The 539,149-nt window shown below is 46.1% G+C and overlaps 1 protein-coding gene across 1 annotated transcript; it reads left to right on the top strand.

Annotated features, from left to right (window-relative positions):
* Positions 1–108,482: 108,482 nt before the first annotated feature.
* Positions 108,483–486,182, top strand: sntg2 (syntrophin, gamma 2; the record flags this gene model as incomplete). The annotated part of the gene is made up of 16 exons (XM_085996911.1): positions 108,483–108,662; positions 159,839–159,895; positions 159,992–160,049; positions 198,961–199,004; positions 199,120–199,161; positions 203,776–203,863; positions 218,452–218,543; positions 265,594–265,721; positions 337,949–338,078; positions 339,103–339,141; positions 347,133–347,249; positions 381,757–381,828; positions 383,848–384,057; positions 473,705–473,797; positions 474,873–474,983; positions 485,142–486,182. Coding segments are annotated over 16 exons (1,593 nt in total), but the record flags the coding sequence as incomplete, so codon positions are not given.
* Positions 486,183–539,149: the final 52,967 nt, after the last annotated feature.

Genomic DNA, 539,149 nt, shown 5'->3' with positions numbered 1-539,149 from the left:
CCTGAGGGGTGGCCCCCCCCTCCCTCCTGAGGTCGGCGCCCTCCCTCCCGAGGTCGCCTCGGTGACCCTGGCGGGGTTGGCCCCGAATCTCGAAGCCCGCACGCTCTGCTGAAAAATGGGGGATAACCCTCTTAACTGCCTGTTAACTACCTGTGGCTGTAATGCCCTTCCCGCCTCCAGGAGACGGGACCCGGCGTGGGTCGGATACCCGCCTCCCGGGAAGATGGCACGGAGGCGGGTTGGGGGCGAGATGGGTACCCGATTCTGCCATTTTTTTGGCAGTCCCGCCTCCAAACCCGCCTCCCCAGGGCTGGCAAAATCGCCCCCCTTGTCATTATTGGTCCTGGGCAAATTTTGAATCTAGGTTGCATTGTGTGAAGGAGTAGCTACAGCCTAAGCAAACAGTTAATGCCCAAGAGAAGAGCTGTTAATGGGCATCTCTGTCATTGCCAATCTCGAGAGAGAGAGAGAGAGAGAGACAGCACTAAATTCACCTGATCTCACAAGTAAAATTTCAAAATTTAAAGAAAATCTATATGAGATCACCAGAGATGGGGTAAACATGGCCATAGAGGATATAAATATGATCTTTCATGAGGCAGCTGTAAAAGCCGACCTCGTGAAACAGAAGAGGAAGAGTCACAAAAGACAAAATAAAAATAAGAAATGGTTTGACCACGAATGCAAAAATGCCAGAAAAGACCTGAGAAAAATATCAAACCAAAAGCATCGCCAACCAAACAATCCGGACCTACGTACTAGATACAATGAAACCCTCAAAAGATATAAACACACCATTAGGAACAAAACACAAAACTATACCCACAAAATACTAGAAGAAATTGAAAACTCCACCAATCCAAAACAATTCTGGGAAATGTGGAATAACCTGAGTACAACACAATTGCAAGCATTACCAATCCAAGATGGCGACATCTGGAGAACACATTTTGAAAACCTCTACAAAGACATCCCAATAAACGAAACAAACCCAAGTCAACATCAGGTCACACAAAAACTCCACACATTAGAAGCAACAATCAAAGACAACCAAAACCCTCTAGACTCCCCAATCACATGGAAAGAACTGGCCACAAAAAACAAAATCTCTCCACCTAAAGAAAGCCTGTGGCCCAGACAACATCAAAAATGAAATGCTCAAGTTCAGCAATATGGAGATGCAGGGTGCGGTACTCAAATTATTCAACATCATATTACGTTCAGGCTGTTTTCCCGATATCTGGTGCCAAGGACTAATCTCCCCCATATATAAAAGCGGAAACAAATCAGACCCAAATAACTACCGCGGCATCTGTGTCAACAGTTGTCTAGGGAAGTTATTCTGCAGTATTCTAAATAGTAGATTACTTGATTTTCTTAACAAACATAATATCCTCAGAAAAAACCAAATAGGCTTTCTTCCAAAACACCGCACCGCCGACCATATCTATACCCTTCACACCCTCATTGAAAAACATATACACCAAACAAAAAATGGGAAAATATTCGCCTGTTTCATCGACTTCAAGAAAGCCTTTGACTCTATATGGCACGAAGGGCTCTATTATAAACTTCTTCAGTGTGGAATAGGGGGCAAAGTCTATGACCTTATTAAATCAATGTATCTGAAAAACAAATGCGGGGTCAAAATTGGAGACAAACGCACCGATTTCCTCACCCAGAGAAGAGGCGTCCGGCAGGGCTGCAATTTGAGCCCGACCCTGTTCAACATATACATAAATGAATTAGCAGACATGCTGGAGCAAAGCGAGTCACCAGGTCTCCGTCTCCTGGATGGAGAAGTGAAATCCCTGTTCTATGCGGACGACCTAGTTCTGCTGTCTCCCACAGAACAGGGATTACAGCAACAACTAGACCTACTCGACAAATACTGCCAAAATTGGGCTCTAACAGTAAATCTAAAGAAAACCAACATCATGATTTTTCAAAAAAGGCCCAGATGTCAGGAAAACAAATACCAGTTTACCCTCAGTGATATCACTATAGGACACACTATGAGCTACACCTACCTTGGTCTAACTATTACAGCATCAGGGAGCTTCAGCATAGCAGTGAATGCACTAAAAGAAAAAGCCCGAAGAGCCCTATATGCAATAAAAAGAAAATTCTACAACATCCAAATCCCAATCAAAATCTGGCTCAAAATATTTGACAGCATAATCCTGCCCATTGCACTGTACGGTAGTGAAGTATGGGGCCCGCTAAATCACCAAAGCTACACTAAATGGGAAAAACATACAATAGAAGCCCTACATGCAGAATTCTGCCGAAGCATCCTTCGCACCCAAAGAAAAACGCCAACAAATGCATGCAGAGCCGAACTAGGCAGATACCCACTGATAATAAACATCCAAAAACGAGCACTAAACTTCCTAAATCACCTCAAATCTAGCTCCCCAGACACCCTTCATTTCAAAGCCTTTCAGACCCAAGAGCTAAACCCAGAAAAGAGTCCCCTGAGTCAGCTGCTACGGAAACTAAGTACTCAGCCGGACCCTGACCAGCCCCAGACCAACACAGCCGTCCAAACACCAATCCGAGTGAACCAAATCATTAAAAAATGCAAAGAAACCTACCTGGAACATTGGAACCAAATAACCGAAAGCCAAAGCAGATTAGAATGTTACCGGGCCCTAAAAAGAGAATATAAACTGGCAGACTACCTCACGACCATCAGAGACACAAAACAGAGACAGACCCTCACCAGGTACAGACTAAGCGACCACCAACTGGAAATTGAAAAAGGCAGATACAAGAAATCCTGGCAGCCTAGAGAGAATAGAATATGCGATCAATGTCTGGCTGGCGAGGTTGAAACAGAAATGCATTTCCTCCTAAAATGCGAAAAATTCAACACATCAAGAAACATATTATTCAACAAGCTAAGCCAAACAACCCCAGATTTCAAGGAATTGGATGATCTGTCAAAATTGAGATTAGTCCTAGGAGAAGGAGACAGACCATACCTTGGGGCCAAATATGTAACAACATGTCACAACCTGAGGACTGTTTAAAATTAAGACTGTTTAAAATTAATATTGAACGTACCAAATGAAGTACAAAGACTGTTTAAAATTAATATTGTTTAAAAGTAATATTGTATGTACCCAACAAATGTCAAATCGATTGACACCTACAGAATGTTGGAAAACTGTACCTTTTTGCTATGTAAGCTTTGGCAATATGGTTCTCTGTAAACTTTCATGCCAATAAAGCATTTTAATTGGAATTGGAATTGGAATTGGAGAGAGTGAGAGAGAGAGAGAGAGATTAGCGGGAGCCTTCAGTTAAGTTTGTGATTTCCACTGCGTGGAAATTATGGCTCAGGCTATTGGTGCAGTATCAGGAAATTAACAACAAGCTTGAGCTAAGGAAGAAAGTGGCACATCAGTGGATGACTTTGACACGCCAGGAGGGAAGTGGAATCACGTTTCAAGTTGCAGTGGATTCAGGAGGGAAGTAATGACCCAAATAATAATGATGCCACCTTGATAGAAAGTTACTGGATTGGAAAATATTGCAACAGGTACGGAAGGGAACTGTATCCTCGAAAGTTAGGAGGGAAGTGGGGGCCTAGTTGTTGCCAGTGAAATTTTAGGAGGAAGCAGCAATCTAGCAATAGCTTGACTGGATGAAGCGATGGCATAGGCAGAGAACGCTGAACGAATTGCACCTCACCACCCAAACAGACAACTGCTGAATTGTAGGAAGGAGTGGCATTATCACTCATGTAGTAGTAACAATAAAATACTTTAATCTAACTTGACACACTGCAGAGAACAGAATGGAAGTTGTCACAAGCAGGAGGGAATGTTTCTGTCACACATGTCTAATCACGGACAAATATATTCTAGCAAACACAGCCGCCTTCTCCTTCAACCTAGATAGAATTCATTATTCTAAATATATATCACAAAACCAGGCCTGGTTTTAAACTGATTTATTAACAAACAGAACGGCACATTTTATTTTCATTTTCAGGAGAAAATGCTGCACAGAAACTGCCTCTAGGAATTTTTAGTACATTCCTTTTTAGTACATTCTTTTCTCTGTCACATGACTGTCTTAAAGGGGCAATGGCTAGTCTTATAATTTATAATAATAGTGGAAATCACAAACTTAACTGAAGGCTCCCGCTAATCTCTCTCTCTCTCTCTCTCTCTCTCTCTCTCTCGAGATTGGCAATGACAAGATGCCCATTAACAGCTCTTCTCTTGGGCATTAACTGTTTGCTTAGGCTGTAGCTACTCCTTCACACAATGCAACCTAGATTCAAAATTTTCCCAGGACCAATAATGACAAGGGGGGCGATTTTGCCAGCCCTGGGGAGGTGGGTTTGGAGGCGGGACTGCCGGGAAAATGGCAGAATCTGGGGGCGGGTACCCATCCCGCCCCCAACCCGCCTCCGTGCCATCTTCCCGGGAGGCGGGTACCCGACCCACGCCGGGTCCCGTCTCCTGGAGGCGGGAAGGGCATTACAGCCACAGGTAGTTAACAGGCAGTTAAGAGGATTATCCCCATTTTTCCAGCAGAGGTGCGGGCTTCCCGACGTCGGGAAACCCCGCCAGGGTCACCGAGGCGAGCAGTGTGTCTGCGGGGGTGGGAGGGGTGCAAAAGTGCACTGAGGAGGTGAGTGATGGGTGCAAGTGTGGAGAGGTGAGTATGTGAGGTGAGTGGAAAGTGATAGAAAATGTTTACTTACCTTTGCTTCTTCCTGCAGGCTTCAACCGTTGGGGAACCGGAGACTCCGCCATCTCCGTGTCAGAGATGACAGAATGGCGGCTGCATTCTCCGATGCAACAGCCATCTGATTTCTGCGCAGCAGATAGGTTCGATGAGGTCTTGAATATAAGGACTCATCAAACAACAGAGAATGTCAGTGTTTGACAGCTTCACAGAGCTGTCAAACGATGACAATGCATCTGTCAAAAATTTTTGACAAATAAATCGTCATACGCTGACGTTCTCTGTAACCGGCTTCCCCTTAATTGGCCTGCTAAGCCCACTGGGCAGGCTTAACAAGGTCAATCAAGGGAAAATAGCGTGAGTTGGCCATAAGTCGATGGAGGCGGGTCTAAAACCCGACAAGCAGCAGTCCCGCCTCCACCGTGCCCCCATTGGCAAAATCACCCCCAAGGTGCCAACCTTGGTTCAGTAGTAGCACTCTTGCCTCTGAGTCAGAAGGTTGTGGGTTCAGTTCCCACTCCAGAGACTTGAACACATAATCCAGGCTGACACATCTGCATGGTACTGAGGGAGTGCTGCACTGTCGGAGGTGCAGTCTTTAGGATGAGACTTTAAACCAAAGTCCTGTCTACCCCCTCTGGTGGATGTAAAAGATCCCATAGCACTATTTCGAAGAGTAGCAGTGTAGTTCTCACTGTTGTCCTGGCCAATGGTTATCCCACAACCAACACCACCAAAAAAATACAGATTATCTGGTCATTATCTCATTGCAGTTTATGGGATCTTGCTGTCTGCTGTGTTGCCTGCATTACCACAGTGACTACACTTCTAAAGTACTTGATTGGTTATAAAGCACTTTGCGACCCCCTGAGGTCATGAAAGATGCTATATAAATGCAAGTATGGACCAAATGGACAGATGGGTCTCACTCATGATCTTTTTGCAATACCTATGTATCAGAAATGTTATATTTTCAGTATTAGCACTGCATAAGTAGACTGTACACAATGCAGTGCTTTGTAGATGCTGTACTGAACTGTGGAGATACTCAAAATCCTTGCCAACATAAGAAAAGGGGGAGAGAAGACCATTGGGCCATCGCTATTCACCCCTTCCTCTATGATCTCTTCTATTGTCCTGTCAGCCTGCAGTAGTTTTGACTCCTGGGTAGAAACTAGATGGTCAATTTCAGAAAACAATCTGGCAAAATTGAGGAAATCATGTTTTTTCCATTTCACATTGCTAGGTGAACTTATCTTACACTTCGTTAATAATTAAGAGGGTGAATTACACTAAACTGATCTAAGGCTGGTAGCTACAGAGTGTTCTATTGCAGACTGTACCTGGCTCCAAATTGCACTTTGCCAAAAGAGAGCTCTGTGCATCCATGTGAAGAGGTCTTCTCCCCCACCGATAAATGTTTAAGTTTTGAGAATGTGAGTAAAACCATCCACTTTCTCCAAACGTTAGATTCCGCAGTAAGTTTATGTAGTGTGCAGGGGATCCAAAAATGCTTGAGCACTTTTTAAACCTGATTTCACACCAGACTGGAGTTATACTCCAGATGGCGTCAAGCCCAAATCATGTGAGTCTACCTCCATAAGGGCAGGGGAGCAAAGAGCTCACACAACTTGACTTCTTGGGGTTCCAGAATCAGATAAGGACCTGACTCTGGAGTAATGCAGCCACCTTTGCACTGTTGTGCAACTGAAAACGTATAACATGGATACAAACGTGGCAGAATAACAGCCCCCTAAAAAGGTACTTGTTCAGCAACCTATTGATTTGCCAATAAAAGACAAAACCATTACAAATGAAATAGAGGCTTTGTTAGAATAGAGTCACTATGACACGATTGAATTAGTTTTCCTTTTGATTAGCACTGGCCAATTAATACTTTTTCTGAAGTTATTGGCCATCTCTTTCTAATAGCTTGCTACATAATGAAGATCATTGATTACTAGGCAACAACGTGTGTTTAATAATGAAATTCACAGGTTGTTTGGCTCCTGGTTGTTCAAGTTAAGGAAGCTTTCTTTGATTTACTTGGTACCGACCATGAAAGTTCTCACTAAAACGTTCAAAGGTCAGGTATAGAAATGCTCGTGATCCACATCAGTGATTGTGGAGTAGAATCAGCTCGTTTTACGTTTGATTACTGTGTTATATTGACTTATATGATACACGATTATATACTTTCTGCACATTAATATATTGTATTTTAGATTCACAATGCTCAGCACTTTATTTAATGTCTCAGAGAACTACCTGAAGTTTGATGTACTAGGAAATTTTGTGGCTTTATAAAAGAGGAAAAAATGAGTAAAAGAAATAAAGAATTTGGTCTAGAAATTCAGTGGGCTGTGCCACCCGTTAGCGACCAAAGAGGGCCTTAGTGGGTTTAACGCCAATGGCCACGTCTCCCGCTAAATTTAGCGGGACGCTAATGGTGGCGCTAGCCTTTAGCGCTGCGCCGCTACCGATGACATCATTGGTGTGCGCAGCGCCCCGCTACCGCCCCGATCGTGAAATTTGGTAGCGCCCCCTGCTTTAACGCCGGTCGCAATTTGCAACCGGTTCAGGGGGGCCTACCTGCGGCGGTAGAGGTGCTGAGGTGCGTGGCGGCCATTTTTTTGCTGGCCGCCTGCCAGCACCTCTTCGCGCCGCCGTCCCCGGCCTCCTGAGCCCGCCCCCCCGCGTTGTGCTGGCTGTGTCCCAAGGGCCTGGCACTTCTCCTCGGTGCCGAGCTCTTCTGCCGGCACTCACGATCGCCGATCGTGCTGCAGCAGGCCCCTCCCCTTTAAGAAGGGGAGGAAGGCCTGCAGTACTGCAGTGCGCTGTGCCACAGCGTGTGGCGCTGCGGCACGTTGCGCTGCGATTTTCAGTTGCAGCGCCCCAAGAGGGATGCGGGGCGCCTCGAGTAGCGCCGCGCTTCCGTCTGGGGCGCTGAAACTGAATTTCCAGCGGGCGGTCGCGACTCCGTGCCTTTTACAACCTCAAGACATCCCAAAACACTTTACAACCAATGAAGTACTGTTGTAATGTAGGAAACACTGCAGCCAATTTGCATACAACAAGGTCCCACAAACAGCAATGTGATAATGACCAGGTAATCTCTTTTAGTGATGTTTGTTGAGGGATAAATATTGTTCAGGACACCGGGGAGAACTCCCCTGCTCTCCTTCCAATAGTGGCATGGGATCTTTTACTTCCGAGCACAGGCGGGGCTTCAGTTCAACATCTCATTTGAAAGATGTTAACCAGACCAGTCGTGCATGTAGGGATAATTCCTCAATCCTGAACTCCCAGCAGGGCCAGTGAGTCAGAGATAGATCCACAGCATCATAGCACCAATTCGCCAACCCACATTTCCTCTGAGCGAGGTTCCTAACTGGGAGCACGGAATTTCAGAATTACCCCTATAATTGAGGACCTATCTTTTCATCAGATGGCCGTGAGTTCAATCACAAAACGCTCAGTGACCAGAGGCTACTTCTTCTGGAGAAATGTCATTGGTATCAGGGCAATCAGCAGATGAAGAAAATGATTGAGTGATGATGATCAGCAGTGAGGGAAGGACAAGAAAGAAGGTTAAAGGCAGGGTAATACTGGAGGTGTGATGAGGTTTCTTCTCCTTTCTCTGGTTGACAACATAATTCATGAGCACCAAGTCGAGAGCGAGGTGTACTGGTCCGCTTCACAACTGAGACAAAACCCACAGAAAAACTTTTAACGGTAGCATTGCATTAAGTGTATTTCATTTTGACTTGGATTGGCAAAAGTCGAGTGGCTTCCACAATGGGAGGAGCAAGTGTGTATGTCACAGCTGTTATCAGACTGAAGTACTATGTGATAAAGGCATTTTTTTTTTTACTTTCTCTCATATGTGTGAAAACTAAAATGATCAAACATCGGTTCTTTTTCTCGTAAAGCATAATCGACATTGCTCCAATGTACAGTGAAAAAACTAGCGCTTATAAATACTTTGTGCAGTTGCATTTTGATCGAAGCAGAGCGATCTTCTGTGGTCTTACTCTCAATAGGGGGTGAAATTCATGGTGGGCAGTAGTGTAAAACGGGGGAGAGCAAATCGGTAGCCGGTCTTACACCCTGCCTCATTTCCTTTTCCTTTGGGCAAGTGTTGTCTTCAGATGAAGTATAGTTAGAGGGCAGGGGATAATTGGACCAGGTCACACAGATGTAATTCAGTCCCCATTTTATAATCATATATTCTGTCCTAATTTTTGTACAATACTTTAATTTTATATTATTACTATTTGATCTTCCATGGTGATGAAAGCAGTAAGTTAGAAAATATGATTCCTCTCTCTCTTGCCTGTCTCTGCTGTCTTTGTGTTGCTGCCTCTCTCTCTCTCTCTCTCTCATTCTCTCTCTCTCATTCTCTCCTCTCTCATTCTCTCTCTCTCTCATTCTCTCCTCCTCTGCCTATCTCTTTCTGTTTCTCTTCTCAGCTTCTTCCCTCAATTCGTTTTTTCTCCTCCCTCTTCTCGTCTGATTCTTTCTCTGTCTTTTGTTCTTTTTTTTCCCTTTCAGGTAGCAGGCAGCGAGTGGTATGCTGTAGTCTGGTGGGGCAAGGAGCCACCAATGGCCGCAGGCTGCATTTTGGGTGGGGTTCCTGACTGTAAAAGCTTTTATAGATATGTGAAGAGAAAAAGATTGGTGAAGTCAAGCCTAGGCCCCTTGAAGTCAGAATCAGGGGAATTTATAATGGGGAACAAAGAAATGGCAGACCAACTAAATACATATTTTGGTTCTGTCTTCACAAAGGAGGACACAGATAACCTCCCAGAGATGCCGGGGAACATAGGGTTTGATGAAAGGGTGGAACTGAAAGAAATCAGTATTTGTAGGGAAATGGTGTTAGGAAAATTGATGGGACTGAAGGCCGATAAATCCCCAGGGCCTGATAATCTACATCCCAGGGTACTTAAGGAAGTGGCCCTAGAAATAGTAGATGCATTGCTGGTCATCTTCCAGAACTCGATAGACTCTGGAACAGTACCCATGGATTGGAGGGTAGCTAATGTTACCCCACTACTCAAAAAAGGTGGTAGAGAAAAAGCGGGGAATTATAGACCGGTAAGCCTGACATCGGTAGTGGGGAAAATGCTAGAGTCCATTATAAAAGATGTAATAGCAGAGCACTTGGAAAGCAGTGACAGGATTGGACAAAGTCAACATGGATTTACAAAAGGTAAATCATGCTTGACTAATCTACTGCAATTTTTTGAGGATGTAACTGGTAAAATAGATGAGGGAGAACCAGTGGATGTGGTATATTTGGACTTTCAGAAGGCTTTCGATAAGGTCCAACATAAGAGATTAGCATGCAAAATTAAGGCACATGAGATTGGGGGCAAGGTATTGCCTTGGATAGAGAACTGGTTGGCGGACAGAAAGCAAAGAGTTGGAATAAACGGGTCGTTTTCCGAGTGGCAGGCAGTGACTAGTGGGGTACCGCAAAGATCGGTCCTAGGACCCCAGCTGTTCACAATATATATTAATGATCTGGACGAGGGAATTGGATGTAATATCTCCAAATTTGCAGATGACACAAAGCTGGGTGGGAGGGTATGCTGTGAGGAGGATGTTGTGAAACTCCAGTACGATTTGGACAGGTTGGGTGATTGGGCAGAAACATGGCAAATGCACTATAATGTGGATAAATGTGAGATTATCCACTTTGGTGGCAAAAACAGGAAGGCAGATTATTATTTGAATGGCAATAGATTGGGAGAAGGGGAAGTGCAAAGAGACCTGGGTGTTCTTGTGCATCAGTCGCTGAAGGTAAGCATGCAGGTGCAGCAGGCGGTTAAGAAGGCAAATGGTATGTTGGCCTTTGTAGCAAGAGGGTTCGAGTACAGGAACAAGGATGTCTTGCTACATTTGTACAGGGCCTTGGTGAGACCGCACCTTGAGTATTGTGTGCAGTTTTGGTCGCCTTACCTGAGGAAGGACGTTCTTGCCATGGAAGGAGTGCAGCGAAGATTCACCAGGCTGATACCTGGGATGGCAGGAATGACGTATGAGGAGAGATTGTGTCGATTGGGCTTATACTCACTGAGGTTTAGAAGATTGAGAGGGAATCTCATCGAAACCTATAAAATTCTGCCAGGCCTGGACAGACTAGATGCAGGAAGAATGTTTCTGATGGCCGGGTAGTCCAGAACCAGGGGTCATAGTTTAAGGATAAGGGGTAAGCCATTTAGGACTGAAATGAGGAGGAATTTCTTCACCCAGAGAGTGGTGAACCTGTGGAATTCTCTGCCACAGAGGGCGGTGGAGGCCAGTTCATTAAATATATTCAAGAAAGAGTTGGATATATTTCTTAAGGCTAAAGGGATCAAGGGATATGGAGAGAAGGCAGGGACAGGGTACTGAATTTGGATGATCAGCCATGATCTCATTGAATGGCAGAGCAGGCTCGAATGGCCGAATGGCCTACTCCTGCTCCTATATTCTATGTTTCTAAATGCGGCCTAAAGCGGCCATCCCCTCCCCCAATCATTCATGCTTCCCCAACTCTCTCATTTCCATCATGTTGCCTGCTCCCCTCACCTTTCAACTGCTCTTTCCCCTTTTTACCACCATCTCACTGCCATTACTATCTCTACCTCATCCCCTTTGAACTCAACCTTTGTATCCTTCCTCCACCTGCGCCAGTTACTCACCTCACCCTTACCCCTCCGTGCACGCCCCCCCCCCCCCCCCACTGCCACACACTTCCCCCAAGGATCGGTTTATCAAATTAAATGAAATTCTGATTGCTGATCATAAGCAGTCTAATGGGTGCCTGGCTTCACACTTGTCGCATTCAAAATATAATTTTAAAGTTTAAAAAGTTCCTGGGACTACCTTTATGTTTTTGGACAGTAGAAACAACTGACAGTCCATTGAATATCTTACACTGTGGGTAGGCTGGATATCGGTTCAGTGTGTGCATGGACAGCTTCAGTCTGGGACAAAAATAGACTAATCCAGCTATGTAGGACAACTAGCAAAGTACTGGTGCAATCTAGAAATTCAGAGATGGCTAAAATCTCTGCGTCTTTGCCCAAATTGAATATTGTACAGTAAGCCTCACTTCAATGGTATTACTAGGATATATATCCAATATTCAGTGATGTTCGTGGAATTTGCCTGGACCTGAAGTAAATACACAATACATTTTAGTTACTAGTACATCAATCCTATGACAAATACAGATGGTAATATCTTTCTGTTCTGGTGGACAAGACCCAGGAGAGGTATCTGAACTACTTTCAATTCCAAGCCCCAAAAAACATGGCATTTAAAGGCTCTGGAGATGTAAATATACGTGTCCTTCTTATGTGGTGGCAAAGATATCTGTGTCCAACATCACATACCCACACATTACGATGATTAAACTCTAAACTTTATTTATTTTTTAATCATCTTTAATTCCAAGAATTTATTTTTTGCTGCTTCTCAGTTGGAGGTGTAATGTACACTGTTATCATAAGAACATAAGAAATAGGAGCAGGAGTAGGCCAATTGGCCCCTCGAGCCCGCTCCACCATTCAATAAGATCATGGCTGATCTGATCCTAACCTCAAATCTACTATCACTCTACATCCCTCCCGAACCCATGTGATCTCCCGGGAGAGGCGAAAAACCAGATAAAAAACCCAATGGCCAATTTGGGAGAAAAAAAATCTGGGAAATTCCTCTCCAACCCATCTAGGCGATCGAAACTCGTCCAGGAGATCGCTGTCCCTATATTTTCTACAGTACTTACCTTCTGTAAAAGGTGATCTCCACCCTAGCCAGGAACAGGAATAGAACCATCTCCTGAAATCTAACACATAATTAGAACACAAGAAGTAGGAGCAGAACCAGGCTACACGGCCCCTGGGCCTACTCCGTTACCCACAGGGCCATGACTGTTCCGAACATAGACTCATGTCCAATTTCCTGCCCGCTCCCCGTAACCCCTAATTCCCTTTACTTCTAAGAAACTGTCTATTTCTGTTTTAAATCATTCACTTCTTCCTGTTTTCTTCCCCTTACGTTTTTAAAGAAAATGTTATTAGGCAGTTGCTACATTAAGATTCAATGTAGGCTCTTAAAAGCGTCATTTTGAAATGCTGTTATAGCAAAAATGGATTTTGTACAGTGAAATGGCACATTAGAAGACAACTGCTGTCTGACTAAGGGAGTTACTGTGGATTGAATGCACAGCTCATGGATTCAAACCAGTGTTGTTGGACGAGATACAATTAGATTTTCCATATTGCTGTGCAACACACAGATTATTGAGAGTTGGAAAAATACATTCAATGGCTAGATTTTCCTCTTGACATAATTTATGAGTTTACCCAATTTCTCACCACAGTACTGCCAGAAAACCAGTGGAGAAGGCGACAGAAAATACTATCTCTAGAATCTTTCTTTTTAAGTATAGGCTAGAAATTACAGTTGGCGATATTAGCAAATGAACACTTAATGTACTTGCATGACATTCCTTTATTCACTATTTTAGTACAAGTATAAATAAACTAGTTAATGCTTGTGTAAAATTAGCAGTCAGATTTCAAATGAATATGATGAGAAAGAGAGAGAGAAAGAGAGAGAGAAAGAAAGAAAGACTCACCTTTCACAACCTCAGGACACCCTAAAGCGCTTTACAGCCAATGAAGTACATTTGAAGTATAGTCATTGTTGTAATGTGGGAAACATTTGTCTGCTAATATAACTCTTACAAATATCATATCTAGCCTCAATATTCTCTTGGGTTCAGAAGTGTTGGTCATTCTCATAAGTGGTTTGAGTGTCTTACATTTAGGAGTGACCCCTTACATTTAGGATGTAACTAGTGGAGTAGACAAAGGGGAATTGGTAGATGTGGTGTATCTGGATTTTCAGAAGGCCTTTGATAAGGTCCCACACAAGAGGTTGGTGAACAAAATTAGGGCACATGGAATTGGCGGTAATATACTAGCATGGATTGAGAATTGGTTAACAGACAGAAAACAAAGAGTAGGGATAAACGGGTCTTTTTCAGGATGGCAGGCTGTGACTAGTGGGGTACCGCAAGGATCGGTGCTTGGGCCCCAGCTATTCACAATCTATGTCAATGATTTGGACGAGGGGACTAAATGTAACATTTCCAAATTTGCTGATGATATAAAGCTAGGTGGCAGTGTCAGTTGCGAAGAGGATGTGAAGAGGCTTCAAGGGGATCTTGACAGACTCAGTGAGTGGGCAAGAACATGGCAGATGGAATATAATGTGGATAAATGTGAAGTTATCCACTTTGGTAGAAAAAACAGAAAGGCAGAGTATTTCCTAAATGGTGAAAGATTGGGGAATGCAGATGCTCAAAGGGACCTGGGTGTCCTTGTACATGAGTCACTGAAAGTGAATGTGCAGGTGCAGCAAGCAATTAGGAAGGCAAGTGGTATGCTGGCCTTCATTATAAGAGGATTTGAGTACAGGAGTAAAGATCTCTTACTCCAATTATATAGGGCCTTGGTGAGACCACACCTGGCATACTGTGTACAATTTTGGTCTCCTTACCTGAGGAAGGATATACTTGCCATAGAGGGAGTGCAACAAAGGTTCACGAGATTGATTCCTGGGATGGCGGGACCGTCGTATGAGAAGAGATTGAGTAAACTAGGCCTGTATTCTCTTGAATTCAGAAGAATGAGAGGGGATCTCATTGAAGCATACAAAATTATTACAGGGCTTGATAGGATGGATGCTGGGAGAATGTTTCCCTTAGCTGGGGAGTCTAGAACCAGGGGCCACAGCATCAAGATAAAGGGTAGGCCATTCAGGACTGAGATGAGAAGAAATTTCTTCACACAGAGGGTGGTGAATCTTTGGAATTCTCTACCCCAGAGGGCTGTGGAGGCTCAGTCATTGGGTATATTCAAAACAGAAGTCGATAGATTTCTGACTAGTAAAGGCATCATGGGATATGGCGATAGGGCCGGTGAATGGAGTTGAGGCAGAAGATCAGCCATGATCTCATTGAATGGCGGAGCAGGCTCGAAGGGCCGAACGGCCTACTCCTGCTCCTATTTCTTATGTTCTTACTACTCGATATCTAGTTAGGCAATAGTGCAAGACAGGAGTTTAACACTAGGATCCTCATATATCTCAACTGGATATTGTGCCTTTCACATGAGTCCTCAAGTGCACTTCTCCAATCTTTTGGCTGGAGGACTGAGAAACACTTTAGTGAGTTGAGGCCTGATATAGGTCATTAAGCTACTTTATTTTGCAGACAGTAACTGAAGATATTGAGTAACAGTGAAGGAAATCCCACTGTATTCATTCAATGTGGGTATTTTTGACTTTGTGCGATTGTGTGAAACGGGTGATAATGAATCGCCAGACTGTTTTACATCTCTCCCCATTTTTATTTCCATTGAAATCAATAAAAATAAAAATCAGGAGAGATGTAAAATTGGCTGCTGATTCGCTAGCACCCAGTTTACACTATTGCACAAAAGTCAAAATTACCCCTCATCTTACTTCCCAAAAAGTAAGAAAGTACTAAACCACACACCTTGTCCCTTTTTTAGGATGATTTATTTGTTTTCGTTGCAACGTTACTTTCTAATAAATTTTCAGTAAAAACTGACCTCCTGCATCTTAGCTTCCAGCTGTGAGCCCAGGATTGCACCTTGAAGTTCCCAGCAACTATGACTTCAGCTCCTTTCTAGCTCAGGGATTTTCCAGTGGGCTTGTAAAACAAACCCACAAGCTCCTCTGTGAATCTGAACATAAATATCAAGCTCAAGGAACAGCACCTTATCTTCCATTTAGGCACTTTACAGCCTTCTGGACTCAATATCGAGTTCAACAATTTCAGATCATAACCTCGGCCCCTATCATATTTTTATATATTTTTTATCCACACTTTTGGTTTGTGCCTTTTCTTTTTTTTTCTCTCCCACATGGCAGCTGTCCTTCACTCTGCCAGCGCATTTCACACTTCATCTAGAGCCATCTTTTGTTTCTTAATCTGTCCTATTACCACCTCGTCTCGCCTTGAATATCTCTTAATGTCTCTTTACTTCTCACGGACCTTCCCTTTTGTTCTTTCATCCCCTCCCCCATTTCCCAGCCCCCAACTTGCTTTTTCATCTGTTTCATTTCCTGCTTTTTTCTCAGTCCTGACGAAGGGTTTCGACCTGAAACGTTAACTCTGTTTCTCTCTCCACGGATGTTGCCTGGCCTGCTGAGTTTTTCCAGCATTATATGTTGTTATTTCAGATTTCCAGCATCCGCAGTATTTTGCTATCGTATAAATATCAGGCTGGTTTCCAAAGAAACATATGAATCAGTTCCAACGTACCTTCCGAAACATATTTTTTGACAAGGGTGGCAGAACTCCTGTCACTACACGTGATAAAGTCCCCGCCGTGTGTAAAACCCGACTCCTTAGAGCTAAACAAAATGGATCCGCCTTGACCAGTAATGTTATTGGTCATATATAATCTAGTTACAAATCGACGGTAATAACCCCGTAGCATTGATCAGCCTTTAGGTCGCTATTATTGACGTAAGAAAACTACTAAGCACTTGGTTTGAGTATAAAACAAGGCTTTAATCAACTGTTTCACAACCATGAGATTCTAGTTACATCACTAGTTCCTGGTTACAAAAACATCCTGAGCAAGCTGGGCCCACGCCCGAGTATTTATACTTTCCTTGGACGGCGCCACCAGCTGGCCGCCCAGTGTTATCTCATGAGTCATTTCTACATGAATGGTAAGATTCATGACAATTATCATGATGCTAAGTGCAAAATTTGGGCAACATTTGAATCCATCGATAGTAGCCAGTTGGAGTAGCGAGAAAGTCATATTGGTTTGTGAAAGTGGAATGCTGATGGCTATAGATAGGTGATATTGTACAGTACCGCGTACTAATCGAGTGTGCTTCTTGGTAAAATGTAGTGATTCTCTGGCCCCTCTTTACTTGAAACAATAGCTGCAATTTTTAAATTATCTTTGACGGTTGACAAAATCCAAAATTGGTGCTCAATAATCTAACATTTTAAATGTTATAATCAGTGTTATGGTAGAACTAAGACAAAAGCAAAATACTGCAGATGCTGGAAATCTGAAATAAAAACAGAATATGCTGGAAACACTCAGCAGGTCAGGCAGCATCTGTGGAGAGAGAAACAAAGTTAACGTTTCAGGTCGATGACCTTTTGTCATAACTGAAAAGGTAATCGATCTGAAACATTGGCCGATTTTCTCCAGGTAGGTGGGTTGGGGGCGGGCGGGCGCTCCGAGGTGGGCGGGTTTCCTACCGGCTTTGCCGATTTTACCGGCGGGCCCTAATTTGAATTCCAGGTCTCAGATTCCCACCTGCAGCCAGCCAACTTGAAAGGCTGGCTGACTATGGGTGGGTGGGCCTTAGTCGGCATTGCCGGTCCACTGTTTGGGATCGCCGGAGGGGGTTCCAGGATCGGGGGGTCTGGGGTTAGGGATTGTCGGTCCGGGGGGTCAGCATTGCTGGAGGAGGGGGGTCAGCGATCAGTGGGTGCGGGCGCGTTGGCCAGCGATTGGGAGGGGTAGGGGCGGAGGATCGTGGCCGGCCTCATCATCATCGGTGGGGGGGGTCTCTGATTGCAGGGGATTGGTTAGGCACGGTCCCTGGATCCAGGAGGTAGGGATAAAGCCACTTACCTCCTGAATGCAGCAGTTCCCACCATGGTTTATATGTTGTGAAACCCATCCCCAGGTAGTGAAATTTAAAATGGACGGGGAAAGCAGAGGCTTCCAGTCTCACTACAATATTTAACTTGAGGTTCCGCTCCCTGGGAGCAGATTGACTGCTTGCCCACTGCCCCGCCCCACCCCGCCTCCGGTAAAACCGGAAGTGGGCGGGTTGGAGTCAGGATCAGGTTGGGAATCCCACTTTTAACAATTTAACTGCCCCCCCCCCCCAACCACCACCACACGCTCCAAATGCACCCTTTTTTTTAGGGGAAATTTCCGGCCATTAACTCTGTTTCTTTCTCCACAGATGCTGCCCGACCTGCTGAGTATTTCCAGCATTTTCTGTTTTTATTTTATCGTAGGACAACAAGGAGACAGGTTATCCATATTTAACTGAATGTAGCTGGCTGGGACATGACGAACAGATAAAATGTGTGGACAGCGCTTTCAAAAGACAAGGAGGAGAGTTGTGGTCAAGTCTCTGAAGCCTTTCCAGCAGAGATTCAGCTTTAGCTCACCTAGAGTTCAGGGAAAGTTTTGGACTAACAACAGAAAACACTGGAAAAACTCAGCAGGCCAGGGCAGCATCCGTGGAGAGAGAAACCGAGTCAACGGGCAGGATTTTCATTGGGCCGTGGAGGTGGGATTGGAGGCGTGTGGGGGATTAAAATCCCGAAATCGGGGGGCACAAACCCATCCCGCCCCCAACCCGATTCCATGCCAGTTTCAAAGGAGGCGGGTACCCGACCCACACTAGGACCCGCCTCCCCGAGGCGGGAAGGGGATTAGTGCCAATTAACTGCCTGTTAACAGGTAGTTAACAGGCAGTTTTTAGCCTAACCCTATTTTTATTGCTGAAGTGTGAGATTCCTGACGGCTCCAAACCACGCCAAGTTAGAGGAGGCGGACCATTGGGATGAAGGGCTTGGAGGGGTCGAGATGTCCGGTGTTCAGGTGAGTGATGGGTGCACGAGTGCAAAGGTAATTGTGTTTGGTGTGTGTAAAGTGTTTAAAGAAGTTTTACATACCTTTACTTACCTTTACAGCCTTCTTTCCTTCAGGTCTCGGGAGTCCCTCATCTCACTGGCACAGAAAGCAGAATGGCTGCGAGCTGTCAAAAATTGCAGCATTCAGCTTTCTGTTCCGGGGAGATCTCTAAGTCATCTTGAGAGGAAGGAATTAACCTGGAGTACAGATTGTCAGTGTTTGACAGCTTCAAAGAGCTGTCAAACGCTGATATTTCATCTGTCAAAAGGTCTTGACAGATGAAATATCACTGTGATGTCACCTGTTGCCGGGTGGCCCTTAATTGGACTGCTGAGTCCGCTGGGCGGGCTCAACAAGGTCAATCAAGACAAAATCGCGTGGGTTGGCTAGAACTCGATGGAGGCAGGACTACAACCCCGAAAGTTGTAGTCCCGCCTCCTACCCGACGACTCAATGAAAATCCAGACCAACGTGTCAGGTCGATGACCTTTTGTCAGAACTGGGAAAAAAGCAGGAAATGGAAAGCAGGTTTGGGGACTGGGAAGAGGGGGAGGGGATGAAAGAACAAAAGGGAAGGTCAGTGATAGGATAGAAAGCAGGAGAGATTAAGAGACATTGAGAGACATTACGAGATATTCAAGGCGAGAGGAGGTGGTAAAAGGAACAAAGGATGGCTCCCTGATCAAACATGAGAAGGGAAACTGAAAGCAATGAAGATGAACAAGGTTGAAGAGACAAATGGAAATCCCGTCGAAGAGAAGAGCAGAACTTCTTCAAGGTGGGCATTCCTGGAAGAGAGGTGGCAGTGAACCAAACACTAATATGATAGCAAAATACTGCGGATGCTGGAAACCCGAAATAACAACAGAAAACGCTGGAAAAACTCAGCAGGCCAGGCAACATCCGTGGAGAGAGAAACAGAGTTAACGTTTCAGGTCGATGACCTTTCTGGACCAAATGGATTCACTTTTTGCTGAAACACCATTTCATTGCAGTGGCACTTCTGTACTGAGGCACCCAGCTCCTCCGGTGAATAATTAACAGTACTTAATCGCACTTCAATGAGGTGTGAAAGGATTTAATGTGTTATAGGCAGTGTTATTGTAATTGAATTCAATGGTAATGGCAAATGATTAGCGACATTTGCCTGATATAGGCAGCTGCCCAAGATATGCGTAGCTGATGTAAATGGTGGGGGGAATGTAGCAACAGAGCATTTGTGAGTGTCAGCTTGGCTCAGTTAGTAGTTTTCTTGCCTTTGAGTCAGAAAGTAACGTTCATAGACATGGACCATGTACAGCAGGCACCTCAAAGCACTGGAGAGGTACCACCAAATCCATTGGCAGGATAGGCGCACCAACGTCAGTGTTCTTGCTCAGGCCAACATCCCCAGCATCAAAGCTTTGACCACGCTCGATCAGCTCCAATGGACGGGTCACATTGTCTGCATGCCCGATACGAGACTCCCAAAACAAGCGCTCTACTCAGCAAGAGAGCCCCAGGTGGGCAGAGGAAACGCTTCAAGGACACCCTCAAAGCCTCCTTGAAAAAGTGCAACATCCCCACCGACACCTGGGAATCCCTGGTCCAAGACCGCACAAAGCGGAGGATAAGCATCAGGGACGGTGCCGAACACCTCAAATTGCTTCGCCAGGAGCAAGCGGAAGCCAAGCGCAGGCAGCGCAAGGAGCGCACGTCAACCGAAGCACCCCACCCACCCGTCCCTTCAACCACCATCTGCCCCACCTGTGACGGAGACTGTAGGTCCCGCATTGGACTCATCAGTCACCTGCGAACTCATGTTTAATGTGGAAGCAAGTCATCCTCGGTTCCGAGGGATTGCCTAAGAAGAAGAATGTTTAACCAATATCACTGTAAACTAGATTAACTAGCCATCTGATGAAGTTATGACGAAGGGTCATCAACCTGAAACGTTAACTCTTGTTTCTCTCTCTCCACAGATGCTGCCTGGCCTGCTGAGTGTTTCCAGCATTTTCTGTTTTTATTTCAGATTTCCAGCATCCGCAGTATTTTGCTTTTGTGTTAACTGGTCATCTGTTTCATTACTGTTTGTGGGACCTTGCTGTATGCAAATTGGATGCTTTGATTGCTGACATTATAATAGTTACTGTACTTCAAGATAGCTTATTTTATGTGGAACTCTTTAACGTGCTAGATAAATGCATATCTTTCAACTCATTCATCTAGAAGGACACGATCAGAGGAAAATCGGGCAGGGAGGATTGTATGTTCATAATGGAGAGCAACCAATTTTTTTCTCCAATAATTTAAATGGATATAAAATTGGGCAAGGTTGTGATATGAGCATCTGATCCTCCTTGCCTGCTTCTCTTCTTTGCGCTCTACCCAGCTGATGCTTCTTATCAAAGTATCGAAGAGGAAAATCTGTCTGACCAAATGTTGTTCTTTTCATCTTTGTACGACGTGGTCCGCTCCAATCATTGTATAAACTGGAAAATCTCCTGCAGCATTGCTCCTGGTGAGTCAGAGGTAGCACTGTTGCAGGGGAGGGGACTTGTTGGGGTCTAGTTTTGGGGAAGGGAGCAAATATCAAATGAAAAAGTTAGGAAAGAAGTTCATAAGGGATCTCACCAAAGACAATGAAGTGTTTTCTTGATTAGTTCCTGCAAAATAAATAAATTAGTCCTGCGATTCCTCCATCCTGGTGCAAATAAATTGCGTAATCTGTGACCAGTGTCAGCTGTGGCTCAGTTGGTAGCACCCTCGCCTCTTGAGTCAGAGGGTTGAGGGTTCAAGTCCCACTCCAGGGACTTGAGCACATAAAGCTAGGCTGACACTCCAGTGCAGTGCTGAGGGAGTGCTGGACTGTCGGAGGTGCCGTCTTTTGGATGAGATGTTTAATCAAGGCCCTGTCTGCTCTCTGTGAGTTCTGACGAAAGGTCTTCAACCTGAAACGTTGACTTTGTTTCTCTCTCCACGGATGCTGCCTGGCCTGCTGAGTTTTTCCAGCGTTTTCTGTTGTTATTTCAGATTTCTAGCATCCGCAGTATTTTACTATTGTAACAAAAACAGATTATCTGGTCAATATTACACTGCTGCTTGTGGGAGCTTGCTGTGCGCAAATTGGCTGCTGCGTTTCCCACATTACAACAACAACTCCACATCAGAAAAAAGCACTTCATTGGCTGTAAAGTGCCTTGAGACGTCCGTTGGTCGTGAGAGGCGCTCTATAAACGCAAGTCTTGCTTTCTTTAATCTGGGTGTCTGGGCGAGGAATTTGGGGCAGGAAATGGTTTCATCGGGTCTTTCATAAATTTCAAAATTCTGCTGGAAGTCAGGATGCCTGCTCCTTATGTCCACCTCCTTCCATACAGACTGCACTGGAAGAGGTGGGACTGATGGGATTCCTCCACTGTAATGTTGACTTGCTCAGATCTGATTCTGGTGCGCATGGGACCGGTAATATTTACAAAGGTTTGTTCCCCATCATAAAACCAGCAAGGACGAACTACAGGGTTTAAAAAAAAAAAGATCTTTAGTTGGCTCACTTAAACTAACAGCAAGTTTCCATAGCAATATCCCTCCGCCCTCTCTGCTGAAGTGGGCATCCAGCTTCTGCTAAACATGCAATGGGTGAACAACCAAAATATGCGAAAAAAACCCTGACCCTGGGATTTGGGATATGGTCATGGGGTGGATGGAAGTTCCTTACCCACTGAAGGCAAATAAATAATGTGTTCCAGGACATGCTACATTTGCAAAAAGATACCTCTGCATGGAATATGGGCGAGCAGCATTTGATAGGATGTGGGTATTACAGCAAATAAAACTACAGGACAAGATAATATTAAACTAATTTTGCACCTTTCCTTCTTTACCAAGTATCGTTGCAACAATGCTTAATGCGACTGAAAGTAAAGAAGTGCTTAAATTCAGGACTTTCATTCTTCCAACTTGAATAATGGTGCAATCTATCCAGAGGTTGCCACTGCTCTGAGCAGTAGTTTTGAATTCCGATTATACATATGAACAAAAAGAATTGCAGCTGCGGGAACTATTTAGAATATATTACAAAATATCAAGACTCACTCCAAGCCATTCCTGCCCATCTTTTCCCGATCGCTGGCTTGTTCAGCTGCATCTGTGTTTGGCTTTCTCAATGTATTTGCCAGCAGCAGAGTAGGAGGTCAACTAGCATATAACATGCTGATTTTTTGCATTCAGGATTACTTCAGAAAAAGTTGAAGAGTCCATGCTCAACCTGTTTCAAGCAAAACAAAATCCGGTTGCTTTTAATGGTTTCCCTTTAGGGGTTTTCATTCGAGGTCATTGTCTATTGGAACAAGGAGAGTTTTTAAACAGTGCTCTCGAGATGCCAGCCTTGCTGTCAATCATAAAAGGTTTGAGCAGTTATAAACATTGGTTACCCTGTTGAGTGTCTGCAGCTGACAGTGGTACATCAGGGTATGTGCAGAAATGTACAGCCCTCTGATAGAAAACATTGTTACAGGCAAAATGTGATTGTCTAGTTAAGTTTAATAATTGCCTGTTTTAAAAAAAAAAAGTTTAAAGCCTATTATTTTTCAAACCTTTTTCCTAGTAGTGAGTGCTCAGCTTACTGGGGGAAACAAAATGGTGGCCAATAGGATTTTCAACAATCCTTTGGATTGAGTTAAATTTCTTCCTTTATTTTATTGACAGACGTTGCTAATTCTTGATTCATTCATTTCGTATATCCTCAGTACATCTTCATTGGAAGTTTACATACCCGAGGTCTTCATGTTTGATTATTATATTTCCTACCTCTTCTGTAGTAACTTGTGGCTGATTTATGAATATGAAGTTTGAATCAATCTGATGCAAACGTGATATATTTTTCATATCATGTGTGAGGCCTGAGGTGTGACACAGGAAGTGTGATGAACAGAATGCACACTGGGCGCAACCTTTTTCTAAATATTTTTACATTACATACAAGCTGATTCCCCCATGGTGGCGAGTGCTGTTTTATAATGACAGGAGCATTTTACGTGGAAAATTGAATGTTTTATCGTACTTATGGTAAATGATTTGTTGTGCTTCAATATCCCACAATGAATCTCATGACTTTCACTCTGCAGTACAGCTTTCACTGTCGGTTTCTCTACTTGCAGACACTTTGGGGGGAAAATTCGTCCCCTTAGCACCTCCCGTTAGTGCCAGTAGATGACGCTAATGGGACACTAGAGCAGTATTGCTGGGGTGAGGCGAATCCAGCGCCGTACGCCAAATCCGCCCCCTCCCCATAGCGCCGCCGGTAAGAGGTATCACCGGAAACATCAACGCCAGGTAGATTGTGACATCAATGAGTGTGGAACGCTCACTGACCGCCCGATTTGCAAAATTGATTCTCGCCATTTATTTCACCGCCTGGAGTAAACACCGACAGGGAGAGCTGGTGTGCAATACCAGGAAGCTGGCTCCAGGAATGTTATTTAAGAGGATTATCAGTAATCACTCGCAGCTGTCAGGTTAGTGCAGTTACAGTAGGTTTTTGTTAGTGTCACCCACTGCAACAGTTTCATTCAGTAATTTCAAGGTTCTTTTGTATCAGGAGTCTTGTGGCAACTAAAAAGTCACCATGTAGGAATGGAGGTTCCTATCAAAAAGACTGAGTTTGACTCAGGCGCCTATGAACTTTAATGAAACAAAACAAGTTTAAACTGGAAACTACTAGAACACATCAATTACAGGTCTACCCTCCTTGAGGGCTCCACGAGAACTGATCCTCTGGTCAGAAGACTGACGTCATCACATTCTTCCCGCCATTGGGGCATCACGTGACTAATGGCATGACGTCATCACGTTGAAACCACGCTGTAAAGGTAACTAGACATTGTACAGTCAAACAGTGTAATTAAAGGTACAGGCACAGACAGTAACTACATTGCTGTTAAAGGAATTATGTACAACCGCTCTGAGTCCTTTGGTGGCTCCGCCACAACCACACTTATTCTTCAAAGAATCAAACTGCTAAACTTGGTAATGGGGGCTGTACCTACATGCCACCTCACCCTCCAGGATCTACAGCGGAGGGAGCAGAGGCAGCGAGAAAGACTGGAACATGTGCCCAGATGGAGGAGGTGGGCCATCAGGGCTCTCACCAGGAGGCCTTATCCTTCGAGGATATTCCGAGAGCACTTCTCCTACCTTAAATTAAGTGAGGAGCAGTGCATTAGAAGTGGTCACAGAACTCTTCCACCTCCTGCAACGAGACCTCCAGCCTTGCACCTGGGCGACCACAGCTCTCCCAGTGGCAGCCAAGGTCACTGTGGCCCTCCATTTATTTGCCAGCGGATCCTTCCAGTCTGCAACAGGAGACATAGCTACCATCTCACAATTCGCCATCCATCGCTGCATCCAGGAGGTCACTGAGCCTCTCTACAACAGAAGAACGGATTACATTGGCTTCAGGATCACAGAGAGAAGCAGGACGAGCATGCACGTGGCTTTGCCAGGATAGCGGGCTTCCCCCTGGTGCAGGGCGCCATCGACTGCATCCATGTGGCTTTGCGGGCACCGCATAACAATCCTGAGATCTTCCGTAACCGCAAGGGCTACCACTCACTTAATATGCAGTTGGTGTATGACTGCAGATAGTAAATCCTCAATGTGAATACCCATTATCCTGGCAGCAGCCATGATGCCTTCATCCTGCGCCAGACTGGTGTGCCAGCACTCTTCCAGCCACCACACCAAGCTCAAGGGTGGCTGATCGGAGACCAGGGCTATCCGCTCTCTGCCTGGCTCATGACTCCCCTATGCATCCCCAACACTCGTGCCCAGCGCTCATATAATGAGAGCCATGCTGCCACCAGGAACATCATCAAGCAGACCATCGGCTTATTGAAGCAATGGTTCCGCTGCCTTGACTGCTCGGGAGGAGCCCTCCAGTAATCGGCGGAGCGTGTGTCCCATTTCGTGGTGGTCTGCTGCACGCTCCACAACTTGGCCATCTTGTGGGTGCAGCTCTTGCCAGCAGGGATTGTGGGACCACCTCAGGAGGAGGAGGAGGCAGAGGAGGATGAGAATGAGGAGGAAGAGGACGAGGAGGAGGAACAGGAGGGAGGGAGGAGGCAGTGAGACAATCAGCCTTCTGGACGGGCTGTCTGTGACTGGCTCATCAGACTGCAATTCGAATGAATGATACCCCAGATCCCTGTAGCTCACCACATCCCCATCATACAATCCCTGTTTCATGACGTATCACAGCGTCTTCATGGGCGCAAAGATGAAATGAGAGAGACCACAAAATATTCCAAAGACCATTAATAAATTTATCTATAAAAATTTCACACATATCACATGAATTCTAATAACTAATGACCCTTGTGCCTGCCATAGTTGAATAGCTGTCATTGTGTGTAAGGTGTGAGATGTGGGTGTGAGTGTTGCTAGGTAGAGATTGTTGGTGGATGAGTGCTGTGGATGTGGTGCTTTGGGCAGTGTGTGAAGATTGTGGCTCAGATAGTGGTATGTAGCATTTGTTGAAGCATTCACTCACCCTGACCACCCGAGTGAGGTTGTTAAATTGCTTCCTGCACTGTGTGGGTGTCCTGGGGACCACAGTGCTGCCCGAGACATGCTGCACTATCTCCTTCCACTTGGTGCGGAAGACTTGTGGTGAGGGCCTCCTGCCACTTGTTGGGTAGAGCACCGCCCTCCGTCTCTCCACAGTGAAATCCAACGCCTCCAATGCTTCATCGGAGAATCTGTGGGCTCTCTCCCTGGGGCGTGGATCTGCCATGAGCACACCTGGTTCAGTCCTCCGGCTCCTTCTCCTTGTTCTGCTTCTGCTTGCTGAGATAGCTGCACAGCCAGCAATGCTGAGAATGAGGTGCTACAGCATCAATGAACCTCCCCTTTAAGTAGTGAAAAAAGCCTGTGGCAATGATGAGTTGCGATTAGACTGTACTCGATATTGGTCCACCCTTTAAGTCTAATGCCAATGAGCTTGGGTTTTAAGACTTAATTTAGGACTCCAATCATTTTATTGAGCACTGAGCACAAATTTTTGTAATTAACAAATAAAATTCAATATAGATAAATGCGAGGTAATACGTTTTGGTGGGAAGACGCGGCGGCCAGGTACTTCTTGAAAACTACATGTCTAAATGGGGTAGAGGAACAGAGGGATCTGGGGGTACAGATACACAAATCACAAAAAGTAGCGTCACAGGTGAAAAAGACCATTAAAAAAAGAAAACAAAGCACTGGGTTCCTTTTTAGAGGGATAGAATTGAAAAGTAGAAAAGTAATGTTGAACTTGTATAGGATGTTGGTTAGATCACACTTGGAGTACTGTGAAATGTTATGGTGTCCATATAATAAAAAGGTTATAGAGGCACTGGAGAAGGCGTAAAAAGGATTTAGTAGAATGATACCAGAACTGAAAGGTTGCATCAGGAAAGATGGAACATTCTGTGGCTCTTTACTCTAGAAAAGAGAAGACTGAGGGGTGACCTGAGAGAGGTCTTCAAGTTTATGCAAGGCTTGATAGGGTAGACATAGAGATGATGTATCCACTTGCGGTCAAGACCAAAACTAAGGGCCATAAATATAAGGGAGTCACTAAAAATTCCAATTGGGAATTCAGGAGAAACTTCTTTACCCAGAGAGTGGTAAGAATGTGGAACTCGCTACCACAGGGAGTGGTTGTGGCAAATAACATAGATGCTTTCAAGGGGAAGCACCTGAGGGAGAAAGGAATAGAAGGACGTGAGATGGGGTTGGATGTAGAGGGGTAGGTGGAGGCTCATATGGACCATAAACACCGGCATGGACCTGTTAGGCTGAATGGCCTCTTTCTGTGCTTTAAATACTTTGTACGAGCAGTTGTTACAAAGTATTACAATCAGTATGATAGCAAAATACTGCAGATGCTGGAAATCCGAAATAACAGAAAATGCTGGAAAAACTCAGCAGGCCAGGCAACATCCGTGGAGAGAAATTAGTGATGTTTCGGGTCTAACCCTTTTTGAAACTGGAAAGGAAATAAAATAGATCGAAGGCAGGGCTGCGATAGAACAAAAGAAGTAAAAGAGACATTAAGAGGTATTCAAAACCAGACGAGATGGTAATAGGACAGTGGAGACAAAAGACGGCAAGATAAGGTGTGAAGTGTACTGGCAGGATAAGAGACTGCTGCCATGTGGGAGAGAGGAAAAAAAAGGAAAGGGGGGGGAAGGGAAGACCCAAAACAAAGGGGTGGAAAAAAAATGTAAGTAAAAATGTAATAGGGGCCGAGGTTATGATCTGAAATTGTTGAACTCAATATTGAGTCCGGAAGGCTGCAAAGTGCCTAATCGGAAGATGAGGTGCTGTTCCTCGAGTTTACGTTGAGCTTCCATGGAACAATGCAAGAGGCCAAGGACGGTGAGGTCCAAGTGGGAATGGAGCAGTGAATTAAAATGACAGGTGACCGGAAGCTCGGGGTCATCCTTACGGACTGAACGGAGGTGTTCCGCAAAGCGGTCACCCAATCTGCGTTTGGCCTCCTCAATGTAGAGGAGACCGCATCATGAGCAGCGAATACAGTATACTAGATTGCAAGAAGTACAAGTAAATCGCTGTTTCACCTGGAAGGGGTGTTTGGGGCCCTGGACAGTGGGAAGGGGGGAGGTATAGGGGCAGGTGTTACATCTCCTGCGCTTGCACGGGAAGGTGCCAGGTGAAGGGGAAGGGCTGTTGGGGGTGATAGAGGAGTGGACTAGGGTATCTCAGAGGGAGCAGTCCCTACAGAATGCTGAAAGGGGAGGGGAGGGGAAGATGCGTTTGGTGGTGGGATCACTTTGGAGGTAGCGGAAATGGCGGAGGTTGATCCATTGGATGTGGAGGCTGGTGGGGTGAAAGGTGAGGACAATGGGAACCCTATCGTGGTTGGGAGAGGGAGGGGCAGGGGTGAGGGCAGAAGTGCGGGAGATAGAATGGACACGGTCGAGGGCCATGTCAACCACGGTAGAGGGGAATCCTCGGTTGCGGAAAAAGGAAGACATGTCGGAAGCACTGGTGTGGAAGGTGGCATCGTCGGAGCAGATACGGCGGAGACGGAGAAACTGGGAGAATGGAATAGAGTCCTTACAGGAGGCGGGGTGGGAGGAAGTGTAGTCCAGGTAGCTGTGGGAGTCAGTGGGCTTGTAGTGAATATTGGTCGATAACCTATCCCCAGAGATGGAGACGGAGAAGTTGAGGAAGGGAAGTGAAGATTCAGAGATGGACCATGTGAAGGTGAGGGAAGGTTGAAAATTGGAGGCAAAGTGAATGAAATTGTCTAGTTCGGGGCAAGAGCAGGAAACGGCACCGATGCAGTCATCAATGTATCGGAAAAAGCGGTGAGGGAGGGGACCTGAATAGAACTGGAACAAAGAGTGTTCCACATATCCCACGAAAAGGCAGGCATAGCTAGGACCCATGCAGGTACCCACAGCAACACCTTTGATTTGGAGGAAATGAGTGGAGTTAAAGGAGAAGTTGTTCAATGTGAGAACAAGTTCAGCCAGGCGGAGGAGGGTGGTGGTGGATGGGGACTGGTCGGGCTTCTGTTCAAGGAAGAAGTGGAGCGCCCTCAGGCCATCCTGGTGGGGGATGGAGGTGTAGAGGGATTGTACGTCCATGGTGAAAAGGAAGCGGTTGGGGCCAGGAAACTGGAAACTGTTAAAGTGGCTGAGGGCGTCCGAAGAGTCGCGGATGTAGGTGGGAAGAGACTGGACAAGGGGAGAAAAGATAGAGTCAAGATAGGAAGAGATAAGTTTCGTGGGGCAAGAACAGGCTGAAACGATGGGTCTACCAGAGCAGGCCTGTTTGTGGATCTTGGGAAGGAGGTAGAAGCGGGCTGTGCGGGGTTGGGGAACTGTGACGTTGGTGGCAGCGGGGGGAAGATCTCCAGAGGAGATGAGGTCAGTGACAGTCTTGGAAACGGTGGTTTGATGTTCGGTAGTGGGGTCATGGTCCAGGTGGAGGTAGGAGGAGGTGTCGGAGAGTTGACGTTCAGCTTCCGCTAGGTAGAGGTACACTTCACACCTAATCTTGCTGTCTTTTGTCTCCACTGTCCTATTACCATCTCATCTGGTTTTGAATACCTCTTAATGTCTCTTTTACTTCTTTTACTTCTTTTGTTCTATCGCAGCCCTGCCTTCGATCTATTTTATTTCCTTTCCAGTTTGAAAAAGGGTTAGACCCAAAACGTCACTCTAATTTCTCTCCACGGATGTTGCCTGGCCTGCTGAGTTTTTCCAGCATTTTCTGTTGTTATTACAATCAGTATCTAAGACAACAGTTGGTCACGACCCTTAACATACCTTTGAGGAAATTGAAAAAAATTTTAAAGCTGGATTTTAGTAGTTACTTTTGGGGCAAGCATTAAATAACCTGGAGCTGAAAGTTGGGCGCCATTAGTACATCCGAAACATGTTCTGCCTCAATTTGTGTGCACAAACTCGCATGTGGTTGATTAATTCTCAAAAGCCTCTGTCCCACCCTCCGTCTATTCTGATTAGCTCTGGCAGGGTCTGCTGACAGACTCTACTGCTGCCTTTCAACTTATCTGATTGTTCATCGTGTCAAGCTCCAATACCAGTGGAAAAAAAAAATGAATCTTTGACAAGCTGACATATGGATTGAAACAGTGACTGTCAGTTTGTGGATCTGACAGCGAGCATCTGGATGTCTCTCGCTTCTCTCGCATGCTCTCTCACACACATTCCTGGTCTGGACCCCTGAAGACAAAGCAATTGTTTTGTAATATTGCAATATAAAAATATTGAATTGGCCCCCTTACTTGCGGGCAGATAGGACAAGTGCCAGGGTTGAGGTGGGGGTCTGGGCAACCACCACCCCACAATGGAGAGCAGGTGGGTATGTTTCCATGGGCATAGGGCAGACAAGTGTCAGAGATGCGCCCAAAGAGGTGCTTGCAGTTGCCTGCCCTCTGCAAATAGGTGCCGCCAGCACTGACCTTGCAAACTTAGGCAGGGTCAGTGCTGGAGGGCAACATTGGTCTCAAACCCGACATCACCACCAGGATTACAACCTGTGCAAATTTGGGGTCTTTGGCCACGATTTCCCCTACCTCGGCGGGTTCGGTGCGGCCGGGGTCACTGGCAGGTCCTCACCTCGCCACTAGCTCCAGCCCGCTCTGTGAGATGATTTTACGATGATTGGGCTTGTTAAGCCCACCCAGTGCATTTCCCGACAATTGAAGTAAGCGGGTCTGAAGACGTCATTCGCTGACGCATCATCAGTCGGTTTCCTCAAAGGGACCATGCGCAGATTTAGTTTGACATTTGTGCTGTCAATGTTCTACAACATTGAGCTGCTGCAAACACTGACAAGCACTGCACAGAGGTGCACGGCTGCACCCAGGCTCTCCCATTACTCCCTCCATTATGGAGGAAGTCACAGCATGCAGGGAGCTGCTCTTCTCTTCCAATGGGCGGAAGAGACCTCCCCAGGAGACCAACGCAGCCTGGTTGCACATTGCACAGGAGGGCACAAGCAGGGATGTCATCAGGAGGACCAGGCTGCAGTGGCGCAAACCTTTCAATGATCTCAGTAGATCACGAAACGTTACTGCAAAACCACACTCAACCTCGTCCTGCTGTGCCACTCATCACATCCCCATCACGCTGCCTTCCCTACCCTACTCCTGCACATCCTTACTCACACCAACTTACCTTGCACCTCCACCCATCCCTCTCTATCTACATTATCAAATCTCCATCTCACCAGCCATCCCTCACACTGACCCTCATCCTAGTGCAATCATACCAACTAACAGCACACAAGGGTAGGCACTTGGGTGTTTTATGCAATGTTTATGTGGTGTCAAACATTTAAATCTTTATTTTCAACCCTTTCCATTCTTGGACAGATTTGAGTGCAGCTTTCTTTCTTTCTAAAAGAACTATTCGTACTTACCATTAGACTTACCTTTCAGTCTTCCAGACTCTAGGTGGCACTGTTATCCCTTCAGTCTTCCAGTACCCAGTTGGAGTCTCACTCCCTGTTCAGTTCTTCAGCCTTTAATTGGTCTTCGGTCCTTCCTGCTGCCACCTGTCTTCCCATCCAGATTCCTGTTTCCTGCCCTATTTTTGACTTTTTAACCTTCACTTCTGATCTTCCCTGGCATTACTGCTAATTCCCTCTTCTTGCCAGCTGGGCGCCACCATCCCTTTAAGTTCCCCTCTTGTGCCTCTCTCTGCACTGAGCTGGTAACACTGGACTAGAAATTGAATTGAGCCCACTTTGGGTGTGATCCTGAATCAGCAGTGGATGCCATAAAACCCATATTGTGCTACCACCTGATGCGCCATCAATTACTCAAAAGACTGAGGTTAAGCGAGTAACAACCAGGCTTTTATTAACTAAAGAATGAAGGTCTTGTCTCGAGTGGTCGACCCGTCCAAAATACTAAGGGACTGGGAGGTAGTCACTTATATACCTGGAATAGTGGGAGGAGTCAGCCGAGGCATGTCCAGACCTGTACCTATTGGAATACACATATACAGACAGGTATAACAGTGGTTTACCACATTCACCCCTTGTTTAAAAATGAGTCCGACGGGGTGAAGTGTATTTAAAAGTTCGTGTATTGGAGTCTCTCCGGAGGTCTTGTCTGCCGCTGTGATCGACGTGGCGACGGCAGGGGTGGTGCGGCTTCCGGCGTCGCGTCCCGTGTAGGCTGGGGCCCTGGAGTGTAGTCCTCGTGGGTGACGGTCCACGGTGAGCCGGCTGCTGGGGTAGGATATCGGGTCGTGGGGGGGGGGTGGTAATGGGTAGTGGGTTACAGCGGTCCCCGAGGGTGCGAGGTCTCGTATGGAGACTGTGTCCTCCCGCCCGTCCGGGTACGCAATGTAAGCGTACTGGGGGTTGGCGTGGAGGAGGTCGACCCTCTCGACCAGGGGGTCCGTTTTATTGGTCCTCACGTGTCTTCTCAGTAGTACCGGCCCTGGGGACGTCAGCCATGGTGGTAACGCTGCCCCCGATGTGGACTTCCTTGGGAAGACAAACATTTTCTCGTGAGGGGTGGCATTGGTGGCAGTGCAGAGCAGTGACCGAATCCAGTGGAGCGCATCGGGGAGCACCTCCTGCCAGCGGGAGGTCGGAAGGCTCCTAGACTTTAAGGCTAGTAGGGCGGCCTTCCAAACTGTTGCATTCTCTCTTTCCACCTGTCCGTTCCCCCGGGGGTTGTAACTGGTGGTCCTGCTTGTGGCTATACCCCTAGCGAGCAGGTACTGGCGGAGTTCGTCGCTCATAAACGATGAGCCCCGGTCGCTATGGATATAGCTGGGGAAACCGAACAGGGTGAAGAGGCTGTTCAGACATTTAATGACCGTGGCACTGGTCATGTCCGGGCAGGGGATAGCGAACGGGAAACGGGAGTACTCGTCAATTATGTTGAGGAAGTACACATTGCGGTCGGAGGAGGGGAGACGCCCTTTAAAATCGACGCTCAGGCGTTCGAAAGGGCGAGTGGCTTTTATCAGGTGGGCTCTGTCTGGTCTATAAAAGTGCGGTTTGCACTCAGCGCAGACTTGGCAGTTCTTGGTCATGGTCCTGACCTCCTCGATGGAGTAAGGCAGGTTGCAGGCCTTGATGAAGTGGAAGAACCTGGTGACCCCCGGGTGGCAGAGGTCATTGTGGAGGGCCCTCAGCCTATCGATCTGCGTGCTGGCGCAGGTGCCACGCAATCGGGCATCTGGGGGTTCATTGAGCTTTCCAGGCCGGTACAAGATCTCGTAATTGTAGGTGGAAAGTTCGATTCTCCACCTCAAGATCTTGTCATTTTTGATTTTGCCCCTCTGCTTGTTGTTGAACATAAAAGCAACTGAACGCTGGTCAGTGAGCAGGGTAAATCGTTTTCCGGCCAGGTAGTGCCTCCAATGACGCACAGCCTCTACAATAACCTGGGCCTCCTTCTCGACCGCGGAGTGTCTGGTCTCCGGGCCCTGGAGGGTTCATGAGAAGAATGCCACAGGTCTCCCCGCCTGATTAAGGGTGGCGGCCAGAGCGAAGTCGGACGCATCGCTTTCCACCTGGAAGGGGATGGATTCGTCCACTGCGTGCATGGTGGCTTTGGCAATGTCCTCCTTGATACGGTGGAAGGCCGAGCGGGCCTCTGCCATCAGGGGAAAAGAGATGGATTTGATCAGCGGATGGGCTTTGTTTGCATAGTAGGGGACCCACTGGGCGTAGCAGGAAAAAAACCCTAGGCACCTCTTCAGGGCTTTTAGGCAGTGGGACAGTGGGAGTTCCATAAGGGGACGCATCCGGTCCGGGCCGGGACCGATGACCCCATGTTCCACAACACAGCCAAGGATGGCAAGGCGGTCTGTGCGGAATATGCACTTCTCCTTGTTATATGTCAGGTTCAGGAGTTGGGCGGTGCGGAGGAATTTCTCGAGGTTTGCGTCATGGTCCTGCAAGTAATGGCCGCAGATGGTCACATTGTCTAGGTAAGGGAAAGTGGCCTGCAGCGCGTTTTGATCGACCATCCGGCCCATCTCCCTTTGGAAGACGGAGACCCCGTTGGTAACGCCAAAGGGAACCCTAAGGAAGTGATAGAGGCGGCCGTTTGCCTCAAAAGCAGTATACTGGCGGTCTTCGGGGCGGATGGGGAGCTGGTGGTACGCTGATTTCAGGTCAATGGTCGAAAAGACGCGGTACTGCGCGATCTGGTTGACCATGTCAGCTATGCGGGGGAGTGGGTAGGCGTCCAGCAGGGTGTAGCGGTTTATTGTTTGGCTGTAGTCGATGACCAGGCGTTGTTTCTCGCCGGTCTTAACGACCACAACCTGGGCTCGCCAGGGGCTGGAGCTGCCCTCAATAATCCCCTCCTTCAGGAGCCGCTCCACTTCGGTTTTGATGAAAACCCTGTCCCCGGCACTGTATCGCCTGCTCTTTGTGGCGATGGGCTTACAGTCGGGGGTGAGGTTAGCAAACAGTGGGGGGGGTGGGACTCTGAGTGTGGAGAGGTTGCATCTGGTGTGCGGCGGGCAATTTGGAGGCTGCTGGCTGCGGACTGTGAGTGGGGGGAGGGGGCCACCGTACGCCATCGTTACGCTTTTGAGGTGGCACTGGAAATCCAACCCCAGTAGAACGGCAGCGCAAAGTTGGGGCAGGACCAGGAGTTTAAAATTATTGAACACAGTCCCGTCTACTACTAGTGTCACCACGCAGTAGCCGCCAATGTCCGCTGACTGGGACTCGGCGGCCATAGAAATCCGCTGGTGCGCAGGCAGGACTGGGAGAGAGTAAAGCCGCACCGTGTCGGGGTGGATGAAGCTCTCTGTGCTCCCGGAGTCAAAAAGGCAGTTTATTGCATGGCCGTTTACCTTAACGTCCATTTTGGACCGAGCTAGTTGGTGCGGTCTCGTTTGTTCCAGCGTAACAGAGGCCAGCGTAGGGGTCGGTGTGTCGCTGCGGGTATCAGATGGGGGGGGTTGGCGGCCTGCTGCGTCCCGGCTGGTGTCCAAGATGGCGGCGTCCATGATTCCCATGTGGCTGGAGTCGTCCAAGATGGCTGCTGCTGCGGTGGTTCGCACATGGCTGGGGAGGCCCAAGATGGCGGCCCGCACGGCCCACACGCGGCGCTGTTGGGGGCCCAAGATGGCGGCTCGCACGGCCCACACGCGGCGCTGCTGGTGTTCGGGGTGGCTTTGGCCTTGCAGACGCTAGCGTAGTGTCCCTTTTTCCCGCAGCCCGAGCAGGTCGCATTCTTCGCCGGGCAGCGCGCTCTGGGGTGTTTGACCTGGCCACAGAAGTAGCATTTCTGTCCTTGGGATACTGCTGTCTGGCTTTGGGACACTGCTGCGGTGGTTGGGCCGTTGTTGGGCTGTGGCTGGGGTGGCACGGTGCTATGGGGCTGTCCTACCGTGTCCCAGGTTGTCGTTCCCCGCGGTGTCCACTGTGCAGAGGAGCAGGCATCCATGCCCCGGTAGGCTGCGTCCAGCGTTAGTGCGATTTCGGAGGCTTTGTCGAGGGTGAGGTCACTCTGCTCCAGCAGTCGCTGTCGGGTGTAGTTGGACCTGTGGCCCGCTACGAAGGCATCCCGGATCAGTTCCTCCATGTACTTAGTGGGCGTTACCGCCTTACACCCACAGGCCCGGCCAAGCACGGACAGTGCTTGGAGGTATTCCTCAGTCGATTCCCCAGGTTGTTGCTTGCGACTCCCCAGGAGGTGCCTGGCGTAAACTTCGTTCACAGGGCGCGTGTACTGGGTCTTGAGGAGCTGGAGGGCGGCTGTGTACGAGGTCGCGTCCCGGATGACTGAGTACACTCGGTGGTTCACCTTGGAGATCAGGACAGACAGTTTGTCCGCATCCGTTGCGACCGCAGTGGAGGCAGTCAGGAATGCCTCGAAGCACATGAGCCAGTGAGCAAACTTGGTGGAAGCATCCGCTTCCCGACTGTCCAGGTCCAGGCATGCTGGTGTGAGGATCTTCTCCATTATAAAAAAATTTAGTTAATAAAATTGATGCGCCATCAATTACTCAAAAGACTGAGGTTAAGCGAGTAACAACCAGGCTTTTATTAACTAAAGAATGAAGGTCTTGTCTCGAGTGGTCGACCCGTCCAGAATACTAAGGGACTGGGAGGTAGTCACTTATATACCTGGAATAGTGGGAGGAGTCAGCCGAGGCATGTCCAGACCTGTACCTAGTGGAATACACATACACATACAGACAGGTATAACAGTGGTTTACCACACCACCCAAGACAAATTTCTACCCAAAAGTTTCCACAATTGCATTTTCTTAAACATGCTGTGGTTATTGTGCATAAATGAAGGTTTGATGGCTTCAGACTTTAATTTTGATAACACCACTAAGATAAACAGTGATTTGAAGGAGCTAGATGATGTATGTTCTGTTTTTTCCTCAGAGCCCCGAATGATTACACCATTTTTTACAATCCGACATACGTGAATGAGAGTCTCAGGAAATTTTGGTGTAATTTGCTGTTGGAAATCAGCATAGGAACCGACGTAAATGTTAATGTAATTTTGGCGTGAGTTACAATGAGGAAATTAGATTGGTACGCGTGCGTAAAAACAACCTACTGTCTTACATTATACTGTGGTACACAAACAATTAATTTTTTTTATTCGCTTATGGGATGTGGGCGTCGCTGGCAAGGCCAGCATTTATTGCCCATCCTTAATTACCCTTGAGAAGGTGGTGGTGAGCCGCCTTCTTGAACTGCTGCAGTCCGTGTGGTGAAGATACTCCCACAGTGCTGTTAGGTAGGGAGTTCCAGGATTCTGACCCAGCCACGATAAAGGAACGGCCGATATACTTTTAAGTTAGGATGGTGTGTAACTTGGAGGGGAACTTGGAGGTGGTGAAGTTGCCATATGCCTGCTGCCCTTGTCCTTCTAGGTGGAAGAGGTCGCGGGTTTGGGAGGTGCTGCCGAAGAAGCCTTGGTGAGTTGCTTCAGTGCATCTTGTAGATGGTAAACAATGCAGCCACGGTACGCTGGTGGTGGAGGGAGTGAATGTTTAAGGTGGTGGATGGAGTGCCAATCAAGTGGGCTGCTTTGTCCTGGATGGTGTCGAGCTTCTTGCTCCACTATTTAATCTGCACCTGCCATCCCCAACTTGTAGGTCCTAAAATTACATAGACATGGATTCAAATATTGAATGAAGGTGTAACTTGTACACTAGATTTATGGTAGTTTGTACCTACTTTCTCTGAGTTCATTGCTTAATTAGCAGGACACCAATAAATAGCTTTAAGCCAACCTGTTTTGGTTTTCTTTCCATTTACATCTGCTAACTAATTTCTGTTTGAGTCAGCCACTCATATATGATGTAAATGTAATGAATGTATTACAAGAATGATGCTGCCTGTAAACAGTCAAAATTTCTCGACATCTCATGGACTTATTATTTATTTCTCGATGAAATAAGAAATAAATTAGATGCAGCATACACTGGACTTTTGTCCCTAAACCCCTGCCTTATTGTGCCATTCCATTAATCTTGCAAAGGTATTATTTTTTAATTATTTGGTCATAATTTCATTGCACAAGCTTTGCATTGTGGGAACAATGTCTGTGAATAGTACCACTGTCAGAGTCCAGCATTAATAGCATGAAACCAATAGAACAAACAAAGGCATTAATTATAAAGAGAGACTAAGTGGTGCAGTGAGTTAAACTCTGGCCTTTCAGTCCTGGGAACCTAGGTTCAAATTCATCTAACAGTGATAAGATAAAAGTCCCCTCTGTCTGCTGACTGTTAAATGGGTTTGACTCTTAGTCCAGTCCCAGTGGGCATGGGCCCATAGCACCAAACTGACACTAATTAGTCCTAAACCGCACACTCACTCAGGGGAGAATTTTTACTTCTGGACTCGCCAGGAGTGGTTGGGAGTGGGGCGGGGTGGGGGTGGTGGTGTGCGGTGGAACGGTAGCGCGCGAGAAACCCAGAAGTCCAGGTCTCCCCACGTGCTGTGACATCACTGATGGGTTCCCCGCCCGGAAGTCAGCCTGATTGTCTGGCTGGCTTCCAGTCAGGCGGGGAATGCTGGCGAAGAGCCCGCAACCTCGAGGAGGAGGGGCGGGGTCCGAAACTGGGGCGCTCTGATCCCCCATTCCGGCGGGTGCAGGGGGGATGGTCCGATCCCAAACCCACCTGTTTTTTGTGGTTAAAATTCCTCCCTCGTTGTGGGAAATGCTAAGATGTTACACTGGTACAGTAGGGACCGCTCTTTTGAGTAGAGGGAGATATATAGTGCATCTAACCATGGCTTAATGAGCTTGATGGCTGAAATTGAAACGATTCCATTCAACATACAAAGTATTTTACAATATATTCAGTCAGGGAAAGTGACCACTTAAGTTATGAGCTGTCTGTCTTCATTGATGATACAACGCTAGGTGGGAATGTAAGTTGTGAGGAGGATGCAAAGAGGCTTCAAGGGGATATACACAGGCTAAGTGAGTGGGCAAGAACATGGCAAATGGAATATAATGTGGAGAAATGTGAAGTTATCCACTTTGGTACGAAAAATAGAGTATTTTTTAAATGGTGAGAGATTGGGAAATGTTGGTGTTCAGAGGGACCTGGGTGTCCTTGTACACGAATCACTGAAAGTTAACATGCAGGTACAGCAAGCAATTAAGAGAGCAAATGGTATATTGGCCTTTATTACAAGAGGATTTGAGTATAAGAGTAAAGACGTCTTACTGCAATTATATTAGGCCCTGGTGAGACCACACCTGGAGTATTGTGTACAGTTTTGGTCTCCTTACCTAAGGAAGGATATACTTGCCATAGAGGGAGTGCAACGAAGGTTCACCAGACTGATTCCTGGGATGAGGGGATTGCCCTATGAGGAGAGATTGAGTAGACTAGGTCTGTATTCTCTAGAGTTTAGAAGAATGAGAGGTGATCTCATTGAAACATACAAAATTCTTACAGGGCTTGACAGGGTAGATGCAGGGAGGGTGTTTCCCCTGGCTGGGGAATCTAGAACCAGGGGTCACAGTCTTAGAATAAGGGGTCAGCCATTTAGGACCGAGATGAGGAGAAATTTCTTCATTCAGAGGGTGGTGAATCTTTGGAATTCTCTACCCCAGAGGGCTGTGGAGGCTCAGTCATTGAGTGTATTCAAGACAGAGATCAATAGATTTTTGGACATTGAGGGAATCAAGGGATATGGGGATAGCGCAGGAAAGTGGCGATGAGGTAGAAGATCAGCCACGATCTTATTGAATGGCGGAACAGGCTTGAGGGGCCAAATGGCCCACTCCTGCTCCTATTTCTTATGTTCTTATTGTTTGGTAATATGAAGTAGAAAATTTGCAAAAACATGGTTGCAAAGGGACTGGGTTAAAAGATAAGGGCCTATAAATTCGGTGACGCCCCGCCAGCACGTTTGCGCCGGAAATTTAGCGCCCGCCGCCGAGTCAGTTGTGCCCGCCCCAAATTCACTTTCAGCGCCCCAAAGCGGAAGCGGGCGCTGGTACAGGGTGTGCCCGCCCCGCTTGGGGCGCTGAAAGTGAATTTCAGCGCTGCCGGTCCCGCTGCGCCACCCGATGCGGTGCGGCAGGCTGCTGTACTGCAGGCCTCCCCCTTCTCTTAAAGGGGAGGTGCCTGCAACGGCCAGAGCCCCGTTGAAAGTGCCGGCAAAAGAGCCCGGCACAACGGCGAAGTGCCGGGCTCCACGGAAACCAGCCGGCAATGCCGCGGGGGGGTGGTGGAGGAGGCCGGGGAAGGAGGTGCGGGCAGGCGGCCGCCGAAAAAGCGGCCGGTCGCACCTCCGCTTTAAATAGCGCCTCTAAGGCTGCAGCACGGCCAGGTTTTCAAAACGTTGTTAGCGGCCGCCAGGGAAGAGGCGGCCGCTACTGAAGATGGGGATCGGCGTGGTTTCGGGCGGTACCGGGGCGCTGCGCACACCGATGACGTCATCGGTGCCGGCGCAGCGCTACCGGCTTACGCCGATTTAAAGGCCCACCTAATTTCAGCGGCGACGCAACTTCCGGCGCAACCCACTCTTGCGCCCCTAAATGGGCGCAAACCCAAGGGAATTTCTAGGCCAAGTTGTGTAGATTTGATTTTAGCAATGACAGTTTTGGAATGCAGCCTCTGTGCAGTGAGTGTACCCCTGGACATTGAATGTACCCTGTTGGCTTTGAGTGTACCCCTGGGCAGTAGGCCCAGAAAATAGACCTTGTCTCTTTTTAAAGAGCAGAGAGTAGAAGTGTCACCATGTGCAGCAGAGGATGTCCTTCTGAGCAAGATGTGACAAGGTAGCCTCAACAGTGCTTTCACATTGTTACTGTTGACAGCCCCTTCCACATCATTCCTGACTGGACAGCATTGTCACTAGGTAACACAAAAAATATTCTATTCCATAGCACTGTTATTCATCAATGAGCATGTGGCAATTTATGGCTCCCCACATACAGGGCTATAGCTATAAATGTCTCTGTCTTAATATTGTATCCTTGAGAAAGTATTACCTCAAATAGCTTGTTGAATGGCAACATGTAGTGACAAGTAATTCCCATCTGATTTAATTACTGATAAATTAGCTGTCTTGTGTAGATTCCTGAGGGATCATACTGACAGTGTAGTCGGGACAGAGATAGCTGCAAGGATAAGTTAGCTTACTTCAGAGTCATTAGGGTAGGATATCTTGCTGCATGATTACAGCAAATACTTCTTAAGTGGTTAAGATAGAAATGATTTACAGGAGGCAATATTTTTCATATCAGTGTCAGCCGTGGCTCAGTGGGTAGCACACTCGCCTCTGAGTCACAAGGTTGTGGGTTCAAGCCCCACTCCAGGGACTTGAGCACATAAAGCTAGGCTGACACTCCAGTGTAGTGCTGTACTGTCGGCAGTGCCGTCTTTCGGATGAGACGTTAAACCGAGGCCCCGTCTGCTCTCTCAGGTGGACGTAAAAGATCCCATGGCGCTATTTAGAAGAAGAGCGGGGGAGTTATCCCTGGTGTCCTGGCCAATATTTATCCCTCAAACAACATAACAGAAAAAAACATTATCTGGTCATTATCACATTGCTGTTTATGGGACCTTGCACATTGGCTGCTACGTTTCCCACATTACAACAGTGACTCCACGTCAAAAGTACTTAATTGGCTGTAAAGCGCTTTGAGACGTCTGATGGTCATGAAAGGCGCTATATAAATGCAAGTATTTATTTCTTTATTAAAAAGTCAAAGAGGCAATGCAATGTTAGTATTTAAAATATCGAGTTTGCACCCTACCAGTGTCACCTGGGATGTTGATGTACTAATGCACTGTATCATAGAATGGTAGGACACTATTCACACCTATAGAGGGTTCATTCCAGACAGAGAGTTCACATCTTTAGCTGGGACATTTAGGTCAGAGGTGAGGCACTTCCTTGGAGGTAATAAGAGCTGAAGGGTGAACAACCCAGGCTGATCTGTATAACTCTATGACTCTATAGGCTACGGACCAAGTGCTGGAAAATGGGATTAGAATAGACAGGGCTTGATGGCCCGTGCAGACACGATGGGCTGAAGGGCCTCTTTCTGTGCTGTATAACTTTATCTTGCGTGTGTCGTAGCAGCTGATGCGAGTGTGGTGTTTTCAGAGGCTTAGGAAGAGTTTGCCTGCCCATGGAGAAAAAATAACTTAAAATGATCATTTAGAAAAAACCTGCCCTGATTTACTTCATTAAGAATTACAATATCTGTAACGAAACTAAACCAGTGGGTACCAAGATTGATCTTCAAATTGTATCGAGGTGGCTTATCTCAGCCAGGCCAACGGGAGCGTGCTACAATTGGACTGGGAAGAGAAATAAAATAGTCAGGATTCCTATCCCTGAGACCCCAGTTGAGAAAGGCATGTGTGTATAAACGTTAAAAAAAATATAAACATTGGCTGATGATAGGATTGGACTCGGTTATGTTGCCTACCACAGCTGAATAGCCTGTAAGTACATGATGATTGGCCACTTGGCTGAGGTACTGCAGGGCACCTGGCCCCAGGAAGAATTGCTACCTTGAGGATAGGAGTTGAGAAAATGGGGGAAAAACATTATTATTTGAGATGTGCACCAATTATGTTGGTGCAATCAGAATGGGGGTGATTTTAACTTTGGGCAGTGTTGTAAATCGGGCGATATATAATTGGCCACCCATTATCTACACCACCTGATTTTCCGATGCTTTGACCTCAATGGAAAGGAAAATCAGACAGGGTTTTATGCCAAAGTTGAAAGTTAAAAGTACCCCAATGTCTCCAACATCTCTAATATTACAACTCTGCTTGTCATTTATTTCAGGAAGAGATGCCAATTTTGCAATTTTCATTCTCTCATTTGTTGTATAACCTCCCAGAAATCTATTTGAACAATTCCAACAGCCTCTGAAAGCTTTTATTTGCAACTTTTGATCAATTCTACTTCCAGTTTACATGAATTGTAAATTTGGTGCACTATTCATTGCTAATACTTCAAAGCCTTATTAATGCTTCTGAATGCGATTAATCCTCTATTATAATAGGTCTCTTTGGTGTATATTTTTCTCTGTTTGCTAATGTTAGCATAAAAATTGGAGCAAGTATAGAGTATGCTTTTCAATGACCATTACAAGTGGATCAGCAGAACAGGTTGGAGTGAATTTTGACAGTTTGGCCTAGAAATTCAGTTGGTTGCGCCAGCCGTTAGCGCCTTAGGAGGAGTAGATGTCAGGCACTAGGCGGGTAGCGCCCGGGCGCAGCGCGAACTGCGCCTCGCCCCAACTTCACTAGAGATTTAGCGGCGGCGCAAAGTCTTTGCGCGCGCTCAGCTGCGCGCGCAGATCATGACATCATTTCCTCGTGCAACACCCTTTGTGCGCCCCCAGCCGGAACTTCAGTGGCAACGCCCCATTGTGCGCCTGGCGCCCCTAGCGACTGTTAGAGTGGAACGGTGCTCAGCCGATGCGGGGGGCGCAAATTAAAGGGCACTCCTCCTGCACTATAAAAGGCTGCCATTTCGCAGCACTCCCTCTTGAGAAACGGATCTTTGGAGAGAGACCACGGTAGATAGCTTTCTGCTTTGGCCCAACACTCGGACAGGTACTTCTGGCTTCAGGCCACAGCTTTCCACTAGTCTTTGCCTTCATTGACATCTCATTGTTTGCCAGCATATTATGGGGGCTGCAATGGGTGTCAACGCTGGCTTTCTCAATTACATCCAAAGGGCTCACAGACGCCGTGAGAGAGTGGCAGCCCTGGCTAGACGGAGAGGGGGCAACAGGCGTCGGCAAAGGAGGCCTTACCCACCCAGGGTATACCGCCAGCAGTTCTCCTATCTCAACATGTCTGAGGAGCAGTGTGTTCGGAGGCTGCGATTCAGAAGGGACGTGGTCACAGAGATTTGCCAGCTGCTTGGCGGTGATCTGCAGCCACAGCTGAGGAGCAGGACGTCTCTGTCGGTGGCAGTGAAGGTGACGGTGACTCTCAACTTCTATGCCACCGGCTCCTTCCAATCCGCTACTGGGGACATTGCCAACATCTCCCAGTTCGCCGTGCATTGCTGCATCCGCCAGATGACCAATGCCCTTTTCAAAAGGAGACGTCAGTTCATCTCCTTCTCCATGGCCCTTGCCAAGCAGCAACAGCGTGCAATGGGCTTTGCAGCATTCGCGGGCTTCCCCATGGTGCAGGGCACCATTGACTGCACGCATGTGGCTTTGCGGGCACCTCTGGAGAATGCCGAGGATTACCGCAACCGGAAGGGCTACCATTCGCTGAACGTCCAGCTGGTGTGTGACCACAGGCAGCTCATCCTAGCTGTCAATGCCCGCTTTCCAGGCAGCAGCCACGATGCCTTCATCCTGCGACAGACTTCTGTGGCAGACATGTTCCAGGCACAGCCTCACCCACGAGGATGGCTTATCGGGGACAAAGGCTATCCTTTGTGTACCTGGCTGATGACCCCGCTCCGTGCGCCCAGCACCCCTGCTGAAGAGGGATACAATGAGAGCCATCAAGCAACCAGGAACATCATCGAACAAACAATCGGCATCCTGAAGCAACGGTTCCGCTGTCTGGATCGTTCCGGTGGAGCCCTACAGTATTCGCCGGAGCGAGTCTCCCATTTCGTGGTCGTTTGCTGCATGCTGCACAACCTGGCTATCCGCAGGACTCAGCCACTGCCACCACAGATTGGAGGACCACCTGAGGAGGAGGAGGAGGAGGAGGAGGACCAGCACAGGAGGGAGGCAGAAAGTGCAAGGGCCGCCCGTCGCCGACTTATTGAACGTCGGTTCTAGGCCCCCTCTCAGGGACTGGCTTGTGCCAATGTCAGCAGATGAATGTAGCCGCTCCACAAGCCCTCAGCCGAGCAGGGCAACCAGGACTTAGCCAAAAAACCATGCACACCGCAATTTAACAACAATAATTTATTGAAAACCTCTGCCCTTCCCACATTACATGCTCATGTGGAGAAGGCCCCTCCAAAAACACAAAACTACCAGTCTCGGCCTTACAAAAAGAAAGAAAGACACCAGTCTCGGCCTTACAAAAAGAAAGAAAGACACCAGTCTCGGCCTTGCACAAAAACAACTGCACCAGTGTCGGCCTTACAACAAGCACCAGGTATTTGTGCATACCTCTACTTTTTGCCCTGCGAGGGCAATGCCTTGCGCATCCTTGCCTGGCCCCTGCCCGCCCTGCTGCTCCTCCTCAATGGGAGCCCAGTGGCTGCAGCAAGGCTGGGGGAAGGCTGCTGAGGGGCAGATGGTGAGACGGCAGATGCCCTTGGGTGTCGGCCTGCACCAGCTCTGGCCTTGGAGTGTCCGGCTGCTGACTGCTCCAACTCTGGCTGGGCGGCAGCAGTCTGTCCAGCAGCTCGTGGCAGCTGCAATGGCGGAGTGGCAGTGTCGGCTGCAGGAATGGTGGCAACCTGGCAGATCGCAGGTGCTCGCTGGTCGCCTGAGACACTGGCGCTCGCACGGGCCAGCACTGCAGCATGCGCAGCAAACAGCTGAAGAACAGACTGCTGGGCTGCTGTTGCGCGGCGAGTGCCCTGGCGATGCCTGGTTGATCCAGCGAGGGTGGCTGCAGTTAGTGCCCGTGTGGCCCTGGTCTGTGTCCGCATGACACCAGCCAGTGAATGGACGGCATGACTGAGCACTTGGCTAGAAGCCGACTGTGCTGCCGCGAAGTCCTGCTGACTCCTGGCCTGTGCTGCACTGAATAGTTCCAGACTCCTGGCCTGTGCTGCACTGAATTGTTGCAGACTTCTGGCCTGTGCTGCTCCGAATTGCTGCACATTCCTTGACAGACACTCGATGGAGTCAGGCATCCTTGCCACTGCAGCCATGAGCTCAGTGTGCCTGCGCTCAGCCTGGACGGCCATTTCCTCTAGGAGGCGCACCTCCTCTGTGCTGACCGTCGCAGGACTGGAGGCCGCACTCACCCTCTGGGGAGAAGTCCGCCGAGCTTCCCCACCCCTCCCGCGTTGCTGCAGGCCGCTGGGCCCCGGAGCTTCACTCTCCTCCGACCCTTCCCCCCGGCTCCCCTCCAGGGAAGACGTGTCCCCTACATTGCCATGGGCTGGCGCGGCTGAGGGTGGCACCGATGGGCCGGCTTCCTCTTCCTCCTCCTCGTCTTCCGAAGGGCTGACAGTGGCAGCTTGAGGGCCCGCCTCCTCACCTGGCGATTCACCATCTGAAAGCAGGAAGGCACAAGAGTAGCTTTAGAGTGAGGACAGGGCGGCAGCGAGGGAGGCATGAGTGGTGCCATTCACCGCATTGGTCGGACAGTGACAAAGGATGCTGATCTGATGCGCAAGTGGAACGAGAGAGGTCCAAAAGGTGATGCCCTTACCATTGGTGCCCAGAACAGGGTCGGCATCTCCACTGGCGACGGGGCCAATCAGCCGGCCTACCATAATGCGCTCCACACGCTGGTCGAGGTCGGAGAGCTCTTTGAGGTCAGGACGGCCTCCCCCGGTCTCAGTTCGGTTGCGCCGGTTGTGCGCAACCTTGGCCTGCAAGAGAAAGGATGACCTCTAAGTACAGTGTGTAGCCCTGATCTTGTCTGCAATGCCTCCCATGGTCGAATAGCTTGGACAGTGTGTAAAGTGCTGAATGTGCAATTGATTTTCATGCCAGTCCCATAGCTGCTGGATGAGGGCTGGCCATTAGGGCTTTCAGGTCCCTTTGCCCATAATGTGAGGTGCACATGCAAGGATGAGGAGGACACTGGAAAGGGTACTCACCCTGACAACCCGAGTGAGGTCGTTGAACTTCTTTCGGCATTGCACAGGAGTCCTGGCAACCACGCTGTTGGAAGACACCCTGTTGGACACCTCCCTCCAGGCTTTCCGGTAGGCGCTGGGCAGCGGCCTCTTGCCACCTTCTGGGAACAAAACATGGCGCCTGCGCTCCACTCCGCCAACCAGCAGCCTCAGGTCACCGTCGCTGAAGCGCTGCGCGCTCTCCCTGGCCTTCTCCATAGTCCTGGGCGTTGTACAGGTGAAGCTGAAGTGGTCAGGCCTAGGTTGAGGGCTGCAGTGTGCAGGGCGTGGCAGGCAAACAAATCCACCCTCCCCCTTTAAGAGATGACCGGTGCCAGAGTGTCTGCCGTCAATCAAGAACTCGCCGCACCTGCGCTGCGCCCGGCCTCGGGGGTATCGCTCAGCACCGCCAGCTTTGCGCCTAAAGATAGTCGTGCATCGCCTGTTTTAGCGCAGCAGCAACCTCTTGGGGCGATGCGACTGAATATCGGCGAAGGGGGCGCGACTTTGCGCCGGGCGCAAACTTTAGTGGCCGCCCGACTTTACCGCCCCAAAAGTGGCTATACTGAATTTCTCGGCCTTTATACCTAATCATGCCCAGGGTTAGATGTATGAAGCAGTGTCCTGTTTGTTCTCGTTGCCTGAAAAGTGGCAATGGGAATTAATTAAGTGTCTTTGAAGTGATCAGTGTTCTTCACGACACCCTAATGGAATGTACCTGGAGGTCATCTTTCTGAAACAGACCACAGTATTTGCAAGAACAACAGAAAATGCTGGAAACACTCAGCAGGTCAGGCAGCATCCGTGGAGAGAGAAATGGTGTTAACGGGCTGGATTTTGCCAATGGGGAGCTTTTGGAGGCGGGACTCCCACTTGTCGGGTTTCAGTCCCGCCTCCATCGACTTCTGGCCAACCCACGCTATTTTCCATTGATTGACCTTGTTATGCCCGCCCAGCGGGCTTAGCAGGCCAATTAAGGGAAAGCCGGTTACAGAGAACGTCAACGTATGACGTTTCATGACAGATGAATTGTCATCGTTTGACGGCTCTGTGAAGCTATCAAACACTGACATTCTCTGTAGTTTGATGAGTTCTTGAATTCAAGACTCACAAACCTCTTTTGCAGAAATTAGATGGTTGCTGCATTGGAGAATGCAGCGGCCAGTTGTCATCTCTGCCGCGGAGGTGCGAGACTCTCCACTTCCCCACCGACTGAAGCCTGCAGGAAGAAACAAAGGTAAGTAAACTTTTACTAACACTTTCCACTTGCCTCACATACTCACCTCTCCACATTTGCACCCATCACTTACCTTCACAGTGCACTTTTGCCCCCCGCAGACCCACTGCTCACCTCTGTGACCCTGGCGGGGTTCGCAGCCTTCGGGAAGCCCACACTTATGTGGGTAAAATGGGGTTAATCCTCTTATCTGCCTGTTAACTACCTGTTAACAGGCAGTTATGTGGCTGTAATCCCCTTCCTGCCTCCAAAGAGACGGGACCCGGCGCAGGACGGTTACCCGCCTCTTGGCAAGGTGGCATGTAGGCGGGTTGGACACCCGCCCCCAGATTCTGCCATTTTCCCAGCAGTCCCGCCTCCATACCCACCTCCCCAGGGCTGGAAAGATCACGCCCAACGTTTCAGGTCTGTGACCCTTCGTCTGACCTGCTGAGTGTTTCCAGCATTTTCTGTTGTTATTTCAGATTTCCAGCATCCGCAGTATTTTGCTACAGTATTTGCGACTTGGCTTTTAGACGTCACCCACTTATATGAGAAAGCAAAAATAACAGGACAGCGGTGTAAAGCCCTGCAGAAACTAAATCAAATTGGCTAGCATTTCAGTAGAGTGCAGTCTAGCATTCAATTGTAGGAGAAAGACTGCATTGTGAAACTTGACTTAAATGACCTCTGTAGAGAGACCAGCTGTCGGTCAATCCAAGCCAAAATAATGAATGATAGGAACCTGTGCAGGGAGTCCATCTTGTCCATGAAAGGAGACTGTCAGTCCCAGTGGTGGTTATTGGAGGTTACATGGATTAAAGAGAGAAGTTAACTGTCACGTTGTTTTCTTTGATATTAATGTGCCTTGTTGTGATTAATCAAACAGTCGAAGTAGACAAGAGACACACCCTTCATCAGAACTGGAAAATGTTACAGATGCAACAGGTTTTAAGCAAGTACAGAGCCAGGGAAAGACTTGACACTTTAATTAACTATGTTTCTCTCTCCACAGACACAGCCTTACCTGCTGAGTATTTGCAGCATTTTCTGTTTATATAAGACATTTATTAATATAGGTTAACATCTCCTGTGAACGGGATTGTCATACAAATGGCTAAGCATTTGTCCGCCATTAATGTGAACAGTAATTTCTTACATAATCAGCAGACTGAAGATTAAAGACACTTGTGTTTCCAAAAGTGAATTCCCTGAAAAATACTATCCAGAGAAATATATCTATATAAATTGCGGTAATTCGGGTCCTATTAAATTATCAATGAGTCTTGAAGTTTTAGGTCATTTGGCCCACCATCATACAGCACGAAGTTAAAGTTAACCCTACATCAGAGTTCAAATTCTAATGACACCAGAAAAGCTCCGCTTAAGAGGAACATTGAATAAATATTCACTCCTTGGTACATACTATAAATGACAATCATTACCTGTAATTGAATCCCAGATGTAATCAAATCTCAGGGTGTCTGATCGGACTTGTAACAGTGCTAGAGATTTGCTCCTGTCAGCTGTTGGTGCGGGAAATATTTGTGGGTTGGTATACAAACTTTTCACTTCAAATGTCAGCTTGATTAAGCTTTTCGGAACTCCTACCCTCTGAGTCGGAAGGTCATAGGTTTAAGCCCCAGTTCTCAGGAGCGATGACTGACACAGTATTGATATAAAAGAGAAAGGTAAGAAAAGTTGAAAAAGCGAAGATTTGAAGGATAGAGGGAAGGCAAGTTAACTTGTTATTTCTCTAGCTTTGTGAGTCAGTCAGAAATCCGTGCAGAATCATTTCATCATTGACAGGTTGCACTGTTTCATTCATCAAGGTTTTCTCACTTAACATCAAACCTTGCTCTTAAAAAAACTTTCCACCAATCATAAAATCATAGAATCCTAGAATGGTTACAACATAGAAGGAGGCCATTCGGCCCGTCGAGCCCGTGCCGGCTCTCTGCAAGAGCACTTCAGCTAGTCCCACTCCCCCGCCCTTTCCCTGTAGCCCTGCAAATTTCTTTCCTTCAGGTACTTATCCAATTCCCTTTTGAAAGCCGTGATTGAGTCTGCCTCCACCACCCTTTCAGGCAGTGCATTCCAGATCATAACCACTCGCTGCATAAAAAAGTTTTTCCTCATGTCGCCTTTGGTTCTTTTGCCAGTCACCTTAAATCTGTGTCCACTGGTTCTCGGCCCTTCCGCCAATGGGAACAGTTTCTCTCTATCTACTCTGTCCAGACCCCTCATGATTTTGAACACCTCTATCAAATCTCCTCTCAACCTTCTCTGCTCCAAGGAGAACAACCCCAGCTTCTCCAATCTGTCCACGTAACTGAAGTCCCTCATCCCTGGAATCACTCTTGTAAATCTTTTCTGCACCTCTCTAAAGCCTTCACATCCTTCCTAAAGTGCGATGCCCAGAATTGGACACAATGGCCGCGATCTCACCAACCGGGGCGGCCGGGGTCGGTGTCGCGGTCCCAGCCCACTGCCTACTGCAGCCCACACTCTCCAAGTGATTTTACGTCGATTGGGCTTGTTAAGCCTGCCCTACGAGGTTCCTGGACAATTAATAGGAAGCAGGTCTGATGATGTCATTTGATGATGCATTATCAGACGGTTTCCTTAAAGGGACCATGTCCAAATTGATTTTGACAGTTCTGCCGTTAGTGTTCTACAGCATTGAGGTGCTGCAAACACTGACAATCACTGCACAGAGGTGCACGCCTGCACCCAAGCTCTCCCATGACTCCCTCCATATGTTTATAGAGGGAGTCACAGCACACAGGGAGGTTCTCTTCCCTTCCCATGGGCGGAAGAGACCTCCCCAGGAGATCAACGCAGCCTGGTTGCACATTGCACAGGAGGACACAAGCAGTGATGTCGTCAGGAGGACCAGGCTGCAGTGGCGTAAACCTTTCAATTATCTCAGTAGATCACGAAACGTCACTGCAAAGCCACACTCAACCTCACCCTGCTGTGCCACTCATCACATCCCCATCACTCTGCCTTCCCTACCCTACTCCTGCATATCTTTACTCACACCAACTTACCTTGCACCTCCACCTATCCCTCTCTCTGTCTACATTATCAGTTCCCCATCTCACTAGCCACCCCTCACACTCACCCTCATCCTAGTGCAATCATACCAACTAACAACACACAAGGGTAGGCACTTGAGTGGTTTAGCCAATGTTCATGTGAAGTTTCTGGTAATGTGCTGTCAAATATTGAAACCTTTATTTTCAGCACAGATTTGTGTGCACCTTTGGAAGTGGTTTAGTGAGCTGTAGTGAATGGTGAGACATAATGGTACCCCACCCCCACCCTGCAATGGTGATGAGTGTGAAAGGAATGGCTTGGACATTGTAGGGATACTTTATGGTGTTGGTGTGGGGTGGTGCCAACCTAGCGCATCATGTGGCAGCCAGGGTGTACAGCATCAAGTGAAGCAAATCTGGCCATGGTGAGGCTATCCCAGGCAGCAATGTGGCCGAGTGCTGATGCCCTGTGTCCTGTGCAGCATCAGGTGATTGCGGAGAAGGCTGGTGGTGGTGTTGTTGCTGCTGGTGTGCCCGGTGATGCTGGTGTGCCTGGTGATGCTGGTGTTGGGGCTGATCGTGGTGGTATTCTGAGGACTAAGGTGAGATTGTTTCAAGGGCACCGATGCTGATGGAATAGATGGCAGGTGAGGTTGAGATGACAGCAGCGACATGTCAGTGGTGAGAGAGATTGTTCCAATGAGATGACACTGGATAGAGAGTTGGCTCCAAACACTTGCAAGCTGCAGAAAGCTCAATCTGTCTTCCAAATGCAGTAACCAACAGTTTCTGAGCTTTGAAAGTAAACAACTGTAACATGGGATCTTTCATACAACTTTAGCAGCTGTCATGTCATGAGATGCTGAATCCACTCATGACATGCAGTGGGTAACCCGCGGGGGGGCACATAAAATTGAAATGTAGGCTTAAAATAACAGTTAATTGGATGTTAACAACCCATTTAATGATGTGAATTGCCTCCCCCGCCACTTGGTGTCGGGTCTGTTCAGCACCGACAGACCCAACACCTGGGAGACTCGCGTGGAGGCGGGTTGACAGCAGGTTCCCTACCCGCTGTCAATCTGTGCTATTTTGACAGCTGACCCGCCTCCGAACCCGCCCTAGAGTGCCGGCAAAATTCAGCCCAATACTCCAGTTGAGGAGTATTGATCAAAATCAAATTGATCTTTTGTGGACCAGATACCTTTCCTCAGAAATTAATGGAACTTCTAAACTCATATAATTCATAGAGGAATATTATAAGTAAATGATGCAATGTTATCACATAAATGCTTAAACGCATTTTTTAAAGATTGGTTCAACACCTCCAATTGGGTTGTTAACCTTCTCCATTCTGACTTTTTCTGCTTTTAAAAGTGAGCTGAACTCTTGCAAATGCTGATTTCATTTCAGTGTCCTGATAGTGTTGAGTAGGTAAACAGCACAAAAAAAGCATTGCAAGTCTATATAATAGTAACTAAATGGATAAAATGTGATTTTTCCATGTTTGCACTGCATATACTACAGGGGAATCACTGAATGATGACAAGATAATATTGTTTGAATGCAGTCTTGAAAAGTGAAAACGTATCATAGACAAATGATTTCCCCTCCCTCAATGCTTCCATTTCACTTCCTTGTATAAATGTTCGATGGCATTGTGTTGCACACCAGATGATGCCAGTTAGTGACCTTTCACCTGACTGAAGTTACGATGTTTCTGGTTGTTCAAAGACAGCAAAAGCTCAATTACCATGGTAATAACTAGACTGCTGGGACTCCATTGTTGGTTACATGCCAACTGTGTACCTTTGCTGTGAAACCCAGAATTGAGATGGAGAATTTTTATGTCTTGTTGCCTTTCAAAACTTGATCTTTAACCTGTTATCAGCAATAACCTGAGCTAACGTTGAGTTCTGAAGTCCAACATTCAGAGAGCTCTCCCTTTACACAACTTGTGTGCAGTCTGCTTTAGCTGTAAGGAAGTTCGGTCAAGCTGCTACCTGTCTGGGTTTTTGACCTGCCAGTTATTGAATGACTTCTCTCGAAATTTCTAACATATAAAGTGGACAGCAAAACGCTCTTGCTTTTTAACAGAAGTTGCCGCATTTTGCGACCCTCTACGGGTGCGTACAAGGAGTGTACGCGCCCGTAGGGGCCGCACAAGTGCCGGGTTTAGGCGTGCGAAGTGCATGCGCTGAAACCCGGCACTTGCGATCTGTCAAGAATTCTCTTGACAGCTCATCCGCATGCCCAAAAAAGTGCCTCCGCGGGGGGAGAGTTGCGCTATTTGCACAACTTCCGCCTGCTGAATGCCTGTCAAATTCTTACGCCTGGTTTTAAAAAATAGAAAAATGAAATGATAACTCATTTATAAATTTAAAATACTCTTTAAAAAGGTAAGTTTATTTTTAGCCCCGTAAAAACATTAATTTTTTTCCCCAAAAAATTACATTTATGTTTAAAATATTGAATTAAATGACATTTTAATTCATTTTAAATATGTAATTAAAAAAAATATACATTTAATGTGTTGGTGTATTTTTTAGGTGATTCCCATTCATACTTAAGACCGTTCCTTACGTACGGACCTGTGAAAAGTATGAATGGGGATTCCCTTCTTCCATAGGTTGGGCGGCCCACGTGATCCCAGGAGCGCCTACGAACTGCCTGCGCCCCTGGGATACATGGGGCTCTGCCCGCGCGGACCCGGACAGGTCACGGGAGCGCAAGCCGCCATTCCGCCCGGGCCACCGGGTACTTTCGTAGACATTTTGCAGGTCGGAGGCATCCGCCTGCAGGAAGCCTCCGATCACAAATGTTGGCCCATTATTTTCCACTTCTGTGTCTTACATGTGGAGGTGTTAATTATTAATATTATCAATGAATGTTCAGCATTCGCAATGCAATCCTCAGCACTCACGCACTGTCTCCACACTCAGTCCCACCCCAATCATGCCTTGTCTAGTTCTTGACTAAGGAAAAAATGGCAGTCCTACCCTCAGCCCCTGATGCAGAATCCCGATGTTGTGATCTCAGCATATTGAGCCTATACAGATTTGATTACTGTGTTAGGTAAAACTGCATGATCTTGAGAAGCCGTTTACCCTCAATGGCTTCTAAGACCCCCCTCTGCAGCATAGCATTGAGCAGGTACTTTCTCTACTCCCTTTCAAATTGGCATTAATTGACCCATAGTGATGCCTCCGAGAAGAATGTAGTAACAATAGAACCCTCCTGCCGGTACTCTACCTCGAGTAAATGGGTTTCCAATTTCAAGTGTATGTCACTGGCAACCAGTGGACCTGGTAAATGAAAAAGTAGAATTAATCAGAAATGTACTGCACTTGTCACTGTTAGGTTACAACACCTCACAATAAATCTGTCAACTCTTTTACATTTCACACACTGAATCAGAGAGCTGTTGTTCAAACTTGTGTTTCTAGTACATATAGCCATTTTACTTTAAAACGACTTTATCCAAATTCTGTAAACTGTGGGCAGTGACATTTTCCATTTGGAAAATGTCTTAACATACAACCTTGTGTAAATCTGAGTGGAGTTTATAAGGGAAATGTTTCACAATAAAGAATAAAACTGATACGTATTAAAATTTGACGCTACCTCAAGGCAACTCCTGTAGTACATTGTAGATTGTTTTCCATTAATGACATTAGTCTGCTACAAGAGTGATATACAGTTGCTTCCTGATCTACATGAGCATAATCAGTAGAAAAGAGGCAATCATGTCTTGTCTAATTACTGTAAGTGCAGTCTGACACCGTGTAACTAAATACGATTGATCACTGCCATCTTTTCTCCTGACATTGGTACATAATTGTAAAGCTTCACCTATGAACAGAATTGAAAGCATCTGAATCATTCTTATTTTCTGAAACGCATGTAGTAAAAACATTAAAAATATAATTCAAATATTCCCAGCAGGAACGCACATTATTTTAAATTAAGTTTCTGAGATCTTTATCAAGAAACAAATGCTGAATAATTTTACACATAAAACATGGCACCACAGAATGAACTGAAGTTTCCTATGCTTTCCCTAATAGATTTGCAATGTCCTGAATGTAAAATAAAAAGTGCAGCGCTCCAGAAATAACTCTCATATAGGACTAAGAAAACAATGCAGACATAGATTACATCCAAATTTAAAGAGAGCCAATAAGAAACCAAGAAAGACACATTTCTAGATATATTTTCTATCATAAACCTCATGAATATTCTGTTTGTATAGTTCAGAACAAATGTTACAGCGTTTTTGATCAAGGTGAAATAAATTGTTAAAAATTCAGCACTGCAGAACAAACAATATATTGTACACATATGCAGCACATGCTTTCACCGGGACTTTGCTGTCAGCTGTAGCATGCTCCATTGCACACATAGCTTCAATGTTTAATTTCTAGTTGCCCAGCACAATTTCTGCATCTCCCGACCACCAGGGTCAAACTTCTGAGTCCTTGGGCTGGATTTTGCCAATGGGGAGCTTTTGGAGGCGGGACTCCCACTTGTCGGGTTTCAGTCCCGCCTCCATCGACTTCTGGCCAACCCACGTTATTTTCCCTTGATTGACCTTGTTAAGCCCCGCCCAGCTTAGCAGGCCAATCAAGGGGAAGCCGGATACAGAGACCGTCAACGTATGATGTTTCATCTGTCAAAAATTTTTGACAGATGCATTGTCATCGTTTGACAGCTCTGTAAAGCTGTCAAACACTGACATTCTCTGTAGTTTGATGAGTTCTTGAATTCAAGTCTCATCAAACCTCTTTTGCAGAAATTAGATGGTTGCTGCATTGGAGAATGCAACGGCCATCTGTCATCTCTGCCGCGGAGGTGCGAGACTCTCCGCATCCCCACCGACTGAAGCCTGCTGGAAGAAACAAAGGTAAGTAAACTTTTTCTAACACTTTCCACTCACCTCACATACTTACCTCTCCACACTTGCACCCATCACTCACCTCCACAGTGCATTTTTAACCCCTCCGACCCCCGCAGACCCACTCTTCGCCTCAGTGACCCTGGCGGGTTTTGGAGCCTTCGGGAAGCCCGCACTTGTGTGGGCAAAATGGGGACAATCCTCTTACCTGCCTGTTAACCACCTGTTAACCGGCAGTTAAGTGGCTGCAATCCCTTCCAGCCTCAAAGGAGACGGGACCCGGCGCAGGATGGCTACCCGCCTCCTGACAAGATGGCATGGAGGCGGGTTGGGCACCAGGCCCCAAATTCTGCCATTTTCCCGGCAGTCCCGCCTCCAAACCCGCCTCCCCAGTGCTGGCAAAATCCAGTCCCTTGTTACAGTTGCCTCTAGCTGCAACCTGCCAGAGTGTCACCTAATGTACATAATATAAGGTAGCACAAAGTGGGTTATGCATTTCATTTGTACTTGATGCACAAACTAATAACTAAGCTGCAGTGTAGCTTAGTTTCAAGTTCAGAATTTTGCACTTATTATAAGTGTAGAAAAATCTGTCTCTTTCCGTACAAAACCATGTGAGCCATGAAATTACGATGCGGGGTACACGAGTGGACAAATACCTGATATGTTCATCTCAAATTTCTCTCTCTGCTAATTTAGCAGAGATACTAGCCCATTTAAAAATAAAACCCAGTGCAAATAGCAAATTCAAACCCAACACATTTGTCCACCTGTTAAGAGTTTGTCCGCCGGGGTACCCTATTGTAGTGATCAATAACATGTCATTCTATAGTGGACACTAGGTGGAGCCGTAGAGCTGTATATAGCTGTATGTATAAGACTACACTACCCAGCTGTATAGATATTAAGACTACATTACCCATGAGGCACTACGCTACCCACAAGGCAACAGTCAAGATGGCAGCCTGCACACAGGAGCACACATGCTGCATCTCTACAGATGCTGTACCTAGAGAACATGTACTGAATAAATGACTAGCTAGAAGCTAGCTGTGTTCATAATAAGAATGTCTAGTTATTAATGAATATAACACCCTATGGTGTCACTTCTGGGCAGTAAGCTTCCATTCCTTCATCTCTGCTATCACCAGCCCCGCACCACGCACCCCCTCCCCAACGCAGCTGAGTCGCTCTCAGTTCTTTCTTTCACATTACTAACTGCTGAAAGATTACATGTTTCATTTTTAATCATACATATAATTTAGTAAATGCAATAATTTTTCAGAGTACGTTTCTTTGAGTTTTATAAATGACGACAGACATTCAAACTGAGAGAACACCTGTTCAGTGATTGAAATGTATCATATCCAGTGCATCTTATTCAACTTTGTTTTTGTAGCCTGTGATATTCATAAAAGGTTTGCTTTTCCTCAGACAAGCTCTGAGTACCCAGTGCATCAATTCAAACAAGAATGGCTAATCCTGCCTCGAAACAATATTAAAGGCCCAGCAACAGAAAAGTGCCCAATTACGAGCCAATTACAAGCATCTCTTGAAGACAAGTCAGTAAGCCAGCAACAAGTCCGTTCAAAAAAAAGATCATCCTAAGCTACGTGACCTACTGTAATTCCACAGTTTCCTTGGAGAATGGATGTTGTTGCAAGCGATACAATTTACTTCCCTTCATTATACTCATTTCCCATACCTAGAACAGGCACTGCCGACCCCAGCGAGAGAACTCAGAGTGAACCATTCCCCTCTCGCATCGAGTTTGCAGGGTCGACTCAAACTGGTACCTTCAAAGACCGATCTGCGCTTGTTTGTCCTGAATAGCTGCTAATCACCAGGAGCAGGGGAGCTGAGTTAACACTTGTAAATTGGGTGAGGCTCCTAGAGTATAAGAGTAAATAGGCCTGCACAGAGCGGTCTGCACAGAGTAGGATTAAAATTGAGTGTACTTAAACAGAGTGTTTTATTTGGGAATTTGGAAAGAGTGGGAATTTCTGGTAAGTATTGGGTAAGTAGTAGATGTAAAAAGTGAAATTTAGTTTAACATTTTGATTTTAACCTAGAACATTAAAAACTGTAGTTAACAGAAGCTGCCTACCAGTGGCAGTTAACTGTGAGTCAGCTGTAAGTGTTTGTCTTGAATAGGCGCTAATCACCAGGAGCAGGGGAACTGAGTCAACACTTGTAAATTGGGTGAGGCTCCTAGAGTATAAGAGTAAGCAGGTCGGCAGTGCACAGAGTGGGATTAAAACGGAGTGTACTTAAACAGTGTGTTTTATTTGGGAATTTGGAAAGAGTGGGAATTCGGAGAAGAGGGGAAGCAGTTGTTGCTTTTTGCCTACACTACTTGTAATGCTTGAAGGTAGATAATTAATTTCAGTACCCATAACTTAATCTAGATCAAGTTAATAGTCAAGAAACTACACTGTAAACTAAGTTACCTAATTACAAATTTAATTACATTTAATTAAATGAAACAAGGTCAGATAGGGATGGCAGTGCAGGTGGTGTGCCGCAACTGCAGCATGTGGGAGTTTGTGGAGAACGTTGTGATCCTGGACAACCACATTTGCAGTAAGTGCCTGAATCTTGAGGAACTTCAGCTCAGAGTTTTTGAGCTGGATTCTGAGGTGCAGACATTGCGGGGCATCAGGTAGGGGGAGAGTTACCTGGACACTTTGATCCAGGAGGCAGTCATGCCCGTTAGGTTAGGTAGTGGCACAGGTCTGGTTAGTGGTCAGGGACAGGAGGGTGTGACTGCAACTCAGGCAGGTAAGGCGACCCCAGGTGCAGTGCCGGACGAGCCTCAGCCTTTGCCCTTGTCCAACAGGTATGAGGTTCTTGCTGCCTGTGTGGATGAGGGAAAAGCCTGCAGGATGGTTGAGCAAGCTGACCATGGAGCAGGAGGGTATTCAAGTGGGGAAAGTGAAAGGGAATGTAGTTGTGGTAGGGGCAGTATATTCAGGGGGATAGATACTGTTCTCTGCAGCTGCGACCGAGAGTTCCGAAGGTTGTGTTGCCTGCCCGGTGCCAGGGTTAAAGACATCTCCTCATGGCTGGAGGAAAACTTGGAGTGGGAGTGGGAGGATCCCATTGTCGTGGTCCATGTAGGAACCAATGACTAAGTAGAACCAAGAATGAGGTTCTGCTGAGGGAGTTTGAGGAGCTAGGATCCAAATTAAAAAGCAGAACCTTAAAGGTCTACCTGAGCCACGTGCAAATTGGCATCAGGACAAACAGATTAGAGGTTTAAATACGTGGCTCAAAGAGTGGCGTGGGAGGAAGGGGTTTCAGTTCATGGGGCACTGGCACCAGTAATGGGGAAGGAGGAAGCTGTTCCATTGGGATGGGCTCCACTTAAATCGGGCTGGGACCAGTGTCCTGGCAAACCACATAACTAGGGCAATAGACAGCGCTTTAAAATAATGAAGGGGAGGGGGGGGGTGGGAGGATTCAGGAAAGAGTAAATTTAAAAGCAGCAAGAGAAATGTCAAGGCTCTACAGCAGAGTAGAGTTTTGGGTAAAAATAAGCAGAGTGGGTCAGGAAGGGACAGAGAGAGTAACAAAGGTAATAAGGCATCAGTGACTAAGGTGACATCAGGGACAAATAGAATTAAGTCAAAGCTAAAGGCACTATATCTGAATGTGTGAAGCATTCACAACAAAATAGATGAATTAATAGTGCAAATAGAAATTAATAGGTTTGATCTAATAGCCATTACGGAAACGTGGTTGCAATGTGACTAAGGTTGGAACTAAATATTCCAGGATAATTAACTTTTAGAAGAGATAGGCAAAATGGAAAAGGAGGCGGGATAGCCTGATACTAAAGGATGGGATAAAGACAGTAGAGAGAAAGGATCTTAGTCCAAAAATCACAAAGTAAAGTTCGTTTGGGTGGAGCTAAGAAACAGCAAGGGGCAGAAAACATTGTTGGGAGGTGTTTATAGGCCCCCAAACAGTAGTTGTAATGTAGGGCAGAGTATGAATCTGGATATTGAGGTGCACATAACCAGGGTAATACAGTAATTATGGGGTCTTTAATCTACATATAGACTGGGGAAACCAAATTTGCAGTAATAGTGTGGAGGAATTCATGGAATGTATGCAAGAGAGTTTTCTAGATCAGTATGATGAGGAACCAACTAGGGAACAAACTGTTTTAGATCTAGTATTGTGCGACAAGAAAGGGTTAATTAGTAACATTGTAGTAAAGGGGCCTTTAGGGAAGAGTGACCATAATATGATAGAATTTTATATTGAACTTGAAAGTGATTCAGTTAAATCCAAAACTAGGATCTTAAATCTAACCAAACCAAATTACGTAGGTATGAGGGGCGAGTTGGCTAAGGCAGATTGGGAAACTACATTAAAAGGTATGACAGTAGAGAAGCAATGGCTAGCATTTAAAGAATTAAGACATAATTTACAACAAATATACGTTCCTTTAAGGCACAAAGTTCCCACAGGAAAAGTAATCCAACCGTGGCTAACGAGACGTTAAAGATAGTATTAGATCAAAGAAAGAGTCTTATCATGTTTCCAAAAAGAGTAGTAAACCTGAGGATTGGGAGGATTTTGGTATTCAGCAATGGAAGACCAAGAAATTGATAAAGAAAGGTAAAATAGAATATGAGAGTAAATTAGTGAGAGACATAAAAACAGACTGTAACAACTTCTTTGGTATGTAAAAAGGAAAAGAATAGCAAAAGTAAATGTGGGTCCCTTGCAGGCTGAGACAGGAGAAATTATAATGGGGAATAAGGAAATGGCAGAGAAATTAAACAAATACTTTGAGCCGCGATTTTTCCAGTCGATGTGGCTTAGGGGTGGGACAATGGCCTTCTGGGTTCCAGTCCCGCCCCCAACGACGTCCGATGCACAGACGCAATTTTGCATCAATTAGCCTTGTTAAGCCTGCCCTGCGGGCTTGCCGGCCAATTAAGAGGAAGCCGGTGTTGGATGACGTCCGTTGATGACGCGTCATCTGCCGGTTTTCTTAAAGGGGCCACGCACAATTTTCTTTGACAGTTGATTTTTCAGTGTTTGACAGCATTGAGGTGCTGCAAACACAGACAATCACTGTACAAAGGTGAGCCCTTGCACCCAGACTCTCCAGTGATTCCCTCCTTAGGCTAGAACAGGTGGCAGCTATAGGTGAGGTTACAGAAGCGATCTGTCACTGGTGAGAGAGGTTCTCCCAATGAGGTGGGACTACACAAACAAGTCAAAACTTTTTGAAAAGTCTAAATACATTAAAAATGATTTTCCCAACATTTTCTTACCTCTGAAACTCACCAGTGTACCATTCGATCCTTCACACCACTTCTGCAGCTGTCATCAGTGGACAAACATCACAGTAGACCCACAGCATGCCACGCTTACCTGGCGTGGTGCCCAGGCATCAGGAAGCCCACAGTACACCTGTCAAAATTGCAAAAAGCCTCTTATCTGCACGTTAATAACCTGTTAACAAGCAGTTAAGTGCCTATAATCCTCTTCCCACCGCTAGGTGTCGGGTCCATGCTCAAATCGGGGACCCGACACCTGGGAAGATTGTTTGGCGCGGGTTTCCTGCCTGCAGTCAATCTTTGTGATTTTGACGGATGTCCCACCTCCAAAGCCGCCCCCTGAGTGATGGCAAAATTCCGACCTTTGTGTCTGTCTTCATGGAAGAAGATGCAATAAACCTCCCAGAAATAGTGGAGAACCAAGGGTCTAGTGAGAATGAGGAAATGAAAGAAATTGGAATTAGTTAAAAAATAGTAATGGAGAAATTAATGGGACTGAAAGCCGATAATCCCCTGGACCTGATGGCCTACATCCTGGGTTTTAAAAGAGGTGGCTATAGAGATAGTGGATGCATTCATTGTCATTTTCCAAAATTCCATAGATTCTAGAACAGCCTCCATGGATTGGAAGGTAGCACATGTAACCCCACTATTTAAGAAAGGAGGGAGAGTGAAAATGGGGAACTACAGGCCAGTTAGCCTGACATCAATAGTAGGGAAAATGCCAGAATCTTTTATTAAGGACATGGCAACAGGGCACTTAGAAAATAATAATAATAGGATTGGGCAGAATCAACATGGATTTATGAAAGGGAAATCGTGTTTGGTGAATCTGTTAGAGTTTTTTGAAGTTGTAACTAGCAGAATAGATAAGGGGGAACCAGTGACTGTGGTGTATTTGGATTTTCAGCAGGAATTCGATAAGGTGCCACACAAGAGGTTATTAAACAAAATTAGGGCTCATGGGACTGGGGGTAATATACTAGCATGGATTGAAGATTGGTTAACAGACAGAAAACAGCGAGTAGGAATAAACGGGTCATTTTCAGGTTGGCAGGCTGTAACTAGTGGGGTACCGCAAGGATCAGTGCTTGGGCCTCAGCTATTCACAATCTATATCAATGATTTTGATGAGGGGACCAAATGTAATATATCCAAGTTTGCTGATGATACAAAGTTGGGTGGGAATGTAAGTTGTGAGGAGGATGCAAAGAGGCTTCAAGGTGATATAGACAAGCTAAGTGAGTGGACAAGAAAATGGCAAATGGAATATAATGTGGAGAAATGTGAAGTTATCCACTTTGGTAGGAAAAATAGAAAAGCAGAATATTTTTTAAATGGTGTGAGTTTGGGAAATGTTGTTGTTCAGAGGGACCTGGGTGTCCTTGTACACGAATCACTGAAAGTTAACATGCAGGTACAGCAAGCAATTAGGAAAGCAAATGGTATGTTGGCCTTTATTACAAGAAGATTTGAGTATAAGAGTAAAGACGTCTTACTGCAATTATATAGGGCCCTGGTGAGACCACACCTGGAGTATTGTGTACAGTTTTGGTCTCCTTACCTAAGGAAGGATATACTTGCCATAGAGGGAGTGCAACAAAGGTTCACCAGACTGGTTCCTGGGATGGGGGGATTGTCCTATGAGGAGAGATTGAGTAGACCAGGTCTTTATTCTCTAGAGTTTAGAAGAATGAGAGGTGATCTCATTGACATACAAAATTCTTACAGGGCTTGACAGGGTAGATGCTGGGAGGATGTTTCCCCTGGCTGGGGAGTCTAGAACCAGGGGTCACAGTCTCAGAATAAGGGGTCGGCCATTTAGGACTGAGATGAGGAGAAATTTCTTCACTCAGAAGGTGGTGACTCTTTGCAATTCTCTACCACAGAGGGCTGTGGAGGCTCAGTCGTTGAGTATATTCAAGACAGAGATCGATAGATTTTTGGATATTAAGGGAATCAAGGGTTATGGGGATAGTGCAGGAAAGTGGAGTTGAGGTAGACGATCAGCCATGATCAGCTTGAGGGGCCAAATGGCCTACTCCTGCTCCTATTTCTTATGTTCTTATGATGACCAGATGTCATGACGTTTGTATAATGTGTGCACAGCAACAATTTAATTAATCTTTGAACCGTTTAAGATATATTTAACATTATTATTCCAAGAAGAACCACCAATTGGGGAATGATGTTAAATTGTATCGAACGTTTTTCCTCCTAGCCATGCTCAAGCCGGGTCTGGAGATCAACTCGATCTCTCAGTGACCTTGTTTATGCACCATCCTTGGAAATACCTTGAAAGAGGAACCACTTCATAACGATGTTACAGACTTTGCGTGAATGTATCTTAAGAAGTCTCTATAGGATTCCAAGATGCTATCTGAGATCAGCAGGGGACAGCTATCCAGTCGGTTCACAGCTGTAACTAACTGTGAACGACCGCAGGCCTTGAATGCTCTCTAATTTCCCTTCCCTTTCCATCCCAGTTTGTGTTGACAAGGAAGGACATGCAATGACAAGCTTGTCAAGTAATCTCCCATTCTTACACGACCGGTTTTGGAGATTTGCCAATCCCTAATGATGTGGTAAAGATTATTCGATGGGCCGGTTTCTCAGGAAAACAAGAAGCTCCTGTGCCCCAAATAAGATAAAACTACTGGAATCTCTTGAATGCCATAAATGCAGCTGTTTAAATATAACTTTACCATAACATAATTTTCTTCTCATTAATCTTTAATAAAAAGATAAGAAAACTGAATGCTGCAAGGCACAAACTGTATATCTAGTCAACGACAGAGATCCGCTTTGCAGTGTTAAGTATAGGCCAACCTATAGGAATCACCAACTGAGTTGTTCAGCTCCCAGCCTGCCTAGAATTGCTTTGGACAGTCACTGGAGACTATTGTGCTGATGTAAAGTGGAGATGCAGCTGCCGCAATTGAGTTTCAGTGATGTTCAGGATGAGCCACTGAACATCAGCCTTGTCAACAATATAAAACCTGGGGCTCAAAACTGCGGTTCTTTCATTACAGCAACACAGTGGTGGGGCTAATAGGCATCATTCCAAGGTCTCGACGGGGTAACAATGCAGAGCAGCACACCTTCAGATAAAACACTGCCTGGAAGCTGCAAAGTTTGGCAGAACAGCATTAATTCCGCTTTTTGAGTCTAGATAACTAAGTCCTCCCTCTTCTTCACAAGCTGTACTTAATCAAAAACATCTCGTTTCTAGGTTGTTATTAGATTCTATGGGGGTGATTTTGCCAGCCCTGGGGAGGTGGGACTGCCGGGAAAATGACAGAATCTGGGGGCGGGTACCCATCCCGCCCCCAACCCGCCTCCGTGCCATCTTCCCGGGAGGCGGGTAGCCGACCCGCGCCGGGTCCCGTCTCCTGGAGGCGGGAAGGGGATTACAGCCACTTAACTGCCGGTTAACAGGCAGTTAACAGACATTTAAGAGGATTATCCCCATTTTTCCACCAGAGGTGCGGGCTTCCCGACGTCAGGAAACCCCGCCAGGGTCACCAAGGCAAGCAGTGGGTCTGCGGGGGTCAGAGGGGTGCTAAAGTGCGCTGTGGAGGTGAGTGATGAGTGCAAGTGTGGAGAGGTAAATGTGTGAGGTGAGTGAAAAGTGATAGAAAATGTTTACTTACCTTGGTTTCTTCCTGCAGGCTTCAGTCGTTGGGGAACCGGAGACTCCAGCATCTCACCGGCAGAGATGACAGAATGGTTGCTGCATTCTCCGGTGCAACAGCCATCTGATTTCTGCTCAGGAGATAGGTTTGATGAGACTTGAATACAAGGACTCATCAAACAACAGAGAATGTCAGTGTTTGACAGCTTCACAGAGCTGTCAAACGATGACAATTCATCTGTCAGAAATTTTTGATAGATGAAACGTCATACGCTGATGTTAAACCCGTGAATTTTGATGTATGGTGTCCTTCAATAAATCGACAGAGACTGCAGAGGAACAATCAACAGGTGTTTACTGGATGAAGGTTACTCTAAAACTAAAGTACAGATCCCTACTCAGGGTTTATATACAGGTGTGGTCACTGCCGGTACTACAGTATACAGGAGCTGTAAAAAGTAGTTCTCCCCTTAAAGGTACATACACTACAATTCCTCCCCTTTTAGATTAACAGTACCATAACATTCATTTAACAATTAACACTTTTAACATGCAACATTAACTGCAAATAGTCCATTTATAAATTCAGTCTTTGAGGCGGCTTCCTGATCCTTTCTGGATAGCGCCTTTCCTGAGTGTCCTGCTCTTGGTGCGGAGACGATTCTGGCCCCCTGTCGTCGGTTGGTTCATCAGCTTCCGATGCTACCGTTTCTGGGGTAGATGCTACCTGTATGTCGGGTTCAGCACCAGGTACGCGAGACCTGCGGTTGACTTGTTCCTGTGACTCTAGGATCTGGTCGACAAGGTGTCTCACAATGTTTTCCCCAACATCCACTGTGTACATTAGTGACCCCTGCCGTGTGCATATCGTTCCTGGTTGCCATTTCTCTGTTCGGTAGTCGCGGGCCAAGACTGGTTGCCCTACATTGAAGCTCCTTGTCGGCTTCTCATTGATGTGCTGGAATTGCTTATTCTCAACATCTCCTCGTACATTTGGTCTGAGCAAATCCAGACGAGATCTCAACCTTCGGTTAAAGAACATCATGGCTGGGGTCTGGTTGGTAACTGCATGTGTCGCATTTCTGTAGGCTAACAGGAAATTGTCCACCTTACGCTGCAGTGAAATGTCGTCATCGCACATGGCCCTTACTGCTTTTTTAAAGGTTTGTACGAACCTCTCAGCCAATCCATTTGTGGCTGGATGATACGGGGCGGATGTGTAATGCCTTACCCCATTCCTTTTCATAAATCTTCGAAACTCTTCGGACACAAACTGTGGTCCGTTATCAGAGCAAATCTGCTCTGGCAAGCCGTTCCTGGCAAATATGGTCCGTAGGACTGCAATAGTTTTCTCCGTGGTGGTGGAGGACATTTTGATCACCTCAGGCCATTTCGAGTGCGCATCCATGGCTATTAAAAGCATTGAGTCCATGAATGGACCAGCAAAATCAATATGCACCCGTTGCCATGGAGATGAGGGCCACTCCCATGGGTGTAGAGGGGCATATGGTGGTGCATTTTGGATCTTCTGGCATCCTGAGGAGCTCTTTGTCAGGTCCTCGATTTGCTGATCGATCCCCGGCCACCACACACAAGCCCTAGCAAGGCTTTTCATTTTCACCCCTCCCAGATGGCCTTTGTGAAGCTCATTGAGCACTCTCTCCCTTAACTTGGGTGGAATTACCACTCAGGATCCACACATCAAGGTCCCCTGGCATACTGACAGCTGTTCTCTTCTGGATGAGAATGCTGGCAACAGTGAGTCGCCATGTGCTGGCCATCCCTTCACCGTCAAATCATATACCCGAGACAGTGTCGGGTCATTTCGGGTCTCCTTCTCTATACCAGCGTTAGTTACTGGCAAGCATTCAATTATAGTCGAATGAAATATTTCGACAGGATCCACTGCTGGTGCTTCCTCCGCAGTAGGCAGTGGCAGGCGTGATAGCCCATCAGCGTTTCCATGCTGTTTCGTGCCCTTATACTCGATATCATATTGGTGCGCCCCGAGAAAAAGGGACCATCTTTGTAGCCGTTGCGCAGTCATCACTGGAACGCCCTTCTTTGGATTAAAGATGGAGACAAGTGGTTGGTGGTCAGTCAGCAAGGTGAACTTCTGCCCGTGCAGATAGTGGTTGAACTTTTTCACTCCCCACACTAGGCTGAGGGCCTCCCTGTCAATCTGGGCGTAGTCACGTTTGGCTGAGGTTAGTGACCGAGACGCAAAGGCTACTGGCCTCTCCGAGCCATCTGGGAATTTGTGCAACAGCACCGCTCCAATGCCATAGGGTGATGCATCACACGCCAGCCGAATTGGTAGTGCTGGGTTGAAATGAGCCAACACCTCTTTTGATGTGATCAATTCTTTGCACTTCTGGAAAGCTCGTTTACATTCGTCATTCCACTTCCATGGTACCCCTGTTTGCAGTAGGGTGTTCAGTGGGTGTAGTACTGTAGACAAATTCGGCAAGAACTTATGGTAGTCGTTCACCAACCCGAGGAACGACCTCAGTTGTGACACATTTTCCGGTGCTGGAGCCTTGACTACTGCCTCAATCTTTTCAGGGGACTTATGTAACCCCTCTTCATCAACAATGTGGCCACAATACAAGATCTGCTTCTGGAAAAACTCGCATTTGTGGCGATTAGCTCGGAGCCCATAATCCTTCAATCTAGTGAGCACCTGCTCCAGGTTGGCGAGGTGATCACTGTCATTTTCGTCCGTGACCAGGATGTCGTCCAAATAACACTGGGTCCCTGGGATACCTTGCAGGACTTGTTCCATTGCCCTCTGCCAAATAGCCGGAGCTGATGCTTCCCTGAATACCAGCCGGTTGTGTTGGTAGAGACCTTTATGGGTGTTGATTGTGAGGTATTTTTTTGATGCTTCTTCTACCTCCATTTGCAGATACGCCTGGGCCAGATCAATCTTAGTGAAGCGTTTCCCTCCAGATAGCGAGGCGAAAATATCTTCAATCCGCGGAAGCGGATATTGTACAGTGTGAAGGACTGGGTTCACTGTCACCTTAAAGTCCCCACAGATGCGAACCTTCTTTGGTTCCCCAGGCATATTACTCAATGACCTCTTCATTACAGGAACGATGGGTGTAGCCCACTCACTCCAGTCCACTTTGGATAGTACTCCTGAACGTTCCAAACCTTCCAGCTCTGCTTTGACGGCTGGGCGGATCGCATAAGGTACCAGTCTGGCCTTAAAAAACTTTGGGCTTGCATTTTCCTCTATTTTGATCATTGCTGTTATGCCTTTTAGTGTTCCGAGTCCCTCCTGGAACACTTCTTCTGCGTCAGTTAGCATTTTTGACAGTCGTCCAGGTGTGACGTCATCATCCTTTTTGGCATCTACAGTCAGTGCTTGTATGGAATGCCAATCTAGCTGTATCTTTCGGATCCATTCACGCCCTAGTAGTGGTGGTCCTCCATCTGGCAATACATATAGGTCCATTTTTGGTGTTTCCTTGCCGTTGTGTATCACGTTCACCCTTATTTTTCCTTTGGGGTAGACTATTTGCCCCGTGTATGTCTTCAAGACAATCTCTGTATCTCTCAAGGGTATATGTGAGAATAGCCACTTGTATTCCCTTCGGTTTATGACTGTTAGGGCTGATCCTGTGTCCAATTCCATTTTCACTTGGACTCCGTCTATCTTGAGCATGACCCAGATAGTTTGGTGATCCTCCATTTTGATTACATGATGTAGTTTCAGACAACCCAGCTCCTTGCTTCCGGAGTCTGTATCACTTTTCTGTTCGTCTGAACTACTGTCCGTCACCTTATGTACCTTTTTGTACTTCTCCTGTGGAGATTTCTTGCTGCTGGTTTTCTTTCCCGACCTGCGGACACTTGCTATGTGTCCTACTTTTCCACACTGTCTGCACACTTGGTCCTTGAACCAACAATCCTTATGGTCGTGTGTTGTTCTGCTGCAGCGATAACACTTCACTGCTCCATATGACATTTCATTTGTGCCATATTCTTGCGGTCTCCGTTGTATCTCTGCAGCGCCCCGTGCGGCTGCTTCGTGTGATACTGCCATGCTGAAAGCCTTGTCCGGCGTAAGATCCTTTTCTGATAGAAGCCGTTTCTGGGTTCCTTCACTTCGAAGCCCACTCACAAACTTGTCCCTTAAAGTATCTGCTAGTCCCGTTCCAAACTGGCAGTGTTTCGATAGTTTGCGCAGTTCCGTTAAATACTCAGCATTACTTTCGTCTTTATGCTGGTTCCTTTTGTGAAACTTAAATCTTTCTGCTATCAGCAGCGGTGTGGGGTTTAAGTGGTCCTGTAGGATTGCCACTATGCTTTCAAAATCCTTTTCCACTGGCTTCTCTGGGGTAACTAGGTTTCGCAGTAAGCCGTACATTTTTGCACCCATGGAATTCAACAATACCAGTGCTTTCCTGGCATCTGGCACTTCATTCGCCTTGCAGTACACTTCTACGTGTTCTATATATGTTGCCCAATCTTCGACTTCATTGTTGAACGCTGTGACACTGCCACTCTTCGGCATCCCTGGTTGTGGTTAGACTGGCTAAAAATGGCGTCTCCCGTGCTCTCCCTTCTTCTCCGCTGGCTCGAAATGGCGTCTCCCGCGCTTCCTTTCTTCCCCTGCGGACGCTGCTCAGCCCTTGAAACCCCGGCCGCGCTCTGCGCGTTTTCCCCTCTCTCGTTGACGCCGCTCGGTCTTCAACCCCGGCTGCGCCCTGTGCGCTTTACCCTCTCTCTTACCCCGTCGACACTGCTCGGCCTTTTTCTGTGCCATCGGTCGGCTCCAGCCGCCGCTGTCCGGGAAGGGTCTGCGCCGTACCTGCTGCCAGCCCGCTGCGCTGGATCGTCGCGACTGGGGAACCAAGCCCAGCTCTCCACAGCCTCCTCTGCGATGTTGAAGTCCTCTCCAGATGGTCGACGCCCGCACTGGTGGAATCGACCTTCTTCTACAGAGTTGCAGGTAGGTTCGAATCGACTCATCGCCACTGTTAAATCTGTGAATTTTGATGTATGGTGTCCTTCAATAAATCGACAGAGACTGCAGAGGAACAATCAACAGGTGTTTACTGGATGAAGGTTACTCTGAAACTAAAGTACAGATCCCTACTCAGGGTTTATATACAGGTGTGGTCACTGCCGGTACTACAGTATACAGGAGCTGTAAAAAGTAGTTCTCCCCTTAAAGGTACATACACTACAGCTGACGTTCTCTGTAACCGGCTTCACCTTAATTGGCTGGCTAAGCCCGCTGGGCGGACTTAAGGCCAATCAAGGGAAAATAGCGTGGGTTGGCCACAAGTCGATTGAGGCGGGACTAAAGCCCGACAAGCAGCAGCCCCGCCTCCAACGCGCCCCCATTGGCAAAATCACCCACTATGGTCCATGCACATAGAAACATAGAAGATAGGAGCAGGAGTAGGCCATTCGGCCCCTCGAGCCTGCTCTGCCATTCAATGAGATCATGGCTGATCATCCAAATTCAGTACCCTGTCCCTGCCTTCTCCCCATATCCCTTGATCCCTTTAGCCTTAAGAAATATATCCAACTCTTTCTTGAATATATTTAATGAACTGGCCTCCACCGCCCTCTGTGGCAGAGAATTCCACAGGTTCACCACTCTCTGGGTGAAGAAATTCCTCCTCATCTCTGTCCTAAATGGCTTACCCCTTATCCTTAGACTACGAACCCTGTTTCTGGACTCCCTGGCCATCGGGAACATCCTTCCTGCATCTAGTCTGTCCAGGCCTGACAGAATTTTATCGGTATCGATGAGATCCCCTCTCAATCTTCTAAACTCCAGTGAGTATAAGCCCAATCAACACAATCTTTCCTCATACGTCATTCCTGCCATCCCAGGTATCAGTCTGGTGAACCTTCGCTGCACTCCCTCCATGGCAAGAACATCCTTCCTCAGATAAGGCGGCCAAAACTGCACACAATACTCAAGGTGTGGTCTCACCAAGGCCCTGTACAACTGCAGCAAGACATCCTTGTTCCTGTACTCGAACCCTCTCGCTACGAAGACCAACATACCATTTGCCTTCTTAACCGCCTGCTGCACCTGCACTTTGAATCATGGCAAACACCAATTAGATATGAGAATTTGGGGTGTGGAGTGGGTGTGGAATTCTCTTTAGGGCAGTGTTCAAGCAGGGTAAGAGTTCCATCCATCTCCCTGCATCTGTTCCAATCCCGATCGTTTTTCCGGGTCAAGGTTCTTGATGTCTGGAAGCCCCTGGTGGGATTCCTAATGTCAAGTGGGAGCCCATCAGATCGAATGCAGAAAATCCCAACAGTGCTGCGGCACAAACACTGCTCCAGCATCAGAAGAGCAGGGAGTACCCTTACAAGGGCAAATGTGCCCAAAGATCCAACCAGTGAAGGTCTTGACTAAGACCAGGGCCTTCAGCAGGTAAGTGCTGCGGTAGAATAGAGGGAGAGAGAAGCCTGCTACAAGGCCATCCCACTCCAAGGGTGCACCTCATAACTGGCAGGGAAATCCACTGGGGCCACACCCCCATCACAATTTACATGCGTCAAGTAGGGCAAGAGCTACCAGCGTTGGTCCCCGGGGGAAGGGCAATGCCAGCAACATTTTCTCTCATTCTCTACCATGATCCCACATCCACATAGCAGTAGAAATGGCGAAAAACTGGTTGATTCTTGAAGCACCTCTGTTAAATGCAAATAAGTCATTGGGGTTCTGTTCAACAAACACCAATGCAGCATGTGTTTCAGGATGCCATTAAACCTTTCCACCAGCCTGCTCGTCTGGGATGGTACAGAGGGAATTGGAACTGTCTAACCTCATACTGCTGCCACATGTGTGACACTCACTGGGTTATAACGTTGGCACCCAGGTCAGACAGAATGTGAATGAAATTGGAGATGAGAAGGAATTTCTTCACTCGGAGGGTTGTGAATCTTTGGGATTCTCTACCCCAGAGGGCTGTGGATGCTGAATCGTTGAGTATATTCAAGGCTGAGATAGATAGATGTTTGGACTCTAGGAGAATCAAGGGATATGGAGATCGGTCGGGAAAGTGGAGTCGAGGTAGAAGATCAGCCATGATCTTGTTGAAATGTGGAGTAGGCTCGAGGGGCTGTATGGCCAACTCCTGCTAATTTTTATGTTCTTAAGTGGAAGCACGAAATGGGCGATAGCGTTTTGCGCTTTTGCCAAGGACCAAATTTCACCCCTAATGTCTTCTGTGAATCTGGCCTGAGTGGACATTTCTAACAACGTGTCAGTCTACCATGTTACATGGTCACTACGTAACATTTCCCTGAGCTATTTCTGATGGGCATTGGGCCCATTACATTGACCCCATCCTTTTTAAAGGCTCATTATTCATGGATAAGCTCTGTAGCTTGGCATGGTGTGATCGCTCGGTTTACACATTGGTTATGTGTCACATAAAATTAGACTCGATCTCTAGAAATACCCAGTCAGTAGAAGCATTGTAGCCATTGCTGCTTCATGTGCTTTATCTCCTGGTGCCCTGCAAGCAGCGTGTTGTAAGTTAGTTTTAATAAACACGAGGTAACAATATCTGCTAGAACATAGAAGCAAAGAAGCTTAGAAAATTGCAGCACAGAAGTCCATCGTATCTATGCCAGCTCTTTACTAGGGTCCTCCAAAGCAGATCCCACTGTCCCTCTCTGTGCTCATAGCTTTGTATCTTCATCTGCTTCAAATAGCTATCCAATTTTCCTAGAAAAGATGCAAAGGTGCAACCCTGTAGCAAAACATTACATGCTCCTTGTGCACCAGCCGCTGAAGGCAAGCATGCAGGTGCAGCAGGCGGTTAAGAAGGCAAATGGTATGTTGGCCTTCACAGCAAGAGGATTCGAGTACAGGAACAAGGATGTCTTGCTGCAGTTGTACAGGGCCTTGGTGAGACCACACCTTGAGTATTGTGTGCAGTTTTGGTCGCCTTATCTGAGGAAGGATGTTCTTGCCATGGAGGGAGTGCAGCGAAGATTCACCAGACTGATACCTGGGATGGCAGGAATGACGTATGAGGAGAGATTGGGTCAATTGGGCTTATACTCACTGGAGTTTAGAAGAATGAGAGGGGATCTCATTGAAACTTATAAAATTCTAACAGGACTAGACAGACTAGATGCTGGAAGGATGTTCCCGATGGCGGGGGAGTCCAGAACCAGGGGTCACAGTCCACGGATAAGGGGTAAGCCATTTAGGACAGAGATGAGGAGGAATTTCTTCACCCAGAGAGTGGTGAACCTGTGGAATTCTCTGCCACAGAAGGCAGTAGAGGCCAATTCATTAAATATATTCAAGAAGGGGTTAGATATATTTCTTAAGGCTAAAGGGATCAAGGGATATGGGGAGAAGGCAGGGACAGGGTACTGAATTTGGATGATCAGCTATGATCTCATTGAATGGCGGAGCAGGCTCGAGGGGCCGAATGGCCTACTCCTGCTCCTATCTTCTATGTTTCTATGTGTCTATGCTCCAAAATCCCTCCGTATAAAGAAATTTCTCACAACCTCTCTCCGTGATACTTTTAATCTGATGACACTCATGTCACTGACTCCCCGACCAGAGGAAATAATCTTTCCCTATTCACTCTATTAAAACCTTCATCATTTTAAAAACTTCCAGTTCCTGCCCCTATTTTTTTTTACCTTACATTGTCGGGATCAACAGCCATTCCTTGTAGCAATAGCATTCTATTTGCATGGATGGCGGGAGCTGCAACAACTTCTAGTGTGGGGTCAGTATGCTGAGTCTTTATTGCCATTACCATGTTAAATCTGATTTGAGGAGAAAAACACCAGTGCAGACTTGAATTTTGGCCCCAGTTTGCACCCTCCACCCACTCAACAGCACAACCATAGCCCTTGGTATCTGCAAGCAAAGCTATAGGAGATGCGCTTGTATTTAAATTGTTTTAAAAACGTAACTATTTATCAAGGAAGATTTTTTTTTTAAATGAACCCTAACAATGAGTTAAGAGCAGTCTACATGGCAAAGTAAAGAAATAATTTGCAATTACAGGAAACTCTTTTTTATCCGGCACCGACGGGACAGGCGTGGTGCCGGTTGATCAAAAAGTCCGGATTACAGGGAGGTATACTTACTAAGGGATGAGAGCCCCATACAAGGCAACGGTTCCAGGAACCCCGGTTACACGGCCACAGATCCAGGCGTCCCTGTTGCACGGCCACAGGTGCAGGAACCCCGGTTACACGGCCACTAATATACAGTAAAACTTACCTGAACCTACTCCTGAATTTTGCCGTTAAGAGAGATTTCCGGTTATTTAGGTGCCAGTAAAAAGAGAGTTTCCTGTATATAGTGCGTTCATGAGCTCAGCATGTTCCCAAGTACTTCACAGCCAATAAATTAAGTTTTGAAGTGTAGGCACTGTTGTATTGTAGAGAAACATGCCAGCCAATTTACATACAATTTACAAACAGGAACGAGATAAATTGACCAGCTATTCCATTTTTTTAATGATGTTCAGTGTGGGATAAGTGTTGGTCAGAACACTGGGAGAACTCCCCAGCTCTTCGGTGAATAGCGCCATGGGATATTTTACATCCACCAGAGTGGGCAGACAAGGTTTAATGTTTCATCTGAAATATATTTATATATCACTGAATATATTTAAGAAGGAAATAGATAGATTCCTAGACGCAAAAGGTATCGAGGGGTATGGGGAGAGAGCGGGAATATGGCATTGAGATAGAGGATCAGCCATGATCATATTGAATGGTGGAGCAGGCTCGAAGGGCCGAATGGCTGACTCCTGCTCCTATTTTTTCTATGTTTCAATGTTTCTATGAAAGACGGCACCTTTGACAGTGTAGCACTCCCTCGGTACGGCACTGAAGTGTCAGCCTGGATTATGTGCTCAAGTGACTGGGGTAGAGCTCGAATCCACAACCTTCTGACTCGGAGGCAGAAGTGTCACAGAGCCACGACTGACAGCTAAGGTAAAACGTGGACATTCAGGCCTCGATATTAACCCCTCATGATGGGCTGGAGAGGGTCAGGGAGGGGCTAAAAGTGAAAAAAACAGAACGTGACCCCAACCCGCTGCGTAAGCTCCCGTTGCCGCTTCATAGCGTCTGAGTGTCCCGCTCTGTGAAGAGGTGGGACACTTCATTAGCATATTTAAATTGGGCTCCCACATCGCAAGTGGGATCTCAATTTAAATTTTACAGATTTTGCGCGGGTTTTCCAGAGTTTGGGAAACCTGGCAGTGAAAGGGAGGTGGGAGCAGCCGGCTCCGCAAGGTTAGTGCCTTTTCCTGCACTTCTTGTGGGCCAGAAGGAGCAGGAGTTCTCCCCCCCAGCGTATCAAGTAGGCCTGCGGCACCCCCCACCCCCCCGGCGATCGCGGCCTCTCACTCCCTCCTGCCGCGATTGCCCACCACCCTCCCCGCCCCCCCCCCCCACAGCACCGATGGCCTCTTTCTCCCCAAGCCTTGATTGCCGAACATCCCCCCTTCTGATTGCCGGGGACTGTCCCTGATGGTCTCCTGACGCTGGTTTTCCGGCCCGACGGCCTGCCAGGCTATCAATTTGGTCGGAAGCCGGGTGGGGAAACGAAAGGAAAAACTGCTCATGAGATCCTGCCGTTACGTTTGGCAGGATCTCCCCGTCCCTGGCCTTGCCGGGTTTCTCAGCTGTTTTGGGCCTCCCCCGCACCCTCCCCGCCTCCCCGTAAATATCGGGGCCTCTGTCTTTGGATCTAGTCACCACTTGATTTACATCTGCGCTTCAAAATCAGTCCCTCCCTGCTGGTAAAATATCCGCTTGCTCTGGTCAGCAGAGCTGTCCCTCAATCACTGAGTCTCAGGCCCCGATATCCAGGACAGAACACTCTGACGCCACAAGACATACTGCCGTAAATACGGTGGATTGGGGACACGTTCCCCATTCCTTCCTTTTTAACCCTCACCCTCGCCCACTCCCCCTGACCCTCTTCTCACCCGTCGTGGAGTGATCGAGGTCTCAGTTTCAATACATGAAAAACTATCACAATACATGGCACCTCTGGTCAGCTTGACAGGACTGAAATCAGGGTGAGGGCCGACTGATCCAACTGACACGGCTTGGGAGGAACTCCGTGCTATCTGCACATTATGGACCACGCCTTTGGCTAGCTTTCTGCAGTACTGAGCCAGTTTCTCAACTTCAGACGTAAAATAACAGGAAACCAAAGTGAGTCAAAAGAATGGTGGCCTCGGCCTGAGTTTCTGCATGTGGCTCATAAACACCGTGGGAACTCCCACCACACCGGGCCCCACATATATCTCCAAAGAAGGCAGGCATGGAGGAGCTTTTTTAAGGATGGAAATCGCTTTAAAGTACAGTGCAGGCATGGAGGCTTAGCTATGAAAAGTACATATTACACTTTTTAATATATTCCACCTTCGTCTCTCCCAGGTTTAATAAGATCTATCCAATATTAGAGACAGCTGGAGTTATCCAATCTTCCGATCTTGATTAGATTTTGATATCGTTGCTATCAGTTAAAGATGTCGTGGGAATAAATAACAGTTATAGAGATTTAAGGAAAGCTTGAGTGGATTAGAATTATGGGCAATTTGCTATTAATGGAGAGACCGGCCCTTCCTTATTCCAGCCAGGCTGTACTTTTAAAATCTCATATAAATTCTTATTAAAATGCCCAGCTTTAATGAAAAAAGTTTATTACTGATGATAGTGTAATTCAATAATAACCATGGTGAATTGCATTAGGTAGAATGATAGTATCACGGAGCCAGACAACCCGTGCCCTAACAGTGAGTGAAGCCGCTTAATCCATGGTCTTCATGGTGAGGTTCCCTACGATGGCAATTGAGGAAGTACATATGACTATTTATTTGGACAAATGGGAATGTTCAAACATTGTATTATACCAACTACATCAGAATCTTTTAACTTACAGGATAAAAATAAAACAGTCAGGAGAATAATCCAGACACAGGACAGGACAAAGTGAAAATAATGGGAGAGTATCAGAAAGAATAGCATTGAGTTTTACAGAGACAGAGGGAAAGAGACTGAGAGATCGATGGGGATAAAGTAGATAGAAAAAGGGTTGTGAGGTCATGGGGGGGAGTCTGTGCTGGGAATAGAATAGAGGGCAGTACTGAGAGGGGATCTGCTCACTCACTAAAAGCACACAATCCAGGCCTGTGGAAAGAGGTGGCCTTAGCAGTGTGCACCACCTCCAACAATCCCCGAATCGGATCTCAGTACTGAAGGAAGTGCATTGACCTCTCCAGAACAGCCAGCGTAAGAGGAGGTAGTCAGACCCTGCAGCAGTGTATTGTAAAATACCCGATGGTAGGCGGGGGAATGGGACTGACTGGATTGCTCTACAGAGAGCTGGCAGGGACTCGATGGGCCGAATGGCCGCCTTCTGTGCTATTATGACTCTATTACTTTGCCTTCACTGCGTCAAACACCATCTGCAACTTACCACCTACATGCAAGAGGTACCACAATATCCTTCACGCCCCTTTCATTTTCCTGTGTTCCATTACTCACAGCTGAACATGTAGGGAAGCAGTGGAAGACTCGCATGATACATATTTCATTGCCAGCACCTGTTCACATCCCAATCAAGATGTGCCTTCTGAAACCTGGGTTGAATTCAATATGTTGGGTGGTATGCAGAGCACCTTCACTTTTTCTACATCCTTCTTGAAGAGGATACAGCCCACAATCAAAGAGAAGGAAGTACCACCTCAATTTCTCCAAGGTTCCTGCTGCAAATCATCAGCCAGCCAATTCGTAACCACTTGCGGCGGTAGCAAGGTGGGAGGTGAGGTTTGAAGGTGCACACAATAGCAAGAACCAAGATGAGGCACGGTGGTCTCAAGCCACAAGATTGTCAGAGTTGGTTTCAGTTACATGTTTTTATCACTGAAGGGATATGTGAAGAATGGTTAGCAGGGGAATGCCGGTTTGAAGGAATAACAGAATGATCAGGTTTAGAATAGTTATGGAAAAGGACAAGGTACAATTAAACAGAAAAATACTTAACTGGAGGAGGTTTAACAAAAGCGAGTTGAAAAGGGATCTGGCCCAGGTGAATTAGAATCAGAAATTGGTGGGGAAAAACAGTAATTGAACAATGGGAGGCCTTCAAAGAGGAGATGGTTCGGGTACAGAATAAACACGATCCCATAAGGGAGAAAGGAAGGACATCCAAAGCTAGAGCGCACTGGATAACTGAAGATATAGAGGTTAAAATTAGACAGAAAAAGAAGGCTTATGACAAATGTAAGGTTCATAATACACTAGAGAAACAAGCTGAATATAGAAAGTACAGAGGAGATCTAAAAAAGGGAAGAGGGGCAAAGAGAGATTATATGAGAATAGATTAGCAGCTAACATAAAAGGGAATCCAAAAATCTTTTATAAAAGCATAAATAGTTAAAAGGTAGTCAAAGAAAGAGTGGGGCGGATTAAGGATCAAAAAGGAGATTTTCTTGTGGAGGCAGAGGCCATGGCTGAGGTACTAAATGAATACTTTGGGCTCGAATTTCCAAGCCCCGAGGAGGTGGGTTTGGCGGCGGGAGTGGTGGGAAAATTGCAGAATTGGGGGGCATGAACCCATCCCGCCCCCAACCCGCCTCCGTGCCAATGCCCCAGGAGGCGGGGTATCCAACCTGTGCTGGGAGCTACCTCCCCGAGGCGGGAAGGGGATTAGTGCCAATTAACTGCCTGTTAACAGGTAGTTATCAGGCAGTTTTTTGCCTAATCCCTATTTTTAGCCCTGAAGTGTGGGCTTCCCGACGGCTCCGAACCACGCCAAGTTAGCGAGGTGGACCGTCGGTCTGAAGGGGTTGGTGGCGTCGAGATGTCCATTGTGCAGGTGAGTAATGGGTGCATGTGTGCAGAGGTAAGTGTGTGACGTAAGTGTAAAGTGTTTTAATAAATTTTACTTACCTTTACTTTCTCCTGCAGGCTTCCTTCCTTCAGTTCTCGGGAGTCCCTCAGTTCACCGGCACAGAAAGCAGAATGGCCACTGAACTGTCAAAAGTTGCAGCATTCTGCTTTCTGGTCTGGAGAGATCTCTAACTGAGCCTGAGTAGAAGGACTCAAGTTAGAAGACAGATTGTCAGTGTTTGACAGCTTCACAGATCTGTCAAACGCTGATTTTTCATCTGTCAAAAGCTCTTGACAGATGAAATGTCAATCGCTGACATCACCAGTAACCAGGTGTCCCTTAATTGGCCTGCTGAGCCCGCTGGGCGGGCTTAACAAGGTCAATCAAGGGAAAATAGCGTGGGTTGGCCACAAGTCGATGGAGGCGGGACTACAACCCAAAAAGTGGGAGTCCTGCCTCCATCACGTCCCCATTGACAAAATCCAGCCCTTTGTATCTGTCTTCACTAGAGAAGAGGATGCGGCCAGTGTAGCAGTAAAGACGGAGACAGTAGGAGTGGATACGATATTCTGGAGACGCTGGGGTTGTTCTCCTTAGAGCATAGAAGGTTAAGAGAAGATTTGATAGAGGTGTTCAAAATCATGAACGGGTTTGATAGAGTAAATAAGGAGAAACCGTCTCCAGTGGCAGAAGGGTCGGTAACCAGAGGGCACAGATTTAAGGTGATTTTGTTATTCCTTCATGAGGCGACATGAGGAAACACTTATTTACTCAGCGAGTTGTGACCTGGAATACATTTCCCGAAAGGGTGAAGGAAACAGATTCAATAGTAACATTCAAAAGAGATAAATACTTGAGGGGAAAAATTAACAGGGCTATGGGGAAAAAGCAGGGCAGTGTGACTAATTGGATAGCTCTACCAAAGAGCCAGCACAGGCGCGATGGGCAGAAAGGCCTCCTTCTGTGCTGTATCATTCGATGATCTCCAAACGGGAGCCTTGTTAGAGTTGTAGAGGAGAGCTACATGTCAGCAAGTGAATGAGTTGGGATTGTTGCCAAAGGGATCGTGATGGCAGGACTCATTTGCCAGGGTTTAGTCAACTGAAGGTCTCCCTTACAAGCTGAGCCTGTAGCTGTCTGGCAGCTGGCACAACTCAGTTATTGCTTTGTAAAGGAGGTGCAGCCTTCTGAAGCATTGCCGAGGGGTCATGGCGCAGTAGCCCTGCCTGGATCTGCCACAGGGAGGCATGGGTCCCAACAGGCTGGGGTCAGAGTCTAACTATGGTGCCTGTTCAACCTGGCATCTCTCCTGCGGTCTTCTGGAGCCTCCTCCTCAAAGTGGAGGAAAGGAGAATAGACTAAGAAAGACACTACTGGTACTTACAGTCTGCAACCTTAAAGCTTAAAACCAATTTTATAAGAACGTATAAATACTTTACAAATGTACTTTTAAAATACATCAAGAAACATTTAAAAATACTTAAAATCTTAACAATTTTCTTTTTAAAACTTAAATATACTTTAAATTTTTTTTTAAATTCTTAAGTATTCTTTAAAATAGCTCTCAAAATTACATATTGTAAGTTTTACTGTAAAAGTACACCTGCAGGTCGCTCCAGACTCCAGAGCCATTGTGGTCTGCAGCAACGCATTTTTGGTTGCCAAAGGCCGACAGAAAACTCTGCCCATCCACCATCATTTGCATGCAGCAGGGTAAGGATGCAATGGGCATCAATAGCTGCCCGCAGCGGGCTCAATGAAAATAGCTCTATGTTTGTATTTTGGGGCAGAGCTCGTTGGGCATCACTGGCTGATTTTCCTTTGTTGGTTGCTATGGCAGCCGTCTAACATGGAGGAAAACCTAGCCCTTAGAGGCTTATCAACTTAGGGCGAAGAACTGTAATCAAAAGATAGGGACAAAGGGAAGAATTTTTAAACAGTTTGCAGAGCGGGAAAGGTTGGTTGTATAATCGTGCTTCTATTCAATGTAATCAATTGACATAAATCAAAAAATTAATAAATGCAGAAGATCAGAATTGTGCAGCTGTGGTGGAGCCACCAAAGGACTCAGAGCGGTTGTACATAATTCCTTTAACAGCAATGTAGTTACTGTCTGTGCCTGTACCTTTAATTACACTGTGTGACTGTACAATGTCTAGTTACCTTTACAGCACGTGATGACGTCATGCCGTTAGTCACGCGATGCCCCAACGGCGGGAAGAACGTGATGACGTCATGACGTCACTCTCCTGATCAGGGGATCAGTCCTCGTGGAGCCCTCAAGGAGAATAGACCTGTTATTGATGTGTCCTAGCAGTTTCCAGTTTAAACTCGTTTGTTTTCATTAAAGTTCATTCATTTAATTATCTGAGCCGAACTCAGTCTTTTTGATAGGAACCTCCGTTCCTACACAGCGATATATTAGTAAAAGGGAAAGTTGAGTTAATCGGCTCTGTAACTTTGTGCGAGATTGACAGAAATCCCAGAAAAATGAAGTAAACAGCCATTTTTAGCCATTTACACTGCATCTCTGCGATTCCGCTGGCTTCCCATCAAAGAACCCCTGCAAAAGTTTCCAGACGAATAAATGGCCCAGATTTTTGCGGTGGCGAAGGAATGGTGCTCGCCTCTCATTCACCTTGCTGACAGCTACCCGCAAAGTTTTTGCAGGCTTTAGAGTGGAGACTTGCTCTGATCCGGCATCTGATCCAGCGCAGCGACCTCTGCCAGGCCTCTGCGGTGTCTGGGAGCAGGACCGTTACAGCGAGCCCCATGGAGGAGTGGGGCATCTCTGACAGCAGCTTCTGGATTTCCGCCTTTAACTGCGCATGTGTGGACGCCGGAAATTGGCATCCGATTTACTCCGTTATACTGGTGAGCGCTGTTAGCCTCACCGTTACCCTCCACGCGATATCCAGCCCATTGTTATTGTGGTGTATGTAACCTGTTCCACCTTAAGAGAACTACCTTAATAGATGTACTACTTTCTCTTGGCTGCTGTATACTGTAATACCAGTGGTGACCACACCAGTATATAAGTGTTGTGTAGGGATTTGCTGGGCAGTTCAGCCCTGACCTCCAAATAGTAAAGACCTGTTAAAAGTTATTCTTGTTGTCTGTGTCCAGTGATTGATCATAAGCATAACTGGGACACACAGACTCAACAGTGGCGACGAGTCCGATCTTACCCTGCGGCAGTTTTACATCCAAGGCAGCTTTGTCCTCAGAACGGGCGTCGAGAAGAGGCATCCGCCCTCATCATCCTGCTGAGCACCATCGCACGGGAGGCATCGAGAACCCGGGTTAAAAATAAAAATTCTGACCACGAAGCCCTCCATCAGCGACAGACAGTGATCATCCCTTCTACCACGGTGGTGTGTAAGCCGATCAGCGACACGAGCAGAAAGTCGGCCGCGTTGGCTGTGGAGTAGGGGAGGGAAAACGGAGGAATAAGGGCGGAGAACTCGACCACGGCCGGTAAAAAGGGCTGGGCTGCAATCGAGGCCGAGAAGCGCAGCGACTGGGGTAGCTTAAGGCACGAGAGCCGTGGAGAACTCAAACGCAGCCAGTGTAAAGGACCGGGCTGCAAGCGGGGCTGCGAGGCAAAGCAGCGTCGGGGAATTGAGAACCGCTGGGGAGGCGAGAACGGCAGCAACACGGCAATCGCCATTGCAGCCAGCGGGGGAAGAAGGCAAACGCGGGAATCCGCCATTGTAGTCGGCGGGGGAAGAAGACGAGCACGGGAAAGACTGCCAAGCGCGGGAAGCCGCCATTTTAGTAGGCGGGGGAAGAAGACAAGCGCGGGAAGCCGCCATTTTGAGAAAAAGAAAATTTTTTTTTAAAAACTTGCACGGATGCCTAAACATGGGAACATTAATACCTTTGATAGCGATATCGAAGATTGGACCACGTATGTAGAATGCATGGAAGTTTATTGTAAAGCAAATAAGGTACCAGATGATGAGAAAGCACTAACCGTATTAAGCTCAATGGGTGCGAAGACATACGGGCTATTGAAGCACCTTCTATCACCAGATAAACCGGCGGATCAGACTTTCGCGAATATTGTTACTGTCCTGAAAAATCATTTAAACCCCACGCCGCTGATGATAGCGGAACGATTTAAATTTTACAGAAGAACGCAGCTGAAAGACAAAAGCAACGCTGAATTTTTAATTGAACTGCGTAAGCTATCAAAGTACTGTCAGTTTGGAACAGGACTAGCAGATGCGCTGAGAGATAAATTTGTGTGTGGATTGTTAAAAGAAGGAACACAAAAGCGACTGCTTGAGGAGAATGATCTTACGCTTGATAAAGCTGTCACTATTGCAGCATCGCACGAAGCCGCAGCGAGAGGCACGGCGGAAATGCAGCTACGGTCACCGGAACTCAGCACCAATCAAATGGTCTTGGGTACAGTAAAATGTTATCGTTGTGGAAAGACAACGCACGATCAGAACCAGTGCTGGTTCAAAAATCAGGAATGCAGAAAATGTGGCAGGCTTGGTCACATAGCTAAAGTATGCCGGTCAGGAAAGAAGACCAGCAACAAAAAGTCACCGCAGGAAAAGTACAGAAAGGTACACAATGTGACAGAGAACAGTTCGAACGAACAGAAGTCAGATTCAGACTCCAGCAGTAATGAACTGGGTAGTCTAAGAGTACACAATGTTGGTAAGGAAGCAGACCTCCAAACAATTTGGGTCACACTTCAGATAGCAGGAGTCCAAGTGAAGATGGAATTGGACACTGGATCAGCATTGACGGTCATGAATAAGCAAGATTACAAAAGGTTATTCCCACATATTCCCCTACGGGATACGGAGATTGTATTGAAAACATACACGGGGCAAAGAGTATACCCCATCGGGAAGATAGAGGTAAAGGTGGTCCACAAGGGCAAAGAAAGCCGAGGAATGGACTTATATGTGCTACCTGAGGGAGGTCCACCACTACTGGGATGGGAGTGGATTAGGAAAATAAATATGGACTGGCATTCCTTAAAAGCACTAACGGTAGATTCCGGTAAAAAAGATGTCAAACCTAAACGATTGTCCAGAATATTGGACGATGCTAAAGAGGTGTTCCAACAGGGGACTGGGAACACTGAGAGGAATTACGGCAAACATCAAGGTTGAAGAACATGCAAACCCGAAATTTTTCAAAGCCAGACCGGTACCTTATGCGATACGACCTGCTGTGGAAGCTGAGCTGGAAGGGCTAGAACGTTCAGGAGTACTGTCTAAGGTAGACTGGAGTGAGTGGGCTACGCCCATTGTTCCCGTCATGAAGCGTTCATCGAGCAACAAGCCGGGGGAACCGGGGAAGGTTCGCATCTGTGGAGATTTCAAGATCACTGTTAATCCGGTGCTTCACACGGTGCAGTATCCGCTTCCGCGGATTGAGGATATCTTCGCTTCGTTGTCTGGCGGGAAACACTTCACCAAGATAGACCTGGCGCAGGCGTACTTACAGATGGAAGTTGAGGAAGAGTCACGCCAGTATCTCACAATCAACACGCATAGAGGCTTGTACCGGTATAATAGACTGGTTTTTGGAGTGGCACCGGCTCCAGCAATTTGGCAGAGGGCCATGGAGCAGGTATTACAGGGAATTCCAGGCACACAATGTTACCTGGACGATATTCTGATTACAGGAGATGATGACGAGGAACACCTTGCAAATTTGGAACTGGTGCTCACCAGATTGAAAGAATATGGACTTCGAGTTAATCGCCAGAAATGTGAATTCTTTCAGAAGCGGATCTCGTACTGTGGTCATGTCATTGACCAGGAGGGGCTTCATAAGTCTCCTGACAAGATCGAAGCTGTTGTGAAGGCTCCCGCTCCGGATAATGTATCCCAGTTGAGGTCATTCCTAGGGTTGATTAACTATTACCATAAGTTTCTGCCAATTTTATCCACGGTGCTGCACCCGCTGGACGCTCTTTTGCAGAAGGGAGTACCATGGAAGTGGAGTGAGGACTGTAAGAGGGCCTTTCGCAAAAGCAAGGCATTGATCACCTCAGAGGAAGTGTTGGCTCACTTCAACCCAACGCTGCCTATTCGTTTGGCTTGTGATGCTTCTCCATATGGTATTGGGGCAGTACTCTCACACAAGTTGCCAAATGGCCTGGAGAGGCCAGTCGCGTTCGCATCCAGATCATTGACCTCCGCGGAGCGCAACTATGCTCAGATAGATAGGGAGGCTCTCAGCCTTGTGTGGGGAGTAAAGAAGTTTAATCATTACCTGCAGGGCCAAAAGTTTACTCTTCTGACAGACCACCAGCCGTTGGTATCCATTTTTAACCCTAAGAAGGGTGTGTCGGTGATGACAGCACAGAGACTCCAGAGATGGTCCCTTTTCCTAGGGGCACATCAATGTCAGATTGAATTCAAAGGTACAAAGCAGCATGGTAATGCTGATGGGCTGTCGCGCCTGCCACTACCTACAGAGGAGGAGGCACCGACGGTTGACCCTGTTGAGTTATTTCACTCGACCATCATCGAATGTTTACCAGTCACCAATGCAAGCATTGAAAGAGAAACCAGGAATGACCCGACACTGTCCCGGGTCTACGAAGTGACAGTGAAGGGATGGCCAGCACATGGTGATCCACTGTTACCGGCATTCTCAGCAAGACGAGAACAGCTGTTCGTCTGTCAAGGAACATTGATGTATGGAACAAGGGTGATTATTCCTCCTAAGTTAAGAGAGAGAGTTCTAAAGGAACTGCATGAAGGCCATCTGGGGGGAGTCAAGATGAAAAGCCTTGCTAGGGCCTATGTGTGGTGGCCGGGTATCGACCAACAGATAGAGGATCTGACGAAAAGCTGCTCAGGGTGCCAAAAAGTGCAAAATGCACCTCCGATTGCACCGCTGCATCCATGGGAATGGCCTTCAACCCCATGGCAACGTGTACATATTGACTTTGCTGGTCCATTCATGGACTCCATGTTTTTAATTGCGGTGGACGCACATTCTAAATGGCCAGAAGTGATTAAGATGACTACCACTACCTCGGAAAAGACGATCGCGGTGCTAAGAATGATATTTGCAGGGAATGGATTGCCAGAACAAATATGTTCAGACAACGGACCGCAGTTCGTGTCAGAAGAATTCCAGAAATTCATGAAGAAGAATGGGGTGAAACATTATACCTCTGCCCCATATCATCCGGCTACAAACGGGTTGGCCGAGAGATTTGTACAAACGTTCAAAAAAGCAATAAAGGCCATGAGCGAAGATCAGATTCCACTACAACACAAGGTGGACAAATTCCTACTGGCATATCGAAACGCCACTCATGCAGTGACAAACCAAAGTCCTGCCATGATGTTCTATAACAGGAGGTTGCGGTCCAGGTTGGACTTGTTAAAACCAAATGTGCGGAGGGAAGTTGAAAACAAACAGTTCCAGCATATAAATAACAAGACCACTCGGAGTTTCGAAATAGGACAACCAGTGTTAGCCCGGGACTATAAAAACGAGAAATGGCAATCTGGAACAATTCGGGCCAGACAAGGACCCCTGATGTACACGGTAGATATTGGTGAAAATGTAATACGGCGTCATGCTGACCAACTGGTAGAATCGAGAACAAGGGTCGAACCCATGGTTACGGCAGAGACAACCGTGGAAGAAGTTAGTGAACCTGAAGCATCTACCTCAGAAGTGAATGTACCTGATGATGATGTCCAATCCATAAGAGACCAACTAGATGAGTCACCCCAGCAACGAGAATCAGAGACCCCTGAAAGGCGTTATCCAACTCGAATCAGGAGGCCTCCTCAGAGACTGAGGCCTAGAAATTCAGTTGCGTGCGCCAGCCGTTAGTGCCTTAAGAGGAGTAGACTTCGAGCGCTAGGCACTTAGCGGCCGGGCGCAGCGCGATCTGCGCCTACGCCCAACTTCAGTAGACACTTAGCGCCGGCGCAAAGTGTTTGCGCGCGCTCAGTTGCGCGCGCAGCTTATGACGTCATTTCGTCGTGCAACGCCCTTTGTGCGCCCCAAACCGGAACTTCAGTTGCGCCCGCCCAATGTGGGCATGGCGGTGCTACGAACTGTGAAGTGGAACGCAGCAGAGGCCCTGCGGGCCTCGGGGAGCACTAATTAAAGGGCACTTACACTGAACTATAAAGGCCAGCCATTTTGCTGCAATGACTTTTGTGCAACGGATTTCTGGACAGAGACCAAGGAAGAGACCTTACTGATTTGGCCCAACATAGGAGAGGTATTTTTGGCTTCTGGCCAGAGCTTGGCAATTTGCCTCATTGTGATTTCATTGTTTGCCAGTATATTATGGGGGCTGCATGGGGTGCCAACCCTCAGTTCCAGCATTATGTGCGAAGGGCTCGCAGACGCTGTGTGAGAGGGGCAGCCATGCCTAGACGCAGAGGGGGCATCAGGCGTCGGCAACGTAGGCCTTACCCACTCAGGGAATACCGCCAGCAGGTGTCCTATCTCACCATGACTGCCGCGCAGTGTGTTAAGAGGCTGCGCTTCAGAAGGGAGGTGGTTGCAGAGATCTGCCAGCTGCTTCACAGAGATCTGCGTCCACAGCTGATGTGCAGGACGTCTCTGTCGGTGGAAGTGAAGGTCACAGTGGCTCTGAACTTTTATGCAAGCGGCTCCTTCCAAGCCGCTGCTGGGGACATAGCTAACATATCCCAGTTCGCCGTGCATCGCTGCATCCGGCAGGTCACCGATGCCCTTTTCACAAGGAGACACCAATTCATCTCCTTCCCCAGGACCCTGGAGAGGCAGGAGCAGCGTGCAGTCGGATTTGCGAGGATCGCGGACTTCCCCATGGTGCAGGGCGCCATTGACTGCACGCATGTGGCTTTGCGGGCACCTATCGACAATGCTGAGGATTACCGCAACCGGAAGGGCTACCATTCCCTCAATGTACAGCTGGTGTGTGACAACAGGCAGCGCATCCTAGCTGTCAATGCCCGCTTTCCAGGCAGCAGCCACGATGCATTTATCCTGCGCCAGACTACTGTGGCTGACATGTTCCAGGCACAGCCTCCCCCAAGAGGATGGCTTATCGGGGACAAAGGCTATCCTTTGTGTACATGGCTCATGACCCCGCTCCGCGCGCCCAGGACCCCTGCTGAGGAGGCATACAACGAAAGCCATCAAGCCACAAGGAACATCATAGAGCAAATGATTGGCGTCCTCAAGCAACGGTTCCGCTGCCTGGATCGCTCCGGCGGATCTCTGCAGTATTCGCCGGATAGAGTCTCCCAGTTCGTCGTCGTTTGCTGCATGCTGCACAACCTGGCTATCCGCAGGACTCAGGCACTGCCACCTCACGTTGGACCACCACCTCAGGAGGAGGAGCAGGAGGACCATGAGGAGGAGGAGGAGGAGGAGGAGTACCAGCCCAGGAGGGAGCCACAAGGTCCAAGGGCCGTCCGTCGGCGGCTTATTGAACGACACTTCTAGGCCCCCTGTCAGGGAATGGCTTGTAGTAATGAAGGGACATGAATGCAGCCGCTCCGCAAGCTCTCAGCCGGTTAACGCAACAACCACTTCAAACATCAAACATGGACAAGCTGAATAAAGAAAAAGCTTTATTGAACAAACTCGGGGCCCTTCCCACATGAAACCCAAAAACAGACAACACCCCCAAAAAACAGTCAAACACATGACTCACTCCCACAACCTGGGGAGGAATAACAAAACTTTTCCATCCAAATGGCCTTCATCCTCGGCCTTACCAAAACAACCACCCCCATAGACAACACAACCACCCCCATATAAAAAAACATTTGGCAACACCCTCTACTTTGTGTGCCGAGAGGGCGAGTCCTTGTCCAGCCTTTTCCGGCCCCGGCCGACCTGCTGCTCCGCCTCAACCTGGGCCCTGTGGGTGCTGCAAGGCTGGGGGAAGGCTCCTGAGGGGCACATGGCGTGACGGCAGATGCCCTTGGGGGTCGGCCTAGACGAGCTCTGGCCCTCGAGGGGCCGGCTGCTGACTGCTGCAGCTGTGGCTGGGCAGCATCAGTCTCTCCAGCAGCTCGTGGCAGCTTCAATGGGGGAGTGGCAGTGGTGGCTGCAACAATGGGGGCAAGCTGGCTGATGCCAGGCGCTCGCTGCTCGCCTGAGACACTGGCACTCGGCCGGGCTGGCACTGCAGCAAGTGCAGCAATCTGCTGAAGGCCAGACCGCTGTGCTGCTGCAGCGCGGCGGGTGCCCTGGCGATGCCTGGCTGACACAGCGAGTGTGGCAGCAGTGAGTGCCCGTACTGCCCTGGTCTGTGCCCGCATCAGACCAGCCAGTGACTGCATGGCACCACTGATCAACTGGCCACTCGCTGCCTGTGCTGCGCTGAAGTCGTCCCGACTCGCGTCCTGTGCTGCCCTGAATTCAGCCCGACTCGCGTCCTGTGCTGCCCCGAATTGCTCGAAACCCCTGGCCTGTGCTGCCCCGAGTTGCTCGAAACCCCTGGCCTGTGAGGCCCCGAAATCGGACACACTATGAGCCAGGGACTCGATGGCCTCAGGCAACCGTCCCACAACCCCCATGAACTCGGTGTGCCGGCGATCCGAGTCCGCGGACATTTGATCGAGGAGGCACACCTCCTGGGCGAGGACCGTCTCCGGACTGGAGGCCGGACTCTCCCTCTGGGGAGAAGGCCGCCGAGCTGCCCGACCCTTCCCGCGTGGCTGGACGCCACTGGGCCCAGCAACTACACTCCCCTGCAACACTTCCCCCCTCTGGGGAGAAGGCCGCCGAGCTGCCCGACCCTTCCCGCGTGGCTGGACGCCACTGGGCACAGCAACTACACTCCCCTCCGACACTTCCCCCTGGCTCTCCTCCAGGGAAGACGTGTCCCCTCCATTGCCATCCCCTGGCGTGGATGAGGGTTTCCCCGATCGGCCGCCTTCCTCTTGCTCCTCCTCGTCCTCCTCTTCCGAGGGACTGTCACTGGCAGCTTCAGGGACCTCCTCCTCACCAGCTGAAAGCAGGAAGGCACAAGAGTAGCTTTAGAGTGAGGACAGAGCGTCAGCGAGGGAGGCATGAGTGGTGGCATTCAGCGCATTGGTCGGACAGTGGCAAAGGATGTAGATCTGAAGCGCAAGGGGAACGAGAGAGGTCCAAAAGGTGATGTCCTTACCATTGGGGCCCAGCACAGGGTCGGCATGTCCACATGCAACGGGGCCAATCAGCCGGCCACCCATGAGTCGACCCACGCGCTCCTCCAGGTCACTGAGCTGCTGGAACTGGGGACGGCCTCCCCCGGTGTCAGTCCGGCTCCTCAGATTCTGGGCCAGCTTGGCCTGCAAGAGAAAGGACGGCCTCTAAGTACAGTGTGGTGCCCTGTTGTTGTGTGCACTGCCTCCCATGGTCGAATAGCTTGGCCAGTGTGTAAAGTGCAGAAAGTGCAATTGATGTTCATGCCAGTGCCATAGCTGCTGGGTGAGGGCTGGCCATTAGGGCTTTGAGGTCCCTTTGCCCATAATGTGAGGTGCACATGCAAGGATGAGGAGGACACTGGAAAGGGTACTCACCCTGACAATCCGAGTGAGGTCGTTAAACTTTTTCCGGCATTGGACACCAGTCCTGGGGACATCGCAGGTGGCTGTGACCCTCTGGGCGACATCCCTCCAGGCTTTCCTGTACACCCTGGTGGCAGGCTTCTTGCCACTGTCCGGGAACAAGATATGGCGTCTCCTCTCCAAAGCCCTAACCAGCACCTTTAAATCATGGGCAGAGAAGCGCTGCGCTTGCTCACGGGCCCTCTGCATCCTTCCTGGTGCTATTTCTCTCCAGCAGCAGTGTTTAGGCCTAGCTGGAGGGCTGCAGTATCCAGGGCGTGGCAGCAGACGAACTCGACCCTTCCCCCTTTAAGAGCTGGCCGGCGCCAGGGTGTCTGCTGTCAATCAAGAAATGACCGCACCTGTGCTGCGCCCGGCCTCGGCGGTATCACTCTGCACTGCCGGCTTAGCGCCTAAAGATAGCCGTGCATCGCCAGTTTTAGCGCTCGAGCAAACTCCTTGGCCAAAGCTACTGAATATCGGCGAAGTGGCCTCCACTTTGCGCCGGGCGCAAACTTTAGCGGCCGCCCGACTTTACCGCCCCAAAAGTGGCTATACTGAATTTCTAGGCCTGAATCTTTGAACTGTTTTGCATGAAGTTGTATATATATATATATATGTTATTATGTTATGTTAAATGGGGATATAACTGTTAAGCTAAAAAGGGAGGATTGTGGTGTATGTAACCTGTTCCACCTTAAGAGAACTACCTTAAGAGATGTACTACTTTCTCTTGGCTGCTGTATACTGTAATACCGGTGGTGACCACACCGGTATATAAGTGTTGTGTAGGGATTTGCTGGGCAGTCCAGCCCTGACCTCCGAATAGTAAAGACCTGTTAAAAGTTATTCTTGTTGTTTGTGTCCAGTGATTGATCATAAGCATAACTGGGACACACAGACTCAACAGTTATAATTGCCATAACCTTCTCAGTACAGAGCTAGCCTGTTCAAAACAAATTACCAAACCTACTTATCTGTTGTAATATAACGGGGTACGGATGATCAAAATTTTTAAAAGTTACCTTGAGCCTCCTGTTTCATCATTTAGTGATTGTTTTATCCTTTACAATAATTTGTTATTTGTATTTAACTCATTTTATTGTTAATACATCTACTTCAATAATTTAGTGATGCTACAAGAAAGCTGTACCATTACCATTGCATTTAGCTATGTTATGAAGAAAGAAAGAGAAAGACTAGCATTCATATAGCACCATTCACGACCTCAGGGTATCCCAAAGCGTTTTACAGTCAATGAAGTACTTTTGAAGTGCAGTCACTGTTATAATACCGTAAACACAGCAGTCAATTTGCACAAAGCAAGGTCTCACAAGCAGCAATCGGATAATGACCAGAACATTTTTTTTGGTGAAATAAAAACAGAAAATGCTGGAAATACTCAGCAGGTCAGGCAGCATCTGTGGAGAGAGAAACAGAGTTATGTTTCAGGTCGATGACATTTCGTCAGAACTCATCACCTACCTGAAACGTTAACCCTGTTTCTCTCTCCACAGATGGTGCCTGACCTGCTGAGTATTTCCAGCATTTTCTGTTTTTATTTCAGATTTCCAGCATCCACAGTATTTTGCTTTAGTATTAGTGATTTTTTTGGTGATGTTGGTTGAGGGATAAATATTGGCCCAGGACACTGGGGCGAATGCCCACGCGCTTCTTCGAAATAGTGCCATGGGATTTTTTGCAGACAGGCGGGGCCTCGATTTAACGTCTCATCAAAAAGCTGGCACCTCTGACAGTGCAGCACTCCCTCAGCACTGCACTGGAGTGTCAACCTAGGTTATGTGCTCAAGTCTCTGGAGTGGGACTTGAATCCACAGCCTTCTGACTCCGAGGTGAGATGCTACCACTGAGCCACAGCTGACACTGTACTGTCTACTATGTAGCCCATTCTGATATCTGGTTCAAAAAGCATAAGTCATGTAATTTATTTTCACATGTTGCATACCTATACGTAACACCATTTGAGTTGTCAGCTTTTGACGATGGGACAATATTTCTAAAGTTGTTGATCATCTTTGGTTAATGTTCTAGGTTGGTGTGTATGGAGTAGTCAGTTGTGGTTCAATCTTCCTCTAAGTTTCCTCCTCTCACGGATGAAGCACTTGGACTCTGCTAAGCACCTCCCTAATTGCACAGCCAACATCAGGAACCTGTCACGTAGAGAACTATATGGTGAAGGAACTGCATCTTACAACTCTGTGTCTGTCATACTCTGTCCGAACATGCTGCACTGTCTATTTCGTTTTAGTATGAGTTTGACTTTGCCACTAGGAGCTACAGCAGAATTTGTTTTTCTATTGTAGTAAGAGAAATTAAGTATTTGTTAGACTAATCTCCAGAACGGTCATGACAAGCTGACTGCCTTTAATTTAAGGAGGAGTAAGGGAATGAGTTAGGACTGTGGCACTCTTTCACCTCTGGAAACAGCTGTGAGTTATATAATGCACGACTGCATTAGATATCAAAGTCAACTGCATTGTTGTGGAATTGTACACAAAACCCAAAAACTATAATTAAAAGCTTAATACCTTACACAGATGAGATAAATGTGGAAAGCATAAATAGTTAAATCTTTGAAATTATAGAAATATAATTACAGAGAATCTTTTCTTCAAAATTAACATTACTATTAGAGCTATTTCCTTAGAACTGATTTTCCTGTTGAAGATTTGTGAAGTCCAATCGTGGTTTGACATTATTTGATAAAGAATAAAAAAAACTGGGAATTTAGCCAGAATTAGTACAACTGAGAACATAGCTATAAATAGTGTTTACCCACAAAAATATGAATTACATAAATAATGTAAACAGGAATCAATATTTCAAGTGTTTGACATCCTGGTTTTTTTTTGTTTAATGAGGGAAAGGAGTCTGAAGATCCATTCATCATTTTTCTTGTGATCATGTCATATACTTAGATTATCCTGTTGTGGGTTTTTTAATTAATAAGGATGGATTTGCCAAACACTTTTTTTAGGAAGATGGTCTCCTTAATAGATGATGAAATGACAAATATTGCCTGCCATGTGACAAATAAGAACGCTCCAACAAATTGTTATGAAGTAATAAAAAAATGACTGAAAGAATTAAAAGGGACTAACGGTTATAATGCTTGGTGGTACAGGTGAGAAATCCTCCTTTTAAATGACCCATCTATATATAGAGCTGAGTATCAAGTGGGGGTGTATAACAGGCGGCCAATTCAATACCACCCGTTTTGCGCAATGCCCCAAGATGAATTTCTGCCCTACTGTCCTTATCTTAATATAATTTTAAATCCCTTTCCTCCCACATATGTTTAAATCTTTTAAAACATTTGGAGGGGAATTTTCCTTAAGGGACGGTTGCTACCGGATGTGGGCTGGGGTGGGACTTCCGCTTATCAGTCTGACCCCTCCATGGAATCGAGCTGTATTCCCGGGTCAGGCTCAGTAAAGGATGCCGGAAGAACTCCTGGTGGAATCTCCACTTTTCAGTGGAAGTCCGCCAATCCCAAGGAGTAAAAAGTTATGCTGTTGCAGTGGAGTATATGCTGCAGCATCTGAATCATAGGATCACAGAAAGTTACAGCATGGAAGGAGGCCATTTCGGCCCATCATGTCCGCGCTGGCCAACAAAGAGCTATCCGGCCTAATCCCACTTCCCAGCTCTTGGTCCGTAGCCCTGCAGGTTACAGCATCCCAAGTGCACATCCGAGTACTTTTTCAATGTGGTTAGGGTTTCTGCCTCTACCACCCTTTCAGGCAGTGAGTTCCAGACCCCCACAACCCTCTGGGTGAAGAAATTTCCCCTCAAATCCCCTCTAAACCTTCCACCAATTACTTTAAATCTGTGCCCCCTGGTTTTTGACCCCTCTGCTAAGGGAAATAGGTCCTTTCTATCCACTTTATCTAGGCCCCACATAATTTTATACACCTCAATAAGGTCTCCCCTCAGCCTCCTCTGTTTCAAGGAAAACAAACCCAGCCTATCCAGTCTTTCCTCGTAGCTAAGATTCTCTACTCCCGGCAACATCCTTGTAAATCTCCTCTGTACCCTCTCTAGTGCAATCACATCTTTCCTGTAATGTGGAGACCAGAACTACACGCAGTACTCTAGCTGAGGCCTAACTAGTGTTTCATACAGTTGAAGCATAACCCCCCTGCTCTTGTATTCTATGCCATGGCTAATAAAGGCAAGTATTCCGTATGCCTTCTTAACCACCTTATCTACCTGACCTGCTACCTTCAGGGATCTGTGGACATGCACTCCAAGGTCCCTTTGTTCCTCTACACTACTCAGTGTGCTACCATTTAATGTGTATTCCCTTTCCTTGTTAGCCCTCCCCAAATACATTACCTCACACTTCTCCGGATTGAATTCCATTTGCCACTGTTCTGCCCACCTGACCAATTTATTGATATCTTCCTGCAGTCTACAGCTTCCTTCTTCAGTATCAACCCCACAGCCGATTTTAGTATCATCTGCAAACTTCTTAATCATACCCCCTATATTCAAGTCTAGACCATTGATATATACCACAAAAAGCAAGGGACCTAGTACTGAGCCCTGCGGAACCCCACTGGAAACAGCCTTCCTGTCACAAAGACACCCATCAACCATTACCCTCTGCTTCCTGCCTCCGAGCCAGGGGCAGGGCCAATGTTAAAGGGAGCAGAAGCCCCCTAAGTGCACTGGGGTTAAATTTTGAATGGGCTCTGGCTAAACCCAGCAGCCAAAGAGCAGGCAGTTGGAGAGGCTAGAAGAGGGAGAGGTGGCCAGGTCCCCCACCTTCCAGTCAGGCCACTTGCCCCTCGCTGCCACAGTCCCTGTTGCCTCCTTTATCCTGGTCTTCCCCTCCAGCGGTGGTACAAAGGCGGGAATGGAGAGGAACCAACTTGAATCCCCTGCCTCTCCCCCTTGCCATCATTTACATACAGGAAACTCTCTTTTAACCGGCACCTAAATAACCGGAAATCTCTGTAAACCGGCAAAATTCAGGAGTAGGTTCAGGTAAGTTTTACTTCATATTAGTGGCAGTTCCTGGATCTGTGGCTGTGTAACTGGGGTTCGTGCACTTGTTGCTAAGCAACAGGGACACTTGGTCTGTGGCCGGAGTTCCTGCACATGTTGCTAAACAACAGGGAAGCCTGGATTTGTTGCTGTGTACGGAGCTCTTGTACATTTTAAACTATACCTCTCTGTAATCCGGACTTTTTGATAAACCGTCACCACACCGGTCCCGCCGGTGCCGGATAATAAAGAGTTTCCTGTACATCAGGGTGGGTCATGGGTAGGTGGTCAATTTTAGGAGCTGGAGTCCTCCTTCCCCACTTCCCTTGATTGTCCAACTCCATGCTTCCTGCCACTCCAGGTACAGTTATCCTTATAGGGGCCATACCCTTACTCTGGGACCAAAGCCCTCATTCACCCTGCTCCAGCATTGAAAAGAAATGCAGGGAAGTGATGTTCAATTGCATTGGTCCGATCGCAGCCCTGCCTTCGATCTAATTTCTTTTCTTTCCAGTTTTGAAGAAGGGTTCGACCCGAAACGTCAACTCAAATTTCTCTCCATGGATGTTGCCTGACCTGCTGAGTTTTTCCAGCATTTTCTGTTGTTATATTGGTTAGAGCATTGTGCGCTTTTCTGGGCACTTCATTATAGGAAAGATATTTGAGCCGTGCAAAGGGTACAGAGAAAATTAACTAAGGTAATTGGCAAAAGAACTAGAGATGAGGAGAATTTTTTTACGCAGCGAGTTGTTATGATCTGGAATGCACTGCCTGAAAGAGTGGTGGAAGCAGATTCAGTAATAACTTCCAAAGTGGAATTCAATAAATACTTGAAGGGGAAACTTTGCAGGGCTATGGGGAAAGGGCAGGGGAGTGGGACTAATTGGATCGCTCTTTCAAAGTGCCAGCACAGGCATGATCAGCTGAATGGCCTCCTTCTGTGCTGTATCATTCTATAAGATTAACAAAAATGTTACCGGGAATCAGAGGTTATAGCTTTGAAGGAAAGATTGAAAAGTGGGGTTTTTCCATTGGAACAGAAGAGGTTTGAGAAATTTGAAAACCTCTGATGCAGTTTGATAAATTACTCAATAATCTGGTTTAGTTACTATGGTTGAGGAGTACGTGTTGGCCAGGACACCAGGTGAACTCCCCTGCTCTTCTCCAAATAGTACTACAGGACCTTTTATTTCCACCTGGGAGGGCAGACCGGTCCTTGATGAAGCTGTCACCTGAAAGGCAGCACTTCTGACTGTGCAGCACCTCCTCAATACGTCACTGAAATGTCAACATACATTATGGGGGAAAAGTTCAGTTGTTTGCGCCTCCCGTTAGCGCCTTAAGAGGGTGCTAATGGGGCGCAAAGCAACTAGTGCCCGGGCGCGGCGATGTTTGCGCCGCTTGCGATCTCCTGCACCAGCAGATTGTGACGTCAGTCGAGTGCGCAACGCCCCATTAGTGCCCCTGACCGGATATTGAGTGGCGCCCCCTGCCTTACCACCTGCCGCTAGCAACGACAGGTTGAGGGGAGCGTTATGCTGTCAGAAAGGGACTAGGGGAGCGCTATTTAAAGGCGACCGCTTCTTGCCTTTTTTTGTCGGTGACATTTTTGCACCACACATTCTGAAAGAGAGAGAGAAAGACTTCTGAAGAGATTCAACGCTGTGTGAAGGAGTTTTGAGTACTGAGCAGCACTTTGCAGGTTGATTTTGATTTGATCTTCCTTGCATCGATTTAGAAGAGACTATGGGGGCTGCACTCTGAGCTCTTTCCCTGGGCCTCTCCATTGTTCTCGCCAGCAGATTTGATGAACAGGTCTCTCCAGGCCAAGATTCAAGGCTGCAATGAGCAGGGTGTGGATGGAGAGCAAGATCGACCCTCCCCTTTAAGAACTGGCCGGCATCAATGTGTCTGTGTTCCATTGCTGGCTGACATCACATGGGCTTCGCCAGCGCTCTGAGGTAGCGCCTCGCTCCTCGGTGTTAGCACCTTAAGAGAGGTGTGTAGCGCCTGATTTAGCACTCCAATCACTTCCAGGAGCGATAGAAGTCAAGTTTGCAGTCGGAGGCGATAATTAGCGCCAGGCACTAAACTTTGCGCACGGCCGATAATGGCACCCCAAACGGGGTGATACCGAATTTCTCCCCCTATATCTCAAGTCTCATGCATGGGGCTTGAATCCACAATCTTTTGACTGAAAGGCAATAGCACCAGCACTGAGATAAGGCTGGCACCCAAGGGAAATAAGGGGGAAAGTTAGACTAATTATTTTTCAGATTGTCATCAGGACATAAAATGCTTGAGTACGAATGACTAGTGAGGCAGAGACTATAACATCATTGAAGAGGGAACTTGGGTGAGTATTTGAAGAGTAGTCAAGGTTAATGTATTGATGTCATATACTTGGATTTTCAAAAGGCCTTTGGTAAGGTACCACATGGAAGGCTCATGACAATGATAAGGGCATGTGGAGTCAGGGGACAAATAGCTGAATGGATAGCAAATCGGTTAAAAAATAGAAAGCAGAGAGTAGGGGTAAAGGGTAGTTATTCAGATTGGAGGCAGGTAGAAAGCAGTGTTCCACCAGGATTATTGTTGGGACCATTAATGATTTGGACTTGGGAACAAGTAACTCAATATCAAAATTTGCAGATGATACCATACTGAGGGTATGGCTAACACTGAGGTAGAATGCAACATAATGCAAGAAGACGTTAGAAAACTTGCAGACTGGGCAGTTAAGTGGCAAATAAACTTCAACATAGATAAATGTGAGGTGATGCACATTGGTAGGAAAAATAGAAACATCACCTACACCTTAGAAAATAAAAAAAACTGAATGAGGTAGAAGAGCAAAAGGATCTAGGGATGCAGGTGAACAAATCATTAAAAGTAGCAGGTTGGCAAAGCAATTAAAAATGCTAACAAAGCAGTGGGATTTATTTCGAGGGGTATAGAATTCAAAAGTAGTGAAGTTAAGTTAAACTTGTACAGGACCCTTGTCGAGCTGCACTTTGAGTGCTGTGCACAGTTCTGGTCTCCATACTTGATGTGCCAAATAACAGCCTGAATCCGTGAGGTTAAAGCTTAAAACTAAAGGCTTTTATTAAGTAAGAATATGGCATCAAGTTAACACAGGGCAACCATCATTCATCACCAACCCAGCCCTTATGAGTAAGACCCAGTTCTTATAAGTAAGACTCACACCAATCCGGAGGATCCAGAGGGGCGGGGCTAGGGAGGAGCATTAGTGGTTACACCGGTAGAACATTCCAGACATTAACAAGTACAACAACAACAATACAAATGCCAGAACACAGAGTTATTTCATCACATTCACCCCCTGCTATAGATTCAGTCTGTCAGGAGGTCTGATAATCCTCTGGGAACGACGTAACTCTTGCTAAGGCTCCTCCCGGAGTACTAACTCCAGTTCATTCGAATTCCCAGAATCATCAGTATTTTCCACACTGAGGCTTTGTGTCTCTGAAGGTCCAATACCACGATTGAAAACTCTACTCTCAGAGTCGAACTCTTTTCGAGCTCCAGCAGGTGCAAGATCTTTAATAGAGACCGTATCCTCTCACCCAGCCGGATATATACGCATACTGGGGATTAGCATGGAGGAGTTGTACTTCCTCCACCAGTGGATCAGTCTTGTGGCCTCTCACATGTCTACGCAACAACACAGGGCCCGTGGTCGTCAACCATGTGGGTAACAATACTCCATTAGTAGCTTTTCTTGGAAAACTAAACATCCATTCATGAGAGGTGGCATTCGTCGCTGTACACAAAAGAGACCTTATGGAATGCAGCACGTCTGGCAGGACATCCTGTCAGTGAGAGGTCGGCAGGCCGCGCGACTTCAGAGACAGTACGATAGCCTTCCACACTGTTGCATTTTCTTTCTCGACCTGCCCATTACCACGAGGGTTATAGCTGGTAGTTCTACTCGTTGCAATACCTTTCGATAGCAAAAACTGTCGCAATTCTTCGCTCATAAAGGAAGAACCCCTATCACTGTATATAGTTAGGCATGCCAAACAAGGAAAACAGTTGGCAGAGGCATTTAATTACAACAGCACTAGTCACATCCGGACAGGGGATAACAAAAGGGAACCGAGTGTACTTGTCTATAATATTAAGAAAATAGACATTACGGTCACTCGATGGAAGGGGACCTTTAAAATCGAGACTCAAACGCTCAAATGGTCGAGTTGCTTTAATAAGATGAGCTGGCTTGGACGGCTTATAGAAGTGAGGTTTGCATTCAGCACAAACACAACAGGTTCTGGTCATTGTCCGGACCTCCTCAATAGAGTAGGGTAGATTGTGGGACTTAATGAAGTGGTTCATTCTGGTAACCCCAGGGTGGCAGAGTGCGTCATGGAGACTTTGAAGCTTATCTATACCTAGACTAGCACATACTCCTCGTGACAAAGCATCCGATAGCTCATTAAATACTCCAGGCCTGTACTGAATATCATAGTCATATGTTGACAGTTCTATTCGCCATCTTAAAATCTTATCATTTTTGATCTTGCCTCTCTGCTTAGTATTGAACATAAAGGCCACAGATCGCTGGTCAGTAATGAGCGTAAAACGTTGGCCAGCGAGATAATGTCTCCAATACCTGACTGCTTCGATAATCGCCTCCTTTTCCACTGAAGAATGTCGAACTTCTGGTCCTTGCAATGTACGAGAGAAGAAAGCTACTGGTCTACCAGCTTGGCTAAGAGTTGCTGCCAACGCAAAATCAGATGCATCACTTTCCACTTGAAAAGGGATCTTCTCATCCACGGCACATTCCACTGCCTTCTCCATGTCCCGTTTGATATTGAGGAAAGCCTCCTGAGCTTCTGCCGATAGCGGAAAAGACGTCGACTTAATAAGAGGTCGGACTTTATCTGAGTAGTTAGCCACCCACTGGGCATAGTACGAGAAGAATCCCAGACACCTTCTTAAAGTTTTTACAGTGTGAGGTAAAGGTAATTCCTTAAGTGGGCGTAATCTTTCAGGATCTGGCCCGATTACCCCATTCTCCACAACGCAACCAAGAATACACAAACGTGTAGTATTGAAGGTACACTTGTTTTCGATGTAGGTCAGGTTTAACCTCTTTGCAGTCTTTAGGAACTTCGCGAGATTTTGATCATGTTTCCGTTGGTCGCACCCACAGATAGTAACATTGTCCAGGTACGGGAATGTTGCTTCCAATGCGTATTCATCCACCATACGATCCATCTCCCTTTGGAAGACGGATACCCCATTCGTCACTCCAAAGGGCACCCTAAGGAATTGGTACAGGCACCCATTAGCTTCGAAGGCCATATAAGGTCGGTCTTCTATTTTAATGGGGAGTTGATGGTAGGCAGATGGTGGAGAACACGCGGTACTGAGCTATCTGGTTCACCATCTCAGAAATATGAGGCAAAGGATAGGCGTCTAATTGGGTATACAAGTTTATAGTCTGGCTATAATCGACCACAAGTCTTTTCTTTTCATTAGTTTTAACCACCACCACCTGGGTACGCCATGGGCTATTACTGTGTTCGATGATTCCCTCCCGTTGAAGCCTTTCCACTTCCTCTTTTATAAATTTTTTATCTTCTGAACTATACCGTCGACTCTTAGTCGCTATAGGTCTACAATTAGGAGCAAGGTTCACGAACAAAGAAAGCGGACTTATTTTTAAAGTAGAAAGGCCGCAGACTGTGAGCGGAGGCTGGGATCCACCATACTTAAGGGTGACGCTCTCATGCTGACACTGGAAGTCCAAGCCTAAAATTAAGTTCACACACAACTGAGGTAATATGAGGAGTTTAAAATCCTTATACTCCGTATCCTTAACGGTCAATGTGACTTTACAATATCCAGTTACCTCCGAAGTAAGGGACTTGGATGCCATCACGATTTCACTTTGAGTAGGATACACCTTCAATAAACAGGAGTTAACAAATGTAAGAAGTCACACAACACCAGGTTATAGTCCAACAGTTTTATTTGAAATCACAAGCTTTTGGAGCGCTGCTCCTTCATCAAGTGAAGTGGAAAGATGCATAAAGACACAACTTATATAGTCAGAGAATAATACCAGATGATTACAGGTAATCTTTCTAACTGCCATTTATCACACCTCGGCAGAGAGATCACAGCAATCAAAGGTGTGAATGGTGTCCAAACAGGTCAGTCAGGAAAACATTACATCAAAGAACAATGAGGTGGGGTCACAAGGGGTAAAATGTTGCAGATGCTGGGGTCTGTATGAAAAACAAAAAACAGACAAAAATACATTTTCTTTGCTGGAAATCACAGCAGGTGCGGCATAGGTGGCATAGTGGCATAGGTGGCATAGGTGGCACGGTGGCATAGTGGTTAGCACTGTTGCCTCACAGCGCCAGGGACCCGGGTTCGAATCCGGCCTCGGGTGACTGTCTGTGTGGAGTTTGCACATTCTCCCCGTGTTTGCGTGGGTTTCCTCCGGGTGCTCCGGTTTCCTCCCACAGTCCAAAGATGTGCGGGTTAGGTTGATTGGCCATGATAAATTGACCCTTAGTGTTAGGGGGATTAAATATGTGGGGTTACGGGGATAGGGTGGGATATGTGTTGGTATAGGGGTTACGGGGATCGGGTGGGATATATGTCAGTGCAGGCTCGATGGGCCAAAATGGCCTCTATCTGCACTGTGGGGTTTCTGTGATTCTGTGAAAGAAAATGTCTTTTTGTCTGTTTTTTGTTTTTCATACAGACCCCAGCATCTGCAACATTTTACCCCTTGTGACCCCACCTCATTATTTGATGTAATGTTTTCCTGACTGACCTGTTTGGACACCATTCACACCTTTGATTGCTGTGATTATCTCTCTGCCGAGGTGTGATAAATGGCAGTTAGAAAGATTACCTGTAATCACCTGGCAATATTCTCTGATTATATAAGCTGTGTCTTTATGCATCTCTCCACTTCACCTGACGAAGGAGCAGTGCTCCGAAAGCTTGTGATTTCAAATAAAACTGTTGGGCTATAACCTGGTGTTGTGTGACTTCTTACATTTGTCCACCCCAGTCCAACACCGGCATCTCCACACCAGGAGTTAACAAGGTTGGGGTGTATAAAACTTTCAGTACTGCCACAGTCTATCAAACACCCAGTAGGATGACCATTAATCTTGATGTCCATCATAGATTTCGACAAGGAACACGGTATAGTCTGGTCAACCGTAACCGAGGCTAGAGTAAAATGATAGGCGGCAGCAGAAAATACATCGGGTACAGGATTACCCTTACACACTTTACTAAAATGTCCCCGTTTCTTACGTTTAAAACAAGTAGCCTCTCTGGCTGGGCATCGTTGCCTGGGGTGCTTAGATTGGCCACAAAAATAACACTTAGACCCATGGGGTACAGCTGCAACAATAGGATTGAGTGGAGGCTCCATTGGTGTTATGGATGCCTCCATACTCGGAACACACGAGGCTGAGAAAGACGCGTGGGCTGATGCATACACTTCTAAATTCTTCTGGGCTACATCTAACAATCGGGCAGTAGCGACGACCGTTTTTAAAACTAACGAGTCATTCTCAAGAAGTCTCTGTCTAATATAATTAGATCGGAGGCCAGATATGAAAGAATCGTGGATGGCCTCTTCCTGATACTATATGGCAGAGACAGCCTTGTAGTTGCAATCCTTAGCCAAAGCCTTAAGGTCCTGCAGGAAATCGTCCAGAGATTCCTCGGGTAATTGCCTGCGAGTAGACAAAAGATACCTGGCATATACTTTGTTAACCGACTTAAGGTACTGGGCCTTAAGGGCTGCGAGGGCCTCTTCATATGTAGTAATATCTTCAATTATCGAGTAAGTTTGATGACTTACCAAGTTGATTAGAAGACCCAACTTGTTAACCGTCGAATCGACCGATGCGATGAAGTGTTCAAAACATCGAAGCTAATGCGTAAATTTCTTCGACGCGTCTGCCGAATGGGGATCGATATGCAGACGCTCTGGTTTCAAAAATCGATCCATCTTCCAAAAGTTGTTACTTAATAAAATTGATGTGCCAAATAATGGCCTGAATCCGTGAGGTTAAAGCTTAAAACTAAAGGCTTTTATTAAGTAAGAACATGGCATCAAGTTAACACAGGTAAGACTCACACCAATCCGGAGGATCCAGAGGGGCGGGGCTAGGGAGGAGCATTAGTGGTTACACTGGTAGAACATTCCAGACATTAACAAGTACAACAACAACAACAACAATACAAATGCCAGAACACAGAGTTATTTCATCACAATACTATAAAAAGAACATACAAACACTGGAGAAAGTGCAAAAAAGATTTACAAGGTTGGTACCAGTACTGAGAAATTACAGATATCGGGAAAGATTGAACAGGTTGGGGTTTTGATTTAGCGGTGACCTGATAGAGGTCTTTAAAATTATGAATGGGTTGGACAGGGTAGATGTGGAGAGAATGTTTGAATTTGTGGGAGAATCCAAAACTAGGGGCTATAAATACAAAATAGTTACTAATAAATCCAATAGGGAAATAAGGAGAAATTTCTTTACTCGGAGAGTGGTTAGAATGTGGAACTCACTACCACAGGAAGTGGTTGAGGCAAATAGCTTAAATGCTAGGAAACTAGACGAGTACATGAGAGAAAAGGGAATAGAAAGATATGCTGAAAGGCAAAGATGAGGTAGATGGAATGGGAGGCGACTCGTTGAGTATCAACACCAGCACAGACTGGTTGGGTTGAATGGCCTGTTTCTGTGCTGTAGATTCTATGTAACAATATGAAAGAAGAGAGATAAGGCAGTGAAATGAGATTAGAGAAGTAGCTTCAGTTGAAGAGCTAGTATCTACACAATGGATGACTGGCTTCCTTCTGCATTATAACTTCTATGATTTTGTGAGTCTATGATGTTCTATCTCTAAGTTGTCCACCATTGCAACCTCGCTACTGATACTTGATGAATGCTGAGTCAAGAAGACCTTTTTGCTTTGATTCTGTTGGCTGAGATTTTAGAAAATCCTTTCTCCCATTCCATTTTATTTTAAGGTCATTACAATCGCCGTTAAATATCATCTCTCCTTTTCTGAAGCATCATTTGTTCAAGTTTTCCTCTCATTGCAATGATTGACAGTAAAAGTAATTTGAAAACTATTTCCTTTACGTTGATTGGTAGATTACACTATTGAACAAGTGGATACTTCTGAAAAGCAGATTACTAATAATTTTCTTTTATTATGACTGGATTCTAAATAAAGGTATAATTACTTAAATCAGTCTAAAGGAATATACAGGAACTTGTGTCAGCCTAAGGTCATGCTCATGTGCACTTCAGTAGATTAAGTGGAAGCTGTGGTGGAAGACATTAGGGATGCTACCTCCTGTCCAGATTTGAATCAGGTAGATTGATTTTTGAGTGGACTGTCTAGTCATTTCTAAAAAGCATACACCAATAGGGCATACATTTTTCTAACACCTCCTGTCCTTTACCACCGCCTGACCAATTTTTGGACTTGTCAAACTGTGGTAACCCTGGAAGAAAGTCAGAGGCCGGTGAGTTAAAACAGTATGCAAATTGGGAATGAAATGAGGTCTGGCTTGAGGTTGTGACCAAGCTTTAGATCTCTGCTCGTTCTATGGGGATATCAAACTCTATTCCACTGGCGCAGTTTCTCTGCCTGATCCCAGGCTCCTCACAGCTGCTTTTCTCCTGGCTTTGTAAACAGAATCTTGGCCAATGGGCATGAGATGATGAAGCAGAAAGCGCTGGTGTTAAAAACCCTAGTTTTGTTACTGTAAAAAAGAAGTTAGTTTACAGATTGAATTTACTTGCTATTTTGATAAGAAGCTGTGGCTGCATAAATTGCAGTTGGCTATGAAACAAAACGCTGATTATTGATTTGCCGAAAGAGGGAGCGGAAAAGCAGGGGAAAGGACTGATAGAAACTTTATCAGAATATTATGCTGATGGGGTTTGATGAAGAGGGGTGGGAGGAGACTTGTGTGTAGCATAAACACCGGCATGGACGAGTTGGGTTGAATGGCCTGTTTCTGTGCTGTACATTCTATGTAATTCAATGTAGAATATAGAACAAGAAATATGTTATATAGGAAAATATAGAAAGAGGGAAATGTAGGCGAGGATTAATTTGCTGCTTTTGGTCACCTGTCCTAATATCTCCTCCATTGCTTCGGTGTCTATATTTATCTGATTACGCTCTTATGCATTTTGTTATAGACTTTTTTTAAACTTCTATAAGCTCAGCAATGATCTCCCTTTCTTTCCCACCCTTTCCCTAATGTTACAAAGTACTCCACATATCTTGAGCTAAGGATGACAGAAACTGTTGGAATGAGCTATCACGTTGATTTGTGTTATTGCCACAAAGTATAAGGGGGTAGAAATTCGACTTGGGCGACAGTGATTGGGCAGCCCGTTTTAGACACCGCCCCATTTTCTGGTGGGGTGTACAACGGGCTGCTGATGCACTTGTCGCTGGTTTTGCACTACCCAAGAGAAATTTCACCCCAAAAAGCAAATGGCCTCATACAAAGTGAAAGGTTTATCATAAAACATGATTTTCAACTGCAGCTTAAATAAATGACAAAAGACAAAACTAGTAGTACTTTTAAAATCCTATCTAAAAAAAAAAATTAAAAGTGTTATGTAAAGTTTGAAAATTTAAATCACTGCCCTGATTTCCAAATTACAGATACTTCATGCAAGCTCACAATTACATCCAAGAGAAGATGGAAAAACCAGACAGCTGAACTCAAAAACTCTTTAAACATAAGTAGGATAGCAACAAAAATGATATTAGATTAATTTATGTAATACCAAGCAAGCTTTTTATGTAAATCTCTGAAACGAAATAATTGCTACATATCTCAATGTAACAACATAATTGAATCCATAGTAAAAAAAAATGGTAGTGGTTGCAGCTTTTTGAATAACTCAACAATCTTTTATTTCAGGAACATATAAATGTATATAAGTGTGTGTAATATGCTCTGATGTCAGGTGGGTGTGAATATTGCGATTTGTCTTTACTAAAGGTCGTATTACGCTAAGGTCAGTATGGCGTGTATACCCTTAGGGCTAAGAAATTGAAAACACTGGAATCAGTGAGATTGAAAATTATCTACTGTCAAATGTTAAGATTGCTTGTTTTTCTTTTGGCGAGACTGAAATTGGCTTTATGTTTTGTCATTTGTTTTCGGTGACCCTTTGAGGTGAACGGCTCCTATCTCAAAGCTGCTGTTTCATTATATTATTGACTGAGCTTTGCTGCGAGTTTGGTCTTTTCTGCTGGAATTACTTGATATAGATCTTGGCTTGTGGTCAATTACCCAGGCAGCAAGTGGACTTGCTGCACTTGGGCCCATTTAATGTGCTGAAGATATAGAGCAGTGACTGGACCAAAAAAGAGATACATAGATCGTTCTTATGTATAGATAGCCACAGGCGCATTGGGAACTAATATTAGCCTAAAATTTCAACATATGTTTGCTCGATCAATAAACTAGTGGTATTTAGAAACCACAGTCTTTCCAATAGCTAAATTGGGCTCTTTGTTATCTGAAGTTTTAAATGTTAAATCATTTCCAATATTACTCTGCTGAATTTGAAAGAATAGATATTTAATGCAAGATCAAATTTACATCCAAGAAAGCATAGAAACAGCAGACATCAAGACTTGAGCACTCTTTCAGTTTTCCCTCACTAAAGGAAGTTAGAGCTAACATTAAACGTTGATGTATTTGTATTACTTTCCCATTGTAAATGTGGATTGCAGTACAGCTTTCTGTTACCAAAACAAAACCAATAAATAGTATTGCTGGTTACTGGACATGCTTGGACAAAGCTCCAATGATGAACTTAAGCTATGCAAACCTCACTGGTACAACAGCCATAATATAAAATTATACGAACTTGCACTCTGGTCTGAGACAGCATCGATTGCCTGTCACACTGCAACATGTAGTTTTGATATATTTTCAGAGATTTCTAACTACAATATTGTTGCCACTGCACAAAACAGTCTACTGGTAGATAAATAAACAAGACAATTGCTTTGAGAGGTTGCTAACTAAAAAAAAATCATTATTTTTCAGTTCTCATTGTAAATAAAAGGAAGGCAACTCCTGTAACTATTTAGAATACATTACAAACTAGAAAGGGCATGCCAATCCATTGAAATTCCGGGGACTGGGGAAGATATTCAGCGGGCTGATCGCCTATGGAGGGTGGAATCTGGATTCACAGAATTTCAATTCTGGCCTAAATTCTGGTTAGGGGAGAAGTGGGTGAGACTTCCAAATCCGCCCCCCCCCACACCCCCGCTTCCCCCCCCCACCCCACCTCCACAATGTCCCGGGACTGACTTGGGGGCATTTCTGTAGCGCTCTTGACCTAGGAACTCTGCCCCTTATGCCCTTGATAAGGATTTCTGGAACTCTCGCTCGGGTCTGGAATTATTATTTAAATATGGTAATTTTTGATTCGAACAAGGGAACAAGTTTTTTGATTATCTGCAATTAGAACTTTAGGAACAGAAAAGAACCCAGTCTGTCCCTTTGATTCAGTGGATTCACCATGAACCTGCCCACTTTCTCACCATATCTCTTACTCTCTTCCTTCTCAAGAAATGCATTGAATCCAGCTTCCTACCTCTTAAAGAAAGAAAGGCTTGCATTTATATAGCACCTTTCACAACCACTGGGCATCATAATAAGTATGCTTGCATTGTGACAGTAACTGACTACCAGTTTCTTTTTACTGCAAATAATGTGAGTAAAACTGATCCTAAAGCTATCCCAATGGGTTAGTGAGTGAAGGTGCTAGCTGGTGTGGTACTAAGTGGTAGAAACCAGAAGACCCCAGATTTCATCCTTGGACTGTATTGATCGCAACTGGGACAGCAATTGGCATCCAATGGGCATCAATCCACCTGGGCAAGTGAGGGGGAAATGATCAGCCAGGTTTCCTGTGGCTAATAAAAAAAGAAAGACTTGCATTTCTGTAGCGTCTTTCATGACCACTGGACGTCTCAAAGCGTTTTACAGCCAATGAAGTACTATTTGAAGTGGCGTCACTGTTGTAATGTGGGAAACGCAGCAGCCAATTTGCGCACAGCAAGGTCCCACAAACAGCAATGTGATAATGACCAGATAATCTGTTTTTGTTATGTTGGTTGTGGGATAAATATTGGCCAGGACACCGGGGATAACGCCCCTACTCTTCTTCAAAATAGTGCCGTGGGATCTTTTCTGTCCACCTGAGAACGCAGACGGGGCCTCGGTTTAATGTCTTATCTGAAAGACGGCACCGTCCGACAGTGCAGCACTCCCTCAGCACTGCACTGGGAGTGTCAGCCTAGCTTTATGTGCTCAAGTCCCTGGAGTGGGGCTTGAACCCACAACCTTCTGACTCAGAGGCAAGTGTGCTACCCACTGAGCCACAGCTGACACTGAGTGATGCCTGCTGGAAACTGTGTGTTATGTGAATGTTAGGTGAGCACGGCATCAATTGCGACAATCTCCATTGTCAAATAGCCTGCCTATACTCACTATCTAGGCTCGGTTGTGAAGAATAGCACTTGGCAGAGCTATTGAGGACTGCCAGCATCTGTGCTATCATACTCCAGCAAGGCTAGGCACCTTAGGAGGGCAGAGGCGAAAACTGGGAAAATACATTTCAAAACGTGTGAATCCAAAAAGTAGGAACGAACGAAAATCGTGTTTGGTTAACGAGATTGTAAGAATACCATAAAATAAGAGATATTTTACAAACAAACTTGCTTTTGTTTTGCAGACTAAGACTGGTATAGTACGTCTTTTTGATGAGGAGTCTGAGAATGCCTATGACATCCGACTAAAGCTATCAAAAGATGTTATAACAATTCAAAAGCAAGATGTCATTTGTGTCAGTGGGAGTGATTCTGGTTCAAATGTAAGTAGTTTACTTTAATGCAAGCCGTTTTGAAGCTATACATGTTCTCAAATGGACTGAAGATGGGGAACTGGGTGGTCCAATTGTTTAGGTACCAACCTTTTCTCTCCGTGATCTGGGTTTAAATCCAACCCAAACTGATGGAATCAACCTTCCTCGGCCTGAAATCTCATTGAGACATAAAATTCTGACAGGACTGGACAGACTAGATGCAGGAAGGATGTTCCCGATGGTCGGAGAGTCCAGAACCAGGGGTCACAGTCTAAGGGTAAGGGGTAAGCCATTTAGGACAGAGATGAGGAGGAATTTCTTCACCCAGAGAGTGGTGAACCTGTGGAATTCTCTACCACAGAAGGCAGTAGAGGCCAATTCATTAAATATATTCAACAAGGAGTTAGATATTTCTTAAGGCTAAAGGGATCCAGGGATATGGGGAGAAAGCAGGGACAGGGTACTGAATTTGGATGATCAGCCATGATCGCATTGAATGGCAGAGCAGGCTCGAGGGGCCAAATGGCCTACTCCTGCTCCTATCTTCTATGTTTCTATACTGCCTGCAAGGACCCCGTATAAAATTAGTTGGGGGCAGTATTAATCCAGTTTCCAGTGAGCTTAGACTAACATTAAGCAGCACTAATTTGCAATCCCACTCATAGGAGACCAAGGATGGCTGGTGCAGGAAAAGGGAAAATGTCACACTGGTGAAGTAGATGCTGCTTTTCTGAGGTTGGAGGTAAAGGAATGGGAGCTTTACTGAGTATCCAAACCTGCTGGAGCTGACCAGGGAGTGCTGGGTGCTGATAATGAGTGCCTGAAATAAACAGTTTCCATTCCCCACCATTAACCTCCCTCACCTTGACGAGTGCAATATTCATACAAAAAAAAGTCATCAAACGTGGGCTGAACATGCTTTCAGAATGTATATATTCTGTATATTTTTTGCATCCTTTTTTTTAGTCCTAACAAATTTAACGCTAAGAATCAAGGGAACGGATCTGTATTACATGAATCAAATTGGATAAGGGCGTCTAGAGGCCATAAACCTAATTAATATAATGAAAAGTGAACAATGCGCATTGAAATGAATGACAGTTGTAAGTTGGGTAATTTAGAGAATGCTGATTGAAATCAATTGGTGGTCACCTTGACACGTTGGGGGAAAGATATTCACTGTTCACTATTTGTAGCAAAATTGTAAACACGGTGATAAAGAATATATTTACAATTTCACCACAAATGGTGAACAGTTGAAGCCTCCCCGACATGAAGCCTATTTAAAGCAAGTAAATTACCGCACATCATATTTTTTTAAAAGCCCACTTGGAAAAACACAATTGGTTATAGTTAAAATTGTTCTGATAAATGGAGTAATTGCACCAGAATTGATAGAATGTTTGATTTCTGACTACATAATAAGGTTTCAGGCTCGCTGTCGCCTGGCGCAGTCCACACAAACAATTTAGTCAACTTTGGTCAGTACTCGGCTAGATCACCCAGATGGACTTCCACCTCAAGGGAGGAAACACTGACATTGCCTGAATTGTCGCCTCTTGCTAACCAATCATAGGCTGATATCAATGGCAGTTTTTGATATATATATGAAACTTCCTCTTGTCTGAAGGACAGTGGAGAGTGGTACAGGAAATTCTCTTTTACCCGGCACCACCGGGACCGGCGTGGTGCCGGTTGATCAAAAAGTCCGGATTACGGAGAGGTATACTTACTAAGGTACGAGAGCCCCGTACACGGCCACAGATCCAGGCGTCCCTGTTGCATGGCAACAGGTGCAGGAACCCCGGTTACACGGCCACAGATCCAGGCGTCCCTGTTGCATAGCAACAGGTCCAGGAACCCCGGTTACACGGCCACTAATATGAAGTAAAACTTACCTGAACCTACTCTTGGCCTAGAAATTCGGTTTTGGCGCAGCAAGGGCTTTAGCGCCGGAAGTTAGTGCCGGCGCTAAGTCCCCCTGCGCGCGCCAAAAATTCAGTAGCGCCGCGCCCAAACGGCTGCCGGCGCTACTGAGGGGTCTCAGCGCCTCAAAACTGGCGCCACGCGCCGCATTGCGGCGCTATTCCGGCGCTGCGGCGCCCGCTGCGGTGCGGCAGGCTCGGGAAGTGCAGGCCTCCTCCTTCCGTTAAGGAGGAGCTGCCTGCACCCGGCCGCGGCCCGCGATAATCTTTTTAAAAATGAGCCCGGCACCTCGGACAAGTGCCGGGCTTGCTTCTGTTCCGGGGGGGGTGGGGGGGAAGTCCGGGGAGGGAGCTGCGGCCAGGCGGCCGGCGGGAAAGCGGCTGGCCGCCGCGGGGCCTTTAATGCGCCGGCGCAAAGTTCTGTAAGGCACCTCTGCCAGAACGTTGCTTGCGGCTGCCACGGGCGAGGCGGCCGCAACTCAATTTCCGAGTTCGGGCGGGTTACCATGGCAACCGGGACGCTGCGCACACCGATGACGTCATCGGTGCCGGCGCAGCGCTACCGGCCTAACGCCGATTTAGGGCCCCTGTCAATTTCTAAACTGGCCATAACTTCGGCGCTAGGCCCTCTAGCGCCTCAAAAGCGGCGCTAAGGCCAGTGAATTTCTAGGCCTTGAATTTTGCCGGTTAAGAGAGATTTCTGGTTATTTAGGTGCCGGTAAAAAGAGAGTTTCCTGTACTTGGATTTACCGGGAAAATTATGAACATTTTCAGCAGATCCCCCAAGTCCTTTGTTGCTGCTAATGATCAGAACTAATAACTGTAGGTTAAGATTAGTGTGCTTGTCAGGTGAGAGCCAAATGAGTAAGTGCAAAAGGAAAGAAAAGTGAAAGAAGATTCACCTTTGATTAGGCAGATTAATCAAGCTAGTTGGGTTCTATCTCTAGAACCTAGTAACATTCAAAACCCTGTAGGTTGTTTATAAGCCAATGTTTATTGGTAAGCTTTTCTTGTCCTGAAAGTCTGACAGCCACAGCTAAGATAAATGTGGCACTAACAAAGCTGATTTATATCTCAGTGAACAGCTGGAAATGCCAATAGCAGAGAGGGAGGATAGTGAAACATCTGTATTCCACAGTATTTCTTATATAGTTGCTCGTGTCTACGTGAAGATTCTTCCAGCAGTACTGATCCCCCTGACCTCTGTTTGCTAATTTTAGTGAAAACACAGACATGCTGATATCGAACTTTTGGCTAAAATTAGCAAGGAAAATATAACCCCTAGAGTTTTAGAAGGCAAGGCTGGCATCTCTAGGCAGTGCCATGTAAATTTGAAGAAAATCTAACTGACAAAAAGTGGAAGGATTCACGGTATAACCCCATTGTAGAAAATGGGCAATGTTGGGTCCATCAAACTAACAAAACTACCGTAACTTCATTAACTGTGCAATTAGTAGACATTTTCCTGTATTAAATTAAGAAAAGAGCATAACCAGCACAATATCTGTGGCTGGGCTTTTTGTTTTTTGAGGAATGTTGACAGCCTATATAAAAAATGTGTGTCCATTACTTGAAGTCAAGGCGATTGGGTTATACATCGGTTTTTATTTACTGCTGAGAACAAGGGGAAGGAAATGAAATTCTGGAGCCGTGGAGTGTTTATGGTGAGCCCGCAGCAGTCGCATTATCCTTGGTTGCTAAAAAATTATACTGTGAGTCTTTACAGGACTGCTCTCATCAAACCATGAAACGAGTCTGAGTGACAGTAATAGATTTCAGTAAAGGGAATGGAAGTACGAGTTGGATAAACTATTTGTTCTTGATTCAATTCATCTTTGGTTTAAGCCAGATCATTGATTTTAGTTCCCTTTCCTCATCCAGCCTCAGCAGTGGGGAGAGTCTCTCCAGCACAGGGCCAATTTCAGTCACACATCTTACCTTTCATCCTCATCATTTTTCTTCCTCCTCCCTTTTGCGAAGTTCAAATGGGGAAGCAGACACAATAACAATACAAAAACCAGTTTATGGAGACACACGTTAATCTGGCTAATCACCAGCATAGATTACTACAGCCAATTCTCCTGCTATTCAGATAGATGACGCCACTGCCGCGGGCTCACCATAAACGCTCCACGGCTCCAGAATTTCATTTCCTTCCTTTTGTTCTCCGCAGCAAATAAAAGCCGACGCCTCGACTTCATTTATTCATTCTCAGGATGTAGACGTCGCTGGCATTTATTGTTCATCCCTCGTTGCCCTGAGAAGGTGGTGGTGCTCCTTCTTGAATTGCTGCATGTGGTGAACGTGTTATATTTTGTGGCGCGTTTCGATTCAACGACTGACCTGCTAGGCCACGTCAGAGGGCAGTTAAGAGTTGGTGTGGGACTGGAGTCACGGAGGAAGGATGGCACCTTCATTTTTCTTTGCAACATTCCAACAGCCTTATGGTCACTTTGCTACTGATACCAGTTTTTTATATCCAGATAATTTTTAAACTGAATTCAAATTCTCAAATTGCCGTGGTGGGATTTAAACTAACGTTCTTTGGACTGTTAGTCCAGTAATGTAACCAAAACAGTGCTGTACCCGTATTTTGCATTAGCCATACAGTTTGCAGGGAAATACTATTATAAAGAAAGGGCTGGGTTTTGCCAATGGGAAGCTTTTGGAGATGGGACTCCCACTTGTCAGGTTTCAGTTCTGCCTCCATTGACTTCTGGCCAACCCACGCTATTGCCCTTGATTGACCTTGTTAAGCCCGCCCAGTGGGCTTAGCAAGCCAATTAAGGGAAAGCCAGTTACAGAGAACATCAACGTATGACGTTTCATCTGTCAAAAGTTTTTGACAGATGAATTGTCATCGTTTAACAGCTCTGTGAAGCTGTCAAACACTGACATTCTCTGTAGTTTGATGAGTTCTTGAATTCAAGACTCATCAAAGCTCTTTCTTTAGCAGAAATTAGATAGTTGATGCATTGGAGAATGCAACGGCCATCTGTCATCTCTGCCGCGGAGGTGCGAGACTCTCCGCATCCCCAACTCTTGAAGCCTGCAGGAAGAAACAAAGGTAAGTAAGCTTTTACTAACACTTTCCACTTACCTCACATACTCACCTCTCCACACTTGCACCCATCACTTACCTTCACAGTGCAATTTTGCACCCCTCCGACCCCCGCAGACCCACTGCTCGCCTCGGTGACCCTGGCGGGGTTCGGAGTCTTCGGGAAGCCCGCACTTGTGTGGGCAAAATGGGGATAATCCTCTTATCTAACAGGCAGATAAGTGGCACTAATCCCCTTCCCGCATCCAAGGAGACGGGGCCCGGCGCGGGTCGGATACCCGCCACCTGGCAAGATGGTACGGGGGCGGGTTGGGCACCCGCCCCCAGATTCTGCCATTTTCTCAGCAGTCCTGCCTTCATACCCGCCTCCCCAGGGCTGGCAAGGTCGCGCCCAGAGTGCCTGCATGGTTCAATGATAGTATTTCCACTCCTGCATCAGAAGATGGTGGGTTCAGGCCCCACTCCAGGACTCGAGTACGTAATCTAGGCTGATAATTCAGTGCAGAGCTGAGGCCGTGTTAAGAGGTGTGTCGTCTTTCAAAGGCGATATTACAGTAAGGTCCTGTCTGCTTGCTCAGACGGAAAGAAAGAAAGAACGAATGAAAAGAAGGAAATGAAATTCTGGAGTTGTGGAGTGTTTATGGTGAGCCGGCACCAGTTGCATCATCTATCTGAATGGCAGGAGAATTGGCTGTAGTAATCTATACTGGTGATTAGCCAGATTAACGTGTGTCCCCATAAACTGGTTTTGTATGGACATAAATGACCCCATGGCATAATTGAAAGAAGAGCAAGGGGTTCTTCTGGGTGCCTGTATCAACATCCCTCCCTCAACCAGTGCCACCAAAATGAACTGGTTGGTCATTTATCTCATTTACTGGTTTTTGGAACATTGCAATTGGCTGCTGCATTTGACTACAAAAACAGCAATGACTGCAATCCAACAGCTGTGAAGCACTTTGAAACATCCTAAGGATATGAAAGGTACTATATAAATGCAAGATTGTTGAATGGGAAGTCCTCTACTCACAAAGACTGCAGTGAAAGGATTGTCTCTCTAGCTCTTAACTGAGAGGACATTTCAACTGGAGCAACTTTAGCAACAACAACAACAATGACAACTTGTATTTATATAGCGCCTTTTAATAGAAGCATAGAAGATAGGAGCAGGAGTAGGCCATTCGGCCTCTCGAGCCTGTTTCGCCATTCAATGAGATCATGGCTGATCATCCAAATTCAGTCCCCTGTCCCTGCCTTCTCCCCATATCCCTTGATCCCTTTAGCCTTAAGAAATATATCTAACTCCTTCTTGAATATATTTAATGAATTGGCTTCAACTGCCTTCTGTGGTAGAGAATGTAGTAAAACGTCCCAAGGTGCTTCACAGGAGCATTATCGAACAAAATTTGACACCGAGCCACATAAGGAGATATTAATGCAGGTGACCAAAAGCTTGATCAAAGAGGTAGGTTTTAAGGAGCGTCTTAAAGGAGGATAGAGAGGTAGAGAAGCGGAGAGGTTTAGGGAGGGAATTCCAGAGCATAGGGCCTTGGCAGCTGAAGTCACGGCCGCCAATGGTGGCTTGATTAAAATCGGGGATGCTCAAGAGGGCAGAATTAGAGGAGCGCAAATATCTCGTAAGGCTGCAGGAGATTACAGAGATAGGGAGGGGCAAGGCTATGGAGGGACTTGAAAACGAGGATGAGAATTTTGAAATCATGGCGTTGCTCAACCGGGAGCCAGTGTACGTCAGCGAGCACAGGGGTGATGGGCGAACGATACTAGGTGCGAGTTAGGACACGGGCAGCTGAGTTTTGGATGACCTCAAGTTTATGTAGGGTGGAATTTGGGAGGCCAGCCAGGAGTGTGTTGGAATAGTCAAGTCTAGAGGGAACAAAGGCATGAATGAGGGTTTCAGCAGCGGATGAGCTGAGGCAGGGACGGAGTCGAGTGATATTACGGAGGTGGAAATAGGCGGCCTTAGTGATGACATGGATATGTGGTCGGAAGCTCATCTCAGGGTCAAATATGACACCAAGGTTGCAAACAGTCTGACTCAGCCTCAGACCAGCCAGGTCAGATTACACAGCCAGTAGAGACCTATTTGGGTGATGTATACGATAATTTCATTGAGGTGAGTCGGGATCAGTATCCTTCCTGATCCTCCGTGAACCGAGATCAAAGACTGTTGTTGTTGAAGTTGCAGACAATCATTGAGCAGTATTTATAGCAGACATGGAGAGTTCAAGGGCCCAGACCATTTCATCTTTTCGGTTGAAGTAACGGGCAGGTCAAAAAGTGAACAGAAAAGTGTTTTATAGAACAAAATGGGCATGGGGATCGCGATGCACGATCACCCTGCACCCGTTCAAAGGAATGCAGGCAGCACGCTAACTTTGTACTGCCGGCAGATTAGATTGATTGCGGCCTTTAGCCCAGCACTGAATGTGCTGCTCAGTGGCTGAACGTTCAGCAGGGGGCCCCAAGTTCGTGCGAGGCTAGCACCAATTAAAGCTAGCCTGCACTTCTTAAAGGCAGTCTGCACCTCTTAAAGGGGTCATTTCAATTGGCTGAGGAAGAGAGTGAAAGGAGGTAAAAAACACAAATGATGTCACGACAGGGGGAGAGAGTGTGCGCCAAGTTTCTCCGATGCAGCACTGGAGGCCTTGGTGCAGGAGGCCAACACGAGGAGAGAGATTCTGTTTCCACAGGATCCAGGAGGCCCTCCAGGCAAAACAGTGGGAGCAGATAGCCACTGTGGTGGTTGCCAGCAGTATAGCCCCTAGGACCAGGATGCAGCGCAGGAAGACGTTTAATGACCTCACACGAGTGGTCAAGGTCAGTGAATTCAGCTTTAAATGCCATATCCCACCATCTGCAGCACCAGCCTCATACACTGCTCAATGCATCACTCCCCCATCACTCACCTACCAACAATCTTCACCAAACACGACTTATAGCTCACATTCATAGCTACACCTCACCCTTACACACTTACCACTGCTGCAAGTCTCACACCAACATTTCACAGCTTGCACACACTGTCAGTTATTCAACCATGACAGGCATATCACCCAAACACATTGCAGCACACTCACTGACACACTTCCTTTTCTCCTGCAAAAAAAGGTGGCTCACAACAGGTGCCAGCGGGATCTAACTGGCGGGGGACAAGCGCGCCTGTATAACCTGACCCCCCCATGGAGGAGACGGTGCTGGCCATTATTGGATGGGTCATCACTGAGTCTGTGGCCAGCGGCGTGGCTGAAAAAATACAAGATGCCGGTATCCTCATCAGTAACCCTGCTTCTCGCATCCCACTTCCCCCTCATCTCACAATCTCTTCTGATTTGCAAGCTGCACATGGTATAAGCATGCAACTCCTGCTTTCCCCCCCACCCCTTCCTTCCCCACAACCTTACCCTTGTGCCTTTCTCCTTTCAGATAGTCAAGAACTGACACCTGGCCAGGCATTGGTGGAGGAGCAAGAAACAGAAGAATACCAAGGCAATGATGATGAAGACACAACACTATCACTCGATTTCACACTCACAGCCACCAGCTCAAATATTGACACTCTGTGTAGTTTAGAGGATATGTTGGAGGCGGGATCTGCATGTGGTAAGACAGCAGCCATTAGTGGCCTGCAGCCAAGGCAGGAGGAAAGGGTAGCACAGGTACCAGCTCCCTGGAGGGTGAGGTCGCACAGGAGTTTTGCTGCAGAGGAATCAGATGAGGACTTTGATGGGATGGCCTACAGAAGAACGCTGATGGGGATGCACAACAAAATGCTTGGTGCATTGGCAGGCCTGCCAGAAAACCTGAGTGCAATGTCGAGGAGCATGGAGAAGTCCAGCACCAACCTTGCACAGGGCTTTGCACAGAGCTTGGAGCCCATGATTTCCAGCATGGAAGTGATGGGCAACTCTATTCGTGCACCTGTGGACACAACCATGATGCAGCGTCCGATGGCTGATGCCTCGGCTTCCATTGCAGCACAAGGAGAAGCCACCCAACATCTGAGTGCTGCAGTGGAAGCTCAGACTGCTCTTCTGCAGGCTCAGCTTGTTGCCACGCAAGCTCAGACTGCTGCCATCATAGCTGCGTTTACCAGTGTTCACAGGGGGATTGCTGGGTGTCACAGCAGTCCAGGAATCTGTCCTCCAACAGATTACTAGGATTGCTGAGGCACCGCCCCGGGGGAGTGGCAGTGGCTCCGTGGAGCACGAACCTGCTGTCCTCTCTCAGGATGACTACATTCGTGCTCCCACCACTGCCACTCCGCCAGTGCCCTTGCTGTTGCCTCTTAGCCAGCCAGCCCTGACTGCTGCCACCCATGCCGAGATGGTGCAGCCTACAGCTGGGCCTTCTGGGCCCAGAGCTGCTTAAGTTTGTCCTCCAAGGCCATTTGCAGTCTCCCCCACTGCAAGTCAGCAGTCGTGCTGCAGCCACTGGGGTAGCAGTGCATAGGAGCACTGGGACAGGCAAAGGCACACTGAAGGCAGGCAGTAAGGGAATGCACAAGGGTGTTTAGTTGACTGTTATGTAATATTGGATGGATTGATGTATAAAGTTGAATTGGAATGTTTCTTTTGTGGTGGCTTTTATTTCAGCATTGTGGCCAAGAGGACGCTGTAATGGTCAGTAACAGAGGGAAGGTAAGGTGTGGGACTATTGTTGAATGGGGAATTGGGGTTGCGTTCACTGGTACTGCAGTCGGTGAGTCGATCACGGACAACCCAGGCAGAAAGGAGATGTCTGGGTTGACTCCTCCCTGCCGCTTCCTCCTCTTCTGCTTCCTCCTCCTTCTCTTCCTCCTCCTCCTCCTCCTCAGCTGGTCGTCGTATGCCTGGTGGCAAGGGCTGGGCCCTCATGATGGCGACGAATCTTGAGATGTGCTCTGGTATTGCAAGGCTCCTCCAGAGCGGTACAGGCAGCGGGAGGGTTGTTTAAGGACGCCAATGGTCTGCTCTATCAGACTCTGTGTGGCAGCATGGCTCGCATTGTGCGCAGGCGTGCTTGAGTTGCCCAGCGGAGTCATGATCCAGGTGGTCAGCAGATAAGCCTTGTCGCCCAAAAGCCACCCTCTGGTTTGTTGTGGTGGCTCAAAGACTGACGGAACAGCGGATTGGCGCAGAATAAAAGCATCATGACTGCTGCCAGGATACCGGGCATTCGCCATCATGATGTGCTCAGCATGGTCGCACACCAACTGGACATTCAGCTAGTGGTAAACTTTGCGGTTGCGGTACAGCTCAGCATTTCGATGGGGTGCCTGCAAAGCTCCGTGCGTGCAGTCAATGGTGCCCTGCTCCCCCACCTCCTCCTTCCTCTGCTAACAGCTTGTCCTTTACTTTGCAGCCTCTGCTCCATCTCCTTGTCATGCTGCAGACCAAGGGGGATGACAACCAGAGCACCCTTGACTGGGAGCAAGTGGTCTGACCAGGACCCTTGAAGTCAGAACCAAGGCCTTCTCCTTGCGGCACCGCTCCCCTGTCACCTCACCAACTTTAAACAACTTTAGAAAGCTCCAAACAGCTCCACAAGCTTTTACAGAGCCAGTAAAACTTAATCAGCATCTAGTCTTAGAGGGGTTGCTGATCCTTTTAAATATCGCTGGTGGGGAGCTGAATTTCGAGCCCATTAACTTTCCCTCCATGAGGTTTTCGGGCCTGGTGGTGCCGACAGGAAGTCTAATCCATTTTGAAGGCCGGGCCTCATTAACTTAGGGCTGGCTAGGAGAAAATGAGCGCCCCGGGGCAATCTGCTGATTCCAGCCTGCCGCAGTATCGCGAGGTCTGCGGGCCCAAATAAAGGTAGCTCGGGGGGGGGGTCCACTCTCGAGCGGGGGAGGGTGAGCCACCCACAAACCATCAAAAACTTAACTTAGCAAAGTACTGCGAGTGCTGGAAATCTGAAATAACAGCAGAAAATGCTGGAAACACTCAGCAGGTCAGGCAGCATCGAGGAGAGAGAAACAGATTTAACGTTTCGGGTCGGGGGACCCTTCGTCGGAACTAGAAAAGGTTGGAGAAGAGAGATTTTTAAGCGGGGCAGGGAGGAGGGGAGGAAAGAAGAAAGGGAAGGTCTGTGATAGGATGGAAGGCTGGAGAGATTGACTGACAAAAGGGATGATGGTGCGAGGCAAAAGGAGAGGTAATGGGACAAGTTAAGAAACAAAAGATGACTAGATGAGGTGTGAATGATAATGACAGCATCATTAACAGCTATCATATGAGAAAACAAGCGAAAAAATTAATAAAAACTTACTTTAGGACTCCTCTACAGCTGGATTGCCTGGCCACGTATTCTGAGGACCTCAATAAAATGGTGATTGTGGCAATGGGGCAGTACATTCTTCCCTGCAATTTTCAGGAGTCAACTTCCCGTTTCCATCAGACAGGAAGTCTCAAAATCATTCCCATAGTATCATTTCGCAATTTCCAAGGAGTAATCATGTTTTTTTTTCAAATTTGCTACTGAAGATGTATTTTGTAATCAGGCAAATCTGATGAGACTATTCCCCATTATAGCATCATAACCATAAAATCCCACTGGTAAGATATTCCTTATTTGCACAATGTCATACCATTGGCTCTGTTCTGACATATTTAAAAGGGTGAAAGAATCTTGGCCCGATATTTAAAAAGAACTGAGTGTATGTAAATTAGACAATAGTTTATGAGAAGGAGGAAGGAAAGGAAGAAAGATGAGAAAATAGTTGAACAGTTGTAAGTTGCACGCTTTGCTGCGGTGAAACATCCAAAGGTGCTCTACAGAGGGGCGTGGACAGAAACTGAACAGGAATTGGAGGAGGGATTAGGGAGGCTTACAGTGAACAAAGTGTTAATCGACAAGGTCAGTTTGAATTAATCTTAGATTTTAAAGAAAAGATTTTAAAGAAAGAAGGAAAATTGAGAACACTGATCAATGAAACTATCAGAAAGACAGATATAAAATTTCAAGTGTGGCCCAGTGAATTTGATAATGGAAAAAGCTGTATCACTGCCAAATAATTTTTAAAGACATTAATGCATTATTTTCTATAATGAGAATCATTGCAACCTGTCTCATATCATAATTAGTTTGACATTTATTCAATACCGTTTCGGCACCTTCCGCATACATTAACATGCTGTCTTCTGCTGTAGAAAGGAGTTATTGGGCAGAAAATGTACAGGGCAATTGCTTCAACCAGTAATATTATTATTTGAATGTATTTTGAGGTTTTTGCTAATCCAAGATTAATTAAATGGAGAAATTTTATTAAGACATTAAATGAACATAAATACAGGCGTTCACAGGAGTTCTCAAATTCTATGGCCAGAATTTTCCGGAGGGTTAGCGGGTGGGAAAGTGTTTTTTTTTGGCAGCGGGTCGGGAACCCGCTGTCAACCCACCGCAATGCACCTTTCCCAATGTCGGGTCTGTCAGTGCTGAGCAGACCTGACAAGAAACAGCGGGCGACCCAATTAAACTTGTTATAATATACTTAACAGATGCCTAACAGGCTTTTTCAATGTACTTTGTAACTTTAACTTCATGGCCACGGGAACCATGCTGTTCGGAGACCACGTCTGTCAACCTGAGGTGGGAGTTCAATAGCCATTGCTCCAGCTGATTACTTGACAGCTTCAAATGTACAGTAAAAGCTCCCACCTGACAGATGATCACTTTCCTCAGCCACAAGCTGTTTCTTAGTCCATTTCCAGCACAGATTCTGCAGACTTTCCACTTCCCACCCTCCATCCACTCTCACCTCATTGGAAGAACTCTCTCACCATTGACAGATCACTTCTGTCATCTCTACTTTACCTGCCATTTGTTCCATCAACATGAGTGTTCTTTATACTCTCTCACTTTGGTCCTCAGAATCCCACCACGATCAGCCCCAACACCAGCAGCACCAGACACACCAGCAACACCAACAACAACACCAACCTTCTGCTGCACATTCACCTGATGCTGCACAGGACAGAGGGCATCAGCACCCGAGCACATTGCTGCCCGGGAGGCCAGGGATGGCCTCATCATGGCCAGATTTACTTCGCTTGACACTGTACACTCTGGCTGCCACATGATGTGCCAGGTTGGCACCACCCCACACCAACACCATAAAGCATCCCTACAGTGTCCAAGCCATTCCTTTCACACTCACCGCCAATGCAGGGGGTACCGATATGTCTCGGCATTCACTGCAACTCACTAAGCCACTTCCAAAGGTGAAGACAAATCTGTCCCAAGAATGCAGTGTTCAAAATAAATGTTTCAATGTTTGACAACACATTAACAGAAACTTTACATGAACATGGGATAAAACACCTTGGGGTCAATTTTCTGGCCGCTGTCGGGCGGCATTTCATGCGGCCGGGGGGCCGAAAATCGGCAAAAAAGCGGGTCGGGACCCCCCCGCCTGATTCCCCGCCCTGTCTGACTTTCGGACCGCCGTTTCCCTGCACCCCGCTTCAGTCCCGGCCGCCGCTGGCGGGACTGGCCGTCGGCACACTAATGACCAATTATCAGCTTGTTAAGGTAGTTATTCCGGGGCCGTTGCAACTTTGGGGCTTTCCCCACATCAAACCTGCCTGCGGGGAACCCCGCTGCTGAGACCTGGTGTGAAGCTTGCCTGCTTGCTTGCTCTCAGCTGCAGGTCAATCGGAGAAGCTGCGATTTAAAGGGACAGCACTTGTATGTTGAAGGACCTTGTTGTTGCAGGTTTGGGGCTCCTTCTTCAAGGCTTAGGCACAGCTGTGGAAGGTTGGAGCCTCACACACTTCTCCAATGCGATCTCCTGGGAAGCCCCTATTGCCACCCTCACTCAGAGCTTCCTCAGCGGAGGCATCTACAAGAAGCATGGGACGCCTTTTTTTCCTTCCCTTCTTGCCATTAGAGGATCTCCAGCAGCAAAGGCAGCAGCAGCAGAACCAGGAACAGCAGGATCAGCAACAGGAGCACCAGGCTGCTGCTCACTCAGCTGAAGCTGCACAGGCCAGAAGGGGCCAGCGCTTGGAAGTGGCTTGAGAGCACCTTGCTGCGCTTTAGGGGGCCATGGGGACCTGTTTCTGCACTGGCCGTCCTACTCAGAAGGACTTCCATGAAGATCTGGTTTCTCTGTTCAATAGATGGCCAACGCTGCTCAAGAGATTGTAATGATCAGTAACATGTCATTCTAGAATGGTACACTGGAGCTGTATGTTTAGTAGGGGGCTACCTGTGGTAAACTACTGTTATACCTGTCTGTAGAGGTATGTGTATTCCACTCGGTACAGGTCTGGACATGCCTCGGCTGACTCCTCCCACTATTCCAGGTATATAAGTGACTATCTCCCAGTCCCTTAGTATTCTGGACGGGTCGACCACTCGAGACAAGACCTTCATTCTTTAGTTAATAAAAGCCTGATTGTTACTCGCTCAACCTCAGTCTTTTGAGTAATTGATGGCGCATCAATTTTATTAACTAAATTTTTATAATGGAGAAGATCCTCACACCAGCATGCCTGGACCTGGACAGTCGGGAAGCGGACGCTTCCACCAAGTTTGCTCACTGGCTCATGTGCTTCGAGACATTCCTGACTGCCTCCACTGCGGTCACAACGAATGCGGACAAACTGTCTGTCCTGATCTCCAAGGTGAACCCCCGAGTGTACTCAGTCATCCAGGACGCGACCTCGTACACAGACGCCCTCCAGCTCCTCAAGACCCAGTACGCGCGCCCTGTGAACGAAGTGTATGCCAGGCACCTCCTGGGGAGTCGCAAGCAACAACCTGGGGAATCGACTGAGGAATACCTCCAAGCACTGTCCGTGCTTGGCCGGGCCTGTGGGTGTAAGGCGGTAACGCCCACTACGTACACGGAGGAACTGATCCGGGATGCCTTCGTAGCGGGCCACAGGTCCAATTACACCCGACAGCGTCTGCTGGAGCAGAGCGACCTCAACCTCAACAAAGCCTCCGAAATTGCACTAACGCTGGACGCAGCCTACCGGGGCATGGATGCCTACTCCTCTGCACCGTGGACGCCGCGGGGAACGACAACCTGGGACACGGTAGGACAGCCCCATAGCACCGTGCCACCCCAGCCACAGCCCAACAATGGCCCAACTACCGCAGCAGTGTCCCAAAGCCAGACAGCAGTATCCCAAGGCCAGAAATGCTACTTCTGTGGCCAGGCCAAACACCCCAGAGTGCGCTGCCCGGCGAAGAATGTGACCTGCTCGGGCTGTGGGAAAAAGGGACACTACGCCAGCGTCTGCAAGGCCAAAGCCACCCCGAACGCCAGCAGCGCCGCGTGTGGGCCGGGCGAGCCGCCATCTTGGGCCCCCAACAGCGCCGCGTGTGGGCCGTGCGGGCCGCCATCTTGGGCCTCCCCAGCCGTGTGCGAACCACCGCAGCAGCAGCCATCTTGGACGACTCCAGCCACATGGGAATCATGGACGCCGCCATCTTGGACACCAGCCGGGACGCAGCAGACCGCCAACCCCCCCCCATCTGATACCCGCAGCGACACACCGACCCCTACGCTGGCCTCTGTTACGCTGGACCAAACGAGACCGCACCAACTAGCTCGGTCCAAAATGGACGTTAAGGTAAACGGCCATGCAATAAACTGCCTTTTTGACTCCGGGAGCACAGAGAGCTTCATCCACCCCGACACGGTGTGGCGTTGCTCTCTCCCAGTCCTGCCTGCGCACCAACGGATTTCTATGGCCTCCGAGTCCCAGTCAGCGGACATTGGCGGCTACTGCGTGGTGACACTAGTAGTAGACGGGACTGTATTCAATAATTTTAAACTCCTGGTCCTGCCCGACCTCTGTGCTGCCGTCCTACTGGGGTTGGATTTCCAGTGCCACCTCAAAAGCGTTACGATGGCGTACGGTGGCCCCCTCCCCCCACTCACAGTCCGCAGCCAGCAGCCCGCCGAACACCAGATGCAACCTTTCCACACTCCGAGTCCCACCCCCCCCACTGTTTGCTAACCTCACCCCCGACTGTAAGCCCATCGCCACAAAGAGCAGGCGATACAGTGCCGGGGACAGGGTTTTCATCAAAACCGAAGTGGAGCGACTCCTGAAGGAGGGGATTATTGACGGCAGCTCCAGCCCCTGGCGAGCCCAGGTTGTGGTCGTTAAGACCGGCGAGAAACAACGCCTGGTCATCGACTACAGCCAAACAATAAACCGCTACACCCTGCTGGACGCCTACCCACTCCCCCGCATAGCTGACATGGTCAACCAGATCGCGCAGTACCGCGTCTTTTCGACCATTGACCTGAAATCAGCGTACCACCAGCTCCCCATCCGCCCTGAAGACCGCCAGTATACTGCTTTTGAGGCAAACGGCCGCCTCTATCACTTCCTTAGGGTTCCCTTCGGCGTTACCAACGGGGTCTCTGTCTTCCAAAGGGAGATGGACTGGATGGTCGATCAAAACGCGCTACAGGCCACTTTCCCTTACCTAGACTTATGCACTTTGGCAGGAAAAATCATAGAGCAAGTTATTATCTTAATGGCAAGAAACTGGAAAGTACTGTAGTACAAAGGGATCTGGGGGTCCTGGTGCACGAAACTCAAAAAGTTAGTATGCAGGTGCAGCAAGTGATTAAGAAGGCCAATGGAATGTTGGCTTTTATTGCTAGGGGGTTGGAATATAAAAACAGGGAGGTATTGCTGCAGTTGTACAAGGTATTGGTGAGGCCGCACCTGGAATACTGCATACAGTTTTGGTGTCCATACTTAAGAAAAGACATACTTGCTCTCGAGTCAGTACAAAGAAGGTTCACTCGGTTAATCCCGGGGATGAGGGGGTGGTCATATGAGGAGAGGTTGAGTAGATTGGGACTCTACTCATTGGAGTTCAGAAGAATGAGAGGCGATCTTATTGAAACATATAAGATTGTGAAGGGGCTTGATCGGGTGGATGCGGTGAGGATGTTCCCAATGATGGGTGAAACTAGAACTAGGGGGCATAATCTTAAAATAAGGGGCTGCTCATTCAAAACTGAGATGAGGAGAAACTTCTTCACTCAGAGGGTGGTAGGTTTGTGGAATTTGCTGCCCCAGAAAGCTGTGGAAGCTACATCATTAAATAAATTTAAAACAGAAATAGATAGTTTCCTAGAAGTAAAGGGTTACGGGGAGCGGGCAGGAAATTGGACATGAGTCTGGGTTCGGAATGGTCATGGCCCTGTGGGTAGTGGAGCGGGCCCAGGGGCCGTGTAGCCTTGTTCTGCTCCTACTGTGTTCTAATTCTGTTAGATTTCAGGAGATGGTTTTATTCCTGTTCCTGGCTGGGGTGGAGATCGCCTTTACAGAAGGTAAGTACTGTAGAAAATATAGGGACAGAGTGATCTCCTGGAAGAATTTCGATCGCCTAGATGGGTCGGAGAGGAATTTCCCAGATTTTTTTCTCCCAAATTGGCCATTGGGTCTTTATCTGGTTTTTCGCCTCTCCCGGGAGATCACATGGGTTCGGGTGGATGCAGAGTGATAGAAGATTTGAGGTTAGGATCAGATCAGCCATGATCTTATTGAATGGTGGAGCAGGCTCGAGGGGCCGATTGGCCTACTCCTGCTCCTATTTCTTATGTTCTTATGTTAGACAATGTGACCATCTGCAGCCAGGACTTGCAGGACCATGACGCAAACCTCGAGAAATTCCTCCGCACCGCCCAACTCCTGAACCTGACATATAACAAGGAGAAGTGTATATTCCGCACAGACCGCCTCGCCATCCTTGGCTGTGTTGTGGAACACGGGGTCATCGGTCCCGACCCGGACCGGATGCGTCCCCTTATGGAACTCCCACTGCCTAAAAGCCCTGAAGACGTGCCTAGGGTTTTTTTCCTACTACGCTCAGTGGGTCCCCTACTATGCAGACAAAGCCCGTCCGCTGATCAAATCCACCTCTTTTCCCCTGATGGCAGAGGCCCGCTCGGCCTTCCACCACATCAAGGAGGCCCAGGCTATTGTGGAGGCTGTGCGTCATTGGAGGCACAACCTGGCCGGAAAACGATTTACCCTGCTCACTGACCAGCGTTCAGTTGCTTTTATGTTCAACAACAAGCAGAGGGGCAAAATCAAAAATGACAAGATCTTGAGGTGGAGAATCGAACTTTCCACCTACAACTACGAGATCTTGTACCGGCCTGGGAAGCTCAATGAACCCCCAGATGCCCTATCGCGTGGCACCTGCGCCAGCGCGCAGATCGATAGGCTGAGGGCCCTCCACAATGACCTCTGCCACCCGGGGGTCACCAGGTTCTTCCACTTCATCAAGGCCCGCAACCTGCCTTACTCCATCGAGGAGGTCAGGACCATGACCAAGAACTGCCAAGGCTGCGCTGAGTGCAAACCGCACTTTTATAGACCAGACAGAGCCCACCTGATAAAAGCCACTCGCCCTTTCGAACGCCTGAGCGTCGATTTTAAAGGGCCTCTCCCCTCCTCCGACCGCAATGTGTACTTCCTCAACATCATTGACGAGTACTCCCGTTTCCCGTTCGCTATCCCCTGCTCGGACATGACCAGTGCCACGGTCATTAAATCTCTGAACAGCCTCTTCACCCTGTTCGGTTTCCCCAGCTATATCCATAGCGACCGGGGCTCATCGTTTATGAGTGACGAACTCCGCCAGTACCTGCTCGCTAGGGGTATAGCCACAAGCAGGACCACCAGTTACAACCCCCGGGGGAACGGACAGGTGGAAAGAGAGAATGCGACAGTTTGGAAGGCCGCCCTACTAGCCTTAAAGTCTAGGGGCCTTCCGACCTCCCGCTGGCAGGAGGTGCTCCCCGATGCACTCCACTCGATTCGGTCACTGCTCTGAACTGCCACCAATGCCACCCCTCACGAGAAAATGTTTGTCTTCCCAAGGAAGTCCACATCGGGGACATCGTTACCGCCATGGCTGACGTCCCCAGGGCCGGTACTACTGAGAAGACACGTGAGGGCCAATAAAATGGACCCCCTGGTTGAGAGGGTCGACCTCCTCCACGCCAACCCCCAGTACACTTACATTGCGTACCCGGACGGGTGGGAGGACACAGTCTCCATACGAGACCTCGCACCCTCGGGGACCGCTGTAGGGCGGGAGGACACAGTCTCCATACGGGACCTCGCGCCCTCGGGGACCACTGTAACCCACTACCCATTACCACCCCCCCCCCACGACCCGATATCCAACCCCAGCAGCCGGCTCGCCTTGGACCGTCACCCACGAGGACTACACTCCAGGGCCCCAGCCTACACGGGACGCGACGCCGGAAGCTCCACCACCCCTGCCGTCGCCACGTCGATCACAGCGGCAGACAAGACCTCCGGAGAGACTCCAATACACGAACTTTTAAATACACTTCACCCCGCCGGACTCATTTTTAAATAAGGGGTGAATGTGGTAAACCACTGTTATACCTGTCTATAGAGGTATGTGTATTCCACTAGGTACAGGTCTGGACATGCCTCGGCTGACTCCTCCCACTATTCCAGGTATATAAGTGACTACCTCCCAGTCCCTTAGTATTCTGGACGGGTCGACCACTCGAGACAAGACCTTCATTCTTTAGTTAATAAAAGCCTGATTGTTACTCGCTCAACCTCAGTCTTTTGAGTAATTGATGGCGCATCACTACCCACAAGGCAGTAGTCAAGATGGATGCCTGTACACTAGTCCACATGGCTGAATAAATGACTAGCTCAAGCTAGCTGTTCATAATGAAAACGTCTATTTATTTATGAACATAACATGCTACCAGGATTGGTAGCATCTGCTGAATATTGTGAAACGCGACATGGAGAATTTGAAGCCACCGGAGGGTTTGAAACTCACGGGGAATGTCGACTGCAATTGGCGGACTTTCAAACAACAATTCGAACTCTACATTGCTGCCATCGGGTTCAGAACGAAGCCAGACGCAAGGAAAATAGCGTTACTGCTCACAGTTGCAGGCCCACAGGCGATAGAGGTATTTAATACGTTTGTATTTGATCAAGAGGAGGACAGAGAAAAAATGGATGATGTGCTAAAGAAGTTTGATATACATTTTTCTCCCAAAAAGAACGAGACCTATGAGAGGTACGTGTTCCGTTCACGGACACAGCAGCAAAATGAGACTTTTGATAGCTTTGTGACCAATCTGAAACTGAAAGCACAGACATGTAATTTCTCTGAGCTGAAATCATCCATAATTTGTGACCAGATTGTGTTTGGTATTCATGATAAGAAATTCAGGGAACGTTTGTTGAGAGAAACCGAACTAACATTGGAGGATGCTGTGAAAATATGCCATGCCAGTGAGCTAGCTCAACAGCACACAAAGACTTTCAGTGAAATTAATAATAATGCAACTGTAATGAGTGACTGTGCTGCTGTCGGTGCTGTGTCCTACAAGGGGAAGAAACATGGGCAGAACAGAAATGCAAAGCAATCGGAGGATGGAACTTTCAATTGTAAATGCTGTGGTTACCAGCACCAGTCAAGACAATGCCCAGCGTTTGGAAAAATGTGCGCAAAATGTAATGGAAAGAATTACTTTGCCAAACAATGCTTTTCAAAAGTAAAAACAAAGAAAGGGCAACAAGTCAATGTGATTGAGGACACTGATTTAAGTGAGACATTTTTTGTAGGAATGGTGCCATGTGACAATATCGAAAAGGATACAGAAAATGTGCAACCCTCGGGAATGGACAATGCTGAACATAAAGTTAATGCAGTAAAAGAGGACAAATGGATGATGCCACTGCAGGTAAATGGAGCATTAGTTACATTGAAACTAGACACTGGGGCAAAAGCAAACTTAATCAGTATGAGTGACATTAACAATATGAAAGAAAAGCCCAAAATACAGAAAAAGTCAGTACTACTGAAGAATTTAATGGACAGAAAATAAATAGCTTAGGTGTATGCAGACTTAAAGTGACAGTCAAAGACAAAGTGCATCATCTCATGTTTTCTGTTGTGGCTGAAGGACTTGATTCACTACTAGGTGACAAAGCTTGTGAGGACTTAGAACTGGTCAAGAGAGTCTACCGTATAAACTGTGCCATAAGCAAACCAGATGACTCGATGGATTCTGTAGTGAGTAATTTCCAGGATGTGTTCAAAGGATTTGGAGTTCTACCATTCACTTACAAGATCCAGCTAAAGGAGGATGCTTAGCCAGTGGTACATGCTCCACGGAGAGTTCCAGCACCCCTGCGTGACCGGCTCAAGAAAGAACTGAACAGAATGGCCACACTAGGAGTCATCAGGAAAGTCGAAGAGCCAACAGACTGGGTTAACTCCATGGTATGTGTAAAGAAAAAGAACAATGATCTAAGAGTATGCATGGATCCAAAGGACTTAAATGCAAACATAAAACGTGAACACCACCAGATTCCCAAGCGAGAAGAAATCACCAGTGAAATGTCAGGTGCCAGATACTTCACAAAGCTCGATGCCTCACAAGGATTTTGGCAACTAAAACTGGATGAAGAGAGCACCAAATACTGTACCTTCAACACACCATTTGGCAGGTATTGTTTCCTCAGAATGCCTTTTGGGATAATATCTGCATCTGAAATCTTTCACAGAGCGATGGAACACATAATTGAAGGTCTGGAAGGAGTTCGGGTCTATGTTGATGACATCATCATCTGGGGCTCCACACTGAAAGAACACAATGAGAGACTGACTAAAATGCCACAGAGCATACGTCGGAATGGACTAAAGCTCAACAAAGCCAAGTGTCAGTTTGACGTCCAGGAAGACACTTTCCTGGGCGATAATCTCTCTGGTAAAGGAATAGAGCCAGATATGGAAAAAGTAAACGCCATACTCAACATGCCCCGACCCACTGACAAAAAAGGAGTGCTACGCATCATGGGGATGATAAACTTCATTGGAAAGTTCATTCCTAACTTGTCAGCCAAGACAGCCTGTCTGCGAGACCTGCTACATAAAACAAATGAGTTCGCATGGACAGAAAGACATGAACAAGAGTGGATGAACCTCAAAACAGTGCTGACAACCACACCTGTACTCACCGTCTTTGACCCAACAAAGAGAATCAAAGTGTCAACGGATGCATCAAAAGATGGCCTAGGTGCGGTCTTGCTACAAGCAGAGGGTGAAGATTGGAAGCCTGTTGCCTATGCCTCCAGGTCTATGACTGATTCTGAGTGTCGATACGCCCAGGTTGAAAAGGAATGTCTAGGCTTGGTAATTGGACTAGAAAAGTTCCATGGCTACATATATGGACTTCCCACCTTCACAGTTGAGACAGACCACTGCCCACTGGTTGCCATCATAAAAAAAATCTGAATGAGATGTCTCCAAGGATTCAACGACTCATGATGAAGCTGCAAAGGTATGACTTTGAACTGATCTACACACCAGGCAAACACATAGGGCTGGATTTTCCTAAGCCCCTGGAGTCGGGTTGGAGGCGTGCGGGCGATAAAAATTGGAGATCCGGGGGTCCCGACCCCATCCCGCCTCCAACCCGCCTCCATGTCAATTTCATTGGAGTCGGGTTCCCGACAAGTGCTGGAACCCGACTCCCAGAGGCGGGAAGGGATTAAAGGCAATTAAACTGCCTGTTAACAGGTAGTTAACAGGTAGTTTTTTGCCTATTCGCGATTTTTATTGCAGGTTTGTGGGCTTCCCGACAGCTCCAAACCACGAAAAGTTTTCGAGGCGGGATGTGGGTCTGAGGTCTTGGAGGGGTCGAGATGCCCAGTGTTCAGGTGAGTGAGGGGTGCAGGAGTGCAAAGGTAAGTGTTTTGCAAGTGTTTAAATAAGTTTAACTTACTTTTACTTACCTTTACAGGAGTCCTGCATTCCGGTGTCGGGAGTCAGCTGCAAGAACCACAGAAGCTCCGATTTAAAAAAAAAAATCAGCTTCTTTGTTTCTACAGCAAAATGATTTTAAAGTTATCCTGAGAAAGGACTGAGGCTGAATTAGCAGTTTTTCAGTGCTTGACAGCTTCAAACAGCTGTTAAACACTGATATTTCATGTGCCAAAAGCTTTTGACAGATGAAATGTCAATCTCTGATGTCACCTGTTGCCGGGTGGCCCTTAATTGGCCTGCTGAGCCCACAGGGCGGGCTCAACAAGGTCAATCAGAGGAAAATCCAGTGGGTTGGCCACATCTCCATGGAGGCGGGACAACAAGCCCGAATGTGGGTTTCCCACCTCCAACCCGCCCCCGTAGCAAAATCCAGCCCATAGTGTTAGCAGATGCACTATCCCAAGCACCCACAATGAGTCATGTGAGCTCTACTGAGGAAGACGTGGATGTTCATGTGAGTATGGTCACTGCTGCGCTGCCCGTGTCAGACACAAAATCAAAGCAAATAGCAGAAGAAACAATATAAGATAGTGTTACAAACAGTAATAGAGAACATTCATCATGGTTGGCCAAAAGGTTCCTGTCCAAAGTACTTTCACATCAGGTCAGAGTTGAGTGCCGCAAGTGGACTATTACTAAAACAGAACAGAATAGTCATTCCACAGGCTCTACGTCGAGACATGCTCAAAAGGATTCATGAGGGACACCTCGGAATTGAAAAATGCAAAAGGAGAGCAAGAGACACTGTTTATTGGCCTGGCATAAATAAGGACATTGAGAACATGATAGGCATATGTGAGACATGTCAGAAACACCAAAACAAACAAGCAAAGGAACCAATGATAGTAGCTGACTTACCAACAGCACCATGGCAAAAGGTTGGTATGGTCCTCTTTCATTTGAATAGTAAAGACTATCTAATAGTGATTGACTACTATTCTAACTATCCTGAGATGGCACTGCTCTCAAGCACATCAGCAAGCAGTGTCATAATGCATGTTAAATCCATCTTCGCCAGACATGGAATTCCCAGGATTGCCGTTAGCGACAATGGTCCGTGCTTCAACTGTAAGGAGTAGCAACAGTTTGCAGCACATTATGACTTTCAACACATCACATCCAGTCCTCTGTATGCTCAGTCGAATGGTAAGGCAGAGAAAGGTGTTCAAGTTCTCAAACAGCTACTGAAGAAAGCAACAGAAAGCAAGTCTGATCCTTATCTCGCCCTGCTGAGCTACCGAGCCTCCCCTTTAGACTGTGGTTCTTCACCTGCTGAACTCCTCTAATGGGTCGCAAGTTGCGCACCACACTACCCTGCTGTGCAAAAGAAAAGCAGAGTAAGGAACTGAGACAGAGACTTCAACTGTTAAAGCTGAAACAGAAATAACACTATGACAAGTCATCCAAAACTCTGAAACCATTGACAAGGGATGATGTTGTCAGGATTGAGGATCCAGATGCATGGAAAAGGAAAGCTACAGTTCTTGAGGAAGTAGGACCAAGGTCATATACACTGTTAGAACTGAGGAAGGACAGATTCTCAGGAGGAACCACCGTATCCTCCTCAAAACACAAGAAACTATCCAAGAGCAAATCGATGACAATGCCGCAACTGAATCTTGTCACTCACCACCAGAACAATCTAACACAAACACACATACAGGCTCTCATGCAAACACATCAGACCTACCTGTGCTGAGAAGGTCCACACGTGAAGTAAAAAAGCCTGATAGACTTAATCTTTGAGTACAAAGAAAACTATAATAAAAGAATGAAAAGCTTAGAGTTCATAAAGTAAAGCTTTGAAAATGTGTTGACTGTTGTGAAGATGTTTATGTCGTTATGATTGATTGATATTGATTTTGTTTAACCTCAAAGAAAGGGGGATGTAATGATCAGTAACATGTCATTCTAGAATGGTACACTAGGTGGAGCTGTATGTTTAGTAGGGGGCTACCCACAAGGCAGTAGTCAAGATGGATGCCTGTACACTAGTCCACATGGCTGAATAAATGACTAGCTCAAACTAGCAGTTCATAATGAAAACGTCTATTTATTTATGAACATAACAGAGATGTCATTCTCTTATGAGCACTCACCATGTTTTCCGTACCCTGGTGAGTTATCTCCTCCATGGAGGTTGCCAACCTTGCCATGGTGATGCGTTCATGCACCAATGACTCCACAAAGGCGCTGCTCATGGCCACTATGGACTGCACCATTCGCTCCGCACTCGCAGTGACCCTGGAGAAAAAACCTGCCAGAGACTCCTGCATCTGTGCATGGAGATCCATCACCTCTTCTCTTGCGGATGGACCCAGAGGCAGAGGGTCGACATGCAGTGCAGATGAGCTGAGCTGGCAGTGTCCTGCGCCCTCCGACGAGGGCTCTCCACTGCTGTCCCTGTCTCCAGAATCTGCTGAGGCTCACTTGTGAGCTGTGAAGCACCAGGTGACAACACTACTCTATGTCCCAAAGGTCCCCCCGAGGTGTGAGGGTCTGCGCTGGTGCTGGGTGCGCTTACTTCTGCTGATGCTGCGCCCTCAGAGGTTGGAGCTTCCTCTGAGGAGTCTGGCTGCACAGCCTCTTCCTCCTCCACAGTGAGGACGGGGGCTCTGGATGGTACCGTGGGGGAGTAAAGGCAGGAGTTAGAGATGTAATGCCAAGGTTCTTCTGGTGACTCCCAGCGAGTTGGCATCTTCTGACACCTGCATCCATGCAGCATTGGTCTCAGCGGGAGGCCTCTTCCTCCCTGACCTAGGGAAGAGGACCTCCCTGTGGGCCCTAACCCCATCCAATAATGCCTGCAGTGAATTCTCGTCGAATTTGAAGGCAGCTCAGAGTCTGGCACTGGCCACAGCTGCTGCAGGCTCCTCTGCCATCCTGTATGGTTCGTTTGGAAGCCTTCAGAGGATGCAGTGCTTGTTATGGACCTTGAAAGCACCACGAATGATGACATCATACTGTGGGGATTTCTGACTCAAATTGGACAATTAGCAAGGCTTCCCACATGCTGGGAATTAATTGGCCACTTGAGGGAAAATTGCGTGGAGCTGGCTAACACTTTTTTATGTGTGTCAGAAACCCCACATTAGGGGAAACCCGACCATTTCCCACACAAGCCAAAAATCGGGGCCCTTGTGTGTTGTTAGTTGATATGATTGGACAAGGATGAGGGTGAGTGTAAGGGGTGGCTAGTGAGATGGGGAAATGATAACGTAGATCGAGAGGGATGGGTGAAGGTGCAAGGTAAGGTGGTGTGAGTAAGGATGTGCAGGAGTAGGGTAGGGAAGGCAGAGTGATGGGGATGTGATGAGTGGCACAGCAGGATGAGGTTGAGTGTGGCTTTGTACTAACATTTTGTGATCTAATGAAATTATTGAAATATTTGCGGCACTGCACCCAGGTCCTCCTGACCATATCCCTGCTTGTGTCCTCCTGTGTAATGTGCAATCAGGCTGTTTTGGTCTCATGGGGAGGTCTCTTCTGCCCATAGGAAGGGAAGAGAATCTCCCTGCGAGCTCTAACTCCCTCCAGAAGCATATGGGGGGAGTCATGGGAGAACCTGGGTGTAGCCTTGCACCTCAGTGCTGTAGATCACAGACAGCAAAAATGTCAAAAGAAATGTGGCCATGGTCCCTTTAAGGAAACCAGCTGATGACGCGTCATGAATGACGTCACCAGACCCGCTTCCTCTAATTGGGCCAGGAAACACGCTGGGCGGGCTTAACAAGCCCTATCAACATAAATTCATTTTCCAGAGCGGGATGGAGCCAGCAGCGGGGCCGTGACCCACCACCGACATCGCCCGCCCCAGACCTGCCGAGGTAAGGAAATTCTCGGCCTATGTGTAGTCGTCCTGTCCAAAACATATTGCTTCAAACAACTCAGCTGATAGTTACATTGTCAGACGTTGATTGTTAATGGAATATCTCTAACTTATAGACTTAAACCAATATCAAGCATTGAGACTCACTGTAGTGAGGGAACATCTGTAAATTATACCATTGCATCTTCCGTCCTGCAAAACAAATAAACATCTGCACTTAGAAACAATGCTGCTGAATTTCCTGAATCGCACTAACACATAAATTATGTCGAACGTTATGGCAGTTTCTGTGCCAATCTCCCCAACGGGAACTAACACATAGTTGCTTTGAGGAAGTGCAACGAGACCTGGGTGTCCTTGTGCACCAGTCGCTGAAGGTAAGCATGCAGGTGCAGCAGGCGGTTAAGAAGGCAAATAGTATGCTGGCCTTCATAGCGAGAGAATACGAGTACAGGAGCAAGGATGTCTTGCTGCAGTTGTACAGGGCCTTGGTGAGACCACACCTTGAGTATTGTGTGCAGTTTTGGTCACCTTATCTGAGGAAGGATGTTCTTGCCATGGCGGGAGTGCAGCAAATATTCACCAGACTGATACCTGGGATGGCAGGAATAACATATGAGGAGAGATTGGGTCGATTGGGCTTATACTCGCTAGAGTTTAGAAGAATGAGAGGGGATCTCATTGAAACTTATAAAATTCTAACAGGACTAGACAGACTAGATGCAGGAAGGATGTTCCCGATGGCGGGGGAGTCCAGAACCAGGGCTCACAGTCTAAGGATAAGGAGTAAGCCATTTAGGACTGAGATGAGGAGGAATTTCTTCACCCAGAGAGTGGTGAACCTGTGGAATTCTCTGCCACAGAAGACAGTTGAGGCCAATTCATTAAATATATTCAAGAAGGAGTTAGATATATTTCTTAAGGCTAAGGGGATCAAGGGATATGGGGAGAAAGCAGGGACAGGGTGATGTAATAAAACTCACTAGGCACTTGGTTTGAGTATAAAGCAAGGCTTTAATCAACTTTTTTCAGAACATGGAGGTCTAGTTGTACTTCACTAGTTCCTTGTCTTTACAAAATGTCCCTGGCAAGCTGGGGCCAGCGCCCGAGTATTTATACTCCTTGGATGGCGCCACCAGCTGGCCGTCCAGTGTTATTTCATAGGTAGTTTCTCGATGATGAGATTTATGACACAGGGTACTGAATTTGGATGATCAGCCATGATCGCATTGAATGGCGGAGCAGGCTCGAGGGGCCAAATGGCCTACTCCTGCTCCCATCTTCTATGTTTCTATGTTTCCTTTGCCTACCCCGAAATGTAAATAATGGCGTAAAACAAGCGTAAATGCAGCACCACCAATAGGGATGCCAGCGAGTAGGCTGGTGTCTTCGGCAACGGCAAATCAATCTCAGAGCCTCGTGTCCCTGTTGCTCCTTTTACTCTTCTATTATTATGCAGAACAGGGGCATTCCCATTGGGGAGGCCATTTCAGTTGCTTAGCCCTTCTGAATGCGTGGGGGGGGTGGGGGGTGAGGCGATGAGCCAAAATATTTCAGCTGCATCGGGTCTGACAGCAGTTTGATTAAATGTCGTGCAGGTCTCAGTAAGAATTTTTTTTAAACCGCAGAGAAGATTGCTATCAAACTCCAGAGATCTTAGGTAGGCCAATAATAGGTGACTTTGGGCTATGCTGTGCCTAAATTTTCAGGCATAAATTTAGCCCGCTGTTAAGGCCAGGAAACGCGCTTGAGCTGGCCTTTCGCATGGGGGTGAAGCTATGCAAATGAGTGGCAGTGGCAATATAAATTAAATGGTACAATTTTAAAGGGCGTGCTGGAACAGAGACCTGGGGGTTTATGTACTTATATTTATGTAAATCTTTGAAGGTGGCAGAACAAGTTGAGAAGGCTTTTAAAAAAGTATACGATTTCCTTAGCTTTATAAATAGAGGCAAGAGAAAAGCTGGAATATTGGCAGCGATCTTGCCAGCCCTGGGGAGGTGGATATGGAGGCGGGACTGCCGCAAAAATGGCAGAATTTGGGGGCGTGTGCCCATCCCGCCCCCAACCCGCCTCCATGCCATCTTCCCAGGAGGCGAGTAGCCGTCCCGTGCCGGGTCCCGTCTCCTTGGATGCGGGAAGGGATTAAAGCCTATTAACTGCCTGCTAACAGGTAGTTAACAGGCACATAAGAGGATTATCCCCTTTTTGCTCTCACAAGTGCGGGCTTCCCGAAGGCTCCGAAACCCACCAGGGTCACCAAGGCGAGTAACGGGTCTACGGGGTGCAAAAGTGCGCTGTGAAGGGATGGGTGCAAGTGTGGAGAGGTGAGTATGTGAGGTGAGTGGAAAGTGTTAGTAAAAGTTTACTTTTGTTCCTTCCTGCAGGCTTCAGTCGGTGGGGATGTGGAGAGTCTCGCACCTCCGTGGCAGAGATGACAGATGACCGCTGCATTGTCTAATGCAGCAACCATCTAATTTCTGCTACAGAAAGACATTTGATGAGTCTTGAATTCAAGAACTCATCTAACTACAGAGAATGTCAGTGTTTGACAGCTTCACAGAGCTGTCAAATGATGACAATTCATCTGTCAAAAATTTTTGACATGAAATGTCATACGTTGACGTTCTCTGTAACCAGCTTTCCCTTAATTGGCCTGCTAAGCCCGCTGGGTGGGCTTAACAAGGTCAATCAAGGGAAAATAGCGTGGGTTGGCCAGAAGTTGATGGAGGCGGGACTAAAACCCGACAAGTGGGAGTCCCGCCTCCAAAAGCTCCCCATTGGCAAAATCCAGCCCATTGTGTCCAATTCTGGGCAGCACACTTTAGGAAGGAGCTCAAGACCTTGGAGAGGGAGCAGAGGAGATTTGCTAGAATGATATCAGTGATGAGGGACTTCAGTTCTGTGGAGAGATTGGAGAAGCTGGTAATAAAAACAGAAAATGCTGGAAATACTCAGCCGGTCAGGCAGCATCAATTCTGATGAAAGGTCATCGACCCGAAATGTTCCTCTCTCCACATATGCTGCCTGATCTGCTGAGTATTTCTAGCATTTTCCGTTTTTATTTCCGATTTCCAGCAGATTTCCAGCATCTGCAGTATATTGCTTTTGTAGAAGTTGGCAGTATTCTACTTAAAGCAGAGAAGGTTAAGGGGAGATGTAATAGAGGTGCTCAGAATTATGAGGGATTTTGATGGAGTAGATAGGGAGAAACTGTTTCCACTGACAGGCGGGTCGATAGAAACATAGAAACATAGAAGATAGGAGCAGGAGTAGGCCATTCGGCCCCTCGAGCCTGCTCTGCCATTCAATGAGATCATGGCTGATCATCCAAACTCAGTACCCTGTCCCTGCTTGAGACCGAGCTTCAGACACTGCGACACATCAGGGAGGGGGAGAAGTTCCTGGACTCTATGTTTCAGGAGATGGTCACACCTATGAAGTTAATTACTGCAGATGTAGTCCGTGGTCAGGGACAGGACGGTGTGACTACGAGTGAGGAAGGTACAGCGATCCAGGATGTAGTGTTGAAGGAGACGCAGCCCTTGTTCTTGTCCAGCAGGATCGAGGTTCTTACTCCCTGTGAGGGCGGGAGCGGGGACTGCAGGGAGGATGAGCAACCTGGCCACAGCACCGTGGTACAGGGGGCCATTCAAGTGGAGGGAGTAAAAAGAAATGTTGTAGTGGTAGGGGATAGTATCATTAGGGGGATAGATAGGGTTCTCTGCAGTCAAGAGCGGGAGTCCAGAAGGCTGTGTTGCCTGCCCGGTGCGAGGGTTAAGGACATCTCTTCTGGGCTGGAAAGAAACTTGGAGTGGGAGGGGGAGGATCGAGTTGTCGTGGTCCATGTTGGTACAAACGACGTAGATAGGACAAGGAAGACGGTTCTGTTAAAGGAGTATGAGCAGCTAGGGGTCAAATTAAAAAACAGAATCTCAAGGGTAATAATCTCTGGGTTATTACCTGAGCCACGAGCGAATATGGCTAGGATAAATAAAATTAGAGTTAAATGCGTGGCTCAAAGACTGGTGTGGGAGAAATGGGTTTTGCTTCTTGGGACACTGGCACCAATATTGGGACAGGAGGGAGCTGTTCCGTTGGGACGGACTCCACTTGGCCAGTGCTGGGACTAGAGTCCTGGCGAATCATATAACTAGGGCTGTAGAGAGGGCTTTAAACTAATTAGTGGGGGGGAGGTTTCTAGAGAGCAAATAATAGAAATGACAACAGAGAAGGTCATAGACTTAGGTAGCAGTGGGGGAATTAAAAAACAGAATGTGTCAGGAAGGGACAGAAGGTATGGAGCAAAAAGTAAAGTACTAAAAAGGGAAAAAACAGGAACTAAGTGTTACAAAACATATTTGAAAGTTCTTTATCTGAATGCACGTAGCATTCGTAACAAAATGAATGAGTTAACGGCACAAATAACGACATATGGGTATGATCTTGTGGCCATTACAGAAACATGGCTGCAGGGTGACCATGACTGGGAATTAAACATACCAGGTTATTTAACAATTAGGAAGGACAGGCAGGAAGGGAGAGGAGGTGGGGTGGCTATGTTAATAAAGGAAGGAATCACTATAATACAGAGAAATGATATTGGGTCAAAGGAGCAGGATAGTGAAACAGTTTGGGTGGAGATAAGGAATAATAAGGGGAAAAAAACACTAGTGGGTGTAGTCTATAGGCCTCCGAACAGTTGCAACCCTGTTGGACGGAGTATTAATCAGGAAATAGTTGAGGCTTGTAATAAGGGAAAGCTATAATTATGGGGGATTTTAATTATCATATTAACTGGACAAATCAAATTGGGCAGAGCAGCCTTGAGGATGAGTTCATTGAGTGTATTAGGGATGGGTTTCTTGAGCAGTATGTAACTGAACCGACCAGGGGGCAAGCAACCTTAGATTTGGTCCTGTGTAATGAGACAGGATTAATTAAAAATGTCCTAGTAAAGGATCCCCTTGGAATGAGTGACCATAACATGGTTGAGTTCCATATTCAATTAGAGGGTGAGAAGGTTGGATCTCAAACAAGCGTGCTGAGCTTGAATAAAGGAGACTATGAAGGTATGAGAGCGGAATTGATTAGAGTGGACTGGGAAAATAGATTAAAGGGTAAGACGGTACATGATCAGTGGTGTACATTTAAGGAGTTATTTTACAACTTCCAAAAAAAATATATTCCACTGAGGAAAAAAGGGTGTAAAAGAAAAGATAGCCATCCGTGGCTAAGTAAAGTAATTAAGGATAGTATCCGACTAAAAACAAGGGCATATAAGGTAGCCAAATCTAGTGGGAGGATGGAAGATTGGGAAGTCTTTAAAAGACAGCAAAAAATAACTAAAACATTGATTAAGAAAGGGAAGATAGATTATGAAAGTAAATTAGCAAAAAATATAAAAACAGACAGTAAAAGTTTCTATAGTTATATAAAAAGAAAAAGGGTGGCTAAAGTAAATGTTGGTTCCTTAGAGGATGAGACCGGGAAATTAAGGGTGGGAAACATGGAGATGGCAAAAACACTGAACAGTTATTTTGTATCAGTCTTTACAGCAGAGGACACTAAGGCCTAGAAATTCAGTTAGGGGCGCCCAGCTCGCCTGGGCGCCGGAATTACGGCTGCGCGCGGAGCCACTTGCGCCAGCGGGATATTCAGTTTCAGCGCCCCAAGTGGAAGCCGGCCGCTAAACAAGGGTTTCGGCGCCCCGCTTGGGGCGCTGAAACTGAATATCGGCGTGCAAAGTGCCGCAGCGCCACCCGCTGCGGCACAGCAGCCTGCGGTACTGCAGGCCTTCCTCTCACTCTTAAGGGGGAGGTGCCTGCAACAGCACGATCCCCGCTCGCAAGTGCCGGCAAATGAGCCCGGCACCAAGGAGAAGTGCCGGGCTCTTGGGAAACAGCTGGCAATGCCGTGGGGGTGGGTGTAGGAGGCCGGGGACGGAGGTGCGGGCAGGCGGCCGCCGAAAAAGCGGCCGGCCGCACCTCCACCTTAACTCGCCCCACTACCGGCACAGGTAGGCCCCTGTGTACCGGTCGCTGTTTGCGGCTGGCGCGGAGGAGGCGGCAGCGACCAAATATGGCCAGCGGGGCGATAGCGGGGCGCTGCGTACACCGATGACGTCATCGGTGGCGGCGCAGCGCTACAGGCTAACGCCGCCATTAGCGCCCCGCTAAATATCGCGGTAGGTTTGGACAGTGGCGCAAAAGCCCTCTTTGGGCGCAAACTGGTGGCGCAGGCCACTGAATTTCTAGGCCTAAGAATATCCCAACACTGGACAAACAGGGGGCTCTAGGGGGGGAGGAACTAAATACGATTAAAATCACTAAGGAAGTGGTACTTGGTAAAATAATGGGACTCAAGGCGGATAAATCCCCTGGACCTGATGGCTTGCATCCTAGGATCTTGAGGGAAGTAGCGGTACGGATTGTGAATGCATTGGTAATAATTTTCCAAAACTCACTGGACTCAGCAAAGGTCCCGGCAGATTGGAAAACTGCTAATGTAACACCCTTATTTAAAAAGGGTAGTTGGCAGAAGGCTGGAAACTATAGACCTGTTAGCCTAACATCTGTGGTTGGTAAAATGTTAGAGTCCACTATTAAGGAGACCGTAACGGGAAATTTGGATAAACATAATTTAATAGGACAAACTCAGCATGGTTTCATGAAGGGGAAGTCATGTTTGACAAATTTGCTGGAGTTTTTTGAGGAAGTAACATACAGGGTGGATAAAGGGGAACCAGTGGACGTAGTGTATTTAGACTTCCAAAAGGCATTTGACAAGGTGCCACACAAAAGATTATTGCTTAAGATAAAAAATCACGGGATTGGGGGTAATATTCTGGCGTGGGTGGAGGATTGGCTCTCCAACAGAAAGCAGAGAGTTGGGATAAATAGTTCGTTCTCAGATTGGCAACCAGTAACTAGTGGTGTTCCGCAGGGGTCAGTGCTGGGTCCCCAACTCTTTACAATCTATATTAACGATTTGGAGGAGGGGACCGAGTGTAACATATCAAAGTTTGCAGATGATACAAAGATGGGACGGAAAGTAGTGAGTGAGGAGGACATAAAAAACCTGCAAAGGGACATAGACAGGCTAAGTAAGTGGGCAGAGATTTGGCAGATGGAATACAATACTGGAAAGTGTGAGGTTATGCACTTTGGCAGGAAAAATCATAGAGCAAGTTATTATCTTAATGGCAAGAAACTGGAAAGTACTGTAGTACTAAGGGATCTGGGGGTCCTGGTGCACGAAACTCAAAAAGTTAGTATGCAGGTGCAGCAAGTGATCAAGAAGGCCAATGGAATGTTGGCTTTTATTGCTAGGGGGATGGAATATAAAAACAGAGAGGTATTGCTGCAGTTGTACAAGGTATTGGTGAGACCGCACCTGGAATACTACATACAGTTTTGGTGTCCATACTTAAGAAAAGACATACTTGCTCTCGAGTCAGTACAAAGAAGGTTCACTCGGTTAATCCCGGGGATGAGGGGGTGGTCATATGAGGAGAGGTTGAGTAGATTGGGACTCTACTCATTGGAGTTCAGAAGAATGAGAGGCGATCTTATTGAAGCATATAAGATTGTGAAGGGGCTTGATCGGGTGGATGCGGTGAGGATGTTCCCAATGATGGGTGAAACTAGAACTAGGGGGCATAATCTTAAAATAAGGGGTTGCTCTTTCAAAACTGAGATGAGGAGAAACTTCTTCACTCAGAGGGTGGTAGGTTTGTGGAATTTGCTGCCCCAGAAAGCTGTGGAAGCTACATCATTAAATAAATTTAAAACAGAAATAGATAGTTTCCTAGAAGCAAAGGGAATTAAGGGTCACGGGGAGCGGGCAGGAAATTGGACATGAGTCTAGGTTCGGAATGGTCATGGCCCTGTGGGTAGTGGAGTGGGCCCAGGGGCCGTGTAGCCTGGTTCTGCTCCTACTGTGTTCTAATTCTGTGTTAGATTTCAGGAGATGGTTTTATTCCTGTTCCTGGCTGGGGTGGAGATCGCCTTTACAGAAGGTAAGTACTGTAGAAAATATAGGGACAGAGTGATCTCCTGGAAGAATTTCGATCGCCTAGATGGGTCGGAGAGGAATTTCCCAGATTTTTTTCTCCCAAATTGGGCATTGGGTCTTTATCTGGTTTTTCGCCTCTCCCAGGAGATCACATGGGTTCGGGTGGATGCAGAGTGATAGTAGATTTGAGGTTAGGATCAGATTAGCCATGATCTTATTGAATGGTGGAGCAGGCTCGATGGGCCGATTGGCCTACTCCTGCTCCTATTTCTTATGTTCTTATGTTCCCCATATCCCTTGATCCCTTTAGCCTTAAGAAATATATCTAACACCTTCTTAAATTTATTTAATGAATTGGCCTCAACTGCCTTCTGTGGTAGAGAATTCCGCAGTTTCACCACTCTCTAGGTGAAGAAATTCCTCCTCATCTCTGTCCTAAATGGCTTACCCCTTATCTTTAGACTGTGACCCCTGGTTCTGGACTCCCCCGCCATCAGGAACATCCTTCCTGCATCTCGTCTTTCTAGTCCTGTTAGAATGTTATAAGCTTCAATGAGATCCCCTCTCATTCTTCTAAACTCCAGCGAGTATAAGCCCAATCGGCCCAATCTCTCCTCATACATCATTCCTGCCATCCCAGGTATCAGTCTGGTGAATCTTCGCTGCACTCCCTCCATGGCAAGAACATCCTTCCTCAGGTAAGGCCAGAGGACACAGATTTAAGATAATTGGCAAAAAATCCAGGGGGGAAATGAGGAGACATTATTTTACACAGCGAGTTGTTATGATCTGGAGTGCACTGCCGGAAAGTGTGGTGGAAGCAGATTCAATAATAACTTTCAAAAGGGAATTGGATAAATACTTGAAAAGGAGAAAATTGCAGGGCTATGGGGAAAGAGCAGAGGAGTGAGACTAATGGGATAGCTCTTTCAAAGAGCCGGCACAGTCACAATGGCCTCCATCTGTGCCGTATCATTCTATGATTCAGAGGGTTTTGGTGGACGTATCTTGGAAGATTGAGGAAATTGGTGCATAGCAATGTTTCAGTGTAAAATTGACATAAATCTGTTACACACATTTCCTCAGAAAAAGCTACGGTTTGTAACATCTTGGTGGATGCAGCCAATCAGGATCACTCTGACACGCCTTCTTTCATGCCATGCCAATGGAGGCATGTTATACCGTGATTGGTGTTCTTTAGAGGAAGCAGCCAAAGGTCGCTAGTCGGGCATTCACATACCTCAGTGATGTCATTGGTTCTGATGTCCTAGTTTCTTTTGGGAATAGGAGTTTCACTAATCATCTGCTGAAGTGAGATGGCTTCACCCCTGTGTGCTGGTATGGCTGGTGCAGGTATTATCAGGTTGGCACCGAGCACCCCTCGTGCAGTCTGACCTGTTTGATGGAAACCCATTTTTTAAATGTGTACATTGGGGTTCCCACTGCACTTCCAGTGAAGATACAGTGGTGGAGCGGGAGCAGCTTTGAGGAAATTCCCGGTCTCTGTGCCATAGATAGTGAGAATTTGCAAACGTCCGGGATAATGAATCCCACCATCAGGAAACAGTGTGTAGGATGTCCTCACCCTCAAATTATTAGTTAAATGAAACTCCCAGCTCTTTGAGGTGGGTGCTCATTATGGTTTTTTTTAATATTCGTTTATGGGATCTGGGCATCACTGACAAGGCCAGCATTTATTGCCCATCCCTAATTGCCCTTGAGAAGGTGGTGGTGGTGAGCCGCCTTCTTGAACCGCTGCAGTCCGTGTGGTGAAGGTACTCCCACAGCGCTGTTCGGGAGGAAGTTCCAGGATTTTACATATTGTTTCTTTGAGGATCCCAAAAGTCTCTCTTTTTTTTGTCTCAGTTGCAATTAACTTCATCTTCGAGCCATACAATGATATCGCCATATTAATGTAAGCTACAATAGCCTCATCAGATTTTTCACTGGGTTTGCAGTCTGGTCCATTGCTCTTTGTCGTGTATCAGCAGTGGTGTGCAGTCATTTTCCCAGTGGAATGTAGCACTCTGAGATAATAGTTCTGTAGCCTGATCATCATTCATAAAGGATAGTCGTTGAAAGATTTCACTTGTGGCCTGCTTCAACACCAACTACCACCATATACGATTACTGATGGAATCTTTCACAAGCAAATTTAATGCTAAACAGTTCCTTCTTAATCTGTGCTTATCTCATCTCCACGTCGGTTATTGACTGCCACCAATCATCCTGTGTTTGCCGCAGCACAGACCCTAATCCAGTCTGTAATGCATCAGCTGCAGGTTTTATTAGTCGTTCAGCATTATAAAACTTCAGAATTGCCTCTTGTATGAGCAGTCAATTTACATTTTTCTATGCGACTCCAACTCCATTTGATAGCCTTTAACACTTTTGTAAAAGCTTTATTTCTGTAAGACGTGTATAAGTTTAGGCAGGTAATTGGCCATTCCTCGGAGTCTTTGCATATCGTACTTGTAAAGTGACATGGCATGTACCCAGTAGTTTTGATTTTCACTTTTGCCCTGCTTATTGCTTTTACCAGTGATGGTGTTAGCAACAATTACCAGCTCAGTGACTCCAACGAGCAAATTTGTCTTTATTACATTTCAATTTGAGTCTTCTAAAAACTGCAAATGCTTTCTGAAATTCGTTGTTATGCTTTTCTTTCGATAAACCAACCAGAATGCCATCCATTAATGTGTGACATCTTGCATAAAGAATATTGAACATGCATTACTTAGAATTTTCTTCATTCAGTTTCAGTTGCCAAAAGCTCGAGGATGCTTCTAAGTGGATGAAATGGGAAACAATATTGTAATTTTATCATGAGTTGCTAGATTAAAATCTTCTCTTTTTTGGCTCACTGGTAGCACTCTCGTACCCCTGGCTGAGAGGGGCATGGCTTCAAGCCCCACTCCAGAGACTTGAGCACATAATCTAGGTTTATAATGTAGTAAACAGTGAGGAGGATAGTAACAGACTTCAGGAGGACATAGACAGACTGGCGAAATGGGCAGACAGGTGGTGGATGAAATTTAATGCAGAGAAGTGTGAAGTGTTGCATTTTGGTAGGAAGAATGAAGGGAGGCAATATAAACTAAATGGTACCATTTTAAATGGGGTGCAGGAACAGAGAGACCTGGGGGTGTATGTACGTAAGTTTTTGAAGGTGGCAGGGCAAGTTGAGAAGGCTGTTGAAAAAGCATATGGGATCAATGTTCCCTATAAGCTGTGCTTTGTTTGCACAGCCTGTTTCTTTTAATGCGTGGTCCCTTTAAATGTTTGCACTTGCAGAGTATTTACAATGTAAAAGCTGGTGAGTGGCCTGTGCAGGACCTTTCAGATTACTGCGCAGCCCCGCACGCACACCTTAGCGGGAACATTATATGAGATCCCTAGCTTTATAAACAGAGGCAAAAGTACTGAAGCAAGGAAGTTATTCTAAACCTTTATAAATCACTGGTTGGGCCCCAGCTAGATTCTGGACACCGCACTTTAGGAAGGATTTCAAAGCCTTAGAGAGGGTGCAGAGGAGATTTACTAGAATGGTACCAGACATGTGGGAATTCAGTTATGTGGAGAGACTAGAGAAGCTGGGGGTTTTCTCAGTGCAGAGAAGGTTAAGGGAGATTTACTAGAGGTGTTCAAAATCATGAAGGGTTTTGATAGAGTAAATAAGGAGAAATTGTTTCCACTGGCAGAAGTGTTGGTAACCAGAGGACACAGATTGAAGGTAATTGGCAAAGGAACAAGAGGCGAGATGAGGAGAATTTTTTTTACACAGCGAGTTGTTATGATCTGGAATGCGTTGCCTGAAAGGGCAGTAGAAGCAGATTCAATAATAACTTTCAAAAGGGAATTGGGTAAATACTTGCAGGAAAACCTTTGCAGGGCTATGAGGAAGTGGCAGGGGAATTGGACTACTTGGAGAGCTCTTTCAAAGAGTTGGCACAGGCACGATGGGCCAAATGGCCTCCTTCTGTGCTGTATCATTCTATGATTCTATAATACTTCAGTGCTGTACTGAGGGAGTGCGGTACTGTTGGAGGTGGCGCCTTTCAATTGTGACACTAAACCAAAGCTGCTCTCACAGGTGGACGTGTGGGATCCCATCGTACCTTCTGAAGAAGAGCAAGTGAGCTCTCCGGTATCCTAGCCAACATTTAACTCTCAGTCAATACCGAAAAGCAGATTATCTAGTTATTTATCTCAGTGCTGTTTGTGGGACCTTGCTGTGCACAATTTACCAATCTTTTTGTCAACAATTACCAATGAGTTTATGCATTCCATTGGTTCATTTATTTTATTTAATCTTCCATTCTATCAGGTTGCATTTTAATTTTTTTCCTGCATGGATGTATTGCTGAGATAACCTGTTTATTCATCCTGATCTGGTGTTCTCCTGGCAAACAAACCAATGCTTGAACATTTAGATTCTTGTACAATTGTTTGATACGCTGTATAATTTTAGTCCTTTATTACAAGTACCTTTTTTTCCTGACTGAGTTTCTCACAAGCACTCAGACCTAAAATTGACTTTACATCTTTGAGACTTCTATAAATGACAACTTGTATTTAGTGCCCCCATATATGTTGTTTGCAACACATATTCCTTTCACTGGTATGCCTGATCTTGAGTGTCCTGTCAATTTTATCACGGTCTACTGCAATTTTGGTTTATGCTACAATCATTTGTAATCTGGCACAGATATGACGGTCACCTGTACAGCTGCATCTGGTTTACACTGTATAACTGTTTCATTCACTACTAATGATAATACCCAATCTATGGCCGCGATTTTGCTCACCTAGGCGGGTCCGTGGTGAGGCTCGACCCCACTGCTCTCTCCATTCCGGCCCCTGAAATTAATTTCCCTAGATTGGGTTTGTTAAGCCCGCCCAGCGCATTTGCCGGCCAATTAGCGGAAGCGGGTCTGGTGACGTCATTTGGTGACGTCTCATCAGCCGGTTTCCTTAAAGGGACCGTGGCCAACTTTCTTTTGACATTTGTGCTGTCAGTGTTCTACAGCATTGAGATGCTGCAAACACTGACAAGCACTGCACAGAGGCACAGGACTGCACCCAGGCTCTCCCATGACTCCCTCCATATGCTTATGGAGCGAGTCGCAGCACGCAGGGAGGCCCTTTTCCCTTCCCATGGGCGGAAGAGACCTCCTCAGGAGATCAACACAGCCTGGTTGCACATTACAGAGGAGGGCACAAGCAAGGATGTGGTCAGGAGCACCTGAGTGCAGTGCCGCAAACATTTCAATCATCTCAGCAGATCACGAAACGTTAGTACAAAGCCACACTCAAACTCATCCTGCTGTGCCTCTCATCACATCCCCATCACTCTGCCTTCCCTACCTTACTCCTGCACATCCTTACTCACACCAACTTACCTTGCACCTCCACCCATCCCTCTCTATCTACATTATCACTTCCCCATCTCACTAGCCATACCTCACACTCACCCTCATCCTAGTGCAATCATACCAACTAACAACACACAAGGGTAGGCACTTGGCTGTTTTAGCCAATATTCATGTAAAGTTTCTGTTCATGTGGTGTCAAACATTGGAACCTTTATTTTCAACACTTTGCCTTCTTGGACAGATTTGTGTGCACCTTTGGAAGTGGCTTAGTGAGTTGCAGTGAATGGTGAGACATAATGGTACCCCCGCAATGGTGATGAGTGTGAAATGGCTTGGGCATTGTAGGGATGCTTTATGGTGTTGGTGTAGGGTGGTGCCAACCTGGCACATCATATGGCAGCCAGGGTGTAAAGTATCAAGTGAAGTAAATCTGACCATGGTGAGACCATCCCTGGCCTCCCGGGCAGCAATGTGCTCGGGTGCTGATGCCCTGTGCCCTGTGTAGCATCAGGTGATTGCGGAGAAGGTTGGTGGTGTTGTTGTTGGTGCTGCTGGTGTTGGGGCTGATCATGGTGGGATTTGAAGGACCAAGCTAAGAGAGTATAAAGAGCATCCATGCTGATGGAATAGATAGCAGGCTAAGTAGAGATGACAGAAGCGATCTGTCAATGATGAGCGAGGTAATGAGGTCAGACTGGATGGAGACTTGTGTAAAGATTTGCAGCATGGTGAATCTGTTGTGGAAATGCAGTGAGGAAGATCTTGTGGCTGAGAGAAGATATCCCTGTAAGGTGGAAGCTTTTACTTCACATTTGAAGCTGTCAACTCAACAGCTGATTCAATGGCCACTGAACTCCCACCTCAGCTTGACAGACGTGGTCCATGACCAACATGGACCCCGTGGGTGAACTGTCAAATGCAGAAGGTGAGTTGAAATTCACTCTTAAGTGGCTCTAAATAAGCCACTAATTACCTGAACTATGTCCCTCGCTGTGAACCCTCCGCTGCGTGTCGGGTCTGTTCAGCGCTGACAGACCCGACATCAGGAAAAGTGTGTGGCAGCGGGCTCACAATGGAGTCCTGACCCTCTGGGGGGGGAAAAAAAGCACTTTCCCACCTGACCCGCCACCGATCGTGCCCACTAACCCCCTGCAAAATCCAGCCCTATGTCATTTTTAATTTTAAGCTGCTACATTGACATAAAATTCATCCAGTGACTTCTGTTCCATAGCATGAACTTGATTTTGCCTGTTCTATGATTTGCAATGCTTTGCAGAATGATTACTTTTGCCACCAATGTGTCTGTGCTATGTTCCACACAGTTTTATTTCTTTCAGCTTTTATGAATAGTGTTTTAGATTTCTCAGTTAATTGTTTCTTCAACTCTTTTTTTTAAGTACTGCTGCCCAGATAGTTCCCTTTACCTTATTGCATAGCCCTTTGCCCTATACTGTCGTGGTTTCTGATGGTTTACAATTACTTACTTCTGTATCTAATGTCAAATCTTGATCTAAAAGCAGCTTTTCCCTGAAACAATCATCTGGCATTCCACAAATTATCTTACTGTTTTTAATGATTTTGTTAGTTCATCAAATTCATATACTGTATCTTACAGTGACTCCTTCATTTTGGTTTCTCCCACTTCCAGCTGCACCATTGATTCATCACATTATGTTTAGGATTGCCATTTCTCCCAAGCTTATTCATATCATATCCAGGACCAGATTCTTGTCTTCCTCAAAGTTGATATAATTATAAATATTTAGTGCTTCTCTTTTCAATAACATGTCAAAAATGGATGCTTTTAAATGCTCACATTTTTCTTCAGGTCCTAGATCTGTCAGAAAACAATTGAATGCATCATTCAAACCTTTCCAATTTGAAGTCTAAGTGGATGCTGCAACTTCTCTGTTTTACTCCCTTATGTTTACTACATGAAGCTAACCATTTACAGGAAACTTTGTGTTATCCGGAGGCTAAATGTCCGGCAACCTCGAGCCACCGGCAAAAATCAGGAGCCGTTTTGTTAGGTTTTTTTTCCTCTCATGGCTTTTTTTTTCAACAGTCCGGCTCTGCAAAGTCTCTCTGAAGCTGTTGCTAAGCGACAGAGACGCTTCCAAGGTACGGCCGACTGTTTAGAAGCTGTTGCTAAGCAACAGTGTTTGTTGCCAGATACGTATGCTTCAACATTAATGCTGGTTTGTCCGGCAGTTTTGAGGGAACGGCAACAGCTCGGTCCCGTCGGTGCCGGATAGCACAAAGTTTCCTGTAATTTCCCTTATTGTCATAGAGTTATACAGCACAGAAAGAGGCCCTTCAGCCCATCGTGTCCGCGCTGGCCATCAGGCCCTGTCTAATCTAATCCCATTTTCCAGCACTTGGTCCATAGCCTTGTATGCTATGGCGTTTCAAGTGCTCATCTAAATGCTTCTTGAATGTTGTGAGGGTTCCTGCCTCTACCGCCCTTTCAGGCAGTGAGTTCCAGATTCCAACCACCCTCTGGGTGAAAAAGTTTTTCCTCAAATTCCCTCTAAACCTCCTGCCCCTTACCTTGAAACTATGCCCCCGCGTTATTGACCCCTCTACTAAGGGGAAATGTTCCTTTCTATTTACCCTATCTATGCCCCTCATAATTTTGTACACCTCAATCAGGTCCCTCCTCCGCCTTCTCTGCTCTAAGGAAAACAACCCCAGCTTGTCCAGTCTCTCTTCATAGCTGAAATGCTCCAGCCCAGGTAACATCCTAGTAATCTCCTCTGCACCATCTCCAATGCAATCACATCCTTCCTATAGTGTGGCGACTCGATATATTGTGATTTTTTACTCTCTGTGTTGCCCTCTCTGTAACCACTCTGACAATATCTCTGATACCAAGTTAAATTCCTATTTTGACCTTATTTAAGGGTTCCTTCTAATCAAAGATTGATTTAAATAAAAGGAATAAGATGAAAGTTAGACAATTAACTTCTACACGCAGCCTCTCCATCTGGGGCTGGCTAGTTCAAATTGGTCAGCTAATTTTTACATTATCAGACGCTAATCGTTTATGTGAATGTCTTTAACTGATAATGAGACATTCACACTGAAGTAACATTTCTGCCAAACTTATTTTTAATTTGAACAAGCCGATTGTTTTTTTTGTTACTGATACCCTCTGGGAGAGTGCTCGGAGCTGTGACATTGGACTTGGGACAAAGCAGGCCACTAAAGTGAGGAAACGCTATAATGCTCACACTAGCATTACACAGACTATGCGGTTGGTTCTTGTGGTTTTGAGGGAAGATTTCCTCTGGTCACTGTATGTTAGTAATATTATAAATATGTATGAGGAATGAAGAGTCTAGAAAGTGTTGAACCTAAGGAAACTGAAGGAATGATATATAGAGCCAGATCCATTTCATTTCATTGGAAATTGAAGAAAAGTACTGGGATGCCCAGAAATTCCAATGAATTCCCCAAATTGAGAATTTTAAATTGGAGATGTTGGGTGACCGGAGCCAATGTACGTCAGCGAGGATAGAGATGATGGGTCAGTGAGACTTGGTACAGGATAGGATTTGGAGAGCAGAGTTTTGGATGAGCTGAATTTTATGGAGGCTGGGCAGGAGAGCATTAGAATAATCAAAATAACAACAGAAAACACTGGAAAAACTCAGCAGGCCAGGCAACATCCGTGGAGAGAGAAACAGAGTTAACGTTTCAGGTCGAAACCCTTCGTCAGAACTGAGAAAAAAGCAGGAAATGAAACAGATTAAAAAGCAAGTTTGGGGGCTGGGAAATGGGGGAGGGGATGAAAGAACAAAAGGGAAGGTCTGTGAGGTGAAGAGACATTAAGAGATATTCAAGGGGAGATGCGATGGTAATAGGACAGGTAAAGAGACAAAGGATGGCTCTAGATTAGGTGTGAAATGCGCTGGCAGAGTGAGAGACGGCTGCCATGTGGGAGAGAAAAAAAGGAAAAGGCACAAAACAAAGGTGTGGATAAAAAATATATAAAAATGTAATAGGGGCCGAGGTTATGATCTGAAATTGTTGAACTCGATATTGAGTCCGGAAGGCTGTAAAGTGCCTAATCGGAAGATGAGGTGCTGTTCCTCGAGCTTACGCTGAGCTTCCGTGGAACAATGCAAGAGGCCGCGGACAGTGAGGTCTGAGTGGGAATGGGGCGGTGAATTAAAATGACAGGCGACCTGAAGCTCGGGGTCACCCTTACGGGCTGAATGGAGGTGTTCCACAAAGCGGCCACCCAATCTGCGTTTGGTCTCCCCAATGTAGAGGAGACCACATTGTGAGCAGCGAATACAGTATACTAGATTGCAAGAAGTACAAGTAAATCGCTGTTTCACCTGGAAGGGGTGTTTGGGGCCCTGGACAATGGGAAGGGGGGAGGTATAGGGGCATGTGTTGCATCTCCTGCGCTTGCACGGGAAGGTGCCGGGCGAAGAGGAAGGGGTGCTGGGGGTGATAGAGGAGTGGAGCAGGGTGCCTCAGAGGGAGCGGTCCCTACGGAATGCTGAAAGGGCAGGCAACAAACGTGTGGATGAGGATTCAGCAGCAGCTGGACTGAGGCAGGTGATGTTTTGGAGTTGGAAGTCGGTGGTCATCGTGTTGAGGACATAGGGTTGGAAGCTCAGCTTGAAGTCATATAGAATGTTGAGGTTGTGAACAACTTGGTTCAGCGTAAGGCAGAGGCTGGGGAAGCTGGTTAAATCGGTGTTAAGGGCCCAGAGTTTGGGGCGGGGATCGAAGATAGTGGCTTCGAATCGTCTCGGCATTTAACTGGAGGAAACTGCAGCTTATCCAAGAGTGGTTGTCTGAAAAGCAGTCTGAAAACACAGAGACAGTGGAAGGAACGAGCGAGGTAGGTGGGGGAAATAATGGGAATGGATTTGAGAGGTAACAATACGTTCGAGGAATTTATGCCCATAAAGGCCTCAGCAGAACTCGTGCCAGCTGAGAACTAGTGTGAGTCCCCCTGAGGCCTTTTGAAAGGCCCTAAACCTTACCCACAGGGGTTCAATTACCTTATTCCTGGAAACAAAACAGCTCCTTCGTCCCGGAAGAGTTTGATAGAATCATAGCACAGTATAACACAGAAGGAGGCCATTCGGCCCATCGAGTTTCAGTGTACTTCAGCCGGAGCAGCTTTGGCCAACCGTGGCAGTAGAAAGTTATTCTATTCCAATACTCTTTCACTGATGGAGTGTCTCCAGCAGAATTGTTGGCCCCATGTGTGCAACAGATACACATTTATTGCTCTGCCACTAAACCTTTTATATGGAGCTGCATGAATATCTAGTTAAGATGATGATTTTAGGTTGTAAGGATAAGTATGGACATAGAGTCTGACTGCATTCAAATTAAATTAAATAGATGGGCTAACAAATTTAAATAAATGCCGGGTAATGTACATTGCAGCAGGAAATATGAAGCACAAGCTAATGTGTTCATATTGATAAAGGTGAAAAGAACTTGAGTGTAAATAATTGACCATTCAGTAACAATACCTAATCTATTGGCAAGGTCCAATTAACAGGGCCATCTGAAAGCTTTTGCACATTGAAATCTGTATAACTCACCAATCCTAATCCATAGAATTGATGATGATACATTCCATTATAGACCCTGTCTTTTTTTCATTCATTCACGGAATGTGGGCGTCGCTGGCAAGGCCAGCATTTATCGTGCATTCCTAATTGCCCTTGAGAAGGTAGTGGTGAGCCACCTTATACAATTGAGTGGTTGGCTGGGCCATTTCAGAGGGCAGTTAAGAGTCAACCACATTGCTGTGGGTCTGCCGTCACAGATAGGTCAGACCGGGTAAATACGGCAGATTTCCTTCCCTAACGGGCATTCGCGAGCCAGATGGGTTTTTACAGCAATCCAGTAGTTTCATGATCACCATTACTGATGCTAGCTTTTTATTCCAGATTTATTTAATTAATTGAATTTAAATTTCCCAGCTGCCGTGGTGGGATTTGAACTCATTTCTCTGGATCATTAGTCCAGGCACCTGGATTACTAGTCCAGTAACGTAACCACTATGCTACTGTACCCCAATGAAGTGAAGAGAGAGGATGACCTTTGAACCAGTTATACTGGGTACTTCAGTCACCAATGTATGATTGATCCAATGGGCTGGATTTTGTCAATGGGGACGTGATGGAGGCGGGTCTCCCACTTTTTGGGTTGTAGTCCCACCTCCATCGACTTGTGGCCAACCCACGCGATTTTTCCTTGATTTACCTTGTTGAGCCCGCCCAGCGGGCTCAGCAGGCCAATTAAGGGACACCCGGTTACAGGTAACGCTGGGGATTGACATTTCATCTGTCAAGAGCTTTTGGCAGATTAAATATCAGCATTTGACAGCTCTGTGAAGCTGTCAAATACTGACAATCTGACTTCTAACTTGAGTCCTTCTCCACAGACTCAGTTAGAAATCTCTCCAGAACAGAAAGCAGAATGCTGCAACTTTTGACAGCTCACGGCCATTCTGCTTTCTGTGCCAGTGAGATGAGAGACTCCCGAGACCTGAAGGAAGGAAGCCTGCATTAGTAAGTAAAGGTAAGTAAAACTTATTTAAACACTTTACATACACCAAACACACTTACCTCTGCACTCATGCACCCATCACTCACCTGAACACCGGACATCTCGAACCCTCCAAGCCCTTCAGCCCGACGGCCCACCTCACTAACTTGGCGTGGTTTGGAGCCATCGGGAAGCCCATACTTCAGGGCTAAAAATAGGGATTAGGCCAAAAACTGCCTGTTAACTACCTGTTAACAGCCAGTTAATTGGCACTAATCCCCTTCCCACCTCGGGGAGGCGGCTCCCAGCACAGGTCGGGTACCCGCCTCCTGGGAACCGGGCATGGAAGCGGGTTGGGGGCGGGAAGGGTTCGTGCCCCCCAATTCTGCAATTTTCCCCCCACTCCCGCCTCCAAACCCGCCTCCACGGGGCTTGGAAAATCGAGCCCGATGTCTCAAGTTGGCTGCATAGCATAACAGTTTTGCCTACTTGTATTATTCTGGAGCAGTATCTCTACTGTTATGCCAAAACACTGGAATGAGAATTCACTCTTGAATTGCTGCCAAATGAAACTCCAGTAAACTACACAATTTTTCATTCATGAATCTTGTAAATGTTCTAACTTCTAACCTTTTAGTGTGCGTCAGTCATCTCATATCTTTATCCTCTCTCCCTTTGTTTAGCAAATTCTTTTATTCTCCACCATTAATTTATAAATTCTTCTTGCATGTTGGGTTTCAGACATATTGGCCTGTATTTTACACTTCCTGCCCCGGCAGGGTCTTGATTTTTATTTGTTCACACGATGTGGGCATCGCTGGCGAGGCCAGCATTTATTGCCCATCCCTAGTTGCCCTTGAGAAGGTGGTGGTGGACCGCCTTCTTGAACCGCTGCAGTCAGTGTGGTGAAGTTACTTGATGTAAAAGGACTACTGATGAGTATAAATCAAGGCTTTAATCAACTGTTTCAAAACCATGTGATTTCTAGTTACATCACTAGTTCCTGGTTACAGAACCATCCCGAGCAAGCTGGGCTCACGCCCGAGTATTTATACTCCTTGGACGGCGCCACCAGCTGGCTGCCCAGTGTTACTTCATGAGTCATGATAAGATTCATGACAGTACTCCCACAGTACACAGAGGGAGTTCCAGGATTCTGACCCAGCGACGATGAAGGAACAGCGATATATTCCCAAGTCCGGTTGGTGTGTGACTTGGAAGGGAGCACTTCTGCCCAATGCAGAAAATACAAATTTTACAGAACTGATTTTCAATTGGAAAATGTTAGATTACATTTTATAAATACATACTTATAAAAAATATGTGAATCATTTAAAATCTGCCTCAATGCTATGCTGATTATGCGGGTTTTTTTTTAATTCCCTGATTAAGCATATAATTAACTAAGATAAGGCTTATGCAGGACTGAAAAGATTTTTTTTCTCTATATAAATTATTGGAGTACACTTCAAAGAATTTGTGGTGAGGCTGTATCTTTGGAATGGAATAAATCTTTGATCAAAATTAATATGGGGCAATTCTATTGTACTATTATAATAACTATATTGACATATTGAATTGAAATTTTAAATGGCTCAAAATTAGGAAAGTTCTTAAGGAAGGATGTTCTTGCCATGGAAGGAGTGCAGTGAAGATTCACCAGGCTGATACCTGGGATGGAAGGAATGACGTATGAGGAGAGATTGTGTCAATTGGGCTTATACTCGCTGGAGTTTAGAAGAATGAGAGGGGATCTCATCGAAACCTATAAAATTGTCAGGCCTGGACAGACTAGATGCAGGAAGGATGTTCCCGATGGCCGGGGAGTCCAGAACCAGGGGTCATTGTCTAAGGATAAGGGGTGGGCCATTTAGGACTGAGATGAGGAGGAATTTCTTCACCCAGAGAGTGGTGAACCTGTGGAATTCTCTGCCACAGAGGGCAGTGGAGGCCAGTTCATTAAATATATTCAAGAAGGAGTTGGATATATTTCTTAAGGCTAAAGGGATCAAGGGATATGGGGAGAAGGCAGGGACAGGGTACTGAATTTGGATGATCAGCCATGATCGCATTGAATGGCGGAGCAGGCTCGAGGGGCCGAATGGCCTACTCCTGCTTCTATGTTTCTATGTTTCCAGTTTCATTCACAGAATATTCATCTTTGACACATTTATGATTTGTGTTGAACTTTATTTTAAAACAACAGTCATTCTCAGAGCTAGAAATGAATGATGCTAACTCCCCCCACCATAGACACAGTGAAAGAAGGCATATTGTGTTTATCCTTCATGTATTATGACATGAATAATCAATAAACAACTGTCCTGATGTGACTGGACTTTAATACCCAAGGACTGTAACAGTGTAGATGCAGTAGACACTCTCTTATAATGGATGCCTTGTCTACCAGTGTCGTCCAGGTGTGAGTATGAATAAAACATTAGTGTATTTGATTAATGCATTGTTGCAACATGCCCATTTAATGTATCTGAATCTCACCTTTGCAATTTGCAGCATTCCTTTTCGTGGGTCTGTTGGATCGCGTTGAATAGCTGTCATTCCTTCACTTCTTTTAGAACTGATTACTTTTTGCTGCAGTAATTATTTCACCAATGATCCTGTGTCAAAATCAGCCAGAGGACAGCATATAGATATAGTGCAAAATTAAACCATGCCTGTATCGAAGATTTGTAGTCAAGCCTTCTGTTGGGATTTTTTTTTTCTTTTGCTATTTTGATTTCCAAGACTGAATAACAACCATTGTGTTTGTATTCCTTACATAAGGCAACCTGGTCTTCACTCTTGGTGTAGTTATCTACTAGTTCTGCTCTCTGAGTTGTTTTATACATTTTGATAATATTGTTATTGAAATTCATCCATATTTTAAAAATGTTTCATTATTGTGAAAGGTTATTAAACTGAAGGTAGCAGTTCGTACAGATATTTATCTGAAGTACAGTTTGTTCGTTTTGCCTTTTGTTTGCTTCTGTTGTTTTAGAAGAATGAGAGGGGATCTCATTGAAACTTATAAGATTCTAACAGGACTAGACAGACTAGATGCAGGAAGGATGTTCCCGATGGTGGGGGAGTCCAGAACCAGGGGTCACAGTCTAAGGATAAGGGGTAAGCCATTTAGGACTGAGATGAGGAGGAATTTCTTCACCCAGAGAGTGGTGAACCTGTGGAATTCTCTACCACACAAGGCAGTTAAGGCCAACTTATTAAATATATTCAAGAAGGAGTTTGGTATATTTCTTAAGGCTCAAGGGATCAAGGGATATGGGGAGAAAGCAGGGACAGGGTACTGAATTTGGATGATCAGCCATGATCTCATTAAATGGCGGAACAGGCTCGAGGGGCCGAATGGCCTACTCCTGCTCCTATCTTCTATGTTTCTATGTTTTTCCTTCTCTGGTTCTACCAGGCACATGCAGCAGGACTCTCTCAGGCGCCAAAAACTGCTCTACCTCTGGCTACCCGAAGGTGCCCAAGAGAAGCCCGGGTTGATTTGCTACTTGTATTTGCAGAGAAGTGCCGGGTATCCACTTGGCACGGCTTTGTAATGGCACCAGCGAGATCAAAGGGGATAGATGTTATTTATCAGACGACCAGTCAGTGGAGCCCTCTGGCCGGCCAATAGTGTCAGCTGGGTGGCTCAGACCAGTTGGAGGCCCAGGCCTCATTAACATCCCATCGGCAGACTATGGGCCTCAAATAAGCATCCCCTCTACAGCTCATCAGCTCCAGACTGCTGTAACACTGGGCCACCTGGGCCGGCAGCAAGCTAAGTCCGGGGTGGGGGGTTGGGGGGGTGAGGGGAGGGGAGGAGAGATGTGGTGATCGCAGAGGAGGGGAGCCAGGAACGGCAGCCGACCACATTATTCTTGTGGAACTCAAAGGAGCGCTCCTTCTGGCCCCGCAAAAATAATTTAAAACTATCATTGTTGGTCTTCTTCTGCTGTGCCGTGGCATTAAACAGGGCAGTTGTTCCCCAGAATAAAGGTCAGAGTCCAGTGTACGTCAAAGGGCCCTAATTTGCATATTAAAAAAGCCAAGCACCTGTAACAGGTAGGCCCCTTCCAGGATAGCACTGGTCAGGTCAGGAGTGGGAACAGGGTGGTGAGTTTTTCCCTGTGACTTTTGGGCACTGTTACCTTTTTCCCGCCCAGCTGAATCAGGGAAAATCCCCCCTGCAGGAGTGTAACTACGGAACATTTTGAACACAAACCCCTTCTTATCATTCTGTGGCATATTGCACTGGAGGTTTAGTGTGTAGCCCCATTGCACTCCCAAATTTAAGGAAATAGGTGGGAAGGATTCACAAATACATAACAATCTAGAAACATGTCCAACGTGAAGAAACGCATAGGATCTTGATTTCATCTTTGCCTCTTTCAAGTGACACAATCCTCAAACTGCATTAATAACTTTCTCTCTTGATCCAGCTTGGTTTAGATATTCGATTCGCAAAATTATTCAAAATGATAGGTTAATTATTTGTACCAGTCCTGACGCGTGCCTTAGTAAAGAGTAACAAGCAGAACATGTTTGTTCTTGAGTCGTGTGTATATTGTCCTTTCTTGTAATGCTACTAAATTTAGTGTTTGTACGATTTTTTAAAGCACAGAACTGTTACACTTCGCAGACAGCCTGTTGGTGGAATGGGTCTAAGTATTAAGGTAAGTGCCTTTCTCTGTGACCTATTTTTTTTACAACAACAGCATTCTGTGGTAACGCGTGTAATGGTTTCTCATTGTTTTTTCTGTGTTTTTTAGGGGGGTGCTGAACACAGCGTACCGGTTGTCATATCAAAAATCTTTAAAGACCAAGCAGGTAAACTCCGTAACTTCTCGTGAAAGCAACATTTTCTTCTAGTGCTTTTTAAAAAAAAAGTGATTTTTGTCTGTGTGTTTGAGTTTGCATGTGAGAGAGAGAGAGAGAGAACAGGGATTACAGCAACAACTAGACCTACTCGACAAATACTGCCAAAATTGGGCTCTAACAGTAAATCTAAAGAAAACCAACATCATGATTTTTCAGAAAAGACCCAGATGTCAGGAAAACAAATACCAGTTTACCCTCAGTGATACCACTATAGGACACACTATGAGCTACACCTACCTTGGTCTAACTATTACAGCATCAGGGAGCTTCAGCATAGCAGTGAATGCACTAAAAGAAAAAGCCCGAAGAGCCCTATATGCAATAAAAAGAAAATTCTACAACATCCAAATCCCAATCAAAATCTGGCTCAAAATTTTTGACAGCATAATCCTGCCCATTGCACTGTACGGTAGTGAAGTATGGGGCCCGCTAAATCACCAAAGCTACACTAAATGGGAAAAACACACAATAGAAGCCCTACATGCAGAATTCTGCCGAAGCATCCTTCGCACCCAAAGAAAAACGCCAACAAATGCATGCAGAGCCGAACTAGGCAGATACCCACTGATAATAAACATCCAAAAACGAGCACTAAACTTCCTAAATCACCTCAAATCTAGCTCCCCAGACACCCTTCATTTCAAAGCCTTTCAGACCCAAGAGCTAAACCCAGAAAAGAGTCCCCTGAGTCAGCTGCTACTGAAACTAAGTACTCAGCCGGACCCTGACCAGCCCCAGACCAACACAGCCGTCCAAACACCAATCCGAGTGAACCAAATCATTAAAAAATGCAAAGAAACCTACCTGGAACATTGGAACAAAATAACCGAAAGCCAAAGCAGATTAGAATGTTACCGGGCCCTAAAAAGAGAATATAAACTGGCAGACTACCTCACGACCATCAGAGACACAAAACAGAGACAGACCCTCACCAGGTACAGACTAAGCGACCACCAACTGGAAATTGAAAAAGGCAGATACAAGAAATCCTGGCAGCCTAGAGAGAATAGAATATGCGATCAATGTCTGGCTGGCGAGGTTGAAACAGAAATGCATTTCCTCCTAAAATGCGAAAAATTCAACACATCAAGAAACATATTATTCAACAAGCTAAGCCAAACAACCCCAGATTTCAAGGAATTGGATGATCTGTCAAAATTGAGATTAGTCCTAGGAGAAGGAGACAGACCATACCTTGGGGCTAAATATGTAACAACATGTCACAACCTGAGGACTGTTTAAAAGTAAGACTGTTTAAAATTAATATTGAACGTACCAAATGAAGTAGAAAGACTGTTTAAAATTAATATTGTTTAAAAGTAATATTGTATATACCCAACAAATGTCAAATCGATTGACACCTACAGAATGTTGGAAAACTGTACCTTTTTGCTATGTAAGCTTTGGCAATATGGTTCTCTGTAAACTTTCATGCCAATAAAGCATTTGAACTGAACTGAACTGAACTGATAAAATGTGTTCTGATCCTGTCGCGATTGATTGAGCGGAGGATAGTTCACGTGAGCAGGAAATCAGGATTCAACCGCTGTGGTGATGTGAACCATTCTCCATCACGATTCAGGAAATCCAGAGATGACTTTTAACTTCATTGACTAACCAATACATCATTTCCATTTTTGTTCTTCAAGTATTATTCCCCAATAATAGAAGCCCCATGGATTGCATTAGCCATTTGTTTTAATCCCTTTGGCACGGTGCCAGTCAAAGCACATGTTTAGCACGCCCACAGCAGTAAAGTAAATCCCTTTTTATGAACAGCTTGGATGTCCCACAATATCTGTTATGGCACGGTGTTTTTTGTCTCTCATCTATTAATCCCCCATTTATAATCAGTTTTTATGTCTTTCAAAAATAGTGTTCTAAAAGTTGAGCCAGTTGCAACTGATGAATTTACAATAAAAAATATATTTGGAAATGTCTTTTAATAAATAGTGCTTTTAAAAAATAAAAAAAATCTGAACTTTGCTGTATAGGTGCTGCAACAGTAGCACTCACAAGGTTAATGTAATCTACTCCGCTAAGCCGTGTATATTTAATTAAATGTTTGTGCTTTATAAATATATCAGGAATAATAATTATAATAACTCATTTATTGCGTTGGAAGTATTCTATTATAATAAGGGAGATTTTATTACAGTCCAATATGCATTTGAAATAGGCTGCCTGCCACACATTTTCAGCTTTAAAAGACTAATCCATTTATTGTTCAGCTTAACATGTCAGTTTAATACCTCATTAATCACCACTTATTCAAGTATATCATCAATATCAGCACTCATTCAAGCTGCTACACTGAAACGAATGCCTTGCCAAGTCTCTCTTTGGCATATAACCCACTCCAGCCAACTTGTGGTTATCCAACATAAATGGCCTTAGGTCCACTTAAACTAGCCTATGAGCAGAAAGGTAAAATGTGTTTTTAATTTATTTTTGTCATACTTCTTATACTGGCGGAAAGCTGTGAGAAATCAGTGAGATATGCTGGAGGGGTGTTCTATATTGATCTTAAGAGGTCATTATTATAGGGTTGCTATATAAATACTATTGTCCTTATGATTGTTCTTCATCCAGGTTAATGAGTGCAGTTCTGAATTTAAGATTCACTTATTACCCAATTCCAAAAAATTGGTGTGTGAAGTTTATGTATAAATTGATTACAGTGTAATACGTATGATGATTGCAGTGATAGTTTCACTAATTGACCTATATACATTGATACAGATTTGAATACTGGAGCCATTTTATACACATTATGCATTGTATCCCCCGTTCACTGTTTGTCTGCACACCAAAGATTTATGGCCTGTGATTTTCTAAATCATATTTATGAATAGAATAGATGAGAATTATATTTCAGCACAGTGAAGCTCATAGTAGTTATGGGTAATAGCCTGTAGCAGCCTGGAATAACAGGAATACATTCTTGATTTTATTAAGAATGGATCAGAAATGCAAAAACAAGAGGGCCCTAACTGAAACCAAGATAGCTTAAGTGACTATACAAATGATTGCACTGCATCTTGCATTTGACCATTCTTTAAATTAAATTGGGTTTATGATATCAAAGTGGATGGCACAAGTCACTAATCATCAGTTTTTAATTTATTTTAATTCTCTGCCCCACTCTCACTCTGACGTCTCTGTCCTCGGCCTCCTTCACTGTTCCAGTGAAGCTCAACGTAAGCTTGAGGAACAAGCACGTCATCTTTCGATTTGGCACTTTACAACCTTCCGGACTCAACACTGATTTCAACAACGTCAGATTATAACCACTGCTACCATTTTCTCAGACAGCAGGTGCTGGTAATGGTTCTGCTGTTGCCATTTACAGCTCCTCTCGACCCATCTTTTGTTTCTTTTCTTGTCCCATTACCACCCTCTTTCACCTTGCACTATTATCACTTCTGCCATTTGCTCACTCCTGCCTTCCACCCTTTCCCTTTCAGTCTTTCCTCCAATCCCTCCCTTTCCCCGCCTCTGTACTTGCTTAGAACCTGTTACATCTGTAACATTTTCCAGTTCTGACAATTATTAGACACTTCTCTTTCTCTAACTCTTTATTTCTTTCTCTGTCCTCTTCAGCTTCTCCATTTCTTGTTCTTTTTTTTCAGGTGGGCAAGGAAAGGAACCATCAATGGCTGCAGGCTCCATTTGGAGTTGCGGCTGTGAACAAAATATGACCCTCGGTGGCTCCCTTCACATTCCTTTAACCACCCCTCACTTGCATTTCTACCCCCTTTTCTTCCTCTTTGAACAACCCATTCAACCTTTGTAAACTCCCAGCCCCCTTGCTGTGCTGTCAAACATCTCACTATTAACACTCCATCCTCTATCCCATTCTCACTTGCTCCCCTCACCTTCAACCTATTTATCAGCTTTTCCGAGCCTCTCTTCCTATTGTTTGTTTAAAAAAAAATTAGATTGAGAAAGTACACTGCCTGATTCTCTCTCTCTCTTTATTTCTTTCTTTGTATCACAGATGTTAGAAATTAGAATCTCTGCCCCACTGCTGCAAATAATTTGTATTTATATTTTCTAACTGTCAACAAAACACAAATGAGATCATTTGTTGGTTTCAAAATATGAAAAATGGAACTGTTAGAATGAAGAAAGACTCTAGGGGGTAGAATTCAACTTCAGGAGTGGTGCAACATGGGCAGTAGTAAGTCTGCCACCCATTTTACACCCTGCTCAATCTTTAACTTCAATAGAAAGGAGAATTGGGCAGGGTGTATAATGGGTGGTCAATTCATTACTGCTTTTTGTGCCCTTGTTGAAGTTCAATTTAACCTCTATCTATCTATCTCTCTCTCTCTCTATCTCTCTCTCCTATCTATCTATTATCTCTCTCTATCTCTCTATCTATATCTCTATCGCACTATTGCTCACTCTCTACCTATCTATCTCTATCTCTCTGTCTGTCTCTCCCTCTCTGTGTCTCTGTCTCTCTGTCTCTCTGTCTGTCTCTCTCTGTCTGTCTCTCTCTCTGTCCCTCTATCTCTCTATCTCTCTGTTTAAAACCTGTCTTTCTCTCTCTAACGCCCATGATCTTCCTGCTCCCGTATCTCTGTCTCTCTATTTCTGCTTGTTGTGTCTGTGTATAATAAGACACAGACTGCAGGAGAAACGGTACAACAGGTGTTTACTGAATGAGGGTTGCTCTAGAACTAACTATACAGATCACTGCTCAGGGTTTATATACAGGTGTGGTCACTGCCGGTACTACAGTATACAGGAGCTGTAAAAAGTAGTTCTCTCCCTTAAAGGTACATACATTACAATTCCTTCCCTTTTAGATTAACAGTACCATAACACTCATTTAACAATTAAATATCAAACTAATTACAATTAACACTTTTAACATGCAACATTAGCTGAAAATAGTCTATTTATAAATTCAGTCTTTGGGGAGGCTTCCTGATCCTTTCTGGATAACGCCTTTCCCGAGTGTCTCGCTCTTGATGCGGAGGCGATTCTAGCACCCTGTCGTCAGTTGATTCATCAGCTTCCAATGTTATTGTTTCTGAGGTAGATGCGACCTGTACGTCGGGTTCCTCACCAGGTACGTATGGCCGAGACATGGGGTTGACTCGTTCCTGTGACTCTAGGATCTGGTCAGCATGGCGTCTCACAATGTTCTTCCCAACATCCACTGTGTACATTAGTGGCCCCTGCCGTGTGCATATCGTTCCTGGTTGCCATTTCTCTGTTCGGTAGTCGCGGGCCAAGACTGGTTGCCCTACATTGAAGCTCCTTGTCGGCTTCTCATTGATGTGCTGGACTTGCTTACTCTCAACATCTCTTCGTACATTTGGTCTGAGCAAATCCAGACGAGATCTCAACCTTCGGTTAAAGAACATCATGGCCGGGGCCTGGTTGGTGATTGCATGTGTCGCATTTCTGTAGGCGAACAGGAAATTATCCACCTTATGCTGCAGTGGAATGTCGTCATCGCACATGGCCTTTACTGCTTTTTTAAAGGTTTGTACGAACCTCTCAGCCAATCCATTTGTGGCTGGATGATACGGGGCGGATGTGTAATGCCTTACCCCATTCCTTTTCATAAATCTTCGAAACTCTTCGGACACAAACTGTGGTCCGTTATCAGAGCAAATCTGCTCTGGCAAGCCGTTCCTGGCAAAAATGGTCCGTAGGACTGCAATAGTTTTCTCCGTGGTGGTGGCGGACATTTTGATCACCTCAGGCCATTTCGAGTGCGCATCCACGGCTATTAAAAACATTGAGTCCATGAATGGACCACCAAAATCAATATGCACCCGTTGCCATGGAGATGAGGGCCACTCCCATGGGTGTAGAGGGGCATGTGGTGGTGCATTTTGGACCTTCTGGCATCCTGAGCAGCTCTTTGTCAGGTCCTCGATTTGCTGATCGATCCCCGGCCACCACACATAAGCCCTAGCAAGGCTTTTCATTTTCACCCCTCCCAGATGACCTTCGTGAAGCTCATTGAGCACTCTCTCCCTTAACTTGGGTGGAATTACCACTCGGGATCCACACATCAAGGTCCCCTGGCATACTGACAGCTGTTCTCTTCTGGATGAGAATGCTGGCAACAGTGAGTCGCCATGTGCTGGCCATCCCTTCACCATCAAATCATATACCCGAGACAGTGTCGGGTCATTTCGGGTCTCCTCTATACCAGCGTTAGTTACTGGCAAGCATTCAATTATAGTCGAATGAAATATTTCGACAGGATCCACTGCTGGTGCTTCCCCCGCAATAGGCAGTGGCAGGCGTGATAGCCCATCAGCGTTTCCATGCTGTTTCGTGCCCTTATACTCGATTTCATATTGGTGCGCCCCTAGAAAAAGGGACCATCTTTGTAGCCGTTGCGCAGTCATCACCGGAACGCCCTTCTTTGGATTAAAGATGGAGACAAGTGGTTGGTGGTCAGTCAGCAAGGTGAACTTCTGCCCGTGCAGATAGTGATTGAACTTTTTCACTCCCCACACTAGGCTGAGGGCCTCCCTGTCAATCTGGGCGTAGTTACGCTCGGCTGAGGTTAGTGACCGAGACGCAAAGGCTACTGGCCTCTCCGAGCCGTCCAGGAATTTGTGCGACAGCACCGCTCCAATGCCATAGGGTGATGCATCAAACGCCAACCGAATTGGTAGTGCTGGGTTGAAATGAGCCAATACCTCTTTTGATGTGATCAATGCTTTGCTCTTCTGGAAAGCTCGTTTACATTCGTCACTCCACTTCCATGGTACCCCCGTTTGCAGTAGGGTGTTCAGTGGGTGTAGTACGGTAGACAAATTCGGCAAGAACTTGTGGTGGTAGTTCACCAGCCCGAGGAACGACCTCAGTTGTAACACATTTTCCGGTGCTGGAGCCTTGACTACTGCCTCAATCTTGTCAGGGGACTTATGTAACCCCTCTTTATCAATAATGTGGCCACAATACGAGATCTGCTTCTGGAAAAACTCGCATTTGTGGGGATTAGCTCAGAGCCCATATTCCTTCAATCTAGTGAGCACCTTCTCCAGGTTGGCGAGGTGATCACTGTCATTTTCGCCCGTGACCAGGATGTCGTCCAAATAACAGTGGGTCCCTGGAATCCCTTGCAGGACTTGTTCCATTGCCCTTTGCCACATAGCCGGAGCTGATGCTACCCCGAACACCAGCCGGTTGTATTGGTAGAGACATTTATGAGTGTTGATCGTGAGGTACTGTTTCGAGGCTTCTTCTACCTCCATTTGCAGGTACGCCTGGGCCAGATCAATCTTAGTGAAGCGTTTCCCTCCAGATAGCGAGGTGAAAATATCTTCAATCCGCGGAAGCGGATATTGTACAGTGTGAAGGACTGGGTTCACTGTCACCTTAAAGTCCCCACAGATGCGAACCTTCTTTGGTTCCCCAGGCATATTACTCAATGACCTCTTCATTACAGGAACAATGGGTGTAGCCCACTCGCTCCAGTCCACTTTGGACAGTACTCCTGAACGTTCCAAACCTTCCAGCTCTGCTTCGACGGCTGGGCGGATCGCATAAGGTACCGGTCTGGCCTTAAAAAACTTTGGGCTTGCATTTTCCTCTATTTTGATCGTTGCTGTTATGCCTTTTAGTGTTCCGAGTCCCTGCTGGAACACTTCTTGTGCGTCAGTTAGCATTTTTGACAGTCGTCCAGGTGTGACGTCGTCATCCTTTTTGGCATCTACAGTCAGTGCTTGTATGGAATGCCAATCTAGCTGTATCTTCCGGATCCATTCACGTCCTAGTAGTGGTGGTCCTCCATCTGGCAATACCTATAGGTCCATTTTTGGTGTTTCCTTGCCGTTATATATAACGTTCACCCTTATTTTTCCTTTGGGGTAGACTTTTTGCCCCGTGTACATCTTCAAGACAATCTTTGTATCTCTCAAGGGTATATGTGAGAATAGCCGCTTGTAGTCCCTTCGGTTTATGACTGTTAAGGCTGATCCTGTGTCCAATTCCATTTTCACTTGGACTCCTGCTATCTTGAGCGTGACCCAGATAGTTTGGTGATCCTCCATTTTGATCACATTATGTAGTTTCAAACAACCCAGCTCCTTGCTTCCGGAGTCTGTATCACTCTTCTGTTCGTCTGAACTACTCTCCGTCACATTATGTACCTTCTTGTACTTCTCCTGTGGAGATTTCTTGCTGCTGGTTTTCTTTCCCGACCTGCAGATTCTTGCTATGTGTCCTACTTTTCCACACTGTCTGCACACTTTGTCCTTGAACCAGCAATCATTATGGTCGTGTGTTGTTCTGCCGCAGCGATAGCACTTCACTGTTCCGTATGACATTTCATTTGTGCCATATTCTTGCGGTCTCCATTGTATCTCTGCAACACCCCGTGCTGCTGCTTCGTGTGATACTGCAATGCTGAAAGCCTTGTCCAGCGTAAGATCCTTTTCTGATAGAAGCCGTTTCTGGGTTCCTTCACTTTGAAGCCCACACAGAAACTTATCCCTTAAAGTATCTGCTAGTCCCATTCCAAACTGGCAGTGTTTCGATAGCTTGCGCAGTTCCGTTAAATACTCAGCATTACTTTCATCTTTATGCTCGTTCCTTTTGTGAAACTTAAATCTTTCTATCAGCAGCGGTGTGGGGTTTAAGTGGTCCTGTAGGATTAGAGTCATAGAGTAGAGTCATAGAGTAATACAGCACGGATAGAGGCCCTTCGGCCCATCGTGTCCGCGCCGGCCATCAAGCCCTGTCTAATCTAATCCCATATTCCAGCATTTGGTCCGTAGCCTTGTATGCTATGGCATTTCAAGTGCTCATCCAAATGCTTCTTAAATGTTGTGAGGGTTCCTGCCTCCACAACCCTTTCAGGCAGTGAGTTCCAGACTCCAACCACCCTCTGGGTGAAAAAGTTCTTCCTCAAATCCCCTCTAAACCTCCCGCCCTTTACCTTGAATCTATGCCCCCTAGTTATTGACCCCTCTACTAAGGGAAAAAGCTCCTCAGCATCCATCCTATCTATGCCCCTCATAATTTTGTACACCTCAATCATGTCCCCCCTCAGCCTCCTCTGCTCCAAGGAAAACAAACCCAATCTGCCCAGTCTCTCTTCATAGCTGAAGCGCTCCAGCCCTGGTAACATCCTGGTGAACCTCCTCTGCACCCTCTCTAACGCGATCACATCCTTCCTGTAGTGTGGCGACCAGAACTGCACACAGTATTCCAGCTGTGGCCTAACCAGTGTTTTATACCGCTCCATCATAACCTCCTTGCTCTTATATTCAATGCCTCGGCTAATGAAGGCAAGTATCCCATATGCCTTTTTTACCACCTTATCCACCTGTTCCACCGCCTTCAGGGATCTGTGTACTTGCACACCCAGATCCCTCTGACCCTCCGTCTTGCCTAGGGTCTTTCCATTCATTGTGTATTCCCTTGCCTTGTTAGTCCCCCGAAAGTGCATCACCTCGCACTTTTCTGGGTTAAATTCCATTTGCCACTGTTCCGCCCATCTGACCAACCCATCTATATCGTCCTGCAGACTGAGGCTACCCTCCTCGCTATTTACCACCCTACCAATTTTTGTGTCATCCGCGAACTTACTGATCATACCTTTTACATTCATATCCAAGTCATTAATGTAGACCACAAACAGCAAGGGACCCAGCACCGATCCCTGTGGTACCCCACTGGCCACAGGCTTCCAGTCACAAAAACAACCTTCGACCATCACCCTCTGCCTGTCAGGGCGAGGCTGGATCTGGACCCAAGTGCAGAGACGAGGCTTGAGGCAGGTATAAAGTTCAAACAAAGTACTTTACTTAATAAACACAAAGATACAATTACACTTTAGGAGCTCTGACAAGCAACCACTTGGCACAAAGGCTTGTCAAGACTGAGCACAGAGAAGGGGAAAAACAGAACTAATATACTACAAATCACAGGTGAAACTCATAAGCCCAATAACAGTCAATTAGGGATTTAACACAGGGGTAACCACTCATGAAGGTGCTACCTAGGGGTTACTAGGAGAACTAACCGGCACCCTCACACTGCCTTCTGCCACGAAGCCAGTTTTGTATCCAATGTGCCAAGGCACCCTGGATTCCATGGGCTCTTACCTTCTTGACCAGTCTCCTGTGTGGGACTTTATCGAAGGCCTTACTGAAATCCATGTATACCACATCCACTGCGTTACCCTCATCCACACACCTAGTCACCCCCTCAAAAAATTCAATCAAATTAGTCAGACATGATCTTCCCTTGACAAAGCCATGTTGACTATCCCTGATTAATCCTTGCCTCTCCAAGTGGAGGCAAATTTTGTCCCTCAGAATTTTTTCCAATAATTTTCCTACCACTGATGTTAGGCTCACTGGCCTGTAGTTCCCCGGTTTTTCCCTACTACCCTTCTTGAATAATGGTACTACATTAGCGGTTCTCCAGTCCTCTGGCACATCCCCTGTGGCCAGCGAGGTCCTGAATATATGTGTTAGAGCCCCCGCAATCTCTTCCTTTGCCTCACACAGCAGCCTGGGATACATTTCATCCGGGCCTGGGGATTTATCCATTTTTAGGCCAGCAAACCGCCAATACCTCCTCCCTCTCGATGTTAATATGTTCGAGCATATCACAGTCCCCCCGCCCTATTTCTATGTCTACATCGTCCTTCTCCATAGTGAAAACAGATGCAAAAAATTCATTTAGAACCCCTCCTACATCTTCCGGCTCCACACACAGATTGCCACTTTTGTCCCTAATGGGCCCTATTTTTTCCCTAGTTATCCTCTTACCCTTAATATACTTATAAAACATCTTAGGATTTTCCTTTATTTTGCTCGCCAGTGTTATTTCATGGCCCCTCCTTGATCTCCTAATTTCTTTTTTAAGTATCCCCCTGCACTTTTTGTACTCCTCTAGGGCTTCCTCCGTCTTTAGCCTTTTGTATCTACCAAAAGCCCTCCTTTTTTTCCTAATCCATTCTCGTATATCCCCTAACATCCAAGGTTCCCTGTGGTTTTTGGAACCACCCTTGACCTTTACGGTAACATGTTGCCATTGTATGATCTCAATCTCCCTTCTGAAAGCCTCCCATTGCTCCGATGCGGATTTTCCTACAAGTAGCTGATCCCAGTCCATTTTGGCCAGATCCTGCCTTATCCTATTAAAATCGGCCTTCCCCCAATTTAGAACCTTTATTTCCGGCCCATCCCTGTCCTTTTCCATGACCACCTTAAATCTCACCATATTATGGTCACTATCACCAAAGTGCTCACCTACTAGCACTTTTTCCACTTGGCCGGCCACATTCCCTAGAATTAGGTCCAGTACCGCCCCCTCTCTTGTAGGACTTTCTACATGCTGGCTCAAAAAGCTCTCCTGGATGCACTTTAAGAATTCTACACCCTCTGAGCCTTTCACACTCTGACTATCCCAGTTAATATTGGGGAAGTTGAAATCCCCCATTATTATTACCCTATTATTTGCACATTTCTCTGAGATTTGCCTACATATCTGTTCCTCTATCTCCCCCTGACTGTTTGGAGGCCTATAGTACACTCCCAGCAAAGTGCTTGCCCCCTTTTTGTTTTTAAGCTCCACCCATATGGCCTCATTAGAGGAACCTGCTAATATATCATCCCTCCTTACTGCAGTAATTGACTCCTTAATTAATATTGCGACACCCCCTCCTCTTATACCTCCCCCTCTGTCTCGCCTGAAGATTCTGTACCCCGGAATATTGAGCTGCCAGTCTTGCCCCTCCCTCAACCATGTCTCCGTGATAGCAACAATATCATACTCCCATGTGTTTATCAACACCTTCAGTTCATCCACCTTATTTGCAAGACTCCTTGCATTAAAATAGATGCCATCCAGCCTTGCCCTTATATATTTGCCCTGTCTACCAAGCTGACTTGTTTTTTTCTCTATAATTGGCAGCACATCACCCCCTATTTCAGCTCCCCTCTGTATCCCATCCCCCTGCCAAGTTAGTTTAAACCCCCCCCAACAGTGCTAGCAAACCTCCCTGCAAGGATATTTGTCCCGCTCTGGTTCAGGTGCAACCCGTCCGACTTGTACAAGTCCCACCTTTCCCAGAAGCAGGCCCAGTGATCCAGGAAAGTAAAACCCTCCCCCCTACACCAACTCTTTAGCCACACATTCATCTGCTCTATCCTCCCATTCCTATACTTACTAGCACGTGGCACTGGGAGTAATCCAGAGATTACAACCTTTGAGGTCCTGCTCTTTAATCTGTTACCTAGCTCCCTAAGTTCTTGATGCAGGACCTCATCCCCCTTCCTTCCTATGTCGTTGGTCCCAATGTGGACCACGACCTCTGCCTGCTCCCCCTCCCCCTTAAGAATGCCCTGTAGCCGCTCAGTGACATCCCAGACCCTGGCCCCAGGGAGGCAACAAACCATCCTGGAGTCACGTTTGCGGCCACAGAAACGCCTATCTGTTCCCCTTACGATAGAATCCCCTACCACTATTGCTCTCCCACTCTTTTTCCTCCCTTTCTGAGCAGCAGAAGCTATGTTTTCAAAATCCTTTTCTACTGGCTTCTCTGGGGTTACTAGGTTTCGTAGTAAGCCATATGTTTTTGCACCCATTGAATTCAACAATACCAGCGCTTTCTTGTCATCTGGCACTTCATTCGCCTTGCAGTATACTTCTATGTGTTCGACATATGTCGTCCAATCTTCGACTTCATTGTCGAACGCTGTGATACTGCCACTCTTCGGCATTTTTTGGTGTGGTTAGACTGGCTTAAAATGGTGTCTCCCTCGCTTTCCTTTCTTCCCTGCTGCGGCTTAAAATGGCGTCTCCCGCGCTGCTGCCAACGCCGCTCTCGGCAGTCCTCGTGGCAAATGGCGACGCCCTGTGGGTTTCGTGCGCTGCTCCTGCGCTGCTGCCAATGCCACTCCCTGCAGTCCTCGTGGCAATGGCAGCGCCTCGCGTTTTCCTGTGCGCCTCTCTCCCCCGTTGACGCTGCTCGGCCCTTGAACACCGGCTGCGCTCTGGCAGCGCCTCGCGGTTTCCTGCGCGCCTCACTCCCCCGTTGACGCTGCTCGGCCCTTGAACACCAGCTGCGCTCTGCTCTCTCTCGTCTCTCTCCCCATTGATGCCGCTCGGTCCTGAACACCGGCTGTGCCCTGTGCGCTTTGCCCTCTCTCTCTCCCCCGTCGACGCTGCTCGGCCTTTTTCTGTGCCGCTTGGTCGGCTCTCGCTGCCGCTGTCCGGGAAGGGTCTGCGCAGTACCTGTTGCCAGCCCGTTTCGCTGGACCACCGTGACTGGAAAGCCAAGCCTGGCTCTCGACAGCCTCCCCTGCGATGCTCAAATCTCCGCTGGATGACTGGGCGGTTGCCCATGGTCAACGCCCGTGCTTCTGGACTCGACCTCCTTCCACTGTTCTCCAGGAGCAAATCCCTGGGAGGTGATGCAGAGTTGCAGGTAGGTTCGAATCTGCTCGTCGCCAATGTTGTGTCTGTGTATAATAAGACACAGACTGCAGGAGAAACGGTACAACAGGTGTTTACTGAATGAGGGTTACTCTAGAACTAACTGTACAGATCACTACTCAGGGTTTATATACAGGTGTGGTCACTGCCGGTACTACAGTATACAGGAGCTGTAAAAAGTAGTTCTCTCCCTTAAAGGTACATACATTACACTGCTCATTCTCACACATACACAAACACATGCTCAGCTTCTCTGTTTAAAAAAAACACTCAATATAGATTTTACCTCAAATAGAGCTTTAGAGATTGGTCCACTTTTTCAAAATCATTTGCAGTAAAACTACTGAGCATAAATTTCTAAAAATTGAAGAAAAATATTCCATCAATACAGCTTACTGAACTGTACTCACGTAGCCTGGGCAATTAGGCTGCACAATCTCAGACTACACAATGCAAATTCAACTCAACTCCTCTTCATCTTTTCAATCTCCCTTTTTGTAACTGTACTACATTCATTATATGGGTTTTGGATTACTTTTTTTATTCATGCCCTGTAAGTGCTAAATGCTTCTTTTTTTTAGCTTCAAATTTGATCTAACTCCTATTCAGCCATAGAACTAAATTGATAGTAATCTTGAATAATTCTATATTTTTTTCATCCACTAAACTATGCAGAAGACCATTCTAGGTAATAAGTGCTTCCTGACATCAGTTCTGAACTTGCCTTTTACTTGTTTGTACCTATGTTCCCTTGTCTAGTAATTGTGGCTTACCTCGAAATAGTGCTCAGGATTAACCTTTTCTGTTCCAATTAGTATCTTATATATTTTGATAAGGTCCCTCCTCATTCAAATGCATTCAAAGCTGGAGTCATCATAAAGCAGTCCTCTGACATTGAGGGTCGGCCTTGTGACCGCTTTCGGCACAGCTTCCAAGGCTTGGGTGTTTCCCTTGCACCTGTTACCAGGATTGAACACACTACTCAAGCTGAGGTCTGACCAGACCATTATAGAGCTTCAACGTGATCACTTCAGAGTTATGCTCTATTGATTTGGCAGTATAGCTAAGCATTCTCTTTGCTTTGTTGGCTGCTGTTGTGTAATAACTGGACTTGGTAAGTGCTTAGTCTGTTGTTATTTCCAAGTCACTCTCAGTTTCTCCCCATGCCAGTTCAACATTGAATAAGCATGTTCTCCATTTATCTTCCAGAGTGTCGACACCTTGGGGGAGAAATTCGGCCTGTTAGCGCCTCCTGTTGGCACCTGGGGGGGGGTGCTAGCGTGGCGCTAATAGGTTTGCGGCAGGGCGCGGTGAATCCAACGCCGCAAGCGACATTCACCCGGGATTTTGCGCTGCCGAAAACATTTAGCGCCTACACATTTAGCGGCTGCCAGATCGTGACATTAACGCGTGCAGAACGCCCCGTTAACGGCCCAGATGCAAAATTGACTGTCGCCCCCTGCCTTAGCGCCTGGCCTGAGCGGCGGCAGGAAGAGGGGGCGTGATGCAGTTGGACGGCCGCTGTAGGAGCGGTGTTTAAAGGCATCAACATACGGTTTGATTTTAGTCACCAATCAATGCTGCCCTCTCAATTTGACAAAGGGAAACAGCCGTTTTCAGTGAAAGAAGAAGAAGAAAGACTTGCATTTATATAGCGCCTTTCATGACCACCGGACGTCTCAAAGCGCTTTACAGCCAATGAAGGTACTTTTGAAGTGGAGTTACTGTTGTAATGTGGGAAACGCGGCAGCCAATTTGTGCACAGCAAGGCCCCACAAACAAAAATATGATAATAACCAGATAATCTGTTTTTGTTATGTTGTTTGAGGGATAAACATTGGCCAGGACACTGGGGATAACTCCCCTGCTCTTCTTCGAAATAGTGGCCATGGAATCTTTTACATCCACCTGAGAGAGCAGGCAGGGCCTCAGTTTAACGTCTCATCTGAAAGACGGCACCTCCGACAGTGTAGCACCCCCTCAGCACTGCAATGGAGTGTCAGCCTAGCTTTATGTACTCAAGTCCCTGGAGTGGGACTTGAACCCACAACCTTCTGGCTCAGAGGCGAGTGTGCTACCAACTGAGCCATGGCTGAGGTAAACATTTATTACTTTCAGGAGTGTTCTGGCTGCTAAAAATTTGTCAGTTTCATTATGCTGAGATTTCCAACTCCTACACTTGGCTACGTTAATGGGGGCTATACTGGCGCTCGACCTCACCCTCCAGCATCAACGTCAGAGGCATCGGAGGCAGAGACAAAGATTGGAAAATGTGGCCAGAGGGAGGAGGGCCAACCGGGCTCTCAACAGGAGGCCTTATCCTCCCAGGGTATTCCAGAAGCATTTCTCCTGCATAAATTTAACTGAGGAGCAGTGTCTTAGAAGGCTTCGCTTCAACAAGGAGGTGGTCACAGAGCTCAGCCACCTCCTGCAGCCAGCCCTCGAGCCTCAGATCAGGACCACCACGGTTCTCTCAGTGGCAGTCAAGGTCACCGTCACCCTCAATTTCTACGCCAGTGGAAATGTTCCAGTCTGCCGCAGGAGACATATCTAACATTTTGCAGTTCGCCATCCATTGCTGCATCCGGGAGGCCACAGAGGCTCTCTACAGTAGGAGAAAAGGAGAAGGGACTACATTTCCTTCCCCATCACCAGAGAGAAGCAGGACGAGCGTGCATGTGGCTTTGCCAGGATAGCAGGCTTCCCCGTGGTGCAGGGCACCATTGACTGCACCCATGTGGCTTTGCGGGCACCCCCATAACAATCCTGAGGTATTCTGTAACCACAAAGGATACCACTCACTTAATGTGCAGTTGGTGTGCGAACACAGACAGCGAATCCTCACCTTCAATGCCCGCTATCTTGGCAGCAGCCATGATGCCTTCATCCTGCGCCAGCACTCTTCCAGCCACCACATCAAGCTCGCGGCTGGCTGGTCAGAGACAAGGGCTCTCCGCTCTCCACCTGGCTCATGACCCTCTTCCGCAACCCCAACACTGCTGCTCAGCACTCATATAATGAGAGCCACGCCGCCACCAGGAACATCATCAAGCAGACCATCGGGGTGCTCAAGCAATGGTTCCACTGCCTTGACCGCTCGGGAGGAGCCCTCCAGTACTCGGCTGAGCGGGTGTCCCTTTTCGTCATGGTCTGCTGCATGCTCCACAACTTGGCCATCATGAGGGCCCAGCCATTGCCACCAGGCATAGTGGGACCACCTCATGAGGAGGAAGTGGGACAGGAGGAGGATGAGGAGGAGGAGGAACAGCAGCGAGGGGGGAGGCAGCCACTCAATCGGCCTTCTGGAAGGGTGGTCCATGACCGCCTGATCAGACTGCAGTTCCAATAAAGTCTATCCCACATCTCGGTTGCTGACCACATCCGCATCATTCCATTCATTTCACTTGCCATATCACAGCGCAAAGCTGAAATGTCAGACAGCACAAAATCAGCAAAATTACATTAATAAATTTATCAACATTCAGTAAATACTTATACGGTAACAATATTAACTAATCACCCTTGTGCAAATTCTTACTTCCCCTCTTTACAGCGCCTTTTCCTAATCTACTGTTCCTTCGTAGTCTGTCCCCAATGGCTGCTGCAGGGCTGGTGGAAGGCTGCTGAGTGTCCGTGCCAGAGACTACAGATGTCCTTGCAGGACGCCCTTGACCATTCCTGAGTCTGGAAGGCCAGGCTGTGAACTGCACCACTTCAGGCTGGGTGGCAGCAGTCTGGCCTGTCTGGATGACGGGCAGCGACAAGTGCAATGGCGGAGTGGCAGTGGTGGGAGCAGGAATGCTGTCATCCTGAGAGAGGACAGCAGGTTCCTGCTTGACTGACCCACTGCCACTCCCCCGGGGCAGCAGCTCAGCACCCCAGCAATCAGGTGGAGTACAGCTTGCTGGCCTGCTGCGACACTGTGAGATCCCAGGTGGACTGGGGTGGTCCCAGCTACAATGGCAGCAGTCAGAGCTTGCGTGGCATCAAGCTGAGACTGCATGAGAGCAGCCTGAGACTTGATGGCAGCAACCATTGACTGCATTACAGCACTAAGACATTGTGTGGTTTCTGCCTGTGCTGCAATAGTTGCTGCCACATTGCCCATGACACACGGCTTGAGGTTTGGGTCCTCACTGTCTCTCAGGGAGCCCACCATCCTGCCAAGGATGGGCTCCATGGTATGCGCAGTGCTCTGTTCAATGTTGGAGGCAGACTCCTTCACGCTCCTTGCCATTGCTGACAGGCTCTCGGTCACCATTACCATTGCACCTATCATCTCGGTGTGCATGCCCATCACCCTTTGTGTGAACGCCTCCCCATCAAGGTCCTCATCTGAATCTTGTGCAGCAGAACTCACGCGCGAACCTGCCCTCTGGGGAGCTGGCCCCCGAGCTACCCTTTCCCCCTGGCCTCGCTGCAGCCCGCTCATCCCTGGTGCATCACCCATTGCAGACCCCTCTACTAAACTTGCCTCTAAAGAACGCGTAGTCCCAGTATCTGAGGTGGTGCCTGCGGGTGAGACATGCAGTGACGCGATGCTTTCTTCCTCCTCCTCTTCTCCTGCCTTACTCTCGCCGGGAGGCTCAGGGACAGGCTGGTCTTCTGGTTGCTGATTACCTGAAATCATAAAGGCACAAGACTCGTGTTAAGGTGAGGGCAGAGGGGCAGGAAGGGAGCAAGGAATGCAGACAGTATAATGAGCTGGAAAGTGGGAAAGGCTTGTGGTGTGAGGGGGAAGTGGGATGAGAGAAGGAGAGGGGATGAACATACCATTTTTGCCCCCAAGGGGGTCAAAGTCGCCGATGGCCACGGCGCTCACCACCCGCCGCTCAATGACTCTCAACACTCACTCCTTCAGGTCTGTAAGCTGTTGGATTTCCGCTTCACCCCCACCTGTTCATTGCTGCTCCCTCCTATTGTGGGCCAGCTTGGCCTGCAAGAGAAAGGAAAGTGTGTGAGTCAGTGTGCAGCTGTGTGTTTGGAAGATGTGCCTGCCATAGTTGAATAGCTGTGATTGTAGGCAAGGCGTGAGATGTGGATGTGAGTTTGAGTAGGTGGAGATGCTTGGTGGGTGAGTGGTGGGGGTGTGGTGGTTTGTGCAGTGTGTACAGACTGAGGTTCAGATGCTGGTATGTGGGACTTGTTGAAGCATGTACTCACCCTGACCACCCGAGTGAGGTCGTTGAAATTTTTTACAGCACTGTGTGAGGGTCCTGAGGACCACACTGCTGGCTGAGATGTCCTGGGCCACTTCCCTCCACATTGCCCTGGAGACATGGGGTAATGGGCTCCTGCCAGTGGCCGGGAACAGCCTTTTGATTGCCGCGACAAATGCCTCCAATGCCTGGTTGCTGAAACGGCGAGCTCTCTCCCTGGGACTGGGATCAGCCATGATGATAAGAGGTGTAGCTGTTGAGCTGCTTCGAGGTCACCTTCAGAGCCAGCAATGTTGAGAATGAGGTGGTGCAGAATGACTGGACCTCCCCTTTAAGAGCTGGAAGGAGCCAGTGTGAATGATGAGTCCCGACTGGAGTGCACCTGAAATTGGTTATCGCTCTGCGGGTAGCGCCCGCTCTCTCTGTGTAGTGCCCCACTCTCTGCGGGTAGCGCCCCGCTCTCTGTGGGTAGCGCCCTAAGTTAGGTGATTAGCGCTTGATTTAGCGCTCCAGTTCTCTCTTGGAGCGCTAACACTCAATTTAGTGGGAGGTGAGAAGGATCAGCGCCTGGCGCTAATTCTCCAACTTTGTAAAATTTAGCGTCCCAACCAGAGCGATACCAAATTTCTAGCCATGATATGTCTAATATTGAATGTAATTTGCCATAGTTTTGCCCACTTGCAAAGTCTGTGCATATTGTATGTATTTATTCTGCATGCTCATTAACATATCCTTCAAAGTCTTCCTTTTGCCCTCAATTGAGGTTTTCTTGCATATTACCTCCTCCCCCTGTTAACCCCTCGCTTCTGTGAGGAGGATCTACCCCTAACTTGGGGTCAGGGTTCGCTGCTTTAGGAGACTAAACACGCCGGTCAGTCTGTCACTTTCTCAGTAATACACAAAGTCAGAAACTGTAAAATAAGTAAAGTTTTATTGAGGTACCTGGACTTCACTCTGAGAAACCCCATTGTGTTTCTGCACACAAGTATGCCTCCCAAAGAGTGAGCCCCGAGACTCACGGGGCTACAATATTTATACATTTTCATAAATTGCAAGTCATGTGTAAACAGAAAACTAGGCGATCACACGCTACACAAGTCATTTGTTTCTTTTTACAGAGTTCTGTTTAAAATTCACTTTAGCTTTCAACAAAATTCGGCCCTGAGACTGTCTCTACTCTGTTGTATAAACATTCTGTTTCGTCCTTTCTTATCTATGTGTATTGCATTCCCACAGTCCTGTATCAGCTTTTTACATTTAAACCATTCACTGTATGTCAAGTAGTCCATCATGCTTTGCAAATCATTGGTAAGGCAGTATGGGATTAATCCAGCTTAACACCCCAACCCCCCGGTTGAATTGTTTAAGATATTCCTTCATTCCCGTAAAGTTGCCCATTCTAAAATTGCATCGCTAGGCTCATAGTATCCCAGATCAATGTCAAATGTAATCATGCTGTAGTCACTGTCACTCAGGGACGCTACTGCTTCCATTTCCAGTTTGTTATTTCGGTCAATTACCAAATCATGATTCGAGTTGCTTCTCATTTCAGTCACTCAGTTGATTTGATCTTTATGGCAGTTGCTGTCAAAAAGGCATGTCAAAAATAGAATGATACTGCCTGACAACAATGGCACCTGAGTATAGCATTCAGGTTGTCATGTGCTTCAAGCACGTAAAAAAACATTGGACTTTAGATGATGGGAAAAAAATCTGTTTGAGCTTTCCTTTAATACTTGCATTTTAAGGGTAAATTCACAGCTCCTGTGTTCCTGGCATGAAGCCGTCCTCAAAGAGACTACAAGTCGGGCGATGGTAGGGCTAGGCAGCAACACTGTGGCACTAATTCGCCATCCACTGCTCCCTTCAAATATAGCTCCCTAGAAGCACAGGATTGTTGAATTTACTCAAGTGTCCTTTGTCACTCTGCAATGTCTTAAAGTACTACGCACACATTTGAATTACTTTCCAAAGTGCAGTGACTGTCGTAACGTGTGCCTTGCATTGCATTCCACCCTATATATGCAAAACAATTGGGAATCTCCTTTGGCGTATTTGTTTTCCTCTGGAAATGTTCCATGCTCAGTGATGCAGAACAATGTCCATTGCTGCAATTTTGTTTTTGCATTTGTTTATTCTGCCGCCAAGGGTTGATCAGAGCCTGTACAGGGTTAACTAGCAGCTAAACCAGTTCGTTCTATCTGGTCCGCTGGACGGGACAGAAATAGAACACGAGCCGGAGCTCGAGCTGCACATTAGTCTGTGTCGAGTCACGGCTGCTCATCTCGATGACTTTCACCGAAGAAAGCGCTGCGTCTATCCTGTCCCCAGTACCCAGAGTACGACGGCAGGGGCGGGGTAGGCGGGGGGGGGGTCTCATCGCTGTCTTAAACACGGGAGTGGATCCCAGAGCACAAGGAACACCAGGTAATGGCACGCGATTGTAGCTCAGACCTTGCGAAGCCTCGGGCTCCCGTACTCAGTGCACTGAAAAGCGAACACCTCTCGCATCGGAGGCCCCGCTGACTCAAGCCACTCTCCCAAACTTTCAGCACAACATATAATCGATCGATCAATCATTTCATTCATTTAGTAATGGAAGATTTTACTATTGTAAACTACATATTGTGTATTTAAAATAGTATCTGAATTAAGTTTATTAATTATTGGGAGGGTGGAAGTGGGAGTGATGATCAACACTGTGATTTGGCCTGTTTCAAATTTACCAATCTAACGTTTTGATCTCATCAACATGCGTGGTCCCTTTAAATTTGCCGCCCGGCAGGAGGCGGTGGCAGCCTGCGTGGGAACACGCGGCCGCAAACCTTAGGGGGAGCATTAGCGTGCGGCACTCAACAGCTCACCAAAACTTGTCAAGTGGCCCTCCAGCCCAAATCATCGCCCACCCCCCTGCGCTGAACGCTCTGTTTGCAGCGCGCATTTCTACGTAATAAAACAATTCCAGGAGAAGTTAAAAGAAAAAACTCTTCCCACTTGTCTGCTGGACGGTGAGATTGTGTGCTTGGTTGGTGTGTGCGATGTGCTGCATTTAATAGGGTGTATGCTTCTCTGTCAGAGACACTCCAATTACAAAATGTGCAGCATTAAACAGGAAGGATGCTGCCTCGTGGCTCTGTGGAAATGTAGCAAAAGATTGCTGGCTTCAAGTGGGAATTTTTCACTTAGCAAAAAAACTGTATCTTGATAAAGCCACTGAGAGGCACCTATCTGTGCAAACGGAGATCTTCCAATTATTTCGTAAAAACTGACATCTTCCATAAATGTTCTGTCAGCTTCAAAGATACAAGAGGTTTGATAATAATGCAGTGTTCCCAAATCCTATCTGTATATCATCGAATGAGTGAAATATTACTTTAACTACGGAACCAAAGCTCTCAGTAAGGATGAAGAGACTGCCTGAAAATAAAAATAAAATGCAGTTTGCAAGAGTACCGTTAGAAAAAAGCATTGGCATACATTTAAAAATTTTTTAAGTTGTTGGTCTGAAAGCTTTCAGCTTACACTGCGTCTAGTTGCTCCTCTTAGATAGGACATGATTCATTTCATTAATAGGTCATTACGGTGTGTCAAAGCCTCGAATGATGCTGAAATATTCATGAAGATTTCACCTCGGATCTGCGTCATGAAGAAAGATTACTGTAACGTTAATGATTCTTGTTCAACTTCTGTAGACATTTGTTTCATGGGCAAGAAATTCTATTGCATTTCATTGAAATGTATAAGAGGAGTCCAAGAGAAACTTGGTGCTGTGAATACCGTATCACTGCGGGCGTCGATACTGAGATAAAGGAAACTCTTTTTTATCCGGCACCGACGGGACTGGTGTGGTGCTGGTTGATCAAAAAGTCCAGATTACAGAGTGGTATACTTACCAAGGTATGAGAGCCCCGTACACGGCTACAGGTGCAGGAGCCCCGGTTACATGGCCACAGATCCAGGAGCCCTGGTTACATGGCCACAGGTGCAGGAACCCCGGTTACACGGCCACAGATCCAGGAGTCCCTGTTGCACAGCCACAGATCCAGAAGCCCCAGTTACATGGCCACAGATCCAGGAACCCCGGTTACATGGCCACAGATCCAGGAACCCCGGTTACACGGCCACAGATCCAGGAGTCCCTGTTGCACAGCCACAGATCCAGGAGCCCCGGTTACATGGCACTTGTGCAGGAGTCCCGGTTACACAGCCACAGATCCAGGAGTCCCTGTTGCATGGCCACAGGTGCAGGAACCCCGGTTACACGGCCACAGATCCAGGAGTCCCTGTTACATGGCACTTGTGCAGGAGTCCCGGTTACACAGCCACAGATCCAGGAGTCCCTGTTGCACAGCCACAGGTGCAGGATCCCCGGTTACACGGCCACAGATCCAGGAACCCCGGTTACACGGCCACTAATATATAGTAAAACTTACCTGAACCTACTCCTGAATTTTGCCGGTTAACAGAGATTTCCGGATAATTTAGGTGCCGGATAAAAGAGAGTTTCATGTGAAATAGCATATTATATTTTGTCAGATTTGACAATCTTCACACTGGGGACATTTGTGCCTTATTCAAATATTTTGAGGAAAATTGTTGCTTCATAGTTTCTTAACGTGTGCTGCAAGATCTTTTGGAATGATGTTATCATGTCTATGGCTGGTATACTTTGACTTTTAGAAGAAAAGATTTGCACAAAATTAGACACTGGCTGACATGTAACAGAGACTACAGGAAACGTTGTGCTATCCGGCACCGACGGGACCGCGCTGTTGCTGTCCCATCAAAACTGCCGGACAAACCAGCGCTAATGTTAAAACATACGGAAGCTTTTGAGCTCCGTATCTAGCAACAAACCCTGTTGCTTAGCAACAGCTTCTAAACAGTCGGCCGTAGCTTGCAAGCATCTCTGTAGCTAAGCAACAGCTTTAGCTAGACCTTGCAGAGCCTGACTAGTGAAAAAAAAGCAACGAAAAGAAAAAAAACTTACAAAACCGACTCCTGAATTTTGCCGGTGGCTCGAGCATTCCGGACAGTTAACCTCCGGATAAACCAAAGCTTCCTGTATAATAGGCAGAAATTCAACCTCGTTTCGCCTATTTAGGTGTAAAACGACAGAGAAGCTCACCAACATCGGGCCTGGATCTCCGTGTCTGATCTGTACAAAAGGTTTGGTGGCCGCCATTTTGGAGCGGGAGACGGTTAGTCACGAAGGGTATCTGCCTGAAACAGGCATTCGGCCCCTTGAATATGGTAATCAGGGAACTAATGTATGTTTCAAGACTGTGATGCCAAATTGGGGGAAAAACTAGGTGGAGCAAGTACCGACCGTGCTCCATTCAATTTTTAAGGGTCTATGGCGACATAACCAACAATTCTTAATGAGGACAACATGAAGGCCACCAAAGAAGAAGTACATTTTCCGGTTTCCACTTATGGATTCAGGAGAAACAGGAGCGTTCTTCCTGGCTCCACAGCAATACTGCGAGTTACTGTCAGCTCATGCTCGTCTCCTCCCCCGCCTCCCAGGACTTACCTGCGGCCCTTCTCAGCGCCCGACCTGGCCAATGTTCAGGAGGCCCAGACCAGTGAGCAGCGTAGGCCAATCAGGGATCAGCACGAAGCCCAATTTAGGGTCAGCCTTGGGCCTCAATCTTTAGGCGCACATTGCCAAAGCGTCGCCGATTTTTGCACCAGTTCCCCGGGAACAATCCTCCAATGCATTTTAACCATTTCTGTATTAAATAGTGAGGAGAATTTAGAATTCTTTTTTTATTATTAAATTAAGCATTTTATATGCCCTTTCGTCCATTATGCTTGCTTACTCTGTGGCCTAGAAATTCCTGGTGTAGCGTCGGCCGTCAAGGCCGGTTTTGCTGAAAAAAAATGGTCGCAGCCTCGCTTCCGCCCACTCCCGGCATGGTGGCCGCCATTTTGGTGAGGACCATAGCGCTGCCTTTGACAACGTTGCCCTCTCAAATTTAAATAAGCAGATCGTAACATCAATCGGCATGCAACGCCTGATTTGACGCCATGTCTACTATTTTGGACATTCAAGCGTGCCATAATGCCCTGTCCTAAATACGCACAGAAAAACGTGTGTGAAGCAGCCCTGCAGAGACGCTGTCAGCGCTTCTTAAAGGGACACACACTTCAGGTAAGTTTGGATTTCAGCTTTTGGACTGGATTTATTTATATTATATATTTTTTTATTATTCGTTAATGGGATGTGGGTGTCGCTGGCGAGGCCAGCATTTATTGCCCATCCCTAATTGCCCTTGAGAAGGTGGTGGTGAGCCGCTTTCTTGAACCGCTGAAGTCCGTGGTGAGGGTACTCCCACAGTGTTGTTAGGGAGGGAGTTCCAGGATTTTGACCCAGCGATTTATGAAGGATCGGCGATATATGTGGTGTGTGACTTGGAGGGGACCTTGCAGGTGGTGGTGTTCCCATGCACCTGCTGCCCTTGTAGTTCTCGGTGGTTAAATTTGTGGGTTGGGAGGTGCTGCCGAAGAAGCCTTGGCGAGTTGCTGCAGTGCATCTTGTAGATGGTACACACTGCAGCCACAGTGCACCGGTGATGGAGGGAGTGAATGTTTAAGGTGGTGGATGGGGTGCCAATCAAGTGGGCTGCTTTGTCCTGGATGGTGTCGAGGTTCTTGAGTGTTGTTGGAGCTGCACTCATCCAGGCAAGTGGAGAGTATTCCATCACACTCCTGACTTGTGCCTTGTAGATGGTGGAAAGGCTTTGGGGAGTCAGGAGGTGAGACACTCGCCGCAGAATACCTAGCCTCTGACCTGCTCTTATAGCCACAGTATTTATGTGGCTGGTCCAGTTAAGTTTCTGATCAACAGTGACCCCAGGATGTTGATGGTGGGGATTTTGGCGCTGGTAATGCCATTGAATGTCAATGGGAGCTGGTTAGACTCTCTCTTGTTGGAGATAGTCATTGCCTGGCACTTGTGTGGCGTGAATGTTACTTGCCGCTTATCAGTCCAAGCCTGAATGTCATCCAGGCCTTGCTGCATACACTCACGGACTGCTTCATTATCTGAAGAGTTGCGAATGGAACTGAACGCTGCAATCATTAGCGAACATCCTCACTTCTAACCTTATGATGGAGGGAAGGTCATTGATGAAGCAGCTGAAGATCGTTTGGCCGAGGACACTGAAATAGTGGCTTGGTGCAATACATTAAAAAAGTTGTTAAAGTGTGCAGGGAGTGCTGCGGGATACTTGCATGGCTTTGGATGAGAAAGGAAGGCCTCTGAGAAGACAGAAAATGCTGGAAATACTCAGCAGGTCAGGTATCATCCGTGGAGAGAGAAACAGAGTTAACATTTCAGGTCGAGATTCTGCCTGACCTGCTGAGTATTTCCAGCATTTTCTGCTTTTATTTCAGATTTCCAGCATCCACAGTATTTTGCCACTTGAGAAGACCACTTGCGCACAGTCCTGGCGGGCACACGGAGATGAAGCAAAGGCAGCAAAGGGGACAAGCAGCTCACAGAGGGAAGAGGAGGAAGCAGAATAGGAAGGAAAAAAAAGAGTTGCATTTATATAGCACCTTTCATGACCACCGGATGTTCCAAAGCACTTTACAGCAAATTAAGTACTTTTGAAGTGGAGCCACTGTTGTAATGTAGGAAACACAGCAGCCAATTTGCGCACAGCAAGCTCCCGCAATTAGCAATGTGATAATGACCAGATAATCTGTTTCAGTGATGCTGATTAAGGAATAAATATTCAGAAGAGGATGACGCTGAAGAGGAGGAAGTGGACGGAAGAATGTAACCCAGACAGCCCCTTTCTGGCCGGGATATCTGGGATGGAATCATCAGCCTGTGGTACCAGTGGCCACAACCCCAATTCCCCTTTCAACTTTAGTCCCATACCTTACCTTCCCTCTGTTACTGACCATCACAGCATCCTCTTGGCTACAATGCTGAACTAAAAGCCACCACAAAGCAAACTTTCCAATCCAAATTTATCCATATATCCATCCAATATGACATTAAGAAATCAACTAATCACCCTTATGTATTCCCTTAGTGACTGTCTTGTGTGTGCCTTGGCCTATCCTACTGATGTCACACAGTGCTACCCCAGTGGCTGCAGCAATGGCTGGTGGAAGGCTGCTGACTTTCAGTGGGGGACACTGCAGATGGCCTTGCAGGACGACCTCAAGGAGCTGGTGACTGGGGGTGTCAAGTGGAGTGATAGTGTTTCTTCTTCTTCTTCTTCTTCACTCTCCTCTCCCTCTTCTTGGTCAACCATTGGCAGACTGCATTTCTTGGGTTTCTGAAATGAAGAAGGCACAAGGGTAGAGTTGTGGTGAGGGGAGGGTGGGAAAGCACAGCTTGTAAATTAGAAGATATTGTGGGATGAGGAGGAAGTAGGATGTGGAAAGAAGAATAACATATGAGGAAAGTGCTCTTGCAGAAAGCCAGCATGGGCTTGACAGGCCTACTGTGCTGTAACGATTCTATGATTCTATGAATGGAACTGAACAGTGTGCAATCATCAGCGAACATCCCCACTTCTGACCTTATGGTGGAGCGAAGGTCATTGATGAAGCAGCTAAAATTGGTTGGACCGTGAACACTGCCCTGAGGAACTTCCGCAGCAATATCCTGGGGCTGAGATGATTGACCTCCAACAACCACAGCCATCTTCCTTTGTGCTAGGTATACTGCATACAGTTTTGGTGTCCATACTTAAGAAAAGACATACTTGCTCTCGAGTCAGTATAAAGAAGGTTCACTCGGTTAATCCCGGGGATGAGGGGATGGACATATGAGGAGAGGTTGAGTAGATTGGGACTCTACTCATTGGAGTTCAGAAGAATGAGAGGCGATCTTATTGAAACATATAGGATTGTGAAGGGGTTGGCTCGGGTGGATGCGGGGAGGATGTTCCCGATGATGGGTGAAACTAGAACTAGGGGGCATAGTCTTAGAATAAGGGGCTGCTCTTTCAAAACTGAGATGAGGAGGAACTACTTCACTCAGAGGGTGGTAGGTCCATGGAATATGCTGCCCCAAAAAGCTGTCGAAGCTACATCATTACATAAATTTAAAACAGAAATAGGCAGTTTCCAAGAAGAAAAGGGAATTAAGGGTTACGGGGAGCGGGCAGGAATTTGGACATGAGTCTAGGTTCGGATCGGTCATGGCCCTGTGGGTAGCGGAGTGGGCCCAGGGGCCGTGTAGCCTGATCCTGCTCCTATTTGGTGTGTCTAATTCTGTTAGATTCAGGAGATAGTCCTGTGATAGTGGATTGGCGGTTAGGATCAGATCAGCCATGATCTTATTGAATGGCGGAGCAGGCTCGAGGGGCCGATTGGCCTACTCCTGCTCCTACTTCTTATGTTCTTATGTTCTTATGTATGACTCCAGCCAGTGGAGAGCTTTCCCCCCGATTCCCATTGACTTTAGTTTTACTAGGGCTCCTTGATGCCACACTCGGTCAAATGCTGCCTTGATGTCAAGGGCAGTCACTCTCATCTCACCTCTGGAATTCAGCTCTTTTGTCGATGCTTGGACCCAGACTGTAATGAGGTATGGAGCTGAGTGGTCCTGGCGGAACCCAAACTGAGCACTGGTGAGCAGGTTATTGGTGAGTAAGTGTCGCTTGATAGCACTGTCGATGACACCTTCCAGCACTTTGCTGATGATTGAGAGTAGACTGATGGGGCGGTAATTGGCTGGATTGGATTTGTCCTACTTTTTGCGGACAGCACATACCTGTGCAATTTCCACATTGTCGGGTAGATGGCAATGTTGTAGCTGCACTGGAACAGCTTGGCTAGAGGTACAGCTAGACACAGCTATGTCATTGGTGTCTTTGCTGTATCCGGTGCACTCAATCATTTCTTGCTGTCACGTGGTGTGAATTGAATTGGCTGAAGACTGGCTTCTGTGATGGTGTGGATCCCAGGAGGAGGCCAAGATGGATCATTCACTCGGCACTCGGCACTTCTGGCTGAAGATGTTTGTAAATGCTTCAGCCTTGTCTTTTGCACTCGTATACTGGGCTCTGTTATCACTGAGGATGGGGATGTTCATGAAGCCTCCTCCTCCCGTTAGTTGTTTAATTGTCCACCACCATTCACGACTGGATGTGGCAGGACTGCAGAGCTTTGATCTGATTCGTTGGTTGTGGGATCGCTTAGCTCTGTCTATAGCATGCTGTTTCCGTTATTTAGCATGCACGTAGTCACATATAGGCCAGATCAGGTAAGGACGGCAGATTTCCTTCCCTGAAGGACATTAGTGAACCAGATGCGTTTTTATGACAATCCAGTAGTTTCATGGTTACCAGTACTGATACTAGCTTTTTATTCCAGTTTTATTTAATTAACTGAATTTAAATTCCCCAGCTGCTGGATTACTAGTCCTGTAGTGTAATCACTATACTACCGTTCCCTGAGGTGAAGCTAGGAATGTGAGGTGTGCCTTGTGTTTGCTAGAGGTTGTTGGTAGGTGAGTGATGGGGCACGGGTGGTCGTGCATTGAGCAGTGTGTGAGGCTAGTCGTGCAGCTGGTAGGAGACGGCTTTTGAAGATGCATTCACTGGCCTTGAGCACTGATCTGAAGTCATGAAGCTTATTTGGGCACTGGAGCCAGGTCGTGGGGGTGACACTCCTGGCATTGACAGCCTCGGCGATCTGATCCTACATCCTTCTTTTTGGAGGACCTCCTGGCCCTTGTGGGTAGAGTTGCAGAGAAACCTGGCAGGCTAGCATTAAACTTAAAATGTAGATAAAATCTCCATTTAAATATTTAAATAAGCAAACCGCCTGATAACCCACCCTGCTAAAACTGGCAGTGGGCGGGTTCAAGGTGTGTTGGGTTCGGGTTTAGATTTAAACATTTTTTACATCCACCTGACCTAAACACACTTGTTTTGGGGGGCTTAAAATCCTCCCCCCCCCCTACCCCCACAAGTGTCTAAACCTGCCTTATATGAGGCTTGACTTTGTTTTAAATAGATTCCTTTATGAGAAGGAACTTGCAGCTTTTGACTTTGCTTCTTACAACAGTTAGTCTTTCAAATCTACCAACACCTTGAGTAAACATTAAATATTTAAAACGTGACTGATTCCCTTAAAGTGGAAATGTATTCTTGTCACATCTCCCTTCTCTTACGGTGATGAAAAAGGACACAAGCCAACTGGACTGGGGGGAGACTACCATTGGACCATTGGCCTGAAAGTAACAAAAAAAAGCAGTCTGTTGCAGGACCATCTCATGATTCAGCAGCCCTGAAATGAAGACCACCTTTTTCCCAATAGGTTTGTAGTTATCAAGAGCAGTTGTCCACATCTCAGACCCCAGGCTCTCAAGGGGCACTTGGAAGAATTGTTGGAATAGGACTGAGGAAAAATCCAAAGGTCACCAGGGTAGTGCGCAGTGGTGAGTTTAATTGACTGGTCAATTGTAAACTTTCAGAACCCTTATATGATTATTGCTGTCAGGAATACCGTTCAGATGTTCATGATTTTTCTTCATGATTTTTCTGTTGAAAGTACAAAGGCCCACATTTTCCTGAAAATTTACACCATGGTAATGGCGCGATACTTGTCTGGCCGGTGACACATGCCGGCCGGTAGACCCGATGGAGGAACAAGTCCATTTGAGGGCTGGACCTCATTAGCATCGGGATGGCGGGCTGCAGTCGGAGGGCAAGTGTCCCAGGGCAGCCCTCCAGTTCAGGACTGCTACAATATCGGGCGGCCCAGCCGGAAGAAGGTACATCCGTGAGAGGGTGTGGGGGGTGGGTGCCCACCGTCTCGGGGGGGGGGAGTGGGTAAGCAGTGGCTCAGTGACAACGGCCCAGCCTGGTTTTTGTGGAGCCTGAAGGAGCATCCCTGCTTATACAAAAATAAAGAGGAACTTATCTTTGGGCTGCTCTTCGGCCCGGCCACCAGCTGACACTGTTCGGAGCGTGCACAGCGCTCGTTCTGCTCACTTCTGTCCAGAAATGCCAAACGGAGTCCTGTTTATGTCACAGGAACCCAATTAGCATTTTAAGTAGGTCTACCGCCTTCCCAGGGGTTTGCTCTGTCTGCCCAGCGCTAGGCCCGGGGGAACACGACTGTGACTGCTGCGACTGCAGCAACAGGCTGTTAGGTCATTGTGCACCATTCTCAGGGTGCTACCATCCCGTTTCCAACGGGCAGGAGGTCTGAAAATTCACCCCATTTTGTTTAAGTTAAATAAGATAACCCACTGATATGGGAAATATGGTTTTTTCACTATTTTATAATATTACATGAAAACAAGTTGATTGAAATAAATGAAACCAATCAGAACTGTTGTTCTGTATGTTGGCCTGATGTGAAATAAAGCAATTTAATGGTTTGTATCAGGACTCATCTCACCAAGTGTGCACTTAGTGTGCTGGGCCGTTGTCACTCAGCCTCTGCTTATCCACTCCCCCCGAGACATCGGGCACCCACCCCCCACACCCTCTCACGGATGTACCTTCTTCCGGCCGGGCCGCCCGATATTGTAGCAGTCCTGAACTGGAGGGCTGCCCTGGGGTACTTGCCCTCTGACTGCAGCCCGCCATCCCGATGCTAATGAGGTCCAGCCCTCAAAATGGACTTGTGCCTGGGACGGCAGGAATGACGTATGAGGAGAGATTGGGTCGATTGGGCGTATACTCACTGGAGTTTAGAAGAATGAGCGGGGATCTCATTGAAACTTATAAAATTCTAACAGGACTGGACAGACTAGATGCAGGAAGGATGTTCCCGATGGTAAGGGGGTCCAGAACCAGGGGTCACAGTCTAAGGATAAGGGGTAGGCCATTTAGGACAGAAATGAGGAGGAATTTCTTCACCCAGAGAGTGGTGAACCTGTGGAATTCTCTACCACAGAAGGCAGTAGAGGCCAATACATTAAATATATTCAAGAAAGAGTTGGGTATATTTCTTAAGGCTAAAGGGATCAAGGGGTATGGGGAGAAAGCAGGGACTGGGTACTGAATTTGGATGATCAGCCATGATCGCATTGAATGGCGGAGCAGGCTCGAGGGACCGAATGGCCTACTCCTGCTCCTATCTTCTATGTTTCTTTGTTAGTCTGCCTTCAGAGATATTGAAGCAATATATGTGTGAAAGGCACGTATATCTAGTCCAGATCACAAGAGGATGCTATTGTTATATCCCTGGATTACACGATCCTAAAAGTAGATTTAGTGCAATGTGAGTCAACGCCCATAAAAGTAAGGAACTCAGACGACTTATAGACTAACTGATGCCTCTGAATGCTAGAAAAGATTGACGATAGACTTCAATTCATGCCTATGTCCCTCAAGGATTCCTTCCCCTCAATGGAGCAGGGATTGCATTCTGTTCTGGTACCAGTTATTATTGAGAGTTCAGCTTGTAACACATACTATAAGTTGAACTCTCACGCTGCCTTGCTGGGCTGAATTGCTTCAACATAAGCCTGGACCGCATGCTCAGTGAATTGGATTCTTGGACCGTGTGTCAACTATAGTTTACTCTTTTCCTGGAACGTGCGGCCGTTCTGCAAGCATCGTTCGGATGATTCAGTAACTTCCACATTGTTGCCAGCTAATCTCGTTCCTTTTACTTCCTCTTCCGCTTCAGGAACTATTGAGAATGAAATTCTACGGGGTGTATTCAGTCTGCGAGGGACAACATTATCCTTAATTGCAACCTTTACAAGCTCACATTTCAGCAGCCCCATCTCCCGAACATCTGTTTAAGTTGCATTTTGAAACAATTGGCCCAGAAATTCAGGTCGGGGGCTTCCCGCGGGTGCATGCCCCCGACCTGCACTTAGCTAGCGCTCCGGCCGTCGTGCTGTGGGCCCGCGTGGGATTCCGATCCTGGGCCTCCTCCAACTGCCGGCGCGCAGTGCTTGTGTATCCCAGGGGCGCAGTTAGTTCGATGCGTCCCCTGGGATCACGTGGACCATGGAGAGCCAATGGCAGCAGGGAATGCTTCATTCATAAGTTTGACAGGAAGAGCTGTCAAAACTATAAATACTATAAGCCCCAAAACATCACTAAAACTTCAAATAATTTTTTTTTTAAATCACATTTTAAAAATAACTATAAATTATATGAAATAACTATTTTAAACAATAATTTAAATTTTTGAAAAATTTAATTACATTTTCTAACAGGGCTAAAAATAAGCTTACCTTTAAAGTATTTAAAAATAATAAACCTGTGGAAAAAATGTTTTAATTTTAATTAATTCACCACTTACCTTGTCAAAAGCAGGCCTTGCGCCTGCTTTTTAAAAGTGTAACTCCTGGAGACTTACCTTCCCGGAGAAACCTGCAAAAAACCCGTAAGTTCCATGCGCACGCGCTGCCTCTCCTACGTACGCGTTCGACCGCTAAACCCCTTCCTTTAAGGGAACGGAAGTTCCGGTTTCCCGCGCATGCACAATGCATGCACGAAACCGGCACTTTCGTTGGGCCTATGTGTGAGTACCCCGTGCGTACTCACCCGTGGAGACCCGAATTTCTGGGCCAAGTATATTCATCTTATTTTTGCATTACTGTTTGTTATTCTTCTGACCTTTCAACTCAAATATGAATTTTTTATGAACTTGCAAAGTGTCTTGCTCTACACCACACATTAGAGCACGAACATGTACATTACCATCGTCTTTGTGTTGTGAAGATGTTGTGGTCTTGAACTCTGAAAATCTTTCTTTCTGTGCTGACTTTCTGAACTTAATTCTTATTTGTGGGTTGAACTTAAGCATAATGAGAAATTATCTTTTCTATGGATAACTGCAGTTTTAGTTTACTTCTGATACCATAGGATGTGACAATCATAGAACCTTACAGCACAAAAAGAGGCCATTCGGCCCATCATGCCTGTCTTTGAAAGAGCTATTCAACTAGTCCCACTCCCCCTCTCTTTCCCCATAGTCCCACAAATTTTTCCTTTATGAGTTTTTATCAAAATCCCTTTTGAAAGTCACTATTTAATCTGCTGCCACCAACCTTTCAGGCAGTGCATTCCAGCTCACTGGCCCTCTGTTCTTTTGCCAATTATCTGTGTCCTCTGGGGCTGGATCTTGCCAGCCCTGGGGAGGCGGGTTTGGAGGCGGGACTGCTGGGAAAATGGCAGAATCTGGGGGCGGGTACCCATTCCGCCCCCAACCCGCCTCCGTGCCATCTTTCCAGGAGGCGGGTAGCCGTCCTGTGCCGAGTCCCGTCTCCTGGAGGTAGGAAGGGGATTACAGCCACTTAACTGTCTGTTAACAGGTAGTTAACAGGCAGTTAAGAGGATTATCCCCATTTTTCCACCAGAGGTGCGGACTTCCTGACTTCGGGAAACCCCGCTAGGGTCAGCGAGGCGAGCAGTGGGTCTGCGGGGGTCAGAGGGGTCCAAAAGTGCACTGTGGAGGTTAGTGATGAGTGCAAGTGTGGCGAGGTAAGTATGTGAGGTGAGTTAAAAGTGATAGAAAATGTTTACTTACCTTTGTTTCTTCCTGCAGGCTTCAACAGTTGAGGATGCGGAGAGTCTCGCACCTCACCGGCAGAGATGACAGAATGGCTGCTGCATTCTCCGATGCAACAGCCATCTAATTTCTGCTCACAAAAGAGGTTTGCTGAGTCTTGAATACAAGGACTCATCAAACAACAGAGAATGTCAGTGTTTGACAGCTCCACAGAGCTGTCAAACGATGACAATTCATCTGTCAAAAATATTTGACAGATGAAACGTCATACGTTGACGTTCTCTGTAACCGGCTTCCCCTTGATTGGCCTGCTAAGCCCACTGGGTGGGCTTAACAAGGTCAATCAAGGGAAAATAGCGTGGGTTGGCCACAAGTCGATGGAGGCGGGACTGGAACCCAACAAGCAGCAGTCCCACCTCCAACGTGCCCCCATTGACAAAATCACCTCCTTGGTTACCAACCCACCCACTAGTGGAAAAGAAATGTCCCCATCTATCTATCAAAGCCCCTCATAATTTTGAACTTTTACAATCCTCCAATCCAATTCTCCAATAAACCATTTATTACTGAGAGTTCTGCTTGTAACATATAATATACACTAGTACGTGGATTGCATTGGCTCTAAACAGATCGATGTACAAGAAGCAACTAACAACATTTGTCTTCACATTTCACAACAGTAGCCTAGATTTTCCATCTAGTTTTATTGAAATAGTGTGCAAATAATAGGGTAACTATAGTGGGGGATTTCAACTTCCCCAATATTAACTGGGATAGTCAGAGTGTGAAAGGCTTAGAGGGTGCAGAATTCTTAAAGTGCATCCAGGAGAGCTTTTTGAGCCAGCATGTAGAAAGTCCTACAAGAGAGGGGGCGGTACTGGACCTAATTCTAGGGAATGTGGCCGGGCAAGTGGTAGAAGTGTTAGTAGGTGAGCACTTTGGTGACAGTGACCATAATTCGGTGAGATTGAAGGTAGTCATGGAAAAGGACAAGGATGGACCGGAAATAACGGTTCTAAATTGGGGGAAGGCCAATTTTAATATGATAAGGCAGGATCTGACCAATGTGGACTGGGATCAGCTACTTGAAGGAAAATCCACATTGGAGCAATGGGAGTCTTTCAGAAAGGAAATTGAGAGAGTACAATGGCAACATGTTCCCGTAAAGGTCAAGGGTGGGACCAACAAGTCCAGGGAACCTTGGATGTCAAGGGATATACGAGAATGGATTAGGAAAAAAAGGGGGGCTTTTGGCAGATACAAAGGACTAAAGACAGATGAAGCCCTAGAGGAGTATAAAAAGTGCAGGGGGATACTTAAAAAAGAAATTAGGAGAGTGAGGAGGGGCCATGAAATAACACTGGCGAGCAAAATAAAGGAAAATCCTAAGGTGTTTTATAAGTATATTAAGGGCAAGAGGATAACTAGGGAAAGAGTAGGGCCCATTAGGGACCAAAGTGGCAAGCTGTGTGTAGAGCCAGAGGATGTAGGTGGGGTTTTAAATGAATTTTTTGCATCTGTGTTCACTATGGAGAAGGACGATGTGGACATAGAAATCGGGCAGGGGGACTGTGATATACTTGAACATATTAGCATCGAGAGGGAGGAGGTACTAGCGGTTTTAGCAGGCTTAAAAGTGGATAAATCCCCAGGCCCGGACGAGATGTATCCCAGGCTACCATGTGAGGCAAAGGAGGAGATTGCAGGGGCTCTGACACAAATTTTCAGAACCTCTCTGGCCACAGGGGATGTGCCAGAGGACTGGAAAACAGCTAACATAGTACCATTATTCAAGAAGGGTAGTAGGGATAAACCAGGGAATTACAGGCCAGTGAGCCTAACATCAGTGGTAGGGAAATTATTGGAAAAAATTCTGAGGGACAGAATTAGTCTCCACTTGGAGAGGCAAGGATTAATTATGGATAGCCAGCATGGCTTTGTCAAGGGAAGATCATGTCTGACCAATTTGATTGAATTTTTCGAGGTGTGTGGATGAGGGTAGTGCAGTGGATGTGGTTTACATGGATTTCAGTAAGGCTTTTGATAAAGTCCTGCATAGGAGACTGGTCAGGAAGGTAAGAGCCCATGGGATCCAGGGTGCCTTGGCACATTGGATCCAAAACTGGCTTAGTGGCAGAAGGCAGAGGGTGAGGGTGGAAGGTTGTATTTGTGACTGGAAGCCTGTGTCCAGTGGGGTACTGCAGGGATCGGTGCTGGGTCCCTTGCTGTTTGTGGTCTACATTAATGATTTGGATGTGAATGTAAAAGGTATGATCAGTAAGTTCGCAGATGACACGAAAATTGGTGGGGTGGTAAATAGCGAGGAGGGAAGCCTCAGGCTACAGGACGATATAGATGAGTTGGTCAGATGGGCGGAACAGTGGCAAATGGAATTTAACCCTGAAAAGTGTGAGGTGATGCATTTTGGACGGACTAACAAGGCAAGGGAATACACAATGAATGGTAAGACCCTAGGAAAGACAGAGGATCAGAGGGATCTTGTTGTGCATGTACATAGATCCCTGAAGGCAGCAGAACAGGTGGATAAGGTGGTTAAAAAGGCATATGGGATACTTGCCTTCATTAGCCGAAGCATAGAATATAAGAGCAGGGAGGTTATGATGGAACTGTACAAAACGCTGGTAAGGCCACAGCTGGAGTACTGTGTGCAGTTCTGGTCGCCACACTATAGGAAGGATGTGATTGCTTTGGAGAGGGTGCAGAGGAGATTTACCAGGGTGTTACCTGGACTGGAGCGCTTCAGCTATGAAGAAAGACTGGACAGGCTGGGGTTGTTTTCCTTGGAGCAGAGAAGGCTGAGGGGGGACCTGATTGAGGTGTACAAAATTATGAGGGGCACAGATAGGGTAGATAGAAAGGAACTTTTCCCCTTAGTAGAGGGGTCAATAACAAGGGGGCATAGATTCAAGGTAAGGGGCAGGAGGTTTAGAGGGGATTTGAGGAAAAACTTTTTCACCCGGAGGGTGGTTGGAATCTGGAACTCACTGCCTGAAAGGGTGGTAGAGGCAGGAACCCTCACAACATTCAAGAAGCATTTGGATGAGCACTTGAAATGCCATAGCATACAAGGCTACGGACCAAATGCTGGAAAATGGGATTAGATTAGACAGGGCTTGATGGCCGGCGCGGACGCGATGGGCCGAAGGGCCTCTTTCTGTGCTGTATAACTCTAAATAACAGCAATCCAAAAAAAAGTCTAGTCAATCTTCAGAATCTATCAACTGCCTCTGATACTGAGAATGACGTCCAAGTTTATGCCAGGTTCCATGTTTCTTGTTCCGTAAACAAAGAATGTTTCAGTCTTAAACACCTAATGGATTCTTTTAAAGTGGAAATGCATTGTAATCCCACTCAACCAACATCACTAAAAACAGATGAACTAATTATTCGTATGGTTGCTTTTGGTGGGATGTGCCTGGTGCTGAATGGCTGCCATGTTTGTCTTTTCACTACCCTCATTTCACTTCAAAAAGTCTTGCATTGTGTGAAGTGCTTTGAGACGTCTGACGTGACAAGATGCAGTGTTTCCTTTATTTTTTTATGAATTTGATCTGAACTAGGTGTATTGGACAGCACTGGCCTTCGTCCTCCCCTCCTTCACACCGGCTATTTTGAAATACTTGTATGAAGCAAATAAGTTAGTGATTACAAGATTGGTCTCAATTCTCAATAATTGTTTTTAAGTAAATTGCAAAACTTGGGCTGTGTAAAGAAAAAAAAAATACTTTTGTAAATTGTACATTTTACAACATTGGTTTCAATGTTGCAGGTGGCCTTTAACTCCATACATTTCAATATTTGATTTAACTTTGATATGTACAATGTCTGTTTGCCCTTAATAGCTCCAAACCAGCAAAGGCTGTGTGGAGGATACCAATGATGCGTCATACAATTCCCAAATTGGTTCATTATAGGGGAGAATATCTAATTAGTACTAACAACAATTAACAATGCAAATACTGTTACAAGAAAAATAGCAGGGAAACAGAAGTCTTTGAGAATTGGGTCCTATGCCTCTGACCTAAAAGCCTATTGATTTATTTACCACTTCGATTGTTTTTTTGTTTGCAAGGATGAAAATAAACAGCATTGGGACATTTGGATTGATTTATGTTTTTTTTCTGCCTGTTGAAAATCAAATAACTTTGCACTTCTCTTTCAACATTTATTCAATTTGCTAACTCCTGCAGGACAAAAAATAATGTAATGCGTATGATACCTTGTACTGCTTACAAAAGCTAATCAATATCTGTTGCTTCCATTCCTGGTGATATGTGTGGAAATGTGGGGCTGCATTTTTCTTTTACATGAACTGTTTTTTGTTAGACAGCAGTGGCATTTACTGTTCACGAGGAACAAGCAATCTCCTCAGTCTCCAAAGAAGCCTTATGAACAAAATGTCCGCCTTTTGAAGTCAATGGGCTCATCCTTGATTTTGTGCAATAGCTTAAAAAGGGTAATGGTGAGTGAGTAGCCCGCTTTACGTCGCTTGCGATTTTTATTTCCATCGAAGTCGGTACCCAATTGGGAGAGATTTAAAATGGGCTACCAACTCGCTTGCATCCGTTTTACACTAACGCGCATAGTCAAGATCTACCCCAGTTCTTCTGGCTAGAGCTCCTGATACAGGAAACAAATGGCAATCCCTTATCCCCCCCGCCCCCCAAGGCAGGGAATTAACACTGGTCTCTAAACCATCCTTCATTAAAAAGCTCCTTACCTGCATACATGCTTTCCGCCACACTTTCTCACACACCTTTCCTTTCTCCTTTGGTATATAGCTGACCAGACTGGGATGTTATTCGTTGGAGATGCGGTGCTGCAAGTTAGTAAAACATTTATATCGGTTTTATACTTTGTTTTGTTTTAAGCGTTGCTGCATATATTTCACAAGCCTAAAATTAAATATGGCAAATATATATATATATATTTTTTTGCAGGTTAATGGCATTAATGTTGAAAATGCTACACATGAAGAAGTGGTGAGTGTTAACTAGTCTGATACACTTTTTAAAAGGTTATATTCTCGAATTTAATGTAAGAAAGAAGAAATCAGCAATGACACAAGAGTGGAAGACTGTTTGTACTAACATGGCGCCCACTGAATATAGTTCACCGACATAATTTCGAAGCAAGGTGTCTGTTTCGTAGCACCGCTTAAAGAGTTAGTGGAAATGATTTATAATTGAATTGCCCTGGTGGCAAGGGGAGGAGGCATTATGTTGGCTGCGCCCATATTGGTGCTGCCCTGTTGTGTCACATGTATCATTGCACTCACTTTATTGATTGCAACATTGGCACGAAAATGGGGCAAGTCAGGATAAACCTTGGCATCATCACTAATCTTACAGACTGATCTTAAATGGCACGTGCCAGCAATGTAAACAGTAGCAGGATAAACACGGAGGCAGGAGAGAAGTCTAATGGCCAAATTCTAAATCATTTTATGACTGAATAAATCAAATAAGTAGGACAAGGGGTTCATGGTGAGGAAACTAATGCTGTCACTTCATAGTAAAGCATGCACTGCATTACTGGGACATTGTAAGAAAATAGGAACAGGAGGAGGCCATTCAGCCCGTGGAGCCTGTCCCGCCATTCAGATAGTTCATGGCTGATCTGTACCTCAACTCCATTTAGCTGCCTTTGCTCCAACTCCCTTGATACCCTTACGCCCAAAAATCTATCGATCTCAGTCTTGAAAATTTCAATTGACTCACCATCCACAGCCTTCAGGGGGAGAGAATTTCAGATTTCCACTACCCTTTGTATGAAAAAGTGCTTTTGGTTTCCCTCCTAGAGCTGAATGGCCTAGCCCTAATTATAAGATCATGTCCCCTTGTTCTGAATTCCCTAATCAGAGGAAATAGTTTCTCTATACAGGAAACTTTTTTTTATCCGGCACAGACGGGACCGACATGGTGCCGGTTCATCAAAAATTCCGGATAACCGAGAGCTATAGTAAAAGATACGGAGAGCTGACCGCTCCATATAAAGCAACAAACCCTGTTGCTTAGCAACATGTGCAAAACAATGGCCACAAGTTCCAAGCGTCTCTGTAGCTTAGCAACAGCTGCAGCCACACCCTTGCACAGCAACAGATGGAGGAAGGCAAGTAGAATATGAAGTAAAACTTACCTGAACTTACTCCTGAATTTTGCCGGTTAACCAAGATTTCCGGTTATTTAGGTGCCGGTAAATCGAAAGTTTCCTGTATCTACCTTATCAAATCCTTTTAACATTTTAAACACCTTGATCAGATAATCCCCTCAAGCTGCTAGATCACCTTTCAATCTACCCCCCTCAAACTTGCATTTATATAGAACCTTTCGCATCTTCAGAATATTTCAAAGCACTTCAGAGCTAATGAATTAATTTTGAAGCGCCGTCGCTGTTACAATATAGGCAAACAAGGCAGCCATTTGGTAGACAGCAACCGCAAGGTCCTACAAATAAATGTGAGGCAGGAAACCGGTGAGAGTGCCATGGCATCAATTTAACATTTCGGCCTGAAATTTCCTGTGGGGGTGTAATCAGTAAGTAATGCCACAATTTACGCCTGTTTTCATTCCCATTTTGCCAACATTTAGAGGAACATTTAGGGAATAGTGATCATAGTACCATAAGGTTTAGATTAGCTTTGGAAAAGGACAGGGAGCAATCTAGAGTAAAAATACTTCATTGGAGGCAAGCCAATTTCAGTGGATTGAGAACGGATTTGGCCCGGGTAAATTGGAATCAAAGATTAGTAGGCAAAACTGTAATAGAACAATGGGCTGCCTTTAAAGAGGAGATGATTCGGGTATAGTCAAGGCACATTCCCACGAGGGGGAATGGAAGGGCAACCAAAGTCAGAGCTCCCTGGATGATGAAAGAGATAGAGTAAGTTGAAGCAGAAATAAAGCATGTATAAAAGATGTCAGGTTGAGAATACAAGTGAGAATCAGGCTGAATATAGAAAGTTCAGAGGGGAAGTGAAAAAGAAAATAAGAGGGGCAAAGAGAGGGTATGAGAATAGATTAGCAGCTACCATAAAAGAGAATTCAAAAGTCTTCTATAGGCATATAAATAGTAAACGGGTAGTAAGATGAGGGGTGGGGCCAATTAGGGACCACAAAGGAGACCTACGCATGGAGGCAGAGGGCATGGCTGAGGTATTAAATGAGTACTTTGCATCTGTCTTCACCAAGGAAGAAGATGCTGCCGAAGTCATAGTGAAAGAGGAGGTAGTGGAGATCCTGGATGGGATAAAAATTGATAGAGGTGGTACTAGAAAAGCTAGCTGTACTTAAAGTAGATAAGTCACCAGAACCAGCTGGGATGCATCCTAGGATGTTGAGGGAAGTAAAGGTGGAAATCACGGAGGTACTGGCCACAATCTTCCAATCCTCCTTAGATACAGGGATGGTGCCAGAGGACTGGAGAATTGCAAATATTACACCCTTGATCAAAAAAGGGTGCAAGGATCAACCCAGCAACTACAGGCCAGTCAGTTTAACCTCAGTAGTGGGGAAGCTTTGAGAAACAATAATCAGGGACAAAATTAACAATCACTTGGACATCCCAGGTGTTCAGGTGAGTGATGGGTGCATGAGTGCAGAGGTAAGTGTATTTGGTGTGTGTAAAGTATTTAAAGAAGTTCTACTAACCTTTACATACCTTTACAGCCTTCTTTCCTCAGGTCTCGGGAGTCCCTCATCTCACCAGCACAGAAAGCAGAATGGCTGCGAGCTGTCAAAAATTGCAGCATTCAGCTTTCTGTTCCGGGGAGATCTCTAAATCATCCTGAGAGGAAGGAATTAACCTGGAGTACAGATTGTCAGTGTTTGACAGCTTCAAACAGCTGTGAAACGCTGATATTTCATCTGTCAAAAAGTCTTGACAGATGAAATATGTCACCTGTTGCCGGGTGGCCCTTAATTGGCCTGCTGAGCTCGCTGGGCGGGCTCAACAAGGTCAATCAAGTCAAAATCACGTGGGTTGGCTAGAACTCGATGGAGACGGGACTACAATCCTGAAAGTTGTAGTCATGCCTCCTACCCGACTCCTCAATGAAAATCCAGCCCATGGAGTACAAAAGCAAGGAAGTTATGATGAACCTTTATAAAACACTTATTCGGCCTCAACTGGAGTACTGTGTCCAATTCTGGGCACCGCACATGATTGGCAAAAGAACCAAAGGTGACATGAGGGGAAACTTTTTTACACAGCAAGTGGTTATGATCTGGAACGCACTGCCTGAACGGGTGGTGGAGGCAGATTCAATCGTGGCTTTCAAGGCCTTAGAGAGGGTGCAGAAAAGATTGACGAGAATGCTTCCAGGGATGAGGGACTTCAATTATGTGGACAGACTGGAGAAGCTGGAGTTATTCTCCTTAGAGCAGAGAAGGTTAAGAGGAGATTTGATTGAGGTGTTCAAAATCATGAGAGGTCTGGACAAAGTAGATAGAAAGAAACTGTTCCCATTGGTGGAACTGTCGAGAACCAGAGGACACTGATTTAAGGTGATTGGCAGAAGAACCAAAGGTGACATCAGGAAAACCTTTTTTACGCAGCGAGTGGTTAGGATCTGGAATGCGCTGCCTGAAAGGGTGGTGGAGGCAGATTCAATCATGGCTTTCAAAAGGGAATTGGATAAGTGCCTGAAGGAAAACAATTTGCAGGGCTCCGGGGAAAGGGTGGGGTAGTGGGACTAGCTGAAGTGCTCTTGAAGAGAGCCAGCATGGGCTCGAGGGGCCGAATGGCCTCCTTCTGTGCCATAACCGTTCTATGATTCTGTGAAGATCAATATATGCTGCAATTTCTTGCCAATCTCATTAGCATATGCCAGAATGTAAAAATTGGCGTCAAACAACCAGAAGTCAACATAACTAATCGTGGCCCAAGGTATGCGTGGAACTCGCACTATAAATTCCCTCCTTGAGTATGAGAATTAAAGTTTGAAGCCATCAGTCATGCACATCAGGCACAGCATGTTTAAGAAAATGAAATGGTGGAAGCTTTTCAATTTTTAAAGTGCCTCATACTGATGTCATCAAAAATCCATTCAAAGAAACAGAAAGTACAGAGCGGGTCTCAGTGAGGATAAACAAAAGAATGATTGCTTAATAAAATAACAATAAAGCACCCAGAAATAATGACTTTGTTTCTTGCTGCATCTAAAATGCTGGGCGTAATTTTACACCCATTTTGAATCAGCGTAATTGCGGGAAATTCACGTGTTCCGCTCTTTATCGTGGAGGGTCCTTAAGCCCCTCATTTACATAGCTAACGGGCCGACCGACTGTTTTAGGCGGGCACCTAGGACGCCTGAAAAATGGCCACACTCAGTATTCGGTGGGATGTCTTTTCAGGCATCTTTCGGATGCAAACTTTTGTCCGTAAAACAGGCACAATGAGGACAAAGTTCTACCCCTTTCACTGTGCTTTTCACAGCTCTTTAATCTATCTGAATACTATTCTAAGTTCGGTGTTTAATCTCCGTATGCTAAGATAAGAGCAAGTTGACACGTGAATGATTTGCCGTATTTTTGTTATAATTACTGTATCTGGTGGTGTCTTTGCAGTAAAGCTGTTGTTATACATCACATTGACAGGTGCACCTACTGCGAAATGCTGGGGATGAAGTTACTATCACCGTTCAGTACCTCAGGGAAGCCCCTTCCTTCCTTAAGCTCCCACTAGGTAAGAGACAAAAAAATAGAGAGAGGTTCACTGTTCTGTTCCACTTTGATGCCGTTAAATAAGATCAGCATTGACATAAGCATTTTCCAAAGATTGCCTCATTGAATTCGACACAGAAGGGTTTGAGGCCGCACTACGCAGAATGTCATTATAAATACTTGTTGTCTCAGTTAGCTGCTCACATTAATGCCTATATATTTGAAATGTCCTCCTTTCTTATTTCTTTTTTTTCAAACATCTCTGTAAATATATTTCAATTACCTTCTGAGATATGCTTATTATGCCACTTGGAGTTTGCCAGCCACAAAGGTGAGTGGACATCGTGCAGTGTAATATTAGTAATTAACACATTCATCTGAAATTCCTGTGTCCACCATTTTAATGAAGCGCTCACCCACTGGGTTAATGCCTTCATTAAAATAACAGATCAAGGAATTTCATAACAGCAACTTGCTTTTATACAGTATTTACGCAGCTGTTACCTTCAGTGGGTTGACATCTCCCCTAAAAAGTTAAGCATTTGTGAACTACAGGAAACTTTGTGATATCCGGCACCGATGGGACCGAGCTGTTGCCGATCTATCAAAACTGCCGGACATACCAGCGTTAATGTTGAAGCATACGGAGATTTGCAGCTCTGGCAACAAACACCGTTGCTTAGCAACAGCTTCTAAACAGTCGGCCGTACCTTGGAAGCGTCTCTGTAGCTTAGCAACAGCTTCAGAGAGACTTTGCAGAGCCTGACTGTTGAAAAAAAAGCCACAAGAAGAAAAAAAAACTAACAAAACGGCTCCTGATTTCTGCCGGTAGATCGAGGTTTCCGGACATACAACCTCCGGATAAACCAAAGTTTCCTGTGGTATGTTGCCCTGGGATTTCCAGGCCTTCCCTTGAGGATTGGAGCAGGGCCTGTGCCTACAATAAGTGCAGGTCCAGCACTTCCATGGAAATGAGGCCGGGGGGTGCATTGCCAGCCCTGCAATTGCCCTGCAAGGGAGCCCAGATGCAGGGCTAACTGACAAAGCTGGCAGCCAGCCTTGTACTGAGGGGATAATTACTAGTCCTAGCCCCTTTAGGGCTACCCCGGATCAGGCGTATTTCTCAGACGTTCACTTTCGACTGAAGTTTGAGGTAGCCGAATCCGAAAGATGCTTAATTGGGTCAAAAGGTCTGGACTATCTCTCCCTAAAGGAAAGGAACAACCGGAGAATGTTACCATCCTCCAGATAGCGCTTTTAATAAGTTTAGCTAGACTGTAACGTTCCGGATATTATGAGAGTCCGGAAAACTCCCTCAGAATTCTGCAATTCCTCACCAAGGAGTGTACAGAGATTGAGTTTGCAAGTTTTTGATACAGAAGTCTTATGTGAGACAATTCTAAAAATATATAGATTTATTAAAGAACCGACATGCAATTTACAGTTGGTGAGTCAATCGCAACATTAACCATTCTAAAAAGAGAAAAAATGCTTTTTTATTATTAACAGGGAATCTTACTTTTAAACCTTAACTTCACTACAGTATTATAGTTCTTAAAGTTTTTATACAGGCAGGATATCCACCAATATCAAATACCTTTGATCCCCGAGGTACAAAGTGCTGGAGATGACAGAACCGCCTCTGAAGCTGAGAATCGCTTTGCCCAATTAAAGCGAGTCTGTTATCCCATTTGAGAGTTCAATGTTTATACCTTTTTCCAGTGGTATTTCCTTTAAGCTTTTCTGCTGATGCAAGCTAATTATCCCATGTGCCTTAACTTTACACGCTAATCTCTTATGCGGGACCTTATCGAAAGCCTTTTGAAAGTCCAAATACACCACATCCACTGGTTCTCCCTTACCTATTTTACCAGTTACATCCTCAAAAAATTCCAGTAGATTAGTCAAGCACATTTACCTTTTGTAAATCCATGTTGACTTTGTCCGATCCTGTCACTGTTTTCCAAGTGTTCTGCTATTACATCTTTTATAATGGACTCTAGCATTTTCCCCACTACCGATGTCAGGCTTACTGGTCTGTAATTCCCCATTTTCTCTCTACCACCTTTTTTGAATAGTGGGGTTACATTAGCTACCCTCCAATCCATGGGTACTGTTCCAGATTCCATCGAATGTTGGAAGATGATCAGCAATGCATCTAGTATTTCTAGGGCCACTTCCTTAAGTACCCTAGGATGTAGATTATCAGGCCCTGGTGATTATTCGGCCTTCAATCCCGTCAATTTCCCTAACACTATTTCCCTACAAATACTGATTTCTTTCAGTTCCTCCCTTTCATCAGACCCTATGTTCCCTGACATCTCTGGGAGGTTATTTGTGTCCTCCTTTGTGAAGACAGAACCAAAATATGTATTTAATTGGTCTGCCATTTCTTTGTTCCTCATTATAAATTCCCCTGATTCTGACTGCAAGGGACCTACGCTTGACTTCACCAATCTTTTTCTCTTCACATATCTATTAAAGCTTTTACAGTCAGTTTTTATGTTCCCTGCAAGCTTACTCTCATATCCAATTTTCCCCTTCTTAATTAATCCCTTTGTCCTCCTTTGTTGAATCCTAAACTGCTCCCAATCCTCAGGTTTACTGCTTTTTCTGGCCAATTTATATGTCCTCTCCTTTGATCTTATGCTATCCCTAATTTCCCTTGTTAGCCATGGTTGAGTCACCTTTTTTGTTTTATTTTTATGCCAAACTGGGATGAACAAATTCTGTAGTTCATCCATGCGGTCTTTGAATGTTTGCCATTGCCTATCCACCGTCAACCCTTTGAGTGACATTCCCCAATCAATCCTACCCAACTCGCGCCTCATACCATCGTAGTTTCCTTTATTTAAATTCAGGACCCTAGTCTCTGAGTCAACTACTTCACTCTCCATTTTAATGAAGAATTCTATCATATTATGATCGCTCTGACCCAAGGGGCCTCGTACAACAAGATTGCTAATTAATCCTTTCTCATTACATAATACCCAGTCTAAGATGGCCTGATCTCTAGTTGGTTCCTCAACATATTGGTCCAAGAAACCATCCCGTAAACACTCCAGGAATTCCTCCTCCACAGTATTGTTACTAATTTGGTTAGCCCAATCTATATGTAGATTAAAGTCACCCATGATGACTGCTGTGCCCTTATTGCACGCATCTCTAATTTCCCTTTTAATGCCATCCCCAACCTCCCCATTACTATTTGGAGGTCTATATACCACTCCCACTAACGTTTTCTGCCCCTTGGTATTTCTCAGCTCTACCCATACAGATTCCACATCATCAGAGCTAATATCCTTCCTTACAATTGTGTTAATCCCCTCTTTAACCAGCAATGCTACCCCACCTCCCTTTCCTTTTTGCCTATCTTTCCTGAATATTGAATACCCCTGGATGTTGAGTTCCCAGCCTTGGCCACCCTGGAGCCATGTTTCCGTAATCCCAATCAAATCATGTTCGTTTACCTCTATTTGCACAGCTAATTCATCCACCTTATTACGAATGCTCCTCGCATTAAGACACAAAGCCTCCAGGCTTGTGTTTTTAACGCTCTTAGACTTATTAGAATTATTATTTACTGTGGCCATGTTTGATTTAAACCTTTGGGCCTAGAAATTTGGTGGGCTGCACCACCAGTTAGCGCCTAAAGAGGACACTCAGTGGCTTTAGCACCACTGGCCACGCCTCCCGCGAAATTTAGTGGGGCGCTAATGGCGGCATTAGCCTGTAGCGCAGCGCCCCGCTACCGCCCCAAACGCGATATTGGGTCGCGCCCCCCCCCCGTAGCGCCGGTTGCAAATCGCGACCAGTTCAGTGGGGCCTACCTGTGGCGGTAGTGGCGCAAATTAAAGGGGAGGTGCGGGGTGGCCATTTTTTTCGGTGGCCGCCTGCCAGCACCTCCTCGCGCCGCCCTCCCCGGCCTCCTGATCCCTCCCCCCCCGGGCAGTGCCAGCTGTGTCCCGAGAGCCCGGCACTTCTCCTCAGTGCCGGGCTCTTTTGCCGGCACTCGCGATCGGTGATCGCGCTGGTGCAGGCCCCTGCACTTTAAGAAGGGGAGGAAGGCCTGCAGTACCACAGCGCGCCGTGCCACAGCGTGTGGCGCTGCAGCACATTGCACTGCGATATTCAGTTTCAGCGCCCCAAGAGGGATGCGGGGCGCCTCAAGCAGCGCCCCGCGTCCCTCTTGGGGCGCTCAAACTGAATATCCCGCTGGCGCTCCCGGGTTTGGGGCGCCACCGAATCTTTAGGCCTTGGTTTCTCTGACTGCCACTTTTGTTTTTCTCCTTCCTGTCTTTTGCTTTAATCCTTGTTTCCCTTTCCTCTGTCTCCCTGCTCAGGTTCCTCCACATTATATTCCATTTGCCATGCTCTTGCCCACTCACTTAGCCTGTCTGTATCCCCTTGAAGCCTCCTTGTAACCTCCTCACAACTTACATTCCCACCCAACTTTGAATCATCAGCAAACTTGGATATATTACATTTGGTCCCTTCATCCAAGTCATTGATATAGATTGTGAATAGCTGAGGCCCAAGCACTGATCTTTGCAGTGCCCCACTAATTACCTCCTGCCAACCTGAAAATGACCCGTTTATTCCTACTCGCTGTTTTCTGTCCATTAACCAATCCTCAATCCACGCTAGTGTATTACCCCCAACCCCATGAGCCCTAATTTTGTTTAATAATCTCTTGTGTGGCACCTTACTGAATGCCTTCTGAAAATCCAAATACACCACATCCACTGGTTCCTCCTTATCTATTCTGCTAGTTACAACCTTAAAAACCTCGAACAGATTTGTCAAACACAATTTCCCTTTCATAAATCCATGTTGACTCTGCCCAATCCTATCATTTTCTAAGTGCCCTGTTACCACGTCCTTAATAATAGATACTACCATTTTCTCTGCTACTGATGTCAGGCTAACTCTTCTGTAGCTCCCTGTTTTCTCTCTCCCTCCTTTCTTAAATAGTGGGGTTACATTTGCTACCTTCCAATCCACGGGAACCATTCTAGAATCTATGAAATTTTGGAAAATGACAACCAATGCATCCACTATCTCTATAGCCACCTCTTTCAAAACCCTAGGATGAAGGTCATCAGGTCCAGGGGATTTATCGGCTTTCAGTCCCATTAATTTATCCAGTACTATTTTTTTTACTAATACTAATTTATTTCAGTTCCTCATTCTCACTAGAACTTGGTTCTCCACTATTTCTGGGAAGTTTTTTGCATCTTTCCACGCAGTTAAAACTCTAATCTGTTTTGTCCCTATGCCAATTTGCGCGTGGCTCAGGTAACAATCCAGAGGTTATTACCTTTGAGGTTCTGCTTTTTACTTTGGATCCTAGCTAATTAAACACCCTCAGCAGAACCTCATTCCTAGTTCTACCTATGTCATTGGTTCCTACGTGGACCACGACAACTGGATCCTCCCCTTCACATTCCAAGTTCTTCTCCAGTCGTGAGGAGATGTCTTTAACCCTGGCACCGGGCAGGCAACACAAGATTTGGAACTCTCAGTCGCGGCTGCAGTGAACAGTATCTATCCCCCTGACTACTGTCTCCTACCACAGCTACATTCCCTTTCACTCCCCCCACTTGAATGGCCTCCTGCACCATGGTGCCATGGTCAGCTTGCTTATCTATCCTGCAGGCTTTTCCCTTATCCACACAGGCAGCAGGAACCTCATACCTGTTGGGCAAGGGCAAAGGTTGAGGCTGCTCCAGCACTGCACCTGGGGTCCCCTTACCTGCCTGAGTTGCAGTCACACCCTCCTGTCCCTGACCACTAACCAGACTTGTGCCACTACCTAACCTAAGGGGTGTGACTGCCTCCTGCATCAAAGTGTCCAGGTAACTCTTCCCATCCCTGATGCCCCGCAATGTCTGCACCTCAGTCTCCAGCTCAAAAACTCTGAGCTGAAATTCCTCAAGATTCAGGCACTTACTGCAAATGTGGTTGTCCGGGATCACAACGCTCTCCACAAACTCCCACATGCTGCAGTTGCGGCACACCACCTGCACTGCCATCCCTATAGGACCTTGTTTTATTTAATTAAATGTAATTAAATTTGTAACTAGGTAACTTAGTTTACAGTGTAGTTCCTTGACTACTTACTTGGTCTAGATTAAGTTAAGGGTACTGAAATTAAATATCTACCTGTAACACAAAGCACTGCAAGTAGTGTAGGCAAAAAGCAGCAACTCCTTCCCCCTCTTGCCAGGAATTCCCACTCTTTCCAAGTTCCCAAATAAAACACTTCATTCAAGTCCACTCTGTTTAATCCCGTTCTGTGCAGACCACTTATACAGCGCCTGGGGAGAAAAATTCAGTTGGTTTGCGCCTCCCATTAGCGCCTTAAGAGGGCGGTAATGGGGCGCAAAGCAACTAGCGCCCGGCGATGTTTGCACCGCTTGCGAAATTAACTAGACATTTTGCAGCGGCACTAAATACTACTGCCACGATCTCCTGCGCCAGCAGATCGAGACGTCAGTCGAGTGCGCAATGCCCCGGTAGCGCCCCGGACCGCATATTGAGTGGCACCCCCTGCCTTACCGCCTGCCACTAGCAACGACAGGTTGAGGGGAGTGTTTTGCAGTCAGAAAGGGACTGGGGGAGCGCTATTTAATGGCAACCGCTTCCTGCCTTTTTTTGTTGGTGACATTTTTGCACCACACATTCTGAGAGACTTCAACGCTGTGTGAAGGAGTTTTGGGTACTGAGCAGCACTTTGCAGGTTCATTTTGATTTGCCCTTCCTTGTATCGACTTAGAAGAGACTGTGGGGGCTGCACTCTGAGCTCTTTCCCTGGGTCTCTCCATTGTTCTTTCCAGCAGATTTGATGTACAGGTCTCTCCAGGCCAAGATTCAAGGCTGCAATGAGCAGGATGTGGATGGAGAGCAAGATCGACCCTCCCCTTTAAGATAAAAACAGAAAATGCTGGAGAAACTCAGCAGGTCAAGCAGCATCTGTGAAGAGAGAAACAGAGATAACATTTCAGTTCGATGACCTTTCGCCAGAATTTCCCTTTAAGAACTGGCCGGCACCAGTGTGTCTGTGTTCCATTGCTGACTGACATCACATGAGCTTCACCAGCGCTCTGAGGTAGCGCCTCGCTCCTTGGCCTTTGCGCCTTAAGACAGGTGTGAAGCGCCTGATTTAGCGTTCCAATCACCTCCAGGGGCGATAAAAGCCAAGTTTGCCATCGGAGGCGATAATTAGCGCCAGGCGCTCAACTTTGCGCACGGCCGATAATGGCGCCCCAAACGGGGCGATACTGAATTCTACCCCCCTGGTGTTTTGGGAGGGGGTGTTTGGCACAGAATATTGCCCCCTGTGACTGCTTGGGGTCATATGACAAAGTATAAATGTAATGGACAGTGCTGAGCAAGATAAATTAAGTGGAAGATAAAAAAATATATATTTATAATCGGGAGTAAAAATTACTAATCGCAGATAATACATGTAGTGTGATCCTATTTTCAAATCAAATCAAATCAAATCAACTTTTATTGTCATTGTTAGTGCACAAGTGCAGTACAACGAAATGTAGGCTTGCGGCTCCCGAGAGTGTACATTTGGATTAAGACATTTAAACATTCAACATACATTTGGCTTGTAATACATTAACATAAACATAACCATAACCATAATAAAGTGCATTGGCAGATGTGCAGGCTTTAGAGTTTATTTGTGGAGTTCAGTAGGATGACAGCCCTGGGAAAGAAGCTGTTCCTAAATCAGATCGTACGGGTGCGAATGCATCTGTAGCGTCTCCCAGATGGCAGGAGGGCGAAAAGACTGTGGCTGGGGTGGGTAGGGTCTTTGATGATGGACCGTGACCTCCGTAGACAGCGTTTCTGGTATATGTGCTCTATGGTCAGTTTTGGCAAGTTAATCAAATCGTTACAATTGTCTAGATTTAGAAAAATTTCAAAAAGCGAAATTTAGAACATATTATGTGAGTTTGTGTGAATCAGATGTAAACTAAGAGACAATCAGAAATTAGTAATGATTTGTGGGAATGAGATACCCCTTCAGAGAATTAAGTCAACTTACCCCACTCAGTACTTTTATTACTAACCATCACCAGCGCTCATAACGAACATTCCATCGTAATTCTAGTAAAATAGGAGACAGACATGCATAGAATTACCCTCCTGTGTTCCATGCACTAAATAGCTTTGTCACCTATTCTAACCTGAGCATTTATTATTGTGAAACCTAGGTGAAGGCTCAAGGACCATAGTGCAGACCACTATCAAAGCTGAAAAGGGCAGAGAAAGCAATGAATCATTGATGATGAGCTTTGTTTTTTTATTCACTCATGGGATGTGGGTGTCGCTGGCAAGGCCAGCATTTATTGCCCATCCCTAATTGCCCTTGAGAAGGTGGTGGTGAGCCACCTTCTTGAACCACTGCAGTCCAAGTTTTAACAGCCTATAGATTTTAGGAGGAAGGCAAGACTGAGGGAGGTAGTGAATTCCAGGGTTCCGAGGTGTTGGGAAGGAAAGAAAGTGAAATCATTTTGATTTTAACACATTGAGGACGCAGAGAGGAGGCCTAAAGTGTAAGACACCATATTTACAGCTTAAGGGGCTTAACTAGCAATACACAAGGGTAGGCACTTGAGAGGTTTAGCCAATGTCCATGTGAAGTTTCTGGTAATGTCTTGTCATACAGTCCAATCTATATTTTCAACACTGCCCCTTATTGAACAGATCTGTGCGCACCTTGAGAAGTATCTTACTGAGTTCCAGTGAATGTTGAGACATAACTTCAACCCCCCTCCCACCCCAGTATAGTGATGAGTGTGCATGGAATGGCTTGGACATTAAAGGGATGCTTCACAGTGCTGGTGTGGGATGGTGTCAACGTGGTGCATTATGTGGCAGCCAGGGTTTACAGCATCAAGTGAAGTAAATCTGGTCATGGTGATGCCATCGCTGGCCTCCCGGCCAGCAATGTTGTCAGGGGCTGATGCCCTGTGCCCTGTGCAGCATCAGGTGATGGTGGAGAAGGTTGGTGGTGTTGTTGCTGCTGCTGGTGTGCCTGGTGCTGCTGGTGTTGGGGCTGATCGTGGAAGGATTCGGAGGACCAAGGTGAAATAGTTTCTAGGGCACCGATGTTGCTGCAATAGATGGCAGCTGTAGGTGAGATGACACAAGCGATCTGTCAATGGTGAGAGAGGTTGTTCCAATGAGGTGGCACTGGACATACAGTTGGCTCTAAACACTGGCAAGCTAAAGAAATCTCTATGGCCTAGAAATTCGGTGGAGCCCCAAACGAGGCGCCAAGCTCGCCTGGGCGCCAGAATTACCGCTGCGATCGGAGCCGTTACGCCGGCTGGAAATTCAGCTTGAGGGCCCCAAGAGGGACGCGGGGCACTGCTCGAGGCGCCCCGCGTCCCTCTTGGGGCGCTGAAACTGAATATCGCAGCGCAATGTGCTGCAGCGCCACACGCTGCGGCACGGCGCACTGCGGTGCTGCAGGCCTTCCTCCCCTTCTTAAGGGGAGGGGCCTGCACCAGCGCGATGACCGATCGCGAGTGCCGGCAAAAGAGCCCGGCACCGAGGAGAATTGCCGGGCTCTCGGGACACAGCCGGCACTGCCCGGGGGGGTGGGATCAGGAGGCCGGGGACGGAGGTGCTGGCAGGCGGACACTGAAAAAAATGGCCGCCCCGCACCTCCACCTTAATTTGCGCCACTACCGCCACAGGTAGTCCCCATGAACCGGGTGCGATTTGCGAACGGCGTTAGAGGCGGGCGCTACCAAATATCATGATCGGGGTGGTAGTGGGGCACTGCGCACACCGATGACGTCATCGGTGGCGGCGCAGCGCTACAGGCTAACGCCACCATTAGCGCCCCGCTAAATATCGCGGGAGGCGCGGCCAGTGGCACTAAAGACACTGAGTGCCCTCTTTAGGCGCTAACTGGTGGCGCAGCCCACCGAATTTCTAGGCCTATATGTCTTACAAATGCAGTAACCAACAGTTTCTGTGCTCTGAAACTGACCATCTGCAACATGGCATCCTTTACACCACTTCTGCACCTGTCAGCTTATCAGATACATCAGAGCAGACTCAACTCACGCCTGGGTGAGCTGGCGTGTTGCCCGAGCAGCGGGTAACCCGTCGGGGAGTACATAAAATTGGAAGGAAGCCTCGAAATAGCATTAAATTGGCTCTTAACAAGCCATTTAATGAGCTCAATTGTTTCCCCCGCCGCTTAGTGTTGGGTCAGTTCTGAGCTGACAGACCCGACACCTGGGAGACTCGTGTGGAGGCGGGTTGCGAGCAGGCTTCCTCCCCGCTGTCAATTTTTGCTATTTTGACAGCGGACCCGCCTCCAAACCCACCCTCTGAGCGCCGGCAAAATCCAGCCCTTACAGAGAGTTCAGTTGTGAGTGTGCAGACTGTGATTAGATTTAATTCATTGTCCACTAACTTTAACGGATGTACAATCATGAGCAATGCACCTACAATTTCTCAAAATAAAGACTGTCACAGTTCTAGTGAAGATAAACTAATACTTTTGGGGCCGATTTTAACCCTACTTGCTCAGCAGAAACCTGGCGGGTGGGCAGTTAAAATCGCCCTGGTTCTTACTGTCCAAAAGCTGACATGATTACAACATCTGCAATTTTAACCTGTTCTCCTGGGCAGGCAACAAGGATAGGACAAGGACAGCCAACAGGGTCCCTCTTTTACTTGTACTTGTACTTCTTGCAATTTAGTATACTGTGTTCGCTGCTCACGATGCGGTCTCCTCTACATTGGGGAGACCAAACGCAGATTGGGTGACCGCTTTGCGGAACACCTCTGTTCAGTCCGTAAGGGTGACCCCGAGCTTCTGGTCGCCTGTCATTTTAATTCACCGCTCCATTCCCACTCGGACCTCACCGTCCTTGGCCTCTTGTATTGTTCCACGGAAGCTCAACGTAAACTCGAGGAACAGCACCTCATCTTCCGATTAGGCACTCTGCAGCCTTCCGGACTCAATATCGAGTTCAACAATTTCAAATCATAAGCTCGGCCCCCATTTCATTTTTTCTTGTAATTTTTCCACTCCTTTCCCCCCCCTCCCCTTTCCTTTTGTTTCTCTCTCACACCTGGCAGCTATCTCTTGCCCTGCGAGTACACTTTACACCTAATCTCAGCCTATTACCATCTCGTCTAGCTTCTAATCTCTTTTACTTCTTTTGTTTCTTTTATTCTTTTGTCCGATCGCAGCCCTGCCTTCGATCTAGTTTCTTTTCTTTCCAGTTTTGAAGAAGGGTTCGACCCGAAACGTCAACTCAAATTTCTCTCCATGGATGTTGCCTGACCTGCTGAGTTTTTCCAGCATTTTCTGTTGTTATTTAGGGTCCCTCTTTACATAGGCATGTTGCGACCCAATGACATCATTGAGTCCTGACTGTAATTTTAACTCAGGCCTAAGCGGGGAATCATACCAGTATCTAAAGACAGCTAAAGGAAGAGATATGCAGATTCTCTAAGAGATAAAATGGATGGCCAAGTTAAAGCAGTTACACTTGAAGGAAATTGGGTTACTAGATTTGCAGATCTGAGCACCTAATGACCATGGGTCTAATTTTCCGAGAAGCAGAAATGTAATCTCGCAACGTCTACCCAGAAAATGTTACAGAAGATTCATATGCGACATCTTGGCAATGAGAAATGCAAGTGAAGAGCACTTGACCTAATTTATCGGCCAAGACGGACCCAGGCAATAGGCGGTCTATTGAAAGATTGTGCATCGGATTCCAGTTATCGGCACAACACTTACTCAGTTACTACGGTGGGGGGGAATTTTGGGGGGGGTCAGCTGGCACGATCGGTGGTGGGTCGGGTGCATCTCGGGCGGGCGCAAACAAATTTTCACCCCAAGGAATCTTGTGACAATGACGTGGAAATCTGTGGCGTGTCAATTAAGGAATCTTAAGCACACTACTTTTAGCCGGTTAAACCCCAATCAAATGATCTTTCTGTAAAAAGTGGTATAATCAAGAACATCATTAGGAGCTTGATGATGTAGTTCAATATCCAAACATGAGGTTACAGGAACACTGGAGCAAACCCTTAGAGAACGGGTTTACCCAGCCTAGTTTCTGATGAGTCACAGCATCTGCTCCAGCTTACCCATTAAGGGAATTCTCCTCAAGGTGTTTGAGACTCAGGCGAATCCACAAGAACCAGAAATGGTATCATGACCAACACGCCTAATCTCTACCCTCGTTATTAGGAGAGTCACGAGATATTCGCTAAGATGAGATTCAATAGAGTTTTTTAAAATTAAGAAAGGTTCTGACAGGTTGACTCGGGAAAGACTGCTTCCTCTGGTCGGCGGGGTCAGGAGAAGGGGTTCTCAATTTAAAATTCTCCCAAAATGAGTGAGGAGAGAGTTTAGGAGAAATTTCTTTACACAGTGAGTTATCAGTAGGTGGAGTGTTTAGCCACTGAGAGCAGTTGAGGCAGAGCCTATAGCATCTTTTAAGGGAGAATTGGATAAACAATGATACAGAAGAAGATACCGGGCTATGGAGAGAGCGCAGAGTAGTTTTGGATTGCTGTAGCAAAGACATGGTAGACCGACTAGCCGCCTTTCGTGGGGTCAGCTTCTATGGTTCTAGGCAATTGGCTTTCTTTTAGAAATGAGCAGAACCAGAACTGGTATTGAATGACATTATTAGATAATGTTACTGTTCGTAGCGTTCAATATTTTTCCAGGGAAACTCCATTCTGCAGAGTAGGAGCAAAACCCATATTGCCGTGTAACCCAGATGCTGTTCGAACCCACTTGCACTTTTGCTAGCTGGTAAATTGGCAATTGGCAGTGACTGGAGAAGGACTCCACTCTATTCCCTTTCACATTGGGTGTATGTTATTACTGATTATATAGGTTGCCTTTTTCTGTCAAGGAAGTCACAAACACCAGCTATTGACTGATAATAGTCCAAAGATGTGCGGGTTAGGTTGATTGGCTATGATAAATTGACCCTTAGTGTTAGGGGGATTAAATACGTGGGGTTACGGGGATAGGGTGGGATATGTGTTGATGTAGGGGTTACGGGGATCGGGTGGGATATGTGTCGGTGCAGGCTCGATGGGCTGAAATGGCCTCTATCTGCACTGTGGGGTTTCTGTGATTCTGTGAATCTATAAGCATTTTAACATTTCTTTCCAAGCTCTGAAAGCATACATAATCAACAAAAGAATTTGCTATAAAGTCTTGTGATCAGTATTTTGAATAGCATTTGATGAATACAAGTGCCAGGCAATGACTATCTCCAAAAAGCGAGCAATTAACCACCTCCCCATGACATTCAATGGCATTACCATCACCAAATCCCCCACCATCAACATCCTGGGGGGGTCACCATTGACCAGAAACTAAACTAGACCAGCCACATAAATACTGTGGCAACAAGAGCAGGTCAGAGGTGAGGTATTCTGCAGCGAGTGTCTCACCTCCTGACTCCGCAAATCCTTTCCACTATCGACAAGGCACTAGTCAGGAGTGTGATGGAATACTTTCTACTTGCCTGGATAAGTGCAGCTCCAACACTCAAGAAGCTCGACACCATCCAGGACAAAGCAGCCCGCTTGATTGGCACCCCATCCACCACCTTAAACATTCACTCCCTCCACCACCGGCATACCGTGGCTGTAGTGTGTACCATCTACAAGATGCACTGCAGCAATTCGCCAAGGCTTCTTCGGCAGCACCTCCCAAACCCGCGACCTCTTCCACCTAGGACAAGGGCAGCAGGCGCGTGGGAACACAACCACCTCCAAGTTCCCCTCCAAATCACACACCATCCGGACTTGGAAGTATATCGCCGTTCCTTCATCATCGCTGGGTCAAAATCCTGGAACTCCCTCCCTAACAGCACTGTGGGAGTACCTTCACCACACGGACTGCAGCGGTTCAAGAAGTTGGCTCACCACCACCTTCTCACGGGCAATTAGGGATGAGCAATAAATGCTGGCCTTGCCAGCGACGCCCACATCGCATGAACGAATAAAAAAAAATACAGAGAATGATGTTTAGTTCATGGGTTGTTACTAAACTGAAAATAATTTGACTTTGATTTTGATGAGATGCCACTGCAATCCTCAAATATATTTTTCCCATAACTCGAAGTATGTTGTGGCTACAACATAACAATTTAAATGTCACTCTCCAGTCGCATGTTAGTAATTACCCAAAACATTTCCCTTGTCATGAGGCTACCCGCATATGCCCGTCAGCTTAGCTCCCTCATGCAGGAAAGTGATGTCTGAAAGAAAACAAAATGGATTGTTGGGAAAGCGAACGGAAAAGACGGCGAGACATGTTAACCAAATGGAGTCTGATTTTTCATTAAATTTGCCTAATATTTGGAATGGTTCTTTTGGAAATGTCTTTGTGTTTTAAAAGGCTAGTTAGACAAAAAAAATTCCTTTGCACAAGAAAAATATAAATTATTCTGGCCACATAAATAGAGTCACTAATTTGTGACTGTACTGATGGGTACGGTTATAAAATCTTATAATCTCTCTCCTCATGTGACGGATCCTCAATATTAAAAATGCTGTATTGCTTCCTTTATTTTGTAGGTTCACCTGGGCCATCCAGTGACCACAGCAGCGGGACATCCTCTCCTCTGTTTGACAGCGGGTTACATTTAAATGGGAACTCTACAAATACCGTAAGCTATGTTGTTCATCCATTATCAGTAAGAGGTTATCAATGCACCACAATGTGTTCCTTTTAATGTTTCAGTCAGAGTGCTTTTACCCTGTTGTTGGAATGTACACTGTAGAGGTGATCTTTCGGGTGAGACATTAAACCAAGTGCACGTAAAAGATCCCATGGCACTATTTCGAAGAAGAGCAGGGGAGTTCTGCTCAAAGTCCTGCCCAGTATTTATCCCTCAACCAACACTTAAAAACAGATGATCTGGCCATTATCACATTGCTGTTTGTGGGAGCTTGCCATGCGTAAATTGGCCGCGTTCCCATTATTATAACAGTGACTACACTTCAAAAGTACTTAATCGGGTGTAAAGTGCTTTGGAACGACCTGAGATCATGAAAGGCACTCATTAAATGCAAGTCTTTCTTTCTTTCCTTTTTCCTTTCTTTCTTTGTATCTTAAAGCTGTTACCTGTGCCAGGGAATGAAGATTCTAGACGTAAAAATGTCTTTGCTTATAGATTTTTATTATAGGGAAAAGATGCTCGCAGTCAACGCACACGGCAATGCGGAGGCTGCGGAAGATCGTGTGTTACAGTTGTTGAGCATATGCTGCAGGGGGGCCACCAATGTTCCCCCGAAGGTGCACGACCGGACCTGTGCAGGCCGCTCACCTGCTGCTGCCGCTGGAAAAGATAACGCGCAGCAAATTTAAAGGGACAGCGCACCAAAATAAAATTAGAGGGAACATTGGTGACCACCCCTCGATCTACTTACAGTGGCCTTGCTTTTTAAACTCAGCTAAAAGGCCATTACATCACAACCCCTTCCATGGCCCTCACTCCTGGTTTAGATTAGGTATTAGCTCAACATACCCAAGGCTCACTCTCTCGTGGTGTCAGGAGGTAAAAGGTTCCACAGCACAGCCACGAATTGGGGGATGAAAACTCGACACAGGATCACCGCCACTGAGCGTAGAATCCAGCCCATCATTCTTCACTCACTGCACCAAGACACATTGGTCCCAGTTAGTTTGCTCCATGAATTATTGGGGTAGAATGTTCTGTTTCTGCACCAGGAGCCGTTGGATCACCGGGGAGCAGAGAATACAGGAATATCGGACAGTGAGGAGCATGCCCAATTTTCCTTAAAAGCGAGGACGGGATCTCTTACAGGTGCAAGCTCCGACCTGTCTGATTTTCCTGAAGGATGTTCTTGCCATGGAAGGAGTACAGCGAAGATTCACCAGGCTGATACCTGGGATGGCAGGAATGACGCATGAGGAGAGATTGGGTCGATTGGGCTTGTACTCGCTGGAGTTTAGAAGAATGAGAGGGGATCTCATCGAAACTTATAAAATTCTGACAGGACTAGACAGACTAGATGCTGGAAGAATGTTCCCGATGGTCGGGGAGTCCAGAACCAGGGGTCACAGTCTAAGGATAAGGGGTAAGCCATTTAGGACAGAGATGAGGAGGAATTTCTTCACTCAGAGAGTGGTGAACCTGTGGAATTCTCTGCCACAGAGGGCAGTAGAGGCCAATTCATTAAATATATTCAAGAAGGAGTTGGATATATTTCTTAAGGCTAAAGGGATCAAGGGATATGGAGAGAAGGCAGGGACCGGGTACTGAATTTGGATGATCAGCCATGATCTCATTAAATGGCGGAGCAGGCTCGAGGGGCCGAATGGCCTACTCCTGCTCCTATCTTCTATGTTTCTATGTATGTGCTGCACCCAGGTACTGCAATAACCCCAGGCACAGGAGCTTTCTCTGATTTAAGTACCATCATTTTCCAGGTTCAGCAGATCCACACTACTAATTCATTTCTGTTTCTAACATAGATCTAGTATGCTCCACCCATTCCTCCCCCCCCCCATTTCCACTTGAATTATTTAATTGTTGAACTTCTCTTCAATCCTGTAAGAAGCGACACATCTCTAGTCAGAAAATGTCAAAAAACAGGAGCAGGAATTTAGATTTTTAGAACCATTTCCAGTTCACACCACCAATAATCTCTCGCCACCAATAGGCATGTCGCTAAGAAATTGTTCAGTCTGGTAAAATCAACTCTTACTGATATGAGCAGCTGACACTTTGTTAATAGGTCAAATTCCCTGCCTCACTTCATCTGCTATATAAACATGCAGCTGAATCCTATTCAGGTTGACACTGGGGAATTTCAATCATTGTTTTTATATTTTCCCATCTGGCTTGCACTATTCTGCCAAGCCAGGCTTCCCTTCCTCACCTTTCTGATATTGGTACTCATATTCTCTGTTGCTAAAGTAACAGGATATCTCAAGCTGAATATTTAAATGTTACAGCAAGAGTTTGCAGCTGGGATTGGAAATTACATCCAGCAGTAAACTTAACTGTTTACTCTGTCAGTAAGCCCTTGTCTCCCAAAATAAAGTATATTCTGCAGAGACAAACTGGCGAGAAAGAATTAACGTGAGACATACGATAGCAAAATACTGCGGATGCTGGAAATCTGAATTATAACGACAGAAAATGCTGGAAACACTCAGCATCCGTGGAGAGAGAAACAGAGTCAACAGGGGCGATTTTGTAACTGGGGGCGCGTTGGAGGTGGGACTGCTGCTTGTCGGGTCGATGTCCCGCCTCCATCGATTTGTGGCCAACCCGTGCTATTTTCCCTTGATTGACCTTGTTAAGCCCGTCCAGCGGGATTAGCAGGCTAATCAAGGCGAAGCCGATTGCTGAGCACGTCAACGTATGACGTTTCATCTGTGAAAAATTTTTGACAGATGAATTGTCATCGTTTGACAGCTCTGTGAAGCTGTCGAACAGTGACATTCTCTGCAGTTTGATGAGGTCTTACATACAAGAGCTGAGCTGGCGGGTTTCGGAGCCTTTGGGAAGCCCGCACTTGAGGGCAAAAAGGGGATAATCCTATTTTCTGCCTGTTAGCTACCTGTTAACAGGCAGTTAATAGGCTTTAATCCCTTCCCGCCTCCAAAGAGACGGGACCCGGCGTGGGATGGCTACCCGCCTCCTGGGAAGATGGCATGGAGGCAGGTTGGGCACCCGCCCCCAAATTCTGCCATTTTCCCGGCAGTCCCGCCTCCATACCTGCTTCCCCAGGGCTGGCAAAATCACCCCCAACATTTCAGGTCTGTGCCCCTTCGTCACAACTGGAAACAGTTAGAGATGTAACAGATTTTAACCAGATGCAGAGGCAGAGAAAGGGGGAGGGGGAGGAAAGAACTAAAGGGACGGTCTGTGCTAAGGTGGAAGACAAGAGTGGTTAAATGTTGCAAATGGGAATGGCAGAATCATCAACAACTGCCGCCTGAAAAAAAATAGGGGCAGGGGTTATAGTCTGAAATAGTTGAACTCGATGTTGAGTCCAGAAGGCTGTAAAGTGCCTAATCGAAAGATGAGGTGCTATTCCTCGAGCTTACGTTGAGCTTCGTTGGAACAGTGTAAGAGGCCGAGGACAGAGAGGTCAGAGTAATGTGAGACATAGTTCACTCTGCAGTGTTAAGCTGCAGATTGGCTCGCAGAACTAAAAGGACCACAAGAAAGCACGGAATAAGCCACGGACTATTTGGACCATCACCCATGCTCCTTCCACAGACTGTGTACAATCTACTCTATCATGGACTCTACTTCATCGATTTAATCTTCTGAGGGAAAGTTCTGCTCCTTGATTCTCAAAGATTATCAAGAGAAACTACAGAATATTCACCTATCCTCACATCTTGGCCTCCTGCTTCCACAGGCAATAGTCAATTCTCCACACTTCATTCCAGCAGAACAGGAACCATTGGGCCCTTTGGCATATTAGATTATTTCAAACATTAGCCACATTGTCGATAAACTCCAATCCCATTCTCACTGGTATTCTTATTCACATAAAATGCAAGGAGCTGGTGGATCTTTTTGTCTCCAAACGTGAGATAATCTTCTCAGATGCTCCTACACATTGACTTGAAGGACATTGAGCACAAAATTCTGGTCCGGGCTAAGATGGAATCCCAGCAATTTCCAATTGGGAGGCAGAAAATGGGGCAGTTCTTGGTTTCTCAAGGATTCTGTTTCTTTTCTTAGCTTCTGACATTTTCCAGTCAAGGGGGGCAGAGGCGGATGATCCATCTGAACCCCTACATTAAGCAAATGTGTCTGGGAACTCCCAGCTACCATGGGCATTCTTCCCATTCCGCATTTATATGGCCTTAATAAAATTCTCCTGTTGAGACATTGGGAAAGGCCAATGGTGGAGCAGCTATGGGCTGCTCTGCTTTTCAAGGGCAAATTGGGATGGGTGGTGCAGAAGTGCCCTTGAAGGCATAAGCAGCCTGTCCCAACCATGAAAATGACCCCATCCTCGCAATTTGTGATGTGTTCCTCCGCCTCGTGCTTGGGCAGATGGGGGTTCCGCTGTATCGCACTTACGCCAATGAAGTGAGATCCCCAGAACTTCGGACCCATTGGGCTGGATTTTCATTGAGGAGGCGGGAATACAACTTTCAGGGTTGTAGTCCCGCCTCCATCGAATTGTGGCCAACCCACGTGATTTTGACTTGATTGACCTTGTTGAGCCCGCCCAGCGGGTTCAGCAGGCTAATTAAGGGCCACCCGGCAACAGGTGACATCACAGATTGATATTTCATCTGTCAAGACCTTTTGACAGATGAAATATCGGCGCTTGACAGCTGTTTGAAGCTGTCAAACACTGACAATCTGTACACTAAGTTAATTCCTTCCTCTCAGGATGATTTAGAGATCTCTCCAGAACAGAAAGCTGAATGCTGCAGATTTTGACAGATTCTGCTTTCTGTGCCGGTGAGATGAGGGACTCCAGAGACCTGAAGGAAGGAAGGCTGTAAAGGTAAGTAAATGTAAGTAAAACTTCTTTAAACACACCAAACACACCAAACACACTTACCTCTGCACTCATGCACCCATCACTCACCTGAACACTGGACATCTCGACCCCTCCAAGCCCATCAGCCCAACGGCCCCCCTCGCTAACTTGGCGTGGTTTGGAAATGTCGGGAATCCCACACTTCAAGAATGAAAATAGGGATTAGGCTAAAAACTGCCTGTTAACTACCTGTTAACAGGCAGTTAATTGGCACTTATCCCCTTCCCTCCTTGGGGAGGTGGGTCCCAGTGCGGGTCAGGTACCCGCCTCCTTTGATACTGGCATGGGGGCGGGATGGGTTCATGCCCCCCGATTTCGGGATTTTAACCCCCCCCCACACGCCTCCAATCCCACCTCCACGGCCCAATGAAAATCCTGCCCATTGATTTTAAGATGCTTAACATCAGCTTCAAATCCCGCCACAATCTTGCCCCACCCTATCAAAATGATCTCTTCCAGCTGCATATCCCAGCTCTCAACCTTCAGCTTCTCTAATCAGGATGATTGCTTGTTCCTCACTCCCCCTGCTCCACATCTGCAGATTCTGCTTCAGCCACTGGGGGCGAAATTTGTCTCGAGCAGTAGAACAAAACAGGCGATAAATCATCGGTAGTCCATTTTTCACGCTGCCCGCTTTTCTTGTGGTAAAGAAAATCGGGCGCAATGTAAAATGGGCTGTGATGGGCTGTCAACCGTTCTGCACTACTGCCCAAGACTGATTTCCCCCCAACTATGTCCTGCTCTTTGGAGTTCTCTCCCCACACCATTTTGTCTTCCAAACACTCTCCCTGTCTTAAGCCTTTGGAAAACCCAGCTCTTTGACCGTACTTTTAATCCACCTTTCCCCCTCACCCTTCCTGCTTCATACTTGTCATCCTCTTTACCTTCTTGTAAAGCACTTTGAGATGTTGTTCTACAGGAAGGTGCTAAAAAGTGCAAGCGACCGCTGTCATTGAATGAGTTAATTGACCCGGCCTAAACTGCTTTTTCTGTAACTTTGTTCTTCATATTCATTACGCTGGGTGAGGTGGGGGTAGAGTTTCTTTTCTCAGCTGTGGTTGTTAATTTTAAAGCTATATCCCCTGGTTATATACTGATATACTAAATCAGCAAGCTCACCAACAGCTACACCATCAGCGCCTCTGGGCCATTTGAAGAGCTGGACCAAGTCTCCCCTCAGTCACCTTTTTCACTGAAAACAAGTCTTTCCACATAATTTAGGACCTTAAGTTCCTGAATCAACTGTTCCCTCTTATTTGATTCCTTTCTAAATGCAACAATTTCCTCTTGAGGGTCATGTGCCCACAACTGCACTCAATATTCCAGATGTGGCTTCTCTAGTGATGCACCATGGAACAGTCTGGGTCACACTGCTGGAGGAGGTGGTGAATAGAAGTAGCCAGGAAGGGAAAATCAGTATGCAAGGAGCAAGAACATAAGACGTAGGAGCAGGAGTAGGTCATTTGGCCCCTCGAGCCTGCTCCACCATTCAATAAGATCAGAGCTGATCTGACCTTGGCCTCAACTCCACTTCCCTGCCCGCTCCCCATAACCCTTGACTCCCTTATCATTCAAAAATCTGTCCATCAAGACCTACTCACTTACCACCTCAATGTGTCGTATTTTCATTCTGGTCCAGAATATTCCAAGCAGCTGTGTGCCACTTAGATGATTATATTCCATAAAGAAAGAAAGACTTGCATTTATATAGCGCCTTTCACGACCACCGGACGTCCCAAAGCGCTTTACAGTCAATGAGGTACTTTTTGAAGTGTAGTCACTGTTGCAATGTAGGAAACGCGGCAGCCAATTTGCACACAGCAAGCTCCCACAAACTATTTTAGTTGAGATGAATCTATCACCGAGTTTTGTGCCTGGTTTAACATATTGTTGTTTGATTTTCAAAGTCTACCTTCTAGTTATAAAGATACGCCTCCCTGTGCTACCACATTGCAGATTTAATTTTTAAACATAGGCACCAGTACAAGTAACTCAGATGACAGGCTAGTAGTTATTAGTACTCTGGCACCTTCCCACAACTCTGTATTTGTGACATATTATGGCGATAACAAAATTGCTATGTACATGGAAGCAGCACTGTTAACAAGGCCGCCCGTTCTCCTGGTAACATTAATTATGTGCTGATAGAACCAGTTGCAGCTCTACTGTTGATAGGAAACTACGCACTTGGCAGTCTTTTCTTCAATATGTATTAGCATAAGCACAATATATTTCATTTTCTATGCACCTTGAAATGATAATTTCATAGTGAGTGAGACAATTTCCAGGGATGAATGAAGTACGTCTGAACTACTCAAATCTAACTTCTAGCTTCAAGGCATAAGGGCTTTGATGAACATTCCTTTGTGCCTTTGCTGCTGAGTTTGCAGAAATAGAAGCAGGTTTGTTTACATAAAACTATTGCTGCATCATCGTGTTTTCATTTTTTTTTAATACCCGAGTGTTACCTGGGAGGTTGATCCAGTCTCAACCTCACACCCTGCAGACAATGCACGACTGAAGCCTGCCCTATATTCAGGATTAAAGGGCTCTGGTTCAGCAGTACAGGAAACTTCGCAATATCCGGCACCGACGGGACCGGCGTGATGCCGATCTATGAAAACTTCCGGACAGACCAGCGCTAATGTTGAAGGATACGGAGGTTTTCATCTCCGTATCTGACAACAAACACTGTTGCTTAGCAACAGCTTGTAAACAGTCAGCCCGTACCTTGGAAGCGTCTCTGTAGCTTAGCAACAGCTTCAGAGCGGCTTTCCAGAGACTGACTGTTTAAAAAAAGTGCTAGGAGAAGAAAAAAAAGAAGAAAAACCAAACAAAACGGCTGCTGATTTCTGCCGTTAGATCGAGGTTTCCGGACATACAACCTCCGGATAAACCAAAGTTTCCTGTATTAGGTCAGAGGCTTGAGAGAGAACAATGAAAATGTGAGGGGATTCTTTTGCGGACAAGGTTAAGCTGCATTATCAAGGAACCTTTGCTTTACTACTGATTTATTCCTCTTGCCCTTTCACAGTATTTTTAATAGCAAATACTGGATAAATTGAATGTTTCGCTCAGCACCAACCTGCTTCCATTCAAAGACTGTGACTGGAACCAAATGATAGGAGCGTAGGAATTGCTAGATAAAGAAAGACCAATGTCTCTCTAGTTTACCTGCTACCATACTGATAGTCACAATATATAATGATAATAGCTCTGTTGACTCATCATAGCAATGTTTATCTGCCTAAACCTCTCTGCCTCGCTACCTCTCTTTCCTCCTTTAAGACGCTCCTTAAAACCTACCTCTTTGACCAAGCTTTTGGTCACCTGCTCTAATTTATCCTTATGTGGATCGGTGTCAAATTTTTTTGTCTTAAAATACTCCCGTGCAGCGCCTTGGGACGTTTTACTATGTTAAAGGTGCTATATAAATACAAGTTGTTGTTGTTGTTATCAATTGGTCTACAACAAACCCAGACATGAGGTGAGGAAAACCCCAGTGGTGGAGATCTTCGGGAACCATAGGTTCGTTCTATCAAAAAAAAAAAAAATTTCCGATACAATATATGTGTAATTTGAGAAATAACATGTGGTAAGTGTAGCATGCTTGGGAGGGGACAGGTGACTTTGGACCCAATATGCCCGTACACTTTTAATTTTTTTACTTTTCAAATATTTATCCACTTTCCTTTTAAAAGCTTTTACGGGTTCTACTCCCATCACTGTTTCTGGGAGGGCATTCAGGGGGAGAAATTGGGCTCTGTAGCACCCGCGTCTTTAGATGCTATGTGGCCTCCTAACGCTCGAAAATGGCATCTGAGATGCGCGTGCACACTTCCGACGGGAAGGGCTTTGCGCGCGCATGCCTAACGAACACTGGCAGCATGCAGAGCAGCTCGATTATGACGTTAATCAGCGTGCAACACTGATTTAACGCCAGCGCTGCCATTTTCCAACGCCATGCTCCAACCTACACCCTGTCTTAACCTCACGCAGCTTAAATGGCATGACGGACCCCCCCACCAGCGCTACTTAACGGGATTATAAACTACTCACAGGTTAGTTGCTGGTTTATTTCTTCTGGCTGCTGGTGCAATTGCACGTGTTTTTGGAGCTTTCCCATACTTGGCTAAAGTTTGAATGGTCTTCAGACCGTGGTCTGGCTGGTGCTGAAGTACTTTTTTGTTGATTTGAAAGAGGGGTGGCCTGGTAGGCCTTCCTCTTGGAATTGAGCATGACTGGGAAAATGAAGATAGGCCACGCAGAGCAGATCAAGCTGCTAGAAGAGGGAGGAGGAGGAGGACTCTCAGCCAGAGGCCATATCCGCCGAAGGTCTTTAGGGAGCAATTTTCTGACCTCAGCTTCAGCGAGGACCAATGCTTGAGACATCTTTGCTTCACTAAAGAGGTTGTGACTGAAATCTGCCACCTGCTGCAGCCGCAGCCGCAATCTCAGAGCAAGGCAAGGACAGCATTGCCTGTGGCTGTCAAGGTGACTGAGGCTCTTAATTTTATGCATCTGGCTCCTTCCAGGCTGCTGCTGGAGATATAAGCAACATCTCACAGTTTGTGGTAAACTGCTGCATAAGGGAGGTCACTGAGGCTTTCTATACAAAGAGAGAGACAGCTTCATCTCATTCCCTCTTGCCAGAGACAGGCAGAGTGAGCACGAGGGTTTGCATGGATTGCAAGCTTCCCTTGCAGGGTGCCATTGACTGCACGCACATTGCATTGCATACGTCTCATGTCAACTCAGCCATTTTCACGAACTGAAAGGGTCTTTCTCAATGTTCAGCTGGTGTGCGAGCATAGGCAGCGCATCATGCAGGTCACTGCCCGTTATCCTGGCAATAGTCATGATTTCTCCATTCTGCCACAGCCTTCTGTGCCAGCTGTATTTGTCACACCACAGCAAGTCAAGGGCTGGCTACTGGGCAATAAGGGTTATCCACTCATGACATTGCTCATGACTCTGGTCCGGAACCCACTCACACGAGCACAGCAGGCCTACAGTGAGAGCCGTGCTGCCACAGGAGCATTATAGAGCACACCATCATGGTCCTCAAGCAATGCTTCCGCAGCCTAGAGCTCTCTGGAGGAGCCCTGCAGTACTCAGCTGAGCAGGTTGTTGTAAATCTCATAATTCATCAAGAAACTACTCGTGAAATAACGCTGGACGGCCAGCTTTCCAGGGACATTTTGTAAGACAAGGTACTAGTGAAGTACAACTAGACCTCCATGTTCTGAAACAAGTTGATTAAAGCCTTGCTTTATGCTAAAACCAAGTGCGTAGTGAGTTTTATTACGTCACGGGTATCAAGATTTGCGGTAGTTTGCTGCAAGCTACACAATCTGGCCGTTGTGAGGGATTAGCCGTTGCCGCCCCCTATCAGGTGAGAAGCTGAGGAGCAGAAGCAGGAGGAGGAAGTGGTGGATGAGGAAGTGCAGCAGGAAGTAGAGGAAGAGGAAGAGGAAGGGAGGCTACAACGTAGACAACCCCTTTCTGCTTGGGCTCTATGTGGAACAGTGTGAAGTAGTGGAAGGATTCGCAGGCTGAGTAACAGTCTGACTGGCCGCGTTAACGCTCCTTCCGTGGCCGTAACCATCTTTATAGTAGTCCTATAAGGCGGGAGAGTTTTGTGGGCTCCCACAATGAGCAGGGGACACCCACACCCACCGGACACGAGTATCCTGCTGGGTGTCAACCCAGAGTTCGAAGCCGGAGCTCCGACTCCACTCGCCGGGACTGTCTGGAGCGGGGATAGAACCCTGCACCTTCTGGCCCAGAGGCAGGAATGCAACCACAGCACCAAAGGCTCGCTCCTTGGCGCTACATGATGAAATAATTAATGAGCGATACCAGTAACCTCAATCACACCTCCCCATTCAGCAACAGTCTCACACTCCTTACCTTTCCTCTATCACTGACCATCACATCGTCCTCTTTCACAAAAATAAAACCCACCAGAAAATGTACATTCGAATTCAAATTTATAAATTAAATCATGAAATAATGCGCACAGAAATAAACTAACCACCCTTGTGCATCCCCTTAGTGCCTGCCTTACGTGTGCATTTGCCTCTCCTAGTGCTCCTACAAGGTGCTTCCCCAGTGTCTGAAGCATGGATGGAGAAAGGCTGCTGACCTCCAATTTAGGAGTCTGCAGATGGCCTTGGAGGGCAACCTCAAGTACAGGAAACTCTCTTTTAACCGGCACCTATATAACTGGAAATCTCTGTTAACCGGCAAAATTCAGGAGTAGGTTGAGGTAAGTTTTACTTCATATTAGTGGCAGTTCCTGGATCTATGGCTGTGTAACTGGGGTTCGTGCACTTGTTGCTAAGCAACAGGGAAGCTTGGTCTGTGGCCGGAGTTCCTGCACATGTTGCTAAGCAACAGGGAAGCCTGGATTTGTTGCTGTGTACGGAGCTCTCGTACCTTTTAACTATACCTCTCTGTAATCCGGACTTTTTGATAAACCGGCACCATGCCGGTCCCGTTGGCGCCGGATAATAGTTTCCTGTAGCTCTGGGCCTAGAAGGCTTCAAACTGCACCATTCTGGCCTGGGCTGCAACAGTCTATGCTTTCTGGCTGACCGGCAACAGCAAGGGCACTGGCAGAGTGACAGGGGTGGGTGCAGGAATGCAGTTATCCTGAGAGAGGAAAGCAGGTTTGTGCTCCAAGGAACTACTGCCACTGTCCTGGGGCGGCGCCTCAGCAATCCTGCTGCTCTGTTGGAAAACAGATTGATGGGCTGCTGTGAGACCCTGGAAGCCCCTTTGAACAGTGGTATCCAGACCCATGAGTGCAGCACTCTGAGCTTCCACTGCAGCACTTGGACCTTTGATGGAAGTTGCTTGTGCTGCAGTGGATGCTGTGACATCGGCCGTCAGATGCTGCATCATGGTGGGTGCTGATGGAGGTGACCACAAGTTCCATGTTGGAAAAGATGGGCTCCAAGCTCTGCGCAAAGCCCCGTGCCAAGTTGGTGCTGGACTCCTCCATGCTCCTTAACATTGAGCAGAGGCTTTCTGGCAAGCTTTCTAGTGCACCAAGCATTTTGGTGTGTACACCCATCAGCCTTCTTCTGTAGCCTGGCCCATTGAAATACTTATCTGAATCCTCTGCAACAGAACTAGTGTATGACTTCGCCCTCCGGTGAGCTGGCACCTGCGCTATCCTTTACCTTCGCCCTGGCTCCTGTGTACTTGTGCTCGGTGTCTCACCACATGTAGATCCCTCCTCTATCCTAGCCTCTAAAATACGCACAGTGTCAGTATCTGAGCTGGGAGCTGTGACTGAGATCGAGTGACGGTGTCTGTTCATCTTCACTGTCTTCCTCCTCTGACTGGGAAGGTTCCAGTTCTTGAGTATCTGAAATGAAAAAGGGACAAGGGTTGGGTTGCGGCGAGGGGAGAGAAGAAAGTCAGAAGTGCGTGCTTACACTATCTGCAGCTTTTCAGTCAGAAGAGATTGAGGGATGAGGGAGAGGTGGGATGAGCGAAGGAGTGTTAGCTATGTGGATACCTTCATCATCAATTCATCCAGTGCCGCCAGTGGCCCTGGCCTCAGTATTGCCCCTTCCCATAATGGCCAGCACTGTCTCCTCCATGATGAATTAAAAAAAAGAAAAAATGCCCCTCCCCCTTAAGAGGTGCAGGCTGCCTTTAAGTAGCGCAAGCCACTTACAATATTTGACTCCTTGCTGATGTGTGCAGCCAATGAACAGTGTGGGTAGCGCTGGCTGCACGCAGCGATCATGTAAAGCACCAATTTACTGTGCTGCCTGCAATGCAATGAAAGGGCGCAGGTGAATCACGGATACCCACACCCATTTTCAGGGGTTGGCCAATTTCTGCCCCTCTGTATCCTAACAACCCTCTGCTTATATGACATGAATCTTGTCATTCATGGGAAATGATTTATGAAATAATACTGGGCGGTCTGCTGGTGGCACTGTCCAGGGAGAGTATAAATACTCGGGCATGGGGTCAGCTTGCTCAGGACATTCTTTAACAGGAACTAGTGAAAGACAGAACTAGATCTCCATGTTGAAAAACAGTTGATTAAAGCTTTGTTTAATACTCAGACCAATATATATATATATGTATAAAACAAAATCCTAACCATTTCTTTGGTAGCTTAAATGTATGTTCTCCTGGTCGTAACTCACCGACCTGTATTTAAGTAACATATTTTGGCAAGCTTGACAGCAGACAATATGTGAAGGAAGCTTGAAAATTTCACCATTGACCAATTGCCACTGTTGAAATGTTGCAATTCTAATATGTTCAGAAATCATGAGGCAACTCTGGCTCTAGATGTCACAGCACCTCTGTGAATTATCTTCAGCTAAATATTTTAGACGAATCTTCACCTGGACCCTGTAATGTGGATTGAAACTGAGAAAAGAATGCTTGTTAGACAACTGCTCAGCCCCATGGGAGGATGGTCTGGAAGCTGTGCACATAAGGGCTGCTAGGAAGTATACAGGTCGAAAGGTTAAATGAAAGTTTGGGGCTGTTATCAGCAGATGGGCTCCAAACTTCAAGCTGGAATAGTGGCTGCTTCGCTCACGCTCTTCCTTAAGCACACTAGCCTCATGGGCAAGCAGCAGAGGAGCACCCTTTGGGAAGCAGGACGTGCTGCTGGAATGGGATCTGGGTTCTTCTGGCATAAATGGAACACAGGAAGGTCACAAGCCCAACTCCCATGACATGACATGGGTGTTGCGGACCTCACGCTCTGATAGGTCGTGGGCCTCATGGATGGAGACCTCAGTGAGGTCTGACACCCAGCTGATGATCATAAGTGGCACTCTGAGTCGTTGGAGTGCTTTATGTTCTACGGTCATGGGTCAATCCAATTCCAGAGTTACTGTCTGGTGTTAAAATAAAATTGATTAGATATTAATAATTTATGTCATGCAATATCAGTACGCTGTTAAGATATAAAGCGCTCATTTGATCAATGGGTGAATTCTTCTCTGGTAGCAGCACTTGCCAATAATGAGAATGCCAGATGAGTTGGGTTTTATGAAGAAAGGTTTAATAGCTTAAATGGAGACTAATACACCATGGAGCACTAGGTCACTGGAGAAAAATGGTTTGAAGAGTGACATAACTCAAGTCTTTAAAATGATGTAAAGCATAGATGATGTAGATGCTAACAGGCTATGTTACTTCAACTGTGAATGTAGCACATAGAGGGAACAGGCTTAAAATGATCAAATCTCAAGCAAGACAGCAGATCAGAAGCTTTTTTTCTTTCCTGAGTAGTGAAACATTTAATGTAATATTTATTAACTCTTTCAATAAAGAAGTGGATAAATAGTTGGTTAGGATTGAGCTTGAAGGTTAATGGACAGAGATGATCAATGGAAATTCATAGTCCTCTATTGCTAAGACCAAAGAACCATCATCTGTGGAAAACAGTAAGTCAGGCTTCAATAATAGAGATTACCTTTGTGGATCAGGGAGTTTTATTTTGCAAAACCTTCCTTCAATAGTTTGAATGACTAAAGTACGCTGTATAAGAGTTGAGAAGGAGGCCAAAGGCGACTAAGGATCTTTCATGGAGTAATAAATGAAGATGAAATAAAAAATATTAAGAGGTTCAATTTCCTTTCATGGGAAAAAACACCACAAGGCCCTTCACAGATGGGCATTGAAAAGGGACGCTGAAACAGGAAGAAAGAAATGAGGAGAGCGAGTAGAAAGCTTCATGAAGAAAATAGTTTTGAGATGATTTCTTCACTCAAAGGATTGTGAATCTTTGGAATTCTCTACCCCAGAGGGCTGTGGATACTCAGTCATTGACTATATTCAAGACAGAGATCGATAGATTTTTGGATATTAAGGAAATCAAGGGTTATGGGGATAGTGTGGGAAGGTGGAGTTGAGGTAGAAGGTCAGCCATGATCTTATTGAATGGCAGAACAGGCTTGAAGGGCCGAATGGCCTACTCCTGTTCCTATTTCTTATGTTCTTATGACTTACTCCATAGACTGTTTGAGGAGGTGACTGTGAAGTTTTTAGGATTTTTGACTCTCTTTTACTCAATTTTTTTTGTTGTTAGGGAATTCAGCATCTTTGATCAGTCCTGTAGGTGAGCCATCATTTCCTAGGTCCCTGGGAGTGCTTTTAATGAACGAGGTAACTAGGTAAATTGTACAACCCTCTCAGCCATCCCCTAGGATTGCCTCCCCCTTTTAACCTACATGCACCAGCTGATCTCCGTGCTGGAGCCTCCAGATTTTCAGCTCCCTCCGATCAGTGGGGCCACTGAACGTGCATGAGCAGCTCGCTGGTGATATGGAAATGAGGCTCGACCATAAATATCTGAAGTGCCATGGACCAATTCTATTGGGTGGGTGACGAACTCCCATAGCCCCTGGCCCACCCAATGGAATTGGTCACCTGAAAATCGACCCCAGGAGGTGGTATGCACAGGGGACCTATCTTGGAAAATCACAGGCACATAGCCCATTATTTTCATTCATTTTTCAGTAATAGAATAGGTTACTCATCATCCATGGAAGGGAGCTCGATGGGCTGAATTCCCTTTTCTTGTTTCATCTTTTCTCTTGTTCTAGCTTGTTTTGTAGTTACATATGAGAGCTAAGTGGTTGAAAAAAAAAATCTGCCGAATTCAGCTCTCAAATGCAACATTGCAAACGAATCCATTTTGAATACATGAAATACAACAGCTTTGAAATTTCCAAATGTAGCGTGGGAGCATACAGGCTCCACAGTTAAATGTAACGTGGCAAAAAACATGGCCAGTGGCAATACATCCCTGCTCACCTCTTGTTCTTCCCCTATCAATGCAGCACTTTTACTAAGCTATAGTACTCAGCAAGCTAATTAGCAAATTGATCCATGCATATTTTAGGGTTCTCGGGAGGCCCTGTTTAAATGGGAAACCCATATGAAAATGTTCATGCACTGCCAGGACAAAAGACAGTACTCAACAAAAAAAAATGGGGTTAGATTACATCTCCTTTATATGAGCTGCATTGTCAACGGAATTGCTGGCAACCCATTGCTAAGATGACTGATGACCTATAATGACCTAATGCAGTGTCTGGCCCTCAACTAATGAAGCATAATGTCATCGTGACTTAATATTTCTAGATCCTTTGACGTTTGTGCACTTGATTTCAAATCTATTGACTGGAATGCAAGAGAGGAGGAAAAATGTGTTTTTATCACATTCATTTTATCAATTTGCTGTATTTACATAGAAACAATTCGATATTGCATGGTTAAAGGCATGGTCGTCAATGGCAGTGCAAAGGGAGGGGGGATACACAAGAGGCAATAGTTAGAGGGATGGAGAGTCCAGGGAGGGTTGTAGTGCTGGTGGTGGTTACAGAGAGAGGGAGGGGGATGAGGCCAGGGTGGGCCATGAGAATGCGATGGGGGTCCAGGAGCCAATGTTGGTCAGCAAGGGCAGGATGATGGGACTTGGGTACAGGCAGCAGAGTTTTTGGATGAGCTGAATTTTATGGAGTTTGGAGGATGGTAGGCTGGCTAGGAGAGTATTAGAATAGTTAAGTCTGGAGGTGACAAAGGTGTAGATGAAGGTGTCAGCAATAGATGGGATAAGGTAGCAGCAGAGATGGTGATGTTACAAAGGTGGAAGATGGTGGTCTTTGAGTTGGAGGGCTTGTGGAGACGGAAGTTCAGCATGGGGTTAAATAGGATGTCAAGGTTGAAAATAGTCTGGTTCTGCTTGAGACAGTGGCTGGGGAGAGAGATGTAATCAGTGGCAATGGTACAGAGTTTGTGGAGGGGGCCAAAGATGATGGCTTCAATTCTCCCAATGTTTAGCTGGAGGAAATTGTGGTGCATTCCACAAGGGTGGTGGAAGCAGATTCCATAGGAAGTTTCAAAAGACAATTGGACATGTGCTTAAAGAGGACTAATGTGCAGGGGTATGGGGTAAAAGCTGGGATGTGGGACTAAACTGGACAGCTTTTTCAAAGAGCAGGCACAGGCATGATGGCCCGAATGGCCTCCTTGTGTGCTGTGAGATTCTATGATTCTACTCTATGATTCATCAGTCAATGTTTTCATTTACACAGGCTTTTAAAATGGTTCAGGAATAAAAACTCTCTTCAAGCTAATATCACTAGGGCAGGATTTTCATTGGGCCGTGGAGGCGGGATTGGAGGCGTGTGGGGGGTTAAAATCCCAAAATCGGGGGGCACAAACCCATCCCGCCCCCAACCCACCTCCATGCCAGTTTCAAAGGAGGCGGATACCCGACCCACGCTGGGACCCGCCTCCCTGAGGCGGGAAGGGGATTAGTGCCAATTAACTGCCTGTTAACAGGTAGTTAACGGGCAGTTTTTAACCTAATCCCTATTTTCATTGGTGAAATGTGGGATTCCCGATGGCTCCAAACCACGCCAAGTTAGCGAGGTGGGCCGTCGGGATGAAGGGCTTGGAGGGGTCGAGATGTCTGGTGTTCAGGTGAGTGATGAGTGCATGAGTGCAGAGGTAAGTGTGTTTGGTGCGTTTAAAGTGTTTAAAGAAGTTTTACTTACCTTTACAGCCTTCCTTCCTTCAGGTCTCGGGAGTCCCTCATCTCACCGGCACAGAAAACAGAATGGCCACGATCTGTCAAAAATTGCAGCATTCAGCTTTCTGTTCCAGGGAGATCTCTAAATCATCCTGAGAGGAAGGAATTAACCTGGAGTACAGATTGTCAGTGTTTGACAGCTTCAAACAGCTGTGAAACGCTGATATTTCATTTGTCAAAAGCTCTTGACAGATGAAATATCAATCTGTGACGTCACCTGTTGCCGAGTGGCCCTTAATTGGCCCGCTGAGCCCGCTGGGTGGGCTCAACAAGGTCAATCAAGTCAAAATCGCATGGGTTGGCTAGAACTTGATGGAGGCGGGACTACAACCCCGAAAGTTGTAGTCCTGCCTCCTACCCGCCTCCTCAATGAAAATCCAGCCCAAGATGTCTCATCTTTCCCTATGACTTTTTACATATTGCACGCATTATAATTAGTTGATTGAAATCATGAACATAAACGTATTCTTGATTTTATCATCTTCCGTTTTTGTGTATCCAGTTTTTCACTCATATTAGTTACTCACTGAGCACACAATTTGTAGAATACTTGCACTGTACAAAATTTAAACATAGAAATCTATATTTAAAATTCCTATGTGAATTGCAAGCATTAAAAAAAACTGTGAACTGTGGGAGTTGGCAATGATGCAAACCAAATGTTGATCGACAGCTTTTTGTTCTTATCAAATTAAAAATTGGAAAATTAATAATAAGAAGGGATGTGAGGCAGTTCTTTTTTACACATAGCGCAATACATTGACTTGCAAAAGTCCACAGACTGGTCAGTATGGAGCTGACTAGGAAAATAGTGCACCCAGCTCAGAGCTTTGCCCTTTGGGAGCACACGTCAGGACTTCAGTCACACGATTCCACAATTTTTGTATCTATTGAAATTGAGGGACGGCTCCATGCTGGCTGTTCAAAATCAAAATTTCAAGAAATAGTTAGTGGCATTAGCGATTGAGGGATATGATGATAAATCCAATGGGTAGGGTCAAAAGAGGATAGGCTTGTTGGGCCTAATGGCTTTTTCTTTTTCATTTTCTTATTTATTTATCTCAAGATTCATTGCACAAACATTTTTTCATCATCTCCTTAGCAAAGCAATGTCTATTCAAAATCTCAACATTTGATTATAGGGAATGTCCCTGATGATTTTCAGGTTGCATTAAAATTTGAGTTTTTTAAGTGTTGTGTTTAGATTATGCGAATATCATTTTCTATTATCTGTTGAGGTTCTTTTTGTGTAAGGTTCAATTGCCTGTAGCCATTTTTCTCACTTCTGTCCAGTTTCCTTGTCATGCCTGCGGCTGTCTTGAGTATGTGTTGTTTTTACTCCCAATCTAACCATAAGGCATCTTTTTAAAAAACGGAGTCATCTGCAGAGGCTCAGAGTTTGGGAGCCGGTAACTTTACTTTGTGAACTTGTTGAATAGCTTGGGTCCTTGTTTAACGCTAAAGATATAGGTCAGATTCTAGCATTAGCAAAGATCAACGGAATTATTGAGAACTAGGAACTGGCATTGTTAGAACCAAGACAGCGCTGTTTATTAGGGAGGACTTATTATATTAACATTGGCAAAGTAAAGAAAAAATGAATAGCTTCCAAACCACTAACTACATGGAAAAGTGACTCAAGAAATTGAAGTTGTTGCTCTGGGTGATGTGGTACTTTTCTATAATTGTCTCAAAATATCTGTTGGAGTCTCAAAACCACAATAAGCAGTTAAAGTTTCATCTCTACTAAACTTTGTATCCATATAGTTATATCAGAGCAGGAGAGAGAGAGAGAGGGAGAGAGAGAGGAGAGAGCCTGGAAATTACAAGTTGGTGCAGATCAAGAGTTAACTGAGTGTTAAGTACATTTTTTTGTGCACAACAAAGTATACACGTTAACAACAGAAAATGCTGGAAAAACTCAGCAGGCCAGGCAACATCCGTGGAGAGAGAAATAGAGTCAACGTTTCGGGTCAAAACCCTTTATCAAGTCTTGATAAAGGGTTTTGACCTGAAACGTTAACTCTGTTTCTCTCTCCACGGATGTTGCCTGGCCTGCTGAGTTTTTCCAGCATTTTCTGTTGTTATTTCGGATTTCCAGCATCTGCAGTATTTTGCTATTATACACATTAACCCCTGATTTTGCTGTGCTGTGGAGCAGTGATAAATTGTACACGTTACCTACCATGCAGTGGAGTGCGACAATTAACAATTAGGGCTGGCACTATTAATGCCATTAAACAGTCATGCAACAGCACAGAGGAGAGTTGGGCGTCTGCTGTTGATGCAATATTGCTGCGCTGTGCTTTGTCAGGTGGAGGGAAACAATGTTTGATGACAAGCCCTGGAAGCACGGAGTGAGGGAACAGAGGGCACACAGTTGTGGCACAGGTGGCTGGCTATCCTCCCCAGAAGTATTTAGTGCACCAGACACAGGGTAAAATTGCAAAGACACTTCCATCCGCCAGATCTGACAGTCCAGGAGAGATATTTGGAAAAATACGTCAGACCTACGGAATCTGCTAAGATATGGAAACTGTACTGTGATGCATGATAAGCACCTGCCAGGGAGAAGACATGCTTTCAAACCCTTCTCTGCTGAACCATGCTAACCAGTAAGAGGAGATGAACCAGTGCATGAGAGAACCGGGGCAATGCATGTTTAGAAGGAATGAAGATACTTCTATAGGAAAGTTATAATGAGCAAAAACAGATACAGTAGTTCTTTGCTGTACATGAGGAATGATAATATCACTTTAACTTAGAGCTTGCAGTATGTCATTGAAGCTGGGCAGCTGCATTTACTTGTGCTATCTCATCACGGTGGTCAGGAATGGAGTGGGCGAGTAGTTAAACTGGAGCAGCTCCATTTTCTGCTCCCTTCCTGCCAACTTCCAATGTTGCTAGTTTTGGCGGCGGATGAGGTGCCCATCGAGCTCAGGCGGGAGGTGTTGTGCATAAACCGTGGCTGCAGCGTGCACCATCTACACGATGCACTGCAGCAACTCGCCAAGGCTTCTTCGACAGCACCTCCCAAACCCGCGACCTCTTCCACCTAGAAGGACAAGGGCAGCAAGCGCATGGGGACACCACCACCTCCAACTTCCCCTCCAAGTCACACACCATCCTAACTTGGAAATATATCGCCGATCCTTCATCGTCGCTGGGTCAAAATCCTGGAACTCCCTCCCTAACAGCACTGTGGGAGTACCTTCACCACACGGACTGTAGCAGTTCAAAAAGGCGGCTCACCACCACCTTCTTAAGAGCAATTAGGGATGGGCAATAAATGTTGGCCTTGCCAGTGACGCCCACATCCCATAAACGAATAAATAAAAAAAAATACTAATTGGCGTCATATGACATCAATGTGATCCCAATGGCATTTTAACTGGGGCCTGAGCTGGGGAGTCGCTGTGGTTTACCCGCTAGACTAAAGCAGATAGGCCCTCCAGGAAAGTCAAATAATTTCCTTTCTTGTGGCAACAGGAACAGGCGTGCTCCTCTGAGTACCACAAGTAAAGTCACAGCCTCCCTAATCCTGGAAATACTCCTCTTCCCTCATATGAGACCCTCCCAAAAAATCCCTCCCCATCATTCTTGGAATCCAGTGGGCGGCCAAGGTCTGCTCTATCTTTGCCTGCTGGCAGCTGCTCCGCCTCCTTTTCCCACCCGGAACAGGTGGGGAGTGTATCAGCAGCATTTAAATGAGGCCCAGAAGTTATTAAACCTCGGGCCCGAAGCTTAGGCCAGCAAATGTCCCCCATCTCCACGAAACCTGCTCCAGCTTAAAATTGATCCCTATGTTGCTGCCTGCAGGTCATGGGTTTTATAGAAGCAAGGCTTCTTTGCAGGGTAAAGTTGAGGAGCAGGCAGCGGACAACAGTTGTTCATGAAATGCTGAGGAGCCCCCAATCGGTCAAGACATCTGAAGTACTGCTTTAAGAATAAAATTGTATGCTCAGTAGCTCTATGGTTGTAGGATGAGCTTCAATGAATTTGCACTTTGCTTCTCTCTGTTGCTGGCACAAAGGATGCAGTGCGTAGCTCTGCACTCCCTGGAGTCAACCTTCTACTCTTTCCTCCCCTTCAAATGAGTATGATGCAGCCTTCAAATGGCAGCATTTTTGGAAGCTCCAGGGAAGCCTTGCATTCAGAGCTGCAGGTCACATACCAAGTTTGACATTGAGACTAAAATCCCAATTGGTTCAGATAGGGCGCACAGCATTATGCACAGGGGACCTGAATCGCAACATTGGCACAATCAATGGCATCCTGACACCCCGAAGACCTCCAGATGTGTATTGCCCTTTCATACAGTTCTTGCTGGTTCGTGGTGAAGGTGATAAAGTTGTTGGCTATGCTAAATAATGCACCTGTGACTTCCTTGACACATCTATGGATAGGTAACTGGTTGAGACTGCAGATGTCACCATTGCTAGACTGAACAAAGCCAGATGCACAGAAATTGGAGGGTCAAGGTGACTTCTATAGTCTTTGGCAGTCATGTATGGATTTTTGCTCATGTCTCATGGTCTTAATAAAGAAGGTGGTTTAAGAACACTAGGATTGGTAAACCCACAATCCTTTTAAGGAATATTAATCCAGGAACACCAGATAAATTCTTAACCCTTTCACCTTAATTGGCTGCCATGTTTCCTACATTACAACTGTGACCACACTTCAGAAGTGCTTTATTGGCTGTAAGGCACTTTGAAGCGTCCTGAGGTTGTGAAAGGTGCTATATAAATGCAAGTCTTTTTTTCTTTTTTTAGGTTAGACTCCCACCAGGAATTTCCTTGATCAGCCGCCGTAACTGGCGGAAACCCAGCTTACATGCCTAGCCATGCTTCCCACCAATCGTCTGCCGAAGTTACGGTGGTCAATTACGAGAATCCTGTCAAAATTCCCAGCAATCGTGCACAGCAGACAAATTACAAGCTTTGAATAGCAAATTTATTGGATATATTAAAAATAGTTAGCTTGTTGCTGATAGCCTATAGCTTTAATGATGATTCCAGGAGTTTCATGACGACTCAAATTTCTGTCCACGGATGTTGCCTGACCTGCTGAGTTTTTCCAGCATTTTCTGTTGTTATTTCATACAACCTTGTTCTTCTGAGTTTGTATAGTAGAATTGATTGCCTTCCTCCTTCTGAAATTTGTTTTCTCTCTCAGTAGAACGAACCTTGCTTCTGCTCTGAGAAAACTTCATTCTTGCACACAAATGGTACACTGAATTATTTACCTCTTTCGGGCTAGTTGAATGCTTAAATTTAAAGATCTGAAAATTCTTTGGGGGATCCACCAATATCCCACTGTAACGCCATAGAAACATAGAAGATAGGAGCAGGAGTAGGCCATTCGGCCCCTCGAGCCTGTTCCGCCATTTAATGAGATCATGGCTGATCATCCAAATTCAGTACCCTGTCCCTGCTTTCTCCCCATATCCCTTGATCCCTTTAGCCTTAAGAAATATATCTAACTCCTTCTTGAATATATTTAATGAATTGGCCTCAACTGCCTTGTGTGGTAGAGAATTCCACAGGTTCACCACTCTCTGGGTGAAGAAATTCCTCCTCATCTCAGTCCTAAATGGCTTACCCCTTATCCTTAGACTGTGACCCCTGGTTCTGGACTCCCCTGCCATTGGGAACATCCTTCCTGCATCTAGTCTATTTAGTCCTGTTATTTTATAAGTTTCAATGAGATCCCCTCTCATTCTTCTAAACTCTAGCGAATACAAGCCCAATTGACCCAATCTCTCCTCATACGTCTTTCCTGCCATCCCAGGTATCAGTCGGGTGAACCTTCGCTGCACTCCCTCCATGGCAAGAACATCCTTCCTCAGATAAGGTGACCAAAACTGCACACAATACTCAAGGTGTGGTCTCACCAAGGCCCTGTACAACTGCGGCAAGACATCCTTGCTCCTGTACTCGAATCCTCTCGCTATGAAGGCCAACATACCATTTGCCTTCTTAACCGTCTGCTGCACCTGCAGGAGACTGGTCAGAACCATCAGGAAATTAGCGGAGATTCAGGTGCAGCAGGAGTCTGCCAATACTGGTACTTTCCTGGTTGCCTTGAACTACGAGGCAAATGTTGGCAGGGTGCAGAGACTCCCTTGCCAGGAGTTTCCACTGCTTAGGCTGGATGGGGAACCTGGTGTACCTGTGACCTCCACAAGGGCAGAGGCGGTCGCCACCAGTGGGGTCTCGGCCAGACAAGTGGTGTAACCACCAGGATTGTGGCCTGAGGAATTTTGTGGCCAAAGAACTCCAGTAACCTCCCTTTCTAACTAGCGCCTGCTATCAATCTAAAATCATCTGATTCAGGCAACGAACCCAGCAAGGCCAGGGATGTGGAATCTCTGCTGATCTTAACGACAGAGCCTTATTTAACTAAATCAATGTAGATTGGCTAGCTGATCGGTGGGCGGGAGCAGAAATTAGAGTTAGGAGGCTGTAGCCGGGAACCGAAGGGAACTGTTCATGACAGTCAGTAGTGGAGGGAGTGTTCGGGGCCTAATCGGGAGGGTCCAGGTCATGATCGGGGCTGGGGAGGCCGAACGCTTCCTTGTGAGGCCCAGGGGGAGCACTCCTTAATATTTAAGGTGGGGACTAGGATTGGGGTCGAATTGGGGTCAGGTTGCTCGATCTTATGCTTTAATATTTATTATGGGCTGGAAATTGCGGTCGGAGGCTTTCGAACCGAAAGTAAACTCTGCACCTACCTGCTGCCTCCGTACCTTCGTAGACTCTTGCAGTCCTGGGCCTGCGGGCATACGCCTGTGTAAAGGCCCACGTATCCCAGGAGCGCAGATGGTTCGCAAGCGTCCCTGAGATCACGTGGGCCGGGCCGACCAATCACAAAGTAGGATTCCCATTATGCTCATGGGGATTCCAATTACGTACGGAGTCCCCATAAGCATGAATAGGAATCCCCTAAAAAACACACTTTTACTGCACTTAAATAAAAATAAATCATCACATGTTCAAAAATAATTAAAATACAATTTCATTAAACATTTAAAACAAAAATTTATGTAAAAAAATTTAACATTGTTCAAGGGGCCAAAAATAACCTAAACTAATTTTAAAGGTTTTTGTATGGTTGAATCAGTTATAAAATGTTATTTTAATATTTATTTAAACCCTTACGTGGGTAATAGAAGGCCTTACGTAATGAGTGGGATGCCTCAGGGCTCAGTGATGGGACCACTGCTGTTTTGAATTTCTATCATGCCCTGGATTCACAAACTCAATGCAGATGATACCAAACTAAGGGGGACAGTGGAGATGGACGAGACAACTCAGAAAGAACAGAATGAGTTGTAAAAAAAATAGGAAATAGCAGATGAAATTTAATGCGAACCACTGTAAAGTACTGCAAGTAGGAATAATAAAAATGACACATGCACTGCATGAATGGTGTCGAAATAGCTAAGGATGAAGCCAAAAGAGGCTAGGGAAGTACACAAAGTATTAAATATTGGGCCAGAAATTCGGGTCCCCACAGGTGAGTACGCGTTGGGTATTCATGCGTAGGCCCAACGAAAGTGCCGGTTTTGTGCATGCACTGCGCATGCGTGGGAAACCGGAACTTCCGTTCCCTTAAAGGAAGGGGTTCACAGGTCGAACGCGTGCGCCGGAGAGGCAGCGCGTACGCCTGGAACTTCCGTTTTTTTTGCAGGTTTCTCCGGGAGGGTAAGTCTCCAGCAGCTACGCTTTTAAAAAGCAGTCGCAAGGCCTGCTTTTAACAAGGTAAGTGGTGAATTAAGTAAAATTAAAACATTTTTTCCCACAGGTTTATTATTTTTAAATACTTTAAAGAAAGGTAAGTTTATTTTCAGCCCTGTTCAAAACTGTAATTAATTTTTTCAAAAATTTAAATTATTGTTTAAAATAGTTATTTTATGTAATTTATAATTATTTTAAAAACGTGATTTTTAAAAAATTTATTTGAAGTTTTAGTTATGTTTTGGGGCCAAACTCTATTCATAAATTTGACAGGTCTTCCTGTCAAATCTATGAATAGAGATTCCCTGCTACCATTGGCTCTCCATGGCCCATGTGATCCCAGGGGACGCTTCGAACTAACTGCGCCCCTGGGATACGCAAGCACTGCGCGCCGGCAGTTGGAGCAGGCACAGGATCGGAATCCCACGCGGGCCCACAGCTCAGCGGCCGGCGCGCTAGGTAAGTACAGGTCGGGGACTTGCACCCGCGGGAAGCCCCCGACCCGAATTTCTGGGCGATTAACAGGTATAGGGGGAAAGTTGGCTCGCGCCCCCTTTGGGGCGGTAACTTCGTTGGGGCGCTACTTTTAGCACCCCCCACACAAAATTCAATTTTACTGCCCCAAGCAGGAGGCGGCGCTACGTGCAGCAGCGCCACACGTGCCGGCACGTAGCGCCATGGTACTGCAGGCCTCCCTCCCCCGACTAAGAGGAGGGGCCTAGCGCAGCATGCACCGGGGCCCTGCTGAACCACCGGGGAGCGGGGTGCCAGCAAAAGAGCCCGGCACTCAAAAGGAGTGCCGGGCTGGCAGATCGCGGCCGGGTACCCCGCAGCAGGTGGTCCAAGGGGGCAGGTGCTGGCAGGCGGTCCAAAAAAAATGGCCGTCCGGCGCCTGCCCTTAATTAGCGTCGACCCAGCCGCACGAATGCCTCCCTGACCCTGTCAGACATAACGTCCAGTGGTAGGTCAGGGGGCACAAGGCAAGTTTGCAGCCGGGGCGTGAGCGGGGCGCTGCGCCCACCGATAATGTCATTGCTGGAGGCGCAGCGTCGCAGGGCGCTACCGGCTATTGCCTCCGCTAACTTCCCACTGAATTTCGCGGGAGGCATTAATGGCGCCACGCCCGGGCACTAGTTGCTTTGTGCCCCATTTACACTCCCTCAGGGCGCTAACGGGAGGCGCAAAGCAACAGAAATTTCCCCCCAAGGTGATTCCAGAACATTCATTCAAGGTTAAATCAGGATATAAATTTTATTCAAACAGTGAATAATAACTTAATAAACTATAATCCGCCAGGTCAAAGAGATTAGGGACATTCAAAGTTTTCACAGATACTAGGTTGGTGAATTAGAGTACTAGAGTGATGAGCTGAATAGCCATCTCTTATTCTTGGCTTTTCTTATGCTTTTCGTACTCTGCACGGCATTTACATGTTACTAAACCCTTAGCAGGCTATGAAATAGCCTACTTTTATCTTCTTTCTCTATGGTTCTCAGTATTTTTAAGACTTAGGTGGTATTCTCCCTCTGCTGTCTTTTCTCCAAAGGAATCAAGTTCAGCACTGCAAGTCTTCCCTCTGAACTGGAGTTCTAAGTTGTCCCGAGCCTTGCCCCTGTTCCCAACCTGTGGTCATCTGTCACTGGAATGCATTACTATGCACAGGCTAATACCGATTTAAGAAACGTTTTCTTTCTTTTTGTCAGAGTTAAATTGCATTTACTGCTGCATTTAATGCCCATTTAATTTTACTGCTTTGCTGCTAACTGTAGTCCAACGTTGGCAACAATGCAGTAAGGCAATGAGGACATCATCTTCTCTAGCCACAGGTGAGCTGAGCACCCTAACCCCCCTGAACTGCCTGTCAGTGCTGCTTCTTGTTTGAGCCTGCGTGGACTTTCCTTAGCCATTGGGGAAGTACTGGCACATAGAAACACAGTCAGTTATTGTAATACTTATACATAGGCTGGGGAAGGGTTGCAAGCTTATCTTGGGGGGGTGGGGGCAGGTGGTGCAAGGTGCACAGCATGTAATGTGTGTCTCTGTCAATGAAGGCTTGTAAGCCACTAAATATGAGGGTTTAGTATTCTATTATTCACCACCTGGCTATCCGACTTTTACACTCCCTACCACATGGAGTTGTTGGGGCGAATTGCATAGAAGCCTTTATGGTGAAGTTAGGGAGGGAGAAAGGAATAGAAGGATATACTGATCGAGTTAAATGAAGTAGGGTTAGATGAAGGTGGCTTGTGTGGAGCATTAACACGGGCATAGACCTGTTGGGCCGAATGGCCTGTTTCTGTGCTGTAAATTCGATGGGCTGGATTTTCATTCAGCAATCAGGAAGGAGGCGGGACTACAACTTTCGGGTTTTAGTCCCGCCTCCATCGACGTCCGGCCAATCCACGCGATTTTCCCTTGATTGACCTTGTTGAGCCTGCCCAGTGGGCTCAGCAGGCCAATTAAGGGCCACCCGGCAACAGGTGCCATCACAGTCTGAAATTTCATCTGTCAGGACGTGCTGACAGATGAAATATCAGTGTTTCACAGCTGTTTGAAGCTGGCAAACACTGACAGTCTGACTTCTAACCTGAGTCCTTCTACGCAGACTCAGTTAGAACTCTCACCGGCACTGAAATCTGAAGGCTGTCGCTTTTGACAGTTCGCAGCCATTCTGCTTATCGTGCCAGCTGAGTGATGGACTCCCGACGCCTAGAGGAAGAAAGGCTGTTAAGGTAAGTACAGGTAATTTAAACTTCTTCACATGCTTTAGACACACCAAACACACTTACCTTTGCACTCATGCACCCACCACTCACCTGAACACCGACATCGCGACCCCTCCAAGTCCCACACGACACCCCTCAAAATAGGGATTAGGCTAAAAACTGCCTGTTAACTACCTGTTAACAGGCAGTTAATTGGCACTAATCCCTTCCCGCCTCGGGTCGGCGGGTCCCAGTGTGGGACGGGTACCTGCCTCCTTTGAAACTTACGTGGAGGCGGGTTTTGGGCGAGATGGTGTCGGGACCCTCGAATTCGGGATTTTAGCCCCCCGCATGCCTAAAAGCCCGCCTCATGGCACACTGAAAATCTAGCCCAAAATTCTATGTAATGTTGTAGGGGGGCTTCTTTTAACTGGTTTAAGGTAATTCACCTGGTCTGCAGCCTTTGCTTGTCTGGAAAATTCGCGCCCAAAATGTTCCAATTCACAAGAGAAAAGCTGTGATTGGCAAACTCAAAGTGGTTGGACTGGGTTAGTGTGTCTGCACTGTGGGGCCGAAATGTTCCCGCCCACATCCGGAGCCCACCTGGGCTAAAACAAAAGAGAATGTAACAGCCCTATTGTCCAGAATGATGGGTGATTTAAACACATTCAATGCTTAAACTGTTGCCTTTCAAAAGTCCATTTCAGGGTTTCAGTCTCTCATTGTCTGTGAGAGAGCTCTGAATGGCTGTGTAAACAGAAGCAGTTTCAAATCGATTGTCCTGCGGTCAATTCTCAAGTGGGCAATTGCTTAAGTCAATAAACAACTTCAAGTGCTTCAAAGGGAACCTCCCTTTGATTGGCAGGTCTGACTCACAGCCCCTGTATCCTCCCACTTTTTTACACAGACAACTCGCTGCGAGCTGTTTTGCTGCTTTGTCCTTTTGGCCAAGCTTTCTGTGGCCATTTTAAAACCTTTTGTGATTGCCCAAACTCCAGGGAACGACTTTATTAAGATACACTGTCTCAAGGTGTGTGAATATTTTCCACAGAATTCCTTGACTCCCGTGTTCTCCACGTTCTTTCCATCTCAGAGCAGTCTTTTGGGGTTCTAGGCACATTTTAAAACATTGTAGACAAGTCACATTACCCAATTCTTCGTCCACGATGTGGACCAATCTTTTCAATCTTCAGGGAAAAATAGGGGAATTTTGCGAAACCCCTACATTTCCCTCCTTTTGATACTCCCAACTTGATTGAAGTATCAACTCGAAGGAGAGAGCAAAATTTTCAGACCCCCTCGCAAACAACCATCCCCTGTATTTACCTAATAGCTATCTGCCACTGATCCCCCGAACCGTCTTTCCCCCTAAAATTCGAGAAAAACTGTGGTACGGTAGGCATCTTACAGATACATCAGTTTACAATAAGGGGTCTCATACCCCTACACGCTTGTAAAATTATACAATGTAATCCAAATTTACAAACACCTTTTACATTATAACTTATTACAAAATTTTGCAATCTTAGTTACACAATGTAATCAAAATGATCCCAAGCACGGAGAGGGTCCAACGCCTCTGCTCGACTTGGAACTATAAAACAAAATACAAAAAATCATTAAACATTTGAAACAACATGCTTAAATAAACCCCGACCATCACGTGCCGATGATGGGTCGCGAAATTCGAGTGGGTATTGCTCCTCCCACCCGGGCAGCAAAAGTACCTTCCACCCCCCTTTGATTGTCTTATCTTTAAAACAGGCAGAATGGATTTACAGACCAGCCTGCTCCGCCAGCCCCGAGCCATTCCCTTGTCCTTTTGTGGAGGCGGGGTACCCCTCATGTTTAAAATTCCCATGGCACAGACCGAGACCGGAGAGTATGGGATCATGACTCCCAGTCCCTCCCCCTCCCGTCTTCCCTCGACTGGCTGCTGAAAAATGATGGGTGCCTGTGTGGCGGTTCTCCCTGGCCCCACACCAACTTGGATCCCAGATCCTGCCACCCACTCATCCTCCCCAGCCACACTTACACTAACTTTACCCGTGGGCCCCTGGATGAGTTCCTCCCTCCCCCGACCACACCCACGCGACTTTTGGGTATCCCCCTCCCCTTTTACAATCTTTCCCAGGCCATCACCCCCCCGGGGAACGCGTCCCTATGACAAGGCGCCCACGCTTCCCCATCATGGCTCCTCAACAGCGAGGTCTCCCGCAAGTGAACTTCAGTCAGGATGGTGCTGGGTTGGGGGCCGTGCCCCACCCAGCTGGGGCCATCTCCTCCCCGTAGGAGGAGTAGGCAAGTTCCTCTGGACCCTGTCTGGTTTTTCCTGAAGATCGCTGCGGGGTCTCCTGGATTCGTCTGGTGACGAGGTGATTCCCAACATTCCGTATCCATATCTTCATTCGGTGCCCAGCTCAGGCTGGGCGAACAGGGCTGCTTCATTTTCCAATCTCCTGCAAAAACTTAAAAGGACACGCAGCTAGGTCTCGCTGACCTGCTGCTTTAGGTGGAGACATGGTCGGGTCCCTCGACCTCGGAACAAAATACAAACATTTGGCACACATGTAAACTTAAACTCTTTAAACTTAAACTTAAAACTAGTTATATCAACAAAACTTAAAATACACCTTAAAAGCACGCTATGTTCACACCAAATCTATAATACAAATGCTGCCCATCTCCGGACGGCCAGGCTAATCTTTGGCACTGTCGCAGATTGCTGCTGGCTGCAGCCAAGCTGGACTGCTTCCTGTCTCTGGTCCCTCGCACCTTATGGCCGCTGGTTGGGGACCTCTGTTCTTTGGCTTCTCCCTGGTTCGGGAGGCCACCTTACTCCACTGTGAAGTGGGTGACCATCTTGTCTCGGGCTTGCAGACCCGCTGAGACCTTCTGAGGGGCGTCTCTGTGGGGGAAACTTTGGCTGGCGGACCCTGAGCCAGGGTCACAGCCCTAGCTGGCTGGGAACCTTCTCCCCCAGGTGCCAACAGCCTGCACTGTATAAGATACCTGGCAGCTTGCCGGTACTCCGGGTTTGCCTCCTTTTCCCTGCCCACTCCTGTGCTGGGGGCAGGTATACCCTCACCACCCGCTGCTGGTGGCTGCAAATCCTCCTCTCCAGGTCCACAACCTGGTGCCAGCTCCCCCCCGTGTCCCCTGTAAGAGGGATTGCTATCCCTGCCTCCCCAGGGTCCCACATCATGGGGGGGACCACTCTGGAAGCGGGCTGGGAAGCTGGTCCCTTTAAACAGGCGACTGCGCCTGCGCGAATCTCCTCCCCTGAGTCCCTCGGCAGAGGCTGTGAAGCCTCTGTATTCAAGCAGGTGAGTGCACCTGCGCAAACCTCCTGGAAAAGAGCCGTGCTGGTCCTGCCGGCAACTGCGCTTGCGCAAACCTCCATTCCTGAGTTCCCCGGCAGAGGCTGTGAAACCTCTGTATTCAAGCAGGCGGCCACGCCTGCGCAAACCTCCTCCTCTTTGTCCCACGGCAGAGGCTGTGAAGCCTCTGGCTTCAAACAGGCGATTGTGCCTGCGTGGGAAAACAGAAGAGGGGCCGCTGGGGTCCCGCAGGCAACCGCGCCTGCGCGAACAATTTCAGTGAATGGATGGGCAGCAGCCTGCTGATTTCTAATCCCAGGCTGCTGTTTCTCCATTTCTGAGCCACCTAACTTGCTCAAATTCAAACTTTGGGCAAAACTAGGGTCCCACTGGGGTAGGGAAGTGTCCCAATTTGTGGGCTGGACAACTTTTCCCTGGAAACAAGCCACAGTGCCTGTCTTTACAGGCAGTGAACTTGAACTTGTCTGGTGGGCAAACTCATGTACTCTTACCTGGGTGGCTTTAAATGGGAAATTTTGGACTTGGACCTGCCTTTGGTCTGGGGCCAAAACTATCCCCTGTGTGCCTCCCTTGTCCCGGATTTCGGTTACTGGACCTGCTCTACAGGGGTCCCAGAACTCTCCTTCCCTGTTCCCTGGCTTAAACAGCTTACTCTGCCCAGGAATGGCTCCTCCCCCCACAAGCCACAGCACTTGCCTGTGAACTTGAACCTACTGTGGGCTGAGGATTCCTATTCTCAGGCTCACTCCCAGCTGCCTGGTTGGGGTTGACTTTAAACCCCTTTCTTTCCAGTGATTGTGGGGAGGCAGAGGTGGGTGAGGGGGCTGCAGCACCACTGATGGCTGCCCCCTTTCCCTGATTGGCCCTCATGAGAGATTTTAATGTCTCCAGGACAGTCTCGATTGTGTCTGTCTCTGCCTTCTGAGTTGGGGCTGCGGGGTTCCTGGCTGTATCATCTCTCCCAGGCATTTTACAATCCCTGCACCAGTGGCCCTCCTCCCCGCACTTGTAACAAGTGACCTTGTTCTGGGAGGGATGGCTCCCCTCTTGGCACCACTCTTTCTGATATGGAGCTCCAGGTTTATCGAACTCCCTATCCAGCACTGTTCTGGGTGCTGCCTGTGGGATGGTTTTACTTGGGCTGCCAGTAAAATCCAGCTGACCTGCCTTCGGGCTGATCAGGCAAATCATCCCCCTTGCTTTTAAAGCCATGTTAAGGCTTTCTATCTCTGCCCTACAGGGGCCATGATCTGCTTCACTAAACCTTTGGGCACAGGCCAGCTTATAAGCTGCCTTTACTTCCCTAAACCTTTCCTCCTGCTCTTTTACTTCTGAGATGAGGCGGGCATTCTCTTCCCGCAGTCTCATCTCACTTTCCCTGGTCTCAGTGACTTCCTGCACCAGGCGCTCTATAAATGCCTGGCATTTCTCAAACTGGGACTCCTGATTCTTGGCCTCTTTAAACTCCTCCTGCTCCCCCATCTCATCCTTCCTAAACCAGCCACCTATACCCCGATAGGTCAGCCTACACACTGCCGCTAAAATTCGCAGGGCTACCCACATACTGAAAATGAGAGAAACAAAAGCTGGTACTTTCTCTAGATCCAAACCACTCATCAAATCAAAAATGGCCTGCAGTCCTGCCGTGGTCGCCATTTTGTAAGGGGGGCTTCTTTTAACTGGTTTAAGGTAATTCACCTGGTCTGCAGCCTTTGCCTGTCTGGAAAATTCGTGCCCAAAAAGTTCCAATTCACAAGAGAAAAGCTGTGATTGGCTAACTCAAAGTGGTTGGACTGGGTGAGTGTGTCTGCACTGTGGGGCCGAAATGTTCCCGCCCACATCCGAAGCCCACCTGAGCTAAAACAAAAGAGAATGCAACAGCCCTATTGTCCAGAATGATGGGTGATTTAAACACATTCAATGCTTAAACTGTTGCCTTTCAAAAGTCCATTTCAGGGTTTCAGTCTCTCATTGTCTGTGAGAGAGCTCTGAATGGCTGTGTGAACAGAAGCAGTTTCAAATTGATTGTCCTGCGGTCAATTCTCAAGTGGGCAATTACTTAAGTCAATAAACAACTTCAAGTGCTTCGAAGGGAACCTCCCTTTGATTGGCAGGTCTGACTCACAGCCCTTGTATCCTCCCACTTTTTCACACAGACAACTCGCTGCGAGCTGTTTTGCTGCTTTGTCCTTTTGGCCAAGCTTTCTGTGGCCATATTAAAACCTTTTGTGATTGCCCAAACTCCAGGGAACTACTTTATTAAGATGTACTGTCTCAAGGTGTGTGAATATTTTCCACAGAATTCCTCAACTCCCATGTTGTCCACGTTCTTTCCATCTCAGAGCAGTCTTTTGGGGTTCTAGGCACATTTTAAAACATTGTAGACAAGTCACATCACCCAATTCTTCGTCCACGATGTGGACCAATCTTTTCAATCTTCAGGGAAAAATAGGGGGATTTTCGAAACCCCTACAATGTTGTCTGAATCCAGTGTTAGGGCGGAACCTAGGGGGCATGCCTCAATCAACTGGGTGGAGTACCTGTAAAATGGGGAGGTCTGGGTGGGAGTTGGGGGAGAGTCCCTCGGTGAACTGGAAGGTTTCGGGGTGGGGGGGTGGAAGAGTGTACACCTGTGAGCTGGGGAGGTTTGGGAACACAGTGAAAGAGTGCATCTGTGCACTGGGGCTTTGAAGGGAAAAAGTGCCTCAGCAATTGCATCTGTGAAGGGAAGAATGACTGTTCAGGTACAGTAGTTTTCTGGAAAGTGATGGTACGGTTAGTCAGATGAATATGGATAAATCCAAAGGTTACTAATTGTTGCTATAACTTACTAAATTTAAAAAAATCTATCAATGTTAAATGTGTTGGTGAAAAATAGATTCACTCGAGTCTGTCTCAAAGTAGAAGCTCACAGTTTATTTTTCAGAGCGCTCTGGGAAAAGAGCCATAGACCCCGCGGTCTAGTGATCACCTTCTCGCCGTTACAGTGGTATCAAAACTTCTTTTATACATTACAGAGCTGGACAGGCAAAACACTACACACAGTGTTCACCCAATCATGTTCCCCCAGCAACAATTCTTTGTCCTCACCCAATCATGTTCCCTTAGCAACAAGGTATTGAAACTTCTTTTATACATTATAGCAAAATATTACACACAGGTGTCTTCAACCAATCACGCTCCCCCAGCAACAACTCTCCTGTCCTCACAGGATACTAGTTTGGCAACATAAAATGATATGGAACCTTCCAGAACTTTGGGTGCTTTTTAATAGTTAATTACAAAATGGGCAGTTTTGCAGCTACCAATTACTGTAACTCATCAATACACACAATTTTGATTCATCGACTTTGCATTATAGAATAGTAGAATTACATTAATACATCCAAAGGGCTTCCAGCAAATAGTTTGCAGAAGGCTGCACCACTGAATAAATGTGAAATATTTAGTGTTTCCCACATTCAATAACTGTTCAACAATAATGTCTAGTCTGAATTTTATTTTGCCTCATTTGAATACATTCATCTGACTGGCTGAAGGGTACTGATATAATTTGATTGGAGGCCTTCTATCAATTATCTTGCCTACCCTCAATCTGGCAAGAAACTACTTAAAAATGTCCACTATTCCCCAATTCAATTAATGTCAAGCACAATGGTTTTAATGGGAGCAGACACAAACAGTTAATTCCTGCCCCTTGCCCACCACAACAGCACTTAGACATACGATGGGGAATCCTCATGGGACAAAGATGGAAGCTTTGTGAATTTAACACAAAATGAGGGCAGCTAATGTTATAAAGCCTAAGGGGGGAAATTACAGTGTGTGTCCCAAGCTGAGCCTGCCCTGTCTTAAGCTGAGTTTGTTTTGCCTTGTGCCCATGTTTCTTATTTACAAGTTCACTTCTTACAATACATTCTTTAACTCTTTATGTAGCTGCTTTAAGCTATATAATTTTCACCCTAACAAATGAAAAGGGATTTAGAATACAAAGAGGGGGAAATTGGCTCGCACCCCATTTGGGGTGATAACTTCGCCGGGTTAGTGCCCCGAAAAAGTTAGCGCCCCCGCGCCCAAAATTCAATGGTAGCACCCCAAGCAGGAGGCAGGACGCTACTGGAAGCACTCTCCCTCCCTCTTGGGGCGCTCCCATTGAATATCGTGGCGCTACATGCAGCAGTACCATGCGCGCCAGCACGTAGCGCCGCAGTATTGCAGACCTCCCTCCCCTGATTAAAGGGGAGGGGCCTAGCGCAGCGCACGCCCTGCTGGACCACCGGGGAACGGGGTGCCAGCAAAAGAGTCAGGTACTCAAGAGGAGTGCTAGGCTGACCGATCGTGGCCGGCACCCCGCAGGAGGAAGCCAGAGGGGGCAAGTGCTGGCAGGCGGCCCAAAGAAAATGGCTGCCTGGCACCTGCTCGTTAATTATCGCTGTCCAGACCACAAAAACGCCCTCCTGACCCTGTCGGACATAGTGTCCGGCAGTAGGTCAGGGGGCCCGCGTGAAGTTTGCGACCAGGGTGTGAGCGGGGCGCTGCGCACAGCGATGACATCATCAGCGGAGGTGCAGCGCTGCGGGGCGCTACTGGCTACCGCCGCCGCTAACCTCCTGCTGAATTTCGCGGGAGGCGTTAGGGGCGCTGCGCCCGGGCACTAGTTGCTTTGCGTCCCATTAGCGCCCCCTCGGCACATGTCTTTGATGTACTGTCCCAATAAATACTCAGATTAGTGTGGTAATAATTAGCTGCTTTTATTTCCAGACTCGCTGGAATATTCCATCAAAGAATAACAAAAAGCAATACAAGAGGAGACATTGGAGTGCAATTGCCACAATGTGTTTGCTCACATCAGGGGACCCTCTTGTGTTCAGTTAACAATTTACCACTGCCATATCACTTGGCACCGCCTGCAGCAGGTACAAGCAGCGAGAAGATTATCAGGAAGTGAAGTGGCAGCCAGATCCCTTGAGAGCGCCTGATCTGCTGCTCCAGAAAATAAAACATGTACAGATCTGCAAACAACGTCCAAACCTGGTTTTGAATTAAAATTAGATTATCTCCAGGGGGAAAAGGGGAATCAATTCTGATGTGACAAGTGGAACACAGTGAAACTTGTGTCCAATGATCAGCTATGACGTGAGGTTGACTTAGTGGAGAGATCAGATATAATTGTTCCTCTCCTGGTAATCAGAAGTGGCATTGATACACATCATGTCCTGATTTCTGCAAAAATCCATCAGCACCTGGGTGTGATCACTAGGAAGACAGGAGCTGTTATTTCGGAGAGTCATTTTGCAAAGAGTTAAGATGACATTCACACTTTCTCATCTCCGAATTCATGAGTCAGAGCTACTAAAGGCAGAGACAAGTCCAACCAGAAGCTGTACTTATCTCAACAATGTAAATAGCTATAACCTTCTTCATTGTTCCTACAGCTTTGAGTCCTGTCATATCATGTCAGGCTTCAGAAATGTCATTAGTCATCTGCAAAAATAAGAAAATAGTGTTTGGCATGGCCGCAAACATACGGACATGTTGGCATAATGCGTGGGGTGGTGAGAAGCCTCCAGTTTTGCACATTATATTCTCAGCCTGGACTAGGCTGTGAGTAGACGTAAAGCACTTCCTACCTTCCCCAGATATAGGACATTGAACAATGGACTCCCACAGGGTTCTGTCCTGGCACCCATGTTATTCAACGTTTACACCAGTGACCTGCCTGAAACAGAGTCCCGCAAGTTCGTCTCCGCTGATGACATTGCCTTGGCCACGCAAAACATGAATCTGTCCATCACCAAAGCGACCCTGACCAGTGATTTACAAAGGATGGAGGCCTACTTCCACCGATGGTGACTTCGGCCAAACCCGTAAACCATGCCAAAAAACCCTCCTATTTAGGAGTCACGCTTGATCGCACCCTGTCATACAGACAACATCTCCAGAACCTTGGGAAGAAACTAAAGAGTAGGGTCAACTTGATCCAGAAACTCGCCGGATCCGCATGGGGAGCAGACGCTCAAACCCTCCGCACGGCAGCACTCACCCTGGTGTACTCTACAGCAGAGTACTGCTCTCCGGCATGATGTCCATTGATGTCCAGCTGAATTCTACTGTGAGAATTATCACCGGTACGCTTTTATCGACACCAACACCATGGCTGCCCGTGCTTGCAAACATCGCACCACCACACCTACGCCGCGAATATGCAGTCTCCACAGAACACAACCGTTACGCCAGCAAAGACATGCCGATCCAGGCCGACTTGAACAACCTACCACCAACCCGTCTCAAATCTAGGCGGCCATTTTGGACTATCGCCGAAACCCTTCAGCGATCTCCCCTCAGCCTTGATGATTGATGGCAAAATGCTTGGAAGAACTGGATTCCTTATAGAGGACCCCACAGTACAACCTGAAGGATGAAACCTTCCTCGCAAACAGTGGACAACCATCAACCGCCTCAGAACCGGTCATGGTAAATGCTGCCACCTTTGCCATAGATGGAAGATTAAAGCATCCCCATCATGCGACTGTGGAGCTCCTAATCAGCCCCTGGAGCTCATCATTGAGCACTGCCCTCAGAGGAAATTCGCAGGCAGCCTACAAGATATCCATGCTGTTACACCGGAAGCTTTGGCCTGGATATCCAACTTAGATATGGACATTTGATTTGCTTTGCTATTACCATACGAAAGAAGAAGTCAAAGATGGTTGAAATATGGCCACATTTATGCAGCAAGTTTACGCAGCAGCCTTGGTGGAGAGAAGTGGATAGATTGCATACTTGGTCCTGCATCCAACAAATGGCGTTGTGCCTGAGGAAAAGAACAGGTTTTTAGTGGGGGGGAGGATTAAATAAGAGGAAAGATAAGGCAAGAGAGAATCAACTAAAATGAAGTTTGCTGCTTGGACAGTTGGTCTATTCAATGTACACAGATGAGCCCAAAATTTGTGATCGGAGGCTTCTCGTGGGCAGATTACTCCGACCTGTAAAAAATCAACGCGTTTACCTGGTGGTCCGGGAGGTATGGAGACTCGCGGTCCTGGGCCTCTGGGATCACGTGGGCCGGCCCAGCCAATAAAAGAAGGGAATCCCCATTCAAACTTATGGGAGTTCCGTATGTACTGAATCCCCATAAGTATGAATGGGGATCACTTAAAAAATACACCAACACATGAAATAAAAAATTTTAAATTACATATTTAAAATGAATTAAAATGCCATCTAATTAAATATTTTAAATGAAAATTTAACTTTTTGAAAAAAAAGTCAATGTTTCAACGGGGCTAAAATTAAACTTACCTTATTGGACAGGGGTTTTTAATGTATAAATGAGTGATAACATTTGATTTTTCTATTTTTTTAAACTCTCATGCTGGTAAAAGCAGGCCTCACCCCTGCTTTTATCAGGCATAAGAATTTCACAGGCATTCAGCGGGCAGAAGTTGGGCAAATAGCGCAACTCTCCCCCCGCGGAGGCCCATCTCCAGGGGATGCGGAGGATCTGTCAAGAGGATTCTCGACAGACCGCAAGTTCCGGGTTTTAGCGCATGCTAACCCAGAACTTGCACAGCCCCTACGGGCATGTACGCACCTCGTACGCACCCATAGGCGTTGCAAAAAGCGGCCCGTTATCTCTTAATAACATGGATATACGACAAATTGTAAATTCTCTTTTCTGGATAGTTAAGTGTTAAATTTGGGTTGGCATTTTTTTTTCACCCACTACAGATTGTGATAAAGTCACCCCTGTCCATCATAGGAAAAATCATAACCACGGTCCCCTGGCACTGATATTTTATTATTGGAACAGACATTACGTGGTCCGACTGTACAGATGGTCTTTCAGGCAGAGCTCTGTGTAATCAGAAAATTTATATAATTCACTAATCCTTCATGATCCTCTTTATTTAGTTCAAACATGGTCAATCCAGTGAAACCGACTGAATTTTGAATGGAAAATGCAACAGTTGTGGTGACTGTAACCAAGTGTGACCAAAATAGACATAGCTGTTATTAACTCGGTAAAAAAATCAATGATCTTGGTTGCATTAAATAATATATTCCAGCATGCACAGTGCTCTCCAAATTTGATGATTAGAGAGCACCTTCAAATATCCATACCATAATCCTTCAAAACGTCTGAGCAATTGTTCATGCAAGCAAGCGTTATAAAATTACATTTTCTTTCAGCTAATTATCTATCACGATCAAATCAAATTAACTTCTCTCTAATAAACTCAGAAGCGTTTGCAGTCACGAGAGTCACTGCACTGTGCAGGTAAGAGGGTAATAATCAGGTCAAACATTCACAGGTTAGTGACAACCATCCTGTCACTTGTGCATGTGTCTACTTAACTTTCAAACTCGTTACATAATTCCTAACATTGATTGGTAGGTGCTGCACATTTCTGCAATTTTTACTTGTAAAACGTTTCTCTAGTGAAAAGATTGAGCTCATTTGCACTTACAGAAGGGCTGGATTTTCATTGAGGAGGCGGGTAGGAGGCGGGACTACAACTTTCGTGGTTGTAGTCCAGCCTCCATCGAGTTGTAGCCAACCCACGCGATTTTGACTTGATTGACCTTGTTGAGCCCACCCAGCGGGCTCAGCAGGCCAATTAAGGGCCACCCGGCAACAGGTGACGTCATAGATTGACATTTCATCTGTCAAGAGCTTTTGACAGATGAAATATCAGCGTTTCACAGCTGTTTGACAATCTGTACTCCAGGTTAATTCCTTCCTCTCAGGATGATTGAGATCTCTCTGGAACAGAAAGCTGAATGCTGCAGATTTTGACAGATCACAGCCATTCTGTTTTCTGTGCCGGTGAGATGAGGGACTCCCAAGACCTGAAGGAAGGAAGGAAGCCTGTAAAGGTAAGTACATGTCGGTAAAACTTCTTTAAACACTTTACACACACCAAACACACTTACCTCTGCACTCATGCACCCATCACTCACCTGAACACCGGACATCTCGACCCCTCCAAACCCTTCATCCCAACGGCCCGCCTCGCTAACTTGCCGTGGTTTGGAGCCGTCGGAAATCCCACACTTCACCAATAAAAATAGGGATTAGGCGAAAAACTGCCTGTTAACTACCTGTTAACAGGCAGTTAATTGGCACTAATCCCCTTCCCGCCTCGGGTTGGCGGGTCCCAGTGCAGGTCGGGTACCCGCCTCCTTTGAAACTGGCATGGAATCGGGTTGGGGGCGGGATGGGTTCGTGACCCCTGATTTCAAGATTTTAACACCCCACACGCCTCCAATCCCGCCTCCACGGCTCAATGAAAATCCTGCCCTAAGATTCCGTGGGGGGATCTCCTGATCACCCCACCGTCATTTTGGCAGAAAGTCAGTGGTAACTCTGGAGAAATGGCATCAGTGGCCTTTCTTTTAATGGTTTCGGCCATTTCTCTGGGAGTTCTACCGATCTCCCGCTGGAGAACCCCACGGGAATTCCAGGCAGTAATCCGTAGCGAACAGTCAATCATAAAACTGGGTTATTTTTCAAAGTACAACAATCCAGCATTCCGGGTAAATTTGATTTAGCATTTTAACTTAGTGGCTTCTTAAATAAGTATTTGTACGTCTTCTTCTTGGGCAGTCCCTCGGAACCGAGGATGACTTGCTTCCACACTAAAAATGAGTTCTCAGGTGACTGATGAGTCCATTGCGGGACCTACAGTCTCTGTCACAGGTGGGGCAGACGGTGGTTGAAGGGGCGGGTGGGTGGGGTGCTTGGGTTGACGTGCGCTCCTTGTGCTGTTTGCGCTTGGCTTCCGCTTGCTCCCGGCGAAGAGACTCGAGGTGTTCCCGAGTTCGCCTTCCCGGATGCTTCTCCTCCACTTTGTGCGGTCTTGGGCCAGGGATTCCCAGGTGTCGGTGGGGATGTTGCACTTTTTCAAGGACTGCACTTTGTATGTGCAGCATAAAAGTCAGAAATATATATCAGTGGTTGTATCATTTAGATATCATACATAACAATAACACTACAATATTAATCTTCTCAGCATGAATAAGCCTGTAGAATTTCCTAAGTTTTTATTATTTATAGCAGTCTGCAGTTTACATTGGCTGTATTCAATGAATATTCTATTGCAAGTTGTTCCAAACTTTCAGCTATGTACAAAGCATATTTTAATTTGACTCTTGAGCAGAGATAATGTTGCAAAGTACAAATTTTGCTTTTAAATGTTCTCTCCCACAAGAATCGACAGCTTTTCTGACATAATCGCTCTGTAACTCTGGCAGGAGATTACAGCCGGACCAGGACAGGCAGGGTCACAGCCTTGCAAACGTCGGGATAGGTGGTGGACAATTGAACAATTAATGAGAGGAGGAGGCTCCATGAATAGCCACATCCTCAGCGATGCACGTAAGTGCAAAAGACAAGGCTGAAGCGTTTGCAACCATCTTCAGCCAGAAATGCCGAGTGGATGATCCATCTCGGCCTCCTCCTGAGGTCCCCACCATCACAGAAGCCAGTCTTCAGCCAATTCGATACACTCCACGTGACAATCAAGAAATGGTTGATGCACTGGATACAGCAAAGGCTATGGGCTCTGACAACATCCCGGCTGTCATGCTGAAGACTTGTGCTCCAGAACTAGCTGCACCTCTAGCCAAGCTGTTCCACTTAAGCTACAACACTGGCATCTACCCAGCAATATGGAAAACTGCCCAGGTATGTCCTGTCCACAAAAAGCAGGACAAATCCAATCCAGCCAATTACCACCCCATCAGTCTACTCTCAATCATCAGCAAAGTGATGGGAGGTGTTGTCGACAGTACTATCAAGCGGCACCTGTTCACCGATGCTCAGTTTGGGTTCCGCCAGGACCACTTGGCTTCAGACCTCATTACAGCCTTGGTCCAAACATGGACAAAAGAGCTGAATTCCAGACGTGAGGTGAGAGTGACTGCCCTTGATATCAAGGCAGCATTTGACCAAGTGTGGCATCAAGGAGCCCTAGTAAAATTGAAGTCAATGGGAATCAGGGGGAAAACTCTTCACTGGCTGGAGTCATACCTAGCACAAAGGAAGATGGTTGTGGTGGTTGGAGGTCAATCATCTCAGCCCCAGGACATCGCTGCAGGAGTTCCTCAAGACAGTGACCTAGGCCCAACCATCTTCAGCTGGTTCATCAATGACCTTCCCTCCATCATAAGATCAGATTTGGGGATGTTTGCTGATGTTTGTGCAGTGTTCAGTTCTATTCACAACTCCTCAGATAATGAAGCAGTTTATACCCGCATGAAGCAAGACCAGGACGACATTCAGGCTTGGGCTGATATGTGGTGCGAATGTTACTTGCCACTTAAGTGCCAGGCAATGACTATCTCCAACAAGTGAGAGTCTAACCACCGCCCCTTGACATTCAGCGGCATTAACATTGCTGAATCCCCCACCATCAACATCCTGGGGGTTACCATTGACCAGAAACTTAACTGGACCAGCCACATAAATACTGTGCCAACAAGAGCAGGCCAGAGGCTGGGCATTCTGCGGCGAGTGTCTCACCTCCTGACTCCACAAAGCCTTTCTACCATCTACAAGGCACAAGTGAGGAGCGTGATGGAATACTCTCCACTTGCCTGGATGAGTGCAGCTCCAACAACACTCAAGAAGTTCGACACCATCCAAGACAAACAACCCACTTGATTGGCACCCCATCCACCACCTTAAACATTCACTCCCTCCACCACCGGCGTACCGTGGCTGCAGTGTGTACCATCTACAAGATGCACTGCAGCAACTCGCCAAGGCTTCTTCGGCAGCATCTCCCAAACCTGCAATCTCTACCGCCTAGAAGGACAAGGGCAGCAAGCACATGGGAACACCATCACCTGCAAGTTCCCCTCCAAGTTACACACTATCCTGACTTGGAAGTATATCGCCGTTTCTTCATCGTCGCTGGGTCAAAATCCTGAAATTCCCACCCTAACAGCACTGTGGGAGTACCTTCACCACACAGACTGCAACGGTTCAAGAAGGCGGCTCACCACCACCTTCTCATGGGCAATTAGGGATGGGCAATAAATGTTAGCATCGCTAGCGATGCCCACATCCCAGGAACAAATAATAAAAATAACATTCCACAGGCTGTAAGGGGCCAAGCATCCACCCGCCCCTTACACAGTCAGCAGCATAACAAGTTACTGAGATTCCCAATGCTGAGACTTCCCAACTCCCTGTATCTCAGTGGGATTTGTGGTGGTAAGCTTGGTGGGTCGGGGCATACCCTGCCACCAAATGGCGGAAGTGGGCCACACCTGAGGGTCCAGGTCATGATCTCAGCCTGGAGAGACTGGAATTTTAAAAATTATTTTAAAGCGGCTGTTCTTTCCAATATACCTAGTACTCCCCTGGTACTACTAGCCAGGCTAGCTGCTTGTCAGGTGGGAAAGCCTGCAGCACAAGGACCCATCGAGCAAACAGCAGGTCAGGGGGCCTATTGGGGGGCAGGGGGGTGATGGTGGTCAGAGGGTGGTAGATTGTGGTCAGGGGTGGGGGTAGTTCATGGTCAGGGGGGGGAGATGGTGTACATGGGGTAGATTGTGGTTCAGGGTGTAGATGGTGGTCAGGGGTGTAGATTGTGGTCGGGGCGTGGGAGATGGTGGTCGGATGGGTACAGCGTAGTTGGGGTTAGATTGTGGTGGGGGGAGAGGTGCCCAGGGGGTTCCGATTATTGGGGAGGGGGAGGAGGTGGGCGGGGAGTCCAATTGTGGGGTTGGGGGAGGAGCGAGATCTTGGTGGGAGGGTGGTTTACTGGTTAGCTGGTTGGGCCTGGAGGAAACACTCCTGCTCCTCCTGGTCTACAAGCAGTGCTGTAAAGGCACTTACTTCATGGATCCAGCACTTCTCACCTCCTTTTACCTGCTGGGTTTCCCGAGGCCCAGGAAACCTGGCCAGCATGGGTTAAATATAGGAACACTGCTAAAGTGAAAGGCATGTGGCCTCCTTAAAAGGTTTCACCGACTGACCCACCCCCTGCGAGCAAACTGGTCACCCACCCCTTGTCCCGGCTCCGTTAAAACCGGAATTGGGTGGGATCGAGGCAGGTTGGGTTCCTGTTTCAGATTTTTAACGTTTTAACCTTCCACCTGACACAAACCCACCTGTTTTGGGGGTCAAAATTACCCACAAAGAAAAGAACCGAGAGTCAGGGCGGTTCGGAAGAATAAACCAAAAGCAATAGAATGATGAATATGCTACATTTTTCTCAAGCAGAATAGAAGAATCAAGGAAGATTAAAAAATAATTTTTAATTAATGAAGATATATTTTCTGATTAAGGGGACAGAAGAAATTTTGAAAATTCAGAATCACATTTGGATTATTTTTTCAGTTACAGCTTTTAATGAACATTTGTAACTCAAAGGCTTAAAATACAGACAGCACGAGGAGATTTATAGCAGGAAGATTTGAATTTCTACTGAAATATACTCTGATATTTCAACTTGATGCCAGAAAAATGTATATGTTGCAGATGGTGCCATTCACTGGGTAAACTAATCTTCATCGCATTATGGCTGCTATGTGACATTGGAAGAGTGTGCTATGAAATTCTGTGCCGATGTGTGTTAAAGTTACAGAAAAATGCTTTTTCTAAATTGCCATTAAATACCAATAACAGTTCAGTAACGTAGTTTTTCTTGAATTTTAGCGAGGAAAATATTCCTCGAAATCTGCATCAGTTAGTTCAAAATATTAATACAGGAAACTCTTTGGTATCCGGCACCGACGGGACCGGGATGGTCCCGGTTGATAAAAAATTCCGGATGACGGAGAGGGTTATCTACCGAGGCTATTTTTAAGAAACAAAAATAAAAAAATCAAGAAATGTGCAGTATACAGTAAGATGGAGAGGCACACAGAAAAATGGCAGATCGGAAGAGACTACCGGCAGCGCGGGAGAGTGAGACTCCTGTTATTGAGCTGTTCCAACTTCCGACAGCGCCAAGAAGCCGAGTAGTGGCAGTTTGGAGAACTACCCCCCACTGACTAACTTGGCCACCGCGGGAGACTCGGACTCGGCAACATTTCCGGTTATCGAGGTGTTGTTTTCGGAGCGAGAATTTTGCCGGTTAATAGAGAATTCCGGATATTTAGGTGCCGTTTAAATGAGAGTTTCCTGATGTAGATTTTTCACAGGTTGACTGAGGCAGCAGACCCTGTTTCTGAAAAAATGCATCTGGAGATTGAAGGTGGTAGCGCTTAAATTGCTGGCAATGGCATCTCTCAGATACAACTTAGCTAAAGACCTGTTTGAGATTTAAAAAAATATATACAGCTCCTGATACGTTGGTAGCTGAGATGTTAAATTTAAAATGGATTTCAGGGTCAAATTTATCGACAGCTACTAATAATAAATATTCCGACTTCTTTTATGTTGCGATTATAGGACCTCAATGACATTAAAGCAGCTAGCTGTGCCTCATACTTTAATCAGCTCTCAGAACTCGATTCCAGGACTAAGATCTGCATTCTGACTCCAGTATGATCTGCGGTACTTGCAGAGAGTGTTTGGTGGGAGCAGTCAACAACCTTGAATACAATCGTCTGAAAGATTTTAATTTGTGCAGCTTGCTCTTTTCCCATTATTTAATATACATACAATATTAGGTTTAACATTAATTAAATCGATTATTATTATTTATGTCCCATAAACATAAAAAATATAGATTTCTACAGTACACGGCTACACACATTTGCAACTACCTGTACCTTGAAATCAAGGGCTCACCCAGTAAAGACATTATTGATTAGGGTCCAGAGGTATTTCTCCTGTTGATATATGGAACATGATTGTTGTTTTGTACAACAGTACAATCTATCAACGTGTGCACTGTTCTGCTCTGACTTTTATATAAGTTTCTAATAATTCCTTCCCTGACTTCTTATCAGACTCTATTATTGTGTGATATCACATGTCTACTTGCGTTTTAACAGGAATCTGAGTTCACCAAAAGTAGTCAGGTCAGCTGTTAAAACCTGCTCCTGCAATGAAAGTAGACAGTACTACCTGTAACTGGTCAGCATCGGGTGGCGGTTAGGTAACCCGGCCACCGCCAGAAAATGCCAACGGCTTCGGGCAGATGAGCGCCTGGAGGAGGATAGTGAGACCCTTGAGGGAGGTAAATGCATCAAAATGCGGATGAGCTAATCCTTGAATTAGGCAACGGAATCCCCAATCTTGAGCCGTGATGCAGCCTCAGTACATAGCAAGCCAACAAGCGAGCGAAAGCATCGACAATAGATGACCGATGATGATGATGATGAAGTTCACAATTTTGTTATATTACAGAGTTGTTAAAAAGCTTCAATGTTAAATCTTTCATTTTATATTATTCTATTCTAAATTGGGGGGGTGGGGGGAACTGGCAGGAACTGAACTTAAAAATTGAACACAACATGGGTTAGACTTTTACTATTCTAAGGATCTTTTCATTAAGGTTGTCCACAAGTTGAAAATTCAGTAGAGAATGGATAAAACATTGAATTTGTGAACTTTATGCCCATGTATGAGTATATATTACTAGACACACTTCGAAGCTAGTTAATACACATTTCTGAATTTTTAGTTGATATAATAGCCATCAGTCACAACCCTCTGGGCTGTTTTTTAAAAAATTTCATCTGTCTAATTGGTTATTTATGAAATCTGGTCATTAATAATGTAAGGTGCTGTGAATTATTCCAGACATAAACCAATACTAGGCGCATTGTAGTAGCTTTCAGATTAGATGGTGTTTCTGACGTGTCTCATTTATTCCGTACAGGCACCATCATCACCTTCTTCACCTTCAGCTAATGAACCAAAATATGAGAAGCGTTGGTTAGATACCTTATCGGTCCCTTTATCGATGGCTCGAGTCTCGAGGTACAGAGCTGGAGCAGATCAATTAAGGTTTGTAATCCAGAGGGACAAAGACTGTGAATGTTTCTGATATTGTTTGTGAACAGATGTTTAGGTACATTATGGGATAGAGTCCTTTACAATGATGAGAAATTATTACATTTCCATTGCAATGTATAAAGTTACCAGAAGATGCAGTTTGCTTTGGATTAATCATGTTTATGTTTGCAGAGATATGAAGGCATGTGTAATGAAATTAAATATAACAGTTTCTTACCTGCAATGGCCCACAGCAACCTCAAACATACTGATGTATAATCACAAAGCAGGTCAATGCTTTCTCCTTTTGAAAAAATGAATTCAATTTTAAGAGGAGTGTGCAACTGGGTCTAAAAGCAGAACCATTTCTCAGCTTTTTAAAATTGACAAATCCCCTGTAGGTTGCTCACAGTAAGGGAGGTGATATGCTGTTTTACAATGACATGAACATTATGCTGTGAAATATACAATTTATTATTCTGCTTCTGAGTTGCAGCTGAGTTTAACTTGTCCTGTCCTTTTATGGTTGCAAAGTTGACTTGTCAAAAGGCACATTCTTAGATCAATTAAAGGTGAGGTGAGAGTGACTGCCCTTGACGTCAAGGCAGCATTTGACTGAGTGTGATATCAAGGAGCCCTAGTAAAACTGAAGTCAATGGGAATCAGGGGAAAAACTCTCCACTGGCTGGAGTCATACTAGCACAAAGGAAGATGGTTGTGGCGGTTGGAGGCCAATCATCACAGCCCCAGGACATTGCTGCAGGAGTTTCTCAGGGCAGTGTCCTAGGCCCAACCATCTTCAGCTGCTTCATCAATGACATTCCCTCCAACATAAAGACAAAAGTGGGGATGTTCGCTGATGATTGCACAGTGTTCAGCGCCATTCGCAACTCCTCAGATAATGAAACATAGAAACATAGAAGATAGGAGCAGGTGTAGGCCATTCGGCCCCTCGAGCCTGTTCCGCCATTTAATGAGATCATGGCTGATCATCCAAGTTCAGTACCCTGTCCCTGCTTTCTCCCCATATCCCTTGATCCCTTTAGCCTTAAGAAATATATCTAACTCCTTCTTGAATATATTTAATGACTTGGCCTCTACTGCCTTCTGTGGTAGAGAATTCCACAGGTTCACCACTCTCTGGGTGAAGAAATTCCTCCTCATCTCAGTCCTAAATGGCTTACCCCTTATCCTTAGACTGTGAGCCCTGGTTCTGGACTCCCCGCCATCGGGAACATCCTTCCTGCATCTAGTCTGTCTAGTCCTGTTAGAACTTTTTAAGTTTCAATGAGATCCCCTCTCATTCTTCTAAACTCTAGCAAATATAAGCCTAATCGACCCATACTCTCCTCATACGTCATTCCTGCCATCCCAGGTATCAGTCTGGTGAATCTTCACTGCACTCCCTCCATGGCAAGAACATCCTTCCCCAGATAAGGTGACCAAAACTGCACACAATACTCAAGCAGACCATGCCCGCATGCAGCAAGACCAGGATGACGTTCAGGCTTGGGCTGATAAGTGACAGATAACATTCGCACCACACAAGTGCCAGACAATGACTACCTCCAACAAGCGAGAGTCTAACCACCTCCCCTTGACATTCAATGGCATTACCATCGCCAAATCCCCCACCATCAACATCCTGGTGGTCACCATTGACCAGAAACTTAACTGGACCAGCCACATAAATACGGTAGCAGGTCAGAGTTTGGGTATTCTGTGGCAAAGGTCTCACCTCCTGACTCTCCAAAGTCTTTCCACCATCTACAAGGCACAAGTCAGGAGTGTGATGGAATACTCTCCACTTGCCTGGATGAGTGCAGCTCCAACAACACTCAAGAAACTCAACACCATCCAAGACAAAGCAGCCTGTTTGATTGGCATCCCATCCACCACCTTAAACATTCACTCCCTCCACCACCGGCGTACCGCGGCTGCAGTGTGTACCATCTACCAGATGCACTGCAGCAACTCGCCAAGGCTTCTTCGACAGCACCTCCCAAACCCACGACCTGTACCACCTAGAAGGACAAGGGCAGCAGGCGCATGGGAACACCATCACCTGCAAGTTCCCCTCCAAGTCACACACCATCCTGACTTGGAAATATATCGCCGATCCTTCATCGTCACTGGGTCAAAATCCTGGAACTCCCTCCCTAACAGCACTGTGGGAGCACTTTCACCATGCAGACTGCAGCGGTTAAAGAAGGTGGCTCCCCACCACCTTCTCAAGGGCAATTAGGGATGGGCAATAAATGCTGGCCTTGCCAACAGCACCCACATCCCAGGAACAAATTTTTAAAAATATCAATTAAAGGTTGGTTACTTTTGGTGAGGAAAGTGCAGATTGGCAGGTGTTTGTAAATATCAGGGTCCAAGGCAGAAAAAACCCAGCATCAAATGACTTTTTAAAAAAATACTTTAGATACCTCGAAGTATGACATATGAGTTCCCCCCTCCCCCAAGTCTATCCTTGGCCCCCTCCTATTTGTAATCTACATGCTGCCCCTCGTCAACATCATCCAAAGACATGACATCAGGCTCCACATGTACACTGACAACACCCAGCTCTACCTCACCAGTACCTCACTTGACCCCTACCCTGCCTCTGATTTGTCTGACTGCTTGTCCAACATCCAGTCCTGGATGAGCCAAAATTTTCATCAATTAAATATTGGAAAGACCGAAGCCATTGTTTTCGGTCACCGTCACAAACTCCGTTCCCTATCCTGCAATTCCATCCCCCTCCCTGGCCAGTTCCTCAGGCTAACCACATTGTTTGAAACCTCGGTGTCTTATTTGACCCAATGCTGAGCTTCTGACCCCATATCCTCTCCATCACAAAGACCACCTACTTCCATCTCCGTAACATCGCCCGTCTCCACCCTACCTCAACCCATCTGCTGCTGAAACCCTCATCTATGCTTTTGTTATCTCCAGACTCGACGATTACAATGATCCCCTAGCTGGTCTCCTATCTTCCACCCACCCATCCAAAGCTCTGCTGTCCGTCTCCTAACTCGCACCAAGACTCGTTCACCTACGGCCCCTTTGCTCGCCGACCTACATTGGCCCCTGATCCACCAATGCCTCGCTATTAAAATTCTCCTCCTTGTGTTCAAATCCATCCATGGTCTCACCCTTCCCTATCTCTGTAACTTCCTCCAGTCCTACAATCCTCCTCCAACTTTGCATTCCTCCAACTCTGGCTTCTTGTGCAATTCTGACCTCTCGCTGCTGTTGAACATGAAGTTGTATAAAGTTGCAGTCTGGAAATTTCAGCTGTGCTTTTCAGTTTGTTTTTATATGTTACTCTTGTAGTTCTTTTGTAGCACATAGTTATGAGCTACCCATATTCTGTTCGCCAGCTACAGCTTGGGGCAGTGGGTTGCCCTGTGGGAATCCCTCAGTATTCCTGTTACTTGGAAGAGGAAGAAGGGGAGGATGAATGGAAGGGGTGCCAGGAATATCTCACAGCACCAGAGGAGGACTGCACCCACCTGCTTTTATGCTCTCAACTGCATATAGAAGCAAAGGCAGACCGAGTTTCAGTGGTGGTTCTGATTCATCAGCAGGCTATGATAAAGTAGCGCCACATGCTGTAATTTGACCTGCGGGTGAATTCCAAGATAAGCCTGTGGCTGTTAAGGGTACTATAGCCTTCAATTTTTATGCTTCAGGCTTATTCCAAGCTGCCACAGGAGACACAGTAACTTCTAATCAGTTAGTCGTGGACAGATGTTTCGAGCAGGTGACAGATGCATTGTTTTGCCAGAAATAGCAACTTTGTCACTTTCCCCATGGACGATCAGCTCGAAAGAACTTGTACTTATATAGCATCTTTTATGTCCTCAGGACGTCCCAAAGTGCTTCACAGCCAATTAAGTTTTGTTGAAATATCATCACATTGCATTTTATCATATTGCAGGATTCCCCAAAGTCCCAGACAATATTGATGGTATCTATGTAGCCCTCAGTGCTCCAACACACAATAACAATGCATGAAACATAAGGGCCTCCACTCCATCAATATGCAGCATTTTCATGAGGTCAAGCAAATGAATTTCCACTTCCCATAACGCAGTCTTGATGTTTTTATTTTAAGACAATCTACCGAGCCCCCATTATTTGATGCAGAAAGAACAGTGCAAGGTTGGCTCCTAGGAGACCAAAGCTATCTGCTGGAGCCCGGCTCATGACATCTCTCCAACAGCTGCGTACAACTGCTGAGCACATGTATAATGAGATGTCTGAAACTATCAGAGTCATCGCTGAGTAGTCATAGGCTCACTGAAGAATCTGGTAGATACATACACCTCACAATAATGCAAAAGCTCAGACTGGAGTGTCCTATATCTTTACCATGTCCTCAACAAATACACCTTCACCTACTACTGATCTGCCAAAGATGTCATTCCTATCACCTGCTGAAATATTATCCAAGGCTATAACAGGAACACTCTGTGGACACGGTACTACTTAAGGCAAATCATTTTTAATCTCTTAAATATAATCTTTATGCATAACTAGTATTTGGCACCCAGTACTTTCCCTTGGTTACAACCTATTATAGTGCTGCTTGTTATTGCTTCCTCAGTTGCAGGAGTATGTGAGTTGGCTTTTTGCTCTGTATCTGTGAGTGGATCTTGAGTTGAAATGGCCCTTGACCTGTGAGCTTAAGCCCAAGGTAGCTGAGGTGCAGGCTTTCTGCTACAGGCAAAGTCATTCGAACATCAGAGAGGGTGGCAGGAAGATCCAGATTTGTTGTTTTCCTGGCAGATAACAGCATTATTCCCTGCATGCCTATTTGCAAACCTGTCCAAGTCAGAGGAGAGGGCCAGTTGCATATTGCAGTACAAGGCCCCTACGGCAGTAATCTGAGAATTCACTAGGGATGCTGTGACTGGCCTTGTGGCCTCTGCAATAGGAAGTGGGGCTCCACTGCAGATGGTCCTGGAGTCCCCGGAAGCCTTATGGTGAGTATGCATCTAATCTGGCCCTCCAGATAGCAGGCTGTTCCTCTCCTACCATCTTCTCCCTCATGCTCTGTATATTATCCTGCACATTCTCCTTTAGTTCACTTTCAAAATCCCTCATGATGGATTTATCTGTGCTGGTGCTTGTGGAGTGTGTGGTGGGGGGTAGTGCTGCTACATTTTGAGAGTTTCTGTCTTGTTCAGTGTTGCTGACCCCTGGCAACGCTTCATGTGCCACACCTAGAGAAAGTTAAGTGAAAGATGTGCTCGAATGATATCTTAAGGAGAACTTTTCAGATATAACCTTCAGCAGAATGAGTAACAATGAATTGTGCTTCAGTGTATGGCTTAGTGCCAGTAAGTTACTAGGATGAGCGGTAAAGAATTAATACAAACTCTGAACTAGTGCCTCCTACTCTCCTACTTTCTCATCTCCAAATAACATAAAGACCTCTGCCAAGGATCTCCTGGGCTGCCTTCTCAAAGGTTACAGGTTGGGGAGGAAGGGTACAGGTTGGGGAGGAAGGGGAGGGGGTACATTCCCCCATGCAGGTTCTCTCTCTCTCATTATATGCTGTGTTCTCCTACAAGCACAGTAGCAGAAAGGAAAAAATGAAATTGCTGGGATGACATACAGGGATATCCATATGCCAGTGTGAAACTCATTAATAGGTATGATTGCATGAACCTGCAACATGCATGTAATGTAGATGGAATTGTCAAGGGGTAAAGCATTTAAGGATGTGAAAGAAGGAACACGTGCAGAGGAAAGTTGCTGTTATGAAGTAAGAACATAAGAAATAGGAGCAGGCCATTCGGCCCTTCGAGCCTGCTCCGCCATTCAATGAGATCATGGCTGCATAAGGATGTCTTGCTGCAGTTGTACAGGGCCTTGGTGAGACCACACCTTGAGTATTGTGTGCAGTTTTGGTCGCCTTATCTGAGGAAGGATGTTCTTGCCATGGAAGGAGTTCAGCGAAGATTCACCAGACTGATACCTGGGATGGCCGGAATGACGTATGAGGAGAGATTGGGTCGATTGGGCTTGTACTCGCTGGAGTTTAGAAGAATGAGAGGGGATCTCATTGAAACTTATAAAATTCTGACAGGACTGGACAGTCTAGACGCAGGAAGGATGTTCCCGATGGTCGGGGAGTCCAGAATCAGGGGTCACAGTCTAAGGATAAGGGGTAGGCTATTTAGGACAAAAATGAGGAGGAATTTCTTCACCCAGAGAGTGGTGAGCCTGTGGAATTCTCTAGCACAGAAGGCAGTAGAGGCCAATTCATTAAATATATTCAAGAAGGAGTTGGATATATTTCTTAAGGCTAAAGGGATCAAGGGGTATGGGGAGAAAGCAGGGACAGGGTACTGAAATTGGATGATCAGCCATGATCGCATTGAATGGCAGAGCAGGCTCGAGGGGCCGAATGGCCTACTCCTGCTCCTATCTTCTATGTTTCTATGTAATAGGGATTCATGGGATGCAGTCAAAGTACTGTAAGCCTGTGTTTGGGAAACATAAACCTATGTGTCATGCATGCTTAGAACACAGTATTAATATAAGGTAATGATGGGGTCTCCTGCCTTATTAGAACTGTTGAAGTCATTAAACTTTTCAAGGCACTGCAGTCTGCTGATTGGTGCAATAGGCTTTTAGATTTGTTGCCACCTTGTCCCAGACATCCTGATCTGTTTGCCTTGCTGACCTACGTTGGCTCCCAGTTAAGCAATGCCTTGATTTTAAAATTCTCATCCTTGTTTTCAAATCCCTTTATGGCCTCGCCCTTCCTTATCTCTGCAACCTCCTTCAGCCCTATAATCCCACTAGACCTCTGCACTCCACCTATTCTGGCCTTTTGAACATCCACGATTTTAATTGATCCACCATTGGCAGTCGTGCCTTCAGCTGCCTAGGTCCTAAGCTCTGGAATTCCCTCCCTAAACCTCTCTGCCTCTCCACTTCTCCTTCCTCCTTTAAGATGCTCCTTAAACCCTACCTCTTTATCCAAGCTTTTGGTCATCTGCCTTAACATCTCCTTATATGGCTCGGTGTCAAATTTTGTTCTTTTTTAATAATGATCCTCTGAAGTGCCTCGGGACATTTTATTACGCTACAGGCACTATGAAAATATAAGTTGTTATTGTTGTTGTTGTGACCTGCCAGCCATCCGTATGAAAGAGTGCCGACATTCTCCAGCATATTTACTAAAGAGATCCCTATAGCGCCATTTGAAAATCTGGTGGCCTGTGACCAGAACTACTTGATGACGATTTCTCTGTAATTTACTATACCTCGATGATTCTTGTTGTTGAAAGCAACAATGCCTCTCTAAACTGCGACATGGAGCTCAACCACAGAATGTTAATGAGACTGACCCTGGAATTGGGGGTGAGGGCGGGGGAGCGGGGTGGGGAAGCGTACTAATAGTCACGTGCATGTTAATAATGCTCCACTGGACTTCTGTCCCAGTGGAGGCCCTATCGAAATCTTTGAAGCTGACAGCTGTTGGTTAGACTTTACGCGAATCACGCTGGCCTGTTTATGTGCCAATTTGTCGAGTGCCATTATATTTCAGCGAAGTTCTTGTGGATCTTTGTCTCCATTTGCTTTGGAATCTAGTGGGCTATCTGCCTGACGGATTTCTCTCCCAGGTAGTCCAAAGAGCTGTTGATAGCTTCTGAGGCTGTCCCCAGGAACCTCAGCACAGTGCTTATTTTATTTTCTCATCATTAATTTGAATACTTATCGCTGAGGCACTACCATGCAATGCTGGGCTGGCATAGACAGTTAAAGAACATGGTGAGCTATAGATTGAAACTTGGCTCCACTTCCTTGCAGGCACGCTGTCATGTTGACCTATGGAGATGATACCACGGGGTGGCATCGAGTGCTGCCCTCATCGCTAGCTCTTCATGTAGCATCACCTCCACTTTAGCAGCCGACCAACATGATCAGTGGCTGGGCTGCTCTGTCATTTTCCTCCAGGATTGTTCCTGCACCTTGACTTTTCCATTCTCTCCATTTTTGTCTGTCACTTCTTACTCTCCTCCCTCTTTGGCTTTTGCCAGTGGGTTGAGATGCCTTATGAATCCTTCCAAAGACTTTTTGAATTTTGTCCCCTATTCTAACAATCCCTTTAAATGTCCTTGTCCCTCGAGCTTTTACTTACCCTTTGCGGTTTTCTGCTCCCGTCACTAGTGTGCCCCTGCTTCTGAAGCTATGCATATAAGCATATAAGGAACAGCACCTCATCTTCCGATTAGGCACTCTGCAGCCTTCCGGACTCAATATCGAGTTCAACAATTTCAGATCATAACCTCGGCCTCTATTACACAGTTTTTCTTGTAATTTTTCCACTCCTTTCCCCCCCCCACCCCCTTTCCTTTTGTTTCTCTCTCACACCTGGCAGCTACCTCTTGCCCTGCCAGTACACTTTACACCTAATCTCAGCCTATTACCATCTCGTCTAGCTCTTTTGTTTCTTTCACTTCTTTTGTCCGATCGCAGCCCTGCCTTCGATCTATTTTCTTTCCAGTTTTGAAGAAGGGTTCGACCCGAAACGTCAACTCAAATTTCTCTCCACGGATGTTGCCTGACCTGCTGAGTTTTTCCAGCATTTTCTGTTGTTATTTCGGATTTCCAACATCTGCAGTATTTTGCTATCGTATGCATATAAGCTAGCCATTGGAAAACTGGGTGCAAAGAGCAATTTTCCGTTTGTCTAAAACCATTTATGCAGTTGTTCTGATCTAAACTGCACAGATAATGGAAAATCTAGACATTTGGTGTCTCTAAGCTGGTCCAGAATAGCTTCTTGTTATTCATTTAACAATAGTTGATAGAATTGTGTCAGCTCATCAATTCCTTTGAATTTTTGATTTATTCAGAGCCACCTGGGTACAAAATCAGGAGATGGACATTGATAGCTAGCACCATATCTAAATAAACATATTAGGAGGGAAGAGCTGCCTCTATTCTCCAGCATTGCTCAGGACTGACTTGTAATGATAAAATGAAGGCTCACTTACAGAATAATCCTCTTTATTAATGGCAAAATGTACATCAGAAAATGGAGAGTAGTAATGTCAATATGACAGAAATTCAATTGATTTGCTGTAAGCAGGAAATCTCATGGCCTATGTAATTTCTTTATTGAGTTCCTTTTGTAGATTCTTAACTGGCTAGGCAATATTACAGGGTGATTCACTACACTGGCTTCTTTTTCAATTGAATTTATCTTCAAAGATGATCATCAGGAAATCTCCAAAATTGCTTATAAAAATTTCCAAGTACTTCTCATGTCAAAATTGGAAGGGTTTGGCAAAGCTGTAAAAGGATATTTGGTACAGTATTGATTTGTCAGCTTGGCTCAGTTAGTAGCACCCTTAACCCCAAGGTTGTAAATTGTGGGTTCTGTCCCCACTTCCGGACTTGAATATGATACTCCAGGGCTGTGCAAAGGGAGTCTGAGGTGTGTTTGTTATTTGTTTGTTTATTTATTTATTTATTTATCTATCTCTTTCTTTCTCTCTTTCTTTCTTTCTCTCTTAAACTGAGGCCTCATTTGCTGGTTCAGGCAAATTTTAAATGTCCTGCGAACTATTTAAAGAAGAGCATGGAGTTCTCCCAGTCAAATTTCTTGCCTCAAGCATTGCTACCAAAAGAAACCCAGACTAACTGGTAATTGACTTCATAGATTGTGCCCTACAGAGTTTGAGGAGAGTTTTTCTCAGGGGCAGGATGTGGTGATAACGAGGTTGGGGTGGGCAGGGAGATGTGCAGGAGAATGGAGATAACAAAGTGGAGCAACAGAGATCATGGGGATGCTGAGACCATGTGTGAAGACAAAGTTAAGGATTGACCATGAGCGTAAGTGGGAGAACTGATATAGAAGGTGAGGTTGAGCAAGGCAAGGAGATCGGTGGAGGACAGCGGAGGGTGCGTTCAAGGGCAGATTGAAATCATGAAGAATGAGGAGTCGCGCTATGCAAAGGCAGAGGTTGGACAGGAGGGAGATCTCAATGGGTAAGATGCTTAGAGACTCAGGTGCAATAGACAAGGAGGATCTTGAAGTAAAGATGTGAGGAGAGGTAGAGGGTGATACTTACTTCAACTATGCATCCATTTTCATTGATAAGGTGACCCATAGTCTGTGGAATGTGTGCGAAGGAAGGAATGCACAGTTTCAAAGGATTAAAGCTGGGAGAGTGACAGAGCCAGCGCTGGAGACAAACAGGGACAGAGTTGAGAAATGAAGAAAGGCAAGTGTAAAATGGAGGTGGGCAGAAACACCAAAACAAAGTTTATAGATTTACAGAAAAAAAACAGTAAAGCACAGACAAGCATCGTTATTGTCTGCTGATTTTTCCGCTTATTTTTTCTCCTTCCTCCCCTCACATGAGTGCCATATTATCTTGTTGGGTCTTAAGCAGTTCAATACTCTGCATTAGCTTTCATTTTCTTCATTGGGTTGATAAGTGCCCATAAGAAAGCATAGAATGAAAAGGCCATTTGGCCCAATAAACCATGTGTAAGCTATGGTGTATGGTCTCTACTCCACCTGTTTAACCTCTGAAGAAAAGGTTCTGAAAAGTTCTTTACAGTTTGCCCAAAGATACAAAGCTTGATGAGGGTCTATTTTAACTGGGGCACATGTGGGATGGTCAGGGGTTATGGGGCGGGTGAAAAACTCCTGCAGGGAGCTTAGCGTGAGGCCTGGGCCATTTTAATCCCCGGACCTCATTTAAATAACTCATGCCCGAAACCAAGTGACCTTTAGGCCAGCGAGCGGAAGAATAAATCAGGTTGGGAGCCCGAAGACCCTGGGGGTGCAAGGGAACATCCCCGGCATGAAGTTAATGCTGGGGAGCAGATTTCACTGGGGATGCCAACTTTGGGAGGGGAGAGGCATGACAAGGCTTGGAAGGCCCAAGTACTCCTTGTGGGGCCCGGAGGAACACTCCTGCTCCACATTGATTCTAAATGAAAGTACAGGAAACTCTTTGGTATCCGGCACCAACGGGACCGGGATGGCGCCGGTTGATTAAAAATTCCGGATGACGGAGAGGGTTATCTACCGAGGCTATTTTTAACAAACAAAAATTAAACAATCAAGAAATGTGCAGTATACAGTAACTGCCGGATCGGAAGAGACTACCGGCAGCGCGGGAGAGTCAGACTCCTGTTATTGAGGTGTTCGGACTTCCGACAGCGCCAAGAAGCCGAGTAGTGGCAGTTTGGAGAATTGCCCCCACTGACTAACTCGGCCACCGCGGGAGACTCGGACTCGGACTCGGCAACATTTCCAGTTATTGAGGTGTTGTTTTCGGAGTATGAACTTTGCCGGTTAATAGAGAATTCCGGATATTTAGGTGCCGTTTAAACAAGAGTTTCCTGTACTTCTTTAAAAAACTTACGTTGGCCTCTCCTGCTACTCCACCGAATCCCGTCAAGGTTGAACTGTCGGAGTTGGCCCCCTGAGGGCTGCCCGAATCCGAGAGTAGAAAATGGCACTGTAGCACCGATTACCTCATCGGGCCGTGATTTGTCAATGTAAAGTGGCCCCCGCCTTCCAGGGGTGGGCTGCCCTCCCGTGCCTGTTCTCAGATAAGTTACGATGGCAGGGGGCTGGAATGCGTTGAGAACCGCCGCCATCTTAACATCTCCGCCTGCACCATTCCTGACGGGCGGGTGGGGGGAGGTGGGTTGGAAGGGGTTTAAAATCTAACCCATAGTTTTCAATGGAGGAGTGTTTAGTAAGTCTGCTCGAATTTGTGGAGTTCTTTTACAGTGACGTTCTCCTGATAATTGCATGCCCACTTCATAAAATGCTTTGCTTCAGAACTAAATTGGCCAATATTTGGCAATTTTTTTATGTCTGGAACCAAATTAACAATAACGAGGGGAGCTTTCTTCCATGCTTTGTGCATAGTGGAATCATAAACTAGTTCTTTATGAATGCTTTTACAAATACTCTGCACATCATGCACATAAATATCTTCCTGCACAACTGCATAAATTGATTATTTTTAATAGACAGCCACATGTCAGTTTTTGATCATTACCGTTTATTGCCACAGAACGCTGTGGAGGCCAAGTCACTGAATATATTTAAGAAGGAGATAAATAGATTTCTAGACACAAAAGGCATCAAGGGGTATAGGGAGAGCGCGGGAATATGGTATTGAGATAGAGGATCAGCCATGATCATATTGAATGGCAGAGCAGGCTCGAGGGGCCGAATGGCCTACTCCTGCTCCTATTTTTCTATGTTTCTATGTTTCTAAATATATAAAATAATGGCCCTGAATTGGCGGTCAGAGGCTTCCCGTGGGTGGCTGCCTCCGACCAGCAAAAAATCGACGTATTTACCTGATGGTCTCGGAGGTTCAGACACTCGCGCTCCTGGGCCTCTATGTGTACGCCTGCGTAGAGGCCCACGTACCCCAGGGGCACAGGCGGTTCGCAAGCGGCCCCTGGGATCACATGGGCGGGCCCAACCAATGAAAGAAAGGGGGATTCCCATCATGCTTATGGAGGTTCCCTATGTACGGAATCCTCAAAAGTATGAATGGGAATACCTCCAAAAATACACGCACACTTCAAATAAAAAAATTTTTAAATCACATACTTAAAATTAATCAAAATGGCATTTAGTTAAATATTCAAAACAAAAATTTAATTATTTGAAAAATAAATTTACATACTTTAAAGGGGCTAAAAATAAACTTACCTTATTGTACAGGTTTTTAAATGTATAAATTATTGAAAGAAAATTATTTTTCCATTCTTTAAAAGTCTTAATGCTGGTAAAAGCAGGCCTTATGCCTGCTTTTACCAAGCATAAGAATTTCACGGGCATTCGCTGGGCAGAAGTTGGGCAAGTAACCCAAATCTCCAGCCGCAGAGGCCCTTTTCTTGGGGATACGTGCGAGCTGTCAAGAAAATCTTTGACAGATCACAAGTTCCGGGTTTTAGCGCTTGGAACTTGTGCTGTACTGGCCGCGCTAGACGTGCTCCTATCTAGTTATCCAGCAAGTTAAACACTTATTCAAAAATAATTCTTCTGAAGCCGGTTGCTGTTTTGAAGCTTTACTTGAACAAATTTGTGAAACTGTAAACAAAGACAAAGTATGTTTTGTACATAACTGAGTACTATACATTCGATATTACATAAGATATAAACATATTTACAACAGTAGAATAGACTAATTGTATAACTAACTAACATTTGGACTAACTTCTATAACTATCAAATATTAACCTTTTATAAACATAGTGTTCTCAAAATATTACTCTGACAACGTTGCTATTATGCTGAGGAACAAAGATACTCACAGATATTGCGCTTGGCCTAACATATGAAATCAGATTACATTGGATTGTAAAACCCTTATGGAATCCTCCATTACTGCCAGGTTCTTCCTGGAATTCTACTTCCTGTGTTACATAGGAAGAAAGGAACAAAGGTCAAATGACCTCACACAGGAAGAAAGATCAGATGACCTTTCCAGCATACAAACTGTTAACACAATAACCACCACCAGAGGGTGCTATCTGCACACATAAAATGTTCACTGCATGTAAAAAGTCCATTGGTCCAGAACACTCCCCGTCTGGGGTCGTTAACGACTCCACATAGTCTGAACTCTACTTGTCACTGGAGTCCTCTGGCGACAAAAGAAGAACCACCTCAGAGGCGGGCCAAGAGAAGACCTTCGCTGTTCCTTCTTTGGTGACTCTCAAGTCCACCTTTCTCACTCTCCCGTCCTGGCTGGGGCACCAACTTGCCTCTATCAAAGACGAAGCCGATTTTGCTTTGTCCTTCTTGAGTAGTGACCTTCAGATAAGCCACACTTGCAATGGCCTTAGCGGATGCATCTGCAAAGACACAAAGCTCTTTGAATTGGGCATTTAAGGGAGAGAAAGACGAATAGCAGCGAGGTATTCGGATCTCCTGTAAGTCTTGGAGTGAGTCTCTCCATCTGTCCCACTCTGCTTCCATCTCTTCAGGGAGAGGTGAATCCCACTCTTCAGCGCGTGTGGAGAGTTCCCTGAGGAGCAGCCTGCCTTGTATGGTGACAGGGGCTAAGAAGCCGAGAGGGTCGTATAGGCTGTTGACTGTAGAGAGCACTCCTCTACGTGTGAAGGGTTTCTTGGCGTCTAGGACTTGGAACGTGAACGTGTCTGTTGCTATGTTCCACGACACCCCTAGGCTACGCTGTAGGGGGAGGTCATCAGTGAAGACGTCTAGGTCCTTGACGTCCTTAGCACGATCTTCAGAGGGGAATGCCTCCATCACTGCTGGTCTGTTAGAGGCTATCTTATGCAGCCTGAGGTTGGATAGTGCAAGTAGTTCCTGGGCTCGTCCGAGGGTACTGATGGCCTCTGCTTCGGTCGGGAATGACTTCAGTGCGTCGTCGACATAGAACTCTCGTTCGATGAACCCTCTCACATCACTGCCAAAGTCGTCGTCTTCTTCCTTGGCAGCCCTCCTTAGTCCGTATATGGCGACAGCAGGGGATGGGCTATTCCCAAAGACATGGACACGCATTCTGTAGTCCACAATGTCTCTATTAGGCTCATTGTCCCGATACCACAGGAAGCGGAGGAAGTCTCTGTGGTCTTCTCTCACCACGAAGCAATGAAACATGTGCTGGATATCAGCAGTGATGGCGACGGGCTCTTTCCTGAATCTCATGAGCACTCCCAAGAGGCTGTTGTTAAGATCGGGCCCTGTGAGGAGTACGTCGTTGAGACTCCCTGATATGTTGCACTGGAGTCAAACACCACGCGGATCTGTCCACTGCATGGGGTAAGGTAGCTTGGACGACCATTCTCCAAGATGGAAGTCTTGAGTTTGCTCACCTGAGATGGCTTCTTCTCAGATTCTTGGCGACATCCTGCAGGGTACACATTAACGAGGCATATCTTGGAGCATGCTCTTGCGCTCACTCCTTCTCCACACACCTCGGTGCACCTGGATGTAATCTCTGGACCAGCAGCTCCCTCTCTCTCCCCGCCATGCTCTGAAGCGGGAGGAGGCGTCTCTGACTTCCAAGGAGCTGGGCCTGGGTGTAGTGCTGAAACGTACCGATCACTTTCACATTCAGTGCATTTTGCATCCACCTTGCAGTTCTTGGCGAGATGGCTCGTGGACGAGCAGTGTAATGATATCAGCAAATAGAGATGGTATTTGCCTGTTCGATTATGATGCCTTAATAGCATGTTTGTATGTATTGATTGCTTGTGCCTGACCAGCAGAGGGCATGTGACCGAGAGAAGCAAGGCAGTTAGTTTAGTTTCGGTTTCGTTCTAGATGCATCATCAGGATTTTGGCAGATGAAGCTGGACGAAGCAAGTTCAAGACTGTGCACGTTCAACAGTTCATTTGGCAGATACAGATTCCTAAGGTTACCATTTGGCATTGCCTCAGCTCCTGAAGTGTATCACAAGACTATCCATATGATCTATCAGCACCTGGAGGGAGTTGATACATCAATGGATGACATCATAGTATGGGGAACCACGAGAACTGAGCATGACGAGAGACTGAAAAAAGTGCTGGAAGCAACAAGGAAAACAAACCTGAAGCTGAATAGAGAGAAATGCCAGCTCGGGGTGACAGAACTGACATTCGTGGGAGATATCCTTAGCAGTGAGGGCATCAGACCAGATCCCAGAAAGGTGTCCGCCATTGAGAATATGCCAAAGCCACAATGCAAAAAGGACGTGCAGAGGTTTAATGGAATGATCAACTACATGGGGAAATTCATATCCAACCTCTCAGAAAAGATGGCGCCACTGAGAAGACTAACTGAAAAGAACATAGAATGGGAATGGAATCATGAGCATGAGAAGTCATGGAGCGATCTAAAGAAACTGCTCACAGAGGAACCAGTTCTGAGGTTTTATGACCCAGCGAGACCCATCAAGATATCATCAGATGCATCACAGAGTGGGCTCGGTGCCGTTCTTCTGCAACAATATGACTACTGGCAACCTATTGCATATGCATCGCGCTCAATGACAGACGCGGAGACGCGATATGCTCAAATAGAAAAGGAGCTGCTCAGCATCACATACGCCTGTGAAAGATTTCACCAGTTTGTGGCAGGACAAGCAATCAGTGTAGAGACTGGCCATAAGCCCTTGATTGCATTGTTCCAAAAGCCACTAAATAGCTGTCCGCTTAGAATACAAAGAATGATGATCAGGCTGCAACGCTATATACTGAATGTTGCGTACACACCGGGTAAGCTGATGTATACAGCAGACACATTGTCCAGAGCTGTGGACCCAAGTGAGCCCGCAAACACCACAATGGATGACAAAGTGAATGCCTACGTGGACATGATCACAAGTGCACTGCCCATAGCAGATGAAAAAATGGAGCTCATAAAGACTGAGACAAACAAAGATGAAACAATGAGACGACGGAGAAAAAGCATCTTGGATGGATGGCCCAACATGAAGCAAGACTGCTCACCTGATATAGCAGAGTATTGGAACTGCAGGGCGGAACTATCAGTGGTCGAAGACATCATCTACAAAGGAAGTAAAATAGTTATCCCAAAGAGTCTGAGAAGAGAGATGCTAAAAAAGATCCATGGAGGACATCTGGGAATCGAAAAGTGTAAGAAAAGAGCACGAGAGGTGATGTACTGGCCACGAATCAACCAAGATGTGACAAATGAGGTGTCAAACTGCACAATATGCCTGAAATATCGAGCAAGCAATCCGGTAGAACCACTAAAGCCACACCCAGCACCAGACAGACCTTACCAGAAGGTAGGCGCTGACCTATTCGTATGTCAAGGGAAGGACTATCTTGTAGTCACAGACTATTACTCCCTGTATCCAGAGGTTTGTAGACTGCACACCACCACTGCAGATGCTGTGATAACATGTATGAAAGCCATATTCTCCAGACATGGCGTGGCAAGCGAGGTCTTCACAGACAACGGACCTCAGTTTTACAATGCAAGTTTCCGACACTTTGCCAAAGAGTGGGACTTTGTCCACACAACATCAAGTCCTCACTTTCCACAGTCCAATGGACTAGTGGAAAAATTGGTCCAGACAGTGAAAAGACTGATGTACAAGGCAAAAGACAGTGGAACTGACTTCTACCAGAGCATGCTTGTATACCGCACAACGCCGCTCGAGTGTGGTATGTCACCAGCCCAACTCCTGATGGGACGTCGGCTAAGGTTAAACCTACCCATCCCGGAGAACCTCCTGAAAACAAAAGAGGGGGAGAAAGTGAGGAAGTTCAAAGAACAACAGAAAGAAAAGCAAAAGTACTACTATGACAGAGGAACACAAAACCTACCTGAACTCCACACTGGTGACCAAGTAAGGTTCAAAGACAAAACAAACACATGGACTCAGAAGGGAACTGTCCTGAGTGAAGTTCAACCAAGATCATACACCATTCAGACAGATGAGGGTGCTGTTCTGAGAAGAAATCATCGAGATCTTCTCATGGGACCAGCCACAGCAGGTCAAGAGACTGATACTGTTGAACAACCTGATCACATAGCTGAGAACCAATCATCTGAGGCAACAACTCAGATTCAAGGACAATCAATCAGAAAATCCTCAAGGCACGTGAAGCCTCCTGAGAGACTCATTGAGCAAATTTAAGGACTATTGTTATTGATGGGCCGAAATGGCCTCTATCTGCACTGTGGGGTTTCTGTGATTTCTGTGATTCTGTGAAGGAAGTAATGTTATCTTATTCTTTCTTCAAGTTCTAGTGTATTGACATATTTCATGTGAACACACAAAGCAAGATTAAAAAACCTTGCTCATGATAATGATAATGTAAGTTCATTAAGTGTTACAGTTAAAATGCAGATTAATACAAAGAAAACATGTTGTTCGTTACAAGTAAAATACTTTTGTTTTAAGAAAAGGAGATGTAATGATATCAGCAAATAGAGATGGTATTTGCCTGTTCGATTATGATGCCTTAATAGCATGTTTGTATGTATTGATTGCTTGTGCCTGACCAGCAGAGGGCATGTGACCGAGAGAAGCAAGGCAGTTAGTTTAGTTTCGGTTTCGTTCTAGATGCATCACAGCATCGTTTCTCCAGTAAAAGCTGTATAAAAGAGTTGAACAGACTTTAGATTAAAACTCATTCTCTTTCATAAATGTCTCATCATTGAACCCACAAACAAATCAATACAAGCAGCACCTGAAACATATAGAGTTCTCTTTAAGATATTGTTTCCGATCTTCCAGGGACATCTCCCTGAAGCCTCTGCATGTCTTTAATGGATGGGGCTTGTTGTGGATAGGGCATTGTTTGCTCATATCCTCAGGTTTCTTCTGAATCTTTGTGTGCTCAGTTGAGGACACTTGCATTTTGTGGACAGATATTGGTGTCTTTCCATGTCTGTCGAACTTGTCTCTTCTGGCAAGTGCTGGGTGGGAGGAGAAGAAGTTGAAGCTGGGGTCGTTCCTGGCTTTGGCTTCTTTACGGATGAATTTAATGAACGCAGAGAATGGTGGGAACGCCACGTTGTGCTTTAGCTTGAACTTTGATCCAAACGTTATCCACTTCTCCTGCAGGTTAAATGGAAGCTTCTCAATGATGGGACTTACCCCTCTGGCAGTGTCTAAGTACGATAGACCGGGTAGGTAGCCGTCCTGCTTTGCGGCTTCGAGTTCCGACAGCAGATCTCCAAGGTCGCGGAGCTTCTGGGGTTCCTTACTCGTCAACCTCGGAAAGTTCTCCAACCTGTCAAAGACAGCCCTTTCAATGGCTTCGGGCGAGCCGTAGCTTTCTTCCAGCCTCACCCAAGCCTTCTTCAACCCCTCTGGCAGCTGTCCCACATTGGCCGCTTTTATCCTGCAGGCCTGTCCGGCGGACTCTGGGCCGAGCCATTTGATAAGGAGGCCGAGCTCTTCTCCTGCCGACAGGTCTAAGCCCGATATGGCATCGTGGAAGCAGGACTTCCAAGCCCTATAATTCTCCGGCCTGTCATCAAACTTGATTAACCCCGAAGTCACCAGATGGGTGCGTGCAAGGTATTTGGCGAGGTCGTAGGTGCTGGGACCTGTGCCAAGGTTGCCTTGGCTGGGGGCTCTGTTGGGGGTCTCAAGGAACCGAGAGGGGATTTGCCTCTGACTTTCTCTGTTCGGCGTCCTATTCCTTTGCACCGTGTCTTCCGTTCTGCCGGGGGAGACTCTGCGGCTTGAGGCACACCGTCTGCTTTGACGTTGGTTGGCAACTTGTGGCATGTTATACGAAGTGTTTGCATCTGTAGAGATGTGCGGGCCTCCATCCCTTTCTCCTGTAAACTGTATGTCGACATGGTCGCTCACGTAATCTATGGTGCGCTGTCGTGGACTCTGCCACGGAACGGGAATGAAAGGTTTGTAAGCTGTCTCGGGAACAGCTCCCTCCAAAATTGCCTCGAATACTTGTGTCTCGGCTAATGCAGCATCTATCTCTTTTTGTTGCTGCAGAGCGTCTAATGTGGCTTGGAGATGGGCCTGTTCAGCTTGTCGTTCAACCTGGTGACTGGCCAGGTCAGCTTGGTGTCGGGCCTGTTCGGCTTGGGATCGGGCCTGTTCGGCTTGGGATCGGGCCTGTTCGGCTTGTGATTCAGCTTGGAGACGGGCCTGTCTTACTTTTATTTCTATTTCACTGTCCGCATGCGCAGCTCTGGCTTGAGCTGCTACTAGCTTAGCCCGTGCTTTGGTGATGGCTATGCTTACTCTAGAACCACCCGATGACCGTGAACCAACTTGCGATCTGTAGTAACCGGAACTTATAGACCGATTGTCACGTTCTACAGTTTCGTCTGCCTGTTTAAGGTCTTCTACTTGCTGCAAAGCATTTTCGTTATTTTCTTTTGACATGTTGATGTGAGGTAGATGTGCTCTACGAGGTTAAGGCTTACTCTGGGTTCCTCCTGCTCCGCTCTTCACAGCTAGCCGTATTGCTATCTTTTCACTGTACTGGCCACGCTAGACGTGCTCCTATCTAGTTATCCAGCAAGTTAAACACTTATTCAAAAATAATTCTTCTGAAGCCAGTTGCTGTTTTGAAGCTTTACTTGAACAAATTTGTGAAACTGTAAACAAAGACAAAGTATGTTTTGTACATAACTGAGTACTATACATTCGATATTACATAAGATATAAACATATTTACAACAGTAGAATAGACTAATTGTATAACTAACTAACATTTGGACTAACTTCTATAGTTTTCAAATATTAACCTTTTATAAACATAGTGTTATCAAAATATTACTCTGACAACGTTGCTATTATGCTAAGGAACAAAGATACTCACAGATATTGCGCTTGGCCTAACATATGAAATCAGATTACATTGGATTGTAAAACCCTTATGGAATCCTCCATTACTGCCAGGTTCTTCCTGGAATTCTACTTCCTGTGTTACACAGGAAGAAAGGAACAAAGTTCAAATGACCTCACACAGGAAGAAAGATCAGATGACCTTTCCAGCATACAAACTGTTAACACAATAACCACCACCAGAGGGTGCTATCTGCACACATAAAATGTTCACTGCATGTAAAAAGTCCATTGGTCCAGAACATGCGCCATCCCTATGGGCGCGTGCCCACCGAGTATGCACCCATAGGGGTCGCAAATTATGGCCCATAATACCAGATTTCATGCACAGCACTTCAGTCAGATACAGACATTCGAACTGTGAAGTTATTTTCCTTCACTGGATGCCTGAGGCACTGGCTCTGACCATGCCATTAATGGACTGTAAAGTGTGAGAAGCAGATTGTACCAGGCCTGTGTGCCACAGCTTGTGTTGCCTATGGATAGAAAATAACCCACAGAAGAAATAAACATTTGTATGCCTGAGTGACCGGTAATTTTTACAAATTATGTTTGCGTCCAATGTGGTGTGCCAAGTTTTATTTTAATTTTAACTGCAGCTTGATGTCTGAAGGCACAATCACGACTTTATGTAGTGTCAGGCTCATAGCTTGAGTCAGTGATTCCAAATGGAAATAACATTCAAAATCAATATTGCATCTAACTGCATCGCATCATTTCTTTTCCACATGAATAGCTCGAGTCTTCACTATTAGCTTCCTGCCCCTCACAGTGTAGTGATTCATATGTACTCTCTCATTGTGCTGCAAGGTAATGTACATGCAGCTTCCCACCCATCAACGGAAGCTTTGCGCCTGTCACTGTGCGGTTAAGCACATCACTATTGTTTCCCATCTGTCACAGTATAACAATGCACATGTCCCATCTGTACATCTTCCTACCTGTCACTTCACAGTGAGACACATGTACTCTCAGTCAGACTGGCTCTGGAACCTACAACATATGTAAAGGTCAGTCAAACGTGTACAAAAAAACTCAGCAAGAAAAAAAGACTTGAATTTATATAGCGCCTTTCACGACCACCTGATGTCTCAAAGCGCTTTACAGTCAATGAAGTACTTTTGAAGTGGAGTCACTGTTGTAATGTGGGAAACATGGCAGCCAAATTGCACACAGCAAGCTCCCACAAACAACAATGTGATAATGACCAGATCATCTGTTTGTTTTTGTTATGTTGGTTGAGGGATAAATATTAGCCAGAACACCGGGGATAACTCGCCTGTTCTTTTTCGAAATAGTGCCATGGGATCTTTTCCGTCCACCTGAGAGAGCAGACGGGGCCTCGGTTTAACGTCTCATCCAAAGGACGGCACCTCCGACAGTGCAGCACTCCCTCAGTATTGCACTGGGGGTGTCAGCCTAGCTTTATGTGCTCAAGTCCCTGGAGTGGGGATTGTGAACCCACGACCTTCTGACTCAGAGGCGAGTGTGCTGCCCACTGAGCCACAGCTGACACAGAACGCTAAATGAAAGTTAAAAACTTTGACCAGATGGGATACAACCGGAAATAGTCAACAAAATGAGTCAGGAAATAAGTTTTGATTATTTTTAGGAGTTCTGTAAGAACTGGAGTTGTGCCTGTGAACTGGAGTAAAAATGGAGCAGGAAATGAAAGTGAAAATTAAAGACCAGTTACATTGACATTGGCAGTTGATAAAATTCTCTAGAGCACCAGGAACTTTCATCTAAAGGGCATAGAGACCATATGGAGGATCCAGCGTGGATTGGGAACTAATAGGCCATGCCTCACAAATCACAAGATCACAAAATAGATACAAATGAGGAAGGCTATTCATTAGTCGCCATATCATAGAAAGGATATAGAGGCACTGGAGAGGGTGCAGGGAAGACTTACAAAGATGATACCAGAAATGCGAGGGTATACATATCAGGAAAGGATGAACAGGCTGGGTCTCTTTTCTCCTGAAAAAAGGCTGAGGGGTGACCTAATAGAGGTCTTTAAAATTCTGAAAGGTTTTGATAGAGTGGATCTAGAGAGAATGTTTCCACTTGTGGGGAAGAGCATAACTAGAGGCCATCAATATAAGATAGTCACCAAGAAATCCAATAGGGAATTCAGAAGAAACTTCTTTACCCAGAGAGTGGTGAGAATGTGGAACTCGCTACCACAGGGAGTGGTTGAAGTGAATAGTATAGATACATTTAAGGGGAGGCTGGACAAGCATATGAGGGAAAAGGGAATAGAGGGTTACACTGATAGATTTAGATGAGGAAAGACTGGAGGAGGCTCGAGTGGAGCATAAACGCCGGCTTGGACTGGTTGGGCCGAATGGCCTGTTTCTGCGCCATATATCCTATGTAATCCTATGTAATTCCATCTTAGCTCATCCATTCAAAAAGTTCTTAAAGTCCCCCATCATAGTATCTGGTTAATTCTTCAATGAATACAGGGTTTTTGCCAACACTATAGATGTAACCATTGGAGAATGATCAAAGGATCAAATTCCTTCCCCTCAATTTTTTTTTGGCATGAGCTATGTTTCCCTCTTCCTCCATCTCCAATTTGCCACTGAGACCCTACCAATTCTTTATACAGGGTTGCACATTATTACCTTGAAGTCCATTCCAACTGTTGGTCATTCGTTGCAGGAAGAACTTTCTAACATAAGTCCTAGGTTTGCCTTTAGCGGGTTCAAACCGGTCTCAATCACAAATAAATGAAGACATACACATGGTCCTAACAATTCATGTATTGATATGCCCTTGAACAGAGAGTAGGGATAAATGGGTTATTTTCCAGTTGGCAGGCTGTAACTAATGGGGTGCCACAAGGATTAGTGCTTGGGCCTCAGCTATTTACAATCTATATTCATGACTTGGATGAAGGGACCGAGTGCAATGTATACAAGTTTGCTGATGATACAACCCCCTTGCAATAAAGGCCAACATGCCATTTGCCTTCCTAATTGCTTGCTGTACCTGCAAAGCTGGGTGGGAAAATAAGTTGTGAGGAGGACACAAAGAGGCTGCAAAGGGATAGAGTTATAGGATATAGGGTTAAGTGAGTGGGCAATAAATTGACAGATGGGGTATAATGTGAGGTTGTTCACTTTGGTAGGAAGAATAGGAAAACAGAAATTTTTAAATGGTGTGAAACTATTAAATGTTTGTGTTCAGAGAGATCTAGGTGTCCTCGTACAGGAAACACAGAGAGTTAGCATGCAGGTACAGCAAGCAATTAGGAAGGCAAATGGCATGTTGGCCTTTATTGCAAGGGGGTTGGAGTATAAGAGTAAGGAAGTCTTACTAAAATTATACAGGGCTTTGGTGAGACTGCACATGGAGTACTGTGCACAGTTTTGGTCTCCTTATCTGAGGAAGGACATACTTGCCTTGGAGGCGGTGCAATGAACATTTACTAGATTGATCCCTGGGATAAGAAGGTTGTCCTATGAGGAGAGATTGAGTAGATTGGGCCGATACTCTCTGGAGTTTAGAAGAATGAGAGGTGATCTCATTGAAACATATAAGATTCTGAAGGGGATTGACAGGGTAGACGCTGAGAGGTTGTTTCCCCTGGCTGGAGTGTCTAGGACTAGGGGGCATAGTCTCAGGATAAGGGGTGGGCCATTTAAGACTGAAGTGAGGAGGAATTTCTTCACTCAGAGGGTTGTGAATCTTTGGAATTCTCTGCCCCAGAGGGCTGTGGATGCTGAATCGTTGAGTATATTCAAGGCTGAGATAGATAGATTTTTGGACTCTATGGGGCTCAGGCGGGAAAGTGGAGTTGAGGTCGAAGATCAGCCATGATCTTATTGAATGGCGGAGCAGGCTCGAGGGGCCGTATGGCCTACTCCTGCTCCTAATTCTTATGTTCTTACGAACAAAAGTTGTATCACTGTTGGGAATCATGCACATATCCAGCTCCCATCATGCAATTCTGACTCTGTCTCAGAACATGAGAAAGCTCATAGAAGAACATGCCGCTCAGCTCAGTAAGTCTATTCCTGAAGGAGATTGAAAGAAAAGTGTGGTAACTGAGCCCATCAAACCCATTCTGTAAGAACACAAGGAAGCCTGGAATGAGAAAAGCCTATCTGGTCCATTCCTTCCACATTCTATATGTTGATTTGTAATTTTCCTTTAATTGTATTTAAGGTGTTAAAACCAAAAAAAGTGTGAACATTATTTTTGCAGTTATGCTGGGTCTTTGCCATTGGTTCTCCTGATGGAGAAACAGTTAGAGACAAGGAAATCCCTTTGCATTTCAGGACCACTGCTTATCTAATGAGGATAGTCATTAGTTGGTCATTGCTGGTCAGCAACGCAAATAGTTAGTAGATAGTTATGAAGCTGCAGTTTGTAATGAATGTTGTGTTTCTTGCTCACCCTCACCAACCTATACTAACTGGATTAATTAAAATTCTGAATATATCCTGGTTGTAAATATTTTTGAAGCAAGCCATAATAAATTTAATTAACTTCGGTAAATCGTTTTACAGCATTGAGCAAAGTGCACCTACAGCAGACACTTTTATCAAGATCTCAGATGAAAGAACTAGAATGGGAATGTGGGGACTATCTGTTATAATAGACTGAGTCAAATAATTTCCAGCAATACTTGTAAAACTTTTATAGGTTGTCAAATGTGATGTAGCTTTATGATAGGGATGACCTTCACATTGTGCTAAAATCAGTATTAAAACTAATAAAGAAATACTTTGTTCGGGGAGCGAGTTTATGGGAATTATAGGAGGAGGGAATTGTTCATCATGAGAGCTAAGAACACTCACACCTGATGCCTTTGGCTAGGCAGTGATGTGTGGCTGGAAATGCAGTGCCTCTGATACAGTTCAGGATATTCTCAGTTTTCATTAAGCAGAAATATTGTGCACTCCACAACAGGATTAATAAACTTTCCAACATTGATGCTGCTTAAATGCTTTGTTACCTGTTTACAATTGCATTATGATTGGATTTTTTTGTTATTCTCACTACTGAAATTGTACTGTGTAAAATCATCCGTTTAGAAAAATCTTTATCTGAATGAAAGAGAACATGTAGGTTGAGGTGTTAAAACAGCTTTATTATTATTGTGAAATATGCTGTCATTAATTTAGCACAATGGCACTTGCAACTTTTATACTCATTGGGCAGGATTTTCATTGGGCCATGGAGGCAGGATTGGAGGCATGTGGGGGTTAAAATCTCGAAATCAGGAGGCACAAACCCATCCTGCCCCCAACCCGCCTCCATGCCAGTTTCAAAGGAGGCGGGTGCCCGCCCCGCACTGGGACCCGCCTCCCCGAGGCGGGAAGGGGATTAGTGCCAATTAACTGCCTGTTAACAGGTAGTTAACAGACAATTTTTAGTCTAATCCCTATTTTTATTGGTGAAATGTGGGGTTCCCGACGGCTCCAAACCACGCCAAGTTAGTGAGGTGGGCCGTCAGGATGAAGGGCTTGGAGGGGTCAAGATGTCCGGTGTTCAGGTGAGTGATGGGTGCATGAGTGCAGAGGTAAGTGTGTTTGGTGTGTGTAAAGTGTTTAAAGAAGTTTTACTTACATTTACTTACCTTTACAGCCTTCCTTCCTTCAGGTCTCGGGAGTCCCTCATCTCACCGGCACAGAAAGCAGAATGGCCGCCAGCTGTCAAAAGTTGCAGCATTCAGCTTTCTGTTCTGGAGAGATCTCTAAATCAGCCTGAGAGGAAGGAATTAACTTAGTGTACAGATTGTCAGTGTTTGACAGCTTCAAACAGCTGTCAAACGCTGATATTTCATCTGTCAAAAGCTTTTGACAGATGAACTGTCAATCTGTGACGTCACCTGTTGCTGGGTGGCCCTTAATTGGCCTGCTGAGCCCGCTGGGCGGGCTCAACAAGGTCAATCAAGTGAAAATCGCGTGGGTTGGCCACAACTTGATGGAGGCGGGACTACAACCCCAAAAGTTGTAGTCCCGCCTCCTACACGCCTCCTCAGTCAAAATCCAGCCCATTTTCTTTTCCACACCAGGATTATACTCATCCGGGAGTGTGGCGCTCTCAAACCTGTTTATCAGCGCTGAATACCAGTGAAGGTGACAACACCTTGGGGGAGTGCAGTCTAGAGCACATGCACAGCACTGTGGGACAAATGACTGCACAGGGGGGCACAGCAAAGTGTAGAAATGCAGTGATCATAGGGGATTCGACATTCAAGGGGGCTATGCAGGCGTGTCTACAACCGCCGACTTGAGTCCTGCATGGTGTGTTGCCTCCCTGTTGCCAGGGTAAAAGACATCATTGAGAGGGTGCAGAACATTTTGAGGGGGAAGGGGAACAGACAGAAGTTGTAGACCATGTGGGAACCAATGACATAGCAAGGGAAATGGTCGAGGTCCTGCAGTCAGAGTTTCAGGAGCTAGGGAGGAAGTTAAAAAGCAGGACCTCAAAAGTAGTAATCTCTGGATTACTCCCAGTACCACGTGCCAGTGAGTATAGGAATAATAGGATAAAACAGGTTAACACGTGGCTGGGGAAATGGTGCAGGAGCAAGAGCTTCAGATTCCTGGGGCATTGGGACCAGTCCTGGGCAGAAGGAAACTGTTCAAGGTGGACGGGTTGCACCTCAACAGAGCTGGGAACAATGCCCTTGTGGGAAGGTTAACTAGTAATGTGGGCGAGGGTTTAAACTAATTTGGCAGGGGGATGGGCACCAGGATGAAACAATAGAGAGGAGAATCAAGGTGCACAGAAGACTGGGAGAGGCACATAGCATGAGAGCAAAGAACAGTTCAGAAATAGGAGAGATCAGGCAGGAGGCAAATGCAAAGCAATCTAAGATGGTTTTGGAGTACGTAAATGCATGGAGCGTGGTAATTAAGGTTGGTGAACTGCCGGCAGAAGTCGCCACATGGGAATATGATATAGTGACAATAACAGAGACCTGGCTCAAAGAAGGGGAGGATTGGGAACCTAATAACAGGGGGGGAGAAATTTGGTATCGCCCCGTTTGGGGCGCAATTATTGGCCGGGGGTAAAGTTTAGCGCCTGGCGCTGATTATCGCCTCCGACTGCAAACTTGGCTTCTATCGCCCCTGGAGGTGATTGGAGCACTAAATCAGGTGCTACACACCTCTCTTAAGGCGCCATCGCTGAGGAGCGAGGCGCTACCTCAGAGCGCTGGTGAAGCTCATGTGATGTCAGTCAGCAATGGAACACAGACACACTGGCACTGGCCAGTTCTTAAAGGGGAGGGTCGATCTTGCTCTCCATCCACACCCTGCTCATAGCAGCCTTGAATTTTTGCCTGGAGAGATCTGTACATCAAATCTGCTGGAAAGAACAATGGAGAGGCCCAGGGAAAGAGCTCAGAGTGCAGCCCCCAAGTCTCTTCTAAATCGATGCAAGGAAGGTCAAATCAAATTGAACCTGCAAAGTGCTGCTCAGTACCCAAAACTCCTTCACACAGCGTTGAATCTCTCCAGAAGTCTCTCTCTCAGAATGCGTGGTGCAAAGATGTCGCCGACAAAAAAAGGCAGGAATCGGTCGCCTTTAATTAGCGCTCCCCCCTGTCCCTTCCCGACAGCAAAACGCTCCCCTCAACCTGTCATTGCTAGTGGCAGGCGGAGCCACTCAATATCCGGTCCGGGGCGCTACCGGGGCGTTGCACGCTCAACTGACGTCACGATCTGCGGGCGCGGGAGATCATGGCGGTAGTGTTTAGCGCCGCCGCAAAATGTCTGGTCAATTTCGCGAGTGGCGTAAACATCGCTGTGCCCGGACACTAGTTGCTTTGCGCCCTCTTAGAGCACTAATGGGAGGCACAAAGCAACCAAATTTCCCCCCCAAGGTATTCAGGAAAAATAGGAACAAAAGGAGGGTGTGGTGTTGCAGTATTGATCAAATAAACTATTATAGCAGTGGAGAGTGATGAGGTAGTTGAGGGGTCAAAGACTAAGGGGGAGAAATTCAGTATCGCCCTGTTTGGGGCGCGATTATCGGCCTGGAGCTAATTATCACCTGCGACTGCAAGCTTGGCTTTTATCGCCCCTGGAGGTGATTGGAGCGCTAAATCAGGCGCTACACACTTGTCTTAAGGCGCAAAGGCCGAGGAGCGAGGCACTACCTCAGAGCGCTGGCAAAGCTCATGTGATGTCAGTTAGCAATGGAACACAGACACACTGGCGCCGGCCAGTTCTTAAAGGGGAGGGTCGATCTTGCTCTCCATCCACACCCTGCTCATTGCAGCCTTGAATCTCGGCCTGGAGAGACCTGTACATCAATTCAGCTGGAAAGAACAATGGAGAGGCCCAGGGAAAGAGCTCAGACTGCAGCCTCCATAGTCTCTTCTAAATCGATGCAAGGAAGATCAAACCTGAACGAACCTGAAATGTGCTGCTCAGTACCCAAAACTCCTCAACACAGCTTTGAATATCTCCTGCAGTCTCTCTCTCTCACTCAGAATGCGTGGTGCCAAAACTTCACCAACAAAAAAAGGCAGGAAGCGGTCACCTTTAAATAGCGCTCCCCCAGTCCCTTCCAGACTGCAAAACGCTCCCCTCAACCTGTCATTGCTAGCAGCAGGCAGTAAGGCAGGGGGCGCCACTCAATATCTGGTCTGGGGCGCTATCGGGGCGGTGCGCACTCGACTGACGTCACGATCGGCCGGCGCAGGAGATCGTGGCGGTAGTGTTTAGCGGCGCCACAAAATGTCTAGTTAATTTCGCGAGTGGCACAATCACCACGCATGGGTGCTAGTTGCTTTGCTCCCTCGTAAGGCACTAACGGGAGGCGCAATCCAACCAAATTTTTCCCCCTAAGTCTATTTGGTTAGAATTGAGGAACAATAGAGGAGCTTTTGTGTTACTGGGTGTGTACTATAGGCCACCAAATAGTGGGAAGGAGATAGAGGAGACAATTTGCAGGTAAATTACAGAAAGATGCAAGAACTACAGATTAGTGCTAATAGGGGCATCAAATATAGACTGGGATAGTAAAAGTGTAAAGGGCAAAAAGGGGGAGAAATTCCTGAAATGTGTACGAGAACTTTCTTGATCATTGTCTTTCCAGCCCAACAAGTAAGGAAGCATTGCTGGATCTAGTTCTGGGTAATGAAACGGTGCAAGTGGAGCATGTTTCAGTGGGAGAGCATTTGGGGAACAGTGATCATAATATCATCAGGTTTAGAATAGTTATGGAAAAGGACAAGGCACAATCAGCCATAAAAATACTTAACTGGAGGAGGGCTAACTTCAGTGAGTTGAAAAGGGATCTGGCCCAGGTGGATTGGAATCAAAATTTGGTTGGCAAAACTGTAATTGAACAATGAGAGGCCTTCAAAGAGGAGATGCTTTGGGTGCAGAGTAGACATATTCCTAGGAAGGGGATCAAAAGCTAGAGCTCTCTGGATAACTGAAGATCTAGAGATTAAAATGAGACAGTAAAAGGAGGCTTATGGCAATTGTAAGCTTCATAATATAATAGAGAACCAAGCTGAATATAGAAAGTACAGAGGAGATTTAAAAAAGGGAATAAGAGGGGTAAAGAGTGAGTATGAGAATAGATTAGCGGCTAACATAAAAGGGAACCCAAAAGTTTTTTTATAAACACATAAATAGTAAATAGTAAAAGGGTAGTCAAAGGAAGGGTGGGGCCGATGAGGGACCAAAAAGGAGCTCTTCTTGTGGAGGCAGAGGGCATGGCTGAGGTACTAAGTGAGTACTTTGCATCTGTCTTCACTAGAGAAGAGGATGCTGCCAAATTAACAGTAAAGGAGGAAGCCAATAGATAAAGAGGATGTTCTTAAAAGGTTGGCAGTCCTTCAAGTGGATAAGTCACCTGGTGCGGATGGGATGCATCCTAGATTACTGAGGGAAGTAAGGGTTGAAATTGCGGAAGCTCCAACCACAATCTTCCAATCCTCCTTCGATATTGGGGTTGTGCCAGAGCACTGGAGGATTGCAAATGTTGCACCCTGTTTAAAAAGAGAGAGGGATAAACCTGGCAACCTGGACAGTCAGCCTCACATCACTGGTGGGGAAACTTTTAGAAACAATAATCCGGGACAAAATTAATTGGCATTTGGAAAAATATGGGCTAATAAATTAAAGTTAGCATGGATTTGTTAAAGGCAAATCATGTTTGACTAACTTGATCGAGCACTTTGATGAAGTAATGGAGAGGGTTGATGCAGCGCAGTTGATGTGTACAGTATATGGACTTTCAAAAGGCATTTGACAAAGTACCACATAATAGACTTCTTAGCCCAGAGGGTGGATGGAGTCTGGAACTCACTGCCTGAAAGGGTTGTGGAGGCTGGAACCCTCACAACATTCAAGAAGCGTTTGGATGAGCACTTGAAATGCCATAGCATACAAGGCTACGGACCAAATGCTGGAATATGGGATTAGATTAGACAGGGCGTGATGGCCGGCGCGGACACGATGGGCCGAAGGGCCTCTATCCGTGCTGTATAACTCTATGGCCTAGAAATTCGGTGGGGTTAGCGCCCAATTAGAGGCGTTAGAGGGTCTTGCACCGGAATTATAGCTGGTAATGAAATTGCGTTGGGCCCTACCATCGGCGTTAGCCGGTAGCACTGCGCCGGCACCGATGACGTCATCGGTGTGCGCAGCGTCCCGGTTGCCGTGGTAACCCGGCCCCAAGCCCAAATTCAGTTGTGGCCGCCTCGCCCGTGGCAGCCGCAACCAACGATTGTTGAAAGGGATGTTACACTCCTTTGCGCCGGCGCATAAAGGTGGAGCGGCGGCCGGCCGCTTTCCCGGCGGCCGCCTGCCCGCACCTCCCTCCCCGGACTCCTCCACCACCCCCCCGTGGCACTGATGTGTGTGGCCCGCGAGCCCGGCTCTTCCCCGAGGTGCCGGGCTCATTTGTCGGGCGAATCGACCGGCCAGCGGTCGGCTGCAGGCAGCTCCTCCTTAACAGAAGGAGGAGGCCTGCAGTACCCCAGCCTGCCGCACCGCCTCGGGTGCCGCAGCGGGGGATTAGCACCTCAAAACTGCACTGAACGCCCATAGTGAGGCGCAAAAACCCTCCATTAGCGCCCGCCGCCGTCTGGGCCCGGGGCAACCGAATTTTCGTCGGGCGCAGCGGCATTAACGCCGGCGCAAAATTTCGGGCGCTAAAGCCCTGGCGGACCCACAACCGAATTTTTAGGCCTATGACTCTATGACTCTATGATTAAAGGGACATTGGCAGCGTGGATACAAAATAGTCTAAGGGACAGAAAGCAGGGAGTAGTGGTGAACAGTTGTTTTTCAGACTGGAGGGAAGTATGCGGTGGTGTACCCCAGAGGTAGGTATTAGGACCACTGCTCTTTTTGATATGTATTAATGACCTGGACTTGGGTATACAGGGCATAATTTCAAAGTTTGCAGATGACATGAAACCCGGAAATGTAGTAAACAATGAGGAGGATAGTAACAGACTTCAGAAGGATATGGACAGAATGGTGAAATGGGCAGACACATTGCAGCTGAAATTTAATGCAGAGAAGTTTGAAATGATACATTTTGGTAGGAAGAATAAGGAGAGGCAATATGCACTAAATGGTACAATTTTAAAGTGGGTGGAGGAACAGAGAGACCGGGGGGTGGACGTACACAGATCTTTGAAGGTGGCAGGACAAGTTGAGAAGACTGTTAAAATGCATACGGGATCCTTAGCTTTATTAATAGAGGAAGTACGAAAGCAAGGAAATCATGCTAAACTTTTATAAAACACTGGTTAGGCCTCAGCTGGAGTGTTGTGTTCAATTCTGGGCACCACACTTTAAGAAGGATGTCAAGGCCTTGGAGAGGATGCAGAAGAGATTTACTAGAATGGTACCAGGTAGGAGGGACTTCAGTTATGTGGAGAGACTGGAGAAACTGTAGATGTTCTCCTTAGAGCAGAGAAGGTTAAAGGGAGATTTGATAGAGGTGTTCAAAAACACGAATGGTTTTGATAGAGTAAATAAGCAGAAGCTGTTCCAGTCACAGAAGGGTTGGTAACCAGAGGACACAGATTTAAGGTGATTGACAAAAGAACCAGAGGCGACATGAGTAAGCATTTTTTTTACACAGCGATCACTAATGCACTGGCTGAAAACGTGGTGGGAGCAGATTTACTAGTAATATTCAAAATGGAATTGGATAACTACTTGAAGGGAAAATAAATTACAGGGCAGTGGGGAAAGAGCAGGGGAGTGGGACTAATTGGATAGCTCTACCAAAGAGCTGGCACAGGCACAATGGGCTGAATGGCCTCCTCTGTGCTGTATGATTCTAATAATAAAAAAATTCTGAGTGGGTGCATATTAATGTATATTCTTGATTAAGCATTCCCAATAGGGCAATCTGATACATCAAGCAATATGAACACATTATTATCATGTTTTATTGTACAAGGACAAAACTCAAGACATTATTTCCTGGGGCTTTAGAAAGAGTGCAGATCAATGTTACTGTTTGTAATTCACATATTTATGGCTAGATTGATTTTTCAATTATACTAAGATGACAGGCCCATTGAGCTTGCCCTTGCTCCGAACAAAACCTGGTGGACTGCTCTATCATGAGTAAGGACACATATGAGAGTAAGTTTAATCAAATACCACTTACAAAGAGTACCGTAGAGTTAAAAACCTACTCCGGAGAAATCCTTGAGACATGTGGACAAATGGAATGTACAGTTCAACACAATGGCCAGTCAGCAGAGCTGCCGATTATTGTAGTGAGCTATAACAACAGGCCAACCCTCATGGGCAAAGACTGGTTGAGAAAGTTAAAACTAGATGGAGAAACATCTTCAGTGTAGATGCTTCAAAGAAGTGACTCGACACAATGCTGAAGAAGTATAAAAGCATGTTCTCAGACAGTTAATGAGGGCATCACTGGGTATGACGCACATATCCGCATCAAGTCCAACGCGAAGCCTGTCTATTGTAAGGCAAGGCTGGTCCCCTATGCGTTGAAAAGTCAGGTGGAGGAAGAGCTAGTGAATGAGAGAGAACAGAGTGCTAGTAAAAACTGCCAAATGTGAATGGGCTACTCCGATTGTGGTAGTGCCCAAAGCAGACAAAACTGTACGCTTGTGTGGTGAGTACAAAGTTACTATCAACTAAGCAGTTCATGATGAGTAGTACCCATTACCTACATCACAAGATTTGTATGCAGCACTCTCTCGGTCCAAGGTTTTCTCTAAGCTTGACCTGTCACACGTTTACACTCAGCTGAATGTTGACAAAGAGAGTCAACAGTATCTCACTATCAGCACACACAAGGGACTGTACTCATACACCAAGCTGCCATATGGTGTAAAGTCCTCTCCCAAAATCTTCCAGGCTACGATGGATAAGATTTTGCAAGGATTTCCAAATTGCTTATGCAATCAAGATGATGTGCTGATCGCAATAAGCAGAAGGAAGAAAATCTAGAAGTGTTAGATTTAGTGCTTCAAAGGTTGAATTCCCACAATATCAAATTGAAAAGGAGCAAATGTGCTATTGTGCAGCCCGAGGTTGTGTACCTTGGTCTGAAAGTTGATGCAAATGGCTTGCAACCAGTGAAGGAAAAGGTTGATGCTGTCATCAATGCTCCAAAGCCACAGAACATGTCTGAGTTAAGATCTTTCCTTGGAATGGCCCAGTTCTACGCACGTTTCTTACCTGAGTTAGTGACCATGTTAGCTCCATTGCACGAGCTCCTCAAGAAGGATGTCCAGTGGAAGTGGACGAAAGTGCAACAGGAAGCTTACAACGCTTGTAAGAGAAGTCTCTCTAGCGATGCTCTACTTGTGCACTACGACACAAAGCGTGAGCTTAAGTTAGCGTGTGATGCTTCTAGCTATGGTATGGGAGCCGTCATAAGGATATTAACTTTTAGAAGAGATAGACAAAATGGAAAAGGAGGAGGGGTAGCCCTAGTAATAAAGGAAGGGATAAAGACAGTAGAGAGAAAGGATCTTAGCTCCGAAAATCAAGAAGTAGAATCAATTTGGGTGGAGCTAAGAAACAGCAAGGGGCAGAAAACATTGATGGGAGTTGTTTATAGGCCCCCAAACAGTAGTTGTAATGTAGGGCAGAGTATAAATCAGGAAATTAGAGGTGCATATAACAAGGGTAATACAGTAATCATGGGGGACTTTAATCTACACATAGACTGGGCAAACCAAATTTGCAGTAATAGTGTGGAGGACGAATTCATGGAATGTATGCAAGATAGATTTCTAGATCAGTATGTTGAGGAACCAACTAGGGGACAGGCTATTTTAGATCCAGTATTGTGCAATGAGAAAGGGTTACTTAATAACCTTGTAGTAAAGGGGCCTTTAGGGAAGAGTGACCATAATATCATAGAATTTTATATTGAATTTGAAAGTGATTTAGTTAAATCCAAAACTAGGGTCTTAAATCTAAAAAAAGCAAACTATGTAGGCATGAGGGGCAAGTTGGCTAAGGTAGATTGGGAAACTACATTAAAAGGTATGATGGTAGAGAAGCAATGGCTAGCATTTAAAGAATTAATGCATAATTTACAACAAATATACATTTCTTTAAGGCACAAAAACCCCACAGGAAAAGTGGTCCAACCGTGGCTAACAAGAGAAGTTAAAGATAGTACTTTATCAAAGGAAGAGGCTTAAAGAGGATCAAAGAGGATATTTGACAATTCGGAAGGACAGACAGAAAGGAAAGCGAGGTGGGGTGGCTTTGTTGGTAAAAGATGGGATCAGTGCAGTGGTGAGAAGTGATATTGGTTCAGAAGATCAAGATGTAGAATTGGTTTGGGTGGAGATAAAAACTAAGGGGAAAAAGTCTCTGGTGAGTGTAGTCTACAGGCCCCTGAACAGTAGCAATACTGTTGGACAGAGTATAAATCAACAAATAATGGCGGCCTGTAGAAAAAGGTTTCTTCTATTCTATGGTAATAATGGTAATTATGGTAAGGTATGGTAATAATCACGGGTGATTTTAATCTCCATATTGATTGGACAAATCAAATTGGCCATGGTAGCCTTGAGGAGGAGTTCATAGAGTGTATCCGGAATGGTTTCATAGAAGAGTATATAATGGAACCAACCAGGGAGCAGGCTATCTTGGATCTGGTACTGTGTAATGAGACAGAATTAATAAATGCATGAAACACAAAAAGCTAGCATGCAGGTACAGCAAGTAATCAAAAAGGCAAATGGAATGTTGGCCTTTATTGCAAGGGGGTTGGAGTATAAAAGCAGGGAAGTCCTGCTACAACTGTACAGGGTATTGGTGAGACCACACCTTGAACAACAAAAACCCAAAGCAAACTCAATTGCTACTTGGCCCTAAACAGACAATACAACATGGCTGATTACCTGACCATGGTAAAGGATAGCAAACTGAGAAAAACTTTGACAATGTACAGACTTAGTGAACATAACCTGGCGATCGAAAAAGGTAGACACAGGCAGACCCGGCTACCAAGAGAGGACAGGATATGCTCTCACTGCAGTCAGGGAGTGGTGAAGACAGAGATGCACTTCCTCACAGCCTGTAGAAAATATCAGGGCATAAGGGAGAATTTCTACCCAAAATTCACAAAAATATGCCCGGAATTCAGAAATTTGAATGACGACCAAAAACTCCCATACCTACTAGGGGAAGAGAGAAATTGTGTAACACTAGCGGCACACTATGTTACAGCTTGCCATAAACAGAGGGACAACCACTAAATATAAGAAAAGAGTATATATAAATGATATGAAAGTATATTTATACACTCAGGGATATATCTGTTTATACACTGTATGGATAGATCTGTATTTTTGTGAACAAACATGAATGTTTTTCGATGCTTTGGCAACATAAGATGTAACTTGTCATGCCAATAAAGCGATTTGAATTGAATTGAATTGAATTGAATTGAATACTGCGTACAGTTTTGGTCTCCTTATTTAAGGAAAGATATACTTGCATTGGAGGCAGTTCAGAGACGATTCACTAGGATAATTCCTGAGATGAGAGGGTTGACTTATGAAGAAAGGTTGTGCAGATTGGGCCTATACACATTGGAATTTAGAAGAATGGGAGGTGTTCTTATTGAAACATATAAGATACTGAGGGGGCTCGACAAGGTAGATGCAGAGAGGATGTTTCCCCTCATGGGGGAATCTAGAACTCAGGGGCATATAATCAGAATAAAGGGTCGCCCTTATAGAACTGAGATGATGAGGAATTTCTTCTCTCAGTGGATCATAAATCTGTGGAATTCTCTGCCCCAGAGAGCCATAGAGGCTGGGTCATTAAATACATTTAAGGTGGAGATAGACAGATTTTTGCAAGATAAGGGAGTGAAGGGTTATAGGGAGCTTTGAGCCCAAGATCAGCCATGATCTTATTGAATGGCAGAGCAGGCTCGAGGGGCCAAGTGGCCTATTCCTGCTCCTATTTCTTATGTTCCTATAATGTTGTCAAAAAAAGTAGTAAGCCTGAGGATTGGTAGGATTTTAGAATTCAGTAAAGGAGGACCAAGAAGTTGATAAAGAAAGGGAAAATAGAATGAGAGTAAATTAGTGAGAGACATAAAAACAGACTGTAAAAGCTTCTATAGGTATGTAAAAAGGAAAAGATTAGCGAAAGTAAACGTGGGTCCCTTACAGGCTGAGACAGGAGAAATTATAATGGGGAATAAGGAAATGGCAGAGAAATTAAACAAATGTGTCTGTCTTCACGGAAGAAGATGCAAAAAACTTATCGGAAATAGTGGACAACCAAGGCTCTAGCGAGAATGATGAACTGAAAGAAGCTAGCATTAGTAAAAAAAAAGTACTGGAGAAATTAATGGGACTGAGAGCTGAAATATCCTCTGGCCTACATCCAAGGGTTTTGAAAGAGGTGGCTTTAGAGATAGTGAATGCATTGGTTGTCATCTTCCAAAATTCAAAAGATTCTAGAACGGTGCGGATTGGAAGGGAGCAAATGTAACCCCACTCTTTAAGAAAGGAGGGAGAGAGAAAATGGTGAACTACAGACCAGTTAGCCTGACATCAGCAGTAGGGAAAATGCTAGAATCTATTATTAAGGAAGTGGTAACAGGGCACTTACTAAATAATAATAGGATTGAGCAGAGTCAGCACGGATTTATGAAAGGGAAATCGTGTTTGACAAATTTGTTACAACATTTTGAGGTTGTAACTAGCAGAATAGACAAGGGGGAACCAGTGGATGTAATGTATTTGGATTTTCAGAAGGCATTCGATAAGGTGCCACACAGGTTATTAAACAAAATTAGGGCTCATGGGATTGGGGGTAATAGATTGAGGATTGGTTAATGGACAGAAAACAGAGAGTAGGAATAAACGGGTCATTTTCGGGTTGGCAGGCTGTAACTAGTGGGGAAAATGGATCAGTGCTTGGGCCTCAGCTATTCACAATCTACATCAATGATTTGGATGAGGGGACCAAATGTAATATATCAAAGTTTGCTGATGATACAAAGCTGAGTTGGAATGTAAGTTGTGAGGAGGATGCAAAGAGGCTTCAAGGTGATCTAGACAGGCTAAGTGAGTGGGCAAGAACATGGCAAATTGAATATAATGTGGAGAAATGTGAAGTTATCCACTTTGGTAGGAAAAATAGAAAGGCAGAGTATTTTTTAAATGGTGAGAGATTGGGAAATGTTGGTGTTCAGAGGGACCTGGGTGTCCTTGTATACAAATCACTGAAAGTTAACATGCAGGTACAGCAAGCAATTAGGAAAGCAAATGGTATGTAAGAGGATTTGAGTATAAGAGTAAAGACGTCTTACTGCAATTATATAGGGCCCTGCTGAGACCACACCTGGAGTATTGTGTTCAGTTTTGGTCTCCTTACCTAAGGAAGGATATACTTGCAGGCTTGCCGGCCAATTAAGAGGAAGTCGGTCAGATGACGTCATTCATTTGATGACGCGTCATCTGCCGGTTTTCTTAAAGGGACTAGGCACAATTTTTTTTGACAGCTCATTTCTCAGTGTTTGACAGCATTGAGGTGCTGCAAACAATGACAATCACTGTACAAAGGTGAGCTCTTGCACCCAGGCTCTCCAATGACTCCCTCCATAGGCTAGAACAGATGGCAGTTGCAGGTGAGGTTACAGAAGCGATCTGTCACTGGTGAGAGAGGGTCCCCCAATGAGATGGGACTAGACATCCAGTTCAAAACTTGTTACCTACAGAAAAGTGTAAATGCATTAAAAATGATTTTCCCAACATTTTCTTACCTCTGAGACTCACCAGTGCACTACTGGATCCTTCACACCACTTCTGCAGCTGTCATCAATGCAGAAACATTACAGCAGACTCACAACACGCCACACTTACCTGGCGTAGTGTCTGGAAGTCAGGGAGTCCGAGGCAGAGGCGGCAAAATTGAAAAATATCCTGTTAACAACAATCAAGTACCTGTTAACAGGCAGGTAAGTGGCTTTAATCCTCTTCCCGCCGCTAGGTGTCGAGTCCGTGTGCAAATCAGGGACCTGACACTTGGGAAGATTGATTGGAGGTGGGTTGGCAGCGGGTTTCCTGCCCGCTGTCAATCTTTGCGATTTTGACAGCGGTCCCACCTCCAAACCCGCACTCTGAGGACTGGCAAAATTCCGGCCATTATATCTCAGAAGGAAACCATTTGCTCCACCTTGCCGGTCGGTACCTGTGCCAGAGCCAACACCTCAACTGAGCTATCCTTGGTTTGGATGCATTTCAATTGAAATTGGTGGGCTGGCGAGTGAGTCTCCCATACCAGCTGACTCATTCTCATACCAACTATTGGATGCAGCACATGTTGCACCTGGTCAGTTCTCACCTCTTAATGTAAAAAAAAATAGGAACATGTCTTCTGTGTATGTATGCAGCATGATCACCTGCACGCATGCATTTTAAAGAAAAGGACATCATTTAGTCCTATATTTTAAACAAGGCAGCTCCACTCTCTACATCATCACACTGGTGAGTTGACGTGTTAACCTGTTTGTATGGAATTCTTTTATCCACTATTTGAAGGCATCAACTCACTAAACAGGCTACGCCTTCGTTAAAACAGTAAAGGAATTTCATGCAAAATAACAACAGGAAATGCTGGAAAAACTCAGCAGGCCAGGCAGCATCGGTGGAGAGAGAAACAGAGTTAACGGGCTGGATTTTCATTGAGGAGGCGTGTAGGAGGCAGGACTACAACTTTCGGGGTTGTAGTCCCGCCTCCATCGAGTTGTGGCCAACCCACACGATTTTCACTTGATTGACCTTGTTGAGCCCGCTCAGCAGGCCAATTAAGGGCCACCCGGCAACAGCTTTTGACAGATGAAATATCAGCATTTCACAGCTGTTTGAAGCTATCAAACACTGACAATCTGTACTCCAAGTTAATTCCTTCCTCTCAGGATGATTTAGAGATCTCTCCGGAACAGAAACCTGAATGCTGCAGATTTTGACAGATCGCGGCCATTCTGCTTTCTGTGCCGGTGAGATGAGGGACTCCCGAGACCTGAAGGAAGGAAGGCTGTAAAGGTAAGTACATGTAAGTAAAACTTCTTTAAACACTTTACACACACCAAACACACTTACTTCTGCACTCATGCACCCATCACTCTCCTGAACACCGGACATCTCGACCCCTCCAAGCCCTTCATCCCGACGGCCCGCCTCGCTAACTTGGCGTGGTTTGGAGCCGTCGGGAATCCCACACTTCAGGAATAAAAATAGGGATTAGGCTAAAAACTGCCTGTTAACTACCTGTTAACAGGCAGTTAATTGGCACTAATCCCCTTCCCACCTCGGGGAGGCGGGTCCCAGTGCGGGTCGGGTACCCGCCTCCTTTGAAACTGGCATGGAAGCGGGTTGGGGGCGGGACAGGTTCGTGCCCCCCGATTTCAAGATTTTAACCCCCCCACATGCCTCCAATTCCGCCTCCACGGCTCAATGAAAATCCTGCCCAACGTTTCAGGTCCATGACCCTTCGTCAGAACTGGAAAAAAAAGCAGGAAATGGAAAGCAAGTTTGGGGACTGGGAAAAGGGGAAGGGGATGAAAGAACAAACGGGAAGGTCAGTGATAGGATAGAAAGCAGGAGAGATTAAGAGACATTGAGAGACATTAAGAGATATTCAAGGCAAGGGGAGGTGGAAATGGGACAGGTTAAGGATCAAAGGATGGCTCTAGATGGGGTCAAGAAAGCTCTAGAAAGGAATTTCATGCAAAACTAATTAAAGGCTGTAATGTAATCTTGCTGTTTCATTTGTGTTTTGTACCTGTCAGTATGGTGATTAACAAGATCCATGAGACCCTTTGTGATACCCTGAGCTATTACCAGAGCAAATAGCTGCTACAAAATCTCATCTGCAACAGCTCGGTGTGATAATGACCTGATCGTGAAATCCTGATAAAATTGCATCATTGAGACAGATTAAGATTGTGATATGCAGCAATATGTAATCATGTGGATATTGTCCTCATATTGCACCATCATAGATGGAGATTATGGGAATTTTTACATTCCTGATAGTGAGTAATGTGATCTAATCGGGTTTTAATTTAATGCCATAATAGCAGATATAATAAATTGCTTTCTTTTGCATTACAAAATAAAACCTCTTCGAATGACCTTCTCATTAATATATCTTAATGGTGACAATAGAGCTTTATAGAATCTGCCTTAAATGTGTTCATTAAAGGATTTTTTTTCAATTCAATCTCGGGATGTGGATATTGCTGGCAATTCCGGCATTTTATTGCCTTTAAATACAGGAAACTCTTTTTTATCCGGCACCGGTGGGATCGGCGTGGTGCCGGTTTATCAAAAAGTCCGGATTACAGAGAGGTATAGTTAAAAGGTACGAGAGCTCCGTACACAGCAACAAATCCAGGCTTCCCTGTTGCTTAGCAACATGTGCAGGAATCCATGCCACAGACCAAGCGTCCCTGTTGCTTAGCAACATGTGCAGGAACCCCGATTGCACAGCCACAGATCGAGGAACGGCCACTAATATCAAGTAAAACTTACCTGAACCTACTCCTGAATTTTGCCGGTTAACCGAGATTTCCGGTTATTTAGGTGCTGGTAAATCGAGAGTTTCCTGTAGGTGGTGCTGGGCCTTCTTCTTGACCTGCTGCAGTCTTTGTGGTAAAGAGAGTTCCAGGACAATGACCCAGAGACAATGAAGGAATGGTGATATACGTCCAATTGAGATGATATGTGACTTTGAGGGGAACATGGAGGTGATGGTGGTCCCATGCGCCTGTGGCCTTGCTCTTCTAGGTGGTGGAGGTTGTGGGTTTGGGACTTGCAGCCGAAGAAGCCTTGGCAAGTTGCAGCAGTGCATCCTGTAGATAGTACACAGTGAAGCCACGGAGCGCGGGCGATGGAGGGAGTGGATGTTTAATCTGGTGCCAATCAATCTGACTGCTCTGTCCTGGATGGTGTTGAGCTTCTTGAGTTTATATGGGCGGAGTAAAGTCAGTACTTAACCTAACTTCAAGGGAAATAGGAAAGCAGTTCTTATCAAGGTTTGATCTCCCTTCTTCACATTAATGAGGCTATAATTAGAACTATGGAAAAAATAGTATGAGAGGTTTATAATAGAATTTGTATAGTTGTGCAATATAGGATTTTGTTTTGTTTTTGTACAAGAACTCTGAGACTGATAGCTATACATTTGATTCCAGGCTGACAGTACCTTGTATATAATGCTTGGCAATGAATTGCTCTCTCAGGACCAGGAGAGAGCACTGTCTCTTTGCCTGAACCAAGCTTCTCTTCCTGGTGGTAATTTTTAAATATTTGAAGAATGCGGAGGGAGTGCCCAAAGTTCCATAATGTTTAAGACTCCAGGTAAGGTTATAAATGTGCAGGCGCTCAGCACTGCAGCTTTGTCATCTCACTGTAGCTATACTCCATTAAGTGTCAAACCTCTCTGGGAGGCAATCACGTGCCATGCCTCTCCCCTCCAGAGTCCTTTTTTTTTGTGACTGCAAAGAGGTTTCTGAAGCAAAATAAACTACACTTTTTATTTTCCACACTCAGCCATGCAATCTAACACTAACCTAAATAGGCTTGTAAGAAGCAGAGTATTGGACGGTGCAGGATATCAGTGGTTTACAGTGGCAGAGCGTGAAAGTGTTGAAATGATGTTAGTTCTAATTTATCGTGAATGATGACCCTATCCTCCTTGCTGTCCACATGTCTTGTTTTCCTGAGATGAAGATGAATCTGGTCTGAAGATGAAATGACAGTTCCCTTGGCTAATTAATGAGTAAATCTAGACCTTAAGTGGTTTTCTAGGTCATTTGATTTTGTGAATGTTAGAATTAGGAGTGAATGTCGATCCACACTCACCATCCCAAATAAATTTGGATAAACTGGGTCAGAGTCTTAAATCTTTACTGTAGACCTCCAAAACATATTTTTATAATTGTAAGCTGATGCAATTGAAGTTAGGTTTCCACGTCCTCTCACTAGTTTCAATCATTACCATAAACTGATATATTACTAGACTGCAGTGACGTTCACCCACTTGCACCTCCAGCAGAGGCAGCTGGAGAACATTTAGCAGTGAAAACCTAGGCGTTGGTTTTGTTCCTTCCTTAACCTTAGGAGCATTGATACTAAATGCAAAGCCACTACTGCCAGCCCAACTCAGATCAGCTAACTCAGCACGGACTGGGGGAATGAACCTTCCTGGCATTGATAGCTCGGTTACATACCGGATGAACTCAGCCAGGTTCCGTCCTGAAGTAGCTGCCCTGAGTCTGTCCCGAGTCGATCTTATATAGGGCATAAGTCCAAGCTACAATTGGCCGCAATGCCCCACAGTAGGGAGAGAGAAACCGGCCAAGGTTCCTGCTCTTGCCCATTGTCCATCAACCCCTGCTGGAAGTGCACGTGCATTGACGTTGGGTGAGGGTGGGTTCAGGTTCAGTGTGAAGTCTCCTGAAAGTGAACAGCAGGATGTGAATAGACTCACTGTCAAGGCTCACTATAAATACTGCCATTGATGGATGAGGTACCGAAGGGTGACAAGCCCCCACGGAAACATATTGCAGCAGGAGGGTAAGTGCCTTCGGAACAGGGAGGAGAGGAGAGAAAATCGGTGAGGAAAAATAATTTGCTCCACAGCTGCAGGAATTATTGCCCGGTCCGTGGATGGCATTCAATATTAGTTCTGTGATTCTGCTACTGTTTATTTCTCTGTAATGGAAAAAGAAATTTGAAAGAAAAGAAATAACTTGCATCTATATAGCGCCTTTCATAACTTCAGGACATCCCAATGTGCTTTACAGGCATTGAATTAATTTTGCTGTGTAGTCACTGTTGTCATGTAGGCAAATATGACATATATACTTGCCATAGAGGGAGTGCAGCGAAGGTTCACCAGACTGATTCCTGGGATGGCAAGACTGTCATGTGAGGAGAGATTGGGTCAACTAGGCCTGTATTCACTAGAGTTTAGAAGAGTGAGAGGGGATCTCATTGAAACGTATAAAATTCTGACAGGGCTAGACAGACTGGATGCAGGGAGAATGTTTCCCCTGGCTGGGGGCGGGGGTCTAGAACGAGGGGTCACAGTCTCAGGATACGGGGTAGGACATTTAGGACTGAGATGAGGAGAAATTTCTTCACTCAGAGGGTGGTGAACCTGTGGAATTCTCTGCCACAGAAGGCTGTGGAGGCCAAGTCACTGAATATATTTAAGGAGATAGGTAGATTTCTAGACACAAAAGGTATGAAGGGGTATGGGGAGAGAGCGGGAATATGGTATTGAGATAGAGGATCAGCCATGATCATATTGAATGGCGGAGCAGGCCCGATAGGCCGAATGGCCTACTCCTGCTCCTATTTTTCTATGTTTCTATGTTTCAAATACAGCAGGCAAGATCCCACACACAGTAGAATAAATGACCAACCAATCTGTTTTGGTGGTGTTGGTTGAAGGATAGAGGTTGGCCAGGACACCAGGAGAAATTCCTTGTTCTTCTCCAAATACACCTGAGAAGGTAGATGGGGTTTCAATTTGGAGTACAATCTGAATGACGGCTCCTCTGACAATGCAGTCATTCCCTCAGTAGTACACAATACCATCAACTTAGATTATGTGCTCAGGAGGACCTGGAGTGGGGTTTGAACCAGTGACCTTCTGACTCAGAGGCGCGAATGCTACAACTGATGGTGTATGCTATAAATGGCAACTGTTATAAAATTCTTTTGCATATTTAATATACAGAACCTTAGAAGAGTCCCATGGGATTAGCATACAGATTTTGGGTCGAATAAGGAACTGGTTGCATCCTCTTGACAGAGTGTAGTTATTAATTGTAGTGGTTCTGCATGGGGATCATTTATTAGTCAGGTCCTGTAGGAATAAATGGCAGGGCAGTTGCTCTTCTTCATCTTTTTCAATGATGTGGATGAAGGCATCGGGGGAACTGTCTGCAAGTTCATGGGTAGATACAAAGATGTGTGCAGCCGTACGGACTTTGTATAATAAAAATGAATTTCAGGCAGATCTAGGAAAACGGCCTGTATCTGCCTGCTGTCTTTTAATATAGATAAATGTTGTGTTACGGACTTGGATTGGAGCACCACCAAGCATTAGTACCCCCTGCAGCGTTACATGCTCAAGGCTGCTGAGTGGGAGGAGGACTTGGATGTTATAGTTTATGAATCATTGAAAGTCCATGATCAGTGCTGTGAGGATATTTCAAATCCAAAAAGAGTGTTGGATTTATTGCCAGAACAATTATATACCAAACACAAAATATTTCTCTGTGTCTTTACAAGGGCCTGGTCAGGCCTCATCTGGAATATCGTGGCCAGTTTTGGTCCCCTCACATGTTAGGTGATATAGAGGCCCAGGAAAGGGTACAGAGGAGGGCCACTAGATTGATACCTAGTTTACAGGCCCTTGGTTACCATGATAGGTTTAGAAAGTGGGGGAATTTTACAATAAACTTTGAGGAGATTTGCTTATGGTCTTTAAAATAACGATAGGATTAGACTTTGATCCACGAGGATTGACTATTTGAGCTAGATAGGCGAGGGGACCAGGGATCCAAGTATGATTTATGTAAACATAGAGCATAGAGATGTTAAAAGGTACTTCTTTTCATGGCAAGTCATCGACTTCTGAAACAAGTTATCTCCATGTGCAGTGAGTGCGGATTCACTGCAAGCATTCGGAAGGGATCTGGGCAAGTTCCTGAGTGTGACCAATGTAACCTCATATAGAATGTAGGTGAGTATTCGGGGATGTGTCTCCCTGTCACTGTGGTATCCTAGAACTTTTTTCCCTAAATTGGCCTATATTTTTTTCCTTTTTTTTGGGGCCTATCCTAGGAGATTGTGTGGTTGGTGCGCGTGGGGGTGCGGGGGAGGCGGGTCGAGGAGGGGCCAGATGCACACTTTGGTGTGCAGAATTTACACCATGGCAGTAGAGGAGAGGCTCGAAGGGCCAGACGGTCTTTTTTGTCTGTCCGTAATGGCAGGCAACGTTTAGTCAAAGTGCCTCTAAAGAATAAGAGCCAATGCTGTGAAGATAACCTCTTGTTTTGTCCCTGGAATCATATACCCTGGCATGATTCAGAATAGGACAGGCTAGAGGAGAAGATCGAATCAAGATAACTAGAATTAATTGATTTACAGAACCAAAGCTCCTGGGATCATGAAAATGTGATCTGTGCAATGAAGCTGATTAGGGTTGAATAATATAACTCAAAGCATTAGAAATGCATCCTGAAATTTCCTGGGTTACGGTGAGAGCCACAAAAAAATTTCACAGAGTTTTCAGCCAGTGGCTCAGTGGGTAGCACACTCGCCTCCGAGTCAAAAGGTTGTGGGTTCAAGTCCCACTCCAGGGACTTGAGCACATAAAAATCTAGGCTGACAATCCAGTGCAGTGCTGAGGGAGTGCTGCACTGTTGGAGGTGCCATCTTTCTGCTGGACATAAAAGATCCCATGGCACTATTTCGAAGAAGAGCAGGGGAGTTATACCCGGCATCCTGGCCAATAGTTATCCCTCAATCAACATCACTAAAACAGATTATCTAGTCATTATCACATTGCTGTTTGTGGGAGCTTGCTGTGCGCAAATTGGCTGCCGCGTTTCCCACAATACAACAGTGACTACACTCCAAAAAAGTACTTCATTGGCTGTAAAGCGCTTTGAGATATCCAGTGGTCGTGAAAGGCGCTGAATAAATGCAAGACCTTTTTTATCTTGGAAGTTCTAACAGTGTGGGGTTGATAGAGTTTCCTCTGCATGCTGCACATAATGATATTGCAACCCTGTTCTTTATAAATGGATTTCTGATTTTGCTGCATATAAAAGTGAAGTGTGTGAAGTGAGGCAGCACTTCGCGCAACAGGAGCACCGATCAGAGTATCCCATGCAGAGAGCAGTGCACCCGGTTTAATCACTGGAGAATTGAAAGCACTGAAAATTAAGCACAATTACCAATATACCTGATCTATGCTTCTGCTGCGCAAGGTTTTATTTTGGGACTTTACCCAATAGTGTACAGAGGAAATCTTCAACTGCGGCTGGTCACATCCCTCAGGAGATACACTGGGCTGGATTTTGATTGAGGAGGCTTGTAGGAGGCGGGACTACAACTTTCGGGGTTGTAGTCCCGCCTCCATCGGGTTGTGGCCAACCCACATGATTTTCACTTGATTGAACTTGTTGAGCCCGCCCAGCGGGCTCAGCAGGCCAATTAAGGGCCACCCGGCAACAGGCGACATCACAGATTGACATTTCATCTGTCAAGAGCTTTTGACAGATGAAATATCAGCTCTGTGAAGCTGTCAAACACTGACAATCTGACTTCTAACTTGAGTCCTTCTCCACAGACTCAGTTAGAAATCTCTCCAGAACAGAAAGCAGAATGCTGCAACTTTTGACAGCTCGCGGCCATTCTGCTTTCTGTGCCGGTGAGATGAGGGACTCCCGAGACCTGAAGGAAGGAAGCCTGCATTAGTAAGTAAAGGTAAGTAAAACTTATTTAAACACTTTACACACACCAAACACACTTAACTCTGCACTCATGCATCCATCGCTCACCTGAACACTGGACATCTCGAACCCTCCAAGCCCTTCAGCCCGACGGTCCGCCTCGCAAACTTGGCATGGTTTGGAGCCGTCAGGCAGCCCACACTTCAGGGCTGAAAATAGGGATTAGGCCAAAAACTGCCTGTTAACTACCTGTTAACAGGCAGTTAATTGGCACTAATCCCCTTCCCGCCTCGGGGAGGCGGCTCCCAGCACAGGTCGGGTACCCGCCTCCTGGGAAATGGGCATGGAGGTGGGTTGGGGGCAGGAAGGGTTCGTGCCCCCCTGATACTGCAATTTTCCCCCCACTCCCGCCTCCAAACCCGCCTCCACGGGGCTTGGAAATTCGAGCTCTTTATGTCCTCGTGTCTTCAACCAATCTGCAGTAGTATAAAAATAGGACTTGTACCACCATAAGGCTAATCAAATATCATATTTGGCTTTTAAAAATGAGATTGGAGTACTTCCATTTTTACACAGAACAGAACACAATCCAGTCCAGGGAAACTGTATATTTTGTTGTCACGTTGTGCTGGACAGATAGACAACACGGCACAATATTACGGCCAACAATGAGGAAAGATGTGGATCACCAATGTGTCCTCAGGAACGTGCAGCTACCAGGAATGTGCACTTGCTCGCATACAACCCATTGTAACAGACAGAGCCAATAGTGCTCTTGTTTCTTTTTTCCTGAGGAGACAGGAGTGCTATCTGGGGGCTTATGTCAACTTGAAAATCTGATACTGGCTACAGAAGAGAGGCTCACATTTCATGATTAAGAAGAGAACTGCAAGAAACGCACCATTTTTATCAAGAAATAAGATGCGGGATTACTGCAACTGCTGAAGTAAACTTGAATGTTTTTCTTAAAAAGGTAAGATTAATGTAAGCTCGAGGAACAGCACCTCATCTTTCTATTAGGCACTTTACAGCCTTCTGGACTCAACATCGAGTTCAACAATTTCAGACTATTAATTGGCCCCTGTAGTTCTTTCTTTTTCTCTCTCTTGTTTCCTCACATGGTGGCTGTTAATGTTGCTGCCACCATCATTCACACATCATCTAGAGCCATCTTTTGTTTCTTAACTTGTCCCATTACCTTTTGCCTTACACTATCATCCCTTTTGTCATTCAATCTCTCCTGCCTTCCACCCTATCACAGACCTCCCCTTTGTTCTTTCCTCCCCTCCTCCCTGCCCCTGTTTAAACATCTCTCCTCCCCAACCTTTTCCAGTTCTGACGAAGGATCATCGACCCGAAACGTTGACTCTGTTTCTCCTCTCCTCGATACTGATATTGCTGAGTGTGTTAAGTCTGTGGGTTGTATTGTAAATAATACACAGACTCCACGATTAACAAAATAAAACAGGTCTTTACTATTCAGAGGTTCGGGCGATTCTGATCTAGTTAACGTATCACAACCCTTATATACTGGTGTGGTCACTATCGGTATTACAGTATACATGAGCCAATAAATAGTGCCACCCTAAAGTAGTGCTCTTAAAGGCGAACGGTCACATTCTATAGTTCCCTTAAAGGTAAACGGTTACATACACAACACTCCTCCCTTCCTAGCTTATTACTTACAGAATCCCGTTAAACATACAATCTTCAATTTTATATAAACAGTTTGCAGATATACTCTCGATGGAGTCAACGTCATATAACAATTTACAGATATACTCTCGATGGAGTCAACGTCATATAACTTCATGTTTAACATAACATAATAACATATATAACTTCATGTCAAAACAGATCACAGATTCAGTCTCTGTGGAAAACAGTTCATAGATTCAGTCTCTGTGGTGTAGTCGGTTCACATTGCTGGAGTGACTCTTCAATAGTCCTTCCATGGATTTAACAGTTTGAACTTCCGAACTGAATTGGCTCCGTTCGGAGGGACCACGTGTGTGATCTGGTAGAGGTAATAATGGTTCAGATGGGTCATCTTCTGTTTCGACTTTTCCTTTTCTGCTTCTTGGAGACTCTCTGGGCTCCACTGTCAGCTGCCAGCTGCATGCGCAGTTCCTCCTTCTCTTCCTCCTTTTTCCGTAGTAGAGCCACCTTCTCCCGATGTTCCGTAGACTTTCGGTGCTCCTCCATGATTTCTGTATGGTGGGAGTCGAAGTTACAAGTTGGGCAGGACAGGACATAGTAATATTCGGAGTCGTCCGACAGGTCAGCGAGAGGGTCTTCTATGTCCTCCCTACCCAGCTGGACGTCAGCCAGCTTTTGTTCCAAATCCAGACATCTTTCCTGAAGAGACTTCTTCACGTGTTCCGCTTCCTCTAACTTTTTCTGGGCTTTCAGCAAGTTGTTTACTAATGACCTCATTTGTGATTTTAATACTTCAACTTCCTTTGGAGATTGATTGATCGGACTATTCAATCCCTCTACCGGAGCAGTTGTTTCAGCGTTCTGTTGTTCAACCTTGACATGAGTCAGCGTACTTTTGGTATCTAAGGGTTGCTCTGCTGCCATCTTCTCAGTCTGTGTTGCAACCTCGGCTATTTCAATAACTTTTGAGAGCTCCAAACCCTTCTCCTCTGACGATTTAAGCTCATGTTCATGGCCCATTCTTACGGTCTCTGTGTTTCTTACAGTTCCCTTTTCTTCCACTGAAAAGATTTCCAGTCGCATCTGTTCTTCAAGTCGTTGGACCTCGGCCATTGCCGCTTCATATTTATTTTGTGTTTCCTTTAATAATTTAACGAGTTCTTGGACATCCTGTATTCCCTGTTCTGGTATGTCTTCCACCACTAATTTTTTTTCTATGGATTGAATCCCTAACGATGAGTCAGCCTTGGCCTGAAGCTCATCAAACATTTCCTGCAGACTTTGTAATTCTTGCTTATGGTCAACCTTTAGTCGTTCATGTTCAACCTTTAGTTGCTCATATGCTTTCACTAACACGAGCTTTTCGGAAGTTGCCAAGTTAACCCTTTCCAGGATTGTAGTCCGAGCCTGTTCATACTGTTCTTTCAACTCGTTACACTCTGCTTGCAACAAGTCGTAGAGGTGAACTGGAATACCATCCTGACTTCCTGAAGATTCCTCTTCCTTTGGATCGTTCTGTGTATATTCTAGTTCCTGAACAGCCTCAGGGAGATGTGATTGGTACTTGGCCACGATGGCTCTATGGTCGCTCTCTGCTTGAGCGAGCTGTCTCTGTTGTCTTTCCAGGGACTCCCATTCGGTGTCCCAGAACTTTTTCATCTTTTCCATCTCTTGTACGAGACGGGCACTCAACTGTTCTAATTGTCGTTGTACTTTGACATAACGTTGAGTTCTAGCCCGGTGTTCCTCCATAATGCATATGTCTGTAGCTTGAACAGACTCAGAATTCTCTGTCTTTATGCACGCCATCGATTTCCCAACCTTAGTCCGTGAGTTCATGTTAACCTTGTTTTTCATACATAAGCTGGACTTATCGTCTTCCGGCTCGGAGTCTGAGCTGCTTGTCTGCACCGAGTCCTCACTCGTCATTGCTTGTCGGTAGTGCCATTCCATGTCTATTTTCTTGATCCACTCCCGTCCCAGAAGTGGTGGTCCTCCCTCAGGTAGTACGTACAGATACATTCGTGGGTGTTCTTTACCCCTATCTCTCACCTTGACTCGTATTTTTCCCAGGGGGTATACATGATGCCCCGTGTATGTCTGTAATACGAATTTGGTATTTCTTAAGGGTATGTGAGAGAATAGCCGGTGATAGTCCTTTTGGTTGATGACGGATACAGCTGATCCCGTGTCCAGCTCCATTCGTACTTGGACTCCCGCTATTTTTAGTGTGACCCAGATCGTCTGTAGATCAGTCACTTTACCCACATTGTGGATTCTCAGACTATCCAACTCCTGGCTGTTTGGGTCTGAGTCTGAATTTTGTTCGTCTGAACTCTTTTCAGCCACCTGATGCACCTTGTTGTACTTTCCTTGTGGTGGTGGCTTCCTTTGCTTGTTGGTCTTCTTTCCGGACCTGCATACCTTCGCGATGTGACCCAGTTTGCCACATTTCCTGCACTCTTGGTTCTTAAACCAGCACTGATTCTGGTCGTGCGTTGTCTTTCCATAACGGTAGCATTTGGAAGTGCTTGCAGTAATTTGGTCCACCCCGAGTGCCGCCGCCTTTTGCTGCATTTCCGCCGTTCCTTTCGCTGCGGCTTCGTGCGATGAAGCTATGAGGACAGCCCTGTCCAGTGTGAGGTCATTTTCTTCCAGAAGTCACTTCTGCGTTACTTCTTTGGCCAAGCCGCATACGAACTTGTCCCGCAGCGCCTCTGTCAAATTCCCTCCAAACTGGCAGTATTTCGCTAGCTTACGCAGTTCGACTAAGTATTCCGCATTGCTTTCATCTTGCCTCTGGGTTCTGGCGTAAAATTTAAATCGTTCAGCCAGCATCAACGGTGTGGGGTTCAAGTGATCCTTCAACACTGTTACGATCCCTTCGAAGGTCTGGTCCACTGGTTTAACTGGTGCTATTAGATGTTTCAAAAGCCCGTATGTTTTTGCTCCCATCGAATTTAACAAAGTTATTGCCTTGTCGTCATCCCCAATTTCGTTGGCTACGCAATATATTTCTATGCGTTCCACATACGTGGCCCTGTCTTCTATTTCAGCATTAAAATCATTAATATTTCCTCGTTTAGGCATCTTCTTCTCTTTTCGAGTACAGTACAAGTATTACTTTACTTATTATTAATTTTCTTCTCTTCTTGAGAACAACACAAGTATTGCTTTACTTATTCTTATTTTTCCTCTCTTCTTGAGAACACACCAGCCTTTCTGAAAATTCTAATTAATTTTCTAAAATGGCGGTTTCCCGCTTCTGTCTTCTTCCCCAGCGGTTTTCCCGCGAAAAATGGCGGCTTTCCCGCGCTTCTCGCTCTCCCCGCCCACTTCAATGGCGGTTTTCCCGCGCTTGACGGTCTTCACCCGTCCCCCGACGCTGTCTTTCAGCCCAAGTGCGGCCCTTATCAGCGGATGCGTTCGATGGCCCAGCTGCGCCTCGCACTTGAAAGCGGCCCGGCCCTTATCAGTGCTTGCGATCGATGGCCCGGCTGCGCCTCGCACTCCAAAGCCCTTATCTCCCGATCGCGATCGATGGCCCGCGCTGTGCACCGCGGCTCTCGCGCCTTCAATTTCTGCAGCCGCTGCCCTTTCAGCCCGAGTGCGGCCCTTATCGGTGGTTGCGATCGCTGGCCCGCTAAGCGCCTCCCGCTCGAAGCGGCTCTCGGCCCTTATCTCCGGCTTCCCAGCCCTTGCGTGCGGCCAACGCGGTCGACTGCCTGGCGCGTCGCTGCCCGGCCCAGAGAACAGCTTACCCACCACCGAGGTTGGAGAAGAAGCTGACAGTCGCCGATGGAGGCTCCGAGGTCAGGGTGTCTTCCAGTGGGGTGGAGAGGGTGGAAAACTCTCTGCAACGTCCTGTCTGTGGACGAAGCTGCCGTGTGTAACTGCCGCAGGGTTCGAATCTGACCCGTCGCCAGTGTTAAGTCTGTGGGTTGTATTGTAAATAATACACAGACTCCACGATTAACAAAATAAAACAGGTCTTTACTATTCAGAGGTTCGGGCGATTCTGATCTAGTTAACGTATCACAACCCTTATATACTGGTGTGGTCACTATCGGTATTACAGTATACATGAGCCAATAAATAGTGCCACCCTAAAGTAGTGCTCTTAAAGGCGAACGGTCACATTCTATAGTTCCCTTAAAGGTAAACGGTTACATACACAACAGAGTGCTTCCAGCACTTTCTGTTGTAATTTCAGATTTCCAGCATCCGCAGTATTTTGCTATTGTATTAGATGATTTTTGTTTTCAATATTCTAAGCAGTGTTCTCTGTACAGATTAATTTTTTAAAAATTTAAAAATCATAGATCAGCTTTACAGAAAATTATTTTCAAGACTATTTTCTTTTTGGACAGAGAGTTACTCCTTCAGTGAGATTGTTGCTTTTCACATCCTTTATTCCTCCGGCCAACACTTCCTTGTGTTGTTTGCCAGTTTAGTCCTCGATTACTCTCCCTTTCATCCATACACCTAATCTCATTCCTTCTCAAACACTGCTAACGTTATTTGTCACTTATTTTATATAGACATCTAATTCCCTCACCTCTTTTACTTTGCCTCAACCTCTTCATGCTCAAACTGAATAATTACCTTTCTTATGCCTTCCCTTAACTATCTTAAGTCATTCTGCCTTTCTTTACTTTTTGACAATTTTTCTCCCATCCTCTAATCCTGAAGGTGCTGACTTAGGCCAGGGCATGATTTCCCAGGTGTCGACCTTTCTTCATTTGTGAGCTTAGACAATGAATGTTGGCAGGCCATTCAATTGTGGGGGACATCAATGCCAAACTCAATTCTGTCTTCGCCTGCATTTAACACATATCTAGCAGGAGTCACTGGGTAACTATTAAGAGCGGGAACCCTCGCTGATTTTCCCATCGCTAGACCAGGGGTGTTGAGCTCAATTGCGGCAGAAATTAGTTAAAGTGCCTTTATAAATGACCCATCGGTGTGGGCCTGCCTTTCTTTGCTAATTAACTTTACCTTTTGCAAGGTCATGTCAAATGCCTGGTTGTACACTTATCTACTGATTCTCATTCTTTTACAGGCATGCATGTTCTCTTTCAGAAGCTGAAACACTGAGATGAAGACAGCAGGTAGTCATTGGTAGTCAAGGTCCATCTGAGGAATCCTGGTGTAGAATTAAAGGTGGTGTTCCTTGGATCTGGAGGGATGCTGTTGCATGTGGAAACCTCCGGATTAGTGAAGGACTTTAAGTCATGAGTGTGTCTGGGATGTGCTTGAATACTTTTTTGGTGGTAGTGAGAAGGAAGTCATGTTAGCGATGTCTGGAGCAGGATTTGTGTCAGACCATTTGCTGATGATGGCAGGTCTGTGACACTTCTCCCATTTCTCAAAAGTGAGCAAAATTTCAGGACCAAACGTAAGTTGGGGGGGGGGGTGGAATTTGGTATAGCCCCCTTTGGGGCGCTAACTTTTAAAATTTGAAAAAATTAGTGCCAGGCGCTAATGTTTTTCAACTTTTAAAAAGTTCAGGATTTGCGCTCCAGGAAGGAAGTGGAGCGCTAAATCAAGTGTTCTACTTCCTTCCTGGAGCGCAACAGGCAGCAGGCAGGGCAGTCGGTGAGCAACGCTACACACTGGGCCATGCAGCAAAGCCGCGTTGGAATACTCCTCCCCTCCCTTAAAGGGAAGGGCTATCGCTGCAGGCTCTGCAAGGGCAAAACTTACCTGGTCCCTGACGGCAGCCGCGATCGGTCCCGATCAGCCCGATGCACTGCAACAGAGTGCCGGGCTGATCCATCGCTGGCAAAGACAAGTTAAAAAAAAAAGCAAAAGGGCATTTCAGAATTTTTTTACTTACCTCGGCCACCTCGCCTTTAAGTATCGCCCCAAAGTGCCCGGTGTTGTGTATGTAACCGTTTACCTTTAAGGGAACTATAGAATGTAACCGTTCGCCTTTAAGAGCACTACTTTAGGGTGGCACTATCTATTGGCTCATGTATACTGTAATACCGATAGTGACCACACCAGTATATAAGGGTTGTGATACGTTAACTAGGGCAGAATCGCCCGAGCCTCTGAATAGTAAAGACGTGTTTTATTTTGTTAACAGTGGAGTCTGTGATTATTTATAATACAACCCACAGACTTAACATTGGCGACGAGTCAGGATTCGAACCCTGCGGCAGTTGTTCCACGGCGGCTTCGTCCGAAGACAGGACGTTGAAGAGAGGTTTCAATCCTCACCAGTCTGGAACCGACAGGCTGGAAGCGACAGGCATTAGGACCCTGAAGCCTCCATAACCTCGTGGGTAAGCCGCAGCGTTGGCTGCAAAGACAGGGCGATCGCAATCCCTGATAAGAGCCGCGGTGAAACGCGCGAGCGGGTAAGCCAGAGCCCGGGAGGGAGCGAGCAAGAGCCGCGCGAGCGGGTGAGCCAGAGGCCGGGGGCCGCTTTCAAGTGCGAGGCGCAGCCGGGCCATCGATCGCATCCGCTGATAAGGCCCGCACTCGGCCTGAAAGTCAGCGTCGGGGAACGGGTGATAACCGCCATTGAAGTGGGCGGAGAGCGCCGAGAAGCGCGGGAAAACCGCCATCGAAGTGGGCGGGGAGAGCGAGAAGCGCGGGAAAGCCGCCATTTTTCGCGGGGAAACCGCTGAAGAAGAAGGAAGAAGCGGGAAACCGCCATCTTGGAAATTATTAAGAATTTCAGGAAAGTAATAAGATTTTTCAGAAAGGCTGGTGTGTTCTCAAGAAGAGAGGGAAAATAAGTATAAGTACAGCAATACTTGTGGTGTTCTCAAGAAGAGAGAAGAAAATTAATAATAAGTAAAGTAATACTTGTACTGTACTCGAAAAGAGAAGAAGATGCCTAAGCGAGGAAATATTAATGATTTTAATGCTGAAATAGAAGACAGGGCCACGTATGGGGAACGCATAGGAATATATTGCGTAGCCATATACGACAAGGCAATAACTTTGTTAAATTCGATGGGAGCAAAAACATACGGGCTTTTGAAACATCTAATAGCACCAGTTAAACCAGTGGACCAGACCTTCGAAGAGATCGTAGCAGTGCTGAAGGATCACTTGAACCCCACACCGTTGATACTGGCTGAACGATTTAAATTTTACGCCAGAACCCAGAGGCAAGATGAAAGCAATGCAGAATACTTAGTCGAACTGCGTAAGCTAGCGAAATACTGCCAGCTTGGAGGGAATTTGACAGAGGCGCTGCGGGACAAGTTCGTATGCGGCTTGGCCAAAGAAGGAATGCAGAAGCGACTCCTGGAGGAAAACGACCTCACACTGGACAGGGCTGTCCTCATAGCTTCATCGCACGAAGCCGCAGTGAAAGGAACGGCGGAAATGCAGCTAAAGGCGGCGGCACTCGGGGTGGACCAAATGACTGCAAGCATTTCCAAATGCTACCGTTGTGGAAAGACAACGCACGACCAGAATCAGTGCTGGTTTAAGAATCAAGAGTGCAGGAAATGTGGCAAACTGGGTCACATCGCGAAGGTATGCAGGTCCAGAAAGAAGACCAACAAACAAAGGAAGCCACCACCACAAGAAAAGTACAACAAGGTGCATCAGGTGGCTGAAAAGAGTTCAGACGAACAAAATTCAGACTCAGACCCAAACAGCCAGGAGTTGGATAGTCTGAGAATCCACAATGTGGGTAAAGTAACTGATCTACAGACGATCTGGGTCACACTAAAAATAGCTGGAGTCCAAGTACGAATGGAGCTGGACACGGGATCAGCTGTATCAGTCATCAACCAAAAGGACTACCACCGACTATTCTCTCACATACCCTTAAGAAATACCAAGTTCGTATTACAGACATACACGGGGCATCGCGTATACCCCATGGGGAAAATAAGAGTCAAGGTGAGAGATAGGGGTAAAGTACACCCAAGAATGAATTTGTACGTACTACCTGAGGGAGGACCACCACTTCTAGGACGGGAGTGGATCAAGAAAATAGACATGGAATGGCACTACCGACAAGCAATGACGAGTGAGGACTCGGTGCAGACAAGCAGCTCAGACTCTGAGCCGGAAGACGATAAGTCCAGCTTATGCATGAAAAACAAGGTTAACATTAACTCACAGACTAAGGTTGGAAAATCGATGGCGTGCATAAAGACAGAGAATTCTGAGTCTGTTCAAGCTACAGACATATGCATTACGGAGGAACACCGGGCTCGAACTCAACGCTATTTCAAAGTACAACAACAATTAGAACAATTAAGTTACCGCCTCGTACAAGAGATGAAAACAATGAAAAAGTTCTATGACACCGAATGGGAGAGTCTGGAAAGACAACAGAACCTACTGGCTCAAGCAGAGAGCGACCATAGAGCCATCGTGACCAATTACCGATCACATCTCCCTGATGATGTTCAGGGGTTAGAATATTTGCATGATCTAGAGATACAGCAGAAGGGCAAATCACGCTGCACTGAGGATTTTGTTCTGCAATTAGAGACGGAGCTAGTGCAGGCAAAGTTAAGAGAAGTTGAATCACAGGGTGCTCTTAAGGAGATGCAGAAACAAATCTTGGACATGGAAAAGAGAAACGCTTCTTTACCTGATGAGAATAATGTGGCCATGTTGCAAGAGGAGCTTATAGGGGCGAAACTGAAAGAAGCTAAGCAAAGGATGTTGGAACTTGAAACGCAGAACCAAATCAGCGGTAATCAGCTATGTCAAGCAGAGAAGGAGTGCAAGGGTCTACATGAGAAGGTGCAATATCTCTCAGCCCAAAATAAGGGACTACTCACTCAGTTAAATGAAAGTAAACGGGAAATGGCTGAGATGGACTGCAAGAATAAAGAAGAGTTGATGGCAGTGAGACTTCGAGAGGCAGATAGCATAGCAGCCTTGGCTGAACTCCAACAGGAAATTGCGAAAGAAACAAATGAAGAGGAATCTTCAGGAAGCCAGGATTTTATTCCAGTTCTTCTCTACGACTCCTTACAAGCAGAGTGCGAGAAGTTGAAAAAACAGTATGAACAGGCCCAGACTACAATTCTGGAGGGGGTTAACTCAGCAACCTCCGAAAAGCTAGTTTCGTTGGAAGTATATGAGCAACTAAAGGTTGAACATGAGCAAGAAGTCCAAAGGCTGCAGGAAATTCTTGAGGAGCTCAGGGCCAAGACAGACTCATCGGTAGAAGTTCCATACATAGATGAGGATGTAGAGGTGAAAGACATGGCAGAACTCATAAAAATATGGAAGGAAGCCCAAGACAAATATGAGGCGGCAATTACCGAGGTTGACCGACTTGAAGAACAGTTTCAACTGGGAATGGGCCCTGAACATGAGCTAGAGAGCATCGAGGCGCAACTTCTCCAAGCACTGGAAGCCAAAGTACAAGAGGAAGAGAAGATGAAAGCATTGGAGAAAATGATGGATGAAATGGAGGAGTACGCTGAATTACGTCCAGGGGAACAGGAGAATGGGGAAACAGCTACTTCAGTAGAAGGATTAAATAGCCTGATAACGAAATCCCTGAAGGAAGGGAAAGGATTGAACGCACAAATGAGGCCAGGAGGGAAGGAAGGGCAGACATCCGAGGAAGAGCAGGATGAATATGATTGCTTGAAGAAGGGTTTTGACCTGTTGAGTGACACCGAATGTTATGAGGATGTGGTCTGCCCAAATTGTGATGGGAACTCCCAAAGTGCTGAAATCCTGAGGAAGCACTTAAGGTCTAAGGAACATAGAGAGTTGGTGGCGCTACAGATGGCAGCCGGGAAAAGAGCTCGGAGAGTTTCAAAAAGGCAGAAAAGAAAAAGAAGAAGCAGAAAATAATAACTGTTTAAAATATTATTACTTCTACTACCTCAGTGCGAACACTACGAAAGGCGCTAAATTTGTAAAAAAAATCCAGGGACATTATCAAGACAGCCAGTGGGTTGTATAAGTCCGCACTGCTGGTTCAACAGGACGAAAGTACAAGCTGTAAAAAAAAAAAAAAAAAAGGCTATGGAGGATGCTGTCTGGAACGAATTAATACCAGAGACTGAATTTATGAACTGTTCCCACAGAGACTGAACCTGTAAACTGATTCCACTGAGAGTATGTTTGTAAACTGTTATATGACGTTGACTCCATTGAGAGTATATCTGTAAATTGTTATATGACGTTGACTCCATCGAGAGTATATCTGCAAACTGTTTATATAAAGTTGAAGATTGTATGTTTAACGGGATTCTGTAAGTAATAAGCTAGGAAGGGAGGAGTGTTGTGTATGTAACCGTTTACCTTTAAGGGAACTATAGAATGTAACCGTTCGCCTTTAAGAGCACTACTTTAGGGTGGCACTATCTATTGGCTCATGTATACTGTAATACCGATAGTGACCACACCAGTATATAAGGGTTGTGATACGTTAACTAGGGCAGAATCGCCCGAGCCTCTGAATAGTAAAGATGTGTTTTATTTTGTTAACAGTGGAGTCTGTGATTATTTATAATACAACCCACAGACTTAACACCCGGCCTCCCGATGAACGTCTCCTGCATCTGCCGGTGCTTTCGCCCGGCGATGCTGCAGGGGGCGGAACCGAAGTTCGGGTCCAGGGCACTACCGGGCGATGACGTCACGATCTCCAGGCAAAGGAGAACATAAGAACATAAAAATAGGAGAAGGAGTCGGCCATTTGGCCCTTCGAGCCTGCTCTGCCATTCAATAAGATCATGGCTGATCTTCTACCTCATCTCCACTTTCCTGCACTATCCCCATATCCCTTGATTCCCTTAATATCCAAAAATCTATCGATCTTGGTCTTGAATATACTCAACGACTGAGCCTCCACAGCCCTCTGGGGTGGAGAATTCCAAAGATTCACCACCCTCTGAGTGAAGAAATTTCACATCTCAGTCCTAAATGGCCGACCCCTTATTCTGAGACTGTGACCCCTGGTTCTAGACTCCCCAGCCAGGGGGAAACATCCTCCCTGCATCTACCCTGTCAAGCCCTGTAAGAATGTTGTATCTTTCAATGAGGTCACCTCTCATTCTTCTGAACTCTAGAGAATATAGGCCCAGTCTACTCAGTCTGTCCTCATACGACAATCCCCCCATCCCAGGAATCAGTCTGGTGAACCTTCGTTGCACTCCCACTATGGCAAGTATATCCTTCCTTAGGTAAGGAGACCAAAACTGTACACAATACTCCAGGTGTGGTCTCACCAGGGCCCTATATAATTGCAGTAAGACGTCTTTACTCTTATACTCAAATCCTCTTGTAATAAAGGCCAACATACCATTTGCTTTCCTAATTGCTTGCTGTACCTGCATGTTACCTTTCAGCGATTCGTGTGCAAGGAATCCCAGGTCCCTCTGAACACCAACATTTCCCAATCTCTCACCATTTAAAAAATACTCTGCTTTTCTATTTTTCCTACCAAAATGGACAACTTCACATTTCTCCACATTATATTCCATTTGCCATGTTCTTGCCCACTCACTCAGCCTGTCTATATCCCCTTGAAGCCGCCTTGCATCCTCCTCACAACTTACATTCCCATCGGGGCGCAACACCGTACTTCCACCGCAAACCTCCCGCCGAAGAGCGCGGGAGGCGATCTTCTCTCCGCGCCCGGTCGGTAAGTGCTTAGCGCCCCCCAGAGGTGCTAACGGGAGGCGCTAGGGTGCCCAGTTTCTCTCCCAAGGTATTAAAACAAAACTATACATCTCCACTCAGTCTCAATTCACAGATGGACATCATGTTCTGAGCATGACAGGAGCCATTATATTCCATACAGAAGTTAATCATTCCAGTCTGATCTTTTCACTATAAACAGACATTTACAAAGCTCTTTTTTAAATAAATCAATTGACAAATTATTATTATGCTTTTGTTGGGAGTCTGATCCTTATATCCTCTGTTCTGCTCCTTATATTCACAACTCTTCTAATTTCATGGGGAAAAATTCAGTTGCGCCCACTTTGGGTCGCTAACTTCGCTACTTTTAGCGCCCCGAAAAAGTTAGCGCCCCCGTGCCATAAATTGAGTGGTAACGCCCCAAGCAGGAGGCGGGACGCTACTGGAAGCACTCCCCCTCCTTCCTGGGGCGCTACCATTCAATATCGCGGCGCTACGTGCAACAGCGCCACCCCCGTCGACACGTAGCGCCATGGTGTTTCTGGCCTCCCTCCCCTGATTAAAGGGGAGGGGCCTAGTGCAGCACGCACCGAGGCCCTGCTGGGCCACCAGGGAGCGGGGTGCCGGGAAAACAGCCCGGCACTCGAGGAGCACCGGGCTGACCGATCGCGGCTGGCACCCCGCATGAGGAAGCGAAAGGGGGCAGGTGCTGGCAGGAGGCCCAAAGAAAATGGCTGCCCGGCAGCTCCCCTTTAATTAACGCCGCGGCGGCTGCAAAAACACCACCCTGACCCTGTCAGATATAGCGTCCGGCAGTAGGTCAGGGGGCACAAGCCAAGTTTGCAGCCGGGGCGCTGCGCACGGCAATGATGTCATCACGGGAGGCGCAGCGCCGCAGGGCGCTACGGGCTACTGCCGCCACTAACCTCCCGCTGAATTTCACGGGAGGCGTTAGCGGCACCGCGCCCAGGCGCTAGGGTCTTTGCGCCCCGTTAGCCCCCTAGCGGGGGGGGCACTAACAGGAGGTGCAAAGCAACCCAATTTCCACCCCCCCCCCCCGCCAATGTCTTGCTTGGTTTGTTAATTTTGTACTCATGACTTCTAGTTCTGTCAACATACTCAATTTGAAAAACCTGTTTATCGTTATTCATGCTGCTCACCATTCTTAAGACTTGATTTATATAGCTTAATACCATAAGTGCTTGCTCAAATAATAGAATGCACAAAACACATCACAACACACAAACAATTCAAAATGTACTGCTGCAGAAATAACCACTGTTCAATGACACTAAACAAAGCTTAAAAAGAAGTCAAATTTAGCTCATCAAGGTTTGATAGGCTTGTTTTAGTTCAGATTATCTGGCCATTTACTCTTTCTAGTGTCATCAAATACATAAAATTAAATTGATTTCCATCCAATTACGAGGAACCCTATGAGCTTGACTGTAAAACTGACTTAATTGCATTATTTAAGACTTACTGCTTTTTTGTCTCGGCTATTAAAAGTTTATAGTTTGGCAGTTGTAGCAGCGTTCCGCTTTCTTTGTTTTGGCTTTGAGTCAGCCCTGAAAGGTTACATTATTGCAGTGTCTTATTCATCTTTATTTTTATTCGTTTATGGGATCTGGGCGTCGCTGGCAAGGCCAGCATTTATTGCCCATCCCTAGTTGCCCTTGAGAAGGTGGTGGTGAGCTGCCTTCTTGAACCGCTGCAGTCCGTGTGGTGAAGGTACTCCCACAATGCTGTTAGGGAGGGAGTTCCAGGATTTTGACCCAGCGACGATGAAGGATCGGCAATATACTTCTCAGTCAGGATGGTGTGTGACTTGGAGGGGAGCTTGGAGGTGGCGGTGTTCCCATGCGCCTGCTGCCCTTGTCCTTCTAGGTGGAAAAGGTCGCGGGTTTGGGAGGTGCTGCCGAAGAAGCCTTGGCGAGTTGCTGCAGTGCATCTTGTAGATGGTACACACTGCAGCCACGGTACGCCGGTGGTGGAGGGAGTGAATGTTGAAGGTGGTGGACGGGGTGCCAATCAAATGGGCTGCTTTGTCCTGGAGTATCCATGTAAATTCGTAACTAAGGTACCCTCATTGTAAGCGTTAGCTTGGCTCAGTGGTAGCAGTCTTACCTCTGACATCACTGCATTACTGTGGGAGTGCTGCGCTGTCAGAGGTGCCGTCTATTGGATGAGCTGCTAAACTCAGAAAGACATAAAAGGTCACATTATTTGAAGAAGAGCAGGTGAGTTCTGATGGCTCAGCCAGCATCTGTCTCCTGGAAGTGAGTGTGTATGGACACCAGGTGAGTATAAGATTAGATCAAAAGCAAAATACTGCGGCGTCTGGAAAATCTGAAGTAAAAACAGAAAATGCTGGGAATATGCAGCAGCTCAGGCAGTATCTGTGGAGAGTGAAGCAGAGTTAATGGCCTGAATTTAAATACTTTTCAGGTTGGGAGTGGGGGTGGGGTGGGGGGAGGGGTGCTTGGAAATGGTTGGGAGAGCTGGGAGAATGGGTTTCCCACAGGCCCTGCCGAATTTAATGACAGGGCCTGATTTGCATTTGAAACCTCTGTTGCCCACCCACAGCCATCCAGATTGAGAGTCTAGTGGCTGCAGGCAGGTAGGGGGGCCAGAGGAGCATTGGGGGGGGGTGGAGCATGATTAGGGGGCCGGAGGAGCATTGCGGGGGGGGGTGGAGCATGATCAGGGGGCCGGAGGAGCATTGTGGGGGGGCGGAGCATGATCGGGCGGCCGGAGGAGCATTGGGGGGGGGCGGAGCATGATCGGGGGGCTGGAGGAGCATTGGGGGGGCAGAGCATGATCACGAGGGGACTGGGGGCTGATCGGGGGGGGGGCACTGGGGTTTCATCGCATGCGGGCAGGAGAAGCATCGGGAGGGAGGACGACATTGGGGCCGGAGGATCATGGCGGGGGGAGTGGGCAGGGGAGCCGGAGGATCATGGTGGGGGGAGTGGGCAGGGGAGCTGGATGACATTGGGGCCGGAGGATCATGGCGGGGGGAGTGGGCAGGGGAGCCGGACGACATCAGGGAGCATCAGTGGGTGGGGGGGGGGGATGCCGGGAAGGCAATCGGAGGCCTGGGGGTGGGGGGGATCAGAGGCCTCGTGGCGGGGGGGGGGTCTCTCCAATCATGGGGGGTGAGTTAGGCAGGGACCCTGAATCCAGGAGGTAGGCATAAAGGCACTGACCACCTTGATCCAGCAGTCCTCGCCTTCCATTAGCTGGCGGGTTTCACGAGGCCTGCAAAACCCGACCAGCCACTGTAAAATTTTAAATGGTGGTTAAATCCGAGGCACGCCAGCCGCATTATAATATTCAAATTAGCGTCCCGCCTCCTGGGAGCGGGTTGGCTTCCCGGCTCCCGTCCTGGAAGTGGGCGGGTTGGGGTCGGGATTCAGTTTCTTAACACTTTAATCTCTCCCCCGACCCCAACCCGCCCATTTTCCTTGGGTTATAATTACCCCCAATGTTTCAGGTCAATGACCTTTCATCAGAACTGTACAAGATTAAGTTGGTTGTGATGCGTCTAGATGACTCTCTCTGTCTCGGGTCACGTACAAAGAATGGCCAATTGGGTGAGGACTGCTGGCCCACATGGAGCCCAATCTCTTAGTGCCTTCAGGAAAGGGAATGAGAAAATTGGATCAAAAAACAGGATTTGTGTGCAGATTCAACCAGAATGCACTGTACAGCAATGCAATAAATTAATGATCAACTTTGAATTATTGAGGGATTTATTTCACAGAGTGGAATACAGAATCTAAATCAGCTTCCAGTCACAGTGGAGTCAGGTTCCTCGAAAACCAGAATCATTTGCTTTATTTCCTCCAGTCTGAGCAGTTTAGCAGGAAACCTATCCGACTATACTGCACTTTTAGAATCAGTTTGTAGTTACAATCAGAGCTTTTCGTCTGAGTGTTCCTGTCCCAAAAGTGCAATACAATAGACTCCTATCACACATACAGTAAGCTATTTGTATCAGTTATATGGCTGCTTTGACAATAGAAACTGGTTTGGGATGCGCATCAACACAAAAGTGAGAGTGAACCTTGGGAGTCAGGTCGGAGTCTGACTGCCAAGTGCATTAAAACTAATCAATGTGATACCCTCTCCACGAGGCGCTCTCAGACCCATCAGACAATGTGCAACTCTCACCCATTCTGAAGTCGAGGTTAAATAAATGCTCAGGGAGTTGGTTGGATTATCTGGGCACTTTATGGACTTTGTATTGGTGTCAGCTGTGGCTCACTGGTAGCACCCTCGCTTTTGAGTCATTGAGGGTTAAAGGTTCAAATCCCACTCCAGGGACTTGAGCACAAAATCTAGGCTGGTACTGTATTGCAGTGCTGAGGGAGTGCTGCATTGTCAGTAGGTCCTGTCTTTCAAATGAGATATTAAACTGAGGCTCTGTGGTGGATGTAAAAGATCCCATTGCACTAATTTGAAGGAGAGCGGCGGAGGTTCTTCCCTGGTGTCCTGGCTAATATTTATCCCTCAAACAACATCACTAAAACAGATTATCTTGTCAGTCAACATTGCAGTTTGTGGGAGCTTGCTGTGCGCAAATTGGCTGGCGTGTTTCCTGCATTACAACAGTGACTACGCTTCAAAGTACTTAATTGGCTTTAAAGCACATTGGAACATCCTGAGGTCGTGAAAGGCGCTATACAGATGCAAGTCTTTTTTTTTCTTTGTTCCTACTTTTCATTGTTATGAGGAAGCAAATGCAGTCACCTATCCGCCCAACGCTATGAAGCAGCAGCTGGGGGAAGCAGAGCCCATGAGTGCAAGCACAGAGGTGGGCAGAATGCGAGTCGCAGCCAGCCAGCCACAGTCTAAGTGATAGTCAGGCCTTGCTGGTTACGCGTCACATTCTACAGGAAGTGGTTCCCGGCTGGTAGTGTAGAATAACTGCTTCTCAGGAGGAGTCCCTTTCACAATATATAATCAACCAAAAGAAAGTAAATGGGATTCCAGGAAGACCTTTCCTTCTCTGCAGGAAAACCTTTGGGGGGAGTTTTAACCCCCAGGCGGGAGGCCGATGGGACGTACGGACAGATCTGCCGGCAGGTGCAGCAGGAGGTCCCGGTCCATTTTAACGCCCCAGCCTCATTATACCGCCAACCAGCTGCTCGCCCGAAATGGGCATCCAGAGGCAGCTTGTCAGCTTTAGGCCCGTGAAAGTCTGAAGGCTCAGAGGCCACCTGGCCTGCAGTCAGATTGGGCGCGGGTGGAAGGGGGTTCGGAAGAGTTTCGCGGGTGAGGAGCCTGGGGCAGAAATGGCCCAACGTTTCTTTGTAAGGCCCGCAGGAGCACTCCTGCTCCTCCTGGTCCCACACAGGTAAGATTTACACTTACCTTACAGGGCCTCCGCTGGCTGATAGGGTTGCCAACCTTTCAGGATTGTCTTTTAAAAAAAAAAAAGATTTTCTTTGAAAACTTTTGCTTATTAGTTACAAAAAAAAATATCCAATCGGGTAACAAAGAGTCTGTTGGCTCCTCAAGCAGCTTGGGAAGGCGGTGCACCGTGAGGATGGACATGGCGGGTAACCAATGGCGGAGGCGGGCCTGTGGGTGACAGCAAGTCTTGTCATGAAACCACCAGGAATACATCCAATCAGAGTTAGCGACCCTACTGGGTGTCCACGAAGGGCGCCCCCTTCAGTAGGCTGTAGAAGTAGCACCGGGGTCCAATCAAAGTGATCGGGGCCGGTCTGCTTGTATTTATGAGGCTTTCGCCTGAGTTAGGGGGCGGCCCCTCAACTGCAAAATAGCCGGGCAGCGTGAAACGTGTGGTCAGTGTGGAAGGAGATAAACTTCCCCCTTTTGTTTATTGTACTCACTTTAGTTTTTGTGATGAATCTATTAATACTTTTCTTGTAACAGGCCTCACTGTAGACTGCTATTAGCTGCTGGATCTCCTGCGCTTTCTCCACCCACCATCTGTTCTTTAGGTCGCGAGTTTTTTGTTGGACCTTGGCCTTCAGGCTTCTGTAGAGCTGCTTTCTTGCTTTCGAGTTCTGTTGCTGTTTCCAGATCAGAAATGCCTTGCGCTTGCGGCTTATTAGCTCCTGGATCTCCTGGTCATTCTCGTTGAACCAGTCTTGGTGTTTCCTGGTTGAGTGACCGAGCGTCTCTTCACAGGTGCTGATTATGGAGGCCTTGAGTGCAGACCAGATGCTGTGGGCACTCTGTGTCTCTGCATCACTGGGAGTCGTCAGGTTGTTTGTGAGGCACAGGCTGAATAGGGCTTTCTTAGCGGGGTCTTTGAGTGCTCCAGCGTTAATTTTCCTGCCGCATTGTTTCTGTTGCCGCCGCTGTTTTGGGGCTACTTTGATGGAGATGACAGAGCGGATTAGGCGGTGGTCTGTCCAGCAGTCATCAGCTCCTGTCATGGCGCGGGTGATGCGGACGTCCTTGCGATCCCTCGCTCGGACGATGACGTAGTCCAGCAGGTGCCAGTGCTTGGAACGAGGGTGCTGCCATGAAGTCTTGTACTTGTCTCTCAGACGGAACAAGGTGTTGGTTATGACGAGGCCATGTTCTAAGCATTTCGACAGGAGGAGGGTACCATTGGAGTTGGCTTTCCCTACCCCCTCTCTGCCGATCACACCTCTCCAGAGGTCTGTGTCCTTTCCAACTCTGGCGTTGAAGTCGCCAAGGAGGATCAGCTTGTCGCCCATTGGGACTCGGGACAGGGATTGTTCGAGGCTGGAGTAGAATTCCTCTTTGGTCTCGTCTGTGGCTTCCAGTGTTGGGGCGTACGCACTGATGACCGTAGCACACTGGTTTCGGGCTAGGGTGAGTCGAAGAGTCATGAGGCGCTCATTTATATCACTAGGGGAGTCTCTGAGACGCCCGACCAGTTCATTTTTTATGGCGAAGCCTACCCCACAGAGGCGGCGTTCTTCTTCGGGTTTGCCTTTCCAGAAGAAGGTGTAACCACCGCCTTGCTCCTTGAGCTGGCCTTCCCCTGCCCGCCGGGTCTCACTTAGGGCGGCGATGTCAATGTCGAAGCGTCTGAGCTCCCGGGCAACGATAGCAGTACGGCGTTCTGGTCTGTCACTGTTGGGGTTGTCCATGAGGGTCCTGACATTCCAGGTCCCGAACTTGATTTTAAAGGGTGGAAGATGCCTGTGCGTGAATTCTTTTAACGTGGGTGGGCCGTTGCACACCAGCTACCACATGGGCTTGACAGAGCAAGGTCTTGGTGCAATGGCAAGGGGATCCAAGACGATTGGAGACCAAGCTCTGCTACATCGGCCTAGCACACACACACAAACATACTGCTACTGACGTGCGTGGATTCTTTAGCGCAGTCAAGACCATCTACGGCCCAAGCACCCAAGGCCCTTCCCCACTGTGAGCCAAGAATGGAGAGGGACTCATCAAGGACAGGGAAGCAGTCAGTGCCCGCTGGAAGGAGCACTTTGACGATCTCCTTAACCACGACTCTGTCTTCGACACGAGTGTCCTCAACTCCATCCCACAGCATGCTACCCGCCACCATCTCAGCACAACCCCAGCCCGGCATGAGGTTGAAACATAGAAACATAGAAACTAGGCGCAGGAGTAGGCCATTCGGCCCTTCGAGCCTGCTCCGCCATTCAACGAGATCATGGCTGATCATCCAAACCCTAGCACCCGGTCCCTACACCGACAGCCATCCCACCCAAGCCCTATCCCCGTAACCCCGTAACCCCACGTATTTAATCCCCCCTAACACTAAGGGCCAATTTTTTATCATGGCCAATCAACCTAACCCGCACATCTTTGGACTGTGGGAGGAAACCGGAGCACCCGGAGGAAACCCACGCAAACACGGGGAGAATGTGCAAACTCCACACAGACAGTCACCCGAGGCCGGATTTGAACCCGGGTCCCTGGCGCTGTGAGGCAACAGTGCTAACCACTATGCCACCGTGCTGCCCGAAAAGGCCATCCGACAACTGAAGAACAACAAGGCCTCAGGAGCAGATGGAATCCCCGCCGAGGCACTAAAGCATGGCGGAGAAGCACTACTGGCGCGAATTCATGAACTCATTTCTCTTATCTGGAAGGAGGAGAGCATGCCAGGGGATCTCAGAGATGCCGTAATTGTGGCCATCTTCAAGAAAGGTGACAAGTCCAATTGCGGTAATTACAGAGGAGTTTCCCTGCTATCTGCCACAGGGAAAGTCATTGCAAGAATCCTCCTCAATCGCCTTCTCCCAGTGGCCAAAGAGCTCCTCCCAGAGTCGCAATGCGAATTCCGCCCACTAAGGGGCACAAATGACATGATCTTCACCGCACGTCAATTACAAGAGAAATGCAGGGAACAGCACCAACCACTGTACATGGCCTTCTTTGATCTCACAAAGGCCTTCGACACTGTCAACCGTGAGGGATTATGGAGTGTCCTCCTCAAATTCGTCTGCCCTCAAAAGTTTGTCACTATCCTCCGCCTGCTTCACAACGACATGCAAGCCGTGATCCTGAGCAACGGTTCCACCACAGACCCAATTCATGTATGAACCGGGGTCAAGCAAGGCTGTGTCATCGCACCAATGCTCTTCTCAATCTTCCTTGCTGCAATGCTCCATCTCACCCTCAGTAAGCTCCCCACTGGAGTGGAGCTAATTTACAGAACAAACGGGAAACTGTTCAACCTCCGTCACCTCCAGTCCCGATCCAAGGTCATCCCATCCTCTGTCATCGAATTACAGTATGCAGACGATGCTTGCTTCTGCGCTCACTCGGAGGTCGAACTCCAAACCATTGTAAACACCTTCTCCGAAGCATACGAGAGCATAGGCCTTACACTAAACATCCGTAAGACAAAGGTCCTCTACCAACCTACCCCCGCCACACAGTGCTGCCCCCCAATTATCAAAATTCACGATAAGGCCTTGGACAACATGGACCACTTTCCATACCTCGGGAGCCTACTGTCAACAAGGGCAGACATCGACGACGAAGTCCAACACCGCCTTCAGTGTGCCAGTGCAGCCTTCAGTCGCCTGAGGAAGAGAGTGTTTGAAGACCAGGACCTCAAACCCGGCACTAAGCTCATGGTCTACAGGGCAGCAGTGATACCTGCCCTGCTTTATGCCTCAGAGACATGGACCTTGTACAGCAGGCACCTCAAAGCACTGGAGAGGTACCACCAACGCTGCCTCCGCAAGATCCTGCAAATCCATTGGCAGGATAGGCGCACCAACATCAGTGTTCTTGCTCAGGCCAACATCTCCAGCATCGAAGCTCTCCATGCTCAATCAGCTCCGATGGACGGGATACATTGTCCGCATGCCCGATACGAGATTCCCAAAACAAGTGCTCTACTCGGAGCTCCGGCACGGCAAGAGAGCCCCAGGTGGGCAGAGGAAACACTTCAAGGACACCCTCAAAGCCTCCTTGAAAATGTGCAACATCCTTACCGACACCTGGGAATCCCTGGCCCAAGACCGCACAAAGTGGAGGAGAAGCATCCGGGAAGGCGCCGAACACCTCGAGTCTCTTCGTCGGGAGCAAGCGGAAGCCAAGCGCAAGGAGCGCACGTCAACCCAAGCACCCCACCCACCAGCCCCTTCAACCACCGTCTGCCCCACCTGTGACAGAGACTGTAGGTCCCGCATTGGACTAATCAGCCACCTGCGAGCTCATTTTTAATGTGGAAGCAAGTCATCCTCAGTTCCGAGGGACTGCCTAAGATGAAGAGACTGCTATTACATTAGTATGTGATCATTAAAATGTTACTGATAACATCGTCACTAATGAAAACCTTTTTAAATACATATCTAAGTAATAATTGGAGTTAATTAGACTTTTTATAGGTGATGGCTAATAATTGGTTCTGGCATTGTAGGTGTAATGACTTTAAAAAAAAAGGTTTGGTTGTAAATCATTTCAAATAACTCGTCAGTTTGTTTAAAGTTATATTACAGACCCTTATCCCATGAATAAGATATCTGATGAGATGATTAGAATGCCACTGTTTGATATTTTATCATTTATTAAGAATAATTTTTCAAATAATGACAGATTTGGCATAAAAGGTTTATCCAGTGAATGGATGCTAAAACGATGTGCTTGCCTGTGACGATATAACTTTGCTTTGAGTGCTTGGCTGTGCTGCAGTGTCCTTCACAGTGTAATGAAAGGTCACAATGTTGAACTTTGGATTTACCGAATAAAGTAGGCCAAAAGAATCTTTGGAAAAGCTTTTTTATTTAATGGTATGAGGAGTTGACTCTTCTACTATTGAAAATGAAATGTTGCAACAGTAAGTCAGCTGTGGCTCAGTGACGGCAATCTTGGCTCTGAGTCTATGGGCTGGATTTTGCCAGCCCTGGGGAGCCGGGTTTGGAGGCGGGACAGCCGGGAAAATGGCAGAATCTGGGGGCGGGTGCCGATCCCGCCCCCAACCCGCCTCCGTGCCATCTTCCCAGGAGGCGGGTAGCCGACCCGCGCAGGTCCCATCACCTGGAGGCGGAAAGGGGCTTACAGCCACTTAACTGCCGGTTAACAGGTAGTTAACAGGCAGTTAAGAGGATTATCCCCATTTTTCCACCAGAGGCGCGGGCTTCCCGACGTCGTGAAACCCCGCCAGGGTCAACGAGGCGAGCAGTGGGTCTGCGGGGGCCGGAGGGGTGCAAGAGGTGAGTGACGGGTGCAGGTGTGGAGAGGTGAGTACGTGAGGTGAGTGGAAAGTGATAGAAAATGTTTACTTACCTTTGTTTTTTCCTGCAGGCTTCAAAAGTTGGGGTTGCGGAGATTCCCGCATCTCACCAGCAGAGATGACAGATGGCTGCTGCATTCTCCAATGCAACAACCATCTAATTTCTGCTCACAAAAGAGGTTTAATGAGTCTTGAATACAAGAACTCATCAAACAACAGAGAATGTCAGTGTTTGACAGCTTCACAGAGCTGTCAAATGATGACAATTCATCTGTCAAAAATTTTTGGCAGATAAAACATCATACGCTGACATTCTCTGTAACCGGCTTCCTCTTAATTGGCCTGCTAAGCCCGCTGGACGGGCTTAACAAGGTCAGTCAAGGGAAAATAGCGTGGGTTGGCCACAAGTCGATGGAGGCGGGACTGAAACCCGACAAGCAGCAGTCCCGCCCCCAACGCGCCCCCATTGGCAAAATCACCCACTACAGGTTCAAATCCTACTCCAGTGACTTGAGCACATAATCGAGGCGAGCACTTCTGTGCAGTGCTGATGAACCGCTGCACTGTCAGAGGTGCCCTCTCAGGTGGATGTAAAAGATCCCACGGCATGACTTGAAGAAGAGCAGGGGCGGATTCCCAGTGTCCTGGGCCACGTTTATCCCTCAACCAACACCTTAAACAGATTATCTGGTCATTTACTTAATTGCTGTTTGTGGGAGCTTGCTGTGCACAAATTAACTGCCATGTTTTCTGCATTATAACAGTGACTACACCTCAAGAAGTATTTTTATTTGCTGTAAAGCATTTCAGGACGTTCTTGCTGGTTTTTATTGAATATAAAGAAAGAAAAATATTGATATATTGATAAGTTTTGCAGTTCCATTGCAAATGTTGTTATGATCTAAACGATTACATTTCAGATGCAGGATCCCTACTGGTAATAAAGCTCAATGAGAGGTGCTACCCTACATTTTAGATTGATTTGATGACTGCCTTAGAGATTTCTTTCCTTCTGCTTCAGGCCTAACACTTTTGAGGTCATGGCACTGGATGGAGTAAGCACTGGGATCTTTCAGTTCTACACCGCCCAAGAGAGTGCTGACTGGCTGCGGGCAATAGCAACTAACATCAACGATTTGACCCTGCAAAATGTAGGTCTTCTAGCTGCAAATCGTGTGTATTTTTAATTAAAACGATGATGTAAATATATGACCCAGGGTACGAAGTATATTAAAGCTGCCTGGATGAACTATAATAAAAACTTGCCTTGAGGCTTTCCAGTTTTAACCTCTCACCTAATCCCTGAACTGTTATTAAAGAGGAAAAGTTTGTGTTCCGTAGCTGTGCTGTTGATTTAAGAAGACTGGATTGCACTGATCTAATGCATTTCTAGTTTGCTTTAAAAAAAAATCTATTTAGAAATCGTCCATGCCAGGAAACAATCGAAAGATTTATCCTCTTCAAAAATAAGTTTGTCCACTGACAATGAGAGAATAAATACATTAAAAAAATGAATTATGCATGTTCAAAATAGCTTTTCATAAGCTTTTTGAGGAAGAAATTTGCAAAAACAAGAAGGAAAGACTGAATGCAACTTTTCCACTTTATTGTGAGACCTGGCCATTGCATTGTATCTTCCTTTTTTTTAACTTTCATTTATTATTTTCTTTTTATCATACCTATTTATTCATTTTTAAAATCAAGCAATCTTTAATGTTCCTTATTGCTTTCCTTCCTTTTTGATATTTATTTCTTAATGGTATTTTTTTTTGCTTTTCTGACTTTAAAAAAAATATTTTTTCCTCCATGGATGCAAACAAGTTAGCTTGTGCGGAAAAGCAAGTGGGCCTACAGGAGATACCCTGGGGCAGACTGATATTAAGCCCTTGTGGAAAAAAAAGCTTTGATGTAGACAGACAAAGCACTCCCATCAAATTCCTCCCTGTGTTATTTTAACAGAGATTTGAATCCATTTTACATAAACAGACCCCTCTTAAAATAATGGAGAGAGGAACTTAGCAGGAGAATATTAAGCATATGTACAATGACATCGTTGATGATAATTTAAAGCCTTACAAACCTTTCCAAGTGGTCAAAAATTAAACCCCAAAGTACGGATAAATACAAACATCTGGAGAAATGATTTTAATTCTATAAATTTTTTTAACCGTACAGATGAAAATGGCCAATAAATGCTGTTCGCCAAATGATCAGGTAGGATATCTCCCTTTCTGAGCAAAACTCATAGGTCTGATAAAAACATGTTTTATGTAAAAAATAAATGTGTTCTGCATTAGACTTATAGGATAAAGGAGTGAAAAGGATGTCAAGAGTTACTAGCTGGTAACAAGAGCTCTGTGAGAGTAAAGTGTATTGCATATCTGGGACTAAAAGATGGATAGCTGGAATTTGGAAATATCTAGCAGTCAAATTTAAAGCAATATGACTGCATTATATACCCATTGTTTAATTGTGTCAGCTGTGGCTCAGTGGGTTGCACACTCGCCTCTGAGTCAGAAGGTTGTGGGTTTTAAGTCCCACTCCAGGGAATTGAGCACATAAAGCTAGGCTGATACTCCCAGTGCAGTGCTGAGGGAGTGCTGCACTGTCAGAGGTGCCGTCTTTCAGATGAGACATTAAACCGAGGTCCCGTTTGTTCTCTCAGGTGGATGTAAAAGATCCCATGGCACTATTTCGAAGAAGAGCAGGGGGGGAGTTATCCCTGGTGTCCTGGCCAATATTTATCCCTCAACCAACATAACAAAAACAGATTATCTGGTCATTATCTCATTGCTGTTTGTAGAAGCTTGCTGTGCGCAAATTGGCTGCCGCATTTCCCACATTACAACAGTGACTACACTTCAAAAGTACTTCATTGGCTGTAAAGTGCTTTGGGACGTCTGGTGTTCGTGAAAGGCGCCATATAAATGCAAGTCTTTTATTGCATCGACAATAAGCCCTGTTTGCAACCTTTGGCCTTTAGCCAGCTTTGAGGTAGAGAAGTTGGAAGGTATTTTTCTTGCTTATACTGTTCAGTTATTGAGATATATCACAGCTCTCACTTGTAAGTATTAATTGAGTTAATTAATTCATTTTGCTTATATATTTGTAATTAATAGATGACTATTCCCAGTGTTTATTATTTTATTAAACCACGCAATTTGATTTATGAAATTTTTATCTACACTACTCCCTAAGGCTGACCAAGTCTTTTTGCAACCCTGGTGCCATAGTTGATCACGAATTGAGCTTCCTAACTCATATCCGTTCTATCACTAAGACCGCCCATTTCCACCTTCGTAATATTGCCCGTGTCCGATCTTACCTCAACGTTTCTGCTGCTGAAACCCTCATCCACGCCTTTATCGCCTCTAGACTTGACCATTCCAATGCACTCCTGGCTGGCCTCCCTGGTTCTACCCTCCATAAACTTGATGTCATCGAAAACTCTGCCGCCCATGTTCTAACTCGCACCAAGTCCCGCTTACCTATCTCCCCTGTACTTGCTGACCTACATTGGCTCCCAATTAAGCAATGCCACGATTTTTAAATTCTCATCCGTGTTTTCAAATCCCTCCATGGCCTCGCTCCTCCTTATCTCTGTAATCTCCTCCAGCCCTATAACCCCCCTAGACCTCTGCGCTCCACCTATTCTGGCCTTTTGAACATCCCCAATTTTAAATGCCGCACCATTGGCGGCCGTGCCTTCAACTGCCTAAGTCCTGAGCTCTGGAATTCCCTCCCTAAATCTCGCCATGTCTCCACTTCTCTCTGCTCCTTTAAGACGCTCCTTAAAACCTACCTCTTCGACCAAGCTTTTGGTCATCTGCCCTAGCATCTCCTTATATGGCTCGGTGTCAATTTTTTTCCCCAACACTCCTGTGTAGCGCCTTGGGATGTTTTAATATAAGTTGTTGTTGTAGTATGGGGTCTCAAAGACTAACGGAAAACTGCGTTGGTTCTAATGTAATATATTATGTTGATTTCTGAATTTAATCTGTACTGTTTCTTTTACTAGAAATTAACCAGAAGTTTGGTTGATATTGTAGACTTGAATAAAGATAATAAGGGCATTGAAGTTCAGAACTGTTCAAATGTATTACTGAAATCATTCTCATTCTAATCCATACTAACAGGCTTTTATAGGCCTCCTACATTTCTGGCCTCTAATCTCTTATCGATACAAACATTCCCTTCCTATTGCCTCTAGCTTTCCAATGGAGCCCTTGATCAGACTGCTAGATACAAATCATGAAATGAATCAATATAGTAGATCAATTGTCAGACACAAAATAGGGACTGGATCAATGCACTACCAGCAGATGCAATAGCCTGCCACTGAGCAAATCATCCAGTAAATAAATTGGATGAAATAATAGTATTCAAAACTAAAAATGGTCTTTTCTATGTTGCTAGGTAATCTAGTCAATTGGAAAGGTGATAATACCGAATGCCATCTTTGTTTGCAAAATGGCTGAAGGTCAAAAAGTTGCAAACAGTACTTATTATAATCAGACATAGAAATATTAGAGAACCTGCTTCATCAATTCTAGTAACAGTTCGCCATCAAGCTTTGTCTGAAGACTTGCACCCTAATCATTTATTATCTGGGTCTATTCTTTGCTTCAGCCTCAAACACATCTTCCTGTAGCCCATTTCCTGGAAGATCTCCTTGAGATCTCTTTGCATGATTTTGTTTCTTTCCCAATTTATTTTCCCCTCCTCCTTTCCTGAAGATGTTGACTCCTGGTTCCATGCCTGTTAGGCTTCTTCCAAAACGTCCCCCAATGAGCGTTGGTAATTGACCTTGGGAGCATCACAACTAAGCATGGTCTTGTCCTTGCCTGGCCACTCACAGATGTGCACTTTCTAGCAGAGGTTATAGGATAGTGATCAAGAGCAGGAGCACCTAGCTGATTTTCACTTCTTACTCCAGGAGTGCTGACAACTATTACACTGTCCCACCTACTTTCCCATTTGAGACCACTAACTCAGCAGAAAATGAGGATCGAGTGTGGGACTTCCCTGCTTCCTTTGGCTCAGTGACATTCTGTCTTTATTGACTGTATTATTAGGGGAGCTGTCTTTACTTGTTTAAGGGGCTGGTGGCGGGGGGGGGGAGGGAACCATGGTGCAAAATTATGCCTAAATAATGGTAATTTGGAGAAGATTATTATCTTCACTGCCTGGGCAGTAACCTGGCGGAATGGATTTCCTCTGTAGAACCTGCCTGATTTTCATTCCACTGCAAGTGATGAAATCAGTTGAAATCAATGGAATCCAGCATCCGTAGTATTTTGCTATCGTGTTAGTATTTGGTTCACTGCCACCTCTCTTCTAGGAATGCCCACCTTGAAGAAGTTCTGCTCTTCTCTTCGATGGGATCTCTGTTTGGCTCTTCAACCTTGTTCATCTTCATTGCTTTCAGTTTCCCTTCTCGTGTTTGCATTTCACACTTCATCAGGAGCCATCCTTTGTCTCTTTACTTGTCCTATTACCATCTCGTCTCGCCTTGAATATCTCTTAATGTCTCTTCACCCCTCCCAGACCTTCCCTTTTGTTCTTTCATCCCCTCCCCCATTTCCCAGCCCCCCAAACTTGCTTTTAATCTGTTTCATTTCCTGCTTTTTTCTCAGTCCTGACGAAGGGTTTCGACCTGAAACGTTGACTCTATTTCTCTCTCCACGGATGTTGCCTGGCCTGCTGAGTTTTTCCAGCATTTTCTGTTGTTATTTCGGATTTCCAGCATCCGCAGTATTTTGCTATCGGAATAAAGATCAGTCTGGTTCTATGAAAGGTGGGCAAACCATCCAGACAAACTCCTGCCCAGGCAGTGAAAACAAAATTCTACCCTAATGTATAAACAGCTATTATAAATAGGAGAACCAGCATCTATTTTCTGTAGAAAGGCTTCTGCTAACTATTGGATGCTGAAAATCTTCAAGACCAGAACTTTATTAAAAACAATATAATCCCATATATTTGGCCAGAAATTAGGTTCGGGGGCTTGCCGCGCGTGCAAGCCCCCGATGTGCACTTACCCGGCGCGTTGACATTTCAATCCTGGCCCGCATTGCATTCCCTGTCACTGGCCCGCTTCAGGTCCTGCCGCGCTGTGCGTGCGTGACCCAGCGGCGTACTTAGTGCGATGAGCCGGCTGGCATCACGTGAGCACTGGGCAACCAATGGGAGGTTGCAAAAGTTCATTCATGAGTTTGATCATAAGAACTGTCAAACTCATGAAAACTCCTGGTCCCAAAACACGACTTAAACTTGAAAGAAAATTTTAAAAAACATCGCACTACTTAAATATAATGTAAAAAAAATATTTTAAACAATAACTTTAAATTTTGAAAAAAATTATTACATAAAAAATCAGGGCTAAAAATACACTTACCTTACTGTAAAGTCTTCAAAAAAAATGAACCTGTGGAAAAATTTTCTAATTTCACTTAATAGACCACTTACCTGTTAAAAGTAAGTACTTACGGCTGCTTTTTCCACGCGTAAAAACCGGAGTCTTTTCCCCACGGGCAACTCTAATAAAAAAAAGGGAAGTTCAGCGCGCACGCGCTGCCTGATACGTCGTACGCGTTCCGCCTCTGAACCCCTTGGGTCAGAGGAGAGGAAATGCTGGTTTTCCCCGCATGCGCTGTGCATGCTGAAAACCGGCAATTCCTCCGGGCCCACACGTGATTACCCCGTCCGTACTCACGCGTTGGGACAAGAATTACTGGCCCATTATCATCTCAAATATACATTTAGTATGTGTTATTTTTAAAAAAAAACAATCTAAAGTAATTATTATTCTATTAGTCATTTGATAACATGATTTGGACTAAGAATTTACAACTACACCTGTTTACGTTCTAAGTTGTTTGGCCGAAATGGATCCAGTTTTTCCCATCCATTGCAGAATATTGTCGACAATCCTGGATGTGAGCAAATCTGTTACCATCCCCCCATCCGCCATGATACCCACAGCCAGTTCTTCGGGTGTTATATAAATTCAAATCAGTGTCGTATAACTTGCCGTTTATTATTTGCTTATTGCAGAAATGGCCACAAGGAATAAACATGCCCTTGCTCCCATTAAAAAATTATATTTAAATAAAATAAAAATTGAGCTCAATATCAGTGCTGGAAAATGTTTTAAAATAGCTCAGTTATTGTGTAGCAGTTTTGTTTTTAAATGATAAAATTAGCCTCTTAACAAAAGGTTACTTTTCTATAGTTCAGAGGAAATAAATATTCTTTTATAAATAGACACTTTTCATGTCGATAGTGAGGCAGTCATTGTAGTTGGAAATAAGGACAGCAAGCTATTGAGGTGCAGCAGAGAAGAAGGAGGAGAAGGGAAAGAAAGCATTGACACTGGAGGTAAAAGCAAAGTGATTAATAGAAAGTTGGCTCGTTGCTTCTTTTTAGCTCACCAAAAGCAGGCAATTTACTTGTCCAAGGCTAGTTGTCAAGTAGAGCATTCAGCCATGGCTTACAGGTCTTCTTATCGTTTATATTGCAGTGTTACACTTATTTGCATGCAAGTAGGAGATAAAGGTAACGACTTCTTAAACTGTGGTACCCTTTAAACCATCTGTCTTTTACACTCGGATTATGAGACCAGTTTCACATAGTTTGTACACTGAGGCTGTGATCTATTTGAAGTCTGGCTTCCTTTTCCAGAATCCAATGAGTAAAGGATGTTCATAATATTACATGAAAAACGTAGAACAAGAAAAGGACATTTAACCCATCAAGCCTGTTCCTTCCACAGGCTCCATCCAATTTATTTAGTCTTATGAGAGAGGTGACAAAAAATTGCCAAGATAAAACTGTGGATTTGTCCCTGGTTCTTAATATAATCTAGCAAAATTCCAAGCTGCAATCAAATATTACCAGCTGTATCATTCAACCTCGACCAGTTCCATTCCATAGATGATGTATTCATGACCTTAGCCATACAGGTTCTATCATATCCCATAAATTGTCGAATCCTGTGTGCCGATGCATATTCTTATAACTTGCAATCCCATTACCCAGATTTTTATCCAGCTGTTAATTAAAGAAGTTAATCAACTAGGCATTAACTGCACTTTTTCTAGAATTCTATTCCGCATTGTACTGGCCTCGCTAGATGTGCTCCTATCTAGTTATCCAGCAAGTTAAACACTCATTCAAATAATTCCTCGTGAAGCCGTTTTGCCGTTTTGAAGCTTTACTTGAACAAATTTGTGAAACTGTAAACAAAGACAAAGTATGTTTTGTACATAAAACTGAGTCATATACATTTGATATTACATAAGATATAAACATATTTACAACAGTAGAATAGACTAATTGTATAACTAACTAACATTTGGACTGTACTTCTGTAAATATCAAATATTAACCTTTTATAAACATAGTGTTATCAAAATACTACGCTGACAAAGTTACTATCATGCTAACAGACAAAGATACTCACAGATATTGCGCCTGGCCTAACATATGAGATCAGATTACATTGGATTGAGAATCCCTCATGGCAGATTCTCCATTGCTCTGCTAGGTTCTTTCTGGAATTCTACTTCCTGGGTCAAACAGGTAGAAAGGTCAAAGGACCTCTGCTACATACAAACACTGCTAACACAATAACCACCACCAGAGGGTGCTATCTGCATGTAAAGTGTCCATAAGTCCAGAACACGCATACTTTGTTAGAAGACAAAAAAAATCTTCTAATCTGAACTCTTCCTTTGAGACTTGTTAATTTTGTACATCTATTTCTGTCACTAGAGTCAAAGTCAAATAACTTGCATACTACCAAAGTCTCTCTGAAGTCTTGGATTGTATCCTTTATCAGTCTTCTTTCCCCAGTAAAAACAAGCTCCACTTTGTGAATCTTTTGCCATAATTTAGAGCCCCATGCTCAGGAACGATCCCTTTCAATCCTCTAGATTATAATTATAAAAACAACATTCTCCGTGTGAGCACAGAACTAGGTGTCATGGAAATTGGACTCTGCGGAAAAAGTTTGAGGGCGAAGGAAGTTCTGGAATGTGCAATTTTGATTCAAGGTACTGCTGTTTAGAGAAGAAGATAATAGCTCAACAGAATTTCTTAAATATTAGCTTTCTTACTGGTATGGAGAATCCTGAAGTCAGATCTTCCTTTCTGTTGGATCACTCTAGTGACATCACTGACAGACAGCATCCTGGAATGACTCCATAATAAGCAGCATGCGGCGTGACTTCGGAACTTAGCTACTTTGACAACGTGCAAAGCAGGAAAACCATACTAAAGGCCAGGCAATCCGCAACCCCAACCTATAGTGTGGCTTCCAGGGTCCCTGCAGCTCCAGAGCTATTGTGAGGCCAGTCTGGTTACCAGCGCAAGCCTGGCAGAGAGAGCAACCTGAATGAAGGTTCTTCGTTCCAATAAGAATGCTGGCGTTTTACAAAACAATTAAAACCTTCTGAGGTTAATATTTTCCTTTAATAAAAATTAGCAGCGTTTTTCCAGAGGTGCTCATCCAGAAGTACCTTCCTCTTTACGTACAGTTCAACAAAAAATGCACATACTCTCAAAGAAAAATGTTGCTGTAGTCTATTTGAAGAGGAAGCAAGTAATATGTGATATCACCAGTCAAAACCATCAACGTACAGTGTTGAATGGGGATAATTTGTCAATGAGTTTCTTTGTTTCAGGTTTTGTGTCAGTCTCTTAAAACAGCAAAGGATGGAAAGCCCGTGTCAGGCCATACATCTTTGTTGCTGTAGCTTTGCGATTGGCGCTTTTAAGATATCCTAAAGTTGCTGGTGTTGTTGTCTGTGTCATGCACAAGACACAAAATGACAAGTGAGGCAACGTTGAATCTGCAATACTGCATGCACCTGGATGGTTCCGTAAGATTAGGCTGCCAATGCTGATGAATATTTTGGGGCTTGCTGGGCCCACCATTGTTGCGCCTTTGCAGCAATGGAGGCGGTCGCTCTAAATTGGAATTAAATCCCCATAATCCCATACAGCGCACTTCTAAGAGTAGATCCCTCAACAATGCAGTTCTGTAGTTTCCTGGCTGATTTAGACATCAGGCTTGGCACAGAGTCCTTGAAGGCTTCATTACAAAATTAATGGCTTTGTGTGTGCAGGAATCATTTTTTTAAAAATGCAGTGTTTTGATTTTGAGGATTGATTTTTCAATTTTCTAAGGTTTTCCTCTGCAGATAATTCACATGGGGTGGGTGAGTGAGAGGCTGCTAGGATCTGATTCCAATCAGCTTTACAAGTACAAGTTTCTGGGACTGAAGGGTTCGTCGCTTCACATTTTCAATGCTCCACCGGTAAGAGACAGCGACTCTTTAATAATGTATCGGCTGTTGTCACAGATTTTTCTTCTTTTTGTTCATACTTTACTCTTTGAAGCAATCGGCTTAACTTCTGCATAAGGTTTAAAATTAAGTCAAGTACGTGTGTATATTCTCCTGGTATAATCACATTTATCTTCCATATGTATAAAGCTTAATTTCTAGGCATTTAGAAGTACAGTAAGTACATTATGGTGTACCATTGACTTGTCAAGTAGTGGTTACCGAGCCTCAACTTTGAGCAGTGTGGTAGAATATCAATGCATTCAAAATTAAATGAGCATAATATTTGCACGACCCTCATCCAGTTAGATCTCATTAGGTGTCAGTCTTGGCTCACTGGCAGCACTTTCATCTCTGATTCATAAGCTGGTGGCTTCAAGCTCCATTTCAGTGACTTGAGTGCATAATCTAGACTGACCCTCCAGTGCAGTACTGAGGGAGAGCTGCACTGTCAGAGGTGCCATCTGTTGGATGAGATTTTAAACTGCGACCACATCTGCCCTCTCAGGTGGACATAAAATATCCCATGGCACTATTTTGAAGACGAGAACTCGCCAGGTATCCTGAACAATATTTATCCCTCAACCAACATCACTAAAAACAGATTAAGAACATAAGAAATAGAAGCAGGAGTAGGCCATATGGCCCCTCGGGCTTGCTCCGCCATTCAATAGGATCATGGCTGATCTGAATCTAGACTCACGTCCACTTCCCTGCCCTCTCCCCGTAACCCCTAATTCCCTTATCTGCTAGGAAAATGTCTATCTCCATTTTAAATTTATTTAATGTTGCAGCTTCCACAGCTCTCTGGGGTAGCAAACTCCATAGATTTACTACCCTCTGAGTGAAGAAGTTTCTCCTCATCTCAGTTTTGAAAGGGCAGCCCCTTATTCTAAGATTATGCCCCCTAGTTCTAGTCTCACCCATCAGTGATCTCGGTCATTTATCTCGTTTCTGCTCATGGAAACTTACTGAGCACACTGCTGCCACTTTTCCATATATTACAACAGTGACTACCCTGCAAAAATTACTTCATTGGTTGTGATGTGTTTTGGAACATTCTGAGGTTGTGAAAGGCGCGATATAAATGCAAATTCTTTCTTTATTTCCTGATGCCATGGGAGGTTGTTGCTTTGTTCCAAATTTGTTGTGCAATGTTATTAACTAATGCATTTGTATAAAATTCCTTTGACTGCTTCTTTCACAAAGGTGTTAACCCATTTACCTTCAGTTCCCAATAACAAAATCACATTCTCAGAAAGCATTCCCAGAGGGTCAAAAATAATGAAGATAAACTTGCTTTTGATGTCTTTCTTTGAAGAGGGGAAAAAGAAATATCCATTTGTTACATATATTTTAATACTTTTACTGAAGCTATTGGATCTGTACAATTACCATTCGCTCTCATTATCATACATGAGCAAAATACGGCGGATGCTGGAAATCTGAAATAAAAACAGAGAATGCTGGAAATACTCAGCAGGTCAGGCAGCATCTGTGGAGAGAGAGAAACGGGGTTAACGGTTCAGGTCAATGACCATTTTTCTGACGAAGGGTCATCGACCTGAAACGTTGACTCTGTTTCTCTCTCCACGGATGCTGCCTGACCTGCTGAGTATCTCCAGCATTTTCTGTTATCATTGTCATCCTCTGCAACACTTCAGACCTGCAAGTGAGGTGTGTCCCAAAATGCCATAAACATATCAGAAATGGACTGAAACACGAATGGAAAATAAAAACACACACACGCACAGGACACCAGCAGTAAACAGTGGAACATGATCCACAAGCTACACATAAGCAATGATTTTGTTGGCTGTCCTAAGCATACACAAACTTCTACCTCGCTGGCCCTGAAAGTCATAGGCCTGGGAATGTTCTGCTGCAGGGTAAGTGGTCACGGGGCCAAAATTTGGGGACAGACTTGGCTACCATCCCTTTTTTTAATTGGCAAAAAAAAACTGACAGACCCAACTCCGTGCAGACAGTGCTGACATCAGAAGAAGAGGCGGGACTGGCAGAAGGACATCAACCATCAGAAATCCTGCCGGCTCCGCCTTCTTGCTGAATCAGAAGCATGTTTGCATGATGTATGGTGCAGGTATATTTTTTTTTATTCGTCCTGGGATGTGGGCGTCACTGGCAAGGCCAGCATTTATTGCCCATCCCTAATTGCCCTCGAGAAGGTGGTGGTGAGCCGCCTTCGTGAACCGCTGCAGTCCCTGTGGTGAAGGTGCGCCCACAGTGCTGTTAGGGAGGGAGTTCCAGGATTTTGACCCAGCGACGATGAAGGAACGGCCGATATATTTCCAAGTCAGGATGGTGTGTGACTTGGAGGGGAACTTGTAGGTGGTGGTGTTCCCATGCACCTGCTGCCCTTGTCCTTCTAGGGGGTAAAGGTCACGGGTTTGGGAAGTGCTGTCGAAGAAGCCTTGGTGAGTTGCTGCAGTGCATCTTGTAGATGGTACACACTGCAGCCACGGTACGCCGGTGGTGGAGGGAGTGAATGTTTAAGGTGGTGGATGGGGTGCCAATCAACCGAGCATAGGGCATTTCCATTTGAACACAATGGACCAGAATTTGCAGTGGGTGTGACGGCGTACTCTCAGAGTAAGCGGTCATACTGCCTTTGAAATGGACCGCAATTTCAGGATTTCCGCAAGTGATTGCGCATGTGCTAAATCCTGAACTTGCGATCTGTAAAGTTACTTGCGTGCCACAATAATATCCTGGTGGAAGTAGGACCAAAAGTGCTCATCTCCTATTGGCAATCGATTGCAGAGCCACCATCAACCAGAATACACACCCCACCCCACCAAGATGTCCAGATGTAGTGACAAGGTGCCACTGAAAAATTATTTCTGTTATTGGCACATCTCTAATGGTAAATCCGAGATAAATTCTGAAACCTGAGTAGTGATTATTAGCAAAGTCTACTGCTTGCAATGACTTGCTTGGTCATTGTCTGAATAAAGAATGTGAGAAAATAAGAATTAGGAGCAGGAGTAGGCCATTCGGCCCCTCGAGCCTACTCCGCCATTCAGTAAGATCATAGCTGATCTTCGACCTCAACTTCACATTCCTGTCCAATCCCCATATCCCATGATTTCCCTGTCGTCCAAAAATCTATCTATCTCAGCCTTGAATATACCCAATAACTCAGCATCCACAGTCCTTTGGGATAGGGAATTCCAAAGTTACACAATAGAAGTCAATCACTTTTAAAAGCAGCCCATGGAGAGTGTCATTTGTTGCACATTTCGATTATGTATACACTCCTATTGTCACTGAAAGAACTGCAGAGTGTTGCTATGGCAACATTTGATGCACTACGTGTTAACTTTCATTGACTGTCTGCAAATCAAAATTGGCATTTAAAAAGCAGTGTTGTCCCAAAGTCCAAACTACTTATGTTACAAAAATCTGCATTTTAAGTTGTTTCTATATCTGGATATTTGAACCACAACTGTCAGTATATCATAATCGTCTCAATAGTAACAGATTTATTGACCCCTACTGTCCAGCATCTTTCTGAAACGATAGGGGGAATTTTTTGAGGGGGTCAGTGGGCGTGTTTGGTGGCGGGTCGGGTGGGGACCAACTGTCAACCCGCCGCCATGCTAGTTTCCCAGATGTCGGGTCTGTCATCGCTGAACAGACCCAACACCAAGTGGCGGGGGAGGCAATTTAGATGATTAAGAGCTTCTTAACAGGGACTTAAAAACTATTTTAAGCTCGGGGGAGAAATTGGGTGGAGCCGCAAATGGGGCGCCAAGCTCGCCTGGGCGCCGGAATTAGCGCAGTGTTTGGAGCAGTAGCGACCGCCGGAAATTCAGCTTGAGCGCCCCAAGAGGGACACGGGGCGAGGTGCTCCGCGTCCCTCTTAGGGCGCTGAAACTGAATATCGCAGCGCTACGTGCCGCAGCACCACACGCTGCGGCACGGCGCGCTGCAGGCCTTCCTCCCATTCTTAAGGGGGAGGGGCCTGCACCAGCGCGATCGGAGATCGCGAGTGCTGGCAAAAAAGCCCGGCACCGAGGAGAAGTGCTGGGCTCTCGGAAAACAGCCGGCAATGCCGCGGGGGGCGATCAGGAGGCCGGGGACGGAGGTGCTGCCAGGCGGCCGCCGAAAAAAACAGCCGCCCCGCACCTCCACCTTAATTTGCGCCACTGCCGCCACAGGTAGTCCCCATGAACCGGGCACGATTTGCGAATGGCGCTACAGAGGCGGTCGCTGCCAAATATCGCGATCGGGGTGGTGGCGGGGCGCTGCGCACACCGATGACGTCATTGGTGGCGGTGTAGCGCAACAGGCTAACGCCGCCATTAGCGCCCCAGTTAAATATCGCGGGAGGCGTGGCCAGTGGCGCTAAAGCCACTGAGTGCCCTCTTTAGGCGCTAACTCGTGGCGCAGCCCACTGAATTTCTAGGCCCTCACCTTTTAATTTTAAGAGTTCACCCGTGGGTTCCCCGCTGCTCAGGGATCACGTCAGGTAAGCAAGTCAGGCGTTGTGTCACCATGGGATCATTTCTAAATTTGACAGCTGCAAATATGCTATAAAAGCTCCCATTTCATAGCTGTTCACTTTCCAAGCTCAGAAGCTGTTGCTTACTGCATTTGGAAGACCGATTGAGCTTTATGCAGCTTGAAAGTGTTTGGATCAAACTCTGTATCCTGTGTCACCTCATTGGAACAAGCTCTCTCACCATTGACAGATCACTTCTGTCATCTCTACTTCACCTGCCATCTATTCCAGCAGCATCGGTGCCCTTGAAACTATCTCACCTTGGTCCTCAGAATCCCACCACAATCAGTCCCAACACCAGCAGCACCACGCACACCTGCAGCACCAACAACAACACCAACCTTCTCCACAGTCAACTGACGCTGCACAGGACAGAGGGCATCAGCACCTGACCACATTGCTGCCCGGGAGGCCAGGGATGGCCTCACCATGGCCAGATTTATTTCACTTGACGCTGTACACCTTGGCTGCCACATGATGCGTCAGGTTGGCACCACCCCACACCAACACCATAATGCATCCCTCAAATGCCCAAGCTATTCCTTTCACACTCATTGCCATTGTGGGGAGTCTCGCCATTCACTGCAACTCACTAAGCCAGTTCCAAAGGTGCACACAAATCAGTCCAAGAAGGCAAAGTGTTGAAAATAAAAGTTTCAATGTTTGACAGCACATTAACAGAAACTTCACATGAACATTGCATAAAACACCCAAGTGCCTACCCATGGGTGTTGTTACTTGGTATGATTACACTAGGATGAGGGTGAGTGTGAGGGATGGCTAGTGAGATGGGGATTTGATAATGTGGATAGAGAGGGATGGGTGGAGGTGCAAGGTAAGTTGGTGTGAGTGAGGATGTGCAGGAGTAGGGTAGGGAAGGCAAAGTGATGGGGATGTGATGAGTGGCACAGCAGGATGAGGTTGAGTGTGGCTTTGCAGTAACGTTTCGTGATCTACTGAGATAATTTAAAGGTTTGCGCCACTGCAGCCTGGTCCTCCTAATGACATCCCTGCTTCTGCCCTCCTCTGCAATGTGCAACCAGGCTGCGTTGATCTCCTGGGGAGGTCTCTTCTGCCCATTGGCAGAGAAGAGAACCTCCCTGCGTGCTGTGACTCCCTCCATGGAGGGAGTCATGGGAGAGCCTGGGTGCAGCCGTGCACCTCTGTGCAGTGCTTGTCATTGTTTGCAGCACCTCAATGCTGTAGAACACAGACAGCACAACTGTCAAAATAAATTTGCCTTATGGTCCCTTTAAGGAAACCATCTGATGACACGTCAAGTGAAGTCATCAGACCTGCTTCCTTCAATTGGCCGGGAAACGTGCTGGGCGGGCTTAATAAGCCCAATCAACATAAGATCACATTGGACAGCGGGCTGGAGCCAGCAGCGGGGTCGCACCCCGCCACCGACCCCGGCCGCACCGGACCCATCGCGGTAGAGGAAATCGCGGCCGATGTTCCAGCCAACGGCGATAAAACTGGCTTTAATGCAACAAATAAGCCCTCGCTACTGCTTACACTAGAAGGTGGAGCTTGCACAATGTTTCTTTCAAGCTTTCAGTGAAGTTTCCAGCAAAATGGCAATAAACTCCCAGAAAATTAGGGCGTTGCTATAACAGTGGCGTTATTCATGAACATCATAATTTCCTGGGACTTTAGCGGCGATAGTAATGGCGTTCACCATTATTTCACCATTACTATGGTGCCACGGCCCAGCAAGTTCCTGGCCAATTGTTATACCCATGTAAAGCTGATCCTACAGAGAAAGGGGATTGGGTAAAAGAAAATTCTTCCCACAGGTAGGAAGGGACTTCGCAGCGCTTCTTCTGCCCGAAGTTTATCGGTGGCTGGTCATCTCTCGCAGGAGATTGAATGGGTTGGTAAAGCCCATGATAGAGTGACTTGGCTCAGTCTGTGAAGGAAAAGGAGTTTTTAAATGTTCTCTTTCCACACTTTTGTTTGTTTTTATGTCTACTCCTCATACCCTCAGACCTAAACTTCCATGCTGTGAGAGTGCTACTTCCAAGCTAGAGATGTCACAATGGCCTCAGCCTCAGAAACGGCTCAAGGGTTGCCACATATCAAGCTTTGTGAATCCCTACAATGAGCTACTGGGGGAAAAAAATGCCCATGTAAAGCTGATCCTACAGAAAAAGAGGGTTGGGTAAAAGATAATGCACTCACCAGGAGCATAATACTGTATGAGATTCATCTTTCTCATTCAACATCCTGAAGACTGACAGAAAATTACTACAAGACAGAAACATTAAGACCCCAGCACCAGAGGGTACCTAACTCCTTACTTCTTGCCAGCATGGCAACAACAAGTTCTCCCCCACCCTCACCACCCTCTCCCTCCAAGTCAAAGCTGAAATATATTCAATGTACTGCCCCAGAAACTTTGAGAAACATACTTATTATAGAGGGCAGTAAATCCCCACTCCAACAGACACCACGTCGAGCCCCTTCCCCTACTACTAGAACACTGCCCCAACCAACACAAATCAAATATAAGACTCCCTCAGGTAGGAAGTTGATACGAGAAGAGCCAGTGACCCAGGAGAGCTTTTTCCATCCTCCTTGTGATAAAAGGTCACCACCCCACCTCCCCCCAACCACAGTATTCTTGGGATCAAATTAATGCATTCAGTCAGGAAAAGGAAAATGTAAAAAATAAAGTGAGCCCAAAAACACTGGGCTTGAATTTGCGGTCGGAGGCTTCCCGCGGGCGAATGCCTCCAAACCGCAAGAAAAGTACGCACCTACCTGATGGTCCCGGAGGTTTGGACTCTCGCGCTCCTGGGCCTCTACACGTACGTCTGTGTAAAGGGCCATGTATCCCAGGGGCGCAAGCGTCCCATGGATCATGTGGGCCGGCCCAACCAATCAAAAAGGGGATCCCCATTATGCTTATGGGGGGTTCCATTTACGTACGGAATTCCCATAAGCATGAAAAGGAATCACCCAAAAAACACAATTACACACCAGTTAAAGAAAAGTAAATCATTACATGTTCAAAATTGATTCAAATATAATGGCTCAGAATTTCGGGTCGGGGGCTTCCCGCGGGTGCAAGCCCCCTGACCTGCACTTACCTTGCACGCCGGCCGTTGAGCTGTGGGCCCGCGTGGGATTCCGATCCTGGGCCTCCTCCAACTGCCGGCGCGCAGTGCTTGTGTATCCCAGGGTCGCAGTTAGTTCGATGCGTCCCCTGGGATCACGTGGGCCATGGAGAGCCAATGGTAGCAGGAAATGCTTCATTCATAAGTTTGACAGGAAGACCTGTCAAACCTATAAATACTATAAGCCCCAAAACATCACTAAAACTTCAAATAAATTTAAAAAATACATTACATTTTTAAAATAACTATAAATTACATGAAATAACTATTTTAAACAATAATTTAAATTTTTGAAAAGATTAATTACATTTTCTAATGGGGCTAAAAATAAACTTACCATTCTTTAAAGTATTTAAAAATAATAAACCTGTGGATAAAATGTTTTAATTTAAATTAATTCACCACTTACCTTGTTAAAAGCAGGCCTTGCACCTGCTTTTTAAAAGTATAACTGCTGGAGACTGACCCTCCCGGAGAAACCTGCAAAAAAAACGTAAGTTTGATGCGCACGCGCTGCCTCTCCGGCGCACGCATTCTACCTGTCAACCCCTTCTTTCAGGGGAACGGAAGTGCCGGTTTCCCGCGCATGCGCAGTGCATGCATGAAACCGGCACTTTCGTTGGACCTACGCGTGAGTACCCCATGTGTGCTCACGTGTTGGGACCCGAATTTCTGGGCCAATTTAATTAAACATTTAAACCAAAAATTATATTTTTTGAAAACTAAATGTCAACATTTTAAAGGGGCTATAAATAACCTAAACTATATTTAAAGGTTTTTTTGACTGTTTAAATAATAATTTTTTTTAAAAAATATTTATTTAAACTCTTACGCTGGTAAAACAAGGCCCTATGCCCACTTTTACTAGGTGTAAGAGTTTCATGGGCATTCGCTGGGCAGTAGTTGGGCAACTAGCCCAGCTCTCCGCCAGCGAATGTCCATTTCCTGGGGATGCGGTGCATCTGTCGAGCTGAAACTTGACAGATCGCAAGTTCCGGGTTTTCGCACATACGCATCACACACGGAAACACGGAACTTGCGGGGCACTTACGGTGCATACGCACTGCGCACACGGTCATAGGCACTGGAAAATCTGGGCCACTATCTACAAGTAGGCAAAACCTTGTAACTTCATTTAAATGCTGTCGGTTTCCAATGTTTTTGATTGTTAACACAATTCAACTTGGCATATATTGATAGATGCATGGAAGAATCGATGTGTCTCCCAGAGACATCCTCCTTACAAAATAGGATATTAATCTGTGGGGATGGAGCTATGCATTTCAAATTGAGTCAAGTGAACTATAAAACATGATAGGACATAATTTCCAATCACTACAGTTCATGTATGGACATTTAACACGCTGTACTATATTCCTCTGTGAGCTTTTGTTGGGCAGGTAATAACTCATTTAAAATAAACAGGTTAGCATCTGCATTAGGGTAATGTATCGAGGAATGGGGTATGAGCCAGATAAATGTTTGAATTGCTGATTAAAAAATATACCCTGAAATATCAAAAATGGTTCAAAAACCTTTGGCGGGCTTGCTTGAATCATGTCTGCAAAATGAAAGTAGAGAGAAAGGATGTTATGGAATAGTTTCTTAATGATGATCTCTAAATTTGAATTTATTAAACCAGGAGCAGAAATTTTTCAAACCACCTAAACAAGGCACTGACAACCACTGGCAAAAGTATAATTGACTTACTGTTTACAACCGGGCACTATGTCTTGACGTACAGTACCAACAAGCAGGACCGTTGCCTATTGACTTCACCATTTGGGAAATGCAATAGCATGAAGTAGTGAATAAACAATTACCTTCTTAGATTCTTACGTAAACCTAATGACACAGACTTGGTTATTTCCTCAGTTAATAAATAGGAAAAGAACAATCTTAGGAAAACTTTCCTTCCATGGATTTGTATTCAAATGTGTAAGACAGACATCTGTCGATCACCTTCTCGTCCCTGAATATAAAGGGGACACTCCAGGATGGACTCCTGGAGCCACATGTCAGAGTTACAGTATGGATACTCGTCCAGGTTTAATGCTATCAGTAGAGTTAATGAAGCATTGCACCATTTTGTTATTTTTTTAACCTGAGGGAGAAGTCTGTAAAAATAGTGCAAGCTTCTCTATTGTCTCTCGTTTGCTTATTTGTCACTTTCAATAAAACTGTTCCATTGTTTAAACCAAGGCACGATAGAGTGTTTAGTCTTCCACTATCTAAATTCCTAGGGAATCATGTGCCATATGTAGTAAGTTAAATACAAGGACAAAGGTTTCTATTTGATCCTTATGCAATGCTGCAAAAACCAAGTATTGGGCACATTCGGCCACACTTTGGTTCACGGGGAGTGGGAGCTCACTTACTGGAGTGATCCTTGACACTGAGCACAAGAGAAACATCTGTGTAAAGCCCTTAAAATGTAACAGGAAAGCAAGTGAAGCAGGATAGCAATTATAGGTGTTGCTGCTGTAAGGATGACTGCTGCATATTGACTTCACCATTTGGGAAATACAATGACATGAGACCGTGAATAAACCATTACATTCTTCCGAGCAGAATTGGAGCTGCCCCTTCCTTCAACACACAGAAATTACCTCTAAATATAACTAATATTAAATAGCGAGGTAACAGAATAGAAAACGGCTAGAAATCTTTCTTCTCAAATGGTGAAAAGTTACTCAATGACACCTGAGCTAATTCAACACCTTTGATCTCTCATCAAAGAACTGTTCAGAATGTCAGTGCTCCTGTGGATTAACTTTGAGGATCAAAGTAACTCAATGCCTGCCTCTTGCTGTCTCCAAGCACCTAATGAATCACCATCCTCGTATCAACTCTCCAATAGAATCTTATGTAAACCTAATCGCCATAAAGATTTTTTTTTTAAGTTGCAGCCATCACTTCTTTTCAACATATATTAAGTTATTTCCTCCATTAATAAAGAGTAAAAGAACATCTTCAATGAGCCAGGGTAGCTGATGACATGGCCCCTAATACCGTGAATAATGTCTGTTGTGAAGAATGCATTTTTCTATGGTTTCCTCATCTGTTGCAGATTTGGTATTTCATTCCAGCTGGTGCCCAAAGGAGAGTGATTCCACAAAAAATAGCCTGGTAATTGCCTCTACCTCAAAAGCACCTGGGGACAGCAGATCCATTTTCCAGTAATGTAGGGCAGGCATTTCCTTGACAGCTGGTGTGGGGAACTTTGATTCAACCTCCTACGTTTCAGAGCTGAGGCTATTTTTTTTTTCTTCAGCTAGGTTGATTATTTTAGAGGCAGCGAATGACATTTTGGCCCGGAATTTCCGATCGGAGGCTTCCCACATGCGGAGGCTTCCTGCTATCGGGGTAAAAATCTACGCTCTCACCTGAGGGCTCCCGAGGTCTGGACACTTCCGCTCCTGGGCCTCTCCACAGTCGGAATGTGCAGGGCCCAGGTATCCCAGGGGCGCAGGTGGTTCGCAAGCGTCCCTGGGATCACGTGGGCCATGGGGAGCCATTAGGAGAAGGGAATCCCCCTTCATACACTTCACAGATAGACCTGTCAAATATATGAATGGAGATCACTCCAAAAAGACACTAAGGCCTAGAAATTTGGTGGGCTGCGCCACCAGTTAGCGCCTAAGGAGGGCACTCAGTGGCTTTAGTGCCACTGGCCACGCCTCCCGCGATATTTAGCTGGGGCGCTAATGGCGGCGTTAGCCTGTTGCGCTGCGCCGCCACCGATGACATCATCGGTGTGCGCAGCACCCCGCTACCGCCCCGATCGCGATATTTGGCAGCGCCCGCCTCTGTAGCGCCGTTCACAAATCGCGCCCGGTTTACGGGGCCTAGCTGTGGCGGCAGTGGCGCAAATTAAGGTGGAGGTGCGGGGTCCCCCCCCCCCGGGCAGTGCTGGCTGTGTCCCAAGAGCCTGGCACTTCTCCTTGGTGCCGGGCTCTTTTGCCGGCACTTGCGATCGGGGATCGCGCTGTTGCAGGCCCCTCCCCCTTAAGCGGAGGAAGGCCTGCAGTACTGCAGCGCGCCGTGCCGCAGCGTGTGGCGCTGCGGCACTTTGCGCTGCGATATTCAGTTTCAGCGCCCTAAGAGGGACGCGGGGCGCCTCGAGCAGCGCCCCGAGTCCCTCTTGGGGCGTTCAAGATGAATTTCCGGCGGTCGCAGCTGCTCCGATCGCAGCGGTAATTCCGGCGCCCAGGCGAGCTGGGCGCCCCGTTTACGGCTCCACCGAATTTCTCCCCCTAAAACATTAAATACATTTTAAAAAAACCATCACGTTTTTAAAATGAGTTAAAATTACATTAAATTAAATATTTTAAACAAAAATTTTATTTTTTGAAAAAAATAATTAAATATTTTACAGGGCTAAAAATAAACTTACTTTTTTAAAAGTATTTTTAAATTATAAATGAGTGAAAAAATTGTTTTTTACTTTTTTAAATTCTTATGCTGGTAAAAGCAGGCCTTACGCCTTCTCTTACCAGGCATAAGATTTCTAAGGGTTTTCTGTGGGCGGAGGTTCTCCAGAAAGCAGAACTCTCCCCCCGCAGAGGCCCTTCTCCAGGGCAGGCGTCCGATCTGGAAGTGCCAGTTTTCAGCGCGCATGCCTGAAACCGGCATTTCCGATGTCCCTACGGGTGTGTACACAGCTCGTACACACCCGTAGGCATCGGAAGATACGGGCCAATATCATAAATGTTCTCAAAGAACTTGATTCCTTATTGGAGAAATAGGTTTCATCCTCTAGCTATAAGGGCTGGCTCGATCACCACAGATAAGGGGGCAGACCTGCTGTTACTGTAATGAAATAATGAGGGATCGCTAAGATCCGCTGTTCCAACATCCGAGCAACGTTTCTTAAAATGCTGAGATGTGCAGTGACTTGCTCCCCTACTACAGTGTTCAATAGAAATTGCTGATCCGTCACAAGCGTGTCTCTGACAACGCTGCATCAGCCAAATGCACTAATTTTCGTAGAAAACGCCTTGCACACAATACAAGCAAAAGCATACTTCACGTGTTTATTTACTTAATAAACATCTAGCACCATGCGGTGCAAAACTTTGTAGTCTTTCCGCTTTCACCAAAGTTTGGAATTCCGGCATGAATTTATCGGACACAGTGGGCTCGAATTTCAATGGGCCGTTGAGGCAGGATTGGAGGCGTGTGGGGGGTTAAAATCGCGAAATCGGGAGGGCACGAACCCATCCCGCCCTCAACCCGCCTCCATGCCTGTTTCCCAGGAGGCGGGCACCCGCCCCGCACTGGGACCTGCCTCGCCGAGGCGGAAAGGAGATTAGTGCCAATCAACTGCCTGTTAACAGGTAGTTAACAGGCAGTTTTTAGCCTAATCCCTATTTTTACTCCCTGAAGTGTGGGCTGCCCGACGTCTCCAAACCACGCCAAATTAGCGAGGCAGACCGTCAGGCTGAAGGGCTTGGAGGGTTCGAGATGTCCGGTGTTCAGGTGAGTGATGGGTGCATAAGTGCAGAGGCAAGTGTGTTTGGTGTGTGTAAAGTGTTTAAATAAGTTTTACTTACCTTTACTTACTGTCAAAAGCTCTTGACAGATGAAATGTCTGTCTGTGACATCACCTGTTGCCGGGTGGCCCTTAATTGGCCTGCTGAGCTCGCTGGGCGGGCTCAACAAGGTCAATCAAGGGAAAATCGAGTGAGTTGGCCACAACTCGATGGAGGCGGGACTACAACCCCAACAGTGGGAGTCCCGCCTCCTACTCGCCTCCATTGATAAAATCCAGCCCAGCGCATTTTACTGCAGCTTCTGAGTTCTTGTCCAGCCTTTTCTAGCAGTATTTTGACTTCCTCAGGATGATTGCTGAGAATGTTGACTCACACAATGAGGTGCACCAGGCCCGCCCCTGCTCGCCACCCTGAGCACGGTTGGATGCTGTTTGCCCTTCGCCATGATTGCCTTGTTGGATTGCTCACTATTGGTTGGCCTTGCTTTCTTCTGCTGGTCTGGAGAGATTATCCCCAGTGGTCAGACTGACCAAGGTGACAATTCCCCTCTCTACAGCAACAGCAATAACTTGCATTTATATAGCGCCTTTAACATAGCAAAGCATCCCAAGGGTCTCCACACATATTGGTGTTTCTATGGTGCTGAAGTGTTACACACCATTTGAGTAGATAACCAATAAGCAGTGACCAACCAAGGAAGCAAACACAACAATCAAAAACCACTCGCACACTGCTTACCATTTTACCAACAAATGCAAAAAAGGTTAAAGTACACGTGCATATGCTCTGGGAATATAAGTCTTGAGATAGCATGCCAAATGACAGTGTCTAATACTCATTTTTTATTTACTAATCAAAAATGCAATTAGCCACATCTGGATTCTCAATTAGCCACATGTGGCTAGTGTCTAATGTAGTGGACATCACTGCCATACTGCATATGGAAACTTTTAATAGTTCGTCAACTCTGGAAAAGTATTTCTAAATTAGAAAAGCACCTATTGATTATAGGAGGATAGAATCAAAGTGGAAGTGTGACAGATGGGGTGGGGGGAGGGTTATCACATGTTGAATAATAATAAGTTACTATTTTCTTTTAGTATCTATTTGGGTGGGGTGGCTGGAAAAAATATCTTAGTGCAACTGCTAATCCAGCTGAATTATGAAAACATCAGGGGGGTGCCTTTGCACTTCCATATGTACCCCTGGGGGGCGATAACTGGGCGCAAATGGCTTTGCGACCGGGCGTGGCGCTGACATCGACTCCCGCCATATTTGGTGGGAGTTTTGCAGTGGCGCTACGGCATTGCGTCCCAATCTCCTTCACCTGGAGATAGTGACGTCACTGCCGTTAGCGCCCCGGACCCGAAATTGACTTCCGCCCCCTGCAGCAGCGCCGGTCGAAAACACTGACAGCTGCAGGAGGCGTGCATCGGGTGGCCGGCCGCTTTGGGGGCAATGATTAAAGGCGAGGGGGCTGAGGTAAGTAAAAAAAACTTACCTTTCCTGTTCTAGCTTTTTTCGCCGGTTCCTGCACGCGATCGATCAGCCCGGTGCTCTGCTTGAGTGCCGGGCTGATCGTGCAGGATCGCGACTGCCTTGGTGGTCCAGGTAGGTACTTTTTACATTGCAGAGCCTGCAGCGATGGCCCTTCCCTTTAAGGGAGGGAAGGAGTCTTTCAGCGCGGCACGGCCCAGTGTGCAGCGCTGCTGATGTCTCTGCCCCGCTCTCTGACGTTAGCGTCCTAAGACGAGTGTGTAGCGATTGATTTAGTGCTCCACTTCCCACTTGGGGTGCTAAAACTCAATTTCATGGTCGCCGACACTAATTAGCGCCGGGTGCTAAAGTTAGCGCCCAGGCGATGTTAGCACCCCAAAATGTTCGATACCGAATTTCCCCCCCCCGCCAGGAAACTCAGCAACTGGCTGCAATGTGATGGGATGCTTTTATGGGATTAATTAAAAATGTCCTAGTAAAGGATCCCCTTGGACTGAGTGACCATAACATGGTTGAATTCCATATTCAATTAGAGGGTGAGAAGGTTGGATCTCAAACAAGCGTGCTAAGCTTGAATAAAGGAGACTATGAAGGTATGAGAGCGGAATTGAGTAGAGTGGATTGGGAAAATAGATTAAAGGGTAAGACGATACATGATCAGTGGTGTACATTTAAGGAGTTATTTTACAACTTCCAAAAAATATATATTCCACTGAGAAGAAAAGGGTGTAAAAGAAAAGACAGCCATCCGTGGCCAAGTAAAGAAATTAAGGATAGTATTCAACTAAAAACAAGGGCATATAAGGTAGCCAAATCTAGTGGCAGGATCGAGGATTGGGAAAACTTTAAAAGACAGCAAAAAATAACAAAAAGATTGATTAAGAAAGGGAAGATAGATTACGAAAGTAAATTAGCAAAAAATATAAAAACAGATAGTAAGAGTTTTTATAGTTATATAAAAAGAAAAAGGATGGCTAAAGTAAATGTTGGTCCCTTAGAGGATGAGACCGGGAAATTAATGGTGGGAAATATGGAGATGGCAAAAACACTGAATGAATATTTTACATCAATCTTTACAGTAGAAGACACTAAGAATATCCCAACACTGGACAAACAGGAGGCTAAAGGGGGGGAGGAGCTAAACACGATCAAAATCACTAAGGAAGTGGTACTCGGTAAAATAATGGGACTCAAGGCGGATAAATCACCTGGACCTGATGGCTTACATCCTAGGGTCTTGAGGGGAGTGGCGGTAGGGATTGTGGATGCATTGGTAATAATTTTCCAAAACTCCCTGGACTCGGCAATGGTCCCGGCAGACTGGAAAACTGCTAATGTAACACCCTTATTTAAAAAGGGCAGTAGACAGAAGGCTGGAAACTATAGACCGGTTAGCCTAACATCTGTGGTAGGTAAAATTTTGGAGTCCATTATTAAGGAGACAGTAACAGGACATTTGGATAATCATAATTTAATAGGACAAAGTCAGCATGGTTTTATGAAGGGGAAGTCATGTTTGACAAATTTGCTGGAGTTCTTTGAGGAAGTAACATATAGGGTGGATAAAGGGGAACCAGTGGACGTCGTGTATTTAGACTTCCAAAAGGCATTTGACAAGGTGCCACACAAAAGATTATTGCTTAAGATAAAAAATCACGGGATTGGGGGTAATATTCTGGCATGGATAGAGGATTGGCTATCTAACAGGAGGCAGAGAGTTGGGATAAATGGTTCATTCTCAGACTGGCAATCAGTAACTAGTGGTGTTCCGCAGGGGTCAGTGCTGGGTCCCCAACTCTTTACAATCTATATTAACGATTTGGAGGAGGGGACCGAGTGTAACATATCAAAGTTTGCAGATGATACTAAGATGGGAGGGAAAGTAGTGAGTGAGGAGGACATAAAAAACCTGCAAGGGGACATAGACAGGCTAAGTAAGTGGGCAGAGATTTGGCAGATGGAATACAATACTGGAAAGTGTGAGGTTATGCACTTTGGCAGGAAAAATCGTAGAGCAAGTTATTATCTTAATGGCAAGAAACTGGAAAGTACTGAAGTACAAAGGGATCTGGGGGTCCTGGTGCACGAAACTCAAAAGGTTAGTATGCAGGTGCAGCAAGTGATTAAGAAGGCCAATGGAATGTTGGCTTTCATTGCTAGGGGGATAGAATATAAAAATAGGGAGGTATTGCTTCAGTTGTACAAGGTATTGGTGAGACCGCACCTGGAATACTGCGTACAGTTTTGGTGTCCATACTTAAGAAAGGACATACTTGCTCTCGAGTCAGTACAAAGAAGGTTCACTCGGTTAATCCCGGGGATGAGGGGATGGACATATGAGGCGAGGTTGAGTAGATTGGGACTCTACTCATTGGAGTTCAAAAGAATGAGAGGCGATCTTATTGAAACATATAAGATTGTGAAGGGGTTGGATCGGGTCGAAGCGGGGAAGATGTTCCCGATGATGGGTGAAACTAGAACTAGGGGGCATAGTCTTAGAATAAGGGGCTGCTCTTTCAAAACTGAGATGAGGAGGAACTACTTCACTCAGAGGGTGGTAGGTCCATGGAATATGCTGCCCCAAAAAGCTGTAGAAGCTACATCATTACATAAATTTAAAACAGAAATAGACAGTTTCCTAGAAGTAAAGGGAATTAAGGGTTACGGGGAGCGGGCAGGAATTTGGACATGAGTCTAGGTTCGGATCGGTCATGGCCCTGTGGGTAGCGGAGCGGGCCCAGGGGCCGTGTAGCCTGATCCTGCTCCTATTTCGTGTGTCTAATTCTGTTAGATTCAGGAGATGGTTCTGTGATAGTGGATTGGCGGTTAGGATCAGATCAGCCATGATCTCATTGAATGGCGGAGCAGGCTCGAGGGGCCGATTGGCCTACTCCTGCTCCTATTTCTTATGTTCTTATGTTCTTATGTTGATGTGCTAATTGTAGCCTTCTTTACTCGGTTTGTTCTGTGAATGGTCAGTCAATTCAGCCTCAATAGGTTTAATTGCAAAGCCATCAGCACTGATCAAAGTGGTTCCTGATAACCATCACCGTCGCAATCGAACTTTAGGAAAACTTTCCTTCCATGGATTTGCGTTCATATGTGTATGACAGTTATCCGTCAATCACCCGCTAATCCCGGAGGTCAAAGGGGACACTCGTGTGGAGATGGTCTTCTGGAGCTCCAGGGGCCATCATGTCTCTTCACATATAAGAGCTACAGTGTGGCTACTAGTCCAGCTTTAATATTATCAGTGGAGTTAATGAAGCGTTGCACCATTTTGTTATTTTTTTTTAACCTGAGGAGGAAGTCTGTAAAAATAGTGCAAGCTTCTATATTGTCTCTCGTTTATTTATTTGCCACTTTCAAGAAACCAGTTCCATCATTTATAGTGTAAACCAAGGCAGGATAGAGTGTTTAATCTTCCACTGTCTAAAATCTAGCAATTAAATACAAGGACAAAGGTTTCAGTTTGATCCTTGTGCAGTGCTACAATACCAAATATTGGGCACATTAGGTCACACTTTGGTTCATGGGAAGTGAAGTCTCACTTACTGGAGTGATCCTTGTCACTGAGCAGAAGAGTGTAAAGCCCTTAAAATGTAACAGGAAAGCAAATACAGCAGGCTAGAAATTATAGGTTTTGCTGTTGTAAATAAATACAAAATGAACGATCCTGACCATTAATTCCCTTTAAAATTAAACCATAAAACATTGATCAAGTGTTGCTATTTTTGTTGAGTTTTACATAATTTAATGTCAACAATATCTATTAAAATTGCTAAATATAATAATTTTTACAACAAGATATGACCAGCAAAAAAATAGCAATAATGATATACAGATTGTGCAACTGCACCCTCTTTTCTATCCAAGGGTAAAAGGACAATTTACTGTGGTCAAAATGTAATTTAAATACTTAGGTTGGAATCATAAATATCGACTATATAATCCAGAAATAACTGAAAATACAGTACATAGGGAGAAGAAACAATTCTCCTATTCAGAGATTTCACCATAAGTTTAGCAATTTTTAAAAATGTTTTCAGACTCAAACTTTGCTATAAATAGAAGGAATGTATGTCCGGGATCAGTGATTTATGTGAAATGAACTGCCAGCTGGCATCTGCAATATTAAAGCTGGCACACGGAGAGAGTGTGCTGAAGACTGTGCTCCAGAACTAGCCGCGCCTCCAGCCAAGCTGTTCCAGTACAGCTACCACACTGGAATCTATCCGACAATGTGGAAAACTGCCCAGGTATCTCCTGTCCACAAAAAGCAGGACAATCCAATCTGGCCAATTACTGCCCCATCAGTCTACTCTCAATCATCAGCAATGTGATGGAAGATGTCATCAACAGTGCTATCAAGCAGCACTTACTCACCAATAACCTGCTCACTGATGCCCAGTTTGGGTTTTGTCAAGAACACTCGGCTCCCGACCTCATTACAACCTTGGTCTAAACAGGGACAAAGGAGCTAAACTCCAGAGGTCAGATGAGAGTGACTGCCCTTGACATCAAGGCAGCATTTGACCAAGTGTGGCATCAAGGAGTCCTAGTAAAACTGAAGTCAATGGGAATCGGGGGGAAAACTCTCCACTGGCTGGAGTCATACCGAACACAAAGGAAGATAGTTGTGGTGGCTGAAGGTTAATCATCAGAGACCCAGGACATCGTTGCAGGAGTTCCTCAGGGCAGAGTCCTAGGCCCAACCATCTTCAGCTGCTTCATCAATGACCTTCCCTCCATCATAAGATCAGAAATGGGGATATTCGCTGATGACTGCACAGTGTTCAGCGCCATTCAGAACTCCTCAGATAATGAAGCAGTCCATGCCCGCATGCAACAAGACCTGGACGACGTTCAGGCTTGGGCTGATAAGTGGCAGGTAACATTCGCTCCACAGAAGTGCCAGGCAATGACTATCTCCAATAAGCGAGAGTCTAAACACTGCCCCTTGACATTCAACGGCATTACCATCGCCGAATCCCCCACCATCAACATCCTAGGGGTCACCATTGACCAGAAACGTAACTGGACCAGCCACATAAATACTGTGGCAACATGAGCAGGTCAGAGGCTAGGTATTCTGCAGTGAGTGTCTCACCTCCTGACTCCCCAAAGCCTTTCCACCATCTACAAGGCACAAGTAAGGAGCATGATGGAATATTTCCTACTTGCCTGGATGAGTGCAGCTTCAACAACACTCAAGAAGCTCGACACCATCCAGGACAAAGCAGCCCGCTTGATTGGCACCCCATCCACCACCCTAAACATTCACTCCCCTCCACCACCAGTGTACCGTGGCTGCAGTGTGTACCATCTACAAGATGCACTGCAGCAACTCGCCAAGGCTTCTTCGGCAGCACCTCCAAAACCCGCGACCTCTTCCACCTAGAAGGACAAGGGCAGCAGACGCATGGGAACACCATCACCTCCAAGTTCCCTTCCAAGTCACACACCACCCGGACTTTGAAGTATATCGCCGTTCCTTCATCGTCGCTGGGTCAAAATCCTGGAACTCCCTGCCTAACAGCATTGTGGGAGTACCTTCACCACACGGACTGCAGCAGTTCAAGAAGGCGGCTCACCACCACCTTCTCAAAGGCAATTAGGGATGGGCAATAAATGCTGGCCTTGCCAGCGACGCCCACATCCCATAAATGACTGTAATTTTTTTTTAAATGGTCATGATATGAGTGATTTTGCATAAACCACTTGTCCCTGAGCTATATTTCATAAAATCATTGAATCTCGCAGCACAGAAAGAGGCCATTCGGCCCATTGCGCCTACACCAGCTCTTTGCAAGAGCTGGCCAATTAGTCCCGCTCCCCTGCTCATGCCCCATTGCCCATTTATTTATGAAACATATTCGGGCCTTAAAGACTTCTCTTACTTCAGAATTTAAATGAATTTTTACTCTTTTCAGTCATTCTGGGCAGATTTTTTTTTTATTCGTTTATGGGATGTGGGCGTCGCTGGCAAGGCCAGGATTTATTGCCCATCCCTAGTTGCCCTCGAGAATGTGGTGGTGAGCCACCTTCTTGAACCGCTGCAGTCTGTGTGGTGAAGGTACTCCCACAGTGCTGTTAGGGAGGGAGTTCCAGGATTTTGACCCAGCGACGATGAAGGAACGGCGATATACTTCCAAGTCAGGATGGTGTGTGACTTGGAGGGGAACTTGGAGGTGGTGGTGTTCCCATGCATCTGCTGCCCTTGTCCTTCTAGGTGGTTGAGGTTGCAGGTATGGAAAGTGCTGCCGAAGAAGCCTTGGTGAGCTGCTGCAGTGCATCTTGTAGATGGTACACACTGCAGCCATGGTACGCCAGTGGTGGAGGGAGTGAATGTTTAAGGCGGTGGATGGGGTGCCAATCAAGCGGGCTGCTTTGTCCTGGACGTTGTCGAGCTTCTTGAGTGTTGTTGGAGCTGCACTCATCCAGGCAAATGGAGAGTATTCCATTACACTCCTTACTTGTGCCTTGTAGATGGTGGAAAGGCATTGGGGAGTCAGGAGGTGAGACACTCGCTGCAGAATACCCAGCCTCTGACCTGCTCTTGTTGCCACAGTATTAAATGAACATGAAGTAATGCAAAGCTGCAGAATGATAAAATAGCAGGGGTAAGGGGGTGTTCTCTGAGCTCAGGGATGAATTTTACAAGTTAGGGCATCCATGCTGAGCCTTGCATGATGGTAACACACATTGGCCCAGAAATTCCAGAACGGGGCTTGCAGCGCGTGCAAGCCCCGTATTTACACTTACCCCGCACTACTGACGATCAGCTCCAGGGACGCCTGGACTTGGTGAATGAAAAAGAAGATTCCCGGGCAGCGTATGACGTCACGCCGCCCAGGAGTGCAGCCAGCGCGAAGCCAGGAGCGTGCAGTGTAAGTGAGACACGCCCCTTGAGGTCTCAGTGTCACTGGACACGCCCCCAATGTTTCTGTCAAGCTGCTAAGGATTTTTACATGCAAAGCAGCAGTTTAAATAGGTTTTTGGAAGTTTTTTGAAGATTTTGGTAACTTTTATAAACTTTTTAAAATGTTTACATTATTTTGAGTAATCTGAAGTAGTTTTAAAGAGAATTAAAGCAATTTAAAGACTTTTAAAAGCCCTAAAAGAATTTTTTAAATTCCATTTATTTATTTAGCAATGTCGTCGTCATACGTGTCTTCACACTGTTCCCTTTGGGGAACTGTATGAAGTGGTGGAAGGATTTATGGCCGTGATTAACGCTCATTCCGTGACCGTAACCATCTTTGAAACAGCCATTAGGGCGGTTAGTCCTATGGCGGGAGGGTTTTACGGGCTCCCACAAGCTATACAAGGAGAGGGGCCACCCACACCCACGGACGCAAATATCCCACTGGATGTCAACCCAGAATTTAGAGCCGGAGCTCCGACTCCACTTGCCGGGACTGTCTGGAGCGGGGTTCGAAACCCTACCCTGATCTGGCCCAGTGGCGGGGATCCTACCGCTATGACAAAGGCCCAATCCAATTAGCAACGTGAAATGGCAGCATAGGGCTCCAGTCACGGGGAGGGAAAAGGCGCAGGAAACGTATGGGTGTCACCTTTTGTGCGGAGTGGGCCTTTTGCGTAGCAGTAAGCATCCCCACCGCTGGGCCAGAAGGAGTAGGGTTTTGAACCCCACTCCAGACAGTCCCGGCAAGTGGAGTCGGAGTTCCAACTTTAAATTCTGGGTGCACATCCAGCGGGATACTTGTGTCCGTGGGTGTTGGTGGCCCCCCCCCCGTCAGATGGGTTGTGGGAGCCCGTAAAACCCTCCCGCCATAGGACTAACCACCCAAATGGCTGGTTCAAAGATGGTTACGGTCACGGAATGAGCGTTAATCACGGCCATAAATCCTTCCACCACTTCATACAGTTCCCCAAAGGGAACACTGTGAGGATACGTACGATGATGACCTCTTGCGCAATGCACCTCCTTGGACCCTCAGTCGCAGATGCGAGGGGGCAAGTCGTGCAATTGTTAAATTTTTCATTTTATTGACATGTAAAATGTTGGCCCAGTAATTCCCTTCCAACTGCGCGAGTACGGTCGGGGTACTTACACATCTGGCCGGATGAAATGCCGGTTTTCAGCATGCACAGTGCTTTTGGGGAAAACCGGCATTTCCTGTCCTCTGAACGAAGGGGTTCAGAGGCAGAACGCGTGCGACTGCACAGGCAGCGCGTGCGCAGTATAATTCGCCACTTTCATTACTGCTTTCAGTGAGGTCAAGTCCTTACAACTTACACATGAAAAAAGCATGGGTACAGTTGCTCCAGAGGCTGCGGAGGAAGATATTTCTTATCGTGGAGCTTCTGAAAGTATGTATGTCTGTATATATTCCTTTGCGTGTTATGTATATATTCCTTTACTTATGTGTATGAATGTATTATTTAGTTATGACTTTCAGAGAAAGTAACTTATTTGAAAATCATAATTAAAAACATACATTCATACACATTAGTAAAGGAATATAAAACATACATACATATACGTAAAGGAATATATGTGGACATACATACATAACTCATTCTCACATTCCATTCACACAGCCACAATTGCTCCTTCTACCTACCGTTCTGAAAACCCTTTTAAAAAAAAAAAAATTTTTACTTTAAAACTTACTTAAAACTTCTTAAAATAACTTCCCTCCCTTTCCCAAACAAAAATATTGCATTTCAGAAGCTCCACGATAAAATGTTTCTTCCTCCGCAGCCAATGAACCACTTTACACTTGCTTTTTTCAAGTGTAACTTCTGAGGACTTACCCTCACGGATTTCATGAATGAAATCTACGAAGTTCACTGCGCAAGCGCTGCCTGTGCAGTCGCACGCGCTCGAGGTCTGGAAATGCCGGCGTTCCCCGCATGCGCTGTTCATGCTGAACGCCGGCATTTCCAATGGCCAGATGCGTGAGTACCCCGAGCGCACTCACGCCTTTGGCCGCAAATTTTTGGCCCATTGAGAATTCGGGAGGTGAGATCATTGTGCCCAATTTGCAGCCAACATGATTTTTCATCCTTTAGGGCTTAAGCCCTCCATTAGATCACCTGGTCACTAAGAAATCTAGGGGCTAAAAAGTCCCAAAATATGTCTGGCTGGAGTGGGGCAGTGGGGCCTTGAACTAGGCAGGTACCTGGATCCTCAGGGGCTTGTTCGGGGCAGATATGAGCATTTTGAGTGAGAGGAGGCATACTGGCACATCATCCGGTCAAAATAGCCTCACCTGGAGGTCCAGGCCACCCAGGACTGAAGATGTCGAAAGTTTTTCCCATTTCCTGCCCCGCTTATAAAGATGACAATGAGATGACATAGCATTTATTTGTGAATAAGTAGGTGGAGGTGGGTCAGCCTCAGCCCCTGGACCTAGCACCCTCTTCTATATAAAGTATGTGTCTATACTTAATGCAATAATGACGAGACAGCTTGGAAGATTCAACGTAGGTCTTTACTTAATACCAACAGGCGGGAAAACTGAGGGGAGATCAATACCCACAGTACTATTTATACCCCTATGGCCAGGAGTGGTACTACGGTATCACTACGCCCTACAAAGTAGTGCTGCCCTGGCCATAGGTTTAATGTAACATACCTATTACATACACAACATTCCTCCCCTTTTAATTAAAACGTACCCGTGCAATTAAGTCAATAGATGCCCCATAACTAGGGCTAATAACATTTGGTAACACAATATATATAACATATTTACATCAAGAGTTGTCTACTTATATATATATATAAACAGAAACATGTTACAGATTCAGTCTCTGAGGAGGCCTCCTGTCTCGACTAGGATAACGTCTTTCTCTAGTCGGTCTCGGTGTAGGCGGCGGTACTTCCGTCACCCCTTCATCGCTGGACTCGTCGGTGTCTGATGGCACATCCTGTGCCGTGGAGATCACTGGAGTGCTGAACTCCTCGCGATCCTGAGACCTCTGTAACGACGAGCTGGGCCGTGATTCCGCTGTAACAATGTGCTGAGACGTTTGAGGTAGTGAATCAGTTGGGTTTCTGGACTCCAGAAGTTGATCAGCATGTCGTCTGATTATGCCTTCCCCTGTCTCAACTGTGTACATCAAGGGTCCCTGGCGGGCCTTTATCGTACCAGACCGCCACTTTTCATTCCTATAATCACGGGCCAACACTTGCTGCCCCACCTCGAAGCTCCGTGTCTGTCTGTCAGGAACCCTACGAAATACTCGGTTTTCCACGTCTCTCCGAATGTTTGGTCTGAGCAATTCAAGGCGAGACCTTAACCTTCTATTAAAGAACATGACGGCGGGGGCCTGGTTGGTCACCGTATGTGCAGCATTACGGTATGCGAATAGGAAGTTGTCCACCTTGTGTTGTAGTGGCAACCTTTCCTCCCCCATCGCCTTGATGGCCTTTTTAAAAGTCTGCACAAATCGCTCTGCCAGCCCATTTGTAGCCGGATGATATGGTGCGGACGTATAATGTCGCACTCCATTCCTTTTTAGGAATGCTTGAAATTCTTCTGCCACAAATTGTGGCCCATTGTCCGAACAGACTTGCTCGGGCACCCCGTTTCGGGCAAAAATGGTCCTTAAGACTGCGACCGTCTTTTCGGCTGTCGTTGATGACATCTTTACGACCTCCGGCCATTTTGAATGGGCGTCCACTACAATAAGGAACATCGCATCCAGGAAGGGGCCAGCGAAGTCCACGTGGATCCTTTGCCACGGCGTTGAGGGCCACTCCCACGGATGTAGTGGGGCTTCTGGTGGTACGTTCTGTACCATCTGGCACCCTTGGCACACTTTTGCTACTTCCTCAATGTCCCTGTCAATGCCGGGCCACCAGACGTAGGCTCTGGCGAGGCTTTTCATTTTGACACCCCCCAGATGACCTTCGTGTAAGTCATAGAGTCATAGAGTCATAGAGTTTTACAGCGCAGAAAGAGGCCCTTTGGCCCATCGCGTCTGCGCCGTCCATCAATCCCTGTCCAGTCTAATCCCATTTTCCAGCATTTGGTCCATAGCCTTGTATGCAATGGCATTTCAAGTGCCCATCCAAATGCTTCTTGAATGTTGTGAGGGTTCCTGCCTCTACCACCCTTTCAGGCAGTGAGTTCCAGCTTCCAACCACGGTGAAAAAGTTCCTCCTCAAATCCCCCCTAAATCTCCTACCCCTTACCCTGAATCTATGCCCCCTTGTTATTGACCCCCCTACTAAGGGGAAAAGTTCCTCTTTATCTACCCTATCTATGCCCCTCATCATTTTGTACACCTCAATCAGGTCCCCCCTCAGCCTCCTTTGCTCCAAGGAAAACAACCCCAGCCTGTTGAGTCTTTCTTCATAGCTGAGGCGCTCCATCCCAGGTAACATCCTGGTGAATCTTCTCTGCACCCTCTCCAAAGCAATCACATCCTTCCTATAGTGAGGCGACCAGAACTGCACACAGTACTCCAGCTGTGGCCTCACCAGCGTTTTGTACAGCTCCATCATAACCTCCCTGCTCTTATATTCTATGCCTCTGCTAATGAAGGCAAGTATCCCATATGCCTTTTTAACCACCTTATCTACCTGTTCCGCTGCCTTCAGGGATCTATGTACATGTACACCAAGGTCCCTCTGACCCTCTGTACTTCCTAGGGTCCTACCACTCATTGTGTATTCCCTTGCCTTATTTGTCTGTCCAAAATGCATCACCTCGCACTTTTCCGGGTTAAATTCCATTTGCCACTTTATGTTGTAATTTTTGAGGGACCACCACCCTGGCTCCGCACATCAATGTGCCCCGGCAGACGGACAACTGGTCCTTCCTTGCCGAAAACGCCGGCAATGATGCATCACCCTGCGCCGGCCAGCCTTTCACGGTTAATTCGTAAACCCTTGCCAATGTCGGGTCGTTCCGTGTTTCCCACTCGATACATTGGCTGGTGATGGGCAAGTGTTCCATAACAGCCGTATGATATATTTCCACGGGGTCCTGTACTATCTCTTCGATCTCGGCAGGCAAGGGTAGCCGCGACAGGCCATCCGCATTGCCATGCTGTTTGGTACCCTTATATTCGATAAGGTACTGGTGTGCTCCTAAGAACAGTGACCATCTCTGTAGCCTTTGGGCCGTCATCAGGGGCACCCCTTTTGTTGGATTAAATATCGACACCAATGGTTGATGATCCGTCAGTAGTGTGAAACGTTGCCCATGCAGGTAGTGGTGGAATTTTTTTACACCCCACACCAGACTGAGGGCCTCCCTGTCAATTTACGCATAGTTTCTTTCGGCTGTAGTTAACGACCTTGAGGCAAATGCTATTGGCCTCTCCGTCCCGTTGGGAAATTTGTGTGACAACACTGCCCCTATACCGTACGGGGAGGCGTCACATGCCAACCTCATTGGCATTTTTGGGTCAAAGTGTGCGAGTACTTCCTTTGATGTAATGAGTTGTTTACCCTGTTTAAAAGCAGCCTCACACGCTTCGTCCCAATTCCAGGAGACTCCCTTTTGCAGCAATGAATTTAGTGGATGTAAAATGGACGATAAGTTCGGGAGGAACTTATGGTAATAGTTTATAAGGCCTAAGAATGATCGTAACTGAGATACATTCTCAGGGGGCGGGGCCTTCACTACTGCCTCGATCTTTTCCGGGGACTTATGCAGGCCTTCCTTATCTATAATGTGACCACAGTATGAGATACGTTCCTGGAAAAACTTACATTTCTGCTTGTTCGCCCTGAGTCCGTATTGTTGTAACCGCAGAAGTACTCGCTCCAGGTTAGCGAGGTGGTCGTTATCCGTTTGTCCTGTCACCAGGATGTCATCCAGGTAGCATTGCGTTCCTGGAATGCCCTGTAGGACCTGTTCCATGGTCCTCTGCCATATTGCCGGGGCGGACGCCACACCAAATACCAGGCGATTGTACTGGTACAATCCCTTGTGTGTGTTAATCGTTAGGAGCTTTTTCGAGTCCTGCTCCACCTCCATCTGTAAATAAGCTTGACAAAGGTCAATCTTCGTAAAGTGTCTACCCCCAGCTAACGATGCCAATATGTCCTCTATCCGCGGCAGCGGATACTGTACCGTGTGCAGGACTGGGTTAATAGTTATCTTAAAATCCCCGCAAATGCGAACCTTCTTTGGTTCCCCCGGTGTGTTATTTGCAGATTTCTTTATAACTGGGACGATGGGCGTGGCCCACTCGCTCCACTCAATCTTTGTAAGGACACCTGCACTCTCTAAGGCATCCAGTTCTGCTTCCACCGCTGGCCGAATGGCATAAGGCACCGGTCTGGCCTTACAAAACTTGGGGTTTGCGTCTTGAGCAATAGTTATTTTTGCTCTAATGTCCTTTAAGGTCCCCAGCCCTTGTTGGAACACCTCTGGCGTTTTTGCCAATAGTTTTGACAGCCTGCTTGTAATGGTTGTATCATCCGTGGTGGTCTCTACTTTTAACTCGTGTATCGACTTCCAGTCGAAATGGATTTTTCTTATCCATTCCCTACCCAAAAGTGGTGGTCCACCGTTTGGTAGGACGTATAAATAAAGTCCTGGCACTTTTCTGCCTTCAGGGACCTGGGTGTTCTTGTGCACCAGTCACTGAAGGAGAGCATGCAGGTGCAACAGGCGATTAAGAAGGCAAATGGTATGTTGGCCTTCATATCAAGGGGGTTCGAGTATAGGAATAGGGATACCTTACTACAGCTGTACAAGGTGCTGGTGAGACCGCATCTGGAGTATTGTGTACAGTTTTGGTCGCCCCATCTGCGGAAGGATGTTCTTGCCATGGAAAGAGTGCAACGGCGATTCACCAGGCTGATACCTGGAATGGCGGGAATGACCTACGAAGAGAGATTAAATAGTTTGGGCTTGTACTCACTGGAGTTTAGAAGATTGAGAGGGGATCTCATCGAAACATATAAAATTATGGCAGGCCTGGACAGGCTGAATTCAGAGAGAATGTTTCCAATGGCCGGGGAGCACAGAACCAGGGGCCACAGTCTAAAAATAGCGGGCAAATCATTTAAAACAGAGATGAGGAAGAATTTCTTCACTCAAAGAGTGGTGAGCCTGTGGAATTCCCTGCCACAGAGGGCTGCGAAGGCTAATTCAATAAATATTTTCAAGAGAGAATTGGATATATTTCTGAAGGCTAAGGGGATTAAGGGTTACGGAGAAAAGGCGGGGACGGGGTACTGAACTGGTAAGATCAGCTATGATCTCAGACGAAGATCAGCCATGATCTCATTGAATGGCGGAGCAGGCTCGAAGGGCCGAATGGCCTACTCCTGTTCCTATCTCTATGTATCTATGTATTTAGCTGTTACTTGCATTTTTCCCTTCGGGTAAACTTTTTGTCCCGTATATGTTTTTAATTTAATTTCCGTATCCTTTAAGGGAATGCATTTGAACAGCCTGTTATGATCTTGTTCATTAATTACTGATAGGGCTGAACCCGTGTCCAGCTCCATATTAACTTCGACGCCTGCTACCTTCATTTTAACCCACATTGTGCTGTGGTCCTCCGTTTTGTCTACACCATATAACTTGAGACATCCCAGACCTTTAGGCTCTGCTTTTGTGCCTTCCTGTGACTCGTCTGAGCTACTGTCAGACATCTTATGTATTTTTGTCCTTGCCTTGGTACTGCTCGGATTGCCCCGATTGGGTTTCGTACCAGACTGACAAACTTTCGCTATATGCCCCTTTTTCCCACACTGCCGGCATATTTTATCACGAAACCAACAATTACTTTGGTCGTGGGTGGTTTTGCCACAACGGTAGCATTTACCTTTGTGAAATGTCACCTCATGGGTGTCATAGCCGGTTGTGTTATGTCGTATTTGAGCAGCACCCTGTGCTGCTGCTTCGTGGACCGATGCTATTTCAATCGCCTGATCTAGGCTGAGCTGTTTCTTGGCTAGCAACCGTTTACGTGTATTCTCATTTAACATGCCACAGACAAATCTGTCTCTGATCGCGTCCGCCAATATGGCTCCAAACTGGCAATGTTTGGACAACCTTCTGAGCTCAGCTAAATAGGCTGCCTGCGACTGATCATTCCTTTGGTCACGTCTGTAGAAGCGGTACCTTTCCGCTATAAATGGTGGCTTAGGGTTTAAATGTTCCCTTAACGTATCAACAATTTGGGCGTACGTTTTGTCTGCTGGCTTGTCTGGAGTAAGAAGATTCCTCAGCAGACCGTATGTTTTTGCCCCTATAAAATTTATTAAGGTTGCTACCTTTTGGTCATCTTCCACCTTGTTTACTATGCAATAAAGTTCATGCCTTTCGATATAGGCATCCCACTCTTCTGTGTCCTCAACAAATGCTGACAAACAACCTTCTTTAGCCATTTTAAACTTTTGAAGAGAAAAAAAAAACTTTTCCCGCTTTCTCCACTAGATGGCGTTTTTCCCGCCTTTTCTCCCTCTGCTGTCAACGACCTCTCTCCAGCGTCATTATTTTTGGCCCTTGCAGCTCCCATTATTGCCACCGCCGCTATTAACAACGACCTTCCCCTCTCGTGGCCCACTAGTCCTTGTGGCTCCGTTTGTTCCCCAGATCGCCTGCCCGTTCTGGCCCTTGCAGCTCCCGTTCCCCAGGAAGGATTTCAGTTTACCTGGCCCTGGGTGGACTTTTGCCCCGTGGCTGGAGCGCCCGTTCAGCCTCTTCTCTCAGCTGCCGCAGCCGCCGCTGGAAACCTCTCTCTCTCGCTCCGTTGCTGCCGCTCCTCCCGAACCCGGAGTGCTGGGCGGCCTCCTTCGGTCGACGCTGGACTCTGCAGGCTGGCTGGTAAGAAGCCTCTCTCCTTCTCCCTCCGTACTGCTACCGTTCCTTTGTTGCACCGTGTACTGATGAGTTCGAACCTTACTCGTCGCCAGTATAAAGTATGTGTCTATACTTAATGCAATAATGACGAGACAGCTTGGAAGATTCAACGTAGGTCTTTACTTAATACCAACAGGCGGGAAAACTGAGGGGAGGTCAGTACCCACAGTATTATTTATACCCCTATGGCCAGGAGTGATACTACGGTATCACTACGCCCTACAAAGTAGTGCTGCCCTGGCCATAGGTTTAAAGTAACATACCTATTACATACACAACATTCTACACTTTGTGGCCTCCACCCTCTGTTGGACCACCCAAAATGCGCTCCTACTGGTGCGAGCGCCTGCCCGTTTTATTCCTCCTAACTTCACATGCTTTGGCAGGGTCAACAGTAGGAAGCCATAGGCAGGCGCATCCCGACACTTACACTGGCATGCACGGCCGGCATCAGTTTAGGCCTCTTAGTATTGAAACTTGTTAACGTTATAAGTAAATGAATGTTCCTGGCCACGTGCGCCGAACAGTAAAATATAATCATGGTGGGGAGTGGAGATCCACAAACCTCTCTCCTGGGGTGGGCATCAGATGCAGCCCGCATTAGAATGCTTTACAATCTATAGTGACTGATCTCAGCAACAGTAGCGGAGTATAACCGGAAATTTTCGAAACCGACATAGAAATTGACGTAAGAAAACTACTAGGCACTTGGTCTAAGCGTTAAACAAAGCTTTAATCAACTGTTTTACAACATGGAGGTCGAGTTGTGTCCTTCACTAGTTCCTGTTAAGAATGTCCTGCGCAAGCTGGGCCCGTGCCCGAGTATTTATACTCTCCCTGGACAGCGCCACCTGTAGGCCTCTCAGTATTATTTCATGTCTTTCTTTCATGAATGACTGATTCATGTCAGAAACATTTTAGTTAAGGACAAATTGTGACTACTGCACGAACTTCGAATCACTCCCAGGGTCTGGCACTTTTAGGATCTCATTCGGCCAGTTCGCAGAGGACAACATAACAATGTAACTTTATCAATACATTCTGCACTCTACAATTAAAATACACAAGAGAAAAGACCAAGTCTAAATTCAATTAAATGAAACAAAAGGATTACTTCTAAAAGGATATAATTAGAGAGAGAAAAAACTTCCATAGTTTCTTAATCACTGTCTTGCAGATGCTGGTGGCTGACTTGCAGCTACTTGTACTGAACCACGTGACAAGTGTATTGATCTAGTAAGCAATTAGGTTTCATTTTCCCAATATTGTTCACGCTGTTCCACTGTCATTTTGTGGGATAATTAAACTAATTGCAGTGCTTTTTAAGTTAGAGCATCACCATCCAAGAACCAAGAGGATCTAAAGCAAAGCCAATACTTTGTAGGAAACGTGAATGCCAAATCCCACAATTCCTACAATATGTGGGGAATACTGTATCAGAAAATTCCAAAATCTGTGACCTATATTAACAGCAAGAGATCAGACAAATCTTCCCCCATTTCACCAATATATACAATAGAAATTGGATCAACATTTACCTTTTATGTTTAAGGTCTTATATATGAAGTCTAAATGAGTTCACTTTGAACCATCCTACATAACCCAGTCAATAGCTGGAGCCACAGAACAACACCAAGTGAAGTACAGCTTCACTCTTTCTTGCCGGAGGCATCAAAGACCGACTTGGACACTGAGACGTAGTATTAATACTACTTTATTTGACACTGACAATTTAATTATTACCATTACAAGAATTGTTATTTTATATTTGATCACGGGTTGTGGATGACAGCATGTATCGGTTGTTGTCTTCTCTTCCTCACTCCGCTAACCTTACATGTACTGTCCTTTCATTGTTGACTGTAAATTGTATTTTCTGTCTTGTTCTTTGAACTTAAGTCTATGGTATTAACTGCTGGAGTACATGTTCCATCCTTTATATTTCTACTTAGATTTAAAACAACTTAACATTCCTGAAACTACCTGATTGTACATTCTAAAATATTTAGGGGGTGAAATTGGGTGCCTTTGTGCCTCCCGTTACGGGGGGTGCTAACGGGGCCCAAATGGCTCTGCGACCGGGCGCGGCGCTGACATCGACTCCTGCCATATTCAGCGGGTGTTTTGCGGCGGTGCTACGATGTTGCACCCCGATCTCCTTCGCCCGGAGATCGAGACGTCACCGGCATGCGCAGCACCCCGGTTGTGCCCTGGGCACGAAATTGACTTCTGCTCCCTGCAGCAGCGCGGGGCGGAAACACCGACAGCTGCAGGAGGCGTGCATCGGGCGGCTGGCCGCTTCGGGGGCAATGATTAAAGATGAGGTGGCCGAGGTAAGTGGGGAAAAAAACCTTACCTTTCTTGTTCCAGTTTTTTTCGCGGTTTCCTGCCCATGATCGCGTGGGTTTGCAGCTGCCTTGGTGGTCCAGGTAGGTAATTTTTCTATTGCAGGGCCTGCAGCGGTGGCCCTTTCCCTTTAAGGGAGGGAAGGAGCCTTTGAACGCGGCAGTGCGACACGGCCCAGTGTGCAGCGCTACTGAAGTCTCTGCCCCGCCTGCTGCCGATTGCGCTCCAAGAAGAAAGTGGAGCTTGATTTAGCTCTCCACTTCCTTCCTGGAGCGCAAATGGCGAATTTTTCAAAAGTTTGAAATCGGTAGCGCCTAGCGCTAACTTTTCAAACTTTTAAAAATTAGCGCCCCAAACGGGGCAATAGTAATTTCTTCCCCTTAAGATAATTGGCAAAAAAGCCAGGGGGGAGATGAGCAGAAATGTTTTTACGCAGCGAGTTGTTATGATCTGGAATGCACTGCCTGAAAGGGCGGTGGAAGCAGATTCAATAGTAACTTTCAAAAGGGGAATTGGAGAAATACTTGAAAAGGAAACATTTGCAGGGCTGTGGGGAAAGAGCAGGGGAGTGGGACTAATTGGACAGCCCTTTCAGAGAGCCAGCACAGGCACCATGGGCCGAATGGCCTCCTTCTTAGCTGTATGGTTGTATGATTCTAAACCATCTTTTAACTCTCCGAACCCTTTTAGACTCCATCAAATGTTTTCCAAATTAGCTGAATGATGCCTGACGTTAAATACCTTAAAATATCAAAGGGAGTTCAAATGTATCACTTCTTTCGTCGGATTAGAGTCATAGAGTCATAGAGTTTTACAGCACAGAAAGAGGCCCTTCGGCCCATCGTGTCTGCGCCGCCCATCCATCCCTGTCCAGTCTAATCCCATTTTCCCTTTATTTATTTTTATTTTCTTATTTTCTCGAGGATGAGCTTGGGCCTGTTACTACTGAAAGAACAAAGGGAAATTACCAGTGAGTCAAATGAATTGGGAGAAACGTCACTTGGTGTTGTTCTGTTACCCTGCTGTTGACTGGGTTATGTAGGATGGTTCAAAGTGAACTAGCGGGATCACAAAATCACACCTATATAATACTGACTTCTCTAGATTTAATACTTCTGAAGTCCCACTCTTTTCCAGCGACATCTCAATGCCCGCTGCAATTGTGCTGCTTGGTGCAACAAGGGACACTGAAGTGCTGCATGAATGACCCCTTTACCTGCTACAGTGCTCACAGCTCAATAAATCACCACTATAGTTAAGTTGAAGGGTGTTATCACATTAGGATCTTTTCAGCCTCACTTACTTTTCTCCGATCCTATTTGCAGTTGTGCAGCGACATTACTTTTCACAGTCCTCAGTTCTTCTTCTCCCATTGCTCCTGTGTACTAAGTCCTCAGTTCTTCTTCTCCCATTGCTCCTGTGTACTAACAGATCAAGAATATTGAAGTAGTGGTGTTACATGGTGACAGAGGTGCTGTAACATTTGAATCATTAATCTGAGCCCAAAATCCAATTGTGATAGAATGTACCCCAAATGATCAATGATGGCTGTGCCACCCAGTCTCCAAGAAGTCAACTTTTTAACTGCATAACGCTAACTTGTTATTTCACAATAATAACTAAACTAGAATATTGTATGCAACATTATTGATATTTTTAACAGTTTGTTTTTGGCTTTCACAGGTCAGCATTCGTGACTGGCTGTGGGCGGAAAAGATCTATAACCTCTGTGAGATTCTTTGTAAAGTTCACAAGGTAACTGTCTCTGTGTGCCATGAAGTGAAATGAAGCTATTCAGGCAGAAGTACAGACCAACGAACACCATAGACTCAGGCTCATACATGAGATGTTTGTGGTTCACACAGCATATGTTAGATAGAAGGGCAGAATATTAAAATCAGAAGAGTGCAGGTTTTCACCCTGTCATGGTCATGCAGTGTCGCAGTTTAGCCACATTTGTGGTATTCTCAATTTTGAGTCAGAAGGAAGCGGGGTCAATGATCGAGGTTTGCACTCCAGTGCAGCACTGATGTAGTGCTACATTGTTGGAGGTGCCAACCTTTCGATGAGATTTAAAACCGTCTACTTGTTTAGGTGGGCACTGAAAACTGTAATTGGAAGGTTGGCCTTGTGAAGTGATAGTATTTAGGTGCACTGAATAATGAAGCTTCTATCTCTGTAATTGTGATTTCAAGTACGATACTGACACATGATATTTCCAAATATATTTGAAGTAGGATCGGTTGTAGTTTGAGCTAAACATGTAAATATAGCCGATGAAATCACAATTGCAGTAGTTTGTAAATAATTTTTGTGAGGATCCTTAATAATGTGGCTAATTCAAGTTAGATACTTAAACTGGGTTAGAGTTTCCGCTTTCGGCGCAATTGGCAATCCGGACGCAAATTGCGCTCAAAATTGTGTTCGTTTTCGGAATTGAATTTTTTGCTCAAGGTTGCACTCAGACTCAGCGGGCATATCGCCGGGCGTAAAATCTTCCATGAACCAGCACCGCAATCGGGCAGCGTTATAGAATAATATTTTTAAAAGAATTTTTGCATTAAAAAAATTCCTTGGTATATTTAAGAGTTTTATTAATACAGCTGAAAATGGGTTTATCACCAAAAAATAAGCCTTTTTAATCAGATAATCTACCTGTGAGTTACCTGATTTTAAATAACTGAAAATGACTTTAAAAAAAAACAGAACCATTTATTAGTTTCATTGGGGTACAGTAGTCCGTTTCTTAGTGAATTAAATATTTTTTAATATTTAAAAGCTTTTGAAAGGTGGCCTTGCGCCTACAAAAAACACAGCTAAATTTTAAGAGCCTCCTTGAAGGTCCGTAAATGAGCGCAATTAACGGGAACTCGCCATGGTGATTAACTATTGGAGCGTGGCCAGTTGTGTGGGCGGGGCCGGCTTCTAGCGTGATGTGTTTTAAACTACTGCAAAAGATGGCGGAAACTCGATTGGCGCTGGAGGTCATTTGCCCCTTAAATTTCTCGATCGTTTGTGGTGGTTTGGCTGGTTTGTGCTGAAAAATCCAATGCAACCTAGCGGAAAGGCCCCGCCAGTATTCTTCTCTCCAATTCTCATTTTGAATTTTTTGGCAGTGTCCTAGGAAGCAAATAATCTCAGAATTCAGTTTGTTTTGATGGACATCATAATGGGTGTTTTCTTAAATTTCACGACTCTTATTTGCATGTTCAAGGTCAAATCTACGTTTCATCATTTCTGTACCAAATGTTACTAGTGGTGTTTGTTTTGATCTAATTTCTATTTTATGTATGACATTCACAGTGCTTTTGGATACTTGATTTTTTCCTTAGTTAATTCTGCAAGAGTAATCTGAGTGACAGCCTCTTTCTCCCAGTGAAACTGACATTAGATGATGCATTAATGAACAGTCGACCACTCAAGACAGTTAACCGAATCTGTCTATTCTTGACATTCAATAAATGAGTTTATAATATAATGGGTCTTGATGGATAAATTACATTTGTGCACTGTGACAGTACCTTTGATTTTCCTTCTTAAAATACTTCTTTTTCCAAATATACAGAATAAATGTTGAGCCATGTCAATTGGAAAAGCATATGCTTGAAACAGCTAACTTCTAGAATACTTTATCGTACTATGATTTTTCTTAATCACAGATTACGGGGAAAAGATTTTTTTTATCAGCAATGGCTAATTAAAATGCTTTATACAGCATTATCTGCCTATAAGATTAAATGGCTCGAAGATAATCTACTGCAGAATATTTTACAGCTCTGGCTTGCTGATGAATGCTGGCTACAAGCAAACTTATATTTAAGTCTTCATCAGGACTGCGAGCTTCAAAACCAGAGGCCGTATGGTTTCAGTGTCCTGGCTGGTCAAGGCGAGAACCATTATTTCTGCGTAGAGATGGGGAGCGAACTTGCAGTGTGGGAGAAAACCTTCCAGAGAGCAGTTTTTATGGAAGTGCAGAGAACAGGGGTAAGTAGAACAGGATGAACTCTTTGTATATGGTTAATATCTATATTGTGGCAAAACCATAAGGATTGGTGTTTTGGCTCAAGTTTCAAACAAGGTGCGTGTAGACACTTTAGAACGTCTATGTGCTTTAGTCTTTGATTGTGATGTGTGCACAATATCAACTTGTAAAGCAATCTGCAAGAAGATTTGTATTTAACTGTCAAGCTGACAGTACTTATTTACGGGAAATAATTATGTACACAACAACATACATATGCAACAGTCCTAGTTCTTTTGTTTCTTAATTTGTCCCATTACCATCTCCTTTTTGCCTCGCACTATCATCCCTTTTGTCTCTTAATCTCTCCTGCCTTCCAGCCTATCACAGCCCTTCCCTTTGTTCTTTCCTCTCCTCCCCCCTCTCCCTGCCCCACACTTGCTTATAAATCTGTTACTTCTCCAACGTTTTCCAGTTCTGACGAAGGGTCCTCGACCTGAAACGTTAACTCTGTTTCTCACTCCACGATGCTGCCTGACCTGCTGAGTGTTTCCAGCATTTTCTGCTGTTGTAACATACATATGCATATTATTGTTTCTATTATTCTAGCAGAGAAATAACTTCACAAAAGGTGAAACTCGATAATTCTGTAATAATAAACCACAAATGACAAAATGTATCTTCTATTCACTTGACCTTAGATATCGAAATCTTTGTTTCAATTAATTAAATTATTTAAATCTAAGTTGCTTAACTACATGACATGCAGAATTTAGAATAACTCTAGTGAGTCCACACATGGATATTTAAAGTAGCTCATGCATTCTGAATACTTTACTACACTTCCCACCTTGCACTAAATTCATCCATTATATTTATCTCCCAATGTGTGCGGAATACACGTAGGGTTATGTGCTAATGAACACAGTGCTCTTTATACCAAAAGGATCAATACAAAGAAAAACTGGAGATCTGCCATTATGCTTGTGTTTTTACAGCCCTAGTCCTGGTACATAAGAAAATTAGAAAATAAGCATTAGGAGCAGGAGTAGGCCATAGGGCCCTTCGAGCCTGCTCCACCATTCAATAAGATCATGTGAGAAGTCACACAACGCCAGGTGTGATAAAGGGCATTTAGAAAGATTACCTGTAATCATCTGGCAGTGTTCTCTGACTATATATGCTGTGCCTATATGCATCTCTTCACTTCACCTGATGAAGGAGCAGCGCTCCGAAAGCTTGTGATTTCAAATAAAGCTGTTGGACTATAACCTGGTGAGTCCACCCCAGTCCAACACCGGCATCTCCACAATAAGATCATGGCTGATCCTCCACCTCAACTCCACTTTCCTGCCCGAGCCCCATATCCCTTGATTCCGTTACGAGTCCAAAAATGTATTGATCTCAGCCTTGATTATACTCAACAACTGAGCCTCCACAGTCCTCTGGGGTGGAGAATTCCAAAGATTCACAACCTTCTGAGTGAAGAAATTTCTCCTCATCTCAGTCCTAAGTGGCTGACCCTTTATTCTGAGACTGTGCCCCCTCGTACTAGACTCTGCAGCCAGGGGATACAGCCTCTCAGCATCTATCCTGTCAATCCCCCTCAGTATCTTATATATTTCAATGAGATCACCTATCATTCTTCTAAATTCCAGAGAGTATAGGCCCATTCTACTCAATCTCTCCTCACCCTAGGAATCAAACTAGTAAACCTTCGTCGCACCCCCTCTAAGGCAAGTATATCCTTTCTCAGATAAGGAGACCAAACTGTGCACAGTACTCCAGGTGTGGTCTCACCAAGGCCCTGTACAATTGTAGCAAGACTTCCTTACTCTTATACTCCAACCCTCTTGCAATAAAGACCAACATGCCATTTGCCTTCCTAATTGCTTGCTGTACCTGCATGTTAACTTCCTGCGTTTCATGTACGAGGACACCCAAATCTCTCTGAACATCATCATTTAATAGTTTTTCACCATTTAAAAAATATTCTGTTTTTTCTATTCTTCCTACCAAATTGAATAACCTCAAATTTTCCTCACATTATACTCCACCTGCCACTTTATTGCCCACTCAGTTAACCTGTCTATATCCCTTTGCAGGCTCTTTGTGGTCTCCTCATAGCTTACTTTCCCACCTAGCTATGTATCATCAGAAAATATGGATACATTACACTTGGTCCCTTCATCTAAGTCATTAATATAGATTGTAAAAAGCTGAGGCTCCAGCACTGACCCTTCAGTACCCCACGAGCAACAACCTGCCAACCTGAAAATGACCCGTTTATTCCTTCTGTCTGCTTTCTGTCCTTTCACCAATCCTCTATCCATGATAATATATAACCCCCAACCCCATGAGCCCTTATCTTGTGTAACCAACTTTCGTGTGGCATCTTATTGAATGCCTTTTGAAAATCCAAATATATTACATCTACTGTTCCCCTTTAACTATCCTGCTAGTTACATCCTCAAAAAACTCTAATAGATTAGCCAAACATGATTTCCCTTTCATAAAAAACATGTTGACTCTACCTACATTACCAAAAACTAAACCTCAGAAAAAGATTTCCTGCCCTTTTTTTTGTAAACTCTGATCTTCCTTGCTGGCACATGCACCACATGGTGCCATACTGTGGAATGAAAGCTAACAACCAGCAATAGATTTCTTTTCCCATCACTGTGGATGCAGTGCGAACATCAGAAATATCACACTTTGGTGTTGGATAAGCGGGGAGTAAGCAGAGAATAATGAAGAGAGACGAGAAGCTCTGAAGCTGCTTTTCCAGTAGTCCATTGTTACTGGGTTTTTTTTAGATTTTGCTAGTGAAAAGAACAATTAGAACATGCAGCATAGAACTATATTCCCATCACGTCTCTAATAAATAATAGTGAGAGGAAGTGTAGCATTGACTTTATTTAGTGGTATCTAGCTACAGAAAAATATCTGATTGGATTTCTACACAGTAAGTGCTATTGCTGCAGCAAATATTCTTGTTTCATTTCTGATTTCTTTCTTTATTTAAAGCACTGACCATAGTGCAACTAGCTCTTTCTGTTATTTTTCATCATTTCTTAGGGAAATACTCCAAAAGTTGTATAAACAGCAGAAGCCTGAACACAGAACTATTAATGTTAGTCATCTTTAGTATAAATCTCTGACCAGAAGTACTTTCTGAAAGAGCGATATGAGGTTGAAAATGAAAAGCATTAAAATAGAGTGTATTTTATTCTAAGTTGGAAGCAGTTTGCTTTCTTGTCAAAAATGGCTCTTTTGTCTGTGTGTCCATGTTATTTTTGCTATAGCTACATGTACCTCTGCCCATTACTGCAGAACTGATACAATTCTGCCACTTCCATGTCTACCCATCCACATAATAAATAGGCAGCATCAGGGCCCTGACTGAATGGGAGTCCTGGGGCTGAATTTTGCCGGTGCTCAGAGGGCAGGTTCGGAGGCGGGTCAGCTGTCAAAATAGCAAAGGTTGACAGTGGGTAGGGAACCCGCTGTCAACCTGCCTCCACGCGAGTCTCCCAGTTGTCGGGTCTGTCGCCGTTGAACAGCCCTGACACTAAGCGGCGGGGGAGGCAATCCACATCATTAAATGGGTTGTTAACATCTAATAAACTGTTATTTTAAGCCGACATTTCAATTTTACATGCTCCCCCACGGCTTACCCGCTGCTCGGGGAACACTTCAGCTCCATATGTCGTGAGTGGATTCACCAAGATCAGCCCCAACAACAGCATCACCGGGCACAGCAGCAGCAGCAACAACAACACCAACCTTCTCCGCAATCAACTGATGCTGCACAGGGCATCAGCACCCGACCACACTGCTGTCCGGGACGCCAGGGATGGCCTCACCATGGCCAGATTGACCTCACTTACCGCTGTACACCCTGGCTGCCACATGATGCACCAGCCCACACCAACATGATAAAGCATCCCTACAATGCCAAGCCATTCCTTTCACACTCATCACCATTGCAGGGGGTACCGTTATGTCTCACCATTCACTGCAACTCACTAAGCCACTTACAAAGGTGCACAAAAATCTGTCCAAGAACGCAAAGTGCTGAAAATAAAGGTTTCAATGTTTGACAGCACATTAACAGAAACTTTACATGAACATTGGCTGAACCATCCAAGTGCCTACCCTTGTGTGTTGTTAGTTGTTTTGTTTTTTTTTATTCACTTATGAGATCTGGGCGTCACTGGCAAGGCCAGCATTTATTGCCCATCCCTAGTTGCCCTTGAGAAGGTGGTGGTGAGCCACCTACTTGAACCGCTGCAGTCTGTGTGGTGAAGGTACTCCCACAGTGCTGTTAGGAAGGGAGTTCCAGGATTTTGACCCAGCGACGATAAAGTATCGGCCGATATACTTCTAAGTGAGGATGGTGTGTGACTTGGAGGGGAACTTGGAGGTGGTGGTGTTCCCATGCACCTTCTGCCCTTGTCCTTCTAGGTGGAAGAGGTCGCGGGTTTGGGAGGTGCTGCCGAAGAAGCCTTGGCGAGTTGCTGCAGTGCATCTGGTAGATGGTACACACTGCAGCCACGGTACGCCGTGGTGGAGGGAGTGAATGTTTAAGGTGGTGGATGGGGTGCCAATCAAGCGGGCTGCTTTGTCCTGGATGGTGTTGAGTGTTGTGTATGTAACCTGTTCCACCTTAAGAGAGCTTAAGCCTGTTCCACCTTAAGAGTTGTACTACTTTCTCAGGCTGCTGTAGACGTAATACCGGGGGTGAACACACCGGTATATAAGCACTGTGCAGTAATCTTGTATTCAGAATAGTCCCTACCTCCAACCAGTAAAGACCTGTTTTTGATTGTTATTAATTAGTCTGTGTCTTAATTAACTAGATAACTCACAGATTTAACACTGGCAACGAGTCTGATTCGGACCCTGCGGCAGTCACTCCACGGCAGCTTCGTCCACAGCCAGGACGTTGCAGAGAGGTTTCCACCCTCTCCACCCCACTGGAAGACATCCTGACCTCGGAGCCTCCATCGGCGACCGTCAGCTTCTTCTCCAGCTTGGTGGTGGGTAAGTCGTTGTCTGAGCCGGGCAGCAACGCGACAGGCAGTCGACCGCGTTGGCCGCACGAACGGGGCTGGGGGAGCCGGAGGAATAGGGTGCGAGAGCCGCTTCGAGCGGGAGGCGTTTCAACAGAGCGATCGCATCTCCTGATAAGGGCCGAGAGCCGCGAGAGCGATCGCATCTCCAGATAAGGGCCGGGAGCCGCGAGAGCGATCGCATCTTCAGATAAGGGCCGCACTCGGGCTGACAGCGTCGGGGGACGGGTGAAGACCGCTAAGCGCGGGAAAACCGCCATTTTGTGGGCGGAGGACGACAGCAAGAGCGGGAAGCCGCCATCTTTGATAACAAGTAAAGAAAAGAAAATCTGAGAAATTGCAAATCTACAATGCCTAAACACGGGAATATTAGCACCTTTGATAGTGACCTCGAAGATTGGGCCATATATGTTGAAAGAGTAAAAAATTATTGTAAGGCCAATAAAATTCGTGACCAAGATAAAGCTCTAACATTATTAAATTTAATGGGTGCGAAGACATACGGGCAATTGAGACACCTGTTATCACCAGATGAACCGGCGGATAAGACGTTCGATGAGATTGTTACTGTCCTGAAAGATCATCTAAACCCCACGCCGCTGATGCTAGCGGAACGATTTAAATTTTACGACAGAAGGCAGCTACAGCATGAAAGCAATGCTGAATATTTGCTGGAATTGCGTAAATTAGCGAAATATTGCCAGTTTGGAACGGGACTGACAGATGCACTACGAGACAAATTTGTGTGTGGTTTATTTAAACAGGATACACAAAAGCGACTGCTCGAGGAGAATGAGCTGACGCTTGAGAAGGCGGTCACTATGGCAGCAGCACACGAAGCCGCAGCGAGAGGCACGGCAGTAATGCAGCTACGGTCACCGGAGCTCAGTGCACACAAATTGGGTGTGAGTTCTGGCAAATGTTATCGTTGTGGAAAGACAACGCATGATCAGAACCAGTGTTGGTTTAAAAACCAAGAATGTAGAACTTGTGGTAGGCTTGGACACATAGCTAGAGTATGCAGGTCAGGGAAGAAGACCAGCAACAAGAAGTCACCGCAAGGAAAATACGCAAAGGTACACAAGGTGACCGAACAGGAGTCCGATTCAGACGCAAGCTGTAATGAACTGGCTAGCTTAAGAGTACTCAACGCTGGTAAGGGTGCAGACCTCCAGACAATTTGGGTCACTCTTCAGATAGAAGGAGTCCAAGTAAAACTGGAATTGGACACTGGATCGGCATTGACGGTCATAAATAAGAAAGATTACGGAAAGTTATTCCAACATATTCCCCTACAGGATACGGGGATTATATTGAAAACATACACGGGGCAAAGAGTGTACCCCATTGGGAAAATAGAGGTTGCAGTGGTCCACAAGGGCGAAGACAGTCAAATAATGGACTTATATGTGATATCTGAAGGAGGTCCTCCACTACTAGGACGGGAGTGGATTAGGAAAATGAATATGGACTGGCATTTCCTACAAACAATAACGAGTGAGAACTCGGTGAAGATAGTCGGCCCAGACTCTGGAACGGATGATGGTAAGCCCAACTCAGGTGCAAAAGACAAAGTTTCAGCACAGAATTCCACTGAGCAACAACAACATAGTTTAACTGTGGACTCTGAGTCTGGCAAGTCTACTGATGTGCCCATTTCTGAGGGACACCGGGCTCGAACTCAACTCCATTTCAAACTACAACAGCAATTAGAACAAATGCTTCGCCGTTTTGAGCAAGAGTTGAATGCAACGAAAGAGTTCTTTGATATAGAGTTGGAGAATCTGGAAAGACAACAGAAGCAGCTGATGGAGAAAATGGAGCAGGAGCACACAAAACGTCTGATGTCAGAGGAGTTAACGGTCAGCCAACTCCTGCATATGCTGAAGGACAGGACTCTGAAATGGGAAAAACTTGAACACGAACTTCAATATTCAAACGAAAGGGGTTCGGAGCTCTCAAAGGTTATTGGAAGAGCTGAGGTGGCAACACAGACTGAGATGACTGCAACAGAGCAGCCCTTGGATGCCAAAAGTACGCTGACTCACGTCAACGGAGAACAACAGACCGCTGAAACAGCTGCTCCGGTAGAGGGATTGAATAGTCCGATCAATCAATCTCCAAAAGAAGTTGAAGTAGTAAAATCTCAAATGAGGTCATTAGTAAACGACTTGCTGAAAGCCCAGAAAAAGCTGGATGAAGAGGTACGCATGAAGAAGTCTCTTCAGGAAAGATGTCTGGACTTGGAACAAAAGCTGGCTAACGCCCAGCTGGGTATGGAGGAAATAGAAGACCCTTTCGCTGGCCTAGATCAGGACGACACCGAATATTACCATGACCTATTGAGTGACACTGAATATTATAGTGACCTGGTCTGCCCAGCTTGTGATGAAAACTCCCAAAGTGCAGAAACCATGATGAATCACAAAAAGTCTAAGAAACACCGGGAGATGGTGGCGCTACTACTGAAAAAGGAGGAAGAGAAGGAGAAACTTTGCATGCAGCTGGCAGCTGACAGTGGAGCCCAGAGAGGATCCAAGAAGCAGAAAAGGAAAAGTCGAAACAGAAGATGACCCATCTGAACCATTATCACCTCTACCAGATCAGACACGTGGTCCCTCCGAACGGAGCCAAATCAGTTCAGAAGTTCAAGCTGTTAAATCCATGAAAGGACTATTGAATGAGTAACGTGAACCGACTACACCACAGAGATTGAATCTGTGAACTGTTTTCCGCAGAGACTGAATCTGTGATCTGTTTTGACATGAAGTTATATATGTATATATGTTATTATGTTACGTTAAACATGAAGTTATATATGTATATCTGTTATTACGTTAGGTTAAATGGGGGGATGACTAAAGCTAAGAAGGGAGGAGTGTTGTGTATGTAACCTGTTCCACCTTAAGAGAGCTTAAGCCTGTTCCACCTTAAGAGATGTACTACTTTCTCAGGCTGCTGTAGACGTAATACCGGGGGTGAACACACCGGTATATAAGCACTGTGCAGTAATCTTGTATTCAGAATAGTCCCTACCTCCAACCAGTAAAGACCTGTTTTTGATTGTTATTAATTAGTCTGTGTCTTAATTAACTAGATAACTCACAGATTTAACATTGAGGTTCTTGAGTTTTGTTGCAGCTGCCCTCATCCAGGCAAGTGGAGAGTATTCCATCACACTCTTTACTTGTGCCTTGTAGATGGTGGAAAGGCTTTGGGGAGTCAGGAGGTGAGACACTCGCCGCAGAATACCTAGCCTCTGACCTGCTCTTGTTGCCACAGTATTTATGTGGCTGGTCCAGTTGAGTTTCTGGTCAATGGTGACCCCCCCAGGATGTTGATGGTGGGGGATTCGGCGATGGTAATGCCGTTGAATGTCAGTGGGAGGTGGTTAGACTCACGCTTGTTGGAGATAGTCATTGCCTGACACTTCTGTGGCACGAATGTTACCTGCCACTTATCAGCCCAAGCCTGAACGTCGTCCAGGTCTTGTTGCATGCGAGCATGGACTGCTTTATTATCTGAGGAGTTGTGAATGGCGCTGAACACTGCGCAGTCATCAGCAAACATCCCCATCTCTGACCTTATGTTGGAGGGAAGGTCATTGGTGAAGCAGCTGAAGGTGGTTGGGCCCTGAGGAACTCCTGCAGCGATGCCTTGAGGCTGTGATGATTGACCTTCATTCACCACAACCATCTTCTTTTGTGCTAAGTATGTCTCCAGCTAGTGGAGCATTTTCCCCCTGATTCCCATTGACTTCAGTTTTGCTAGGGCTCCTTGATGCCACACTCGGTCAAATGCTGCCTTAATGTCAAGGGCAGTCACTCTCACCTCACCTCTGGAATTCATCTCCTTTGTCCATGTTTGGACCAAGGCTGTAATAAGTTGGTATGATTGCAGTAGGATGAGGGTGAGTGTGAGGGGTAGCTAGTGAGATGGGGAAGTGATAATATAGATAGAGAGGGATGGGTGGAGGTGCAAGGTAGTTTGATGTGAGTAAAGCTCTGCAAGAATTGGGTAGGGAAGGCAGAGTGATGGGGATGTGATGAGTGGCACAGCAGGATGAGGTTGAGTGTGGCTTTGCAGTAACGTTTCGTGATCTACCGAGATCATTGAAAGGCTTGCGCCACTGCAGCCAGGTCCTCCTGACGACATCCCTGCTTGTACCCTCCTGTGCAATGTGCAACCAGGCTGTGTTGATCTCCTGGGGTGGTCTCTTCCGCCCATGAGAGGGAGGAGACCCTCCCTGCGTGCTGTGACTCCCTCCATAAGCATATGAAGGGAGTCATGGGAGAGCCTGGGTGCAGCCGTGCACCTTTGTGCAGTGCTTGTCAGTGTTTGCAGCACCTCAATGCTGTAGAACACTGACAGCAGAACTGTCAAGATCAATTTGGACATGGTCCTTTTAAGGAAAATTTATAAAGTGATGTCATCAGAGCCGCTTCCTTTTAATTGGCCGGGAACCTCGCAGGGCGGGCTTTACAAGCCCTATTAACGTAAAATCACTTGGAAAGGGTGGGCTGCAGTAGGCAGTGGGCTGGGACCATGACACCGACCCCGGCCGCCCTGCACCCGCCTCGGTCGGCGAAGTTGCAGCCTTTGTGTCTGTCTTCACGGAAGACGATGCAAAATTCCTCCCGGAAATAGTGGACAACCAAGGGTCTAGTGAGAATGAGGAACTGAAAGAAATTAGTATTAGTAAAAAAATAGAACTGGAGAAATTAATGGGACTGAAAGCTGATAAATCTCCAGGACCTGATGGCCTGCATCCTCGGGTTTTAAAAGAGGTGGCTATAGAGATAGTGGATGCATTGGTTGTCATCTTCCAAAATTCCATAGATTCTAGGATGGTTTCCGTGGATTGGAAGATAGCAAATGTAACCCCACTATTTAAGAAAGGAGGGAGAGTGAAAAAGGGGGAACTACAGACCAGTTAGCCTGACATCAGTAGTAGGGAAAATGCTAGAATCTATTATTAAGGATGTGGTAGCAGGGCACTTAGAAAATAATAATAGGATTGGGCAGAGTCAACACAGAGTTATGAAAGGGAAATCATTTTGAGGTTGTAACTAGCAGAATAGATAAGGAGGTACCAGTGGATGTGGTGTATTTAGATTTTCAGAAGACATTTGATGAGGTGCCACACAAGAAGTTATTAAACAAAATTAGGGCTTATGGGATTGGGGGTAATATACAAGCATGGATTGCGGATTGCTTAACGGACAGAACAGAGAATAGGAATAACGGGTCATTTTCGGGTTGGCAGGCTATAACTAGTGGGCTATCGCAAGGATCAGTGCTTGGGCCTCAGCTATTCACAATCTACATCAATGATTTGGATGAGGGGACCAAATGTAATATATCCAAGTTTGCTGATGATATAAAGTTGGGTGGGAATGTAAGTTGTGAGGAGGATGCAAGGAGGCATAGACAAGCTAAGTGAGTGGGCAAGAACATGACAAATGAAATATAATGTGGACAAATGTGAAGTTATCCACTTTGGTAGGAAAAATAGAGAAGCAGAGTATTTTTTAAATGGTGAGAGATTGGGAAATGTTGGTGTTCAGAGGGACCTGGGTGACCTTGTACACGAATCACTGAAAGTTAACATGCCGGTACAGCAAGCAATTAGGAAAGCAAATGGTATGTTGGCCTTTATTACAAGAGAATTTGAGTATAAGAGTAAAGACGTCTTACTGCAATTATATAGGGCCCTGGTGAGACCACACCTGGGGTCTTGTGTACAGTTTCGGTCTCCTTACCTAAGGAAGGATATACTTGCCATAGAGGGAGTGCAACAAAGGTTCACTAGACTGATTCCTGGGATGGGGGGATTGTCCTATGAGGAGAGATTGAGTAGACTAGGCCTATATTCTCTAGAGATTAGAAGAATGAGAGGTGATCTCATGGAAAGATACAAAATTCTTACAGGGCTTGACAGGGTAGATGCAGGGAGGATGTTTCCTCTGGCTGGAGAGTCTAGAACCAGGGGTCACAGTCTCGGAATAAAGGGTTGGCCATTTAGGACTGAGATGAGGAGAAATTTCTTCACTCAGAGGGTGGTGAATCTTTGGAATTCTCTACCCCAGAGGACTGTGAAGGCTCAGTCGTTGAGTATATTCAAGACAGAGATCGATAGATTTTTGGATATTAAGGGAATCAAGGGATGTGCAGGAAAGTGGAGATGAGGTAGAAGATCAGCCATGATCTTATTGAATGGTGGAGCAGGCTCGAAGGGCCAAATGGCCGACTCCTGCTCCTATTTCTTATGTTTTTATATAGGAAGGATGGTAGCACTATAAGGAGGCAACCATTAAGGATGATTCCACTATCTGGAATTAAGTTATAAACAAATGTTAAGGAGTTTGGGCTAGTTTGCTTTGGAGAAGAGGAGCCTTCAAATCATCTAATTTTTCAAAATTATTAACGGAATTGATGTAAGTGGTCTAAGCAAATTATTCACTACGTTGAAAGGTTGAAATAGCCAAGTCAGAAGTTAAACATTAGGAAGTTAGGAATAAGGCAATTCAAGCAGAATATTTCCATCCAAAGGGTAAGAGAGCTGTGGAATAAATTACCATTGAAGTAGCATTCAAGAGACAATTGGATCAATTTCTGGAGTCATAGGGGGGAAAAATTCAGTTGGTTTGCACCTCCCATTAGCACCTTAAGAGGGCGCTAATGTGGCACAAAGCAACTAGTGCCTGGGCGCGGCGATGTTTGCACCACTCATGAAATTAGCTATACATTTTGTGACGGCGCTAAACACTACCGACACGATCTCCTGCGCCCGCAGATCGTGACGTCAGTCGAGCGTGCAACGCCCCGGTAGCGCCCCAGACCGGATATTGAATGGCGCCCCCTGTCTTACCACCTGTCGCTAGAAACGACAGGTTGAGGGGAGCATTTTGCAGTCAGGAAGGGACTGGGGGAGCGCTATTTAAAGGCGACCGCTTCCTGCCTTTTTTTGTCGGCAGAATTTTTTTAACATGCATTCTGAGTGAGAGAGAGAGACTGCAGGAGATATTCAAAGCTGTGTTGAGTTTTGGGTACTGAGCAGCACTTTGCAGGTTCTTTTTTATTTGATCTTCCTTGCATCGATTTAGAAAAGACTATGGGGGCTGCACTCTGAGCTCTTTCCTAGGCCTCTCCATTGTTCTTTCCAACAAATTTGATGTACAGGTCTCTCCAGGCTGAGATTCAAGGCTGCAAAGAGCAGGGTGTGGATGGAGAGCAAGATCGACCCAATCCCCTTTAAGAACTGGCTGGCGACAGTGTGTCTGTGTTCCATTGCTGACTGACATCACATGAGCTTCGCCAGCGCTCTGAGTTAGCGCCTCACTCCTCAGCCTTTGCGCCTTAAGACAGGTGTGTAGTGCCTGATTTAGTGTTCCAATCACCTCCAGGGGCGATAAAAGCCAAGTTTGCAGTCAGAGGCGATAATTAGCGCCGTGCGCTAAACTTTGCGCCCAGCTGATAATCGCGCCCCAACCGAGGCGATACTGAATTTCTCCCCATAGAGTCATAACGGCACAGAAGGAGGCCATTCGGCCCATTGAGTCCGTGCCAGCTCTCTGTAAAGCAATCCAGTCAGTCCCATTCCCCCGCTCTATCCCCGTAGCCCTGCAAGTTTATTTCCCTCAAGTGCCTATCCAGTCTCCCCTTGAAAACATTGAGGCCTAGAAATTGGGTTTTGGTCTTGCCAGGGCTGTAGCGCCAGAAAGTTTGCGCCAGCGGTAATGCGGCAGCGCGCGACGAAAATTCGGGTGCGCCGGGCCCAGACGGCGGCGGGCGCTAAAACCCTCCTTTAGCGCCTCAAAACGGGCGTGAACTTGGGTTTCCCGGCGCTAATCCCCTGCTGCGGCACCCGATGCGGTGCGGCAGGCGGGGGAACTGCAGGCCTCCTCCTCCTGTTAAGGAGGAGCTGCCTGCAGCCGACAACTGTCCGGCGGATTGACCCGACATCTGAGCCCGGCACCTCGGGGAAGTGCCGGGCTCGCATCAGACACTGATCAGGGCCGCGGGGGGGGAATGCAGGAGTCCGGGAAGGGAGGTGCGGGCAGGCGGCCGCCGGGAACGCGGTCGGCCGCCGCTCCACCTTTATGCGCCGGCGCACACTGGGGGAAGACTCTGTTGCCAGAGTCTTAGTTGCGCCTGCCACGGGCGAGGCGGGCGCAACTGAATTTCGGCTTGGGGCCGGGTTACCACGGCAACCGGGACGCTGCGCACACCGATGACGTCATCGGTGCCGGCGCAGCGCTACCGGTGCAACGCCGATTTAGGGCCCCAGGGAATTTCTCAACTGGCCATAACTCCGGCGCTAGGCCCTCTAGCGCCTCAAATGCGGCGCTAAGCCTACTGAATTTCTAGGCCTGAGTGTCTCCGCTTCCACTACTTCCGTCAGCAGTGAGTTCCAGGTCCTCACCACTCGCTGCGTAAAAAGGTTTTTCCTCACGTCCCCCCGTATCTCTTTCCCAAAACCTTAAATCTGTGTCCCCTAGTCCTTGTACCATCAACTAGTGGGAACAGCCTTTGCCCGTCTAGCCTATCCAAACCCGTCATAATCTTGTACACCTCTATCAAATCACCCTGCAACCTCCTTTGCTCTAATGAAAACAAATCCAGCTTCTCCAACCTGTCCTTGTAGCTAAGATCCCCATCCCCGGAACCATTCTGGTAAATCTCCTCTGTACCCTCTCAAGTGCCTTCACATCCTTCCTAAAGTGTGGTGACCAGAACTGGATGCAATACTCCAGTTGTGGCCTAACCAGCACTTTATAAAGGTTCAGCATAACTTCTCTACTTTTGTACTCAATACCTCTATTTATGAAGCCCAAGATCCCATATGCTTTGTTAACCACTCTCTCAATATGTCCCGCCACCCTCAGGAACCTATGCACATTAACTCCCAGCTCCCTCTGTCCCTGCACACACTCTTAAAAAAGTGCCATTAAGTGTATATTGCCTCCCCATGTTCCTTCTGCCAAAATGCATCACCTCACACTTCCCTGTATTAAATTTCATCTGCCACTTGTCTGCCCATTCTGTTAGCCTTTCTATGTCCTGTTGCAGTTGACTGGTATCACCCTCACTGTTTGCCACACCCCCAAGTTTGGTGTCATCGGCAAATTTAGAAATTCTACTCTGTATTCCAATATCCTGGTCATTTTTATATATCAATAAAAGCAGTGGCCCCAGCACTGACCCTTGGGGAACACCACTGTCTACCATCCTCCAGTCTGAAAAACAGCCATTTACCACAACTCGCTGTTTTCTGTCCTTAAGCCAATTCCTTATCCAAGCTGCCACTGACCCACCTATTCCATGAGCCTCAATTTTGTTAACCAGCCTTCTATGTGGTACTTTGTCAAACGCCTTCCTAAAATCCATGTCGACAACATCCATTGTATTCCCTTTATCAATCCTCCCTGTTACTTCATCAAAAAATTCAATTAGATTAGTCAAACACGATCTGCCTTTTACAAATCCGTGTTGGCTCTCCTTAATTAGCTTAACTCTTTCCAAGTGCCCATTAATTTTTTCCTTGATTAATGTTTCTAAAACTTTACTCACCACTGATGTTAAACTGACCAGCCTGTAGTTACTAGGATTGTCCTTATATCCTTTCTTGAACAATGGTGTCACATTTGCCACTTTCCAATCCTCAGGCCCTCCCCTGCATTTAGGGAAGATTGGAAAATTATGGCAAGCTCTTCCGCTATCTCCTTCCCCAATTCCCTTAGCAACCTGGGATGCAAGCCATCTGGACCAGGCAACTTGTCCACTCTAAGCATTCCCAGCCTTTCTAGTACATCCTGTCTATCAATTTTCACCCCTTCCATTGCTTCTACCTTTTCCACTTCTACTGATATTTTGTCAGCATCCACCTCCTTAGAAAACACCGATACAAAGTACTCATTGAGTATTCTAGCCTTGCCCTGCGCCTCTGAGCATATATCGCCTTCATTGTCCCTAATAGGCCCCACACCGCCTCTTACTACCTGCTTACTGTTTACATGCCAGTAGAAGATTTTTGGGTTCCCTTTTATGTTAACCGTCATTCTACTCTCTCTTTGCCAATCTTATTTTCATCTTCACTTTCCTTCTCAACTTATTGTATTTCATCTGGTTCTCCCTTGAAGACATTCACCTGACATACATCATACACCCATCATCATCTTCTCTATCTCCCTTGTCATCCAAGGAGCCCTTGCTTTGGTTCCCTTACCCTTCCCTCTTGTTGGAATGTACCTATCCTGTACTTGGAACATCTCCTCCTTAAAGATCTCCCATTGTTGCATTACAGTTTTTCCTGTCATCTTTGGTTCCATTTTACCCTGGTTAGATCCTTTCACATCCCATTGAAGTTAGCCCTATTCCAGTTTAGAAGTTCCACTCTAGATTGTTCCTTGCTCCTCTCCATTGCTAATCTAAATCTTATGATACGATGATCACTCGTACCCAAGTGTTCTCCCACAGACACTTGGTCGATCTGGCCCACCTCATTCACCAGCAGCAGATCCAGCAATGCCTCCTTCCTAGTTGGGCCAAGAACATACTGGTCAAGGAAATTCTCCTAAACATATTTCATAAATTCCTCCCCCTCCTTTCCCTTTACCCTTACATTATCCCAATCGATATTTGGGTAATTAAAGTGCCCCAATATCACCACTCTATAACTCTTGCATATCTCTGCGATTTCCCTGCAGATTTGCTCCTCTACCTCCCTCTCACTATTTGGAGGCCTATAGAATACCCCCAATTGCATGATCATACCCTTTTTGCTCCTCAACTCTAACCAAATGGATTCTGTCTTTGTCCCCTTAAGAACATCCTCCCTTTCCAACACTACAATGTCTTCCTTAATCAGCACTGCCACCCCATCTCCATTTTTTCCTTCACTATCTTTTCTGAACACCTTGTACCCTTGAATATTAAGTGCCCAGTCCTCACCGTTTTTAAGCCACATTTCTGTTATTGCCACAACATCATATTGCCACACGGCTAATTGTGCTTGTAGCTCACCAACCTTATTCACCACACTTTGTGCGTTTATGTACATGCATTCTAAACCCATTTTTGAATTTTTTGTAGTCTTTCTTAGTCTGCTCCTATCTAATATGGTACCACTTCCGCCTCGAATACTACTTTCTTCTCTAGTACTATCCAACACACACACTCTTATATGCACCTTATTCCTCTTTTCTACTCCTACATGCTGGCGCCCATCCCCCTGCCAAGCTAGTTTAAACCCTCCCCATCAGCACTAGCAAACCTCCCCGCGAGAATATTGGTCCCGGCTCTGTTGAGGTGTAACCCGTCCGGCTTGTACAGATCCCACCTTCCCCAGAAATGGTCCCAATGCCTCAGAAATCTAAAGCCCTCCCGCACCATCTCTCCAGCCACACATTTATCTGTTCGATCCTCCTATTCCTGTACTCACCAGCACGTGGCACTGAGAGTAATCCGGAGATTACTATCTTTGAGGTCCTGCTTTTTAATCTCTCTCCTAGTTCCCTATAGTCTGCCTACAGGACCTCATCCCTCTTTCTGCCTATGTCGTTGGTAACGATAGGGTTTGAGAGATATAATGAGAAGGCAGGTCGGGTTGCTCTATCAAGAAAGGACAGGCTTGTTGAGAACTATTGGATTTTTTTCTGTTTCTAAAAATTCTTACAAGTGAGGCGCCTAATGATTTTCTTACCTTTTACAACATGATTTCCAGATTAACTACTTGAAACAGTTTATAAAATTATAAATTGGTGTTATTATTGCAAGTTAATTATAATCTGATATGATTTCATTTTTACAAAGGCAGAATTTACAGTTGGTGAGATGAGCAGGTGAATGCTTAACACACTCGTGTGACATTCCTCCGTGAATTCTTTCAACTAATTTATTTTAACCAGTTAAACTATCAGGAAGAGAATGGCGGGACAGGCTCAAGGGGGCTGAATGGCCTTCTCATGTTCCTACGCCACATGGGAGCAGCAAGTGTTCATTTGCTAATATTGGCAACAGTAATCTCCAGACTTTTGTGTTTGAACTAGAACAAAGGTGAAACCAGTGTCTGATCTTTGTTTTGATGATAGGTTACGCTCAAAACATTAAAATGTCAGTGCTCTTCACCGATGCTAACTGGCCTGCTGCCTATTTCAAGAATTTTCTGTTTTTGTTTCTGATCTCTCAATTTGATAGTTCCCATAGCCAGCAGCCACTAGAGAGATAATCGGTTGATTCTTTTATGGCACATTAAAACAATAATGAATTTAGTTCATGTTGAGTGAACTACATGCATTAACCTCCCACAATTGCAATATGTATGGGAAAGTAAAACAAATACTGACAGCCAGACCCAGTTTTTATCACAGATAAAGGTTCCCAAAAGAATGAACACAGGAAGTAGAGAAAACTACCGACATGCGCCATTCCACATAAATGCCTCAGGCAATTTCTGTTCTTAATTGAACTAATTTATTACAGTGGTACATAACATGCTGAGACAGAACATGAATTGCAGTTAATGTGGTCTATGGATCATGATCTCGTAGCTGAATGCAAAATTAGATATGCTAGTGGGGAAAGCACAGTTATGTGCATGCTTTGAGAAGCTTCTTCCAAATAATCAACTTTAATCATTCTTTCATTGTAAACAGTGAAAAGCTTGGTCCTATGTAAGTATATGGATAGAATAATGCACATCATAGCATTTTATTTGGCTGCAGTACATTTTTTCCGAGCTTACTTGGTGTTTTCTATCATGCTATACTTTCATTGTTCCTCAACATTTATTCTTATCTGTTTCCCAGTAGTACATTAACATTATTTCAAGATAATGCAGACAAACTTCAATTTTCACCAGTCGAATGCTGCTGCTAAAAGATTAATTTTTTTTTTTACCATAACTTTGGCATTGATGTGAGGTGCTTTAGACACTGCAGTTATATGGGTGAATTGCAAGGCTTGTGCCACTGCTACTTCATATTCTTCTTCTTAGGCAGTCCCTCGGGAACCGAGGATGAATTGCTTCCACAGTAAAAATGAGTTCTCAGGTGACTGATGAGTCCAATGCGGGACCCACAGTCTCTGTCACAGGTGGGGCAGACGGTGGTTGAAGGGGCGGGTGGGTGGAATGCTTGGGTTGACGTGCGCTCCTTGCGCTGCCTGCAGTTGGCTTCCGTTTGCTCCCGACGAAGAGACTCGAGGGCCTAGAAATTGAGTGGGCTTAGCGCCCATTTTGCGGCGCTAGAGGGCATTGCGCTGGACTTACAGCCGGTTTTGAAATTGACTAGGGCCCAACATCGGCGTTACACCGGTAGCGCTGCGCCGGCACCGATGACGTCATCGGTGTGCGCAGCGTCCCGGTTGCCGTGGTGACGGGCCCCAGCGCCGAAATTCAGTTGCGGCCGCCTCGCCCGTGGCAGCCGCAACTAAGACTCTGGCAACAGAGTCTTACACGACTTTGCGCCGGCGCATAAAGGTGGAGCGGCAGCCGGCCGCTTTCCCGCCGGCCGCCTGCCCGCACCTCCCTCCCCGGACTCCCCCACCCCCCCCCCCCGCGGAACAAATGCTTCTCGGCTGCGAGCCCGGCACTTCCCCGAGGTGCCGGGCTCATTTTTGTGGCGATTTAACCGGCCAGCGGGCGGGTGCAGGCAGCTCCTCCTTAACTGAAGGAGGAGGCCTGCACTTCCCGAGCCTGCCGCACCGCATCGGGCGCCGCAGCGCCGGAATAGCGCCAGTTTTCAGGCGCAAACAGCCTTCAGTAGCGCCGGCAGCCGTTTGGGCGCGGCGCTACTGAATTTTTGGCGCGCACAGCGCGACTTAGCACCGGCGCTAAATTTCCGGCGTTAAGCCCCGGCGCAGCGCAAACTCAATTTCTAGGCCGAGGTGTTCGGCGCCTTCCCGGATGCTTCTCCTCCACTTTGTGCGGTCTTGGGCCAGGGATTCCCAGGTGTCGGTGGGGATGCTGCACTTTTTCAAGGAGGTTTTGAGGGTGTCCTTGAAGCGTTTCCTCTGCCCACCTGGGGCTCTCTTGCCATGCCGGAGCTCATACGAGGCTCCCAAAACATCATATACAGCTCGTGTGTATTGGAAAACTCCGGGCAGCACGCTTGTGATTTACTGCTGTGCTTTAGCTGTGCATAAGCCATGCTGATAGCTCAGGGCCTTGCAAAATTCATCCCACAGAGTAAATACAGCCAGGATCTGGTGTCAGTGTCGAACTTGACACCAGAGTGAAGCAGAGCCTGGAGGAGGAAGTCTCACTCTGCCTTGCTTCGGAGTCAGTTTGGGCCTGCACACCCTACGTATACTACATGAGTCTAGCATCAGTGTGAAAACAAAACTGCTTCACACCAGTGCTAAATGTATAAACTAAATGCTCCTGCAAATTGCCTTAGGATGTTTTACTCCATTAAAGGCACTATACAAATGCAAGTTGTTGTTGTTGTTATCATAGAAATGTATCCTTATACAATAAAATTATACCAAAATATATTCAAGAGAATGGAACAGATATATGCACCAGCAGATGGATATTTTGATTTGCATGTTCTTCCACTGTGCTTTTAGCATTGCCACCACTGTCCTGCTGCAGGACAATTGAGGGTGAATGAGCTAAAGAGGCTATAACCTCTCAATGCTGCTGCTGCAGGGTAAGAATGTATGGAAATGGATCAGCAATTTTAAGGGCTGCGATTTCGCCGACCGAGGCAGGTCCAGGGCACCCGGGGCCGGTGTCGCGGTCCCAGCCCACTGCCGACTGCAGCCCGCACTCTCCAAGTGATTTTACGTTAATAGGGCTTGTTAAGCCCGCCCTGCGAGGTTCCCAGCCAATTAAAAGGAAGCGGGTCTGATGACGTCATTTGATGATGCGTCATCAGCCGGTTTCCTTAAAGGGGCCACGTCCAAATTGATTTTGACAGTTCTGCTGTCAGTGTTCTACAGCATTGAGAACACCCCCCCATCCTCATCCTCCTGCAAACACACTAACTAACAACACACAAGGGTAGGCACTTGGGTGATTTAGCAAATGTTCTTGTGAAGTTTTTGGTAATGTGCTGTCAAACATTGAAACCTTTATTTTCAGCACTTTGCGTTCTTGGACAGATTTGTGTGCACCTTTGGAAGTGGCTTAGTGAGTTGTAGTGAATGGTGAGACATAAGATTACACCCCCACCCCCCGCAATGGTGACAAGTGTGAAAGGAATGGCTTGGACATTGTAGAGATGCTTTATGGTGTTGGTGTGGGGTGGTGCCAACCTGGTGCATCATGTGGCAGCATCAAGTGAAGTAAATCTGGCCATGGTGAGGCCATCCCTGGCATCCTGGGAAGCAATGTGGTCGGGTGCTGATACCCTGTGTCCTGTGCAGCATCAGTTGATTGTGGAGAAGGCTGGTGTTGTTGGTGCTGTTGGTTTGCCCATGATGCTGGTGTTGGGGCTGATCTTGGTGGGATTCTGTGGACCAAGGGCACCAATGCTGATGTAATAGATGGCAGGTGCAGTTGAGATGACAGCAGCGATCTGTCAATGGTGAGGGAGGTTGTTCCAATGAGATGGCACTGGATAGAGAGTTGGCTCCAAACATCTGCAAGCTGCAGAAAGTTCAATATGTCTTCCAAATGCAGTAACCAACAGTTGCTGAGCTTTGAAAGTGAAAAACTGTAACATGGGATCTTTCATACAACTTTAGCAGCTGTCAGGTCATGAGATAATTCAATGCTGAATCCATTCATGACATGCTGAGCTGAGGTGTTCCCCGAGCAGCGGGTAACCTGTGGGGGAGCACGTAAAATTAAAATGTAGGCTTAAAATAACAGTTAATTGGATGTTAACATCCCATTTAATGATGTGAATTGCCTCCCCCGCCGCTTGGTGTCGGGTCTGCTCAGCGCTGACAGACCCAACACCTGGGAGACTCACATGGAGGCTATTTTGACAGTTGACCCACCTCTGAACCCGCCCTCTGAGCGCCGGCAAAATTCAGCCCAAACTATTTGTTTAATTTCTCTGCCATTTCCTTAATCCCCATTATAATTTCTCCTGTCTCAGCCTGTAAAGAACCCACATTTACTTTAGCTAATCTTTTCCTTTTTACATACCTATAGAAGCTTTAACAGTCTATTTTTATGTCTCTCGCAAGTTTACTCTCATATTCTATTTTCCCTTTATCAATTTCTTGGTCCTCCTTTGCTGAATTCTAAAATCCTTCCAATCTTCAGGCTTGCTACTTTTTTTTGGCAACATTATAAATCTCTTCCTTTAATCTAATACTATCTTTAATTTCTCGTTAGCCATGGTTGGACCATTTTTCCCGTAGTGTTTTTATTCCTTAAGGGAATATATATTGGTTGCGAATTATGAATTATTTCTTTAAACATTTGCCATTGCTTTTCTACTGTCATATCTTTTAATCTAGTTTCCCAACCTACCTTAGCCAACTCACATCTCATACCTATGTAGTTTGCTTTGTTCAGGTTTAGAACCCTAGTTTTAGACTTAACTAAATCACTCTCAAACTCAACATAAAATTCTCTCAAACTCAACATAAAATGTTATCATATTATGATCACTACTCCCCAGAGGCTCCTTCACTACAAGGTTATTAATTAACCCTGTCTCATTGCACAGTACGAGATCTAAAATATCCAATTTCCTCGTAGGTTCCTTGACATACTGATCTAGAAAACTATCTTGAATGCATTCCATGAACTCTTCCTCTGCAATATTTCTGCAAATTTGGTTTGCCCAGTCTATGTGAAAGTTAAAGTCCCTCATGATTACTGTATTACCCTTGTTACATGCATCTCTAATTTCCTGATTTATACTCTGCCTGACACTACAACCACTGTTAGGGGGGCTATAAACTACTTCCACTAGAGTTTTCTGCCCCTTGTTGTTTCTTAGCTCTGGTGCAGTGCTGAGGGAGTGCTGCACTGTCGGAGGTGTCATCTTTCGGATGAGACGTTAAACCAATGCCCCATCTGCCCTCTCCGGTGGATGTAAAGGATCCAATGGCACTATTTTGAAGGGGAGCGGGAGAGTTCTCCCCAGTTAACTGGCCATTATTTATCCCACAACCAACACTTAAAAACCGATGATCTGGTCATTATCACGTTGCTGTTTGTGGGACCTTGCGATGTGCAAACTGGCTGCTGCGTTACTTATATTGCAACATTTCAAAAGTACTTCATTGGCTGTAAAGTGCTTTTGAAAGGCGCTATATAAATGCAAGATCTTTCTTTTACTGGAATGAAACAGAAATGGGCGACCGTGCTGAATATTCCCAGTTATTTATTCACGATGAGCTCTGTAGTGCATGAACATAAGAAAATAAGAACATAAGAAATAGGAGCAGGAGTAGGCCAATCGGCCCCTCGAGCCTGCTCCGCCATTCAATAAGATCATGGCTGATCTGATCCTAACCGCCAATCCACTATCACAGAACCATCTCCTGAATCTAACAGAATTAGATACACGAAATAGGAGCAGGATCAGGCTACACGGCATGCTCGTCCATTTCTAGCACACAGCTTGAGTGGGACTATATGCCCCCCAAAAAAGGGGAATCATTGATTATCCCAGTAGCAGGTCCCTGCTCCTCCTTTGCCTTGGTCTTCCTCACGTGTGCACTGTGACTCACCCACTGCTGTCTCTTCCAGCTAACTAATTGTGTCCTCTGGGATGTATGCAGCTGTGCTGGCACATGAAAATATTCATGAGAAAGACATCAAGGCCTGGCATGCCTTCTTTCATCTTATACCAGTTCATCTGTGAAATACTGTACTTGAGGCACTTTAAACTAAAAAAACACTTTAACTTGACTTGCTGGCCAACACATGGCCCTGCCCTTGCATCTGCGCAACAGTAAAGTTTGTATTGTAAGAGACCCTTTTCAAGGCTAAGAAAAGCAAATAAAAATAGAGCTGTATTCTGCATGGAGCATCGCTAATTGGATAGTAGATTAAAGCAGGGGACATTACCAGCCACTGTGAGCTGCAGTTTACAATTTAGCACGCCTTGCAAAGAGCTTCACATGGCAGGCGCACATATTGAGAATTCAGGTATAGAAATGCTAAATCGTAAAATATAACCCTGCAATATTGAAATGAAGCTTTTACACATAATGTATTGGAGCACACTACGTGGCTACACTAATCGGGCAGGGGACGCTGGCACAGTGGACATGTTACTGGACTAATGATCCGGAGATGTGAGTTCAAAATCCTCACCACAGCAGCTGGGGAATCAAAATTCAGTTAATTTAAAAAATCATGAAACTATTGAACTGTCGTAAAAACCCATTTGGTTCGCTAATGCCTGTTAGGGAAGGAAATCTGCTGTCCTTACCCGGTCTGGCCTATATGTGACTTCAGATACACAGCAATGTGGTTGACTCTTAACTGCCCTCCGAAATGGCCTAACAAGCCACTCAGTTGGAAAAAACTGCTACGAGAAACAATAAGAATAAAACCGGACAGACCACCCGGCATCGACAACGGCGCACCCAGCCCAGTCGATCCTGCAAAGTCCTCCTCACCAACATCTGGGGACTTGTGCCAAAATTGGGAGAGCTGTCCCACAGACTAGTCAAGCAACAGCCTGACATAGTCATACTCACAGAATCATACCTTTCAGCCAAATGTCCCAAACTCCTCCATCGCCATCTCTGGGTATGTCCTGTCCCACCGGCAGGACAGACCCACCAGGGGTGGCAGCACAATGGTATACAGTCGGGAATGAGTGGCCTTGGGAGTCCTCAACATTGACTCCAGACCCCATGAAGTCACATGGCAAGGAATCCTCCTGCTGATTACCACCTACCGCCCTCCCTCCCTCCCTCAGCTGATGAATCAGTACTCCTCCATGTTGAACACCACTTGGAAGAAGCACTGAGAGTAGCAAGGGCACAGAATGTACTCTGGGTGGGGGACTTCAATGTCCATCACCAAGAGTGGCTCTGTAGCATCACTACTGACTGAGCTGGCTGAGTCCTGATGGACATAGCTGCCAGTCTGGTGGTGAGAGAACCAACACGAGGGAAAAACCTACTTGACCTCGTCCTCACCAATCTACCTGTCGCAGATGCATCTGTCCATGACAGTATTGGTAGCAGTGACCACCGCACAGTCATTGTGGAGATGAAATCCCATCTTCACACTGAGGACACCCTCCATCGTGTTGTGTGGCACTACCACCGTGCTAAATGGAATAGATTCAGAACAGATCTAGCAGTTCAAAACTGGGCATCCATGAAATGCTGTGGGCCATCAGCAGCAGCAGAATTGTATTCCACCACAATCTGTAACCTCATGGCCCAGCATATCCCTCACTCTACCATTACCATCAAGCCAGGGGACCAACCCTGGTTCAATAAGGAGTGTAGAAGAGCATGCCAGGAGCAGCACCAGGCGTACCTAAAAATGCGGCGCCTACCTGGGGAGCTGCAACATAGGACTGCATGTATGCTAAAAAGCGGAAGCAGCATGCTATAGACAGGGCTAAGCAATCCCACAATCAATGGATCAGATCAAAGCTCTGCAGTCCTGCCACATCCAGTCGTGAATGGTGATGGACCATTAAACAACTAAAGGGAGGAGGAGGCTCCATGAATATCCCCATCTTCAATGATGGTGGAGCCCAGCACGTGAGTGCAAAAGACAAAGCTGGAACATTTGCAACCATCTTCAGCCAGAAGTGCCGAGTGGGTGATCCATATTGGCCTCCTCCTGAGGTCCCCATCACCACAGAAGCCAGTCTTCAGGCAATTTGATTCACTCCACGTGATATCAAGAAACAGCTGAGCGAACTGGATACAGCAAAGGCTATGGGCCCCAACAACATCCTGGATGTCATACTGAAGACTTGTGCTCCAGAACTAGCCGCGCCTCTAGCCAAGCTGTTCCAATACAGCTACAACACTGGCATCTATCCGACAATGTGAAAAACTGCTCAGTTATGTCCTGTCCACAAAAAAGCAGGACAAATCCATTCCTGTCAATTACCGCCCCATCAGTCTACTCTCAATCATCAGCAAAGTGATGGAAGGTGTCATCGACAGTGCTATCAAGCAGCAGTTACTCACCAATAACCTGCTCACTGATGCCCAGTTTGGGTTCCGCCAGGACCACTCAGCTCCAGACCTCATTACAGCCTTGGTCCAAACATGGACATAAGAGCAGAATTCCAGAGGTGAGGTGAGAGTGACTGCCCTTGATTGACATCAAGGCAGCATTTGACCGAGTGTGGCATCAAGAAACCCTAGTAAAACTGAAGTCAGTGGGAATCGGGGGGGGAGGGGGGGAACTCTCCACTGGCTGGAGTCATACCTAGCACAATGGAAGATGGTTGTGGTAGTTGGATGTCAATCATCACAGCCCCAGGACATCGCTGCAGGAGTTCGTCAGGGCAGTGTCCTCGGCCCAACCATCTTCAGCTACTTCATCATTGATGTTCCCTCCATCATAAGGTCAGAAGTGGGGATGTTCACTGATGACTGTGCAGTGTTCAGTGCCATTCAGAACTCCTCAGATAAGGAAGCAGTCCATGCCCGCATGCAACAAGACCTGGAAGACGTTCAGGCTTGGGCTGATAAGTGGCAGGTAACATTCGTGCCACGCAAGTGCTAGACAATGATTATCTCCAACAAGCGAGCGGCTAACCACCGCCCCTTGACATTCAATGGCATTACCTTGCCAAATCCCCCACCATCAACATCCTGCGGGTCACCATTGACCAGAAACTTAATTGGACCAGCCACATAAATACTGTGGCAACAAGAGCAGGTCAGAGGCTGGGTATTCTGCGGCAAGTATCTCACCTGCTGACTCCCCAAAGCCTTTCCACCAAGTTTCCCTCCAAGTCACACACCATCCTGACTTGGAAGTATATCACCGTTCCTTCATCGTCGCTGGAACTCCCTCCCTAACAGCACTGTGGGAGCACCTTCACCTCACGGACTGCAGCGGTTCAAGAAGGTGGCTCACCACCACCTTCTCAAGGGCAACTAGGGATAGGCAATAAATGCTGGCCTTGCCAGCGAAACCCACATCCCATGAACAAATATTTAAAAAAAATCGGGCAGGTTTCCGGAGAAAGGGATCTGTACCTAATTTCCCAACCCCTGGAGGCACATTCCAAACTAATGTGACCAATCCGGTGACTGGAAACTCTACCCCATTGTGACCGAGAGAGTTTAATTCTTGATGGAGCAGTAGAAACAAACCAAATGCACCTTATGCCAAAGCTTGTTAACAACTGATTTTAACTGTTCATCAGATGCTAAAATTAAATGAATATTGATTAAAGCCTTTAGAGTTGCTATCGCTGAACAAATGGATACTGCATACAAAACATGGAGAGTCATCCAAACTCTTCAATTGATTGCTTGTTGCCTTAACGTCAATCAGGAGTTCGGAAAGAATACAAAGCAGACATATTGTGGATAGTAGTGTGACTTGGTGTGCCAACATCGGTAATAAATCCAATGAAATTGTATACTTAACACGTGTAGCAAAATTTGTTGTCCAAATCCTGTACTTTTGTAAAAACCCCAAACGCAGTAAAAATGCTGATTTCTTAGTGGGTCTGAACATTAACGAATCTCTTGTCCTAGTTATGGAATCTCCGACATCTGCTTGTGGCATAAAATAAATGAGCTGCTCCATTTCATGTGCTCATCCATGCTTATTCTGGTAGAGATTGACTGCCCATCTTAAAGGCCATGTCCCCAATGAAACAGAACTTCATTGATTTATTTCAGGTGAAGGTGGTGCAGTTTCTACAATAGAAGGTGTAGTCCTTCTGCCTCCTTGGGCATGGGGGTGGGTAGGGTGGCGGGGTGGGTAGGGTGGGGGGGGAGTGGGTGTAGGGTGGGGTGGGGGTTGGTAGGGTGGGGTGGGGGTGGTGTAGGGTGGGGTGGGGGGTGGTGTAGGGTGGGGTGGGGGGGTGGTAGGGTGGGGTGGGGGGGTAGGAGGGTGGGGTGGGGGGGTAGGATGGCGGGGGGTGGGGAGGGTGTGGGGGGTGTAGGGTGGTCTGGGGAGTGGGTAGGTTGGGGTGGGGGGTGGTAGGGTGGGCGGTAGGGTGGCGGGGTTGGGTAGGGTGGCAGGGGGCAGGGTGGGGTGGGTAGGGTGGCGGGGGGCAGGATGGGGTGGGTAGGGTGGCGGTGGGTGGGTAGGGTGGTGGGGGGTGGTGTAGATTGGGGTTGGGGTGGTGTGGCGGGGGTTGAGTAGGGTGGCGGGGGGGCAGGATGGGGTGGGTAGGGTGTTGGGGGGTGGGATGAGTAGGGTGGTGGTGGGGTGGTTAGGGTGGGGGGTAGGGTGGCATAGGGTGGGTAGGGTGACGGGGGGGTGGGATGGGTAGGGTGGGGTGGCGGGTGGTAGGGTGGGTGGTAGGGTGGCGGGGTTGTGTAGGTTGGGGTGGGGGGTGGTAGGGTAGGGTGGCGGGGCGCAGGGTGTGGTGGGTAGGGTGGCGGGGGGCAGGATGGGGTGGGTAGGGTGGCGGTGGGTGGGTAGGGTGGTGGGGGGGTGGTGTGGGGGGGTGTAGGTTGGGGTAGGGGGTGGTGTGGCGGGGGTTTCGTAGGGTGGCGGGGGGGCAGGATGGGGTGGGTAGGGTGGTGGGGGGGTGGTTAGGGTGGGGGGTAGGGTGGCGTGGGGTGGGTAGGGTGACGGGGGGGTGGGATGGGTAGGGTGGTGGTGGGGTGGTTAGGGTGGGGGGTAGGGTGGCGTGGGGTGGGTAGGGTGACGGGGGGGTGGGATGGGTAGGGTGGTGGTGGGGTGGTTAGGGTGGGGGGTAGGGTGGCGTGGGGTGGGTAGGGTGACGGGGGGGGTGGGATGGGTAGGGTGGGGTGGGTCCCGGTAGGTCCCAAATCTCTTTAATGGAACCGGTGAAGAATACTTGATTGCGAGACCTGATGAGATACTTCAGGCTCTCTGTAAATCGGCTTTGTTAGAAGAAAGCACTGCGACGAGACATGTTAAGATGGGAAATGTTACCTTTGGTTTTGGTAGTTTCTGAGTTGACATATTGCATAGTGTAGCTGAAGATGAATGTGACAGTGAGAGGTGACTCCTGAAGGTACTGAGTACACAAAGGTTTGGACAACCTGTATTTACCTGCTGTCAGGGATTTCCTGTGCACTTACAGCCCTGGTGTAATGGTGAATTTTAGCCCCGTATTGAACGTAACTGTGCGAGATACTGCTAACAACCCATCATGTTCATTCATGATGACACTGAAGCGCAACTTCATGACATTACATTTTTTTGGGGGGTCAGCTGGGTGTTTGACATTCCGGGAAACTCATTACCATGTTTAAGAGTCTATTTTGAAATGTATACCCATCTATCGAGCATCAGTTGCTTAATGTGGAGCGCACTCTTTCTCCCCATTGTCCGAACCTGACAAGCATTCATGCAGGTTTGCGGACTCATGGCTAAGCAACGCGCAAGTGTGCACAGGGGTAGTGCTGAAGCTTCACTAGCTAAAACACTGCAGGTTACCAGTACAGATCACTGGAGCACTCACAGGGGCAGGTGAAGAACACCAATACATGAGAAAGTATTTCTTAACAACATTTAGGATTATGTGATAATTTAATAACCTTTCCTTTAAGATATGTGCTACTTTTTTTTCATTCCTATTTTGTTATGGTAATGGAATTTTTATTCCTGTACCTTAGGTTGCAGTTACACCACACGGCCAATTTCAGACCATTGACTGTAGAGTGCAAAGCACAGATGACAAGACAGGTTCAGAGGGTGGTGAACCTGTGGAATTCTCTACCACAGAAGGCTGTGGAGGCCAAGTCACTGAATATATTTAAGAAGGAGATAGATAGATTTCTAGACACAAAAGGCATCACGGGGTATGGGGCGAGAGCGGGAATATGGTATTGAGATAGAGGATCAGCCATGATCATATTGAATGGCGGAGCAGGCTCAAAGCACTGAATGGCCTACTCCTGCTCCTATTTTTCTATGTTTCTAAATATACCATGAGTGGAGACTCGCACACTATTTTCCAGGAAAGATAAAAGGTAGCCGAGGGCAAATGAAAAAGGAGACACTATACATAGAGCTCTATTCTCCCAGTGGCTACTTTTTATCATTGAGAGATTGTGGGCATTTGCTTTCTGATAACATTAAAAAGACTGAAAAGTGACGCGATGATCCAACTACCCACCTGAGAAGTCTTGAAACCCGGCTTCACACTGGACTGGAGCTATACTCCACTCCACCCAGTGCCAAGTTGTGAGAGGCTAATTTATGGACTTTGGAGGTATTGGCAGTCAGAACATCAGGATGAGTGGCACCACGACTGCCTGAATCCATCACTACACTACTCCCTCAGTTTGCTGCAGCTCTTCCATCCTTCAAATTCCATCCTTGGATTGGCCCTTTAAATACTCGCGTTGATGTCGCGTCATGTGGGTCTGCACCATGCCCGCTGTCACGCACTGAAGACGCGAAACCCAGAAGTAAAGTTATACTGAGGTGGCCCCATTGGAATTGCACATTTTGATGCGACCAAGACTTCTTCCAGATTTTGCACGCGATATCGCACCACCTCCGCTCCCCCCCCAACCCCCCCGCTCCAAACTTGCCTCACAGTTATTATCGGGCCCATGTGTCTGTCAGTTATCTCATCTCTATTACTTATCACATATCTAGCAATCCAAAATGACCAGGGCCAAAATATCAGAATTTAAGAAGGTTAACTTCAAAAAGAGGAAGGAAGAACTAAAAGAAATTAACTGGCAAACATCAAAGCTGAGGAACAATTTAAAACCAATAATGTTTCAGTCTGATGAAAGCAAACGTTTCATCTTGTGTCAAATTTGGAAAATGTCTCTATTAAATATTTTATATGATGGTAGATAAATGGGATAAGTTGGGATGGTGTGTGACCTGGAGATGATGGTGTTCCCATGCACCTGCTGCCTTTGTCCTTCTAGGTACTGGAGGTTGCTGGGCTGGGAGGTGCTGTCAAAGAAACCTTGGCGAGTTTCTGCAGTGCGCCCTGTAGATGGTACACACTGCAGCCTCAGTGCACCGGTGGTGGAGGGAGTGAATGTTTAAGCTAATGGATGGGCTGCCGATCAAGCAGACTGCTTTGACCCGGATGGTATTGAGCTTCTTGAGTGTTGTTGGAGCTGCACTCATCCAGGCAAGTGGAGAGTATTCCATCAAATGCCTGACTTCTGCCTTGTAAGTGATGATGAGGCTTTGGGGAGACAGGAGTTGAGCCACTCTCCCCAGAATATCCAGCCTGTGACCTGCTCTAGTGAGCTGCGGCATTTATGTGGCTGGTCCAGTTAAGTTTCTGGTCAATGGTGACCCTCAGGATGTTGATGATGGAGATTTGGTGATGTCATTGGATATCAAGGAGAGGTGGTTAGGTTCTCCCTTGTAGGAGATAGTCTTCTTCTGTTCCTCCCTCTTGTTGTGTCTGTACCTTTCTACCTAGACACAATTAGTGCTCAGAACCCAGAGATTCAAACATGAGGTTTCTTTATTCAAAAAGGAAGGTTCTGGAGAGAACAGAACAAAGAGAACAAAAACCCAACCAAGAGAACAAACCCAACCATTTATCTGCTGTGACAGCGCCACTGCAGGTGGGAGGAGAACACATAATACATAACATATTCCTCCCCTCTTACATGAAATGTCCACATTATTCCTCAACAGGTAAGTTACTTTCAATGCACTCAACTAACCAAGGTAGAGGTAGACTGCCTCAAATCCTGACTTTACCCTGGGGTTTATTCTGCCCCAGTCTTATGGGTAAGTCACTAAGCCTACAGATCCAAGCGTCTTGGAGGCCGCCGCTCTCTGGCAGGATACCGGCAGTCATCGCTGGCTTCCACAGCAGTAGGCATTGACACAGGCCTAGATAGAGAAGGTGCCTGTGTCAGTCGAAAGTCAGGAGTTTGCACAGGTGGATCATTCTCTTTGACTTCCTGTGTTGGAGAAGAGCACTGTGGCAAAGGATGCTGGTTTGCGGTATCATCCGGAAACAGTTCAGGCCAACCAGCCATTGGAGCCTCTGTGGCTGTCTCTGCTCCTAGCAACAGTTGATCAGTGTGTCTTCTCCAGATGACGTCCTCAGCAGTCTCAACCGTGTAAGACACAAGGCCCGTCTGCGCGATCACCGTAGCAGGAACCCATTTCAGTCCAGTGTTGTAGTTTCGAGCTAGGACGTGCTCTCCAGGATGAAACCGTCTCTCCTTGGCTCTTTTCTCCTTTCAACTTGAGCTTGTTGTTGACGTTGGACAACCTGCTCTGTCCTTGGAGGTTTGAATAAGTCAAAACTTGTCCGCAACTGCCTCTTCCTCATGAGCGAAGCGGGGGAAGTTTTGGTTGTGGCATGCGGCTCGTTCCTGTAGGACAACAGGAAGCTGTTCAGACGTTGGTGGATTGAGCCCTGACCTTACGATGCCTTCAAGGTGTGCTTCAAAGTTTGCATGAACCTTTCTGCCAGGCCGTTAGTAGAGGGATGATAGGGTGCAGACCTGATGTGTTGGACACCATTCACTTGCAGGAAGGTTGCAAACTCCTGTGATACAAATTTTGGACCGTTGTCACTTACGAGTTGTTCCAGTTAGCCATAACGGCTGAACATCTCACCAAGTTTCTCAATTGTTTTCTCTGCCGTGGTAGACCTCATCACAGCGACCTCTAGCCACTTGCTACGAGCGTCCACAACCACCATAAACATCTTCTCTTCGAAAGGACCGGCGAAGTCCACATGTACTCGCTGCCACACTTCTTCAGGTCAATCCCAGGGGTGTAGGGTTGCCAGCTGTGGAACATTCTGGACCCTTTGACACGGGGAACATGTTTTGGCTTTCTCCTCAATATTTCCATCAAGACCTGGCCACCAGAAGTAGCTTCTTGCCATTTCCTTCATCCGAACCATCCCACTGTGGCCTGTATGAAGTTGTTGCAGTATAGGTTCCCTCAGAGGTGGCGGAATGATGACACGGCATCCCCAGATAAGACAACCTGCCTGGACGGAGAGCTCATTTCTTTTTGAAACGTGAGGTTTCAAACTAGGAGAATCTCCTATAGCTCTCCCTCGAATGACATCGTCCATTACCTCAGACAGGACTGGATCGTTGCGGGTGTACCTTCGCACCTGAACTGCAGTGACAGGTGCTCCCTCCACTTGTCTAAAGTAGAAGCTATCTGATGAGGCTCTGAGTAACAGGCAAGGGCAGCCTCGAGAGACCGTCTGCATTGCCATGCAAGTCTGATTTGCGATATTTGATGTCGTATGTGTGTCCTGACAAACATAAAGCCCACCTTTGCATCCTGCTTGCAGCAAGAGATGGAATTCCGGTGTGGGGCCCGAAGATTGAAGTCAATAGACGGTGGTCCGTCAGGAGTGTGAACCTTCTCCCAAACAGGTACTGATGAAATTTTCGAATTCCAAAAACGATTCCCAAGGCCTCGCGCTCAATCTGTGCATAGTTACTCTCGGCCTTGTTCAAGGTGTGTGATGCGAAGGTGATAGGTTTCTCTTCCCCAGAAGGCATGATATGGGATATGACTGCTCCCACACCATATGGTGATGCATCACATGCTAGCTGCACGGTTAGCTTTGGGTCGAAGTGTGTCAGGACCTCCGACTTCAGCAATGCTTTCTTTGCTTGGACGAAAGCTTCGTTGCACAGTTCAGTCCATTTCCATGTTTTGCCTTGACATAGCAACTGATGTAGCGGCTTCAGCAAGTTTGCTAATCTGGAATAAACTTTCCATAGTAGTTAAGTAGCCCCAGGAATGAACGTAACTGGCTCACATTCTGGGGTGCTGGGGCCGCCACGATCACCTTGACCTTTGATGGCACCTTATGCAGGTCAGTAGCGTCAATCACATGCCCCAGGTACTCGACTGAAAGAATTCACATTTGTCCTTACGAACTCTGAGTCCGTACTCTTTCAGTCGCTGTAGTGTCGCATCCAAGTTCAAAAGATGATCCTCCTCATTTGTCCCAGTGACAAGGATGTCGTCCAGGTAGCACTGGACTCCTGGCAGTCCACTCAAAATCTGATCCATTGCCCTTTGGAATAGAGCAGGGGCCGACATAATTCCAAATGGAAGGTGGCAGTACCTGTGTAGCCCCTTGTGTGTCACAATTGTCAGCAACTCCTTTGATTTGTCATCGACATGCATTTGTAGATAAGCCTGGCATAAGTCTATTTTGCTGAACTTTTGCCCTCCGGCCAGGCCCGTAAAAAGATCACCAATGAGGGGAAGAGGGTACTGTTCTGCAGACAGCACTGGGTTAATATTCACTTTAAAATCCCCACAGATTCAAATAGATCCATCCTTTTTTAGGACAGGGACAATGGGTGTGGCCCATTTGCTCATGCTCACAGGCTCCAGGACTCCATTCTCGACTAAGGCCTCCAAGTTAGCCTCAACTTTTGGCCTAATTGCATAGGGTACAGGTCGGGCTTTGTGAAAATTTGGCTTGCTGTCAGGTTTAATGTCCAGTCTCACGCTGATCTTTTTCATGCTCCCAAGTTCACCATTGAAGAGTTCTGCATGTTTGTTTAAAACTGCAGTCAGACCTGACTCCCCTTTTGACATCATGCAGACTGCAGGCCAGTCCAGTGTGATTTTCTCTAGCCACGCACATCCCAGTAGAGATGGGTAATTTCCCTTTACCACATATAGTGGCAATTTCACAGTCTGTCTATTCAATTTAACTGTCACCTCAATGGCGCCTCTCATGGCCACAGGTTCGCCGGTATACGTCTTTAGCACAATGTTTGTTGGCTGAAGGGTAAGATGCTTTAGCATTTTGTTGTAGACAGTGTCTGAAACAAGGGACGCACCTGTGTCCACCTCCATCCGCACTGATTGTCCCTCCACCAGTGGTGACACCCAGTAGCCATTTGGACCACCTGCAACCATCAGTATGTGCACCTCTTCCTCCTCAGAGATGTCGCGCCCCTCTGTTTTGCTTGTTCCATCATACTGCACTGAATGAACACTTTCTTTCTTCTCTTGTCCAAATACAGACATTTTGCTTTCATGCTTCCCAGCTCTGTCTGTTCTTTTTTTACCTCTACAGGCACGTTCAATGTGACCCTTTTTGCCACAATTTCGGTATCCCAGCTCCGTACACCAGCAGTCATTTGCGTGATGGCCCGTTTTCCCACAACGGTAACGTGCCGTTCCGCGCACCTTTAGGCTCAGACGACACCTTGTGAACTCTCCCTGTTGAACTAAACTGGTGAGCCTCCTTTTCCGCCATCTCCATGGAGACACTAACTTCAATGGCCTTTTCAAGAGTAAGGTTGTCCTCAGTAAGAAGGCGCTTCTGTGTGGCTGTCTCTAATGGTGTCATTCAGCACCTCCTTGAACTCGCAGTGTTCTGACAACCTTTTGAAAGCAGCAACAAACATAGTCACTGTTTCCCCCTCCTCTTGATTCCGTCTGTGAAATCTAAATCTCTCAGCAATAATCAGAGATTTCGGTGAAAAATGTGCTCCAAGAATTTCCACTAGTTGTTTATATGTTTTAGTTCCTGGCTTAACTGGCTGTACAAGGCTGTGCAGTAAATTGAATGTCTTTGCTCCCATTATACTCAAAAAGGTAGGCACAACCTTATCGTTTGCCACCGCATTCGCCAAAACAAAATAGTCAAAACGTTCCGTATAAGCGCTCCATTGCTCAACATTTTCATCAAAATCACCGATGTTTCCGAATATAGTAGCCATCTCACGTTTCAAATTTTAATTTCTGTTACTCACTGCACCCGTCTCTGTTCCGAGTGTTTTGTACAGGAAACTTTGTGCTATCCGGCACCGACGGGACCGAGCTGCTGCCGTTCCCTCAAAACTGCCGTACACTCCAGAGCTAATGTTGAAACATACAGAGATTTTCATCTCCGTATGAATCAACAAACCCTGCCTCTAAACAGTTGGTAAGCATCTCTAGCTGAAGCTGTTGCTTAGCTACAGACGTTGCAGAGCTTGACTGTTCAAAAAAAGCAAAGAAAAGAAACGAAAAGAATAAAAAACGGCTCCTGATTTTTGCCGGTGGCTCGAGCTTGCCGGACGGTTCACCTTCGGATAACACAAAGTTTCCTGTAGTCAAAAACAAGAAAGTTCCCACAACGCAGATTCATCCGATCCTCGTCGCCACTTTGTTGTGTCTGTACCTTTCTACCGAGACACAATTGGTGCTCAGAACCCAGAGATTCAAACATGAGGTTTCTTTATTCAAAAAGGAAGGTTCTGGAGAGAACAGAACAAAGAGAACAAAAACCCAACCAAGAGAACAAACTCAACCATTTATCTGCTGTGACAGCACCACCGCAGGTGGGAGGAGAACACATAATACATAACACCTCTCAGTTCAGGAACTATGGAAGAAGATGAAATGAGGTATGAACATGTATCCCACAGAATGGGTGACATGATAGAGACAGCTCTGGAGTTCCATGGCAGCTGGTACTGTAGAGTGTTGCAGTAAGTGCAGCAACACTGGTATCTTGTCGACTTTACATATGTGAGCCTGGACAATGAGTATTTGCAGCTACTTGACGGGGAAGGGAGATTAACAATCTCAGCTGACTTGCTATCAGCCTCACCCAACATCCAGGCATTGGAGTCTGCCCATTTGTTAACAGTTTTCAGCTCTTACTTTTTAAACAAATCTTTTTTTTATGCCATATTAAAGCTCCTCAGATGTTAGCAGTATTTTTTTTACTGTGATATTAGCCCTATAAATCCTTTCCTCATTTCCTCGTCTGATTTCCCTCCTTCCATATTCCGTCCCTTTCTCTGATTTTCTTATGCATGTTAAAAAAATGACTTGCATTTATACAGCACCTTTCATGACCTCAGGATGTCTCAAAGTGCTTTACAACCGATTAAGTACTTTTGAAGTGTAGTTACTGTTGTAATGCAGGAAATGTGAAAAGAAAGACTTGCATTTATATAGCGTCTTTCACGACCACTGGACGTCTCAAAACGCTTTACAGCCAATGAAGTACTTTTTGAAGTGGAGTCACTGTTGTAATGTGGGAAACTCGGCAGCCAATCTACGCGTAGCAAATTCCCACAAACAGCAATGTGATAATGACCAGATAATCTGTTTTTCGTGATGTTGGTTGAGGGATAAATATTGGCCCAGGACACCGGGGAGAACTCCCCTGCTCTTCTTTGAAATAGTGCCATGGGATCTTTTACGTCCACCTGAGAGAGCAGACTGGGCTTCGGTTTAACGTCTCATCTGAAAGACGGCACCTCCGACAGTGCAGCACTCCCTCAGCACTGCACTGGGAGTGTCAGCCTAGAAGTTAAGTAACGGTGAGTCTCGACTGCCAGCCCAGCTGAGATTGACTGACTCAAGATAAGCTGAAGCAGGAACCTCGCTGTTCTATATGGCGCAGCACTGAACCATTTAATTATTCAGTGAAACTTGAATATTTTATGATGTACTACTGTGCTTCACTTTACAAATGTGAAAGATCCACTGCTCATTAATTCCCAGACTGCCAGCAGCTCTAGAGAGTTCCAGGCATTGGAGTCTGTCCATTTTTTTTTACAGTTTTCAGCTCACATGCTTTTTAAACAAATCATTTTCTTTATGCCGTATTGAAGCTCCTCAGATGTCAGTAGTATCTTTTTTACTATGATATTAGCCCTATAAATCCTTTCCTTATTTCCTCGTCTGATTCCCCTCCTTCCATATTCCGTCCCTTTCTCTGATTTTCTTATTTAAATTTGGGTTTTACCGGGATTTTCCACTGCTGTCCCTCTGACCCAGGAAAATAGGTTGGAGTTGAGGCAGTCATCAGAGAGATGGCGGCGGCCCCACCCTGCCACAACACCACTGCAACGGGGTGAACTTCAGCTCCAGCATGGGTCCTGCAATTGGCCTCAGCACCAGAGAGAGAAAAAACACAGGGGTGGGGAGGGGGAGGGTGAAGGTGAGACAGTAATAACAAAGGGAGAAATTAACAGGACAGCGAGAGTGTGTGAGAGGGAGAGAGACTTCTATTGACCGGAATCATTTCAGTAAACATTAATGACAATATCTGATATAAACCTCGATGAATTAATACTAATTTTAATGTGTGTCATGGAGCTACCCTGTGGACATCGATTGAGTTGTCCTGCCATCTCATTCCTAGCTCTTGTCCCAGATTTTCCAAAAGGTGAAAGCCCTGTCTGGGAATAAGAGTAATGGATTTAGAAATAATGATAATAAGGGGAGGTTGAGCATACAAACAGCAGATCCATCAACATCTGAAAAAAGAAAAGAACAGAACCAAGGAATGGGCCTGGACCAGGAAAGTTGTCTTTTCATCTTGTTGGAACCTGACGGATTTCCAGGATTTGAAACTTTTCTCTACTATTACATGGTTGGACAAATGATATCGTGGATGGGATATCACTTACAGCAGTGTGGTCTCCAGGCATGATTGGCGGGTGAATTATCCAATCATCTCCATTCGGCCAGGAGTGATGGTGTCACTATGTGCAGCCCTCAGAGTACGGCGCCTTGCTCAACGGGAGTGTGGATTGGGGGATGGGGCACAAAGTTCAAAGTGCTCGTTTTTCAGGTGATGGATTTTAATCGCTGGAGAATTGGGAGAGCCATCAATTAGGTGTGCTGACCTCCACACCTGATTTTCCAATAGATCCTCCCGTCAGTCTCCTGTCAAGAGAAACTCCGTGCTGGGAGTGTAACCTCGCAGAATATTCCCGATAGAGGTACTACCTTGAAACTAACATACACTGGGGGAGAAATTCGGTTGCTTTGCGCCTCCCATTAGCGCCCTAAGAGGGCCCTAATGGAGCGCAAAGCAACCAGCACCTGGGCGCGGCGCCGCCAACGCCTCCCACGGAATTCAGCGGGAGGTTAGCGGTGGCGGTAACCGTTAGTGCCCCGCGGCGCTGCGCCACCGGCGATCACATCATCATCGTGCGCAGCACCCCGCTCGTGCCCTGGCCACGATCTTCGGTAGCACCCCCGACTTACCGCCGGACGCTATGTCCAACGGGGTCGGGGGGGCCTACCTGCGGCCGGGGCGGCGCTAATTAAAGGCAAAGTGCCGGGCGGCCATTTTTGTTGCTGGCCACCTGCCTCCATTGCCGTCCCTGGCCTCCTGAGCACCCCACCCCCTGCGCAGTGCCAGCTGCGCTCCATGAGCCCGGCACTTCTCTTGAGTGCCGGGCTCTTTTGCCGGCACTCCGATCCCTGGTGGCCCAGCTGGGCCCCGGGTCACGCTGCGCAAGGCCCCTCCCCTTTACGAAGGGGAGGAAGGCCTGCAGTACCACGGCACGTAGCGCCGCGATATTCCCTCGCAGCGCCCCAAGAGGAAGGTGGGGCACTTCCAGTAGCGCCCCGCTTCCCTCTTGGGGCGCTACCGATAAATTCCGGCCGCGGGAGCGCCAATTTTTTCGGGGTACTAAAAGTAGTGCCCCGGCGAAGTTAGCGCCCCAAAGGGGGCGCGACTCAATTTTCCCCCCTTAATGTGCTCATATGAAATTTCCCTTGTTCAGTATTTTAACAGAGACACTAAACCATTTAAAATTAGGTTTAGTATTTAGATTTAATATTTAGCAGTCCTCTCAAACCGACTTGTATCTGGAGATTACCATTCACGTTCCAGTAATCATTGTCTAGTGAATTCTGATAAAGACCAAACGTTATGATATTATGATGGAAGTACAATGTTAACCAAAGAACATTTCTGTACTGTGGGATAAATTATCTGAATTACTGCACTCTGCGGGGAGACATGCTTAATGGGAGGGTGTATCGGATGCAGAGAGCAGCAGACTCAATTTGTGGCCACCTCCATTTTCCAGGCATTAAAATGAATTGCTGGGAAATTGGGAACGTCACAATTGGATGAATTGCGGTCTGTGCTAGATTGTCTGTTATTCTTCCCTGTTGAGCAAAGCCGCACATAATAAATGAGTGAAATGTTATCCTTATATTTATTTTACAAGGCTTTAGATTTTTGGCTTTGGGTATCTGTACCTTTAAAGAGTTCTTTTGTATTTATGTCAATGTTGTATCCAATACACAAGATTTAACTGTAGAGTGAACAAAAGTCTCCTGATTCAGCCATATTTTGATCAGCATCCGAAATCAATAGTGTCCAATAGGAATCGCTGACTAGCCACAGCTGTGGCTATGGCAAGCCTCTTTTAGCCACATGCACTAATTTTAGTAGAAAACACCTTACACACAATACAGGTAAACGTACTGACATGAATCTTGCCATTCATGTAGAAATGACTTATGAAATAATACTGGGCGGCCTGCTGGTGGCGCTGTCCAGGGAGAGTATAAATACTTGGGCACGGGCCCAGCTTGCTCAGGACATTTTGTAAACAGGAACTAGTGAAGGACACAACTAGATCTCCATGTTGTGAAACAGTTGATTAAAGCCTTGTTTAATACTCAGACCAAGTGCCTAGTAGTTTTCTTACGTCACGTACTTCACGTCAATATTCCCTCTAATTTTTTCCCCCCCTGCGTGGGCTCTTTACATTTGCTGCGAGGGCCACCCATGCTCCGCGTCCCTTCCAGCGAAACAGCCAGTGAGCGGTCTATGTGGGACCTCGCGATTGCCGCGCACCTTAGGGGGAACATTGTTTCACGTGTATATTTACCTAACGGACATCTACCACCCGTGAGTGCACCGAAGTTTGGAATTCTGACATGAATTTATCAGGCACAGCACGCCTTAGAGACAAAGGCCGCGATTTTATCAATCGAGACGGGGTTGGGTGCGGGTCAGGTGGTTTCCGGCTTCCAGTCCCGGCCTCAGCTGCATCTGGCCCACAGATGTGATTTTACGTTGATTGACCTTGTTAAGCCCACCCCGCAGGCTTGCCGGCCAATTAAGAGGAAGCCGGTCAGATGACGTCATTTGATGACGCGTCATCTGCCGGTTTTCTTAAAGGGACCACGCACAATTTTTTGGGGACAGTTGATTTCTCAGTGTTTGACAGCATTGAGGTGCTGAAAACACTGACAATCACTGCACAGAGGTCACCTCTTGCACCCAGGCTCTCCAATGACTCCCTCCATAGGCTGGAATAGGTGACAGCTGCAGGTGAGGTGACAGAAGTGATCTGTCACTGGTGAGAGAGGTTCTCCCAATGAGGTGGCACTGGACATGGATTTCAAAACTTGTAGCCTAAAGAAATATGTAAATGTATTAAAAAAATGCATTCCCCAACATTTTCTTACCTCTGAGACTCACCAGTGCAACATTGGATCCCTCACACCACTTCTGCAGCTGTCATCAATCCAGAAACATTACAGCAGACTCACAACACACCACACTTACCTGGCCTGGTGTCCGGACATTGGGAAACTCGAGGCAGAAGCGGCAAAATTCAAAAATAGCCTGTCAACTACTAGCAACTACCTGTTAATAGGCAGGTAATTGCTTTTAATCCTCTTCCCGCCGTTAGGTGTTGGGTCCATGTGCAAATCGGGGTCCCGACACGTGGGAAAATTGTTTGCAGGCGGGTTGACGGCAGGATCGCAACCCGCCATCAATCAAAACGATTTTACCCTTTGACCCGCCTCCAAACCTGCCCTCTGAGCGCCGGCAAAATCGCGGCCAAAGCAATTTTACTGAATTCACTGATTACCAACAGTCGAGAATATCTGAAGCAATCCGTGGGCAGTGCCAAAAATACCGGCAATTTTTAACGTAATTTCTTCCCTTGCGTTATGATCCACTAACAAAATGCTGTACTATTTTTAGCTGTGTGGTAAAAGATTTGAATCCTAGTCATGGACAGGCACCAACGCCAATGTTCCCTTTAAGCTGCTTGGCTGCGTGGCCGCACAGCTCTCTGAAGATCCCACGCAGCCGTCTTGCCAGCTTTCGAACAGAAAACTCGCGCTTTGCGCAGTATTTTCATAGAAACATAGAAGATAGGAGCAGGAGTAGGCCATTCGATCCCTCGAGCGTGCTCCGCCATTCAATGCGATCATGGCTGATCATCCAAATTCAGTACCCGGTCCCTGCTTTCTCCCCTTGATCCCTTTAGCCTTAAGAAATATATCCAACTCCTTCTTGAATATATTTAATGAATTGGCCTCTACTGCCTTCTGTGGTAGGGAATTCCACAGGTTCACCACTCTCTAGGTGAAGAAATTCCTCCTCATCTCAGTCCTAAATGGCTTACCCCTTATCCTTAGACTGTGACCCCTGGTTCTGGACTCCCCGACCATCAGGAACATCCTTCCTGCATCCAGTCTGTCTAGTCCTGTCAGAATTTTATAAGTTTCAGTGAGATTCCCTCTCATTCTTCTAAACTCCAGCGAGTGCAAGCCCAATCGACCCAATCTCTCCTCATACGTCATTCCTGCCATCCCAGGTATCAGTCTGGTGAATCTTCGCTGCACTCCTTCCATGGCAAGAACATCCTTCCTCAGATAAGGCGACCAAAACTGCACACAATACTCAAGGTGTGGTCTCACCAAGGCCCTGTACAACTGCAGCAAGACATCCTTGTTCCTGTACTCGAATCCTCTCGCTACGAAGGCCAACATACCATTTGCCTTCTTAACCGCCTGCTGCACCTGCATGCTTACCTTCAGCGACTGGTGCACAAGGACACCCAGGTCTCTTTGCACTTTCCCTTCTCCCATTAAAGGGGCCGCTCGGCCCCTCAGTAAATTACAGGGAACCTTGACGAACACGTGTGATGAATTTGGTTAGCTACTTGGTGGAAAGTTCATTGGTTAGAATAAAAACCTGTAGCTGCGGATACTATTTTGAAATAATAATATGGGTGTCTTTGTCTCTGAAATTAGCTTGAAGTCTAGACATGGTCAAATGCACTCAGATCAAAGCTAAAGTCTTGAAAGTGGAGGCATTGGGGGCAATTTTAACCCTAACCACCTGTCTGAAACCAGGCGGGTGGGCAGTTGAAATTGTCCGGTTTACATACCCGTGAGAAAGCCGCCAGGAACTCATCATTCTGTCCATGGCAAAGGACACCCGCCCAAAACTGCTGGCATCACTGGGACCTGACTACAATTTTAACTGGTGGCCTGAGTGGGGCAGCCACTGTTTCTTTCTTGCTAGGTGAAGACAGCGGGAAGAGGAGCCGAGGCCAGAAGAGGCCCAAACAGGTAAGTTCTTTCTACTTTCCTTATGGGGCTAGTGCTCCTCCGGGCCCCACAAGGACAGCTTAGGCCTTCCCTACCATGGACTCGCACCCCCCCCCCACCTCCCCGAACACGATGGCCCTGCGACACTGCCCCCCAAGCCGATCCTGCCACCTACCTGGTGCGGCGGAAGACTTTTGAGCCGCACAATTTTGCGCTGCTTCCCACCGGCTTCCTACGCAGAACTGGCGGAACTTAAATGAAGTCCAGGAGTTAAAATCAGCCAGGCCTCATGAACAGAACAGCGGGGGAGTTTTCATCTCATTGCGCTGCCCAGCCGTCCAGAGTTAAAACCGGGGACATTGATCTGCAAGCAACATCTTAGTACAGATTTCTTATTTTAATTTTTAAATAACTACAGTTTAATACCCTGAGGATTAAGATGGCTTGGTTGAAAAAATGTTTTAATATTCAAATAATATTGTTGTTGAGGAAATGTGCTGTCATGTTATTTGTTTGATTCTGCTTTGTAGTGTTACAAACACCGAATATCCTGATTCTTACAATGCAAATGACTGTTCTATTACAATGTTTTAAACTTGTATTTAAATAATCTCTTTACCCCAGAGGGCTGTGGAGGCTCGGTCGTTGAGTATATTCAAGACAGAGATCGATAGATTTTTGAATATTAAGGGAATCAAGAGATATGGGGATAGTGCAGGAAAGTGGAGATGAGGTAGATCAGCCATGATCTTATTGAATGGCGGAGCAGGCTTGAGGGGCCAAATGGCCGACTCCTGCTCCTATTTCTTATGTTCTTATGTATTATCATGGATGATGTACACATATGTTACAACACATTGCCAATTTGAGTGTATAAAAGGTAATTCCACCATTATGTACATTGTAAAAATATGATCACTGCTGTTCTGTCAGTTTAAAGTGTTCTCTTGGCTAACATATAATAGAATCAACAGACTGTGAGAAGGTTTTACACATCTCTTTGTTCTGAATATAATGTCAGGAAAATGGCTTATTGGGTAAATATTGTCATTTTTCCAAAGGAACACGGTCACATGACCACTTAAAACAACTTAAAACATACATCTTGGTCCCATAGTTGGCAGCCCTCCTCCCAGCTACAAATCCTTCATACTATCTTCTGCATAATCTAGGGTGACCATACATCCCCATTTTCCAGGAACAGTCCCCAGATGATGTATTGTGTCCCCGGGCGAACAATGTCCCCGGAAGAGTCCCCGTCCCCGAGGTGTACCCTGGGCAGTGAGTGTACCCACCGAGCTGTCAGTTTGTGGCTCTCAGGCTAAATTAAACAACAACTTGCACAATGTCCAGAGTGACTCATGGCGCCTCAGCCACTGGGTGGTCTTTCTCAGCATATGCCAGTTGTTGGTTATGGCCGGGCTCGTGATGCTGGATTGTTGGCTCCGGGAGTGCTTGGGAGCACGGCAACTGGAGCGGGTGAGGGAGAGGCTGTGGGGGAGGGCCCGGTCACAGTCATCGGGGGAAGGGGGGACAGGCTAATCCTAGACACCATGGCGGGGGGAGGGGGGTGGGGGGATCAGGTGTGACCTCAGTCAATGGGGGAGGGGGTCAGGTGTGACCTCAGTCACTGGGGGGAGGGGTCAGGTGTGACCTCAGACAATGGGGGGAGGGGTCAGGTGTGACCTAGTCAATGGGGGGGAGGGGTCAGTATGACCTAGTCAATGGGGGGAGGGGTCAGGTGTGACCTAGTCAATGGGGGGAGGGGTCAGGTGTGACCTCAGTCAATGGGAGGAGGGGTCAGGTGTGATCTCAGTCAATGGGGGGAGGGGTCAGGTGTGATCTCAGTCAATGGGGGGAGGGGTCAGGTGTGACCTCAGTCAATGGGGGGAGGGGTCAGGTGTGATCTCAGTCAATGGGGGGAGGGGTCAGGTGTGATCTCAGTCAATGGGGGGAGGGGTCAGGTGTGACTCCAGTCACTGAGGGAGAAGGGACAGGTGTGAACTCACTAAGGGGGAGGGGGTCAGGTGTCTGAATGCGCTTCAATAGTGTAACGTCACATCCGCGGTAATTATATGCATATCTCTTTTGCATTTGTCATGTATATGCACAACTGTTAAAATATAGGCAGATAAAAAAATTCCACTACGCTGTGCAACCTACATTTTCCATCTTGGCTACTTTGCTGCGCTCCCCCCCTGTGTGTCCCCAGATTCAGTTTAGAAAATATGGTCACCCCCGCATAACCTTGGCAGGAACCTCTGTCTAGTAGCCTTTTCCACATCAAGTGTACTAATGTTGCTCACTTTATCGTCACATTCACTGTCAGGCAACCTTGATGCTGTCAGTAAAGATTCCCTTTTCATTTCCTCTTGAGTATCTCTCAATTTCCTTCCCAACTGAATTCACAGCAAGCACAATAAAAGGGACAGATTCAAATGGCTGGATTTTACAAACCTCGTCGGGTCTGTTGCGGGTGACATCAGTGGAGGGTCCCGGCCCCGCTGCTGTCTCCATCCCGGCCTCTGAAATGAATTTACCGTGAAACATAACGGTACCCCCCGCAATGGTGATGAGTGCTAAAGGAATGGCTTGGGCATTGTAGGGATGTTGTTGTGGGGTGGTGCCAACCTGGTGCATCATGTGGCAGCCATATGGGTGTACAGCGTCAAGTGGAGTAAATCTGGCCATGGTGAGACCATCCCTGGCGTCCCGGGCAGCAATGTGCTCGGGTGCTGATGCCCTGTGTCCTGTGCAGCATCAGTTAATTGCGGAGAAGGCTGGTGTTGTTGTTGGCGCTGCTAGTGTGCCTGGTGCTGCTGGTGTTGGGGCTGATCATGGTGGGATTCTGAGGACCAAGGTGAGAGAGTATAAAGGGCACCCAAGCTGATGGAATAGATGGCAGATGAAGTAGAGATGACAGAAGCGATCTGTCAATGGTAGGAGAGGTAATGATGTCAGACTGGATGGAGACTTGTGTAAAGACTTGCAGCATGGTGAATCTGTAGTGGAAATGCAGTTTAGAGAAGCTAGTGATTAAGGGAACATTTCTCAATCAGCTGGGAGCTTTGACTTTACATTTGAAGCTGTCAACTCATCAGCTGATTCAATGGCCACTGACCTCCTGCCTCAGCTTCACTGACGAGGTCTAGGCACAGCGGGAAACCAGTGGGTGAGCTGTCAAATCCAAAAAGCTGGGAAAAAACCATTGATGAGTGGCTGTAAACAAGCCATTAATGATTTTAATTGCCTCCCCCGCCACTGTGTGTCGGGTCTGCGCAATGCTCACAGACTCGACATTTGGGAATGGCGCGTGGTGGCCGGTTTGCAGCGGGGTCCTGACACGCTGGGGAAAAAATACACTTTCCCACTCGACCCGCCACCGATCGCACCCTCTGACTTCCCCACCCCTGGCTCCACATGCAAAATCCAGTCCAAACTGTTGCTTCAGTGTCGTTGCCTGCATATTCATCTGCAATTAAAGTGCTGGATTGGTAAATAGCACTGGACATCAAAAATATTTTTTTTTATTCGTTCATGGGATGTAGGTGTCTTTGGCAAGGTCAGCATTTACATAGATACATAGAAGATAGGAGCAGGAGTAGGCCATTCGGCCCTTCGTGCCTGCTCCGCCATTTAATGAGATCATGGCTGATCCTTTAATTCAGTATCCCGTCCCCGCCTTCTCTCCGTAACCCTTAACCCCTTTTGCCCGTAGAAATATATCTAATTCCCTCTTAAATATATTTAATGAGCTGGCGTACACTGCCCTCTGTGGCAATGAGTTCCACAGGTTCACCACTCTCTGAGTGAAGAAATTCCCCCTCATCTCTGTCCTAAATGGTTTAGCCCTTATCCTTAAATTATGTCCTCTAGTTCTGTTCTCACCCGCCAAGGGAAACATTCCTTCTGCATCCAGTCTGTCTAGACCTGTCAGAATTTTATACACTTCTATGAGGTCCCCTCTCAATCTTCTAAACTCCAGTGTGTACATCCCTAAACTACATAGTCTCTCCTCATAGGTCATTCCCGCCATTCCTGGTATCAGCCTGGTGAATCGCCGCTGCACCCCCTCCATGGCAAGAACATCCTTCCTCAGATGAGGCGACCAAAACTGTACACAGTACTCGAGGTGTGGTCTCACCAGTGCCCTGTACAGCTGCAGCAAGGTATCCCTGTTCCTGTATTCTAACCCTTTTGCTATGAAGGCCAGCATACCGTTTGCCTTCTTGACCGCCTGTTGCACCTGCATGCTCGCCTTCAGTGACTGGTGTACAAGAACACCCAGGTCTCTCTGTACTTCCCCCTCTCCCAATCTATTGCCATTTAAATAATAATTTATTGCCCATCCCTAATTGCCCTTGAGAAGGTGGTGGTGAGCCGCCTTCTTGAACCGCTGCAGTCCGTGTGGTGAAGGTACTCCCACAGTGCTGTTAGATAGGGAGTTCCAGGATTTTGATTCAGCGACAATGAAGGATCAGCGATATACTTCTAAGTCAGGTTGGTGTGTGACTTGGAGGTGGTGGTGCTCCCATGCGCCTGATGCCCTTGTCCTTCTAGGTGGAAGAGGTCGCGGGTTTGGGAGGTGCTGCCGAAGAAGCCTTGGTGAGTTGCTGCAGTGCATCTTGTAGATGGTACACACTGCAGCCACGGTGCGCCAGTGGTGGAGGGAGTGAAAGGTTAAGGTGATGGATGGGGTGCCAATCAAGCGGGCTGCTTTGTCCTGGATGGTGTCGAGCTTCTTGAGTGTTGTTGGAGCTGCACTCATCCAGGCAAGTGGAGAGTATTCCATCACACTCCTGACTTGTGCTTTGTAAGTGATGAGGCTGATTCCCATACACTGTTTAGAAAGAAATTGTAGTTTTCACTGTAAATTTTAACTTTCAACAGAACTTTGACATTTGTGGAAAAGTCACATGTTCACTGCTTTATAAGCTGTAAATTTTCTCAAGGTGTATATCGTACTATTCAAAAATGTGGGTGATGGAAAACTTACCTGTTCGAGCCTTTGGGCTGCTGAAGTGCTGGAGGTAATAAATGTCTTTTCATTCCTGCCTACTTTTCTTTCTGGTGCGGGGATACATTCTGGCTAACCGTCAAAGCCTGTAGAGTACTTCAATATTTAATTATCTTATGATAGAAATAATTGGTCCAGGGTTTACCCTTTGTTTATCAGGGTACCCTTCCAACCATGTTCAACTTTCCATCCTGCATCCTGAATTGCCTTCACAACTGGGAGTCTGTCACGGTTCTAATGAATAGAATCATAGAATGAGTGAAGGGGCAGCTGAGAATTCTCAGTAAAGTGAGAGATTTTCAGTCAGGTCTTCCCTGAGAGTTAACTTTACACCAGGATTTTACAGCAGCCCCAGTTGAGAACATCAGCAATAATATTGACTTTAGTGCATCTATCTCCTTCAGCCCCACAACCGCACCCCCCCCCCCCGAGATATCTGCGCTCCTCTAATTCTGCCCTCTTGAGCATCCCTGATTATGATCGTTCAACCATTGGTGGCCGTGCCTGCTGTTGACTAGGCCCTAAGCTCTGGACTTCCCTGCCTAAACCTCTCTGCCTCACTACCTCTCTTTAAGACACTCCTTAAAACTTACCTCTTTGACCAAGCTTTTGGTCACTTGCCCTCATTTCTCCTTATGTGGCTCGGTGTCAAATTTTTTGTCTTATAACACTCCTGTGAAGCGCCTTGGGACATTTTACTGCATTTAAGGCACTATATAAATACAAGTTGTTGTTGTTTAGTGTCAACTAATGAATAGTCTGTTCAACTTTCAGATATTTGCGAAAACCAGTCTATTTCTCAGTCTATGACTCCTTAGTGGATTAATTCAAACTTTACATTGAAATCCTAGAATGAAAGCGCTCAATGACCGGGACATTCCCACTTTTAACCGAGAGGTAATCGTATTGGAAATATCTCTCTAGGTAGACCTGAACAATCCATTCCTCAGTTTCCCCAGGTTAAAGGAATTCAAGGAGTGTTTTTAGTTTAGGTGAAAATAGTCTTCTCAGTCAGTTAATGGTAAAGTTTGGGTTGTCAACAACTCCGATGATCTACTCCATCTTCCTTGTTCCGTGCTAATACAAGTGGCTCTCTTCATTCAACAGAGCCTCTACTTGATATAAAGAGATGGTACTATGGTGGCAGCAGACTCTCTGAAGGCAATATGCCTCTTCGTCCATCTTATGCAATTTCTGTCCTTCTTAAAGTTCAAGATAAATCTGCCTACCTGACCTGAGTCTCAGTGCCTCATGGATTGTTTCATCTTTGCTCCACAGATGTGACTGGAATCCTCCTTCAAAGGAAAAATCAAAAGCTGATAAAGTGAGCACAGGGGCTAATCTCTCCTGTCGCACCAATCTGACGTGGCAATTCTCTGGCATGTAGTAACTATGCATCCTGCTTCCTATTTGATTCCTCTTTGCTGCAGGAACCTACAATATGATCTTCTACCCTGCAGAAGGTACAGTTCCAAACCGTTATCACGGCTTTGAAGATCCATCACCCTTATGTTATGTGTGTATCATACTAGCTGTGAACTTGATTGCACCTCAAAAATGTCTTCAGACTCTCCCTCGTTCTTCATGAGCGATGGCTCCAAGGAGTGTTAGGGTGCTCTCCTCTATAACTATTACGTGACTTGGAAATTGAAGAAGGAAAAGCCTTGTTTCAACTATTCATATTTTCTAATGCGCGTCAAGACACTTCCTTTCCTCCTACCCAACATCCCAAGGAGATTGTACTTCAGGTGCTATTGTTGGACATTACTTATCTCAGCAAGAAAGACATCAATCCTGTCTGTTCATGATGTCAAGGTTCAGAAGTGATGGTAAGGCTACTGACTGAATTTCTCACCTGCTCACATTCTGTGGTCAATAGACTAGTTGCAAAAGCTTTTTGGGATGTCGACCTCCCTACATACCTTATACTATTCAATCTGACCTTTCTACAAGGGAAAGGTCAGCCTTGGATTTTGTGCCCTCCGTCACCCTTAAAGTCCTGATGCTCGTCATTTACTGTTGCTCTTGAGCTTGCCATCAAGATGTCTTCACAATGCTGTGGCTTCCCTTACCTGTTTCTTCAGCTACAGTTGGTCAAGGTATATTGGTTGAGTTCTATAATGCCACCTGCAGGGCATTTCTGATTGGAGTGTATCCTCCTTGCCAGACATCTTAGCTGAAACATCATCAGTAGACAATCACATTTCAAATCTTAGGAAATTGTCTGTTAACCAGGACTTTTGCAGGAGATTATTGCAATCCTCATTGTTAGCCAATAGTTACAATAGCAAAAGTCTTAGTGAGTTGCTGATTGGGGAAAAATCGCAGTCTCCGGCTCTCAACTAGATTATTTTTCCTCAGTTCTCAATTCCTTTGCCAGTAGATGTCTCTGGCTCTTCAGAGATCCATTGTCAGTTTCTAGGTTACACGCCAGCAGGAGCAAATCAGTCAGCAGAGTTGTCAGGCTGGGCGTGAATCTCCTAATTATCTTGGTGGCCTCCAAGCCTTTCACTGTCTCTACAAGAGATCTGTGCCATGGGAGGGTCTTGATTGTATTGAAGTGACTGTCAGGTTAGCAAAGGATGGGGCATTCCAAGTTTAAAACCTATTTATATAATAGTCATTCACCACCGTATTGTGTAAGAAAACTGAGCTTCACTATACATTTGTAAAACACTTTGGCCTAGAAATTCAGTGGCGCCCCGTTTGGGGCGCCAGCCTCGCCAGGGCACCGGAAGTACCGCCCCGGAAGTAGTTGCGGCCGCCCACCGCAAATTCACTTTGAGCGCACCAGAGGGAAGCGCGGCGCTACTCAAGGCGCCCCGCATCCCTCTTGGGGCGCTGCCGCTGAAGATTGCAGCGCAACGTGCCACAGCGCCACACGCTGCGGCACGGCGCGCTGTGGTACTGCAGGCCTTCCTCCCCTTCTTAAAGGGGAGGGGCCTGCTGCAGCGCAGGTGATGATCGCGAGTGCCGGCAAAAGAGCCCGGCACCGAGAAGTGCCGGGCTCTTGGGACACAGCCGGCACTCCGTGGGGGGGGCGGGGCTGGTGCTCAGGAGGCCGGGGACGGCGGCGCGGAGAGGTGCTGGCAGGCGGCCAGCAAAAAAAATGGCCGCCCCGCACCTCAGCGCCTCTACCGCCTCAGGTAGGCCCCCCTGAGCCGGTTGCAAATTGTGACCGGTGTTAAAGCAGGGGGCGCTACTAAATTTCGCGATCGGGGCGGTAGCGGGGCGCTGCACACACCGATGATGTCATCGGTAGCGGCGCAGCGCTAACGGCTAGCGCTGCCATTAGCGTACCACTAAATTTAGCGGGGGGCGTGGGCAGTGGCGTCCAACCCACTAAGTGCCCTCTTAAGGCACTAACGGGTGGCGCAGCCCACTGAATTTCTAGGCCTTTTTCTCAAGTGCAATGGTGAATCACTGTTCCCAACCATCTTCCCACTTCACTTGTAGCACTTTACTGTCTGATCCTTGGCTTAGTGACATCCTCTTCTCTCTTATGTCTCCTACTAGGAAAGAGGTTCAATTGACCTGGGAAACATCTTTATCCTAAGCAAGATTCTAGAGACTAGGACAAGTAGACTTGCTGCTGTCTGGTGAAAACTACTGCTGAGCAAGACCCCTTCCTGCTGATTCCCAGTGGTTGACTCCTGCCTAACTTGGACTTAATTGTCTCTCCGGTTACACCTTCCATTTAGAATAGGTTAACGTTATTGATCGCATACCTTTCTTTCCAATCAAGAAATGATGATAGTCAAGTATATGATAGTCAAGCAGGTTTTCAGTTAAAAAAAAATCTTGTTATCGGTCTTGTTGCTTTGGCACCTGTTTCCTATTCACCCTATCCTTAGTCAGAATGGCAAAGGGTGAAATATCGCAGATTTACCTTTTATATCATCTTTGGATGTGAACATTGTTTGACCTGATGTGAATGTGTCTCACATAGGATAACACTCGGATTTGAAGCCTGTTACTACAATAGTGGTTCACACTGCTTTTAAGTTTAAAAAAATATATATAAATTAATCATAAAACTTGATTGTTCTGTTATGTGATGGAAAATGTGTTTTAAAAGGGTTCAGCGATTCAAATGTTCTGTTGAATCAAATCATATTTTCATGAATTGGTCCCAAACTGTTGGATTATTCATTTAGTAAAGATCTTACCGGAAAAAAGTGGCATGAAGAACGACATGCCGCGAAAGCTCAATATTTCAGCCATTTTGTAATGGACACCATTTTGTGTCACAGGGACCAACGTTTTAGTTCCCCATAAGCTTTTACAGCAATGCATAGGTAGTGACTTAATTTCAGTGCTTGCTACAGTGTACTGCATTTGTTTCTTTGAGAAATGTGGATATTTACTGCATTTGGAAATATGTTTCACGGGGATAACATTTTAACTGCCTTTCTACATTTCAGTATTATGTATACTGGCATGTAGAGTTACAGCCATTTTTAGAATTCTGAATACACTTGCAGTCCCGAGATGATTGAGGGTCTGCTGTTCTGAGCAAGCAATTATATCCCTATTCTAATCATAGCTATCCCATGACAAAATGGCATTGTTGACCAACCAAATAGGTAAAATACCGGAGCAATAAATTTGTTCCGTTTTAAAGTCATCATAGAAACATAGAAACATAGAAGATAGGAGCAGGAGTAGGCCATTCGGCCCCTCGAGCCTGCTCCGCCATTCAATACGATCATGGCTGATCATCCAAATTCAGTACCCTGTCCCTGCTTTCTCCCCATATCCCTTGATCCCTTTAGCCTTAAGAAATATATCCAACTCCTTCTTGAATATATTTAATGAATTGGCCTCTACTGCCTTCTGTGGTAGAGAATTCCACAGGTTCACCACTCTCTGGGTGAAGAAATTCCTCCTCATTTCTGTCCTAAATGGCTTAACCCTTATCCTTAGACTGTGACCCCTGGTTCTGGGCTCCCCGACCATCGGGAACATCCTTCCTGCATCTAGTCTGTCCAGCCCTGTCAGAATTTTATAAGTTTCAATGAGATCCCCTCTCATTCTTCTAAACTCCAGCGAGTACAAGCCCAATCGACCCAATCTCTCCTCATACGTCATTCCTGCCATCCCAGGTATCAGCCTGGTGAATCTTCGCTGAACTCCTTCCATGGCAAGAACATCCTTCCTCAGCTAAGGCGACCAAAACTGCACACAATACTCAAGATGTGGTCTCACCAAGGCCCTGTACAACTGCAGCAAGACTGAATGCGTGATCATTATGCAGAAAATTCATTCAAACAATGATTTTGTGCTCAATCTCGTGGATTAAAAGCACCCTTGTTTAGAGAGAACCCAATATCCATGCTTGAATGAATGTGCTGACTTGTTGTGGCACAAACTGTTAAGGGACAGATCAATGCTTGCTAGCCCACTCTCTTTTCCCCATCCCCAATGTCAGTTACTGATCGCTGGCAAGCAGTGGTGGCTGGTCGAGAAAAAAAGCAAAAAATCCAGGAGTCAACTCAGGATAATGTGATGCAGCCCTGGTGGCTGATTACAGAACACGGTGGCATAGTGGTTAGCATTGTTGCCTCACAGCGCCAGGGACCCGGGTTCGAATCCGGCCTCGGGTGACTGTCTGTGTGGAGTTTGCACATTCTCCCCGTGTTTGTGTGGGTTTTCTCCGGGTGCTCCGGTTTCCTCCCACAGTCCAAAGATGTGCAGGTTAGGTTGATTGGCTATGATAAATTGACCCTTAGTGTTAGGGGGATTAAATACGTGGGGTTATGGGGATAGGGTGGGATATGTGTTGGTGTAAGGGTTACAGGGATCGGGTGGGATATGTGTCGGTGCAGGCTCGATGGGCCGAAATGGCCTCTATCTGCACTGTGGGGTTTCTGTGAACAGCACCATGGCTTCCATGGGGATAGAACAGTCACTTCAACAACAAAAAGAAAATCAAAACGCAAGCAGAATAATTCATGCTGCTGGACTGTTCACACTCTTCACATCACTTTGCTGTCTGCTAGTGCAGTCGTGAGGTACTTGACTCAGTGTAAATTATAATGTCACAGAAACAGTTTCTCTTATTAATGACATTCTCTGGTTTACAATTTCAATCAGCTATAACCTGGTTAAGGATTTGAAATAAGTAACATGATGCAGGAAGTTATAGTTTCAATCATAAATGTATGCTGTTTATAAGTCTGTTGGGCCAATCTCTTGAATTATATTTAATCAAGGTGAATTGGTTTATTTTCAAAGCTGGTAGGTAACCAAGACACTAGAGAGTGACATTGGGCTCTGCAGCACCTGTTTTTTTTGGGCGCTAGGAGGCATCTTGAACTGCGAAAGTGCCGTCCGCGACGCGCGTGCACACTTCCGACGGGAAGTGCACCGGACGCCATCTTTGTAAAGGGGCTGTTGCGCGTGTCCCTAACAAACGCTGGCAGCATGCAGAGCAGGCAGGTGATGACGTCAATCAGTGTGCAACGCTGTTTGATGCCAGCACAGCCATTTTGGAGCTCCACGTTGCAGCCTCTGCCCTCTCTTAACCTCGCGCAGCTGAACACAGCATTAAACAGCAGGAAGGACCTCCCCCACCAGCGCTGTTTAATGGGATCTTCAACTAACTTGCAGGTTAGTTGCTGCATTATTTCTTCTGGCTGTTGGGGCAGTTCTACGTGTTTTGTGAGCTGTTCCATACTTGTCTAAACTTTCAGTAGTCTACAGGGAGTGGTCTGGATGGTGCTGAAGTACCTTTTTGGTGACGTAAAGGCCTGTGCAGAAACTAGTTGCTTCCAGACATGGGGTGGCCCATTAAGCCTTCCTCATGGCATTGAGCATTGAGCGGGATAATGAGCAGAGGCCATACAGAGCAGGACAAGCTGCTAGAAGGAGAAGGAGGAGGAGGGGGGAAGAAGGGCTCTCAGCAGGAGGGCATAGCCACATACGGTCTTTAGGGAGCAATTCTCTTACCTGAACTTCAGCGACGACCAATACTTGAGACGTCTTTGCCTCTCTAAAGAGGTCGTGACTGAAATTTGCCAACTGCTGCAGCCACAACTTCAACCTCAAAGCAGGGCAAAGACCTATGGCTGTCAAGGTGACCGTGGCTCTGAACTTTTACGCGTCTGCCAACTGTACTTGAACCACCACGGCAAATCAAAGGGTGGCTACTGGGCGACAAGGGTTATCCACTCATGCCATGGCTCATGACTCCGGTCCGGAACCCATGCACAGCAGGAATACAACGAGTGCCATGCTGCCGCAAGGACTGTTATATCGCACGCCATCGCTGTCCTCAAGCAAAACTTCCGCTGCCTGGACCAATCTGGAGGAGCCCTGAAGTACTCAGCTGAGCGGGTCGCAAGATTTGTGTTGGTATGTTGCATGCTGCCCAACCTGGCCACTATGAGGGAGCAGCCCTTACCAACACCTATCAGGCAAGAAGCGGAGGAGGAGATGGAGGAGGTGGAGGATGAGGAGGAAGGGTAACTGCAAAGTAGGCAGCCCCATTCTGCCTGGAGTCTACATGAGCAAATAATTCATGAGCGATACCAGTAACCTCAACCCAAATTGCCCATTTTCTCACAGTTCCACACTCCTTCCCTTTCCGCTGACATTCGCCAGCAAATGTAAGAAGACACACAACACCAGGTTATAGTCCAACAGCTTTATTTGAAATCACAAGCTTTCGGAGCGCTGCTCCTTCGTCAGGTGGTGGAGAAATGCATAAAGACACAGCTTATATAGTCAGAGAATAATGTCAGATGTTTACAGGTAATCTTTCCAACTGCCATTTATCACACCTCGGCAGAGAGATAATCACAGCAATCAAGGGTGTGAATGGTGTCCAAACAGGTCAGTCAGGAAAACATTACATCAAAGAACAATGAGGTGGGGTCACAAGGGGTCAAATGTTGCAGATGCTGGGGTCTGTATGAAAAACAAGTATGTACCATGTACCTGGTGGGTGGTGTCCTCACGTGTGATGATGGTATCTGTGTTGATGATCTGGCATGTCTTGCAGAGGTTGCTGTGGCAGGGTTGTGTGGTGTCATGGTCGCTGTTCTCCTGAAAGCTGGGTAATTTGCTGTGAACGATGGTCTGTTTGAGGTTAAGCGGCTGTTTGAAGGTGAGTAGTGGAGGTGTGGGGATGGCCTTAGCGAGGTGTTCGTCGTCATCGATGACATGTTGAAGGCTGCGAAGAACATGGCATAGTTTCTCCGCTCCGGGGAAATACTGGACGACGAAGGGTACTCTATTGGTTGTGTCCCGTGTTTGTCTTCTGAGGAGGTCCATGCGATTGTTCGCTGTGGCCCGTCGGAACTGTCGATCGACGAGTCGAGCGTCATATCCCTTTCTTACGAGGGCGTCTTTCAGCGTCTGTAGGTGTCCATCACGTTCCTCCTCGTCTGAGCAGATCCTGTGTATTTGCAGGGCTTGTCCATAGGGGATGGCTTCTTTAACGTGGCTAGGGTGGAAGCTGGAGAAGTGGAGCATCATGAGGTTGTCCGTGGGCTTGCGGTAGAGTGAAGTGCTGAGGTGTCCGCCTTTGCTGGAGATTCGTGTGTCCAAGAATGAAACCGATTCTGAGGAATAGTCCATGGTGAGTTTGATGGTGGGATGGAACTTGTTGATGTTATCGTGTAGTCTTTTCAGTGATTCTTCACCGTGGGTCCATAGAATGAAAATGTCGTCGATGTATCTGGTGTATAGCGTTGGTTGGAGATCCTGTGCAGCGAAGAAGTCTTGCTCGAACTTGTGCATGAAGATGTTGGCATATTGGGGTGCGAATTTGGTCCCCATGGCTGTTCCGTGTGTTTGGGTAAAGAACTGGTTGCCGAAGGTGAAGACATTGTGATCAAGGATGAAGCGGATGAGTTGTAGGGTGGTGTCTGGAGATTGGCTGTTGTTGGTGTTGAGTACTGAGGCTGTCGCAGCGATGCCGTCATCGTGGGGGATACTGGTGTAGAGTGCCGAGACATCCATCGTGGCGAGGAGTGTTCCTGGTTCAACTGGTCCGTGGGTGCTGAGTTTCTGTAAGAAGTCTGTAGTGTCGCGACAAAAGCTGGGGGTTCCCTGTACGATGGGTTTCAGGATGCCCTCGACATATCCAGAGAGGTTCTCACACAGGGTTCCGTTGCCTGATACGATAGGACGTCCGGGTGTGTTGGCTTTGTGTATCTTTGGGAGGCAGTAGAAGTCTCCCACGCGGGGAGTACGTGGGATGAGAGCGCGTAGGACGCTTTTCACCAGCAGGTCATATTCACCAGCAGGTCATCCTCTTTCCCAAAATAAAAGCCAAAACAAAAAACACGTTCCAATCCAAATTTATGAATTAAATCATGCCATAATGCATCCAAAAATAAACTAATCACCCTTGTGCCTTCCCTTTGTGCCTCTTCCGTGTGCCTTTGCCTGTCCTAGTGCTCCGACTATGTGCTTCCCCAGTGGCTGCAGCATGGGCGGTGGAAGGCTGCTGACTTTCAGTGGGCCTTGGAGGGCGTCCTCGAGCAGCTCTAGGCCTAGAAGGCCCCGCTTCAGACTGCACCATCTCGGCCTGAGCTGCAGCAGTCTGGGCTGGCTGGCTGACAGGCAACAACAAGGGCACTGGCAGATTGGCAGGGGTGGGAGCAGGAATGCTGTCATCCTGAGAGAGGAAAGCAGGTTCATGTTCCACGGAGCCACTGCCACTCCCCCCAGGGGCGGCGTCTCAGCAATTCTGCTGATCTGTTGGAGGACAGATTGTTGGACTGCTGTGACATCCTGGAAGCCCCTTTGCACACTGGTATCCAGAGCCATGATGACAGCTGTAATGTATGTACCTTTAAGGGGGAGAACTACTTTTTACAGCTCATGTATACTTTAGTATCGGCAGTGACCACACCTGTATATAACGCTGAGTAGTAATCTGTACAGTTCAGTTGCAGTTTGAACCACGTTGAGTAAACACCTGTTGTACCGTTCTCTGCAGTCCTTTTCTTATTATTACACGGACATAACAGTGGCGACGAGCAAGTTCGAACCTACCTGCAACTCTGCATCACCTCCCAGGGATTCGCTCCTGGAGAACAGTGGAAGAAGGTCGAGTCCAGAAGCACGGGCATCGACCACGGGCAACCGCCCAGTCATCCAGTGGAGATTTGAGCATTGCAGGGGAGGATGTCGAGAGCCAGGCTTGGCTTTCCAGTCACGGTGGTCCAGCAAAACGGGCTGGCAACAGGTACTGCGCAGACCCTTCCCGGACAGTGACGGGCTAGAGACCGACCGAGCGGCACAGAAAAAGGCCGAGCAGCGTCGACGGGGGAGAGAGAGAGGGCAGAGCGCACAGGGCGCAGCCAGTGTTCAGGATCGAGCGGTGTCAACGGGGGAGAGAGGCGAGAGAGAGCAGAGCGCAGCCAGTGGTCAAGGGCCGAGCAGCGTCAACGGGGGAGAGAGGCGCACAGGAAAACACGAGGTGCTGCCATTGCCATGAGGACCACAGAGAGCGGCGTTGGCAGCAGTGCAGGAGCAGCGCACAAAACTCACAGGGCGTCGCCATTTGCCACGAGGACCGCCAAGAGCGGCGTTGGCAGCAGCGTGGGAGACGCCATTTTAAGCCGCAGCGGGGAAGGAAGGAAAGTGCGGGAGACGCCATTTTAAGCCAGTCTAACAACACCCAAAAATGCCGAAGAGTGGCAGTATCACAGCGTTCGACAATGAAGTCGAAGATTGGACGACATATGCCGAACGCATAGAAGTATACTGCAAGGCGAATGAAGTGCCAGATGACAAGAAAGCGCTGGTATTGTTGAATTCAATGGGTGCAAAAACGTATGGCTTACTACGAAACCTAGTAACCCCAGAGAAGCCAGTAGAAAAGGATTTTGAAAACATAGTGTCAATCCTACAGGACCACTTAAACCCCACACCGCTGCTGATAGCAGAAAGATTTAAGTTTCACAAAAGGAACCAGCATAAAGATGAAAGTAATGCTGAGTATTTAACGGAACTGCGCAAGCTATCGAAACACTGCCAGTTTGGAACGGGACTAGCAGATACTTTAAGGGACAAGTTTGTGTGTGGGCTTCAAAGTGAAGGAACCCAGAAACGGCTTCTATCAGAAAAGGATCTTACGCTGGACAAGGCTTTCAGCATTGCAGTATCACACGAAGCAGCAGCATGGGGCGCTGCAGAGATACAACAGAGACCGCAAGAATATGGCACAAATGAAATGTCATACGGAACAGTGAAGTGCTATCGCTGCGGCAGAACAACACATGACCATAATGATTGCTGGTTCAAGGACAAAGTGTGCAGACAGTGTGGAAAAGTAGGACACATAGCAAGAGTCTGTAGGGCAGGAAAGAAAACCAGCAGCAAGAAATCTCCACAGGAGAAGTACAAGAAGGTACATAAGGTGACGGAGAGTAGTTCAGACGAACAGAAGAGTGATACAGACTCCGGAAGCAAGGAGCTGGGTTGTCTGAAACTACATAATGTGATCAAAACAGAGGATCACCAAACTATCTGGGTCACGCTCAAGATAGCAGGAGTCCAAGTGAAAATGGAATTGGACACAGGATCAGCCCTAACAGTCATAAACCGAAGGGACTACAAGCGGCTATTCTCACATATACCCTTGAGAGATACAAAGATTGTCTTGAAGACGTACACGGGGCAAAAAGTCTACCCCACAGGAAAAATAAGGGTGAACGTTATATATAACGGCAAGGAAACACCAAAAATGGACCTATATGTATTGCCAGATGGAGGACCACCACTACTAGGACGTGAATGGATCCGGAAGATACAGCTAGATTGGCATTCCATACAAGCACTGACTGTAGATGCCAAAAAGGATGACGACGTCACACCTGGGCGACTGTCAAAAATGCTAACTGTTCCAGCAGGGACTCGGAACACTAAAAGGCATAACAGCGACGATCAAAATAGAGGAAAATGCCAGCCCAAAGTTTTTTAAGGCCAGACCGGTACCTTATGCGATCCGCCCAGCCGTCGAAGCAGAGCTGGAAGGTTTGGAACATTCAGGAGTACTGTCCAAAGTGGACTGGAGCGAGTGGGCTACACCCATCGTTCCTGTAATGAAGAGGTCGTTGAGTAATACGCCTGGGGAACCAAAGAAGGTTCGCATCTGTGGGGACATTAAGGTGACAGTGAACTTAGTCCTTCACACTGTACAATATCCGCTTTCGCGGATTGAAGATATTTTCGCCTCGCTATCTGGAGGGAAACGCTTCACTAAGATTGATCTGGCCCAGGCGTACCTGCAAATGGAGATAGAAGAAGCCTCGAAACAGTACCTCACGATCAACACTCATAAAGGTCTCTACCAATACAACCGGCTGGTGTTCGGGGTAGCATCAGCTCCGGCTATTTGGCAAAGCGCAATGGAACAAGTCCTGCAAGGGATTCCAAGGACCCAGTGTTATTTGGACGACATCCTGGTCACGGGCGAAAATGACAGTGATCACCTCGCCAACCTGGAGCAGGTGCTCACTAGATTGAAGGAATATGGGCTCTGAGCTAATCGCCACAAATGCGAGTTTTTCCAGAAGCAGATCTCGTATTGTGGCCACGTTATTGATAAAGAGGGGTTACATAAGTCCCCTGAAAAGATTGAGGCAGTAGTCAAGGCTCCAGCACCGGAAAATGTGTCACAACTGACGTCGCTCCTCGGGCTGGTGAACTACTACCATAAGTTCTTGCTGAATTTGTCTACCGTACTACACCCACTGAACACCCTACTGCAAACGGGGGTACCATGGAAGTGGAGTGATGAATGTAAACGAGCTTTCCAGAAGAGCAATGCATTGATCACATCAAAAGAGGTGTTGGCTCATTTCAACCCAGCACTACCAATTCTGTTGGCGTGTGATGCATCACCCTATGGTATTGGAGCGGTGCTGTCGCACAAATTCCCGGACGGCTCAGAGAGGCCAGTAGCCTTTGCGTCTCGGTCACTAACCTCAGCCGAGTGTAACTACGCCCAGATTGACAGGGAGGCCCTCAGCCTAGTGTGGGGAGTGAAAAAGTTCAATCACTATCTGCACGGGCAGAAGTTCACCTTGCTGACTGACCACCAACCACTTGTCTCCATCTTTAATCCAAAGAAGGGCGTTCCGGTGAGGACTGCGCAACGGCTACAAAGATGGTCCCTTTTTCTAGGGGCGCACCAATATGAAATCGAGTATAAGGGCACGAAACAGCATGGAAACGCTGATGGGCTATCACACCTGCCACTGCCTACTGCAGAGGAAGCACCAGCAGTGGATCCTGTCGAAATATTTCATTCGACTATAATTGAATGCTTGCCAGTAACTAACGCTGGTATAGAGAAGGAGACCTGAAATGACCCGACACTGTCTCGGGTATATGATTTGACGGTGAAGGGATGGCCAGCACATGGTGACTCACTGTTGCCAGCATTCTCATCCAGAAGAGAACAGCTGTCAGTATGCCAGGGGACCTTGATGTGTGGATCCCGAGTGGTAATTCCACCCAAGTTAAGGGAGAGAGTGCTCAATGAGCTTCACGAAGGTCATCTGGGAGGGGTGAAAATGAAAAGCCTTGCTAGGGCTTATGTGTGGTGGCCGGGGATCGATCAGCAAATCGAGGACCTGACAAAGAGCTGCTCAGGATGCCAGAAGGTCCAAAATGCACCACCATATGCCCCTCTACACCCATGGGAGTGGCCCTCATCTCCATGGCAACGGGTGTGATGTAACAAAAGAGTCTCACACATCAAGGAACTTTAAAGTAAGCTTTAAGCAACTTATAATTAAACTATATACAAGAGCGGTCTTCACCATGCCTCTAGGTGAAGCCCTTTTACCATACTGAGCAGTTCAGTGTTTATACTAGTCCAAACAAAGGAAGTGACGTATGCACAGGAAGTGATGTATGCACAGAGTTCACAGTTCACAGGAAGTGATGTGCACATAACTTCCCGGAAGTTATTATTATTATCACATTCTTCCCTCCTGCGAGATTAGAAGGCTGTGGTCTTCCTTTTATTCCGCAGCCGCCGAACGAGGAAGAGTCGCACCCGTTTGGGTTCCCGTCGTAGAGGGTCGTTGGTCCGCTTACATGCTGTTGGCCATTGGTCAGAGTCTGTGTGGCCTGGATTACCCTGTGAAGGGTCGGGGAGATCATGGCTTCGTGTACGAGTCCCAATAGGTGCAGAGTCGGTCTGTCTCTGTTCAGAGGGAGGTGCAGAGCTGGTCTGTGGCGGATCAGTACTTTGGTGCGCGGTACTGGGAGGGTCGCAACTTTGAGTACGGGGTTCTACCGGCACCAAGCTAGTTGGTGTCAGATCAGGATTCTGGAGAGGGGTACCCGGTAGGTTCCAAGAGGCTCCTGGTAAAATACCATCACTCGATGTCCCACTAGGTCCTGGTGGGCAGGGAGCCAGATCCCGTAATGATACGGTAGATTCTCGGCCGTCGGGATATCGTATGTATGCATAGGTGGGGTTGGCATCGGTTAGTTCGACCTCGTCTATGAGAGGGTCATTTTTAGACGTCCGAACGTATCTCTGGAGTAGTACAGGTCCAGGAGTAGTTAGCCATGACGGGAGGGATGTCCCATAAGATGAGCGACGCTGGAATCCAAAGAACCACTCATGAGGTGTAGTATTTGTGGCTGTAGAAAGAAGGGACCGTATAGAGCGCAATGCATCTGGAAGCACTGTTTCCCATTGCTGGTTTGGTAGGCCCCGAGATCTTAAAGCAAGATGTACGGAATTCCAGATGATACCGTTATACCTCTCTACCTGCCCATTTCCGATGGGATGATATGGCGTCGTTTTGCTTGTAGCAATTCCCCGTTCTGAGAGGTAGTCCTTGAGTTCCCTTGACATAAAGGATGGACCCCGATTCGAGTGAATGTAAGCTGCCATGCCACAGAGAGAAAATACCTGCTCAAGGCAGCAGATTACTGTGGACGCCAGCATATTGGAGCAGGGGAAGGCAAATGGAAAACGTGAATATTCGTCAATCATGGTGAGCAAATATGTGTTCTGAGTTGAAGAGGGTACTGGGCCCTTAAAATCGATGCTAAGTCGTTGCATCGGTTGGGTTGCGTGTATGAGCATACCATCTGAGGGGCGGAAGAACTGAGGTTTTAATTCTGCACAAAGCCGGCATTCTGAGCACATTTTCTTTACATCTCCAGTAGAAAAAGGGAGATTCCGTGATCGTACGAAATGTAGCATGCGCGTAACGCCAGGATGACACAATCCATCATGGACATCTATGAGAGTAGAGGACGACATAGTGGAGCAGAATGCTCGTGTGAGGGTATCCGGGGCCACATTCTCCTTGCCAGGTCGATAGTGAATGGTGTAACCAAAAGAGGCCAGTTCCATCCTCCAAAGCTGTATTTTATTATTCTTAATTTTGGTTCGTTTTCGATTATCGAGCATGAAGGCGACTGATCGCTGGTCCGTGATTAATGTAAAGTGCTGGCGAGCTAGGAAATGGTTCCACTTCCGTACCGCCTCTATGATGGCTGTGGCTTCCTTCTCAACCGGAGGATAATGTAGCTCGGCACCTTGCAAGGTCCTGGACATAAATGCTACAGGACGACCTTCCTGATTTAGAGTAGCCGAGATCGCCACCTCCGAGGCATCACATTCGAATATGAAAGGGAGATTCTCATCGATGGAGTGAAGAGCCGCTTTCTCCAACTGTTTTTTGAGAAGGTTAAAGGCTGCAACAGCCGTTGTTTCCAATGGAAATGATCGAGCATGCAGCAAGGGTTGGATTTTGTCTGAAAAATGAGGAATCCATTTAGCGTAGTATGCAAACAGACCGAGAGCCCGACGTAAAGAAGCCAGATTCTTAGGTGACGGGAGCTCTTGGAGCGGGCGAAGTCTTTCTGGGTCTGGCTTAATGATACCATTGCCTACGCAGTAGCCAAGGATGTTGATGGTCGGTTGCGACTCAACAGATTTAGATTCATTCAAAGTTACGGTGATGGAGGGCATCCCGAAATTTTTGGAGGTTGGCGTCGTGTTCCTGTTGATCGTGACCTGCAATAGTAATGTTATCAAGATAGGGAAACGTGTCCCTTAAGTTTTCCTGCTTAACCAGGCCATCCATTGCCCGTTGGAAGACAGCCACTCCATTAGTAACCCCGAATGGGAGGCGACAAAATTGGTACAGCCGTCCATTAGCCTCAAAGGCTGTGTACTGCTTATCTGAGACCTTCAAGGGTACCTGATGATAGGCACTTTTTAAATCTTAAGTTGAGAACACTTTGTATTCGGCCAGTTTATTAACCATATCATCAATGCGTGGCAATGGGTAGGCATCCAAGTCAGTATATTGATTGATGGTTTGCGAATAATCAATGCATAGTCGTTGTTTGTGAGGTTTTAGAGGGTTCTTGACGATGACGATTTGAGCCCGCCAGGGCGACGAACATGGTTCGATGATATCCTCTGCTAAAAGTCGAGAGATTTCAGCCTCAATAAAAGATTGGTCTTCCTGACTAAAGCGCCACGATTTCGTTATTATTGGTTTGCATCGAGGAGGAATACTGGCAAATAATGAGGGTTCATCAAGTGAAGCTGCTGATAATGCACAAAACGGTAATTTAGACAGTATATTAGAAATAGTAAGTCCAGGTTTGGATCCGCCGAACTCAATGGTGAGTTTCTTATGCTGTTTTTGAAAATCCAGCCCTAAGATGAGATCACTACATAAGTCCTTGAGCACCGAAAGTCGGGTGGAGGGATACATGCGACCATTAAGTGTCATATCAATAATACAAAAGCCGGAGATTCTGGTATTAAGTGATGACTGAGCCATCGCAATTGCCTGGTCCGATGGGAATATATGTAGTTTCAATTTTGCAACAATCTGTTCTCTAATGAAACTATCAGTACTTCCTGAGTCAATTAAGGCATCTAAGGTATGCCCATTAATTGAAACTTTTGTAGCTGCATGAAACAGGTTCTGTGGGCAAGCAGCTGTAATTGGTGTGGTTGCACAGAGAGTGGCTGAAACTCTAGGTGTGCTTCTTCAGGAGAGAGCTTGAGAGGAAGCTTGATAGGTCCTAGCCGGAGCATCTTGATAGGCCCTAATTGGGGCAGTTTGGTAGGCCTTAGCTGGATAGGCCCTCGTAGAGGCTCTTGATTGGCAAACTTTTGCAAAGTGTCCCTTTTTATCGCAATGACTGCAGATCGCATTGCGAGCAGGGCAGAATTTCCTAGGGTGAAAAGAATCTCCACAAAAGAAGCATTCCTTCCTAGATTGCCAAGAGGCTGCTAAAGTGGGGTCATACTCCTCTTCTTCATCAGAAGTATCATCAGGATTAGATTCCTCCATGATAGGGTTCACCTGAGGCCACTTGAATCGTCTGGTTGCAGTTACAGCAGCAGATCGAGATCTGGGCAGCTGATAGAGGTCTGCATTTTTCTTTGCCAAATCCAGAGAACAAGCCAGGTCAAAAGCCTTTTGTAGCTCAAGTGTTTTACTTTCTAGTAGACGCTGGCGTATAAATGGCGAGGCAATCCCGCAGATGAAAGCATCACGAATCATTTCTTCATGGTACAGCTCAGCCGAGGCTGCCTGAAAGTTACAATCTACGCTGAGCCTGCGAAGTTCTTGAAGGAATTCGTTAATCGATTCCCCTGGCCCTTGTCGGGCTGTGGCCAGTAGATGTCTAGCATAGACCTCATTTGCGGTCTTGGCATATAGTTTTTTAAGTGCCCGGATCACCTCATCGTAATTATCCCATTCATCAACATATTCAAACACTGTTGGGGTCACATAGTTGATAAGTATCCTCAGTTTAGTAGAAGCATTTGCTTTACATTCATCAAGAAAATTCTCAAAAGTACGGTACCAATGCTTCCATACCCTGCCAGCTGCTGGTGCGTTTGGGTCCAAGTCCAGACGAGTAGGTTTAAGGATGTTTTCCATGATGGGTGGTTCCGTGGATCCTTAACTCCGAGTTTGTCCGAAGGTCTAGTATTTGTGAGTGTAAATACTAAGTTGCTTAAATTGATGTAACAAAAGAGTCTCACACATCAAGGAACTTTAAAGTAAGCTTTAAGCAACTTATAATTAAACTATATACAAGAGCGGTCTTCACCATGCCTCGAGGTGAAGTACTTTTACCATACTGAGCAGTTCAGTATTTATACTAGTCCAAACACAGGAAGTGACATATGCACAGGAAGTGATGTATGCACAGAGTTCACAGTTCACAGGAAGTGATGTGCACATAACTTCCCGGAAGTTATTATTATTATCACAGGGTGCATATTGATTTTGCTGGTCCATTCATGGACTCAATGTTTTTAATAGCCGTGGATGCGCACTCGAAATGGCCTGAGATGATCAAAATGTCCTCCACCACCACGGAGAAAACTATTGCAGTCCTACGGACCATTTTTGCCAGGAACGGCTTGCCAGAGCAGATTTGCTCTGATAATGGACCACAGTTTGTGTCCGAAGAGTTTCGAAGATTTATGAAAAGGAATGGGGCAAGGCATTACACATCTGCCCCGTATCATCCAGCCACAAATGGATTGGCTGATACGTTCGTACAAACCTTTAAAAAAGCAGTAAAGGCCATGTGCGATGACGACATTCCACTGCAGCATAAGGTGGACAATTTCCTGTTAGCCTACAGAAATGCGACACATGCAGTCACCAACCAGGCCCCGGCCATGATGTTCTTTAACCGAAGGTTGAGATCTCGTCTGGATTTGCTCAGACCAAACGTACGAAGAGATGTTGAGAGTAAGCAATTCCAGCACATCAATGAGAAGCCAACAAGGAGCTTCAATGTAGGGCAACCAGTCTTGGCCCGCGACTACCGAACAGAGAAATGGCAACCAGGAATGATATGCACATGGCAGGGGCCACTAATGTACACAGTGGACGTTGGGGAGAGCATCGTGAGACGCCATGCTGACCAGATCCTAGAGTCACAGGAACAAGTCAACCCCATACCTCGCCCATACGTACCTGGTGATGAACCCGACGCACAGGTAGCATCTACCCCAGAAACAGTAGCATCGGAAGCTGATGAACCAACCGACGACAGGGGGCCAGAATCGCCTCCGCACCAAGAGCAAGACACTCGGGAAAGGCGCTATCCAGAAAGGATCAGGAAGCCTCCCCAAAGACTGAATTTATAAATAGACTATTTTCAGCTAATGTTGCATGTTAAAAGTGTTAATTGTAATTAGTTTGATATTTAATTGTTAAATGAGTGTTATGGTACTGTTAATCTAAAAGGGGAGGAATTGTAATGTATGTACCTTTAAGGGGGAGAACTACTTTTTACAGCTCATGTATACTGTAGTACCGGCAGTGACCACACCTGTATCTAACGTTGAGTAGTAATCTGTACAGTTCAGTTGCAGTTTGAACCACGTTGAGTAAACACCTGTTGTACCGTTCTCTGCAGTCCTTTTCTTATTATTACATGGACGTAACAACAGCAGTCTGAGCTTCCACTGCAGCACCCAAACATTGGGTGGATGCTACTCGTGCTGCAATGGAAACTTTGACATCGGGCATCAGACGTTGCATCGTGGTGGGTTCCGCAGGTGTGTTGATGGAGGTGGCCAGCTGTTCCATGTTGAAAATGATGGGCTCCATGCTCTGCTCAAAGCCCTGTGCCAAGTTGGTGCCGGGACTCCTCCATGCTCCTTGACATTGAGTACAGTCTTTCTAGTGCACCAAGCATTTGGGTGTGTTCATACATCTGCCTTCTTCCGAAACCTGGCTCATCAAAGTCCTCATCTGAGTCCTCTGCAGCAGAACTAGTGTGTGACCTCACCCTCCGGCCAGCTGGCACCTGCGCTATCCTTTCCCCCAGCCCTGGCCCCTGCGCACTTGTGCCTGGTGTCTCCCTCCTCTATCCTAGCCTCTAAATTAGCCGTAGTGTCACTATCTGAGCTGATGGCTGCGATTGTAACATCGAGTGGCAATGTCCCTTCATCTTAACTTTCATCTTCCTCCTCCTCCACTGACTGGGCAGCTTCCAGTTCTTGAGTATCTAAAATGAAAAAGGGACAAGGGTTGGGTTGCGGCGAGGGGAGAGGAGAAAGTCAGAAGTGCGTGCTTACACCCTCTGCAGCTTCTCAGTCAGAAGAGATTGAGGGATCAGGGAGAGGTGGGATGAGCGAAGGAGGATTAGGTATGCGGATACCCTGATCGTTAATGGCTTCAGCCCCGCCGGTGGCCACAGCCTCAGCAATGCCCCTTTCCATAATGGCCGTCACCGTCACCTCCATGGGTTTTAATACATGCAGGTGTGCTCCTCCCCCTCCGGTTAGTTCCTGCTGCCTCCTGTTGTGTGCCACCTTCTCCTGCAAGAAAGAGGGAATTGTATCACTGCGCGTCCTGCAATATTTGGTTGATGTGGCTGTCATGGTTGAATAGCTGCCAATGTGTGCGAGCCGTGAGTTGTGAATCCCTCCCTTTTGTTGTCACTGCTTTGCATTGACACAAGAATGGTTCTTACTTCCCGCTTTCGATCTAGCTCTGCAAGCTGTTGAAATATGGCCTTGCTTCTGGCAGTGAAAACACTTCACATTTCTGTATTGGCAGGACTGTGGTGAGTGATTTCCATTGCAGCGATAACAATTCACTGAACTGCTCTCACCGACATGCTTTTGACTCGGTCTCACAGCTTTAGGTTTGGCGGTGGCTTTGTGACTGTAGACCTCAGCTGCACTAGTCACTTGAGTTGGACGGAGCTCCCTGGCATTCTTAGGTGCCAGCTCCGTAGATAGGGCAATTTTGCATGCTATGTCGAACATTAGGTTCGGAGTGTTCAGTAACTTGGACTGTGTGTGCTCATACGCCAGTCCACACATAAACTTATCTCACAATGCACGATCCAACAATGTGTCGAGGCTACAATGCAAAGACAGGTTCTTAAGAGCTACAATGTACTCACTGATGGTTTCACATTGCTTTTGGTTTCTGGTAGCTCTCTGCTATTTCTAACGGCTTTGGGTTGAAATGCTCCTCGAGTTTCTCGACAGTGTCTTCAAATGACGCATCCTTCGCTTTCCCTGGCGCGAGTAGGTTTGCCGGCGTTCCGTAGACATCTGGCCCGATCTCTGTTAGAAAAATTGCTTTCTTCCATTCACAAATTATTTTATTTTGAGCTTGAACATTTTCATCTGTACCTTCGGTCTCAATAATGTTATTGGCCTTAAAAAACATCTCCATCCTTTCAGTGTAAGAATTGAATGGCTCGCGAGCTCGGTCATACATGCCGAGGCTTCCGATGAATTGCATAGGCGCTGCCATAATTGACCCAATGCCGTCGAACAGTGACTCAGCTCGCTACCTGTGCAAATCAATGCCGCTGTTGCTGTGTATACATACACGCGAAGGGGAAGCACAGACAATTCTGCATCAGCATTAATGGTAAAACATAGCAGAAATTCACCTTAAACTTTTCCACTCGAAGGTTGAACACTGTGTCCTTCCATGATCCCTAATGATGGCTTTGGGATCCCATTCTCGTCGTCATAATGTAATATATGTGGGTAGAACAAATGAAGGACAGAGACAGGATGAGTTGCTTGTCCATGTGCTTGCTTTACTAGGCCAGAGCGAACTGAGCATGCTCATACTAAACCATGTGACAAACCATGTGACAATACATTACACTAGGCACTTGTGATGTCGAGCCCTCTGCTGATGAGTGACGTCTATGAACAGCGCCGATAGTGCTGGCTGCACGCAGCAATCATGATAATCAGCAAGCCGCACAAATTTGTCGTGCTGCTGTATTGCAATCAACAGGCGCAGGTTAATCACACATCACGATCCCTGTGCCTGTTTTTGGAGGTTATTCCGCCCCCACCCCCCGCCCCCGTATCTTCGTCATGGAATAACTTTCTTTGTGCTTCACACAACTCAAACATAAATGAAGACCATGTCTGTTCTAATGATCCGATCTTCTGCACAAGGCTACATCAGCTTTGCAGGGCAGAAGAATCCCAAAGAGAGATGTGTTTTTTTTTTAAACTATATTATAGACAGCATGAATTGTAGAAGCAGAATAGATTGCTCGGTGGCAAGCTAATGGCTAAGATCCTTAGAGAGAAGATTTGAGTTTTGCATATGAATCCTGAAGTTGCGGTCAGTCATTGACTGCTCCGACACTGGCTGCGCTGAGCTCCCCATCCCCCCCACCCCCCTCACCCCATAGCCGGCAATCAGGGAAACCAGTAAAACTGACGAAAGCTTCGGCTTTTCCGCAGTAATATCGCTGTTAAATACCCCATTAAAAGTTCGACCCTTTAGGATTAGGTGTAACTGGGGTTTTAACAGCGTATTGACTGCTAAACAAACGTTATGGCCCCTGAAAAACGAATTTTGATTTTGTGGAGGGTCAAATTTTTCCATTTTAATAAAAATGACAACACCTATCAGGCCTCACGCCATCTTCCTGGATTTCACTTCACTTCACGTAACAGCTACAAGGTGTTCCTATTCACAGTGGATTTCACAACAGGGATTTGAAGAGAAAGAAAGAGCTAGGGGGAAGGACTTCTCATTCAGAGTACTTGTATGAATTGTAGGAATGGCTAGATTCCTAACTAAAGGACTGAGGTCGAGTCAGTCTATCAAACAAACGATGTTTAATACTAATCAACAGAGTTTAAAACGAAAACACAGGAGAACTACATTACAGATCTGTACTCTTTGCTGGCTCCACGAGGACTGACTAGGGCGGCTCCCCAGCCTGACGTCATGACATCATCACGTTTTCCCGCTACTGGAGGATCACGTGATCAATGTGATGACGTCATCGCGTTTGGTCTCATTCTTAAAGGGACCGCGCTATGTACATGCAATGATATGAACAAAGATACAGATTCATTCTGTAGCTAATAATTTGTTAAAGATAATTATGCACATTAGATCAGAGTCCCCCTGGTGGCTCCGCCACATGCGCCCCCCCAGAATTGTCTTTAACAGTAAAAGTCAATCGACTAGGAGGTCTGACAAGCCTGTCAGAGCGACTCCTGTATTCTTGGAGTGGACATTGTTGAACAGCGGGCGGGCTGGCGGATGGAAGCCTTCGGTCTGGCATGGATGCGGCGGGAGATCGACCACGTCGTGGTGGCTGTGCAGTCTCTACTGGCCAGTCGATGTCCAGGTGTGCCGGTTTGAGACGGTCAATGGATATGTGGTCGGGTTTACCACCGATATCTACAGAGAAACTCTTGTCGCCTGTCTCCAGTACGCGAAAAGGGCCTGTGTAAGGGGCCTTGAGCGGATCCCTATGAGCATCATGACGAATGAATACAAATTCAGCATTCTTTAGCTCCGCTGGTACGTGTGAAGATGGAAGGCCATGATGCGAAGTTGAGATAGGTGCAAAAGCCTTGGCTGTTTCCCGGTGGCTGCTGAGTTGTTCGGCTGCGGACCACGGCTCAGTTGGAAGTGGCAAGAAATCTCCCGGTACGCGGAGTGGCTGACCGTACACGAGCTCCATGGCGGACGATTGCAGGTCCTCTTTGGGTGCCGTGCGGAGACCCAACATGACCCACGGAAGCTTATCCACCCATCCGGCGCCTTGGAGGCTGGCCCTCAGCGATGCCTTTAACGATCTGTGGAAACATTCGCACAAACCGTTTGCTTGCGGGTGATAGGCTGTGGTGCGGTGAAGCTTGGTGCCGAGACCCTGGGCCACAGCATTCCAGAGCTCGGAAGAGAACTGTGGACCGCGGTCCAAAGAAATGTCCGCCGGAACGCCGAAACGTGCGACCTACGAGGAGAGGAATGCTCTGGCGACATCGGCGGACATATTGGCGCCAGAGGAACTGCCTCTGGCCATCTAGTAGTACGATCGACCATGGTGAGGATGTGTGTGAACCCCTGCGACAGTGGAAGCGGCCCGATGAGGTCCACGTTTACATGGTCGAATCGACGTTCTGGTACTGCGAACGTGGCCAATGGGGCCTTAACGTGACGTTGCACCTTAGACGTTTGACAGACGACGCAGGTGTTAGCCCAGTCGCGGATATCCTTACGCATTCCTCTCCAGACGAACTTAGCCGACATTAATTTTTGAGATGCCTTCACGCCAGGATGCGAAAGCCCATGTATGGCGTTGGAAACTTTGTGGCGCCAGGCGACTGGAACGATTGGGCAGGGATCTCCCATGGAGACATCGCAGAGTAACGAGGTGCCTGCAGCGTGGAATTGCACATCGGTCGGTTGGAGGCTATAGGTGTCGGTGCGATACGCCTGTGTTTCAGGGTCGGATGCCTGATCGGTAGCCATGAGGGCATAATCGATGCCCAGCTGGACTGCCCGTACTGTCGCGCGAGAAAGGCAATCAGCTACCAAGTTGTCCTTGCCAGCTACGTGTTGGACGTCTGTCGTGAATTCTGAAATGAAAGTTAGCTGTCGCTGCTGTCGAGCCGACCACGGTTCGGCGGTCTTGGCCATGGCGAAGGTCAGTGGTTTGTGATCTACAAACGCAGTGAAGGGATGTCCTTCTAACAAAAAACGGAAATGGCGGATAGCCAGGAACAGCGCCAGCAACTCCCGGTCGAAAGTGCTGTATTTGCGTTCGTTGCGCCGGAGTTGGCGGCTGAAAAATGCCAGTGGTTGCCACGTCCCGTTGACCCACTGTTCCTGCACAGCGCCTGTGGCATAGTCGGAAGCGTCGGTGGTAAGGGCGATGGTGGCACCTGGCAGAGGGTGCGCCAACGTAGTTGCATTGGCTAGAGTGGTTTTTGTGTTGTCGAAAGCGTTGTCCATTTCGACCGTCCAGGCTATTGTATCCTTTCCGGCCTTGCCTTTGAGGGCCTTGTAGAGGGGCTGCATGAGTCGTGCTGCCTTGGGCACAAAGCGGTGGTAGGAATTCACCATGCCCAGGAATTCTTGAAGAACCTTGGTGGACTGCGGCCTTGGGAATGCCGTAATTGCTTCGACCTTTGCCTGCAGTGGAATTGCGCCCTCCGAAGCAATGCGGTGGCCCAAGAAGTCAATCTGTTGTAGGCCGAACTGACACTTGGCCGGGTTGATTATGAGGCCATGTTGGCTGAGGCGTCGAAAGAGGGTGCGCAGATGGTAGACGTGTTCCTGTTTGGTAGAGCTGGCTATCAGGATGTCGTCAAGGTAGACAAATAAAAAGGGAAGATCCCGCAGGACCGAGTCCATTAGTCGTTGAAAAGCCTGTGCGGCGTTCTTGAGCCCAAATGGCATCCGTAGAAACTCGAACAGTCCAAAGGGAGTGATGACAGCCGTTTTCTGGACGTCCTGCGGGTGTACGGGAACTTGGTGGTAGCCACGGACGAGGTCGACCTTGGAGAAGATTGAGTTTCCCGCCAAATGGGCGGAGAAATCCTGTATATGCGGGATCGGGTACCGATCGGGAGTAGTGGCATCATTAAGGCGTCGGTAGTCCCCACATGGCCGCCAGCCACCGCCGGGCTTCGGGACGATGTAGAGAGGCGAGGACCAGGGACTATTCGACCGGCGAATAATCCCCAGCCATTCCATCGTGGCAAACTCTGCCTTCGCAGCCGCGAGCTTGCCGGGTTCCAGGCGCCGAGCTCGCGCGTAAACCGGAGAGCCAGTCATAGTAATGTGGTGTTCGACACCATGCTTAGTGGCCAAGGAGGAGAAAGTGGGTTTGATCAGCTCCGGGAATTCACCTAATAGGCGAGTGAACTCATCCGGCGAGGACGACGCGCAGGATACAGTGTGCGACGTTGTGGAACTGCGGAAGCAAGGGATGGAGTGTGTTATGTCCGTGTATAATCAGACACAGACTGCGGAGAACGGTACAAACAGTGTTTACTCAACGTGGCACAGACTGCAACTGAACTGTACAGATTACTACTCAATGTTATATACAGGTGTGGTCACTGCCAGTACTACAGTATACATGAGCTGTGAAAAGTAGTTCTCCCCCTTAAAGGTACATACATTACAATTCCTCCCCTTTTAGATTAACAGTACCATAACACTCATTTAACAATTAAATATCAAACTAATTACAATTAACACTTTTAACATGCAACATTAGCTGAAAATAGTCTATTTATAAATTCAGTCTTTGGGGAGGCTTCCTGATCCTTTCTGGATAGCGCCTTTCCCGAGTGTCTTGCTCTTGGTGCGGAGGCGATTCTGGCCCCCTGTCGTCGTTTGGTTCATCAGCTTCCGATGCTACTGTTTCTGGGGTAGATGCTACCTGTACGTCGGGTTCATCACCAGGTACGTATGGCCGAGGCATGGGGTTGACTTGTTCCTGTGACTCTAGGATCTGGTCAGCATGGCGTCTCACGATGCTCTCCCCAATGTCCACTGTGTACATTAGTGGGCCCTGCCGTGTGCATTTCATTCCTGGCTGCCATTTTTCTGTTCGGTAGTCGTGGGCCAAGACTGGTTGCCCTACATTGAAGCTCCTTGTTGACTTCTCATGGATGTGCTGGAATTGCTTACTCTCAACATCTCTTCGTACGTTTGATCTGAGCAAATCCAGGCGAGATCTTAACCTTCGGTTAAAGAACATCATGGCTGGGGCCTGGTTGGTGACTGCATGTGTCGCATTCCGGTAGGCGAACAGGAAATTGTCCACCTTGTGCTGCAGTGGAATATTGTCATTGTACATAGCCTTTATTGCCTTCTTAAAGGTTTGTTCGAACCTCTCAGCCAATCCATTTGTGGCTGGATGATACGGGGCGGATGTGTAATGCCTTACCCCATTCCTTTTCATAAATCTTCGAAACTCTTCGGACACAAACTGTGGTCCGTTGTCGGAGCAAATCTGTTCTGGCAAGCCATTCCTGGCAAAAATGGTCCGTAGGACTGCAATAGTTTTCTCCGTGGTGGTGGAGGACATTTTGATGACCTCAGGCCATTTTGAGTGCGCATCCACGGCTATTAAAAACATTGAGTCCATGAATGGACCAGCAAAATCAATATGCAGCCATTGCCATGGAGATGAGGGCCACTCCCATGGGTGTAGAGGGGCCTGTGGTGGTGCATTTTGGACTTTCTAGCATCCTGAGCAGCTCTTGGTCAGGTCCTCGATTTGTTTATCGATTCCCGGCCACCACACATAAGCCCTGGCTAGGCTTTTCATTTTTACCCCTCCCAGATGACCCTCATGAAACTCATTGAGCACTCTATCCCTTAACTTGGGTGGAATTACCACTCAGGATCCACACATCAAGGTCCCCCGGCACACTGACAGCTGTTCTCTCCTTGTCAAGAATGCTGGCAACAGTGAGTCGCCATGTGCTGGCCATCCCTTCACCGTCAAATCATATACCCGAGACAGTGTCGGGTCATTTCGGGTGTCATTTTCGATACAAGCGTTAGTTACCGGTAGGTATTCAACTATAGTCGAATGGAATATTTCGACAGGATACACTGCTGGTGCTTCCTCCGCAGTGGGCAGTGGCAGGCGTGATAGCCCATCAGCATTTCCATGCTGTTTCATGCCCTTATATTCAATCTCATAGTGGTGCGCCCCTAGAAAAAGTGACCGTCTTTGTAGTCGTTGCGCAGTCATCACCGGAACGCCCTTCTTTGGATTAAAAATGGAGACAAGAGGCTGGTGATCAGTCATCAAGGTGAATTTCTGCCCGTGCAGATAGTGATTGAACTTTTTCACTCCCCACACTAGGCTGAGGGCCTCCCTGTCAATCTGGGCGTAGTTACGCTCGGCTGAGGTTAGTAATCGTGACACAAAAGCTATTGGCCTCTCTGAGCCGTCCGAGAATTTGTGCGACAGCACCGCTCCAATGCCGTAGGGTGACGCATCACATGCCAACCGAATTGGTAATGCTGGGTTGTAATGGGCCAATACCTCTTTCGATGTGATTAGTGTTTTGCTCTTCTGGAAAGCTCGTCTACATTCATCACTCCACTTCCATGGCACCCCAGTTTGCAGTAGGGTGTTCAGTGGGTGTAGTATTGTAGACAAATTTGGCAAGAACTTATGGTAGTAGTTTACCAGCCCGAGGAACGACTGCAGAATTGACACATTTTCCGGTGCTGGAGCCTTGACTACAGCCTCAATCTTCTCTGGGGACTTATGTAACCCCTCTTTATCGATAACGTGGCCACAATATGAGATTTGTTTTCTAAAAAACTCGCATTTGGGGCGGTTAGCTCGGAGCCCATATTCCTGCAATCTAGTGAGCACCTGCTCCAGGTTGGCAAGGTGATCACTGTCATTTTCGCCCGTGACCAGGATGTCATCCAAATAACACTGGGTCCCTGGGATCCCTTGCAGGACTTGTTCCATTGCCCTCTGCCAAATAGCCGGAGCTGATGCTACCCCGAATACCAGCTGGTTGTATTGGTAGAGACCTTTATGGGTGTTGATTGTGAGGTATTTTTTTTGATGCTTCTTCTACCTCCATTTGCAGATACGCCTGGGCCAGATCAATCTTAGTGAAGCGTTTCCCTCCAGATAGCGAGGCGAAAATATCTTCAATCCGCGGAAGTGGATATTGTACGGTGTGAAGGACCGGGTTCACTGTTACCTTAAAGTCCCCACAGATGCGAACCTTCCTTGGTTCCCCAGGCGTGCTGCTCAACGACTTTTTCATCACAGGGACGATGGGTGTAGCCCACTCGCTCCAGTCTACCTTGGACATTGCACCTGAACGTTCCAGACTCTCCAACTCTGCTTCGACGGCTTGGCGGATCGCATAAGGTACCGGTCTGGCAAAAAATTTTGGACTTGCGTTTTCTTCAATTTTAATCATCGCTGTCATGCCTTTTAGTGTTCCGAGTCCTTGCTGGAACACTTCCTTTGCATCAATTAGGATCTTTGACAGTCGCCCAGGTGTGACGTCGCCATCCTTTTTGTCAGCCACAGTCAGTGCCTGTATGGAATGCCAATCCAGTTGTATTTTCCGGATCCATTCACGTCCCAGTAATGGTGGTCCTCCATCTTGCAATACATACAGGTCTAGTTTTGGTGTTTCCTTACCGTTATATATAACGGTCACCCTTATTTTTCCTTTGGGGTAGACTTTTTGCCCCGTGTACGTCTTCAAAATATTTTTTGTGTCTCTCAAGGGTATGTGTGAGAACAGCCGCTCGTAGTCCCGTCGGTTTATGACTGTTAGGGCTGATCCTGTGTCCAATTCCATCTTTACCTGGACTCCTGCTATCTTGAGAGTGACCCAAGTGGTTCGGTGATCCTCTGTTGTGATCACATTATGTAGTTACAGACAACTCAGTTCCATGCTTTCGGAGTCGTTATCACTCTTTTGTTCGTCTGAACTATTCTCCGTTATCTTATGTACCTTCTTGTACTTTCCTTTGGTCGGTTTCTTATTGCTGGTTTTCTTTCCCGACCTGCAGACTCGTGCTATGTGTCCTACTTTTCCACACTGTCTGCACACTTTGTCTTTGAACCAGCAATCATTCTGGTCGTGTGTTGTTCTGCTGCAGCAATAGCACTTCTCTGTTCCATATGACATTTCGTTTGTGCCATATTCTTGCGGTCTCTGTTGTATCTCTGCAGCGCCCCGTGCTGCTGCTTCATATGATACCGCAATGCTGAAAGCCTTTTCCAGCGTAAGGTCCTTTTCAGATAAAAGCCGTTTCTGGGTTCCTTCACTTTGAAGCCCACACACAAACTTGTCCCTTAAAGTATCTGCTAGTCCCGTTCCAAACTGGCAGTGTTTCGATAGCTAGCGCAGTTCTGTTAAATACTCAGCATTACTTTCATCTTTATGCTGGTTCCTTTTGTGAAACTTAAATCTTTCTGCTATCAGCAGCAGTGTGGGGTTTAAGTGGTCCTGTAGGATTGACACTATGTTTTCAAAATCCTTTTCTACTGGCTTCTCTGGGGTTACTAGGTTTTGTAGTAAGCCATACGTTTTTGCACCCATTGAATTCAACAATACCAGCGCTTTCTTGTCATCTGGCACTTCATTCGCCTTGCAGTATACTTCTATGTGTTCGACATATGTCGTCCAATCTTCGACTTCATTGTCGAACGCTGTGATACTGCCACTCTTCGGCATTTTTGTGTGTGGTTAGACTGGCTTAAAATGGTGTCTCCCGCGCTTTCCTTTCTTCCCCGCTGCGGCTTAAAATGTCGTCTCCCGCGCTGCTGCCAACGCCACTCTCGGCGGTCCTCGTGGCAAATGACGACGCCCTGTGGGTTTCGCACGCTGCTCCTGCACTGCTGCCAACGCTGCTCTCTGCGGTCCTCATGGCAATGGCAGCGCCTCGCATTTTCCTGCGCGCCTCTCTCCCCCGTTGACGCTGCTCGGCCCTTGAACACCGGCTGCACTCTGCTCTCTCTCGTCTCTCTCCCCCGTTGACGCCGCTCGGTCCGGAACACCGGCTGCGCCCTGTGCGCTCTGCCCTCTCTCCCCCGTCGATGCTGCTCGGCCTTTTTCTGTGCCGCTCGGTCGGGCTCTAGCCTGCCGCTGTCCGGGAAGGGTCTGCGCAGTACCTGTTGCCAGCCCGTTTCGCTGGACCACCGTGACTGGAAAGCCAATCCTGGCTCTCGACAGCCTCCCTTGCGATGCTCAAATCTCCGCTGGATGACTGGGCGGTTGCCCGTTGTCGACGCCCGTGCTTCTGGACTCGACCTTCCACTGTTCACCAGGAGCGAATCCCTGGGAGGTGATGCAGAGTTGCAGGTAGGTTCGAATCTTCCTCGTCGCCACTGTTATGTCCGTGTATAATCAGACACAGACTGCGGAGAACGGTACAAACGGTGTTTACTCAACGTGGCTCAGACTGCAACTGAACTGTACAGATTACTACAGGTGGACTATCCTTTATCCGCACTTCCGAAAACCGAAAACCTCTAAAAACCGAAAGTTTTTTCGTGGAGCGTAAATCGTGCGCACGACATGACCCGAGTGGCGCCAAACATGACAGGAGTGGTCCGGGAGCTCTGCCTTTCCCTGTGAGCAGGGCAGAGGGTCACAGAGTTCCCTCCTGGGTAGGAGATTGCAGGCCGAGCCGGGCAGTGTGAAGGAGGTACCGGGAGAGTGAACCCAACAATACAGCGGCCGGTCCGATAGCTGCAGCAGCCCGTCCGATAGTCTTTTCTTCCCCCCCCCGACCGGATTTGCGGGCCAGCTTAGTGTAGGAGTCAGCCGATATCTGGCTTTCCCACAACTGGTGGCGGCAGTCGAGCCCCAGACCCCCGCTAAGTCAAGGAATTCAGATACGGAGCAAGGGGAGCCAGAAACCTCGATCTAACAGCAGAAATCAGCAGCCGTTTTGTTAGGATTTTTTTCTTCCCCTAGCATTTGTTTTCTTCCCCTAGCATTTTTTTTCTTCCCCTAGCATTTTTTTAAACAGTCAAGCTGTGGAAAGAGTCTCTGTAGCTTAGCAACAGCTTCAGAGACGCTTCCAAGGCAGGGCCCGAGTGTTTACAAGCTGTTGCTAAGCAACAGTGTTTGTTGCCAGATACGGAGATGAAAACCTTCTGAAATCCAAAAAATTCCGAAACCGAAACACAGCTGGTCCCAAGGTTTTCGGATAAAGGATAGTCTACCTGTACTCAACTTTATATACAGGTGTGGTCACTGCCGGTACTACAGTATACATGAGCTGTAAAAAATAGTTCTCCCCCTTAAAGGTACATACATTACAGAGTGGACGGTGGCCGCGTTGACCAACCGACGATTTCTTACATCCACCAAGAAGCTGTTGGCGCATAAGAAATCCGCGCCGAGGATGGCTTGCGAAACCTTGGCTGTAATAAATTCCCACTGAAACCGTTGCCCGCCGAAGCACACCAGGACCAGCCGTTTGCCAAAGAAACGAATGGCCCCGCCATTAGCTGCCACGAGGGAGAGGCCATGCATCCCAGACTGAATATCGAGTGCTGAGGCAGGAAGAATGCTACACTGCACCCTGGTGTCGCATAAAAAGCGCCGGCCTGAGAGGGAATCTGTAATGTTGAGGAGCTTCCCGGTATTTCCAATCGCCATCGCGGCCGCGGAACGTCCCTCAGACTCGGTCCTCCTTTTCTGGAGTTGCTGCTGGTGTTGATGTTTTTTTTGTTAGGCGCGAAACGGCAGGGAGGGCGGCAGCCTCTGGCTTTCGTGCCGAAACAGGTGTGGTAAAAACAGAAGCCGGGGGATGGAGGCATCGGGGTGGCATTCGCGGGGGAGGGGTGCCTCGTGGTGGCACAGTATTGATGCGTGACCGCATAAATCGTATCTGCTTCTGCAGCAAGTGCTGCGCAATCTGTGGCTTCCAATCTGGCGAGGGCAGCCTGAACCTGCTCGGGTAGTTGACTCAGGAATAACTCCCGAAAGACCATTGTGGTTCTGAGCCAAGGAGCGTGAGCATCTGGCTCATTAACTCAGATGGCTTGGAATCGCCAAGCCCGGGCAAAGCGAGTAGCCGGTGGGCACGCTCAGCTTTTGTGAGCCCGAAGACCTGTATTAACCGCGCTTTAAGAGTATTATACTTGCTGTCAACCGGGGGGTTTTCGAGCAGGCTGATGATCCGTGAGGCCGTGGAGCTGTCGAGTGCGGAGACCACGTAAAGGTAATGGGTCTGATCCGCAACGATGTTTCGGAGATCGAATTGTGCTTCTGCTTGGACAAACCAGGAGGCCACCTGTTGTTCCCAAAACTGTGGGAGCTTCAAAGCCACGGAGTTCGCTTCCATTTTTCGTTGCGCTTCGCTTCTTCCACGAAAATTGTTCACGAAAATTCGGGGTCACCACTGTAGGAATGGCTAGATTCCTAACTAAAGGACTGAGGTCGAGTCAGTCTATCAAACAAACGATGTTTAATACTAATCAACAGAGTTTAAAACGAAAACACAGGAGAACTACATTACAGGTCTGTACTCTTTGCTGGCAACACGAGGACTGACTCGGGCGGCTCCCCAGCCTGACGTCATGACGTCATCACATTTTCCCGCCACTGGAGGATCACGCGATCAACGTGATGACATCATCGCGTTTGGTCTCATTCTTAAAGGGACCGCGCTATGTACATGCAATGATATGAACAAAGATACAGATTCATTCTGTAGCTAATAATTTGTTAAAGATAATTATGTACATTAGATCAGAGTCCCCCTGGTGGCTCCGCCACAGAATCATATATTTAAAATATAACTATTCCTTGAAGTGTTTAAAAAGATGTCAAATTTCTTACCACAATAGATACCTGCCATGCCAGCTGTCCGTTCCAGTGACATCACAAAATAGGAGCAGCCACGTATGTCCTGGAACAGCTCCACTCGTTGGGATCTTTGATGATCTCCGAGCCAATCCAGAGCTGCCAAACCCCTGACCAGCATACTGCTGGCTGACCATTTGAGGAAAATAATCGAAACCAACACCATCATTGCTGTTTGCGTACAAAATAACTACTGCTTGTGCCTACATAAAGCTCGGCTGACACTCCCAGTGCAGTGCTGAGGGAGTGCCGCACTGTCGGAGGTGCCGTCTTTCGGATGAGACGTTAAACCGAGGCCCCCGTCTGCTCTCTCAGGTGGACGTAAAAGATCCCACGGCACCATTTTGAAGAAGAGCAGGGAGAGTTATCCCCGGTGTCCTGGGGCCAATATTTATCCCTCAACCAACATAACAAAAACAGATTATCTGGTCATTATCACATTGCTGTTTGTGGGAGCTTGCTGTGCGCAAATTGGCTGCCGTGTTTCCCACATTACAACAGTGACTCCACTTCAAAAAGTACTTCATTGGCCGTAAAGCGCCTTGAGACATCCGGTGGTCGTGAAAGGCGCTATATAAATGCAAGTCTTTCTTTCTTTCTTTGACATCACTCCTGTTGTATCCAAGTAACTATGTGAAGTGCTCAGATGTTTCTAAGAGATGTGATAAGACGCAATATCAATTAAAGCCCTTTTGGATAAAGCACATCCAACCAATTTAATATCTCTGACCACCAATGGCAGTTTACACAGTAATTATACACAATTATACTGATTGACAAATATCATCAGCTTGAATGGATATGTTGAATAACTTTATGGGGAAAGTGTGAAATGATTAGACAATGTATTAGCTGTGTTCATAGCAAGCTGAGATATCTCCATCCTGTTGAGATGGTTGGCTTGGATAGTCGCTAGCGGTTTTTAGATGGGATTTAGAAAGGTGCTTGTGCTATCAGTTCCTGATGCACAGTTCTCATGCACCCGGCAGTAACCCCAATGTAAACCTGCCAGATTTGCTAAGACCAGATGCTGAAAAGACCATTTCTTACCCTTCCCTACCCCCCACCCAAAGCACTCTCATAAAGTAACTACAGTCATGATAATGTAGTAATTCTCCCTGTATCTACACTTAATTTTAAATTCAGCTGTACCTGTTTTCTTTGGTAGTTTAGCAAGGGCAGTATTTGTTTATATTTGAATTTGACATAATTGATGAGTCAATTAGAAAAGAATTGTGGTACTTCTAATTTTGAAGCCCATGACAGGGTATATTTCCCCTGAACGGATATAATTAGATCTCAAGCGGTTTAATTCCCTCTGTGCACTATATTAACACATTAGTTTAATATGTTAGAGAGGAAGTTAAAGCAAACACATTGATTAGTTTGCTAAAAAAAAAGTGCCTGGAGGAAATTAAATCCCTAAAGATCAAAAAGGCAAAAACTGATTATTTTATTGTGAATGTTGTTACAAAGCTGAGGGTTTCTGTATACTGAGTGATATCTCTAGAATCTATCATTATCAATTCAGGTATAAATGTTGATCTATAGACTTTCATCTGAGACATTTAACACCATAAAATTTATTAGCATTTAAATCTTAGAGCAACATTTAAAGACATAAAATATTGTACAGTAGGGTGAAGTAATCCTTTAAAGTAAACATTTAATTTGGATGAAATCACACTGTGCAATATGAGAATACAAATGCATTAACACATTGCAATGAAATGATTTTGTTCACTCTTTTAACAAAGGCCAAACCTCTGTGTGATTTCACTCCAAACGGTATTACACTCCGCTCTTTGAGGAATGCAGTGTCGGACCTGTGGTTTAAATAGAACTCTTTGTACTGTGGGTAGTGGGAGAGCCCCACATTGTGGTAAGTGTTCCGCAAAGGCAGCAGTGCTGAGTATCAGTGCTGACAACCTCCCATAGCCAGGTGGGCAGAAAACAAAGACAAAGATGGTTGAAATGGCAGGTTTGCTGATGGGAAATTACACTGCCAAAGTCTGAAAGGAATTCCCCAGTGCTTTTTCCTAAATTTGCTTACCCTTTTTTTTTGCCTCCCCCAGGATCTTGCACGACTGATGAGTTGGGGAGGTGGGGGTTGATCGGAGGGGGGGTGCAGGGGTTGATGGAAGGGGATAATGTCATATGGGTTTCATGGTGTGTAGAAGTTGCACCATGGCAGTGTAGCACATACTCAATAGACTAGTTGGTCTTTTCCTGTCCTTTGTTTTTACATGTTTCTAAGTATAATGCTGTTGAAAAGCACAGTTCTAATCAAACAAGGGATTCCAGTTTACCAAAGTGCATTTCAATCATTCCTGTAAAATTATTGATCCAATGTGAGCATTTTCCCCAATCTCAATAACTTAGTGTTGAGCAGATTAAATATATTTAGTTCAGTGGCTAATTGCACCTGGAAGGAGCAAATGTGTTTCTGCAGTTTGATCATTTTCTAGAAAGTACAATTTTTGTTGTGTTGTTTTTGCTCAGCTTAAATTGCTGAATTTACGATTTAATGAACTACAGTCAAAATATTTACCAATCGGCTGTTTTCATTTACAGTTTTGAGAGGTGTAGTAAGAAGGTATGGTAAGTACGAGTCTTTGGGCCAACATTTGTGATCGGAGGCTTCCCGCGGGGCCGACGCCTCCGACCTGTAAAATATCTACGAATGTACCTGGTGGCCCAGGAGATTCGGAGACTTGCGATCCTGGGCCTCTCCGGGTCCGCGCGGGCAGAGGTCCCCGTATCCCAGGGATGCAGGTGGTTCGTGGGATCACGCGGGCCGGCCCGACCAATAAAAGAAGGGAATCCCCATTCATACTTATGGGAGTTCTGTACGTACGGAAACTCCCATAAGTATGAATGGGGATCACTTAAAGAATACACCAACAAATGAAAAAAAAAATTAATTACATATTTAATATTAATTAAAATGCCATTTAATTAAATATTTTAAACAAAAATTAAATTTTTTGGAGAAAAAAATTATCTCTTTTTACGGGGCTAAAAATAAACTTACCTTATTGAAGAGTATTTTAAGTTTATAAATGAGTGATAACATTTTATTTTTCTATTTTTTAAAACTCTTATGCTGGTAAAAGCAGGCCTTACCCCTGCTTACACCAGGCGTAAGAATTCCACGGCCTTTCAGCAGGCGGGAGTTGGGCAAATAGCGCAACTCCCCCCCCCCCCCCCCACCCCCGCAGAGGCCCATCTCCCGGGGATGCAGAGGATCTGTCAAGAGGATTCGTGACAGATCGCAAGTGCCGGGTTTCAGCGCATGCGCTTCGTGCATCTAAACCCGGAGCTTGTGCGGCCCTTACGGGCAAGTACGCACCTCGTACACACCCGCAGGGGTCACAAAATACGGCCGAGTGGCCCAGAAATTTGGGTCGGGGGCTTCCCGCGGGTGCAAGCCCCCGACCTGCACTTACCTAGCGCGCCTGCTGTTGTGCTGTGGGCCCGCGTGGGATTCCGATCCTGGGCCTCCTCCAACTGCTGGCGCGCAGTGCTGGCGTATCCCAGGGGCGCAGTTAGTTCGAAGCGTCCCCTGGGATCACCTGGGCCATGGAGAGCCAATCGGAGCAGGGAATCTCCATTCATAGGTTTCCTGTCAAATCTATGAATACAATTCAGCCTCAAAACATCCCTAAAACTTCAAATAATTTTTTTTTTTAAATCACATTTTTAAAATAACTATAAATTACATAAAATAACTATTTTAAACAATAATTTAAATTTTTGAAAAAATTAATTGTAGTTTCTAACGGGGCTAAAAATAAACTTACCTTTCTTTAAAGTATTTAAAAATAATAAACCTGTGGAAAAAATGTTTTAATTTAACTTAATTCACCACTTACCTTGTTAAAAGCAGGCCTTGCGACTGCTTTTTACAAGCGTAGCTCCTGGAGACTTACCCTCCCAGAGAAACCTGGGAAAAAAATGGGAGTTCCAGGCGTACGCGCTGCCTCTCCGACGCACGCGTTCGACCTGTGAACCCCTTCCTTTAAGGGAACGGAAGTTCTGGTTTCCCGCGCATGCGGAGTGCATGCACGAAACCGGCACTTTAGTTGGGCCTACGCATGAGTACCCAGTGCGTACTCACCCGTGGGGACCCGAATTTCTGGCTATTTATTTCACTGGTAGATTGCTTTAGCTTTGAAAGCTCCTGTACTGGTGGTCAAACCATTCAGTATTCTAGTTTCCCAGTTAAGAGTATTTGTATAGATTCTCCTGGTAATTAAGTGCATATTTCAGTGCAAAGTACTAAAATATATTCATCTGTGAGGTTTATGTTTTGTCGTCTGTTCTCAGTTCCCACCTAATTGTTCTTTTTGCCTTACTGAGGTTTGTATTCAGGGGTTAAATGATCTAATTACTCTACGAGCTGTGGTGGAATTCCAGCTACCATTGCTAGAAAGTGTTATCTATTAATATGTAGTTATAGTTTGTTTCTTAAAGCTATATGTTCAAGCTCTTTTTCATTTAATTTCAATCTGTTTGTTCTAATCAATTTCATATTCCTAATCTTTAGTACCAGAATTGCACTTAAGTTAAGCCTGTATAAAAGAGGGGTAGGTTTCCTGCTTGACTTGTCAAACCAGGAAATGGTTGCCTTCACAGGCTTTGAATGTCCACAGTATTTATCTGAAACGTCAGCTTTGACTGAACTGATTGCAAAAATCTTTTCTCAGCTGAGCTGCTAAGAAAGGGTTTTGTAAATTGCCTTTCAGTGGTTTCAGGCAGGGCAATCTTTTTCTTCCCATCTTTCTGTCATGGAGCTCTTGCCATGGGTATTCCCATACAAGTCCTTATGATGGAGGTGAAGAGGAGCAGGGGGGAAGAGGAAATGACAGAGGCACTCAGGATGAGACTATACCCAAGGGGAACCAGACCAACTAGGCAATACCCTTCTCCTAGAGTCTACAGATCACACTGCTCCCTCAATGATGTCTCAGAGGGAGGTCTGTCTAAGAAGGCAGCAATTCAGTAAGGAGGCCTAGAGGGAGCTGTTAGAAACTGACCTTCCAACATACACTCATAATTAAAAAAAAGACTAACTTCAGAATACTGAAGTGTCATAAAGTGGTTTTACTATCCACATATATATTTACAGTAAGAGCTTAGTACCGAACTCTGTTGCCTCTCTGTGGTGCTCTTAAACAAATTCTGGTACTGTGCCACTGTGATTCCTGAAGGCCAGGGCGATCGGTGGAACTTGGCTGCGCTGTGGCATCATTAGGCTCTTGGAATTGAGGGGCCCTTATCTCAGGACTTCTGAGTCCCAGAAGGATTCTTCATCGGGCTGTGTCACCGCTGCAAGGTGCATGGGCAACCTGGACCTGTATCCTACCACCACCATGAGCAGGCATATGAGGGAGCGGACTGGAAATGTCACATGAGCCGTTATCAGGGTGGCATCATAAATGCATATTCTAGTCACCCCACTTGTACTACATCCTGGATCTGACTGACCAATCATCAGTGGGAGGGTAGACTCAATGTTATGAGTTAGATCCTGCAAACCCTGGAGAATATGCAGCCCCAAAGCTCTGAGAAGCCAGTTAGCACTATTCTGTCCAGATGGTCCCCTAAAGCATGATGATCAGTAGTCAAAGCATCCACTTTGGATGCATTAACTGGTCTGGGAGCCTCTCTGTCATGGTGGCAGAATGCAGATATTCCTGGTGCCACCATTTGCTCCAGGAAGATCTTCATAAGTCAAATGCTTCTCGGATATTGATATTGAGAATAGCATAGGACTCTTCCATGATCCCTGCCATCTGTTTCAAGTCCTCGAAGAAGGTCCTCAGAGTCTCCATGTGCGTATGATGCTCATCCAGCATTCTTTATAGAGCAGGACCCCAGAGATCTGAGTCCGCAGGCTCAGTAACCCAGAGGTTGTCTTCGGTGGACCCTCTGCCTCCTAATTTCAGATCTTACTTTCACCTGTTGACTCCTTTGGCACCATGATGGTAATGAATGAAGGAGCGCCACACGTGTAAAGAGATAGCATGGAAGAGCCAAAGGGGGCCAGGTAAGCTTCCCTTGGCTGCTCTGGTGAGGCTGTTAAACTTTTTGTTACATTGCAAAAGAATCCTGGGGTCAAGGAGGTGACATTCACTGCCACAGTCACCGCACCAGACAAAATGCATATCACGTGCTTGGGGTGTGGGAGGGGTGGCTGTTGGCCCCTGCCGCCCAAACAAACTGTCCCCCTGCTCCGTTATGACGAAATGGGGGTCTGGCACACTGAAGTTTGCCATCCTTCTCATCCAGGTTGCCTGCCCCGACCCCCATTCCTCCACCAGACATTTTCCATTTCCTCCCCTCTCCTTTCTGGTCCATGTCCCTTCATTTTTTTCTACACCCCTCCCCACCCAACCCTCCCCTCCCCCCCCACCCCAGCATTTCTGAGACGTTGCGGGATGTATTTACCCAGCCTACACTGCTCTGGCTATTCAAATTGGCTGACCCCACAATACACAGGTGAGAGGTATCGGTGTCACCACCTGGAGGTGGGTGGAGGTTCCAACCCATCTGAGTGCCAACCGCACCATTGCATCAGGACTTTGGGCTGTTTAACTTTAAAATATTTACCAAATGAAATTAAGCCAGTGGAACTTACAAGATGACTATTGGTGCACTTTTTTACCAGTTGTCGTGAGGTGAAAGTGATCAATGTTGGGCATCATAGGTACAAATGCAGATAAGGGTGTGATTAATTCATTGTATATTATAAACAGTGGCTGCAGTTAACTTCAGTGATACTATAGCAGCGAACAATATCATTAAGCAAGTAATTGAAGGATGTAGCTATGGAATTACATAGAAATTATAACACGGAAACAAACCATTTGGCCCAGCCAGTCCATGTTAGTGCTTATTCTCCACGTGAGCAATAGGCCCAATCCCATGAGCCTGCCCGATTTCCTTCAACCACCTGTCTAACCAATTCTTAAATGTTAAACATGATAGCTAGACTAGCTCGAAACCCAGGGATGGATTTTCTTGACTGTTGTACCCGGGTCCCATTCCTTTTAACATTGCCCCCGGACTTTCAGGGTTTCCTTGGGGGCATGGAGCTTGGCCTGTGCCTGCTTAATTTCTCTGAGAAATAGGGCAGGGATGAATAGAAATCATGATACAAGGGCCTTATCCTGACCCCTTGCCAACTAGAAGGTCCAAGGGAGTTCAGAGGGAGGCCAGAGAATTGCAGGGGGGAAAAATTTGGTTGCGCCCCCTTTGGGGCGCTAACTTCATCGGGACGCTAATAGTAACCCCCCAAAAAAGTTAGCGCCCCTGCGCCGTAAATTCAGTGGTAGCACCCCAAGCAGGAGGTGGGGCACCACTGGAAGTGCTCCCCCTCCTTCCTGAGGCACTGCCATTGAATATCGCGGCGCTACGCACAGCAGCGTCATGGTATTACAGGCCTCCCTCCACTGATTAAAGGGGAGGGGCCTAGCGCAGCCGGGCTGACCAATCGTGACCAGCACCCCGCATAAAAAAGTGGAAGGGAGCAGGTGCTGGCAGGCGGCCCAAAAAAAATGGCCGCCTGGCACCTGCCCTTTCATTTGCATCACCGCGGCTGCAAAAATGCCACCCTGACCCTGTCAGACATAGCATCCAGCGGTAGGTCAGGGGATGCGACCGAAGTTTGCGGCCGGGGCGCGAGCGGAGCGCTGCGCACGGTGATGATGTAATCACCGGAAGCGTAGCGCGGCGCTACTGGCTACCACCGCCGGGGGGGGGGGTGCTAACGATGTTTTTAATTCTTCATTCTACTCTCCCCTGAGGATATTTCAATCTAATTGGCACATTCCCAACTGCTGATCTCCATCAGCAGCCAGAAGGTCCTGATCACTATGGCCAAACACGCAACTACAGGGCTGAGAGCCCTGCAGCTGCCCTGACATCGCCACCTCCCCATACCACCAGTGCTGGGCCTTGCCAGGGGGGTGGCCTGGACTGGGCATCCATGTAAATGGCTCAAGAGAGGAACTTGCAGGAGCCTGTGGCTGGACAGGAGCAGTGTACTTTGGGTGCACAGCTCCTGTTTAGTGCCCCAGTGATGGGGCGGGCCGGCCCTTTATAGCCAATTCTTTATTATATTCATGGACTGACTTCACTTTTTAAATGTGAAGCTGATTTGTCATTTGATATGCTTCGCTTTGCCCTGTGCCATAACTCATTGAACAATGTTGTCTTTTATGTCAATTCGTTTGCAACAGCTATACTATTGAGGTTGCGCGGTGCTATATTAGTAATGAACATATTAACACAGTTGTATGAAATTCCTTTCAGTGCTATCAAAATAAAGAATTGACTTCATCTCATGCCACCATCATTAAAATACCAGACAAATGAACTTCATACAAATATGTTAATGGGTTCAATACTAATACTGCACGGTGGAATTTCCACCCATATTTTCCTGTGGATACTCTTCAGCAAATAATACTTGCATTTCAATCCAAGGGTAAAGTGTACACCTGCACAGCACAAGTTTTAAATGTGCTGATTCTGGTGTTTTGCTTTTCTATGCCTTCAAATACGCACTTAGCTGATTGCATGTTTTATCACCTAAGAAACAAAGAAATTGCATTTATATATAGCACCTTATCACTAGCTCAGCAATGTCACAAAGCATTTCACATGCAATGAATTACTTTGAAGTATGGTCACTGTAGTTACGTAGCCAAACGTAGAAGAGTGATGAAAAGGTGATGAAGATAAGCTAAACACCCCGAACAAAACTACAAGTGAAAGAGCAGGGACAATGAAGTCCCACCACTGGTTCAGATGGGGCAAGGCCGAATTCCAAACTCTGGGTAACAAGAATTGGCTAGCTTGAATTCATTCGGCAATTACCCAAATAGATCCCTTTCAGACACTTCATTAAATTGGCCTATCTTTTATTTTAAATAATGTCAACACTACCATTGAGCAGAGGGACGGTATATTCTCCCTTGCATAATTGGTACGGTCCTATATCCTGCTACAAGTTCCCCTGTCATCACAGCCGTTTGTGAGTGAGTGCCTGGAACCACAATAATAAAGGTAATTGCTTTAGAAATGTTTTCAAACACAATTCTTAACCCGCAGCAGGCAGTTTAATGGGAAATATACAATAGCTGGGGAAAGGGAGCTGAACGATTGGGTGATTTCTTTCCTGGCAATCGCAGAGATGATTTCATGGTGATGATATATATCTATTTTGTGGCTTGATGGCAGAGCAATATACAAAGTATTTGTTTATTTTTAAAATGCCCTGAAATAGATGTTCATGTAATAACAAATCTGTCTTTCCTTTTACTAGTCTAAGACATATGGGTGCACTTGGCAAGGCCAGGCACTTTCCTTCACAATAGACTTCGCTGCTGGATTTACCTGTGTTGATAATAACACAAAGGTGAGGAAATAGCAAGTGCGATATGAGAGTATTGTTGGAAATTAAAGCAAAAGAATTAAAGGAGTAAATTGTTGTGAGGTAGAACTTCTGGTGTGAACATAATAACATAAGAAATAGGAGCAGGAGTAGGCCATTCGGCCCTTCGAGCCTGCTCCGCCATTTAATGAGATCATGGCTGATCTTCTGCCTCAACTCCATTCACCGGCCCTATCGCCATATCCCTTGATGCCCTTACTAGTCAGAAATCTATCAACTTCTGTTTTGAATATACCCAATGACTGAGCCTCCACAGCCCTCTGGGGTAGAGAGTTCCAAAGGTTCACCACCCTCTGAGTGAAGAAATGTCTTCTCATCTCAGTCCTGAGTGGCCTACCCTTTATCTTGAGGCTGTGGCCCCTGGTTCTAGACTCCCCAGCCAAGGGAAACATTCTCCCAGCATCCACCCTATCAAGCCCTGTAATAATTTTGTATGCTTCAATGAGATCCCCTCTCATTCTTCTGAATTCAAGAGAATGCAGGCCTAGTTTACTCAATCTCTTCTCATACGGCAGTCCTGCCATCCCAAGAATCAATCTTGTGAACCTTCATTGCTCTCCCTCTATGGCAAGTGTGAAGCTCTTCTAGGGGGCAAGTGGGTCACAGAATCAACTTCATTCTATTATAGAATGATCTACAGCCCACACTCCCATTGAGCAAGGCTCCTACTCAACAGCTTACCCTGTAGAGCCCAAAATCTGACTTGAACTCATTTTCAACCTTACAATAGCGACTACAAATTGAAAATATTGTAGATTTTATTGCAGGAGTATTTCAAAGAACTTAAATATTGGTGTTTATCGGACTGATCAGATATGATCATTAGCAAAAAATGTAAAGCAGATATATTTGTGAGAATTTTTGGAAGATTTTTTCGACTATGTAATATACAATGCAGTTTTGTATTGAATGTATATGTTTTCGATGTGCTCATCCAACACACAGTTTAGAGATCACACAAAATCAGTGCTGTGTGTATAATATATTGCTCATTCCACCTGTCCGTAGATAAATTATGACACTCTTTGTTACTTTACAGAATGCTATCTGGAGATTCAAGTTCTCGCAGCTCAAAGGATCCTCTGATGACGGAAAAACATGTGTGAAACTGCTTTTTCAGAACCCAGATACCAGACAGATTGACATGAAGGTACCTCCATAATATGGCGTACAATCGCTTTAATTGGAATACCTTCATTGCAGGGGAAATGTTCTGTTTAGAAGTTATCTGAACTGTGAATACTAAATCCAATATGACGGCCACAATATGCAGGAAATATAAAAATTCCAACCTGTAACTTTTATCAGTCGAAGAGCATCAAATGAATCGACCTACTTTTCACCTTTGATTTTATATTTTGCTTCAAAATAAAGTTTATCTGATAGATTGACATCTTTACTTACTATTTTATCACAATCATAGCAAGAATGTTTCATCAGTTAGGAGTCAGTTCCATGCAGTGATAAAGTTTCAAAGTAAATTTGGCCAGAACCATATTCGTTTCTTGTTCGAGTTTCAGGTTTTTATTGAACGTCTTCTCTCAAAGATTTAATAGCAGTTCTGTAGGCAATCTTTGTCTCCTATTTTCCAAAAACTGTGCATTTCTATATTCTGTCCTCATAAAGATACACAGCTGAGGGATTAACAATTATTCCTTTTACAGTGATTATGTTTGTGATAAATCCATGTAGTGGAACAAGAACTCAAAGAGGCGATATCTTAGAATTAGCATGAGTATTTTATTAGCAACTGTGTAACAAACAAAACAGGCCTGCATCCTGCATCCTGGCATTCCACCTTTGCTGACCTTGACAGGAAGCAACCCCCTGACCTTAACTAGTGGCAGCACTGGCTACAGCACCACCTGGTGGATAACCTTAATCATAACATCCCAGATTACTATATTCCTCCCCCCTTAAGATTTCAGTATGAATTTCTTAACAACCAACCATTCCTAAGGGTCACATAAGAAGTCTCCATTCACTGTGTTCCATACGTGATGAATCTAACAGGTCAGTATTAATTTCTGGTGGCTTGCAAGACCTTTGTGAACGTCTAACAGTAAAGTCCTGCTTGTTTGTGGTGAAGTCACCAGCTGCTCCTGAGCATTGCTCAGAGTATCTGACTCTGCAACAATGGTTTCCTCTTGAAGAATAGGTTCCTGTGGAATTGTCTCTGTCCATGGTGGTGGCACCACAGATGCACTTGGATAACTGGGGGCAACCCTGTCCTCAGCCATTGCATCTGGAACCTTCATTTCAATTTCCCCATGTCTGTGAAGTATCTGATCTACATGTCTGTGTACTACCCTACCATCTCCCAACATGACCTTTTATGATACTGGCCCTGTCATTGAGTCTATGAAGCCAGGAATCCACTTTGGTCCATAACTGAAATTCCTGGTAAGGACCGCATCTCCTCCAAAACTTCGGCTCTTTGTTCTTTGGTCATGGTTCTCTTTTTGTTTGTTTTGTCTGTTTTCCATTTTCCTTTTTAGGTCTGGGTGGACAAGTTCAAGAGTGGAGCATAGTCTACGACCTAATAACATCTCAGCAGGAGAGAGTCCTGTGGTGGATTGAGGTGTTATTCTGTAGCTGAACAGAACCCGTGACACTTTGGCTGCTAAACTCCCTTCTGCACTTTTTTTCATCATCTCTTTAAATGTTTGTACGGCTCTCTCCGCAAGTCCATTTGAGGACGGATGATATGGAGCCGAGGTCACTTGCACTATGCCATTTTTTCTCATGAACTCTTTTGTCTCTGTATTCACAAAACAAGTGGCATTGTCACTTACCATGATCTCCGGTAGCCCTTGATTACTGAAGCTCCGATGCAGGCAGTCTATAGTAGTAGTGGAGGAAGCAGAATTAACAGGATAAACATCCATCCATTTGGAATGTGCATCAATGATTATGAGGAACATCTTCCCCATGAATGGACCTGCATAGTCTAAGTGCAATCTTCTCCATGGTTTATCCGGCCACTCCCAGGGGTGGAGAGGAGCCGCTGCTGGTGCCTTCCTGTGTGCCTGACAAGTGCTGCATGTCTTGACTAGATTTTCTATCTCCTCATCTAGCTTTGGCCACCACAAGTAACTCCTAGCCAAGGCTTTCATATGCGAGACCCCAGGATGACACTGATGTAGTTGCCCTAGGATAGACTGTCATGCTGGCTGTGGAATAATCACTCGTGCTCCCCACAACACGCAACCATCCTGCACACTCAGCTCTGTTTTCCTGACACTGTAGGGTGTGAAGTCAGCCCCTTCCGGATGCTGTGGCCATCCCCTCACCACATATTCTCGAACTCTAGATAGTATTGGATCTTTACCTGTCCATGTTCTTACTTGCTCTGCAGTCACAAGTGCCGTGTCAGTGTCCTCCAACATCCAAACTCTGTCCTCTGGAGCTGCACGGATAGGTGTGCCTGGCAGTGGAAGACGGCTCAAGGCATTTGCGTTCCTATGGTACTTGCCCACCTTGCAGACGATGACATACTCATATGCCCTCAACGTCACGGCCCACCTCTGGATCCGGGGTGACACCATCTGTGGAACTGCTTTCATTTCATTGAAAAGAGAGAGAAGAGGTTTATGATCGGTGCATATGGTGAACTTCCTGCCATATATGTACTTGTGGAACCTCTGTAACCCAAACATTACTGCTAACCCCTTTTTGTCTAACTGGGAATAGTTTTTTTCCGCTGGTGTGAGAGTTCGGGACATAAACCCTTTTGGTCTTTCAGTTCCATCTTCCATGCAGTGTGAAAGAACTGCCCCCACCATGTAAGGTGAAGCATCACAAGAGAGAATGATGTCTTTCTCTTCATTGTAGTGAACCAGCACATCCGACAACAGCATCAATTTCTTGGACTGTTCAAATGAAACCCCCTGCTCCTCTCCCCACTGCCACTCCTTGCGCAGTAGTTTGTGAAGCGGTGCTAACACTGTTGACAAGTTTGGTAAAAACCTGTTATAATAGTTCAGCAGTCCCAGGTAAGCTTTTAACTCAGCCACATTGGTAGGAGCAGGGGCGTCCTGCAGTGCTTGTACCATCTCCTTGAGTGGATGGAGCCCAGTGGCATCCACTCTGTGTCCTTGTTTCCCACACTTGTGGCACTTTTCCTCCAGAAACCGGCATTCACTCACCAGGTGATCGCCCTTGCATCTATAACATGCCTTCCCATGCTCACGTTGTGGTTTCTGACGCATGTTTAACTTGTGCACAACAACCTGACCTGCAACTAGCTTAGCATTAGCCCTGTCTGAACCCTGTATTTCTTTTACATCTCGGTTCGCTGTCTCTATGGCTTGAGCAAGTTCCAATGCTTTTTCATAAGTAAGCCCAGTCTCGGATAGTAATCTACGCTGCATTCAGTCGTCCATTATTCCGCAAACTAGCCTATCTCTCAGCATTTCCTTCAGGCTGTTCCCATAATTGCAATCTTGTGCTAATTTACGCAACACCGCGACATAGTCCATTACACTCTCTTCCTCTTTTCTGTTCCTTGAATTAAACTTGAACCGCTGTACAATCTCACTAGGCTTGGGGTTGAAATGTTCTTTGAGCAAGGCCACTAATTCAACAAATGATTTGTCTCCAGGCTTTTCAGGACTGAGCAGATTCCTCATCAAACTGTAGGTCTGGCTTCCCACTGAACTAAGCAAAATGGCTTTCCTTTTTCCGGCATCATTTATTTCATTTGCTTCGAAGAAATAACCCAACACTTCACAGTACCCCTCCCAGGTTTGTGCTCGAATATCAAAAACGGAGACCGTTCCTACCGTGGCAGCCATGCTCTCTTCCAACTTGTAACTAACTTTAGCTCGTGATTTTGTTGTTTAAAAGACCCGGCAGACTTCTCTTCTTTATTCAGGGTCCTTTTTACCTCATCGCCAAATGTGATAAATCCATGTAGTGGAACAAGAACGCGAAGAGGCGATATCTTAGAATTAGCACGAGTGCTTTATAACAACTGTGTAGCAAACAAAACAGGCCTGCATCCTGGCATTCCACCTTTGCTGACCTTGACAGGAAGCAACCCCCTGACCTTAACTAGTGGCAGCACTGGCTACAGCACCACCTGGTGGATAACCTTAATCATAACATCCCAGATTACTATAGTGTTCCTGGATTTAACATAGTCCTGTGCTGTGCTGCCAAACATTCTTGAAAATGACAGATATTAGCATACAGACTAGAGGTTTACAGACTGAAGAAAATAATGGGCCAGGTCTTGCTGGAAGACACATGCCGTTATGAATGTGCAAACCGGCCAGCAAATTTAGGGGATTAAGAAATATGCCGTGATTTGCGAATCCCGAGAACTTGCTGGTCAATTTACGCCACACCGCCATTTGCTTCGCACAAACAGTATCTCGCCCTTAGCCTCCCCGATATTTCTAAGAACTTGTTGGATTTGCGCATTAATTTCCCACTAAACTCACCACAGAAGGTTAAGCGTTATCATTGTTAATACAATGCCAATCAATCTCTCTGGCCCAGAATGGAAACAATGGCCCGTAATTGCCGATAGGGGGCTTCCTGCGCGCGGAGGCCTCCTATCGGAAAAAAATCTACGCCCTTACCTGAGGGCTCCCGAGGTGCGGCCTTTTCCGATCCTGGGCTTGTCCACAGTCGAAATGTGCAGGGCCCACGTATCGCAGGGGAGCAGGTGGTTCGCAAGCGTCCCTGGGATCACGCGGGCCAGGCCAGCCAAAGGGAGAAGGGAATTTGATAGACCCGTCAAAAGTATGAATGGAGATCACCCCAAAAACACATCAAAACATTAAAAAAAAAAAATTTAAACCATCATGTTTTTAAAATGAGTTAAAATTACATTAAATTAAATACTTTAAACAAAAATTTAATTTTTTGAAAAAAACAGTTGAAGTTTTTAACGGGGCTAAAAATAAACTTACCTTTTTTAAAAGTATTTTTAAATTATAAATGAGGGGGAAAAAATGTTTTCTTTTTTAATTTTTTTAACTCTTATACTGGTAAAAGCAGGCCTTACGCACGCTTTTGCCAGGCATAAGATTTTTAAGTGATTTCAGCGGGCAGGGGTTCTGCAGAAAGTGGAACTCTCCGCCCGCAGAGGCCCTTCTCCAGGGCAGGCGTCCGATCTGTCAAGAGGATTCTTGACAGATCGGAAATGCCGTTTTTCAGCGCATGCGCTTCGCATTCCTGAAACCGGCATTTCTGATGTCCCTACGGGTGTGTACACAGCCCGTACACACCTGTAGTGATCGGAAAATATGGGCCATTAAGAGGGGAAAATTTGGTTGCTTTGCACCTCCTGTTAGCGCCCCAAGGAGGTCCCGGCCCGCTGTCAAAAGAAATCCATTTTCCCACCCGACCTGCCACCGATTGCGCCTGCTGACCCTCCCTGGTAAATTACCCCTAAGGTCCCAGATGCCCCGTTACCCTCGACACACCATTATCAGCAAGTTATGGTGCAAAAAATATTTCAGCTGAATGGTACAGGAAAATCTCTAACTAACAGGGCACGCCGTGTGATGCCCCACTCCAGCAAGATCTGGCCCATATTTTCTCATAATTAAGCAGTTATCAGAAGGCCGAGAAAATCATAAAATATTAAAAATGGAGAGTACATATGTGCAAGCACTGAGACAGTTTATAATCAATTGATTATTTTTCATCAAAACATTTGCAAATTGATTATTAGTCTATACTTGAAAAACAAATTTCTGGTTTCTGGCTTTGTGAATTTGGTAAATGTTGGGGGGGTTTTCTCCTCTGCCCCAAAGCAGACGGAGACGAGCGTGTACTGGTTTCGAGCGATCTTTATTCAAGCACGTGCAGGGAGAGGCTCTCTCAGCCGCAGCTGAGAGTCTAATTTTTACATTCGAGCAGTTGCCTTATATACACTCTTACACCCTGTTTCCTTCACAACGTCAGGACTTGGCCAGTTAATTGTCCAAGTCACGTACACTTAGTCACATCGCCACAAAACACATCTTGTTTATTTAAGTTGCCCTGTTTCCACATCTGCCATTGTTCTACTCTTTAGCTCTTATCCAATTTACGTACACTTAACCACATCTTCGCAAATCACATCTTGTTTATCTCATTTATTCTCCTTCCATTCCAAGTATTGACCGCACGTCCTTGATTGGGGGCCCATTGTTCAATGCATGGCCTCCTCGCCTTCTTTCACTGCCCCAATCATCGTGTAATATGCTTTTTCCAGCTGTCAGCAACTGTCTTTGTTCTGCCAGACTTTTCCTTTATGACATCAGTTAAGCTGCTAATCTAAATTTTAACCCCTTCAGTAAATTTAATCTTTGTGTAAAACTTTCTGCCTTAGTACATTATATCACATCATAATGTATTATATCTCTCAAGCAGGAAGTCATAACAAAACCTTATGTGTGACAAGTTACTAGAATTTGGAAGAATAGTTTCAACCACCAGGATCCAATCTCTGGGGTGTCGGAGCCTGCGCCTCTGTCATTCTTTTGAACAACAACTTGTATTTATATGGCGCCTTTAACGTAGTAAAATGTCCCAAGGTGCTGCACAGGAGTATTATAAGACAAAACATTTGACACCGAGCCACATAAGGAGAAATTAGGGCAGATGGCCAAAAACCTGGTCAAAGAGGTAGGTTTTAAGGAGCTTCTTAAAGGAGGAAAGAGAGGTAGCGAGGCGGAGAGGTTTAGGCAGGGAATTCCAGCGCTTGGGGCCTAGGCAACAGAAGGCACGGCCACCAATGGTTGAGCGATTATAATCAGGGATGCTCAAGAGGGCAGAATTAGAGGAGCGCAGATATCTCGGGGGGTTGTGGGGCTGAAGGAGATTACAGAGATAGGGAGGGGCGAGGCCATGGAGGGATTTGAAAACAAGGATGAGAATTTTCAAATCGAGGCGTTGCTTAACCGGGAACCAATGTAGGTCAGCGAGCACAGGGGTGATGGGTGAACGGGACTTGGTGTGAGTTAGGACATAGGCAGCCGAGTTTTGGATGACCTCAAGTTTACGTAGGGTAGAATGTGGGAGGCCAGCCAGGAGTGCATTGGAATAGTCAAGTCTAGAGGTAACAAAGGCATGGAGGAGGGTTTCAGCAGCGGATGAGCTGAGGCAAGGGCGAAGACAGGCAATGTTAGAGGTGGAAGTAGGCGGTCCTTGTTATGCTGCGGATATGTGGTCGGAAGCTCATTTGAGGGTCAAATATGACACCAGGGTTGTGAACAGTGTGGTTCAGCCTCAGACAATGTTAGGGGGAGGGTTGGAGTCAATGGCTAGGGAACGGAGTTTGTGGCGGGGATCAAAAACAATGGCTTCGGTCTTCCCAATATTTAATTGGAGAAAATCTCTGCTCATCCAGAACTGTATGTCGGACAAGCAGTCTAACAATTTAGAGACCGTGGAGGGGTCAAGAGAAGTGGTGGTGAGGTAGAGCTGGGTGCTCAAGAGGGCAGAATTAGAGGAGCGCCGATCCCAGTTAGCGTACATGTGGAAACTGACGCTGTATTTTCGGATGATGTCACCGAGGGGCAACATGTAGATGAGAAATAGGAGGGGGCCAAGGATAGATCCTTGGGGGACACCAGAGGTAATGATGTGGGAGTATAGTTTTCCAGACACACTTGACTATACTTCATGCATATACACAATTAACAAAAGAAAATAAATGTCACAGATACAATGTCAAACAAGATAGCATTTGACATGATTATATCATTTACAAAATTTACAGACAAACCAATGCTTTCACCTCAAATAAACCATGCAGTTAACTAAATAAAGAAGATTGATGATTTCTGAACTTTAATGTAATGAAAGCAATAGAAAATTCCCCTTTGTTCAAAGGGGAACTGAGACGTCATTTTGGTACAGTATTTAAAAATGATGTGAGTGATCATGTGGGAGGAGCACATTTTCAGATTTTCTATATTTAAACGTAAAAGCCAATCCTTTAGTTCCATTTTTGGCTTGATGACCATTGAGAAGCTGAGCCATACAGACCAGCAAGATCCCAGTTTTAATTCCTGGGCTGTGACGAGTCAGCTGATCTCAGCCAGGACAACATTAGCAGTGCTAGACTGTCTTCAGTGCCTCAGGTTACAAAGGGGAAATTCCCCCCCCCTGATATTCCCACTTCTGATCACTATACAATGGCCTCTATTGGAAGTGCATATATGTGGACATTGGGTGAGGACAGAATCATGTTTCGCTGTGATGCTTTCCTCTCTGGGTGAATCGCCTGTTGAGACTGGAAAGGCTCACACATAATTAATGACTGCTCAGGAAAAGGCCATGGCACTGTAAATATTAGTCAACACCTTTAGGAGAATAATGGAGGGGAAAAGACTGGTGGGAAAAAAAAAGAAAACCGCAAAGATGATTAGGAAAAAGACAACCTGCCTCTGTTTGGCAACTTGGAAATTAATTTGTTATGACCGGCATATCGTATTCATTCCAAGAAGCGTGAAAATTAATAAAAATATCTAGGATGTTATAGGGTAAATAAATAAGAAATGCATTTCTGTAACAAATGAGCTCAAAAATAACGTCAAGAATGCTTCATGCATGTTTCTGTAACTGTTGGCAGGGCTTGAATCACTATCACTATAAATGGTGAAAAATCAATTTGTGCTTTTTAGTCTTTTCTAGTGATCTAAACAATGAATAATTTATTGCATTTGTCTCAACACATTTTACAATATTAAGGATTTGTTTTAAAGAAATATTGCAACCAAGGTCATGTTTAAACTTCTAAGAAACAGCAGCCCTTACTGTCGGTTCAAAGTAGGTTAATGTGATAATTACTGTTCTATTTCTGCCTACGTTCAAGGTCATTCAGGCTGTACAGCATTTGGTGTTTGCTAGGAGATGAATTAATGCATGTTCCTTCATCCCCAACACAAAAATATCAGCCCTGATTGGTGTTGTGTATTCAGTATCACTTTTATAACAGCTGATGATGGACAACTACATGGGAATAGAAAACATGATCGGAATGTAAGGGAATAGCACTATCTTGAAAATGGGACATATTAATGAAAGAATAGTTTGATTAGCAAATACCCAAAGGGTCAGGTGAAAAGTATCCAATTTCATTACTTCACCAGTTCTCGACCATGTTGTAAGATCACCAGATCAGAAGATACTTACAGATAAGGGAGACATCTTTGCTCATCAATCCAGCATAACTAAAAATTGTCAGCGGATTTTCTTCTCAATCGTGCCTTGGCTACACTCCTTAGGCACAAAGGAGAGGAAAAAGTGGATGGCGAACTGTGACACTGGGATTCCTCTCCCCACCCCCTCACTACTTTGCATTGCCTCAGGATTCCCAAGGCTTCCCAGGGAAGGGGGGTGTCTATGTCTGCCATAGGTGCAGGTTGAAATCTGTTGGAAAACCTATTTTATTTTCTGAATAATTATTGATTTATGTTTAAATGTACGCAATAAACGCGCCTTCCTCTATGACAAGGGGGAAATATGCCATTTTTCTGCTTTTAACAAGTATTAATCTTGTTCCTTTTATTGTAGTTTAATCATCAGTCTTAAAGAATAGTTAGAACTAATTGGGATTTCCGTTTAATTTAGGTAACAGTTTTTGGTATTGTTGTAGTTATTGCAAAATCCTCCAAACTGGGTTACTTAATTTTTGAGTGTCAACCTCGTTCAGTTGGCAGCACTCATGCCTCTGAGTCAGAAGGTTGAAGATTTAAATCCTACTCCAGGACTTGAGCTCATAATATAGACTGACACTTCAGGACAGCACTGAGTGGGGGGGCGCTGTATTAATGGAGGTGCCCATCTTTCAACGTGGCATTAAGCCGAGGCCCCGTCTGCCAGTTCAGGTTGATATAAAATATCCCATGGTACAATTCAATGAAGAGCAGGGAGTTCCGTTAGTGTTCTAGCCAACATGTCTCTCTCAAGCAACAAAAACAGATTAAATGGTCATTCATCTCATTGGCTGTCAATAGGACCTTGCTGTGCAAATTGGTGGCTGAATTTCCCTACATAACGACACTGATTATTCTTTAAAAAAAATTAATTGGTTGTGAAGTGCTTTGGCACATCTTCAGGATTGATAAAGCACTATAGTTCATTCATTCATGAAATAACCAAATTATTGATGATTCTACTAATGCAGTAGAAATTATCCAAATTATGTTGATGATGACAGAAAAACTAGTATCTTCTTTCCTGCTATGAATTTATATTCCTACCAGTCAGCAGCTACTGCCGTGGCTAAGTGGATGGGGAATGTTAGTTTTATTATAAGCTGTGCCTATCACCTAACAAAGCAATTTGTGTTTTGTTGCAGGAGCTGGAATTCCCTGATCTGACGGCCGTTTTGCACTGCATACATTCATTCATAGCGGCTAAAGTGGCAGCAGTGGATCCAGTGTTCGTAGACAGCCAGAGTGTTGCACGGAAGTACATGTACAGCAGCTGAGAACCAGATTGCAGCCACGGAAAATGTATTGTACACTTTAACATAAAATAACCACTTCATGTCCACGCTGCTGTGGAGCACAGAGCACACAGTGGGTAATGGAGCCCAAACAAGTCGGGAGTGATCCTGACTCTGGACGACAGTGTAAAATGGGCGATAGTGAATCAACCGCATGTTATCCATCTCTCCCAATATTCATTTCCGAAGTGAAAATTGGGAGATGTATAATGGGTGGCTGATTCGATATCAACCATTTTACACTATCGCCCGAAGTTAAAGTTACCCCCGTTGTGTTTTTTAAATAGAAAATGTTGAAGGGTTATAACATCGTTTGAAAGATATCTGCAAAGCAAATATCAGGAAGTGAACACTGCCCTTGGTGTTTGCAGCACTGTTTTTTCTTGTCTTTTTTTCTCAGATGAAGTCTGCAGTCTCCCAACACCAGTTTGCAATAATGAAAATCTGAACTCCAAAATATCATTGTACAATTCATTATTCACACTAACAAAATATTCGAATGCAAAGTGTGTGCTTTTGCTTCATGGAATTTGTTTCTTTTCGTTAACAGCTGTGTTTTTGACCTCATTCTTTTCCTTCATAAGCATGTTCAAGTGTTCATTCTCATTGATTTTTGGGACATGGTGAATTTAAGCTTACTGGATTAGACACAGAAATTCTTAAATTTGCAATTAGGTTAGAACTGGAATTACTTACTAAAAACATTAAGAGGATGGCTTTTCATTTGAGCAACAGACAATTTCTTTTGTACGGAAAAAAAATTATATAAACAATTGTAGAGAGTCTAGTTTATTGTGAGTTTATGAGTCAGTGCTCCATTTTCTACCAGATGCAATGGTGAATCACTAAGTGGAAATGTTAGCTTTAGTTATGCTCTTGCCATAGTTCGTGTTCAACAGGCCTTGTGAGAGTCGTCTGCTGAAAGTCCCATAGGGACAATGAATAACTAAACTCTACATCATGCATGAATTTGACATTCTGATCAACAGGGTGCCAATGTAACAACGGAAAATGCTGGAAAAACTCAGCAGGCCAGGCAACATCCGTGTCCTATCACCATCTCGTCTCGTTTTGAATACCTCTTAATGTCTCTTCACTTCTCTTTTGTTCTCTCCCAGTCTGGCCTTTTAATCTGTTTCATTTCCTGTGCTTCTTCAGTCTTGACGAAGGGTTTCGAACTGAAACATTGGCTCTGTTTCTCTCTCCATGGATGTTGCCTGGCCTGCTGAGTTTTTCCAGCATTTTCTGTTGTTATTTCGGATTTCCAGCATCTGCAGTATTTTGCTATCGTAGGGTGCCAATGTATGTGGGCGGGTGCTGATAAAGATTTAAAAAATTGGTAAAGGACGTACCAGAATAAAAAATGCAGTTGAATCTGTACTGCAATGATAATCAAAGTCCAGTTGGATTAGAAGGAGATTTGTTGTTGCACTGAGCAATGCCATACGCCACTGATTGATCCCAAGATTAATACAGACAAGGGATGCCATTCAGCCCATTTAGCTCATCTACCAAGAATAGAAAACAAACGACATTTCCGCTATCACATTATTTAACTGTCTCTTGAATAGGATTTTCCTCTTACCTGCACTACCCGCAAGTGTTGATTACTTTTTGCATGAAGAAATTTTTCCTGACATTCTGTCATAAATTGTTCTTTCATGTGTAGCGGTGCAGCTAAGGAACCTGTGGACACCAGGTCTCGATAAGAGAAATAGGGGAACTGGCAAGTTCAGCAGAACGCGATGGGATTTATTTTCTCGTTTTGGAAAGGGTCAAAAGTTTATTAAAATAGCACAGATATGAATTTAGTAGAAACACTTCAATCATTACATTCACAAATTGGAAGATCCAGTTAACTTCTTCTATATTACTAAAATAAAAAATAAATCTTAGTCCAAATTGTAAAAGTTATAAAAATGCTTAGGATGCTGTAAAAGATCGAGAGAACTCTGTCAAGTGTCAGGATTTAAACTTTGGAAGCATGAGTACTGTGCATATATATCAAAGTCTTGACATTTCTGACCTTTAGAAGCCAATCTACTAGAGTCTGGACTCAGCAAACCTCTTGAAAAAGACTATTAAGGCTGAGACCCTCCAAATGGCATGAAATGAATTATTCCCAGCTTATTATGTGTTACTGGTTTGCAAACAACAACAACAACAACAGCAACTTGTATTTATACAGCGCCTTTAACGTAGTAAAACATCCCAAGGTGCTTCACAGGAGTATTATAGGACAAAACATTTGACATCGAGCCACATAAGGAGAAATTAGGGCAAATGACCAAAAGCTTGGTTAAAGAGGTAGGTTTTAAGGAGCGTCTTAAAGGAGGAAAGAGAGGTAGCGAGGTGGAGAGTTTAGGCAGGGAATTCCAGAGCTTAGGGCCTAGGCAACAGAAAGCACGGCCACCAATGGTTGAGCGATTATAATCAGGGATGCTCAAGAGGGCAAAATTAGAGGAGTGCAGATATCTCGGGGGGTGTTGTGGGGCTGGAGGAGCTTACAGAGATAGGGAGGGGTGAGGCCACGGAGGGATTTGAAAACAAGAATGAGAATTTTGAAATCGAGGCGCTGCTTAACTGGGAGCCAATGTAGGTCAGCGAGCACAGGGGTGATGGGTGAACGGGACTTGGTGCGAGTTAGGACACTGGCAGCCGAGTTTTGGATGACCTCAAGTTTACGTGGGGTAGAATGTGGGAGACCAGCCAGGAGTGCATTGGAATAGTCAAGTCTAGAGGTAACAAAGGCATGGATGAGGGTTTCAGCAGCAGATGAGCTGAGGCAAGGGTGGAAATGGGCGATGTTATGGAGGTGGAAATAGGCGGTCTTTGTTATGCCGTGGATATGCGGTCAGAAGCTCATTTCAGGGTCAAATGTGACACCAAGGTTGCGAACAGCGTGGTTCAGCCTCAGACAGATGTTAGGGAGAGGGATGGAGTCAGTGGCTAGGGAACGGAGTTTGTGGCGGGGACCGAAAACAATGGCTTCGGTCTTTCCAATATTTAACGTAGTGAATTGGCTGATTGACATATACTCATGTTTATTTTCTTTATGCTAATGAAGTCATTGATTGCTGTAGGTTGAGTTTCATCTGTTGTTTAAGAATTGGTAAGCTAGGTAGCCACTGATTTAACGTAAACATAAATAGGGTTAGGTGCTAGTAATGACTAGTGCTGACATAGGTGCCTACAATGGGCCAGTGTTTCCACTTTGCGGCACTGACGTCCCTCACCTTGAAGCACAAAATAGCAAAAGGACCATCCTTCATCTGACATCAATCAATTCACTAATGTTCAATTGACAGGTTGCCCACAAACTTCCTTTAACAATGGGGCAGGGTAGGCTGTAGATCGCGTGCTCCCTCCCCCCTGACCAGAATTTGACACACTTGGTGCACAGGGTAAAGCCAGGAAGATCCGAGTTCCAACCCAAAATCTGCCCTGTTCCCACCCTTCCCGGCTCCCAGAATCTTGGACCATTTCTTCTTGTTAACATTTACTCAAGTAGATTACATTAAGGATGCAAGAGTTGTTAGGCTATATCTTACTCAAAACAGAATCACATCAGTGAAAATGATTATTTCTATAAATAGTCAATATCAGGATATTGTGGTTAAAGGGGACTTGTAGGGGTACAAATTCAGTGGCGCCCCCTTTGGGGCGCTAACTTCACCCGGGCGCTACTTTTAGCACCCTGAAAAAGTTATCACCCCTGCACCGAAAATTCTGTGGCGGGGCGCTACTGGAAGCGCTCCCCCCTCCTTCCTGGGGCGCTACCGCTGAATATCGTGGCACTACATGCAACAGCGCCATGCGCGTCGGCACGTAGCACTGCAGTATTGCAGGCCTCCCACCCCTGATTAAAGGGGAGGGGCCTAGTGTGGCGCGCACAGGGGGCCCTGCTGGACCATAAGGGAGCGGGGTGCCGTGAAAACAGCCCGAATGCCAGGCTGAGCGATCGCGGCCGGCACCCCAAAGGAAAGAAGGGAAGGGGGCAGGTACTGACAGGTGGCCAGCAAAAACAAAATGGCCACCCGACACCTTCCCCTTTAAATACCGCCACCGCGGCTGCAAAAAACGCCACCCTGACCCTGTCGGACATATCGTCCGGCGATAGGTCAGGGGGCTCAGCCAAAGTTTGCAGCCGGGGCGCGAGCGGGGCGCAGCGTACGGTGATGATATCATCGTTGGGGGCGCAGCACCACGAGGCGCTGCCGGCTACCGCCACTGCTAACCTCCCACTGAATTTCGCAGGAGGCGTTAGCGGTGCCGCGCCCCGGCGCTAGGGGTTTTGCATCCTGTTAGCACCCCCCCAGGGGCACTAACGGGAGGCACAAAGCAAGCCAATTTTTCCTCCATAATCTAATAAAAATCATTTGGATAAGGTACTCACCAACATGGTGCCTGTCCTGATCTCCTAGCAATAGATGCTGTGTTGTTCTGGAATAGTTTAATTTATAACATTAGGCTTTTTTTTAAGTTAAATCACAATGGAAGTACACTTGGGTTATTATTCTTCTTTCTTCCAATTTTGTGACTAAACAGTGCCCAGATTTTTGGTAGTTTGGTACGTTCTGTGTAGTTTTTTTTTCCCAATTACTGTTCCATGATCAGTTAACTGGAGCAGTATTTTGAACCCCATTGCTGTGGCTATTACTAACATAAGAAATTGAGTCCAGGAATTTCCTCGGAGTTGCTCGTACTCCATCACAGGAATGCTGCTGGAAGTGCGATGGAACCTGGTTTAGGCGTGTAAATGGGGTTACCGCAGCATCTCTGGCGAAGTTACGGCGGCAGAGCAAGAGCAGCTCCGGGGAAGTTCCCAGGCTATGTGTCTCATGGGATTACTATCACTGAGAAAACTAGTTGTGAATCAAGCTGTACATCACTCACCTGGGCTCTGCACTCATCAAATGAATCAGCCGCTGAAACGCAAGGCACATTGTGAGAAACTTTTCCTCAGTTTTTGATCACTCGTGGGACAAGTCTTCACAAAAGGCAAAGATCGCATTTGCAGTTCTGAATTACATTGTGGGATATGAAGTGGATCAACACTTAAACGTCTTTGTCTGAAATTCTTCTCTGTTACTTTAATGGAGGGAGTAAACCTACTTAAAATAAATGGGTTGGGCCTACGCTAGAATAATGGAAAGAGGAATTTCAGGTGAATGTGTTAAAAATATAACTTAAGGGCGTGCAGTTCTAAACTTTGGTACCTTGTATTTTCTTCAAAAAATGCCATCAGTACACTTGGTCCTTCTGATCAATTGAAGTATCATTGCCTTACACTTGTAATATTTTACACTTCTCTGAACCCCAAATGAACTAAAATGTAAGCCTGGAGTTTCCACTAGGTGGAGCAGTTCTTTTCAGTGCAATTCGCACGAAATCAGCCAAATCTGGGCCAAAGGTCGTGGCATTTCAAGCGCAAATTGCTTCAGTGCAACTCGAGTTTCCGCGACCTTTTGCACTAGTTTAAAAAAATCACGCTAGAAGTCGGCCCCTGCCCACGTCCCCCCAGATCGAATTAATCACCATGGCGAGGTTCCGCTAATTGTGCCGGTTTGTGGGCCTTCGAGGAGGCTCTTAAAACTAAGCTTTTATTTTAGGCAAAAGGACACTAACAGGCACCTTGTAAAAGCTTTTAAATATAATTTTCTTTTAATTTAAGAAACTGACTACTGTATACCAATTTAACTAGAAAATGGTTCTGTATAGTTTGTTAATGTCATTTTCAGTTGCTTAAAATTGAGTTACTCACAGGTGGGGGACTAGACACTAATTAAAAAGCTTATTTTTTGTGAAAACCCATTTTCAGCTGTAGTAATCAAACTGCGCCAGTTTACCACTCTTGAGCAGATCAAGGTACGGTACGGTAGCATAGTGGTTATGTTACTGGACTAGTAATCCACAGGCCTGGACTAATGATCCGGAGATATGTGTTCAAATTCTGCCACGGCAGCTGGGGAATTTAAATTCAGCTAAGTTTTTAAAAAAATCTGGAATTAAAAAGCTAGTATCAGTAATGGTGGCCATAAAACTACCGGATTGTTGTTAAAAACCCATCTGGCTCACTAATGTCCTTTAGGGAAGGAAATCTGCCGTCCTTACCCGGTCTGGCTGATGTGCAACTCCAGACCCACAGCAATGTGGTTGAGTCTTAACTGCCCTTCGGCTCACCACCACCTTCTCGAGGGCAATTAGGGATGGACAATAAATGCTGGCCTTGCAGTGACGCCCATGTCCCATGAATGAATTTTTAAAAAAGAATAATTTTTAAATGCAAAATTACTTTCTAAAACGCTGCCTGATTGCTGGTTCATGACTGATTTTACTTTCGTTGATATGCAGATGAGTTTGAGCAGAAACTTGAGAAAAAAAACTAGCAATTTGCACCCAAAGCGGAAACACCAGGCCATAATGATTAAATCCATGAGCTATTGTGATTAATAGTTAACTAGCTAATTGGTGTTTAATTGATTTTTACTGATCACATCACAAGAACTTCTGCCTCATTATACTCAATAACATAGAAACATAGAAAAATAGGAGCAGGAGTAGGCCATTCGGCCCTTCTCCTCCATTCAATATGATCATGGCTGATCCTTTATCTCAATACCATATTCCCACATTAATTTTTGCATTTATATATATTCAAGATAGTCAATGACTCTCTAATACTCTGATTGTTTAAGGAGTTGGTGGCAAGCTCATGTAGGAGCCTAGATTTTTAATATGCGATTTAAATTGCACAGCAACACTTTGCATTTTCAAAATGATCTTAAAACCCATAATATGTAATTTTACCAGTTTCATGCCAAAATGGGGGATTTTCAAGCTGATTAGGGCAGTTGAATAATACCTTTATTATAATAATTTTTAACAGGAGCTAATTTACAAAAATAGGAATGTATGATCAGATGCACTGTGAATTTGAATTCAGATTTGGAGAATCCTGAGCGGAATTAAAAGTTCATATTTATAAAGGGCACTGACCTGAGGTAGAGCCTTCAGAAAGTGAGATGAATACTCACCATTATCCTGCTAGAGACTCGCATATTTTTTATTTTATTCGTTCATGGGATCTGGCCGTCGCTAGCAAGGCCAGCATTTATTGCCCATCCCTAATTGCCCTTGAGAAGGTGGTGGTGAGCCGCCTTCTTGAAACGCTGCAGTCCGTGTGATGAAGGTACTCCCACAGTGCTGTTAGGGAGGGAGTACCAGGATTTTGACCCAGCAACAATGAAGGATTGGCGATCTACTTCTAAGTCAGGATGGTGTGTGACCTGGAGGGGAACTTGGGAGGTGGTGGTGTTCCCATGTGCCTGCTGCCCTTGTCCTTCTAGGTGGAAGAGATCGCGGGTTTGGGAGGTGCTGCTGAAGAAGCCTTGGTGAGTTGCTGCAGTGCATCTTGTAGAGGGTATACACTGCAGCCACGGTACGCCGGTGATGGAGGGAGTGAATGTTTAAGGTGGTGGATGGGGTGCCAATCAAGCGGGCTGCTTTGTCCTGGATGGTGTCGAGCTTCTTGAGTGTTGTTGCAGCTGCACTCATCCAGGCAAGTGGAGAGTATTCCATCACACTCCTTACTTGTGCCTTGTAGATGATGGAAATATCCACCATTTGACCACAAAGTGGACAGATATAGATTTAAGATCTTACGATTCATATTCGGTCACAGAAAGCTCAGCAAATACACCCTGAAAATTATCTGCAAACCATTTGCCCATCTCTGGAATAGATTGAACTAAAATAAAAAAAAGTTTTGTTGTCATGTACTGTTGCTGGTTAAAATCCATGATGGTCCCATGATGTAATAAATAATTGCATATGCACAAATAGATATTTTATCATGTTGTGCACGTGCTCCACTTTTTAACAAATATGTGCATTTGTTCAGGTGTCAATCAACCAAACCAGATTGACAAGAAATTTCTTATAAAAGGAAACCTGAAACGTGTAGACATGTCCCTGAAATCAGTTAGTGCGTACTCCCAGAATCCAATTTTGAGTTGTAGATAGCTTTCAGTGTTATCAGAAAGAAATAGTTGCTTATTCACACCAGTAAGGACAGTTGTATGCATCATGCAGATGCTCCAAACACTTGATAGGGGTGGCTCAGAGCTTTAACGTTCCTGAATGAAATTTTTCCGGATTTTCCTCTCAGTAGCAAAGGAATGGCTTTCACTTTTCATCTTGCGTACAGTTTCCCATAGAATTTTCGCAGGCTTGTCAGCAGAAATTTCTACTAATCTGGCGTCTGATCCAGCATGGCGCCCTCTACAGGGGATCTGTGGTGTTTGTGAGCATGGCTAGCAACAGCGAGGCTCTTCAACCAATCGGATTGAATTATCCTCACCGAGACACGCAGAATGCAAACCAGGAAGTAAATAAAAGGAAATATAAATTACATTTAAATCATTGGACAGGAAGCGAAATAAAGATTGGGACATACAGACGTGATTAAGGAAGAGAGAAAAATTGAAAAAAGAATTATTATTATTTTAATTTTTCTGCAACATTAATTTTCTTCTGAGGGAATGAGACTCCACACTTGTAAAATTAATGTTTAAGGGTCACAGTGGTTGTTCAGTAATTATCACTTATTACGCCATTAAAAACTCACTCCTGAATGCACTGGCACTAACCTTTTTACCCGCCTTTAGTGCTGGACTGGTTATGCTGATAGAGTTAGATGAGGAAAGACGGGAGGAAGCTCGAGTGGAGCATAAATGCCAGCATGGACTGGTTGGGCCTAATGGCCTGTTTCTGTGCTGTATATCCTATGTAATTACCCCAAGTTCATGCCGTTACAGTGATTTCAGTGCCGAGTCTATGGGCGAGGACTGCAACAGCGCACCCTGTGCAAGAGCAGGGTATCTCTGATAGCTACTTCCGTATTTCCATGTTTAACTATGCATGTGTGGACGCCAGAAGTTACTGTCAGATTTACCCTGTTTTAACGGTGTGCGCTGATAGCCTCGCCGTTATCATTACAGCAAAATCCGGGCCATTTTGTGTAGTTTCACTTAAGTCCCCAAATGCTGTAACTCCACAATACAAAACAGAAGCTCCGCACAATTGGTGTGCCTTTGACACTCCCATAAGAAACATAAAAATAATGCCAAAGAAGTGAAATGTTATATTTGTACAGAAAAGGATACTTCTATGGGTTTGAGGAGTAAGTAAGTTAGATGATTCACAGGAAATTAACTTTGTGTACGTGCTGCTGCTGTGAACTGGAGCATTTTTCTACTTTTTGCAGCCACTGTTAGCACTTCTGAGATCAGGCTTAGCACAGATTCGGTCGGATAAAGTTTCCATTACTCTGTGCCTTAACCCCAATCTTGGAAGAGCACCCATTAATAAATCAGTGTGCCATTTCTATTTCCCACACCGACTAGCTTTGTGGCCTCTGAGTGAGATTGTTAGGTTAGTGCCAGCTTCTGGACAGTTTTACACTGTACTCAGTCCTGTTAGAAACTGTCCAAACATTTCACTTAACATCCTTAAAACCAGCAGGGAGAGGTGTTTTTCAGAATGGCAGGACTGAAAGTTAAGTGAGGTGAAAAGATAATTGCCCTATTCCATTTCTTTTCTGTCCCTAGAATTTAACTATATTTTAAAATTGATCAAATTTTAATAGTTTGTTCAGAAACAAATTCTTTTGCTAACTTGTCGAAACCATGCGGAGAAATTCAGCTTGTAACATTCGACTACAGGGAGCAATATTTTGCCTTCTAATGCTTCTTGCTTACCTCATTGTGACTAGATTTACCAATAAAAATGATCTCAGGCAGTTTATATTCTTAAGAATATAGGTTTTCAAAACATTGACACTACTAATAGATCAGAGGAAAAGGTTAATCTGTGACTTAATTATATTGAGAAATCTGCTGATTACTAAGTCAGTGGGCAAGTAGGAAAAATGTATTATCCATGCAAGATAGAAATTTGAATGTTACAATTTTGCTCCAAAGAAAAAAATCTGAACTGTGAAGTAGTGAATCTGATCAAATTTATCATCACAACAGACCTCACTGTCCTTGTGAACTATGATCCCATCTTAACTTCCCTTTCTTCCCCAAAGTACTTGAGTGTTGTCACCTCACAGGTCCATGCCCATTTCCTCCACAACTCCCAGTTTGAATGTCTCCGATCAGTGTTCGCCACTCCCATAGCGCCGAAATAGCCCCAACCAAAGTCACCAATGGCTTTCTCTGGCCTGGATTTTTATGGGGAAGGTGGGTTGGTGGCAAGGGGTGGGCCTCGGATGCAGGCGGGAAACCCAAGGAGAACGGGTTTCCCGCGGGCCCTGCCGACTTTAACGGCAGGGCCTGATTTGCATCTGAAGCCTCTGTTTCCCACCCGCAGCCAACCAGATGGAGAGGCTGGCTGGCTGCAGGCGGGTAGGCCTGCGGCACTAGGCCGCACAGAGGAGGGAGGAGGTATGGGGTGGGGCCCAGTGCCGGCCTCCGGAGGATGGCGGGGGGAGCGGAGAAGAGAAGATCGGTGACATCGTGGGACCCAGGGGTGTGGGGGAGAGATCGGGATGTTGTGGTACCTGGAGGGGGTGGTGAGGGGAGAAGAAAAGATCAGGGACTAGGTGGGGGTGGGGAGATGAAAAGATCAGGGACGGTGTAGGACCGGGGGACGGGGGAGGGAGGGAAGAACACTTCGGAGCCTGCCACCAGAGGTTCGTGGCCGGCCTCAGCATGATCGTGGGGGGGCAGGGGGGGTTCTGGGAAGGCAATCGGAGGCCTTGTGAGGGTGTCTCCGATCGTGGGGGGTGAGCTAGGCAGGGACCCTGTATCCAGAAGATGGGTGTAAAGGCACTTACCTCCTGGATTCACCAGTCCTCGCCTTGCTGTAACTGTCGGGTTTTATGAAGTGTGTAAAACCCGTCCAGATAAAGTTAAAGACAAACTGAAGGATAAAAAAAAAGGCTTCCAGCCTCATTATAATATTTACATTGGCTTCCTGCCTGCTGGCAGCGGGTCGGCTGTCTGCCCCCGCACCCCAGCCCCATCCCTCCTCCATTGAAACCGGAAGTGGGTGGATTAGAGGCAGGATCAGGTCGGGAATTCGAATTTTAACTATTTAACTACCCCCACGTCCCCAACCCACCTGTTTTTTTAGGTTAGAGTTCCCCTCTCTGTGACTGCGGTGCATTCTTCCTCTTTGTCAAGAGTGACTACACGTCAAAAAGTACTTCATTGACTGTAAGTCGCTTTGGGACGTCTGGTGGTCGTGAAAGGCGCTATATAAATGCAAGTCTTTCTTTCTTTTGTCCTCAACTACCCTTTAGTCTTTCACATTATTCTCCTCCAATGCTTCTGTTCTGTTGTCCAGCTCTGAGTGACTGCCCTCGCTTGGTTCTGCTCTGACCAATCATAGCCACAGCATCTCTATCAATGGCTTCTCTTCCCCACTGCTGAATCATTACTTTGGGAGCTCCCAAGGATCTATCCTTATTCCCTTCCTCTTCCCCCATCTACATGATGTCCTGTGGCGACATCATCTGCAGACCTGGGGTCAGCTTCCACAGGTCCACTGATAACACCCAGCTCTACTTCTCCATCACTTCTCTCAACCCCTCCACTGCCTCTGTGCAATCAGATTGCTTGTCTGCCTTCCCATCTTGGATGAGCTCAACATTGGGAAGACCAAATCTTTGGCCCCCAGTACAAATGCATAGCCTTGTCACTGACTCCATCTCCCTGCCTGACCACTGTCTTAGACTTAACCAGACTGTTTTACACCCGAGCTGAGTTTCTAACCCCCATATAAAAACATAGAAACATAGAAGATAGGAGCAGGAGTAGGCCATTCGGCCCCTCGAGCCTGCTCCGCCATTCAATGCAATCATGGCTGATCATCCAAATTCAGTACACGGTCCCTGCTTTCTCCCCATACCTCTTGATCCCTTTAGCCTTAAGAAATATATCCAACTCCTTCTTGAATATATTGAATGAATTGGCCTCCACTGCCTTTTGTGGTGGAGAATTCCACAGGTTCACCACTCTCTGGGTGAAGAAATTCCTCCTCATCTCTGTCCTAAATGGCTTACCCCTTATCCTTAGACTGTGACCCCTGGTTCTGGACCCCCCCGCCATCGGGAACATCCTTCCTGCATCTAGTCTGTCTAGTCCTGTTAGAATTTTATAAGTTTATCCTCTCTATCACAAAGATTGCTTACTTTCACCTCAGTTACTTCACCCACTTCCACCCTTACCTCATCTCATCTGCCACTAAAACCTCATTTCTTTCTTTGCTACCTCCAGCCTTATTTTTCCCATGCTCTTCTGACTGACCTCCTATACTCACTCCATCTTCTGAAAACTACAGCTCAACCAAACCTCTGCTGCCCATTTCCTATCCTGCACCAAGCCATGCCTGTCCGTCGCCTCTGTCCTCACTGGCCTACGTTAGTTCCCAGTTCCCACATGGACTTAAATTTAAAACTCTAATCTTTCTGTTTAAATGCCTCCGGGACCTCACTCTTCCTTATCTTTGTAATCTCCTCCATCCCTACAATGTCTTCCCCACCAAACTCTCCGTTCCTCCGACACTGGCCTCTTGTGCATCCCCGCCCCATCCCATCCCATCCCTTCACCGCACCATTAGCGGTCAGCTAGACCCTGACACTCTGGAATTCCTTCCTCAAACCCATCTGAATCTCTCCTTCTTTAGGACCCTTCTTAATACTCACCTGTGATCCCTCTTATCTTCCCTTCTTTCGCTTAGTCTCCAGTTTCCCAAGCACTTCGGGATATCTTATTACAATTAAGGCACTATGTACATGTAAACTGTGTCGTTACTGACACAATTGAAGAACAAGGATCTATTTCTCACTTGTGGAAAGGGTATTTATCACAACAGGCATGGATTGATAATGGACAGATTACATTTAAGCCAGTTTGCTTGAGAGAATAATAAATGGTTATTGGCAGGTGCTTTCTAAAGACTGGATTGTAAATAGAAGGGGCCGGATATTCCGGTCCCTACAGGTGGGTACGCGCTGTGTACTCACCCGTAGGGACATCGGAAATGCCGGTTTCAGGCATGCACTGCGCATGCGCTGGAAACTGGCATTTCCGATCTGTCAAGAATGGTCTTGACAGATCCTCCGGCTGCGCTGGAGCAGGGCCTCTGCGGGGGGAGTGTTCCATTTTTTGGAGACCCTCCGCCCGCAGAAAACACTTACAATTCTTGCGCCTGGTAAAAGCAGGTGCAAGGCCTGCTTTTACCAGGATAAGAGTTGAAAAAAGTTTTTTAAAAATTCCACGGATTTATCATTTAAAAATACTTTAAAGAAATGTAAGTTTATTTTTAGCCCCGTTAAAAACTTTAATTATTTTTTTCAAAAATTTAACTTTTTGTTTAAAATAGTTAATTTATGTAATTTATAGTCATTTTAAAAATGTGATCTAAAAAAAAAAATTTATTTGAAGTTTTACTATGTTTTGGGGTGATCTCCATTCATATATTTGACAGGTCTTCCTGTCAAATCTATGAAGAGAGATTCCCTTCTCTGATTGGCTCCCCATGGCCCACGTGATCCCAGGGACGCAGTGAACCGCCTGCGCCTCTGGGATACGTGGGCCCTGCGCACTGGCAGTTTGGAGAGGCCCAGTAATGGAACTCTGCACCTCCCGGGAGCACGCCGGTCCAAGCACAGATTTTTCCAGATCGCAGCCCTCCGCCCGCGGGAGGCCTGCGAACGGAATTTCTGGGCCAATACCTTTAAAATATGCTGTGGGATACCAGCATACAAATATTTAGCATGTTTGTTTGCATTTTTTCTCTTTGCTGTTTTAGCAGCAGCATTAAACGGGTTAATATCTCCACTGAAATAGCAGAGAGAGCAATTTGTTAAGTGTTCATATGTTATATCCCACAGCTTAATTTCAATGATTGAAGGTGGTACAAGCTTTATTCATTTTTCCCAAGGCTTCACAACAATACATACATCTCTTACATACTCTGGGTGAATTTGCCACATTTCAAGCTAATGTACAATGCATAAAGTGTTTTTCATATTGGTACAAGTTCTTTCTGACTTCTTGCTCCATTTCACTACAAACTTATTTATTTACTATTACATGATTGGTTTTTAAGATTGCTGGGCCCAGTTTGTATTATATTCAAAGCACGGGAAATGATGACTGCATTTGCTTCTTGGAGTAGTTCTTATTGCTAAAGAAAAAGTTGCAGTTAATTTGAATTTAGTCTTGGTAGGTTTTTATAATGAAAGTAAAGTAATATATTGGTGCAGATCTTCTTTACCACTGGTAAATATTATAATGTACAGTGTTTTCTGAGCATGTTAAAGATATCATGTTACTGGACCAATTTTTAAATGAAAGCATTGCTTTTAAACTTTCAATTATTACCTGGAAGACCCTATTCATAAGAGCTTTGAAATTGTGCTGTCTGAAGATTAGTGTATAACTTCATGGTATGAAATTTATTGGTCTGAAATCTTAACAGAGCTGTTACATTAGTGGGCCAAGGAGTTTCATGAGAATGTCTTAACCATTTGGCTAATCTTCATACAGAGCAATTTTGTGGCCAAAGAGATGTTAAACCAGTTACTATGGCTAGAGAAGGACCTCAGCTACATGATACTCAAGTGAACACTGGTAAAGAATCTTCTCAAAATGCATTGTTTAGTTGGGATACAATTTTATAGATACCATTTCAATCAGGGTGTTTTACATTGCAATACAAAGAAATAGGTTTGGACATTATTTTTTAAATGGCGTGAGGCCAAGAACTGTGGAGAAGCAAAGGGATTTGGTTCTCTATGTACACAAATCAATAAAAGCTAGTACACTGGTATGAAAAGTAATCATAAAGGCGAATGGAACCTTGGCCTTTATCTCAAGGGACTGGAATACAAAGAGAAGGAAGCGATGCTTCAGTTGTACAGAGCCTTGGGCCGATCCCATCTGGAGTATTACATTCAGTTCTAGGCACCTCATCGCAGGAAGGAGTTATTGCCCTTTGAGAGAGTACAGCACAAATGCACCAGAATTATACCACGGCTTAAAAGGATTATATTGTGAGGACAGGTTGCCAACATTTGACTTATATTTCCTTGAGTTTAGAAGGTTGAGGAGCGATATAATCAAGGTGTTTTAAATGATGCAGGGATTCCTCTGGTGGGATAAATCCAGAACAAGGGGGCACAATCTTACAATTAGAGCTCGGCCATTTAGGAACAAAATCAGAAAGAATTTTTTTGCACAAAGGTAGGTGAAATCTGGAATTCTCTCCTCTGAAAGGTTGTGGAGGCTGAGCAAATTTAAATTTTCATGACTGAGTTCGGTAGATTTTTGTTAGGTAAGGTTATAAGAACATAAGAAGTAGGAGCAGGAGTAGGCCATACGGCCCCTCGGGCCTGCTCTGCCACTCAATAGGATCATGGCTGATCCGAACCTAGACTCACGTCCACTCCCCGTAACCCCTAATTCCCTTATCTGCTAGGAAACTGTCTATCTCCGTTTTAAATTTATTTAATGTCGCAGCTTCCACAGCTCTCTGAGGTAGCAAATTCCATAGATTTACTACCCTCTGAGTGAAGAAGTTTCTCCTCATCTCAGTTTTGAAAGGGCAGCCCCTTATTCTAAGATTATGCCCCCTAGTTCTAGTCTCACCCATCAGTGGAAACATCCTCACCGCATCCACCCGATCAAGCCCCCTCACAATCTTATATGTTTCGATAAGATCGCCTCTCATTCTTCTGAATTCCAATGAGTAGAGGCCCAACCTACTCAACCTTTCCTCATAAGTCAACCCCCTCATCTCCGGAATCAACCGAGTGAACCTTCTCTGAACTGCCTCGAGAGCTATCAAGGGATACAGATTAAAGAAGGGTAAATGGAATTGAGGTACAAGTCGGCCATGATCAAGCTGAGTGGCAGAAAAGGCTCGAGGGGCTGAATGACCTACTCCTGTTCCTATGTAATATTTGAAAAAAATTAAATAATGTTTGTTATTCCGAGAGTTGTGTTGGTCAGTTATATTACTGGTTTTTCAACAATGTGAAGCAGTTTTGAATGCACAATGATGCCAAACCAGAAGTATAATTTAGACATTCTCCACCAGGAATTTCCTCAGTGGTTCTAGCGATTGACCACCATAACTTCAGGGGAACATTGGCAGAAACCCCATTTACATGTCCATCCGGGGTTTCCACTGAAATCTGGAGACCCTGCAACAAAATTCCCGGTACAGATTCGGAAACTGACTGTTGACTACGTTATGCCACGATATGTGAGACCGCCTCCAAGAGATTGGCTCACACAATGGCCCAGAGCTTGGTGTCGGGGGCTTGCTGCGCGTGCAAGCCCCCGATGTGCACTCACCCAGCGCGCCGACATCTGAAACCTGGCCCGCAGTGGATTTCCTGTCAGTGGCCCGGTTCTGATGTCGGCGCGCTGTGCTAACCTGACCCAGCGGCGTAGTTAGTGCGATGTGCCGGCTGGGATCAGGTGAGCACTGTTCAGCCAATCAGGGGAGGGGAAACTTCATTCATAAGTTTGAGAGTAAGAACTGTCAAACTCATGAGAAGTACTGCACCCCAAAACACTACTTAAACTTTAAATAAAATTTAAAAAAACATCCCAATCGTTAAATTAAGTATAAATACGTTTTTTTAAAAATTTAAACAATAATTATTTTTTTTTGAAAAAAATAAATTTTTAATAAAAAGGGTCTAAAACCAAACTTACCTTATTGTAGATTCTTTAAAATAATAAACCTGTGAAAAAAAAAATTCTAAATTGCACTAAAACACCACTTACCTGTAAAAATAAATACTTACGTGTGCTTTTCACAAGCGTAAAGACCGGAGGCCTTCACACATGCGCAAATCCCCCAAAACAGAGGAAATCCAAGACGCACGCGCTGCCCCCTACAGCGCACGCGCTAGCCTCTTCAACTCTTGGGTTAGAGGAGAGGAAATGCCGGTTTTCAGCGCATGCGCTGTGCATGCTGAAAACCGGCAGACGCGTGAGTACCCCTTCCGTACTCCCGTGTTTGGGGAGGAATTACTGCCCCAATATAATTGCCCCACACAATATAATTGCCTCACACAATATAATTGCCTCACACAATATAATTACATTCCAATGGAAAGCCAAGTTTTTAAAAAATTCCAGGTGGTCGAAAAGAGTTTCCAAGAATAACAGCACCATGCAAAATGTCCATTAAAATCTTATTTAAAAAGCTAGATTGAGCAGAATATAAGGCAAATTAATTCAAAGAATAAAAGATTATGATATTAATATGGATAAATATAAATTCTAGCTCCAGTTGTAGACTGACAGATATCTTCTACCATACCATATATCTTCTGGTCTCCATATTATAGAAAGGAACTGGAGAAGGTGAAAAAAGATTTACAAGGATGATACCAGAACAAAGAGGTTATACTTATCAGGAAAGGCTGAACAACCTGGGACTCTTTTCTCTAGAAAAGAGAAGGCTGGGGGATGACCTAATAGAAGTCTTTAAAATTATGAAGGAGTTTGATAGGGTAGATGTAGAAAAGATGTTTCCACTTGTGGCCATAAATATAAGATAGTCACCAATAAATCAAATAGGGAATTCAGGGGAAACTTCTTTACCCAAAGAGTGGTCAGAATGTGGAACTCGCTACCACAGGGAGTAGTTGAAGCGAATAGTATAGATGCATTTAAGGGGAAGTTAGATAAGCACAGGAGGGAGAAAGGAATGGGATATGTTGATGGGCTTAGATGAAATGGGATGGGAGGAGGCTCGTGTGGAACATAAATACCAGCATGAACCCGTTGGCCCAAATGGCCTGTTTCTGTGCTATAAATACTCTGAAATACTTTGTAATGACCAATAACCTTTATTACATGTAATTCTCATATTGTCCAGCAGTGTCAGGGAAAAAAACAAGACACCTTCTGACAATATGAACTTACCAAGACCACAAACAAAGGGTTGGATTTTGTCAATGGAGTTTGATGGGGTAGATGTAGAAAAGATGTTTCCACTTGTGGCCATAAATATAAGATAGTCACCAATAAATCAAATAGGGAATTCAGGGGAAACTTCTTTACCTAAAGAGTGGTCAGAATGTGGAACTTGCTACCACAAGGACTGGTTGAGGGAAATAGCATAGGTGAATTTAAGGGAAGCTAGATAAGCACAGGAGGGAAAAAAGGAATAGAAGGATGCGCTGATAGGATTAGATGAAGAGGGCTCGTGTGGAGCATTAAACGCCAGCATAGAGCAGTTGGGCCGAATGGCCTGTTTCTGTGCTGTAAATTCTACAGAAGTCTATGTACTTCAAATGACCACTTTACACTTCAGAGATAAGCAGAGAAACTGCAAATGCTAGAAATCTGAAATAAGAACATATTGGCCCAGAACAGTGAGGTGGTCAGACAGGTTCAGGTTCTGGATGTGACTCCCCCATGGAACCTGTCCTGCTGAAGGTCCCCGGCCAGAACATTAACCTCTTTGTTTCTCTTAGACGATGCCGTTCGTATTTAAGGAAGTTCAGTTATGCTTAAGTGCCGTTTTCTGCATTTCTTAGACCTTTATAATCCCACCAAGTGCACACGCTGTTCAAGTAAATTGAAGTTTTCAGTTTGTCCCCCATTTCTTTTTCTGATTGATGCCACACATTTCGAACTCATTCAGTGTCGGCAATCTGTGATTGCATAAGATGCGTAATCCAGTAGGTTTAGGTTAAATTTCATCTTGTGATTTTCTCATTTAACTGTGCAATAAAAAAAAAATTGATGTTTGTGTAATGTAACCCTGAGCAATGTCTGGGTTAAGAGTTATTAATAGCAAGAGTTAACCGCTTAGAGCTGAACATGCATGAATCGAAGTAGAGGCATGTGCTTCATTTATTTGCCACGTTTTGCAACATTTGGAGAATTACCATGAAATGTCTCACCTTTAAAATAGTCATTAGATGGATTCAAATGAGCTGCTGAAATAAATGATTTAACAGTCAATCGGCACCATGGAAAAATCTGTGTCTTAGTGTTGAAGAATGCATACAGTGATCCTGGGCTTCTGTTTAATTTGTTTTGTATACCCAGCAGTCGTTCAGCGTCGCTTCGAGAGTAGCTGAGAAATATTGGACTGTTTGACACACCTGCTGATCCAAATTCAACAGAAAGACTCTGTCCACAGGATCAGCATAGTTAACAGATTTGCTCAATTCTAACACAGAGTCCAGAACACATTAGAATCCGCCGAAACAACATTGCTTTGCGAAAGCCTTCTCACTCACCTGTATTACCAATTTAAGTATCATTTTATACTTGTTTCTTTGCTACACTGAATAAACAGCCTATTTCTTTTTGTGCTTGTGGACAGCTCTAATTATGCACCAATAATTTAAGCCAATAATTAGGCAAATTGGTTATTTTCTGCACATATCTTTGCTTGGATTAATGCAAATAGACTGTATTCTTATGACTGAATCATTGAATATACAATCGAATGGTGAATTGTGGCAAAGTCTTTTATATTTGCACCATGTAGGCAGTAATCTATTCATTGCTTGCGGTCTGAATAGCAACAAGTTACAACACATCAGATGTTATTTTTAAGCATTCAGTCTATATTATTATGTGTAAATTCATTGGAAATATATATAAATTTTTGTATGCAGAAACTCTTTTATATAGTTCAGACTGTGTATGTATAGTGTAAATTTGAAGGAAAAAATCATTAGTAAATGGCTTGTACTTTTTTTGAAATTTGAAAGCAGCTTTGATGCTTATAAAAGAGCATTAATTTTGTACAAATTCTTTTCCAATAAAGTGAATTTTATTAAAAAAAGACCAACTGCAGTTTTTGTTATTTACTGTAAGCATAACATGAATCCTTTCTCATTAGCATATGCCAGATTCATAGAACAATCTTGCCTCTATGCAGTGATCACCTTGGGGACATCTGTGCTGTATGATTCTATAATTCTATAATTCAATGTTGTTTCATTGTTTTGAGTGGATTTCTGGAATTAGTGCCTTCACGAAGGCGGTGCGAAGCTGGAACTGCTTTGCAACAATGCTGAAGTTGGAGTGCGGATTGGGTGTGAAGGCCTAAACAGACTCCAAAGCGAAGCGGAGTGAGACCCCCTCCTCCAAGCAGCCTCGGTCTCCCTCAATGTGGGGTAATGCTGGCACTGACTCTGGATTCAAGCTGCATTTATATCGGAGCTCTCACAAGGTGGACATAAAAGCACTGTGGGACTATTCAAGGAAAAGCAGGGGAGTTGTCCTGGTGTCCTGGGCAATATTTAGCCCTCCATCAAAATCATTAAAAAAACAGATAACCTGGTCATTTATCTCACTGCTGTTTGTGGGATCTTGCTGCTTGGGACATCCTGAGCTCATGAAGGGCGCTATATAAATGCAAGGCTTTTTTTTTATATCCAGCATGACAACCCAAAAGCGTAACACCATCTTTTCTGTTTGCAGACACTGACGTACTGCACCTTATTCGAGTTTTCTGTTTTTATTACAAGGGGGAAAATTTGGGTTGGTTTGCGCCTCTCATTAACGCCTCCGGGGGGGAGCACGAACGGGGTGCAAATCCCCTAGCGCCTGGGTGCAGCGCCACTAACGCCTCCCGCAAAATTCAGCGGGAGGCTAGCGGTGGTGGTAGCCAGTAGCGCCCTGCGTCGCTGCACCACCGGTGATGACGTCATCGCCGTGTGCAGTGCCCCGCTTACGCCCTGGTCACAAGTTTCCCCTGCGCCCCCTGACCTATCAGTGGACAATACGTGCGACAGGATCAGGGGGTGGTTTTGCAGCGGCGGCGGCGCAAGTTAAAGGGGCCGGTGTCGGGCGGCCATTTTTATTTTGGCCGACTGCCAGCACCTGCCCCCTTTCGATATTGTATGCGGGGTGCCAGCCGCGATCGTTCAGCCTGGCACTCCTCTTGATTACTGGGCTGTTTTCATGGCACCCCGCTGCCCAGTGGTCCGGCAGGGCCCCGGTGTGTGCGGCGCTAGGCCCTTCCCCTTTAATCAGGGGAGGAGGCCTGCAATGACGCGGCGCTGTCGCACGTAGCGCCGCAAAATTCAGTACTAGTGCCCCAGGAAGGAGGCGGAGTGCTTTCCAGTAGTGCCCCATCTCCTGCTGGGGGCGCTACTACTGAATTTACGGCGGAGGGCCGCTAACTTTTTCGGGAGAACAAAATGGCCACCAAAATGGGCGCCACCCAATCTCTTTCCCCCCCCCCCCAAGTTTCTACAAGGCTAACTTCAACTCTACAGATACCAGTTTTATTCTGTATGATTTTCAATGAATTGTTGGACGATGAATTTCCCCAGAAAGGCAGGACTTTCAGGTGTGGCTCAAGTATAAGTATAAGGAAAAAATAAAACTACAGATTTAAATTATACTTTGGATTTGACAGACACAAGCAGTTGTGAAATGACCTTCAATGCGAATCAGAAGGTGGGCATCTCCACCTTATTTTATCAAAACTTTTTACATTTATTTTGACTTAAATGTTGTACAAGACTGGGATTGATGTGTTACAGAAATCTTGAAAATATACCAACATCAATAAAACACCCTGAGAGAGCTGAGAGAAATGCAAGACAGTACTAAATAAAATGAAATAAGCTATTGATGTGTACCATTCTATTTCTGGCTTACATTTGAAACAGAGTGAGCCAGTGATATGATTATAAATCCATCACCCTTATTGCTGTTGTCATTGAACAAAACCTTGTTAACTCCTCAGAGACTGTCCAATTCAATGGAATGAAACCAAAAGGCTTGTTTCGATGGTTGTTCAGATGCGTTTCATTGGCAGTTCAATGAAGCTCCATTTGAGGAGTGCGAGTGACAAATATTTTAGTTTGATAATTTCCTCAAAAGCATCATTCAGCGAAATGAGACTGGGTAGAAAGGCAAAAACAGCAGGAAGCAGGAGAGACAAAGCAGCAAGATGGAAGGCGACGTGCTGGCATTGAGACAACGTGAAGATAGCCAGGAAGGAACGTGATGAGAAGCTGGTCACACTGGGGATCAAGTAATATAGAGAGGCAGAGATTGGTAGGAAAGTGGTGATAGGTGCAAGACATGGGTCCAATTGAAGGAGATATATGCAATTCTGTGCAGTTGCATGGGAAGTGATAGAAGTGTACCTGTATGACAACAGTAACAAGTTGGTACCGGGGCTAATAAAAAATCATCTTTGCAGAGAAACCTATCATGAATAACCTTCTCATTCTGTGTATATGGTATATAAAAAAACCCACAAAGGGCGTGAAATTCAGCTGCTTTGCGCCTGCCGTTAGCGCCTCTACGGGGCACTAATGGGGTGCAAATGGGTTTTTGCCCAAACGCGGCGATATTAGCGCCCCGCTCTAAATTGGGCCGGGTTTTTGCAGAGGCGCTAAGAGTTAGCGCCCTGCTCCTGTAAGTACCGCCCCGCTCGGCCGCGCCCGGTGACGATAACATCATTGCCAGGCACAGCACTCCGTTAGCGCCCCAGATGCAAAATTCGGCCGCGCCCCCTCACTTCCCGCCTGGCGCTAACAACGACAGCATCAGCTGCCGAGTGGCAATCGGGAGTCGGCTCCGCGCGCTCTATTTAAAGGCGCCATCTTGGGGAAACCTTTTTGTTGGCCATAACTCTGCTGAGACATTGTCAGACAAGCTGCTGAACATCTCCAATTCCACATCGCTGAATCGAGTAGCTCTCTCCCTCTCCCTTGCAGAAGCCATGGCACAGAGCTGTCTCAGTCAGCTGAAATTGGGTAGCGCTCTGGCAATAGTACCCCTGCAGCGCTCCACTGAGACCGTTGGCACCCCGCTTCACTCCTGGGGCGAAAATGCCCAATTTTGCAACATTTTTCAATGGATTTCACCGGGCGCTAACTTTTCAAAAAGTTGAAAGGTAGCGCCCCCAAATCCGAATTTCGCGTCCAACATGGCTTTCAAATTGCTGCTTGTAATATTAGTGTACAAATGCTTAACACGTTCCTATGAAATTCTTGTTCACTGTTTTAACCTTTTATTTTAAAATGGTTAGTGCCTCCATTAAAGTAGAGAAGGAATTTCAGACACTTACTGAGCACTCGCCGAACACAAAGTAAGTTCAATACTGATGAACTGTATCAAAAATAGCACCGCAGAATAACCTTTTGATTCTTTAAGCTTTCTATTTAGATTTTAAAGTGAAGAATTTATTCATTGCACAAATAGTATTACCCCTTAATATTAAGTTCAATTCAGCCTCTCCCAAACATCGTACTACATTAAAAGGAGACAGAGAAGGAACTCTGGTGAGTGTGAGCGAAAAAGTAACTTCAAGAGTGGAATAACAACAGAAAATGCTGGAAAAACTCAGCAGGCCAGGCAACATCCGTGGAGAGTGAAATAGAGTCAACGTTTTGGGTCGAAACCCTTCGTCAGGACTGAAAAAACACAGGAAATGAAACAGATTAAAAGGCCAGTTTGGGGGCTGGGAAACGGGGATGAGAGAACAAAAGAGAAGTGAAGAGACATTAAGAGGTATTCAAAACCAGACGAGATGGTGATAGGACTAGTGGAGAGACAAAAGACGGCTCTAGATTAGGTGTGAAATGCGTTGGCAGAATGAGAGACAGCTGCCATGTGGGAGAGAGAAAAAGGCGGAAGGGCACAAAACAAAGGTGTGGATAAAAATATATGTAAAATTGTAATAGGGGCCGGGGTTATGATCTGAAATTGTTGAACTCGATATTGAGTCCGGAAAGCTGTAAAGTGCCTAATCAGAAGATGAGATGCTTTTCCTCAGAGTGGGTTGGTTTTAGTTTAATACCACAAAAGAATGTTGCTTCTGCTTTTAAAAACGCAGGTTAATGATGCAGGTCAGGAAGTAAGAGATATCCCATGCTCATTAGTAATGCAAACAGGGAACATTAGCATTCTTGAGAGGGGAATCAAGATGCATTTTAGAGAGCTGCATTAGTCTGTGACGTCTAAGCAAATCCCTCAAAAGGCATTCAGAGTGTTCGATGCACTTTACTCACAAAATGCAAATTCACTCAACCCTGTGTGAACTGCAGTTAAAAGCACAAACATTTTGACTGTTTACCTCGGTGAGTCAATACCTCTACGCTTGATATCCACTGAAGATCACGAGTACCCACGGCGATGAATCAGCTGAAATCATTTGTGGGCTGCATTTTCCAGTCTTCATATCTGGTTTAATTTGCCCATGTATTTGCACCTATATGTGGGTAAATGGATCAAAGCTAAATAAATAATTCATAGAGAAGTGTCCCTTTGGAAAATGTCTTTGATCTCAGATGCTGCATTATCTGCCTCAGTGATTTTTTTTGGGCTCATATAAAATATCCAAGTCAATAAAATTCTTCACAGCAACCATGCAGACCTTTCTGAAAGAAGTCATGTTTGTCAGGAAGAATGCCAGTTTCAGTTTTAGTGGTTTTTAATTGATTCATATTGACGAGAGCAGGTTTTCATATTTAAAATCCACTGTGAATAGAATGAAAAGGGGTATAGGTTCTTCAGCTGTTTTTCTAACTATGCAGTTTTCAGTTTTGATCTCAGTACAACAATGCTTTCTCTAACTGAATGATGTAACTTGCACACTAAACATGACAAGGTCACAATGCAGTATGGAAAAAGTGTTTCGCGTTGACAATATACAGGGTTCCTGAAAACTGAATCCTGTCATCCACTGGACTTTTGTATCAATTTAATCATGTCCAATTAAATTAGGAGCACATTCTTTGCTCTTTCAAGCATGATAGTAATTGTAGTTTCCCCCTTCATTTCCTACAGCACTGCCCATTCATTTCACATGCAATCTGAGATTGATAGATTTTTGTTAGGTCAGGGTATCATGGATCTGGAGCTAAGGTGGGTAAATGCCGTTGAGGTACAGATCAGCCATGATCTAACTGAATGATGGAATAGGCTCGAGGGGCTGAATGGCCTCCTCCTGTTCCTCTGTTCCTGATTGGCTTAGTTAACTGTCTCTAATGCAGAACAGGTTTCAGCCATGTGATGAAATATTCCATTCATCACTCATCAGTATTTCTCTGCCTGTGACTGTGGTTGGTTTCAGTTTCATTTCCATTGTATTGTACTGTGTGTAGGGCTCCGCCCATACCTGGCTCCTATGTAAGCTGGCCCAGCCTGCAGCACATCCAGTACGGCAGACCTCTGGATGGAAGATACATTCTCCTCTGTGTGTTACCTTCTAAGTCAATAAAAGCCTTGTTTTGTTTCGCTAACATCGAGTCTCGGATTTATTGAGGCACATCAAGCCACATGATTTCTTCATGATAAACCTAGTTCTTTTCCTCTTTATTAGTAAGTCTGAGTGGGGTGCACAGCATAAAGGTGAAAAGAATTAAGTCTTTTTATTAAACGGAAAAGAAGTAAGTATCAATGTGAATGAAAAATTACAGAGAACCATTCAGATAGGCCTTGTTGGCCATCATCTGCACAGCACATTTTCTGAAGCTTGTTTTATCAGGCTCCACAATGATGAATGTAGTTTAATATATTACAGTCATCTATTCCAAAATTAACTGATCCTCGGTCCAGCCAATAATCATGGAAATGCTGGAAATACACAGCAAGCCAGTTGGCATCTGTAAAGAGAAAGAACAGGTTCACGTTTTGCTTATAAACCCGTCATTATTCATGTTTTAATAAACATACTTATCTCTGTTAACTGCACACTCCACCCAAACTCTGAAATGAAGAGCAAATGGACTAGGTTTTCATTCTAATGAAAGGCATACACACAGAACACTGACTTGTCTACTCTCCTTACAGTTGCTGATTGACCTACAGACCGGTTAGCCTAACATCAGTAATAGGGAAAATGCTAGAGTCTATTATAAAGGATGTGATAACAGGACACTTAGAAAATATCAACGGGATTAGACAAAGTCAACATGGATTTTTGAAAGGGAAATCGTGTTTGACAAACCTACTGGAGATTTTTGAGGATGTAACTGGTAGAATAGATAAGGGAGAACCAGTGGATGTGGTGTATTTGGATTTTCAGAAGGCCTTTGATAAAGTTTCACATAAGAGGTTAGTGTGCAAAATGAAAGCACATGGAATTGGAGGTAATATACTGGCATAGATTGAAAATTGGTTAACAGACAGGAAACAGAGAGTAGGAATAAATGGGTCTTTTTTGGGGTGGCAGGCGGTGACTAGTGGGGTACCGCAGGGATCAGTGCTTGGGCCCCAGCTTTTCACAATATATATCAATGATTTGGATGAGGGAACCAAATGTAATATTTCCAAGTTTGCTGATGACATGAAACTAGGTGGGATTGTGAGTTCTGAGGAGGATGCAAAGAGGCTTCAAGGCAATTTAGACAAGTTGAGTGAGTGGGCAAATACATGGCAGATGCAGTATAACGTGGGTAAATGTGAAGTTATCCACTTCGATAGGAAAAACAGAAAGGCAGAGTATTATTTAAATGGTGATAGATTGGGAAATGTTGATGTACAAAGGGACCTGGGTGTTCTTGTACACCAGTCACTGAAAGCAAACATGTAGGTGCAGCAAGCAGTTAGGAAGGCAAATGGTATGTTGGCCTTCATTACAAGAGGATTTGAGTACAGGAGCAAGGATGTCTTATTACAGTTGTACAGGGCCTTGGTGAGACCACACCTGGAGTACTGTGTGCAGTTTTGGTCTCCTTACCCTAAGTAAGGATATACTTGCCATAGAGGGAGTGCAGTGAAGGTTCACCAGACTAATGCCTGGGATGGCAGGACTGTCGTATGAGGAGAGATTGGGTTGACTAGGCCTGTATTCACTAGAGTTTAGAAGAATGAGAGAGGATCGCATTGAAACATATAAAATTCTGACAGGGCTAGACAGACTGGATGCAGGGAGGATGTTTCCCATGGCTGGGGGGTCTAGAACGAGGGGTCACAGTCTCAGGTTACGGGGTAGGACATTTAGGACTGAGATGAGGAGAAATTTCTTCACTCAGAGGGTGGTGAACCTGTGGAATTCTCTACCACAGAAGGCTGTGGAGGCCAAATCACTGAATATATTTAAGAAGGAGATAGATAGATTTCTAGACACAAAAGGCATCAAGGGGCATGGGGAGAGAGCGGGACTATGGTATTGAGATAGAGGATCAGCCATGATCATATTGAATGGTGGAGCAGGCTCGAAGGGCCGAATGACCTACTCCTGCTCCTATTTTTCTATGTTTCTATGACCTGCTGTGTATTTCCAGCATTTTTTATTCTTATTTTAGCTTTCCGGTAGTTGCATTTTCATTTCTTTTTATTCATCCAATTATGATAACCTCCTATTCAATGTAATTTGAACATTGATACATGTGGATTCATTTAATAAACGTAGAACACTTCCCTGTCAGATCTCAATTAATACATGTAACTCAAGCTCAGTTACATGTATAAGGGGGCAAAATTTGGTTGCTTTGCGCCTCCCGTTAGCACCCTAAGGGGGAGGGGGAGTGCTTCCAGTAGCTTCCCGCCTCCTGCTTGGGGCACCACCATCGAATTTCGGGCGCTGCGGCACTAACTTTTTCGAGGCGCTACTTTTAGCGCCCCTGCGACCCACTTTTTACCCTTATTCACCCATCGCCCAGGGCCCGAGTAATGGAGAAAGCTAGAACAGGAAAACACTTGTGATAAGGTCAAATATTCAAATGCACTTCAAATTCTAGAGTAGATTTTCCAGTTGGATGCTCCTGGCACCGACCCACATCTACCAGGAGCATATATTGGAAGCAAATCAGGACATCCCAAAGCGCTTCAAAGCCTATGAAGGATCTTTGGAAGTGTAGTCACTGTTGCAATGTAAGCAAACGCAGCAGCCAATTTGTGCACAGCATGATCCCACGAGCAGCAGTGAGATAACTGATGAGATCATTTGTTTTGGAGGTTTTGGTTGAGGGAAGACTGTTGACCTGGACACCAGGAGAACTTCGCTGCTCCTCTCCAAATAGTGCCATTAGATCTTTTACATCCAAATAAGAAGGCAGACAGGGTCTCAGTTTAACATTGAAAGTTTAACTGAAAGATGGCTCCTCAAACAGTGCAGCACTCCCTCGGTACTGCACTGAAGTGTCAGCTTAAATGATGTGCTCAAGTGCCTGGACTGGGGCCATGGGGCTTGAACCCACAACCTTTTGACTGAGAGGTGGGAGTCCTACCACCAAGCCAAGGCTGACACCCTAGATTTGTGTTTCCAATGGATGCAGTTCTGTGTCAAGAGAGTCAAAGCGGGAAATTTACCCTCGCTTTTCTAAGACAAATGGTATTACAGACTGCAACACTGGTCTCTGTCAGCGACCACGGTTTCTCTGTAGCTGAAAGCATCCATATTAAAATATAGCTTAAACCGATGAGAAAGTTCCTTATAAAACAATGAGTGCTGCCATTTCTCTGTACTTTCATCATATAAACATAGAAACATAGAAGATAGGAGCAGGAGTAGGCCATTCGGCCTCTCGAGCCTGCTCTGCCATTCAATGCGATCATGGCTGATCATCCAAATTCAGTACCCTGTCCCTGCTTTCTCCCCATACCCCTTGATCCCTTTAGCCTTAAGAAATATATCCAACTCCTTCTTTAATATATTTAATGAATTGGCCTCTACTGCCTTCTGTGGTAGAGAATTCCATAGGTTCACGGCTCTCTGGGTGAAGAAATTCCTCCTCATTTCTGTCCTAAATGGCTTACCCCTTATCCTTAGACTGTGACCCCTAGTTCTGGACTCCCCGACCATCGGGAACGTCCTTCCTGCACCTAGTCTGTCCAGCCCTGTCAGAATTTTATAAGTTTCAATGAGATCCCCTCTCATTCTTCTAAACTCCAGCGAGTATAAGCCCAATCGACCCAATCTCTCCTCATACGCCATTCTTGCCATCCCAGGTATCAGCCTGGTGAATCTTCGCTGAACTCCCTCCATGGCAAGAACATCCTTCCTCAGATAAGGCAACCAAAACTGCACACAATACTCAAGATGTGGTCTCACCAAGGTCCTATACAACTGCAGCAAGACATCCTTGTTCCTGTACTCAAACCCTCTCGCTACGAAGGCCAACATACCATTTGCCTTCTTAACCGCCTGCTGCACCTGCATGCTTACTTTCAGCGACTGGTGCACAAGGACACCCAGGTCTCGTTGCACTTCCCCTTCTCCCAATCTATTGCCATTCAGATAATAATCTGCCTTCCTGTTTTTGACACCAAATTGGATAACCTTGCATTTATCCATGTTATATTGCATCTGCCATGCATCTGCCCAATCACCCAACCTGTCCAAATCATCCTGGAGTTTCTCGGCATCCTCCTCACAGCACACACGCCCACCCAGCTTTGTGTCGTCTGCAAACTTGGAGATATTACATCTAGATCCCTTGTCTAGATCATTAATATATATTGTGAATAGCTGGGGTCCAAGGACCGATCCCTGCGGTACCCCACTAGTCACTGCCTGCCACTCGGAAAAAGACCCATTTATTCCAACTCTTTGCTTTCTGTCTGCCAACCAGTTCTCTATCCAAGCCAATACCTTGCCCCCAAACCCATGTGCCTTAACTTTACACACTAATCTCTTATGCGGGACCTTATCGAAAGCCTTTTGAATGTCCAAATACACCACATCCACTGGTTCTCCCTTATCTATTTTACCAGTTACATCCTCAAAAAATTCCAGTAGATTAGTCAAGCATGATTTACCTTTTGTAAATCCATGTTGACTTTGTCCGATCCTGTCACTGTTTTCCAAGTGCTCTGCTATTACATCTTTTATAATGGACTCTAGCATTTTCCCCACTACCGATGTCAGGCTTACCGGTGGAATAAATAAATGGAATAGCTGATGCCTCTGATATGATATCAACTTTCACAGCTGTGAACTTAACCTTTATATAATATGTTTGCAATTTTGTTCATTCTTTATGTGGTTGTATCATCAATTTTGAAAAAAAATCATATCACAATTGGTTGAATGCTGCAGGCTTTTAAAAAAAATCTGAAAAAATGTGTACTATTTATTACTGACTTTAAAGGCTGTAGAATGATGCAAGCACAGGGTATATTGTTTCTTGAAAAACTAATTAAGTAAAAAAGGTTGAAAGTAGAATGCATGAAAAAGCTACTGAAGAATATTTTCCATTAGCTCTGGAAACAAGCTTCAAATGAGGAAAGGTTATGCCCATCTAGCTTTATCTATCAGTTGCATCTTCCTTCAGGGTCTGCACAACTATTTTTATCTCTCTCCTGTTCTGGTACCAATCCTGTAACATCTCTCCTCTCTGAAACCACTTTAGAAAGCAATGGCCCAGATATTCCGGCCCCTATGGGTGGGTACGCGCTGTGTACTCATTCATAGGGACATCGGAAATGCCGGTTTCAGGCATGCACAGCGCATGTGCTGAAAACCGGCATTTCCGATCTGTCAAGAAAGCTCTTGACAGATCCTCCGCCTTCCCTGGAGAAGGGCCTCTGCGGGCGGATAGTTCCGCTTTTTGGAGACCCTCTGCCCGCTGAAAACCCTTACAATTCTTACGCCTGGCAAAAGCAGGTGTAAGGCCTGCTTTTACCAGGATAAGAGTTGAAAAAAGTTTTTTTTTTTTTTAATGTTTTCACTGATTTATCATTTAAAAATACTTTTAAAAAAGCTAAGTTTATTTTTAGCCCCATAAAAAACTTTAATTATTTTTTTCAAAAAATTAAATTTTTGTTTAAAATACTTAATTTATTGTAATTTCAAGTCATTTTAAAAATGTGATTTAAAAAAAAATATATTTAAAGTTTTACTATGTTTTTTCATTGATCTCCTTTCATATATTTGACAGGCTGCGAACTACATGCGCCCCTGGGATACATGGGCCCTGCACGCTTCAAGTTTGAAGAGGCCCAGGAGCAGAAGCGTGTGTGTCCCGGGAGCCCTCAGGTAAGGGCGCAGATTTTTCCAGATCGTAGGCCTCCACCCCCGGGAGGCCTGCGATCAGAAAATACGGGCCAATATGTACAGCATCAAAAATACTTGCAATCTTCCAACAACACTGTAATGTCGGGAAAGTTTGAGGGGATAACTCGTGATATCTGTGCCAATGTGATGCACAACAGGTTAGTCAGCATTTGAAAACAAATGAAAAATTAACATTTCAAGGGGTGAGCACTTCTGATTCTGTTGAAGTATCATATTCAAAGTGTTACTGATGTTTCACTTCCAAATGCTGATTGATGTGCTTTAATATTTCCAGCATTTTCTGTTCACATCCCATCATCTTTCAGTGATCATACTCAATAACAAAAATCAAAGGCATCAATTTAGTTCTTAAGCTGTTTCATAAGAACATAAGAAATAAAAGCAGGAGTAGGCCATATAGCCCCTCGAGCCTGCTCCGCCATTCAATAAGATCATGGCTGATCTCTGATCTCAACTCCACTTTCTCGCCCGACCTCCATATCCCTTGATTCCCCTGGAGTCCAAAAATCTATCGCTCTCAGCCTTGAATATATTCGGAGACTCAGCATTCACAGCCCTCTGGGGTAAAGGATTCCAAAGATTCACAACCCTCTGAGTGAAGAAATTCCTCCTCATCTCAGTCTTAAATGACCGACCCCTTATCCTGAGCCCCCCTAGTTCTAGACTCTCCAGCCAGGGGAAACAACCTCTCAGCATCTACCCTGTCAATCCCCTTCAGAATCTTGTATGTTTCAATGAGATCGCCTCCCATTCTTCTAAACTCCAGAGAGTATCGACCCATTCTACACAATCTCTCATCATAGGACAGCCCTCTCATCCCAGGAATCAATCTAGTGAACCTTCGTTGCACTGCCTCCAAGGCAAGTATATCCTTCCTTAGATAAGGAGACCAAAACTGTGCACAGTACTCCAGGTGTGGTCTCACCAAGGCCCTTTTGAATTGTAGCAGGACTTCCTTATTCTTATACTCCACTCCCCTTGCAATAAAGGCCAACATGCCATTTGCCTTCCTTATTGCTTGCTGTACCTGCATGCTAGCTTTCTGTGTTTCTTGCACGAGGACACCTAAATCTCTCTGAATACCAACATTTGAAAGTTTCTCACCATTTAAAAAAATTCTGTTTTTCTATTCTTCCTACTAAAGTGAATAATCTCACATTTCCCGACATTATACTCCATCTGCCACCTTACTGTCCACTCACTTAGTCTATCTGTATCCCTTTGCGGACTCTTTGGGGGAGAAATTCAGTATCGCCCCGTTTGGGGCACAATTATCAGCCAGACGCAACATTTAGTACCTGGTGCTAATTATCGCCTCTGACTGCAAACTTGGCTTCTATCGCCCCTGGAGGTGATTGGAGCGCTAAATCAGGTGCGACACACCTCTCTTAAGGTGCTATCTCAGAGCGCTGGCGAAGCTCATGTGATGTCAGTCAGCAATGGAACACAGACACACTGGCGCTGGCCAGTTCTTAAAGGGGAGGGTCGATTTTGCTCTCCATCCACACCTTGCTCATTGCAGCCTTGAATCGTGGCCTGGAGGGACCTGTGCATCAAATCTGCTGGAAAGAACAATGGAGAGGCCCAGGGAAAGAGCTCAGAGTGCAGCCCCCACAGTCTCTTCTAAATCGTTACAAGGAAGGGCAAATCAAAATGAACCTGCAAAGTGCTGCTCAGTACCCAAAACTCCTCAACACAGCATTGAATATCTCCAGAAATCTCTCTCTCTCACTCAGAATGCATGGTGCAAAAATGTCGCCCAAAAAAAGGCAGGAAGCGGTCGCCTTTAAATAGCGCTCCCCCAGTCCCTTCCCGACTGCAAAACACTCCCCTCAACCTGTCATTGCTAGCGGCAGGCGGTAAGGCAGGGGGCACCAATCAATATCCGGTCTGGGGTGCTACCAGGGTGTTGCACGCTCGACTGATGCTATGATCTGTGGGTGCAGGAGATCGTGGCGGCAGTGTTTAGCGCCACTGCAAAATGTCTGGTCAATTTTGCCAGTGGCGCAAACATCACCGCGTATGAACGCTAGTTGCTTTGCGCCTGTAAGGCTCACAAAATTCTACAGATTCCCCCAAAGTAAGAAAAGAAGAGATTTTGGACTGTTTGAAAGAATATTGGGCCAAAAGGGGCTTAAAATCAAAACCCCAGGATTTCTGCTAGTTTAAAAGGCATATTCAGGCCTGTGGATAAGCTGCAACAAAGGGAATGGGTTGAACACTGTGGGACAGACAGTTTGAGTATTGGAAAAGGCCAGATTGTCTGAGAATGTTCTGGACTGTCCCAGTCATTCTACATAAAGACAATAGGCCCACAGAAGGACAGTTCCCGCCGAGAACCCACAGGGCCATCAAGTACATGAATAATACAATACATGCCAACAACCAACAAAAGAGACCCTGGCCCCAGCAGGAGAAGACAATCAAACAACAGATTAACCACTCAGAAAAATTTCCAAAACCACTTTGCACACTTAAAACTGATTTAGAAGCAATCCCGAAACCAGTTAAAAGCCAATTAAAAATAGATGGGACCAGCCCTGAAACTCGAGAATTTAAACCTATTAGAGTTAACGAGCCCGCCCAAAATCTAACAAGATTAGCAGGCTTCATTTAATATAAACTAAAGACCTGTCTCCACAAGAAATCAGTTTGATGAGTTCGATGGGTTTGATCAGTTCGATGAGTTCGATGGGTTTGATCAGTTCGATGGGTTTGATCAGTTCGATGAGTTCGATGAGTTCGATCAGCACAGAAACAGTCAGAGAATTGAAACAGCAGTCAGTGAATTGAAGTCAGCAGTACAGTTCGGACAGACACAGAAAGAGGCACAGCTCATTCGAAAGACATCAGCCTCGGGACAATCAATCGACGGAAGGACAACAGAAGGAGAACGGAAAGGAATCGCGGCAACCAAGGGCCCCACGAAAGAAACAACCAACAATATTATCAACAACTAGGTAATATTGGGCCACCGCGACCAACAAGAAACCAACTCGGAAGAAACCGATGATCTGCAAGTTTATCCCACTCTACAAACTATTCCTGCATTTGGTGAGCATTTCCTGGTCCTCTGAAATCCAACCTAGTTAGTGTAGTGGGATTGGGAGGGGTGAAGTATTTTGTCTATTCTTATTCTCCCTCATATATTCCAAAGTGTTCCCCCTTTTAGAGTGATAAGATTGTTGTGTTGTGTATATTTTCTTGTCTCAAATAAAAACCAAAGTTCTTGTATCAAATTCAGTTGTTTGCTGCAATTTCATTACAACCCCCAAATAAGTCCAGGTCTAAAACCAAGGGAGTGGGAGCGATTCGAACCGCTCAGGGAGTCAGAGGCAAAGCTGACCACACACACCACCCCTTACACGCCTCATTAGCGCCCTCTTAAGGCACTAACGGGAGGCGCAAACCAACCGAATTTTCCCCCTCACAGATTACTGTACCACCTAGCTTTGTATCGTCAGCAAACTTGGATACATTACACTCGGTCCCTTCATCTAGGTCCTTAATATAGATTTTAAATAGCTGAGGCCCCAACACTGATCCTTGCGGCACCCTACTAGTTACAGCCTGCCAACCTGAAAAAGATCTGTTTATCCCTACTCTCTGTTTTCTGTCTGTTAACCAATCCTCTATCTATGCTACTATATCACCCCCAACCCCATGAGCCCTAATCTTGTGTAATAATCTTTAATGTGGCACTTTAGCAAATGCCTTTTGGAAATCCAAATATACTACATCCACTGCATCCCCTTTATCTACCCTGCTAGTTACACCCTCAAAAAACTCTAATAAATTTGTCAAACATGATTTCCCTTTCATAAAACCATGTTGACTCTGCCTAATCATGTTATGATTTTCTAAGTGCCCTGATACCACTCCCTTAACAATGGATTCCAGCATTTTCCCCGACAACTGATGTCAGGCTAACTGGCCTGTAGTTCCCTGTTTTTTCTCTCCCTCCTTTCTTGAATAGCGGTGTTACATTTGCGACCTTCCAATCCGCTGGGATTCTAGAATCTAGGGAATTTTGGAAGATCAAAACCAATGCATCCACTATCTCTTCAGCCACCTCTTTTAGGACCCTAGGATGTAGGCCATCAGATCCAGGGGATTTGTCGGCTTTTAGTCCCATTAGTTTCTCTAGTACTTTTTCTCTACTTATTTTAATTAGGTTAAGTTCCTCACCCTCATTAGACCCTTGGTTCCCCACCATTTTTGGTATGCTTTTTGTGTCTTCTACTGTGAAGACAGATACAAAATATTTGTTTAATGTTTCTGCCATTTCCTTATTCCCCATAATAATTTCTCCTGTCTCAGCCTCTAAGGAACCAACATTTACTTTAGCTACTCTCTTCCTTTTTACATACTTGTAGAAGCTCTTGCAATCTGCTTTTATATGTCTTGCTAGTTTTCTCTCATATTCTATTTTTTCCGTTTCTATCAATTTTTTGGTCATCTTTTCCTGGTTTCTGAAACTTTCCCAATCCTAAGGTTTACTGCTATTCTTCGCAACATTATAAGCTTCTTCTTTCAATCTAATGCTATCCTTAACTTATTTAGTTAGCTATGGTTGGATCACTTTTCCCGTGGAGTTTTTGTTTCTCAATGGAATGTATTTTTGTTGAGAATTATAAAATATTTCTTTAAATGCTAGTCATTGCCTATCTACCACCATACCTTTTAATCTATTTTTCCAATCTACCTTTTCCAATCTACCAACTCGCCCCTCAATACTATATAATTGGCTTTATTTAAATTTAAGACTCTAGTTTCGGACTTAGGTAAGTCGCTCTCAAACTTAATGCAAAATTCTATCATATTATGATGCCCCAGAGGATCCTTTACTATGAGATTGCTAATTAACCCTGCCTCATTACACAATACAAGATCCAAAATAGCCCGTTCCCTGGTTGGTTCCATGACATATTGTTCTAGGAAACTGTCCTGAATGCATTCCATGAACTCGTCCTCCAAACTACCTTTGCCAATTTGATTTGTCCAGTCTATATGAAGATTACAGTCCCCCACGATTATTGCATTACCTTTGTAACAAGCTCCTACTATTTCTTGATTAATATTCTGTCCAACGGTATAGCTACTGTTAGGGGGCCTATATACTACTCCCACCAGTGTTTTCTGCCCCTTGTTATTCCTTATCGCCGCCCATACTGATTCCACGTCCTGATCTTCCGAGCCGAGATCCTTTCACTCTACTGTCCTTATGTCATCCTTTATTATCAGGGCTACTCCCCCTCCTTTTCCCCTCATTTTCATGATTACATTCCATGGATGGTTTAATTTATCAATGGCAGAAAATTACCATGTTCAACAGTGGAAAAATCCCATTCTTTTGGTTGGGTGGGACCAAATAACCAATTATCACCCAAAGAACCGTAATACCCACATAGGGGAAAGTTTTCTCTATTTGAGCTGGCAGGTCACTTCCAGTAAAGAGGGGGGACCCTGGATTTCCGCAGGGTTCTCCCAATCTCCTGCCATAACTTCAGTACGAGATCGGCGGACCTCCCTGGTAATTAACACAACCGGCCATTTACACCATTTCTCGGGGGTCTGTGTCAATCTCCCGCTGAAGTTACAGAAGACGATCGGGACAAGCTCCGTGGAAAATCAGGGCCTGTAATTAGACTGTGGCACTGGATCAGGCATGAATTATGACGAAGGCAATTGACACGATAGGCATAAAGAAACAAACGCAGTCAAAAATTGCATGATGTGTCCAACAATTTGTTAATAAAAAAACTAGAGCAGGGTGATTCATCCTGCAGTATTCCCTTCTTGCCCCAAGTATCTAGTTTTCACTGAAAGTTTGATGATTGAGAATTTGTCATGTGTCATAACCAATGCTCAATGGACCCTACGCTAGTGAATTGCAACATAGCGCTAACAATTATCTACCATGCTTAAATGTACTGCCCAACTAATTACAATAAATGATACTCAGTTGTGGTTTTGCAACGACTGCAAATGTTCCTAATCTAAATTTATTTTGGTAAACTACGCAAGAGTGTGTTTCTTCAGTAGCCAAAGTCCTGGGGCTTAATTTTAATCAGAGCTCAGCTACTGAGTTGGCGTATTTCATTCAGCTTTAATGGGAAATGCCAACGTAAGACAGCTGTGCATTGCTCAAAACTTATCTCTAGTGCCCAAGTGATGCCAATTCAATCCCCATCCGCAGATTCTTATATAAGCAGGTTAAGAGTCATTAAACATCTGGATATTACAATTTAATATGACTGAAGATCTTCTTTCAACAGCTGTCGAGATACAGTTCCTATCTTTCCATTAGGATAGAAGCATAGAATCGTAGAATGGTTACAGCGCGGAAGAAGATTATTCGGCCTGTCGAGCCCATGCCGGCTCTCTGCAAGAGCACTTCAGCTAGTCCCACGCCCCCGCACTTTCCCCGTAGCCCTGCAATTTCTTTTCCTTCAGAGACTTATCCAACTCCCTTTTGAAAGCCACAATTGAATCTGCCTCCACCACCCTTTCAGGCAGTGCATTCCAGATCCTAACCACTCGCTGAGTAAAAAAGTTTTTCCTCATGTCGCCTTTGGTTCTTCTGCCAATCACCTTAAATCTGTGTCTTCTGATTCTCGACCCTTCTGCCAATGGGAACAGTTTCTCTCTATCTACTCTGTCCAGACCCCTCATGATTTTGAACACCTCTATCAAATCTCCTCTCAATCTTCTCAGCTCTAAGGAGAACAATCACAGCTTCTCCAGTCTATCCACGTAACTGAAGTCCCTCATCCCTGGAATCATTCTCATAAATCTTTTCTACATCCTCTCTAAGGCCTTCACATCCTTCCTAAAGTGCAGTGCCCAGAATTGGACACAATACTCCAGTGGAAGCTGAATCGGTGTTTTATACAGGTTCATCATAATTTCCATGCTTTTGTACTCTATACCTCTATTGATGAAGCCCAGGATTGCGTAAGCTTTTTTAACTGCTTTCTCAACAAGCTCTCCCACCTTAGAAACATAGGCCATTCAGCCCCTCGAGCCTGCTCCACCATTTAATGAGATCATAGCTCATCATCCAAATTCAGTACCCTGTCCCTGCTTTCTCCCCATATCCCTTGATCCCTTTAGCCTTAAGAAATGTATCTAACTCCTTCTTGAATATATTTAATGAATTGGCCTCAACTGCCTTCTGTGGTAGAGAATTCCACAGGTTCACCACTCTCTGGGTGAAGAAATTCCTCCTCATCTCAGCCCTAAATGGCTTACCCCTTATCCTTAGACTGTGACCCCTGGTTCTGGACTCTCCCGCCATTGGGAACATCCTTCCTGCATCTAGTCTGTCTAGTCCTGTTAGAATTTTATAAGTTTCAATGAGATCCCCTCTCATTCTTCTAAACTCTAGTGCATATAAGCCTAATCGACCCAATCTCTCTTCATACGTCATTCCTCTGATCCCAGGTATCAGTGTGGTGAATCTTTGCTGCACTCCCTCCATGGCAAGAACATCCTTCCTCAGATAAAGCGACCAAAACTGCACACAATACTCAAGGTGTGGTCTCACCAAGGCCCTGTACAACTGCAGCAAGACATTCTTGCTCCTGCACTCGAATCCTCTTGCTATGAAGGCCAACATACCATTTGTCTTCTTAACCGCCTGCTGCACCTGCATGCTTACCTTCAGCGACTGGTGCACAAGGACACCCAGGTCTCATTGCACTTCCCCTTTTCCCAATCCATTGCCATTCAGATAATAATCTGCCTTCCTGTTTTTGCCACCAAAGTGGATAACCTTGCATTTATCCAAATTGTACTGCATCTGCCATGCATCTGCCCAGTCAACCAACCTGTCCAAATCATACTGGAGTTTCTCAGCATCCTCCTCACAGCACACACACCCATCCAGCTTTGTGTCATCTGCAAACTTGGAGATATTACATCTAGGTCCCTCGTCTAGATCATTAATATATATTGTGAATAGCTGGGGTCCTAGCACCGATCCCTGCGGTACCCCACTAGACACTGCCTGCCACTCGGAAAAAGACCCGTTTATTCCAAATCTTTGCTTCCTGTCTGCCAACCAGTTCTCTATCCAAGTCAGTACCTTACCCCCAATCCCATGTGCTTTAACTTTGCACGCTAATCTCTTATGCGGGACCTTATCGAAAGCCTTCTGAAAGTCCAAATACACCACATCCACTGGTTCTCCCTTATCTATTCTACCAGTCACATCCTCAAAAAATTCCAGTAGATTAGTCAAGCCCGATTTACCTTTTGTAAATGCATGTTGACTTTCTCCGATCCTGTCACTCTTTTCCAAGTGCTCAGCTATTACATCTTTTATAATGGACTCTAGCATTTTCCCCACTACCGATGTCAGGCTTACTGGTCTATAATTCCCCGTTTTCTCTCTACCACCTTTTTTAAATAGTCGGGTTACATTAGCTACCCTCCAATCCATGGGAACTGTTCCAGAGTCTATAGAATTTTGGAAGATGACCAGCAATGCATCTAATATTTCTAGGGTCACTTCCTTAAGTACCCTAGGATGTAGATTATCAGGCCCGGGGGACTTATCGGCCTTCAATCCCGTCAATTTCCCGAACACCATTTCCCTAAAAACACTGATTTCATTCAATTCCTCCCTCTCATTAGACCCTATGTTCCCCGATTTGTGCACATATACCCCCAGGTCTCTCTATTCATGCACCCCCTTTAGGATTGTACCCTTTAGTTTATATTTCCTCTCCTCATTCTTTCTACCAAAATGTATCACTTCACACTTTTCTGTGTTAAATTTCATCTGCCCTGTGTCCACCCATTCCACCAGCCTGTCTATGTCCTCTTGAAGTCTATCACTATCTCCCTCACTGTTCACTATACTTCCAAGTTTTGTGTCTTCTGCAAATTTTGAAATTGTGCCCTGTACACCCACATCCAAGTCATTAATATATATCAAGAAAAGCAGTGGTCCTAGTACTGACCTCTGGGGAACACCACTGTATACCTTCCTCCAGTCTGAAAAACAACCATTCACCACTACGCTCTGTTTCCTGTCACTTAGCCAATTTCATATCCATGCTCCCACTGTCCCTTTTATTCTGTGGGCTTCAACTTTGTTGCCAAGCCTATTATGTGGCACTTTGTTGAACGCCTTTTGGAAATCCATGTACACCACGTCAACCGCTTTGCCCTCATCAACCCTCTCTGTTACCTCATCAAAAAACTCGATCAAGTTGGTTAAACACGATTTGCCTTTAACAAATCTGTGCTGGCTTTCCTTAATTAATCCACACTTGTCCAGGTGACTGTTAATTTTGTCCCTGATTATTGTTTCTAAAAGCTCCCCATGAGGACATTGGTTCCGGCTCTGTTGAGGTGCAACTAATCCGGCCTGTACAGGTCCCACCTCCCCCAGAACCGGCCTCAATGTTCCCGGAATCTGAAGCACTCCCTCCTGCACCATCTCTCCAGCCACGCATTCATCTGCTCTATCCTCCTATTTCTATACTCACTCGCGTGTGGCACTGGCAGTAATCCAGAGATTACTACCTTTGAGATCCTGCTTTTTTATCTCTTTCCGAGCTCCCTAAAATCTGCCTGCAGAACCTCATCCCTCTTTCTAACTATGTCGTTGGTACCAGATATGGACCACGGCCTCTGGCCTCCCCCTCAGAATGTTCGGCAGCCGCTCAGTGACATCTTTAACCCTGGCACCAGGGAGGCAACAATACATCCTGGAGTCACATCTGCAGTGGTAGAAACACCTGTCTGTTCCCCTAACTATCAAATCCCCTACAACTATTGCTTTCCCGATCTTTCTCCTTCCCCCCCCTGTACAGCTGAGCCACCCGTGGTGCCATGGACTTGGCTCTGGCTGTATTCCCCAGAGGAACCATTGCCCTCACCAGTACTCAGAACAGAATACTCGTTGGAGAGCAAGATGCACTCAGGGGACTCCTGCACTACCTGCCTGGTCCTCCTTGTCTGTCTGACGGTCACCCATTCTCTCTTTGCCTGCTCACTCCTTAGCTGCGGGGTGACCACCTCCTGAAACGTGCTATCCACGTAGCTCTCAGCCTCGCGGATGCACTGCAGTGATGCCAGCTGCTGCTCAAGCTCTGAAACCCGGAGCTCAAGCTCCTCCAGCTGATGACACTTCTTGCATACATGGCTGTCCAGGACACGGGAAGCATCCTGGATTTCCCACATGGCACAGGGTGCGCATTCCATGGGACTGAGCTGCCCTGCCATGCTTTTATTTATTTGACTGTTAACTAACTTCACAGAAACTTAAGACTAAGCTGTACCTAATTCTAGTTATTAATATAATATATTATTAACAGTTACTAATTTAATATAGTATTAACAGTTACTACAGGAAACTTTGTGCTATCCGGCACCGACGGGACCGAGCTGTTGCCGTTCCCTCAAAACTGCCGGACAAACCAGCGCTAATGTTGAAGCATACGTGTCTGGCAACAAACACTGTTGCTTAGCAACAGCTTCTAAACAGTCGGCCGTACCTTGGAAGCGTCTCTGTCGCTTAGCAACAGCTTCAGAGAGACTTTGCAGAGCCTGACTGTTGAAAAAAAAGCCACGAGAAGAAAAAAAAACAACAAAGCGGCTCCTGATTTTTGCCGGTGGCTCGAGCTTGCCAGACATTTAGCCTCCGGATAACACAAAGTTTCCTGTAGTTTAACGTAGCATTAACAATTACTAATCTCCAAGCTCCTGCTTTATCCCTAACCAGCTATTTAACCTAACTTGAAGAGCAAAAAGAAACGATGTGACCTTTACCAACCAATCAGTTACCAGTTGTCCTGTGATATCACTCCTGGATTGTTTTTCCCCTCTCTGCTCCGGTTCCCAGTTAGGTCCGCTTTCCTCCTGGGCTGCTCGCAGTGAGTTCAGGCCCCTCTCCGACCGTGCTCTTTATTTACTTGCCTCTGCTTTGGTTCCCGGTTGGGTCCGCTTTCCTCCTAGGCTGCTCACAGTGGGGCCCATTAAAGCAAACAAAACAAACAGAAAAGGCAGCTGATATACAAGATAGAGCAGCATGTAATTTTACAGAACAGTATATAGCAGGAAGTGCCATTGGCAAAGTTTTTATTGAATACACAAGTGGATTTTCAAAGTTTAAAAGAAAACAGTAGACATTGAATGTGATGTTTTAACTTTTTGTTCCCTTACTTTGATTTCAAATCTCAGTTTGACCTGAAAGGCTACTTGCTTGCAAAAGCTGACAAGTGCTTTTAAAAAAAAATTATTTTATCAAGCTTTTCACTTTCCATTGTATTTTTAAAAGTGGCGCAAGTCAAAGAGAAAATGTTCTCGTCAGTTAAATGTCTACATTAACACAAAATTCTAAGAACAATGTACTACTAGTGTGGTAATGGTCCAAGCCAATATAACATTAATTCCTTCCTTATTACATAATGCTTCCACTGATGCTCTCCAGTAAAGGTTTTTTTTTATTATATAAGGTCATTCAGAATTCTCCATCATTCAGGTCCAGCACCAGAACCCAATCAGATCACTGTTCATTATGTTTCTATCTAAAACCCACATCCCTTTATCTTTTCCTCATTAGGAATTGAGCAAAATCCATTTTGAATACCGCAGCTGAGACCTCATCCATTGCACTCTGTGGTAGCGTATTGTATAAGCTGATGATTCTAACTATTAAGGAGTTATTTCTTAAGTTATCCCCGGTTACTCCCTTGATGGTATAGTTAGTAAAGTTGTTCTGAGCCATGATCTCAGGTCTAAACCACAGTATGCTAACTTAACTGACCTCATTTGAACTGAAAGTGGGAGTCCCACAATTGACATCAGATTCCTGGGGCCTGGGAGAGAAAAAAATCATCCAAGTTTACCAATAGAGACCACAATCCAGTACCCTCTACTGGGAAGTGCATGTGTATGGACTCATCTCCTCCATCCCTCCGGGAAGCTTTTTTTCCCTCTTTAATGTCAAATGCTTCTTTTCCTATCAGCCTTTCTTAATACCCTGCACAGCATCAGCCTATCCAAGAATTGAATAATGCTCCCATATATATTTTTGTGCGACCAGGAGGAGCGGGAGCCTCACCAAAATAGTTTGCTGCCACCCCAGGCTCCTCTCCCTTTTGCGTTCCAAAACCCTCCAGAACTCCTCACATGACATTCCTCCAGGCCAAACGGGCATCCAGAGGCAGCTCGATGGCTCCATTTAAACGAGGCCCAGCTGTCAAAATAGAGCGAGCCTCCACTGCATCTTCCAGAGGATCTGCTCGCACGTTCCACCAGACAACTGCCCGGGAGTTAAAATTTCCCCTTTGCTCTCTGTTTCCTGCTTCTAACCTGTTTTTGATCCAAATTGTTCCCCTCCCCCTAATTCCACACCCCTTAATTCTCCAATACTTTTCTATTTGGTATCTTGTCAAAGTCTTTCTGAAAGTCCATGTACACCACATCCGCTGCATTTCCCCTATCCACCATTTCTGTCCCCTCCCCAAAGAACTCTTATCAGGTTTGTCAAGCACGATCTGAAATCTGCATTGGCTGTTTCTAATGATCTTCTCTTCATCTAGATATCAATTAGTTTCATCTTTAATTAAAGATTCCAAAATATCCCTACCACAGGAAAATGAGACAGGCGGGCTGGTTACAGCCTCGTACCCCACCCCCCACCCCTGTCACATTTGCATGGCTCCCTGTTTTTAGGGCATAACCTCTGCTTCTATTAAGGGAGGAATCCCAGGAAGTCACTGAGCAATGCAAAGAAGGAAGGCCCTGGAATCCCGCACCACCCCCCCCACCCCCACCATGCTCCACCTGCACTGCGTCCAGGAACTTGGCCACAATTTATTGTACAGCGAGCATAACTCCATAAACCGTACCATCAACAATAGCATTCTTCTCCTGTGTGAAAATACTCATGTTTAGAAATTTCTGGATCTGCATGCACTGAAAATTCCAGCATGCCAAAGAAAACACTGCTGCATTTGTTATCAACTTGGAATAGGTTTACCGTACTTGTCCATAATTAAATGTAACTTTCTATGGCCACTATTATAGTAACTGCAATTATATAGGGCCCTGGTGAGACCACACCTGGAGTATTGTGTACAGTTTTGGTCTCCTTACCTAAGGAAGGATATACTTGCCATAGAGGGAGTGCAACAAAGGTTCACCAGACTGATTCCTGGGATGGGGGATTGTCCTATGAGGAGAGATTGAATAGACTAGGCCTATATTCTCTGGAGTTTAGAAGAATGAGAGGTGATCTCATTGAAACATACAAAATTCTTACAGGGCTTGACAGGGTAGATGCTGAGAGGTTGTTTCCCCTGGCTGGGGAGTCTAGAACCAGGGGTCATAATCTCAGAATAAGGGGTTGGCCATTTAGGACTGAGGTGAGGAGAAATTTCTTCACTCAGAGGGTGGTGAGTCTTTGGAATTCTCTACCCCAGAGGGCTGTGGAGGCTCAGTCATTGAGTGTATGCAAGATAGAGATCGATAGATTTTTGAATATTAAGGGATATGGGGATAGTGCAGGAAAGTGGAGATGAGGTAGAAGATCAGCCATGATCTTATTGAATGACGGAGCAGGCTCGAGGGGTCGAATGGCCTACTCCTGCTCCTATTTCTTATGTTCTTATGTAACATCCAATAGATTGGAGCTACCTAAACCTTCATACTGAATTTCCATTTACTTTTACTATAAAAACGGAATAAAGTAGCAGACTCAATATTTAGCTATTAAGTTTTAATAACTTTTTCCAAGAAAAGCATTGTACTTTGACATTGATAAATGAATCTTTGGCATTGAAGAACATGGAAAATGCAGTTAAAATCTGGCTGCCTATGTCTTGTCCCCTGTTTTGAAACAAAATGAATTGATTGTGCCAACAATCGTGACTCAGGTATAGTCACCTAAGGAGCCAACCCTGTGGGATGCGTGCAGGTGACAGCAGGAGTAGGACAAGTGCTTTTACGTCTCGACCAGGGAAGCTTTTCCTTTCTGGCAGCATGAAGCAGATGAAATGGATCATGCAGAGAGGAGCAGCTGGGATCAGTGGCACAAGAATAAAAACCAAAGAAAGGAAAAAAACTTCACCTAATACAATCAGGTCTTGTTTCAGGAAAGAAGACGTCCCAAGCTTATTGATTTTTCTTTTAAGTCTGGCGGCGAGAAAAATGCTCCAACACATTGCACTCGGGATTTAAGCTTCCTTTATGTCAGAGGCAAGGTCAGGGATAGGAGAGGGCAAAAACTTTACTGCTTGCACCAGAAAAATAACGCAAGACATTTAATTATTCAAGTGTAACATTTAGTTATAGAATCATAGTACAGCACTGAAGGAGGCCATTCAGCCCATCAAGTCTGTGCCGGCTCTTTGAAGAGCAATCCAGTTAGTCCCACTCCCCCACTCTTTCCCCATATCCCCGCAATTTTTCTCCTTCAAGCATTTATCCAATTCCCTACTAAAAATAAAATTCTGCCACAGAGAACGGAAGCTATCTCCCTATCTGTAAGTGGTCTGTGCAGATAAAACAAAGGGGAGCAGAAACATCTTCCTGTTCTATGCTATTACATTTTTAGTGCTTTTACTGGTTAGTACGAATGGACTCTTGGGCTTTGTGCATTTGTATTAAAGAACCTGTTCACCATTTCCAGCAATCACAGCTAATCATAGACATCTCATACTGCAGTCCAGGTGAGACTAAGCTCCCATAGAGGCTCAGTCAGCCACACAAAGTATTTCACAAGACCCATGGCAAGTATTAGCGGATCTATTCACACAATGGCTCCTGTGGCTGGGAAGGATTTTAAAGCACAATAAGGCAGACATCTGCTGGAAATGATCATTGTGTTATTGTTACACATAACACAAAATACAACCCCCAGTAGCACAAACTGAAATCTTCCCCTCATTCCCCTCATGGGAAGATCTAAATAACTAACTCAAAATTTCATCAGCTGCCCATTAGCTCCTCCTCACCCAGATAATAAACTGAGCTTTCCTGTCTCTACTCCATTGAACTATCTCTATATTTTACACCAATACAAGCCCTTTTAATTACTGTGAAACCTCCCCCTATTTTGCGACATGGTTTATTTAGAGACAGTTGAGGGGAAACAACCAGAAGCCCCTGTGAACAAAGAGTTCGTCTGAGGCCAGACTCCCTTGCTCGTGTACTTTTTGCTCATATCCTGGACAGAGTGTAGTGCAAAAAGATAAATGTATTGTTTCAAAGTAACAGATAAAACCACATCTGGTAGGATTTCCAGGGCGAGAGGAATTTGAGGAGAGTTTTTGTTCGGCTGGGCAGTCAAAAATAACGTGTGATGTCAGGGAGGACCTCCATTATCTTGAAAAAGGTAAAGTTCGCAAGGTCAGTAAGGGCAGGAGAATCTGGGGAAATTCTGGCTTTAAAAGCAGCAGCAACATTAAAGGGCCAGATACAGTAAAAACCCCATGGGAGAGCCAGATTCCAGCCTCTGTCTCACGGAACCTGTCACCTGCCCTCCCCGAACACTAACCCACCCTTCCTGATCACCAATGTCTCCATCCTCTCAGCCATCACACTCCCTCCCGACCCAACTGCCCTCCCTCCTGCCCGCTCCTCCCTCCCGACCACTCTCCCTCCCTCCCGACTGCCCTCCCTCCTTCCCTCCCTCCCACTCTCCCTCCCTTCCTCCCGACTGCCCTCACTCCTGACCGTACCTCCCTTCATCCCAACCACTCCCCCTGACCCTAACCCCTTCCTTCTTGACCCGACCACTCCGCCTCCCTCCATCCCTCCTGACCCGACAGCCTTCCCTCCCTCCTGCCCGCTCCTCCTCACGGCCCAACCGCCCTCCCTCCCTCCTTGACCCGACCGCTCCGCCTCCCTCCATCCCCAATCCTAACCCCTTCCTTCTTGACCCGACCGCTCCGCCTCCCTCCATCCCTCCTGATCTGACAGCCTTCCCTGCCTCCTTCCTGACCCGACTGCCCCCCTTTAATGGCTTGCCCGAGAGCCGTTGCTGGCGAGCTGCGGGGAGACGCCCATTTAAAAAATAATTTCTGTGGAGTCAGGAGGAGCAGGACTCTACTAATGGTTACAGACCCGTAAATGTGCTAAAACTAGTCTCCAGCCCAAAGAAGTCAAAGTTTCTATAAACTCGAGCACAGTATTTTCAAAATATTGTCACAAAAAATAATATTTTTAATATTGATACATGCATCAACAACAAGTTTCATTTATATAGTCCCATTTGTATCAAGCCCCACTCCAGAGACTTGCGCATATAATCTAGGCTGACATTAGCAGAGGTGCCACCTTTCAGACGAGGGCCTCGAGTTCCACGTGACTTCCACTAATATAACAGGGGAATCTGAGCAGAATGAGATGCAATAGCGCTAAAGATTGCCGAATTTTAAGCATAAGTAAGTTGCAGACACAACCACTTTGCAAGTGGGTATTTGCGATCTTTTATGCTGGTTCAAAAAATCCCTTCACCCGAGGCATTCCCCGCCCACAAAACTGGCTATGCCTCCCGGTGGGAGAGGAGAGTTTGCGCCGATTGGGCCCGTTTGGGGAGGTTTGTCACATTGCACCCAGACACTGGAGTCTGTGTTCCATGTATATACAGAATGTGAGAGGTTGTAGCCCCTCTTTCATTATTTGAAGGGGCTGTTCCTCGATTTCTGGCTGCACTTCAGTCCCCACGCTCCTGATCTTTGGTCACCCGGTGCGGGGGCGGGGGTAGCGGGAAGATCGGGGGGACCTCCTCGTAGGACTGTTCCTGGGCCTGGCCAAAAAGGCCATTGACTGGTCCAGGCAGCGGGCAGTCGAGGGGGTCGTTCGGCCCGACTGCCCGCCTCTCTTCCGCGGCCATGTTCGCGCCCGGGTGGCCCTGGAGATGGAGCACGCGGTGTCCGCCGGCTTGAGGCCTTCCGCGACCGGTGGGCACCGCGGGGGATTGGAGTGCATCATCACCCCGGCCAATGAAATTTTAATTTAATTTGTTAAGGATCCTTTAAAGTTTTATTAATTTACAGACTAATTGGTTAATCACCCAACCAGAAGAGTATACCAAGATACTTAGGCCAGAGGTGCCCGTAGTCATGTGAATCCAGCCTTAATCACAAGGAGCTGCAGTGACAAGCAGTCACTTCAAGCCCACAAGCCCGTTTCTTCAGCTGCAGCAAACACTTGAACCAATCAATTTAAAACCAGTTTACATTCAGGCAATTGATCTGCCCTTTGTGCACAACACCTGTGACCAGCCGGCAGTCAATTGAAGCCACGGAGATGTGTCTGATGTGCCTCAATTATTCCGAGACTCGAAGTTAGCAGAACAAAAGTAAGGCTTTTATTAACTTAGAACATAACACGTAAACTAGAGAGATGTCTTCCTTCAGGAGGCTGATGCCCGACTGACTTAATTACAAAGGAGCCAGGTATGGGCGGAGCCCTGCACACAACCAATTCCAGCACATTCCAATACATAATACATGAGGACTGGGGGAAGGGAAAAGACACCGAAAGCAGGCAGTTACAAGACACAGAAAACAGGCAGTGATGAATGGAATATATTTCATCACATTCACCCCTTCTATAGATTTAGTCTGTTCGGGGGTTTGATAGTCCTCTGCGACCGATGTGGCTGTTGTGGTGCCGCGGGTGTCGGCTGGGTGTCCCCGGTAGCCTCCTGGGTCTCTGCCGGGGGTGCCGCCGGGGTTGTTGAAGGGGTAGTTGGTGGGGGTGCCGTTGGTCGATGTTCTTCCGGGGGTGATGAAAGAGTAGTGGGTGGGTAAGGGTTGCTGTGATCGTCGTCGCTGCTATTGCTGTGGTTGTTGTCGATGCCGGCTGGGGCGACGTCTTTTATGGACACGGTGTCCTCCCTTCCGTCGGCGTGCCGGACATATGCGTATTGGGGGTTGGCGTGGAGTAGGTGTACTGGCTCCGCGAGAGGGTCCGTCTTGTGGCCCCTCACATGCTTTCGCACGAGTACCGGACCTGGGGTGGAGAGCCATGACGGCATGGATACGCCTGAGGTGGATTTCCGAGGAAAGACAAACATTCGTTCATGAGGCGTGGCATTAGTGGACGTACACAATAGCGACCGTATCGAATGGAGCACATCCGAGAGGACTTCCTGCCAGCGGGAGATAGGGAGGCCCTTGGTCCTTAGAGCTAGAGTGACTGCTTTCCACACTGTCCCGTTCTCTCGCTCCACCTGGCCGTTACCCCGGGGGTTGTAGCTGGTGGTACGGCTCGTGGCGATCCCCTTGGACAGCATGTACTGGCGTAGCTCTTCACTCATGAAGGACGCCCCCCTATCCGTGTGGATATAGCTCGGCATACCGAACAGGCAGAACAGGCTGTTGAGGCATTTAATGACCGTGGCGCTGGTCATGTCTGGGCAGGGGAAGGCGAATGGGAAACGGGAGTATTCGTCCACAATGTTCAGGAAGTAAACATTGCGGTCGACGGACAGGAGGGGGCCCTTGAAATCTAAGCTGAGCCGCTCGAAGGGCCGTGTAGCTTTGATTAAGTGGGCTCTATCTGGGCGGTAGAACCGAGGCTTGCACTCAGCGCAAGTGCGGCAGTTCCTGGTCAGAGACCGAACTTCCTCAATCGAGTAGGGTAAGTTACGGGACTTTATGAAGTGGAACAGCCGCGTGACCCCTGGGTGGCAGAGGTCGTTGTGGAGGGTCTGTAGCCGATCCTCGGTGGCGCTGGCACACATCCCTCGTGAGAGGGCGTCAGGGGATTCGTTAAGGGCCCCTGGCCGGTAAATGATGTCGTACTCGAAAGTGGAGAGCTCGATCCGCCACCTAAGAATCTTATCATTTTTAATCTTCCCCCTCTGTTTATTGTTGAACATAAACGCTACCGACCGCTGGTCGGTAAGTAGGGTGAAGCGTTTGCCGGCTAGGTAGTGGCGCCAGTGGCGTACTGCCTCCACGATGGCTTGGGCCTCCTTTTCCACGGAGGAGTGTCTGATCTCGGGCCCTTGGAGGGTCCTCGAGAAGAAAGCTACAGGCCGCCCTGCCTGGTTGAGGGTGGCCGCCAAGGCAAAGTCGGACGCATCACTTTCCACTTGAAATGGAGTGTTCTCGTCCACTGCCTGTAGCGTGGCCCGCTCAATATCCTGCTTAATGCTTTTGAAGGCGGCGTGGGCCTCAGCAGAGAGCGGAAAAGAGGATGCTTTCAAGAGGGGGCGGGCTTTGTCGGAGTAGTTGGGGACCCATTGGGAATAGTAAGAAAATAACCCCAGGCACCTTTTCAGGGCTTTGGGAGTGTTGGGCAGGGGCAGCTCCCGTAGGGGCGCAATCGGTCGGGGTCTGGTCCGATTTCCCCATTCTCCACCACGCTGCCCAGTATGCAGAGGCGCGTGGTGTTGAAAACGCACTTGTCCTCGTTATAGGTGAGGTTGAGTTTTTGTGCGGTTTTCAGGAACCTCTCGAGGTTCGAGTCGTGATCCTGCTGGTTGTGACCGCAGATGGTGACGTTGTCGAGGTAGGGGAAGGTTGCCTGCAAGTGGTGGTCATCGACCATGCGATCCATCTCCCTCTGAAAGACCGAGACCCCGTTCGTCACCCCAAAGGGGACTCTGAGGAATTGGTAGAGGCGTCCGTTCGCCTCGAAGGCGGTGTACGGGCGGTCCTCTGGTCTGATAGGGAGCTGGTGGTACGCTGACTTGAGGTCGATGGTGGAGAACACCCGGTATTGGGCGATTTGGTTCACCATTTCTGATATGCGAGGTAGCGGGTAGGCGTCTAGTAGGGTGTACCTGTTGATCGTTTGACTATAGTCGATCACCATCCGTTTCTTCTCGCTACCCCTTACCACTACCACTTGGGCGCGCCACGGGCTGTTGCTGTGTTCAATAATGCGCTCTTTCAGGAGCCTGTCTACCTCGGTCGCGATAAACCGCCTGTCCTCCCAGCTGTACCTCCTGCTTTTGGTCGCTATTGGCCGGCAGTTAGGGGTAAGGTTCGCGAATAGCGAAGGCGGCTTTACCTTCAGGGTAGCCAGACCGCACACTGTGAGGGGCGGCTGGGACCCACCGTACTTGAGCGTGATGCTTTGGTGGTTGCACTGGAAATCCAAACCCAAGATCACGCTCGCACATAGATTCTTCATGATTAATACTTTAAAATTATCATACACAGTTCCGTTAACGCACAATTGTACCGTGCAGTAACCCAGAATGGTCGATGTCTGGGTTTTATCGGCCATAGAGATGGTACCCTGAGCAGGGACCACCTTTAGGGAGAGTTGTTGTGCCAGTTCAGGGTGGATAAAACTCTCCGTGCTTCCACTGTCAATTAAGCATTTAACCCGGCACCCGTTTACCTCGATGTCCACCATTGATTTGGATAGCGGATGCGGCCTGGTCTGGTCCACTGTGACCGATGCCACTGTAGGGCCCTGATCGAGACAAGATGGCATCCACGCTGTCTGCTCATAAGATGGCAGACCCCACGAGGTCGGGCAAGATGGCGTCCAAGATGGCCGCTCCCACGGCGCACACGCGGCGGTGGCGGGTTTTCCGGCGGTTGGTTTTCCGGCGGGGTTCCCTCTGCACACCTTCCCGAAGTGCCCCTTCTTACCGCACTTAAAGCAGGTGGTGCCTTTCGCCGGGCACAGGTTTCTGGTGTGCTTTGGCTGCCCGCAGAAGTAGCAGTTGGGTCCTTGACACGTCGCGGCTGTCGTAGGGCTTCTGGGGGGAGAGCTGGGCCCCGCCGGTGTCGGGCTGCCGGGCGGGGAAGATGCCTTCCAAGATGGCGGCGCCCTCGGCGCACACGTGGCGGCGTGGGCGGCGCGGGCTGAAGAGTAGGCGTCCGAGTTTCTCTGGGCCATCTCCAGGGACCGCGCGGTGTCCGCAGCCTGTTTCAGGTCCAACTCCGTTTTTTCCAGCAGTCTTTGCCGGATGTGAGTGGAGCTGAGGCCTGTGATAAAGGCATCGCGAACAAGCTCGTCGGTGTACACTGCGGCTTTTACATCTCGGCACTTACAGTCCTTGCCAAGCTTTTTCAGGATGCTTAGGAACTCCTCCACCGATTCCCCAGGTCGCTGTGTGCGAGTAGCGAGTAGATGCCTAGCATACACCTCATTCGTAGGCTGCTGGTAATGCGCCTTTAAGATGTTGCAGGCGGCCAGGTACGTATCGGCGTCTTGGATGAGGGGTTAAACCCGGTGGCTTACCCAATTCCGTAGCATTCCGAGTCTCATCTTCGCAGTGTCCGTAGCGTCTTTGACGGCTGCGGAATTGTCCAGGAAGAATTCCATACAGTCAAACCAGTGTCCGAAGCGTGCTGATGCGTCCGGAGCATGTTGATCCAAATCCAAACGTTCGGGTTTCAGGAGTTGATCCATAGTGTTGAAAATTTAAGTTAATAAAATTGATGTGCCTCAATTATTCCGAGACTCGAAGTTAGCAGAACAAAAGTAAGGCTTTTATTAACTTAGAACATAACACGTAAACTAGAGAGATGTCTTCCTTCAGGAGGCTGATGCCCGACTGACTTAATTACAAAGGAGCCAGGTATGGGCGGAGCCCTGCACACAACCAATTCCAGCACATTCCAATACATAATACATGAGGACTGGGGGAAGGGAAAAGACACCGAAAGCAGGCAGTTACAAGACACAGAAAACAGGCAGTGATGAATGGAATATATTTCATCACAGTGTCCTGTTCTGCTGCAGTAACTGGTTCAGTCCAAACAGCCGTGAGGGGCAGTCAATCATAAACCATCGGCTCTGCTGTTGCAACAGGCAAAGTGGCTCCTTTCCTGCTCAGGGGAGTTGATTTAAACGTAAAAGCTGTAAAAAGTTTGATCATCATCCTCGCTCTGAAGGGAATTTTGTATTTCATTGTCTTTTATATGAGCCCACGCCAGCCCCATCAGGCTCCCTCTGCCCTGTTCCAGTCACAAATCGTTTACTTTCCCTTCCGCTGCTCGAGTGCGCTGGTTTACGGGAGATTTTACATTTGGGCTTATGCTAATGAGATGGTGCGGAAGCTGGAGTGTAACTTCCCCTCGGCGAAACCAGCGCAGCTTCCAGCACATTCTGGGCTCAATTTTCTGATTGCGTCCCGAGGAGAAACTCCATACCGAGGGCTGGACTTTTGCAACCTCGGTGGGTCCGGGGTGAATGGAGACCCCGCATCTGTCTCGATCCCGGCCTCCAACAAGATTTTCTGTTGATAGGCCATGTTAAGCCCGCCTTGCGAGTGAAGGGATAATTACTAGTCCTAGCCCTTTTCGGGCTACCCCAAATCAGGCATATTCCCCAGACTTTCACCTTCAACTAAAGTTAGAGATAGCCGAATTCTATAAGACGCTTAATTGGGTCTAAAGGTCCAGGCTATCTCTCTCTAAAGGAAAGGAACGACTTGAAGATGTTACCATCTTCCAGATAGCACTTTTAATAAGTTTAACTAGACTGTAACCTTCTGGATATTATGAGGGTCTGGAATACTCCCCCAGAATTCTGTAACTCCTCACCAAAGAGTGTACAGAGATTGAGTTCGCGAGTTTGATATAGAAATACTCTGAGACAATTCTAAAAAAATATAGATTGATTAAAGAACCGACATGTAGTTAACAGCTGGTGAGTCAATCACAACTTTAACAGTTCAAAATACAAATAGCTTACAATTCTTCTCAGAGATCCTTATTCTCAAATCTTAACTTCATTACATTTCTTATTATTCTTAATCAAGGATATCCACCAAAATCAAATAAGAGTACCTCTTGATCCCCGAGACTCAAAGAGTTAAAAACTTACAGAGCCTGCCTCTGAAGTTGAGAACCGCTTGCCCCTTCCAGCGACTGCTGACTTTCTATCTGAAAGCTCTATTTTTATACTTTTTTTTAGTGGTT

Source organism: Somniosus microcephalus, chromosome 9, assembly GCF_052327205.1.
Source record: "Somniosus microcephalus isolate GS21.2 chromosome 9, FLI_Smic_1.0, whole genome shotgun sequence".
Taxonomy (NCBI): Eukaryota; Metazoa; Chordata; class Chondrichthyes; order Squaliformes; family Somniosidae; genus Somniosus; species Somniosus microcephalus.
Note: the sequence above shows the minus strand (reverse complement) of the source record. Positions and strands in the feature narration are given on the sequence as shown.